This window comes from Felis catus, chromosome A1, assembly GCF_018350175.1.
Source record: "Felis catus isolate Fca126 chromosome A1, F.catus_Fca126_mat1.0, whole genome shotgun sequence".
Classification (NCBI taxonomy): Eukaryota; Metazoa; Chordata; class Mammalia; order Carnivora; family Felidae; genus Felis; species Felis catus.
This window is the reverse complement of record NC_058368.1, coordinates 161,558,410-162,135,125: the sequence shown is the minus strand read 5'-3', so window position 1 is coordinate 162,135,125 and position 576,716 is coordinate 161,558,410. Positions and strand designations below refer to the sequence as shown.

At 35.1% G+C, this 576,716-nt stretch overlaps 1 protein-coding gene, 1 long non-coding RNA gene and 1 pseudogene across 5 annotated transcripts; 1 reads left to right on the top strand and 2 right to left on the bottom strand.

Annotated features, from left to right (window-relative positions):
• Positions 1-129,081: 129,081 nt before the first annotated feature.
• Positions 129,082-379,873, bottom strand: LOC109502934. 4 transcript variants are annotated; one of them, XR_006583427.1, is made up of 8 exons: positions 376,568-379,873; positions 375,975-376,100; positions 365,325-365,437; positions 363,245-363,373; positions 345,823-345,922; positions 344,575-344,657; positions 151,495-151,607; positions 129,082-129,739 (listed from the first exon to the last, which is right to left on the bottom strand). It is a non-coding gene; the product is annotated as an uncharacterized LOC109502934 (long non-coding RNA). The 4 variants fall into 4 exon arrangements; XR_006583426.1 differs by lacking the exon at positions 375,975-376,100 and having other exon boundaries at positions 376,568-379,870; XR_002744512.2 differs by lacking the exons at positions 129,082-129,739; positions 151,495-151,607; positions 375,975-376,100 and adding exons at positions 269,989-271,235; positions 271,328-271,517 and having other exon boundaries at positions 376,568-379,872.
• Positions 374,364-474,547, top strand: ST8SIA4 (ST8 alpha-N-acetyl-neuraminide alpha-2,8-sialyltransferase 4). The gene is given in 7 exon segments (XM_003981165.6): positions 374,364-374,545; positions 374,547-374,633; positions 374,635-374,825; positions 381,685-381,816; positions 391,340-391,597; positions 419,531-419,824; positions 470,205-474,547. Coding segments are annotated over 7 exon segments (1,365 nt in total). The 5' UTR covers positions 374,364-374,425; the 3' UTR covers positions 470,488-474,547.
• Positions 474,548-476,203: 1,656 nt separating this feature from the next.
• On the bottom strand, positions 476,204-480,858 carry LOC101090484 (annotated as a pseudogene).
• Between the last annotated feature and the right edge of the window lie 95,858 nt (positions 480,859-576,716).

Below are 576,716 nucleotides of genomic sequence, written 5' to 3'. Positions count from 1 at the left end.
GATATGTCTGTGCCCAAATTGATGGGTGGAGCATATGACTATAGTGTAACAGAAAAGATGAACAGAAGGTGAAGGAGTTATAATATGTAATTGATTTCCTACATGTGAATTTGGGTTGGATAGCTTTAGGCTATACTGTTTCCTTACCAGGGGTAAATAGATGCAGGAAACATAAAACTAAAATATATTTCTTGCTGTGGATGCATTATCATAGGTAGACACCTGACAATCTGAATTATAATTTAACTTTTAAAACAAATTCTGCATAGTGATATTTCTCCTTTTTATTAAAGCTCTCTTTCAGTCCTCAAAATGGAAGTACAAGAGGAGAAATGGAAAAAAAAACCCTAAAAAATGATTATTATGAAATCAAGTTCCTATACTCATAATAAGGAGGTATTTTCCAGTACCAGTCTCCTGCCCAGAAGCCACAGAATATGAGAATATAGTGAGAGCAAAGTAATTATCGTTTGTACATTCATAACTTTAAAGCAAGTACTTTATACAACAGGTACTTCATTCCTATTTATTATTATTACCCAATAAATTACTTATGAGAAACCTCAAAATAGTAAACTGACATCGCGAAGCTCTGAACTGGTAAAGCCAGCATTGGCATCTGAGGTTTTGTGATGCAAGTATTTGTTCCGTGCATGTCACAGCTCCCCAAAGGATCTTTGTTATATGTAGAATCTGCATTTTTACTGTTCAGAAGAGAACTAATTTAGGGAATGTTCAAATTAAGCATTATATTATACATAAAATAAACCAACAACATACTGCCATAAATCATTAGATTGTATAAAGAAAAGGAGCATGAGAAGAATTTCAGTGTCTCCTATAGTTTAAGATGGGCAAGTATAGGCATAGCCTCTGTGTTGTCCATGCAATATCTTATTTCTCACCTCCCAAGTGACAAAGAGAAGCTAATTTTATCTTGTGAAATATTTCTGTGGAATCCTTATTTTTATGACCCATATTTTAAGCTTCAGGGTAGAAATCAATCTCAAAGATGAAACTGAGAAAGTCACCTGGAATAAAAGTTAGCCAGAATCCCAGAGGTTTAGTGTTTTCGGTTTAGACATTAAAAGCTTAGCTACACACCAGGGGAGGCTTTGCAACATTATAGTCCCTACTCTGACAAAATGTCTAGCCATCCTGCCTGGAGCCTAGCTTCTTCTGAGACACAGCTCCTATCACTAGTGATGAACAAAAGACAAACTTAGAGCTTCATCTAAATAAACCAAAGCCTCTTTTAATTTCTGATTTTTTTAAAAAAGACCTGGAATATATTACATTAGAAAGCAAAGAATCTGTTAACTAAATCAGAGAAAAGTGGAAAGTTTGTCAATGTCTAGGTTGCTCTATACTTCTTACAGCCTTAGAATTTCTGCATTGGCTAGTTGCTGTATCTGCTGAGGGTAGCAGGGGCAGAAACTTAGCTTTCCATGGAAATTTCAAATCACTTTAAAAGCAGTGACTGACAGACAAATCACAGTTACTGATGGCAACAAAATAAACTGAGGCAGGCCATTGACCAGTCACAGTGGTGAGATCTACAGTGAGAGAGCAAGGCCATTTGAATCATATTTCTTTACTTACAGCCTGTTCATACTGGTTTGATTCAAAGTCAGAGTTAGCCACCATCTGTACATAAATTTTTATGTAAAACTACGACTTTACTAAAGTGTTTTTACTAATGGTAATGCAGTATAGAGTTGCTTTTTTTTAAAGTGATTTTTTTTTAAGTAATAAATCAAGGGCTCCTGGGTCGCTTAGTCGTACTCCTTAACTCAGCTCAGGTCTTGATCTCAGGGTCATGAATTCAAGCCCCGTGTTGGGCTCAGTGCAGGGGTGAAGCCTACTTAAGTACTCACACCCCACCCCAACACACACACACACACACACACACACACACACACACACACACACACACAAAGTAATAAATCAAAGCACATTCATTTAACCAAAAAAAAAAAAAAAATCCCCATGACCTTACTGCCTCTACCAAGTATAGTTATCCCAATGATTTAGCTTAGGTTAAGAAAGAATTTGGTATAGATGTTTAAAAAATGTTTAAATAAAAGTATTTGTCAAATGATGTTAAAGCTCTGTTTAAGTGGAGTTTTAAGTACTTATTTTCTTTGTATTTTTAATCATGTTGCATTTTTTTCTTTTAATTTTTCTTTGGTGGGAATATATTTTATGTTTAGTGAAATTCTCAGCTCTTATGGGTAACTTTCAATCAAGTTTTGGCAAATTCATATTAAGACAAAGAATGTTTCCATCATACCAGAACATTCTCTCATGCCCTTTCCCCCAACCAGACCAACAACTGATCTGATCTTTATTAACAGAGATTAGTGGGGCGCCTGGGTGGCTCAGTCGGTTAAGCGGCCGTCCGATTTCAGCTCAGGTCACGATCTCATGGTCTGCGAGTTCGAGCCCCGTGTCGGGCTCTGGGCTGATGGCTCAGAGCCTGGAGCCTGCTTCCAATTCTATGTCTCCCTCTCTCTCTGCCCCTCCCCTGTTCATGCTGTGTCTCTCTCTGTCTCAAAAATAAATAAACGTTAAAAAAAATTAAAAAAAACCCAACAGATTAGTTTTGCATAATCTTGGATTCTATATTAATGAAATCATACAGTTTAGTATATCCATTTGGCTGACTGGCTCCTTTCATTCAAAATATTTTTGACTATTCCTCCTGTCATTGTACATATCAGTAATTTGTCCCTTTTTTTAATCACTGGGAGTAATTATAACACAGTGTGTTAATCCATTCTCCTGTTGGTGAATATTGGGATTATTTTCAGTTTTTTGTTTTGTTACTATGAATAAAGCTACTATGAATATTATTCTCAAGGTTCTTGAGTCCATACATTTTTATTTATTTTAAATAAAAATCCTCAGAGCGGAACTGCTGGATTACAGAGTGTTATGTTTAAATAAAGAAAATACCAGTTTTCCAAAGGCATTAAACCACATTTCTATTTCTCCCAATAACACATGAGAGATTTGGTAGTTCCATATTCTCTCCAACTTTAATAGTTTCACTTTCTTTTTATATTTATTTGTATTTCATGGTGGATATAATTTTCATTTTACAGGTGATTGACATGAAGCACTTTTTCATATACTTATTAGACCCTAATATATTTTCTGTCTCAAGTGTTGGTTCAAATAGTTTGTCCATCCTTCTATTGAGTTGTTTTTCTCTTTTATATGGATTTGTAATACATTTTTATATGGATACAAGTATTTTGTCACATATATATGTGTTACAGATTTTTTCCTCCCAGTCTATTTATGTTTCCAATCACATCTTCTGATGAATTGAAAATGTCATTATATTGATGTACATTGCATCAAATTTTCTTTTGTTTTATGGCTCTTCCTTTCTGATTTCTAAGAAATATTCATCTTCCCTACACTTGCAAAGATATTCTAAGTTTTCTTCTAGAATCATAATAGTTTTAAAGACAATTACCAAATTGATTTTTGTGCATATGTCTTTGTGATTATGTACATGCTTTTGAATATACCCCATGCTTTCCAATGTCAATTTCTTTGTTTATTCCGTATTCTCCTCTTATAGTATCTATTCTATCATTCTTTAAAGTTCATTTCATAGTCCTAGCCCCCTCCATATATATTCCTTATTTTCCCAACTTAGATTTAAAAAAAAATCCTTCCTTGGGGCGCCTGGGTGGCGCAGTCGGTTAAGCGTCCGACTTCAGCCAGGTCACGATCTCGCGGTCCGGGAGTTTGAGCCCCGCGTCAGGCTCTGGGCTGATGGCTCAGAGCCTGGAGCCTGTTTCCGATTCTGTGTCTCCCTCTCTCTCTGCCCCTCCCCCGTTCATGCTCTGTCTCTCTCTGTCCCAAAAATAAATAAACGTTGAAAAAAAATTAAAAAAAAATCCTTCCTTAAAGTTTCTAAATATTTAGTATTTTGGAGACTATCATAAATGGTATTTTTATTTCATTTTTTAATTTTTCATTGCCAATATATAGATAGACAATTAATCTTTGAATACTCTCTTGATATTCTGGCATTCTGTAACATTGCTAAGTTCACTTACCAGCTCTAATAGATATTTTGGTAAGTTCTTCATGATCATCTATTATCAAAAACATATCCTCTGTAAATAAAGTCAGTTTTTCTTCTTCCTTCCCAATCTTAATGCCTGTTATTCCTTTCTAATGTCTTATTGCAATGGCTACCATTCCCAATACAATGATAAGTAGAAGTGATAAGAGGAGACATTGTCTTAATTCCTCATAGTACAGTTGACCCTTGAACAACACAGGCTTGAACTGGGCAGGTCCACTTACATGCAGATGTTTTTTGTTAAATACAGTACAGTATTGTAAATGTATTTTCTCTTCCTTATATTTTTCTTAATAACATTTTCTTTTCTCTAGCTTACATTATTATATGACTACAATATACAATATACATATACAAAATATGTGTTAATTACTTATCCTATCGGAAAGGTCTCCAGTCAACAGAAGGCTATTAGTAATTAAGTTTTGGGGAAGTAAAAGTTATACATGGATTTTTGACTGTGCAGGTCTGTCAGCACACATCACCACCACATTGTTCAAGGTGTAAGTACTCGATCTTTCACTATTAGATACTCAGAATTTGTCTTTTTTTTTTATTATAGTTTTTATTTTGTCAAAAATTTTTTTCTGTATTTAATGAAATGATAATTGTTTTCTCCTTGAACTCCTTCATGTGGTAAATTGCAGTTAATTTTCCTAGGTAAAGCCTATTTTTTATTCCTAAAATAAACTACTTGCTCATGGCATTATGTTTATTATATATTGCTTGACTTTATTTACTAATATTATATGAGGTTATTTATTAAACTATGACATTTTTAATTCAGGAAATTCAGAAAAAAACTGTTTATGAGGCAAGTTGGATATGGGCAATTTTGGTCAAGACATCACGTGTGAATATTGTATTATATTCATAAGATATATCCCTGAATATAAAATATGACTTAATATTCTTTGTATTAGAGATAGAACTTGTAGGCTTGTAACTCTACTAGGACATTGTTTTAGTTCTGTATTTTTGTTGTTAAATATCAGTTATATGAGCCTGCATTCTACATTTTGATAATAGATATATTTATATAAAGATCATTTCTAATTAATGTCCAATTGAGCAAAGAGTTACTGGTTTACATTGTGACACATCCATAAAATAGATACTACATAGTTATTCTAAAAAAGTAGTTAAAATACATTGGCTAATAAAAACAAAAATATATTTCAGAAATATTACTAAATTGCTACATCATCTTATGATGGGATTTGAAATTAATAGTCATTGCCATTTCTATGTGTTTATGTGTATAATGTTTGTGTGGGGTTGGAGGAGGAAAAATAGAAATAAAAGACAATACAAAGGCAATCCCAGCTATGTCAAGAAGATAGTAGTTATTATTTGTTTAAATGGATAATAATTACTATCTTCTTCTACTTTGAACCAATCAGAACAGATGGCATACATTGGTTCTTTGCTAACCAGTCAACATAGAATATTGAATTATTGACACTGCAAACATTTGTGTAAGATGATCTTCATACTATTATAAACCGTGGGGAGAACAAAAGGACACAAAAGGTGGGCCGATAGCTATAGAATACATGCTTCTTCCTAGGAGCTATTACTGAATTATTGCATAACTTTCAATGCATATAACAGCATTGAAAAATATTTCCAATAAAATAGTTTTATGTGGCCCATAAAATAGCATTGATGCTGGCCCTACTAATATTAATACCTCTGATTCCTAACCATATTTGCTAGTTTACACTGCTCCCCATATTAATAGAGCAATATAAATTCTAATTGTCTTTTTTAATTTCTTCATAAATTCCTAGTAAAAACAAACTGAAGTAGAAAAGAGGCTAATTTTTGGTATTTGATCACCCTAAATTGTTTCAGTGCTTTTTCTAGTAAGGGGCTTCTTATTCCCATGAACTCAGAGAATACATTTAGTTTATCCTTTATTCCCTGATCTCAGAATACCAGCATAAATATCAATGCAGTAGAGAAGTTTTCCATTCACAATAAATAGTATTTGTTATGCCTGCTTTTAGACTGTTTTACTTCAAGGAAAGTCATTTGGAAAGTTGTGTGTGATACATGAAATCATTCATTTGTGCCTTCATGATATACACTGCACACTTTTCTATTCCATCGTCAGCCCAGGAAACTGAGATATATAAATCACATCAATAGGGCCTTTGTCTTCAGGCTGAGCTCAAAAAATATTGAGTCCCATAAGAAACTGGAAGAAGAGATAGTGAAGAATGAGGTCAGGCTGTTTGTTCCTTTGACTCCCAGCATGTTTCCCTGGAGCTGCCTATTACCTTCCAACAAAGTTTACTGATTTTTTTCAATATGGAAGACCCTATCTAATTCTCTCTCCTTTCTCTGGTTCTAGTATCTGTCTTTCCCTTTGTCTCTTGATCTTATTTAGTTGCATTTTGGATTACCTCCAAACTCAGTGGGGTAAAATAACCATTTATTATATTCACAGATTCTATGGGTCAGCAATCTAGACAAAGCAGAGCAGGGTCAGGTTGTCTCTGTTTCACAATGTTTGAGACCTCTGATGAAAATTAAAAGATGAAATGACCATGGACTGGAATTTTCTGCAGACTAGAACAAGTCTTATGACTGGTATTTAAAGCTGGCTATCAGTTGGAACTTCAGCTATACACTGGAATACCTTATTGGAATCTTCCAAATAGCTAAACTTCCTCATATTATGGTGACTGGATTCAATATGTATCTTGCTTGTGAAAAAGAAACATACATGCAGAGACAGTGACAGAGAGAGACCAAAACTAGACAGAAGTCCTATTGCCTTTTAGATTTAGCCTAAAAAGCTAGACTGGGGTTGTGCCTCAGAAGTCTTATAGCATCACTTCCACCCCATTCTGCTACTGAGGTATCACAAAGTCTGTCCAGCTTTGAAAAGAGGGAAAATATGCCCTAACTCTTAATTGGGAGGGGGGGTGGCAAGATTCTGAAAGTATAAATAAGACCACAGATACTGCTATGGACATATGAAGAAAACCTAATCTACCACAAGCCTGGGGTAGTAAATGTTTGTCTACTACGAATTCAAGGTTTCTACATGACTCCTGTTGGTCTCTAAATTTTTGTAATAAATTCTCTTGGCTTATTCAGTGTGTTTTATGTTTCTTGTTGGAAACCTAAATGATAAAGTACACTATTGAAGTATAATTTGAAAGAAAAAAAGAACTATTTTCAGCATGTTGTAGGTAGTCATAATGTACATAGTGATCTATAATCTTTTAGTTATTAAGGTGAATCCTTTTTGTTACCTAGAAATTAGGTAGAAGGGAAGTACAACCAAAAAAAAATACATATTTCTCATTTAATCCATTGAATTCCTAAGGAACAAGTTAAGGAAACCTATCATTGCTTTTTTTCACTATGTTTTGCAACTTCTGGGATATATGTAATATGTAAAATAATGGACCAAATTATATGCATTTCTAGATGATATACCCAAATATCTCAAAAGCCTAATATACAATTCTAAAATATCTACAAAAATTAAGTATATGAGATGTGTCTGTTTTTATAATAACCATTTGAAAACACAAGTACCAAATATCACTTTTGTGCTACATTGATTGCTGCAACAGCCCCAATCAATGGTCTCCTTATATGTATGTGTTTTGCAATGTGACTTTGCAGGTTCTCCCAAGAAGAGAATCAGCCATAGTCTCCACTCTTTCCTCATTCCTTGCAAATGCCATGCCTGTGCAACTTACTTTTACCAAGTGAATAAAGTGAGAAACTGACATTAGCCAGTTTAATTCTAGGCATGGAGAAGACTTGTGTTTTCATTTCTTATCTTTGAATCCAACTTCCTTCATGAGAGCAGGCTAACCTTTAAAAGAGTGAGTAATTGCACCCCTGCTCACTGTTAGTAAACACCCAGAAACAGAGAGGACAAACCAAACAGCTGCTGACGGCAGATATATGAGGTAGAGCCACTGATACTAAAAGGACAAGCTGAACCTAACCTTAACTGTTGGCTTTCTGAATCATGAGTTGGTAAAAGTTTGTTCTTTTTGTAATCAGCTGAATTTTGAGGTATTCTGTTGATCAGCATCAATAGTTAACTGATGCACCATTCATAAATATTTCAAAAATATGTAATATCTAACAATATTTAACAGGAAATATCCGTATCTATCTATACATATGTATATGTATAAAACATCAGATATCTGTTATAATTTATATATTAAAATTTTTATTGTATATAGTAAGTTTATAAGGAAATATTATATATGTATAGTATATATAATTTTTATATCTATAGTATATAAAACAGGAAACACATATAATGTGTGTGTGTGTGTGTGTGTGTGTGTGTGTGTACATATAAAGTAAGACTTGAAATAATGAAAATTAGTGCTCTGATTCTTCTATAGGAAGATCATAAATATTTCAGTTGTTCAAAATATATTATTTGCAGTTGCACCCAGAATCATAAAAGGTAATTTTGCTGTTTTATTTTTTTGTTGTTGTTATTCTTTTCCCCTTTTGAAATAGTCATATTCTTTTGAACTCATGTCCAATATCCATGAAATTTTTATTTTTATTTATTTTATATTTTTATACTTTTATTCTTTTATTTTTTTAATTTATTTATTTTTAGAGAGAGAGAGAGAGAGAGAGCGAGCAAGCAGGGAAGGGCAGAGAGAAAGGGAGGGAGAGAATGCCAAGCAAACTCCACATTGTCAGTGCAGAGCCCAGTGTGGGGCTTGATCCCACCAACCTTGAGATGATGACCTGAGCCAAAATCAGGAGTCAGAAGCTCAACTGACTGAGCCACCCAGAACCCCCATACTTCTTATTTTTTTAAGTTTTAGACAGAAAGAGAGAGAGAGAGAGGATGGGGGAGAGGGACAAAGAAAAAGAAAGAATCTTAAGTAGGCTCCACACTCAGTGTGGAGCCCAACACAAGACTAGATCCCATGACCTCAGGATCATGACTTGAACTAAAATTAAGAGCTGAATGGTCAACCCCCTGAGCCACCAAGACACTCCTATCCATGAAATCTTTAAAAATGAATGGCTTCTACAAGATTTCTAACCCTAGTCATTCGTTTAACTACCCTACCCAATCAACTTTAGCAAACCACTGGATTTAGATGTCCTATTCCAGAGAAACTACAGAAAGAGTTGCTTGCTTAAAATTCATATCATATAAGCATTGTCCCATACATGATGTTCCAGACAGAAAACTATTTTTAGCCATTGACTATTGAAGTTCTTTTAGTTAATAAACACATTAAAGGACATTTGCTAAATGTCCACCATGCTGATATTATTATTGATTTATCCAATCTCTTTCTTTCTTTCTAAGCAATTAATATAATAAAAAGTGATCCTTGGAATTATAAGATCAAACATCATGAAAAGTAAAAATAAATCTGTAAAACACATTTAAGTTTCAATAAATAGATATCGCAAGTATATATGATTTAACAGAAATAGATTGTTCTGCAATGTAATGAGAAAAAGATAGTTTAATAACTGGGATACCATATCTATTTCTCTGAGAAACGGCAAAGAAAAAAAAAAAACTTTTATCTTACTAACTCATGTTATATCCCAATGTAAATCCAGGGAGATTAAATAATTGAAAGTTAAAATAAGAGGTGCCTGGGTGGCTCAGTCAGTTAAGCTACTGACTCTTGATATCAGCTCAGGTCATAGTCTTTTGGTGGTGAGATCAAGCCCCAGGTTGGGATGGAGCCTGCTTGGGATTCTCTCTCTCCTTCTCTTTCTGCCCCTCCCCAACTTGTGTTTTTTTCTCTCTCAAAATAAATACATTAACATTTTTTAAGTTAATAATAACAATAAAATAAAATGAACTTTTAAAGAAAAGGATAAAGACACTACAACCAAACATAAAAAGATATACATATGAAAGTACATTTCACCTTTAATTTTGAATAATATTGTGGCTGGATATAGGCTAATTTATTTCTACACCTTAGGTCTCTACTGAATGCCCATATTTTCAACCAGAAATCTTCCACTTTGCCTGGAAATATTCAATGCCTGCATTAGTTATGAGAATTGGTTAACTCATAACTTCCTAAGTAGTACTTTACTCACCGGTCATTGTTTGCCTGGCCTCACAGAATCTGACCCTACTCATGCAAATTTTAGGATTGGGCCAAGTATTTAAAAGTCCTCTATGTAAATTTCTGCATATCTTTCTAAGATTAACTTCCTCCTCTGACTGCCAGCCCTACAAATTCCAGCCACCTCAATCTCAAAGTTTCCTCAATTGATGAGAATACCAAGATCTCTTTAAGCCATCCCCCCTACCCCCAAACCCTGGTAGAAAGCCTGTGTATTCTCAGGGCTCTCCTCATTTTTATTCCCTCTGAGTGATCATGGCATCATGGTGTCCAACTTCTAAAATCATTTATTTGACATACTTTTTTCAGTTTTCTAATTTATTTTAGAAAGAGTGTTTTGGAAAACAGGTTAGTGTGTCCAAATAATATTCTTGTATCTGAATAGATACCATATATCATGAAGTCAATAGATCAATAGTAGACTTCAAAAACTTTGCAACATAAATATCAAAAAAGAGCTCATATCCCTCACATATAAAGAACTCTTAAACCAAAAAAAAAGCAATAAAGGATTTAACAGAAAAATAAAATGCATATTATAAAATTCATAAAAAGGAAAATACACATTGTTATAAGGATATGGAATATACTGTATTTTACTTGTGGTAAGGAAAATAAAAGTAAAGATTGAAAAAAAGCTTTTAAAATCAGATCATAAAAAATGTAAGTATGAAATAAGAGTGAAAATATATCTTATGCTTTTGAGGACCTTGAAAACAATTACATATATGTCTGGTGAGATGTATGTTCCTATAACTTTTTTATTATGAATAATCTGACAGTATATATTAACATTAAATGTATATATCCTTTCAGTTAGTAGTGGTAAGTACATGGGAATCTCTATTTTAGAAGAGGTGCCACCAACATGTAAAGATATGTGTATAGAAATATTTATTCCAGGAGTTACTACCCTGGCAAAGATCTTGAAAAAATCGGACTTTATAATGTCTAGGCTATAGTTGAAGAGATTTCAATACATGCCTGACGTAACAATTATTTGAATCTATTTAAATGAAGAAATATCCATTCATAATGCTAATTGAGAAAATCACGTCCAAAGGAATGTGTAAACTATGACAAAATTATCTTTGCTGTGCATAATTTGTGATCTGTTGAAAGACTTGAAGGTTTCACTAAGTTGTTGATCTTCATTACACCAGATTATTTTTTTAAAATTTTTTAGTTTGTTTGTTTGTTTGTTTATTTATTTATTTATTTATTGAAAGAGAGCACACAAGTGGGTGAGGGGCAGAAAGAAAAGGAGAGACAGAATCCCAAGCAGGCTCCGTGACAGAGCCCAGAGCCTGATGCGAGCTCGGACCCATGAACCGTGACTCATGACTTGAGTCAAGATCAAGAGTCAGCTCTCAACCAACTCTACCACCCAGTCTCCCCTACACCAGGAGATTTTTAATAAAAGTCTGTGTGATGGGGTATTAATTTTTCAAAATATACCTTTGTTTCCCTAGTCACAATAAACTATTACTGTAAAATTAAAATTGATAATATGTAAAATTAATTGTTAGAATGTTAAATTTATACAGAAATAAAAAATAAAATACCCATATATGGTATAACAAGGAAAAACTCAAGTAAACCAAGTAGTAATTTAAAATATCTTGCTATTATGAGGATAAATTCCTCTAAGATATCCCCCTTTCTCGGTCTGGCATATTAATTCCTCTAAAAACTTAACCAGAAGTTTCCTTTAAAGGTGTCAAATAAGAAGGCTGCATGATCAGATGGTACAAAAAATGACTCTACACCCAGTCTCTCTGGTTCTAATATTGAATCTAGCACTGGCCAGTTAGTTCAACTTCAGAATTATTTGAATCTTTGAATATAGCATTCCTGAGTCTTATGAACAAACACAAAAATTACAAAATAACAGAGAAGAAGAAAATGAGAAGAATCTAGTTCTAACCTTCAAAAAAAATTCTGAATATGTCTGAAGCTGAATGAAGAAAATCTTGTAAATTTACAATTATAATGCTTTAGAAATTCAGTTTAAAAGTAAATTTACATGTTACAAAAGTCTAATATTGGCATAATTAGTATTTTTTAAATATTTTCTATTTTTCAAATTTGGGTAATATTTTACTTTAGCAAATAAAACCTGATCAGTATATAGCCTGAAAGTTCATCATAGACATCTTTAGTTGATACTTCTATAGAAAAGCAAAGCTGGAAATTTTGAAAAGTTATTAATTTGAAATTACAAAGTATATGCAATGTGAGCATAAATGCAAATAAGTTTAGGAATATAAAGCTAGAAACTTCTCTTTCAACAGATATACCATAAGCTACTTAACACATAATATCGGAGGGTTAATAATATTTTGCTGCCTTGCTTAACAGGAAAGAGACAAAAAATTGAAATTTGATAAATGTAATTCCTTTGCTCCTTCTACTGAGACTGTGCTGAGTGTTGATGACATCCAAGGACAGTTATGATTGCTTCAGTGGAGCAGAGCTCTCTACCTTAACCCCCATCTGAGAAATCTTTTATTAAAGAATGGCCCACTTATCATAAATAATTATTCCTGTTCACGCACTGTTAGGAAGGAAGAATGACAGTCCATTCAAAGTGATGCAAAGCTCAGTGATTTCCTAAATCACAATGAGAAAAACATAGGATTCTTGCAGTGAATTCCAGCCAATTTTCTTGCAATCATCTCTATCATATAATAAACTGGGACCGGACTGGTCATTATTATACAGAAACATTTTTAAGTTGAGGTAAAACTGCATTAGTTAAAATATTCTTATATTTTCCAAGTTTTCATGAAGATTTCACATAAGCATAAGAGAATGCAAGTTATGCTTTTCCAATGTATTTATTTATGAAGTTGATTTATTTATTTTGAGAGACAGCATGCATGTGCATGTGTGCAAGCAGACAGAGAGAATCCCAAGCAGGCTCTCACTCTCAGCACAGAGTCAGACACAGGGCTCAAAGCCATGAACGATGCACTTTCTTATTACCTTGTGTAGCTGTGTTCTAGTGTAATTGTACATAGTAAACACACAAGTAAGTATTGATGAGCTACCATATCCCCAAAGTAAGAAATAGGCAGAGATTTCTGCCCTCCTTAGATTTACTTTGTAGTGTAAATCTGTAGTTCAAGAGAGAGAAGTGGGCTATAAACATAAACGTGGATATCATCAGCACATAGATGATATTTAAAGCCATGAGACTACATGAGATCATAAGGGACATAGAATTTTTTTCTTTAGAGAGTGTGTGCATGTATGGGGCAGGGTCAGAAGGAGAGAGAATCTCAAGCAGGATGAAGGGCTTGATCCCACAACCATGAGTTCATCACCTGAGCTGAAATCAAGAGCCAGACGCTCAACCAACTGAACCACCAAGGCACCCTGGGTAAATATTTTAGATAGAAGGTTTCAAGGACTATGAGAAGGGAGAAAGGAAGGAACTTTCAAGAAGCTTGATAGGAACAATGAATAGGAGGTACACTGAGAATTTGTGGTTCTGTAATGAAAGAGGTTAAACATCAGAAGTAATGAGTAAATCAAGTTTATAACACTGATATGATGGAGGAATTGCAGATACTGGTAATGACAGGGTCTAGTTTATGACCATGCCACTTAAGAGATCAAATAATTGGAAGTAAGTATCAGTGAAAGAGAAGAGCTCAAAAGATTGAGAGGCCAGGCTGTTAGAAAGATTCTCTAAATTTGTTTTTCTGATTACCAAGGAGTAAAGTGGGAAAAATCCTGAAATATAAGCAATGAGTTAGGAGGTATATTTATTGTGAAATGAGGGAGATGGCTGGGCTTTTACATATGACAACACAATGAGGGAAAGTAGTGATGCTGTGCATTGATAAGTTTTAAAACTTGAATTTTTGGATGGAAGGAAGTGGAAGATTTGAGAAGTGACAAGGCAGAGACAGAACGTCAAATTATCTGCTTCTAAGCCCAGGGCCCTCAGAGTTGGGAGAGGGCTGCAGGGAAAGCATTATCCACAGTGGAGAGCCAATGTCACTTTAGAGTGAAAAGGTCAAGGAATACTCAAAATAAAGGTGAATAACATAGCAGATTTTACCTGTTTATGGGGCATGACCTCCAGAGGGCACAAGGGAAACATTTGTGGTGTTGGATAGAGATGAAAAAGAGGTCTTAGAGAATGTGCTGAGGGTTATGGGCATTAGAGCATATATACAACTGGAAGTGATCTGGTAGTCTGAAGTTCTTGTGATGACTGACATATTGAAACATAATGGCATGGTCTTAGAGAATTTAAGGTACACAGGGATAGCAAGGCTCTGATTGGGATAGGCAGTGCAGTTGAAAATGAGATGCAGTGGTCCACTGGTTCTTCTTAACCCCTAATCATGCAGGACAAAAGCATGGAGAGTGTCTTATATCAATCCTTTCACAAAGATTAATCTTGATCCTTGTCCATGATGGGTGCATTTACTCCAAATGTGCATTTTTTCCCCCACAATGACCCTTTTGATCAAATTCAGGACTTTTGGGGAAGAAAGTCTTACTACATTCTCAGCCCTCACATGCCCCTGTTGATGGAGGGTAGACATCTTGGGGAGTAATGAAAATACACTTTCCTCCTGTCAAATGACAAGATGTTTTCCACCTATTAAGGTCCATTCCAGTTTTCTCAACACCAGAAGGGAGCATACATAATTTATCTTTACTTTTTACTTTGCATTTTGTTACCAAACATCACCCTATATGCCTGCTATCTTTCCCATTAGGTCATGAGCTCTGCATTCAAGGACGAGGGATAATCATACTTCCATTTGTGTTGTAAATGGAGGAGTAATTTCTGCTTCTGGAGTTTTGAAGGATCATTCCAACACGGTCATGGAAATTATACTCAGAAAAGAACATTAAATTAAAGGATCTATTATATTCACAGGCCTTAGAAGAGGAAGGCACAAAATACCACACAAGAATAATATGGGAGAAGCACCAAAGAAGTGGGCTCAAGAAAGTAGGTGAGAGCCAAAAGAGAGAGTGAGAACTCACTCCAGGGTAAGGGCCTTTATTAAGGGTCAAGGTGGAATACTCAAGTAAAAGGCATGAGGGAATTTCGTTGGTGCATTTAGATGTCACTAGGTCACAATCAGGGAAGGACAAAGTGGGGAACTCTCAGAAGGGACCAGTCAGAACACACTTGATAATGCTAGTCACCTGGAGAATTGCCCATAGCCTGTTTTGGGGGGATGTTAAGGCATCAAGAACATATAAACATTTAAAAATTTACAACACACTATTATTTACCACAGGATGTGGAATATAATTAGAGCTCAGGAAACATGAACAGCTGTGGGTGGCAGTAAAATACTCCAGAATCTTGTTTCTTAAATATATTTAGTGGATATGGGTGGAGCCTGAAATTCCACCACTTATAAAAAGCTACCAGGTTATGATAATACCACTTGCTTATGGCCATAGAGTGGCCAGTTCTAACATAGTAGACGTATATAAATTAAGACTATGATCAATTACTATCAGGTTATAAAAAATCTATAGTTTTATTTCTTTGTTAACAGATTTTGTTTTTCCATATAAGAGAGACATTCGTTTTTACTTTAGACATTTTTGTGATATTATTTTTTCAAGTTTATTTATTTATTTTGAGAGAGAGAGCGTGCACAGTGGGGATGAACAGAGAGAGGGAGAGAGAGAGAATCCCAGGCAAACTCCACTCTGTTAGCATAGAGTCCAATGTGAAGCTCGAACTTACGAACCATGAGATCATAACTTGAGGCTAAACCAAGAGTTGGAAGCCCAAATGACTGAGTCACACCTTTGTGATACTATTTTTGATAAAACTTTGGATTTCATTTTGTGCTTCAAGTGAAATTATATACTAGTCCACAGAAACTGAATTAACAAAGCAAGTCACAACAATATATAAAGAGAAATAGAGTGTAAGTAATTAGAAACCATCTAGACTAATGCTTTTAATACAGGTACCAAATGTCCATTGTGATCAAGGGGAAAAGAATGTCAGAAGATCTCATCTGAGATAAATACATTTTTATCCCTAGCTCACAGAACCCAGGATATCAGAAAGGGTAGACATAACAGAAGAGGCTACAGGACGACTTGTGCTTACAACAATTATTTCAACAACCTATTTCTTGCACATTAAGTTCATTAGATTCACAATAGTAATACTCAAAATGTCATTGACAGAAATCCTTTTGTTGATTGCTACAATTGGCATTCTATCATTAGGAGGAAACTCTCTGGTAACACCCAGTGAATAATGTTTTAGGAGCATTCTGAGGGTGTGTCTCCCTGAGAGTAAGGAACTAATTAATTAAGTAAGGATTTAAGAGTCCCATGATATTTATGACACAAATTAGAGAGAAGAGATGTCACAATTTCTTTAAAATGCAATGTTTGTGACTTTTTTTTTAAATTAATGTCCAGGATCCTTTCTGTAGATACATATATACTTGAAAGTTTTGCTGTGAGTTGATTTTAATCCAATCCAATAGACTGTAAAAGAAGAAAAGGCATCAACATTTAACTTATCTTTATAAAGACTAGAAGTGGGGCACCTGGGTGGCTCAGTCGGTTAAGCAGCCGACTTTGGTTCAGGTCATGACCTCGCAGTCTGTGAGTTCAAGCCCTGAGTCAGGCTCTGTGCTGACAGCTCAGAGCCTGGAGCCTGTTTCAGATTCTGTGTCTCCCTCTCTCTGACCCTCCCCCATTCATGCTCTGTCTCTCTCTGTCTCAAAAATAAATAAATGTTAAAAAAAAAAGACTGGAAGTTATTTTAAGACATTTTATATAAATATTTAATTATTGAAACGCATGAAGCAATGAGCATTTCACTCAAATGGAATCATAATATTGAAACTATATCTTTATAACTGTGTAAACCTTATATATCTATTCATACCTTAGGTTTTATAATTTAATCTCTCTCTCTGAGTCTTTTTCTCTGTCATACACACGCACTTACACCCACACACACATATTATTTAATAGATCACAAGGTTTCTAACCCTAGTCATTCCTTTAACTACCCAATCAACTTTAGCAAACCACTAGATTTAGATATCCTTTTCTAGAAAACCTACAGAAAGAGCTGCTCGCTTAAAAATTTATATCATATAAGCATATGATGTTTCAGACATAAAACTATTTTTCACCATTGACTACTGAAGTTATTTTAATTAATAAACAAAGACATTTGCTAAATATCCAGCATGCTGATATTATTATTGATTAATCTCTTTCTTTCTTTCTAAGCAATTAATATTATAAAAAGTAGATCCTTGGAATTATCAGAATGAGAGGAGGAAAAGTAGATTACATTAAAGTATGGCCAAATTTCATTTTGTATGTTTCACTTTGGATAACCACTAAGCATTGATATCAAACCTAGTTTATGGTATCAACGAGGTGGGAAAAGGTAATGTGTGTCCCAAGACACATGAAAAAAATTTCAGCTCCTCAGTATTAGCTGACATTTCTTCTCTAGCCCTTCCTGTTTTCTCCTTTCATACTCTACTAGATTTGGCTACTATAACATCCAGTCTCTATTTTCCTATTTACTTCCCACTGTTGTTTGTGATATGTGCAAGTTGATTAGGAATTTTCTTTTGACAAAGACAAACTACTAACATCTCTTACCTAGAAAACTGCTGTGGCATTTTAGCCAAGAGTAGAAAAACACAATTATTCTCCTACATGTAAAAAAAAAAATACTATTCATATAACCATTCCATTCTAGTTCTTCATTGCTGGACAGCCAGGAGTAATGGAGACTTTCTCAAAAATTAAGAGACTCTCGGAAATGTTTTTTATTTCTCTTAGAATCCTTGTGCCTTTGGAGGAGGTGACTCTTAAGGTTCTCAGTTAAAACAAGTATACATTTTAAAGTAAATCCTCACAACTTAGTCTCAATTACAAAAACAATAGCTCATGTTGCTTATCATGTTACAACACTGTTTTAGGCGTTTTATATTTATCATTTCATTTAATTTCCATCAATTTATTTGGGAGTTCCCATTATGTGTCCACTTTTACCAATGTAGAAACTGAAAATATTATCCTTTACAAAAAATGCCCTATAGGTGTAATTTAAAAATATTCATAGAGTTTCACTTTATATAAATTATGACCTGAAATTATAACCAAAATGATAACCAATATTAATAAAAGATTGTGTTTAGATTGCTTCACAAAAAAATGGAAATTAATCTCCAAAATAATCACTTAGACTTTTAGTGGTAAAATTACTACCTGTTAGTTTAGAATTATCCATGTGTCTGATATTATTAAAATGACTTAAAGCAGGGATTTTATTTGATAAGAAAAAAATTATTATTCTGATTCAATTTGGTCAAAGTAATTTTAATGTTCTCTTGGCACATAAGATGTTTCCTTATTTACTTTTTACTAATTCTGATAAAAATTCTATCATATAACATTCATTTTGAATATGGGTTCACTGGAACTTCCTGATCATTATAAATTATAAAGAGTTTACTATATTTTTTCTTATAATGAGAACTTTTTTTTAACGTTTATTTATTTCTGAGACAGAGAGACACAGAGCATGAATGGGGGAGGGTCAGAGAAAGGGAGACACAGAATCTGAAACAGGTTCCAGGCTCTGAGCTGTCAGCACAGAGCCTGACCCGGGGCTCGAACTCATGGAACGCAAGATCATGACCTGAGCCAGTCGGCCGCTTAACCGACTGAGCCACCCAGGCGCCCTGAGAACAACTTTTTATACATTGGTAGTCTTTAAGTGATCCTATAATGGAACCATTTTTTTTAAATAAGCCTTTATTAAAATCTTGAATTTACCATTGGTATCACAGCATTTTTAACATTCAAAATCTGATTGTTCAGGGCCTTAATAGAAGGTCCTATTAATAACTTTTATTTTGTATATGTTCCTTATTTATAACGTTTATTTATTTTTGAGAGAGAGAGAGAGAGAGAGAGAGAGAGAGAGAGAATGAATTCCAAGCAGGCTCTGTGCTATTAGAGCCTCCTGATGGGAGGCTTGATCTCACAAACTGTGAGATCATGATCATGACCTGAGCCAAAATCAAGAGTCAGATACTTAACCATTTGAGCCACCCAGGAACCCCTTATTTTGTATATATTCTAATACTAGTTTCCTAGACTTTAGAATTCATTGCTATCTTATGGATATAAAGTTAGCCATAATTAAAGACATCATCCCAAAATAACATATCAGTGCAATGAATATTGTACACATAACTTCATAACTTAAAAAATATTATAGATACAGTGTGCAGATTTTAAAATGTCTTAATAAGGAAATACTTATTCTATGACATATTTTATCTTTCACTCACTAGGAATGGAAATTTAATTTGCAGTTTCAGATATTATGTCTTATAGTTTGATATTCTGGCCTATAAATAGTTATGGATTTGGAAAGCCTGAATTTCTCTATTATGGGAGATTAACCCAGATTATTGGCCTGGAAATACACAAGGATGGGGTAATGAGAATTAATAACAATATTTCACTTTTTCTATTTTTTTGATTGTAATTACCTCTCTTAGTTTAAGAATAGATTGCCATTTATATTTGTTGTAATCTGTTTACTATATATTTTTATCATTATATTCATCAATGATTGTCTTCTTCTTTATTTTGGAAGAACTGCAGCTTTGCTATTCACAATTATTTATTCAACTTTCCACAGAGTAAATGCCTTGTTGGACTCTCTTCTTTTCTTTTGTTTTCTTTTCTTTTCTTTATTTTTTTAATATTTATTTATTTTTGAGAGAAACAGAGACAGAATGTGAGTGGGAGCAGAGACAGATGGAGACACAGAATTCAAAGCAGGCTCCAGGCTCTGAGCTGTCAGCACAGAGCCCAACGCAGGGCTTGAACTCCCGGGCCGTGAGATCATGACCTGAGCCAAAGTCGGACACTCAAACAACTGAGTCACCCAGGCGCCCCAGACTCTCATTATTTTAATCTTAGTCTGAATTTTTCTATAACTTTTTGCTTACATTTCTTAGAGAAGATACTGCTTTATATTCTTCTAAGATAACAAATCTTAACCCCCCCCAAAAAATCACTTCTGATTTTTTTCATAAAATATGCGTAATGATCTTCCCTTTCCTTTGTTCTGTCCTATCCCCCCCCCCTTTCTGGTTATTTGTTCTAGAATGAGATAAGTTTAGTCCACGATAGGTATAAAAAGATGGTGTATGCACCATGCACGCTCACAGCCCTGTGGGTGTTGACAAAATCGTCGTGTCAACTAATGGGGCAGCCAGTTGTGCATAGCCACTGTTTTAATCTTCTGTATGTACCACACAGTCAAATAATGTAGATTAATAAGCATGCTAGAGTTATATAGTTGTTTGCTTTTGTACTGAAATTTGAATCTTGGCTTATTCCTGATCACCATACACTAAGCCACAATGCCAGACTTGTATCTTCATTAGAACATATTGCTTATTAAAATTACATTGCTGTGATGAAATGCACCTTGTCATTTATCTTCCTAGGTCCTTATCTTCAGTACAACACACACATATATAGTTTGCTTATAGCTGAAGTTTCATATGAAGATAGAAGATTTAATATTGATATCAAAGTGCAAATCATTCTCTGGTGATTTCATAAATCACTATCAAAATCTCAGAGAGAATTGATAGAGTTTTCTGTTTGGTTTAGATCTTGGGTCTATGCAAGAATGTAGTCAGTAAGAAAGGACAAATACCACCTTAAACTCTTTTAGACTGAGCAGTTTGCTGTTTTACATGGCAGAACTTTCTTCCCCTATTTTCTCTCTCCTTTCAATTTTTATCAAACTCTAAGGTTAAAAAATATATATAGTGATAGTTTGGAAGTCCTGACTATCAGCCAGGCATTGCTTTCAAGAAAATTAGCTTTAGAAAAAATTTCTGATAATAGGAGTGCCTGGGTGGCTCAGTTGATTGAGTGTCCAAGTCTTGATTTTGGCTCAGGTCATGATCTTGCAGTTCTTTGGAGTCTGCTTCAGAGTCTCTCTCTCCCTCTTTCTCTCTCCCTTTCTGGCCCTCCCTCACTCATGTGCACGTGTGTGCTCTCTCTCTCAAAATAAATAAAAGCTTAAAAATAATTTAAAAAGAAAAAATAAAAATATTTCTGATAATAAAGCCACATTACAAAGTAAGGAGTATTAGGATAACATATCTTACAAAAATTCTTTGAAATACAAATAGATATGTGGACCAGATATTCATGGCCATTATTTTCCTCACTGAAACTTTTTACCCTTCAAAATGCATAGTATGGTGGATGACAGAAAAACAGTGGCATTGAATTTATGACATTATTTGGGTTATGGAGACCAAAATTATAATTCAAACCACCAAGTCAGTAAGGATTTCAGCAGAGGAGCAATGAGAAGACTATCACAAGTCTAGTTTTCCCACATGCATTCAAAAAGGTAGAAAAGACAAAGAGGCATTATGAGCAAATTCTGCTTTTCTATTACTGTTTTTCCCTAAAACAAAATAGTAAACAAAATGCTTTTCCAGAAACTTTCCCTTAAATAGTGTTTGTTAGGGAGACTGGAAGGCCTCAGTCGGTTAAATGTGTGACTTTGACTCAGGTGATGATCTCATGGTTTGTAAGTTCAAGCCCCGCCTCAGGCTCTGTGCTGACAGCTCAGAGCCTGAAGACTGCTTCCGATTCTGTGTCTCCCTCTCTCTCTGCCCCTCCCTCACTTGTGCTCTGTCTCTCAAAAATAAATGTAAAAAAATAATAAAATAAAGAGTGTTTGTTAGAATTGTCTCATATGTTCACCCATAAATGAAGAAGACTTTGGATAATTGAACATGACTAGAAGTGGCTGCCATTTGAAAATTGTAGTTCTACCCAGCTTCCTATTTCAACACTGAAGAGTTTGATATAAAAACTATTTCCTGATGAGTCTGTTCTGTCTCTGAAATTTTTACATGAGTAATTAATTTTTTTTATGTTTTTTAAAGTTCATTTATTTGATAGAGAGCATTGGTGAGAGGCAGATAGGAAGGAGGAGGGAGGGTGGGGGGGGGAGAGAGAGAGAGAGAGAGAGAGAGAGAGCGAGAGCGCTCCTCTGGTGCAGAGCTCAACATGGGGCTTGAACTTATCAACTGTGAGATCATGATCCAAACTGAAACCAAGAGTTGGCCACTCAAGTGACTGAACCACTCTGGTGCCCTTACTAAATAATTTTAGCATATTTTTCTTCTTAGCCAAAGGGTATAGAAAAACCCTTTTATAGTACAAAAAAATAACTGATATATGATAGAAAAATTCAGATACTGGATATACACAGGTGGGGGAAATTTCTTGATACAATTAAAAACACATCTCACAAGCAGATGCTTAATTTAACAGATCTATAGTTTAAACTTCAGTAGAGACAGAAAATTTTCCATTTTCATAAATTTGGGAATATTAGCTAGTAAGTACAATAAATAATGCTGAGTTCCAAAATGTTAATCCTGTTCTAAATAGGATATTTGGTTTATTTTTAAGCCACTACCATTCCCTTGACTTTTTGGAATTCCTGATTCATTAGGCATCATGTTTAGACTCTGAATAAATGGCACTTGTTCCTGGAGCTAACCATCTAACCACACACTGGTGTCAATCAGTTTCAAAAGCAAGACTTGAGAATACTTACAAAAAGGTACTTGATTTGTGGAACACATTAGTCAGATGTTTCAAGGGCTCTATCAAATCAACACACTGCAGAACCTAAACTTACACAACATGTCAATAATATCTCAATAAAAAAGAAACCAATAGCCATAGAAATGCCTCTTTGTCTTTGTCCAATAATTTGTAAATATCTCCAAAGAGAAATTGATCTATGTATTATTTATTGCCAATTTCATTGGCATTTGTATGTAGGTATATGTCATTTCAACTTGACTCAAGTAGCACTCACTCTTTGTAAAACATCTAGTGGTAGAAAAGCTATTAGCATTGATCTATTGGAAATTTTATTTCTTTAAAAACTATTTTGTCAATAAGAATCAGATATTGAGATTACTGCTTATTTTATTATATGCCAATCACATAATGGGGTATAGTAAATATTTTTATAGTCTTAGGAGAGGAATACACTACCCAAACTTGTTATGTTCAAATAACTCAGTTTTAATCCCCATGTTGATAATATCAATAAAGAATAAAAAGATGCCATAATAGGTGAAGCATAGCCTAAACGAAAGAAGATTATCAGCATGCCAACTACACAGTTTCATAAAAACCCTGGAATCTCACATTTTGTATCTGTTTAGCTTATAAAATTGTTGTCTTGTAAAGTTGTGTTTTATTGGAGTCTCATGATTCATGTCCTTTTCTGAACTCTCTTTACAGCTTTCACATCTTCAGAATAATAAGGTTGGCTGGTTGTCAGAAAAAAAAAGTTCAATAAAGAGTTTTGTGGTGAGGGCATGTTACTATAACTCACTGATTCTGTTAAAGTTCCAAATGTTCAAAGATTATTATCTATATAATATAAATCTACACACCTATTTGCCTGTGATTACAAAATAGGTCCACATAACCTACAAAATTACCAAAAAGTCTTGTCATATCTTATGGTACTCATTGTCAAATACCTCAGAGGACTTCCAGATTGTCTCACATTTGAATATGAATCGTATGTCTATTATTGCCAGTTGCCACCAGGAAAGTTGGATCACCACCAGAGAGATTTCTAAAACAAAACCCCATTACTAACTTTCAGATGGCTCAACCTCCCAGTCTCTATTGCTTCTAGTTATATATCTTCTTTGCATGTTTTATTGAATACTGTGTGAAAACTATGGGCATTACATAAGGGAGAGAATAGGCCATATCATCAATTTTTCTGGGGTGCCGCCTTCATTTGCCATGGTCCGCAAAAGAGTTTTGGTGTCATCCTCCTAGTCCAGTACTTACCATCTCCTGACAAAGTCACCTACTGACACTCATCAATCTAATTAATGTAAATCTGTCATAATTCCCCTAGGTCATGGTGATTCCTTCCTAAGCCTTTTGCAACGTGAGATTCTGGCAGATCATCTCATGAAAACAATTCCAGACTAGTATAATTAAATTCAGTGAGAATTTTTGTTTATGCACACACAAATTATCTTGAAAGTCAAAGATGGAAGGAAATAGATAAGGATGGTTTCTAAGCATCAACTGCTGGCTATACAGAACCATGAACCCCTTGCAGTTTTGAGCCTCAGGGTTAATCTGTCACCTGACTCATCCCTTCACCTGGGAAGTATATTTAATCTCAGAGGATCCATTTGTTTGTAGTCATCTAACTTCAACTATGGGAATCCCAATTTACCAGAAATATTTAAACAACTTGATGTTTTGTATTTAAGTTGGTCATATTTCTCAATCTTGTTGATGAAGTAGAACTATTATTTCTTTATTTTAGAGTGACTCAGTTTCAATATCAAATATTAGTCTGTTATATGCAAATCACTTATCTTTAATGTTTTTTTTAAAATTTTTGTTATTATTTCTATTGAGAGAGAGAGAGCAAGAGAGAGCGAGAGAGTGAGAGCGAGAGAGCGAGAGAGAGAGTGCATGAGTGGGGCAGGGGCAGATAGAGATAGAGACAGAACCTGAAGTAGGCTCCAGGCTCTGAGCTGTCAGCACAGAGCCCAACATAGGGCTTGAACTCATGAGCCATAATCACTTACCTTTAATATAAATACATAGTCTTGTAGGCTTCTTTGGAATGTATCTTTCTTTCTTTAAACCAGAGATTCTGAGATCTTAAATAGCTTTTATGCCATGAGTTGTGATGTAGCTTCTACCTTCCTTCCTCTATTCATTCAGGCTCCTTCACCAACCTACAGAAACTTTTCTGGTTTAATTATCTCTATCGGTTATTTTGCTTACACGACGTGCTGAAGTCCATGGGCCCTATTATTGAGGTCTTCTTACTGTATGGCCTGTTAAGCTCAACCTTGGTCTCTTTCACTCTACCAATGCTTTTGGGACTTCTGTATTTCACTCCAAAATATGAAGAAAATCTCTGATTCCATTTACACCACACCTAGGATTCACTCTTCAGTCCATCTGTCTAGACACCTTCTGCATCAGTAGCCTCAAAAATGTATTTGAATGTCCCCAGATTATGTCCCCAGACATTTTCAATGTCTCACTGAAAATGAAAAACAAGTACCCCTGCATTAGAATGCCTTCCACATTTATTTGGCTGCTTTTCTTTTCCTTCCAGCCTCATCTAACCAGGCTTAATATCATTCCAATTAGGAAGAGAGAGTGGCACAGAAAAAAAGGGAACTTATCTCTAGCACAACAATTCTTAGTCTTTCCTGTAGCCCTTGGAAAATAAAGTTTATAAAAAGGAATATGGTCAGTGACCCGGTTCTTGATATTTTCCTTTTATTCTAAATTGCTTGGTTGGAAGTTCAATGTATAGTTTGTTGTTATTGACTTATCTGATTTACTGTTAACTTTAAGACAAAGTTTCTTCAATGGAAATAATATCTATTTATAGATAAATATTACTTAAAAATAAAAAAGATTATGTAAGTCTTCAATGTATTTACCATGTCTAAATGAGGTAAAAACTGATCTTCTCTATAGCCCAAAGTATAAAATAAATGTGCAGGATTCCATATTTATAAAAGTAAAAGATTAAATAAATAATAAATTGAGGATGAGACAAATAATTCATGCAGAATAACTCCATTATTCATGTAGATATTCCACCACCCCTCAAGGTGGTGGGATAGGACTCCCTACCTCTTAAGTGTGGGCTGCACATAGTATTCAAAGAAAACAATGTGGAAAAGGGGAGAAAAGAGTATCTTTTCAGTGAGGAAACCTGATAAACACTACCTCAGTCAGTTGATCAAGATAAATATCAGTAGCAATAAGTCAAGTTGATAGTATGTACCCTTGATATATAATGAAAATGACAATTTATTCTGTAGTCTAAATCTCCAAAACACATAAGCCTTAATTATGACAAAAACATCAAACAAACCCTCACTGAAGCATATCATACAAAGTACTTGACAAAAAATCGTCAAAACTGTGGTCATCAAAAACAAACATATTTTGAGGAATGATTGAAGCAAGGGCATACATGAGGGCTGTGAATAATTTGACTCATCAGAGAAATTTCAAGTCATTCAGTATAATAGTAAGTAACATATAACATGAAAAAAAAGTATAGTTTATACCAGTTTGGCAGGGACCAAATGGTGATCTTTTATATACCATGTTAAGAAGTTCCCATATGGTGCTTTCTCTCATAGTGTTTAAGCTGCAACCTATGGTGTTGTAATTTATGGATTAGAAAATACAGCAGGAGGAGCAAAATAAAGCAAATTGATTAACAGATGATAAATAAATGCAATGAAACTGATCATCTGATTTTTTCCCTTAAAATGTTTGTACATTAGTTTGAGTAAATATGTTTATCTCTTCATTATACAATGCTCTGTAACCTTCTCAAATGATATCTTATTTGGAGTCTGGACAAGGACTATCACATTTTCCCCTTGTCTTACCTACTGTAGTGTTTGCCATACAAAACTAAGCATACAATTAACATGTTTTTATCAAGCTTTAAGGCAATACATTTCTATATACATGTAAGCTAATTTTTTTGGTAATTTGTACTGTTTATCTGACATGAACAATTTTTGCTATTTTTAAATTACTCTGAAATTGAAATCAGTCTTCACTTTCAATGTTAAAATTAAAACTAATGGCATAATACTTAACCTTTCAGTATTATTATAATAAAATGACAAATAACAAATAGCAAAGCTTATACAGTAAACAAACTTTCTCAGTCCTTTTTATTCACACGAAATATATCCAAATCTTAGTGTTATAGGGTTGCATATTATTGCTCATTGAAGCAGATTTCAAAATAATTAGCTTGACAAGACTTAACAGTGGATTTGGACTTATGGCATTATGTGTCCATACATTTTTAAATAGATGGTAGACCACTAGTCTATGAGCAAGGGGTCTTTGTTTTCTTTTCAGGTTAGTCCATATTTATGTATCTGTAAGCAAGACATTTAATCTCTATACTAAAAAACATATTTATAAGGGAAAAGGTTTAAACCAGATAACTTCTCAGTTTTTTTATTTTAATATTTAATGATATGTTCATTGTATAAGAAAATGAATCATTTTAGTCACTGTGGTAAGAGATTGGTGATCTATTAATATCTTCTTGGCCAATTTTTCATACATGTAATTTTAAAGTCACATTTAATTGTTAGATTTACATCATTATCGAGCTTTATTATGCTGGATGAAATGTAAATATTGGCATTAAATTTCTTTCTGTACCTGAATTCAATGACAGTCTAATTCCCCAACTTGTCTCAAGTCCATTATCAATATTCCTGACCAAGACAATGAGTTATTCCATGTTGGACAAAAATAAGCATATTAAACAAATCTAAGCTTTCATCTGCCTTTTCTTTTTTTTTTTATACAAAACGTTCTCCAAAGATTACTGGTTACCTCTTATGGAAGATCTAATGTCAATTGATATGTAAATGGAGATTTGGTATGAAAATACCAAAAGAGAATTATAAATAGCTATGAAAATAAAATAGTTTTCTTAATTACAGAGAGAAGAGTTTGCACTCGAGATTTCATTTCAGTAAAAACAAATTACACCTAATTTTCTTTCCAGGGTGGGTGAAATAAAGCAGTCACACTAGTTCTGGAAATGGTGAGAATATCTTGTGAAATAGGATTGGAGAACTGGTATGGGTTAATAGTGATGTCTCAAAAAAATACTAAAAAACTTGCATGTTCAAGAGAAGATCAGAATGGAAGGAGAATGCCAAAACAGTCTCTCTCTCTCTATCTCTCTGTCTCTCTGTCTCTCTCTCACTCTTTCCCCACTTGTTCATCACAACACAGCTTACATTACAATTAAAAAAAAAAAAAAAACAGATGCCCTTGACTGCCTGTTCCAAACATCCAGCAAAAGAATGCAGGGGAAATATGCAGTCATGGACTTTATAAACTGATCAAAAACAAGCAGTATATTAATCCTGTTGCCTCTAATCTTAAATCAAATATGGAGCAATTTTCATTCTGATGAGTGTTTGTGCTTCCTGCGTACCGAGTTTCCATTTTACCACTGATAAAAATGTATCACGTTGTGGGGGAGCCATCGTCCCCAAACTAAGTGTAGTGTTCCTTGCAGAACTGACACTGATTCTAACTTCAGCTCCAAGCGTGGGGCCATGAGTCAGTCTTAACTAAATGGCACATTCTTATTGCCCTAATCATAGATGGGTTCATGACCCAGTTTGGAACACCCACTGTCAGGCTCACCATTTCACCGAAACTTTTGGTAAAGCAAAATCTCTTTTCTGCAGATTTTGCTGGAAAAATAAAAGGTAGGTTGGAGCTGTCGCAGCCAACATCCCTTCAGGAAGTGGTAATCACGTGCCTATGAGTGAAGCAAAGACACAGGAAAATAGCCCAGCTACACTTGAATTTCTGAATTAACAAAAGAAGATAAATGTCCTTGTGTTTAAGTCACTTCAAGTAAAGTGGTTCTATCACTTTACAAATAAAATTTCCTCACTAGCATGCTTCCGATGACTCATATTTATAACTTCATGTTTCTGTCCTTAGAGTATGTTGTCTTCATCTAACTGCTTTTGCTTTGATTTTGTTAATTATGGTTAAATGATAAAAATTTCCAAGGGTGCTTTATGACATACTGTTACTGAGGAATACAAAAAAAAAAAAAAAAACATCCACAAGTACATAGCATCTGGTCACTGAGGTTTTCAAATATTTTTAAACTCATTTGGCCTAGAAAATAATATAAAACATTTATTAACTTACATAATTTTAAGAAAGATTCATAAATATTATTAATGGCCAGCAAATAAATTAGTTTGCCTGTGGATTTATTTTATTGTATTTAATCTAATTCAAAATTTAACATTCTATTTGAAGAAGTATTCTGAATTCAATTATTCACTTCTGAAACTTATGAACTTGTTTAGTAAGATTTCACTCTTAAGTGGAAGAATACTACAGGGAAAACAATGCATATAATCTATCTGGTGAAGTATTAATGTAAGTACACGGTCGCCGGAGAAAAAACTCCAACTGATTTTTCCTGCCTTGCAAAATAACACTTTTATTATAATGTAGCATAAGCTGGGCTACAGCTAATTATATAAAAACTTCCAGCTATAGAAAACCTTTATTTAACATTGAACCTGAAATAGTATCTGAATCCTGCCAAGACAGGATTTTACCCATATTTTAACTGTTATAGCTTTTTCAGCTTCAAAGAAAACACATCCTCTGCAGCCCCCATAATGGTCTCCTCCTTGGGATAGAGAGAAACCGACACACTAATGGAAGGAATAGTTATAAGTCGTTACCAAGTAGCCTGAGGCTAAAAAAGCCAGTGCTAGACAAATTCCTATTATCTGCACTCTCCAAAAATAAGTATGAAGGCAAAAGACTATTCATGCTCTTCATTTCAAGGAGATTAAGGAGGCAAAGCTGAGGAAGTAGAGGTCCTTGATGCAGTTTCAAAAAGTCTTTGAATCATGTCGATAAGCTTGAAATACCAAGAAAAATGGAATGTAAGTAAAGTATTAACACAACCAGAAACCAAAAATGTATGCATTACCATAATATGCTTTCTTCACATATTATGTGTTTCTTAGTCTCAGGTACCTTATACCAGAAACATCCCAGTCCCTTGTTAAAAACCTGGATTTGTGGTGTACTATGGATCAAGGAACTCAGTATATCTGGGGGTGGAGGAATGTGAATTTTTGTTACACACCCCAAGGAAATTCTTAGTCCATTGATTCAGAGTTTAGAGGTGACTGAGTCAGCTGTATTTCCACAATTTTGTACCAACTTCACATTTAACTTCTAGGCAGCCCATACTTTCAAACCTGATCCTCATGATCTGCCTTTTAGAAACCATATTTGGTTTGTACATCAATTGATGCAAGTTAAAAGTAATTATATCATGAAGGGCGCCTGGGTATTTCAGTGGGTTAAGCATCTAACTCTTGAATTTGGCTCATGGTTCGCGGGAATGAGCCCCATGTGGGGCTCTGTGCTGAAATATGTGCTCCTTCTCTCTATATACCTCCCCTGCTCATGCTAGCCCAATCTCTCTCCCTCTCTCTCTCTCTCTCTCAAAATAAATAAACTTTATAAAACGATATTACATCATGATGCTGCCTATTAGCCAAGAAAGAATTCTGCTCCAGCGCTATCAACATCTTTGTCTTTTACTGTATTAAGATATATTCAATACGTATTTGAATATTTTTTTTGTATTTCTCCCTTATTTACTAAGACAGAATACAGAAACAAAAATTACTTGAGTGAAAATACTGTATTTGAAAAAAGATAAAGAACACTATGCATTCAAGAAAGTAACACTTTAACATCACTTTGAAGGTTACGTTATGTTGAAAAATAAAATCAGTGATGAAATGCATGCTAGAAATATATCTTTCATGTCTATGTCTAACAGGCAGATACATTTGGTGATTTCATAAAGCATTGGTTCTTGGTATTGAAAACTGTTCATTTTTTTTGACTTTTGGCTATTTTACATTTTATTCCATATGCCTTTTTCTTCACAAATATATTATGTAAGAAAGTGGGGATGTCACGTGTATATTTAATACTGAGAATATTCAGTTATTTGTCCACTGAATGAACATTTATTAAACAGGTATCTTAGTTTTAGAAGTTATATATACTGTAGTAACAAACCAGAAAAAAGACTCTATACACATAGAGCTTAAATTCTGATTAGGACAATACAGGCCCTAAACAAACAATTGAATATCTATCAGGGCATGATACGTGTTAGGAAGAGGAAAACAGCACAAGCCTACTCTATAGCGGGTAGGCTACTCCATACTGAGTATACTTTGACTAGAGACCAGAAAGAAGTGAGGGAAGGAATCATGTGGCTACAGGAGAAAGCACAATTCTGGGCACAGCAAGGGCAAAGCCTGTGAGATGAGACTTTTGTGGCATAACTGAGGAACAGTAGGAAGGCCAGTGTGGTTAGAGCAGGATGAGTAAGAAGGTGGAGAAGATGAACGAAGTTAGGGAAGTGTAGGAAACCAGGTCATGTAGCAGCTGAGAGTCCAACATACGAATACTGATTTTTATGGAAAAAAAATAAGAAGCCATTAGAAAATTTAGAGCAAAGTGTTAATATTTTAAACTGGGTATATTCTTTTATTAAAGATTTCTGTGGTAACTGAGGGAATAGCCTGGAGAATTGCAATGATGGAAGCAGACAGGCCAGTTATCAGAGTACTGAAAGAATCCAAACTAAAGATAATGATGGCTTAGATGAGAGTAGTTACAGTGGAGATGGTGAGAAATGGTTGGATTTTAGATAATTTCTACAATACTATTTTGAAAAATTGCTGTTGAATTAGATGTGCAATTGGAGAGAGGAAAAATATGTCTTTCACAATTTTTTTCTGTGCATTTCAAGGAAAGGAATTGACAATTATTGAGATGAGAAATGCAGCACAATAGAATTTTGGGGGATGGGTGGCCATGGTACAAAACACAGACATGTTACCTATGAGGTCTATTCAACACATAAGTGGTTACATGAATAATTTTTCAGAAGAAAGACTGAGATGGAAATATAACTTTATGATCACCATCAAACAAATTACATTTAAAAACAAAAGACTAGGGGTGAGATTGGATGGGTGACCATCCAACAAGTTAATGAAGACAAGATATTCAAGAATTGATACTGAAACAATCTGTTGTTCCGAAATTTTACAAGATGAGAATAAACCCCATAGGAAGCAGATAAGAAATAAATACTAAGTTGAAGAGAAAAAAGAGCGACTTTTCTTAGCAGTCAAAAACAAAGATGATGAAGAAACAGTCCAAAGTGATGTTGAGGATTCTCTAACTAGAATACTGTGGATGACATTAGGACACTGGACAAAGGAGAGGAGGATATGTAAAATATCCGTGAAGGACAAAACCAAAGACAATATATCTCTTCCTTAAACGCTCATAACCTATTTCGTTTGCTACACCAATACAACTAGTATAGATAGCTGTTATTAATAAAAACTGTTGGTTAAGAAGTATTAAGAGAATTCTTTTGATAACTTTAAGTCACAATTTATGTAACTAGAAAATGGACAGTAGTGTCTTTGTTAATATGTAAAGTTGCATTTTTGCACACTAGTATCCTTGGTTCTCATTTTATCTTCTCTTTTATTGATCTATTACACAAAGATTGATAGGGTTATTTATGATTATTTGAATTAGAATGCCTTTGGTAGTAGTTGAGATATGAAACAGCAGTAAGGAAATACATATTGGTGTTTTAAAATGAAAGCTTTTGAGAATATACAGCAATTAATTTATTTTAAAAGGTAGTTCCTGAAATTTTAATGATATTTGATTCCAAAGTGTTAGTAACACATGTTGTGGGTTTTGATTAATAAATAGCTATAAGCTAACAAAGCCATATTAGCTTTTAGTGTTCTATAAGTATAGTGAATTGATTCACTTATATACTATAGGGGCAGTACATTTGGGTTTTAAAATCACTAAAATTGGAAAGCATCACTCCCATCCCTGAGTTTATTGATTATATTGCTTACAGTGGGAAGGATTTTCAAATATTATTTTGTAAATTTAAATAGTCCTCAGGATTTATCGAGTTTCCAAGAATTTCATTTAGGATGATCAAAGATCAATGTTGTTCACAAAGGAATAAGGATTCTGAATGAGAATAGCAGGTGGGGTTTATTGACTCCAAGCTTGGGCAAACTCTGTGCACTCATTTGTCTGCAAGGTGGTTATACTCAAGCACTTTCCAGTAAGTTTTGTCCTGAACTGAGCTCTGAAGAAGTATCTCCAGTTTCTTACTGACATTTCCAAATAAAATTTCCACCTTGAACCCAACACAAAAACCCAAATTAATTATTTTCCTCCTTTCCAAATACTCTCTTTTTTGATCACTGCCTCACATAAGAAAATCACCAGCATCTCTGGGTATTAGGCTTAAAATTTCAGTATTATCTTTGATTCTTCCATTTCCTATTGGTACCCTAGATATCTTGCAAAAGATTTTGCATCAGTTATTTTAGTCAGTTTATTAGAAACTTTTTTTCTAGTAAAAATTAAATAATTTAAATAGCTTTTTATCTTATTATAAAAGTACTATGTTTATTGTAGAGATTTTAGAAAATGCAGCCAAAGAGATTAAATTAATGCTTACTCATAATCCACAAACCAGAATTACCCATTATGTTGTTTATCAGTACAATATTTAATATTCATATTAATGTATACAATCTACAAAATCAGAATCATTTTTATATTGTTTTAACCTGGCTTTCAATGTTTGAAAACATTTTCCATTGTATTCTTTACTCTTCCAAGGCAGTCTCCTCTTTTTGTTTAGTTAAGAGGAGCTACAATTTCTTTTTAAATAGCATTACCTTAAAATTTGTCTTTGTACTAGCAATGTAATATTTCCATTAAGTAAATGGATTGCAATTTCCTGAATCCATCCCTACTGGTAAGCTTGTAAATTATTATGGTTTTTATTTATACAAATAGTATGTCTAAGATCACCATTTTAGCTAAATCTTTCCACTAGGATTTCCTAAAAAATGGACTTGCTAGGGCTAAACATTTTTGTGGCATTTGAAATACACTGTGAAGAGACTGCTTTGCTTTCCATCTCCTGCAGAGAGATTATATGTTTTTTAGCAGGATATTTGAGGCTTTTAACCACTTGGTTTCAACCGATCTGTGGCCCACTGGAACTGTATTTATTCACACAACTACAATTCAGTTATAATAAACCCATTTGGTTCTTTTGATTCAACTGCATATTTCTGCCTCTTGTTTAAAACATGTCAGGGTTTCTGTTGTTGTTGTTTTTTTTAAGCTCATTTATTTATTTTGAGAGACAGAGGGAGAGAGGGGGGAAGGGGCAGAGAGAGAGGAAGAGAGAGAGAATCCCAAGAAGGTTCTGTGTTGGCAGTGTAGAGCCGGACATGGATTTGAACTCATGAACCATGAGATCATGACCTGAGCCAAAACCAAGACTTGGTCGCTTAACCGAGACACCCAGGTGCCCCAACATGTCAGTGGTTCTGATGCCATTGAAAGATACTTCTGTGAAAACTACCCAGGTCTCTGTTTTCTTGGATGGCACTTTTTCTCCCCTCTTTGAATTTCTGTGGTATTTCAAGTCTCTAATACACACTTCAGATGAACCTCCATGTAATAAAAGTGTTTGAGACTGTGTCTTCATTCTTGGCATTATGCCTACTAAGTGGCCAACAGCAGAATTTGTTTCAGTCATGTTTGCATGTACCAAATGCCTTGGTCAAAAAAGCAATATTTATCTTATGATTTGTATTATATTTAATATCTCATATGATAAGTATAGCTTCCACCTTATTGAATATGGTTTAGGTGTTTATGATATATGCTAAATATCATATCACCAAGAGTTTTTACATTTCTAAAGAATAACATGAGTTTCGATAGTGAAGATTAAAGTGGGATTATTAAGTCTTTCTGGCACATTTGAGGGTTCTGTGCAACTCTATATCAGAGAGCTAACTAATAACATTTCCCAGCAAGCCTGATTCTCTATTGAATTCAAAACATCTTAACTGAGCTTTGGGCCAATACATACATTAGTAAGATATTTAGGTATCAATCTTTATTTCTTATTCACCCGTATGTCCTTAGGTCTAAAATATTTTTTAAAATATTTGTTTATTTATTTAAGTGAAGCCTTAAGTCAGCTTCATTGTCCAGGGAACAGTTGCCAATGTATGCAAATTATTTGGTTGTCATAAGTGGAGGGTGCTACTGGCATCTAGTGGGTAAAGGACCAGGGATGCTGCTAAATATTCTATGATGCTAAGGTAAATATCCTTAATAATGAATTACCTGACCCCTAATGTCAATAGAGCCAAGTTTGAGCTAGTTTTTATCAGCCCAATGCTCTTCCATGGATTTTTTTTTCTACCTTTAACAAGGCTATTAACCTGTCTTCATGGCTAAGAAACACAAAGATGTCTCTTAGATCCTATGGAATGTGTGATATTTCCTTTTTGGTCAAAAGTTACTCAAATCCCTGATATATGTAAAAAAAATAAAAGTGATCATAGGCCATTTATCACTTGCTTTCTCATATACTCATACACTTACACTATTTTTTTTTGTTTTCTCATTTGTCTTCAGTAGTTCATTTTTAAGAGAGAATAAATTGATCACATACTAAGGAATATTAAAAGGTCTTAATTTCAAAGAATATTCATTCTTATTTCTGAGTGTTCTTTATAGCTCTTGCTATAATAAATGAGAGTGTGAATCTATAAGAATAAGAGTTACAAAAAACTCAAATTTTCATGCAAATTTCCTAGACACCCTAAATTACATCAACTTTAAGATTTAGGCAGTCAACTTAGAGAAGCATAAATTTAAAGAAACATTAAATCATTTCCTTAGATGTAGGGTTGGCAAAGCATAACCCACAGGCCAAGTTCAGCTATGTATGTGATTTTGTAAATAGTATGAAGAACAGTCACTCATTCATTAATGTATTACCCATGACTATTTCAATGCTACCATGTATATTTGAACTACATAGCCTAAAATGTTTAAAATACTTACTCTCTGATCCTTTACAAAAAAATAAATAAATAAAAGCAGGAGCTTGGAAAGAGAGCAAGTAGGAAGACCATGAGCTCTCACTGACCCATGTTTGCAACTAGATATCATCTACATTTAAGTAAATAAACTGAAGAGTAAATCTACAATATGAAGATTTGTAGAACAAACTCTACATATATAGAGAAGAATCTGCATCTGAAAGTTTAGGAAGGCCAGAAGGGCAGAGGGAGCTGCCATCAGGAAGGAGGGCACTGTACATGCAGAGAGGGCAGAAAAACACTGTCTCACACCAAGGCATTCACACATGTCCATAAGTCCAGAATTAGAGACTAAAGCTTTAAAAGTCAGCTGACTCAGGACTGGGTGAGCCAGGTAGGTGAGTGATAGCTGGGTCACTGCCCTTAAAGAGACAGCAGTCGGTGCAGAGACAACATAAAAATGGGAGTTTACACAACAACAGAGGAGACAAATGGGAGACAAATTTATTCATACTGACTTGAGAGAATGATAGGGGACCACTCCAAATATGAGGGATCTAGCAGGCACCTGCCCCCCAGCATAAACACAGAGCCACCTGAAGGAGGTAGCACTGCACAGACACTTGCTACCTAACCAGCAGCAGTTTGCCATGCCCACAAATTCTCCTGAGGACTTGCCCACAAGTGTGATAGCTTGAGCCCTGGGCTCAAAGCCAATTTTGTTAAAGGTGTACATGTTCCCTGCCCAGTAGCTGGGTGTAGAGTTGCAGCCACCATGCCCATCTGTCATGCCACACCCAGCTTCATGCTCCAAGCTGCCAAGGACTTCAGGGAATCTGGCATAGGACTAGTGGCCCAATGCAAATTTTGCTCACATTGCTTCCCTGCTCCAAGTACCCCGACAGGCACACTACCTCAGAGGTGGCATGTCTGGGTCTCACTAACACCACAGAAAGCAAGCACAGCCCACAATAAGTAGTGAGTCAGTTCAGGAAAAATGAATCAGACACAACAACAGAGCATAAGCAACAAACATAGGAAATTCTTCTGAAATGCCAGGTTCTGGTGAACAGGAGACACTGCACTGCAGTTTGGGGCCTCTTATTCATAAAGTCATGATTTTAAAGAGCAGAAGACATAGATGACTTTCTTAACCCACAAAAACACATGGATAGGCAGACCATGTGTAGACCAAAGTAGACAGAAATTTATCCCAAATGAAAGAATAGGATAAGGTCATGGCCAGGGATATAAACAGATAGAAGTTAAATGCCTGATAAAATATTTAAAGCAATGATCATAATGATATTGGGTGGACTTAAGAGTAGAAGATACAAGTGAGATCCTTAACAGAGAGATAAAGAGATAAAGGACTCAGTAAACAAAATGAGAAATACAGCAGGATAGAAGAAGCAGAGGAATGAATTAGTGACCCAAAAGACAGAGTCATGGAAAGAACAGACCTAGGGAGATCAATGACTCTATCAAGCATAATAAGAGGCGTATTATAGGAGTTCCAGAAGGAGAAAATAGAGAAGGGGGGCAGAAAATTTATTTGAGGAAATAATAGCTGAAAATTTTCCCAATCTGGGGAAGGAAAGAGATATCCAGATTTACAAGGTACAGAGAACTGCCATCAAAATCAACAAAAGCAAAGCAAAACAAAACAAAATCAACAAAAGCAGATTCACACCAAAATGTACTGTAATTACATTGACAAAATATAGTTATAAAGAAAGAAAATTTTAAAGCAGCAAGACAAAAGAAGACAGCAGAAACTCTGTAAGCCAAAAGGGAGTGACATGATATATTCAAAGTACTGAATGGGAAAAGTCTGCAGCCAAGAATATTTTATCCAGTAAGTCTATCATTTATAATAGAAGGAGAGGTAAGGAGTATCCCAGACAAACAAAAACTAAAGGAACTCATGACATTAAACCAGCCCTGCAAGAAATATTAAACAAAACACTTTTGAGTAGAAAGGAAAAACCAAAAGTGATAGTATAAAGAAAGGAAACACAAAGGCAGTAAAAATGAATATTTGTGTAAAAAATCAGTCAAGGGATTCACAAAATAAGAGGATATAAAATATAACAACATAGACCTAAAACATGGGAAGGAGAGGAGTAAAGAATGGGTTCAAACCTAAATGTCCATCAAATTAATACATATTGCTAGATGCAGAATAAAAACCACTAATACATATGCAAAAAATAAAGACAAAGATATCCAAATATACTACTACATAAAATCAGCAAAACATGAAAGCAAGACAAGAAACGATCAGACAAAAAATTCAGAAAAAAACAAAATAATAAAGTGACAATAAATTATACATCTATCAATAATTACTCTGAATGTAAATATATTGGACTCAACACTTTAATCAAAAGACACAGGGGGTCAGAATGGATTTTTTAAAAAGCCATCTATATGCTGCCTACAAGAGACTCATTTTAGACCTAAAGACACCTACAGATTGAAAGTCTGGGGATAGAGAAATATCTATCATGCAAATGGATGTCAAAAGAAAGCTGGAGTAGCAATACTTACACTGAACAAAATATACTTTAAAACAAAGCCTACAGGGATGCCTGGGTGGCTCAAAGTACCCAACTTTGGTTCAGGTCATGATTTCATGGTCCGTGGGTTTGAGCCCCACTTTGAGCTCTATGCTGACAGCTCATAACATGGAGCCTGGTTCAAATTCTGTGTCTCCCTCTCTCTTTGCCTCTTCCCTGCTCACTCTCTGTCTCCTGTCCCTCCCTCCCTCCCTCCCTCCCTCTCTCTCTCTCTCTCTCTCTCTCTCTTTCTCTCTCTCAAAAATAAATAAACATTAAAAAAATTAAATTAAAAAATAAACAAAAAAATTAAAACAAAGGCTGTAACAGGGGACAAAGGAGGTCATGATATTTTAATAAAGAGGACAATCCAACAAGAAGATGACATTGTAAATATTTATGTCCCCAACATGGTAGACTGAAATACATAAAACAGTTAATAACATGAGTGAGGGCAACATGGCAGAGAAGTAGGGTTATCCATACATCCCACCTCTCTCAAAAAAAGAACTGAAGCAAAAGGACTTTGAACCCCAAGAGTCTGGGAGGAAAAGAGACTGAGTCTAACAAGGAGGAACCGGGACAACCTGATGGGCCATAGGTAGGTGATTGCAAAACCCCTCAAATGCTGCAGCACAGGACAAAACCAGCCAGGACCACATATCGGCAGGCATTGAGAAGCACTTCCCCAGTACCAGGGTGCACAGATTGGGAGTTTAAATCCCAGCCAAGTGTCTGGCTTGGGAGTTGGTGGAGCCAGACTGTCTTGTCTGCACCTGAGGCACAGTGAGGATGGTGCTAAAGGAGTGATTTGGGACACTGAGCCATGAGAAGAGACTGAGGGGCAGCAATTTTTCTCCCCACCACCACCAAGGTGGGGCCACAGGGATGGGTCAGCGGGGCCCACAGTGGAGGCAGGACCGCCTACACCAAACCATGCCACTCTGCTCCAGGTAACTGTGTATCTACTGGAGAGGGATAGACACTGTGAAACCAGACAGCCCCCTCCTCCAGACCAGTGCTGCTGCATTGCCTGGATTAATTATAGGACAATTCTTGTTTAGATATATTCTCCCTTCTATTTCTCCTTCTTATCTCTTCCCTCCTCTAGACTGGTTACTTTGGTTATTGGTTTGGTTAAACAGACATATTTAATCCATTCTCTTGATACATGTTCTACACCTCCTTTACTTTCCTTTCTCTCTCTCTGGAATAATCAAGCCATATAGTTTCTCTGGCTGGGTAACTTTATCTTCCTTTCTCTTTCCCAGCCTCCCTTCCTTATTTTTCTTTCTCTCCCTCTACATTAAGCCTTTTAGTCTCTCTGCCTGGTCAATGTTTATTTTTTATTTTTCCCTGCTCCTGTCATTTCTCTCTTTATATGTGCTCTTCCATCAGCACCGCCTCTAACCTGTTCTTTACTTGTACCTGGTGTTTATGGTTTTTTTTCCTTTTAGATTGTTTTTAGTTTTTAGTTTTTGTTTTTGTTTTTGTTTTATTTGTTTGTGTGTTTGTGTGTTTTTGTTTCCCGTTTGTTTGTCTGTTCGTTTTCCTTTCCATACTTCAAGGACAAATCAAAGCACATCCGGTGGAGGGTCAAAAACATCACTACGAGTAGAGAAATAAAATAACCAAAGTCACAACAACAGAGAGCAAGTAACACTCTCCAAAAAATAGCTCCTGAAAGGCCAGGTCCTGGACAGTGTATGACCCCCCCTTTAATAAAGCAGTGTTCACAGGTGCAGAGCACATAACAAGCTTTTAAAACTCATAAGGGACATAACATTAACCAAAATGATGAAAGAAAAGAATCCTCTTCAAAATAAATTCCAGGAAGAAGTGACAGCTAAAGAATTGGTCAAGAGAGATATAAGCAACATAACTAAACAAGAATTGAATATAATAGTCATAAAATTAATTGCTGTGCTTGAAAAAAGCACAGAAGACAGCACAGAATCTATTGCTGCAGAGATCAAGGAACTAAAAAATAGTTATGATGAATTAAAAATACTATAAATGAGCTGCAAAATAAAATGGAGGTGGTCACAGCACCAGATGAGAGAAGAGGTAGATGGGAGATTAGGTTAATTAGAAGATAAAATTATGGAAAAAGAGGAAGCTGAGTAAGAGAGAAAACAAAATCCAGGATCATGAGAGGAGAATTAGAGAACTAAGTGATACAATCAAACTGAACAATATCCATATCATAGGAATTCCAGAAGAAGAAGAAGAGAGAGAGAAAGGGGCTGAAGGTATACTTGAACAAATCATAGCTGAGAACTTCCTCAATCTGGGGAAGGAAACAGACATTGAAATCCAAATTGCACAGAGAACTCCCTTCAGACATAATTTGAATCAATCTTCTGCAGGACATATTATAGTGAAACTGACAAAATACAAGGATAAAGAGAAAATTCTGAAAACAGCTAGGGATAAACAGGTTCTAACTTACAAACGTAGACACATAAGGGTAGTAGCAGACCTCGCCACTGAAACTTGGCAGGCCAGGAAGGAATGGCAGGAAATCTTTAATGTGATGAAAAGGAAAAAATATGCACCTCAAAATCCTTTATTCAGCAAGGTTGCCATTCAGAATAGAAGGAGAGATAAAAGTTTTCCCAAACAAATAAAAACTAAAGGGATTCATCACCATTAAACCAGCCCTACAATGGGGCGCCTGGGTGGCTCTGTCGGTTGAGCACCCGACTTCAGCTCAGGTCACGATCTCGCAGTCTGTGAGTTCGAGCCCCGCATCGGGCTCTGGGCTGATGGCACAGAGCTTGGAGCCTGCTTCTGATTCTGTGTCTCCCTCTCTCTCTGCCCCTCCCCCATTCATGCTCTGTCTCTCTCTGTCTCAAAAATAAATAAAACGTTAAAAAAAATTTTAAACCAGCCCTACAAGAGATCCTAAGGGGGATTCTGTGAGGGAAATGTTGCAAGGACCACAAAGTACCAGAGACATCACTACAAGCATGAAACCTACAGACATCACAATGACTCTAAACCCATATCTTTCAATAACATCACTGAACACAAATGGAATAAATGCTCCAATCAAAAGACATAGGGTATCAGAATGGATAAAAAAAACAAGACCCGTCTATTTGGTGTCTACAAGAGACTCATTTTAGACCTGAGTACAGCATCAGATTGAAAGTGAGAGGATGGAGAACTATCCATCATGCTACAGGAAGTCAAAAGAAAGCTGGAGTAGCCATACTTATATCAGACAAACTAGAGATTGTTTGTTCATTCGTTTATTTATTTATTTATTTATTTATTTATTTATTTATTTAATGTTTATTTACTTTTGAGAGAGACAGAGACAGAATGTGTGTGGGTTAGGGGCAGAGAGAGAGGGAGACACAGATCTGAAGCAGGATCCAGGCTCCAAGCTGTCAGCACAGAGCCTGATGTGGGGCTTGAACACAGGAGCTGAGATCATGACCCAAGCTGAAGTGGGCCACTCAAACAACTGAACCACCCACGCACCCTAAGACAAACGAGACTTTAAAGGCTATAACGAGATGAAGTAGGGCATTATATAATAATTACAGGGTCTATCCATGAGGAAGAACCTACAATTATAAACGTCTATGCGCCAAATACAGGAGCCCCCAAATATGTAAAACAATCACAAACATAAGCAACCTTATTGATAAGAATGTGGTAATTGCAGGGGACTTTAATACCCCACTTATAACAATGGATAGATCATCTAGACACAGGATTAATAAATAATCAAGGTCCATGAATGAGACATTGGATCAGATGGGCTTGACAGATATATTTAGAACTCTGCATCCCAAAGCAACAGAATATACTTTCTTCTCGAATGCTCATGCAACATTCTTCAAGATAGATCATATATTGTGTCACAAAACAGCCCTTAATAAGTATAAAATAATTGAGATCATACCATGCACACTTTCAGATCACAATGCTATTAACGTGAAATCAACCACAGGAAGAAGTCTGGCAAACCTCCAAAAGCATGGAGGTTAAAGAACATCCTACTAAAGAATGAATGGGTCAACCAGGCAATTACAGAAGAAATGTAAAAAAATATATGAAAACAAATGAAAATGAAAATACAAGAAGTCAAACCCTTTGGGATATAGCAAAGGCAGTCCTAAGAGGAAAATACATTGCAATCTAGGCCTATCTCAAGAAACAAGAAAAATACAAAATACAAAATCTAATATCACACCTAAAGGAATGGAAGAACAGAAAAGACACCCTAAACCCTGCAGAAGAAAAAAATAATAAAGATCAGAGCAGAAATAAACAATATAGAATCCAAAAAAACCCAGTAGAACAGATCAATGAAACCAAGAGGTTTTTTTTTTTTTTTTGAAAAAATAAACAAAATTGATAAACCTCTAGCCAGGCCTCTCAAAAAGAAGAGAGAGGACCAAATAGAAAAAATCATGAATGCAAATGGATTTATTACAACATATCCCTGAGACATACAAGCAATTATCAGGGAATACTATAAAAAATTATATGCCAACAAACTGAACTACCTGGAAGAAATGAACAAATTCCTAAACACCCACACACTACCAAAACTCAAACGGGAAGATTTAGAACATTGGAACAGACCAAGAACTAGTGAAGAAATTGAATCAGCTATCAAAAGTCTCCCAAGAAATGAGTCCTGGACTGGATGGCTTCCCTGGGGAATTCTACCACACATTTAATTTTTTTTTTCAATGTTTATTTATTTTTGGGACAGAGAGAGACAAAGCATGAACCGGGGAGGGTCAGAGAGAGAGGGAGACACAGAATTGGAAACAGGCTCCAGGCTCTGAGCCATCAGCCCAGAGCCCGACGCCGGGCTCAAACTCACGGACCGCGAGATCGTGACCTGGCTGAAGTCGGACGCTTAACCGACTGCGCCACCCAGGCGTCCCTCTACCACACATTTAAAGCAGTGTTCATACCTATCCTTCTCAAGCTGTTACAAAAAATAGAAAGGGAAGGAAAACTTCCAAACTCATTCTATGAAGCCAGCATTACTTTGATTCCTAAACCAGACAGAGACCCAGCAAAAAAAAAAAAAAAAAAAAAAAAAAAGGGAATTACAGGCGAATATCCCTGATGAATATGGATGCAAAAATTCTCAACAAGATACTAGCAAATCGAATTCAACAGCATATAAAAATAATTATTCACCATGATCAAGTGAGATTCATTCCGGGGATGCAGGGCTGGTTCAATATTCACAAGTCAATCAATGTGATACATCACATTAATAAAAGAAAATATAAGAACTATATGATCCTGTCAATAGATGTAGAAAAAGCATTTGACAAAATACAGCATTCTTTCTTAATAAAAACCCTCAAGAAAGTCAGGATAGAAGGAACATACTTAAACATCCTAAAAGCCATTTATAAAAAGCCCACAGCTAATATCATTCTCAATAGGAAAAAACTGAGAGCTTTCCCCTGAGATCAGGAACATGACAGGGATGTCCACTCTTACCACTCTTGTTTATCATAGTGTTGGAAGACCTAGCATCAGCAATCAGACAACAAAATGAAATAAAAGGCATCAAAATTGAAAAGCATGAAGTCAAAGTATCAATTTTCCCAGACCACATGATACTCTACCTGGAAGACCCAAAAGACTCCACCAAGAGGCTGCTAGAACTGATACACGAATTCAGCAAAGTCGCAGGGTAAAAAATTAATGTACAAAAATTGGTTGCTCTTTTATACACCAATAATGAAGCAACAGAAAGAGAAATAAATAAACTGATCCCATTCACAATTGCAGCAGGAAACATAAAATACCTAGGAATAAACCTAATCAAAGATGTAAAATATCTGTATGCTGAAAACTATAGAAAGCTTATGAAGGAAATTGAAGAAGACACAAAGAAGTGGAAAAACATTCCATTCTCATGGATTGGAAGAATAAGTATTGTTAAAATGTCAATACTACACAAAGCTATCTACACATTCAATGAAATCCCAATCAAAATTGCACCAGCATTCTTTTCGAAGCTAGAACAAGCAATCATAAAATTTGTAGGGAACCACAAAAGACCCCAAATAGCCAAAGTAATATTGAAGAAGAAAATGAAAGTGGGAGGCATCACAATCCCAGACTCTAACGTCTACTACAGATCTGTAGTCATCAAGAAAGTATGGTATTGGCACAAAAACAGACACATGACCAATGGAATAGAATAAAGACTTCAGAATTGGACCCACAAATGTATGGCCAACTAACCTTTGACAAAGCAGGAAAGAGTATCCAATGGAAAAAATACAGTCTCTTTAGCAAATGGTGCTGGGAGAACTGGACAGCAACATGCAGAAGAATGAAACTAGACACTCTTTTACACCACACACAAAAATAAACTCAAAATGGATGAGGGACCTGAATGTGAGACAGGAAATCATCAAAACCTTAGAGGAGAAAGCAGGAAAAAACCTCTCTGACCTCAGCTACAAGAATGTCCTACTGGACACATCTCTAAAGGCAAGGGAATTCAAAGAAAAAATGAACTTTTGGGACCTCATCAAGATAAAAAGCTGCTGCACTGCAAAGGAAACAATAAAACTAAAAGGCAACCTACGGAATGGGAAAACATATTTGCAAATTACATATTGGATAAAGGGCTACTATCCAAAATCTATAAAGAACTCACCAAACTCCACACCTGAAAAACAAATAATCCAGTGAAGAAATGGGCAGAAGACATGAATAGATATTTTTCCAAAGAAGACATTCAGATGGCCAACAGGCACATGAAAAGATGCTCAACGTCACTCATCATCAGGGAAATACAAAACAAAACCACACTGAGACATCACCTTATCCATGTCAAAGTGGCTAAAATGAACAAATCAGGAGACTATCGATGCTGGCAAGGATGTGGAGAAACGGGAACCCTCTTGCATTGTTGGTGGGAATGCAAACTGGTATAGCTGCTCTGGAAAACAGTGTGGAGATTCCTTAAAAAATTAAAAATAGAACTACCCTCTGACCCAGCAATAGCACTGCTAGGAATTTACCCAAAGGATACAGGAGTGCTGATACATAGGGACACATGTACCCCAATGTTTATAGCAGCACTTTCAACAAAAGCCAAATTATGGAAAGAGCCTAAATGTCCATCAACTGACCAATGGATAAAGAAGATTGGTTTATATATACAATGGAATACTACGTGGCAATGAGAAAGAATGAAATCTGGCCACTTGGAGCAACTTGGATGGAACTGGAAGATTTTATGCTAAGTGAAATAAGTCAGAGAAAGACGGATACCATGTGTTTTCACACAAGATATGTGTATCTTGAAAAATTTAACAGAAGATCATGAGGCAGGAAAAGAGGAAAAAAAGTTACAGAGAGGGAGGGAGGCAAATCATAAGAGACTCTTAAATACTGAGAACAAACTGAAGGTTGATGGGGGCGGGGGAGAGCAGAAAGTGAGTGATGGGCATTGAGGAGGGCACTTGTTGGGATGAGCACTGGATGTTGTATGGAAATGAATTTGACAATAAATTATATTAAAAAACAGTTAATAACAAACATAAAGGAACACATTGATAATAATACAATAACAGTAGGGGACTTTAATGTCCCACTTAGATCAAAGGGAAGATCAACTAAACAGAAAATCAACAAGGAAATAATGGCTTTGAGTGAATACTGGGCCAAATGGACTTAACAGATATACTCAGAAAATTCCATCCTAAAAATAAAAATACACATTCTTTTCTGGTGTTCCCAGAACATTCTCCCGATGAGACTACATATTAGCCCACAAAACAAGCCTCAACAAATTTAATAAGATTGAAGCCATACCATGCATCTTTTCTGACCACAATGAAACTAGAAGTCAACCATAAAGAAAAAACTTAGAAAGACCACAAATACAGAGATGTTAAGTAACATGCTACTGAACAATGAATGGATTAAGCATAAAATAAAAAAAATAAATAAAATTAAATAGGAACAAATGAAAATACAACAGTTGAAAACCTTTGGGATGCAGCAAAAGTGGTTCTAAGAGGGAAGTTCATAGCGATATAGACCTAAATTAAGAAGCAATAAAATTCTCAAGTACACAACCTAAACTTACCCCTATAGAAGCTAGAAAAAGAACAATAAAGTTTTCAACCATCAGAAGGAAGAAATTAATAAAGACTAGAGTAGAAATAAATGATATAGAAACTAACAACAACAACAACAATGATGACAACCACTACCATAGAACAGATCAATGAAACCAGGAACTGGTTCTTTGAAAAAAATGAATAAAATTTATAAACCTCTTGCCACACTTATCAAGAAAAAAATAGAAAGAATTCAAATTAATAAAATCACAAATGAGAGAGGAGAAATAATAAGCAACACCGTAGACATACAAACAATTATAAGAAAATATTATGAAAAATTATGCCAACAAGTTGGATAACCTAGAGTAAATGGATAAATTCCTAGACACATAGCAACTATCAAAATATGTAGAAATATGAAGAAATGAAACAGGAAGAAATATAGGGCACCTGAGTGGCTCAGTCGATTAAGCATCCAACTGTTGATCTCAGCTCAGGTCATTGTCTCACGATTTGTGATATTGAGCCAAGCGTTACACTCTGCGCTGACAGTGCACAGATTCTCTCTCCCCCTTTCTCTGCCCTTCCCCTGCTCTCTCTCTCAAAATAAATAAATAACCTTTAAGAAACTGAAACAGGGGGCATCTGGGAGGCTCAGTCAGTTTAGCATCTGACTTTGGCTCAGGTCATGATATCACTGCTGGTGGTTTTGAGCCCAACATCGGGCTCTGTGCTAACAGCTCAGAACCTGGATCTTGCTTCTGATTCTGTCTCCATCTCTCTCTGTTCCTACCACACTTGCACACTGTATCTTTCTGTCTCTCTCTCTCAGATATAAACATGAAAAAAATTAAAAATAGAAACTGAAACAGGAAGATATAAAAAAACTGCACAGACTGATAACCAGCAAATAAATTTAATCAAAAACAAAACAAAACAAAACAAAACAAAACAAAACTCTAGTAATCAATAGGCCAGGACCAGATGGCTTCACAGGTGAATTCTACCAAACATTTAAATAAGAGTTCTCGTTCTTAAACTTTTCCAAAAAAAAATAGAAAAGGAAGAAAAATATCCAAATTTATTAAATGAGGCCAGCATTAATTACCCTGATATCATAGCCAGATAAAAACAGAACTAAAAAAGAGAACTACAGGCCAAAATCTCTGATGAACATGGATGTAAAAATCCTCAAAAAATAATAGCAAACTGAATTCAATAATACATTTTAAAAAATCATCCACCACAATCAAATGGGATTTATTCCTGGGTTGCAAGTTAGTTCAATATTCGCAGATCAATCAACATGATACATTACATCAATAAGAGACGGGATAAGAACCATGTGATCATTTCAATAGATGCAGAAAAAGCATTTCACAAACTACAGCCTGCATTCATGATAAAAACCCTCAACTGAATAGGCTTAGAGGGAACTTACCTCATCATAGTAAAGGCCATATATGAAAAACTCACAGCTGACATCATACTCAGTGGGGAAAAACAGAAATTTATCCCTACAGTCAGGAATAAGACAGGGATGTCCACTCCCACCAATTCTATTTAACATAGTACTGGAAGTCTGAGCTACAGCAATCATAAAGCAAAGAGAAGTAAGAGACAACCAAATCAGTAAGGAACAAGTAAAACTTTCTTATTTGCAGATGACATAATATTATTTATAAAAAACCAAACGGCTCCACCAAAAAAATGCTAGAATAAGTTCAGTCAAGTCGCAGGATACTAAATCAATGTACAGAAATCTGTTGCATTTCTATACATCACTAATGAAGCAGCAGAAAGAGAAATAGGAAAATAATCCCATTTACAATTGCAACAAAAATGGTAAGATACCTAAGAATAAACCTTACCAAAGAGGTGAAAGATTGGTACTCTGAAAACTATAAAACACTGATGAAAGAAATAGAAGACAACACAAAGAAATGGAAAGACATTCCATGCTCATGGACTGGAAGAACAAATATTGTTAAAATGTCTATACTACCAAAAGCAATCTACACATTTAATGCAACCCTTATCAAAATACCATCAGCATTTTTCAGAGCTAGAATAAACAATCCTAAAATTTGTATGGAATCACAAAAGACACTGAATAGCTAAAGTAACCTTGAAAGAGAAAAGCAAAACTGAAGGCATCACAATTCCAGACTTCAAGTTATATTATAAAGCTGTAGCAATCAAAACAGTAAGATCCTGCCACAAAAATAGACACACAGATCAGAGGAACACAACAGAAAACCCAGAAATAAACCTAGAACTATATAGTCAGTTAATATTCTAAAAAGCAGTAAAGAACATCTAATGTGAAAATTTGAGTCTGTTCAACAAATGGTGCTGGGAAAATTGGACAGCAACATGCAAAATAATGAAACTGGACACTCCCTTACAGCATACACAAAAATAAATTCAAAATGAATTAAAGACCTAAATGTGAGACAGGAGGGACGCCTGGGTGGCTCAGTCGGTTAAGCGTCCGACTTCGGCTCAGGTCATGATCTCATGGTCCGTGAGTTCAAGCCCCGCGTCAGGCTCTGTGCTGACAGCTCAGAGCCTGGAGCCTGTTTCCAATCTTGTCTCTCTCTCTCTCTCTCTGACCCTCCCCTGTTCATGCTCTGTCTCTCTCTGTCTCAAAAATAAATAAACGTTAAAAAAATAAATGTGAACAGGAAACCATCAAAATTCTAGAAAATAACACAGGTAGTAGCTTCTTTGACATCAACTGAAGCATCCTTTTTTCTAGTTAGGTCTCCTGAGGCAAGGAAAATAAAAGCAAAAGTAAACTACTGGGACTAAATCAAAACAGAAATCTTCTGCATAGCAAAGGAAACAATCAATAAAACTAAAAACCAACCTACATAATGGGAGAAAATAGTTGCAAATTATAAAAGGTTAGTATCCAAAGTCTGTAACAAACTTATAGAACTCAGCATCCAAAAAGCAAATAATCCAATTAAAAATGGGCAGAAGTTATGAATAGACATTTCTCCAAAAAAAGACATACTGTCGGACAATAGACACACAGAAAGATGTTCATCATCAATTACCATCAGGAAAATGCAAATCAAAGCTACAATAAACTATCACCTCACATCTTTCAGAATGACTAAAATTAACAACACAAGAAACAACAGGTGTTGGAGACTATATGGAGAAAAAGGAAACCTCTTGCACTATTTTTGGGAATGCAAACTGATACAGCTATTGTGGAACAGTATTGTGGTTCCTCACAAACTTAAAAATAGAACTACCCTAGGATCCAGCAATCAGACTAATACCTATTAACCCAAATAATACAAAACTAATGTACAACAATACATGCACTGCTATGTTTATAGTAGCATTATTTACAATAGCCAAGCGATGGAAGTAGGCCAAGTGTCTATCGACTGATGAACGGATGAAGAAGAGGTGGTATATATATACAATGGAATATTATTCAGCCATAAAAAAGAATAAAATCTGGCCACTTGCAACAGCATGGATGGATCTAGATAGTATAATGCTAAGAGAAATAAGTCAAAGAAAGACAAATACCATATGATTTCACTCATATGTGCAATTTAAGAAACAAATGAGTAAAGTGAAAAAAAGAGATAAATCAAGCAACATACTCTTCACTATAGAGAACAAACTGATGGTTACCAGAAAAGAAGTGGGTGGGAGGATGGGGGAAATAGGTGATGGGGATTAAGGAAGGCATTTGTAATGAGCATCGGGTGATGTATGGAATTGTTAAATCACTATACTGTATACCTGAAACTAATATAACACTGTATGTTAACTACCTGGAAATAAAATAAAAACTTTAAAAAAGAAGGCAGTTTATTGATCCCTTTTCTATAGTCATGGTTTACAAACATTCAAAGGCAGCTCTTCTAGCCACACAAAACCTGAAGAAAGAGCTTTGGAGCCTGAGCGGCCTCTTTTTCCCTTACAATGTCTCTGAGTCTGTCTGTAGAAACTGAGGATACTTTACACAGTTTGAAAATCAGTATCTTAGATCTTTAAGTGCCCAATAAATAATGGTTTTGATGATGCTATTGATGATTAAATCTCATGGACACAAGCAATAATTGGATATAGTAAAGTTCAACAAACATTGTCAACCACGTGTTATGTACCAGATATGTAATGGAGGAGTGACAATGTGATTCTTTCTCTAGAGGTAGTTATACTATTTATTTTTTCTAGGACTTCTATATTTTGTTGACTTTAGGGGCACACATTTTCTTTCTTTCATCTGTAAAATTTGAATTTTAGTTAGTGAACATACAGTGCAATTTTGTTTTCAGGAGTAGAATTGAGTGATTCATCACTTACGTATGACACCCAGTGTTCATAACAACAAGTGAGCACACGTTTTAAATATACAGTTTTAACAGAGAATTACCAATGAAGAAATGAATTAATGCTTTTCCACTTCTTACTCCTTTCATTTTTACCATATATTTACCAAATATTCTTTTATTCAGAAATTCCCTTGAAAGTCTTTAAAGCTTGATTCCAGACTTAACCCTTGGGAATTTTGTGCTGCTCTTTTTATACTTTCCTTGTGGTTTGTCTTCTTTATATTTGCTAAAAATGCTACATCAAAAAAATAAGAAAAAAAGAATGCTACATCATAAAATATATACTTTGATTTCTGTCACTAGAAATTTCTGGGTTTAAGTGGATGCAGAATGGAGAAGAAAAGGAAAGAACAGAATAAATTGGGTGGAAAAATGTATCCAAAGTTAAAGTAGAAAAAAAAGTTACTATATATCAAAATACACAAAAATATACCAAAGATGCAGTCCCTCCTTCACTTGTGGCAAAGTGATTCAGCCATTTCTGCCTCACTATGTTCTCCTGTGGGGAGGTACTTTCTCCCAAATTTTGCTGTATGCATTCCTTTGAGAGAGTTTAAATAGAACTGGAGAAATTTTAGCGTGATTCTTGCTATCAGAGCTAGCGAGATGATCTGCATTTGTATTATTTTTTTAGCTTTAATATATTAATTTTTAAAAATATATCGTTTTCTTGGATAGGTCCCCATTGTTGGTCAACATATATACTAGGAAATATATACAGGCATATAAACATCACCTTAGTCAAGATAAAGAACATTTCAAAGACCTAAATGTGAGACTAAAAACCGTTAAAATCCTAGAGGACAACACCTGCAGCAACATCTTTGACCTTGACAGCAGCAACTTCTTACTGGACACATCTCCAGAAGCAAAGGAAACAAAAGCAAAAATGAACTATTGAGACTTTATCAAGATAAAAAGTTTCTGCACAGCAAAGGAAACAATCAACAAAACTAAAAGGCAACCTATGGAATGGGAAAAGATATTTGCTAATGACATATCTGATAAAGGATGAACATCCAAAATCTATAAATAACCCAAAAACAGCACCCAAAAACAATCTAGTTAAGAAATAGGAAGAATATATGAATAGACACTTTTCCAAAAAAGTCATGCAGATGGCTAACAGACACATGAAAAGATGTTCAATATCACTCATCATCAGGGGAATACAAATCAAAATCACAACGAGATACTATCTCACACCAGTCAGAATGGCTAAAATTAACAACACAAGAAACATCAGATACGGGCGAGGATATGGAGAAAGAAGAACCTTCTTACACAGTTGGTGGGAATGCAAACTGGTGCAGCCACCCTAGAAAACAGTATGGAGGTTCCTCACAAAGCTAAAAATAGAACCACCCTATGACCCAGCAATTGTACTACTAGGTATTTACCCAAAGGATATACTAATACAGATTCAAAGGGACACATGCACCCCAATGTTTATAGCAGTATTATCAACAATAGCCAAATTATGGAAAGAGCCCTAATGTCCATCATATACAATGGAATATTACCCAGCCATCAAAAATAATGAAATTTTGCCATTTGCAAATATGTGGATGGAGCTAGAGTATATTATGCTAAACGAAATAAGTCACTCAGAAACAGACAAATACCATATGACTTCACTTATATATGGAATTTAAGAAACAAAATAGATAAACATATGGGAGGGGAGAAAAAGAAAAAGGGAAACAAACCATAGGAGACTCTTAACTGAGGGTTGATGGAGGGAGGTAGATGGGGGATGGGCTAGATGGGTGATGGATATTAAGGAGGATACTTGTAATGATAAGCACTGGGTGTTGTATTTAAGTGCTGAGTCACTGAATTCTACTCCTAAAATCAATATTACACATAGTTTAACTAGAATTTAAATAAAAATTTGAAAAAAAATATAAAGAGCATTTCCGTAACCTGCTAATCAATAATCTGCCTTCAAATAAATGAAATAAAACCATATGTAGTGTTTTGTGTCTGGTTTCTTTCATACATGATTATTTGTTGTAAGTTCAGCCATGTTGTTGAATCAATCTGATGTTCATTTTTTTTTCATTGCTTTTTATCCACTAGATAGATACACCACAAATCTGTTTATGTATTCACCAGGTAATGAACTTTTAAGGTTTTTTAATTTATTAGCAATTACACTTAAAGTTGTTATAAACATTTGAGTCATTGTCATAGGATGTAATTTTCATTTCAAGAGGCATTACTGAGCTGTATGATGAAGTGTGTGTGTAAATTTGAAAAAAAAAATCTTCCAAAGTGTTACATAATTGATTTTATGTTCATTATTGTATATAGTCTGCATGTGTAGTGTTTGTATTATTCCCATAGGAACATAAGAACATTGTACATTGAAAATATTATCCCTTCCATTGAGTTACCCTGGCACTGTTGCCAAAAAAACAATCATCCATATATGCAGAGGTCTACATCCGATTCTCTAATCTATCTACTGATCTCTATGTTTATCATCACTTTTTTTTTAATGCAGCTTAAGAGTGAGTCTTAAAATTACATAGTGTGAATCATCAATTAGTCCCTTTCTAAAATTGTTTTGGCTACTCTAGACCCTTTGCACTGTCATATAAATCTTTGAATATGCTTGTAAATTTCTATGAAACAGTTTAGGGATTTGTGATTGGGATTTTATTAAATCTATAAATCAAGTTAAATGGAACTGATATCTTAGCAACATTGAGTCTTCTGATCCGTGAACATAGTATATATTGTCATTTACTTAGGTCTTATAATTTTGATTAAAAACCAATGCTTTCATAGCTTTAGGTGTACAGATCTTACTCATATTTTATTAAATGCATCTTTAAGAGTTTAATATTTTGATGCTTTTCTACATGGTATTTTAAATTTTAAATTGGCATGTTTTGATTCTTTATATGGATCTTATTGCCATTATTATTGCCATCCAGTTATTTCTCTACTGGAGTTTTTAAAACTTATTTATATGGCTTGCTTTTCCCATTGGAAAGTAAGCTTTGTCACAAGTACCTTTGTATCTTGATCACTACTATCTCCTCTGTCCTATAAAAGTACTGGTGGACAGTAACTTCTCAGTAATTATTTTTCTTAAATAGATGAACTATGTAAGTGAGCTTGGATAAATTCTTTAATCTCTCTAGGTCTGTGTTTTCTTATGTGTGTGTGTGTGTGTGTGTGTGTGTGTGTGTGTGTGTAAACATTTATATATGCATGTAAATATAAATATGTATATAAATATAGACATATATGTAGAAACAATTAATCAATAGTACTTACCTTCCCTGAGATAACTTACTAAGCTACTCTACAAATAACAGCCTGCGATTCATTTCTTAAATACATTTGTTAAATACATGAAAAGAAAAGACTCCTAAATTTAAGTAATTTTTTTCAATTATAAATTTGGGACTGGTTCTCCAGGATTCTTGGTTTTGTTTTATTTTGTTTTGTTTTTTAGAGAATCCCAAGCAGGCTCCACACTGTCAGTGCAGAGTCCAATGTGGGGCTCAAACTAACGAACTATGAGACGACGACCTGAGCCGAGAGTCGGATACTTAACCAACTAAGATGCTCAGCCACCCCTGGACTCTTGATTCTGAGATCAAGTTCTTGCCAGTTTTTCGTTTTATAAAGATGTTTCATTTTTTCTTTTAGAAACCATGTGAGCCGTGATTTCTGAAAGATAGCTCTGCCAGCTCACCCCAGTGGTTAAGATCTTTCTGTTAACAGGGGAGCCTGGGTGGCTCCGTAAGTTAAGTATCCAACTCTTGATCTCAGCTGAGGTCATGATCTCACCGTCTGTGGGTTTGAGCCCTGCATCAGGCTCTGTGCTCTCTCTCGCCCTCTTGCTCCGCCCCTCCCCTGCTCACACTTTCTTTCAAAAAATAATAAACATTAAAAAAAAAGACATATCTATTAATCATACAACTGCAAGTACTCAGCTTTCATACCTCTTCTTTTATGTGTAGGAGATCGGTATGAGAATACACCAAGGTAACACAGATTTAAAAGCAAATCTTTGTATGCTTATTTTTAAAACCTCACGGAGGCTGGGCCTCCATGAGTTATTAAATAAAAGTGGCTTGGGTTTAATTACATTTAGAAAACTCTCAAACAAAAATACATAACTGTTTTTACTCGTTTAGCCATGAGCTTGAATGGTGTCGTTTCTCAGCCATGCCCTGAGTAAATGTCAAATGATTGGGCATCTTGAGTACAAGACACAGGGCCAAATTTCATTTTCTTGTTCTTCATAATAAAGTGTTACGAATGTTCTAAACGTTTTGTTCCCTTGGTTTTGTATCCAAAGTGCTGGGGTAAGGGAAGAGATATTAGCTATTGGGACCAATTTCCTGGTCTAATTTTCTTTCTTCACTGTCACTCTGGTGCCCTGTGATAAATGAAACTCAAGTAGCAAGATGCATGGCCAGGTGCCACACAGTCCTCCACAAACCAGCACTAGGTAGGAAATGTTGCTGACACACCACATGATATCATTTCCTTTTTTTGCTACTTTGTCCTTGATATTTTACCAGTACAACAATTATGCTAGGAACTCCTGCTTCCTCCTTAGCTCTAAGAAACATTCTTGATTCTTACCTCAACACACCTGTACCTTTCTCAGGATACCAGGCCTTCTATGTTTTTTATCACATTTCCCTAATAACCTTTTATCCTAGATATCACCCTATCACTATTCACCAGTCCCTGTCGTTATCTTTAGTCAGCATGACCCCATAAATATCTTTTCAGTGCCAAATATTATGCTATCACTCTGATAAACGCCAGTGATATAAAAGGCCAACTAAGATAGAACTTTCACATACTGAAATGCAGGACAGATTGTTTCAATATAAAGAGGAGGAGCTAATGTAGAGCTCACATTAGATTCACCTATGAAGTCTTTAAAATTCCCATAACCAAGTCTTCATCTAGGATCAATTAAATGTTAGTCTCTGGGAATAAACAGAAGCATCAAAAGATGATTCCAATTTGCAGCCATTAATTGAGAACCACTGAGGGTCAGGCATATCAAGTTGCTAGTTAGTCTAAGATTTGATAAAGTTTTGTGCAGAAGGGTACTTGAGGTAACACATGAGGGATGAATGAGAATGAAACATCTTGACCATGGAACACAGAATAATTACTCCAGGCATAGAAGATACTATGAGACAGGCATGATCCATAAACCCATTGGCTTATCTGAAATGTTGACAATTTTTTTAAAATATATGAGCTGTGCAAATAATTCCTGCATTCTTGACTTTTTACAGTCTGGGTCTCTAGATATTAGTAGATAGAAAGGTAAGAGAGAGTTGTTAGAATGGTATGGTATAGTGTTCAATAGATACTATGAAAATTGACTTACTACACAGAGTTGAACACACACAAAACATTTCTTAAAAATAATTTGATCCTTCAAATAGAGCTACAAAACAGTTTTACTCTATTGTACTTTCTGTAACTGTATAAATAAATGTAACTGTTAATTAGATATTATTTTTACAGGACCTAAAGGAAAATAATCTTGACAGTTTCATATATTACTCCCTGTATGTCTGGGAAACACAAACTTGGGCTTTTAATATAATTTTCTGTTTATAAACATGGTTGTCTGGCTAAAACCCCAATAAGGCTGAATTTTGTTTTTATTTTTGTTTCTCCTGTGAGGAACAGAGAAAATATTTAAGTCAAAACTTTTGTTCCTTTTGTGAATATACTTAAAGGCACTTACTTTCGTGTACCTAGATTTCAACAGGAAAGAAACCAAAAAGGTCTTTTTCTTTTCTTTTCAGGAAGAATAAATCATGGTGAGTGATTTAGTAATAAAATTCCTCAGAATAAATGCCTTCATGTGTATAGAACTCTGCATATGTCATAAAGTCAAGATTTTACGTATTGTACAGAGTATTAATAATGATTTAAATTTTTCACATGCCTCTGCTAAATGAGTTTTTAAGCATTGAGAACAAACAGTAATTCAGTAAATGACAAAACTTCTACCTACTCATTTTGCAAACCAAATTCTGACTGTGTTCCACAACTACAAGTGTGTACTATAAGGAGTGTTTTCTTTTGTTTGTTTGTAAGTTGAGCTTGAAAGGCGTGAAATGTCAGGAACATAAATGAAACCACTAGATGGTGCGCTGTATCCTGAACACATGAGAAATGGCAGCAGCTTTAGGAGAATGACAGTTTTGAACCTGGTGTTACCATGGTGACCTGCTTGGCTTGTTCTAGCTTTTCCCTAGGCCACTTTTCCTCTGTTCTTTCTAAATACATGGATTTACTCTTTTATTAACGTGGTAATACACTGTGCCACTGGAAAAAGAAATAAGAAATGCACCGACTACCTTTAGAATCAATGCTATGTGTAATGCCCTATGCTAGTAGCATCTAAAGGGGGATTGAAATGTTGTTTAAGCCATGGTATTTGTCATAACACAATTTACAATCTAAGTTAAACATAATAGGAGAATATTTTTTTAAAAAAAGCTAAACTAAAAATAGCAGGAAGTATTTGATTGTGTATTAAATAGGGGGCTGTTCTTGATAAGTGTGGTTGGATTTACAGGGCTCTCTCTGTGTCATGAATTACAGGATATGGCTCTTTATTCTATTTGTGTCATCGATTTGCTGTGTTTCCTGAGGTTTTTTTTTTTTTTAATCTCCTATTGTCAGTTTTTTCAAATATGTGGATTGGACAAAGAAATCTCTAAAATCCTACTCAATTCTCACCTGATATAATTATTCTGACATGAATGATAGCAAAGCTGTACTATTCAGAAAAAGTATATACATGTGTCTGTCCATGTACTCGACATTTTAAAACATAAAATACTGAAGAATAAACAGGATTCGGAAAGGGGAAAAAAGAAAAAAGGCTATCAAATCTATTAATCTGATATGGACCTGAGCTCATTTACATTGTTGTATATCTGAAATTCTAAGTGTTTCAATGGTTTGCATGGCAAGTACACTAAGAAACAAGAAGGAATATGATATGTCTCTGACACTGCAAATGAGGTTATAAACCTGAGAGTTATACTAATAAAATAAATTGTTTAAGTTAAAAATGATATTCACAAGCCAAAACAGAAGAGAAAAATCCAGAAATCTAATTATAGCATTACTGCATTTTTAAAAAATACATAGCTGTTGGGGCACCTGGGTGGTTCAGTTGGTTAAGTGTTGGACTCTTGATTTTGGTTCAGGTCATGATCTCACGGTTGGTGAGATGGAGTCCCATGTAGGGCTCCGCGCACTGACAGTGTGGAGACTGATTAAGATTGTCTCTCCCCTCTGTCTCTGCACCCCCACCCACTTGCACCCTCTCTTTCTCTCTCTCTCTCGCTCTCGCTCTCTCTCAAAATAAATGCACATTTAAAAATTATTTTTAAAATGCATAGCTCTTTTCCTCAATGTACTATATCAGGATAAACTGTATGTGTTAGAACTGGAGATTCCTGGCCTCTACGTGAAACCCTGTGATAATCTGTAATTTTTTTGGTTTGAATTTCTTCACACTCTAATCTTTGAACGAAAGAATGAATGGATTGAGTAAATCAGGGAGCAATGAATGAGGATATAGGAACAATTTATATCTGCTACTAAAAAAAGAAGGTGATTTCATGATGAATCAGCAGAATAACTATTTTAGACAAAGTAGAGGCTACACATTCTTCACAAAGAAACATCTGACTACACATGGCTGGGTTTGTTTGCTTCTTTAATCTCAAATCTTAAACCCTCAGAGATCCCTTATTAGCCACCCTATCTTAAGTATTTCACCCTAGTTTCCTGTGTCTCCTATCTCCCTGCTCATTTCTGTCTCATTTATATTGTGTTTCTTTACACATTGCCTTCCTGTCCTCATTACAGGCAGGCTCCTAGAGAACAGCACTCAGTGATTTCCCTTGTGTTTTGCAGTCAGTCACTTGTGAGTCTGAAGCTGGAACATATAGATTCTGTTTCCCAGGTAAAAATTAAGTTCTTCTACAATCTGTCCCTGCAAAATGGCCTTGGACACTGTAATATTATTACTGGAAAACAAATTGCCATTTTGTAACCATAAATATTATAATAAATGTTATTGATTTTAGTTATTTATACATTGAGATTTTTTGGTAATCTGCATTTTAAAAATATAAAGCATAAAAAACTTACAGTAAATAACACACTACAAATCAAACACCTAATATTTTTATCTTCTCAGAAACTTCCCCAGTGACTTTTTCTAGTCAGGATGCACTCAGAGGTAACAATCACTGACTTCTCTAACTATAAATTAATTTGCACCATTTTGAACTTCCTATAAATTAAATCATAAATATGTACTTTTTTGAGTATAGCTTCTTTAGTTGAAGACAATGCTTTTGAGATTCATCAAAATTGTGTATTTGTATTCCATTCTTTTTTATGGTTGAGTACTCTTTCATCTTATATATATGCCACATCCATGTATATATTCTAGACTTATAAACTTGTATAGTTTTCAGTTTGAGACTACGTTTAATAAAGATGCTATGAAGCCTTCTTGCACATGCTTTTCTTTTATGTGAATGATTTTTATATTTTCTCTACACACTTGCTGTGTAGTCATATATATTAGACCTTTTGACAATGTCACATTTTTCACTTCAACTCCATCCTTTTTCATACTTTGTTTATCTCTTCTTTGTGCCTTAGTTTGGGTCTGCTTACCTGTCTTGGAAATGACTTATCATGCTTTTTGTTCATTGCAGGCCACTACTGCATCTATCCATTGAGTTCTTAATTTCATATACTGCATTTTGCAGTTCTAAAATTTCCATTTGGTTCTTTTTGTGTGAGAGATATATTCTCCTTTGAATTTTTCCATCTTTAAAATATCATTCATAGTCATTTTGAGGCCCTCATCTATTAACTCCAAATCTGGACCATTTCTGGGTCTGCCTCTCTTGCCCATTTTGTCTCTTATCAGTTGGTTTACTACTTGCTTTCATGTCTAAAACTTTTACACCATATTTTTCCCATTGTAAACAACCAGATACTGGAGTTATAGATGATCATATTATTCCTTAGAAATGTTAAATTTTATGTTAATTTGTCCTAAAATTACCGGTAGTTCATCTTGATTCTGTCATTGGCTTGGTTTTAGATTTTGTTAAAGTGGTTCCAAATAACCTTTGCTCTTATTTCTAGTGTGTGGCCCTCATGCTCAGGGTGCTAAACTATTCTCAAGCCATGGCCTCTTTGGATTTTCACTTGGAAGTTAATAGTGTCCAAAAAGCTTTCTCTACTTTTGTTGAGTTGGAATTTCAGTAACTCCTCAACACTCTGAGATATTTCTCTGTTTTCAGCCACTTAGTACTGGTCTCTGCTAGGCATTCCAGAACATGCTTTCCATATAAGAAGTCTAGAAGTTGGGCCAGACCCAAGGTAAGCTTTTATCTAGATTTTTGGCAGTCCTTCTCTGTGTCTTTCTCCTCAGAATTCTGACCCCAAATCCCAATAACTTTGGAAACCCATGCAGAAATCTCTGTATCCTGACTGGGTTCTATTTTTTCTGAATTATGGTTTGGAAAATCTCCTTAAAGAGACAACAAAAGAAACTGCATGCCTCCCTGCATTGTGTAATGTTCAATGCTTGAAAAGAACTGTTAACTATATTTTGTCCAGATTTTTTAGTTTTTTTATAAAAGCAAAAGAGTAAATTTAATATTAACAATCCATCAGGACTAGAACTAGAAGTTCTCTAAGAGATTCCAATTTGTAAGTTTCAAGCCACAGAGAATCTATTATGCCTGTTTTTTCATTATTTCTTCATTAATTTTTGAGCAAATATAAATGTAGCACCTATTATTTGCAAGAACTAAGCACTGAGGATATGGAAATATAAAAACAAATATGGATCATGCCTTCATGGAGCTTAGAAAGGAAAATATTCATTAAATAATTAAACATGAAGAATAATTAATCCAAATCTTATAAATGGAACAAAATTAGAAATAGAAGTTGCTAGAAGAATGCATAATACACAGACTCCCAAAATCACTATGCTATAAAATCAATCTAGTATTGTTGTGTCTGAAATGTACTATAGAAGTGCATGTAACTATAATATTTTGGGCTGCAGTCACTTAAATAGAAGTGGGGGCAACGTGTTTCTTGCAACTAAGAATATTTATTTTTAAATTTCAATCTTTGCAATGTTAGCTACCAACATATAAGCAGAAAGAGAACTATCTGCCTAAAATATTATGTGTTCTGCAAACTATGAATTCAACTTCATCCATGTGAAGGAAGCAAGTAAATAAACTTACGTGAAATGTTGACAATGGGGACCAAGTAGGACATCTGAGTTTCCAACTGAACATAGGCTTCTCTTGGGGGATAAAACAGTTCCATGTAAACAATCTTTTGGCAGATGTTTTTAAAATGTCTGTTATTCATTGAAAAGTGAATTTTATTATATGAAAATGATAAACATTTCCCAGAACTGAGCACAAAGCCATTTTCCCATAACCTTGTCTGTCACTATTAACAAAAAATAGAGATTTGATACAAGGTTCACAGGAAGGTCAAGAGATCATTTAATTACTTAAATTGAATGTTTTAAATAGGATTTGAACCTTGATTCATTTAGGTATAACAAAATGCAGCCACTATTCCTCTAATCATTCCTGTATCATTAATGAGCAAGCCTTTATTGAGTTTTTTCTAACACTAGCACCATGCTGGGGACATAAAGGTACGGGACAACCAAAGTCATGGGTCCCGTTCTCAAGGGAAGCAGTGTTTTGAAAACACTGACAGCAATTCAGGAAACTAGTAATACCAATGAGTTGCTAACTTGTGTGACATAAGCAATAAGTATAATATAAAAAGCTGAAATTGAATGAAGAACAGAGAGAAGTTTGAGTGGCTTAGAACAGTCCAAAAAAAGGGTTGGTTAAGAAGGCAGCATGAAAACAGAGTTGTGTTTGTAATGTGATTGAAAGAAGATAACACAGAATCGTTAGGTGTTCAGGTTCTGACCTGGAAGGGCCTAAATGGTCTCTGTTCTGGAGCAGAGAGCACCTCAGGAGTTTATGGTGCATCTTAGCCCACAAACTTCTCAGAAGAGACTCATTTCAGAACTTGTGTCTCCTATATAACATTTCTTCATCTGATGCACAGAATAATAAGGCCAGTTCAAAACATTTCAGGAAATATTTATTGGCTGGTAGAAGGTATCTACTTGAAATAGCTTGAGTTCACTGTGCCAGGTTAACTGAGACTCCAATGACTGAAATTTGTGACCATGGAAACAAGGATCCTAATTTCAAGTTTAATTATTTTTAATAGACATGGGAATCTTTTTTTGTGGTTCTTAAAAAGGGATATTAAGAGTCAAAGTTGAATGTGTTATGCATGTCAGTGTAAAAATAGAAAAAAAGAAGTCTTTTTGAGAAACTATAGGCAAATGATTTGTAAATAATTGTGAAATGTTCAGTCTTTCCTAGACCTTCTAAGTTAATTTATTTGGTTTGATGGAATATGTAAACTCTGAAAAAGTTATGTTTGTATTCTTCCCACAGGTTAATAAAAATTTCTTAACTATAAGTGATTGAACACAGTATAAAATAGCAAACACACCTACAGAAATATAAGTTAGGAAACTGAATAATACAAATATTCAGGTCATACTCTCCAGTTGATTCCTTTTCTGGTTTTTGATACAAAGTGTCTGAGTACAGAATGAAATAGAAAGCCATGCTGGGAGAGGGACCAGAAGATCAAGCTGCCCACAGAAAAAGACGCTTGAGTGCTTGATGAAAGAGAGAAGATTAAAACTCCAGCTTTCTCATGGGCGACAAGGAGGAAAGATTGCTGCATCACCCACTGCTCAGTGTTGTTTGGAGGCTGATAACGAGGCAGAATAAAGCCAACATGGAGCCTTTCGTCCAAGTTGTTCACAGAGCCAACTGTGACTAAACAGCACCATGAGCTGGCAACAGAGAGTGCCACTTGGGGCTTCGTTTCCTTTTGTTGTTTTTCTTTAAATCTCAGTTGTCAACTAAGTAAACCTTTGACTTAGTGAAGCAATCCATTGAACATGCAGGAATCAGGATGGCAGAGTAAACTTTCATCAATATTTTGGTTGTCCTTACCAGAGATAGGAAAATATCATACTCTAGAGAGGCCTCCCATCCATTAGCAGAATCACTGCTAATCACAATTTTCCAGCATTATGACATGTCCCTCTGCAAATATCATAAAACTTTCAATTTATATACCCAGATGGAACCTCACCCTGAATACTTCATTCAAATTGTTATTTTATATGATTTTTTAAAATTCTCTAAAATATTTCCAAAATTACAGACACATACACACACACACACACACACACACACACACACACACACACACACACACACCACTGAATGGAATCTAGGAAAAAATAAGTCTCTTTTCTATCCTGTCTTCTATTTCACCTTTCCCTTATAACTACTTCTATAATAGTAATGTATCCTTCAAGAGATAACCAATGTATATGCAAATATCATCTTGTTACACAATTATAGCCTCCTGTAAATACTGTTCATCTTTATTTGACAATGTAACTGGAAAATAATTTCACATCAGTGTATGTAGAGTAGCCTCACACCTTTTAATGACTGTATAATATTTTATCTTATATTATGTACAGATATATCATGATTTTTTTTCAACCAGTCCCATATGGACAGATGGATAACTCAGGTTGCCACTAGTCTTTTGCTTTTACTCTTAAGTATAAATGAATACCGTTTTACATATATACTTGTGCCCATATGTGAATATATCTGTAAAACATATTTATCAGATTCAACATCCAAAGAAGACATGGTTAATTTATAATCTCACCAGTAAGAGTGTAAGAACAAGATGACCCGTAACTGCTCTCCTTTGCTTTTCTAATTGTATATTCCCTTATCATACCCAAATTTCATCTGTTTTAGGGGTTTCACTTCTATAATTTTCTCTAACTACCAATTGTGCTTCAGAATCAACACTGTAGAACTTGACCAAATACACTATTATCCTAATACTTCTTTCCCCTCCATAGGAACAATCACCAGTATCCCAGAAAGCCTAAGCATAGAACTGTAAAAGCATATCCCTATTTGTTTTCTGTTACTTGGTATACTGCTGAATCACAGAAATAAGGATACATTCAGCTCTTTGGATTTAGTTGAGTTTACCCGTTCATGTCATTTTAAGTTTGTATTATAATAATCCTTCAGGTTTCAGGAAAAAAAAATTAATAACTGAAGTTTTTCACTTCAACAAGCATTGAGCTGAGTATGGAGAAAAGGGAACCCTTGTGCACTGTAAAGTAAACTGGTACAGCCACTATGAGAAATAATTAAAAATTTAAAATTATAACCACCATATAATCCTGCAATGTCACTTCTGGGCCCCAAAATAGAAATCAGGTTCTTGAAGTTATATTTTTCATTTCCATATTAATTATAGCACTGTTCACAGTTTCCAAGACATGGAAGCAATCTATGTGTCTATTCATGGATGAATGGATAAAAATTCCTTCAGTGGTCACAGACTCCGGCCTGAGGTCCATATGTGTGGCCCTGGACTGGCTGGCCTTCAATGACTTGCTGGAGCTGGCTGTCCACAACTGCCAGAGCTTCCACCTGCTGACTTTCTGCCTGCAGCCTTACACGTGCTCTTCACCTCCAGCCACATTCAGACCGATTCTCTTCCCCACCATTGAATGGTAAGATGAGCTAGATGAAGAACTTGATCTAGATGCTGGAGACGCAGACCATGCCAGGCACCTGCCACCAGTTGATGCCTCAACCCTTTGTCCTGGATGCCCTCTATCTGCTCCTAGACGTCCCTGTGCCTAAGCTGTGCCCAGTGAACATGCAGCTGTACAGCGCCCATGAGAAGCAGCAGCTGGCAGCCTCATGGTCACCATGCTTCCCTACTCCTTAGCCTACAGCCAGGAGTACACACCCCACCAACAGTCAGTAAGACTACAGACGGTAGCCCAACATAGAGTTTTGCCACTTTTCCAAGCTGCCCACCTGTCCATAGGACCCTCATCTACCAGCCAAATAACTCATCACCTGAGAGATGGATGTGGAGAAGACAAGGCAGACAGAGACTTTTGGCCGGGCTAGGGACAGCTTCCAGGTAGGTTGGGATCCACCAAGGCCTAGGATCCAAAATGGGGGACATTGGAGAAAAAGGAGCACAGCTACGCACCCCATGCAGCCATGAGCAGTGAGTGGCTGGAGCACATCTTAAAGAGCATAGCCTTGGAAGAGGAGCAGGCTGAGAGGGACTTCAGTTGGTGGTCATTAGGAAAGTGGCAGGCCACAGAGCAGGATCCTCACCCAAGAGGGACATGGGCAAGCTGTCCACAGGAACACAATAGTGGGCAGAATCATGTCTGGCTCCACCTCTGGGAGGGCATCCCCAGCTCTGTAGCAAAGCAAGTACTGGGGGAGCTGCCGTAGCTTTGTAGTCCATGCCTGAAGCCCAGACCCATCCTGGATACAGGTAATTTAGCTTCTTCTTCTTTTTTTAATTTAAAATTTTATTTTATTGTGATAAAAGCACTTGGCATTAGACTGATCTCCTTAATGGATTTTTAAATGTGAATGCAATATTGTTTACTAGAGGCATAATGTTGTACAGAAGACCTCTAGAACTTATACATCTTGCATTATTGAAACTCTATACTCAATGATTAGCAACTCCTCGTTTTCCCCACCCCCCAGCCACTGGTATCTACCATTGTGCTCTCTGCTTTTATGAGTTTAAGTATTTTAGATATGTCATAAAGTGTCACCAGTGGAATCATAAAGTATTTGTCCTGGGCCTGGCTTATTAAATTTAGGTGAAGTCTTCAGTGTTCATTCATCTTTTCACATATGGCAGGATTTCCTTCTTTTTTTAAGACTATATCATATTCTATTATATGCATATACTGCATTTTCTTCATTTATCCATAAATAATTTATTACCAGAAATATATATTTGAGGTTACATCATGATTTTTTATTTCCTCCCCAAGAATATTTTTAAAAATCTAGATTAGTGACTCTTTGATTAAAATACTACTGTAATTCAATCATATCATATGGGCTTACTGATGGTTAGGGACCCAATTTTGTTGTGAAAATTTTAAATTAAAAATATGTTGGGGCGCCTGCGTGGCTCAGTCAGTTGGGCGTCCGACTTCGGCTCAGGTCATGATCTCACAGTTTGTGAGTTCGAGCCCCGCGTCAGGCTCTGTGCTGACAGCTCAGAGCCTGGAGTCTGTTTCGGATTCTGTCTCCCCCTCTCTGTGCCCCTCCCCTGCTCCTGGTCTGTCTCTGTCTCTCTCAAAAAATAAATAAACATTAAAGAATTAAAAAAAGAATATGTCAACATAATTTGCATTGTAGTTTATTTCATTTTTGATCTGGTATCCTTTTCCCATGGATAATATTATAGACTTCTGATTAATGTAAACATGTGCTCCTTTTTAACATAAAGTGAATAATGTATTTTAAGCTAAAAAAAACATATTAGAAATTAAACCAAATCAAACAAATATCATAACATTAAAAAAGAGCAAGAGATTCTAAACACATTATATAGTCCCAAAATATAATGGAAGAAAATGTATTTAATACAAAAGTTAAATATTTCTGAATTAAGTGAAAATAAGGCATGCCTATGTTAATAGCATATTTATATAATCACCAAATCCTTATATGATTTATATAATCATAATGAGATAATTTTAAAGATACTAGCTGATGTAACATACATTAAAAAACTTAGTAGGGTGACCTTGGTGAGAATATTCCAAAATTCAAAACCAGAGCAGTGTTAGTAAGTTCTGAAAATTGACATTTTTATACTTATATTGAAAATATATTTTCATATATATTCAGTATATTTCAAAATATATTTCAAAGAAAATATTTTCTTATGAATTGAAGGAATTTTATTTTTTTTTACTTTCTCACCTCTTTCAGCGCCCTTGTTCTTCCTTCCTCTCCCACTCACATACGCTCCATTTTTCCTTCCTAGGAAAGAAATTAATTTTTTTTAACCAAAGAGTTGTCATTCACTTGATGTAGAGTCCTTATGCATCACCAGAGGGTTAAAACTTATTAGTAAGTTTAATATGAATGAATAAATTGTATTAGCTCCGAGGTACTTTTCTGACCTCATTGAGATGTTCTACTAGCTGCTTAATGTTTGTGCTAAACTGCTTTTATGCATGAATCTTGACTCTCTCCCAAGGGAAAACCAGAGAGGTTGGTAAGTGGAACAACTAATTAATAGTCCATTTAGATACATAAGGAGTATTACACTGATAAGAAAACCCAGTTGGGAATAGCCAAAATGCCCTTTAAAAAATGAAAGAATATGAACAACACAAGCTATTTTAAATCTTCATCCTTTTTTAGCAATAATCCTCAAAACATGGTGTATGTGTTATTTTTATGACATTTCCTCATAAATGGCTAGAAACCCTTGAGAAATACATGTATTAAAAAGCACACTTGTGAGATACTATTCTCAATGGTAGAAAAGAGTACATTTTAGAACTGTACATAGAAAATAGTGTGATTGTTTTGAAGAAGTATATCTGAAAAGCAGTAAATGATCAGAAGTTCTGTGACAGAAAATATACAACCTAGTCTCCAATTCCATAATTCACTGGTTATCTTGCAATACTTTTTTCAAGGCTTATTGAGGCATGAAAGACAGTTCTGTTGCTTTCTTTCTTATAAGAACCCACCCTCAGTGAGCCATCATTTCCATGGTCAGCTGCTATGATATTCTGCAATACTCAACCATCTCTCCACAGTGGAATGTATCTTTCGAGTGTCTCCCTTGAATATACTCTTGAGGCCAGTTTGTAAACTGTGCCCCTTCAGCTTCAGACTCCTTGGTCGGCTAGTGGTCATCTTTTCTGCCCAGCAGAAACTGGGCCTCAGGAAACTTCTTTTCTATGCTGTTAGCTATACTCCATACTTTTTCATTATTTACTTTTCACTAATTATTCTTAATTTTCATATTTAAAAAGGGTCATGGGTGATTCTTTACACCTGGAAAAGCTTTGTCTTCTAACTTTGAATGTCTAATCCCACCTGATGTCTGTGGTGATAAACAGAGGCAGAAAGTCAAATTTATAAAACAAGAAATTCATAGACATGAATCTGTAGAACGAAAAACAAGCTGGACATCAATAATTGGAGATGCTTTCTTGCCTTTGTGATATCTTGGAAACCTTGAACAGCCCCACTTAAAAGGCTCCCCAATATTCATTTAGTAATTAAGCCAATAAATTGGAGGCAGGGAGTGTTTGTTTTACAACAAAAAGTAAGCAATATAATCTGTTGGTTCCATCACCATATATTTCAGTCACCCCTCTTTGGAGAGGGGATACTAAACTCATTTGTTTATGTGCTGGAAGGATTAGCACCCTTCAACACAAAGCTATAATCATGGCTAAGATCTATTATAACAACACTATAATACAGAAAGAGAAAAAGAAAAGATACACATATGCAAAGGAAATCACACACAGGGTCCCAAGTTCTTCCTCTTTCTCTGCTAGCATAAGATGCAATTTTCTCCTGTAAGATATCTCCACACAAAGAAGACCACCTGAGTCTTGGGGTCTAGAATTCTTAAAAGTACAAACTCCAGTCCAGAACCAAGTATACCATTACTCTTAATATCTTCTTTAAATATGGTGACAGTTTGGTTCATCTTGACACATCATATTACACATTCAGGAAGAGAACCCTACAGTGTAATGCTTAGTGTTTGACCCAAGGGTTGTTGACATGGCTACAGAGACAAAGATCTGAGTAAGCCAGCCCTGCTGTAGTAACTATTTCTCCCACCTGCCTAAGACTAGACATCCAACTGAAAAGGTAAAAAAAAAAGTGATGTAGAAGATTTTTGAGTCAAAGAAAGTTTTCAGGAAATGAGACAATGTAGTGTAACAGTGAGGGCACCCGGGTTAGTCTGTAATGTCTCTCTTTGTCTTTTAACCTCAGCAACTAATTGTTGTGTGATAACTTTTTTTTAAGTTTATTTAATTATTTAGAGGCAGGGGCGGGGAGAAGGGAGAGAGAAAAGGAAAAAGAAAGAATCCCAAACAGGCTCTGCACTATCAGCACAGAGCCCAATGTAGGGCTCCAACCCACAAAATCTGAGATCATGATATGAGACAAAATAAAGAGTCAGATGCTTAACCAACTGAGCCACCCAGGTGCCCCGTTTGTGTTATAATTTTGAAGGAAGATTTCTCCCTTCCACAATCTCAGTTTTCTTAATTTTAGCTCACACAAATCTTGGGGAATTAAAATAAATCAACATGTAGATTTCTTTGGCATTTAGTAGTTCCTCCTGAAATGAATGCAAATATTAAGCCTTCAAACAACTTAAAATTATTGTGGATTTCACTGAAAAAAGCAAACAATTTAATTAACTTTTCTTTTTTATTTGACCAAGTGCATTTTCATTCTAATTACAACATTGTGCTGAAGCTCTTGTTAACTTGCAAACTGAATAAGGTGAGATGGTATGGGCCACGTGGGGTAATATTTATCCTGGACTCATCTGCCATTTGCTTGCACACTGTGTATGTTGACCAAAATGACCTCAAGATCTCCTTGGCAGGCTCTTCAGGAAAGAGGACACACTTGACTCATCAGTGTCTGGCCTTGAATATAAAATATGTTTTCAATAAGCACAAAGTGTCTTTTTAGTTATGCTGTGCAGTAGTGCAGGAGACCATGTGTTTTGGCTTCTAGAGGTCACGGCTGACTGTTTAACAAGGCTTACTCTTCCTTTAGTGGTCCTTCACTGAATCATTGGAATGTTGAAATATGACCTTTCAACTTTTTTTGTTTGCTATTGTCCTTATTACTATGCTTCAACAAACACCAAGAACATTTTTTTACAAAGAGCATATCCAGATACCAAAGCAGTTATTTTCCTTAGATAGAGGACAATTAAGTTGAGAATGTGTTTAAATTCCTAGGGATGAACACTGTAGCCATGATGCACATTTCCCTATAGGATAATAATGTTGATGTGTACATTTTATTCTATAATGGTAAGGACATTGATAAAACATATGTCCACCTGTCAAATATTTGTCAGGCACTATTATTTTCTTTATGAGCAAATATGCTTCCCTAAAAATATTACTGTTCAAACCTTAAGGCACCAACGTACAATTATTAAGTAAGAAGAAAGTGAGATAGATGGGGAAAATAACATTGTTAAAAAATTATTGCAAAATATAGAGGCTATACAACAACTAATGTGAATTAATATTCAGCCTTCATATGCAGAAGTTAACTTTGGGTAAATTTTCTCTCCTATTCTGATTGTAAAAATAATTGCTTTGCTATTAACTTAAATGGAATGTACATTCTACATAATTTTTTTAAAATGTAGTGGCTTATTCTATTCATTTTGAATTCAGGATTCAATTTTTCAGGACTTGATTTTACAATTCTTTGTAACACTTGAGATGTACTGGAAAAAACTGGTAGATTCTAGCCATTTTGCAAGAACAGGCTATTTTGAATAATTAAAAAATTTTAAAGGCACATTAAAAAATTTTTATCTGCTTTATCCAAGAAAAATGCAAGAGAAAAATATTAGAAATAAAAGTTAAAAATACAACATTATTAGATATTAATACATTTATTTTCAATGTCTTTCAGAGCTTAAGATAAATTCTTAAAAATAAAGGAAAAAAGTTTATGAAGATTTTTTTTAAATGTTTGGAACACTGTTGCTCTTTAAAATTGCAATAATTTGTAAATTGTGTTATCATTGCCTGTAACTATAAAAAATAAGAAAAGTGATTAGCAATAGAAATAATATAGAAGTGATTTGCCACCTAGAGATATACATAAATATATTTAATGCCTTTAAAACTTATTGTCAAAATTCTTTTGTAAGTATTCCTAGAAATCTGCATCATCACTAACTGAAAACTCAGCTAAATGTTTATTTTCATCACAGATTATCATCAGTTTTGGCTTTTGTCAGTATAGTAAGGGTAACATAGTGTCCACTTTTAAAATTTTTTAAACTTTTAAAAATGTTTGTTCCTGACTACTTTTAACTTTCTGAGTGTTTCACTCCAAACAGTGTTGCTTAACTTTCAGTGCTCAAGAATAAAGCAGTATTGGCCTAACTTGTAAAGTTTTTAGATAAAGAAGTCTTGCTAGTGCTTTTCTTTAGAATGTGTTTAGGTTTAAAGTCTTAGTTATTCTGACGGTATTCTTAATGATCTGTATAGAATTGCCTAGGGAAACATAAAAGTGCCTATTTTTAGAAATAGGCAACAGTAGAAAGTAGTATGAAAATATCAGCAATGCATCACTCTTATTTGAAGATATAAATCACAACTACCTAGTAATGGAGAATCTTCTAATTAGGGGTTATGAGGCTAACTTTCTTAGCTTCATTAGGTTTAGTTAAAATAGAAACAGCTTAAATATTCATAACATTTACATCCATAACTATATTAAAAGGAATTTGCACACTATATAATTCTTGCTTGTTTTAACCCTGGGAAGAGTCCAAAGTAATTAGAGGACAAGCAATAACACTTTTTATTTTGTTTTTTAATTAGCTAGAATTTTTAAGTAGGTAAACCCAGTCACCTTATCTTCAATGATTTTTGATAAAGTACAAGGCATAATGGGAAATGTGACTAAAGATAGTCAGGGATGACTAGCACCTGCTCTCAAGAAGATGATGAAGCAAGTAAGAAACGACGGGGGGGGGGGGGGGGGGGGGCGGGAAGGGCCATTATTTGTTTCAAGTTATCAGGAAGACACATCTGTTCAATTGTCTTTTTAACAAGGTGCTATGAAGGATAAGGAAGATTCTCTGTGTTTCTAGACCAATAGAAATGATTAAGATTCAGAATTTTTTTTTACTTGTTGAAGTATATGACCCACCTTTCATTATACCAAGCTGTGACCCCTGAGCAGCATTCAGCTGCTACCATACTATCATCTTGTTAGTTTCTATTTCTGCTATAAAAAATCACCACAAACTTAGGGTCTTAAAATGACAAATGTTTCTTATCCTCTATCTCTGTATTTTGGAAGTCCAAAACAAATCTTACTGACCTAAAATCAAAGTATTAACAGGGCTGCATTGTTTTCTGGAGGCTGTAAGGAAAAATCTGCCTCCTTGCCTTTTCCAGCTTTTAGAAGCTGTTCATAGTCCTTGACTCTGGGCCACTTTCCATCTTCCAAGTCATCAATGGCCAATCAAGTCCTTTTCACATCATATCATTGTTACTTTGATTCTTATTCTGCCCCTCTTTAACTTTTAGAGAATCTTGTGATTATACTGATCTCACCCAGGTAATCTGGAATAATCTCCCTATTTTTTCACCTGATTAGTAAATGTAATTACATCTGCCACCTATTTCTCATTTGCCAGCTAACCTAACAGATTCATAGATTATGGAGATTCTGTCAAGAACATCTTTGGGTGGGGGCCATTATTCTGTCTGCCACAGATGTGAACTATGAAGATGGAACATAGATGGATATAGTTCAATGTTTTAATGAAATGAATCTTAAACTCTTCTTAAGCATGTTTAACATTTTACTGAACTTGAGGAAATTTCTGTTTGGTCTTCCAGTGTTTCTTTTTTTTTTTAATTTTTTTCAACGTTTTTATTTACTTTTGGGACAGAGAGAGACAGAGCATGAACGGAGGAGGGGCAGAGAGAGAGGGAGACACAGAATCGGAAACAGGCTCTAGGCTCTGAGCCATCAGCCCAGAGCCTGACGCAGGGCTCGAACTCACGGACCGCGAGATCGTGACCTGGCTGAAGTCGGACACTTAACCGACTGCGCCACCCAGGCGCCCCTTCCAGTGTTTTTTAAAATAAACACCTGCACTCCACATTCTCTCGGTCTGCCTAAGAAACTATTTGTGTTTTTTGTTTGTTTGTTTTATGAGCTTCAAATAATGTCACCCCTGAGGTCAGCCTCTGATGCCTAATGAGTTTCTAAAAAACTTCTTGATCAAAACATTCCTGGCCTTGAAATAAAGTTTCCATTGAATCCAAGCTCTGAAAGGCAAGTTGAACTTGAGGACAGGACACAAAGCCCTCTCTGCTGTAAGGAATCATATCCATGTAGTATTATCTGGGTGTGTCAGATCAACACCTGTGCAAACATTTTGATCTCTGGCTTATATGCACCAACACTTGAAATCTTTCAATATTGAAGGAGTTCTGCAACCATTTTAATTAACAATAAGTATCTTCTCATTTTTGGAAAGGTTCAGGAGCCTGACTTGCTTAATTTTCTGAAAACCATAAAAAGAGCTTCTGTAAATTCTCCAAATATCTGACATTTTTCTTTCATTTTGTTTTGTTTGGTCTTTCCCTTGGAACATTAGAAGTCATATTTCTTACCTAGATCATGGGAGACACAATTACCCTGCTTAGCCATTTAAATCAACTAGAATAGAGGACAGTGGGTGCCTCAGTCAGTTAAGCGTGGGACTCTTGATTTTGGCTCAGGTCATGACCTCAAGGTTGATGAGTTCAAGTGCCATATCAGGCTCTGTGAAGTGCCACGCCTGTTTGGGATTCTCTCTCCCTTTCTCTCTGCCCCTTCCCTATGCATATGTGCACTTGCTCTCTGTCACTCTCTCTCTCTCTCTCAAAATAAATGAATAAACTTAAAAAAAATCAACTAGAATAGTCCTTAATTTTTTTATTATTTTCTTCCTAAGTCCTTCAAAATATCTCCCATTGTATTCTGATCTTTGGAAACATCCTCTTTGAAACAACCCTCAAAGGCATTCCCTTTCTCATGTATATCTTAATCTTGTATATCTTCCCTGGGCTTCAGAATTTACTAATCTTCCACTGATCAACTGTAACTAGAAATTATAAAAGTTTAGAAGGATTGTATATGACATGAGGACCAATGAAAGGTTAACTATTTTTGGAATTTACTCTTTCCTTGACTAAAAAACTCCAGAAAATCAGTCAGGAGACCCTGGAGTTAAACTGGGTTAGCAGTGGCTAAAAAAAAAAAAAAAAAAAAAAAAAAAAAAAAAAAAGCACAAAAACAGTGAACCAAACTGAGTGATTCAGACATATTAGATATAAAGAGGCAATAATTAAACCTTTTTTTAAATTGAGGTATAATTGACATTCATTGTATTAATTTCAGGTGTACAACATAATGATCAATATTTGTATATAGTGTGAAACAATCACCACAGTAAATCTAGTTAACATCAATCACCATATATAGCTACAGAATTCTTTTCTTGTGACAAATTCTTAATATAAAGCTTGCCGTATTGTGATTTAATTCTATTTTGGGCATAAATGGCTTCCTTTTAAGGTAAGCAACAATAATGAATATTTTTTGGAAAGCTAAAAATACCCCTTTCCCATACTAGAATCAGCTGAAGACAACCTTAGTGAGTTAGATCATGACTGAGTTATCTGTTCTCCATACTTTTGTCCATTTTCTAAGATTTATTTTTTTAATTTTTTTAAAATGCTCATTTATTTTTGAGAAAGAGAGAGTGAGCAGATGGTGGGGGGTGGGGGCAGATAGAGGAGTTGAAGCAGGCTCTGTGCTGACAGAAGAAAGCCCAATTTAGGGCTCAAACTCATGAACTGTGAGATCATGACCTGAGCCAAAGTCAAATGCTTAACCGACTGAGGCACCCAGGTGCCCCTTGTCCTTTTTCTCTCTCTGGAATGAATTATATTGAGAGATTGATTCATGAAATGATATAGTTTAAGAGAAGTTTTCCTAAGCCTGAAATTTCTCTAAAGTAGTTTTAAAAATCTTCTAATAGGAAATATATTGGGTTCAACAGAGATGCAGGAGTAGATTCTTGGAATTATCAGTCATTCAAATCTCAGTGTGCATTAATTTGTTTTTATTTTTTTCTTTAACATCTGTGCTGATGGCAGTGAAATAGTAGGGATTTAGAAGGGAGGAGGTCGCCATGATAGGTAGAGGGCTAACATGAGTTGTTTGGGCCAATTAGCAGAGGGAAATACAGGGGTTGGTAGAAGTGTCAGTGTTTGCTGTGGGTGAAAGAATGCCAGATGAAGAAGAAATGTGGGCCACACTCATGTCAACAACACAACTTCTGCCTATCTTCACACTGACCCACCAAAGGGGGATGATAACTTGATGCTCAGAAGAAGGGATTATAGATTAGAAAAGCCACCAGAACGGATTAGAGTATTTATAAATGTTTGTATGATTTTATGAAAGAATACAGTGAATACCTTTTCGAAAGATAACTACAACTATTAAAATGTGCACATTTTCTGAAACTGCTACACTCAAACGAGTATGCACTGAACTGAATGAATAACTAAATGAATGTAGGATGTAACTCTAAGAAAGGGATCTCACACCACTGGCTTTTGGAAGGTTTTATGGGTTGAATTATATTTCCCCAAAGATGCTAAAGTCCTAATCCTCAGTACCTCTGACTGTAACTTTATTTTGAAATAAGATCTTCACAGATGATCAAGTTAGGATGAGATTATTAAAGTGGGCCCTAACACAAATGACTATGTCCTTATAAAAAAAGGTAAATGTGGACACTAAAGCAGACATGCACAAAGATTATGTGAAAAGACAGAATGCTATATGCTATATGAGTATTGGAGTCATGTTGCCATAAGCTAAGGAACATGTGAGACTATCAGAAGCTAAAGAGGCAAGAAAGTATCCTTCCCTAGTGCCTTCAGAGGGACACGTCCCTCACGGCCCTTGATTTATTGAGACAATAAATTTCTGTTGTTCAATGCCATCCAATTTATGATACTTTGTTACAGCAGCCCTGGGAAATTAATGTAGGTGTCCTTTTAAGAATAATTAAAAAAATAATTTAAAAAATTATGTTTATTTTTGAGAGAGAGAGAGAGAGAGAGAGAGAGAGAGCGCGAGCATGAGTGGGGGAGGGGCAGAATGTGAGGGAGACACAGAATCTGAAGCAGGCTTCAGGCTCTGAGCTGTCAGTCCAGAGCCTGGACATGGGGCTCAAACTCACGAATGGTGAGATCATGACCTGAGCCGAAGTTAGACACTTAACCAACTGAGCTATCCAGGTGCCCCTAAAAAAACAATTTTTAATGGAAACAACTAAGTTTATTTTGCTCAGCATTAAGTTTTTTTGATTTGTAAGTTTTGTGTTTTAGTTTCTCTGTTATTTTCTTTCTTACAAAGGGAAATCTATGGACGACTCTGATGACGTGTGGCATTCAGGCTACATGTAGGGTATACATTCAAAGTAAAATAGCTAAATAACAATCTAATATGTGAGGTGGAATAAATTAATTTTCACAAGTTTGTCTCTGTACATGGCCGCTATGCTATCTAATGGGAAATAAGCGATTTCACCCTATACCTCTGAGCTGAAAATAAAACACTCCATAATGTTTGTATTCCTTTATATGGCATTTTTCTTACTGTTGTGATAGTGATGCTCAGGTTTCCCTAATGCTTTATGTCAACTGCAAAGATGTGACCTTGCAGGGACATAAATGATCCCATCTAGGCCAGCCATCTGCATTATCTGATCTTTTCTCCCTAACCCACCTATCCACACACACAATTTCACTAAAGTCTCTTTGCTGTGACTGACTCAAATTCTGAAAATACGCAGATTAGATAGATGATAGAGGGGTGAGAGAGAGCAAGAGGGCACAGTGGAGTAAGAACAATGGTATGCAATAAGATATATTTGCAAATCAACCTAATCTCACAATGCACAGTGTTAGGAAATTCTGACTTTTAAACATATATCTATCACTTCTTAGAAATTTCTATTTATTTATTGTTTATATGTTTGTTTTTTGTTCATTTTACCTGTTGGCTTGAGTACATAATGATTATTAGGTGATGAACCAATATAAATATTTAATAACAACACCGGAAAGATTATAAAATTAAAAAAACTAACATTTTTCATAAGAAAACAGGAAAAGATGAGGTAAGATTTTAAAGTGAAAAGAGCCCACAAGATGAAAAATATATATATGATCTGATGAGTAACTTTTTAAAAAGCATCATGAATGTATGCTATTCTTATTTCTTGAAAGTCCTTGAGAAAATCTTATTAGGGTGCAAATGACTTTGTTATGGATCAGAATGATAAAAGGCCTCTCATCCAGAATAAAAATTGCTTTTTGCTTATAAATTCTATTGTTGTAAGCATCCTCTGTCTCTTCCTGCTAATGCAAATAAAATTAACATTTTCCAGGTAAACAGTATTTCCCTTACATGTGTTTAAGTAGCCAAGTAATCTTGTCACAGATGTTTTTTCCATCAAGCATTTCACTTAAAAGTTTCTAATCGTTCTTCAAACCTTCAGAGTTTAATTTTGGTCTTCTCCAGTTCTAGCGTTTTGCATTAGCAGGAAATAGCATTGTGCCAAATATTTCTAATTGACATCTGCAGAGTATCCTGTAATTCTTCCCTCATCTGTCAGGTAATTCAACTTCTGTAGTCCTATTTTTAAATTAATGAAGCAAAGGAATGTTGTTTTCCCCTTTGTGAAACTGAAAAACAAGATAAGCTTCATCATGGTTATATTAGGGGCATAAGAACATGCCTTCATTTGGGGAAATTCTATACATGCTTAGAAGAGACAGGCCATAATCCAGAATATAAAAGTGCGAATGTGTGATTTTGTTCAAAGGCATCGCTAATATACTTGTCTTATTGTCACAACTTCTAAATATAAAGCTTTGTTTTTCTTTTTCAGCATGATTTAGCATCATAAGTCATACCTCACAAAGTCACTGCAGGGAAGATTTAGATGTCAGAGTCATTTTACAGGTGAAGAAATTTAGAGGAAGAAAAAAAAAAGCGCGTGAGACTGAGATACAGACGTTAGTTGGTTGGTTGGTTGGTTGGTTGGTTGGTTGAGGTTTTTTCCCCAAATGGTTTTCAGTCCTCCTCAGAAATCCATGGAGGTTTCTTATTGTGTTGTGCCAAAGCAAAATACTTTTTTCTGGACTCTTCAAACACTGTTCTATTCTTCAGAGCCAAATAAAAAGCCTAAAATAATCTCTACAATGATTACGTTACTACAATAATAATTATTTCTAAATAACTTATGGACACTTATGATAGAAACAGCTTTAGCAGAGTGAATCCAACTGCAAAAGATTGATAAAGGTATCTTAGACAGATGAGGGAGACCCAAGAGTGAGAAAGCAATGTGGACCATGGAACTGGCTTTGATCATGTTCACCGCACAGAAATAAGCAATATGCTTCAAGCATTTTAATGTGATCTAGAGGGATCACAGGCAGTCAAGCCAGCCCAAACGGACAGAAGAGCTGACTCTCTCTGGTGAATTGGAAGAGGCCATTTTAGTTTCAGTTCCCCCTCAGGGTCATATACTACAATTCACTATTATGCAAATGACTAAATTTCCAAGGTGAGCTGTAACTGGCAATGTAGCTATCTGTGTTACAGGTGATATAATGAGGCCTTTACAGGCCTAACATATACACTTAATTATGATATTTCTCTTGAGCCTGGAATGGTGCTGTGAATATTTCTCTCTGCTGTAGTTCTTGCTATGAAAATTCTAAATATAAAATCTATTCAAATTAAAGAAAATTTTTATCTGATAAGAATAAATCTACTTTGAGAGCCTAACTATAGAAATTACTTTTTTTATATTACATTAGGAAAAGGATAAAGTCACCTAAAAACCTAAAGCCAAAAAGAAACATCAAAGGGATATTGATCAAGTTGATCCATTATTACAAAATTGGATTAAAAAACATAATTATGGATTTTAATCAAATGATCTCACTAATCACTGAGTAAATTGCCTCCTAAATTTAAATCTATGAGTCTAGTTTCTCTGACTTAAAAATGTGCCTCTACCAATTTTCAGTTGAGTAAGTTCTCTTAAAATTGAGCTAGTGGGTTCATATTGTAGACATAATATTTATTCCTCTTAGAGTTTTATAGCCCTTTTTGTGACAAATTTTTATTGTATTTTGGAAAATTGTTGATTCCAGTAAAAAAAGAATATACACTTTTGAACTAGTGTTTACAATTGTAAAAGAAACAAAGATCTTTTTTATAATGCTTATTTTGCTTCTAATTAGCTATGTGTGTTCATGAAAAAATTTACTTAGTTCTCACATATTTCCATTTCTTTGTATTGCTATCAAGATAAAGAAGATGGATGGAGAAGATGGATATAAAAACACTTATAAAGCATTCAGAGTACATAAGTTTCCTGTGAGATTATTGTTCCTATTTCGACTATTTATTTTGATTCAGCCATCTGTACATTTCTTAAGTTGTGTTGAGCAATCTCAAAAATGGTAACAGTCTCTATTCGTCTTTCTCAAATGGATGTGAAGAGAATACAGCTGTTAACAAGAAGATGATAATTTTATCTCAAAATTTTTCAAATATTAGGGGTGCCTGGATGGCTCAGTCGTTTAGGCATCTGACTTCCTCCCCGGTCATGATCTCGTGGTTCATGGGTTCGAGCCTTGCATCGGGCTCTGTGCTGACAGCTTGGAGCCTGGAACCCGCTTCAGATTCTGTGTCTCCTTCTCTCTCTGACCCTCCTCTGTTTACACTCTTTCTCTCAAAATGAATAAATGTTAAAATTTTTTTTTTCAAAAATTAGAACACACTGGCAGCTGTAATCAAAATAAAAAGAAGAAGAAGAGTTTAATAAAACAGAAATGGGAAAAGTCAGTAAGAGTTAAATATGATGGTAATGAGGGTGATTAAATATTTGGGAAAATTGCTAATAGCATGGGCCACTTTTAAAAGTTCATTGTACAAGTGGTGTTGGTGAGAAAGAGTGTTTACAGTGTGACTTAAACTAAGGAAATCCATCTTAGAAAAAAGATCATTATCTTGGAAATGTTAGAAAAGGTCAAATTTATTATCATTTAGGTATGATTTCCACAATGATCTTAGTATGATATTCTTTCTTTTATATCCACTCGTGTCTACATTTATTTTTGGAGTGAGCGACCCACATGAAAAGACAAAACTATTACACAACTAGCTGCTTTAAGAGGGTTGTTTCTGCCCGAAGTTAATTAGCCATTACCTAACACATACTTACTGAAACTAAATAATATAAGAAAGTGAAATTCTGAAGTAGGCACATGAAGGAGAGGACTGGGTACAATTATATTGTATTGGATGGTTCTGAATGGTATTGCTCTTCTTGTTTCCTTTAATTATACATACTCCTCTATATCCTCAATTTAGATATTTGGTTAGTCAATTTCCTTCTCCAATCACCAGGGCGAGTCCCCAGATAATTTGAATGTGTTCATTCAAATGAAAAGACAGTGTATTTCTTTCTTTCCTTGTTTATTTCTTTCCTTTTTTTTATTTTTAATGTCTCAGTTGTTAAAGATCAACTTAGTATGCAGTCTTGAAATGTTGGAGAAGCTGTTCAGTTAAGTTTGACAGCAATAGTAGTATGACAACATGCTCACTAGGGACTAGAGTACTCTAATTATAATAACTAAGATTGGTTTCAATCCTAACAGTGATTAAGCTCTCAATTCTCCTGGATCAATAAATTTTGACATTAAAATGAAAGGAAACCTAGTCAATACATGCCTGTGTCAAAATGTACGCAGTTACCCTAGGAGAAAATTCATGGTGTAAGAGTAACTCATTTATACAAAAGTGATAGAATGTCTTACTAAGCATACTGGAAGAAAATTCTGACACTGAAAATATATGAGAAAATTGATTATTTAAGCCAGGCCTTTTACATGTAGACAGTGGGCTGGAGATTAAGAGAGAAGCATTCTGCATGGATTACTAGAATGATGTTAGAAGTTCTACAGGGATACAAGCAGTATACAAGTTACCTCTTCATAAGGTTGTAGATAGGTCTGAAGGTAAGAAGTGGGCCTGAATAATAGCACTAAATTCAAGTAGCTTTATATATGAACTCATACCACTGCTAATGAGTTGAAGGGTTTCAGAGTCATGATACTACTCCGTTTACTATGATATTGAACAGGTATCAGATTACAAAGAGACAGAAATATAAGTAAATACAGGACCATCAGTAAATAGTAATTAAAAGTGGCACTTTAGAAACTAAAAAAAGAAAAAAATGTAGACAAAGGAGCAAGAGGAATGATTACACAGGTCTTGGAACAGCTATTGACTCTGGAATGTCAGTAACCATTGGAAGAATAACTGCATGTAGAAATACTTCACTTGGCAAGATGCTTGAGTGAAAATAAAAAGGATACTTCCTCTTTCTTATTTATCATGAGGCTGGTGGTTCTACCTAGGAATATGTGAATGTGAGTAAAGAAAAACATAATGCTTCAGTATGTATTGTATGGTATAATACTATCCTTGATATAAATGGGCATTCTGTCAAAAGAAATGTATTATTGTCAAAAAAGTTGGAGAGACATTGAGATAAATGTTTATTGAAAGATATACCAGAGTATTTGACAAATGAATGTCCAATGTATCATTTTTGAATAGGCGCACAGTGAACAGGTTTTCCTTAATGTTTTTATTGACAAACTTCATTTTTTAGAACATTTTTATGCTTACAGAAAAACTGAGCAGATACCATGGGGTGTACATATATACTTTTGTTCCTCCCTTGCCATTTCTATTTTAATATCTTACATTACTGTGGTACATTCTTTAACAATGGAACAAATTTCTCTTTATTTGTAGTTTGCTGGGTTTTTGTCAGGAATGTGTGTTGAATTTTGTTAAGTGACTTTTCTGCATCAATTGGCATGATTATATCATTTTTCTCTCCAGCCAGTTGATGTAGTAAATTACATTGATTGATTTTTTGGATTGTTGAATCTTCCTTGCTCCCTGACATAAATCTGACTTGGTTATGGTATCTAATTATTTTCTTAAAATGTTGGCCTTATTTTCAAATATTAATTAGGATTTGGGGGTCTGTGTTCATGAAATTATTGGTCAACAATTTTCTTTGTCATGTCTTCAGCTGATTACTGATTACAGCTATTATCGTAAGGCTGGCATTACAGAACGAGGTGGGAATTGTTTCTTCTACTTTTCTCATTAGTTAAATATACTGTATTAGCTTTCCAGGTCTGCCATAACAAATTACTACAAACTGGATAGCTTCAAACAACAGAAATGTATTTTCTCATAGTTTGGGATGGATGGTAGACGCTTATATTCAAGGTGTTGCCAGGGCTTTGTTTCCACTGAAACCTCAAGGGGAGGATCCTTCCTTGCATCTCCCAGCTTATTCCACCATGATGATGATATCATTCCTCAATCTCCATTTCTTTAGGGTCAGTTACTGGAAATTTATTTTGTTCTGTTGATTATGTCCCATTTTCCTATTCTTTGAGTTCCTTGAAGCTTTGCATAGGTGTCTGCATTTGGAGAAACAGCCACTTCTCTTGGCTTTTATAGACTGGCTTTGACAAAGAAAACCTTCATTAATCAGCATAGCTAGATATTCTAGGAGCCTCTCAACCTTTTCTATGGAAAAGGTGTCTTCTCTGGACTTGTCTGTGTAGATTCCTAATTAGAGAGTATATACTCTTATTTTCAGGAGCTTAGAATCTCCTGCTCTCTCTCTCTGGGGTCTCTCACTGCTGTAACACAGGCCAGGACTTTGGAGACATATTCCACTCTTCTACCCCCTTTCCTATGGAGAAGCCTCAAGCTCTGTTCCTTCCCCTAAATTTATTGAACCATGTTGGGCTCAGCAGATTGCCTGCTCCTTTTCCTTTATTCTTAGTTTCTCCTATGAAACTATGAGAGTTCCATTGCTCCAGTTGGGGAAATAAATTTACTAGACTGTCAGCACACCAAAATGCTGGGGACATTGGAGGAATGCTCTCCTTCACTCTTTCTCCAACCTGGTGGAGAAACCACAGCTTTTGTATGTCTTCTCTCAGTCTTATAGAGCTATATCAGTAGCAGCCTACCCTTTTTCCTTTGTTTTCATCTCTCCCCAAGCATAGATCTGATTTTCCAACAAATCATTTTCCTTCTTCCTGAAGGATTTTTTTAATACTTATTTATTTTGAGAGAGAGACAGAGACATAGATTAGATGAGTAAAGGAAGGGCAGAGAAAGAGAGAGAGAGAGAGAGAGAGCGCGAAACCTAAGCAGGCTCCTCACTGCTGGGGCTAGAACTCACAAACGGCGAGATCATGACTTGAGCCAAAACCAAGAGTCAGACCCTTAACTGAGTGAGCCACCCAGGCTCCCTTGAACAATTTATTTTGATTTTACTTGCAATATCGCTTCACTGGTGACTAATTCTCTCATTTTTTCAATTTGTTTTAGGAAGACTTTTTCCCTCTCCAGTTTGGAAAGATAATTACGCTGGATACAGAATTCTGTTGTGCTAGACTTTTTCTTTCAACACTTCAAATGTTTTCCTCCACCTCTCCTCTTGCTTGCAAGTATTTTAAAGAGAGGTCCAAAGTAATTTATATCTTTGTTCCTCTATAGGTAAGTTCCCCACCCGCTCCCCAACTCCTGGCTTCTTCCTAGATTTTGTGTTTATTTTTGGTTTTCTGCTGCTGCAATATGGTATGCCTGGATCATACATTTTAATATCTGCCCATCCTGGTCTTCTTTTTGATATTTGTTTCATTCAGATATTATTGGATGATTACTCTGAGCCAGACTGTGTAGTAAGTAACTATGTTAAGAAAAATAGACATGAATCAAACAAAGTCACTGTCTTCTAAAAGGTAAAACAGAGTATATATATGCATGCCTGTATTCCAAGACAGGATATAACCAGTGTCATAGCAAACTCATAATGTTCTCTGTTAGCTCATTAAGTAGTGACCAAAATGAATATCTCATTTTTGTCCACATTGGTTCTTCAGTATTTCTGAGAGGAAATCACAACCTTGTATGGTGTGCAGAAAAATTATTTTCACTTCAAAAATGAAGTACTTTACGTGTGTGGAGACCTACATGATCAGGGATGATATTATGGTGTAGCCTGATCATCAGAGGCTCTCTGTCCAGACAGTAGCTCCAGAAGCTCAGTGGGTGTGCAGTTGGAGATAGCACTAACTTGCTACAGAAGTATGTAGATATTTGCAGGGGTCCCTAAACATTTTGAAAATTTATCATCCGTATTGGCTGGAATTACAAATTCAGTTGCTCAAGGATATATGTGTAAATTTATAGCTACAGCTTCAAAGGCAAATAAACAAAAGCTTGCTACGGGCTTTATTATGTTCACTATTTGTTGTTTTTGAAAATTCATTTAGTGGTTGTGAAAGATGCCAGATTGAAAAAGACACTAAAAAAAGAAATTCACAGTTTATTCACAGATGACTCATTAGTGGTTCAGTTTCCTCAGGAGTCTTGTTACCTCTAGGCTTCTTATCAGTGTAATATAAGTTCCTTGCTGCACTTACATATCTATTTGGATTTGTGGTGGGCGGGTGGATGGGAAAAAAGCATGAGTCACCATGAAGAGTCAGTGATCAGATCTTAGAGTTGACTTCCTATGGGCAAATCAACTTAATTTCTCTGTGCCTCAGTTCTTCATCTGTAAAATAAGGATAAATTGCACTACTTTGCAGACTTGTTTTGAGCATTAGTCAATATGTGCAGCACTTGAAAAACTGGAATGATACTTTTCACATATTCAGTACTTTCTGGGTATTAACTACTTTATGAATTTAGTTAAGCATATAGCTTGTTACAAAAAATTCATTAACATAACATATTCCATGTTTAAATCATAAAGCGGTGTTCACTCTTCGATTTTTGATTTTGTAATGGTAGTAATTGTACTACAATTAGCGAGCAGTGAGAGAGAATGGAACAGCTGTATTCACTGAACTCTATGGCATCATCAGTTGGTTGTAATAGGTCATTATTCTCCTTATTACATTTCCATCCATCATGCTATATCCTACTCATTCCTTCTGTGCTTGGTCAACATCTTTTTAAAGGCATGTTTTCTATAGTGGCTTTTGAGACTACATTCAGTCAGTACCCTTTGCCCCCTATTCATGGGAGAATGAATTCTGCCACCCTGTTGTGCTCAAAAGACCCTATGGAGATCCACTGCTTTGCTCCCAGGGATGTGAGAGGAAGTGCTGAACTATATTTATCTTTTTCCTGAAAGAGACAGGTTTCAGTTCAAGAAGATCCTGCAAAGATTTAGGGTCAACAGTTCAATCCCTAATCATTAAAATATTATTATAATCCCTATCATTTTTATTTCAAGGTTGCACTAATTTAGAAAGGAGGGTCTTCTGCAGGTTCTCACAGTCATGAATGACATTCTCACATGATACTGACTTTATCTAAACTTTATAAAAACTACAGGATTCACCCACTTGCTAAGGGACCTAGGCCTAAGTTGAGATAAAGTTGTAGGGTGATAGAAATATGGAAAACATGGAAATATACTCCTAGGAATGAACACATCAGTAAGAATTTGTGGCCCATGCATGAAAATCAACATAATTCAACAAATTTTAGAAGATTCATAGTTTATACCTATGAGATCAGAGGTGAGAATAGGACATGCAAAAGGGATTATCATGCAGTGTGTTCATGTTATATCACATATACCTCCTTTATAGATACTATATGGCTGACTCATTGTTTTACTCTCTTATTTTATCTACCATTTCATCTCCAATGTTGGGCTTATCTCCTGTCACATGACTGTACATAGCTTGTTTACTTTCCTAGCTCTGGTCTCTATCATTATCTGGGCAAATAGTACATATTAACTATAATCTTTATCTCCTTGTCACAACGTGTGGTAGTACAAAAAGTTTAGACAGCAGATTACAATTATCATCATCATCATCACTCAGTTATTTTGGTTAAATACTTACAAGTTCTCACATACTGTTCAAGCACTCTTAACTCATTCAATCCTTGTAACAACTCTATGGGATATTTTTTAAGATACTCCTCTTTACATATGATAATACTAAATAAAACAGAAAAATATATCAAATTGCCCAAGGTCAATGGCCAACTAAGTGGTGAGCCAGGATTTAAATTCAGGGTCTGACTCCAAAGTAAAAATCATCACAATGAGCACTTGAGGGTAACAGCATAAGCCCTTCCTTGCAGACCTGGTGTATATGCCCAGCTGTGAGGCAAGGCAAGAAGTTCTCCATTCTTCCACAACTTACAAGGACATCAAAGTGCCAGGAAATCTATTAGGGATAGAGTTTAAAGAACAATTGGGGAGTTTTGGCACTTCTTAGCCTTTGAAATTATAAAGCACACTTCTATACATTTGCATCCATATTTTTTTTAAAAAGAAGAGCTATATAGTGTACCAAAAAACTATTTAAAAATGTGAGTTTCAGCAATTTAAAGGTACTACATATATCCTGGACAATGTGAACTTTAACATTTAGGTTGATTTACTATCAGGCACAGAAAAATACCCTTCCCAAGGAGAAAGTTCCCCTCAAACTTCTATTCTTAAACTATCTACCTTAAAAAAAAAAGTAGTTTATATTCACAAGCTCTGATTTTCATATAATCTGACACAGTACTAACTTAAAGTAATCCACACAAGGTGGGGTGATGCCCTTATCTTTAACTAGGAAAATAATTTAAAAATTCAAGTTGATTCCAATATTATTATGTAGTACTTAACATTTTATATAGCATGTGTTATATCAGTTAATATTATTTAAGCTTTTATCTAGGTATAGCAGAACTTCATTCTTCATTATTTATTTTCTCTTTTAGGGCACTTAGTGACACAAAATTAAAGTAACATGTTTCAGTTCATACACTGAGTTACCAGGAGTCCTAGAATCAGTACTTCCATCTTACCTTTCCACTACATTTCAGCAGGTTAAATGATTTCATTTTGTTCAAATGTGCCTCTCTCTTTCCCAAAATTCACACATCCAAGTAATATAGTTAAATAAATAAAATCTACATTCTTGGTAGCTTTTCCTACAATATTACTTCCTCATAAAATTTATGTCACATTTTGAATGGCTCTGTCATACAAGTGTTTTGAAAGGATAGTCGCCTACAGTGCATGATTTCAATGGTCTGGTGTGGCTCTCAAGTTGAACTTACTCAGCTATCCATCATCACAGAGTTGTATCTTTGGAGTTTGGTGGACAGTCTTACTATGATTCCATTTATCATAAATACTATCTATATGAATTCTATGAATTTGTATAAATTCATTTGAGTCTATATAATAATTTGAAACTAATGTAGTGAGAAATATGAGGGGTGTGGTTCTCCTTGGGGACCACTGACTAGCAAGAGGTAGAAAGAGCCTTCTGGGAGTCCTGAGAAGGTGCTATAAAGACCATTAAGGCCGAGGCAGAGACTGGAATGATTCAGCTAGACAAGAAAATCAGGGTTGCCAACAACCACCAGAAGTGGTTCTAGTCAAGGAAGGACTCCCCTAGATCTTTCAGCAGGAATGTGGCCCTGAAAGCACTTAGATTTTCAACTCTGACTTCCAGATCTATGAAAAAAAAATTGGTTTTGGCCACTCAGTTTATGGTAGTTCTTCAAATCAGCCATAAAAACTGATACACCCAATGAGACCTTTAGACTCCACTATAGCTTTCCTGACATTGTGGATACTGTATTCACCAAAATGTATTACAGTTAACAGAGGGTAGCTCTACTGTATTTCAAAACTACATGGGTTTCTATAAATACCATCACACACATTTTTATTGTGAGTATAGAGTAATTATGTGATCTAACTTGTAAAATTATGGTCAGAGACACATGAGTGACACAGAAGTACAGCATGTTCAAAAGGCTTTGAAAGGAGTCATAAAGAAAAGAGACATTTTTTTTTTAAATGGTGTTGGAATACAGGGTACGTCCAACAATGTGTCAGAGTGTTAAAAAAGAGAGAAATAAAATGGTTGGAATTCAAAGCAAAGATGGTAAGAACATGAAATTAGAGACAGCTGGGGTGCCTGGATGGCTCAGTCAGTTAAGCAATGGACTCTTGATTTCCACTCAGGTCATGATCTCATGGTTCTTGAGATCAAGTCCTGCATCAGACTCCGGGCTGACAAAGCGGAGCCTTCTTGAGATTCTTTTTTTCTTCCTCTCTCTCTCTGTCCCGTCCCTGGTTGCACACTCTCTCTCTTTCAAAATAGATAAATAAACATTAAAAAAAAAAAAAGAAATCAGAGACAGCTGGGTTCAAATCTCAGTTCTAAATTTTAAGAGTTGTAATAATTTAGACAGTTTGCTTAATCTCTCAATTTTTAAGTTTCCTTATCTGTTAAACAGCAATAATAATGGGCACTTACCCCATTTTTAAAATCATATTAGATAAGATAAAAAATATAAAATGGTTAATAAAGTTCTTGATAGGTAGGTGTTTAATAAATTTTAAATATTACTGTTTTTCTTTTTCTTATTATCATCTCATATTACTTAAATGAAGTAGGTTTCTTCAGGTTCTATTTATAAACCTTCTCACAGATAAATTCTAAAGGAGTAGAGTTCAGTGTAGTAATGGTCTTTTCTACCATGCTCAGAAGAGATTTACTTATAAGCACAAGACTGAAAATAGACCCATCCTTATTAATAAGACTTCCCAAGACAATTGTTTGTTTTAATATATTATGACATGAATGTGAATTAGAGATCTGAGGTTGAACCCAGGCATACCATAGGGAGTTAAAGGCAACTACTCTTTTCTAAATGCTAAATGAAATTCACTATTTGAGAGAAGCTATTGAGAGGTAACAGTACTCACAAAGAACTGTGTAATTCAGCATTCTTGTATTCTAAAATCTTGAATCCATCTGTTTGTTTCCTTTAGTCAATTTCTACACTTCTCACACAATTTTTGACATATGATTCTATTTTCTTAATTTTTGATATATTATACTATGCTATACTAAAGAACCTACTTTGTCATGTTTCAATCCCCTTGTTATCATATATGTTTTATCTGATGAAAATATTGTTAAAATATCATGGGGATATATGAAGAATCACCTTCATTAATTTGTATTTTCTAGAAGAGAAGAGAAATGGTATGGGGTGTGTGTGTGTGTGTGTGTGTGTGTGTGTGTGTGTGTGTGTTGGAGATAATTCTTACCAATTACTTGAAAATGAACTTGGGCAATTTTAATTGTCAGTTTATAGTGTGTGCTTTTTAAATATAACACTATAAATGCTAAAGTGCATAATTTTACTTTAATGAGAAAGAATTTATATGTATAACTTTTCTCATTTTGTGTTAATGGGCATTATATGAACAAAACACTGTGCATTTAGATAAGAATATATTCTTTGTTACTTAGAGTGAGGAAGTTTTTCACCTGCAGTTTTTCCAAAAGCTTGAGAGTTAATTAACTAAATAGTTACAACATCACATAAACGACTGGATTCTAATTACATTTAGTTGGCAAAAAATATTTCTTTCTCTTTAAATGACACTCCTAAATAAGCCTGCATTTTAAAGCTTTGTTATTATTATTATGGTTTTATTTTGTTTTTGAAGTTCCCTATCATTTTCTGTGGCTGCCTGTTGCCTTAATTCTGTCCCTCCATGCCTTGTGGGAAGGGGTGGGCAGTAGATTACCATGTTTGTTATGGTAACAATAGGCACTATTAATAATATACTACCAATAATATACTAAAATCAGTGGCTTAACACGTAAGAAAGAAAATGTCTTAGTTATGCAATGCAGTCTTTGGGGTTCCTGGACTATAAAATCTGTGCCATCTATAAAAGTAACTTCTCCAATTGCTCTGAGTTTTTGACATCAAGTCTGAAATGAAAAGACAAAAGATGAAGAATGCATAGGTCTTTCACAAACTCTGGTTTAAAATGTATGTATTTCACTTCTGCTACCATCCTATGGGCTAGAATGGGTCACACGATCCTATCTAAATGCAAGCTGGGGAAAGGCTAGGAAATATGGTTCCAGCTGAGTGTTCCTTCCCCCAAATCTGTTACCTTAAATGGAAAAAATGGACCTGCCATAGCCTGCCCTCTAAGGACTTAATATTCATGGACATGCTTTTCCCAACACCCAGAACACAGCCTTGATGGATTTTTACTCTCCTTATCCCTTTTCTACATTCTGATATTTTAGTCTCTGATATCTTTAAAGCTATTTCCCCTTCCATTTTTTTTTTATTTTGAGACAAAAACACTGTTATAGTTGGAGATTTCAATACGCTTCTACTAGTAATGGATTTATACAGCAGGCAGAAAATCAGTAAGATACAGATGACCTGAGCAGTATTTTCAATCCACTTGATTTAATTGACATTTAGAGAGTATTTCACCTAACAACTGAAACAGAAGGAACATTTCCTATTTCATTCTGTGAGGTCAGGCCTACTTATATACCAAACCAGATGAAGACACTGCAAGGGTGGAGGTTGGGGTGGAAACTATTTTCCAAATATACTCATGAACAGAGACCCCCCCAAAATTGAATTAAAATACTTGCCAATGAATCCAAAAACATAAGAAAAAAATTATACACCAGGTACAATATATGCTAGGGAAGCAAAGTAGTTTCGTTAAAAAAAAATCAACCAATATAAATTACCACATTAACTGGCTAAAGAATAAAAACCATATAATATATTAATTGATTTAGAAAAAGCATTTGACAAAAGCCAATGCCCATTTATGAGGCAAACTCTCGGTAAATTAAGCATAAGTGGAAACCTCCTCACTTGATTAAAGAAAACACCTATAAAACAATAGCACTAACATCCTAAGTGATAGAAGACCAAATCCTTTCCCCTAATATCAGAAACAAAACAAGAATGTCTTCTCTCACCATTCCTGTATTTTATTAGAAGTTTTAGTTGGTACAATAGGACAAAAATTTTTAAAAAGAAGGATATATAGATATATAGGTATAGATTTGAAAGGAAGAAATAAGACTGTCTTTATTTGGAGTGAGAGTTACTGTCTACGTAGAAAAATCAAAGAATCTACCAAAAATCTCTTAGTACCAATAAATAATTATAGCACATTCACAGGAAACCTATAAAGTCAATATATAAAAGCCTTACTTTCCTATTGCTGGAAATTGGGAATTGGGCAATACCTAATTAAATTATGTAATTAAAAAACCATTTACAATAGTATTAATATAAATGTAAATTATATATAAATCTAATAAAATATGTATAAGTTCTGTATGCGTGCTAGGAAGTAGAAAATATGAAGGAAATCAAAGAGGATCTATATGAATTAAGAGTTATTATGTATTTGTTATTAGAAAACTCAGTATTAAGATATAAATTCTTCCCAACTTGATCTGTATATTCAAAACCATATCAACTAAAATTTTAACTATTTTGGAGATACTGACAAACAGATTCTAAAATTCCTATGTAAAAGGCAGAAGACCTAGAAGCAAAGTTGAAGGACTCACATTATATGACTTAAAGACAATGCAAGCTTTAGTAATCAAGGGACCATGTTATTGGTAACAGAATAGACACATCGGTCAGTGAAATATAAAAGAGAACTCAGACATAGCCTATACAAATATAATTAATTGATTTTTGAGAAGGCACAAAGGCAATTTAACGGAGGAAGGAATGCTTTTCAATAAATATGGCTGGTAAAACTGGACAACTGTGTACAAAAAAAAAAGAAACTATACATATACCTTACACATTACACAAAAGTTAAGACAAATTCTATTGCCAACTTAAATGTAAAATGCAAAAATATAAAACTTCCAGAAGAAAGCATAGGAGAAAATTAGTTTGCTTTGTCAATAATTTTTTAAAATATTTTTTAACGTTTATTCACTTTTTGAGAGACAGAGACAGAGCACGAGTGGAGGAGGGGTAGAGAGAGAAGGAGACACAGAATCCGAAGCAGGCTCCAGGCTCTGAGCTGTCAGCACAGAGCCCGACGTGGGGCTTGAACTCACAAACATGTGAGATCATGACCTGAGCTGAAGTTTGATGTTTAACCAACCAAGCCACCCAGGCACCCCAATAAGTTATTAAAAACCACACTAAAAGCAGGATTTCTAAAAGAAAAAGTTGCTAACTTGGACTTCAGTAAAAAACACTGCTCTAATAAAGACAATGTTGCAATAGGAAAAGACAAACCACATACTGGGAGAAGATATTTTCAAGGCGTGTCACTGAAAAAGGATGTGTGTCCACAGGACACCAAGAACTTTTAAAACTCAACCAAAAATAATTTAAACAACCTAGTTAAAAAATGGGTAAAAGATCTGACCAGAGACCTCACTGATGAAAATATATAGATGGCATGTATGCATTTAAAAAAGATGTTCGATACCATTTTTTATTAGGGAACTGCACATTTACACAAGACTGAGACACCACCACACACATATTTGAATGTTTAGGATTCAAAATTTGATAACACCAGTTGCTGCCAAGATATGTAGTATCAGAAACGTCATTAAGTACTGGTGGGAATGAAATATAATATACTGTGAAACACACTTTGGAAGTTTCTTCTTCCAAATGGCAAAATATAGCTTTGCCATATGATCCAGCAATCATTCCCCTACGTATTTACCAAACTGGTTTGAAAAGTTATATATACAATATATATACCCTGCATGTGCATATGTAGATTTATAGTAGTTTTATTTATAATCACACACACACACACACAAAAAACCCAAATGAAATCAACAAAGATGTCCTTCATTAAGTAGATTAACAAACTGTGGTATATCGATACAATGAAATACTATTTATTCTTAGATAAAAAGCAGTGATTTATCTATCTATGCAGAGTTGGGTGAATCTAAATGAATTTTACTAAGTGAAAGAAACCAGTTTGAAAAGGCTATACATTGTATGATTCCAATTATGTAACATTTTGGAAAGGCAAAACTACAAAGATGGTAAGGAGATCAGTTGTCACCAAGTGTTTAGGGATGGAATTGAATAATGAAGTACATTTGACATTTTAGCGTGATGAAATTATTCAGTAGGATGTGATACTGGTGAAAACATTATGCATTTACCAAAATATAGAACTTTACAGTACAAAGACAACTTTAATGTACACTAAAAAACAATACAATTTATTTAGGAGAATGGTGGATTCCATTTTGTAAAAAGTGACAAAACAAAACAATCTAATTGTAATACAAATATGTATGGAACAAACACACCAAGTAGGGTGGAGGGAAAAAGTGCTGAACTAAGTAACTTTGGAAATGAGTTGCATCTGTAAGACTAAAAAAGGTAAAAGGAGTTATAGTTAAGCACTATACTCTAGCTAATAAACTTGTATCCTATGGGGTTAAGGTTAACAGATCTGAAACCACTGTATTAATGGAACTGAGCAATTAAATAAAGAGCAGATGTTGGAGCCAGGTGTCTTCATTGTGTTTATGAAAAGTTAGTGACCATCAAGGAGAAAAGGCTAAAATGGTCCATATAGTAATTGTAATTAGTATAGTAATTAGAGTTGGGAGACATCAATATGAACCTATGTTTAGCTTCATATAGATACAAGTTGATACATTTAGTTTATGTGTGTGTGTGTGTATGTCTTAAAATACACACATAATATTTTTCTTTGTGTCAGCTGAAAGGGACTAGAAGTACTAAATCCCAGGAGCGCCATGCATACCAAGTATCTAGATTTTGTTTACAATATATGTAAAATCTGAATATGTATATATATATATAATTGTAGCTATAGGTACACAACATGTAGGATATCTAAAACTTTATATGTTTATATGCATACATATTTATATATACTGTGTATATTTTTTAAGATTTTTATATTTCCCAGAGAAAAAAAAAACAAAACAAAGCCAGGTACTCATGCACAAACGGATGACTAATTTGAGAACCACTGCTAGAAATATGAAAGATGAGCCAACAGCTTTTTGCATTGGCAGAAAGGTGAGGAAGTGCTTAAAAACAAACAAAAAATGATGATGGGGGCATTTCAAAAAGACACAGGAGCCAACAGAAAGAGATCCCAATTGCTTAATCTGAAACAATTTGAGCAACAAATAAAATAATGCTGAATTATAAGCTATAAAATAAATATTCCTAAGTCCATAATGATATAAATAATTGAATAAATAAATGGGGAGAATAGACTTATTTCCCAAGTGGGAAAATTCCAAAGAATCTATGTAGATACTCTGTCCTCAAGGAGGTGGTCTTAACTCCTTACTCCTAAAATGTGGATGGCACATAGCTGCCCTGCAAAGAGTACCATATGCAATTGGAGAAGAAAAATTGTTTTTGCAGCAGGGAAATCTGACAAACACTATCTCACCCAAGTAACCAAGATTTACCTCAATAGTGATATCAGATTATAATATGTTGCTTTGATATGATGAGAATGACAATTTATCCCTGCAATTTCCTTCACAAACATAATGTCAACCCTACCAAGATAAAACGTTAGACAAATTCCAATCAAAGGCCATTCTAGCCTAGGTGGCTCAGTCGGTTAAGTGTCCAACTTCAGCTCAGGTCATGATCTCACAGTTAATGAGTTCAAGCCCTGCATTGGGTTCAACACTGATAGCTCAGAGCCTGGAGCCTGCTTTGGATTCTGTGTCTTCCTCTTTCTCTCTCTCTCTCTTTCTCTCTCTCTCTGTCCTTCCCCTGCTTGTGCTCTCTCTTTCTCTCTGTGAAAAATAAATAATCATTTCTTTAAAATGGCCATTTCTAAAAAATATCTGACTAGTACCCACTAAAACTGTCAAGGTCATTCAAAATAAGGAAAGTCTGAGAAATTAATCATGGCCAATAGGAAACTAAAGACATATGACTGCTAAATGTAGTGATCATGGATGGGATTCTGCCACAGAAAAAAAGATGTTAAGTAAAAACTAAGGAAATCTAGATAAAGTATAAATTCTAGTTAACAGTAGCATTAATATTGGTACATTAACTATGACAAATGCACTATACTAATGTAAGATTTTAATAAGGAAAGCTGCATTTGGTTTCTGTTGGACTTCTACAGTTTTCACAAATTTTATGTAAATCTTAAATTATTACACAATTTTTAAAGTAATTTATTTTTTAAAAACCCTAAAAATTGTGTTTCATTATAACTGGTTCTACATAACATCATCTGGGAAATCATTACAAATTGAAGATGTTTTCTGATGAACAAAGAGACTTCCTTTAATTGACTATATACAGACTAGCGATCCATTCTATCCTATCTGGAGGGCTAATTTTAGATGATTACTTAAGACCAGGATTATGAACTCCTTTTTTCTAAAATTTAGTATTTCCTGACTTCCCTTTAGGGATATGATCATGTGAAGTTCTTCCTAGGTGTTAGTTCTTTGCCCAGCAAGTAAATGAGTTTTGGTTTTTTTTTCTTTTTTCTTTACCTCCTCGTCCTTCTCTTTCTTCCCCTCCTGTACCCTCCCCTCCTTTCCTTTTACCCCCTTCCTTCCTCCTTTTTTTACTCCCTCTCCAAGTCCCAGTCTTAGCCTCTGGCATACCTTTGTTTTTGTTGTTTTTGTTTTTTCTTTAACCAACCTATTTATCTCTATCATGCAATGCAACCACTGTAGAAGGTACTCGTATCTCAGAACATTATTAAATATAGCAGTATAGTTATACTTTGCTTTTTCTTAATCTGCCTGAAATGCACAAATAAAATTAAGGTACAAAGTGTTCTTTTAACTGGCTTCTCCAATGGTAAAAACGATCATGGATATGTTTCTTCCAATTACTGCTGGGTACTGTGGATTAAATACATTGCAATAACCTACCTGAAGCGCCCACTTTGTGGAAATGAACCTCATTCAGTAAGGAATTTTTATCATTGTTTTAAAGAATCACGTTTTCTTCATCATTTAGACCTAGTGACAAGTGATAGCTCTCCTTCTTGCAGAATATCCTAGGGTCTCTCTTATTTTTGAGGCATATCAAGATTAGAACATGGTATAGGTATTTTTCAGTAATGATCAATATCTTGGCTTCAACTACATCCCAATGAGAGAGCAATGACGTTAGGTGAAATTGTGTTTTGAGTCGTTTCCTTTGTTTCGATCCTATTTCACTGTGCACAGGTATCAAAGTGGTTCCAAGTCTAAGTTTTAAAAAAAGATAAATTAAGGCTCATAATATCTTGCCTCTGACAAAATAAGTTATTGAATACTGTGGTTTTGTGGAAGTTATTTCTCCATACTTCAAATTTATAACTATAAAATAGGAATAATTTTTACCCAATAGTTTGTGTGTGTGTGTGTGTGTGAGCATTACATTAGGTAATTTGTGTAAAGTATTAAAAGATTACCTCTGTACAATCATAGATACTCAAAAATAGCTGATATCCTAGCTAGAGGTATCTTCAATATACTTCCACACAAATGCTCTTATGAAATATACTACTTTGACTATTGTAGACTATTCATATTTTCATATTTACTCATTTATGCTTATAGCACAGCTAGTGAGAAATACAGTTCCATCTAAAACTTTGCAATAAATTTAGCATATGAAGTAAGACTTTAGTAAAAGATTCCTAAGTAATGAACACCATAAGTAACCTAGGAAATACAGATTTAGACGAAGAAAAATGGCAATACCAGACATAAAACTTAGAGACTGTAATATTGTATATAGACTTATCTCCATGCTAATTTACTGTATAAGAATTCAGATATTTGGGGTATACTTAGAAGTTTTAGGTATGTGTGTGTAAAGACATGAAAGGTAGAAGCAGATAAATCACGTATGTATAACATTAGATTTGCTCTGATTAAAAAAAAAGAAACTGAATAAATTTTTAAAATACAGAAATTATAGATTCAAAATAATGTAAAAAAAAATTTTTGGGGGGGCGCCTTGGGTGATTCAGTTGGTTAAGCCTCTGAGTCTTGATTTTGTCTTAGGTCATGATATCATGGTTCACGGGATGCAGCCCTGTATTGGGCTCTGCACTGACCACATGGAGCCTACTTAGGATTCTTTCTCTCTCTCTCTCTGCCCCTCTCCCACTCCCTCTTTCTCTCTCAACATAAATAAACTTAAAAAAGAAATGGAATATATTTTTAAAATATAGAAATTATAGATTCAAAATAATAATGTAAAATTCTTTTTTTTTTAATTTGAGGGAGAGCATGAGTATGGGAGAGGGACAGAGAGAGAGAGAGAGAGAGAGAGACAGAGAGAGAGAGAGAGAGGGGGAGAGAATCTTAAGCAGGCTTCACATGTGGAGCCTGACACAGGGCTTGATCCCACGACCCTGGGATCATGACCTGAGCCAAAATGAAGAGTTGGATGCTCAACTAAGCCACCCATGCACCCCAAAATTCATTTTGGACAGTAGACAACAATGTTCTTGCTCAAAAACAATTTCTACTTAATCTCAACTAATTTTTATCAGTTATGTTTGAATTTTTTATTCCATTTTATTTTCAATCATTATAAAGTCTTAATATCCTAATTCTTAATAATGTTTCAGCCCTCCACTTATATCTTTGTCTGAATGTGTAAGCAATATTTTTCTTTATTTCCCTATTTATCTGTATCCTTATTGTATTACTTCCGTTTTTGTGTGCTAAATATTTAAAAGAATTATAACTAAGTTCTTTTCTAATGTTCTTATCTAGTCAAACCATGTGTTTTGTTTTTACTTCATGGATTTACCAAAAGTCTGATTTTCTATTAATTGTATATTTTGTTATCCCATGGCATTTCCTTCTCCTAGGTCATCAACAGTGTAATTGCCCCAAAGTAGATACCTATCTGAGCAACATTGTCTCAGACTATTTTAAAGAATTTTGTCTGCCTGAATCCCTTTACCACCTAAAATTTACTGAATTGTTTTCAGTGTTCATGCCATGATGCCACAATCCTGACCTCCTAAGTTAATCTTTTGTGTGTTCTACTGTGCTGAAAGTACTGTAAAAACAGAGTCAGATTTAATCCTTGGATTTTCCTGCTGAATCTCTGTACTCTGCCATTAAAAACTGTCAGATTTACTAGGCACTCCTCCTTCCTTCTGTGATTCTAAGCTATGACTATTTTTAATCAACCTTTTTTCTTATTAAGAACTCTGTGGGTGTGGCTATAATTGACATTTCTAAAATTTCCTTTTTCAGAAATTACTTTAGATTTAAAATGGCGTGTCAGTGATTTGTTACAGCATAATGGCTTCTGATTTCCCTTTCTCCAGTGTAGAAGCATTAGGTTGGTCAAAGAGGAGATCCTGTAGGCAAAAAAACTGAGGTGAGAAATGTGGTCTAATCATTAATGACCAGGGATAGAATCAGGTCAAGAGCAGGGTTAACCTGCATCCACTACTCAGGACCACATGAGCCTGAGACTTGAAACTGTGTCTTCAAGAAGCTCAAGCCAGGAATTAGCACACATGGCAGAGCCAGAGTTTACAGAACTGGCCAAAGATCTGCAAGAGATGCTTTTAAAAACATGTCTATAGGGGCGCCTGGGTGGCTCAGTCAGTTAAGCGGCTGACTTCGGCTCAGGTCATGATCTCGCGGTCCGTGGGTTTGAGCCCCACGTCGGGCTCTGTGCTGACAGCTCAGAGCCTGAAGCCTGTTTCGGATTCTGTGTCTCCCTCTCTCTGACCCTCCCCGGTTCATGCTCTGTCTCTCTCTGTCTCAAAAATAAATAAACGTTAAAAAAAATAAAAAATAAAATGTTTAAAAAAAATAAAAAATAAAAAAAATAAAATAAAAACATGTCTATAGACTCTTCTGCAGATGTCTTCTAGCTGCTTATCAAAGGATCTGGTATTCATTTATTCTTTTTCATCCACAGGCATTTTAGGTATTCCTACATTAGATCCATTTGGCTTTGATTCCAGAAAACTTTGTGATCCCCCATGTTCCTGGTTACAGTAAGGAAGTGATTGCTACCGAATAAAAAAGGTAAAATCTTTGTGTAGAGGAACTGGGTTTCTTCAGAAGACTGAGACCCATAACTGTATCTATTACCTCCGGGGAAAAAAAAGAAATGTATTTTACACAAGAAGAAAAATCTCCTCGTCTTGAACACAGAAACTACAGAGTATTAAAGGTGATGAACTTCTGAATGTTGATGGTGGTAAACTACCAAAGTGTTAACTGTGAAATACTCTGGTCCCTTCTAATCCCAGACTGATGAGGAGATGAGAAGGAAATTAAAAGCAAAACATACAAAAATTTATAATGTACCCCTGTGGTTCTGCCAGCCCGTGGCTTCACTGGCTGACTACTTCAGGACTACAGGTGAGAGAACAGGGTCTATATGCTTGGGGGAAGTTGGATTTGGGGAAGGTCAGAATGATATTTTTAAAGTAAGCCACTGTTTATTTGTTCAATAATTCTATTTTCACTGCTCATTTTCTTTAAGGGAACGTAATTGGGTTCAAATTGCATCAGGGTGAAAAGTGGGAATACTGGAATCTAGGAGTCACAGGTTGTGAGCTTAACAAATAATTCACATAAATTAATATTTTTATAAATAAATACATTAATATAGTTCTATATAAGTAAATACATAATTATATTAATGAAAACATACACACATACACACACTCACACTCCTTTTTTTTAAGTCACACAGAGGAGGAATTAGCTAAGTAATTGAGGCCAAACTGACACAGGGAACATTTTACCATCTGGACTAAAAGGTTCCACTTCTTATTTATTAATACAGATAGTTTTAGCTTATAGCTTATCCTGTGAAGCCTAATAGATAATATAAGAAATAATATTTTATTAGAAAGGAAGTAGATGCTCTCTTATCAGTCTTGCCTGTATTCTTTTGATCAAGACTTGTATGATATATGGGGGTTTTTTTTGTTTGTTTTGCTGCTGTTGTTTTTTTTTTTTTAATTTTTTTTTCAACGTTTTTTATTTTTATTTTTGGGACAGAGAGAGACAGAGCATGAACTGGGGAGGGGCAGAGAGAGAGGGAGACACAGAATCGGAAACAGGCTCCAGGCTCTGAGCCATCAGCCCAGAGCCTGACGCGGGGCTCAAACTCACGGACCGCGAGATCGTGACCCAGCTGAAGTCGGACGCTTAACCGACTGCGCCACCCAGGCGCCCCTGCTGCTGTTGTTTTTAAATAACCCATGGAAAAGTTCCTTCTCTAGGTCTTCAAAATAGTATAATGAAGCTATTAAATTATGAAAGCAATTAAGGTTTAACATAATCAGAAATATTTCTACTCCCACTACATTTTATAAATACTTGAAAATGATTGTAATGTATATATATACACATATATAAAATTAATTTTTTTTTAAATTTTTTTATGTTTACTTATTTTTGAGAGCTAGAGAGACACAGCACTAGTGGGGGAGGAGTAGAGAGGGAGGGAGGCACAGAATCTGAAGCAGGCTCCAGGCTCTGAGCTGTCAGCACAGAGCCTGATGCGGGGTTCGAAAGCACAGACTACGAGATCATGACCTGAACCAAAGTCATACGCTTAACCAACTGAGCCACCCAGACACCCCAAAATTACTTAATTTCTTTGCAAATAAGCATAGGACTATTATAATTGCTCAAGTCAACTAGTATTTTTTGAAGACCTACTGACCACAGTTCTGTGATAACCAGAAGTAATGGCCTAAAAATTGAACCTTTGCCCTGAAATATCACAATGATTTTTAAAATGCCTAGACTATGGGTTAGACAGAGGAAGAAACAAGTGACTATATATTCCAAGTTGGATGTACTCAGCAATGATTCAAATTCTGGAGCAATTTTCTTATCTCATTACAGAAGCACGTTTTGAATAGCACATTCTAGACAATGATTTCTGAAAATCAAATAAAATGATGCTCTTCTGTCCTCTTCTATCCAGGTTCAGCGCTTGGAGGACAAAGCTAACTTTTGAATCATTCCCCTTGGAACCTGTCATTTAAAAAATTTATTTACATTAATTGTTATTGATGTGGAATATTTGTAGAAAACCGGAGGCCTGCTAATAGAACTCTTTTCTATGATTATGCAGCAGAAGTGAAAATGTTTTAATGTCTAAAATAAACTCAACATTTCTTTTTAAGAAAAATTCTTATACCGTAAATGCACGTTATTAACGATTTGTGGACATGTGGGCTTTGCAAAATGAGTTTAGCAGGGTTCTATAGTTCTAGCAATAAAAAACATACAAGGATGATACCAAATAGTATAGAATTTTTCATGATTTCTGTAATTTAGAGGAAAGATAAAAAGCTGTCCTGATTTTGTGTGCTAATTAGTGCCTCTTTAATGGTAGCATAAAATGCTCTAATGTTAACATTGTGGGAAGTAACTTAGTTTTTTTCACAAAAAATGATGCTTGGGTGGTGTCACTAAAAATAGACACACTGTATAGAAGCAGTGGGCCTTCCCATTACAGCAGTTCAATACATGTCTGCCCAAGTGTAACCTTCTGTAGATACTCGGACAGGGATGTGGGTTTATAATCTTGTCTTTCACATCAAGGAAAGTTAGTGAATGTTGTTCATTCAAATGTACTTTAAAGGTGAGAAAGGGAATGTCTAAGGGAAATAAAGTCAAAGGGGAAGAATGAGAGAGAAGTAAGAAATTTCTATTGCAGGGGAAGAAAAATCATTTCTCCTCTATCTTGTAGGTTCTTGCCTGAGATCCTGCTGTCATAAAAGACAGATTAACAGGCGAAAAACAAACACAATTTTAATAACTTGTATACCTCCTGTATACTTCGGAGATACCCAGGAAAACTGAGTAACTCCCTGAAATGTCCCAAGCTACCACCTTAAATTCCATCTCCAGCCACACAAGAGAGGTTGAGGGAGGAAGACGCTGCTTATGGAAGGTTATCAGGCAAAGCATTTCAACAAGGGTAAGATTGCTATATAGATTGAAGTCCAAGACTTCTCCATTGATAAAACTTTCTAGATATTTGGCCATCCTCCTTTTCTTTATACTAGAGGGAGACACCGTTACAAATGGAGATTTTCCTTATGAATGTAAATGTCTGTTACAAAAGGGTAACTTTTACTGTTTTCAGAGTTTCTCCTGTGTTTGCGGTTTCTTAAAAACAGCCTGCTGAAAAAATAATAAATACATTAAAGAAGCTTATTTGGTGATGGTATATTTTGCTCCCCTTTACTATCCTGTCTTATTAGGAAAAGATTTGGTGATGTCCTTTTTTTTTTCTTTCCCTCCTCCTCAGTCCTCAGTTTTGTAAGGTACCGAATTCTGCTGTCATTGGGAATGACCTTGGAAACAAATTCTTCCCCAGAGCATCCAGATAAGAGCTCTGCCCAGCTGACATCTTGGTTTTGGCCTCGGGACAGCCTAAGCAGAGGGCCCAGCCAAGCTTGCCTAGACTTATTCACCTACAGAACTGGATCAGAATTGATGGATGTTGATTTAAGCCAGTAAATTTGCGGTAATTTGTTATACAATAATAGAAAACTAATAAAGATGGATATAAATGACATCTCTTTACTCTTAACTTTGACAGTTAAATGTATACTATTTTCTCAGATGACATTTTCCAGTTATTACCATCCCCCTACCCCCACTCGTGTACTTTGTAAAGAGTTGTGAGAGTCCTTGATATTTTTGAAATACTCTCCCATTGGGAAAGTGAACTAATGTGGTATGCTTTCAGCAATTGTAGTAAACACTGGTTGTTTTTGAAAATGCTCATGATAAGCTTAGAGTCTGGAAAATTGCTCTTTAACTTGATGGGGTATTTTTTTATCCTTTTAGATAAGATACTAATTTGCATCCTTTTGAAACTCTTCAATTCAAATCATAAATGCTCATTATACTTCTTCATTGTGAGCATGATCAAGCCTTATGCATTCATATCTTTAGCACCTCTTGAAATGGCTACAGTCCTTTGAACAAACTAAGTACTGGAGAAAATGAGGACTGTATTTCCCTGCATCTTGTTTTCAAAGATGGATGCACGCTTCAATAGCAAATGCCTAACAAGCTGAACAGTTTCAAGGGCTCTGTTGATTGAAAAACATTATCAGATAGTACTTTGTGAAGCAGGCCTTCCTAAATGTGGATGCAATGTTATTTGAAAGAGAACCATCTCCTAGTTAAGATTAACAAAGGCCTTACATAATAAAAACAAATTTTATTATAAAAGAAAATTGTTTGTGTGTGTTTGTGTGTGTGTGTGTGTTTGAGGACTAAATGCATTCATTACCGTAACAAAAATGACCTAGAAATGTCAAGGACAAAATTTCTTAGGCACTGATAACTTTAGAAAATGATTGCTGGGAACATTTTTTTAATGAATTTTTTTTCATTACGTTAAATTTAGTGGTTCTGTTTGTCTTTTGTGTTACTTCCTCATTATTATAATTTCTAAGATTGTTAAAATGGTATGTCTACCTAATTCATAGGTTGTATAGTTTATAAAGCATAGCATTATAAGTAATACCTATATAATCTATAAATATAATTTAAGGACACTAAAGTATATTAAGTTAAAATATAAGGATAGGATCGAGAAGGCACCTGGTGTCTCAGTTGGTTAAGCATCCTCTTTCAGCTCAGGTTATGATCTCACAATTCCTGAGTTCGAGCCCTGCATCAGACTCTGTGCTGACAGCTCAGAGCCTGGGGCCTGTTTTGGATTCTGTGTTTCCCTCTCTCTCTGCTCCCATGCAGTGTCTCTGTCTCTCTCTCCTCTATTCTCTCTCTCTCTCTCTCAAATAAACATTAAAAAAAATTTTTTTTAATATGAGGATAAGGATCTGGATAATGAGTTGCTACATAGTTGTGGTGCTGCAATTTTAATCAGTTAATCATAAAAAAATCAATGAAATTATTATCCCTTATTATTATTTTTAGATTGATTAGTTCTAGCTTAAGGTGGTTTGTCTTTCTTCAGTATTGCGGAAATAACTGATAAATTTATTTGGAAAGAGGAGAAAAATATATTTGTAAATAATAATCTTAATTTTTCATTTGCTTATTTTGACAAGATTTTATAATATATTTTTATGCCTATTTTACTGATGAGAATAGTAAAGCCTATTTAGACTGTATAAAAATTAGTAATGGGAAATCTCACTAACATGGAATTCGGAGGTTTCAGCAAGGCACTCTCAAGCCTTACCACTTATGATCAATTGCAGACCCAACAGGAAGAAAGAGACTTGACCTTCCAAAAACTTGACCTTGCACGTGGATACTGTTCTACTCCTCCAGTGGAGGAAGAAACACTTTCTCATCCCTTCTAGGCAACAACTCAGCCAATAAAAAGCCACCACAGTTCTGAGTCCCAGTTTACTCCAATGGACTTACTTTTATGTATTTATTTTTGAAAGGGGGGGGGCACAAGCAGGGGAGGGGCAGAGAGAGAAAGAGGGAAACACAGAATCTGAAGCAGGCTACAGGCTCTGACCTGTCAATGACAACGTCAGAGCCTGATGCAGGGACTGAACTCACGATTGTAAGATCATGACCTGAGCTAAAGTCAGACACTTAACCAACTGAGCCACTCAGGCACCCCCAATGAATTTAATTCTTAACAACCTTTCCAGTTTATCCCCTTTCTCCTTAAAAAACATACCTCTTCTTTGTTCCCCAGAGTTGCCTACAGTTTTGCTGCAGCTTATTTGTCTTGGATTGCATATCTCTTTTATTCCTGAATAAAACTTTTTTTTGGGGGGGGGTGGAGGGGCGCTGGTAAAATAACTGACAGTTTTCTATATTTTAAGGTTAACAACTGTAATCTGCCCTTTGATGACTTATGTAGTTAAGTATATAGCCAGTATTCACATCCAGATCTGTTGGCGTGTTTTCTCAGGACCCACTTAACAGTACTTTCAGATAGTTATAAACATACTCAAACAATCTTAATCAACATTCTCGTTGAATTTTTCTGAAGAACACAGTAAACTTACCTTAATATTTAATTGGCAGGAATAACATCTGCAAAGAGTTCAGAAAAAAAGTATCAAGAGGCTTATCCTACCATATAATGAAATACTACTTTTAGATCAATGGAGATACACTAAAATAAATACAAAATATGTGAGTATATATGTATGTGTGTGTATGCATATTTAATGTGTCTATTTTTATATCCTCCATCAACCTAACTATTTATAGAACCAAGAGTTCTCATTGACACCTCTAGTTCCTGTCCATGACTGGAGATTTCCATTTAGTTTTTCTCTTTTTGCATTTGAAATGCTTTTGTTAAGAGAGAGGCCTAGATACAATGATACATCAGTGGAAATGAGCACACCTAGGTTACAGTGTAAATATGTTTTCAACTGTATGAACATGGTGCTTTTCGGAGGAATGGCTAATTTCACACAGAAGTAGGAGAAATACAGATGAGACCAAAACACCTTATTGCCAGAAAATAAGGAAATGCTTTTTAAAAGTAATAGGGACATATTAAAACAAGACAGGAACTATTGAGAGGGACACATCTTGGAGCAATCCTGGCCAAATCTGAGACAATTTGAGTATCAAAATAGATAAAGTTAGCAATATATTATAACCCACTGAATCAAGTAAAAATCCGTGAATCCACACAGATATCAATAAATGAATAAACAAATAATTAGGACAAAAATCTAAGCTCTTTTACCTTTAACACTAATAAAATTCTGTGGTTAGGAAAAATCTTCAATGTCTGCCAAAACTAGTGGGAAGAATATTGATTCTGAACAGGATAGTGTGAAAAAGTCCCTCTTCATAAATTAATTTTCAATTGTGAAGGAAAATTGTGTGGTAACTAGGTGGAGGAGTTGGCCAGGACTTCTTTATCCATGAAGCAGAGTTACCAGCAGCAACAATGCTTCCTGATATGATGTACTAAGAGATGCATCACTTCTGTGTAATTCCTGACAAAAATGAATAACCTAACTCTAACCATGAGGAAATATCAATCTAACCCGAATTGTAGGATAACCTGCACAACTAGCCTATATACTTTTCAAAAATAGCAAAGTTAAGAACAAAGAAAATTTGGAAATATTCCTAGTAAAGAATATCAATACTAAAGAACATGACTATTATGTAAATGTGACTATTAAAGAATAGTCACCACTGATAAAATTAATTAGCATATTGAGATCCACAAAATGGAGGCTGCCTTCCGTGCCTACCTCATACCCCAAATCTAATCCTGCAGGCCTGCATGTATGGAAAACTCTTGTCAAGGAATCCGAACATATACTCATCACAATCTTTCAGCTCAAATTTAGCTAGATTACCTTACCCTAGAAAATAGGACCTCATAGCCAATCATGCCCTGTTTCTGCATTGCCTCTTCTAACACTCTATAAAACTCTTTCTTGACCCAAATTCCTTAGAAATAGTGCTTCAATCCACTAATTGTTTTCCCATGTATAAAGGACATCAAAGGCATTAATAAATTGTATTATTTTTGTCACTTGACTGTTTTTGGCAATAACATGGGACCTAAAGACAGCTTCTGGAGTTTCTGAGGACAGCTCCTAGATACAGGTGAATATACCTACAGAGGCATTCTGGCTCAGTGCCTCTTTAGCCACTTGCTGAGATCTTTGGTAAGCTTCTTTTGGATTGAGCTCCACTTATTTTGTGCTCTGAGCTCTTCAAGTTTTTTTTTTTTCCCTAATCCTTCTATGTGGAAAACACAGGGGTGTGAGAGACTCCAGATTTTCATGGTGAGATTTACAGGTTTCAGAAACTGTGCAAAGGCAGTCAGAAATATGAAGTCTAATGGAATTAGAAAGGATTATTTCAAACAAAAATTATAGGTACCCTTCAGTCTAAGAAACAAGATGACAGTTATGAGTGGACTCCAAATGCCTCAAGGTAAGTCCATAGCAAAAATAGTTAGGGTACTTGGAGAAATAAATTAAGACAAGAAAATCATACTCTTTTTGACGAATGGCATATCAAAATCTAAGTAGGCACTAGTCAGACTGTTAACAGTCATTAGGTTATTCGCCACTATAAAGAAATACTCTCATGAACATATTAACAGATCTGTGGCTAGTGGAAATCTCAAGAGCCAAAGTCACAAAGTTGGTGGGCATGGGTAGAGCTCTTAAACACCATTAGAGTGTTCATTTTATAGCTAAGACTCCCATGTTAGGTAGGATAAGTTGGCCACAGAACAGGTTAAATTGACAGTAGGTTACCTACTCACCTCGAGAACACTTCTGCACAACAGAAACACTGTTGTGTACACTGTAAAACACTACAAAATCCTCAACTCTGCAGCACATGCCCATTAGGTGTTATTTTGGCTTTGAGAGACCCAATGCTTAGCTAAAGAAATGGGATCTTCAAGTTTCAGAGGATTGAGCTCTCCACCATTCAGCATATCTGTTTATTTTATGTCCAAGAACTCTGGTACCAGAAGCTGTAATTATCTACAAAAATAGCAAAATCTTACCAAAACAACCTAGAATTTCAATAGCCATTGTGGGTAATATTCCATTAGATAATATCATTCATTTAATAAGTGCACTTGGAATCAAGAGCTCCTGTAGGTTAAGATTCAACTCTTGATTTCCATTCAGGTCATTATTCTAGGGTCTTGAGATCAGGCCCCATGCTGGGTGCCATGCTGGGCGTGGAACCAGCTTAAGATTTTCTGAGTGTCCCTCTCTCTCTCTCTCCCTCTATCTCTCTCTGTGCCCCTCTGCCCCTCCCCTGCTCATCTATGCTCTTTCTCTAAAAGAAAAAAAAAAAAAAACACATAAGCAAGCGTTCTCAAATCAACAAACAGAATGGGATACCAATTTTAACTAGTATGCAGGAGACTCCAAAAGCCTTCAAGATTCCAAAATAGATTCACTAAAAGATTCATTGCAAAAGGCTAATGAAAAATTAAAGACACATGAAGGAGAAAGAAAGAAAGAAAGAAAGAAAGAAAGAAAGAAAGAAAGAAAGAAAGAAAGAAAGAAAGAAAGAAGGAAAGATTGTTATGGCTCCTACTACTACCATCTATCTTACTTTTCTTGGCTACTCATTCTACTAATCTTCCATCTGAATTGTTTGTACTCTGAAAACACATCAACGCTATAAGTAAAGTCTGCCTTAACAGTGGCCTTAACAGCTACAATTGCTCCAAGGCCAGAAACCTAAAATACATGGGCCTCCACCATTGTACCTTCCCAGGGGTTCATCATCAAAACAATGATCCTGAAATCAGTGTGTTATTGTCAATCAACTAGAACACTGGAAAAAAGATGGTCTTCAAACCAACTTGAATGCCCCATATCTACCCTTGAAGGAAGGGCCCCCTGTATGACACCCTTCTCAGGTTTGATGAGGCTGTAAGTGGGGGTTATACAGTAAAACACTACCAGTTATTTCCTTAAAAACCAAAAGGCAAACTAAAATTAAAATTAATGGAAAACATTGCCAAAGTCTGATAGATAATCAGGGCTGCAATTTCTACTTTATTTTTTTAAATGAGTTTTTAAAGGAATTTTTTAAAAGTTATTTATTTATTTTGAAAGAGAGAGAAAGAGAATGAGGAGGGGAGGGGCAGAGAGAGAGAGAGAGAGAGAGAGAGAGAGAGAGAGAGAGAGAGAATCCCAAGCAGGCTCCACACTGTCAGTGCGGAGCCCAACACAGGGCTTAAACTCACAAACTGTGAGATCAAGACCTGAGACAAAATCAACAGTCAGATGCTTAACCGACTGAGTCACCCAAGTGCCCCTACGATGTCTGCTTTAAATGCCATTCACTCCGGAGGCTACAGATGGGATCCTGAAAAAACTGGCAGAAGCCATCAAAAGGCAAGAACTCTTACCCAAGTCAGCTCTTCTGGTTCTCTGTAGTGCCCAGTCAAGAAAGGAAGGTAAAATTAAATGTTGGCTCTTCATTTCCACATTTAAATTCTTGTGAATTTCATTTTGGGGTGCCCATTGTTGTTTATCCTTTCTCTCCCAGGGTAACTATTTCCTTCATGCTTGTCTCTTTTTGTGTTCTGAGAACTTGGCTTGGTTTTCTGCCTGCCTGGGACACACAGGTGGTCAGGTTTTTGTCTATGCAAGCATGTAAAAATGTGGCTGGACAGAAATATGAGTTGCACTCTATTTGTGCCTAGGGTCCTATGGATTGCTGCCACCTCTCACAGTAGTGTCTAAGTCTTTTTCTGGCTATCTTTGGAGGCAGCTTTGGATCTCGGAAGAATAGTACCTTTTGCAGCCTCTTTGGGATGCTTCTTTTATCCATGGGGTCATTCAATACGGTCTCAAGTAATTATTTGTACTGGCTAAAATGATGAGATATTTGAAAGGATTTTTAAAGTAGCTCTATGGTCAGAAGTTGGCCAAATTGGAAGCTGATATTCAGATCCTAATAGCAACTCTTTGTTTTAGGCTTTCTCCCCTAGCTAAATGAAACTATATACCCAGAGGGAAAGAAAAACATTACAAAGATGAACAATTCTAAATCTAGAATCTAAGAACCTTGAAGATTCTCTCCCTGATCTTAAGAAGCAAACTTCAGATAATGCAGTTAAATGTGTGGGTCATTCAGGCTGTGATGTCATTCAGGCTATAGTCCAATTCTTGGAGGAATTAAAAACAACTGTCCTTTTTCTTTCTTTCTCTCCTTCTCTCTCCTTCTCTCCCTCTCTCAACAAACTGAGTCTTTACAAGAACAGGAAAAGTACGACTAATTTTTATCTATCCCCTAACCTAAACTCTTCATCTCTAAAGACTTGTAGGTATTGTAAAATTCTAGATTTAGGAACTAAAAGTTCTTGGAAGAACTTGAATTATTTCCCTGTGCCTTTGAGATGTAAATGTTCTCTCCAGTCTTCTCTCTAGTCCTCTCTAGGAACTCTTATCAAGGCCATGTCTTTGAAATGCAAACTTCAGGGTGGTATTTATTAAAGAGGAAAAAATGGTTATTTGGAAACTAAGAGAATAAAAAAATCTTTAAAGTCTTCTACACAAATATTACTAAATGTAGAAGCCATCTGAACAGATAAACTTATCCATCTTCCAGAGCACAATTTGGATCCAACTATTCTCTTATAAACTAGTGAATTTTGCTTTACCATACCCATCTCACAGCTAAATTTTGAAAACAAAAGCTTCTAAGATCTCTGTATATGTTTGTATGGTTGTATATGTCTACATATGTCTGTGGTACATGCTGGATAACTATTTTGTGCAAGCATACCCTGAATGCCCCTATTAATTATTATCTTGGAGATGTCGAGATACAGTCCTCCCTCTATATTCCCAACAAGAATTTGCAGGTATTGCCCAGCATTCAAGGTCAGAGGGACAAGGAGCTGTCAACTCCCTTGTTATAGAGATCTCTCTCCATCTCCTTGGAAACACTGGCTGTGCAAGGAGGGGAAGGGCTGCTGATAGTTGCTAGACCAAGTTGCTGTGCTATAAGAACATGCTGCACATAGACCCCAGCAGCAGATGCTTTGTGCAGTCAGCCACTCCTGGACTCCCTATACATGTATGTAAGTTCCTCAATAAACCTATGTCTCAATTGCTGTCTCCAGGTCTTTTTTTTTTTTTTGGCTTCCCTAGACCATCACCCACTCTAGTCTAAGAGTCTGCTGGGGTGTGGCTGCACCCCAGTATATTATAGATGTACAGTATATTATAGATGTATGTATGTATATTATATTGTAGATGTATGTATGTTATAGCTGTACAGTATTTTTCTACCTCAGGATAGCATTGCCAAAATAAGTTTTTAAAGAGGTCTATTGGGGCGCCTGGGTGGCGCAGTCGGTTAAGCGTCCGACTTCAGCCAGGTCACGATCTCGCGGTCCGGGAGTTCGAGCCCCGCGTCAGGCTCTGGGCTGATGGCTCAGAGCCCAGAGCCTGTTTCCTATTCTGTGTCTCCCTCTCTCTCTGCCCCTCCCCCGTTCATGCTCTGCCTCTCTCTGTCCCAAAAATAAATAAAAATGTTAAAAAAAAAAGAGGTCTATTTAATTGGTTTAAAAAAAGTAAACATTTATATAAATCAAATATACTCTCAGAAATATAAACAACAACTTAAAGGTCTTTCAAGTTCACATGACCTGGGATAATTTAATAAATAAAAACTAGTGTAAGTTTATTGGTTCAATTAAAACAGGAGGGTCTTAAGAGTCATCAGCATTAAAAATAATACTTTTATTCTACCTAGATTTTCAAAAAGCCTAATAGGTTCATGTTATCTCTGTTACAGAATTTGTCAGCAAGAAATATAACTTAAGATATTAAACAGCTAAGCATCATGTTAAGAAATTTTCATGAGTAATGTAAATGTAATTATTAAGAATGAGTAGGTTTAATAAATGTAAGACAAAAGTTTGTAAATGAACTTCTCTACAATAATTATACTTTATGGTATGTCCCCATAAAAACATTTTCCAAAATCATTTTGGTAAATTGAAACCTTAAAGTTACACTGAGATAAGGTAAATGATAGGTATTTATTTAATAGCTATGATAAGGAGAACAAAGGCAAAAGAAGTGTAGAAAAAATTAAACTTCCTTACAATTTGTAGCCCATTGACCAGCCCTTAGGACAGGCAGGGGGACCTTCCTCAGAGCTAAACTGTCTCAAAGTTAATACTTTGCTAGATGCAAAAGGCAACATTAGCTTGACATTAGCCTGACCTCCAGGATCCTGTAAATCTTCAACATACAAAATCCCTTTAGAAACTTCCTTTATCTCTACCTGCCTCCCGCAAGATATATGTTAGCAATCATCCTGGCCCAGTGATATACATCTGAAGGGTCTCATGAAATAACATCATCTTAACAGCAGTTAGCCTTTCAAGGTCCTGAAGTCTTGCTTCCAAATTCCTTAGAGACTTAAGAACTATCCCTAACCCCTGCTAAGTAAAAAAGTATATAATCAGTCACTCCTCACAATCTCACAATCCCAGTGAATTTCTGTCAATGGGTCCTGTCATTGTGCTTTAATAAATCACCTTTTCACACCAAATGTGTCTTACAAATTCTTTCTTGATGGTACATTCCTGGATCCCACCTCATATCACATCATTTAGATAGTTCTCCAATAAGATAAAATACTGTAACACTAATTAATGACCATCGGTTCATCCACTTTTGGCTGTCTTTTACAAAGGAACTAAAGATACTGGGTTATCTAATAAACATGTTTGGTGTCACTTTGAGGAAGAATAAACTTTTAGAAATTATGAAATGTATTTATAAATCTGGCAGTCCACAATTGCTTACTTCTGGGTTTGTGAATTAAAGATTCCAAAAGTTAAGAATTGCTTTTGATATGTCTACTTAAAACTACTTAGAAATGATAAGGGTGAAAGGAAAAAAAAAACTGTATATGAAAATTAAGTAAAATTATCATTTTCCAGAATGAGAAAGAGAAACACAGGACAAAATCTCAACAGATAGAAAAACATGTACAATGTTTGTGGGAAATAAGTTTTAGGTGTGGGTCCATGGGGCCAAGATTGGAATGAGTTTAAATTTTTTAATAAATGAGTTTTAATGTCAAAAGTACATTGATACAAAATTAGATTTTGGTTTTCTAAGGACAAAGTTTACTTAGATTATTGATCATTTCTTAGTAAGTAATTATAAATGGGGGTTTTTATCTCTTTAATTTATTTGACAGAGTGAGTGTGCATGTGCACATACACCCACAAGCAGGGGAAGGGCAGAGAGAGAGAGGGAGAGAGAGAATCCCAAGCAGGCTCTGCACTGCCAGTGCAGAGCCCAAAGCAAGGCTCCATCTAACGAACTGTGAGATCATGACCTGAACCAAAATCAAGAGTCACCTAGACACCCTGGTTTTTCTTTACCCCTTAAGTAATCTGCTTGGACAAAGATTTTGCCTTTTACCAAAACAGTTTATTGTTCTTCATGTTGCCTTTATCAGGTCTTTGATTACCTAAGAAAATCCAGTCTTCTCAGTATTAAAAGAGCTAAATTTTGTTTACAGCTGTGTAACTTTCTGTATTTGTCTTTGACATCTTCCATTGTCACTGTGGTTGAGTAGATAATTATGTATTATTTCATAGTGATCTGTGGTCCTATTTAATCAAATGTTTAAATCTTCTGACATTTTCTCAAAAACAAATTCTAAATAGAGTCCTGTTGTCCTCAAAGTAACTTTAAGATTTCCCAGAGAGTCTGTCAAAAATTTCAAAGAATTTGTCTTAAACCTCATAAAGAACAGATGCGAAACTAATTAGGTTTATTTGGTATGTTAAGTTACATGAAAAGCATTGTCAAGCAGGTGATGATAAACCTTCTTAGATTATGTGTATAGGGATCTATGTTACTAATCTGGGTATTCCAGAAATTGTTTGAAGTTCATAGAAACCTGTCAAGTCTTCTTGCCCGATTATTATCTTAAATTGTAGTATGCTGCCAAAATAATTACATTTTATCATTAAATAAATTCTCATCAGATCTTTAACCATTGGCATTTTCTTAAAGTCGCTTATTTATACACAGCTATTGTTTTATTCTGATGCTTTTGCAAAAGTGAGGTTCACGGAAAGGACGCTACCAAGTACTCTTGACCAGTGACAAGACTGCTAAATTACAAAGTATCAAAACCTGAGTGCATATTACACAACCAAAGAAGGTTCCATCTGACATCTGGTCCTGTGCAGATGGAAACCTCAAAATCAAACTGACTATGAAGAGAAGTAGCTGACATCAAGGTAGACTGCTCCTCCCAAGATGTCACAGAATGTTTCTTTCCCTTCCTCCTTCTCTGTCTGACCATCTTTTCCTTAATCATACAGACCACAAAGGTCTATGTGATTCTTTTGTCCACCTACAGTCTTGCCCTGTTGTTCAGTTAACAGTTGTTCACTGTTAACATTTCTCAGTCCGTTACAAAGGAGGGTAAACTGTTAGATTTGCTAAGATGATGATGATCCTATAGGTCTTCCTACCTGCCACAAACTTCTCTCTGATTTCTAATACCTGAGTTCTTCTGGAACAAGCTCAGTGGATAAACACTTCTAGGGAAGTGGGGATAGTTACATGGAATACATAAAGAAGCCACTTGACCTAAGAAAGTGACTCCTTCAAAGGGGGTCTTTCTTTGATCCATTTCATTTATGTTGGCTTGGATCATAGGACCATGGTTTTGGAGTACCCTCCAAATGTTGGGTATTATTCTGCTTATAGTCATTCTAAAGTTGCCTTGATGTTTTCTAAAAGCTTTAATTGCATGCTTGCAGTCACTGGTGAGCAGACAAATAACTTCCCTCTGTCTAGAAGGCCAAAAATGGAATTTAAAAAGCAGCCAACTCAAGCACCAAGATTTCAAAACACTAACCTATGGATTCCAGGCAGACATTCAACCTGACCCCAACGTGAACAAGAAGCAGTAGCAGAGAGTGGCACTAATGCCTTAACTCTACGTGGTGTTTAAAACCTTAACTCTCAATATAACTGAGAATATTGATCAAAAAAGTACAGTTGATAAAGTTAAAATAATGAGCAGTTTCTTTATCTGAATAATTGCTAAAAGATTGCTTTTCCACTAGGCCTATACCAATATGTTCTTTAGCAGTGCATAGAAGTTCTTGCAGTTTTAAGTCCCCACTACAAATGACACATTGTTTCAAATATCTGTCAATCAAACTTTCTATTATTTGGAAGACAAAATGAGTCAAATGGACTGAAAGCATACCATGAAATATCATTCAATGGTTGAAGGAAATGGTTTAGATGTAGAGAAAGCGACATTGGTGTATATCCATAGAATGGTGAATATTGAAAAAAAGTAAGACACATAATGAGGTATATGATACAATACTACTTTTGCAGATACTACTTTTGCAGAAAATAGTTATGCCAATTTTGAAAAAAAAAGTATTCATACAATGCATTAAAATAACTCTCTATGAGAGTGCAAAATAGGAGACTAGTATGGGGAAATAGATTCAAGAGTTTTTCCATATATAATGCTAACTCTTAAGCAGTAAGGACTGGCATTATTGTTTTTTACTGCACTCAGACCAGGTCCTTTCCTGTAAAAAGGCAACTGAAGCTTTTCATAATAATAATCCTATCCCCCAAGTTTCCTCTCTCTGCCTACAGATTAATATATTATTTCATGATATTTTGAATTAAAAACACCTTTACATTATGTTCCAGGTGTTGTTCTAATTACTTTGAGAATGTTGACTCCATTAATCTCATCACAAAACTTGGGATAGGTTTTATCATTATTCCCATTGTATAGATGAAGAAATCTACTCACAGAGAGACTGAGTAACTTGCCTGATGTCCTGGCATTATTCATTGGTAGTGCTTACACATAAGTCTAAGCAGTCTGGCCACAGAATTTGCATGTTGACCATCATGACCATCTACTCTTCATGAGTCATGTTTATTGGCCATATGAAAATCTATTCCATAATGATTCTGTTAATTTTCAGGGAACCAGCATTTAGCATCTCTCTTAAAGAGCCATTGGTTAAACACTATTTTCAGAGTACGGTCAGGAAGTGATCTATGAGTCTTACACAACATAGTTATTACAGGTTTCAAGACTCAACTCAGGAAACTCAGGTCAGTTTGAGCATAAAATCCTTGTTTTCTTTCTTTCTTTCTTTTTTTTATTTTGGTGGATCATTCTGTAAGCAGCTATAACATCTCATCTACAGTTAGCCTCATCCCTCATTAGATGTGATGCATCAGGGTTAAGGGACCAGTATTCACCTAGTTTCATCTCTGAAAATCCTCCTCCTTACATAAGAGTCAAAAGCAATAAAGGACTCATGCAATTCCTTTCCTTCTTTGCCATTTATTCCCATAACACAGACATTGTTGTTCATCAAACCTAGACAATCTTTGCTCTCTGTATGCAGAGTATACATCCAAATGCCCATTTTGTGCAAACAGGCATTTTGTTTTGCTAATGAATGCCAGATCATTCAGGGTATGGGCTCTTCTAACAATGTTGGTTGCTAATTGCTTCTTTCATCTTTTTGTTGTTTTCTCTATGGTCTAAGCCAAACAAATCAGTTTAGATAAGTATTTCTTGTTTTGTTTTTACTTATTGCTTTAATTTCCCATCATTTTGAAGGACTCTTCTTACAGAGACGAATCTAGTACTTTTGTGACCTCCAGCTTACAAAGTTTGATGGAGTCATTTTAAGATATATAATATAAAAACACAACTTCAATAAGATACAATGTGAATATTTATATAAATTAATTTATATACATTTGTATTTATAGAAATAATTGAAAGTTGAGAAATAAACATTTCAATCTTTCCTCTGGCATGGTCTATGGAATTTGTTTTTATTATTGATAACTTAGAAAAGTTTCTTTTAGATTCACAACTTTTTATTGGTAATGCTATTTCCCTTTTAGGATTTTGTTAAATATGCTGAAAACTTTATCAAGTTTCTTTCATTTATAAGCTCTACATTTTAGAGGAATCTACTACAAGCCCCATAGAATCCATTCAAATTAGAAAATGGGTTTCGCAGGCATTTTCCTTTCGGATGCCGAGTGCATTAAAGGCAGTAGGAATATTCTTGCAAACTGTTGTTACAGTGTGAGAGCCAGGAATAAGTTAGCACTCCAAGAAAAATGACTTTGACTATCATAAATATAAATAGCTAAGACAAATATGGTAATATATTACTGCTACCTAAATTCTAGTTGCTATTTGGATTTCACCAGTTTTTCTACTTTTGTTCTTTTTCTGTTGCAGAATCTAATCTAGGATATGACATTGCATATGACCCCACTTGAATTTTATTGAGAAAAATTATAGTTAAGGAGTCAAAATTTAATATTCATGACCATTGTGCCATTTTGAACCTTTTCATTTCTACAGTTTCTTTACATGCTTAACTACAATATATGGTCCAGTTCATATTTCTTTCATCCAGCAGGGTTGCTGCTGTTCAACAAGGGTAGTTAGTCACATTCATATTTGTGTTCTCATGGTAGTGTGTTTGTGCTGTTAGCCTATCACTCACTGTCTTGCCAGAACCATTTTACTCATGTTGTACTCATTTTTACACTGAACTCCTTCAAGGGGAAAAGTACCTCATTTTTTCAACTTTAATTTCTAAGTGTCTAGTGCAGAGGAAGACAAATTGCAGTATTTAATACAATGTTTGCTGAATTGATATAAATTGACTTTTTAGAGACCCAGCTATTGTTTAGTATCTACACATTCAGTTCTAAAACAACAAAAATAAAAATTGGCACTATTATGCATAGAAATATACTTTTTGGTTTATCCCCTTTTCCTCCCTATCTCTCCAGTCATTATGGCTCATTCAGGATCATTGTTCGTTTGTTTGTTTGTTTTGCCTGGGTCGATATGTGGTTGGGATGGTGGAAAGCACATTTAGATAGGGCATTCCATCCTTATGTACAACCAGTAAAAACAGTATGTTTTCTTCAAGCTCTGAAAATTGGAGATTCATTACAGTAATACTTCTGACATCATAGTACATATAAAACTACCTTTATATATGAAAGAAGTATTTGTCATCATCTTAGGTATTTATCTGGGTGCTTCATCAATATATGCTAAATTAAGAAAAAATAAGCCTTGTGCACTATACTTATCAACTAAGCCAACATTTTAAAACTAAGATAAAATGTTAATATTTTGCTCCCAGAATTAGTTCTATGTTAGAAAATGTCATGCTAATGAGACATAACTACAGATGCATATGATCCATATTAACTAAGGGAAACTCTTCCTTGTACTTAAAGCTATGGGCTTAACTAATTATATTCATGTAACTAGATATACTTTCCTTATTAATATTTATTTATTTATTTATTTATTTTTTTAAAGTTTTCCTAAACTGTTCTTTTTTTTTTTTTTTCAACATTTATTTTTGGGACAGAGAGAGACAGAGCGTGAACGGGGGAGGAGCAGAGAGAGAGGGAGACACAGAATCGGAAACAGGCTCCAGGCTCTGAGCCATCAGCCCAGAGCCCGACGCGGGGCTCGAACTCACGGACCACGAGATCGTGACCTGGCTGAAGTCGGACGCTTAACCGACTGCGCCACCCAGGCGCCCCATCCTTATTATTTAAGTAATAACAGCATTTTCTGTTTTGCAATATTTTGAAAATAAACCCATCTGATATTTCTATTTCAAAAATCACATTTGAACAAAAGAAAAATCTTTATGAAATTTATATAATGCAAACGAAAATTAAAAGTTGACAAAAATATCCTTAAATTAATAAACCTAAAATCTAATCTTTCTTCAGACTTAGTCAAATTCAAAGTTATTTTCTATTTCAGAATGATCTACCAAGCTGGAAGCTTCAAGCAAGTTCCAGTATATGTGCTTGTGTGTTTGAGTGATGTACCTATTTGTTTGCTACATGGCAACTCCTTTACATGGTCATTAACGAGTCTCTGTGAACCTGACTTTGATGGAAGGGATCACTATGATTACTCAAAGAAAATATTTCTGTCATTTTTTCCCATTGTCCAAATTTATTCAGAGACTATATGTACACTGTAGACTGTACTTCTACTATTTATGAGTATTTCAAATAAAATATAGAAATATCTTCACTGAAAATTTGAGAAAAATTTGAGATGGTTTGAGAATTTTGTGACACATTAAAATTTGACTTTAAGGGCACCTGGCTGGTTCAGTTGGTAGAGCATGAGACTCTTGATCTTGGAGTTTTAAGTTTGAGCCCCATGTTGGGTGTAGAGAGAACTTCAAAATAAAATTTAAAAAAGAATGAAAGAAAAAAAATTTGAGCTTCAGATTGTGGGTAATTTTGTAGAATTTTTACTGACTTCATAATTATCACTATGAAGACAGAGATTAGTTGTAGATTAAAAATGGAACTTGTAAATAGGTACAGGCTATTAGTTAACTGTCTACCACATATTTATCATTCCCATGTTTTGGGGACATGTTTGTATGTGTATGTGTGCGTGTGCATGCCTAGTGCTTCAAAAACAGGAATCCTTTACCTGTAATCTACCTCTTTGAATTTAGTTTCTCCAATACCTCAATGTTTTCCCAGTCTTTGATCTTCATTTATAAAAAAGAACTAATGAGGTTGTGGGGAGAGGAGGATATCCGGTTTGATATGACAGCCTTAAACTAAGTTAATGTTTTTTATTTCTATATTTAATAACATTCACTTTTATAAATTTTTTAGTGTTTATTTTTTAGAGAGAGAGAAACAGAGAGAGCCTCAGAGGGGGAAGGGCAGAGAGAGAAGACACAGAATCCAAAGCAGGCTCCAGGCTTTAAGATGTCAGCACAGAGCCCAATGTGGGGCTTGAACTCACAAGCTATGAGATCATGACCTGAACTGAAGTTGGACTCTTAACTGACTGACCCATCCAGGCATCCCAAAAACATTCACTTTTAAAATATCTTATCTTGGAACACATTTTTAAATAGTATAAAGATAGTACATTCAGTCAAAATTTTCTTGCCTGACAGTAAGTCATTCACAATTGGGTTTGTACTTCAGCCCAATTTAATTTTGACACTACACAAATTTATGGGGCTTGTGTCAGACCATAAACCACTTTTAACCTGTCTTCAAGGTATAAAAACTGGGTTGTTCCCCTACAGGTATGTTTAATCGCAGAGTGGGTTTCCCAAAGGAATACAGAAACATCTAAATATGGGTACAGTGGACAAGATACATGGAAACTGGGTTTCATAGGGAGAAAGGGATAGAGAGTGAGGACTGTAACAGGTTTTTTTTTTTAATGTTTATTTTTGAGAGAGAGAGAGAGAGAGAGAGAGAGAGAGAGAGAGGAAGAGGAGAAGAGAGAGAGAGGGAGACAGAATCCAAAGCAGGCTTCAGGCTCTGAGCTGTCAGCACAGAGCCTGATGTGGGCCTCCAACTCATGAATCGTAAGATCATGACCTGAGCCCAAATCAGACACTTAACAGACTGAGCCACCCAACTGCCCCAGGACCCTAACGGTTTTATGGGATGCATTATAGTTAAGTACTCCAAACACCCATAATCTAACTGAGGATACACCCTACACATTTTTTGTCAGTCTCACATTTGGAAACCAGAGGACTCATGTCCATATCAGTGGATAGATCAAAGATTATTTATCCACTACTGGTTGCTATAGGTGGTCTTTCATACCCTATAATTTTCTTCTTAAACCAGTCCAATAAAGGTGGGCAAAATTATCAAGAAGTATATTGATAAAAATGTTTTTCCTTCTAGAAAATAGTAGTGATAATGGTAATAGCTGATTTTTATTAAGTAATTTCATTTTCTGGTAGATTGACAAACATGATATAACTCAACAAATAGATGAGCTAGATACTATTATTGCTATTTTATCTTATTTTTAAATAGGCTTCATGCCAAGTGCAGAGCCCAGTGTGAGGTTTGAACATAACGACTATGAGATGGAGACGTGAGCTGAGATCAAGTGTCAGACGCTTAACCAGTTGACCCACCCAGGCACCTCATTATTGCTATTTTAAAGGTGAGAAAAATGAGTGTTAGAGAAGTTAACTAATTTTCCAAATGTCATAAAGCAACTGTGATGGCAGGATTGGAACACAGACTTTCTGATTCAGATGTCTACATTCTTTAATGTTTATTTTTGAGAGAGAGAGAGAGAGAGAGAGAGAGAGAGAGAGAGAGAGAGAGAGAGAGAGAGAGAGAGGGGGAAAGGGAAGAGCAGAGGGAGAGGAAGACACAGAATCTGAAGCAGGCTCGAGTCTCTGAACGGTCAGCACAGAGCTAGACGTAGGGCTCGAACTCAGGAGCTGTGAGATCACAACCTGAGTCGAAGTCAGACACTTAACCAACTGAGCCACCCAGGCACCCAGAAATGTTTACATTTTTAAACTGCATTATTTAACTTCACACATTAACAGATGGCTACCAATATGTTAAATTGAGTCATTTATTAAATTTCTGCTTTATTTCTAATAGAACTAGGAACTATTGGGTATCTCTTAATTTTTTTTGATAAAGCGAGTACAAGAAACCAATACAAATTATATTATGCATACTTGATCCATTTTCCAGGAAATTTAAGTTGTACAGTAACTCATGATTTATTTTTCAGCTGAATACGCTTTTATAGATGAGATGGTGACTAACTGGAAGGTAGAATTTTATCATTTTAAAAGGCTTAGTCAGTGATTTGACTAATAGACTCCACTATTATGATTTATTATACTGTTATTTATTATACAATAGGTTAATAAGATATTTTAAAACTTCCCATTCAGAAACAAAGAAAAATGGTTGAATTAAACTTGTCAGCTTCCAGTATTTTCGTTAAAATTTTAAGAGAATGATCAATGTTTTTTCTATATTAAGTCAAATTTTAAAAGCATTATTTAAAAGCACTCATTTGCAAATTAAAGGTAATTCACTACATTCATTAAAGCTACACTTACCTAAAACGATTTTCACTTGATTACGAATATTATGATTAAATGAGTCTTAGTATGCAAATATCACTTAAATTCATTTACATGTTACCTAAATCACAAGCTCTTATAATCGTAGTATAGTTAATCAAAATACAAAGACTTCTACCAAATAAAAGTTAGAAATTAGCATCCTGCAAAGTGTATGGATAATAGTAATTTTTAAGTAACCTATTTATCCTCCTTACTTTAAAATATGAAAGTGTGGGGTGCCTGGGTGGCTCATTCAGTTAAGTGTCCCAGTCTTGATTTATGCTCAGGTATTGATCTCGCAGTTCACACTGACAGGTGGAGCCTGTTTGAGATTCACTTTCTCCCTCTCCTTCTGCTTCTCTCCCATTCATGAGCTTGTGTGCTATATCTCTCAAAATTAATAAATATTAAAAAATAAAATATGAAAATGTAGTTAAAATTTATGACAGTTCTTTTCTCAAAAAAGCAAGAATGGCATGTAAAATGTACATATGTGCAGAATGAATATATAAGCATATTTATGTAATGATTGTCTATAACATTAAACTTTAATATTTTTAATAACTAAAATGATATTAATACTAATAACAGTCAAGAGAGTCATGAGTTCTTCAAATTCAAAGTGGTTGTAATCATATCTTGATGAGATGATATAAAATGATAGTAAGAATTTCAGTTTATGGGGGCACCTGGGTGGCTCAGTCAGTTGGGTGTCCGACTCCCAGCTCAGGTCATGATCTCACGGTTCCTGAGTTCGAGCCCGGTGTTGGTCTGTGTGCTGACAGCTCAGAGCCTGGAGCTTGCTTCAGATTCTGTCTCCTTCTCTCTGCCCCTCCCCTGCTCTCTCTCTGTCTCTCTCTCTCAAACATAAATATCAAAAAAAATCATTAAAAAATCACAATTTAGGGGCGCCTGGGTGGCGCAGTCGGTTAAGCGTCCGACTTCAGCCAGGTCACGATCTCGCGGTCCGTGAGTTCGAGCCCCGCGTCAGGCTCTGAGCTGATGGCTCAGAGCCTGGAGCCTGTTTCCGATTCTATGTCTCCCTCTCTCTGCCCCTCCCCCGTTCATGCTCTGTCTCTCTCTGTCCCAAAAATAAATAAACGTTGAAAAAAAATTTAAAAAAATAAAATAAAATAAAAAATCACAATTTATGTGTTAAACATATACCAGGTTTGGTGGTAAGCACCCTTCATGACCTATGTCACCATATAATCACTAAAGGTCTTCGGGTCTCATGGTATTATAGTCCCGCGTTAATCAAATTAGCACACTCTGGCTTTGAAAATAAGAAATTTTACAGGATTACATGAGTAGTAAGTGGCTAAGTAGGAGCTACCATCTATGCTCATGTGGTACCTGGCTGGCTGAAATGGTGGGGCAGGCAACTCTTGATCTCAAGGTTGTAAATTCAGACACCAAACTGGGCATACAGCTTGCTTAAAAAATATAATAATTAAGTCTGCACTCATAATTTCTGTGTTTTGCTTCCACAACAGAGAACAGTAAATGAAAAATTCAGAAATAGACTTCTCTGTGCATATTATTAAAGTTCTTTATGTGAAAATTCAAGATTATGCATATTCTGATGTGCATTTTAGAACTGTGGGGATTCTGATAGGTAAGTGTACTTGTAAAAATAAAAAATAAAAATTTTAGTATCATGTCCCTTTTTTACTTGGTGTCTTATGCTCAAAAGAACACTGTTAACAGTGACTATCACCATATGAGACATTAAATATCTGTTTAATTTTATAGTGATATAATCACAAGAAAATTCTAACTAATATCTGGCTTTAAGGCTATCTCGTGCTTACTAGATGTTCTCCAACTATATAAAATAAAATAACCTTGTGAATGTTCACATTTACAGAAAAGCTAAGTTAGAGTGTGATTGTATGAATTCCAAAATATTTCTCACTTCATAGGAATATTCACTAAAGTGTATGTAAATGTTGTTTCCTAAGAGAAGTTTGAATTACACTATGAGTTATAGAAAATAATCACTTTGAAAACCATCTTTGAAAGCAAGCATCTATTGATTAAACCTATGTAAACCTGATTTCTAAAGAAATCATGATGCTACTCTGAGAAAAAGCACCAATGTGTTATGCCCTGTATTAGATGTAACAAAGCCAGTTGCTCTATATGGTTAGTGGAAGAGGAGACAGCACTGTTTTCCAGAGGACCGAACCCTGCCCATCATGGCACTCTACTTTTTAGGTGAGTTTCCTTGTAGAACACAAGCAGCACTAAATGCATTAAAGTGCATTTGATGGATTCACCACTTTTTTCTGAAAACAAGGAAATTCCAAGTTTTGAAATGGTGTTATTTAAACAGTTTTACAATTGCTAACCAAGCATTTCCCACTACCTATACCCTCCTCCTATCTATAACAGACTTCTATTTAAAAATGAGATGTAACATTGAAAGTATCATTTTATAGGCTCGGTGTAAACCTTTATTGATTTCTTTGGTTTGCCTTCTTTTGTGCCTTCCCAAATGAGGAAAGATAAAAAATCTGTTATTTTTGTATCATCAAAAATAGAAAAATATTGTTGAAATCCAATTGGACTTAATAGACATTGAATAATATGTCTTTCAGAAGCAAAGGAAAACTCTCTTGGAATCATTCTAGGGGAAACAGTTAATGACATTTCTCATACCAAAAACTTCAAAATTTTGCAAGTTCTTCACCTTGAATATTTGGAGGCCCTTATTATGATTAAGGATAGTAACGATAATAACTATAATGACAATGAATGCAAAAGAATGAATAATCCTAAGACCGTTAACATTCTCTTAACAAGTAGAATGTGGAAATAAAAGCAAACCTGTATTAAAAAAATACTACCTTGCTAGATAATGTGCAAAGCTTTCACATATACCATTTCTTTTAAACTTCACCAAATCCTTGTAGGTAGATATTGTTGTCCTAATTCAACAAATAATAAAACTTAGACTACCAAGAGTCAAGCAACCTAATTCACTCTTAGATATGTACTGTTCACTATTTATTTGTTCATCTCTATGGCAATGAGTTCAACCACAAAAATTCCCTAACAGAGATTACATTCTAGCTGGGGACATATGCGCACGCACACACACACACACACACACACACACACAGACTGAAAATACAAAAAAGCCAGTGAAATTTTAATTTCAGATAAACAACAAATAAATTTTCATGCAAGAATGTCCCAAATGTTTCATGGTTAAATGATGGTACCATATACTGTATTTTAATTATATGTATGTCTCATATATTGCATATTAAGATGCATCATTAAATGTGTATTTCTAGTAAATAACAAATAATGTTTTTATTATAAATATATCCCAGGCAGTATTTAGAAATACTTTTATTTGAAATTCAGATTTAACTGAAATCCTGCTTTTTATCTAGTGACCTTAACACTCACATACACACAAACTATGTTGCTAAACTGGATCAAGACAAATGTTATAGAGAAATATATATCAGGGAATCAGAATAGAAAATATCAGAGAAGAGGTAGTTTCAGGTTTAAAAAGGTAGTTAGGGATTACTTTACTGAGAAGGTGACATTTGGGCAAAGATCTGAATAAAATGACACAGGAAGCCAAAACAGGTCTAGAAAAAGAACTTTCTAGGTAGAGTAAATGACAAATGCAAAATAATCCACCACTGTATCATTTTGCATGAAGAAGAGTGACATAGAAAGCAGCATGAGGGGCGCCTGGGTGGCGCAGTTGGTTAAACATCCGACTTCAGCCAGGTCACGATCTCGCAGTCCGTGAGTTCAAGCCCCGCGTCAGGCTCTGGGCTGATGGCTCAGAGCCTGGAGCCTGTTTCCGATTCTTTGTCTCCCTCTCTCTCTGCCCATCCCCCGTTCATGCTCTGTCTCTCTCTGTCCCCAAAATAAATAAACGTTGAAAAAAAAATTTAAAAAAAGAAAGCAGCATGATATCAGGCTACAAGAATAACAACTACCACTTGGGACTCAAGTGAGTTTTTACTAGATTTCTCAACCACAACTGTTGACAGATACATATGCAAGGACATATCCACTTGTTTCATCAAACTTTCTAAGAGCTAGATGCAATCCATGTTGATATCAGCAAATATAGATCATGGTTTATGTAGGTAGAGAACCAGTGCACAAATAATTCATGTGGCTAGCCGATATTCAATCAGGTTTTAGTTTGAGATGTACATATACAATATAATATTCTATACCATCTTTACAAAGATCAACAGATAAATCACAACCATAAATTCTCTACTTCCAAAAACAATTAAAATTTTCCACAGCTCACTTACATTGTACTTTAAAGCACAAATGGGTTTATGACACTATATACTTTTATTACTAAGTTTTCCTTTTCCCATTTGAAGAACCTTCTTGTTTCAAGAATAACATCTGCTGTTTTCAGTGATACAGAAAAATAAACCCTTGAATACACCCTAAGCTTGTGTTCCCATTTAGAAAAAAAGACAACAACAACAAAAACTTCTAATTCAACATAGCAAATGTCTTCATGGGAAAATTAGGCCTCCCACTACACTGTACTGTGTACCATCAGAACATAAATAATTTATAAAATGAGAAGTGAAATTATTAATTATCTGCCAAAACGTTATAAAGATCTTCTGAAGTCCAGAATGAAAAACTTAGCACTTAAGATGTTAATGGAAAGTCTTCCATGACTTCCACAATCCATGGTCAAATAAAGCAAGAAGCAAAACAGAGAGGAAGAAGATCCTACCCTAGTAGAAGAGGCACAGACAGCAATGATTTATTCATAATAGAAATATACTAATCCTTATAATAACCTATTGAGCAGAAACCAATCCTGTAATGGCCTGAAAGAACTAGGGTGCTTATTTAGGTGAATTAATCTAAGCTTTAAGTTACTTTTGATAAAATTTAGCTAATTAGGTCATTAAAATTTTGTCTAAGTTTTAGTGATGTTTATGCATTCATGTATCTGGTTTCCCACTATGGTTTTTCATATGGAACTTTCTAAGAAAGAAAATTAGTTTACATATTACAGACATATATAACTTTGATAAACTATGTAAATTATATGCCTTCTAAAAATATCCTATTCCTTTCATGAATATACAGAGAATAAAAGTTATTTACCATACATATTAAACTATTTAATAGAATCCTGAAATATTTTTAATTTCCTGTATACAGTTTAATATGATTGGACTTATTTCAAGCACCAAACTAGTAATTTCTTTTTTTTTTTTTTAATTTTTTTTTCAACGTTTATTTATTTTGGGGACAGAGAGAGACAGAGCATGAACGGGGGAGGGGCAGAGAGAGAGGGAGACACAGAATCAGAAACAGGCTCCAGGCCCTGAGCCATCAGCCCAGAGCCGGACGCGGGGCTCGAACTCACGGACCGCGAGATCGTGACCTGGCTGAAGTCGGACGCTTAACCGACTGCGCCACCCAGGCGCCCCTAAACTAGTAATTGCTATTAATGATTCCCATCTTGAGGATACATAGCATGGGAGTAGTAGCTGAGAGACAGATTTAGATATGGCTATTTCTTATGGGGGTCAGACAGGAATCTTAAGCATGCAGGTTTTATTAAAATGGTGACAATATTGTCATCCTGAAAAATTACAAAGAAGAAAAGGCAGCATTAGGAAATTGTTAAGTTTTTATCACTTAAAATTTTTAGTTAATACAAGTATTTTAAAGAGACATATTGTCTGTGACAATTATGAAGTCAACGTTGTAAGTAATGAAAACATACAATCATTTATTCATTTTTTGATGTTTGTTCATTTTTGAGAGAGAGAGCACAAGCAGAGGAGGGGCAGAGAGAGAAGGAGACAGAGGATCTGAAGTGGGCTCTGTACTGACAGCAGACAGCCTGATGTGGGACTCAAACCCATGAACCGTGAAATCATGACCTGAGTCAAAGTCAGACACCTGACTGACTAAGCCAAGCAGCTGCCCCAAATATTCACTAATTTAAAATTGTTTTGATGCCCTCTTACTCTCAAAAAATTTCAAATAACTCAGTGAATCCAGTAGCCTTTTTATTCTTGGGGCAGAAATAGTAACATATTCCAGATAAGTGCGGCAGATGTATATTTGCTCAATATTTGAAGTGGTTTGATTTAATGTAGTCAATAAGCTCCACCAAGAAATTGGTGCAAGTGATATATGAATTCAGCAAACTTGCAAGATATAAGATCAACCTACAGAAATCTGTTGCATTTCTATCCACCAATAGTGGAGTAGCAGAAAGAGAAATCCAGGAATCGATCCCATTTACAAATCCATCAAAAACCAAGATATACCTAGGAATAAACCTAATCAAAGAAATATAAGATCTGTATTCTGAAAACTATAGAAAACTTAATGAAAGAAATCAAAGATGACACAAAGAAAAGGAAAAATATTCCATGCTCATGGATTGGAAGAAGAAATATTGTTAAAATATCTATACTACCTAAGCAATCTATACATTTAACACTACCCTTACCAAAATACCACCAGAATTTTTCACAGAGATAAAACAAAGAATCATAAAATTTGTATGGAACCACAAAAGACCCTGAACAGTCAAGGCAATCTTGAGAAAACAAAAGCAGACCTGGGGGCATCACAATTCCAGACTTCTTCAAGCTATGTTACAAAGCTGTAGTCATCAAGACTATATGGTACTAGCCAAAAAAAAAAAAAAAAAAAAAAAAAAAAAAAAAGATACTCAGATCAATGAAACAGAATAGAAAACCCAGAAATGGACTCACAACTATATGATCAACTCATCTTTAACAAAGCAGGAAACAATATCCAAAGGAAAAAGGACGGTCTCTTAAACAAATGGTGTTGGGAAAACTGGAAAGCCACATGCAGAATGAATCTGCACCACTTCCTTACAGCATACACAAAAGTAAATTCAAAATTGATGAAAGACTTAAATATGAAATTGGAAACCATCAAAATCCTAGAGAACAACACAGGCATCAACCTCTTTGAGCTTGGCCATGGCAACTTCTTGCTAGATACGTAGTATACCTTAGGAGGTAAAGGAAACAAAAGCAGAAATGAATTATTGGGATTTCACCAAGATAAAAAGCTTCTTCACAGTGAAGGAAACAACAAAACTAAAAGGTAGGCATGGAATGGGAGAAGATATTTGCAAATGACATTTCCAATAAAAGGTTAGTATCCAAAATCCATAAAGAACTTACCAAACTCAACACCCAAAAGACAAATAGTTAAGAAATGGGCAGAAGACATGAAAAGACACTTTTCCAAGGAAGACATCCCAATGGCCAACAGACAAGTGAAAAGATGCTAACATCACACTCATAACTCCACCACACACCTATCAAACTGACTACAAATAACGCAGGAAACAGTAAATGTTGGTGAGGATGTAGAGAAAGGGAATCTTCTTATACTGTTGGTGGGAATAAAAACTGGTGCAGCCACTGTGGAAAACATTATGGAGGGTCCTCAGAAAGGTAAAAATAGAACTACCCTACAACCTAGCAATTACACTACTATGTATTTACCCAAAGAATACAAAAATACTGACTGAAAGGGGAACATGCATTGCAATGTTTATAGCAGCATTATCAACAATAGCCAAACTATGAAAGAGCTCAAATATCTATCAACTGATGAATGGATACACAAGATGTACCATATATATATGTACCCACACATACATACATACACAGCGGAATATTACTCATCCATCAAAAATAACAAAATCTTCCTATTTGCAACAATGTGAATGGAGCAGGAGAATATTATGCTAGGCTAAATAAGTCAGAGACAAATACCAAATGATTTCACTCACATAGAATTCAAAAAACAAAACAGATGAACATAGGGGAAGGGAAACAAAAAAGACAGGGAAGCAAACCATAAAGACTCTTAAGTACAGAAATGTGGGGGGAGGTTGGGCTAGATGTATGAGGGGCATTAAGAAGGGCACTTGTGTTGAACACTGGGTATTGTACATAAGTGATGAATCACTAAATTCTACTCCTGAAGCCAGTATTATACTATATGGTTTAACTAAAATTTAAATAAAAATTAAAAAAAATTAGTCAATAAGCACATAAAATCACAAGAAGTAACTGAACACATACATTTTTCAAACACATTGGAATTCAGCTGCAATTTTCTTCTAGGCACTCTAAGTTTGTGTATGTAGTTTTGGGACTGGGAAAAAAAAGCCTTTCTTTTTCTAACAAAAAAGACATGTACTTTCGAAAAATATACAGGGGCATTTTTACTTTCTTTTGACTTCATTAATATGTTCAATTATTAGGAAAATGAAGTAATTTATAAGAATCTCCAACTTTTTTCCTGCAATTTTGATCATTTTTTCATGGCCATTAGAAGATGAATTCAAGTAGACAACACAGTCCCATGGTCCACTATGTATTCTTCCCACAAATACTTGATGGGTACTTCCTGTGGAGATAGAAAGATGGAAAAGGAAGAATTTATATTTTCTTTTAAGGATACAATTAAATTGATGCCTAACTTTAGATAGATGCCAAGATCAGACAAGATATTTGCTCTAAAGATATGAGAATCCATTAGTATGCCTTTGCATGTAGATAGTAGCCCTGGAGCAAAGGAGACCAAAAATGCTATCAATTTATAAGGGGAAAAAAAAACTGTATTCTTCAATTTAAACAAATGCCAGGGATTACTCTTATTTGGCAAGTTTCACTTAAACGTTGAGCTCTATGGGTGTTGAGCTCTATGAAGTGAGAGCTCTAGCAGTCTTGGTCTAATCAAGAAAAAAAAATCACACAGTAGGCTTACCAGGAAAAGTTTCATATAAAGATTTATAAATTATGATTTAATACATATGTGACTGTTAAAAGAAATTGAGTAATGTGTTTGTTTGCAAATGATGGTTTAGAACAACATTCACTGAGATTATTTTCAAGAACTATTTCAAGTGCCCCTAGCATTACATGTTATGGGAAACAAAGAATATGGAAAGAGTATTCAGAGAGGAGTCAAAATAACTGGTTTCAAGCTCTACTTCTATTTCCTTGAGAGCCAACCAAGTCTCTAAACGTCTTACTCTTACTCTATTTTAAATAAATTCCTCCCCTCATTCTGCAAGGATGTGATAAAAAGCAAATGAAAAATGTGGGTAAAAGTACTTGCAAAGCATAAAACATTAACACAAGTAAGATCTCATTGACAGTGTTGATTGAAGTGTTCACTTAAATACTCCACCAAAATAAGTAAATGCCCCAAATCTTTCTGCTAGTCAATTAACACCAAGAAGAGAGATACCAAAACTAACCATTTCGAAAGATGTCTTGCCTATGGATTGGGTGAGTGTTCTCTCGGCAGCACTGTACAGAAGTTCCATGGAAGAATCACAGATCCAACTGTGCTGCTCATGGGGATAAAGAATAAATGGCAGCAAGGGGGAGCTTGTGGAAAGAGTGTTCACTTGTACTTGTCGATCTTGCTCTGGTCTATTGAAGTATGTATATGAACTTGAACAAACTAGCCTACAAACCTTTTCTTCTGTTTTGTTAAATGGGAAAGAGTAAAAGAAATTGTAGTTCCAGGGTACATTAGGTATTGATACAGCATTGTATGATTAATTTATTATTTAGATGTGACAATGGTCCACTTATGCCAGTAAAAATAAGGACTCATAATCATAATGATTTTTTCCAGTTACTACACAAGCTATTAGAAGCACTCGATGGGTCATCCAAGTCACACATCCAATCAGTCACTTCATTGCAGCCAGTCATGTTCTTCCTGCAGGCTAGTTTCCTAGGTGGTGTTAAAACTTAATTTTATCAGTTGCCCTTGAGTAGAATATCATCCCAAGCAAAGCCTTATCTTTAGTTTTTTTTTCACATTTGTAATTTTTAAGTATTTGACATTTATCTCTATTTGTGTCTTTGTATTTAGAAAAACTTATTTTGTTAATGTTATCATACTTAGCTGGGTTTTTGTTACATTAGAATTCAGTTTAATTTATTTTAATTCATTTTAACCAACGTCCATATTACTATAGAAAAAAAAAACAGACTTGGCTCTTTCAGTAAATTGTCAAAATTGTTTACACATTTAGATTGTTTTAAACTTCAGGGAATTTATCTCCAAAATGGTAATTATTAGTTTACCAATGCCATATACCAATGCCATACTTCAAAACATTATTTTGAGAAAATTTAAAATAGACAATATTTGAGACATCATCAAAGTATTATCCGTTAGCATTTTTTTCCAGGTATTCTCTAGACTTTTAAAGTAAAATATACAGAATACTACAGATAAATGCAAGGTCTTCCTTGAATTTACTTCTCCTTTTTCTTCTTTACTTCTCCTCTGCCATTCTTCTTTTTCCATTTGCCTCCATTTTTTCCTCAGAGTTAATTATTACCACAACAGGCACCATATTGCACCTAAAATGCCAGTGTAGTATCAAATAAGATTATCCACAATTATCTGAAAAATGTATTAAACCACTTTTTCTTTCCAACTACATATCTGAGTCAAGCTGGATTTTTATTGTGTGTTTCAATTGGAACGATATATTGCAACAGATATAAATTTAAAATCTTAGGAGAGTACTGCTGTCCTTTAGGAAGCCAGGCAAAATATATAGGCTACTGTTCTCAAAAAATTTTGTTTTGGAAAAGGTTTTCTATATTTTAGAAGTTTTTTTTTTAATGTTTACATGTGATGAGTGAATTTTATTATTTTAAAAGCCTTAGTGTTTGGACAGTTCTGTTATTAGGATATTCTTTTCACGTATTGAGTGACTACTCAATCACCATCTGCCTTCCTATCATTCCACGGATGCAGACATTACACATATTTTTTTTTCTTATCTCAGCAACTCGAGGTTTCTCTGGACACTTGATTTTCTGGTGATAGAAACATTTGATTAAAATAACATTTAGTCTTTATAAGTAGAAATGCCTATTTTAAAAGTATCTTACTATACTCTACCAAAATAAGTAACTACACTATTGCTCTGATTATCATTGATAGGGATTTATGTTACTTATGACCTATGGACTTTGTTTTTAAAGTTTAATAAAATGAAAAGGCAAACAAAGGAATAGGAAAAACACTGCAAGAGGAGTATTTTGTCAGAGGACTACGGTTCAGAATATAAAAACTCTTACAACTCATTAAGAAGTTAAACAGCCCTCTCTGCTGTCAGCACAGAACCTACTTTGGATCCTCTTTCCCCCTTTCTCTCTGCCCTACAACCCCTCCTCTCTTTCTCAAAAAGAAATAAACGTTTTTTAAAAATTTTTCTTAAAAGAAGATGAAGAGCCTGATTTAAAAACGTACAAAGGATTTGAACAAATATTACCAAATAAGATGTACAATTGACCAATAAGCACAAAGATGCTCATATCAGTTGTCATCAAGGAAATGAAAATTAAAACTACAACGAGGTATCACTACAAGCTCCCTATAATTAATAAAATTTAATAGGCTAACACATTAACAGTTGGTGATGTAATGCACATAGAATCCTCAGATCTTGCTAGTGTTAATGCAAATATTGACCACTTTGAAAACTAGGCAGAATTTTAAAAAGAAATTTCCATCTACCATACCAGCCATTCCTTTCTTAAGTGTTTGTAACCACAACAGGGACACGTTTCAGAAAATGACTCATACACAATTACTGTTAGTGGCTTTGTTCATAATAGCACTGAACTATAAAAAAACAAATGACCAACTATAGAGACAAAAAGACTACGTGATGTATACCCCAGTTGAATACCATTCAGCAAAAAAAGCAACAAACTACTGATAGAATAGATGACTCTAAAACACATTATGCACAGTGAAATAATCCAGACAAGAAGAATATATAAAATAGTTATCTAACTTCTAGAAAATAAAATTCACCTGTTGTGACAAAAATGAGATCATTTCTTCCTTTGGGTCAGGAGGAGAGGAAATGGACTGCAAAGGGGCTTGAGTAACTTTTGTGGTTGTTGGCCTTGTTCTTATCTTGATTCTGCCAAGGGATCTATGGGTATATAGGTCTCTCAAAGCTCACTCAATTTTATACTTTAAAGAGGTATAGTAGTAGTAGTGTAGTTTATTCTACCTAAATTATACAAAAATAAAACTGAAAAAGTAACAAAAATGGAAGTAACAAAAAATCTTTAATGACTATAATACACAAATTTTCTGTTGTTCGTTTTGGTACATTGTAGTTTTCAAGGAATGTCCCCATTTCATCTAAGTTAGCAAATTTACTAGCACATAGTTCGGATTATATTATTCTATTATTGTTTTCAGGCATGTATGATTTGTAGTGAAATCCTTTTTATTCATTATTAATGTTAGAAATTTGTGTTTTCCTTCTTCTTGATCAGTCTTGCTAGGAGTTTACCAATTTTATAAATATTTCCAAAGATTTAACTTTAACCTTTGGTGAGTTTTATCTATTGCACATATGTTTTGCTTTTTATTGATCTGTTATTATTCCCCTTTTTAATTGATTTTTTGTTCATTTATATACTTTCATGCTTTATTTTTAACCTTTCTTTTTTAATTCAAAATTAGTTAACATACAGCATAATCTTGGCTTCAGGAGTAGAACCTAGTGATTCACCTCTTACATATGACACCCAGTGTTTATCCCAACAAGTGCCCCCCTTACTGCCCATCCCCCATTTAACCCATCCCCCCACCCACCTCCTCTCCACCAACTCTGTTCTCTGTATTTAAGAGTTTCTTATGGTTTGCCTCCCTCTGTTTTTATCATATCTTTCCTAACTTTCCCCTATGTTTATCTGTGGTGTTTCTGAAATTCCACGTAAGTGAAATATTTTATCTGTCAAAGACTGATAGCCTTTCTTCCTATCTAATATGTATTTAGAGCTAAATACTTCCTTAATTGTCTTAGTTGTGTCCCATATGCTTTTGTCATGTATTATCTACCAGTAACATATTTTCTAATTTCCTTTGAGATTTCCTCCTTGAATCATTTTTACAGGCTTCTGTTTTACATTCAAGTATTTGCATACATTTTGTTATTTGATTTCTTATTGTCATTGATTCCTATTTCTAATTTTAAAATTCTGTTGTTTACACCAAAATAGTTACTAATTGTTAAATATTTTATGTGAGCTTGAAAAAAACGTATTATCTGCTACTTGCAAGTACTCATTATCTGCTTTTTCCTGTTTATTACTTTTTGAAAAAGGGCTAAAATATCCTATATTGTGTATTTTCCCTTTTTCCTCCCTTCAATTCTGGTAAGTTTTGCTTTAAATATTTTGAATCAACATTAATTTTAATATAGTGATTTTTATTATCTAAAAAATAATCATCCAAGAAACATGATTACTGGGATCCCTTTAAATATATTTCTAATACTTCCTTGTATTGATTCATTAATGTTTCTATCCTATATTGTTGTTAGTTCAGAGAAAACATAGTAGGGAATCAAATAGCATTCAATACAAATCAACTGTAGGTTAAAAATATTTAAAAATCCAATGACCCTAAAGAAAATGTAATATATACATATAATTTCTGAGCCCTCCAAAAGAAAACCAAAACATTGATGTAACCAAATATGAAAGAGAGGACTCCTCTGCAATAAAAAGACCACTTGTTCGACTTGTCGGAAAAATCATACTGTGTGACAAGAAAAATTGTATGTACTATCTAAAAGTCAACACTGTGGCATAACTTATTATGTTTTAGAATTTCAAATGTAAACATTAAAAATAATTAAGACACTAGCTGTGTCTCAGAATTCTCAACATAACCATTCAATTATTGCAGCATATCCACAAATTCATTGCAAGAAAAGACAGGACAAAGCAAGAATTATATTTTATATTCAGCTAAAGTAACTTTCAAGAATTGCCATGGACAACAGTCTTGAAATAAAGAGCATACTTTTCCTAATCTCTACTTAAGAAAACTATGTAGGATGAATGTCAGTTAGTCAAAAGATAATGGCGCAACCACAGCAAATGGAGGAAATTATTCCACTTCTTTTTATGAATTAATTCTAGAATAATAGCGAAGTCTGACAAAAACAAGGCACTGTTGGAGTCACTATAGAGATTTTATAAAACCTAATAAAGTATAGGAGATTAACATGATTACCATTTCCATTCTCCACATGGAGGAACTCAAACAAAATAACAAGTAAAATATCTTGTTCACATTGTTCTCAAAGTGAAGAAGCAGGAATTCCAAGAAGTAGGACTACAGAAAAAATCCTCTTAACTGCTTTTCTCTACATACTCACAATTCAGGTAGATGGAATGGAAATCATGAAAGATACCTCCCTTGCTTTGAGTGGTACAAATAACATAAGCTTATCCTCATTATAAAGCTTCCCTGTTCTTTTTGGGTAACTAAGTCACTCATCATTTCAACAGCATTTCAGATCCATTTTTTACCTTGTGAATTTACTTCCTTCAGCTTTCCTTCCAGGGTTCAGTAACTCTGATTTTAAATCTATGAACAAAAATAATTGAAAAGAACCACAGGGAAAAAAATATCGTCATTTATTCATCCAACACGTGTTTATTGAACATCTGTTCTGTGTGAGATCCTGGATATGTTTCAATGGACTGAAAAGACCAAAATTCTGCTCTCATAAAGCATATATTCTAGAAGTAGAATACAAATAAAAATACTAGCATAACAAATTGAGTAATATGCTAAATTTTTAATTTAAAAATATTTATTTTTGAGAGGGAGAGACAGAGCATGTGCAGGGGAGGGGCAGAGAGAGAGAGAGAGGGAGACACAGAATCTGAAGCAGGCTCCAGGCACAGAGCCTGACGTGGGCCCAAAATCGTCAACCACGAGATTATGACCTAAGCAGAAGTTGGACGCTCAACCGACTGAGCCACCCCGGTGCTCCGTTAAATTATTTTTTTAGCTTTCTTTTTTCAAAGTTTTTTTTTTTAGAGATAGAGAGAGGTAGAGACCACATAAGTGGGGGAGAGGCATGAAGAGAGGGAAAGAGAGAGAATCCCAAGCAGACTCCACACTATCAGTGCAAAGTCTGATGTGGGGCTCAAGCTCATGAACCTTGAGATCATGACCCAAGCGGAAATCACGAGTGGAATGTTTAACCAACTGAGCCACCCGGATACCCAATAGTAAAAGATGTTAAGTGCCATGGAAAAGACAGATCAATATAAAGAGGATTGAGAATACAAGGTGGTGAGTTGGAGTTGCAAAATTAACAAGGTGAGCATAGATTTCATTCTGAAGGTAGTATTTGAGGACTTAAAGGAGGTGAAAAGGGTTATTTAGACATATGGATAAAGTTTGTTCTATGCAGAAAAAAACAACTCCAAAATGACCCTCAGGAGCATACCAAGTAGATTCAAGTATGATGTTCAATATGCAAGAAGCCAAAGGAGAGAGATGGAGGGTAGTATTGTAAGGGAGAGTAGTCCTCACAGAGCAAATTTAGGACACTAGTGCTCAATAGGCCTTCTAGACTTTTGTAGGAATTTTGGCCTCCATTCTGAGAGAAACAAGTAGCCATCACATGGTTTTGAGTACGAACGCAAAACGACCAAATATTTTAATAAGATTGCTCTGGCCCCTGTACTGAAAACAGATTCTAAGAAGGCAAACATGGAAGTAGGGAGGCCATTTGGAAGGCTATTACAATAAATCATTTGAAGGGTGATTTTGGCTTGGCAAGGAAGGAATTATTTCTTATCCAATACTTGTAGTATACAATATATCTAATCCGCCGTGCTCATAAATAATTTTAAAGTTGTTGATCAGTTGCTTTTACAATAATTGAATGGAGTTTTCTTTCAAAACTAATTGAAATTCTCATTGATATTTTTTCCCTCTTTTTTGTATCTGTAAGGCATTTCTAATTTTCAGTTTTAAAGGGTTTATAGGTGTCTGTCCTAGCACCTTTCCCGAGATTTTATTTTGTCTTATGCAGTAATTGTTCTCTACTAGTTAAGTTTATAAAGGAAAATCATTTGATCTTTTATCAATTTTTCTTTTAGAATGGACATTCTAATTCTGTCTTCTATCATTTTAAATACTATTACTGATACATACTAACACCTTAGTACCTCAAGTACTATATTGGATAGTAAACTCAAATAGTCTATCACAGAAGCACACCATCAAACGTAAGGATAAAACATACTTTCCATAGTAGCATGGTTTTGCTATAAGTAGCTGTTGGTTAATGCAATGTTTTTAAAATTGCAAATCAATACTTTTATGTGTACATAAATCAAAATAGTACCTATTTGCATGCATGTGTGTGTGTTTGTGTGTGTAGCTTGAATTGTTTTTGGAAGTTATTCTATTAAAAACAGTGTATATAAAAATATCAAACATTTTCATTCAGTATTAAGATTAACAAAAATATACATTTACTGCTTTTTTTGTGAATTAGTATTTGATGTTGTTTAAATCATTCTGAGAATCCCAAGTGATAAAATTTTTATGCTTATAATTCACTGTACTTTGGCCTCTCAATTTTTAAATCTGTTTCCAAAGAGTTAACATTCTATTGATATGCTTTATTATTATATTAGCAAATAACTGAAACTGTACAAATAATTGTAAAATCAGAAATGGCTGTGCAGCTCCACCTCAATGTCCCCTTTTGACAAGAGCCTAATTTTAAGACTCGTAAATGGTAATTCCATGTGAATAGTTTTTAAAAATGTTTAAGGCCTCTTATGCAATTTTAAATACCATCCTAACAAGGTTTTTTGTTTTTAATTTCCTGTCATCCATTCCTTTTTCAGATTTCCTTAGTTTTTACCTCACATCCTTTTTCTATTCTACCACACCGTCCAGGACAGCACATTACATTTACCTGTCACATGTCCTGAGGCTCCTCCTGGTTGTGACACTTTCTCATACTTTTCTTTCGGAGGTTCTTGACAACCTAAGGAAGAATACTGATCATGGATTTTATAGCATGTCCCTCAGTTGCAATTTGCCTGATGTTTTCCTCATGATTAAACCATAATTATGGTTTCTTGGAAGAACACAAAAGGTAAAATGCCATTCTTATCACATTTTATCAAGGTTATTCACTATCAACATAATTTACCACTGATGATGTTGACCTAGATTCTCTGAATTATTATTTATAAGGTTTTTACACTGTAAAATTACTCTTTTCCCCATTCCACACTGTATTCTTTGGAAGGAAGTCACTAGTCACAGTCTATATTCCAAGGATGGGGAGTTATGCTCTACCTCCTTGAATACAGAATATCTCTGTAAATTATTCAGAATTCTTCTGCCCTAGGCAATCCCTCTGTTCTCCCTCATTTACTTACTCAATAATTTCTGTCAAAATGGATTCACACAACTTAAGGAACTTTTTTAGTAAGTATAAATAAGCTCCTATGGAAATGGTTATTTTCTGGAGGAATTTAGTCCGAAAGTAGAAAAAAATTCTCACTGATCCGTAGATTCTATAGTTGCTTATTTAGAGTAAATACAAATTGCTATCTTGAAGAACCACATAAATTAAAAGTTCATGTTGACTTGGTCACTGGACCATTTGTCCACAGAATCAGAGCTGGCCTCAATTGGATCTGCTAACTACCATTCAGGAGCTTATCTTCAGCCTGGGTCTTGAAATATGTCAAATTTGGAATTTTATTCCTTTTTCTCAAGGTTTTTAATTCTCCATGACTCAGGAAAAAAATCTTTTTTCCTGCTTACCGTCATTGACTACTTTGAATGATTTCTAGGGACTTTACTGATAGTGTATTGATCAATGCTCTTTTTTCTCTTAAGCATCTTTAAATATAAATTCTGGTTGCTATATCTAGATGGATTTTATTGCTATTTCTCAGTAATCTCCTCTGCCACTTTGAAAGTTTTTGATTTGAAGGTGGCCATTTTTATTCCCTTAATTTTCTAACAGTAATTACGAGGTTTAAATTTTATCTCTCTGATCCCCTCCAGCAGCTGTTTCCAGACTGACCTTCTTTGACTTTTTTATGCTTATGAGACCTTTGAATTCCTTTTCTTTCTAATTCTTTCTGAATATCATTGAGCTTATGTGTTAAAATTGAACTGCTTGTGATAGTCACCTTGATTTCTCCTTTGAACTTTCAAAGCTCTATTTTTCCAGTCTTTTCACTAATAAATTTAGATGATTTTTTTTATCCCTATTACCACATAACTTATACAAACACATTAATGTATTTGCTTAGTACAAAAGATGGCTTTTTCTGCTACTCTATTGTCTTCACTAAGATTATAAATCTGCATTGGTCATACTGAATTTATTGCTTTGAGAGTCTATACATCATAGTATAGTGTGTGATATTATATATAGCCATACCTCTAAAAGGTGGAAAGGAAATATTTTAATCAGAATATTACATACGTTATTTGTATATATTTATAATGGGGAAAATAATTTCATATGCATTTTAACATACAAAATATTTTAGAATACAACATTTTACATAGAAATATGTAATTTTAATCCACTTTGTTAACCAGGTATACGCTATTGTGTGCCCAACTGTCTTTGCATTCTGCTATAATACTGGTTATTTTTTATCCTGCAACTTTTGTATTCAAATATACAGAATAGTGCAAACATTAAATAAAATTGACTGCCCTGCAATCATTTCCAACACAAAATAACAAGAGTAGTATAAGTTCTGGATTGTTGAACATTTTATCAATACTGGAGATTAAATTAATACTTTTGTTTACTCCTCATTGTCTCATCTTTTATATATTCATTATGTTCATTTTTAACATTATCCTTATTGTCCTGCTAGGTATATCTAACAACTAAATCAACAAAGAATTCCATCTCATATATAGGTCTCCAAATTATCACTTATGCTATTTTTTTCAAGAAGTAGTATGCCTAATAAGGAATATTGTACCATTTTAATGATACAGAAACTTCAAGCATGTCTTTAAAGGCAACAGATGTTATATTTGCCTCTCCGTCATGTTTAAAGAAAGCAAGTTGCTATTTAAGTGTTTATTTCCAAATTGCTTTAGGAATTCTCATTAATGCAAACAATCCTTTAATAGTCATAAGAGTGCTGAGGATAGCATAAAAAAATTATTCTATGGTATAATCATTTTATCTCTAAATTGTATAAACATTAAACATGAATTTTTACTGAAAAGATTATTTAATGCATTAAATTTTCCCAAGGATGTTATTGAAATAATTAACAAATTTTTAATTATAATATTCCTTAAATGATTACTTATTTAACCAAATAATCAACCTTTTATTATTTCATTACTAAAGCCCTACTATGCACAATCTCCATAGTGCTATAAATGATGAATGTGTAGAGGGGCACCGGGATGGCTCAGCCTGTTAAACCTCTGACTTTGGTCAGGTCATGATTTCATGGTTCATGGGTTCGAGCCCTGCATCAGGCTCTGTGCTGACAGCTCAGAGCCTGGAGCCTTCTTCAGATTCTGTGTCTCCTTCTCTTTCTGCCCCTACCCTGTTCACACTTTGTCTGTCTGTCTCTCAAAAATAAAAATTTAAAACTGTTTTAAAGTTTAAAAAAAACACAAGTGTACAAATAAAATCTTTTAAAATATTGACTATATTCTATGCATTAATTGCTATAGGACTTCACAAAAATTACAGTCTTAACACAAATTAACAGCCTTATTATTATGTATTAGTAAACCAGGATAACTTCCAGAAATCATGAAATTAGTGAGTGACAATAGAAATTTGAATCCATTTATGCTATTATGCAATATATAAATGTAATACTATTATTTCTTAACTCCTATGTCAGGTATGCCAACTGCCTTACCTATGTCTCTTCATTTACTCCCTCAAGAAATCTTAGATTTAAGGTCATTATGTCTTATTATAGATGACACACTTGGACCTCAAAACTCAGATAACTAATTAGATCAGTTTGAGTTGGGATTTAAACTCAGACTTACCTGACACCAAACTATGTGCCATCAACTTCCATGACCAGTAACCCAAATCTATTACCTTTTATAGTGGAGAAAATCCCATATAGGAGTTAGTTTTGTTCAGTTCACAAGAGGGGTTTCTCTACTTGGGCTTAATGTTAAGTGATAGTATAAAGAAGGTATTTTGGAGATGCTAACAGATAATGATTAAGCTAAAGAAAATGCAAAGCAGCCTGAACATAATGAAACTCTTCATAGGAGGGGCTGATCAAAGCAATTTCAAATTATCAAGTTATGAGAGAGGACTTACAAACCTTAGATGCTTACCTAGTGAAATTAGCTGAAATGATACTACTAAATTCCAATAGTGTAGTAGCATAAGGGGAACAGCTATCTTCCAGCAAAAAGAAACAAGTATAATTGTGATTGAAAGATTTTGGAACCTTCACATGATTTATGCAAGATGTTATGATAGATTGCTTTTATCACTTCAAGTTTTACGGGTGTCTAGTTTATTTTTTCAATTAACTTAGTGGATTTGGGAGTCTGACATCATATTAAGGGCAGATATGATAAGAGGGTAGTAAGGAAATCTTTCCATTGGTTTTCATGATTAAATAGCTCATCAATAGAAAAGTGAAATATATTGCTATACTTCTTTGAGCCTCAATTTTCTCCCATTCATATCATACCTATATTTTCATGGCCACTTTCATAAAAATCTCAGTATCAAGGAGTCAGTGCACATCATCTGAGCATATCATTATTTATAACCCATTTTTTTTTTAAGAATATGGCTTGAGGAATTGAGATATGAGGTAATAGTCTGTTAATTAGTAGAGTTGGAGATAAAGGATTGTTATATTTTAGATATTCCCTTCAGGAAGAATGCACATTTTAATTAGGGTAACTATGGCATTCCCAGAGTAATGTGGATGGAAATTTGAAGTCATGGCACAAGACTTTATGAAGTAGATTATTAATAATGGTAAAATTTTGATAATTTTGTTAATAGGGACAAAGTTGTAGGCAGACTAACTTAAAATAGGATGTCTGTTCTTAATGGACAGAAAATAGAACCCAGCAAACAGAGTAAGCCCAAGCACTACCAGGTACTTCCTATGTAAGAACTCCCTCCAAAGCTGACCCACTCACAACCCAGGCCACAGATGGAGGGCAAGGGCAAGGCAGGCTAGATAACTTCTACATGCTCAAGTGTAGCCAAGATGCAAAACACTTAGATCTGAAAACATGCTATACAGGCATTGTAGAAGATCACTGGATAACTATGGTGGACTCCAGTTCCTGCTTTGTTATCCTTCACACCCTACCGTTGTCTCTACTTTTCTCTGCCTGAGAGGAGCTAAACTGGATAGAATGAGACTTTCTCTTCAAATTAAAGCTAATACTAAGGTTCAGACAGTACAACAGAGACACTGAGGCCACACTCACTGGCTGGCTATGCAGATAGAGCAATCAACAAAACTACTAAGCCTGACAAATAGCTCTCAACTTACTGGGCCCTAATTTCCTTATTTGTGATTATAAATTAATAATACCCAAAGTTCATATTTACTCAAATGTGTGGTCAGGATTGAAATGACTTCTGCAGGTAAACCACTAAAATGTAAGTAGTATTAAAAATTATTCTTACTGTCCATTAAAACTATTGTGAACAGGATGTTCATAGGCATCTAAAAATCATTTCACATTTTGGTCATGGGATACCAACTCATTCTTGCCTTGTGTAAACAAAATTATTTTGGAAGGATCTTTACATGTACTAAATTTAAGGTACTCAATATTGTAGCTGCATTTAATGTGGCTTGGGTTATACAGCTGATAAAATGGAAGGTGTATTAGAAGTTATATTGGTGGAGACTAAGTTCGAAACAAAGATGACTTTATCAATGAAAATGAGAAAGGAGGTCAGGGGTGGTTGTGCTTGGAGTGTAAGAATTATTCTACATGGAAGTTGGGGTGGTTGTGCTTGGAGTGTAAGAATTATTCTACATGGAAATTACATAGAACCAAAAACTTTTGTAACCATTTATTATAATGTCCTTTTCCAACATACTGCAATTGAACCTTAGAGTCCAAGGATTATCTCATCAGTATATGAAAAGGAAATAAGCGTTATCTTGACTCTCTCTGGACTTGCTATTTTCTTAGTAAACAGGAAGCACAGAGACAGAAGTTAAATTTCTGTAAGTCACAAATGAGGGAGAGATATAGGTAGGTATAGGACAAAGGTACTTTGCTAGATGTCTTCACATAAAGGATATTTTAACAATCTATGAAAGTTCTAGAATAATGCTGCATGCAACAGAGCAAACTTTTTATTATGCATTTGAGGTAATATTTTCTTAAGAGTACATACAAAGTATTGCTCATGACCAAGTAACTTTTAGTAGAAATTTAGAATCTTCAATAGCAAAGGTAAATATGTTTCACTTGAGAAAATTTTGACCAATTATATACGGCCTGCTTCCACAATATGTTGCTTCTAGTTCACCGCTTTCTTTGTTGAACCACTTTATCATATTTATATAGTTTCAGATTAATCTCTTGTTTAAGCAGTTTATGGACTTTAAATACATTGCCAAAGAAAAGAATATTGAGGGGGATAATAAGTTATAAATATAAAAGCTAAGTAAAGGACAGTACAAGATACAAGGGCACGTATAAACCTTTTTACTGAGAATTATCTGTCAGGCACTATATGTATATATATATATATAAGGCACACATATTTTATATATATATATATATATAAATGTATAATGTATAATATATATATTGTATAATATATAATGTTTACGTATATGTATGTATATGTATAGTGTAATGTATATTATAATGTATATTATAAATGTATAATATATATATATTACTTATCTGTCTCTATGTCAATTATTTGATGCTACTTTGTTTCTAAACAAGATGTCCCCTTACCAGAGCTCATGATGTCTCCACTTTACCATTGTCTATTTAAATAGCAAAGTAACCTTTCAAGTATGTGCCATTGAGACATTTAAGTTTTTGACTTACTCCGGGATTATTTCATGAGTCCCCAAACCACACATCCTAGCTCTAGCTTCATCTTCTCCCAAATACCCCACTTATTACCACCAGAATAACTTGAAATGAAAGTTAATCTTCTAAAAGCACCTAAACACCAACTTACCTCTCAAACATCTTCTGTGCCTCTCTTATTCCATGTCCAGCAGCAAAAAATCTTCTGCTGGATTTTACAGCATGCACATCATCTGGCCACACTCTACTTCACTACCGAACTTCATTTTGCTTTCATGAACCATGTGTTTTATTCAGATCTTTCTCTGTTATCCCTAACTCATGTTTTGTCCTTCTATGCCTCTGTTTAACTTCCTACATTTCCTTGGATCAGTTCTAGTCTTTCGTTCATCTTTTATTTATATCCATATTTTAGACATAGTTCAAGTTCCACCTTCCCCAATTCATACAGATTTCATTCTCAGTTATGCCCTAACTTCATGGTCTACACTGCTCAGCTACCTTAATATTCTCACAAGTATTTTTGCCAATAAAAAGATCATGGAAGTCTGTCATCTTCCTGCAGCTGCACTGGACCTTTTCTACTGCTGATTCCCTGGGCTCTTTCTCAGTATCTTTCTTATATTTTTTCCTATTTCTCTTCACCACAGGCTCTGGAAACTGGTCAGATTTTTTTTTCTTTACTCATTAACTTCTCTCACTTAATGTTTTCTTTTGCCTAAGATGTGCATCAGTCTTTCCCAATCATCCATATACCTCAAATACTTATGAAGCTCCCAAGACATATGCTTGGATTCATTTAATTTTAAAGAGTTTATTTTTCATAGGAAAATGTGTAAGAAAAATAAAATAGCATTTGTTGTAGTTATGTGAAAGACTTATTACGAAACCCAATAAAAATCCTAACATTTGCAACCACAATGTGGCAATATAAATCCCAAATCCTCCCAAGTGCTGTAAAATGATTCACTATTTCATATTTGTAAATCTTCTCTACTGATGCCCCAAGTGCTACAGAGAATAAATAGTGGACCCTGCCAGGCTTTAGACTTAACCATTTAAATTTGACATTTGAAATTGTGTCTAAATAGAGGTCATAATTTTCTTAGATTAGGATGAGTTTTACTTAATAGTAATTTTTTATGAATAATCCCCCTCTCCCCCAAGAAACTGACATTTATATACACAAACGTTTATCATTTCATTAATGGGAAGATTAAAAAATGGTGAATCTACATAAACAATGGCTGGCTTAGGGACCCATACTCAGCCATAGATCATTCAAAAATAAACAATGAACAAAAGTGGTTGATAAAAAAAAAAAATCCATACAATACTAGCAGAACCAACTGTTTTGATTTTCTGTCCACTTCAAACTCAAAATAAAGTTGAATTCATCATCTTTAAAAAAAGACAGGCTGTACCACATCCAGTCATGGAGTCTCAAAATGTTTAAATATTATACTTCTATATCTACTTTTCTCCTATAAAACTGATCGACCATAAAGCCTTTTATGTTCTTCTTAATCTCTGTCTAAAATATCCTTCTTATCCACACGGAAACCACTGTGGTATAGGCCCTAGCACTTATATCCTAACCACCACAATGGTTTCTTCATTCATCCAAATCCATTCTGCATTTTGCAGCCAGGTTAAACCAGAGTAAAACATCACTTCCCTCATGTCATTGTCCTAACACCCCCACCTCCCACCAATACGACCGGCATTTTGACAGGAAAGATGGTGCTACTTCACTGAGTAACCAAGATCACTTTCAACTTGTTCCTCAATTTTCCAAATTTCATTTCTGTTTACTAATCTGAACTCCCCAATCACTGTCATTAATAATATGTATTTTTATATATGCAAAATTCACTTTTACCTCTTAGCACTTTTACCTCTTAGCTCTTATCATATACAATGTGGCTCCCCTGGCAGTGTGATTCCCCTGCTTTCCACTTGCATGTATCTCAACTCCTCAGAATTCAGTTCACTGCCATGGCCACCTTCACACACACACACACACACACACACACACACACACACACACACACATCCTCCACTGCCCTCACATCCTCCTTGGCTCTCTTCCTCTGCACTTTCTGTTGTTTGTAGCTTGAATTTCACATATATATTTATTTGTAATTGTATCCATTTATGTATAATCTCCTTAAACAGAACATATGTTCCTTCCAAGAAGAAACAGTATCCTTATTTTGCACTCTCACTGATTGCTACATCTAAATACATCTTTAATTGATATTCTGACTTTATATTAAATAAAACGAAGTATATTAACTTAAGAAAGTTCGTGACATGAAATTAATGACAAAATGTTTTTGGAGAATTAATTGATACTTGACCTCAAACAAGTGATTTATATATTCCAAATTACATTTCCCATTTTCAAGAGCATTTGGAAAGGATAGTTTTATGAACCTCAACGGATCCTACAAGTCCAAGAGGGAGATTTTACTACTGAGATCTCATACATATTTTCTTCATTGCTGATAGCACAAAAAATTAAGATCTTTCTTTAAACATTTTTGTTTCAATGTTCATTTATTTTTAAAATTTTTAGATGTTTATTTTTGAGAGAGAGAGAGAGAGAGAGAGAGAGAGAGAGAGAGAGAGAGAGAGAGAAGCAGGGGAAGGGCAAAGAACGAAGGAAACACAGAATCAGAGCAGACTCCAGGCTTTGAGTGCTCAGCACAGAGCCTGACGCAGGGTTCGAACTCATAAACCATAAGATCATGACCTAAGCTGATGTTGGATACTTACCTGACTGAGCCACCCAGGTGCCCCTAGGATCTTTCTTTAAATGGAAATTATTGTTTTTACTAATTTAGGTCCCTATTGTCTTTGGTACATTTCAAAATGCAACTTCTTACCTATTAAAAATAACAGTCTAGTTCTCAATGTCTGCTCTCAAATCAGTAGAACAAATCATGTCCCAAACCATTACCAAAATAACTTCCTTTTTCCTGCAAGCATTGCAAAATAAAAATAAAAACTTCAATTTCAAATGGTAAAATTCTTCAAATTTTAGACATTGAAAACATGACTCTATATATCCTAAACCACCATTTAGCCTCTGGTCTATTGCCACTGAACATTTAATTGTGACCCTAATGAATGTTCTAACATTTTGGAACCATTTTCTTTTGAACAATAACAGCAATAAGATTCAGGTGGCTGGAGAAGAGTCACAATAGATGGCTTCCAATTACATGGTGGTGCCCTTGAAGGCTTTGTGTTGAGGCACTAAGGTGGGATTTATTTATTAGGAAAATACTGTCCATTCTAAAAGACAGGTCAGACCACTGCATAGTATACCGATGGCTCTATTTCTGCTTTTTGGAAATAGGTATGTTGAACATCAGTGCAATGATAAAGAAGAGCACTTATAAGCAGGCTTTAGGAACCTAGCACCAGTAGACATAAAATAGATATATTGCACCTATGGAACGTTATCCTTTATTTCCAACACAGATCTCATTGTTGGAATCTCCATGAATATTCTATGATTATTTCTTTTTACATAGTCTGAGGAGACAATCATGTGGCACCACTAAGATATTTGTGTAAAAACTCTTGAAAAGATTTCACAGGGTGAGCATTGATAAAAGGGCTGGGTGTGAATGGGTATTTGAAGCAAACTTGTCTAGAAAAGCTATGTGAAGTCACTTTGGTCATGTGGCTGGAAAAAGAATACAGTGTGAATACCAAGAAGCTTTTCACAGGCTTCATTGACCAATCTTCATTCTTAGTAACTTTTTTAAACATATACATTTCGATCATTAAGACTAAATTGAAAACCTCTGACATGCTCACCTGGATTCTCATTCAGAGTAATGAATAAAAGCCATACTGTTCTTATCATTTGTCCAGTTTGATTCAAATCCTAGAAAATCCCATGGGAGTAGGTACTTATGTAAATTCTTTCCAGTCATAGTTACTTTAAAATACATAATATACGGCAACTTTTTGTAGTACAAGTATTTATATCCATACTTCAAGGTGGTATTTTTTTCACTTGATAACAAAAGATTCCTATCGTGGGTACTTTTAATTCAAGAGTTTTTGGAGTAGTATAATTTTGTGACATATTAATTACTGGCCATATCAGAGTAATGATTGACAACTCCTATTATTTCAATGCTGATATTTGACTCAAACATGTATTTGGTTCCTTTCACAACACTGGTACACAGGAAATATGGGAAATCCTGGTAGAGTTAAGATACTCAGTATTTGGCAACGTCTTTCCCATGGTCAGCAGTTCAAAGTGAACTTTTTTCTAGGATCTCTAAAATGTTGTCATTTCATTCAAAGTGGGCTCCGCTCAACAGTAATGGATTTGTTTAGAGACACATTTTATGACATGTACTTAAGTTCTGATGACTTAATCAGAACAGTCTTAATATATACAGAATTCATGTCATCCAAATATTTATGTGTAAAAATAAGTAGACCAAGTATATTCCATTAATTAAGATATGGCCTCAAGGAGCCTGAGTCGGAATCTAGCATTGTAGCTTTCTAATGTTGAATTTGGGCCAGCCACTTGGTCTCTTAGAGTTCTAGATTTCTTATCTGTTAAATGGTTGCTGTAAATGATTACATAAGACTATGCATAGTCTTAGCAATATATATTAATATATATAAACTATATATACTTTATGTAATTACATTATAATCTATAGAAAGTGATTTATTATATTTTCTGTAGGTAAATTGGCTAAAATATGTGTGGTGCTGCATTCCATCTCAGCATATTCAATGAGTAATGAATTGTTCTCATTTTGGTTATTCCATTATTATTTATTTCATCAGTAAAGGGATCTTCAGTCTTACTTATTATAGTACCCCTAAGGATGTGTTCATTATTTATGGAATAAATAAATGAATAAACCAAAATTATACTCAAAGTACAAAATCACTATAATGAAATGTCTATTACATGGGAGAAAATATTGACTCCTGATAGATCCTTGAGTCCTTAAGCACAGTCACTCACCATTAAGGGAAAAAATGACCTATAAAATGAATAAAAAGGGAGTAACTTTTCAGACAGGTTTGCTTTGTAACCTAACACAGAGGTAGAGTCAGAAAAGTTAAGGACTTCCTGCCTTATGTCCCTTTTGCCTTCATAATGCAACTAATTAAGCTCCATCAGATTTATCTCCTTACTATGGTGGGAGACCACATGTGAACTTAGGCTAACATCATCTGAGCAGCCCTAGATTGCCTTATAAACTTGAAGTCACTCCTGATTCGACCATTGCACCTATTTTTTTTTTATAAATTCCATTTACAGATATGACTATTGGAGGAATAATAGAGATGATAGATATAGGAGGACAAATAGATCAAGAAGATGGTCTCATGATAAGAACTTGGTTGGAGGGAAAATGGGTCAGTAAGGAAAAAACACTCTTTTTTTCAAAACTGTATACAATGCATGTAATCAAGGAAGGAAGTGTATATTTTCTTCAAAGCTGTCTTGTGAGATGCATTCAATTTCCCGTCTTGAGACTTGATTCTTCTATGAGGAATTGCATCTAGATGCTACTGAAAATCATCTGTAACAAAGCTACAAGCTGTCAATGTCTGTCAACCTGTTCTCCGGATGTGCACCACCTGTGTTATCTTTATTCTGGGATCACATTCTACTTCCCCCACTTTTTGTGGAAGTATACTTAACAGTGTTATATTACTTTCAGTTGTAAAACTTAATGATTCAACAATCCTATACATTACTCAGTGCTTACACCAATGAGTACAGCCTTATTTCCTACACTGTACTTCTTCATCCCCTTTATTTCACCCATCCTTCCATATCAACCAAAGCATTCTAGAGATATGATGCAATTCTATCAAAATATACAAAGCTTATTTCACAGAACTAGAACAAGTAACACTAAGTTTTTTATGGAATCAGCAAAGACCCCAAATAGCCAAAGCCATCTTAAGAAAGCTGGAGGTATCACAGCTTAATCAAAGCTAGAGGTATCACAATTCCATATTTGTAGATACATTACAAAGCTGTAGTCATCAAAATATTGTGGTACTGGCACAAAAACAGGCACTTAGATCAATGGAACAGAAAAGAGCACCCAGAAATAAACCCACACTTTTATGGTCAATTAGTCTACACCAAAAGAGGCAAGAATGGGGGAAAAGACTGTCTCTTCAACAAACAGTACTGGGAGAAATGGACAACTACATTCCAAAAAATGAAACTGGACTGCTTTCTTACACCACACACAAACTAAATATGGATTAAAGACTTACATGTGAGACCTGAAATTGTTAAAAGTGCTGTAAGAAAACATATGCAGTAATCTGACATTGGCCATAGCAACATTTTTCTAGATATGTATCTTCAGGCAAGAGAAACAAAAGCAAAAATAAACTATTGGAACTACACCAAAATAAAAAGTTTTTGCATAGTGAAGAAAGCCATCAACAAAATGAAATGGCAACCCCTGAATGGGAGAATATACGTGCGAATGACAAATGCAATAAGGAGTTAATAACCAAAATATAAAAACAGCTTATACAACTCAATAACCCAACAAATAATCTCTTTAAAAGGGGCAGAAGACCTGGACAGACATTTTTCTAAAGAAGATATAAAGATGGCCAACAGATACATGAAAAGATGCTCAGTATCACACATCAGGGAAATGCAAATCCAAACCACAATGAGATAACACTCCTCACTTTTTAACAACTCTGTGGTCTTAACTGTTCCTTTCTCCCGAAGATAGGTTCACATCTAACTTTGGATTTGCAATCTGGAATATCTGCCTTCAGAATAATAAGGTTAGCATCATTCCTGTAGTGAGACTTATACCTTTGATAGATCTTATTAGGATATTTTGATTTTTCATCCAGAATAATCTCATTAGGAGAAAAATATTTTTTAAAGGTTTAAAAATAAAGACAAACATGGAAGATACAGTTCAAGAAAAAGCTTTTAGAATGTGACCACAAATTGGATATGGGAGTTTAAGTAACATAAAGTATCAAATATTATGTTAGAAATCAACATCCAACAATTTGAAGGAAGACACCTTTAGAAGTAGGTAAAGCAGAAAACGGACTTTTGTCTCAAATTATCACATGTGATTTACACACATTTTTCACTTAAATAATCATATCTTACCTACTTTGTCTGAAGTACTATAGAACTGTGGAAAGCCAAATAGAGATCACTCTGCCTTTGAGGGGAGGCTTACCTGTTCCTGCAATTCTTTCTGTGGAAAGAAGGGACCTTCACTTTGTTTCCCAGGACAGTACAGTATGGAAATGATCGTTTTTCTTCCCTCTCCATCCTCTCACTTGTCCCTCTCTGTAAGAGAAGCCATAATTTTCTCAGGAGATAAATGGATGAGAGCCAGACATCTATTAGACCATGTGAATCAATAAAATGTCTTTTTACATACACACAACTTCAACAACCAAATACACACACAACAACAGGAACTTCTCTGCTAATCTCTGTTCTTGTAGTTAGGACTGAATTATCCATTAGGCACTGTAGACACATTGGCTAGAATTTCACAATACTTCTGGAGGCGCACAAAAAATATTTTCATTTCTCTTAAAATCAGAATAAAATTTTAAGTTTAGGAAAAGGATTTAACCTACAATATAGTGTATTGATATTGTTATCAAGGCAGTCATGTGCTGTCACGAAAGCAAAAGCATCTAGGACCCAAGGAAGCTGGAATGCATCTCTGGTGCCAGGTTTGTGAGGCAAGCCAAGATTTTTCACATGGCCACGTGGGTAAATTACGACAACTGGATTCCACAAATTAAACATAACTTCCTAAAGTTTAGATTTGGGAATAATAGACAATTTCATCTTGCCCTCAAATCCTAGCCATTACTCCTAACAGAACATTTCAAAATCATCGTAATTGCAAGTTAATAAGCATGGCATGACTGTTAATAAAATACATACTGTTCTTTGAACCTTGTCTAGCTCGTTGTGGATCTAAGCCTGAAGAGGGAATTGATAAATTATTCAGTCCTCCTGTAGAGGGTGGAGGAGCGTCAGTAATATACCCTCCAGACGGAGAAGGCACTTCAATACTTTAATAACAACAACAAACACACACACACACACACACAAAGTAAGCCACTCCATAGGGTTTACAGAGTTTTAGTCAAGGTAACTTACTGACAGAGGCAAGTAAACGGACAGGCAGTACAAAACGCTACACAACAACTCCACCCACTCCAGACCTCAAGCCACAGCTTTTATAGAGTAAGAGGCCCGGTGGTGTATCACAGGTTAGTTATCTAAAATAAAGCCATCTGTGCAGCAGATGATCTCCACCAATTATGTTAAGTGAAGGCTTCTGTGAACCAGTCATTTCTACCAGTTATCTAAAGTTGTGCCACCTATGCACCAGAGGTGAGAACAAGATGGAGGAAGGGCCAAAGGTGGAGTCAGTGTTTTCAGCACTTCTGCACTCCTATCACGACATCTTTATGAACTGTACAATCTTTGCACAGCATTCTTTCGGGATGACTCTAGAGGCAGAGATTAGGAGATTAGGAGGTGACTTACATCCTTATGCCACAGCAGCAATAGAAACATCAATATGAGATTCCCCAAAGTGACCCAGGAAAGGGGTCTTTTCTTCAGCCCTAACAGTCGAGCAATTGCGAACTTCAATTTAAGTGATGGCCAATGACAGGAAGGCCAATGCATTTCCCAATGCAACTGCAAGGAACATCAGCAATAGGAGGCTAGGGGTGATAAGACTAATGTTTTGCAGGCAATACATATGGCCAATCTTACTTTAACAGCAACACAGTAGCTGTTTGGTCCCCATGAGTCAAAATACCATCCCTGGCTTTTCACCATTCCTTATTCTTGAGGGCAAAAAGCCCTCTAGTTACTTCCTGATGAAAAGGGACACAGACCAAGATTTGGGGAATGAACTTGCCTTGCATCTGATTGCAAATATTCCCTAGCATTAGGTTGAGCCCTCACCCTTCATGGAACTATTATTTTAGAACTCTTGGGTATAGGCTTAGATATCTATTCTACATTTTTAATGAGGTAAATTCATTTGGTTAAACAGTAGTCTCAGGAGGTTGTCTTCCAGGTGGGCTCTCACAGGCCTATAGTATATAAGCACTTGAGTAGAAAATTAACAATATATCCAAGTAAACCACAAAAGTTCAGGATCCAGCCTAGTTTTACAGGTAAACAATAAATATTCAAGGACAATCAGAACTAGACTCTAACATCCACAAAGGCGTGTTACTGAAACATAATTTCTTTTTCCTAAAATCATCCTCATTACTAGCAAAGGTAAACAAATTAAGACTAAGTTATTTGAACAAGTTCAGTTTTAACAAACTTGGCCTGGTTATTTACCTAAGTACAGCAAGAATAGTGAGTGGCCATTTAGGTTCTTTGAAATCTACTTTGCTGGAGTTTCTCTTCCTCTTTTTTTTTTTTTTAAGATTTTTATTTGTAAGTAATCTTTACACCCAACATGGGGCTTAAACTCACAACTGTAAGATCAAGAGTCATATGCTCTACCAACTCAGCCAGCCAGGTGTCCCAGGATTTATGGATTTTTACTGTGTCTAAATAATACCTCAATAAACACTATTTTTAAAAGGAAACAAAGCAAAAAAATGAGTATTAACCATTCATCATCACCATCCTTTCAGGCACTTGTGGAAACAATGCCCCAGAGATCATCAGATAAGCCTGTTCTATTGATAACAAAGCTGAGGCCAAACGTGGTCTCTGATTTCCAAAGCCAATAAAGCAATATGGAGTACAGCTGGAATGAGAGCCTCTTTGGGGCTCCTTCCTCACAGGTCAGAATCCTCTAGGTAATAATGGTCAGCTTTGATGACCTGGGCCTTGTCCATATTGAGGAAACCAAAGACACAGGCCCAGTGTAACCCATAGCACTCTCATAGTGGGGTATCAGACAGACACAAAACAGGAATTCCAGGCCAGCCCAAGGAATAGCCTGGAAGAGTTGTCTGCTGGAGCTTCTCTTAAGGAATTTCATAGTGGGCCTTTAACAGTCTTTCAAGGCTGAGAGCCAAGCTCTTGACATACTGATACTTGACATCAGGCTTACAGGGAATATCTACCTATTTGGGTTAATTCCTCTTTTCTTGAAGTAAGTCCTCAAAATATCTTGAGGTTCCCGAGCCTGCTCAAAGATATCTATTCACATCTGAGCCTATGCGTGTTTCTCTCAAATAGGATATTCCACTCAAAGCCTGGGTAATATAACTGATGTTTCCAATGGTGTCATGTTATAAGGAGGACAGATTTTTATTGAATTTATGCAAATAACTATAATTGATTTCACATTGTGTCACTGCCACATGCCCCAGTCAAACCCTTCTGGATATCAACTTACATGTAATTCACAACTCACATCTAGCATTAATACCTGTACTCTAGAGCCTGTACTATCATTTCTATCTTTAATAAAGCCTCTTATTGATTAGCATTCTGACCCCATTGGCTTCCCTTAACCAAAGCATATATTGGTCCTAATGTCTTTCACTAGATGGGGAATAAAAAGTTTCTAGTAATGCAAAAAACAAGCAAAAGCCTATAATTCCTTTACTCTTTTAGGACTGGGAAGGCTTGTATTTTATCAATGACTATCTCCAGTATTACCTTTGTCTTAACCAACCTGATGATACCCTGGAATTTTACTGACTGATTTGGCCTTGAATCTTGTCCATCTTTCCCTCCCATTTTGGTGACTTTAATAATGCCTGTAATGATTTGGCTTCTTCTGACAGGGAGGATAAACCATCACAAGTTATGCAACCTGAATTTAGCAGAAAATGGGGATGATGTCTGCCGATCTGTAGACAGAAACTACTTTGTATGATAATTTGTCCCCCATAACCATTAATTGCCTTTACCCTTCCCCCCAAATTTTAAGGTTTTCCACAGGTGTGTGCATTCAGCTCCAATGTCTGTTGGAGCTAGTTGTGTCTGTTAGTGAAAAACCAAGGAATTATTAATTCAACATTTAGTGCCTCCAGTTACCCCTTATTATACACACTAGAGGGTAATGTTGACTTAACCCCTACTCTCCAGGGGTTCCTTCCTGCATTAGTAGAGGTGCACTTGTTTTTTTGAGCCTTCCTTCAAGGGAGTAAACTGGTGTACCTTAGGCAATACCTTCCATAGGCTTAGCAAGACTGAATTTGGTTGTTGGCTTCTACTTTCTCTCAGGCTCCCAGATAATATTAAATCTTGCCACAGGTGTTTATGATGGACATTAATAGGTCCCTTTTCACCATCAGAAAGGCTCTTTGTTTTTCCTAGTTTTTCAACCTATTTCCCTTAAGATGGATTTTTTTGGTTTCACTTGAGTCAGCCACCACAGTGGCTACTCTAGCAATGTGTCGATACTAAAGTCCTGTACTATGCCCCCATACTGACTGTATGATGTCTTTCATACCTGAAGAAAGTAAATTTAGAGGCCAGGGCCTCTAAAATTCTGAACATAAATGTCATGTTTCATTCCTAGTTCATGTATAATTTCTTATAGTTCTTCCATAGAGGTCCAGTGTTAGAGAGGGAAGGGAACATGCCCTTCATAAGACCAAGTTATCTCAACACTAGCATTTATCCAATCAGTCAGATTAGCTAAGCACCTGCAATTCTAACCCAAACCTGTGGTATATAATCTTTGTCATAAGGCAAGTTGAGCAGTGATTGAGGCCAACAAATAAAATATTTCTCAAAATAGATAAGAAAGTGGCAGGTGTTTGACAAGGTAATTAAGAGAAGCAAAGCCGTTTTTAAAATAAAGTTGACAAAGGGGTACCTGGGTGGCTCAGTCAGTTAAGCGACTGACTTCGGCTCAGGTCATGATCTTGGGGCTTGAGAGTTAAAGACCCACATTGGGCTCTCTGCTGCCAGCACCAAGCCTTCTTTGGATCCTATTCTCTGTCTCTTCCCCTTCCCCGTTTGTGCGTGTGCGCACTCTCTCAAAAATACAATTGGCAAAAAAAAAAAAAATCTAAGAATATGAAGTCTGAATGCATACAGGATTTTTAAAATAATGCTTTAATTAGTAATAATGATCCTGCAAAAAAGAACATTCTTGCATAGACTTGTATGTAACAAGAACTCAGAACCTAAACCCCTGATGGCACAAGAAGAGAAATCTAGACCAGAGAGATAATACGCTTAACTGTATCTGGTTAAATGCCTAGAAATAAGAAATTAGAAATTAATGTAAAAACCTCTGAGAAATAAAGTGTGCGATATAATTATTACACATTTTATTATTATATCAGAAGATTCATAATTTTAATCATTGTGATACCCTTGTAAAGTCCCAAATTAAAAAAATTTGGAAGCCAAATTTGATTTGTAGAATGTCTTTGATATATGAGTACAACTCCACCTTTCCCATTTCTAGTCATGGAAGATTTGTACATTTTTGTGACAAATTTTAAGCCCATGACAATAGCATGTTTTGAGCAAAGAACCAATTTTTCTAACAAGTCCATTTGTTTGGGGCAGATCTGCATAATTGGCTGTTTGGTGTCTTTTAATTTTATCCCTCTTAGCATTTTCTCTGTACTATTTCATCATTTTATACTCTTTGACATATTCTCATTTGTGAAATTTTAATTTCCAATAATATACTCAAGTTTGAGTGTAGAGTCTATTTTACTTTCCTCTGCATTCTCTGAAACCTTGGTGACACGAATTTGAATATCATAAGAGTAAAAAGGTGTTGGATAAACATAAGTGAGTATATTTGAATTGAAATTTAAATTGATAGAGAAAGCAGTGCATCCTATTAGCTAAGGCCAGACCATTTTCTTAGATCAGGTTCATTTCCAAAGCTCTCTCATTATTTCTTTTTTTCAAAGAGCCCTTTGCAAGAGGAGCTAGCAGACTCTCATCAGTGAAAAAGACAAGCTTCATCGTCAAGAAGGATTATGCTGCTTATTCACAGGGGCAAGCTATGAGAACCAACAGCGGTCAGCCCATCACCAATCTGTAGACTAGAAATACCTTAGTCCATTAACATATAAGGAAATTGAGGACACTGGTGCCATGGGCACAAGCATCCACATAATTATGAATTTCCTTATCCTAGAAGCTTTTTCCGTAAAGCCTGTGTTTTCACATATTTATTTATTTTCAAATTATTTGGTGGCAAAGTCTCAATATATGTCACCACTCCAACAGTGGCCACCAGAGGAATTTTTAGATTGGGAATAAATGAGATATTCTCCATGCATGAAGGAAAAAAGTTTGTTTTCATTTCAACAACTATGTGTGCTGCACTTGATTTTATACTCACAGTCTGTTCAGACCAAAGTGTCTGTAAAGCTGCAGTGGGTTGTGCTCTTTTCAGCCTGACAAACAGCAATTTGGTGCAGTTGGAACTTCTTATTAAACTGTGGCAGGTTGGGGAGTCCAGAACGAACAGAATTCTCCTAAATGATTGGCTGGGGGATTTGTGTTAGCTTAATTGTACATTTGCCCTTTGACTAAAATTAGAGATTAAGTCCCCTCCCTGGGAACTGCAACTGAAGTTAGTAAGAAGTTAGACTGCACATTCTAATTAGATCTTTCCTAGTTCGTACTGCCGTGGGGTTTCTACCTTGACAACAACGCAGAGTTCCATTATGTTCTCTTTTAGAAAAGAGTTTCCTTTCACACTTTAGGCGAGGCTGTCTCTGTTTTATATTAATATTAGCTCACCGATTGTGATTGTACAGTGTGTGGGAGGTCGGTAGAAAGTGAGTTGTGGGCATCCTGCCTAGCACCTTTCACTTTCCCTTTTTCATCATGTCAGGTTTGGCACAGCATGGTTTTGTCCTAACAAAGACGACTTTCCAAGGATCTCGATGCTGGTCAGGTGGCTCATCAGTAAAGTGGTTCAGTGCTTGATACAGCTCTGTGTAATAGTTCACAATTCTCAGCATCACCTGAGAACATCTTTAATTATAGTATTGAGTTTTTCAAATGCCATTTTTGAAACATAAATATCTATTACCACAGAAGAACCTATGTCAAAAATTTCAAAGTAAAAATGGTCATGGCATTCAAATCCACAGAGAATATCAGCTTCCTCTGTAATACATATTTTTCTTAGTGAAAAATAGAGTGATTATTGAGGATTATATGTGGGAACAGAACTCCTTTCCTTTTTTTTTTTTTTTTTCCCCTCTGCGTATTTTTTCGTTGATGTTGTTTCTGTTCTTCTGGATCCTCTGTAACCTGTTCCCAGAAGAAAAAAGAGGAAAGCCATATTGTGCAGTCAGTTATGATCCGCGTGTTTATTAGCCTCTAAAATTCTCTAGCTGATGCTTGCCTGTGCTTCATGACTGAGTGGTGAATCATCTGCACAAGGCCCTGAGAAAATGATGCAATCCTTTGAAGTTTGCCAAGACTTCCTGCATAATGGTTAGGTGGAAAAAGTGAATTACTGCCTTTTGAAAAAAAAAAAGAGATCTTAAAAATTTTCTAGTCCATAAAATGTGGAGATGAGAAGACTTAAGTTTTAAGATTTCTTCTGAAGCAAATATTCTATGAACCTATGATAATTTCTTTCCCTAAAGTGATAACATCTCACTAAGCTTTACTTCTCCTAGGAAACAGACAGCAGGCTGTGATCATAGAAGAAAATAAAAAGAATATCTACAGTCTCTGCTTCTTTATTAATTAAAATGAACACGTTTTAAAAACCTTTAAGTTAGGCATTTTCTTAAATGCATGGATGGAGCATATGTCTCATTTACTTTCCTGAGGCTTTTGATGTCATTTTCTCCTGTGTGAGGAGGCAAGTTGAAATGCATCAATGCCATAGCACCCTCCAAGCCTATTTCCAGATGTAGGGCTTATCTTCTAACCAGGCTATGGCATCATTTCCGTTTTGTATTATAATATTGTATATAGAAACCTTTATCTCTTCGAGTTTTAATAACTTGAGTTTATGACTTATATTCCAGACTCTAAAATAGGATGCATTTTATGGCTTTCAGGCATAGTTATTATATAGCAAGATGAATAGCAAAATCAAATACTTGTCATACTTTAAAGTCAAACAGAGTTGAAAGTACTTTCTATACTCAAAACTCATCAGAACTGACGTTAGCACAAAGTGGAAGTTAAAGTCACATCCCTTTACATTATTTTTTGTGATTTGAGGATAGTGTATCTTTCCTGACTCTCCCATCCCCTTTTTACATGAAGTACATTGGCAGTATGTTGCTAATATATTGACGAAGGTCTCAAAAATTCCAACTGTTATAATGTACATGAAACATGACCAAGAATTGAAATCTTCTTACACAATTTTGTACAATGCCTTTAAGATCTATTCAAGAAACCTCCATTAACAGGGTAACAGTGACTTATAGAATAAAAGAAAAGTAACACAACATGTTAAATATCTCCAGTAATGTACTCAAGTTCTTGGGCATTAGTATTTTTCCTTCAACTGTCAAATGAATACAAAACCTCCTCCCATCTTTGCTAAACAACCTCAGTCCTAAATAAATGCAATTATAAGAAAAAAGGACATTAAAAAAATTTTATTTTACTTCAAATGTATTTATAATTACTCAGATAACATATAAACACAATGTTCTAGTAAAACCAATAAGCCTTTTGATAAACTGAAAGCCCCATGAACCCTCATACAATCATTTCTCCTTCTCAGAAATAATCACTGATAGAGCACGCTTTATCCATGTACCAACCTTAGTCTGTTCATTTACAAACACACACACCACATAAACAGTTTTTGTAGTTTTGTGTTTAATAGAGTTTTTTATTTTTTATTTTAATAGAGTTAGATCATATGTACTTTTTTGTGAATCGCCATCGATGACAATATAATTTGGAAATCTTTTCGTGTCAGTAAATTCCCTTTTTCTTCTCTCCTTTTTTTAAATGTTTATTTATTTATTTTGAGAGAGAGAGAGAGAGATGGGGGAATGTGGGGCAGAGAGAGGGAGAGAGAGAATCCCAAGCAGGCTCTGTGCTGTCAGAGCAGAGCCCAATGTGGGGCTCTATCTAACAAACTGTGAGATCATGGCCTGAACTGAAATCAAGAGTTGGACACCTAACCGAATGAGCCATCCAGGCACCCCTCTTCTTTCTTCTTAAATATTAAACCGTATCTTGTATCTCTCAGTACATGTATATTTTGTTCAACCATTCTCCTTTTGATGACATTTAGTATAGCTTCAAGTTTTTTAATTTAACAAGTCTTTTTTAATCCTAAAATTATAAAAAGTATTGTTTCTTTATTTTTCTAATTCTTTGAAAATGTCATTTTTTCTTGTATTTATGATATCATTTATTATATTCACATTACTTTTTTGTTTTTTCTTGTATAAATGCAAGACCTTATGTTTTTTTAAGGCAGTATAAGAAAGATTTGCAACTTTTTAAAAAAACATTCATTTTCCTCCACACCATTTGTTCACTAGCCCATTTATGATTCACAATTTTGAAACTCTACCTTTGTCCTACACTATATCCCAGTGTACACACGAGCCTGTTGCTGGATTTGCTGCAAATTATTAGTTTACTAACAAAAAAACTTTCTGTAATCCAAATTATCATTAGCTGCTGTCAAAGCTCCATTAGAATGCTATGCATGGGTCTGCATCGCTGCCTAAAGAATCCACTGTCTCATAATATGGGTTTTAAATTGATCTCTTTGTGATTCTGCTAACAAGTCTTGCCCTGCTCAATTCCTTCTGATATTTGAATAAAACAGGAGGATTTGAAGATGGAAACTTTGATGTTCAGGGGTGCTTTTCTTCAGAGCCTGTACCTTCTCCCTTTTGAGTCCTCTTGATAGTTCTTTCTCTTCCAAGGATTTCGTTGCTCTTATACTGCCCCAGCTACCTAGAAAAATGTGTCACAACTCATGGACACTTATCCTACAGGTGCAGTCTTCTTGTTCATGTGTTCTTATTTTAAACATCTGTTATTCTCACTGTATGCCTAAGATATTCCAAAATTATGAATGTTGCACAACACGTTGGTGGTGTGTTGCCCCACTGATGAGGAAGAGATCTAAAGGCAGATGAGGAAGATGAGAAGGGATTGAAGCACTTGTGGGTTTAGCAGCATATCTAATCATCATTGTATTGTTAAGGTCAGCTCTGCAAAGGAGCACAGAAATAAAAATGTCCTTCTAGAAGAAACATAATAATAATAATAATAATAATAATAATAATAATAAATTTTAGAAGGGAGGGAAAACACATTAAGAAAAAAAAACCTCTAAAAAATGTTCCCTTTCAAGTATTAGAGAGAGCTCATGTTAATTACTTATCTTTAGGAATGGTGGTTGCCCCTTTAAATCTCATGGTCACTATAAAGACGAAATCTAAATGCTAATATGTACCAATTTAGAGGGAGAAGATTGCCTTCATTAAAACCTATTAGAAAAACTGGCTAATAGTTATGCTATAAAATAACTCAGAAGAAGTTTAGTGAAATAAAATTGAGAGTCCATATCTGTGGGAGCCCTTAAACTCATTCTATTAAATAAAGGAATATACATTCCATACATATCCTATGATTTTAGTTATTTTTAAATTTTTTTAATGTTTTTATATTTTTGAGAGAGAGACAGAGCGTAAAGAGCAGAGAAAGAGGGAGACACAGAATCCAAAGCAGACTCCCAGCTCCGAGCTGTCAGCACAGAGCCCAATGTGGGGCTCGAACTTGCAAACTGTGAGACATGACCTGAGTCGAAGTCTGATGCTTAACCAGCTGAGCCACCCAGGTGCCCCTATAACTTTTTTTTCCTTTAAATTTCTGGTAAAATTCTTTATGATCACTTTCAATATCTTGCTGACTTTACCAAGGGGAAAGTGAGCTATGAGAAAAAAAATAATAATTGGAAAAATGTGGGAAGGTAGAGAAATGAGATTTCTACAGTCTGATTCCCTCTGACCAGAGGCATTATCTTTTACAGACACAATTTATGTGAGTGTTTCTATATATTGTGTGTGTATACAGACACAAACACAAAATCATTTCATCTTTTTCATTTTTTCTTGAAGATTTTTGTGTTAGGAGTAATTTAAAGTTGTAAGTTTTACTAATATTGGAATGCGTGCTGATTTATGCTTTATTTCCCACTTTTACTTGCCCATCAGTTTTTGGGTTTTTTGTTTTTGTATAGAACTTTGAAAGGTTATTTATATTTTGATATAGGTTCTTCATAATATACGTAATTTGCAAATATCTTCTTCTAGTATATAACTCGTCGTCTCAGTCTGTTCAGGATAGTATAACAAAATACCACAGGATGAGTGGCTTATGAACAACAGAAATTCTAAAAGAATTCAACAGAATTCTAAAAGCTGGAAAGTCTGAGATCAAGGTGCCAGCAGATTCAGTGACCAATGAGAACTCACTTTCTTTTTCATAGATACCTATCTTTTCACTGTCCTCACATGGTGAAAGAAAGCTCTCTGGGGTCTGTTGTAAAGGCACCAGTCCCATTCATGACGGTTCTTCCCTTGTGAGCTCATCACCTCCCAAGGGCTCTACCTCCAATACTATCACACTGGGGTCTAGATTTCCCCAAGTGAATTCTGGGGGGATGTGAACATTTAGTCTTTGACACTTGTCTTTTTTTTTTTCTCAACAGTGCCTTTGACAAAGCAGAATACTTTGCTGAAATCGAGTGAATCAATTTTTCTTCTATTCAATTCATTGGATTTGTACTATAGAAATGTATTCAATTTAAATCAATTTGGAATTGAGCTAATGATGTGTTGTCTAAGGTGTCTATACAAAGCTCAAGGTCACAAATTTTCTCCTACATTTTATTCTAGAAGTTGTGGAGATTTCGTTATTGCATTTAAGTCTGTAATGCTTTTGAATTAATTTTTGTGTATGGTACAATTTGGGGAACCTACTTAATTTTTATGGTACATACCCAATTGTCTGGCAACAATTTTTAACTATCTTTATTCCACTAAATTGCATTTGCAACTTAGTCAAAAATCAACTGATATTGTTGTGTCTATTTATAGACATTCTATTTTGCTCCTTTGACTTATTTGTTCAATTTCACACCAATACTATCCTCTTTTTTTTTAATATATAGCCTTCCAATCTTTATACATATATGTATACATATATATGTCTCTTTTTATTTTCCTTTAAATTTCTCTATGCAATGTTTTGTGGTTTTTAGTGTACAGGACTTTCACATCTTTTGTCAGATTTACCCCTAAATATATTTGGTTTTGATAGCTGCTATTGTCAATAATAGTTATGTATTTTCAATTTCCAATTTCCAATTTTCAATTTCAATTTCCAGTTGTTCATTACTAGTATATAGAAATATACTTGATTTTTGTATGCTGCATGTACTTAAATTCCACAATATATCATGATTATATTATTTTAAATAGATTATTTTAAGAGTTTATATAATATAAAAAAAAAGCTTTATATTCACCTATGTAGTTTCAATTTATGGTGCTTTTTATTCTTTTCTGTGGACACAAAATTCTATCTGGCATCATTTTAATCTGTCTGGATCATTTTCTTTGACAATTCTGGTAGCACAGATCTGGCTAATGAATTCTTTCAGCTTTTGTATATCTGAGAAAGTCTTAATTTTGCCTTAAATTTCAAAATGTATCTTTATTGGGCATAGAATGACCAAATTGACCTACTTTTTCCTTAAGTACTTTAAAGATGTTAGTCCATTTTTCCTGACAAGGAACCTTTGTTGTTGTTGCTGTTATTAGCTGCTAATTCTTTTTATCATTCATTTTAGGAAATGTATTTATGATGTGCCTAGATATAGTTTTTTTTTCATATTTCTTGTGTTTCAGGTACTTTGAGCTTCTTGGAAATGTGAGCTTGTAGTATTTATCAATTTTTTTAAAAATCCTGCCATTATTTATTCAAAACCTATTCAGAACCTAATTTCACATATATTTGGTACATGAAGTTGACCACAGCTCACTGATGCTCTTTATTTTTTTCAGTCTTTTTTTTTCTGTAATTCATATTTTATAGTTTCAGTTCCTATGTATAAAAGTTCACTAATCTTTCTTCTATCAGTATCTATTCTATATGGAGTTTTATGTTGTGTGTTCTAAATTGTATACATTTTTTAGCCATTCCTAGACTATGTTTAATTCTTTTTTTTTCCGATTCAGTCATTTTAATTAAAAAAAATGTGCTCCTCTGTAGTCCTTTAAATGAAGCAATCTGATATTTAGCTAAGAATAAGTATTGCAACTATAGAGAGCACCTTGTCTTCAATACAGGGACTCTGTTTACAGGCAGAGATAAGCCTTGTTCTTGCTTGCTTTTAGATGGAATAGATCCACTGAGATGAGAGTACAAGCTTATTTTTCATGAGATGATTTTAATTTGATCTTCATTTTCTTCCCAGCGGGTCAAGCATAGAACACACCTACTGAGACTCATGGATTGCAAATCTTTTACCACATCTAGCATGTTCACACATACATAGATGTTTTCTTTATACAAAGAGAGAACATGGCTATGGAAATTCAATGTAGTTGTGTAGGTTCTATCACAGCCTTCTGGGCATTGACATGCATCCTTTTATGGGGCAGGAAAATGTGTGGCTTAAGATAATCTTTGCATTCGAATGTTTTTCAGCAAACTCCACATGTTATTTCCTCTTTGGGTTTCTTTTATATGTTTTAAGTGCTACTGGTTTGGGGGCTGATTTTTGTTAATTTAATTTTTTATTTGTTTGATGCTTGCATCCTGCAAACTGATTAAAACATTTCATAGTTTTCATAGATCTTTTTAGGATATTCCTTAAGATATTTTTTATGTAGACCATGATATCATCTACAAGTGAACTTCACTAAAAGCCTATATTTCTTCATTTATTGTGTGTCCTCCTATCTCTCCTTTCCTTCTGAGACCATTAAACACGTACTGGATGACGTGATTGTCCCACTTATCACAAGGCTTTGTTCATTTTTTTAACTCTTATTTTCTCTGTGTGTTTCATTTTGGATATTTTCTATTTTTTTTTCTTCAGTGCCACTAGTGTCTTCTGTGGTATCTAACTGCTGTTAATCCAATTCAGTGTACTTTTCACTTCATAGATTCTAAATCTATGGAAGTTCATTTGAGTTTTTCCCATATATCTTCCATATGTCTAATCATCATATTCACCTTTTTACTACTTTCTTCTTTTAATTTTATTTATTTATTTTGAGAAAAAGAGAGACAGAGAGTGAGGAGAGGCATAGAGAGAGGGAGAGAGAGAATCCCAAACAGGCTCTGCACTGTCAGTGTGGAGCCCAACACAGGGCATGAACTCACGAACTGTGAGATCATGACCTGAGCTGAAATCAAGAGTCGGTTGTTTAAGCAACTGAACTAGCCAGGTGCCCCTCTCTACTCTCTAATGTGTGGAACATATTTATAAATGCATATTTTTTTTCACATCTCTGTTTGATAATTCTTTTATCTTTATGATTTTCAGTTCTATTTCTAGTAATTGATTTTTCTCCCGGTTGAGTCTTAATTTTCTGCTTTTTTGCATGTCTGGTAACTTTTGATCGGATAATATACATTGTGAATTTTACATTGTTGGGTCCAGGGGTTTGTTGTATTCTTTTCATTAGTTTGGACACTGTCCTGGCATGCATTTAAATGCTTTTTAAGGAGGCATCACAATCCCAGACTTTAGCCTCTACTACAAAGCTGTCATCATCAAGACAACATGGTAATGGCACAAAAACAGACACACAGACCAATGGAATAGAATAGAAACCCCAGAACTAGACCCACAAAAGTATGGCCAACTAATCTTTGACAAAGCATGTAAGAATATCCAATGGAAAAAACACAGTCTCTTTAAAAAATGGTGCTGGGAGAACTGGACAGCAACATGCAGAAGGATGAAACTAGACCACTTTCTTACACCATTCACAAAAACAAACGCAAAATGGATAAAGGACCTGAATGTGAGACAGGAAACCATCAAAACCCCATAGGAGAAAGCAGGAAAAAACCTCTCTGACCTCAGCCGCAGAAATTTCTTACTTGACACATCCCCAAAGACAAGGGAATTGAAAGCAAAAATGAACTACTGGGACTTCATGAAGATAAAAAGCTTCTGCACAGCAAAGGAAACAACCAACAAAACTAAAAGGCAAACAACAGAATGGGAAAATATATTTGCAAATGACATATTGGACAAAGGGCTAGTATCCAAAATCTATAAAGAGCTCACCAAACTCCACAGCCGAAAAACAAATAATCCAGTGAGAAATGGGCAGAAAACATGAATAGACACTTCTCTAAAGAAGACATTCGGATGGCCAACAGGCACATGAAAAGATGCTCAATGTCTCTTGTCATCGGGGAAATAAAAATCAAAACCACACTCAGATATCACCTCACACCAGTCAGAGTGGCCAAAATGAACAAATCAGGAGACTATAGATACTGGAGAGTATGTGGAGAAATGGGAACCCTCTTGCACTGTTGGTGGGAATGCAAAATGGTGCAGCCGCTCTGGAAAACAATGTGGAGTTTCCTTAAAAAAATTAAAAATAGACCTACCCTATGACCCAGCAGTAGCACTGCTAGGAATTTACCGAAGGGATACAGGAGTGCTGATGCATAGGGGCACTTGTACCCCAATGTTCATACCAGCACTCTCAACAATAGCCAAATTATGGAAAGAGCCTAAATGTCCATCAACTGATGAATGGATAAAGAAATTGTGGTTTATATACACAATAGGATACTACATGGCAATGAGAAAGAATGAAATATGGCCTTTTGTAGCAACGTGTATGGAACTGGAGAGTGTTATGCTAAGTGAAATAAGTCATACAGAGAAGGACAGATTCCACATGTTTTCACTCCTATGTGGATCCTGAGAGACTTGACAGAAGACCATGGGGGAGGGGAAGGGAAAAAAAATGGTTAGAGAGGGAGGGAGCCAAAGCATAAGGGACTCCTAAAAAACTGAGAACAAACTGAGGGTTTATGGGGGTTGGGAAAGAGGGGTGGCTGGGTGATGGGTATTGGGGAGGGCACCTTTTGGGATGAGCACTGGGAAACCAATTTGACAATTAATTTCATATTAAAATTAATTATTAATTAATTAATTAATTAATTAAAGTAAAATAAATGCTTTTTAATATGTGTAATAGTTTTTAGGTTTCCTTAAGCCTTTCTCTCAGATATCATTCTTTTGTTTCATGCTAATATCTGAAAACTGATCGTTCATATATTTTACACAGCTTTCCAGTTTTATTTCAATATTGGAGGCTAAATCTAGTCTCTTTTATTCCATCATTGTCATAGGGACATGTACAATTTATTATTGTTTAAAATTATTTTCATTTAATATGTGATGAATATTCTTTCACGTGACTGTATACTTATTTATTTAATCACCTTTAAAAAGATGACTATTTGTGTCTGAGTACTAAAAATTAAGTTCAATTCACAATTGGTTGATGTCTAGATGATTTATGATCTTCCAGAATTTTATAGAATTTCACATTTGGCATCATCTACTGAGAATGAATTAGTGGGGCACCTGGGTGCCTCAATTGGTTAAGCCTCTGACTTTTGATTTCAGCTCAGGTCATGATCTCATGGTTTCATGAGTTTGAGCTCCACATTGGGCTCTGCACTGACTCTGAAGAGCCTGCTTGGGATTCTCTCTCTTTCTCTCTCTCTCCCTCTTTCTGCCCTTTCCCAGCTCATACTCTCTGCCTTTCTCAAAATAAATTAATTTAAAAAATAAAAGAGAATGAATTAGTAATGTCATGATTTGTAGGTATTTAGTTATTTTGTGCTTATTTAAAATTTTGGTAGTGCAATTTGACGGATGCAAATAAAACAATTTGCATCCCATTTCCATCACCTTGGGTCTTCAGATGGCCCATTGTTAAAAATTGGCATAATTAATAAATTGGCTAAGGAGTTGGTTGATAAAATAAGTAAATGAGTTGATCAAGGAGTGTTTAAAGTCTTCATGTATCTTATGTTGTTAACATCAATTTAGAGGATGAGAATAATGACACGTATTATGAAATATGTTTCCTATTTTAATTCAGTTTTTGCTTTACTAAGTATATGACACACAGCTGTTAAAGAACAATTTACTACCATTTCCTGACACCATTACTTAAGTATTCTTTCTCCCTTTTTGACTGTAATTTCTGATGTCAGAAGGCAAGAAAGAGCCAGGAAAAACATCTTTTAAAAGGAGATTATTCTGAAGAACAAGTCACTTCAGAACTGAAAGGAGGAAAGCTAAGTTTACCTCCTTCTTTCTTTGTTTTTTTTTTAACGTTTTATTTATTTTTGAGACAGAGAGAGACAGAGAATGAACAGGGAAGGGGCAGAGAGAGAGGGAGACACAGAATCAGAAGCAGGCTCCAGGCTCTGAGCCATCAGCCCAGAGCCTGACGCGGGGCTCGAACTCACAGACCGCGAGATCGTGACCTGAGCCGAAGTCGGATGCTTAACCGACTGAGCCACCCAGGCGCCCCAACCTCCTTCTTTCTTATGGCACCTCTCAATGACTTCTGTATGCAACTGACAGTGCTTTTTTCTGTTTTAGCTTTTGAGATTTGAGGTGATGTCACACTTAGAAGTTGCTACACATTAATTTTTAGGCTCTTCAAAAAACACTTTTCATTGTACACAGACTAAGAATGGAGGGATAAACACATGGTATAAATGAAGGGCCTATATTTCTAATGTATTATTTAATGTCTTGCAAGTTTGAGCAGTTTGTCGGGTGTCTAACAGTGAATCAGTAGTAAGGCTGAAAATAAAATTTGATAATATGGGCTCCAATGTCCTTATGGTTTGTACAGATACTGCACACTTCGTCTAAGGTTTTGAAAGGAAAAGGATGACCAAGAAGTGAAGATAATAGTCTGTAGTTATCTAAGCATTTGATTAGAGCTTTTCTTGCTGTTTAAAATAGAGAGCACAGTATTGATTTGAGCATCACAGCTAAAATGTCTTCTGTTAAAAAACACCCAAGCAAATGAAGGAGATTACCAGGAAACCTGCTTAAATGAAGGCTTCAGAAAGATGATTCACGCAGAACTGTTTTCCATTACTTTAAGCTACTCAATCGAATTCAGGAGGAAAGATAAGAGTTTTGACAAATTTAGTTGTCGGTAAAGCTAAAGGCTCTGAGATACAGGAAGATCATCTCAGAATAAAATAGAGAGAAGACCACAGAAACATCACTTCAAGGAGTTTAAGATTGAAGGTTGTTAACTTAATTGGAACGGAAGGTCATGTTTCCAAATGCAGTAAAAATCTTAGGGATGATTCTAAAAAAATTCACTCTTTCAGTTATCTATGGCTTCAAAGCACTGACTGAAAGCAATAACCATCACATAGTTTGCTTGTGAATCTGGAAGATGTCTAGGTTCATCTAGGCAATTCTCCTTGGTGAACTCACACGGTTACAGTCAGATTTGCTTACATTCCTCTTGAAGGCTTCTCTCACGTGTTTTGCACATCACTGAGAAGAGTCAAATACCTGTACACTGAAATTCTAAACTTTTAAAGGTAATAAGTTGTATTTCTACAGCCAATCTGCCTCTTACCAGTCTAATCACCTACAGTATGATTAATGATCCAGTAAAAGAGAAGTCAAAACATCAGAATTATTGTTTTTTTTTAATTTTTTTAACCTTTATTTATTTTTGAGACAGAGAGAGACAGAGCATGAACGGGGGAGGGTCAGAGAGAGAGGGAGACACAGAATCTGAAACAGGCTCCAGGCTCTGAACCATCAGCACAGAACCCGACGCGGGGCTTGAACTCACGAACCGCGAGATCATGACCTGAGCCGAAGTCGGATGCTTAACAGACTGAGCCACCCAGGCGCCCCCAGAATTATTGTTTTGAAATTTGTATTTTATATTTTAAAAACTCTGTCTTTATAAAATGTTTCTTTAAAATTTCAGATCTTTGAGTCATACATTTCAAAGCACCCCAATTTTCACGAATTGAAGATTAGTCCAGGTCCATTGTATTCTATCTTATTCACAATGACACAACAGTATACTGCTTGAGAGAGCAAAAATGCACTTCACATTTCTAGAAGAAGATGGGGTGTGAATATTTTTAAAAACTAAAATGATCATTCTCATAATCTACTTATTCCTTTTTAAGAAACAATTCTAAAGAAATTCGCAAGTACATATGTATCTGTGTTACAGCATTCTTTTTTTTAAGAATTAAGAATTTATTTATTTATTTATTTATTTATTTATTTATTCATTTATTCATTTATTTATTTATTTATTTATTTTTGAAAGAGAGCAGGAGTGGGTGAAGGGCAGACAGAGAGGGAGAGAGAGAATCCCAAGCAGCATAGACCTGACACTGGGGTCAAACTCACCAACCATGAAATCATAATCTGAGCAGAAATCAAGAGTGGGATGCATAATCGACTGAACTATCCAGGTACCCGTTAGCATTCTTCATAGAAGATAAAAGGACAAGAAAATCTGCTTATTATCACTCTAAAAAGAATTGATTAAGCAAATGATAATTCAATCACATGTATCAGTTAATGTCCAATCAGGAATACAGATAATACTCCAAATTTCCCACAGGTAGAATCTATCCTGAAACCTAATTGCACAGAGTTTAGGAAATGGAACTTGCTGAATTTCAGCCATTCTGTGAAATAGATGAGAGCAAAAAGAATAGGAATATAATTGAGGAAATACAGAAAATTAGTCAGCATAACATAATGGAATATAATTAAGCTTCTTAAATGCATGGACCTATATGTATTCTGATGGTCACAAATTCATAATATTTATATGATACAATCAGTGGCATTTGAGATTATGTATATATATGCATACATATTTTTTCTTACAAGATGTTAAACATGGAATGAATAGAAACACATTCCCTTTCTTGTAGTTCAGATTTTGACTCATTTCAAATGTTTATTTTGAGATAATTTTAGATTTATAGACGAGTTGCAAAAATAATGCAGAGAATCCCTGCACAGATCTTCTAAAACTCATTAGGGAATTGCATCCTGATACATCAAGTCTGTAGGGTGTGGACTGGTTTGCCAGAACAATGTTTGCATGACCCTGAGCCTTTGTCTTTTTGCTCTGTGCTTCAGAAAGTGTTTTTTGCATGCTCTCCTGTTCTTCATTCTTGATTTCCAACTGTTAATTGTTTTTCAAAGTTTGCCAGCTTGGCTTGTGAGGACTTGAGGGGCAAACTGTCAGCTTAATTAAACTTTAGTGTTAGTCATAATGTCTTGCATTTGGGGAATGTTGTATTCATATTTCTCTTTCCCTCCCTTAGTTCAATTCTGAGACCAGTGCTTAGTCTTCCATGGGCCTAGGAGTAATTTTTTTCCCATTATTTCCTTCCCTGTATGTAATAAAATGTCACCAGTGCCCTAATGATGGTGGTATATTTTGCCCACCTCTGTCACAGATTAAGGCTTTTATTTCATAGTGGACATAGAGGAGAGGAGTCCAAGTGGAGTTTCTTGTCCATCCCATATACGTGATGCTCCCCTCCCCCCACTGAATGGAAACTTTCTTACAGCTCATTCTTATCTTTTCTGAGAATACCCATTGAGGTTTGTTGAGAATTGCCTTCAACTGATGTAAAGTCCTCCAGTATTGGTGAACATTCCAAATGCAGCTTTCAACAATTTGTCATTTATACTGAATTCCATTTGTAATAACAAGTGAGCCAGGGCTCACCTCTCCTGTCTCCCTTCAGGTTGCTATCTCTCATTAGATTTCAGAACACTGGTTTCTCAGAGAACTTACATCTATAATAGGTTCAAAACCAGCCATAACTTAAAGTTTATTTGTTGTTTTTTCATTGTAAATATGAGAGTGAAGCACCTTCAGGCTCTCTGCATCCAAGAAATGACAACAGAAGTTTTACTCACGCATTTTTGCATGGTTTAGAATCTTACACTAGTGTATATTGTATTCATGTACTTAAAACAAACTTGATATGTTATGATAAATGATATATATCTTTACATACATATAGCGTAAATACATCTGCTTCATCCTCTGCATAAATTAAGGGATAATAGACTATAATATTTCTTGATTTTGTAATGAGAAAAAGTAGTTTAAAAGGATAAACAAAACACACTTCTAGGAGAAAACTTCGTGATAATAGAAATGTTTCTGATTGAAATATGATTCAAATTAGTAAATGTGTGTGTGTGTATAAATCACAGGATTAGACAAAATATATCTGCTTAGGCTATTTACACATTCTGTGTAGATTTGTTTCTGTAAGAACATTTCCTACATTTTGCGACAAAGAATCCGGAGGAGAGACAGACTAAGGGAGGGAGGTGGATAAAAGAGGTGTGGTTTGTGGTGAGAGACAGTGAATGATTTGTGGAAGGTAGAGGATGAGAATGAAGATGCTTGGTGGTTGCAGAATGTAAGAGACTGCAAGCTGAGAAGAAATATAAAAAGAGAATTTTCACAATTTGGTCAATTATGGAAGAAGCAAAAAGGAAGCATTATTTCTGTGTACATGCCTTAGCTGGATTGATTGTATTCCTTTGACTGTGAGACCACTTTATGATTTAGTCAACAGCAACCTCAGGGTTTAATTTGGGAGTGAAGTGCTCGTATGTAAATTCACGAAATATTCAAGGCTCTTTTGTAAAGTGTTAATTAGGCTTTAAATTTCTTTTTTTGATTTGATAAATTTTCATGATATTAAATGTATTATTTTATGATTACAAAATCAATAAGAGCTATTTTTAAAAAATAAGTCTTTAAATTGAAGCCCAGCACATTGGAGAAAATTATAAAGCAGTGAAAAAGACATCTATATTGGAATAGGTAGTCTGCCACCATCAGTTGGGATGACATTCCAACTCCTCTAAGCCTCATTTCACACATTAATTAAATAAGAACATTAAATTGGATCTGTTCTTTTTCACCACTGTGCTCTAGGAAGCCCTAGGACACAGAGAGTGGCACAAGAAAGGTCAGCAGAAATCTTTATGGCTACTTCCTTGTTTATTTGTTTATTTTAATATTAAGGTTTGTGGAAATTTTAATATAATATTGTGTTTGTTTGTTTGTTTGTTTGTTTGTTTGTTTTGAAAGAGAGAGAGCATGTGAGCAGGGCAGGGGCAAAGAGAGGGAGAGATAGAATCCCAAGCAGGCTCCATACTCTCAGTGCAGAGCCCGAAGCAGGGCCTGATCTCAAGAACAATGAGATCAATACCTGAGCCAAAATCAAGAGACAGACAATCAACTGAGTCACCCAGGCGACCTTTCAGATAATATTGTTAACTAAAAAAAATTAAAATTAAAAATGTTGCGGCCTAAAAGAATTTCAGAGTTCTAAATTAATTAATAAAGATTCTAAAGATAGTTTATTAGTCTCTTAAGGCTGCCATGACAATGTGCCACAAACCAGGTGGCTTAAAACAACAGAAATGTATTCTCTCACAGTTTGGAGGCCAGATGTGTGAAACTGAGATATCTGCAGGCCTTGGGTCACCTGAGTGGCTCAGTCAGTTGAACATCCGACTCTTGATTTAGCTCAGGTCATCATCTCACAGGTCTGCAGGTTCAAGCACTGCCATCGGGCTCTGCACTGACAGTGCAGACCTTGGTTGGGATTCTGTTTCTCTCCCTCTCTCTCTGCTCCTCTCCTGCTCATTCTCTCTCTCTGTCTCTCTGTCTCTCTCTCAAAACAAACAAATACACACACAAGATATCTGCAGGCCTCTAATTCCTTTAAAAAATCTAGAGAAGAATCCTTCCATGCCTCTTCCTAGCTTCTAGTGTTTGCTAGTAATCAAACCACGGAGCTCCGTGGCTTGTAGATGCAACATTCTAGTCTCTGCCATGGTCTTCACATGGCATTCATTCCTCTGTGTTTTTGTGTATCTTTAATTCTTCTTTTAAGGATATCAGTCAGATTATATTAAGGCTCATATTAATCCAGTAAGATCTCATCTCAACTTGACATCTGCTAAGACTCTGTTTCCAAATAAGATCACATTCACAGGTACCAGGAGTTAGGTCTTCAACATATTTTTTAAAGGGACAGAGCATATTTTCTTAACCTGCAGTAGACATCAATGAGTAAGTATGGTATAGTATATTTATTCTTAAATACATACAGTGGCTTGAGAAAAATGTTTAAAAATATAAAGTTATATGGATCCTGACACATCTTAGCTGTATGACTTTGAGCAAAACTCTTAACCTTTCTGAGACTTACTATCATTTTTAAAATTTTTTTAACGTTTATTTATTTTTGAGACAGAGAGAGACAGAGCATGAATGGGGGAGGGGCAGAGAGAGAGGGAGACACAGAATCCGAAGCAGGCTCCAGGCTCTGAGCCGTCAGTCCAGAGCCCGATGTGGGGCTCAAATTCATGGACCACGAGATCGTGACCTGAGTTGAAGTCGGATGCTTAACCAACTAAGCCACCCAGGCGCCCCAGACTTACTATCCTTAACTATAAAGAGCAGCTAATAATTTTATCTACCCCCTTAGGGTTGCTTGGAGATTACATAAATGCACATATGTAAAACACTAAGGACAGAGAATGGGGTGTAGTAGAGACCCTATAATTCTTGTCATTAGGATATGACAAGGTATGATGGATACATATGGATAATTATGTTCTGTAAATTAACAGTCAAGTGTAACACTAGCTCCTTAAAAGAGATGAGAACTCTTTGAAGGATGAGATAATCAAAGGGATCCTCAAACAACGCAAAGGGTGAGTCTTAAAAAAATGTTGGCTAGAAGTTGGATAAATAGAAAGGAAAGCCACAGCATTTCATGAAGTGGTATGAGCAAAAGTAACTCTTTTCTGTTATCCATTTCTATGAAATTCCTATTCAGAAATAAGCATTTCTACTTGGTACCAACATTATTCGATAGGATAACATTTATTCTTTCTTTTTAGGACTTTCTTTAAAAATATATATTACATTGGGTCATGAGTGTTTCATGTGTAATGGTGTATGAATATACCTTGTGAAGGAAAATAATCAAGTGGGTATTTGTTGCCTACTTTTAAACTAATTCTAGAAAATAAAGAGTGGAGCCACAAAGGAATTTGATTTCTTAAATTAGTGTCACAAAAGTTGGGGAAACTAGGAATTATACATGTTCACCACTATTATGTAATATTTTATACGCATATGTAATCATTTTGTTACCTAATATATATATATTTTTCTCATCTCGCAGAGAGAGAGAGCACAAGCAGGGGACAGGGGCAGAGAGAGAGAGAGAGAGAGAGGGAGAGAGAGAGAGAGAGAATCTTAAACAGGCTTCACACTCATTGAGGAGACCAATGCCGGGCTTGATCCCATGCCCCTGGGATCATGATCTGAGCTGAAATCGAGTTGGACACTCCACTGACTGAGCCACCCATGGGCCCCTACTTTTTTATATATAATTATTTTATACATTATAAACTTCTTTATTTTATTGTGTATATATATATAAATATATATGCATATTTGTGTGTGTGTATATACATATGTGTGTATGTGTATATATATATATATATATATATATATATATATATATATTTGCATACATAATTTCTATTACCTGAAGGATTCCCACCTCTTCTAGCCCCTGGTAACCTCTAATACACTTTCTGTCTTTATGAATTTGCCTATTCTAGATATTTCATATAAATGGATTATACAATGTTTGTTTTTTCAAATCTGAGTTATCTCACTTAGCATCCTGTTTCCAGTGATCATTTATGTTGTAGTATGTATCAGAATTTCATTCACTTTTAAGGCTGAATAATATCCCATTGTATCCATTCACCACATTTTGTTAATCCATTCATCTATTGATGAATAAATGGATTATCTCCAACTTCTGGCTATTGTTAATAATGCTAAAATCACACTGGCATACAGGTATCTATTTGAGTCCCTGGTTTTAGTTATTTTGGTATATCCCTAGAAGTGAAATTGCTTGGTCATATGTATATTACATGTTCAGCTTTTTGGGGAACCCTCAACTTTTTCTGGGTGGCTACTCTATATTCCTATCACAATGTACAAGTGCTTCAATTTTTTTACAATTGGAACAAGTTACTAATACTTGTTATTTTGTTTGTTTTTTAGTCGTAGTCATTCTAATGAATATAAAGTGGTATCTTGATTTGCATTTTGTGGTTTTGATTTGCATTTCCCTAGTGATTAGTGATAGCAATCATCTTTTCATGTGTTAACTGGCCATTTGTATATCTTTTTTGGAGAAACTCTATTCAAGCCCTTTGCCCATTTAAGTGGGCTGTTTATCTTTTTATTGTTTAGTTAGCTACAGGCTGGTGTTTGTGTTGCCCCATAAAACCATATGTTGAAACCTAACTCCCAATTTGGTGGCATTTGGAACTGGGTCTGTTGGGAGACAGTGGGATCATCAGGGTAGAGACCCCATGAACGAGATTACTGTCCTTACGAAAGAGACCCCAGAAAGCTTCAACACCCTTTCCACCATTTAAAGACACAGCAAAAAAACCCTTCAGGTAGAGACCAGGAAGTGGGTTCTCATCAGCCATCAAATCTTCCAGAGTCTTGATCTTGGAATTCTGAGCCTCCAGAATTGTAAGAAATACATGTTTGTTCTTTAGGTTACCCAATTTCTGTTTTTTTGTTGTTGTTGTTGTTTTTTTTATAGCAGCCTGAATGGACTAAGACAGAGTTATAGAAATTCTTTATCTACCCTAGATATAAGCCTTTGTCAGACATATGATTTTCAAATATTTTCTCCCAATCTGTAATTCATCTTTTAATTTTCTTGATAGTGTCCTTTGATGAACAAAAGTTTTAAATTTTGGTGAAGCCCAATTTATTTTTTTCCCTTTTTTCCTCAGGCTTTTGATATCATATCTACCAATTGATTGCCAAATCAATGGACATAAAGATTTACCCGTATGTTTTCCTCTAAGAGTTTTATGGTTTCAGCAAATATATTTAGGTCATTCATCCATTTCAACTTAATAGGTCCAACTTCATTCTTCTGCATGTGGAAATTCAGTTGTCCAAGCACCATCTCTTCTGGGAAACTTTTTGCCCCATCGAATCGACTTGGAACCCTTGTCAAAAATCAATAGACTACAAATATATACACTTATTTCTAGGATTTCAATTCTATTTCATTGGCTTATATATCTATCCTTATGTCAGTACCACACTGTCCAAATAGTAGTTTTGTTGTAATTTTTGAAGTTGGTAAATGAGAGTCTCCAAACATTGTCCTTGTTTTTCAAGATTTTTTTAGTTATGTGATACTGCATACAATTCCAAATGAATTTGAGCATTTCTCCATTTCTGCAAAAAAAAAGACTGTTGTAATTTTGACAGGGTAGTGAATCTAAGTGATAGGGAGTGTGTAATAGGAAGTTGTGTTGAGTAGTATTGACATCTTAATTGTTTTCTCATTTGTAAACATGGGACATATTTCCATTTATTTAGGTCTTCTTTAATTTCAGTTATGCTTTATACTTCTTAGAATATGAGTCTTTCATTTTCTTGTTAAATATATTCCTAGGTATTTTGTAATGCATTATTTTAGATGATTGGAAATATAATTACTTTTCTAATTATTTTTCAAGTTGTCATTGCTGTAATATAAAATCACAACTGACTTTTGTTTGTAATATTTACCGTGAAACTTTACTAATTTCTTTAGAAGTTCAAGCACCTTCCTTCTGGATTTTTAAAAAAATTCTGTACATATGACAATGTTATCTTTGAATAGATTTTAGCTCTTATTTTCTGATTTTTTTTCCTTCTCATGTCCAATTGCTCTGGCTAGAACTTCTAGTACAATGTCAAACAGCAGTGGTGAAAGCAGCATTTTTGACTTGTTCCTGATTTTGGGAATAATTTTAGTCTATGTCCACTGAGTATGATGTTAAGTGTGGGTTTTTCATAAATGTGCTTTATCATGTTCAGGAAGTTTATTTCTATACCTAGTTTTCTGAGGGTTTTTTATCATGAAAGCATATTGGATCTCATCAAATGTTCTTTTTCTATATTAGTTGAGATGATAATTTTTTCTTTGTTCTAATCATGTGACTTATTACATAAGTATTACCTTCCTAAATGAAACTACCCTTGATTTCCTGAATTAAATCCCACTTGATCATATTGTATAATTTTTTTATGAACTAATTTAAAATTTTTTTTTTAGTTTACATCCAAGTTAGTTAGCATGCAATGCAATAATGATTTCAGGAATAGAATCCAGTGATTCATCCCCCATATATAACACCAAGGGTTCATCCCAGCAAGTGTCTTCCTTAATTCCCCTTGTCCATTTAGCCCATTCCCCACCCACAAACCTACAGCAACCCTCAGTTTGTTCTCTATATTTGAGTCTCTTATGTTTTGTGCCCTCCCTGTTTTTATATTGTTTGCTTCCCTTCCCTTATATTCATCTGTTTTGTATGTTAAATTCCACATATGAGTGAAGTCATATGATGTTGGTCTTTCTGAGACTAATTTCTCTTAGCATAATACATTCTAGTTCCATTGGCACAACAGGCAAGATTTCATTATTTTTGATTGACAAGTAATACTGTTATATATATATATATATATATATATATATATATATATATATGCGCCACTTCTTCTTTATCCATTCATCTGTCAATGGACATTTGGACTCTTTCCATACTTTGGCTATGGTCAGTAGCACTGCTATAAACACTGGAGTGCATGTAACCCTTCAAAACAGCACACCTGTATCCTCTGGATAAATACCTAGTAGTGCAATTTCTGGGTCATAAGGTAGTTCTACCTTTAATTTTTTGAGGAATCTCCATATTGCTTTCCAGAGTGGCTGCATCAATTTGCATTCCCACCAGCAGTGCAAAAGGGTTCTTCTTTCTCTGCATCCTTGCCAACATCTGCTGTTGCCTGAGTTGTTCATTTTAGCCATTCTGAATGGTGTAACGTGGTATCTCACTGTAGTTTTGATTTGTATATCCATGATAACGAGTGATGTTCAGCATTTTTTCATGTGTCTGCTAGCCATCTGGATGTCTTCTTTGGAAAAGTGTCTTTTCATATCTTTTGCCTATTTCTTCACTGGATTATTTGTTTTTTGGGTGTTGAGTTTGATGAGTTCTTTATAGATTTTGGATACTAACCCTTCATCTGATAATGTCATCTGCAAACTTCATCTCCTTTTCTGTCAGTTGCCTTTTAGTTTTGCTGATTGTTTCCTTTGCTATGCAGAAGCTTTTTATCTTGATGTGGTCCCAAGAGTTCAGTTTTGCTTTTGTTTCCATTGCCTCTGGAGACATATTGAGTAAGAAATTGCTGTACCTTTGGCCAAAGAGGTTTTCTCCTGCTTTCTCCTCTAGGATGTTGATGGCTTCCTATCTTACATTTAGGTCTTTCATCCATTTAGAGTTTATTTTTGTATATGGTGTAAGAAAGTGGTCCATGTTTAATTTTCCTGCATGAGGCTATCCAGTTTTCCCAAAACCATTGGCTGAAGAGACTGTCTTCATTCCATTGTTTATTCTTTCCCGCTTTGTCAAAGATTAGTTGGCCATACATTTGTGGGTCCATTTCTGGGCTCTCTATTCTGTTCCATTGATCTCAGTGTCTGTTTTTATGCCAGTACCATACTGTCTTCATGAATATTGCATTGTAATACAACTTGAAGTGCAGGATTGTGATGTCTCCAGCTTTGGTACTCCTTTCCAGGATTGCTTTGGCTATTTAGAGTATTTTCAGGTTCCCTACAAATGTTAGTATTGTTTGTTCTAGTTCTGTGAAGAATGCTGGTGTTATTTTGATAGGGATTGTAGTGAATATGCAAATTTCTTTGGGTAGTATCAACATTTTAACAATATTTATTCTTCCAATCCATGAGCATGGAATGTTTTTCCATTTTTTTGTGTCTTCTTTAATTTCTTTCATAAGCTTTCTATAGTTTTCCATGTACATATTTTTTAGCTCTTTGGTTAGGATTATTCTGAGGTATTTTAAGATTTTTGGTGCAATTGTAAATGGGATCAATTCCCTGATTTCTCTTTCTGTTGCTTCATTATTGGTGTATAGAAATGCAACCAATATCTATGCATTGATTTTATATCCTGCAATTTTGCTGAATTCCTGGATCAGTTCTAGCAGTTTTTTGGTGGAATCTTTTGGGTTTTTCATATAGAGTATCATGTTATCTGAGAAAAGTGAAAGTTTGACATCCTCCTTGCTGATTTAGATGGCTTTTATTTCCTTGTGTTGTCTGACTGCTGAGGCTAGGACTTCCAATACAATGTTGAATAGCAGTGTCTAGCATGGACATTCCTGTCTTGCTCCTGACCTTAGGGGGAAAGCTCTCAGTTTTTTCCCATTGAGGATGATGTTAGCAGTGTGTCTCTCATATATGGCTTTTACGATCTTGAAGTATGATCCTTCTATCCCTACTTTCGTGAGGTTTTTATCAAGAAAGGATGCTATATTTTGTCAAAAGCTTTCTCTGCATCTGTTGAAAGTATCATGCAGTTCTTATCCTTTCTTTTACTATTGTGATGTATCACATTGATTGATTTGCAGATATTGAACCAGCCCTGCATCCCAGGTATAAATCCCACTTGATCATGGTGAATAATTCTTTAATGCATTGTTGGATCCGGTTAGCTATTGTCTTGTTGAGAATTTTTGCATCCATATTCATCAGGTAAATTGTCTGTAGTTCTTTTTTACTGGGGTCTTTAGTTTTGAAATCAAGGTAATACTGGAATCATAGCATGCATTTGGAAATTTACCTCCTATGTCTATTTTTTTGGGGGGGGGAACAGCTTCAAAAGAATAGATGTTAATTCCTCTTTAAATACTTGGTAGAATTCCCTGGAAACTGTCTCAACTTGGACTCTTGTTTTGGGAAATTTTTGATTATTAATTCAAATTTCTTTACTTGTTATGGGTCTGTTCAAATTTTCTATTTCTTCCTGTTTTACTTTTGGCAGTTTATATGTTTCTAGGAATTTGTCCATTTTTTCCAGATTGCCCAATTTATTGGCATATAATTGCTCATAATATTTTCTTATTATTGTTTGTATTTTTGCTGGGTTGGTTGTGATCTCCTTCTCTTTCATTCGTGATTTTATTTATTTGGGTCTTAACTTTTTTTTTTTTGATAAAACTGGCTAGGGGTTTACCAATTTTGTTAATTCTTTCAAAGAACCAGCTCCTGGTTACATTGATATGTTTTACTGTTTCTTTGGTTTCTATTGCATTGATTTCTATTCTAATCTTTACTATTTCCCATTTTCTGCTGGTTTTTCGGTTTTATTTACTTTTTTTTCCCTAGCTGTTTATGGTATAAGGTTAGGCTGTGTATCTGAGACCTTTCTTCCTTTTTAAGGAAGACTTGGATTGATATATATTTCCCTTTTATGACCACCTTTGCTGCATCCCACAGTTTTGGGCTGTGGCGTTATCATTTTCATTGGCTTCCATGTACTTTTCAAATTCCTCTTTAACTTCTTTGTTAGCCCATTCATTCTTTAGTAGGATGTTCCTTAGTCGCCAAGTATTTTTTATCTTTCCCAATTTTTTATTGTGGTTGATTTTGAGTTTCTTAGTATTGAGGTCTGAAAATATGCACGGTATGATCTCGATATTTTTGTAGCTGTTGAGGGCTGATTTGTGTCTCAGTATGTGATCTCTTCTGGAGAATGCCCCATGTGCACTGGAGAAGAATGTATATTCTGCTGCGTTAGGATGAAATGTTCTGAATGTATCTGTTAAGTCCATCTGGCCCAGTGTGTCATTCAAAGCCATTGTTACCTTGTTAATTTTCTATTTAGATGATCTGTCCATTGTTGTAACTGGCGTATTAAAGCCCCTACTATTATGGTATTATTGTCAATGAGTTTCTTTATGTTTGTGATTAGCTGATTTATATATTTGGGTAATTTCAGGTTGAGGGCATAAATGTTTACAATTGTTAGGTCTTCTTGGTGGATAGACCTCTTAATTATGATATAATGCCCATCTTCATCTCTTGTTACAGTCTTTATTTTAAAATATAGATTGTCTGATATAAGTATGGCTACTCTGGCTTTCTTTTGGTGACCATTAACATGATAGATGGTTCACCATGCCCTTACTTTCAATTTGAAAAGTGTTTTTAGGTCTAAAATGGTCTCTTGTAAACAGCATATAGGTGTATATCATGTTTTCTTATCCATTCTGCATCCCTATGTCTTTTGATTGGAGCACTTAGTCCATTGACATTTAGAGTGAATACTGAAAAATATGAATTTATTGCCATTGCGTTGCCTGGGGAGTTGGAGTAACTGGTGGTTTTATCTGGTCCCTTCTAGTTTTTGCAGCTTTTGGTATTTTTGTTTTGTTTCACCTTTTCTCCCCTCAGAGAGTCCCCCTTAAAATTTCTTGCAGGGCTGGTTTAGTGGTCACAAACTCTTTTGGTTTTTGTTTGTCTGGGAAACTCTTTATCTCTCCTCCTATTTTGAATGACAGTCTTGCTGGATAAAGAATTCTTTGTTGCATTTTTTTTTCTGATTCAGCACATTGAATATATCTTGCCTCTCCTTTCTGGCCTGACAAGTTTCTGTGGATAGGTCTGTTGCACACCTGATCTGTCTTCCACTGTAGGGTAGGGACTTTTTTCCCTTGTTGCTTTCATAACTCTGTCTTTGTCTGTGTATTTTGTGAATTTGACTATGAAATGCCTTGTTGATGGTCGGTTTTTGTTGAATATAATGGGAGTTCTCTTTGCTTCCTGGATTTTAATGTCTATGTCTTTCCCCAGGTTAGGAAAGTTTTCTACCATGATTTGTTCACATAAACATTTTACCCCTTTTTCTCTTTATTCATCATCTGGGACCCCTATGATTCTCATGTTATTCCTTTTAATGTGTCACTGAGTTCTCTATTTCTTATACCATGTTCTTTTCCCTTAGTTTCCTTCTTTTGTCCTGTTTCATTACTCTCCACAATTCTGTCTTCTATGTCATTGATTCGCTGCTCTGCTTCATCCATTCTTGCCGCCATGGCATCCATTCAAGATTGCATATCAGTTATAGCATGTTTAATTTAGTCCTGACTAGATTTTACTTCTTTTATATCCACAGAAAGGGATCCTATACTTTTTTCAACCCCAGCTAGTATTCTTATTACCTTCATTCAATATTATTTTTCAGACATCTTGCTTATATCTGTGTTGATTAAGTCATTTCTTCCTTTTCTTTCTTTTGGGGTGAATTCCTTTGTTTTGTCATTTGGAGGAAAAAAAAATTTATAAAATAAAATTTTAAACCAAAAAAAATTAAAAACAACACACAAAAAGTCAAATAAAGTAAGCTAAATCCGAGGTGTATTTTGGTCTGGGTGTTGAAAGAAGCTTGACAGAAGGGAGAATTAAGGAAAAGAAAAGAAAAGAAAACAGAAAGAAAAAAGTTAGAAAACCTTAAATTTTTTTAAATGTAGACAATAAGATAGAATAAAATGAAAAAAGTAAACTAGAATAAAAATGTATAAAAAATAAAAATATATAGTAAAAACAAAACTATTTTGTTTATAAAAACTGAAAATAAAATATTTTTTTCTCTTTCTGTATCCAAGAATAAGCAAAAAAAAAAAAAGAAAAAGAAAAAAAATGAATAGATGGACCAGAAAACCGAATGAAATACAAATTAAATTACATCCATTTTCACCTATAAGTCAAACTATAAAGCAGTTTATACTCCGTATACTAAGCAGGGGGAGAGACTTCTGTTGGCCTTTTAGGGCTTGGTTGGTGCAGTTGGATGGGGCTTGGTGTAAGGACTCTGTTCTCCACTAGGTGGTGCTGCTTAGCTTATTTGTGTGGATATGTGTGGTGCACATTTGCATGTATGTGCAAGCACTGGAGAGATGAAAATGGTGTTATACAGTTTCCCAGTCTATAGGATCAGAACTCTGTGCTCTCACCAACCAGCAGTCAGCTACCCCTCATTTCTCACTTTTTAATTTCACACTTTTTAAACTTAATAGAAAAATTTTTTGGTGTAGTATATGGTATATTCTGGAGAATATTCCATGTGCATTTGAAAAGAAAGTATATTCCACTATTGTTTTGGTGGGCTGTTTTATACATGTCTGTTAAGTCTGGTGGATTACAGCATTGTTCAATTATCTGTTTCGTGTGTGTGTGTGTGTGTGTGTGTGTGTGTGTGATGTTGCTTTCTTTCTCTCCCCCACCTTTACTGAGATATAATTTACATTAAAAATTATATGTTTAAGATGTACAAGATGGTGATTTGAAACACTTACATATTGTAAAATAATTACCACCATAGTGTTAGCTTACACATCCATCACCTCACATAATTAAAATTTCTTTTTTATGGTGAAAACATTTAATATCTACTCTCATAGAAACTTTCAGGTATATTACACAGTATTATTAACTATAATTACTATGCTATTCATTAGATTCTCAGAACTTATTCATCTTGTAACTGGAAGTTTGTATTATTGGCCAATATCTCCCCATTTCCTCTACCCTCAATCCCTGCTAACCACCACTGTAATTTCTGTTACTATGAGTTTGGATTTTTTAGATTCTGCATATTAATGTTATAATGTAATATTTGTATCTTTTGCCTCATGAATCTGCTGTTTGTTAGTTAACTTTGTAGTATTTTTGAGCAATGCCTACCACTTTTCCAGTCTGATTTCTAAGTTATACAAAACAGACAAACACCTTGTGTCAGTCCTTCAGGTATCTCCCAGAGGAGTCAGAACCGATTTACACAGTAATTTGTGAATAAGGTCTGCTGTGCTCTATCTAGAACTGGAGACCAAGGCTCCACATTGGGAATATCGGCTGCTGCCACTTTAAGACTGCTGCTGAATCATGGAGGTGCTATGGTAAAGGCAAGTAAAACTACCACAAGGCTTTCTTGACATTTTCAACTTGCATGTTTCTTGATTCAGTTTCACTTAATTGATGTAAACCTTTGACTATTTTCCAGAGGTTTGACAATATGATTTTGACAGTTTATGCTTGTGTTTTAAAATTTAATTTAATTTTATTATTTTTTTTATTTGATTTTGAGGTGGGGACGGGCAGAAAGAGAGGGAGAGAGAGAATCTTAATTTTTTTTTAACGTTTATTCATTTTTGAGAGGCAGAGCACAAGTGGGGGTGTGGCAGAGAGAAAGGGAGACACAGAATCCGAAGCAGGTTCCAGGCTCTAAGTTGTCAGCACAGAGCCAGATGTGGGGCTTGAACTCATGAACCACGAGACCATGACCTGAACTAAAGTCAGATGCTTAACAGACTGAGCCACCCAGGCACCCAGGGAGAGAGACAATCTTAAGCAGGCTCCATGCCCAGCCTGACCTGGGGCTTGATCTCATGACTGTGAGATCATGACTTGAGCCAAAATCAAGTCAGACACTTAAGCAACTGAACCACCCAGGTGCCCCTATGTCTTTTTTTATTTTTTTGATGATTCTGTGAATGTATGAGAGTTTACAGCTGCCTATACCACTATTTTCTTACATTACTCTAAGACATCACCAGATATATTTTAAAAATGACATTTTTCATATATCCCAGGCCTAATAAAAATCTCATGGGTGAAGTTCCAGTGTCAAATGAGGCCATCCTGCAGTACTTTATGGCACAAAGACTTTGACAACTCAGTGGTCAGAAGAATTAAAAATCTACATGATCTCACTATGACCTGGGGTGGCTTCTGAAAGAAATGAGGCCTTAGCAAATCCTTGGAGGTTGAGGAGCATGTAGACAGTTGATAGAGAATGGGGGTGGTTTGGAGGGAAGACCCTGTTTTAGATAGCATTCTTGGCAATATGCATTGAATTCTGTAGAGATAGCAAACTGATTAATCTGCCTGTGGAAGAACATTTATTTATGGGAAAATATATAATAAAATAAATAAATCTAATGTATATATAACCTGTGCTTCAGCAGCATGATTTCAAAACCCCAGACTTTTACAGCTGTTTCACTTCACCTACAACTCCTGAGCTAGAGGGTAAAATAATATCAAATGTGGTTCAAATCTGCAAGTTTACAGACTCTGACATTTAGGTGATTCAATGATTCTATGATTCTACGGTTTCCTTTTTTCTGTATAATAACCAGTGTTGCTATCATCTTCAATCTTCTTATAATTTGTATGTCATTTGCCTTTAATTTCTTCACCTTGCCTTGCTGTTAAGAACTAATTTAAAATGCATTATACTTATAAATGCATGAAATTTATAAAGGAAAAAAATATTTTTCCTTTATAAACAAGTCAAATTATGAATTTTAGAAATAATCATATATTATTCCACAGATAGTGTAAAGTCACTTTCAGTAAGATATTCACTACATGAAAGTATAGATAGACCTTGAAAATAATACAAAATAAGATGATAATATAAAGATGGGAAAGAAATGTTCAGTAGTTTGTAACCTGAAAATTGGAACCAAAGGCCAAATCTTCCTTCTGTATGGGTTTGTGTTCTAACTTCCACTTCTTATGAGGACACTAGCCATCTTGGACCAGGGCCATCCTACTGACCTCATTGTAACTTTATCATCTCTATAGATTTTGTCTCCAAATATAGTCAAATTCTCAGATACTGCAGGTTAGAACTTCAAAATATGAAGTTTGGGGGCAGACAATTCAGCCTATAATATAATCTTTCTGTCAAACACACACTGTTCACTTGTTTTAGGAAGAATTGTGAAAAATGGTTCATGGGACATAATTTCTTCCAAATTCATGCAATTATTTTGGTTGAGTTGACGGTTAGCCCTGGGATCTCTACCTCTCATTATAAAGACAAAAGTAACTCAGGATATATAAGATGTTTTGCCTCCAAACTCATACTAATCACAATTTCATTGACCTACACAATAAGAGATTAAAACATTTTCATGATTTACTATATTATTACCATTTTGAATTACAAGTTAAGTATCTTTTGTGACTTCTCTCCTAAGTATGATAATCTTGAGACACTACATTATCTTCTTAAGATTTTGGTTTATAAATATGCTAATGTTAGTATATTTTTCAGCAATATATTATTGTTTTTAGTATAAATTCAAACCATGTTAATGCAAGACGTTTGGATGAATAAGTTGTGAAATTGATCACTATCATGAGCTATGTTCACATATAATGGACTTTGGGAGAAAATGCCACTTTACTTCACTGAATTAATTTCTGTTAATAGGGTTTGAAAAACATGGATAATTCCAAGGTACAGTAGCTTAATGATATTGTACAACCTAAGGGTGAAAAATAGGCTGATGTTTACTCATTCATCAGTAAAAGAAATATTATTTTGACTCTTGAGTAGCCTCCAGTATCTTGGAGTATACTCCAATATCCAGTATATTCCCTACAAACAGATATTTTTTAAATGCTTAGTATGTAAATATAATGATTTAACATCATTGACTAATTGACTATATAAATTAGTATGGGCTTGTATTAACTTTCTTTCTTTATTGAATAAAAGATTTGAGTTAAAGGAAATAAAATATTGCTAATTCATTCATTTCAGAGTCCCCTGAATACAAAAAAAATAAAATGTATTTTTGAAAATATGTTTTTGGTGTTGCCAGGTGTTTTGAAGAGTCAGATAATGAAAATGCTATTAAACATCTCATTGAAAACTATTTGTTAAACTTTGAGAGTTTAAATATGAATTTTTTCTAAAATCTAAATATATTTTTGATATCTCCATGTATTATTTCAGTTTGTTTGTTGTGTTCTTCCCTGCCTCCACCATGCCCCCTTAACTCCAAAATTTTAATTTCAGAACCTGGCAGGAAATGACTGAGATATTCCAGCTGAGACTCAAGTTGTTATCCCACAGATCTTTCTTCTTCTTCACCCTCCATTCTGTTTTTCAGGGGTGCAGACCCCTTCAGGCTGTTTCCCAGGCTCTGGTGCCATGTGCTTCTGAGTGGTTTTGGCTAATGGGGAACATTGCAGAAGGCTGGGAAGGGAAAGGAAAAGAGAGGAAGGTGGGTATTTTATTGGAGATGGCTGTCTAGGGCAGCATCTCTGGTACAGCTCCATCCTGTTCTGTGCTTCCCTTCTCTGGACAGGCCTTCATTGGTTCTGCCTTCCATCTATCAATTTAACTCCTGAGACTCTCTATCCCTCCATTCCAGCTAGCTAATGGCTTCCTTCTGGTACTATTTTATGGGTCAATTCCCTGCTCTCTATACGGCACTCGGGTCTTCCACCACTCACGCAGCCAATTCTCTATGTTCACTTTTCTCCGTTTTAAACACTTGAAGTTGTTTCTGTTTTCTTATTTAGACTCTGTTATTCTGTACCTAAGAAAATGAAGTATTTTTGTAGAAATGGTAAAAGTAATTATTTTCTATTCCTTTTGTATTTATGTATTCTGAAATAATATTTTGTGCTTAACCCCAACATTTCAATATGATAAAATTTATAATTTCTTGTTAGGATTTTTGTTTTTTAAAGCCCACATCTAACTTTTATATTTTCCTCTACTAGACTTCATAGTTTTCTATGAAGTTTATTCAAAGGCACTATAGTATTTTTTTTATTTGGGGAAAACAAGAAAATTTTAGTATAGATATTGCAAAAAGTCAGTTCCCTTGAGGTATTATTTTTAAAAAGGAGGGGCACTTAGGTGGCTCACTTTGTTGTCAGACTTTGGCTCAGGTCATGATCTTGTGCTTTGTGAGCCCCACAGAGGGCTCACTGGCAGAGCCCGCTTAGAATCCTCTGTCCTCCTCGCTCTCTGTCCTTCCCCCACTTGCATTTTTTCTCTCTCTCTCTCTGTCTGTCTCAAAAATAAATAAAACATTAAAAAAAAAGGAAAAGTGGGATTGGAGTTTGGAAATGGAGGTAAAGGGTTTAAAGTAGAGGTTGTTACAGTAAGACATGAAATGAGACAGAAAATAACAAAAATTAAATTAAAACCTTTAAGCTTACACTTCTGGTTGGCCTAGGAGAGAAAAGTTGAGAAATACTTAAAGAGGATTGTGTGGTAGGAAATAGGAGTTGACAATTAAATGACATAAAATCAGGTCTATAGTAAATATTTGGATAGAGGATGCAATCAAAGGGACAAAAATACTTCTGTTAAACTGTTAGTTTGGTGCTCAATATTAACTCCTCCTCTCCCATTTTCCTGTACAAACTCTTGATTATATTTATCCGTGCAAAATGCCCAACTAAATAACTACTTTTCCAGACTTCCTTTGGGTTACAATTGTCTATCTAACCAACTTCAACCCAGTAAGAAGTATGAAAAAGTTGCATGTGGAATTCTTTCTTTTTTTATTAAAGGCCAGGTGACAACTGGTGTCAATACCTGCCTCCGTTCTTGCTGCTTTAAAAATAGACATGATGTTCGAAACTAGAGCACCAGTTTTGCACTGCGAGGTATCCAGTATGAGAAGGTTATCCCTCTAAGGGATATGGCAGGTTGGCTATGTGGAAGAACAGTAAAATACTGGGTCCCTCGTAGCATTTTTGAAAAGCTGGATAAAAAGCCTCAATTCCTTACTCCAAGGAGTTTTTGATCCTGTGAGAATAAATAATACTTGTTTGTTTAAGCCACCATCAATTAAGTTTTTCTGTTTCTTACAGTGGAATTTACTCCTAACAAATAGAACACTTCATTGTTCACATTATTAAGAACACAGTAAAATAAAGAACACAATATATTTTTCTCATACACTCAGCAGGAGGTTGTTAGTATTTTCAGGGCCAATGTGTCTGTGACTAACTTGGCCTTCCCCCCAGATGCAAGATGTCTGCTGCAGCTCCAGTCACTACAGAAGCAGTCAGATCCAGAGGAAGAAATACATGCAGAGAAGGGTGCTAGTGTGTTTTATATTTTTTCTAAGAAAAGTAAAAGATTATGATGACTACCACTGCTTTTATTTGTTCTTATTGGGTAAAATCATGCCTCAAATCCACACTTTAATGGGGAAAGTGAGAAATCAGGGTGTGATTACCATGACTGCTTTGCATTTTGCCGCACTAAACTAAATCAAGATTCTATTTTCAAGAATGAAGTAGAGATGGATAGTGTTAAGATAGATAAAAGTGTCTGCAAAAAATATTTAACAAGCAAAGGAAAGCTCGTCACTTTTACTTTCTTTACAACATTGACAGATAAGAAATAAACAACTGTCAAGTCTACTCTAATATGCTAAAGCAGACGTTGCAAACAATATCAATGAGAGTAAAGGAAGGGGAAACAGAATAATACTTGAACACATCAACAAGATATTTGTTAAAAATAAAGAGAGCAAAGTGTAAATATAGTGTATTGTATATGGTTTCACTTAAATGCTTTTTAAAAAAAATGTTGTATTTATTTATTTTGAGAGAGCATGAGCAGGGGAAGGGCAGAGGGAGGGAGAGAGAGAATCCCAGGCAGGTTCCATAACATTAGCGTGAAGCCCAACGCAAGATTCAAACTCATTAACTATGAGATGATGACCTGAACCAAAATCAAGAGTCAGACACTTAACTGACTGAGCCACCCAGGAGCCCTCATTTAAATGCTTTTTTAAAAAAAATTATATACTAAAATGGTCTTCTTTTCTCTGACAATCATAAGATACAGGACCAGAGTTCAGATATTTAATATATTTTTTATATTTTCATTATTTCATATTTTACAGTAATATGAATTTGCTAACTTGCTAATAAAAATAAGAATCACAGTGTACACAAATTGATTGATATGTTGAATGATAAATAATATTTTCCAAATTGTTAGGACCAACAGCCATAATATCAATTTTATTCAGCAAAAGAATAGCATAGAAAAAAAAATGGCAGTTCTTCAAATTCATTTCAGCTTTTGAACATACTCTCTAATTGATTAGAAAGAGCCCAGGATTTAAATAAGGGTAATTAACTTCAACAAAAATTATTAGGGTAATAATGATCATGAAAATGATGGAGACTATAAATATCTTACATTTTTAATGTTTCTTATCTATTCTTTGTTATACATTTTAATATTCACTTTGGTAAAAAGAATTTACTTTTATTTTACGTGTGAGAAAACGGAATTAAAAAAAAAACGTGAAATAACTCATCCGTAGATCACAAATATCAGGAGGCAGATATAAAAGGATTCATTAGGGGCGCCTGGGTGGCTCAGTCGGTTGAGCGGCCGACTTCGCTCAGGTCATGATCTCGCGGTCCGTGAGTTCGAGCCCCGCATCGGGCTCTGCGCTGACAGCGCAGAGCCTGGAGCGTGTTTCAGATTCCGTGCCTCCCTCTCTCTCTGACCCTCCCCTGTTCATGCTCTGTCTCTCCCTGTCTGAAAAATAAATAAAACGTTAAGAAAAAAAATGTTTTTTAAATAAAATCTGTTTTAAAAACTTTAGCCATCTGCAGTACAAGAAGTAGCTTTCAATAAAAGCTATAATTTGGAAGGTGAAGAATATTCTGACTACATATTATACAGATGGTATAACATACATGTAATTTCTGTACTGTTCAGGAACAAGATAGCTAAACTTGTTATTAGTTTTTAAGTCAAGTTTTTAAACTTGACTTAATTAAAGGAAAGGAATATTTCTTCTCTTGTTAAAATTTAGTATTTTCTAGCCAAGAAAAACTAACAAAAGATAATTTAATGAGGATGTGTTCTGTACCAAATTTATAGAAATTAGATTTTGCTTTTGTTATTTTTTTGAAAATTACTTGAGTCTGTTTTAACAAAAAGTGTGTTTTTTTTTTAATTTTTCTAGTATGTATTAGACATTAGGTAAGCATGAGATTGAATGGATTAAGAAAGTGTTTGGAGTAAAGGAAAAGATTCAAATTTAATACATTTGCTTTGTCTAAAGAATTTGAGAAAACTCAAGTGTCTCAATTACACCAGTTAATAAAATCTTTGATTCATTATGGTAAAATATTTGAGGAAACATTGGTGGTAAATTTCAAAAGCACTTATCTTTGTGATCTAAAAATATAATCAAAATGAGGCATTTAAAAACAACAGTGACTTTCCATTCTTTATGGATTAAATTAAAATAGTTACCATCACACAAAAGATATATCCTAAAATGTAGAATTTTAGAATTGTAAGAAACAGCAGAAATTACTGAACTATCTTCATTTTATTGTGTGAAACTCTGGCCCAATTTAGATTAAATGATTTATCCAAGATGTCAGAGCTACTTAAAGAAGCCCACTTTTCTGACCACAAAAGGCAAAAGGTCATCTATCATTTTGGGGTTTTGATAATTATATCTACAATATTTACCCAGCACGTGAACTTTGGAGAATGTGTACTAGTCAATTTGACACAGAAGTTCTACTGTGATTTCAGGGTACATATTATCATATACTTTATGCAAACACATAAACACAGACACATTCTTGCCAACTGAGAAAAAAGTTAAACTTTTTTTTTTATATATGAAATTTATTGACAAATTGGTTTCCATACAACACCCAGTGCTCATCCCAAAAGGTGCCCTCCTCAATACCCATCACCCACCCTCTCCTCCCTCGCACCCCCCATCAACCCTCAGTTTGTTCTCAGTTTTTAACAGTCTCTTATGCTTTGGCTTTCTCCCACTCTAACCTCTTTTTTTTTTTCCTTCCCCTCCCCCATGGGTTCCTGTTAAGTTTCTCAGGATCCACATAAGAGTGAAACCATATGGTATCTGTCTTTCTCTGTATGGCTTATTTCACTTAGCATCACACTCGCCAGTTCCATCCACATTGCTACAAAAGGCCATATTTCATTTTTTCTCATTGCCACATAATATTCCATTGTGTATATAAACCACAATTTCTTTATCCATTCATCAGTTGATGGACATTTAGGCTCTTTCCATAATTTGGCTATTGTTGAGAGTGCTGCTATGAACATTGGGGTACAAGTGGCCCTATGCATCAGTACTTCTGTATCCCTTGGATAAATTCCTAGCAGTGCTATTGCTGGGTCATAGGGTAGGTCTATTTTTAATTTTCTGAGGAACCTCCACACTGCTTTCCAGAGCGGCCGCACCAATTTGCATTCCCACCAAGAGTGCAAGAGGGTTCCCATTTCTCCACATCCTCTCCAGCATCTAGAGTCTCCTGATTTGTTCATTTTGGCCACTCTGACTGGCGTGAGGTGATACCTGAGTGTGGTTTTGATTTGTATTTCCCTGATAAGGAGCGACGCTGAACATCTTTTCATGTGCCTGTTGGCCATCCAGATGTCTTCTTTAGAGAAGTGTCTATTCACGTTTTCTGCCCATTTCTTCACTGGGTTATTTGTTTTTCGGGTGTGGAGTTTGGTGAGCTCTTTATAGATTTTGGATACTAGCCCTTTGTCCGATATGTCATTTGCGAATATCTTTTCCCATTCCGTTGGTTGCCTTTTAGTTTTGTTGGTTGTTTCCTTTGCTGTGCAGAAGCTTTTTATCTTCATAAGGTCCCAGGAATTCACTTTTGCTTTTAATTCCCTTGCCTTTGGGGATGTGTCGAGTAAGAGATTGCTACGGCTGAGGTCAGAGAGGTCTTTTCCTGCTTTCTCCTCTAGGGTTTTGATGGTTTCCTGTCTCACATTTAGGTCCTTTATCCATTTTGAGTTTATTTTTGTGAATGGTGTGAGAAAGTGGTCTAGTTTCAACCTTCTGCATGTTGCTGTCCAGTTCTCCCAGCACCATTTGTTAAAGAGGCTGTCTTTTTTCCATTGGACGTTCTTTCCTGCTTTGTCAAAGATTTGTTGGCCATACGTTTGTGGGTCTAGTTCTGGGGTTTCTATTCTGTTCCATTGGTCTATGTGTCTGTTTTTGTGCCAATACCATGCTGTCTTGATGATGACAGCTTTGTAGTAGAGGCTAAAGTCTGGGATTGTGATGCCTCCTGCTTTCGTCTTCTCCTTCAAAATTCCTTTGGCTATTCGGGGCCTTTTGTGGTTCCATATGAATTTTAGGATTGCTTGTTCTAGTTTCGAGAAGAATGTTGGTGCAATTTTGATTGGGATTGCATTGAATGTGTAGATAGCTTTGGGTAGTATTGACATTTTGACAATATTTATTTTTCCAATCCATGAGCAGGGAATGTCTTTCCATTTCTTTAAATCTTCTTCAATTTCCTTCATAAGCTTTCTATAGTTTTCAGCATACAGATCCTTTACATCTTTGGTTAGATTTATTCCTAGGTATTTTATGCTTCTTGGTGCAATTGTGAATGGGATCAGTTTCTTTATTTGTCTTTCTGTTGCTTCATTGTTAGTGTATAAGAATGCAACTGATTTCTGTACATTGATTTTGTATCCTGCAACTTGCTGAATTCCTGTATCAGTTCTAGCAGACTTTTGGTGGAGTCTATCGGATTTTCCATGTATAATATCATGTCATCTGCAAAAAGCGAAAGCTTGACTTCATCTTTGCCAATTTTGATGCCTTTGATTTCCTTTTGTTGTCTGATTGCTGATGCTAGAACTTCCAGCACTATGTCAAACAGCAGCGGTGAGAGTGGTCATCTTTGTCGTGTTCCTGATCTCAGGGAAAAAGCTCTCACTTTTTCCCCGTTGAGGATGATATTAGCTGTGGGCTTTTCATAAATGGCTTTTATGATCTTTAAGTATGTTCCTTCTATCCCGACTTTCTCAAGGGTTTTTATTAAGAAAGGGTGCTGGATTTTGTCAAAGGCCTTTTCTGCATCGATTGACAGGATCTAATGGTTCTTCTCTTTTTTTGTGTTAATGTGATGTATCACGTTGATTGATTTGCGAATGTTGAACCAGCCCTGCATCCCAGGAATGAATCCCACTTGATCATGGTGAATAATTCTTTTTATATGCCGTTGAATTCGATTTGCTAGTATCTTATTGAGAATTTTTGCATCCATATTCATCAGGGATATTGGCCTGTAGTTCTCTTTTTTTACTGGGTCTCTGTCTGGTTTAGGAATCAGAGTAATACTGGCTTCATAGAATGAGTCTGGAAGTTTTCCTTCCCTTTCTATTTCTTGGAATAGCTTGAGAAGGATAGGTATTATCTCTGCTTTAAACGTCTGGTAGAACTCCCCTGGGAAGCCATCTGGTCCTGGACTCTTATTTGTTGGGAGATTTTTGATAACCGATTCAATTTCTTCACTGGTTATGGGTCTGTTCAAGCTTTCTATTTCCTCTTGATTGAGTTTTGGAAGAGTGTGGGTGTTCAGGAATTTGTCCATTTCTTCCAGGTTGTCCAATTTGTTGGCATATAATTTTTCATAGTATTCCCTGATAATTGTTTGTATCTCTGAGGGATTGGTTGTAATAATTCCATTTTCATTCATGATTTTATCTATTTGGGTCATCTCCCCTTTCTTTTTGAGAAGCCTGGCTAGAGGTTTGTCAATTTTGTTTATTTTTTCAAAAAACCAACTCTTGGTTTCGTTGATCTGCTCTACAGTTTTTTTAGATTCTATATTGTTTATTTCTGCTCTGATCTTTATTATTTCTCTTCTTCTGCTGGGTTTAGGCTGCCTGTGCTGTTCTGCTTCTAGTTCCTTTAGGTGTGCTGTTAGATTTTGTATTTGGGATTTTTCTTGTTTCTTGAGATAGGCCTGGATTGCAATGTATTTTCCTCTCAGGACTGCCTTCGCTGCGTCCCAAAGCATTTGGATTGTTGTATTTTCATTTTCGTTTGTTTCCATATATTTTTTAATTTCTTCTCTAATTGCCTGGTTGACCCACTCATTCGTTAGGAGGGTGTTCTTTAACCTCCATGCCTTTGGAGGTTTTCCAGACTTTTTCCTGTGGTTGATTTCAAGCTTCATAGCATTGTGGTCTGAAAGTATGCATGGTATAATTTCAATTCTTGTAAACTTATGAAGGGCTGTTTTGTGACCCAGTATATGATCTATCTTGGAGAATGTTCCATGTGCACTCGAGAAGAAAGTATATTCTGTTGCTGTGGGATGCAGCGTTCTAAATATATCTGTCAAGTCCATCTGATCCAATGTCTCATTCAGGGCCCTTGTTTCTTTATTGACCGTGTGTTTAGATGATCTGTCCATTTCTGTAAGTGGGGTGTTAAAGTCCCCTGCAATTACCACATTCTTATCAATAAGGTTGCTTATGTTTATGAGTAATTGTTTTATATATTTGGGGGCTCGCCGCCCTTCCTACCCTCTTCCGTGGGCCTCTCGTCTGCGTTTGGCTCTGGCGACTCCGTTCTGCTAATCCTCTGGCGGTTTTCTGGGTTATTTAGGCAGGTGTAGGTGGAATTTAAGTGATCAGCAGGACGCGCGGTGAGCCCAGCGTCCTCCTAAGCCGCCATCTTGCCGATTCCTCCAAACTTTTGTTTTTTAAATAATATTAAATGTCTAAAAGATATTAATTTTCCACATTTTCTAGTGTCTATTTTTTATTCTGCTATGAAACTGAAAAAAAATCTTGTTTGGAATTGCAAAGGGTGTTTCTTCAGTCTGTTTGAGGCTGACATAACAAAATACCACAGACTGATTGGCTTACAAGTAACAGAAATTTATTTTTCATAATTCTGGATGCTGGGAAGTTCAAGATCATGGCACCAAGATGGTTATGTTCAGGTGAGAACCCTCTTCCTGGTTCATAGTAGATGGCTTCTCACTGTTCTCACTTGGTAGAAAAGGCCAGGGAATCTTTTTATAAGAACACTAATCCCATTTACAAAGGCCCCACCCTATAACAAGCATCTCCTAAAAGTCCCACCTCCTAATACCATTATCTTTTGTGGTTAGGATTTCAACATATGAATTTTTGGGATGACATAAACATTTAGATGATAGCGGTTCATTTACATGCCATACTCTCTCAATAGTCGGGATTGAATGGCTATGTTGCACTGAATAGGATGTTTTAATTTCCATTTCTACACATATTTTTCGTGTAATCTTTAACCATGGTTCTTCTGAGATGTTCCTAAATTTCAAGAATCAGAAGTGGTGACTGATATAATGAAAATGATTGTCTAGACTACTACATATTCTTAGAGGAACTAATCAACCATTGCATTTTTGTTCCAGAAGAATCAAACATTTTGCTAGACCGTAAGGTTGGTTCCTATCACTGTAGGCAAGGAATTTATGTTTTTTAAACATTTTTTCAGTTCTTTTTTCTTAATTATCTCATATGGAGACTCTATATTCCTTTAATTTTCTAAAACTGTCATAATTCATCTAACCCTCCTACCAACTAATATGATATTACACCTTTCCTAAGCCCCTTTATGAAATTAAGATTCTTTATTCATATGATAGATACCAGTTACTGGATAATTCAAACCTCAATCATAGAAGAGAGTGATATCAATTAATTAGTCATCCAAATTACAGCTAAGGATGCTGCCTGCCATTCACTTAACAAACAAGACACAAATTAGCTAGATAGAGAACTCATTTTAATTAAGGTTGACTAACTAACATGAAATTATTCATGCATGGTTATTTCTTGAACACAAGTTTATAATGACATGCCATTCATCTGTAGCTTATATTTATAGAGGCATTATTGATCTTTAATATCTATAAAATGCATTCTTTGTAGCTATGAGTCACAGAAAAACTATGCCCACTATACCAGTGATCACTGTATTTTTAGGGTATTGATGCATTGGGGAAATTAAAGAGAAAAATGAACAGAAATAGGCTAATATTTAGAAGACTGTAGATAGAAAATAACAATAGCTATTTCCAACTATCTTAAGCAAAATGTCATAAATGTGAAATTACTACCTTAACTTCTAATCAGTCATTTTGAAGGCATTTAAACTTATTTGATCAAATATAAATAAGTATAAACATATGAATATAAAGTAAGATAGTATGGAATCTAAATATAATACCATGACAAGCATGGATTTTCTGAGAGAAGTAGAAAATATAAGATCTTTATCTTGGTAGGTTTTAGCCTAATATTTTATCTAACTTTAATGCTTGAAAGCAAATTTTATCTGCAAAGCTAATTTTAAATATTTAATGGATAATAAGATGGAAAATTTGAATCATTCTGTACTATTCCAAAGGTAGATATTAAAATAAGCATTTGATTGAAATCACATTCTGATTCAAGAGAAGGAATGCATTTATTTATTAAAGCTGCTAACATTTTTACAAAAAAAAAGAGTTAAAGCCCTGAGATTGGAGTGAGGGCCATAGAGGACCATACTCTAGTACACATAGACCAAGCAATTGTTTAAATGAGTTTGCCAGATAATCAAAAATTATTTGATTTTTAAAAAGGATAATGTAGAAGTTCTGAATAAGTTATAATCTATAGAGAAAAGACAGTAAATTAGCTACAACAAAAAGGCCACAGTATGAGAAATGTAAATAAACTTTTAGGTAATGTTAATTAATTGAAGTACAATAAAAGTAATTGCTACACTTAATTAGGCCTAGATATATCAACATAAAAAAAAAAAAAAAGCACATTGGAAAACTAGAGTGTCCAAGGTTTGAATAATCAGGATGTGAGGGACTAGAAATAATACCTTATGAGAAGTCACTGAATTAATTGAGAAAGATTACCTTGGAAAAGAGAATGTTATGAGATATTTACCAACTGACCTGAAATTTTTGTTAGTCAATTAAATGATAGTATTATTCTTATAGCATTGTGGGAAAAAAAACAAACACTAGGATAAAAAAATGAGGACTGAAGGGAAATAAAATTTGGTTCATTAAAGGAAGAATTGTGTACTATTTCTAACCGTGGAATATGATCCTTTTGAAATCATATTTCCACATCATTAGAAATGTTCACTGAGGCTTACTTATGGTTTTCAATCAATGTTGGGGTGGGTGGCTTTGTTTGAAAAGATTATATCATACATAAACTCTAATGCCCTACGATTTACTCTAAAGTCAATTTTAATTGTAGGCAAAAAGTGTTCTTCTATCATTCATTTTCATTATAAAAATCAAGGATGTAATGTTATCTATTTTTGCTCTGGAGTGGAAAATTGAGTTTTCATGACAAATGCAATGTATCTGTACCTTCTATATGTCAAATTAACATCCTGGGGTAAATACATAAAATAACTAACACACTTTAGAATACAAATTGATCAAATATTTAAATAGAACGTTATGCAAAATCTAAAAGGCAAGATTGGAAAAATCTATTACAACACTGAACCCAAGTCCATGACAGAAAATATAAATAAGTTTACTACATAATAAAAAGAAAAGCTACATGAAAAAATAATACCTTAAACAAAAACAAAAAAAATGATAAAACACTGGGGAGAATAAAACAATAAGAGGCCTAAATAATAAAGATCTCCTATAATTTGAGATGCAAAAAAAATAGCACAAGAGAAAAAAGGAACAAAAGAGATGAATCAACAATTCAAAGTAAATGCAAATTGCTCTGCAATTATTAAAAGGTGCTTAATATTCCTCATTATTACAGAAATGCAAATTAAAACTAGATAGAAGGGAACATTTTAGGCAGATAAAAATGTTCTATCATTTGGTGTTGTGTATGTAACTATGCAATTTCAAATGTACACTTGAAATTCGTATATTTTACTCTGTAATTAAACCTCAATTAAAGACAAAAAGAACTGGGATGCCTGGGTGGCTCAATGGGTTAAATGTGTTACTCTTGATCTCAGCTCAGGTCTTGATCTCAGGGTTGGGAGTTCAAGACCTGCCTTGGGCTCTACACTGGGTGTGGAGCCTATTTAAAACAAAATAAAACACAAACAAATAAACAAGAAACAGAACAAAACTAGAAGGCAAAGACTTTTGGTGAAGGACTTTTCATAATTTAAGAAACACCAAATATTAAAATGTTGAGCCAGAATTACGTGATTCATATATATTAACCAGTACCAAATTTTATTAATATTGCAAAATATACAGGCTGTCTTGAGGCTAATAAAGACCTCTTTTCTTGGGAAAGAACTCCAAGACTGTCAACAAGCACCCTAAAGAGTCTTTCTGTTTTGCATTAGGATGTATTCTGGATCTGATTTAACGTGTAATATTTAACTGGTACATGAAAATATTGCTTTCACAGAGAGATGCTTTCTTTTTGGAATATTTCCCTATCATTTTTCTACTAAACCCTCAGCTTTCATGGAAGTTTCTAGCCAACATGCCCACGAGTCAATAAATTTCAGCTTTATGTATTCTATGAGACCTAGTCATATCAGATGAATCCTGCCAAAGGTATTTCTTAGGTAAAAGATTCGCTATTATTTTTCTGTTGGTAAGTATCACTTATGTGTTTAAGAGGTTTGTCTGTGGGCATGTTTTCAAGGAAATCTCTGGAAGAGTTATAGGCATGCTTACTAGCTCACCTTTTCTCACTAGTTTACCTTCGGACCTCAATATTTCCTTGCAATAGACTTCTCAGATATCTTTCAGTAATTTACTTTAAAGCATTTATGCAATATTTTATACAAAATAATAAGATGAATAATGCTTAAAAGACTACTGGGATTAATACTGTTTTTAAATAAATATAAAATTTAATCTATTTTGGTGTATAGCTCTGTGAATTTTAATGTAAGTCTAAATTTGTGTAACCAACTGTCCCCTCAGGATACAGAAGAGTTAAGACAATATGGTATTGGCACAAAAACAGACACATAGATCAATGGAATTAAATAGAGAACCCAGAATTGGACCCACAAATGTATGGCCAACTAACCTTTGACAAAGCAGGAAAGACTATCCAATGGAAAAAGGACAGTCTATTTAGCAAATGGTGCTGGGAGACCTGGACAGCAATATGCAGAAGAATGAAACTAAACCATGTTCTTACACCATACACAAAAATAAACTCAAAATGGATGAAAGACCTAAATGTAAGGCAGGAAACCATCAAAACCCTAGAGGAGAAAGCAGGCAACAACCTCTTTGACCTCAAAAGCAAAAATGAACTATTGGGACCTCATGAAGATAAAAAGCTTCTGCACTGCAAAGGAAACAATCAACAAAACTAAAAGGCAACCAATGGAATGGGGAAAGATATTTGCAAATGACATATCAGATAAAGGGTTAGTATGCACAATCTATAAGGAATTTATCAAAGTCAACACCTGAAAAACAAATAATCCAGGGAAGAAATGGGCAGAAGACATGAATAGACATTTTTCCAAAGAAGACATCCAGATGGTCAACGGACACCTGAAAAGATGCTCAACATCACTCATCATCAGGGAAATACAAATCAAAGCCACAATGAGATACTACCTTACACCAGTCAGAGTGGCTAAAATTAACAACTCAGGAAACAACAGATGCTGGTGAGGATATGGAGAAACGGAAACCCTCTTGCACTGTCAGTGTAAATGCAAACTAGTGCAGCCACTCTGGAAAACAGTGTGGAGATTCCTCAAAAAATTAAAAATAGAACTACCCTGCAACCCAGTAATAGCACTACTGGGAATTTATCCAAAAAATACAGGAGTGCTGATTCATAGGGGCACATGTACCCCAATGTTTATCACAGAGCTTTCAACAATAGCCAAATTATGGAAAGAGCCTAAAAGTCCATCAACCGATGAATGGGTAAAGAAGATGTAATTTATATACACAATGGAATACTACTTGGCAATGGGAAAGAATGAAATCATGCCATTTGCTGCAATGTGGATGGAACTGGAAGGTATTATGCTAAGTGAAATAAGTCAGTTGGAGAACGACAGATATCATGTGTTTTAACTAATATGTGGAATTTGAGAAGCTTAACAGAAGACCATGGGGGAAGGGAATGGGAAAAAAAATAGTTACAAACAGAGAGGGAGGGAGGCAAACCATAAAAGACTCTTAAATACAGAGAACAAACTGAGGGTAGACAGGGGTAGGGGGATGGGCACTGAGAAGGACATTTGTTGGGATGAGCACTGGGTGTTGTATGTAAGCGAGGAATCATGGGAATCTACCTCGAAAACCAAGAGCACATTGTACACACTGTATGTTAGCCAATTTGACAATAAATTATATTTTTAAAAAAAGGATACAGAAGAGTTGTCATTACTTCAAAAAACTGCTTTTTTTGCCCCTTTTAGTCATACCTACTCCTATTCCTCCCCCCTGACAATAGGTAATAGTAAGTTTTGTCTTTCCCAGAATATCACATTAATGAAGTCATATAATATGTAACCTTTTGAGACTGGCTTCACTTATTCAGCCTAGAGTTTTTGAAATTCATCAAAGTTGTTGTTTTTATGAATAGCTCCTTTCTAATTATGAGAAGTATTCCATTGTATGGATATTCTATTGTTTGCTCATTGATTTACCCTTGAATTATATCTGGATCACTCCTAATCTGTGGTAATAATGAATAGAGCTGCTATAAATATTTCTGTAGTGGTGTTCATATAAAAAGAAATTTTCATTTCTATTAGATAAATACCCGAAAGTAAGATTGCTGGGTCATGTGGTACATTTCAGTTTAACTTTATGAGAATGTTACTGTTTTTGTGAGTAGTTGTACCATTTTTCATTCTTCTCACCAATTATGACAGTTCTGTTGCTCAGTATCCTTGTCAGCACCTCATATTGTCAGCATTTTTCATTTAAGCTACTCTGGTAGTTGTATGGTGGTATCTCTTTTTGGTTTTAATTTGCATTTACTTAAGGACTAATTATATTGAACATGGTTTCATATGCTTATTTGCTACCCATATATCTCCTTTGATAAAGTCTTGGCACAAGTTAAGTAACTTATTTTCTGTTGGCACTGGGTACACTTTCATCCTACATTTGTGGTTTTATTGTGTGTGGTGAGAGGATAGGCCATCATACAATACATCTATGTATGGCCATGAATCTCAGAGACCCACTCACTTCATAAACTCGGTGGCTACTTCTAAGAATCTGATTAAGGAATTTACCTTAGCATTCAAATCCTCTTATGAGCTAACAACTAGGCCTTTTAGTGGGCATCTGCATAATCCGTTTCAATTATTTCTCTAAATTTTTATGGAAACTTTCTGGGTAGTTTCTAGAAAGGTGTTTTCTAGTCTTCAGTTATGTAGTGCTCTTTGCCTCACTCTATTACAGGCCATTGGCTAAGAACCAAGACTCCCAACTAAGTGTTACTAAGCCCTCCTCCACCACTATATAAAGACTTCTCAGCTCTGCCCATTGCGCAGATTTTCTTTTACCTTCTTCCATCATGGCATATCATACCATTTCCAAACATCATGCTCAATCTAGGCACTCTTAGCAGGGAGTTCAGCAGTGTGCTTTATCTTGGGGGCAGAAGATTTATAGGATTTAGAAATATAAAAACTAAGCAGGGATGTCCTGGATGGCTCAATTGTTGACACCATGGTAACTGAAGCTTACCCCAAGTTTCTCTCTGCTGCATGCTATTGAGTATGCCATTTCATAGGTCATTTGTTGATGACCTCTGTTGAGTTTCTTTTTCTATTCAAAAATCTCTGTTACTCAAGACATGATTGCTATTCCTGGTTTTAAGAATATTTGATGCCACTCCATAATGAAACTCATTCAACCAAAACTCAACAACAAGTAGCAATTGTCCTGAGTGACCTGTAAGGCAGCATTTCCATACCCAACTCCAGAAGTCTCTTCCAAGTAGCAGCATTCTGATTTCGTTAGTAACTTGATCCTATGTGCTACCTAACATAATCTGAAGGACTAGGATGCAGCATAAGCCATAAACCCTAATAGTCTCATAATGCTAATTTTTGTTGAGTGCACCATTAAAAACTAAGTTTTGATGAATTGGTAATAGGATCCAACCTTTCTCTTAAACAGGGAATTGATTTTTATCAAAATGAAGGAGTCCCACAAATCTCTGGGCATCCTCTTTAGTAATAAAATAAATGAGAAATTATTTATTTCCCAGTTTGAAAGATATTCCTGGTTTCTCCAGCCCACTTAATTCCAAAATTTTTACACTAAGCCAGGCCTGGCTAGATTTATTAGCCAATCTCTTTCCATCATGTAGGTGACCATATTCTTTAACTACTTTAATATGTCTTTCCTTGAGAAGACAGTTACAAGATACTGTCAATAGATGCACTAGCTTACCTTTAAGTGTTAACAAATCCAAATTCTGCCCTACTAGATTATGTCAGTATGCCAATGAACTTAAGTATCCCTGTGGCAAAACCACAAAAGTATATTAAATGATTCCATGCAGGTCAACTCATGAAAATGCAAATTGTGCCTGAGTTCCAAACTGAAAATCAAAAAGAAGACATCAACCAAAATTTTTATGGCTTGAGTTAGTGTCCTGAGTTATTCTTGAATAAAAATTGTTTATAAATCTTACGTTGAAAAAAATACTACATTTGAGATAATTTTAATGAAAAATCAAGGTTCTGAACATTTTGATGAAAAATCAAGGATGAACATTCATTTTCAAAAAGCTAAAGTAGATGAGATAATTTAGATGATAAAACAGATTTCTGAGGTTTTTTGATGTAAAATCTGCTTTAAAATTATAGGTTTAAAAATTACTTTGAGATAATTTTAATGAAAAAACTGATTCTAAAAATTTTTGATGAAACATAATGGATAAAGCAGTGGCTAAGTATATGATTTTTAAAACTACTCCTTTGATTTCTAGAAATATTGACTCTGTTTGACCTTTTGCTCCTGTCAAGGTCACAGTCGATTTATACAATAATACATCTAGTAGTCAATACTCTGACTCATCAACAGTATTTGAAACAGCTCATCATAACTGATGCTGGAAGTATGTCCTCCACTTTAAAGTCAGGATATTCTCTTGGTTTTTCTCTTCCTGCAACCCCTCTAGGCCAAGCTTAAAAACCTCATTACTGAATTATTCTAAATAGAGTTCTAAATTGCTTTTATTTACTATCCCTATAGTCTGTGCACAATATAGCAGCCTAAGTGAGTCTACTAAACGATGTCAGATTCTGAGATTTCTTGTCTCAAAAATATTCAATGGTGTCCCATATCTCTAAGAGTACAAGCAATATTCTTAAAATGATCTATAAGCAACAATGTCTTCTAAACTCCTGTTACCTTTTGACCTCATCTTCTATTATTCTCTCTTGTCATTCTGATCAAGCCATAGTGGCCGCTTGCTGTTTATAAACATGCCTAGCAAATTCCTACCTCAGGGCTTTGCACCTGCTATTTTCATTGAGTATAATCTTCTTTGCCTAGACATTAGCATCACTTATTCACACATTTCTTTCAAATTGTCATTAAAATGTCACCTCATCCATAAAACATTCTCTAGGTATCCTGGTTTTTTTCTTACACTTAATTACTCTTATCTTCCTACTACTTTAAAATTTTATTTTGCTTATTTATGTGTAGCTTTCTGTGTTTTAAGATAATTTATGTTACATGAGAATAAACTTTTTCTTTCCATGGACATTGGTAGCTACCATTAGCACTCTCCAGACAAGGAGTGACTGGTATATACGGTACATGCTTTTGTTAAATTTTGATTAAATTATTTTGGGAGGAATAATGTCTGTGCCATAGAAATTTGAGTGGAAGAGTGCTGGAATGAGGAAATTAATGCTAAGAGGGTAAAAGTGCAAATTATTTCTACTCATATTTAATATATACTAGCAAAAATAATAATTTTAATGGAAATTTATGAATATATGGTGCACTGTATACACTATTTTTCAAAGCACTCTTAAATCTGTCATATGGTTAAAGCATCAACAAAATTTTTCAACTTTCACCTTTTAACCAAAGAAAACTGGTATTCTGTACATTTTGCTGCCTTATTATGGTGGGTGGCCTTCACTTTCTGAAAACTTCAAATGATGCTGGTTGTTTAATGGTAAGAATTTATTCTAATTTAAGGAGATTTTGTTTCCTTGCTTAGTTTATTTGCTACATCTATGAATGTTGTTATAAACATAACCAAAAATTAAGGACATAGACTTTATATGATGATAATCATAGAGCTATAGGAGAGGCAACAAATGCAATATTGTCTATAAGTAGACACATTGGTTAGGAGTGTTAGCAATGGAATGAAAAAAATGCTAATTGGCTCCTAGAATTTTTAAGATGTGCCAGGAGCTAAGTCCCTGACTTCCACATGGTTCTACTGAAGTGATTAAAACATAAGTATGCATTCTTTACATTTTACAGAATGTTTAATATAAATTCTTACTTAAAATTGAGTAATTTTTATTATATCAGTTATATTCAACTGATCTCCAAATAATCCAAACACAAAAATGTTTAGCTCATGTTGTTCATTTAATAAATGATAGAAAATACCCATAATTGACAATAACACTATGCACTGCAGTATTTATTATAGTACATGAAACTACATAAATTTGTGCATTGGAATCTCAGAGAATCTGTTTGAATTACATGAGCTAGACATAAAAATTCTTATTTTAAAATAGGGGTGCTGGGACTTCAACACCTTAAACGATGCTCAGTTCTGCAAAGGTACAACAGGATACGGATTCTAATCTGTGTGACTCTATTCCATATGTCCTTGATTGCATTACATTTATACTAACAAACTCATAAGTGTTCCACAACTGTCCATTGCACCAACGTTATTATGATTCTTTGCATTTGTTTTTCTGTCACTACACATTTTTCTTATTAAGGATGAAATATAGGTTTTTTTGGCCCTGTTTTTGATTTTTGAATTTTATTTACAGTACAGCATTATGATAATGATTTAACATTTCTTCTTAAAATTTTTTTTAATATTTATTTATTATTGAGAGGCAGAGACAGACAGAGCATGAGCATGGGAGGGGCAGAGAGAGGGGGAGACACAGAATGTGAAAGAGGCTCCAGGCTCTGAGCTGTCAGCACAGAGCCCAAGGCGGGGCTTGAACTCACAAACTGCAAGATCATGACCTGAGCAGAAGTCGGATGCTTTACCGACTGAACCACCCAGGCGCCCCATGATTTAAGATGTGATAAAGTCCATATTCTTCAGGAATATTTTTCAATATTCAAAGTGCAAGGGATCGTTGGTGGTATAGTGGTGAGCATAGCTGCCTTCCAAAGTGCAAGGGAGATAAACATTTGATGTGGTGCATGTAAATGATCGAACAGAAAATGCTAAGTGTTAATGAGAGCTCAGATTTTCCCTTTTACTCAAAATTAGATAGCATGAGACATTTTTAATAGTAATGTGAGAGATACAATTAGTGAGGTTATATTTGCATTTATCTTTGGACATTAAGGATTATATTGGCTGTAAATTTCTCATTTTAATGCTTTGCTAAAAAATCTTCCATTATCATTTTTCTATCTAATACTAGCACTTCTGAGACAATGCTAACACCAAATTAATTTAACAGTATCTAGACTTGTAGGAAATATATACTGTAAAAAAGAAACAGGGTCTGTCTTGCTCATTGTTGATTTTATATTTTCCAAGCCAGTACATGGCACATTGCATAAACTATATAAATCTTGATTAATGAATAAACACTAACTATATGTTAAGAGAGATATTAAGATGTTAAAAGAAATTAACATATTAAGAAAGATGGGGGAGATGAATAAGTATCAGTCAAAACACAGAAAAAGCTGAAAGCAAAGTATTATTTTCAAATGTATTTAATAATGCATAAATCATAGGGCTGAGTGCGTTAGATGATTAGAAGTGTTTTTATTAAGAAATGCCATTTTTGTGCATTTTATGTACAACATAGAGAAAAACAGTAGGAGACCATCACACAATAGGAAATCTTGGAACTAGCTAAAATGAGGAAAATTACTATATGCAGTTGAAAGAATTTGGAAGTGTTAATACCAATCATAGTTTACATCCCGGGAATTTTTCCCCTCAATTATACCAGAATTGTGACCAAGGTGCAATGTTGAAAGAAAATTGGTCAGTAGATAAAAATCGAAGTTTAGAAAGTCTAACCTTTGAATTCAGCCACTTTCTTTGAGGGCCTCTTCTAAAGGTGCTAGAACCAGCCCCACCAACATCATGGCATCTCTTCAATCAATACAGTGGCATGGTTAGGAGAGAGGAGGCCAGATTTAGAGAGAGATTTCATTTTGGACAGGATTGAGATAGGCATGGAGAAGATGAGTTCAAGCAGTATCTTCCACAACAAGAAACAGGGCAGAGCAAAGTCCCACATAGGGTCTTCCAAAGTACTCACAATTACACCCACCAGAGAGAACACACATTCAGAATCCTGTCTGTAGCTTTTTGAAAGCCAGTCAATGGTAGCCAGAAAGTAGCCAGAGGATTAACAACTTGTCAATCAAGCGAGGGTACTGGCTCCATTTCCCTTCCCCACTCGCCTGACACTGGTGGTTCTAACACCTCAAAGACAACCCACCAGAGATATGTAAAATAACCACTTTTCCCTTACAGTCCACTTTCAATCTCCTGAGTTCTAATGGTGACTCAGGGGCCAAGAGATCACTGAAAATAGATTTAGTTGAGTCTTAAATAATAGAATAAGATACTCGTATTATTATAAGGTGATAAAATGCAAGAAGTTTGGACAGATGAATTAAAGACACTATGGGGGCATTAAAACACACACACACACAAAGTTTCATGTACAACTTTATGATATTTCTCCCTAAACTGGACAGACCTTTTTCTATATTTTTACCTGTGGTTAACACAAAGGATGAAGTTGGGTTCTACATAAAAGAATTTGTATTTAAAATATTTCTTTTTCTCACAAATGGGTAGGCAGAGTACAGAAAGTGAACAAATTGATTATAAGGATCTGAGACATTCTGTAAGATTATTTTTCAATATTTTGCCACTTTTATATGATAAAAAATATAATAATATAAATATTTGATACATGTTTTAGAGGACTATCATACCTTAGTCTCATTTTCAGTACCTGTGTTTTTGTTTTTTTCATATAATTATGTTTGTGCCAAATAAAAAGTCTTTTATTACTGTAAGCAAATAAAATCAGGGGTTGTTTAATATTTAAATGATGCCTTGGCTTCTAGTGAAGGCTCACTGATGTCACTGTGTGCTGAATTTAAAGGATTATCAATAGTGGCTGCATCTGCACTTATATATTTCTGTATGTTCTTACTATAATATATATGCATATACTTATACATATGTAATATAAATGTGTGTGTGTGTATTGTGTAACTAAATCTATAGACCTCTTAAAATTTCCTTAATATCCTACAAAAAGAATATATTTAGTCATTTTTTATTGCTTAGTTATCATTTGGACTCTGGATGATAATGATCTATAGATGTAGGCGCATCACTTGTGACAAATGCACCGCTCAGGTGAGGAATATTGGTAACAGGGGAGGGTTTGCATGTCATCCATGAGACAAATATGTAACATGATCTGAATGTCTGTGACTGCCCAAAATTCATATGCTGAAATCCTAACCTCCAAAGTGATAGTATTTGGAGGTGAGGCCTGTGGCAAGTGATCAGGACAAGAGGCCTTCAATCATTAGGACTCTGCCCAAGGAATTAATTTTCTTACAAAAGAGACCCCAGAGGGCTAGCTAGTCCCTTCCACCAAGTGAGGTTACAGTAAAGAGATGGCCCTATGTTGAGGAAGCTGCTCTTAGTAGACACTGAATCTGCCAGGGCTAACATCTTGGACTTCCAGCCTCCAGAACTATGAGAGATAAATTTCTGTTATTTATAACCCACCCAGCCTATGGTATTCTGTTACAAATGCCTGTTTGTTAACTTGTTTGTTTCTTTCCAACACAGTACTTAGCAGAAGGGTTCATAAAACGTGTTTCCGTATTCTTTTTAACTCCTGAGTTACATATAATTGTATTTTTCTCATATTTGGGAGTACTTGATGATTTCCTAAAAATCTTTTTTATAAACATATATATTAATTCCATTGGTATCAAAGAATATGATCTATACATACATTTTTGACAGAGAAGGCAGTTAGGTAGATATTAGCAGGGAGCAGAGCTCTGTAAATGTTAACAAACACCAAAATAGAGAAACCACCAACTATACCCCAGGGATACAAAGAGGAAGTTTCAAAGAGCCAGAGAGCAGGGGAGCCCTGGAGCACAGCATGCACTCTTCCCTATAGCCACTGCCCTAAATTTACCTATAACTTCATTATAATACATTTACACTGTGGCTTTGACCCCCCTTGAGGGTGATGACTGCCATGACATTTACACTAAAGATAATAGTGGTCTAACCTCCCACTCCCAACCTGTGGGTGGAGACTGCCAGGTGATTTGAGAGCACTCAAATGAAGGCTGCCCCAACTGTGCCCCTTCAACCTAAATAGAGATAAAAGGAGATGATTCCCCCCTAACCCCAGTGCAATTGCCGTCTTGGGGCCTGCATGCTTCACTGTCTTGAGAGTGCACTTTTCTTTAACTATCAAACTCTTGTTTACTTTAGAGTTTGGCTCTGAATTCTTTTTGGTCCAACTCAAGAACCTAGGTGGGCCTGCAGGCAGGGAAGGGACCTACCTTTGATATTTTCATTCTTTTACTTTTTTTTTAAGTTTATTTATTTTGACAGGGGGAGGGGCATCGAGAGAGGAAAAGAAAGAATCCCAAGCTGAACCAACAGGGGAAGGGGGTAGGTCTTGATCCCACAAACTGGGAGATCATGACCTGAGCCAAAATCAAGAGCCAATGCTTAAGCAACTGAGCCACCTAGTTACCCCATCCTTTTGCTTTTTAATAAGACTTGCTTTATGGCTTAAGGCTATAGTAAATTATGGTAAAAGTCACATGTCTTCCTAAATAAGTTTCTTTGTGTTATTGAAAAATTCACTGTTCTCTAGCTATTGTGTCAATTCTACCTTTGTTATTTTGCAAATCTCATATCTTTACTTATCTTTTTTCTGCCTTCAATAAAAGTTTTGAGAACGCAGTCTTGAAAATAGTCTCTTACTTTGAAAATGCAGCTAGATCATCACCAAGCCATTTTGCACACCTAGAAAATTGATCTGACGACTAACACAAAAATCTGCATAACTTGAGCCACAGAATTCAGCAGGTACACGGTGCAGAGAGGTGAACTGGGAGAAAGTGAATCCCTGGAGGCTAGGGAGCTATTTTTCTTTGTGTAGAGAGGATGGAGACAGGTGGAGAGTATAGGAAAAGCATTCCCCCTGAAAGCAGCTGGAGAGAAAGAGTTACTCAGGCACTGAACAAGAAAGGGAGAAAGGAGAAGGTTTATTTTGCCTTTAGAACTCTATAAACAGGGAAGCACACAGTTGGAAACTCCACAGCTTGATACCTGGTGGTGCTCTTATAGGAAGGACAAATCCCCGGGAGCAGACATTAAGGTACTTGGGATCCTTGGAGCCACATGAGGAGAGGTGATTTCCCTCCTGGGAGGACATTTGGTAGAGGCCATGCAGCCTACCAGAGGAAAAGGTCCCGTCAGATTTCAAATTACAGCCATATTTGCTGGTGTTGGAACAAAGACACTAGGATATGGAGAATTCTGCTGCCATTTGTGTGTTGTGATTTACCATAGTTCCTGAACTGCTGCTGTTCACAAAACTTTTTGGTTGGGCTGGCACCTGGCCAGTCTCTGAGTCTCTGCAGCAGTGCATGAACATTCCTGGGGATGGACCAGCACCTGGCAATTGCTTGGTGAGACCTTCCCCTAGAGGGTCGGAGCTGGTCCAAGCTGCAGGGCCCTCAGAAAAGATGGGTTTGGAAATACACCTGCATCTGAAGATAAAATTTGGGAGAGGGGTGCTGCTTGGTAGGCTGATGGCTTGTTGTTGACAGTGTAGAAGCAAGGGAGAGGGCAGAAGCTAAGACAAAGGAAGGGTGCTAGATTGCCAGTTGGCAAGAGCACAGAGCTCTGATGCTAGAGACTGAGAAGCTGGGTAACACCACTTTCACCTCCCCTAAGTAGGTGCATATACACATTTGCACACCACAGTGCACCCTAGTAAGCTAAGCAATGCCACCTAGTGGAGTATGGAGAAGTTCCACCAACCCCCATTCAAATGTGCCAACCAGACCCTACCAGAGGACCACAAGTCTCTCCCCCTGCTTAGCGCTTAGTGTACAGACTATAAATGGCTTCATAGTTTGACCTCTAGGGGAAACTGGATGTAATTTCATTCGGATTTCATTCTGTTTGATGGTCCATCTATTCATTTTTTTTCTTATTCTTAGATACAGAAAGAGAAAAAAATTATTTTTATTTTCTGGTTTTATAAAAAATATTTTTCTTTATATTTTGTACTATATTTTATTACTACTTTTGTACATTTTTCAGTTTATTTTACTTTCTTCATTTCATTTTGTGGTATACATTTTTCAAAATTTTTTAACGATTCCTTACTTTTTTATTCTTTTTTTTCTTACCTTTTCTTGTCTTTCCATTTCTTTCTATTATATCAAGCTTCCTTCAATAACCAGACCAAAACACACCTTGGATCCAGCTTCCTTTATTTTGTTTTTTCTCGATTTTTTTTAATTTTTATCTTTTAAGTTATAAATTCTTTTGTTCCTACAAAATGATAAAATGAAGCAATTCACTTGAAAAGAAGAACAGGAAAAAATGACAGCTAAGGATTTAATCAGCACAGATATAACCAAGATGTCTGAACCAGAATTTAGAGTCATGATAATAAGAACACTAGCTGGTGTTGAAAAAAGCATAGAATCCCTTTCTGTGGAGATAAAAAAAGTAAAATGTAGTCAAGATGAAATTAAAAATACAATAACTGAGATGCAATCTCGAATGGAAGCCATAGTGGCAAAGATGGATGAGGCAGAGCAGTGGATCAGGGATATAGAGGACAAACTTATGGAGAATAATGATGCAGGAAAAAAAGGGAAACTAAGGCAAAAGAGCATGGTATAAGAATTAGAGAACTTGGTGACTCATTAAAAAGGAACAACATTAGAATCATAGGGGTCCCAAATGATGAAGAAAAATAAAAAGGTGTAGAAGGGTTATGTGAACAAATCATAGCAGAAAACTTTTGTAACCTGGGGAAAGACACAGACATCAAAATCCAGGAAGCAAAGAGAACTCCCATTGGATTCAACAAAAACTGGCCATCAATAAGGCATATCATAGTCAAATTCACAAAATACACAGACAAGGAAAGATTTATGCAAGCAGCAAGAGAAATAAAGTCTTTAACATATAAGGAAAGCCAGATCAGGTTTGAAACAGACCTATCCACAGAAACCTGGCAGGCCATCACGAATGGCAAGATATATTCAACGTGTTGAATCAGAAAAATATGCAGCCAAGACTGTCATTCAAAATGGAAGGAGAGATAAAAATTTTCCCAAACGAAAACTAAAAAAGTTCATAACCACTAAATCAGCCCTGCAAGCAATTTTAAGGAGGACTCTTTGAGGGGACAAAAGATGAAACAAAATAAAAAAAGACCAAAAGGAACAAAGACTACAAGGGACCAGAGAACACCACCAGAAACTCCAACTCTACAAGCAACACAACGGCATTAAATTCATATCTTTCAGTACTCAATCAAAATGTCAATGGAATAAATGCTCCAATCAAAAGACATAGGATAACAAAATGGATAAGAAAACAAGATCCATCTATGTACTGTTTACAAGAGATCAAGACTTTTACACCTAAAGACTCCTTCAGATTGAAAGTAAGGGGATGGAGAACCATCTATAATGCTAATGGTTGTGAAAAAAAAAATCAGAGCAGCCATACTTACATCAGAAAATCTGTATTTTAAAATAAAGACTGCAACAAGAGATGAAGATGGGCATTATATCATAATTAAGGGGTGTATCCACCAAGAAGATCTGAGAATTGTAAACATTTATGCACCTGTGTGTAAACATCCAAATATGTAAACCAATTAATCACTAACATAAAGAAGCTCATTGATAATAATATCATAATAATAGGGTTCTTCAACACCCCACTTACAGAAGTGGACAGATCATCTAAGTAGAAAATCAACAACGTAACAATGGCTTTGACTGACACATTGGACTGGATGGATTTAACCAATTTATTCAGAACATTTCATCCTAAAGCAGGGAAATACACATTCTTCTCCAGTGCACATGGAACATTCTTAAGAATAGATCATATGCTGAGACATAAATCAGCCCTCAGCAAGTACAAAAAGATCGAGATTATGTCATGTATATTTTCAGACCACAATGCTATGAAACTCTAAATCAACCACAAGAAAAAAATTTGGTAAGACAACAAATACTTGAAGATTAAAGAACACCCTACTAAGGAATGAATGGGTTAACCGAGAAGTAAAAGAGGAAATTAAAAAGTGCACAAAAGCTGATGAAAATGATAACAACATAGTCCAAAACTTTTGGGATGTAGCAAGGGCGGTATATAGCAATCCAGGCCTTCCTAAAGAAAGGAAGAAACATCTCATACACAATCTAACCTTCCATCTTAAAGAGTTGGAAAAAGAACAACAAATAGAACCCAAAACCAGCAGAATATGGGAAATAATAAAGATTAGAGCATAAATCAATGAAATTGAAATAAATTAAAAACAAAACAAAACAAACATTAGAACACATCATTGAAACAAGGAGCTCGTTCTTTGAAAGAATTAACAAAATTGATAAACCCATCCCAGTTTGACCAAAAAGAAAAGGAAAAGACTCTAATAAATAAAATCAATATAATGAAAGAGGAGATATCGCAACCAACTCTGCAGAAATACAAACAATAATAAGGGAATATTATGAGCAAATTATATGCCAATAAATCAGGCAATCTGGAAGAAATGGACAGATTAATAGAAACATAAAAACTACCAAAACTGAAACAGGAAGAAATAGAAAATTTGAACAGACCCATTATCAGGAAAAAAATTGAATTAGTAATCAAAAATCTCCCAAAAAATAAGACTCCAGGGCCAATGGCTTTCCGGGGGGCAGAGGGTGGATTTCTACCAAACATTTAAAGAAGAGTTAACACCTATTATTTTAAAGCTGTTCCAAAAATAGAAGTGGAAGGAAAACTTCCAAACTCATGCTATGAGGCCAGCATTATCTTGATTCCAAAACCAAAGACCCACTAAAGAAAAGAACTACAGACCAGTTTTACTGATGAACATGGAGGCAAAAATTCTCAACAAGATCCTAGCCAACCAGATCCGACAATACATTAAAAGAATTATTCACCATGATCAGTGGGATTTATACTTGGGATGCAGGGCTGGCTCAGTTTCTGCAAATCAACCAATGTGATACATCACATTAAAAAGAAAGTACAAGGGGTGCCTGGGTGGCTCAGTCAGTTAAGTGTTGGACTTCAGTTTAGGTCATGATCTTTAATCAGTTAGTTCAAGCCCTGTATCGACCTCTGTGCTGACAAAACCTGCTTCAGGTTCTGTCTCTCCCTCTCTCTGCCCTCCCCCTCTCATGCTCTTTCTCTCTCTGTCTCTCAAAAATAAAACATTTAAAAAATTAAAAAGATAAAAATAAAAAAATAAAAAAAGGACAAGAACCACATGATCCTCTCAGTAGATGCAGAGAAAGCATTTGTCAAAATACAACCTCCTTTCTTTTTATTTTTTATTTTTTTAAATTTAAATCCAAATTAGTTAGCATATAGTGCAACAATGATTTCAGGAGTAGATTCCTTAGTGCCCCTTACCCATTTAGCCCATTCCTCCTCTCAAAACCCCTCCAGTAACTCTCAGTTTGTTCTCCATATTTATGAGTCTCTAATGTTTTGTCCTCATCCCTGTTTTTATATTATTTTTATTTCCCTTCCCTTATGTTCATCTGTTTTGTCTCTTAAAGTCCTCATATGAGTGAAGTCATATCATATTTGTCTTTCTCTGACTAATTTCACTTAGCATAATACCCTCCACTCCCATCCACATAGTTGCAAATGGCAAGATTTAATTCTTTTTGATTGCTGAGTAATACTCCATTGTAAATATATATACCACATCTTCTTTATCGATTCATCCATTGATGGACATTTGGGCTCTTTCCATACTTTGGCTATTGTTGATAGTACAGCCTCCTTTCTTGATAAAAACCCTCAAGAAAGTTGGGAAAGAAGGGTCATACCTCAAGATCATAAAAGTCATATATGAGAGATCCACCACTAATATCATCCTCAATGGGGAAAAACTGAGAACTTGCCCCCTAAGGTCAGGAACACAACAGGGATGTACATTCTTGCCACTGCTATTCAACATACTATTAAAGTTCTAGCCTCAGCAGTCAGACAACACAAAGGAATAAAAGGCACCTAAATAAGCCAGAAGGAAGTCCAACTTTCACTCTTTGCACACAACATAATACTCTATATGGAAAATCCAAAAGATTCCACCAAAAAACTGCTATAACTTATCCAAGAATTCAGCAAAGTTGCAGGGCACAAAATCAATGCACAGAAATTGGTTGTATTTTTATACACCAATAATGAAACAACAGAAAGAGAAATCAGGGAATTGATCCCGCTTACAATTGCACCAAAAAACATAAAATACCTAGGAATAAACCTAACCAAAGAAGTGAAAAATCCTTACACTCAAAACTATAGAAAGCTTATGAAAGAAATCAAAGAAGACTGAAAAAATGGAAAAATATTCCATGCTCATGGATTGCAAGAACAAAATTGTTAAAATGTCAATACCCAAAGCAATCTACATATTCATTGTAATCCCTATCAAAATATATAACTTCACAGAGCTAGAACAAACAATGCCAAAATTTGTATGGGACCATAAAATACCCCAAATAGCCAACACAGTCCTGAAAAAGAAAACCAAAGGTGGAGGCATCACAATTCCACACTTCAAGAAGTATCACATGAATACAGTGTATTCATGAAGACAGTATGGTACTGGCATAAAAACAGACAAGATCAATGGAACAGAATAGAGAACCCATAAATGAACCCACAAACATATGGCCAACTAATTTTGACAAAGCAGGAAAGAATAAACAGTAGAATGAAGATGGTCTCTTCAGCAAATGGTGTTGGGAAAACTGGACAGAGACATTCAGAAAAATGAACCTGGATCACTTTCTTACACCATACCTAAAAATGAACTCTAAATGGATGTAAGACCTAAATGTAAGACAGTAAGCCATCAAAATCCTAGAGAAGGAAGCAGACCAAAACCTCTTTGACCTTGGGTACAGCTTCTTACTCAACAAGTCTCCAGAGGCAATGGAAACAAAAGCAAAAATGAATACTTGGGACCTCATCAATATAAAAAGCTTCTGCACAGCGAAGGAAACAAGCAAAACTAAAAGGCAATCAACAGAATGGAAGAAGAAATTTGCCAATGACATATCAGATAAAGGGATAATATCCAAAATTTAAAAAGAACTTACCAAACTAAACACACAAAAAACAAATAACCCAGAGAAGAAATGGGCAAAATATATGAATAGACACTTTTCCAAAGAAGACGTCCAAATGGCTAACAGACACCTAAAAGAAATGCTCGACATCACTCATCATCATGGATATACAAATCAAAACTACAATGAGAAACCATCTCACACCAGTCAGAAAGGCTAAAATGAACAACTCAGGCAAACGTAGATGCTGGCGAGGATGTGGAGAAAGAAGAACCCTTTTTGCACTGCTGGTAGGAATGTAATTTGGTGCAGCCATTCTGGAAGGCAGTATGGAGGTTCCTCAAAAAATTAAAAATAGAACTACCTTAAGACTCAGAAATCACACTGCTAGGTATTTATCCAAAGGATACAGGTGTGCTGTTTTGAAGGGACACATGCACTCCAGTGTTTATAGCAGTGCTATTGACAGTAGCCAAAGTATGGAAAGAGCCCAAACGTCCATCGATAAATGAATGGATATATTTCTAGTGTGTGTGTGTGCGTGTGTGTGTGTTTGTGTGTGTGTGTGTGTGTGTGTGTATATATATATACATATATGTATATATATATATATATACACACATATGTGTGTATATATATATATATATTATATATATATATAAACATATGTGTGTGTATATATATATATTATATATATATAATACTCTATTGTGTGTGTATATATATACACACACAATAGAATATTACTCATTAATCAAAAAGAATGAAATCTTGCCAAATGCAACAATGTGGTTGGAACTACAGCGTCTTATGCTAAATGAAATTAGTCTGAGAAAGACCAATATCATATGACTTCCCTCATAAGTGGAATTTAAGATACAAAACAGATGAACATAAGGGAAGGGAAGCAAAATTAATATAAAAACAGGGAGGGGACAAAATATAAGAGACTTTTAAAAATGGAGAACAAACTAGGGTTGCTGGAGGCTTGTGGTGGGGGGATGGCTAAATGGGTAAGGAACATTGAAGAAGACATTTGTTGGGATGAGCACTGGGTGTTATATGTAGGGGATGAATCACTTGATTCTACTCCTGAAATCATTATTGCACTATATGCTAACTAATTTGGATGTGAACTAAAACAAAACAAAACAAAACAAAACAGAACTATTAAAAAAATCTCTTTTAAGAATTGTCTGGGAATTTTGTTTAAAAATTTTTAATTTATATATATATATATATAATGTTTATATAAACATTAAACATGAATAAACATATTAAACATTAAACATGAATAAACACGTTTATTCATTTTTTTTAGAGATAGAGATTGACAGAGCATTAGCAGGGAAGGGGCAGAGAGAGGGAGACACAGAAACCAAAGCAGGCTCCTGGCTCTGAGATATTAGCACAGAGCCCAATGAGGGACTTGAACTCAGGAACCATGAGTTCAAGACCTGGGGGCCAAAGTCAGATGCTCAACACACTGAGCCACCAGGCACCTTTAAAAATTTTTTTAAACTTAGTTTTGCCAATTTCTAAAAGTATTTTGAGTATGTTATTTGTTGTACATTAATTTTGCATTTGAATTCTGGATGGTGGATTATTTTCACATCATGAAGTTTCCTTCTTTTTCTCAAATAATACTTCTTGCCTTCAACTGTCTTCTGTTTGATACTACTTTGATAAAGTTTTGCTTATTATTATTAAAAAAAAACATATTTCTACTTTCAATATCTTTGTATCTCCATGTGTAAGATGAGTCTCCTAAAAGAAACATATGGTAAGTTCTCCTTTTTTTTTTTTATTAAACTCTGACCATCTTTGTCTTTTAACTGAGATTTTTGTTTTTTCCCATCTTATGGAATTATTAATGTAGTTGTATTTGAATCAATGGCATGCTAGTGAATGTTTAACAATCATCTTTCAAAAATTACATATATACATATTATTTTGTAAGTTGTACTGATATAATAAATATGTAGAATATAATTTTTACATAATACTGTTTTAATACTAAACTATACAGAACAATACATTTCACATATTCAATTTATTCTCACTGAATTCCCCATTGTTTTTTTGCCAAACTATTGTATCTGCAGCCAAATTACAATTGTAAATGATGAACAAGTATAAGTCTAACATAAATGTAGATATTTTTATGTTATGAGTAAGACAAAGAGTACGAAAAACATATTTCAGATCTTCAGTCTTTTGTCAATTATATGAATAATTTCTTTGCTGAATTAAATGATAGGTTTTGAATACTGGAAGAGCTTTTTTTTTTTTTTTAATTTTGTGCTATTCACAATGAAATGAGATGTGACCCACTTAAGTTTACTATGCATTTTTGTAACTTTGGAATTCTGAACAACAACAATGCAACCAAAAACCTTGATTTGTACCATTTGTTAATTTTTGTCACGCAGCTACTTCCCCATGGCAGATTTCAAGCTGTTGACATGATGTTGCTGACCATGGTGCTGCAAAGTGCAGTAGCAAACCATTTAACCTAACATTTTCATCAGATACAATAGATGTTAAAAAGCAAAAGCAAAACAAACAAACGTACAAACAAAAAGAAACCTAGAGGTTACAATGAATAGTAAAATGTAGTAAAATAAATAGGAACTGTGGAGTCTAAGTTGTGGTAAGACACTTTCTTCGTGATGTAGAAGCATTTGCTCTACTTGATATTTTTCTGGTTTTATTCTGTGAGAGAGCCAGATTACTGATTTTTTCATAATGTGACATATTTTCTCCATATGCTAACATGCTGCATGTCATAAAGAAAACATTCTGAAATTCTGATTTTTTTAAAAAATATTTTATTATGCTTCCAGTCAGGTGAGAGAAATTTTCCCTTCAAGTATGATGGACTACTTCATGAGTGCAGTGTAGTCTGTCACAGAATGTAATGACTACCTTGACATACCTGACTTGCTATAACTGTGTTTTTCTCCCACTCTCCCTCTCTTTTTTTAAGACGACAATCTTTTGCTTTAGAATTGTATTTAAGTCATGGATACAACTAAGACATTATTTCTTTTAAGGACCAAGTACATTTGTAAAATTGTTTTAGTCTACAAAATAGTCTAGTAGCAATTTGTCAGTTGAGCCGATGTGATTAGACATTCAATTTTATGACTATTACCTTCCTCTCCCAAATAAACAAAATAATTAGAGGAAACAGTGAAGTCACAATCCATTTAATACTCATAAAACCTTCCTGTTGATGTAGCTTTAGAACTGGGCAACTGAAGTAACTATCCATCTTGCTTTTAGAGTAATTGCAGCTTAAATGTGATCGCAGAGCACAACATCCCCAGTAATTAACCACCTTGCTTTTGGAGCACCTTTTTATCAGTGTGTGTCTTTGAAGCAGAACTAAGAGGAAATAAAATAATTTTCAGCATACTATTTTTTTTCCTGAAGTAGTTTGTTCCAATTAATTTGCTGAATATAGGACATCCAATAAACCACAATGTTCATGCTACTTTAATGCACTAAAAACATGGTTCTTTATATTCTGCACTTTATATTCCTTTCACCAAAAAAAAAAAAGAATTATTGCTATCAACCATTTCCATAAACCTTGCATTTTTTCAAGTGTTTTATGAAAGGCCATATTATATTTTACTCTTACCAGTCTTGAGAATTAGGCTAATAGGATATCCCCATTTTATTGAGGGGTTCAACATCTATTTCCATACATCTCCTCTGAAAAGAACTGAATATTATGTTTTGGTCATCACTTCTAAGACAGAATGAATAGGTCAAACTGGATAAGACAAAGCAAGTGTTACATCTCTGGTATTTTGCACCCTTGACTGCTTGAATTATTCTTAAGACAGTGGCGCTGCCCTCCTGCTGCTCTTTGTCAGATGTGCTATATAAGGCAACAATTCTGAACCAAGGTCCCCTAAATTAATGACTTTGACTTCAAATGAGCCAGCAAAATATATTGCAAAGGACTAAAAGAGTTATCTTAGGGCAATTTTTAAAGGTAGAAAAAACAAAAGATTCCTTTCTCCTTGATATGATATACATTAACTAATAAATATTTTTTTAAAACAAGTTAGTAAATAAGATGTTTAGATCTCCTAAAGAAAATAGTCAATAAAGTCATTTACTTCAATAAAATTAATACATATTATTAATTTATTGTTTAATTAGTTGAGTTTCAAAATGTTATATTATCTTCTCATATTGGGCATCATTTTCTAAGAATATTGTTTGTTGAAATGTTATAGGAAATTTAAAAATTATGTTAACAGTCCATTCAATGAAATATAAAATTTCAAAATGCTCAAAAACTTTTTTGACTTCAAAGTGCTCTGACCAGAGGAATATTTAATTTCTTAATTTTAGCAGATATTAAGTAAGTATAAGATCTTAACAACAAAGGTATTTCAGCTCTCTGCTGATGAGGTCAATCTCATCCTACAGTAACAGAAATTTAAGCATGAGTCAAAAAATTCTATGACTCTCCACCTATACCATTGATTTTTAGGGCAGTCAAACAAATGTACTCAGTTTTTTCCTCTGTGAAGTAACTTGTGTCCATATGCTAAACAATTGGCAGTAATGATAACCAGATACAGCCTCTCATTCTCTTTTGAGGTTTGAGATGTAGGCATCCTCTGCTCTCTGACAGAGATACTACAAAGCAGACTCCTTAAACAGTTCTCTCAGTGATGGTTGACAAGTTCACACGTGAAAAGATGAAGTAAGCATTGCCACTGGGAAAATGAACAATCCCTTGGTGTATCAAACAGTTATGCAAGGGCCCTGTGACCCAGAGAGCCAAATACGTACTTCATGGCTGCATCTATAAAAATCCTTCTTTCTCAACTCACAAATTCTGTTTCTCCTTCCAAATATCTAAGATTTTACTGCCCGATGTCTAATAAATCCAAGTTCCAGACTGTTCTCACAGACATCTCAAAATTTGAATCTCACTCCATTCAACTTCAACTACTTGCACACCTTATCTCTACCAAGAACTTCTAGCTCTTCTTTTGCTCACTCAACTCATACACTAGCACTGTTTCTTATTTCTCTTCTCATTTTTTTCCCAGTCCTGCATTGCAAAAAGCCCAAACCCTGTTTGCAAAGTTCAAAACAGAAGCAAATGAGTAGAACGGTTAGAAGGTAGAAAAGGGAAAACACATTTGTTAATATATTTGTTTCCTTATCAAGACAAATTTGGGGGAAGGTATTGATTTTATGTAGTGTAGTTGGAAATAAAAAAAAAAAAAACCAGGAGACTTTTCATTTGGTGACTTATAGCCAAATGAGTCCTGATACTAGAAATTTTGAGGATCATAGTAGGTATGCATAATTTTCATGCTGCTAAGGAAAAGAGTGCTGGGGTACAATCCTTATGTCATTATGCAAAATCAATTTATTTCTGTGAATATATACTGGACTTGTAAATCTTGTTCTCAGTAAAACAAAGCATGTAAAACTGTTAATCAGTTGCCTTTGACGTTTATTGCCTGATACCAACCTAACTTAAGGGGATATGTGGGATTTGGGATCCAAAGACTTGGGTTTAATTGGGCCTCTTCTCCATGCTCACTGTGTGAGCTCAAACAAGTTTCCATTAATTATTCAAGCAGTTTTCTTAGATGTAATGAGAAATTCCTTATTAACCTTGACGAGTTGCTGAGAATTAAACATAATGTATATTAAGCACCTAACAGATCTAACTCTTGGTATGTACTTGATGAATGGCACTAAAATTTCTTCATGCATTTAGTTTTTTGATTAGTTAAGTATATATTTAGGTATATATGCAAGTTCATTTATGTATTCCCTTATTCATCATGGGTACATTTGTTTGACATAAAACATGGGAACAACAATTAAGAATACATGTATTTCTCACTACTACCTTTACAGTGATGTTTGCTTTTTGTTCTTCAAAGAAATCCCTAATGTCTAATGGAAATCTAAAAGGAAAATGGAAAAGAAAAAAAATGAGCTTGTTAAAGATTACTCATCAAACACTGCATGAATGACCATCTCTCTGCTATAATTCTAAACACCTGGATGAAAGCTGATATAAGACTTCTTAAAATTAAACTATAAATGTGATTAAGCCAATGATCATTATAAGAATATTAATTAAATCTGCCACTTTGGGCCACATGATCAAATTTTTCTTTAATAAGTTTCATAGGTCAAAACCTCTCAAATGAGCTAACCAGAAATTCTTGAGCAAGTGATCACATGAACACTCAAAGTCAATCAAGCAGTGCAATATGAAATTAAACTCCATATTTACACACACATCTTTTATTAGACATGTATTTACTCAAATTACAGAAAATAGTGAAAAGCTTTAATGAATCCATGCATGTTATCTCTGCTTAAAGAATACCTTCATGAATTTTTGTGGCAAGAATGCTGTTTTTCTGAGCTCAAGTGACTTCAAATTTTGGCAAGATGTTGTTGCTTACTACTAATCTTTCAATGTCTTGCTCATTGAATGAAGAAAATCACATTTTTACAGGTGCTTATCTAGTGAGTTGTGTATATATTAAACCTATACTCTGAGATAGTTGAGAAATATTGAAAAACAGAGATGTTAGTTGTATTAAGTGGATTCAGAGAGAAGGGTGCATGAATGTCCTAAAATATACTTTCATTTTTGAGGATTTTTTTTGTGTCACTTCATATTGTCTCCATTTCTATCCCATATGAGTTCATGCTTAACCTTATGACTAAATATAGTTTAAAAAATACAGTTTTAGCAATTCATCTGGAAAGAAATAGCACTATTTGGTAAATGAGTTAAAAGCTTAAGTGAAAGAATAAGCAAGTTTCATCGCATTCATACTACACTCTCCGCTAGCTGAAGCCAAGGGGCTAAAACTATAGGTGAGATTAGCAGGTGCTCAGTTAATATTTTTTATTAACATTTAATTAGTTGCCTTTCAAAGTGTCATATTGATTACTTTTTTCTTTTTTGCATTATCAAAACGACAAATTCTGAGTTAAAGTGTTGAGGTAATGTTTAAAATAAGTTAAAAGTTCATCAAATGAAATATAAACTCTCAATATGTTGAAGGTTTTTTTACTCCAAGGTGCTCTGATTATAAGAATAGTTAATTTCTTTTTTTTTAATTTTTTAAATGTTTATTTTTGAGACAGAGAAAGACGGATCATAGTGGGGGAGGGGCAGACAGAGAGGGAGACACAGAATTTGAAGCAGGCTCCAGGTTCCAGGCTCTGAGCTGTCGGCACACAGCCTGATGCAGGGCTCAGGCTCACAAACCGTGAGATTATGACCTGAGCCAAAGTCAAACGCTTAATCGACTGAGCCACGCAGGCACGTCTATTTAATTTCTTAATTTTAGAAGTTTGCGTGGGTTGCAGTAATCACAATTTATAAAACATTAGTAAAAATAAGAAAAGTATAGAAAGAAGATTTGTAAGTAATTTTAGAGATCTTATGACTTTCAAATAAAAATTAACTTGATAATTTCTACCTTTTTTCTTCAGTTTTTAAATGTCTAGGGCTTAATATTTTGAATCTTATAGACTCAACACCTAATATTTCTCCTTGGTTTTATACTGTCTCTGTTGTGGCCACCAGGAGATATCTGTATCTCCATATCTTTTTTTTTCATGTTTATTTATTTTGAGAGAGAGAGAAGGAGAGTTAGTGGGGGCAGAGGGAGCAGGAGAGAGAGAATCCCAAGCAGACTCCAGGCTGTTAGTGCAGAGCCTGACATGGGGTTCCATCTCATGAACCCTGAGATCATGACCTGAGCCAAAATCAGGAGTAGGATCCTTAACTGACTGAGTCACCCAGACACACCTATATCTCCATAGCTCTATAAGCAGAGTGCCCGAAAAAAGCAGGGTAAGTCACTCTGGATAATAATCAGGGTGCAAATTATATTTAACAACAAATTCCAACAGCGCAATTCATTTTTTGTGTTTTGTTGTTGTTGTTTGTTTGTTTTTTGTTTTTTTGGTTTTGTTTTTGCTACTTAAATTCCAAATTACATTTTAGGATAGAAATCTTGCTCAATCACTATGGAATATTCTACCAAAATTCACTGATGAAATATTCATTCAACCCTAAATCTTTGGGGAGCAGTGGCCTTTCTTAAATGCACTGAGGCTCCTTTAGCAGCAAAATAAAGTCTAGGAACACTCCAATGTACCATTATTAGTACACTTTCCTTCCATAGCTCAGCAATCAAGTTGAAGTTCTTGGACACTGATCTACCAGAGTAATCCTCCGTTTTAGATTTTTCTCTGTATTTTAGTCATAAGCACTTGTGAAGAACTAGGGGGCTCAAAACACCAAGTCTATAATGCTTTAGAAAGCATGTTGGGAACCAAAGCAATTTTAAGAAAGAATTAAAATTGCATAAATTATAAAGCAGTATCAGTTCAATCTTTTAGTAGGAAACTGGATCAGAACAGTAAAGGTTGGTTGATACTGGGATTTACTCCATGTATTTAAATAGTTTTACTTAGCAATTGAGTTCTATAAATATGCTTAGGTTAAGTTTACTAAACTATTTATGACAAGAAAAAGTTTTCAAGTACTTTAGGAAATTATAAAGAGATAAATACAGCATATGAGATTCACTGACAAATACAATTACTTTGAAAATTATATTCAAATATTTTATAAATTATAGCTTTTAGAGTAATGGATTTTTATGGATTGCTTTCAGTTATATTACTATATTTTCTACCTTTACAATGTAATATATTTCATTTTACCAACTGATGGAATCATAATTTATTCATATTTATTTATGTGATGTGTACATTTGAAAATTATTTAAAAAGAAAAAAAATAATTCATCATACAACACAAAACAATATAAAAAAATTGTTACATTTGATTCAGTAGATTCCTAAGGAAATATATTTATAGAATATATTATATCTCTATCTAAGAATATAGCAAAAGATACCAATTATTTAACAGCAAAGCTTCTGTAGCTTAGTCTGCAATTTATTAACCTATTGTTAGGAAGAGACTAGTTCTTTGATATTAATTCATGAAACTTAATTTGAATAATTCTTTTGCTAATTTATTCATAAAAGAGAAAGATAATAATGATGAATTCTGCTTAGTGTTTTCCACGTGTCATTCAATACTTTGATGTACTTAAAAAGTAACTATGAAAATGGATAAATATTCATTCAGGTTTTTGATCTCTTTAATACAGACATTTTCAGATCATTTTGAAAAAAACTTTAGAAAAATAACTGTGACTTTAGTCCACTTGGATTTTTCTAACTTAAAGTAAATTTAAAATAATATGTAACTATAAAAAGGCCTAAGAATTTCCCCTGAGAAATGAAGTAAAACTGTAGTTAAAACAAAAAAACTGTTAGACTTTGAAGAAAAGCCAAAAGTTTGTATTAGGGTGACCCAGTAAAGTACAAAGGTAATCAGAAATGACTTGAATCATCAAATAGGTGTATTTTTCTGCCATATTCCCATAGAACTCTCTAGATTTTTAACTGATTACTTAAAAGTGGGCAGTGGCCTCAGTTAGTGCATGTCACGTTTTGAGCAGCCTTCAAAATCAACCCAGGGTAAACCTCAAAGGAGTGACTTCTTTCTCTTTGATCTTTGTCTGTGGTACATGTTTCACTCCTTTTGAACTACACATCTCATCACTCAGCTACATGGCTGCTATGGCAGTTCATGCACCAGGTCTTCAAGGAGACTGGCCAGTCAGTAAACTAAAACTAACTGGCCCAAACCAACCTCTTCCTTGTTTTTGTAAATAAAGTTTTATTGGATCATAGTCACACCCTTCTGTTTGCATATGGTCTAAGGTTGTTTTTGTGCCACAACAGCAGAGTTGAGTAAATACAACAGAACCTGTATGGCTTACAAATCATAAAACAAAACAAAAAAACAAAAAACTAATAACTGGTCCTTTACAAAAACAGGTTTGCTAACCTCTGCTATATAGCACTGAGGAATAACTAATTATTGCTCTACAACAACATGATTTAATTTCAAAAACAATATTGACTAAACAGAGCTTGACATTGTGAGATTTCCTTTCCTTTCCTTTCCTTTCCTTTCCTTTCCTTTCCTTTCCTTTCCTTTCCTTTCCTTTCCTTTCCTTAAAATTCAAAAAAAGAGGCAAATCTAATGGGTGGTGTTCCAGTCAGTTTGGGATTATTTTGGGGAGAGGGGGAAGGGTTAACTAGAGGCATATGAGCAACACTGCTAGTGTAATGAGAATATTCAACTTCTTGTTTTTGTTGGAAGTTACCTGAATGTGTTTACTTTTTTGAGTTGTGATTTGTCCATTTTCAGGTATGTATGCTGTATATTTCAATAAAAAGTTGAAAAGGAAAGGAAGTAAATCGCCATGGAAAGAGGACTTGAATCTATTCATGCCATTATACTTTTAAAGTGAGAATAAGTCCTAAGGGATAACCTGTATAGAAATTGGTAGCATCATGAACTTCATGAATTTTTCTGTTTCAACTGCATGAGGGTAGTCCCATCTGTACATTAGTTTAAGTGGTCCATAGTAACATCAATGATCTCTGTCTTCTTCTATACAACGAGTACAATGGTTAGTACGGATGCAAAACCATTTTTAGCAAGAAGTACCCTCAGCTATATGTGGAAAATCTTTAGATGGGGATGTGCTCTGATTAAGAAATATCAAAGTTACCTGGCTTGTATTCATGACTTGGGTAACCAGAAAACACTGAACCCAGGCTTCAGGGAAAAAAAGAAAATAAACTAACAAAGGCTTCCACATTGTAACTGTCAGTCAAGCAAGAATGGAAAATCTGTGACACAGGATTTACTCACAGGAGGAGTGACTAGACAAAATGTAGGTCCTGGAACTGGCCTATGACCTTAGAGAAAATGGTAAATACAAACTGTATAAGTAGATTCTGGAACCATTAGGAAAAGGCCAACATGTTAAATACAGAACCCACTGAACATACAGAGAAAAACAACTTCCCAAAGCAAATATTCACCAATTGAGGTCACTAGAAAATATTACAGTTGGGGGCAGAAGGCAAAGTGAAGAAATAGAAGTGCACAAAGGGAAAAGTCTTTTATAGCACACTTGTGAATACTCCTAAGAGCAAAATTGTATCTGCTAAGGGAACTGAACAAGCTTTGACAATAATTTGTTTCAGTCATTATTATTAGTGTATTAGCATCCTGTGTGTTAAGAGCAAGGGAATATTTCAAAATACATATTTCATTTCTGAAGATGTATGCTCATTTTAATATTTTAGTACACAGTAACTGAGGTAGCAACTAAATAAGAGCTGTGGACAACTAGAGGAGAAAAATACATATCCACATGATAAAATCAGAAATAGTTGTAGGAAATAGTTGTAGGAAATTTCAAAAACAATAGCTATGCACAAAAAGAATTAATTTTCTCCTACCAAAAGTAATTATGTATTTAAGTAATAATTTACTTAATAAATATATTACATTCTAATGTGTTCCAATTCCAACAGACAAAGCTGCATGGAAATAGCTAACTGCAGAAAAATGCCTGAATGAAGACACAGACACATAGCACATTATAGCAGTTCTTAAGTTTTCCCTGGCGTGACACCAAACATAAGGGCTAAAATCAAAAAGATGTGCAACACCAACTGTTAGTGAGGTTGTAAAGCAAATGGAATCCTCATATATCACAGCTGGGAATGTGGAAAGGGCACTACACTTTGGAGAAGACTTCGGCAGTTTCTTTTGGATATGTATTTACACCGTACTCTGCAATTAATCCCCGTGAAAAAGCATGCTCATAAAAAGACTTGTACAAGTATATTCATAGAAGTATTATTCATGCTGCTAGGCACTAAACAAGCAAAGACAAAACAGAACAAAACATTACCAGGAGAATGGCCAGATGTGTATGGTTCAGCCATACAAAGAAATACTATCAACTGATATAGAAGAATGAATTTCTGATTAATGAACCTCACGACTGTAAGTCATAATTTTGAATGAAGGAAGCCAAACATGAGAAAACAAGTAAAATTAATTACTGGTGATAGAGGTTAGAAAGTTGCCACCACTGGGTACACCAGGGTGGGGAAAGTAACTCTAAAGATACATTGAGGAAATTCTGGAGTGATGCAAATAGTTTATATGTTGTTTTGCATGATAGATGGATGGGGGTATGAAACTGTCAATGTCACCAAACTGAACACAGGACCTGTGCATTTTATTGCTTGAAAATAGATCTTTATTGGAAAGTTTACTAAAGTTTGGAATACAAAGGCATTTTGTGATTTTTGAAAAATAATTTGGATCAGAAAAGTAATCTCACTGATTCTTGTATCCATGTTTATATATTTTAGGACTCTAAGGAGATACTTAGCTTTGGGCTTTATAGCTAATTTCTTTCCTTATGATAAGCTTCAAAAAGGACAGCTATAGTGGAAACATAATTAAACTATTTCCTTGAAGCGAATTGACAAAGTAGACTTATTTTTCCTTGAGCTGATGGAGGATATATTATTTAACTTTACCTACTGTTGTTAGCTATTTTAAAGAAATATTGCCCTATTTTAGTGTTCAATGGTCTGTAAAGGTTTCAAGGTTGGGGAATAATAATTTTCTCAACCAAATTTAGTTTCTCAATATAATTTGGCCATATGCCAACATTATATCATTCAGGTACACTTTATTGGCAAATTGTTTTGATATATCTTTGTAATCTATTGGAAGAAAAAGCAGTGTTGCTCATGAACAGAGGCAGAAAGCTGTTTGTGTGGGATTGCTCCTTCCCGCCTCACTCACCATAGAATTTTATCAGCTGATAAATATTTTGAATTTCATTTAGCATATAGCAGTCTGATGTAAATAAATGAGCCAAACAGATAATAGATTTTAGAGAGAGATTTTAAAAAGTAAAATCTAGTAAATCTAGATGAATTAGTGTTTTCTACACACACAAAATATATATTAATGATTACAAAAATTATGAAATACTATCAACCTTGACCTAACAGATCACTAATTCTAAATTGATGACAGTTGGGGTATGAAAAGACTTCAGGTGCTTTGACTATGGAACCTTAACTCTAAATTTTATTTTAATGTTTATTTATTTATTTTTGAGAGAGAGCTAGCACGTGTGCATGCACATACCGGGGAGAGGCAGAGAAAGATAGAGACAGACAATCCCAAGCAGGGTCTTTGCTGTCTGTGCAGAGCCTGACCCAGGGATCAAACTCACAAACCATGAGATCATGACCTGAGCTAAAATCAAGAGTCAGATGCTTAACCAACTGAGCCACCCATGTAAATTTTAGAGAAACACAGAGAGCTTTTGAAATACATGGATACATTGGTCTCACTCCACAACAACAATTTCAGGAAGTAGGGCCAATCACACATAGATCCTGAAGTGGTTCTAATATGCAACCAGGTTGTGGAACCCCTGGTGGCTGTGAGGGCCTTTCAAGAATCAATTCTAAATCCAAGCTAGGATAAAGGGAGCTATAATTGGGGTGCCTGGACAGCTCAGTCAGTTACATGTTGGAGTCTCGATTTCAGCTCAGGTCATGATCTGAGGGTTCCTGAAATCAAGCTGACAGCCAGGATCCTGCTTAGGATTCTCTGTCTCCTTTCTCTCTGCCTCTCCCTTTCTCACTCTCATTCTCTCTCTCTCTCTCTCTCTCTCTCTCTCTCTCTCTCTCTCTCAAAATAAATAAATAAACATTAAAAAAATAAAGTGATGGAGTGCTTGGGTGACTCAGTTGGTTGAGCATCCGACTTCAGCTGAGGTCATGACCTCACAGTTCCTGAGTTGGAACCCTGAGTCGGGCTCTGTACTAATGGCTCAAAGCCTGGAGCCTGCTTCAGATTCTATGTCTCCCTTTCTCTCTGCCCCTGCGCTGCTCACATTCTGACTCTCTCAAAAATAAATAAACAGTAAAAAAAATTAAAAAAATAAAGTGAGCTATGATAAAATTTGGATGCTGTAGTTGTTAATTCTAACATTTCTAAGTATTTTTTGATGACTCTTGGTCTTGTTTTCCTCATATGCAAATCAAAGCATTGAACATATTGGTCATTGGATTTCTCCCCAGCTCTAAAATTCTTTCATGAAGTCTCTCTTGATGATCTCCCAAGATGGGTGAGTACGTTTAGCTTCTTTCCAGACTTCCTGTCATTTTGGTATTGACTTAGCTTATTTTTTGCAAAAATGTTACCTGTCCTTGGGAAAACAGTACCAGAAAACCAAAATTATCAGGTGTCAGTCCTTTCACAAAGAATGCCTGGTTTCAATTTTTCTGTTATTATTAACTGCAACAGAAATAAAATAAAATGTCTAAATATAATGAATGTGTTTCCAACAGTTACTATGTCTACACTACATCTTACTTAAGATTCTAACAGCTGAATCTGTGAAGGCTCCCCATTTTTATGTTTGGGGGCAGTAGTCACATTGAAGAATTAAATGCCAAGGTTATGCTTCTATATCCAAAAATATAATTTACTTTTATGTTTCCTGCTGTTTGCATCATTGATGGTAAACAATGGTCTTCAAAGACTAGAAACAAACGATATTACATATAGTCTGCTTGACCACATGATTGAGGGACAACTCTCCTAGTAGCTTTGCTGGGAAACTAGCTTTTATAAGTTTCAAGGGCATAGTCTCTCTCATGGAATAGACAATATCCAGAGAAAGACATTTACGCACACATTTTCTGTATCACTGAAGCTATTGGTAAAAATGTCAAAAGTGGAGTCTTAGGAATGGACCAAGAGAGGGAAAGAATGAAGTAGCAACTGTGACAGGTAGCATCAGCAGCAAAATGGATAGACAGAAAGCAAGCTTGTTATAGTCTGAAAGCTAACAAGAGAAGCAAAAGCTAATCAAAACACTGTATTTGTGAGTATTTAAAAATCATAGTAAAAAGACAGCCAGTAGGAGAAAAAGAAATGAATCCAAAAGGATACAAAGAAAGATAATAATGTCTTAATAGAAATAAATATGGACATACAGCTACCAAAAAAAAAAAAAAAAAAAAAAAAAAAAAGTCCAGAAGAGAACAGAAGGATGAAGGCATGGAAGGAAAAAAGGAAATGAAACACCAACTTTGCCATCTCTCACTAAAGAATATTCAGTTTAGCAATGTTGCCTCTAGTCTTGTCAAAGAAATATCTTTTTCTTTTTTATAATCCCCAATTTTATAACTCTATATATGATATTTTGCATGTGGGTTCTTTCCTTTTATTGCAGGATTCCACAATACCCGGGATTCACTGTCTCACCACTTTGAAGAAATGAAGAGGCCGACACAAAATGAGCAGTATGCAAAAGTCTATTAGAGTATAAGATCAGAAAGGAAGAATAATAGGAAAGTTCTCTTTACAGAGAGGGTCCTTGTTATAAGGTTCTGGTGACCCTCCCCTTTCCCTTCCCCCTTGCTCCTTCTCAGGTTCTACCCTTATTGACTTGATAGCTCTGGGTGCTGGGTTATCCATTCCTGACTGGCTCTTTTTCATTGTATGAGGACTGGTCTATGGCCATACTTAGGTCTTTTGTCAAAGTTCTGAGGGAAACATGAGGGTGGAGTAGGTGGAGTCTGTTACATTCTTAAGAGGAACCTTACATCTGAGAGGGTTTGCTGTGGTCAGACACTCCCAGCATTGTTCTAAAATAGGTGTTTTTCCCCACTCAGGGACCTCAGGTCCCATCTTTCCCTCTCGGCCTACTGAATCCTATCTTCTCCTACCATACTTTGAAGGGTCATTGTTCACATGTAATGAAACAAATGCCAGGTAAAATAGAAGGCTTTATACTCTTGGGGGAAAGTGTAATAATATAAATGTGAACTCCCAACAAATGCTAAATTTAAACATTATAATCTTTAAGTGAACTTTTAGGTTAAAAATGGTATTGATTTAAGGAGAAAGAGTATTGTTTGCATGTTTACTTTTGGTTTTCTTCTATACATTCATGCTTTCTCAGTGCTTTTTCCAGATGCTAGAGGTGGGACTGAAAGTTCTAACCCTCTAAGGACTCTAAAGGTGTGGTTGGTTCTCTGGCCACCAGCCTGTACCCTCAGGTGAGTCCCAAAGTCACTCATTAACATAACAAAACACCTTTTTGGCCCTCATCACTTTTATGGCACTTTTATACAATAGAATTTTATGCAGCTATGAAACATCACATTAAGAAAATAATGGCCTAGGCCAATTGTTTACACTATAGTATTATATAGAAATTGAGAATACAAATAATATGATTCTATTAGTTGATATTAAAATGTTGAAACTTAGAAAAATATCAAAGGGAACACGCTAACCTATTAATAGTTCCTGCCACCAGATAATGGGATTATATTTGATTTTTTATTATTCCCTACTCTTTTCTCTTTTTCAACAATGAACATATATTGCTTTTGTAATAAGAAAAATAATTCACTTTATTTAAAATCTTCTGGTGATTAAAAAGCAATCTAAGCTTTACAAAAGGAACACATAGTTCACTTGTTCTTAGTAAAAATAACAATCAAAAGAGGGCACTGGATTATATTCCCAAACTGTTTTTAGATAAAAATGTTAATGAATGTCTCTTTATTTGTTTTTCTTAAAAAAGTGTCAGTTTCTATTCAATTAAAGAGCAAATGTAAAATACCCAAATTCAAGACAGTTTTGTATCGAGTAAAACTCCTCTTTTGTCTCATATATTATTCCTCTAGTCCCCAAGTGCTTTCTCCAGTTGAAGCTGCAAAATTGTCCTGGTATTTAAGATATCATCCAACTGGCAGGAACTTTTGATTATTACAACTATATTTTGTCATCTTTTGGTCTAGCGGATTCAATTATTTTTAGTTCATACATTTATTATATGCACATGATAAGCCCCTTAAACAGAGTGTAGGTGATGATGGACTGAAAAATCAGCCCATCTTTTCTGTCTGGATAGAAGTGGTAGAATCATTTCACTGTGAGCTAGTGAAATTCGTACAGTTAAGCCACAACATTTACTTAGCTCCTCTGTGTCAACCGATGTTCCAATCAAAATAGGAGGATACTCAAGAAATGAATAATATTCTTCACAGGTTGTTTTAGCTATCATTTGTAGAGTTCCTAACAGAAGATGACAGGAACTACACTAAATGATTTACAGAACTCTGAGTAAGTATTACCATCATTTTAGAGATTGGATTTTGGGGGTTAGAACTGGGTGATTACAAAGCTCGCCCAAGGTAACAAGAATAAACAGAACAAGCTGTTGGTCTGTTGGGATTAAAATCCTATGCCTTTAAGTTCTCATGGGGTGAAGGATGCCATAAGAATAAATTTTATAAAAAGCTAAGAATGTAACAAAATCTTCAGTCTTTTTGAGTTTATTTTCAGAATTGATCTGTGACTCAGAATATGTTGGGCCTGTGGATACTTGCAAGGTTGTGTGAGTAAATAGTACTGAAGTTTGAGAAGGGGAATGGGACAATATAATGTAACTGTTCAGAGAAGAATTATAAAATCCTGGTCCTCACGTAACTATAGCGTGAACTTGAGAAAAATCAGTTTTTCTCCTCTGTTCTTCAATTTACTCAATGGTAACAAAACAGTGAAAACAGCACATTTCTCATAAGGTTGTTCAGGGTTAAGTTAGATATCACAGTACTTAATCGAACATTTGGCAGATTGTGAACACTAAATAAATGTAACTCTTTGAGACATGAAGATTCTCTTCGATATGGAGAAGATAAATCCTATAGCTAAATTCTAAAGTTGCCACTATTTTTTTTGAATTATGGCAAAATATAAACAACATAAAATTTACCATTTTTAACTGTAAATATGTGATACTAAATATATTCACACTCTTGTGCAACCATTACTGCTATATATCTCAAGAAATTTCTAATCATTCCAAACTGAAACTCAGTGCCCATCAAACAATAACTCCCCATTCCTCTCCCCTATCCCCTGATAAGCTCTCTTCTACCTTCTGTTTCTATCTTACTATTCTAGGAATTATACAACACCTGTAAACACATATGTCTCTTCATATATTCGTAGGTAGGTAGATATTTATTTGGTTTACCTGTTTTATATGGACATTTCCACTAGAATGCAAGCCACTGCAGTGGAAATATTTTGTCTATTATTTTACTAATAATTCTTTAGCTCCCCAAACGGTTTATGACATATAGTTGGTGCATAAGAAATATTAGTAAAACAAGAGAGTAAAGAATAGGTGTTGATCTTTCTTTTTATGTATGTTCCAAAGTTCCTTGGTAATAACCACTCTGTCTTTTCCTTTTTCCCCACCTTCACATCATTAAAATTAAATCCCTCTCGAAAGTAGAATTGTTTAGAATAGTCACTATTATGAAAAAGTCAATACCCACTGTGGACAGCTCAAACCCTCATGCATTACTAGTAGGAGTAAAAATCACTCAAACATTTTGGAAAACTGCTTGATGCTGCCTACTAAAAGTAAATATATGCAGTACTAAGAACATCTATTTCATTTATACATACATAAACATTCACTTCTACCAAATAATCTATACAATAATTCTCATAGCAACATTATTCCCAGGGTGTGAAAACTGGAAATAACCTAAATGCCATTACAGTGGAATGGATAAAGGGATGGTGGTATAGCTACATAACTGAATACTCTTCAGCAAGTAGAATGAACAAACTATAAACACATGTGGCAAAAGTATCATCACATAAAATAAGTCAGAGAAAGAAAGAGTGCTTACTAAATTTTTCTATGTAAATGTTAACAGTAAGTAAAACTAATGTACGGTGTTAGAATTCAGGACAAAGTTTGCCCTTGGAAGGGTAGGCTGGGTAGTGACTGATACATGGTAGGGAGGGCTTCTCATATTTTAGTAATGTAGCGTTTCTTTATCTGTATTTTGGTTACGTGGGAGTGTTGACTTTGTGGACATTCAACAAACTATCCATTTCAAAAAAAATACTTAACTTGTCTTTGCGTATATATCAATACAAATGTTTACATTAAAAAATGACACATTTTACAAACTTCTTCATAACAAAAATGCCGTTGATGCTTAGGTGACCTAGTAAGTTCTACCCCTATTTGATTTTGGTTTGATAATTCCATTCTATATTGTCACTTTCCCATCATCTAAGAAGGAGGCATTTTACATTTCTTTCACATTTTTAGTTCTTGTCAACTTAAAGATTAGTCTAGATAACTAGTACTGCAGCCAAATTAAACAGTTATATAAAAACTGAACAAACTGAGGTATCTGTGGAATACAAAAGCATCGTACACTAAGAGAAACTTATAGATTAGATTTTTCTGAGACTGTTATATTTTTATTTTAGGCTATATTTTATTCCGACTATAGCAGACTTTGCAGAATTGCATTGCTAACTTGAGATTTGGATAGCACATTTCCAATAATATAACTACATAAAAGGCACTAATATCAACAATTTCATACCTAATTATTATGCTTTTTGCTGAATACTTACATTTTCAGTAGTCATCATTGGAAAAGTAAATAAACACCATTATGCTGATTCTGTATTAATGACTGTACATAGTTGATAATTTAATAATAGATTGAGAGCAATTATCTTTCATGGTTGGGAGAGTTTTTTTATGCCTATTATATATGTTAAAGTATGAAATGTAAGAGCCACTTTCAAAAATATGTTATTGGAAATATTTTATGTCCAGTAGTAATCTTTTAAATGACACTTTGTATACTTAACAAAGAGAATATGAATCTAGGAATACGTTTTTTGTTTTGTTTTGTTTTGTTTTTTAATTTTTTAAAATTTATTTATTGTTGAGACACAGAGAGAGACAGAATATGACTAGGGGAGGGGCAGAGAGTGAGCAAGACACAGAATCTGAAGCAGGCTCCAGGCTCTGAGCTGTCAGCACAGAGCCCGACACAGGGCTCAAAACCACAAACCGCAAGGTGATGACCTGAGCCAAAGTCGGACTCTTAACCGACTGAGCCACCCAGGTTCCCTAACATGCAGGTCTTTCTAAAAATCCATTTTAACAATTAAAGTTTTCCCCAATATTACAGAGTTCTGTTTTGGCAAAAATCAAATCAAGAGGCAATTCATGCATACTCAAAAATATCCATAAAAAGGACACACAGAATGAAAATCTTTTCTGTATATTAATAAGCATATTCAGAAATGATTATATTTTCAGATAGCATTTAACTTTCAAAGAGTTGAGTTAATTTCTTCAATTCTTTATTGTAAATTGCCTAATTTCCTATTTACCATTTTGTTTCACCAGTGGAGAAATCAGAACTGTTAAGGTATAGAACACAAATTCATTGTTTAGATTTCCAAGCTTAGAGTGTGTTACATTAAAAAAGAAAAAAATTTAACCCAAATACAATCTCGTAACAAAATCATCATTTGAAGAGTAGAGTTTGATGAGCTTTAACAAATGTTCAGAGGCTTGTAAATGGCCTATAAATCAAGATAGGGAATATTTAATTCACCTGAAAAAGTTCTGAGGACACTTTGTAGTGATATTTTTTTTTTCACACACAGCCCTAGAACTTACCAACCATTACTCTGATTTTTATTCCTGTAATTTGAACTTTACTAGAATGCCATATAAGTAGACACATACAGTATGTAGTCTCAGTGTCTGGATTTTCTATTTTGGATAATGATATTAGGTTTATACTTGGTGTTGCATGTACCTGCAGCCATTATTTATTACTGCTAAGTACTAAGCCATTACACTATGCCATTTATTACTGCAGAATACTATGCCACATTTTGTTCATCCATTTACCTGTTGATGGACATTTAGGTTCTTTGCAAGTTGGATATTATTAGTAATGCTGCTATAAATATTTGTGTACAGTCTCTGTGAATTTGTTTTCATTTCTCAGCCAAATGCTTAGGTGTGGAATTGCTGCGGAGGCATGATGATAAATGTAACAACAAGCTTTCTAGATGGCCGTGGGAGGAGAAAACTTTGATTTGTAGTATTTGCTGATTGCCATAGTGCAAATATTTCCATCATGACTGAAGTCACACTACAAACATTACAGCCTGAAGGCAAAGCTGAGAAGAGGTATGCACAGAAAGCTCTTGTGAGGCCAGTGTCAGCAAGGTCTAGAACGCCCACCATACAACTGCTAGTTCAAAGAATTAACTGCATATTTAACTATAGGAAACTGCCAAGGGGTGCCTGGGTGGCTCAGTCAGTTGAGCATCTGACTTCGGCTCAGGTCATGATCTTGCCGTCTGTGAGTTCAAGCCCTGGGTCGGGCTCTGTGCTGACAGTTCAGAGCCTGGAGCCTGCTTCAGATTCTGTCTCCCTTTCTCTCTCTCTGTCCTTCCCCCACTTGTTTTCTGTCTCTTTCTCTCTCAAAAATAAATTAAAACATTTTAAAAAGTGCCAGCAGGCCTTGGGAAAAACAAAAACAAAAACTGTCAAACTGTTAAATGAGTTGTCCATTTTCATATTTTCACCAGAATTATATGAGAATTCCATTAATACCTGGTCATACTTTTTAAATGTTAGTCATACTTTTTAAATGTTAGCCATTGTAGTATTGGTAATATCTCATGGTGATTTCAATTTGTCTTTGCCTGATGACTAATGATAGTGAGCATCTTTTCATGTGCCTAGTAACCACTTGTATATCATCTTTGGTTCAATGCCCATTCAAATTTTTTGCTGATTATTTACTCAAATTGTTTGTATTTTACTCCTGAGCTACAAAAATTCTTGCGGAGTGGTTCTAAACCCTAGTCAAAAACTAAGCCAAGACCAATTAATATAAAGCCAAAGCATAGAATCCCACCTGATTCCAGTCTCGATTGGCTGACTGACTAGTCTTTTGCAGACCCGTGAGTGAAATATAAATACTTGTTTATTCTTGTGATATTTGAAGTTGTTTATTACACAGGTTATTTTTGCAGCAACAAATTCTTAAAACAGGATTTGGTATCCACAAATGATGTATTATAATAACCAAAAAATATTAGCTTTGCCACTGAGTGGGAGATAACAAGGAAACTGTTATAAGAAATTGCAAATTGTTTACTTATATTTGGTGAATGCATGCATTTCATAGTGGTGAAACATTTGGTGAAAATATTACCTGTGATAACTTGGAAGGAATAAAAATGCATTTAATAAAGTTGAACCAGTGGGCAAATAAGTTTTGAGGCAAATTATTGGGTGGGAGTTGACTTTCATTACCTGATTGTGTAGAACATTACAAGAAAAAAAAAGAGCTCTGTTTTTGTAAATGTAATTAATATAAAATAGTTTATTCATTCCTCAAATGTCAGTATTAAAAATGAAAATGCTTCTCACCAATTAAACTTGCTGTCATGAAGACAGCTTTGGGACGAAGATGAAATCCAGTGTAGTGACATAAAAGAAAGCCTCAGGGCAAAAGCCACGTTAAGTGAATGCTTTAACCTTATTGTTAAAACGTTTGAAAGAATTATTTTACCACGTCATCAATTTTTTAAGCTTTTCAAAGAGACTCTAATAAAATTGAGAGTCTATGTACCCAAAGTACCTGCAATTACATACAGAAAATGGGGAGATAAAAAGAGAGAGATTAAAAAAAATTGTATGCATGCCTTCTGACAGAATTAATTGAAATCAAATGAAAAAACTGAATTGACAAAAGTGTTGCAGCTTAGAGTAATACCAGCTATAGTTAGAAAAAAAATGAAAAATGCATGAAAACAAACAAAACAAAACAAAACAAAACAAAACAAAAAACCCTTTAGGCCTCTATGGAAGGTAGCAGGTTAAGAAAGTTTCCAGCCTTACAAATAGGTGATTTCTCTAATATAATCTTCAAGTGTGGTCCACAAGGATAATATAAAAGCAAGTACCTCTTAGAGGGTAAAAGCAAAAGCTAAGAAAAATAGAATTGGAAACTACTATGATAGGAAAAGATAGGATTCAGTAGGCAGAGAGGGAAAGATTAGGACCTGAGGTGTCCAGGTGGGGAAAAACACATATGTTGAAACAATGCTGGGAGCAGCTGACTGCAGCAAACCCCCACAGGAATAAAGTTCATCTTAAGAATGTAACAGACCCCATTTACTTCCCCTCAGGTTCCCCTCAGGAATTTGACAAAAGATCTAACTAAAAATAAGAAATAGACCATCCCTCATACAATGGAAATGAGCCAATCAGGAGTGGACAACCAAGAACCTAGAGCTACAAAGCCAACAAGGGTAGGGCCCAAGAAGGACAAGGGGGAAAGACGGGTGGGGAGGAGTTCACAACCAGAACCTTATAAAACAAGGACCCCTGCCTATAGTTGGTGGGCATTCACTTTCGAATGCCCTCTCTCTGTAAAGAGAGCTTTCATACTATTCTTCTTTTCTGATCTTATACTCTACTTCGCCTGCTGCTCATTTTGTGTCCACCTATTCATTCTTCAAAGAACCTCAGGTATTGAGGTAAAAAAAAATCCTGCAGCACTATTTCCAGGGAATGGAACTCAGGTTTACCTCTGGTATAAAGGATTCTCTCTATACTGTTTAATGAATTTCAGAATTTGTAGGAAGCCATGGTTTCTGTGTACCTCTATTTCTCAGATTTTGACTGAGAGTGTTTATTGTGTTTATCTTATTGGGTTCATCTGTTACCAATGTAAATTGGAAGTGTGGGGCCACATAACTTTTTGGTCCATAGGTCTCTAGACCATGAAGAGCTTACAACACACTTACCACAGTTACCATTTCTGTACGTGGAGCCTGAGAAATGACTGGATGAGATTTTAGTGGTAAGTTGGTGAAAGAGTAGTTTGCACGAAGAGAAATATATTTTTGAACAAAAAATGTAAGGGGAAAATGAATTTTTTTGTGCTAATGGAAATGTTCCATATCTTGATTGAGGTGGTAGTTACAAGGTATATATACCTTTGTCAAAACCTATCAGCTGTACTATTAATACATTTAATATAAATTATACCTTAATAAAGCTATTTTTAAATGCATATTAAATACAAAAAATTAAGGATTTGGTAACTGGAAGAAAAATTAGAAAATATATAGAGAAATATACTCACAGGAAGAATGGAAACTAAAGAAAAAGGCATAAAGATGTGTGTGGGACAGAGTGTGAAGATTTAACATATATGTTAGATACTGAATTGTGTCCCTAGGCTCCAAATTCATATATTGAAGCCCTAACTTTAAGTGTCTTAGAATGTGACTGTATTTGGAGATAGGACCTATGAACAGGTAATTACATAAAAAAAGAAGCCATTAGGATGGGCTCTAATCTAATCTGACTGGTGTCTCTCTAAAAAGAGGAGATTAGAACAAATAGGAAGAGACAGCAGGGATGGGTATACCCAGAGAAAAGGACATGTGAGAATACAGCAAAAAGGCAACCATCTGCAAGTCAAGGACAGAGGCATCAGCAGAAACCAAATTGGCCTTGATCTCAGATTATTAGCATCCAGAAGTGAGAGAAAATAAACTTTTGTTATTTGAGCTATCCAGTCTGTGGCATTTTGTTATGGTAGTCCTAGCAGACTAATACAATGTATGATTTAGAATCCTAGGGGAAAGGAAAAGAAAAATAAGCAGTCACAAAAATAAAAATGACGAACATCTGGCAAAACTCCTATAAACCAAAAGAAGAAAACAAATTATCAGGACCAAAATAAAGTACAAAATAAAGTACTACAGATACTCTAACAAATGTATTTTTTCTAAAGGATATCAAGGACTACTGACTTCAGAAAGTATGACAATTTGGACAAAAAACTAATCCAGGAAAACTATAATATAAGAAATTTGATCTAGGTGAATTATTTTAATATCTAAAAATTAAATCTATTTATTAAAACATTCCCACAGAAAAAACTTTTAGGCCCTGATGGCTTACCTATGAGTTTCAAGCATTCATTTTTTTAAATTTAATATTTGTTTATTTTTGTGCATAAGTGGGGGAGGGACAGAGAGACAGAGGGAGACACAGAGTCCAAAGCAGGCTCCAGCTCTGAGCTATCAGCAGAGCCCAATGCAGGGCTTGAACTTGTGAATTACCATATCATGACCTGAGCCAGGTCAGATGCTTAACCCACTGAGACACTGAGGCACCCCTCTTTCAAATGTTTAAAGAAAACATATCAAGGTCACTGAAAACTCTTGCAGGAATTTAAATAAAGTAAGTATTTCCCAAATAATTTTATGAATCCAACATAATCTTGATATTTAAATAGGATTAAGATTAGAGCACCTGGGTGTTTCAGTTGGTTAGGCCTCCGACTTGGGCTCAGGTCATGATCTCATGGTTCATAGATTTGAGCCCTGCATTGGGCTCTGTGCTGAGAGTGCGGAGCCTGGAGCCTGCTTCAGATTCTGTGTCTTCCCCTCTCTTTCTGCACCTCTCTCACTTGTTCTTTCTCTTTCTCTCTCTCTCTCTCTCAAAAATAAATAAACAAACATTAAAAAAATAGGATGACGATATACAAAGAAAACACTCAGGAACATAAATATAAATATTATATGGAAAATATTATCAAATCAATATTAGTAAAAAGTAAAAAATTATATTACACCAAGACTAAATTGGGCATAACCTCAAAATGCCGTTTGTTAAATATAAAAAAATTCAAACAATATAATTCAACATATTAATGCAAGAGAAGAAAAAAAAACATATATATATAATCAAATTGATAAAATAATAAATAGCATGTAAAAATTCAAATATGTTTACTGTAAAAATTTTACACATCAGTAATCTGAAGAAATTTCCTTGATTTGATAACAGGAAGCCTGAAGCTACCTTTTATTTATTTATTTATTTGTTTATTTTTAAATGTATTTATTTATTTATTTTGAGAGAGACTGAGGGGGTGAGAGCAGGGGAGGGACAGAGAAAGAGGGGGAATCTCAAAGAGGCTCTCTGCTGTCAGTGCTGAGCCCATGTAGGGCTGGAACTCAAGAAATCGAGATCATGACCTGACCTGGAATCAATAATCCAATGCTCAACTGAGTAAGCCACCCAGGTGCCTGTACTGTATATTTAACAGTGAAATAATGAATGCTGAGATTGAAAAGGAGACAAAATCTTTTTTTTTTTTTTTTTTTTTTTTTTTTTTTTTACATTATACTGGAAATCCTAGTGAGGGATCTCCTGCCTGGAGGAAAAATAAAGGAAACAAAAGAATAAGCATTATGATTAGAAAGGAGGAAAAGTTCTTAGTTTCTGAAGAGATTTTAAACATGATAAATACAAAAGTATCTATACAATAATAAAAATTAAGAATTTAGCAGGATGGTGAATGAATCATTAATTTACTTCTATATAAGTACAAGAAAAATAAAATTGAAATAAACTGCAATAATCAGAAAACACTGTATTCTTTGGAATAAATTTGGCAAATATGTATACAATATTTATATTTAAAAACTACAAAATATTATTGAGAAAAATTAGGAAAGAACTAAATAATGGAGGAATGTACCAAATTTTTAAATTGAAAGATTTAGTATTATGGTGATATTAACTCTCTCCAAATTGATATTCAGATCCAATGCAATTCTAATCTAGATCTCAGAATATTTTTTCACGGAAATTGATAAGTTAATTTAAACTGTATATGGAAACATGAAAGGCAAAAAAATGCCAAGACAGTTTTGAGGAAGGACAACATGGAGTACTTGCACTATCAAATAACAAAACCTACAGTAAAGAAAACTATACTATATATACATAACATATTATAGAACCAGCAATTTTATTCTTTGGTATATGTCCAAGAATAATGCATTTATTCAAAAATATCACATATCAAATTACTAAGAGCAGCACTATTAATAAGTGCAAAAGTATAGGGGCAGCTGGTATAGGCTCAGTTAAGCCTCCATCTCTTCATAATTTCAGTTTCATGAATTCAAGCCCCATGTCAGGCTCTGTGCTGACAGTGTGGAACCTGCTTGGGATTCTCTCTCTCTCCCTCTCTCTGTGCCCCTGCCCCACTTGCATTATTTCTGTCTCTTTCAAAATAAATAAATAAAGTTAAAAAAAGTAAGTGCAAAAATATAAGTTATCCAATGTCTATCAACAATAGAAAGAAAAACACATTTTGGTGCATTCACAAAATGGAACACTATGCAGCAATTAAAAGGGTAAATTACAACTACATAAAACAATATGGATGAATCTCACAAACATAATGGTGAGTGAAAAAAACAAAACAGAAAATCATCCTTAATTTATGATTCCACTTTGGTACATTTCATAGTCCACAACAGTGTTAGATATTAGGATAGTCATTTCTCTTGGGGTGTGTAATAATATTTAGAAGGGGACACAAGAGGTGATTCAAGTAGCCCGCATTCTTGTTCTTAATCTCAGTGTTAGCTACATAGCTAACATAGCTCTTTTTTTCTTTTTAAAACCTTGCTAATGTGCATATTTATGCAATGTGTACTTTCCATGTGTAAAGAAAAATACAAAGTAGTACATTTGGAAACAGGCATAGGCAGAGATTTGTGGCATGACATTAATAGAAGTTTCTACATTACCACAGAGAAGATCTAAAAAATATTTGCTCCCAAGATATCTAGAGCTTCAGTTTAAAGGGGACATCATCTATGGATTCATTTAGTGGATACATATGAGTTGATTTTTTTCACTGTATTTTACAAATGTTCACCATATATATGCAATTTAAGTGGATGATTCTATCATTTTATAATCAACTGGGCCTAAAGAATCTAATAATTAATGACCTAAGATAGAAATGTAAGATAGTAATTGAGCAAATAGAGAGAAAAGTTACCATAGAATTAAATTCCTCATTTGAATAAGTCTTGCCATGAAAAAGAATATTGCCAAGTTCACAAATAGTTGCATAATTTTATTATATATGATAAACATATGCCAAAACCCCCATTGATAACTTATAAGATCATTGGAAATTAATATTCAGTAAGCTTTTGCATAGTGGGATTATTGAAAGATTTTAATTGCTTGGGTTGGCAGAGGGTGGGAAGATTATATATAGTTCTTCAAAAAAGCATAGATATGTATGAAGATTCTCAAAGACCTCTGTCAACTCTATGAATCTGTAATGTGATGCTTTGTTTTTGAAAACACCGGTGACAAATTATTCCCAACAAACCACTATACATAAATAGAAGTCTTGACTGTTAAGTAGCAAAACTGATTATGTTTGTCACTTGTATACTCTTTGCAATGTCATTTTTTATATCTTAAAAAGTCACATCCTAGCATTCTAACCATATCATTACGTATTTTCTACTGAATTAACAAATTTTATTTTTTAAATATCAGATATTTGTATGTATTTATATATGTATGTATATATCTTTATATGTATATATCTTTATTCCTTATATGTGTGTATATGTGTATCAGAGTACGATAATCTGTTAGTCGTGAGTGATAGGATATCTGATTTTTTGTGATGTTTTAGTGAGAAATATGTAGTCTGAAATGTTTTCTATCAGCCATCAAACAGATATACAGAAAAACAGACACCTAAACAGAAAAAGAATTAAAAATAGTGTTTTGGTAATCTTGTGCTGGGTAACAAACTATCCCAATGCTCTATACCTTAAAAACAGCCATTTTATTTGTTTGTTCACAATTATATAAATCTGTCAGGGTTCCATGGAAATATCTTTTCTTTGTCTCATTTTGTACTAACAGGGGTGGCTCAAATGGAGTTGGAAGATCCACTTCCAAAATGAGTTCACCATATATTGGCAAGTTGGTTCTGTGTGATGGCTGAGACCTCACTTGGGACTTGGTCTGGGCTTCATTTCTTTTGCATAAGGCCCATAAATGTGTATAAATGAGCTCTTCACAGCATAGTGTTCCTTTATATTAATTACATGTTGACTGGTTTCTGATTGCAAGCAAAAGCAGAAGCCGCCAGACCTTCTTTCTTAAGACTTGGTTCAGAAACTGGTACAATGTTGCCTAAACAAGTCAGAGGGCCAGTCCTTATTCAAAGGGACAGTTGACACATTTATGTGAATATCAAGAAGCATGTCTCTTTAGGTGTCAATAAAGCAACAGTTTGTTGTAGACTGGGAAACAGCCCCTAATGATTCATGTTTCACTCATCTCCTTTCCAGTGTCCCAAAGTACCTACCATCCAATTATGGCATCAGATCAAGCTTGAAGCCTGTGATCTCAATCAGGTCTATGTATACAAATTAAGCTCGTCAGATAGATTACCTTGCACTAAAGGTCAGTAAATTTAAAAGACAAGCACCTTCTAGAAATCCAAAATATAGTGCTGGTCCAATGGCAAGAACAACAAACTATGTATTTCTACTAAAAAGGACAGATAATAGAAGGTATGTAGCAGTTTGGTCCATCACGATTCTGTAAAGCAATCTGTCACCAGTTTTTTGATTCAAATCCTGTTCCATTTCCAGAGAACTGTTCTTCAAGGTTCCCAGCTCTAACCTCTTAAAGAAATGACCCATGCTTCCACGTGAATAGCTTTCTGGGTTTTTTTTTGCCTACATAAATGTTTTTTGCCTATCTAGGTGATCTTAGTTTTGGCAATGCATTTACATGCGCATCATTAAAAGTATGATCTATGAGAGAAAAAATAATGAATTGGCCTTTATTAAAATTTAAAATTTGTGCTCTGATAAACACTGTTAATAGAATGAAAAGACAAGCCCAGGGGTGGGAGAAAATATTTGAAAAACATGTATCTGATAAAGAACTTGTAGTAAAAATAGAAAAAAAATGCACTTAAAGCTTAACAATAATAAATTAACCAACTCATTTTAAAAAATGATGAAATATTTTAATGGACTCCTCACCAAACAAGATGTTCAGACAGTAAATAGTCATATGAGAAGTGCTAAACATTTTTATTAATAGGACATTACAAATTAAAACATTAGTGAGATACCACTATACTCCCAATTGAATGGCTAAAAGTAAAGAAACTGATCATACCAATTTCTGGTGAGGATATAGAACAATCTTTCTGGTCACAATAATAAAGAATATAAATAAATAAATAAATAAATAAATAAATAAATATCAACTCCCAAAGGAAAGCAACTAATTATCTGACAGAAGATAAAATGCAGCATCTAAAACAAAATTTCTATCCTTACCTCCTCATACTATATGCACACATCAACTTCAAACAGACCATGAGTCTAAGTGTACAACCTAAAATAATAAAACTCCTAGAAGGAAACATAGAAAAAAAAATATGTGTAATCTTGAGAAATGCAAACATTTCTTAAGATAACTCATTAAACATAGAACACAAATTCTCTGGGTTCCAGATATGTGGTTGAATAGTTCAAACTAATGTATCAGTGACTACTTCTCTCACTCTTGTTGAAAAATTTTAGGATATCCTACTGTATTCAGGAATGTCAGTGTCATGATTCAATATGGATCTATTTTCACACATTATGATGCATTGAACGGATCCTTTCAGTCTAAAAATATATGTCCTTCAAATCTGGAAAACTTTCTTGATTTTTTTGTTGATTAATTCTTTCCCTTCATTTTTTCTGTTCTTTCTAGAATTCCCACTAGTAGGGTATTTGACTTTGTGAATAATTCTCTTTTGCTACTCTTCCCTCTATTGTTTTCCTTTTCTTCATTTTTTATGTTTTGAGAGCTTTTCTCCAACTTTTCTTTTGAGTTATTTTTTCATACTAATTTACAAAATATATTTCATGTTGTCAGATTGTCTCTCCCCCATACTATCTAGTTGTTTAATGGATGCAATCTTTTCCTATCTTCCTGAGAAAATAGTTAATTATTTTTTGATTTTTTTTTTCCTTTTTTCTGTATAGCCTGATCCTTTCCCAGTTTCACCTTTTTACTGTTTGTTGTGGTTGCTTTTAGGTTGTCAGTGTTGGAGGTTTTTCTCAAATATTTAGTGGCCTTGATTTGTGCTCATATTACAATTACAGTACTCAGTGAGGCGCTTGGGTGGCTCAGTTAGTTAAGTGTCCAACTTCAGCTCAGGTCATGATCTCACATCTTGTGGGTGCGAGTCTGTCTGTGCTGACAGCTCAGAGCCTGGAGACCTACTTTGAACTGTCTCCCTCTCTCTGCCCCTCCCCCACTAACACTCTGTCTCTCTCTCTCTTTCTTTCTTTCTTTTTTTTTTTTTTATAAATTTTTTTTCAACGTTTTTTATTTATTTTTGGGACAGAGAGAGACAGAGCATGAAGGGGGGAGGGGCAGAGAGAAAGGGAGACACAGAATCGGAAACAGGCTCCAGGCTCTGAGCCATCAGTCCAGAGCCCAACGCGGGGCTCGAACTCACGGACCGCGAGATCATGACCTGAGCTGAAGTCTAAAACATAAATAGGGGTGCCTGGGTGGCGCAGTCGGTTAGGGGCGCCTGGGTGGCGCAGTCGGTTAAAGCGTCTGACTTCAGCTCAGGTCATGATCTCGCGGTCCGTGAGTTCGAGTCCCGCGTTGGGCTCTGGGCTGATGGCTCAGAGCCTGGAGCCTGTTTCTGATTCTGTGTCTCCCTCTCTCTCTGCCCCTCCCCCGTTCATGCTCTGTCTCTCTCTGTCCCAAAAATAAATAAAAACGTTGAAACAAAATTTTTTTAATAAAAAAAAATAAAACATAAATAAACATCAAAAAGAATTTTTTAAATAAAATTAAAGTACTCAAGTGTTATCTTAAAATCTCTGTGTATAATGAAGGGGAGCATAAGAGGTTGTGCAGGGAACCATATGCTTATTTGAGCAGGCCATTTCATGGGCAGTCTTCTAACATTAGTGCTCTTTATTTTAGTGGTTGGAGCCCCCATGGAAGAATCCATACATTTCCTACTTGGATAATTTGTCAAACTACCAGGACTCTTTAGCTGCGGTGGAAGTGGGGCTTAAGCATTTGACACATACTTTCCTATAATTTCATTTTTTTGGTATGACAACGTTGCCCTCAAAATTTTATGTTGTCTTCTGGAAAATGACCTTCTGTTTTACCCTTTCTAGTTAGTAACCAGAATTCTTCTGCAAACCATCTTCTGGCATTTTCAATTAACAACTTGTCCTCTATTTTTTTTTTCCTTTCAAATTTATCCCTTTAATGTGTCTATTGTTATTTTTGTTGATACTGAAAGGAGTTGGTGTAAATATGTATATTCATTCCATCAATTTCAAGTAGAGACTTGAATATTCAAACCAGATATGAGAAAAAAACAGAAGAAGAAAACAGATGTGAGAAAAAAAATAGAGGAATGGAAAAGGATAAAATTAAATTACATTTAGCAAAAATAAACTTATTTTTAAATCAAATGATAAATAGAAGCTTACTTCTAAGTAGAGGCACTTATTCCTGCAATTCATCAAGTGCTGAAGATGTTACAGTCATTTAAGTTAGACAAAATTAAAAGGAAATTACTCAAGACAAGACAAATTCTAACAAATGATAAAACAGTTTTCACTGTTTACAAATGTCATGAGAATTTTTTTGATGTGGATCTATTTCTTTCAACAGTGATTTCCAAAAAGAAGTGCTGAAATCTTTTCTAACAACCAGAACAATCTGCAAATGTTAATATGCTTACTTTTGGGTATATTGAAAAGCAAATCAAAATGAAAATCTGCCCATACAAATCTGTTTTTTAAAAATGCCCAAAAGACCTTTAAAATTTTATAATTTGAGGTTTTTTAAAACATATTTACTGACCGGCATATTTTGATGCTGACATGTATAATGTATATATGCTATATTGATATTAATATATTAATTAATAATATATGATAGGTAATGTAACAGCAAGATATGGAGCTCTCAATACTCAATTTTGTGCATTCAGGAGAAAGACCACACAGCATGTCTATAATTACTATATTACTATAGAATAAGTAGACAACCAAAATGCATTGCTATTTGAAAGGCTATGTATTAATTCATAAAAATGAATTTTAACAATTTTAGTTCATTTTATATATTAATGATATATAGCATTTTAATTCTTACATTTTAATTAAAGTCAATAATGAGACTCAAACTTAATTAAATTATCTCTATTTCTAATATAATTAAATTCTACACTTTAGTAATAAAATTGTTTTCATTCTTCAATCCATAAAATATTTTTCCCCCTCAGACCAGTGAATACAATCACTTTATAAAAGCAAAGGGAAATAATTATATATGATTACTATATATAGAGAGAGAAATGGATTATATATACATATATACAAATTCACCTAGCCTAGTAATTGAATTCAGAAATATTTACCTTATCATTTCTACCTGGAGGGATATATTTCCATGACTCAATAAAGAAAAAATCCTCAGTAGAGTACTGTTCTTAAAAATGTCCATGGAATGGAGAAGGATTTTTTTCCACTCCCATAGCCAATAATATTAAAAAACAACAACAACAACAACAACAAAACAACGAAACAGAGGAAAGCAAACAAACCAAAAAACTATGCACAAACTTCTCTTAAGATTTATTTTTTTTACTAATTATTCCAACGTTTCAGTTATTCTAAGGATACTCTTCATAAGGATTATACTCTATGTTTCTTAGGATCTCCACATGCTAATTGCTGCTCATTTCTTACAAACAATTGTTTTAAATAAGGGCCTCTGAATCAAGTCAAAAAAGGGACTAAGTTTGTATAAAAGCTATAGGAAATGGCATCCCTCAGAAGGGCCTAAAATCTCTGGCAACAAATGTGTAAGATTTATTTTATGAGATTTAAACTAAGAAGGAAGTATAATGGGGTCTAAAGCAGAAGTTACAAGGTTATTAGAATATAAGACGAAATAACTTTAAACTTACTATGATATTGTTCACGTATCTAAAGAAAAGATTAAGTTATTGAGAAATTGACTGGAGTTGGTCAGAAAAAGAAGCACAAAGGAGGGTGAGTCAGCGCTTCTAAGCACTGTGCAGAGAGGCTGTGTACAGTCCTGTGCAGCAAACAGGACTTTAACTGAGAACATTTGGTTGTTGTAGCTTGCTGTCACTCTACATTAAAATTACCCTCACTAAATCCTCTTGTTCTGATTTTATGCTCACCACACTGTCAACTGCAAGTAAAAGAAATTTAATTCAAACTATTTTTTTTTTGCTTGTTTGTTTAAAAAAAGGGAAACAGAATATCTCACGTAACAGAAAATCTGAGTCATAGCCATTAGGAACAGCTGGATCCAGCTGACTATTCTCTAACTGTCTCCCTTCAAGCAGCCTCTCATGTAGCAGCAAGAACACAGTTTTTGGTTTTGTTTTGTTTTTCTTTCTGTCTTATAAACACTGAGTAGAATGGCTAAGATCATTTCATTTTCCCATATTTCCATCAGAAATCCCAGGGCTTCATCTCATTTGCTTACTTTCAATCACATGCCCATCCTTGGACTCCATGGCTAGGACTAGCAGAAGAAGAGTAAAATATAAATGTATTATATCACAATGTAATCTTAAAGAAATTGGTGCCCTTGTCAGTCTTATTATATCACTAAATTCCCAGCAACATAAAACACTGTTACATTAGAAGTACTCTATAAATATTTGTATAACAGCTGAAAAAAAAAACATTTTTTTTTTTTTTTAGGTTTGAAAAGAAAGTTTAAATTTATTGTCCAAGCTGAGGTCAAAAACTCACTCCTGGATCTGGAAAATGGAATTGGTTGCTCTTATAATAACTGAATAAAAAATGCCAGGGCATTCTTTTTTTTTTTAATTTTTTTAACGTTTATTTATTTTTGAGACAGAGAGAGACAGAGCACGAACAGGGGAAGAGCAGAAAGAGAGGGAGACACAGAATCTGAAACAGGCTCCAGGCTCTGAGCTGTCAGCACAGAGCCCGACACGGGGCTTGAACTCACAGACCGTGAGATCATGACCTGAGCCGAAGTCGGACACCCAACCGACCAAGCCACCCAGGCGCCCCAGAAATGCCAGGGCATTCTTAAAGATTCAAAAAATTATTATGAAAGGCAAAAAATAGTTCCAGTTTTATAGAAATGAAATAACAAAAAGTCCATTAAAGCAAGCACACCTTATAGAGATTATAGTATGCAGAGAGAATGGACTGGTTACTGTCCATTACTTACATTTTTAAAGTTATTTTCATTAAAGTGCAAAAAAAAATCAAAATTTTTCTTTGTCAGCTGGCGCTTGAATAATCTGGGGTTTGGGACACCAACCCCCAGGCAGTCAAAATTCTAGGTATGACTTTTGGCTCCTCCAAAACTTAACTACTAATAGCCTAATGTTGACTGGAAGCTTTATTGATAACACATTTGATTTAACAGATATTTTGTATAACAATTATATATTGTATTCTTACAGTAAAATGCTAGAGGAAAATATTTTTAAGAAAATGTTAGGGAAGAGAAATACATTTACAATACTGTACTGAAAAAATATCCTTGTATAAGTGGACCTGAGCAATTCATACTCATGTCATTTGAGGGTCAACTTTACATCACATTGTTATTTTTTAGATTGATTAAGCTTAAATCAGTTCCCAAGAACTCCGTTACCTATGAATAGATCAATGATCAAATATTTAGCCTATATTTCTTCTAACACAATTGAGACTCTCACTGGACTACAGTAAGCACACCAAGGATGTGCAATAATGACTAGGTAAAGACCAAAGTCACTAAGTGCTTTATAATTCCACATAAATAAGGAAATAGGAGACATCTGAAAGAAGTTCGATATGAGTTCCAAAGAATTGTAGTAAGATTTAAAAATTATTTACGCATTAATGCTGAAAATAAAATTGCCATTGAGACCAATTTCTCCTTTTGTTTTAAACAATGTTCAAGTAGATTGGCTCAAGAAAGGAAGAAAAAACAAAAAAAGAAAATTAATTTTATAATAATTATGTAAGTAAACATACGTGTCTTTATATACGTATTATACTAAATACAATTATACAGTGGAGTAGAAGCATTATGGATATTTTTAAAGCCCATATTGGAGCTTTATTTGTAAAGCTTAATGATGTTGTCAGTATAACCCCTAATGTGATGGTATTTAGAGGCAGAGATGTGGGGAGGTAATTAGGTTTAGATGAGGCCATGAGAACAGAAGAACTCTTTTTCTCTAGACACACACACACAAAGAAGAGGTCATGTGAACATACAGTTAGATGGTCGCCATCTACAATCTATAAAAGGGTCCTCACAAGAATCAAATCTGCCAGGAGCTTGGTCTGGGACTTCCCAGAATTCAGAACGGTGATAAGTAAATGTCTGTTAAGACAGCCAGTAACAGTATTGTATTATTGCAACACCAGGAGACTAAAATGCTCATCAAGTGTGTTCAAGAAGCACATAGCTCTGATTGCTATAAGCACCCATTGGTAACCATAAGGGAAGACAGTCTCATGATAAGATTAACATATAGAAGAGGGGCGCCTGGGTGGCTCAGTCAGTTTAGTGTCTGACTTTGGCTCATGACATGGCTCATGAGTTCGAGCCCCATGTCAGGCTCTGTGTTAACAGCTCAGGGCCTGGAGTCTGCTTCGGATTCTGTGTCCCTCTCTCTCTCTCTCTCTGCCCTTCCCTTGCTCATGGTCTGTCTCTCTCTCTCAAGAATAAATGAAACATTAAAAAAATTTTTTTAACATATAAAAGAGAAATTTGAAACGATTGGGAAAAAAAGACATAGAAGTTCTGATTGAAACTTCCTGAAATTTGTACCACTATTAGACTTTATGTCACAAACTAATACATTCACATATTTTTAAGACATTTTTTATTAATTCTGTGAAAGTCATTTCAGACTATCCCAGCTGAAGGACTTCTATCTCTCTACCAAAGCTCTCTTATGAATTTGTTTGCAACATTTTGCACTTACTTATTTAGATAATCTCAACATATGGGAACTTCCAAGGATCATTGTTATCATGGTGGTCGATTTTCACAAAATCTTTTCAGTGGGGGTTGCTATAATTTCCTGAAAGAACTTTTTATTCTCCTTCCATACAACTCAACAGAAGACATTAATTGTTGCTAGATATGCATCATTTTCTAGCATGCCTCCTCTAATACCATGATATTCTACTTGACTCTATTTTGTCACCTGGTAATTGGTTCTTTCACATCATTATACAAATTCCAGTTTGGATCAGCTACTTATATTTTTGTTTTGTTTTGTTTATATTAACCAATCAGTTTATAACTCCTTTTAACTATAGCAATCTATACCTTTTGTTTCTGTTTTTAAAGGTTCCTAAAATTTTCTCCAGTCACACATTTCAAAATACATTTTGTGGAAGATTATTTTTAAAGATGTTTGAAAAAGTTACTCGCATGAGCCTCTACAATGTGACTGCCACATTTCTGTCAAGAAGACTAATCTACCTAATTTCCCCTTGAATTTGACATGGTCTTTTGACTTTGTTCAATAACTGAATGTCATGACTGAAGTCCTACTTTCTAGGTCTAGGCCTTAAGATAAACTTGTAGCTTCTCTATTTGACCTCTTGGAAGGCTACACTGAGAATGCTGTGTAAGGAGAGCGGCTGGCCTGCTGGATAGTGACAGACCACATAAAGCAGGACCAATCCTGACCATTTGATAACCAGCATCAACTGCCAGACAGGTGCATGAGGCCATCAGAAACTCTTCAGTTAAGCTGATCCTCTGAAAAATTCAGTTAAGCTGACCCTCTAAAACAGCCCAAAGAATCATCCAACTAATCTTCAGAATCATGAAAAAAAGCCAATTATTGTTATCCCAAGCCACAGCTGCTGATATCTGAAACAAAAATATTAAACACAAATATCACACCAACCCAAAAGACACATTGATATTTGTGAACCTAATGGGTTTAAATATGCATTTTCATATGAACATTTACTTAATTGTTAAAGGATAAAAAATTTTAAGTAAATAAGATATTTTTAAACATTCTATTTTTATTAATATATATTAAATTTAATGTACTTTAAATTAAATTCAGAAAAACAAGTAAAAAAGAATTGATAAATATCAGATAATTGGGTCTATTGTACATTTTTAAAAATACTCTTTTATAAATTAATTTTTTACTAAAGCATACCCTATTTACAAAAAAAGCATACTGCTCAAAGACAATACATTTTAGAGCTATTTTTGATAATGTTAATTAATCTTTTGTTCTCAAGAGACCCTGAGATAGGCATAAGCTCTATTTATCCTTGCTTATTCTTTTTCTAGCAAAATAGTCCACATTGGGTTAATTAATTAAATATACTACAGTCAGTTTTCCCATAACTCTATGTATCGATGCCTAAAAATTACTGGTTATGAAAAATCAAGCAATAAAATAAACCGGAGTTTCAGGGTGGGTGGAGTAGTAACTTAATAAAAGTGGTAGCACAGTTTCATATACATTAAACCATTAAGTACTACAAAAATACTACAATATAAATGTCACTTTGCCTTGAATAAGACCTGAGGTGTTGTCGCAGAAGGGGCATCAGAAAGGATGAAGCTCCTGAGTTATTATGAAGTGGTGGAAGGAGAATCAGCTGAAATTGGACTGCAGGTTGTAGTACCAGCTGTGGATGGGTGGGGTTCATAGCACATGGAGAACTGAGATAGCTGGCAGATGGGTATTTTTGTCTATTGCTACGCTGTTGGGCTCAGTTTGTCGCAGTTTTCTGCATCCATCTCATGTCTCTCACAGAGAAATCACACATAAGCAAACATAAAATTTGTTCTATGCTTAAATTGTTCCAAATACATCAATTGCATTGGAACAAGTTCCATTTTCAAAACAAAGATGAGTACCTTCAATTACTAATCTTTTGAAACTCTATTGGTTTATTTAATGAGTTTGGACAAAACTTCATTTCTTGTTTGTTTTGTTGTTGTTGTTGTATTTTGTGTGTGTGTGTGTGTGTGTGTGTGTGTGTGTGTGTGCCTGTAACATATTTGAACTGTTATTTTCAATATTGAGTAAGATTCAGAATCTGCACTTCAAGAGTAGATTATAAATCCACTATCAATCCCTTCTTCAAATTAATGGAAACTTACTAAAAGAAAACTGTCTTGCTATTCCAGACTGTTTCAGATCATATAATTTTAATTTATCCTCTAGGGAACAAATCTTGGAAATAGAATAAAAGAAGATATACTAAATAAGAGGTAATTGTTGGAACTCATGTTCTAATACCCTCTGGAAATAAGAACCACAGCATCCTAAAAGGATCCTTTGTTAACTTGCTTTAATTATTTATCTCCAAATAGAAACCTTAGTCATTGTCTCAAGCTTCTAATTCTCTGAATGGCAGATTGAAATGTCTGAAACTACTGCATAAAATAAAGAGAGTCCAGGTTAAAAATCAATTGATGTCAACTCTTCACTAGAAAATGGGTGATGAGAAGAGATTAAAGGAAGTCTTGACCATTTACTGTAAGCATCCAGTTTATAATTGCCCACTATTCTTTGAAAGGTGAATAGCAAACCAATTATTTTAATAAATTCATTTTAACAAATAAATAAATTATGTTAAACATAATAAAGGTTTCATGAAACTTAATTCTTCCTATTCACAATTGTTAGTTCTTGCCAGAATCTAAAGGTAAATTATGAATATATACTGTCAGCACCCTCCACTGTTCATAACAATTGATTGCAAAGAGCAATGAAGTTCTTCATGATAGACGCTTTAGAATTCAAATTTGTTCTGATATCTGGATAAAGAAAAGCAAATAAAACATCAAACAGCATCAATATTTTGTGTATATATGTTTTTTTAATTATTGCTTTATTTCAGGGTCATAGGCAAGAATTATAAGGCTCTAGCACTTTAACAGGTTTTTTTCCCCCACTCAATTATCTAGCCTAATCAGCTGAAAGTTTGGTGTTTATCTACTCAAAGATTATGAATTCAATTCTCTAAAATAAAGGAATTTAGAACATATCAAAATATATCCAGTATTTCTTTCCTAAATATGATAGATGAAGTTTCAAATTGATAGCTGGTCTGGTATAGATTGAATGTCTGTGTCCCACCCCCCGCCACTCCCCACCCCCGACACACACCAGTTCAAGGCAGCCATGTTAGGGGATCTCCCAGAGCCCTGAAGACACCAATAAAGGAACACACTCCAGCAGCTCCAGGTTGTTCTGCATGTGAAAGAGCCTTTGCGAATGGCACTTCATTTCTTTTACATTTCTTTATTTTGCAGAGACAGAGAAAGACCTAGCACAAGTGAGAGAGGGGCTGAGAGAGAATGAGACACAGAATCTGAAGCAGGCTCCAGGCTCTGAGCTGTCAGCACAGAGCCTGACACAGGGCTCAAACTCACAAACTGAGAGATCATGACCTGAGCCGAAGTCGGATATCCAATCGACTAAGCCATCTAGGTGCCCTGCATTCTGCTCAGGTTGTGGTCCTATGGATGGAGCAGCAGCAGGAGCATGGCTCAGAAACCCCATGGCCCAGATGCTTGACTGGATGTCCAGCATGGCATCATGAGCATTCTTCAGTTTATCCTAAGTCTCACCTTAAATGTGGTCAGCGAAGCCTTCCTTCATCCCACAATCTTTTTACATCAGAACCTTTCTTTTTTAAGCATGTACCATACCAAATACAAGAGAGCAACAGTTAATTCTCCTTTGTTCATCACCTTATTACTGGCCCCAAAGAGTACCTAGAACAGTCACTATTTGTTGGATTAATAGAATGGGGTTACTAATTATTGAACAACTAGAAAGGAACACCCAGGATGATTTCTTAGTGATATCAGTCATTCTAAGATATATATGACAATGGTTACTCATTATAGACTGAATTGTATCCCCCTAAATTCATATGTTGAAGCTCTAACCACTCCTCACCCTGTGTGATTAGAGCTCCCCATGGAGTTCTGATCTGATACAACTAGTATCCTTATAAGAAGAGACACCAAAGACTTTGCTCTCTCTGTGTCTCAACAGAAACACACATAAAGGAAAGGCCCTGTGAGCACACAGTGAGAGAAGGTGGCTATTTGCAAGTCAGGAAGAGAGACAGCTCTCAACAGAACAGAACCATACTGGTATACTGATCTCAGACTTCTAGCCTTTAGAACTGAGAAGAAATAAATTTTTGTTGTTTAAGCTGCCTATACTATTTTGTTATGGCAGCCAAGCTAAGACATTGCCGTGTGTCAGTGGAAATCCTCAAGGCTCTAGCAGATAGTATTTTTAAGATGATTTGAAGAGATAAGTGATTTGAAGAGATTTTTATCTTTGGGAAAGTAGGTTAAGCTTCCTCACCTTTCAAATGATTTATAGGAGCATCATAAGGAAGAATAACACAAAATACCTGTAATGAATATAAAAGAGCATAAAGCTTAATGAACTGCATTCAGCAGACATAAGAATTAGGTAAAGCCATTAATTTAATGAGAGATGTTAGTTCATAACCACCTAGTTACCCTTTTATTCCCAAGATTAAAAGTGAAGTTGTTATGCATGTTTTCTCATTTTAGATACAGAATAATGTTGAATCTTAAAACTGTATTTGTCAGCTATCTGCTATGATTATTTTCTAAAAAGTAGTCAACATAGGAAATGTCAGATGTAATATTTTGTAGGTTTAAGTAAGATAAGCTAAATATAAATGATACTTGAAATGGGATTTATTTCTGAATAATTTTCTGGACTTAAGATAAATCAGCATGTTTGGTGTTTAAATTCTAATGAATTCAGGCATTTCTGATGAAAGTTATTACCTTGTGTTATTCCTCACTTCCTTGATCATACCCAGGCGACAAAAAGAAATTATAGGTGATGTTATGCATAAGTTTTTTTTTTTTTTTTGAGAGGAGAGCATAAGCGAGAGAGAGAGAAAGAGAGAGGGAGAGAGAGAATCCCAAGCAGTCTCTGCACTGCCAGCACAGAGCCCTATGTGGGGCTCAACTCAAACCTGTGAGATCGTGACCTGAGCAAAATCAAGAGTCTGATGCTTAACCAACTGAGCCACCCCGGCACCTATCAAGTTCTTTCTTTCTTTCTTTCTCTTTCTTTCTTTCTTCCTTCCTTTCTTTCTTTCTTTCTTTCTTTCTTTCTTTCTTTCTTTCTTTCTTTCTTTCTTTCTTTCTTTTTCTTTCTTTCTTTCTTTCTTTCTTTCTTTCTTTCTTTCTTTCTGTTTTTTTTAATGTTTATTTATTTTTTTTTTGAGAGAGAGTGTGCAAGTGAACAGGGGAGGGGCAGAGAGAGAGGGAGAGAGAGAATCCCAAGCAGGCTCTGAACTGTTAGCACAGAGCCCAATGTGAGGCTGGATCTTAAGAACCACGAGATCATGACCTGAGCCAAAATCAAGAGTCACACACTTAACTGACTGAGCCACCCAAGCACACCAATTTTTTTTTGTTTCTTAAGGCACATTTGTAATACAAATTTGAGAAGGCAGGAATATATTACATTGCATGTGTGCAGTGCTTTGTTATAGGAATACATTCATCTTTAAGCACATTAAATGATTTTAGTTTTCATCAGTTTATTAATCTTGCATTACCCAAAGATGATGTTATTAAACATTAACACCTAGAAAAAGGTTTAGAGTGCTATATCCAGTGGTGATATCTGATTTGTTTTGGGTCTCTTGCCCTTGATTAATCATTGGCCAGGTTGAAAAGTTAACTAACCTATAAAAAGGGTTTGTTCCTTTTTCTTTCTTTTTTTTTTGCCAGCATGTTACAGAGTCATTTTCTTGCCATCCTAACATGGCACCAAATAGTTCAACAATGTAATAGGAGTATATTCTAACCAAAAAAAAAAAGGAAAAGAAAGAAAAAAACATACCTTGAAAGGATGTTAAGAGAAGGCAATATTCAATATATGTATGGACTAGAGTGAGGTATGTACAGGGACTAGTGGTGTGACCAGCCATCTGCTGTTGGTGAACTATCGCACTGCTTTTACCTATTTTTCCTATTGCCCAATTGAGTAGAAATTTCAGATCAACCAAGCTTTTTAGTAGAATTTAATACAGTAGAAAATCACTTTATTTATTTTATCTTATTTTTTAATTTATTTTCGAAAAAAACATTATTTTTTAAGTGATATGATACTGAAAGCAATTTTCACAACTTAGCTACTATTTCCAACTGAAGGGCCCCACTGATCAAATAATACATATTATCAATTCCGTAAAGAACATTTAAGTCACTTCTCTCAACTACCTTATTTCAATCCCTCAACTGTTTACTTTCCACCAGATGATATAGATGATACAGACAGACATAAATAGAGATAGAGATAGAGATAGAGATAGAGATAGAGATAGAGATAGAGATATATGCTTTTTCATCCAGTAATGCTTAGATTTCTCTCCCCTGCTATCAGATGACTCCCTTACACACCTCAAATTATCTTTTAGTTTTATTACTTTCACATTTCCTTCATATATCTCTTCTTCCTTCTGACCTCTGGCCAAGGTCCTTAACAGAGTTGTGAACAAAATTATCTAAATATGCCATGTTGGAGTAAAGCTACTTGCTACCAAAAGCAACTGTCATGCCAAGTTGGCTCACACCATAGAAGGTGTTAAAAAGCCACTGAATAAATCACAATTTTGCATTTATAAATAAGTTCCTTTCCTATTTTTTTCTTGTTAGTTATGTAATAATATTGACTCTCCTCTTAACTTCAAGAATTTCCCTCATTTAGTATGTGTTATGGCCTCTATTTGTCAGCATGTTGCCTACTTGACCACCCTTCACATCCATAGCTCTCAATTTTTCAAATTTCTATCCATAAGTTCCCCCTGTGGCATCTGTTAAAATTCTGATTCAAGACACACTCCTAGTAATTCTTATCCTATAATTCTTATATACTCATTCTTTTCTGATTAATGCTTAGCAATTTTTACCTCAAGTACTTCAACTTGGTTCTTTGAATTAGGAATAAAGAGAAATCTTAATTCTATAATCTAATCTCAGGGGAAGATCTGCTTATGCAAAAGACAAAAGGGACAGTCATATACACTATATATTTTAGATCACTGAGTCTAATACATATATAATTTTATAGGCTATGAGCATATTTTCTTAAAAAACAACGTATAGAGAGTATATGGATAGAAACTGAAATTATGCTTCTGAATAGATGAAACAACATAAGTCTAATCTGAAATAGACAATGTAATCAGAATATATTATAGCAAGAAATGGGGAATGTTATTTCTATACAGGTTCTTCTCAATATTCAAGTAGACTTGCAGTATATTCCAGCAATATTTGGTATATTATTCAAATACCAAAAATAAATATATAGAGTAGCCTCACGAAGTCAGTTCTATAAAGCTGCTGAGATATTAGGAAATTAAAATAGCTGTCATACACTGGGTGGGATAAAATATCCGCATCTTCTTTCTTACTTGGTAAATGAGTAGGACAAATTTTATAAAATATTTCTTTACTTATGAGACCTTAGTTAGTGTTTTTTTCTGCATAGCCTCCTATTGCTCCATTATGCCTCTGACAATGTCCATTTAATTTGATGAACATGCTTTTTATTCAATGTAAAAGAGCTGAAATAACCTAAAATTCCTAATCCTCTTGATGTGCTCTGAATTTACAAAAGTTTCTAAAGAAACAATGGATGAAGCCAGGGATATTCTGTGGAATTGAAACTGTCAAAATACAGAGTTGGAGGCTATTTGGCTATTGGAATAAAGGAATGGAGTACCACCATTGAAAAATATAATACATCCATCTATATATATCTGCCCCTTTTTGGATACCTTACTGGGAATGAAAATGGAAGCATTACAATAACTGAGAAAAGAAACAGTGAAATGTAGATATAAAATTCATTCAATAACAGATGGTCAAGAGAATGATTATTGAACCCAATATGAGAAATAATGGTATCTATTATAATACTTAAAATACAACACACAGAGAGAAAATGACGTAGTCTATTTTAAATTCCATAATTCACATAAGAGGAATTTTCTTTGCCGTTTATAAAAGAAATAGGAAAAAGATTACAGTATATAAATAAGAGTTCTAGCAGCTATTCATTTAATTGTTTTTCAACAAATATTTATTAAGTATGCACTATGCATTTTAAGCACAGAGAAGGCACAAAGGCTATAAACATGACTAGGATATAGTTCCACTTCTTGAAGAATTGAACTAAGTTATGAAAAACAGAAAAGTAAAAGGCAAATAGAGATATAGATGTTAGATAAATATAGGTAGACAATTAGATAGATAGATAGATAGATAGATAGATAGATAGATAGATAGAACACACACATTGTCAAAATTAGATGTTGGAGGGACTCTTCCATTCAGATAGAGGGAACAGGGATCAGAAAGCCTTTTGCGGGTGATACTTAAACTAAATATTGAAGAATAAATAGATGCCAATGAGGACCATTCATTTGAGGTTGAGGCAAGTGCAAGGACAGAGAAATATGAAAAGCATGAACCATTCATAAGTGAATAGTTCAATGAAGCCAGAATAGATTGCAAATGTCAGTAAAATAATTCTTGGCTTTTATCCTATCTCTCACCTTGAAACATTTACTTGGCTGTATTTGGCGTACTCATGTCCTTCTCTAGAAAATGATAAGGCTAAATAAACTTTTTAGAGGTTTTTCCATTTCCAACCTCTCACCATCTTATTCAATTTCAAAATGTTTGCAAAAAATTCTACCACAGAGTAAATACTGTCCCTTTAATGCTTATAAAAATATGTAATACATAAATGGCATATAATTATCTGTAAATTCATATAAAATGTATACATTATATATTAATATATTAATCATACACAGATACAGAATATAAAAATATAAATCAAATATATTTGCGTTTGTATATGTGCACTCACCTAGGTTAATACTAGGCAGAATTTTAAGGTCTATATATATTATCCTCAACATTCTTTCCCATGCTTTTCATTAATTTTTCTCCTCCTGACCAGAGCTTGATGTTTTTCAGGTGCCTCTTTCACAAAACTTCACTTTGATAGTACTAGCCCCAAATCCTGACCTAACTTTATTCCTTTCTATCATAACATACATGTCCTATAACCCAGTCTTTCAAATCATTGCTAAATTAGTAACTGATTCCTATCAACTTAGAGGAATCAAATTGATAAAGGTTCTTTGCCAAGTGACTTAACAAGGGATTTATGGAACAATTAATTTATTCAACTGCACATTTGCCAATAATGGAATAAGCTCCAGTCAGGGGTGATAGAAAATATATAAAACGTCAAAGTCTTTCATGGGTTCCCTCTTATATTCCATGGAAACACCCATTTATCTAACTGAAAGGAAAGTCTTTACATACAAAACATTAAGTTGACAGGGGAAATAAAGATCTGCAGAAGTCAGATCATCAGAATATTGAGATAAAATATCTAAATTTTAGGAGCTCTGAGACCTAACGTAGGTTAGTTCACTTTTCAGATCCTCAGTTTATCTGAGGAGGAAATTCCAAATTGAGGTGGAAATTCCAAAACAAACTATAGATTTAATGTGAGAAATACATTAGAAAATGCATTTGAAAGCACCATACAAACTTATGGTACTATACAAATGAGACTTATTTTATTTTATTTTTTAATTCACAGAGAGAGAGAGAGAGAGCACCTCAGCAGAGGAGAACAGAGGGAGATGGAGAGAGATTGAGAGAGAATTTTAAGCAGGCTCCACACTCAGTACAAAGCCTGATAAGAGGCTCAATCCCACTGACCCTTGGATGATGATCTGAGCCAAAATCAAGAGCCATATACTCACCTGATTAAGCCACAGGTGTCTCGTAGCTTATTTTCATATTTAGTAATACAGTACAACTGTATTAAAACTTAAAAATATAAGGGAATGTAGCACAGAGGCAATTGTATCTGACTGAGCAGCCCAGGGGCCCTGATAGTAATGGGGTTTTAAAAAGAGTTGCATTAGTTTATGACCAATGTTATTATCTGTCAGAATATAAACTGAGATTACTACTAATAATTTTATTAAAGTTCAACTTTGATTCCTTATATCACAGAATTAGTATTTTTTAGTGATATATACTATATATATTTTTTAATTGTTATAAGCACACATTTTGGCTATTGATGAAATATAAGTAACTTAGTGGTTTTAGCCAGGAGAAATAAACCAACCTTCACAAATTAAAAACAAAAATCATTGTAGTCATAAGAAAACAAAATAATAATTGTTCACTGGGCAGTAAGAGCAGAAAGGACAAGAGGTTTTTGTTTTTGTTTAGTTTGATTTTTTGTTTTTAGAAGCAGCAGTAAAAATTTTACCTAATAAAATATAAGACCTTTTGGCCTGGCATGCAGAGTTTAGAAGTTGTTATTCCATCTTAAGAAGTAAAAAGTTGAAGAAACTAGAAAATCAACAACTCTTCTTAGATCCATCACTGAAGTGAAGTTACAGGGAAAAACACTGCCCTCAAAATTGGAGGAAAACTGGCACATACTGAGAAAAATAACTTACTAGAGAAGAAACGCAGGAGTAAAAACCTTCATGGGAACTAGTGCTGGGGTGGGAAGCCTGAACTGTGATCGACAGTATACATTCTGAATACAAGTTCACTGTCAGTCATGCACATGGATTATAAATATGGCTTACGTTTTCATTTTATTAATGCAGTCATTCAATAACCAGTTTTAATTTTTTTTTAATTTTTTCAGTTTTTCTCCAGTTTTATTGATATAACTGACATATAACATTTCATATGTTTAATTTATACAATATAAATTATGATATATGTTGTAAAATAATTACCACAATAAATTTAGTTAACCTACATCCCATCACGAAGTTACAATTTTTTTTCTTGTGGTGACTCTTAAGATCTATACTCTTAGCAACTTCCAAATATACAAAACCATACTGTTAGCTACAGTCTTCATGAATAACCAGTTGTTTTTAATGTTAATCAGATCTAATTATTTTTCTTTATGGCTAATGCTTTTACCATTTTATTTAAGAAATTCTGAACACAAATTCACAAATATATTCATATGTTTAAGAGGCCTTATGATTTTAGCTTTTAGAGTTATATTTTATCTGCCATCATTGTGGGTGGGTGTGTGTGTGACTTGAAGGAGATCAAAGTTTATTTTTGCAGTATGGGCTATCTAGTTGTTCCAGTAACATTTGTTGGGAAAAAAAAAAAAACACCTTTCCTTCCCCCACAAAAATTGCATTGACACCTTTACTATATGCATTAGACCAATTTTGAACTTTTACTTGGGTTTCAAAGATCTATATATTCATCCCTTTACCTGCTTCCCATTGTCATTTTTACAGTATCTTAAAAGAGGGTCTTAAAACCAGTTTCTGGGATTCAAAGTAGTATCCCAACTCTCCATGTGTGTGGACACCATGGAGTCCAGGAAAACATCTTTCCACAGATTCTGACATTCATTTGTCTATCCCTGCTTTTATTCTCTCTGTCATATTTTTAAGAGTTATTCTTGAACTGTAACAGGAAAAATAAATTGAAATATATGAACATGGATTTACCCTTTCATTGCTGTTACTTGATCATCTCTCTGAGTATCATCGTTTATCTTCTTCAGGAGGTGTGCTGCCATTATTTTAGTTGTTATGGCAGATATAGAAAAAGAGAGAATGGGTCAAATTTTAAATTTGATTACATAAAAAAGAGATATTTGAATAGTCTCAAAAGTAATATTTAATGGAGAGAAGTATTATCTAAATGTTTTATGCTACTTAGCCCAGCAAGAACCAGGACTGGAAGTATAAAAGAGAAAATTATATTACAGTCACGATTAGGAGTCTGGTTTTAAAACATGCCTGCAAACTCCTTTATATTTGTCTATCAGATAGTGGAATTTATTTTTCTTCCACTTAAATATAGGCTAGCCTGTGTGAACCTCTGCTAATAAGTAGAATTAACCAAAGAGAAACTGTTTGACTGTTGATACTAGATTAGGAAAGGTCTAATTCTTTCTTTTAGGACATTCATGTTGGCAACCCAACCATGTTGCAAGGTGCCCAAGCCACACAGAGAGGTCACGTGTCATATTACAATGTAGTACAAGCTTTGTTAATAATTTAGAGCCAACATCGACCAGGAGATACGTGATGAATCAGGCTTCAGATCATTCCTGCATCCATCTTCTAGCATCCAGTAATTTCAACCTAATGCTGAAGGAAGCAAAATAAGCTGTATCCTCAAAGCCCTGCTCAAATTGGAGATCTGTGATTTTAAAAAAGCAAATGGGGCACCTGGGTGGCTCAGTCAGTTAAGCGCCAGACTTCAGCTCGGGTCATGATCTCACGGTTTGTGGGTTTGAGCCCCACGTTGGGCTCTGTGTTGACAGGTTAGAGCCTGGATCCTGCTTTGGATTCCGTGTCTCCCTCTTTCTCTCCCCCCACTCCTGCTTGTGCTCTGTCTCTCTATCCCTAAAAAAATAAACAGTTTTTAAAGATTTAAAAATAATTCCTCCAAATTCTCAATATTGCATTAGTTTGCCTCACAGAAATACATACCCAGAATGAATTTAGTTACCAGGAGTGGTGCTATAATAGCAAAACACTTTGAATGGGAGAGAGTGGCTTAGGCCCAGGTGGTGGGAGAAACTAAAAGGACACTGAGAGTCACAGACACTGTGAACAGAGGCTTGGTGGCCCTTAAGAAGGATGTTGTTGGGAGACAAAAGGAACATGAGAAAAATGTTATTGGAAGGTGGGAAGTTTAATGATAGTCACCTTTGTTAACATGAAAAACTAAAAAAAAAATGAACTTGATGATCTAATTAAGAATATTCCAGATAGAGTGTTAAAGTTGCCATCTGGTTTCTTCTAGTTGCTCACATTAAAACATAAAAGAAGACAGCATAAAGAAAACTTTTTTTTTTTGCATAAAGGAAACAGAACTCTCAGGTTTTGGTTTGACAATAAAACCATTTGGCATCTACATACTCTGCAGTTAGCAAATGATTCTAAAAAATTAAAAATGTTTTTTGAGCTGATATCAAATTCAAGGCATTATCAGGAAAATACAGTCTACAGAAGATTCTCAGGGCAACACCGTAAGTCTTGTGGTTTCAAATAGTACTTATTGTGGTTTCAAATAGACAACAGTCGCTCTAAACATCTTACTGCCATGTCCCACTCATGTTCTTTATTACGTAATAGGGCCTGTCCTCACAACCGTACAGGAAGCCAAAGATAGTGTTAAAGAATTAAACAAGGAGGCCGTTAGACAAGTGACTCTAACATCTTGGTAGCCTATATAAGCAAACGTAAGTCAGAGTCAATATGCTCAAATCCAAGAAAGTGAAAATTAAGAACAACCAATCGTAGCCAACAAGGCTGTCTCAAATAAGGCGACTGCTTACACTAGAACGAATCAAATAATTGCTTTGTTTTGCTTCTGTGTGTTCTCTATAGCAAACTTGTTTCTAGCTCTTGTCAGTGGAGCACCTCTAACCACTTTCTGTTGGGCACTGCCCAATTCAAATCAATGTTTTATTTGAATGTTTATTTTTTATGTTTTTTTTAATGTTTATTTTTGGGAGAGAGAGAGAGAGGGTGTGTGAGCAGGGGAGGGGCAGAGAGAGAGGGAGACACAGAATCCAAAGCAGATCCCAGGTTCCAAGCTGTCAGCACAGAGCTAGACTCAGGGCTCAAATTCAAGAGCCATGGAAACTCTAAACATTTTAATGCACCTCAGTTTACTTTTTAACAATAGGAATGAACTTATGTTGATGAGATTGGTGAGTGCAGCTTTTGTTTGCGGGAACAAATGCTATTGATACATAAAACCTGCAAAAATTTTGAGAGAACATATTGGTGAAACATTACCAGCTTGAACTAAGACAGAGGCAAAACAAAATAGTCTATTGACCTTTAACTAGTATGGGCGTGGCACATGCTGAGCAAACTGTTCAACTCCAAATCCTAATCATTTCTTTTTTTTTTTCTAAAGATGTATTTATTTGGGGGAGCACACAGGTGGGGGAGGGGCATAGAGAAGGGGACAGAGGATCTGAAGCAGACTCTGCACTGACAGGCTGACAGCAATGAGCCTGATGTGGGGCTCAAGCCCACTAACCATGAGATATGACCGGAAAGGAAGTCAGATGCTCAACCCACTGAGCCACCCAGGTGACCCATGCAAATACTAATCATTTCTAATGGAAAAGAAATGAGAATGCAGACAGTACAATCAAGAACTTGAAGGTGCATCCAAGAGCCATCCAGAATCACTCCCAGGCCATAGAATTGAGCCCTAATCAAAAAGCATGCAGCATGGTCTTGGCTGGATTTTAAATTTGTTGTATGTATATAATCTGTGGGTGTTCCCCTTTTTGAATGGGATGGTCCATAATAGCCAATCCTAGGCCAACCTCACCATCTTAATATTATTTGGCCGGGGTTGGGGGGGAGCAGTGGCAGGAGGTGGTGGTGCTGCAAAGGAGTACATCATTTGTCTTTAAACTTACCAGGTCTTCAGACACAGGGGGATTGTTCTGGAGGGGCTACACTGAAGGTATTGTACCTGAAAAGACTCATCTACATCTGGATAAATTTAGATGATGAAATGTTGAGCTTTAAGCTGAACATTATTCCATAATAAATGAGACTTTCCTGGGGTCACGAGAGATGGGTTAGTAAACTTCACATGTGGGAAGAATAGAAATAGATGGCAGATTATGGCAAACTCATTGGCATTTCTCTCCATCAAAAGATGGATTCTAATTTCCCTTCTTTAAAATATGACCTGACCTGGGGTGCCTGGGTGGCTCAGTCGGTTGAGGGTCTGACTTTGGCTCGGGTCATGATCTCACAGTTCATGGGTTTGAGTCCCGCATTGGGCTCTCTGCTGACAGCTCAGAGCCTGGAGCCTGCTTCACATTCTGTGTCTCCCTCTCTCTCTACCCCTCTGTCACGTGTGCTCTCTCTTGCTCTCAAAAATAAAAAAATAAACATTAAAAAATTAAAAAAATATGACCTGGCCTTAATGACTTATTTCTTTTTTTTTTTTCAACGTTTATTTATTTTTGGGACAGAGAGAGACAGAGCATGAACGGGGGAGGGGCAGAGAGAGAGGGAGACACAGAATCGGAAACAGACTCCAGGCTCTGAGCCATCAGCCCAGAGCCTGACGCGGGGCTCAAACTCACGGACCGCGAGATCGTGACCTGGCTGAAGTCGGACGCTTAACCGACTGCGCCACCCAGGCGCCCCTTAATGACTTATTTCTAATTAATCAATGTCATGTAAACGATGATTGATGAATTGCAAAGATAGTTTCAAAAAAGCAAAGCCACTTTTACCTTCCCATTTCCCTCTTAGAATATTTAAACTTTGTACACAGTCACCTAATTGAAAGGAATCCAGGACAATGTGGAGAGGGCAGGTGTAGATGCTTTGACTGGCATCCCCTCCACTTAATCCCAGGCTATAGTCAGGACCAATCACTAGTCATGTGATTCACTTAATATATCTATCTGTCATTTTGGAAGAAACGGAAACGATGGAACTCTGAAGGATTAACTACATATCTAGTTATCCAAAAGAATCATTTATAATGAAAGAAGAATATTTCAATCAAAAGATTATTTAAAATGGTAAAGACTCATTTCTCTACTGATAGAGCTCTGTGATGGCTTATAAAAGAGATCGGCACAGCTCTTAAGGAAAGAAAATTTTCTTTTTCTGTATATATCTGAGTTCATTTCAGTAAACTGCAATCCCACTACAATTTTTGAATCCATATTTTAAATGTTCAGTGAAGAGTCACAAATACATTTTGCAAAAATAAGCCTGCCTATACCTTATGCTATTCAAGATTTTATAATTCATTAAACCAAAACTGTGTTATAATTGTGCAACATAAAGATTAAAGTTATGGCTTTAGTTAAATATATGTGCTCCATATTACTGAAATAAGGAATGAAAGGTTGAGGACATTTATAGATCTGAGGAATATAAACAGGCTATTAAGAACAGAATATTAACATGGAAATAAAGAATCCCTGTCTCTTCTGATGAAGTGAGGGAAATATCCAGAAGGATATAACAGCCTGTAACACAGAAATAAAAGTACTGAAAATGACTTCTTGTAAACCACTAAATAGTTTTCAAGCTCTTTGAGACTTGCCTTTTACTTCTTGTATATATTAAAATAGTAGATAGCTTTCTGTTCCATTGGAAAAATATGAAGACTGCCATGCAAACTGCTGAAAACTCTTTCTTTTTAAATATCTTTCTCTTTGTCTTCCCTGCCTTTTACCTAATTTGTGGACCCTCATTCTCTTTCTCTGTTGCCGTTTTAAGCTTGTGTGGGAACAGGATAAAATATGTAGGGTAACTGGTATAACACGTACATTTAATCTCATTGTAAACTCACTTAAATTCTAAATGCCTAAAGCCTTCTATTTCTATTTTTGTTGTTATTGATTGTTAATGAAAGGGTGATGGGTTTCAGGGATCGCTAAACAGTTGTACGCTATTGTTTGAAGAAAACTAAGTACATAAGTAAGGAAGATACTTGACTGGCTTTAAAAAGAATATTTAAATTTCAGATTATGAGGGAAATGAAAGCATTATCCTAAAGTGAACAAAATTTCACTGGCCCCCAAATGTCTAAGTGTTCCCTCTTCCCTCTGTGGGTTTCCCTGTACTGCCTCCTCTTGCTTCCCTGTGTACTCAGAACTTGAATTATGGGGAATGTTACCAGGAATGCTATGAATTTCTTTACCATTATATAGTTCTTAGGAAGCATTGCATTTCAGATTCTCTAGATTCAGATTCTGTAAAGAAGAAAAGAACAATCAACAAAACTGCTGAACTTAAAAGAAAAAAAAATGCTAATTAGTAAAGAGTTGTAAATGGGTTTGTTTACTTTAGGACCCTTGATTTCTTCCTGTTGTTCTTGAGTTTTCCCACTCTGATTTCTACATCCATCATATTTCATTTCTCTGAAATCAGCTTATGCGCTTAATGGTCCAGACTGGGCAATCAATGTTGATTGAAATCAACTTTCAAATTGATGCAAGAGGTCCACTGCTGCTCTAAGAACCAGCTGTGTAAATCTAAGAGAAAGAGAACTGTCAGCTTTTTCCTTATGTATTTTTACATTTTCTTAAGCATACAGCTATTATAATGACCAAGTAAGCACTTATATCTAGAAAAGAAATCGTTGTTGTAAACACCAAAGGTTATACCTTCAAATCCCTCCACTCTTACATGATGTTAGACAAAAATAAAAATTACTGCTGGCTTGTTAGCAACCACTTAGAAACTATTTGATTTCTTGGATACAAGGATAGGGTGCATGTTGCTGTGGTGCTTATTGAGAATATGCTATTTCCAAGGTATACTCATGGAAAGAGTGCCTTTTGTGCTGCTATGGAAGAAGGGCCCTATTTTCAAAGTCATCCAACCTAGGGTACTTCTAATTACAACTTGATGTTGGTTTTACAGAGAGAAGGCTCACAGCAGGGCAAGGCGAGATTGTTTCATTTCTCTCCCAATGGGATATCTATGTTTGGCCTTCAGAATTGAAACCAGGGAGGCTGCATTATATGCTTTCACTTGGTTGCCCTGGGGTGAATATAAGACATCATCTTTTTCTGTGAGAGATTTTTATTTGCTCTGTGTGGTTTCTTCTCCTTTACCTTGGCCTCCATGAAATCCCTCACTTTTTGCTACCAAAAACAAGTGACAAATCTCTTATTAAAATATAATCATTATTTGCCTCTGTAGTTTTAGTTCAATTTTTTAAAACATTGTTTTGGCTTTATGTCATACATTTTTTAATAGACTTTATATTTTAGGGCAGTTTTAAGTTCATAGCAAAATTGAGCAGAAGGTGTAGAGATTTCCCATTGTCCCGGTTGTCCACATAGATGCAGGCTCTCTCACTGTCAAAATCCCCCACCAGAACAGTACCCTTGTTACAATTTATCAACCCATACTGGCATATCACCATCACCCAAAATCCATAGTTTACATTAGAGTTCTCTCCTGGTGTTGTATCTCTATGAGTTTTGATAAATGTATAATGACAAGTACCCAACATTATAATATTGTACAGAGTAGTTCCACTGCATAAAAATGTTTTATGCTCCACTAATTTATCCTTCTCTCCTCCCTAACACCTAGCAACCACTGATCCTTTTTCTTGTCTCAATAGTTTTGCCTTTTCCAAGATGTCATATAGTTGGAGTCATACAGAAGGCTTTTCAGATTGTCTTCTTGAACTTGGTAATATGTATTTAATATTTACCCATGACCTTGTGCACATACCTCTTTATGCTGTTGCTGTCACAAATTACATCTTTATATATTACTTTCACATTATCATAGATTTATAACAGTAGTTTATGTATTAATCATTTACATTATGTAGAAAATAAAGAAAACAGTTACAAACCAAAAACACAATAATACCAGACTTTATATTTATTATGTAATTACATTTACCAGAGTTCTTTATTTCTTTATATGGCTTCAAATTACTGTCTATTATCCTTTCGTTTAAGTCTACAGGACAAACTTTAGCATTTCTTGTAGGACAGGTCTACTTGCAAGGAATTCCTTCAGCTTTTTTTTTTCTTTAATCTGGATGTCTTAATTTCATCTTCATTTTTGAAGGATAGTTTGGCCACATACAGAATTCTTGACAGTTCTTTTTTCCTACTTTATTTTCAACACTTTAAGCATTCCATCCCACTCCTTTCTAGCCTCCATGGCTTCTGATGAGAAATCTGCAATTAATCTTATTAAGGATTCCACCCACCCCCCATGCCCCATCCCCCACCCCAGTACATGATGAGTCACTGTTCTCACACTGCTTCTTCTTTTGTCCTTGACCGTCAATAATTTGATTATAATGTACCTTGGCATGGATCTCTTTGTATTTATCCTTTTTGGATTTCATTTAGCTTACTGAAGAATAGATACATGTCTTTGATCATATCTTAGTCATTTCTTGGAATATTCTTTCTACCCTACTCTTTCTCTTCTTTCCTTCTGGGATTGTGATTATGCTACTCTTCATTCACTAACAGTATCTCACAAGTCTTTATTCATCATTTTTATATTTTCTTTCTGTTCCCAAGACCAGATAATTTCAATTCACCATCATCAAGTCACTGATTCTTTATTCTGTCTGCTCACATTGGCTATTGAAATCCTCTAGTAGTGAATTTCATTTGTCAAACTTTTAAGGCCCAGAAATTCTATTTGATTTGCTTTCTCTTTATTGATGTTCTCTATTTGATCATACATTTTCCTTCCTGTTGCCTATACATCTTTATCTAGGATCTCCTTAGCTCTTTGAACATATTTAAGACATTGATTTAACGTTTTTGTATAATAATTCTGATCTATCTTCCTTCAGGAACAGTTTCTTCTGTATATGGGCCATATATTCTTCATTCTTCATTATTCATATTTTTTGTTTAAACTAGAAATTTGAGTATTTTAATATGGAGACTCTAGAAATCATATTCTCCTCTTCTTCAGTGTTTGTTTTGTTGTTTGCTGTAGGCTGTGGCTGTTTCCTTGTTAAGTAATTTTCATAAAGAATTTTTTTAATGTTTATGTATTTATTTTTCAGAGAGAGCACATGCACAAGTGGGTGGGGGGCAGAGAGACACAGAATGTGAAGCAGGTTACAGGCTTTGAACTGTCAATGCAGAGCCTGATGTGGGGCTCGAACCCACAACTGTGAGATCATGACCTGAGCCAAAGTTGGATTCTCAACTGACTGAGCCACCCAAGTGTCCCAATTTCATAAAGTATTTTTGTATTCATTTCAATGCATGGTCTCTGAAGTATCTATTCCTTTAGCTTTGTGTTCAGCCTGTGTTTTCACAGATCTTTTCTTGTACTTGAAGAGCTGAGACAGAGAAGAAAAGAGAGAGAGAACACATACACAAAAAGTTTGACAGAGATTTCTTTGAATACCTATTGCAAAATAAATGAAAGCAAAGGTAAGAGTTTTTGCAGATTGGCTCTATGTTGGGACACTCCTTCAACACTTAGCCATGCTCATTAAACTCTGCCTTAGAGGCATCTGCATGGCTCAGTAGGTTAAGCATCCAACTTCTGCTCAGGTCATGATGTCATGGCCTGTGGGTTTGAGTCCCATGTTGAGTCCTGTGCTGATAGCTCAGAGACTGGAGCCTGCTTCACATTTTGTGTCTCCCTCTCTTTCTGTCCCTTACCCACTCACACTCTGTCTCTCTCTCTCTCAAAAATAAATAGACATTAAACAAATTTTAAGAAAATAAAATTCTGCCTTAGTCTTCATTTTCCACTTGCATTGAGACTAGAGATCAGCTAGAGGTGAATGCTTCGGTTCTTCTAAGGGCTTTCTGCACATGTGTCTTATTTTCTTCACAATAATTAAAGTAGCATTTTAACTATGAAAGAACTTGCACTTTTTTTTGACAGATCTTGAAGTCTGACTTTCTCTATATTAAGATTTATACTGAACAACCCAAGCAGATTTTAAATTAGTAAATGCTAAAACATCAACCAGTTTATAGCTATAATTCATGATTTCTATTGGTGTAATAATTAAACATACACTAATTCAAGAGAGTTTGTGGATCAATAGAAGAATGTGTAACACTTCTGTGTATAGGACTTGAGACTCCAAAAGTTTTTACTACACACTATTTAAAAACTATATGAACTGTGCTAGTTTATACAGATATAAAGACTATATCTTTAATCAAATGTACAGAGTTGTACTCATTTTAGTTACATAGTAGTCAATATAACAAACATCATGTTAACAAAGAATATTTTAATACTATTTCTGGAGAAATTAATGGGTCTTACATTCTCACCAATATAAACTCCATACACACAGAAATGTAGGCATATTAAATACACACATTATTCAAGTACATTGCCCAAGAAACTAGTAACAATTCAAATATTTGTCTCATTTTCTTTACAATTATTTTACTATTTAAAAGTTACATGAATCGGGACATTTGAGTGGCTCAGTCGGTTGAGCATCTGACTTCAGCTCAAGTCATGATCTCACAGTCCATGAGTTTGAACCCTGTGTAGGGATCTGTGCTGACAGCTCAGACCCTGGAGCCTGTTTCAGATTCGGTGTCTCCCTCTCTCTCTGCCTCTCCCCAATTCGCGCTCTATCTCTGTCTCTCTCAAAAATACGCATTAAAAATTTTTTTAAAAGTTACATGAATCAAAATACCAAATCCCTGAATATCATAAATGCAAAAATGCCAAATAAGTTACTTTCAAATAAGTTAAACCTGATGATTTTGAAAAGGCAGATATATTCATAATAGAGAGCACTTGTATTGCAACATTTAAACACAGGTAAGAAATCAGCTAGTTGGTTTCTGTATGTTTGGCACTAAGGCATATTTATATTATACATATATGTGCGTGTGTGTGTGTGTGTGTGTGTATACTGCATATATACTGTATTTATACAGTATATATACAGTAAAACCTTGGTATGCAAGCATAATTCATTCCGGAAACATGCTTGTAATCCATAGTGCTTGTATATCAAAGAGAATTTCAAGAACCATTGACTCAGTTGTGATCATGTGACATTCGTTGTCACATACTACTCAGATTGCAAGACATCATTCATTTATCAAGTTAAATTTTCTTAGAAATGTTTGCTCATCTTGCAGAACAGTCACAGAACAAGTTACTCATAATCCAAGGTTTATGAATATATATATATACACACAGTATATAAACTCAGGAGTGTTGTACTGGCAACATTTTGTTAAGATCACCAAGAAGCATAATAGTGCAATCATAATGTGTAGAAAGAAAAAAGAAAGAAGTCAAAAAGCAGAGAGAAAATACCTCCAATGTTTCTGATTACTTTACATCTATCTGGAGGAAAGATTCATTCCTGCCCTTATATTCCAGAAAGTAGCTCTCTGCTAATCTAATAACTCTTGTGGTTTTGGTTTAAGCCAGTTTCACTACGTTCTCTAATAGGTAACTAAAGGAGTCTTAATAAGACACAATACTTTTCAAAGTAATAAATTATGACTGGCCCGGGAAACTCTTGTTTATCTGTGTGCTCTGTGATTTGACCCTTATGTTTCTAGGACACTCTGTTCTTTCAAAGTAGGGAAAATTCACCTACTTTGAATGATCAACACTGAGATAATCTCAAATTTATTTCAGAAACTAAAAAAGGTTATGATCTAAAATAAAATAATAGCAAGACAACATATATTTTGAGTAGCTATAGAATTGCTGATGTGGGCTCAAAGGCTATTTAGTTTTTGCCATCCAATTCAGTAATAAAATGATGAGCCAAGGGAAAAGGAAAGTGATGGAAATATACTCTGAGTGCATATTTGCTATTACTCTTTCACTGGCTTTACCTCATTAGTAAATCAGGATGAGTACTGTATTAGCTCAGCATCTAAAGGATGCATTCCTGTAAATAATGTTTCAATTGCAAATCTTCTTGAGTTTTCTGTGTTATCCCATAGGGCTACAAGATGACCAAGTAACTGGCAGGAAATTTTATACTCCTGTTATTGATCATAGTATGAAAAGAAAACAATAAAGACATCAATAATACATGATACCTGATGACATCTTTATATCATGGCTAATAAAGATGATTTGGAATAGCCCATTGACATTTTCTATGCCCAGAACCCAGAGTAAATATATAATTTAATCTTGCTGTATGAGTTGAGGGCATTTTCTTTTTTGAAAATTGTGACATTATTCATGTTGCTAAAGATAAGGCCTGCCCTAGCTTTCAGATTTTAAAGCTTAGTTATTAAATTTGGCTTCAAGGTGAAGTGTGGGGAGGTAAATGGGAGTGATTGAGAGACTGCAGATGACAGTTCGGGTCTCTGATTACAGAACTGAAAGAAATCAAAATGTGGAGCCAAAGAAATATGGCAGTTCCACTTTGCAGATAGTGAACTTTAATCGTAACCCCCACTATTTGGTGAAGTGGTTTTACTTAATTATTCAACAAATAAGTAGTCACTGGCAAAAAAAAAACAAAACAGCTTTTTTGACATTTATTTGATGAGTTTTTTATTAAGAGATATTTAGTTTTGTTTATCAGGTATTTATTAGACACTTGGTACTTGTCCAATATAGACTTCTGTGGTGACAAGAAACTATAAATATACAATCTATATTAAAAAAAAATACTGGCCTGCTCTATGACAGTGAATTTTTGTCTAGTGACATTCTATTCTTAAAGTCATCATTAAATAAAAGAATATTTTACACTGTTGCTTAAAATAAAAGGATATTTAAAGAAAGGAAAGCATCACAGGTAGAGAATTCTTCTCAAATTAATGAAATAAAAACTTACATATATCTATAAAAGTTCAGCATATGTTTAATACTATGAAGGTTCATTTTCTTATTGTGTAGCATACCTTGATGCAATCAAAGGTATAATAATAAATAAACTACATGAATACAGTAGTAATAGTATTACTATTACTATTATTGTTAGTAATTAATATTACTAATACTATAACTATTAATAGTAGTAATAGTTAATAAATAAACTACATGAATACTCACAGAAAAATGTGGCAAAACATAAACACTCTAGATTATTTTGGAAAAGCAATTCATTGAGATAAGATGAGAGAGATGATGAACAAATGAGGGCAAAATAGCTTTGTTTTAGTTTGTTTGGCTTTAGGGAGAGCTGAATAATAGGGGAAGATATTCTTAATTTGTATACCACACTAGAGAAAACCAGTTCTTCTTCCATGTTTCTCATTTACTCTCACACTACTGGCATATTCACAACATTTCTGGTGCCAGGTGTGTGTCCCCCACCCCAAGAAGCCTGAAACAGCAGCTGGGTTTCCTACACTTCAACTTAATTCCAACAATACCTTGGAGATACTGTCAGATCACACAGGTTAAGGACTCAGTCCCACAAGCCTGCCCCCCACTTCAGATATCAATCACACATAGTAGGTCTCCAGATTGCCCACAACTTCTCTCCAAGTTGTCTATAAATCAGAGATTCCCATGACATCCTTCTCCCTGGATTCAATTAATTGTTAGAATAGTTCATAAAACTCAGGCAAACACTTACTTACATTTAACTAGTTTAGTAGAAGATATGATAAAGGATAAATGAAGAGCCAGATGAAGAGTTTATGGAGGTCTCATAATGTAGACATAATTGATCATTAACTTCATTTCCAGCCCCTCACTCTCCTCCAGAAAAGTGAGGGTGATGGAAGTTGACTATTCCAACTACTAATTATGCCTTGGTCTTCAAGGAGGGTAGCCCCACCCTGTAGCCCATCTAGTTACCTCACTAGAACAGAAGATACTCCTAGTGCTCTTATCCCTCAGGAATTTGCAAGCCTTGTGGAGCTCTGTGTCAGAAAGGGGTGGGGGCAGAGACCCATATATTATAATTTTAAATATACTATTATGCACATACTAATGTATGATGGTAGTGATGGAGAGGTCAGGTAATTTGGTATTTTATAGCTTACAGAAGAATGTAAGAATATTCTTCATTTACCTAAAATATGTTTTAACTTAGATTATTAACAAAAGCTTAGCAATTCTTAAAATTCTAATTCAATCTCACTTCTGTTTCCCTGACAGCTTGACCCACAGAGAGCTCCTTTTCCTTTTAATTGTTCCTATTACTATTTGATGATTATCATATACTGTCTTACGCTGGAAACACCCTTCATGTGGTGCCTGGGTGGTTCAGTTGGTTAAGCATCCAACTTTGGCTCAGGTCATGATCATGGTTTGTGAGTTCAAGCCCTGTGTTCGTCTCTCTGCTATCAGATCAGAACCTGCTTTGGATCCTCTATCCCCCTCTCTCTCTGCCCCTCCCTTGCTCGTTCTCTCTCAAAAATAAACATTACAAAAAATGCCCTTCATTGTTTTTATTCTATTGTCCCTACTTAATACAATGTGATATATCACCTCTGTGTAATCACGTGGTTTCACATTTATACCACACCTTGTGCCTTATATCTTGCACATCAAATAGTAATTGCTTTATGAATACATAAAATGATTGATTTCCTTGTTTTGACTAGTGAAGTTATGACTAGACAGATGAGTTCTGAAGTCTCTTTCCTCTTTAGGTTTCTAAGTTAATATAACTTCACAGGAAATCATTTATACATTTTGATGAATGCTATTTATTCTAATTTCCTAGAGAAGCATTTAACCTTGAAATTAGCCTGAATTGTACACAAATAAACTATGAATTTTACATTTATTGCCAGATTGAATGAATATCCTGGGGATCAATTTGTGAATTTACATATACTCTTTGCTTTGGATTAATATATTTTAGATAATGTTAATCAAATTCTGGTCCTATAATATGAGCAAAAGCCATCTCCCTAACGTGACTTCTTCCTTTATATCTGCTATATCTTTTACATAAATTTAGAAATGCTTCATCACCAAAACAAAACAAAACAACATGTTTCACACAGCAACGCATAGTAAACCTTTAATAAACATTATTTTATTATTACAAAAAAAGGAAAGAAGGAAGAAAAATAAGAATAAGATAGGAAGGAAGTAAAGATTGAATGAAGGTTAGATGAAAGGAAAGAAGGAAACGAGGAAGTATTAAAGAAAAAAATTATTCATGATACTTGTTAAAGATGATAAGGCAGACTTTATTTAGGGGAGCTATCAGGATAGGTGTAGGGACCAATGTAATGTGCCTTGCAGTGAGGGAGAGAGTTTGGGCTCAATACTGAATACAACAAGGAAAAGTAGGAATTTATAGCCAAAGAATAGGAGTGTGTGTGCAATGGATAGAAAATTAATTAAGAGAAAATATCATGAGTAAGGGAGGGATTCTAGCTAAACAGACCCACAGGATTCTTACTGAAGACAGGCCATGGTGTTTGGCTATCCCCTGGGGGATGTTGGAGGATAGGAAATCTGATCATATATCAAGGACTATTAGCTTTCCAGGGTGGAGAATTCTGGTTAAACTAAGTTAGCAGGAATTTTGCTAAAATTGGACAGTACAGAAGTGTACACAGAAGTCCAAAACTTGATGGATAGTTGTTAAAGAGCTCAGAAGAGCCTGATTAGAATTTGGTCAAGGAAGAAGGAAGGAAGACAGATATGATTATGAAGCTTCTTTACAAATGGGATCCATGAGGTGTATAATCTTCCCAGAAGCAACAAGCTGCTTAAAGAAAAAGAGAAAAGTCTAAATTGGGCAATTTTAAATTTGAGGATATTTGTAGAACCATGATTCTGTGAATTTTGTTCTGCTAGCAGAAATTCCCAATGAACTTGCACCTGCAAAACTGCATACTGCAAAACACATTCAGCATGTCATTCTGTGTGCACAAAAGATCAGGTTACACATTTAAGAGGTTTTAGGGTCTAAAGATATTATCATTAACATTATAAGTGTCTCGAAAAGCGTAAAATCGGACTTGGAATTCTGGGAGTTAGAAAAGTACTGTACATTGTATGTTGCTTTTCTTGATAGACTTTCTATCGGTTATTTCTATCAGCATACATGCACTCCAAAATTGAAAAAAATTTCAGAAATTAAGATTTCCCACCAGAATATATCTTCTTTTTCTTAATATTAGACACTTATCTCTAAAAACTACACTAAGGACATTTCTGTGATCCTGAGATCTGTATTCTATAATAGCTCAAATACTTCGGGAGCAGGGAGCTATTACATTGTTGATTCTTTGCCAAGTTTCTTGGAAATATTAGCATATATAAACCCTAGCCTTAGGATTATAAATGGATTATATCCTCTGTTGTTTGCACTTTTATTTAACTCCCCCCACTAATAGGTCACTTCTCAGGCAAACAGCACTAAACCCACTGTAGGCATTATAATATAGTTTTGCCTTTCTCAAAGCTTGTGAAACCGGCCCAGCTGGCCTGAATATTTATGGAATATTACAACACCCCTCAGGATTTTAAATCTATTTTTTCCTGATTTTCAGTAGCTAATATAATTATTTTTTGCATAGCAGAGGAAGATTAATAACAGATGTGCAGAATATTTTAAATACAGTAGTATCCAATATGTTTTTGCATATATGTATTTCCTTTTTGGCATATTTTCAAAAGTTATTCCTTTCCATTGCACTAAAATTGATATTTCTATCTGTGAGATATATGATGATCATATGGCATTGTGTTATTTTATCCATTGATTCCTAGTGTAAGTACTGTCAAAACTTAGCATAAAAAAACAGTGGAAACTCTGCCTTCCTGGGGCGCAGATGGAAATGAATTTTTATTATAAGGAAACAGGAAGACAAACTTTGCCTTTGGATTTCTATGACCATGTATAATATATGGAATTAGTAGGCAATTTGCCTTTATTATAAATGATAGTATGCTGAGTCACTGCCAGAATGGAAAGTGGTAAATTTTTGTTGCTAAGTTTGTCTTTGGTAAGAGCTAATCAAACAGAATTATGCTCCCATAGAAAGATTTCTGTTGCCTTCCAGTTTAATGCATTTTTTTAAGTTTTTAGAGATTTTTTTTAAACTAAGTTTTTAGGCTGATAATTTCTTAAAAGCAACTATTAAGGAGGAGAATATGTGAGAACCATACATTCTGTCCCAGCTTGACTTTGTACTCACTCACCCTCTCTTAAAATAACCTAAATAACGCACACACACACACACACACACACACACACACACACACACAGGCTGAGGATAAGGGAAAATCTTTGATGGTGTATTGCACCTGAATAGGTGTCATGAGCTGAATCATGTCCCCTCACAATTCATTTGCTGAGGTCCTAACCCCCAGTTACTCACAATGTGACCTGATTTGAAGATCTTTTCAGAGGTCATTAGAATCTAAGGCCTCTTGTGGGTTCCTGGGCATAATTCCAACATGGGGTGTGGGGTGGGTTATACTAATATATATATATATATATATGTATATATATATATATATATATATATATATATGTGCATATATATACATATATATATATACAGATTTATTTTATTTCTGCTCTACTTATATGTATATTATATATTTAAAAAAAAACAAGAGTTCATACAGATAACTCTAACTCTCATCTAGCCCCACATGGTTCATTCTAGGCTTACTCCAGTTCTTTCACCCTCTCTCTCTCTCCCCCCTCTCTTTCTGCCTCTTTCTCTCTCTAGCTTATTTCTCTAAGAGTAAGAAACCTGGCTGCCATTATCTACATTTTACTTATTTGTTCCACCCTGGTATATACACACATTGGTTTCTAAATATCAGTACACATTATATGGAAAGCTAACTTACCAACTAGAGTACAATGTGATGTATAGTTCTTTTATACATCTTTTAGTCATTTTCCTTACAGTATCCAAGCAAAACTGTTACCCAAAAATTACTTAGGTGAAATACTTTTTCTGTACTTTCTTATGTGACGTTATGTCATATACATATATATATATATATATATATATATATAATATATATATATATAAAATATATAGTTGAATTTGTTTCATAGAGTCTGAATTCAATCCTGATAACAATTATTTATTTATTTATTCTTAAGAGAGACAGAGAGAGAGAGAGAGAGAGAGCGTGTGCATGCACATACATGTGAGTGAGGGAGGGACAAAGGGACATGGAGAGAGACAGAATCCCAAGCAGGCTCCATATCTAGCACAGAGCCTGATGCAGGGCTTGATCACATGACCATGAGATCATAACCTGAGGTGAAATCGAGAGTCAAACACTTAACTGACTGAGCCACCCAGGTGCCCCGATTAGAATTTTTAATCAAAAAGTTTGGGTCATTCAGGTCTCACATTTCTTTTTCCTTTTTTTAAGAAATTTTCTTTTCTTTTCCTTTCTGCTTCTTTCTCTTTCTTTCTTTCTTTCTTTCTTTCTTTCTTTCTTTCTTTCTTTACAAGGGGGGAGAGAGAGAGACAGAGAGACAGAGAGACAGAGAGAGAGAGAGAGAGAGAGAGAAGGAGCACAAACACAGGAGGGGCAGAGAGAGAGAGAGAGGGAGAGAGAATCCCAAGCAGACTCCGTGTTGTCAGCACAAAGCTGGATGTGGGGCTCAAACTCACAAACCATGAGATCATAACCTGAGCTGAAATCAAGAGTCAAGCTCTTCACAGACTGAGCTACCCAGATGCCCACTCAGGTCTCACATTTCAATACTGAGGTATCTTATTAGAAACAACTCTGTGGAAGAATGGAATGCTTTATATAATGTAGTTGCATGGACAATAAGGAGATAACACCCTATCATTCAGAATCCCAGGAAATACCATGTTATGTTGTTGTTTCAATATAGCCACCATACTGATCTGCATTGTATTGCAGATGGTTGTATTGTATTGCAATGGTTTGATGACTTAGGAAAAAATAAAGCCTGTGAGTAAGATCTGGGTTTCTCAATTGTAAGGAAAATGCACAAACCATAGCATCTGTAGTGACAATAAATAGCTTTTAGCTTTAAAATAATAAACGGTCTGGTTGTTTACATAATTTGGTATAAAGACATTTTCTCATGAAATAAACACCTAAACAGAAACCAAAGTGTGGTATGAAGTATGTAACACACAAAATATTCATATGCAGATCAAAATGTTCTAGTCTCTCTGGCAATTAGGTTGGTTCTGGCCAATAGATCTGGCCAATAGACTACAAGAGGAAGTGACTTGTGTCAACTAAAAACTAATATGCATCTTCTATTCCTACCTTCCCTGCCAATTACATTCAAGATACAAGAAAAAGAAAGGCTATCTGAATTGCTTTAGACTTGATAAAAGTAAGAAATAAACCTTTATTAATGCGGTTAGAAAAGCTAGTGTAATTCTACTACAAAAGATAATTGTGTGTTTCATTCCAGAATCATTCAAACAATTGCTTCAAATATTTTCATGGTTTGCTTATGGTATACAATGTGTTATCCCAGCCTGTTGTGTTGTCCAAGTGGATGATCAGTTAGTGATGTGTATGAGAACATTCTTTTTTTTTAAATGTTTATCCATTTTGAGAGAGAGGGAGCACGAGTGAGTGAGAGGCAGAGAGGGAGAGAGACAGAAGATTCGAAGAGTGCTCTGTCCTGACAGCAGCAATGCAGGGCTCAAACTCACGAATTGTGAGATCATGACCTGAGCCGAAGTCGGACGCTTAACCCACTGAGCCACCCAGGCGCCCCTATATGAGAACATTCTTAAATGCCTCCTACTAACTGCCACTGGATTATGACATCTTTTTCAGTATTCTCTGTTCAGTTAAGTCTTGTGTCTCCAAAACTAGAGAAGTAGTTGTGTAACTGAAAGTCTTTAGACAGGCATTGGAGAATGACAAATTTGACCTTGTGCTCTACATCAGCATCAGTAGATGTGCTCTACATCTACACTTTTGATGTGTCTTTCGCCAAAGATATAAATCTTACTTGATAGTGCTTTTGAGGATTACAGGTAATAGATTTATAAAATTGCTGTCAGAGGGCAGGCACTCTGACCTCATAATTATTTTTTTATTATTATTTATTCTTGTTCTTATTCTTACTTTCATTCTTATATCTCACTTAGGATAAAACAGGAGGCTAGTATTTTCTCAGCACCAACTCATTCACTTTAGGCTGGGAGTTAACTTAGCACAATAAAAAATGTCATATGCATTTCTTCTATGGTAAAATGCTCAGTGGAGAACAAGTCTGATTCAGTCTGAGGATTGCAGGAATCTGGGGTATGTATAGGAATCAAGTGTTACAAAAAAATCAAGGGACTCATACAGTAAGGTATTAGCTAAATACTAATTACTATCATCTACTATTAGAGATTTATGTTGGCATTTATTTTTTTATATAGTTATTTGATTAATATAGCTTTGTAAATGTCATTAACTTGTCCTCTTTCAAACTTAAAACAATCCAAGATCTATGGCAGGTAAACAAAGAGACTAGCTCTTCTGATTCCAGAACCAGACGCTTTCTTTGCATAATGATATTACTCTGGGGGAAAATATTACATAGATAGATATAGATCAGATATAGATATAGATAATATAGATATAGATAGATATAGATGATATAGATAGATAGATAGATAGATAGATAGATAGATATAGATATAGATATAGATATGTAGATATAGATAGATGGTTGGCCATATACTTCTGTGTTGAAGGCCAGACATGAATTTCCCCACAGAGATATAGCAAGTTGGTATGTATACATCAATCAATTGATAGATCAATAGATAGATAAATAGTCACCTCCTGAAAATATTTGCTGAAGGCCAGCGTACCCACATACCTACTATATGGGATCTCAGTATTACTCAGGAAAAATGAATTTCTCACAGTTTACCTCGTCCTGCTACTTTTTTTCCCACCAGGGATTTGTATCTAACTAATAAAATAAGCATGAATGTGCATGTGAAAGAGCTGCTTAAAGACATTGATCTCTTTGAGGAAAAAGAGGATGTAAGAAATAACGGCATCAAGTTCTAACACAGAATGTTTGGAATCTGTGGGTTAAGCTCACTGTCTCCACTTTTTTTTCCCTGAAATGTTGGGTTTTTTATTTTTGTTTCTCAGAAAGATGTTTTCAAGATGTGCAGTTCAGGGAAGGATTCTGTGTCTGTTTGAGGTAATAAGTAATGAAAGTACTGCTCTGTGTGTGGTGTGCAGCAATGCATGTGAAGGTATTTGTTATTTCATCAACATGAAGATCATGGGTCCAAGGATGTGGTAGGGAATAAGAAGGCATTGATTTTCATTTATGAGGTCAATTAACACAATGGGTTTTCTTATAGCCTATTGTGTTGATGAATTAATTACCTCCTTCTCTGATACAGACATTTCATATTAGGCAGCATGATATGCTTTAATGTTGGAGCCAGTCTACTCAGCTAGATGCCAATTTTCCATTTATGCCTTTTAATTGCTACACCAGTAAAATCATATCTTCATGTTGAGATTTCTTGCTGATGGAAACATAAGAATTTCTATGAACTAAAGCAAAATAAATACAAATAACCTATTAGGGCAATACTCTGTATTCTGTCAGCTCCCCTTTAGTGGAAGTGGTCAATTGTGTATGAACAATGAGAAAAGAGAAGTAAGTAGTCCAACCGTAATATGTTAAAAAGTACTGTGACTATCACTGGTGTGCACTTTAACATCAGAAGTAGCATGCCCCTATTTGTAAGATTATCATTTATAGACTGGTTCAACATGAGACAATAGTTGAGAAGAGAAGGAAGAGAAAATGAGTTTATAATGAGAATGCCACACATGTTGGGCCAAGACGGGGGGCAGACCTGAGGGTGGAGATGCACCTAATGTAATAATGAGAACACAGTTAGTCACTACCCTTAGACACTCACGGAGACAAGCAGGTCACCAAATGACTGACCTGGGTCAGGTATTACAGTAACAGGTGGGTTAAATGGGTGAAAGGACAATAAATGTCACACTAAAGGGGGCAAAGATTACTTATTTCAAACCATAGGAAAACATACCCGTGTGTCCAGATGTTTTTCACAAGATACCAGGAATATAGATTTTTATTCAAAACCTCCAAGTTAATGATTTTAAGTTATTATGAATTCCAAGGAAACTTTCCTGTGACCTTGTTTTGAACCAGTAGCTGCTAGTTTGCCACTTATATCAACTATGCTTGAGAGCTTTCTTCCCAGCCCCCCACAAATTTGTAGTTTCACCAACTTTGTATTTCCAAAATTTGTGTACTTAGTAATGCAGGCATAAGCTTACTGAGAGTTTAGGCAGCTGATCTTTAAATCAAACCTACTGCCCAGAATATGCATTGCAATGAAAACTTTTCTAGTGTGGTGGGTATAATAAGTTCGTAGAAGTGTGAATGCTTGTGAAGTAAGTAAAGGAATTGCTAAGGAGGTTCTGGCACTAAGCCTGCAGGCATGATTTTTGCCAAAGTCCTAGAGTGCCCTCTTTGACCTCATATTCATCAAAACCTTTGGAAACATACCTTATGAATGTCAAAGATCTGGTGTTACCAGATCCTTTAAGTGTCATTAAGATATTTGAGGTTATAATGGTTAGAAATGTGAGATGGGGGAAAACACTAAGTTCATAAAGATGCTCTGAAAATTGAAAAATAATGTCATCTAAATCATGTTTGAATCCCTTGTAAAACCAAAGGTCTTAACAGAACTTTAAGACATTCCTATGCCAGTGTTTGTCTACCATCAGAGAATCTCTGCCATCCAATCATCCATCCTTTGTTCTGATTTCTATAAGGGCAGTCACATAGGCATTTAATGAAACACGCAAATTATGATTTATAAGCCTTTTTTTTGGAAGTCACATTATATAGTCCATCTCTTTACAGCACAGTTAACTCTGGAATATAGATCTATGGGTCTGTTTCTGTAACTTAGAAAAAATATGACTGGCATATAGAAAGGTTAGAATAAATATTAGTTAAGTTTATTATGCGTACCCTCATAATCTATTGTAAGGATGTATTTGATTTGCTAATTTGTCCTTTATACAGCTTTTGAGTGTAATCAAATGGTATGGGAAAACTAGCTAGTTAAATAAATAGAGATTTAGCTGTTTTTGTTTTCCCTTTTTCTTTTTTTTTTTTTTTTTTTTTTTTACTTGCCATTAAAGTCCTTCCTGATTGGTAAGAAAACTTTACATCCATCTTCTTTAGCTTAAGAGTCTTTAGTGTAACCATGATTTATGATCTACAATGGAATAGTAGCCAATATCTGAAAACATCTGTACTTGAGCCATCTGTTTATGTCTAAATACCAGATGCTATATATGTTGAAAATTTATATTTACTGAAATTGCCTTAATACATGTACTTAGCCTGCTAACAACACTGCAGCTAACAAAAAACACAGACTAGAAATGTTTTTGAGTCATGGATAGATTAAATGAATCTCATCATGTCTCTCAAGACATTGAATATAATGCCCTAGTAGGTAATAGAGGAAATGTAACAGAACTTTATCTAAGCACTTAAAAGGTTTGTGGCTGGTGAAAATAATTGGGTTCTGTGATTAGGTAAATGTTTCCTCAAAGAGAAAAACAGGGAAGATTCTGTATTACTAGTGGCCATAGAATTAATGAGAACCCTGATAAATATTTTCAATATATCTATAGGCATTCTGGGGTTGGGGGAAGATGCTGTATTAGACCCATTAAAAATTCAAAAATTATTTATCATGAAAATGACAATTAATATTTATATAAGAAATCAAAATAAATATTTAATTCCCCCTTCAAATTTTCTCACACATATTTGATCACAGAATTCACTTTCTCCCCTAGTTTCCTGGACAGCATCTTAAGCCATTGATCGCTAAAGTGTTGATCTCAGGGCATCTGTATCTTACCATTTAAATTTTGAATAAGTCTGTTTTACTGTCAGATTTGAAAAGCTCCTACATAGATGATGAAACTGGAGGGAAGGGGGCACCTGGGTGACTCAGTCAGCTAAGCATCTGACTCTTGATTTCGGTTCAGGTCATGGTCTCATGGTTCGTGAGATTGAGCCCCACATTGGGCTCCATGTGCTGACAGCATGGAGTCTGCTTGTGATTCTCTCTCTCCCTCTCCCTCTGCCCCTCCCTTACTCATGCGCTCTCTCTCTCTCTCTCTCTCTCTCTCTCTCTCTCCCTCAGTCTGTCTCAAAATAAAACAAACAAAAAGAAACTGGAGGGAGGAAAAGCAGAAACTATGGAACAAAGGCATATTTGATAATGTCTTCTGGCTTTACATTGTACATAAGAAAGTTAACTAACCTCTACACAAAAGACTTTGAGTTTGCAATATTCTCAGGAGAACTATCCGTCAAAATAGATTATTTCATGCATGTGTCATTGTTTAAAACTGGAGATTTACTTCTTTTACTTAGAGAGCTAGGTCCAATTAATCTATAACTCCCTTAGAAATGAATTGATTAGGGGTGCCTGGGTGGCTCAGTCAGTTAAACGTCTGACTTCGGCTCAGGTCATGATCTCACAGTTTGTGGGTTCAAGCCCCGCATCAGGCTCTGTGCTGAGAGCTCAGAGCCTGGAGCCTGCTTCGGATTCTGTGTCTCCCCCTCTCTCTGCCCCTCCCCTGCTCACACACTCTTTCTCTCTCTTTCTCTCAAAAATAAAATAAGAACATAAATTAAAGAAAAATTTAAATAAAAAAAAGAAATGAACTGATTAACAAGTATTACACCTTAGGATGCCTCTGAGAAAAGCCTGGTGTCCTTAATAATATAATAAAGCAAATAAACAGCAATAATTATGCATTATAAACTATATATATATATATATATATATATATCTCATACATACATATATACATACACACAATATATATAACACAGATATTTGTTGTTGTTGTTATATATTGGAAGCAGGCAAAAATCCATTTGTTCCAGTTTCATCTCTTGGATTCATATAAATACAAAATTAATCTGTGTTACCTGAAGTGTAGCTTAACTTCTGCAAGACTCTGGCACAACAAACTATAAACCATGGCTCACCAAGTTGGTTGAACAACACTCTTCCTTCACTCAGCTTACTCTGTGTTTATACAGGAATGTGTGTCATTATGATCATGTACACACTAACATTTTTCTATATACTCCAGGCTCAAGGGTTGTAATTGAATAGAATGAAAAACTGAGACAAAATACCCTGAAGAAATTTAGAAATATTCCATTTTAAAATAGAAAGAGCAAGAAACAAACTTGAAAATAATTTGATTTCAAGCCTGATGGACTAAAAATAAGGAAGGATAACAAATAAACCTGCTAACTCATGGATTGAACACTGTATTCAGAGAAGCCAGAGAAAACCACTACACTGTGCATTTTCCTTAACTCTGACATCTTATCTCCTGCCAAGTCATTTCACTTCCAGTTGGATAGAGAATAAAATAGCATATGACCAGGAAAATGATTTTTTTAGCCTTTCTTCAGTTGTGTAGCTGAGAAATAAAAAGTGCAAATATTTGAATTTTGTATCTCCAGAAATGGAGGACTTTTTCCTAAGTGGAAAACTTATGAATAAAATTAAATACAAATTATTTTTAAATTGTCACAATTTATTTTTCTACTTATTAAAATAAACACAACTGGTGACATGAATGCTCAGTTCTGCTTTATGTAGCTATTTATTTTAGGAAAATAAAAATTCAAAACCCTACATTTCTTGATGTTATCACAGTGAATTTCCTTTCAATCATTAACAAATAAAGTGGAACTCTTAGCAATAATTCTGTCTTTTAGCTGTTTATACTGTCACTATGATGGCAGCTGAATACACCATTTGTTTTCAGGAAAACGATGCCTTCCTTGCAACAAACTGGCTTAAAGCCTGCTTTCCTACTGTATTAATGTGTTTGTGTTTGTACAAAAATCTCCATTAATGTGGTTGCTTTCAATATTTCAAGTGTCAAACTTTAGACACTTATAAATTGACCAAAAATAAAAATATTTCACTATGTAGAGTAGAACACAGATAAATAATATAAAAATCTGATTTTAAAATACTCTATTCAGCATCAGATACAAGGTGCTGTTATTTATATATCAAAGCAGCACAGCTCTGAGATATTTCAGGGGAAATTACAGTGTCAGGGTGAGAAAAATCTTACTCATATCAGAGAAGGAATATGTTACTCCAGATTTCAAAACTTATATGGCATTGTCATCAACAATTAAGTTATCAGCAAAACAATCTCAAATATTTAGTTGAGAAATGACAGATCTTCTTTGATTTAAATATATCTTTTGTAAAGAAATCAATTCCTTCAGAGGGCACAGGATATTGGCTCAACTGGTCAGGTACAAATATAAGAAATACATTGATAATCAGTCCATTACACAGGCATGGGCACTTCCATGAGAACTCATTTTCTGTCCTTGTCTAACTTAGGCAATCTGTCAAAGTAGCTTAAAATTTTAATCATAGAATTTTTTTTAATAACTGAAAAATCCTCAAAGAGGTTCAACTCCAACCGATTAGAAAATTGTGGCAGAACATGAATAATGGTGGAGATTTTGCACTCTAACAGCATCTGGCAGGTTAGTGAAAGAAGTTTGGTACAGCAAGCAGTAGAGAAAGCTGACTCCTCCAGAAAATCCCAGTTTATTGCTGGGCCTTCCTATTAATAGTAAATGGAAGAGTTTTTTTTTTTTTTTTTTTTTTTTTTTATTGTTGGTGTTTGTTTGTTTTGTTTTGTTTTGGTTTGGTTGTTTATTTGTTTTGGTTTTTATTTAGAGCCCAGAGAGAGACAATCTCATTGGTGAAAAGAGAGAGTGAAGTAGTACTCATATTGTAGACCTTGGGTAAGTGTGTCAAGAATAAGTTAAAACACACACACACACACACACACACACACACACACACACACACACTAATCATAGTATCAACATCATTAAAACAACCCTGTCTAGTCAACGCTTCCATTTTTACACTTTGAGAATATTTTAGGGAAGCCAAGATTGTAATATTGCCCTTATAGTCCAAAACAAGAATTCATCTAGAACAACTATTTTTCTCTCTTTTCAAACTGGAGCTGCATCCCTCACGACGTACTATCTCCCTTATCCATTTGAAGGATTAAAAGGGACAAATTAAACCATGTGTGTTTTATACATATAGAGATAGAGCTAGAGACAGGGAGAATATATCAGGCATAGGGAAGAGTTAAAGAAAAATCCCTAAAGTAGGAGTTAACTATAATAATTGAGGAAGAGATAGAAGGCTGATGTGTCCACAGTGAAAAAGAGTAGGAGTAGTCACAATTATGGTGCAGACATTATGAAAAACAACTCATGTCAGTATATGCCTATTTTCATTACATATTCAGAATAGGGGTTTGCCTGATAGTCAAACATGCAATATTTGGCGTCTGTGACAAAGCAACACTTCAAGTGGTGTCATCTGCAACATCGCATAAGAAAAAAATAACACAAAATGGAAAAGTTCCTATAAGAAAAATGTAGGTTTTGCATTTGACAGGGATCACCATTGGATAAAGGACTTTACTATGTTTGTCCTAAAATAAATTGTCATGAAGTTTCAAGCTACTTTCTGTCCTGCACCTAAATTTCTGTTGCATGGTATTGGCAATAAGTGAGCATGGTAGCACAGTTAATAATACATCTGTCAACATCAGTTTTAATGATTTTTTAAAAAAATATTTTACACAGCATGAAAAATTTACAAGAATATGAATGTTCTTGTAGGAGTGAGTTTGGATCTGTTTTATTTTGTAGGAATGATCTGGAATTTCTTCAGGTTGTAGTATTTTGTCCTCAACAATGTACCTGTGAGAATTAATCTGAAATGTTGTCCTTAGACATAAGACATTTAATTTAGTAAAGTAAAGGCCTTATGGCACCTTAAAAAGTGTTCCCTCTGCAGGACTCCTGGGTAGATAAGTAGGTTAAGCACCTGACTCTTGATTTCAGCTCAGGTCATGACCTTAAGGTTCGAGACTTTGAGCCCCACATGGGGCTCTGAGCTGACAGATCAGAGCCTACTTGGGATTCTCTCTCTCTCCCTCTTTCTGCCCCTTCCCCACTATGCTCTCACTCCCTCTCTCTTTATCTCTCTCTCACTCTCAAAATGAATAATTAAACATTTCTAAAATAAAGTGTTGGGGTGTCTTGGTGACTCGGTCAGTTAAGCGTCTGACTCTTGGTTTCAGCTCAGGTCATGATCTCAAGGTTTTGTGATTTCAAGTCCCACATTGCTTGGGATTCTTTCTCTCTCTCTGCCTCTCTCTCTGTCCCTCCTCCACTTGTACTGTCTCTGTCTCTCTCAAAAATAAACTTAAAAAATAATAAAAATAAATAAAAATAAAAATAGAGTGTTCCCTTTGCATCATCAAATTTTTCTTTGGTGTATTTAGGGCCTAACATTTTTATCTTTCATTCTTCTAATGTCATTGCATCCAGACTCACAATAATCTCTGCTAATAAAGTTTCCTGAATTTTCATTTTATATGGTAAGAATTCCATTTCCCATCATAGCTTTCACATACTGTAAAAGCAAAGCTTTTAATATTTTAGATTTTTTAGGACTCAATAACATAATATATGCATGCAAACTCTAAAACATAACCTATCTAATCTGTATATGAACTTCCTGGAAAAAAAATGGCCAATGAAATAAATTATTCTGCACATCTGAATTAATGAACATAGGGAAGTTAAGGTTAATAGTATTGTAGAAATAAAGCTATTGGTGTTTGGTTAAGCTATTAATACTCTGATATATTTAAATTAGTGATTTAAATCTACTGATTTCACTTTGAAACCAGATAAGAAACATTAAGAACAGAAGGTGGCAAGGCTGTCTTTGCAATATTTCCTGCCAATAAGTGCTTGTATTGCCCTTAGATTCTTTTCCACATAATATACATAAAAAAGTTCAGATTTTCATGTTCAAGGCTGTAAGACATTGAAGTGACATTTTAACATCACTAGATCAATTATGTCAGTGTCACCATAACTTTTTTATTCTTTTATTTTTATTTTTTTAATTTAAATTTTAGTTAGTTAATAATTTAATTAGTTAATATACAGTGCAATATTGGTTTCTGAAGTAGAATTCAGTGATTCATCACTTATATTCAATACCCAGTGCTCATCACAAGTACCCTCCTTAATACCAATCACCCATCTAGCCCATCTCTCACCTAACTCCCTCCATCAACCCCTCAATCTGTTCTCTATTGTTAAGAGTCTCTTATGGTACATTTTTGTTCGAGGACCATCACCTCCCACCTCACTAATGTGTAGTGTATGTTGACAGGAGTTTTAGTCTGTTTTTCTTACTTTTATTTATTTTTATTTTTTATTTTACTTTATTTGTTTAAATTCCAGTTAGTTAATACATAGTGCAGTATGGGTTTCAGTGATCCATCACTTACATGTAACACCCAATGCTCATCCCATCAAGTGCCTTCCTTATTGCCCACCAACCATTTAGCCCATCCTCCATCTACCTGCCCTCCTGCAACCCTCAGTTTGTTCTCTGTATTTAAGAGTCTCTTAAACTTTTGCCTCCCTGCTTTTATCTTATTTTTTCCTTCCCTTCCCTTATGTTCATCTGTTTTGTTTCTTAAATTCTATATATGAGTGAAATCATATATTTGCCTTTCTTGGACTTATTTCGTATAGCATAATACACTCTAGTTCCACCCACATTGTTGCAAATGGCAAGATTTCATTCTTTCATTTTGTAATTCTAAGACATATATTTTCCAAGGTTTAAGCTATTAGAAACAAACAAACAAAATCTTATTTTAAGTATTGAAAATATTTGGCAGGGACGACTTCATACTTGTGTTAGAATGACTTACCATGTGAACATTTTTCCTTAAAAACTTCTTAATGTTCATTTTGTAAACTTTGACAAAATGATACTTTTTAAATTAATGACTGTATTTATTTTGGGTAGCAAGATGGTGGATTCCTTCTAACTTAATAGGTATAATATAGGTTTACCATGAAAATATTCTTGTGCCACTGGAACTTATATTTTAGTATAATCAGAGAAAGGTGTCTAGCCTTACAATAGCTAAATAGGTGGTGTAAAATGATTTTAATGAAGGCTACATGGAATTAAGTCCTAGATGGGTTACTAAATATTACAGCTAAAGTAAAGACACAGATGTTAACCCAAACAGTCTTTCTATTCATTCCAAAATAAAAAAAAATAAAGAGGAAAAAGTGACAAAAATTATAATGTAGTTTTCATTAAGCAGATAATTAGCCACTGCTTTCAAAGATAGGCAGTTCATTTTCCCTTGATGTTTGTTTAAAACCAAAATATTTCCTTATAAACTACTCAAAATGGCCATGCTTCCTATAAATTACTGATCGTTTCTTTAATGGCATTACACTTCAAGATAAAAATAAAATAAAATAAAAACTCCTGCTTCTTACATGAGATAGTTCTAAATATCTAAGTCTTAGAGAGAATGCCACCTTAACATTTGGATCTACATATGATTTGTTTATTCTCCAATTTTGTTCACTCACTTCACCAATATCCTTCTCCTATTACCACTGTTGGAAACAATTTCATACACTACCTAAAGCTATAATTTAAATTGAGTTATTACATAAATTTGTTTTGATATTGAAAAGTAAACAAAATTGATAAAGTTTGTCACCTCCCAGAAACTGTACATCTCTCTTACCCAAGAAGGCACCCAAGAAAAATCCAGACACACCACAATCAGATGATTATTAATGCCTAAGAATATCTGAAAGATTGAGGGAAAAACATAAACATTGATTTATGTTTATAAGAGATGATTCTCATATCAATGCATTGAAAGATTTGCAAAAAAAGGCTGTTTATAAGAACAGTTGTGAATTTGAGTTTGAACATCAAATATATTTTTTAATTTTTATGTATTTATAAAAGTAAAATGTCGACATGGGAAATGTGCAAAATTATTATCAGCCTTAAAAAGTAATAAGAATTAATTGCTATCTTGCCAGAGCATAACCTACTTTTAATAATACCTATTTTTTTTTTTACATTTATTTGAGAGACAGAGACAGAGCACTAGTCAGGGAGGGATAGAGACAGAGGGAGACACAGAATCTGAAGCAGGCTTCAGGCTCTGAGCTGTTAGTACAGAGCCCGATGTGGAGCTCGAACTCACGAACCATGAGATCATGACCTGAGCTCATGACCTGAGTCAGTTGCTCAACTGACTGAGCCACCCTGGTGCCCCAAATTTAATATCTTTTTTAATTCCACTTTATTAACATTTTCACTAATCTCTAATTTTAATAAAAATAGAATGATTTGGAGGTGCCATATGCTGTGTAACATATATGTAATTATTACAACAAATTTATAGTATATACGATTATTTCCACTATTATATAGAAAAGGAGAGTGATATAAAGGGAGAGTAAATTACATAACCAAGGTTACTGAGTTGTAAGAAGTTGAAGGCAGCTCTGAACCAAGATAAAAGTCTTTCTTTAAGAATAGTCTGATCACTTGTTCTGAGTCACAGGAACCTAACAAGAGCAAAAATAACTTTCAGAAGTACCCAGTGCTGGTCAGAATTAATAATCAGAAAATATGCCAATAAGATAGAAATTCTTAAAATAATGATAAAAACTTTAAAAAAAAACGATGGCTTGCTTATGGCCATTTAAGAGTTTAGGGGGGCGCCTGGCTGGCTCAGTCGGTTGCACGTCCGACTTCAGCTCGGGTCATGATCTCATGGTCTGTGAGTTCGAGCCCCGCGTTGGGCTCTGTGCTGACAGCTCAGACCCTGGAGCCTGCTTCGGATTCTGTGTATCCCTCTCTCTCTGCCCCTCTCCTACTCATGCTCTGTCTCTCTCTCTCTCTCTCTCTGTCAAGAATAAATAAACATTAAAAAAAGTTTTTTTAAAGAGTTTAGGTATAGCAGAGAAATATGTTTTCAACACAGAAAGAAATGGTAATTATGTGACATGACAGCGGTATTGGTGAGTGGTCTAGTGATAATTATTTTGTACCTTAAACACATACAATGTTATATGTCAATTTTATCTTGATTAAGAAAAAGAAGAAAACAGCATACATTTCACAGTGTTTGGCATAGCTTATTGCTCATCTTAGTTACCCTCTAAGTACTACTTTGTATAAAATATTTTTCAAACAAAATCCTAACTTGTCCTTTTACTGTATTGAAGAAAATATTTGATTCAAATAAATATCATACTTAATTTTACCTACTCTTTTCATCAATAGCCTTCACTCAGCCATGCTTAACCATGCCAAGGCTGCGTTCTCTGTTGTCTGCTCTGGTCAAGTCTCAAAATGTCTGTGCAGGTCTGCAGCAAAACCCCTTGTTACTATAAAAACATCCAGTTTTGAGGCTTATTTTCCATAAAGAAAGGAAATATTACTGTGTAAATGTGTATTGATACATCATGACATTATTTTTTCCAAGGACACTATGTTTCTGAAAAAATTCAAACTTTTCTTTTTATTGTTCAATGTTAACCACAGTATCAGTTCTTTATTTCCAGCAGTTAGAACATTTTGTAACTTCAACCCCCAATTTCATTGTTTTTCAAAATGTATTTTTATCTTTCTTTCATCCTGAAACAGCTATTCCCCAGCCCCCACATAGCTCCAGTAATTGGGTAGAATATCTTATTTAACCTGTTTCTCTTTGTGAATGTCTGCTTAAGTATGTTACTTTCATCATTTCCTTTTAAAAGTGTCCTTTCTTTCTCTGGGTCTTTTCTGAATCTAAAAACACAAGAAAGCTTCTTGCTTTAGCTAACTAAATTTATAGTTGACGTCCTGAAGTTTTAATTTTTAGTTCTGCTGCAAGTGAAGGAAAATAATCATTGCATTTCATATTTGGATAGCACTCTGGGATTTCAAAATATTTTCACTGGCTCCTTCAAAACAGTCTAGATAACTGTGTGTATTTATATCCTTTCTCTTATTGTTTTACCAATGTGATAAGACTCAGAAAGATAAAGTGACATTTGCATGACCTCATATACTAAAAGTGAGATATTATTACTCTTTCTCCAGTGTGCCTTCCCTCCAATCACATCTGACAGCTTTTATAAAAATACATAATACGAACAGACTTTGATGTACTGAGATCAGATGCATGTCAAGGTTGCCTCCAACCACAAGATGATATAATTGCAACTGTGTCTAGAGAAAGTGAGACAAATATGCCAGGAATTATTATTATTTAAAGTATTTGTTTATACTTGGTCTTTCCTATTTCCCCCCTATACCCACTTTCTCTCCTTTTTTCTCACACAAGAGCCAGGGGATGGAACTATGAACATCAAGGGGGTCACATTCTGCACACTGCCTTTCTTTCATATGGAGACTTAGATGCTCAGTTTTAAATAACAGTCATAATGTTTTTGGTATTTTGATGAGAAAATTTGTGGGAATTTGAGTCCCCTTTTCAATGGTGATTGTAACATCTATGGGGCACACTACACTGGACTCCAGAGCACAATTTCTCTGTTGGACTTAGATCTTAGAGCTTAGGTTATGTTCAGTAGTGTCCAACTGCTAGGAGATAGCAACTTAACACATTTGTAGAAGTTTAGAAATATAGAAAATTTGGCAACGTGTAACTCTTCTCCTTTCTACATTTGAGAAAAAGGTCATTTTGTTGGAATTCCACTGGGTACTATTAAAAAATTCAATTTTCCTGGGGTTTAGACTAAGTCATTCTCAGAAGATTAGTAATAATTAATACATTTTTGATGATATCTCCAAATTTATCAATATGTAGTGTAATATCATTGCTTGTGTATAGGGATTTATAGGTTTCATGGTGTTTTTTTTTGAAATTTTTAGTTATTATATTTTCCATCTTTTAGTTTTATTTATATGAAAAGAGTAGATGACTAAACCAATAAGTTTTTGAGTGATCATAAACAGAAAACACAGATGGCAAAATTGACATAAAGCATAGATCTATTGTGAATTGAATGGCATTGGTCAAACTCCTTCAGAGTAAGGAATTTTGTTCCATTCCCTAGATGGCTAATGAAAGTTAAATCGTTACCAAAAAAGCAAATTCTAATGTCTTATATACAGTGCCAGCTCGCTACAAAAATACATTTTAGTGCCACAATTACAGTTTGATGATGCTTAAGAAATATCTACATTAACTTTTTAAAATCTGAGGAGAATTGATTCTGCAATAACTTGGAATTTTTATGTTAATAAAAATTTCCCAGATGTAACTTCACTCTAAGGCCATAAGCAGGTCATAGTTATGACTATATCTATAATTTTCTCTGTAGATTTTCCTAAAAGGACCACTGGGTAAGCCTATAAATAAGTGTATAACAAATTTAAATCTCCCTAATTAATACGTATATGCCAAAGGGATCACCTTGAGCTCAAATTTTAAAGAAATCATGAGAAGTACATAACATAAAAGAAAGATTTAAAAAGTCGTTGTCATAACCGATCAGTAAATTGAAAAATGAGGTGACCATTTGTACCAATTTTATCAACAATGTTATAGTTCTTGATTATCAGTATTGTGTGTTAACTGACCATGAGAGGTAAGCGGCATGGAAACCTCAGGCATATTCTAAATCTAGGTCAAAGAGATCTTGAAAAATCTGAAGCAAACAAAAAAGTGTACCAGGACATTGGTTTATAATTTACCTTTTCTGAGCAAATATCCAGATGATGTTTCAGTGTCTTTCTAAGGAGTAAGATAGGAATCATGAGATCAAAGCAAGCTTCCTCCTACTAGCCTTTTGGCAAAGCAGAATGCAAACATTTAAGAAGAGACTGGATATGGTGACAATTACTAGTGTGTTCTTATTCTATCATACTTGACTAATTGGTGAACACTGTTACTGTGTTCAGATAAATTTATGAAACAAACTTGGAAATTTATTGCAGCAAGTTTTACAAGGCTGAAAAACATTGAAAAAAAATAATAAATGGCCAGTACAAAACCAGACCATCCATAAATCCCTTATTATTCTATCACACAGGGCATTGTTATCTAGGTGTAATTAACAGGTTGGCCATGATTGAAGACCTCCTGCTAAGTCTCTTAACCAGCTGCCAAACTAAACTTTCCTATATGAGAGTTCAGTTACGATTCTATCCCAGTTTGGTTTTTTGCTACTCTGTGATTTCAAAATTATCTCCTTCTACCTATTGACTTATGTTTCAGTCCTAACTACATTCCCATAAGTTTTCATATTCTGATAAAAAAAAACAGTGGTACGCCACTTCCAAGTATACTTAGTACTTATACATATATTAATTTAAATGCACTTTATTAATGTGGGTAGGGAAAGTATTATTGACATATCAGTTCCTTTTTATACTTGAACCAAATCCATGGAGAACAGATCTTGTCCATGAAATCACATAGCTGGTAAGTGGTAGAACTAAAACTCAAATCAATGGTTTCCAGGTCCAATTCTCATTTTCTTTTCATTGATCTATTAATACTCCTAGCAAAAAAAAAAAAACAAAAAAAAAACAAAAAAAAACAACAACATGGGGTCGTTCTCTTGTACCTAGGCATATATAAAGAAATGTATTTCCATGGGGTGCTTCGGTAGCTCAGTTGGTTAAGTGTCTGACTTTGGCTCAGGTCATGATCTCACAATCCATGAGTTTGAACCCCACGTCTGGCTCTGTGCTAAGAGGTTGGAGCTTGGAGCCTGCTTCAGGTTCTGTGTGTGTCTCTCTCTCTCTGTGCCCCTCCCCTGCTCATGTTCTCTCTGTCTCAAAAATAAATAAATATAAAAATTTAAAAAAAGAATTGTATTTCCTAAGATTCTAAAATAAGAATATTTCAATTTAAGAAAATGTTTTACTTTCCAGGATTTAACATTAAATTTTCATGAATGTAGGGAAAGAAAGCTTATACATTTAATATAATTTGTCATTATTAACATAGATATTTTTAACTGCTCATGTAAAGCATAATTTAGTGCTGAACCCTAAAATAACTTTTCACATTATGGTCTATTCATTCTATTCTTTTTTTTTTTTTTGTAAGTAGGCTTTATACCCAGCACAGACTCCAATGTGGGGCTTGAACTCACGACCCTGAGATCAAGACCTGAGCTGAGATCAAGAGTCAGACACTTAACCAACTAAATCACCCAATACATTCATTTTATTAATGCAGCTAAATCATATTCCTTTGACATTTTTACCTAAGTAAATTATATATATATATAGATAGGTAGATAGATAGATAGATAGATAGATAGATAGATAGATAGATATAGGTATATATGGAAATAATAATAGGGCTGAAAAGAAACACCATTAAAGTCTTCAGATTCAGGGTCTTTTAGAGAAAGGAAAAATAAAAACCTCAAAGACAAGATAACTGAAAATGAAGTTGAAGTCGAAAAAATAAAATAAAATAAAAAAGGACAAATTAGCAGGTGGAACTACATGCGGTTTTGTCATCACTTACTGTGATTCGTACAGCTTCCCTGACCTTTGTGTCAGGAAAACAGCTGTTTTGGGTAGTCAGTCGACTATTCAGGATATAACCAAAGTACTGAGAAAAGGCAGAAATTGAAGCTTAGCCATTTTAAATTTCACTAAAGTTAGACACTCCCATTTCCCTATTGTCATTGCTTCCTAAGAGCCCAAATAAATCTGAATGGAAATGGTAATTAAGTTAAACAAAGAAAGCTGTACACACATATTGTACATAAATATTTCTGCTTGTGGCAAGGGTGGAAAGGTGGGAAAGTGGTGAGAGTCCCTTGAGTCTCCTAGGTTTATAAATTTATTTTTGGACATATGTTGGAGAATTCTACGAATACTTTTGACCAATATGAAGGTGGTTGATAGAGGTGGCTTTCCTCCTCTTTATCAAAATCTAAAACAAGGTTAAATGGGTGACGGGTATTAAGGAAGGCACTTGTGATGAGCACTAGGTGTTGTATGTAAATACCGAATCCTTAAATTCTACACCTGAAACTAATATTACATTGTATGCTAACTAACTAGAATTTAAATAAAAACCTGAAAAAGAAAAAAGAAGTAAGATAAAATGAGATGAAGCATGGGAAGGGAATGGAGTGGGCAACGGGCGGTCTGATAAGTTATATGACAAAGATTCAAGAAGATGAAAGGAGAAATTTTCTTTTTAACATTCGAGGACCACACAAATAATCATTCTCATTAAAATATTTTCATATGGTTTGATTTTTCACAAACTTTTCCAGCTGTTCCATAGTCTCCTACAAGAATATGCTTGAGTAGCACAAGATGATAGATATCATTTACTTGAAAAGAATTCTGTTATAAAGTATTTTTATAAAAACTATAAAAAGTGATTCTATTTGAGCTAAGTCAAATATGAGTCTATATTTTCAAAAATACGTACAGTAGTACATTAGGAAAATGTGCTGTTATGTGCTGAAAATTGCACCTGTAAAGATTTAGAACTTTAAGTGATATCTTACCATTCTAAATTTCTACATTTCTTGGAAATATAGCACAAGATATTCATAAAAATAATAGCTTAAAAATAGTATTCCTTGATAGTAACATTGGGTCAAATTTTAGATTTTTGAAAACAATTGAAAACTACAGTTACGGGTCAGACCATATAAACAGAACATTAGAAATATATATTTGAACTGCATTATCGTTCATGCTTCATACCTAAAGCTAATAATTTTAAGCAATACTCAATCACCTAATTCTGGATGTATCTAAAGAAGTTAGAGGGGTTTTGTATTTTTTCTCAGATTTTCTTTTCTCTGTCAAAGACATAATAGCTTATAATTAGTTTTGTGGTTTTAGTCCTTAACAGTAGAGTCTGGAAATGCTTGTATCTCTACCATAAGAATTACTGGTGAAAGAAAAGCATTGAATGATAAACCTCTTCTCCCTGTATTCTTGATAAATCTTATAATCTATTCTATACTTTCCTCTTATTTCCTAGGGATATAGAGCTTTGTGACATTGCTTAAAGTATCTCCCCAAGCCTACATTTTTTTTCCTACTCTTTTGCAATGATTTATCTCTTCGTTATAAAATGGCTCTCATGTGCTTCTTAGTGCAGTGTTTAAATATTGTACACAAAATACACTTTTTGTAAAGAACATTAATGGGTGAAACAAATTGTTGATTCCTTTGTGAAATGAGTTTATAAAATATGAACTAAGAAAGACTGAACAGATTTCCTGACTCCAGGTACCTCAGTGTATATAATATACTAATGAGGAATGTAACTTCCAAGAGAAAGGTACAACATACCAGTATGTAAATCATTCATTGAAATTTGCTGCGTAATTAAAAGCAGAAATAAGAAGCCTAGTCTTGGGATTTCTAGGCCACTATTTTGTTGTTGTTATTCTTTATACTCAGTTAACAGAATCAAGTACACTTTAAGTTCTGATTTGTTTTTCAGTTTTGCTGTGTTTTAATAGTCGGTATTTTAAGGGATTATTTCTTAGATTTTTTAAATCATTTTTTTAACATTTATTATTGAGAGACAGAGAGAGACTGAGCATGAGCATGGGAGGGGCAAAGAGAGGGAGAAACAGAATCCGAAGCAGGCTCCAGGCTCCGAGCTGCCAGCACAGAGCCCGACACCGGGCTTGAACTCACAAACCGCAAGATCATGACCTGAACCAAAGTCGGAGGCCTAACCAACCGAGCCACCCAGGCACCCTGGGATTACTTCTTAGATTTTATCAGTAACATCAAACAAAAGGTACTGAGTATTCCACAAGGTACAGGGTGCTGCCAAGCACCTTAGAAAATTTACATGACTTGGAGAAAATGTGGTTCTAATTATGTTTTGGTCAGATAAACTGTATGCGTAAAAACAAAGTAGGTACTATTATTAAAAAGACTTAATTAGCTATTAATCAAAGATGAGAGGTTGAGATTATTTAATTCTACTGAGAAACGTACAGTGTTCTAGATAAATTCTACAAATGTAAAGAGACTTGAAACAACTTGTGTCTTCAAGGTAATCTAGTAAAAATACGAATTGTACGTAACATGACTTTAGGTTAAACAAATAGCTCCTGGCCCCAAAATTTAAATTTCATGATATATAGTTTTCAGCAGGATTTGTAAAAGGTTAGTAAACTGGACAACTCTAGAACTTATAAATTTATCTTTTTTTTTAAGGTTTATTTATTTTGAGGGGAGGAGAGGCAGAGAGGGAGGGAGAGAGAGAATTCCAAGCAGGCTCCCCACTGTTAGCACAGAGCCCGAAGAGGGGCTCAATCTCACAAAACGTGAGATCATGATCTGAGCTGAGATCAACAGTTGGACATTTAACCAAATAAGACACCCAGGCATCCCTACTGCTGTTAATATTGTGAAATTGAAACCTAACTACCCATTTCTGATGTATTATTTAAATTACTTTGAAAAACAGTTTGCTTCTTGAAAAGTTTACACAGAGAAGTTTTTGTTTTGTTTTGTTTTTAGTTTTCATTTAAATTCCAGTTAATTAACATATGGTCATATTAGCTTCAGGTGATTCAACACTTACATACAATACTGGTGTTCATCACAAGTGCACTACAGAGTATTTCTTTTTTTAAAAACAATGCATTGCAGTAGTGATCATCTATTTTGTTTTCAAAGTACAAGAAAATAAAATAAAATGGTAAAAAATGATTTTTCATATACAAGTTTATATTCCCTCACCAATTTCTATCTGTCAGTTGCATAAAGTAAGTTGTTATGGGCTACAACACTCCCTTTCTAGATCTCAGCCTGGGATTTTACCCCTAGGTGGAGCTCTGGTTTCTTGCTGAGCCAGGAATCACTACTATCTGATTTTCTGGGGACACCACAAAAGTAAAAATATCACCAGAATGATGAATAACTGAAGAGAAGCTGGTCTAAGGAACTTTAAGCTATTAACATTTTCATACAGTTACATCACTGCTACACTCTACTGATTATTATAAATACAATTCTAATATAGTTCCCTTGTAGTTTTATACAAGACCTTTTACAGGGAAACTAATGGAAGAATATCTTGTCTGTAATTTTACACTCCAGCATACTCTATCGGAAAACATGAAAATATAAAAAAATGAGGGGCGCCTGGGTGGCTCAGTTGGCTAGGCATCTGACTTCGGCTCAGGTCACAATCTCGCGGCCAGTGAGTTCGAGGCCAGCGTCCGGCTCTGTGCTGACAGCTCAGAGCCTGGAGCCTGTTTCAGATTCTGTGTCTCCCTCTGTCTCTGACCCACCCCGTTCATGCTCTATCTCTCTCTGTCTCAAAAATAAATAAACGTTAAAAAAATTAAAAAAAAATGAAAATGGCATTCTAAAAATAACTACATATGATATAAGTGAAAACTGAATAAAGAAACATATATCTGAAATTGAATCTAACATTGAATGTTGGTTGTATGTATTATCTTGTGTATGTGTATTATTGCTATTAACATTAAAATGATCTGTGATTATTTCGTAGGAGATATATTAGAATAATTACTTAATATACCTATACTATATTAAATATAGATTTATTATGTCAGATAATGGATATATTAGATATAGGTTATATATATATATATATATTAAATAGTTATATATGGATATATATTCTAGATATGTATATTTTTAAAAGTAAATTAGAGATAGATTAAAATAAAATATTTTTGTGTTGTTATTTGACTACATTAAAAGAAAATCAGTGTATTAGGACCTTGATGCTATAACAGTAGTCAGAAGATGAGCATCAGCATCACCTGGCAGACTTTGAGAAATGCAGAATGCCCACCTCAGACCTACTGAATTGAACAATTGAACTGCAATTGAACAATCCCCACGTGACCTTTGTAGATTAAATATTTTCTCAGCTTTTTTGAAGTGTTACCAGCAAAAAAAATGACCAAAGCCCAGTCTATCAGTTCTTTTTTACATATAAAGTTTGTGTCATTTTGATCAATGTAATAATTACTTATCTGTCTAAAAATTGTATTTGCTACTGAGCTACTTATATTATTTCTAGTTCTTTTGTATTGATACAGTCCAATTTACTACTAGCTGTGTGTAATTAGGGCACATTTTTCTAGTATATTCTACCAGAATATGGCTCACTGATCACAAGCTTAGTCTTGTTTATTGAATATTCCCAGTGAAATAACCAGGAACAAGAACGAAACTAGGCTGGGAGAGTGGCAGATCTGAGAATAGCAAAACAGAATAATAAAATAATCAGAAAAAAATGATTCACAAAAAGATTTAGGGTACTAATCTTGGAGAGTCCTTGAACTGATGAACATATATGCACATCCATCTTATTTAATGCCTACCACCTCATCAGTATGTGAATGAGACTTCCTGAAAGAGTTAAGGTGGTTCACAAAAACATGTAACACAGAGGAGTTAGTAGAGATTTCAGAGGATTAGGTAATTTCTGGCAAATCAAATAAATGACTACTCTCATTTATATGTTCATTCATATTATTCCATCATTGCACAACTATTTTTATCGCTGTAGTATCAATCACCTTGACGGTTACCAAAGATTCAAAAATGACAGGTGTAGGGAGGGCTCTGCTACTAAAGGTATTATTGTCTTAAAAGGGTACATCTTTTTAAGACAAACATGATTTAAAATTTTTTGAAAATGGACATTTTGAGAGTGGAGAAATAGGTGGTTATGACATTTTACAGGAAAAGAAGAGAAAAAAAATTGCATTATACAAGAGTACTTTAGATGGCCTTATGAACTGTGGCCCATGTTCTGAATAGTTTGGTTGAATGGATAAGTCATGGGTCTGTCCTTCAAAGAAGCGTGAAACAAAACATGGCTATTCCTTTGTTCAGTCAAATATACTGAAAAATATAATCAAAATGTGAACCTTATTCCGATCATGAAATAAAGAGAAGTCTATAGTATAAGTCCATTTTCTCACAGCTATGCAACTTCAAGTAAAGTTAATATTTGACTATGTATGGTGTGTTGTTGATCATCTGAAATTCAGCCCAAGCTTCATGTGAAGATACAAAAAAAGTCAAATCCTCTCACAGAGTCTGAAGGTGATAGGGTTACAATTTTGGTTTTAGAGAGAAGAAATACTGATCCACCAAAAATGCAACTCTTGCAAAATTCCACATTAATTTTTTCCATGTTCAAACTATGCATGGTTGTGATGTTCAGACAATTTACAATCCACAATTATAGATGCTGGCTCAGAGCAGGGTAAAAGGAAGTTAGGGATGGTCAATATCTATTTTGGAATTTCAACATTCCTATGAAGCAAGTAAGTAGTCCTTTGAAGTCCTATCTGTAAACTTTCCAAAATTAATACTTTTGAGTTTAACTCTCAGTGTGTTTCATATAGAGTTGGCAGTTTTTAATATTGTAATGGCTTGTACATTTAAAACACAATCAACATCTTATTATACTTTCTAAGTACTAAATTATCCTTTTCATTAGATTTAGCTCATATGTTAAAACAAAGTCATTGCATATATGAATAATAAAATTACAGAGTGATTTCTAACTTAAATTTGTACCACAGATATTTCTCACTCCTTAAGTGCTTATTTTTTAGCCTCTTAATATATTTAAATTATCTTGGTATAAAGCATTATTCATATTAGTAATGTCATATGTCTCAATAAATGAGGACATATCAAATGAAACATATCTCTCTAAAGAAAATTTATAGAAAGGTAATAATTATTTAAAACTGTTCTAACGTGACTGTATCAGATCAGTCAGAGTTCATCTAGAGACTAGTAGGAGATATCACAGGATTTGTTACAGAGAATTGGTTTACACAGTTGAGAAAGTTAGTTAAGAGGACTTTGTAAGGCTGTTGTCTCAGCAACAGATAAGGAAGCTTGAAATACACAGGACAGGCAATAAGGAAAGAAAAATTACTAAGGACTGGAACCCACTGGCAGTAGCTGGCACTCAAGGAGGGACTAAAATCTGTGTCCCTTATTATTGCCTTTACCCAGAGTGACAAGCTTATTTTGAAGAAATCACTGTCCAGAGTCTTTTACCATAAAACTGAACATATACATGGCCGAGTAGTTAGAGAAGTAAAAGAGGATCTAGGTAAGAGAGTGATTGCAGGCCCACTGCTGCTTCATGTCAACAAAGTGAATCAGCAAATACACAAAGTGCATGTGTGCACATAGATGGGTGCTCCATGAAATAAAATTAAATAGCTATTGCTCCCTCTATCCTCCAAATCTAACAATGTGTCCAACCCCCCAAATGGAAACATATAAGAAATGCATTCTGGGAAATATAGTTCAGTCTAGCCGATTTGATGTATTTCAAAGTTATCACAGTGATGCTGACATTTAACAAATTTGTATGGCCTATGGCAAAGTAATAGTTTCTACAAACAATGATCTCTTCTACTGATTAATGTTCCATCTATGCTTCATGTAATTTAGCCAAGCCTAGTTATGACTCTGATAGTATCCTTATCACTGATTCTATGGCGGGGAGGGGGGGGAGGAACCCCCCCCAAAAAAAAGGAAATATAAGAAAAAGAATTATGTTCATGTCTCATGACAATTATTTTTCTGAAAATTATATTTGGAAAGAATTCCTGGTTTTCATAATAAAAGTAACATTAAAATACGTGTGATTAATTTAATTACTTGTTTATAACTCATGATTCGAGAATAATCATTTTCCCTTTATAATTCAAAATATTTTAAAATTAAATTTGTTATTTAGAGATAATTGTCGAGTCACATGCATTTTTAAGAAATACTAACAGATCCCATATACACCTGACCTAGTTTCCCCCAAATTCTCATCTTCCAAAACTACTGTAAAATATCACAGTCGAAATATTTAACATTGATAGTGTCCACATACAGAACATTTACATCACCAAAAGGACCCCTCAGTTTACTTCTTTATAGCTACATTTACTTCCCTTTCACCCTCACGCCCTTTTTAACCCTTGGCAACCACTAATCTGTTCCCCTTTTCTATAATTTTGTTATATTAATAATGCTGTATAAATGGAATATAGGGTATATAGTTTGGAGGGCTTAGATTTTGTCACTCAGAGTAAATCTTTGGAGATTCATCCAGGTTATTCTGTTTATCATTAGTTTGTTCTTTTGAATTGGTGAGTAGTATTCAATGATATAAATGCAAAACAGCTTAACCCCACAAAAGACATCTACATTGTTTCATGTTTGGGCTATTAAAAATAAAGTTGCTATAAAAATTCCTCTATAGCTTTTTTCGGTGTGTGATTTATTTCTCTTCTTTAAATGTCTAGAAAACTGCAATTCCTAGGTTTTGAAAGTTCGACATTTCATTTTTACATGTTTGTTTGTTTAAAGAAAATGCTAAACTGTTTTCCAGAATGGTTGTGCCATTTTACATTCTCATTTCCACCAGCACTGTATCCAGGTTTCTGAATCCTTGCTAATGTTTGGTGTTGTCACGATTTTTTTTATTATTTTAGCTGTTCTCATGGGTGTGTAGTGATATCTCATTGTTTTTAATCTGCATTTCCCCAGTGGTTATACATACATTTAGAACCATGACAAACAGAGTTCTAACTCTTACTTCAACCTTCCAATGTAATTTGGAGAACTCAGACTATAAGAGAAACCTTTTGCTTACCTATATTTTTGCTTACCATGATATTTTTTCCTTCATGATGGTCCCAGTTTCCTTCTTTCAGTGTTACCTTTTATTTAGAGAACTTCCTTTAACTATTACATCAGTACACGTCTTCTCCTCACAAATTATCTTAGTTTTCCTAATTTTTGGAGCATATTGATTTTCCCCTCATTCTTGAAGGACATTTTTGCTAGGTACAGGATTCTGGCTTGGCAATTCTTTTGTTGCAGCACATGAAAAGCATTTGTCACTTTCACCATAGTTTCTGGTGAGAAATCTGCTTTCATTCTTACTGTTTTTCCCTATATATAACCTGTCTTTTTTCTCTACTTTCAATATTTTTTCTTTCTGTCTAGTTTCCAGAGTTTTAATTGTAATCTGTCTTAGCATGGATGCCTTTGATTTTATCCAAAGATTTCCTGGATTTTAACTATAGGTTTATGTCTCTTGCCAAATTGGAGAAGTTTTTATATATTTTTTTTCTTGAAGTACATTCATAGCCCTTCCCTCTTTCTCTTCTACCAAGACTCTCATTATGTAACTGTTAGATCTTCTGTTACAGGCCAGAAGGTTTCTGCAGCTTTTGTTAATTTTCTTTTCAGTTTAATTTTTCTGTTTTCAGATTGTATAATTTCTATCATTTCACCTTATAATTCAGTGATTCTTTCACCTGCCTCCTATATTCTTCTGTCAAGTCCATTCACTGAGAATTTAGTTTTTTTTAAATTTTACTTTACAGTTATAAAATTCCCACTTGGGTACTCTTTATCTCTTCTATTTCTTTGTTGAGGTTTTGTATTTCTTTGATGAGGCTTTCTTTTCTTTTTTTATTTGTTTCAGGTATTTTATTTTTTTTCTTTTTTTAATGTTCATTTTTGAGAGACAGAGAAAGAAAGAGAGAGAGAGAGAGAGAGAGAGAGAGAGTGAGTGGGGAAGGGGTAGAAAGGAGGACACAGAATCAGAAGCAGGCTCCAGGCTCTGAGCTGTCAGCACCGAGCCCAAGGCAGGCCTCAAACTCAACAGTCATGAGATCCTGATCTGAGCCTATGTCAGACACTTAACCAACTGAGCCACCCAGGCACCCCAGTTTCAGGGATTTCTAAAATTGCTCATTGAAAGTTTTAAAAAAATCATAGCTATTTTAAATCTGTCAGATAAAGAGTGAATCTCTGTCATCTCTGTGTTGGCATATGTTGATTGCCTTTTTTTTCCCATATAGTCCAGGTTCTTAGTATGAAGAATTAATTTTTATGGACTTTCCTCTTACAAGAATCTGGATATAATATCTTTCTGGACATTTTCTTTTTATGATGTGAAACTACACATCTTATATAACCCTTTGCTTAAGCTGGCTCTGAGTTTTGGCTCTATTACCTCATAACTTCCAGGTGGATATAGAAGTCCAGATTCCTCATTTGGCCTCTGTTGACACCCAAGGCAGGAGCTCCTTGCTACCTCTGGGAGGCGACTGGGGTTCTGACTCCTAATGTGGTCTCCACTGACACTGTGGTGATTGTGGCCTCATTATTCTTGTGTGATGGTGAAAGCCCAGCTTTCCATCGGGTCCCTGTTGAGAATACTCCAGAGGAAGAGGGGAGGGGTCATTCATTGATGTTTGTGGGGGTGGAAGTTTAGGTTTCCCACAGGGTCCCTACTGACACTATGTTGGAGAAGGGCTTTGTTAACCAGGTAGCTGGGATACGTTTCAGACCTCTATTTGACTTTCTCCACGTTACCCCAAAGGAAATGTTGGGGTACTTCAGTACAGCTTCCCAAGGGTGAAAATTTATTGTCATGGATGGAGATGGTGTCACAGTATATTCTATGGTATTTGGCTAAAATAGAGGCATTCTTGTCTAAAAGTTTTCTGTCTTGCTAGGCTGTCCCCTTTTCAGCCCTACTCAAGAGAGCAGGCTTGTTGAGGGTATTTTTTTGGCAGTACCTTTTGGTTTTCTGGGGTTTCCAGCTTCTTCAGGTTGAAGTATGAGATATATGAGGCCAAAACAAAATCCACAGGACTCACCATCATGTCATTTCTGGGTCTTGACTTCATTCAGTCTGCCTCTTCTCCCCATGTTTTAGATTCTCCTTACATTTAAGTATAATGTCTGGTGTATTTAGTTATGCTTTTTGGAAGAAATAGTAAAAAGTATGTCATCTCTATTTTTCCATATTCCAATATGCTTTTAGACCAAGATAATCAAATTTAAACTGTCCCATTAAAAATGTAATTTGGTAAGAAATGCATTCAAAAGGTATATGTATATAGCTTGGTCTTAATTCCTAACAGCAATTTGCCTTCTTCCCTTAGTTTCACCCTCTTCCTTTATTCTTCAGACTGTCCACTTACCAGATTCTCTTCCCAAGTGGTTTATGGTTTATAACTAGATTCGGCCATTGGGAACCTTGATAAGAGGTCAGAGAAAGGAAAACCAGACTTACATATGCCCCTACCTCTCTCTCTGTTATTTGGATCAGTGGCTTCTTATCATTTGTGGTTTCCAATGACTGCTATAACACACCTCCTTGTGTGATCCAAGCTTCTTTACTAGATAACCTCTTCCACTATATTTCCAACCTCCTTTGAGCCCAGACTTCTGGATACTTGTGACAACATAGTCTCCCTGTGTCCCTTCAGCCTAAAAGTAGTATTTATTTCTTACTATTGCTCATCTCTGGGTTGTTTTAACATGTGTGTGTGTGTGTGTGTATGTGTGTGTGTGTGTGTGTGTGACTTCTTATTTTCTCCATCACCTATGTAATCAATTTGCTGTATTAAATACCCTTAAATTAAAATACCTATATTGGTTTGTGTATTTTTATTGGAAACTGACTTATACATTCCTTTAAGTGTTTTCTACACCCCTACTATTCACTTCTTTAGGACAAATAATGATTAAGAACCTTATTTAATTTATTATCTATTTTCTGTCCTTCCTACAGTAATACTATGCTACTAAGCCAGTGAATGCAACTAATGTTTTTTGTGTCAATTTTATGTTGACATTCTATAAATTTTCTCTGTTTGAAACATTTGAGCAAAATAAAAAAAAGGCTTTTTTCCTTGTTGTCTCATGAATTTGCAAAGCTTTCAAAACAATAGCCATATAACAATCTCTCTTGTCATAAGCAAATTTTTCCTAAAATTGATCATAGTTTTCTCTTTTTCATTATTTGTATATTCTTATACAAATTATACAAATATATTCTTCTTTGTATATTTTTGTTTTTAATAAGCTTGAATTATTTTTCATTAAGTAAAGATCACAATTTAAATAAAAGAGCAATCAAACAATAGATATGTTATTTCTTGAAAATACATGCACCTTTATAAAGGTAGGAGCCACACTTTATGTACTTAAGAGCTGATGTTTCTAACGGCATTGACAGTAATGTGAAACCGTCTTTACATGCCCACTTGCAATTGTGCATAGTTAATATGAGTTCACATTTTAAACTACCAGAAAGAAGCTCAAACAAAGCTGTGACCAAAATAATGATTCTTAGCAAAGAAAGAAAACAAAGTGAATAAAAGCAGATATTAGCTCAATTAACATGCAGTTGTGCCGCATACTGAAACACATGTACTATAAAATACTGAATTAGATTTTTAATGAATAAAATAAAAGCAAGAGTATTCAGAGAAGACTCAATAACCCCTGAGTTCCATAATATTGCTAATTTTAACATTTTATTAGAAAGGATTTTTCATAAAAAAGAGAAAAATTGTATACACTACCAAGTGCAACAAAACCAGCTATAAATATCTTGAAATATTTTCCTTATTTGATACGTTTCTTCTTTAAAAAGAATATGTTAGAGAAAAAGAAACTAATATTTTCATATATCAAAAACTTATGGTATCTATACAGTTTTCTCATAATGTATTTGTTCTAAGAGAGATGTTCTTATGAAGTTTTCTGTTTATTCTCTGTTTACCCCTGCCCCACCACCTTCTCTCTTGACCAAGGACAGGAATAAGATATGTAAAATAAACCTTACTCCTCCTGTTTTGTTCAGGAAAACAAATCTGGAAAATGTGTTAACAGAGTGGCTGAACTTTTATGATTTTTATCAAGTCCTATCTGTTAATAAAATTTTGATCAGCTCAGAGAAAGTTGTTATTTTTGATAATTAGTGGCCTGTGTGTTTCTTCACATCCCTGGTTTCCTGCTTTAAAGCATCTTATTCCTTTTTTTATTCTTGACTTGTTCATCTTCCCACAAACCTCAAGATGGAAACCTGTTAACCAAAACCCATGTGGTGCCAACCTCTCTAGAAATGTATGTAGGTCACAATTCTGAAGCCAATAGTCTGGGGAAGCTACCTTAACTGTCTCATAAAATAAATTTTGAGAAATATTTTTTCTTACTCTAAAGCAATTTCTATTTAACTTCATACAAGGATCATGTAGGAAAAATAGCATGTGCCACTTCTCTCTCTCTCTCTCTCTCTCTCTCTCTCTCTCTCTCTCTCTCTCGGAAATTAGATGAAAATGACAAAGAAAGGCAGTATAAACACAATCACAGAAGGTGATTGATATAATATTTAAGAAACTCATAGTTGACAAAGCAGATATAAATACCCAAACCATCTGACAAGAGAGCCTACAATGTCTAACATCTGCTATGTTAAAAAATTTTGTAAGTTGTTTCCAATCCCCTTTTCATATGAGCTATTTCCAACAATTTATTATTTTTTTTTTATTTTATGTTTTCTACATTGATCACTTTGAACTGAAGATCTTCATAAAGTAAAAGATGAATGGTTATAAGTGATTAAATGTTGTGATGATATAGTGCTGTAGTACCTATTTTTGTAGACTCCTTTGAAGTGAACATGCCAAGCTTTCATCAGTAAACATAGTACCATCATCATTGTGATAAGAAGCACCTGCTAATTTACCAAAATAATATAATTCAAACTTAAATCAGTTGCTGCGTTAACAGAAACCAAATATCTATTTTAAAGTTTTCTGTCAAATTGAAACAGTTTGTTCATACACATACACGCATACACACATGCTTGTGTTGTACATACCCACAAACTGAGCCCTGTGGTTCAGTGTCTTTTTTCTCATTACAGAAAATGTGCACATTCTCTACCATCTGATTTTTCCATAATATAATATTAGTTAAAATTTTAGGTGTTTATTTTGTTTACATCATTCATCTTTCAAATCATAATAATATCAAATGATATTTTGGGGCACCTTGGTGGCTCAGTCAGTTAAGTGTCAACTTCAGCTCAGGTCATGATCTCACGGTTCATGGGTTCAAGCCCTGTGTGAGTCTCTGTGCTGACAGCTCAGAGCCTGGAGCCTGCTTCAGATTCTGTGTCTCCCCTCTCTGCTTCTTCCCCATTCATGCTCTCTCTCTCTCTCTCTCTCTCTCTCTCTCTCTCAGATAAATAAATAAATATTTTAAAATATTAAAAAATAATGTTAAATGATATTTTAATTACAAACACCTATCAATAGATAAAATCTAAAATTTTTATTATTAAATTTTAACTGCTACAAATATTTAAAAAATGGAAAATTGCGATTAACATCAAAGGTTTTGAAAGCCATGACACTTTATTATCTGTGTGCAACCACGAATTAAAAAAAAAGCCTGTTTGGCATTTTAATAGAATTAAAAGACCTAAAAACCCTCAAACTTTATATATAAATATCATATAAATATCAATAAACTGTGAACTGAATTATAAGTCAAATTCTAAGTGTATACAACTCTCATAAATTGGTAATCTCAATAATGAAAAGTTTGTATTGGGGGGATAAGTTCACTTAAAATTAACTATTGATTGAAACTATACATTCTCCCTTATTCCATTATTTTCCCATTATACTTATAGTGGATCATAAAAGAACCTAATTTCTTAAAAATTGCATTGTTCAAAATCACCATAAAATAATCATTTAGTGTAATTTAGAAAAATATGTTCTCTCAATGGCATCAAATGAATGTTTAAGTTACCTTATTTTCACTTATTTGGTCCTTCAAAAAACACAAATGTTTAAAAGAATAAACAAATCTTTTTTGTAAAGTGCAATGTTTATAGTAAAATCACTCCAAAGAACTATAGTTCATGAATTTTCTTTCAAACTCTTCAAAGTGAAGGAAAATATAAATTATACACATAGAAGGAAATATTGGATAAAAATGGATACATTTGTTAAAGTTAAGACAAAATCTTGAAATTTTTCAAACAGGAAATTTACCAAAAAAGTCACTATTTAAACTAATTTACTTTCATTTACTCAGAATAGTACCTCTGTCTTGATTAGCTTTGGTCTTACTAAAATGAAAGCCTTTTCCTAAAACTAGCCTAATTTCCATGAATGTAATGAATATTCATTCCAATTATTACATCTAAGTTGAATGTGGTTTATTTTCTAAAAACACAAGCCATTTGTTCACACACACACACACACACACACACACACACACACACATATATAATTGTATTTACTTATCTAAGAATATTTTCCTGCTTACTCTATTTAGTTTATTTATTACCTGTCATAATGATATCCTGGAACTCATGAAAATCATATATCTGTTCTGCTTTTTTTATTGTTTTTCAATGCATCCATTTACTGAGTGCCAGAGTATTGAATAAGATATCTAACAAAAAAATATGAGGCACCTGGGTGGCTCAGTTGGTTAAGCATCTGACTCTTGATTTCAACTCAGGTCATGATCTCATGGTTCGTGAGTTTGAATCTCACATCGGGTTCTATGCTGACAGTGCAGAGCCTGCTTGGGATTCTCTCAATCCCTCTTTATGCCCCTCCCCTGCTTGTGCTCTCTCTCTCTCTCAAAAATAAATAAATAAACTTAAAAAATATCTAACAAAAAATAATTTTTATGGAAACAAAAAAACTGATCAAAGGATTCTATACTTTCAATTCTCATATCACAGCGATGACTGTGCCCCTTTTGTCTGTCACAATTTACTTACTGCTATTATTTGGTGCAGGTATTTCATATACATTTACATACATACATACATATACTATTTTATCCTTACAATAATATAGTTTCATAAACATGTTATAAACATTAAAGTTTGAGAAGATTGAGGCTCAGCTAATTCAAATGGAAAGTATGTAGTAAATCAAGGATATAAGTCCAGGTTTGGCCAACTCTACACACACACACACACACACACACACACACACACACACACAAGCATTATTTCTGTGATATATACAATATATATCCTACAGGATTAAGCTCAAGAAACAGAAACTATCTTAGGTGTTTCAATACAAACCAGTTAGTAACAATAATTGAGAGTTAATATCACTGGATAAGAGAGAAGTAAGGGGCATTTTGTGTTAATGTCAATGCAGTAGTAAACCAGCAGGGAGAAACTGCTAGTGCTATTAGTACTACAGACACAACTATCACCCACTTGTGGAACTGGTGACTATACTCTGGAATATGGAAATTGGCCATTGTTCAACTTTTATATACAACCTTGTGTGCCAGCTGACACAGGAACAGTCTCACCTTTCTTTCAACTTCCACCTCTAAAACAATAAATCTCATTGGCAAAAACTATACGAAGAATCAGAACCCTAGACTCAAAAGACTTTGGGAAATATAGTTAATTTTATAAACCCAGTGAAATCTAGGAGAATACAGGAATGGATGGCAATGTTGAATTGGAATGGTCCTTATTGAGCACAATATGTTATATATTTTCTCAGATGACTTTCCTAGTCCTAGAGAACAGCAAACACAAGTGTAACATCAATTCTGGTACCCAATTAGATGTTCAATTTACTTTATTGAAATAATTGAAAATAAACATTAGGTCTGTATAACATTAAGAGAATTTGAGACTGGCTTATATACTGTGTGTTTGGTTCAAGGTTCTTTTTGTTGCATGCTGAAACATGGGAGAAAATGATCTTAATATATGCCAAAAAAAAAACAAAAAAACAAAAACAAAAAAAGGAAGAAGACATCTAATTCTTTAGTGCACTTCAGATATTTAAATATAGCACTTATTTCTTTTTGAGGAAAAGCTGAGTTTCAGTTAGTTGAATAGAGTTTTAAAAGGGAATAATCAATTGGAATTGGGAGACATAATAAACTTTATCCAAATTTGTTATAATTAGACAATGTTTTAATACCCTCTCCATTTTGCAGCACTACTATAGTTGTTATCTGGGAATGTAACAATAGTTCTTTTTCTATTCTAGAATGTGTCTCAGTTTTTGACTACTTGATCATGTATAATCTATATAATTTTGGAGTCCATTTAAATGATTGGTACAAAACATGAAAAGTCAAGTGGTATGAAGAAAATTTTACCCAGAAAGATACCCAGAAAGAAAAGGTAATTTATAAAGGAAGAATAAACAGCTTGAAATTAGATTTTTCATCTGCAGCACTGGAGGCTAAAATACAAAGCAACACCAGGTCAAAACTACTAAGAAAATAAGATTGCCACCCAATCCTATACTCTGCCAAACTACTGTTCAACTATCTGAGCTAAAAAATTCAGACTGTGTTACTCATATACCCAATCTTAGGAATATACTTGAAAAAGTACTATCGTTAAAATGTAAATAATTCAAAAAGATCTCATTACAGAGAAAATGAATCAAGTAAAAAGAGAAAAGAATGTAACCATTCTAGAGTTATGAATCTTGGGTTATACATTAAATCTAAATGGCTGATAGCAATTACCATTGGAAATGTAAGGAACAAAATATATTCTTGCAAGAAAAAAGTTTTTAGAACTAGATGAAATCATATTTTAAATATGGGGGTTACTTATTTAATTAGTGATGAGAAGAAGTTATTGGTGATTCTAGTCTAATGGATATCTATTTATTGATTTCTCTACATAATATCCATCATAACAACTTGGATTTCCTTTGGAGAATTATCCTAACCCTGCATATACAGGCTTGTTGGCATTGACAATCAAAATACAACATATCTTTTCATGGCCAACTGATAGGTTCCTGATGCAAAAGTACCAATCACTCTTTTCTTGGAAATTATGTTTTGAACAAAGTTTTAAAATATTTGACAATAATTTAACACTGTGATGGGATGCCTAGGTGGCTCAGTCAGCTAGGCATCCGACTTCAGCTCAGGTCATGATCTCACTGTCCGTGGGTTTGAGCCCCACGTAGGGCTCTGTGCTAACAGCCCAGAGCCTGAAGTCTACTTCGGATTCTGTGTCTCCCTCTCTCTCTGCCCTCCCCTGCTTGTGCTCTGTCTCTCTCTCTCAAAAATAAATAAACATTAAAAAAAACTAAAAAATAATTTAGCATTCTGACAATACCATAAAGGTATCACCCACTTGGGCCAACTTCCAAAATCCCAGAGCCATTGTTTCTGCTGCCTACTTATTTAACTTTCTCATTCTCCATTTGATTGTGTGGACAATCCTATGATCATTCAGGGAATTATTTTTTCTGCTTAAATTAACCAGAATTGGTTGTAGTTATTGCAAGAGAAACAATATGCTAATTAACTTATTATGATAGAAAAATATTTGAACACTCAGTGAACAATTATGCATATTATAAATACAAAACAATTTTGAGGGAAATATTAACATTTCCCTGATATCTAATGTTTGAAAGGTTTCGAACAGATAGATAGTTGTATCCAAGATTGACACGGAAAATTTTCATGATTTTTTTAAACGCTTATTTATTTTTGAGAGACAGAGTGTGAGTGGGCAAGGGGTAGAGAGAGGGAGACACAGAATCTGAAGTAGGCACCAAGCTCTGAGCTGTCAGCACAGAGCCTGAAATGGGAACTCTTAACTACGAGATTATGACCCAAGCCGAAGTTGGATGCCCAAATGACTGAGCCACCCAGGTGCCCCTTCATGATTTTTTAAAGCTGTATCAAATTATTAACCATTATCATGAAAGTTTTTTAAAGTAACTAATGTATGTTTTAAACTATGCATATAAGGAAAATATTAATTTTTATTATTTTTCAAATAATTTGCATAAATGAGACCCAACCAATGCACAGCAATTGCAAGCTAAGCAAAAATACAATTAAATATTTCTAGCTAAAAGAATGGGTTGGGATAATAATGGTAACTATGCGATGTTGTTGGAGATGTTAGTTAACACTATGGTGGTAATCATATTTCAATATATAAAGGTATTAAATTTAAAAAATGGTTAGGAAAATACTCTTAAACATTTAGTTAATTTACTTAATTTCAATTTCAGGATTTAAAATAACTATAAGACAGCCACCAGGCATTTGCTGATACTTAGTTGTGATCATTGTATTATAACCCAGTGGTTAAGACCATAGACTTTGGGGTTAAATACCTCCAAGATTGATTATTAGCTCTCTGTTTCACCTCTGTAAATTTCAGTAAATAACATAAGTTCTATAATATCCATTATTCTCTTCTGAATGCAAAATAATTATAGGCATAAGAATAGACTTGTGCAACTTAGATGAGTTATGTGTATATAAAGGCCTCAGCACAATTCCTGGAATTTAGAAATTAAAAAAAATAATAATAAACATATAACAAAACTATTGCTATGGAGACTGTTTTGTTGCTATTGTTTAGAGAAAGTACAGACATCTAATTTGATCCTTCTTTGAAAATTATGTCAAAATAAGAAAAGTCTACAAAGCCAATATAGGTTTAATGACATGATATAACTATAATGTTTATGCTAAATTTCCCAATTTATTTGCAAATTGATTTAAAAATGTTCTTTTCACTAGTACGTATTTAAATAAGAACTTCTTTATGAAACCTGAAGCAAAGGTAGAGCATAACTGTGAAGGTATAAGAATTATTCCTGTAAAGCAGTTTGAAACAATAATAACAAAACAAACTTGTTTTCAACAAAGAATCAGAGATGGGTTTATAAGAGACCTCACCTCCTGTTGTACAAGGTATAACTTATTGGTAACAAAGCAGCTATTTATAAAATGTACTATACCAAAACAGGTTAGAAAGGAATATAAATATCATCATATCCAGTCCAAACACAGACGAATTTTGTTACTATCAGGAGGAATAATGTGGAATAATGCTAAACATTACAGCCATGGTCCATCATTGCTGGAAAAGAAAAATCACCTCTGTTTTTTAATCCACCAATGGCTATATTAGTAACCACAGGAACTCTTAGCGAAGTATAGTTCCAGAAAAAAGATTCCTATGCATAACCACAAAAGTCATTTATCCGCTAAATTACACTGAAATGTAAAATATAGATAGCAGTTTCTAGATGGCTTAAAGTTTGTGTTTTCATCACCATAAATTTCATTAGTATCAATCATAATGGACAATAGGTTGGAAATGATACCTAAGTATGTTTGATCTAAATCCAGAAAATTCAAAAACAATGACCAGAGATCAGAGTTCCAAGGTCAATATTTTTGTAAAAAAAAATATTATTTTTGAAATGAATCCACTCTTTTCACGACAGGAAAATGTTGGTCAAACTTGAAATAATGATCCACAGCAGTCTAATTCCTCAGGATCCTAATTTCTGGTTCTTTAGATTCAATATTACTATGATAATTTTAAAATGAGAAAGGAGTGAAAATATTAAGGACAGGATGATAACCTTCAGAATTCATTAATTTTCAAAATATTGTTATAAGGCTTATTTAGCAGACTAAAGAAAACTGCAATGATTTTAATAAAAGGGAGCAGAAAGTGATACAACAGAGTAAATTGAGCATGAACTGAGTTTTCTATGACTGAGTTGGTCACATGTAAAAGCATAGTTTCAAAGCAAACCAAGGGCTCTCATAAAAATCTCGGGAACATAACCATGCTAGAATTAAAAAGCGGCACAAAACTTCGGAGAGAAGCATTATTTATGCTACATTATTTATGTTACAAAACTTCTGAGAGAAGCATTATTTATGTTACAGTTTCCTTTATTCAAATAAACTATGAATTGAAAATCCCTCGACACCAATGACAGCCACCAGGGTTCTGTGAAGCATACTGTGGAAACGTGGAAAAATTAGGGGAAAAAAAATCAAAACTCATGCAAACCTGTGTTACATCTGTGGCATTTGGAGGGAAAATGGTGTAGACATTCAAGCTAGAGCCCAAGAGATTTATATCCAAATCTTGGCTTTATCATGAGCAAGGTGTCCAACCTAAGTGACTTGTTACTCATTAAGAAAATAATAATAATAAAAAATAAAAGTGTTCAGTATCATCTAGTTTGAAGGGTTATTGTGACAATTAGTGATAATGTCTATGAAGTGCCTACTACAGTACCTGAGTACAGTAGTTGTTCAAAAAAATGGCAACTTTTGTTATTTAAACCTCCAAAAGTACAGATTTTTTAAATTGTTTATTATCTATTTTTAGTAAGGTTGCATATGCCACGTGTATACATATATAGATTATAAATATCACATATATACCAAATATAGGTATATACACATATATTACAAAGCCATGCTAAAAAACTTGTTCACTCATTTTGCTGATTTCACAATGTCCTAAGATGGAGTACTTTCATAAGTAATTCCTAAAATATATCTCACTGCTCTTCATTTATGGCCATTCGTCTACTGCCTTTTTGTCATTCACACTTTCAACCAGAAGTACATGGGCAAAACACATGTTCTAAGTGTCATTTTTTCCCAACATGTTTTCAGAGGACCCAAAGAAGTTTGATAATATTTATAGCTCTTAAATGTTCAAGAGTTATTTAACTCAGAACCTGTTTGGAAAATGGCCAGTATGAGTATTTCTTCAATTTATAACTCTTTCTTATATCCTATTATCACTGAAGCTCTTAGAGTTCTGAATATTTTGTATATAAATAAAGAGTGATACTTTATGAACAAAAAGATAAAGTTCATTTTTTATAGCATTTTTAACTTGTCCCCCAAAAGGAAGATTCCAAAGGAAGAAAAACTGCTAATGTAAAAGGAAACTGTCCATTCACTTAAAACAGAAAATGTAAACCTCTCAAAATCACCCTCACTCCACCAGGACCATTTAGCTTGCCTACACAACATGGAAGAGTTCTGATGTTTTAAAATCAAACATTTAAAAAATCATCAGCTTCCCCTTCAGGCGGTTTTCAACTATTACTTTAAGATGTAAATCTAGTATAAATCTGCCATCGATTCTGCATGGTTTATTGATGCCCTCAAACAAAGCATGATGTCTATCTATCTATCTATCTATCTATCTAACGAGTCTAGTAATCCCAGCGCAAAATTAAATGGATTACTTTGTCTGGTTTATTCTTACTGAAATAGTCATCTTCTTTTTCTGTACTATTAGGTTAATATGCCATAATAAAATATTTGCATATGGTTTAAAATAAAGCTAAGAAATGTATAGTTTCTGGGATACACCTAAAATTCATATATAAAGTACAGACATTTTCCCTGTCTTTTCTTTTAGCAACATTCAATCTCTGTGATTTCTCAAATATTATTTAGAGTGATCTCCAGCTACAGAGCTTACTAAGGCTAATTTCTTCTTCCTTTGCGAGCAACAACAAACAGATAAAAGATAAGAAACAATATTTTCAGACATTGTACATCAGAGAGAGAAAATAATAGAAGGAAGCTCTTAGTAAAAAGAAAGAAGGAAGCTCTTTGTCACCCAGCTTTCTGCTTGAAGACAGTTCTAGACCACGGTGCAAGGAAGATAATCCCAAGTAAAGCTTGTGACTATTGCTGAGTTGAAGAAGAAGAGACTATAGAGTTTGAAGAGGTGAAGCAGCTGGAAGTTGCAGGGGAGAGAACTAGAAATGGGGTAGATATGAGTAAGAGAAACTTGAAGAATCTACATATAGACACAATTCAGTGATACAACCACCCATCTCAAAGAAGAGCAAGAGGGAAATAATAAGGAACTCAACAGGAAAAAAATGAAATAAACAAAAAAGAAGGGAAAATTGCAAGAGACTAATATAGATTTTAAAAAAAGCTATAGAGTTGATAAATTTCTAACTAGATTAATCAAGATAAATTAACAATATAATGAATGAATGAGGAGACATCACTATAGATTCTACAAACATTAAATTTAAAGAAATACTGTGAACAATTTCATTCTAACAAATTTCACAAAATTTAAAAATTTCTTGAAAAACAAATTACCAAAGTACAAAGTACCAAAACAATTACAAGAATAAATAGAAAACAAGAAGAGTGTCGTGTCTATTAAAAATAATACTAATTCATAGTATAAAAACCTTCCTACAGAGAAATCTTCAGGCTCAGACGGCTTTCCTGGTAAATTACAGGAAACAATACCAATCCCATGCAAATTACTTCAGATACAAGAAGAGAAAGGAATACTTCCTCAGTAATTGGACAATTGAAAAGACTCATGAAGTTGCATAGGGTACACTCATGTAATGTTTTAATAAAGATATGGGGGTGTTTGGGTGGTTCAGTTGGTTAAATCAGAGTCTTGATTTGCAATCATGTCATGATCTCATGGTTTGTGAGATCGAGCCCCACGTCAGGTTCTGTGCTGACAGAGCAGAGCCTGCTTGGGGTTATCTCTCTGCCCCTCCCCTGCTTGCACATGTGTGTATGTGCATGTGTGCATACACACATTCTCTCTCTTTCTTTCTCTCAAAATAAATAAATAAACTTTGAAAAGAGGTAAAAGACATGCTAAGGGGGTGGGCGGGATAGGTAAAATAAGTGAATAGGATTAAGAGGTATAATCTAGTTATAAAATAAATAAGGGGATAAAAACTGAGGGTATCTGGAGCGGAGACTGGTGGGGAGAATTGATTAAATAGGTGATGGGCATTAAGGAGGGCAGTTTTAGGGGATGAGCACCGGGTGCCATATGTAAGAGATGAACAAGTGGGTTCTACTCCTGAAACCAATACTACAGTGTATGTTAACTTACTTGAGTTTAAATAATAAAAAAAGGAAGAAAAGTACAGCATAGAGAACATAGTCAATAATAGCATAATAATGTCATATGGTGACAGATGATAACTAGACTTATCATGGTGAGCACTGTATTATGTAGAGAGCTGTTAAATCACTGTGTTGTGCACCTGAAACTAGTATAACATCATATGTCAAGTATACTTCAATTAAAAGAGAGAGAGAGAGAGAGAGAGAGAGACATGGTAAACAGAAGGAAGAGCTCACAAGCAATATTAGTGAGGTCTAGACTTCCAGGCACAGTGCCCTTCTTTCTCAGTCACACAAGAAAGATAGCTTCATCTTCAGAGTTTGAATCATCAAATATATGTGAAACACCTTAGTTTAAGGGGATCCATAGTCTCCTTCAAAGAGCTTTTATATACCCTCCATTCACATAACTAAAACCAGGTGCATGGTAAGACTCACCAGCAGGTAGTCTCGTGAAATAAACTATGTATGAAATACCAATCTGTTAAATGATGATAAAAAGGTATAAATTGTCCCTGATCTATTTCAGACTCTAACACAGGAGTATATTAATCATTTAACAGTGTATTTCTTTCAAGTTTCATCAAGGGTTAACTCTATGACTTTAGGTTACCCAAGAGATAAGTACAAGTTGTAGCAAGCAAGATGAGATGAAGTATGCATGTGTACAATTGGCTACCTCATTTTATGAGGCTAGCATTACTCCAATATCCTAACCAGTTAAATATATTACAAAGAAAATAACCACATATCAGTACCCTTCAAGAGCACAAATGGAAAAATCATTAACCAAATTTCATCTAGTTGAGTCTAGTAAAATACAATCAGTATAAAAATCAGAACCAAGTGACATCTATCCTAGAAATATAAGGATCAAATACATTTGAAAATAAATTAATGCAATTCATCATATAAACAGCGTAAATGAAAAACAAAAAGAAAAGATTTTAAATTTTGATCAAAACTATACCTAAGTAGATGCAGAAAAATAATTTGAAAAACCTCAGTACCAATTTATAAAAAGAAAATTGAAATCTCACCATATTAGAAATAACAAGGAATTCCCTTATTGTGATTAAGAGCATCAAAGAAAAATCTAGATATAACATCATACTTACTGATAAAATAACAAATATTTTCCACCTTATATCTGAAGAAAAGCAATAATATTGACATTCAGAAATAATAGAAGTGAAATCAATGAATCACTGAATCACTGTTAGTCACTGAATCACTAAATAGTAAAAAGTCTAACAAGAACATCCTGTCATTGTGATCTACCTGTTTGGTTCCTTATAAAACATTAGGCAATCCGCCAGTTCTAGAGGTCATAATGGACCACACCAAATTTTGGATTTGAATTTAAACAAGGCAGGTTTTGCATCACTTGCTGTTATCCTTGTTCATTGTAAACTTGTAAATCTTAAATGCTTTGTGAAATACTTCTAAAGAAAAGGACAAATAGAAGTAAAGATATTTTCAAATGTCCAAATATCAGCAATAGTACCTTTTTCCATTTTCTATTTTCTTCAGTCAATTTTCTCTAACTGTATAACTCTTATTTGTAGATGTGGGTTTTAGGTATAGGATAAAAGAGAGTAATGGTTAAAATATGAATGGTTTATTTTAATATCACTTGTTTTTTTACTTAAGAAATCAAAGCCCATTTTTAACATCTTGGTTACATTTCCAATAATGACCTTTAATTATAAAGGAAACTGAATATTGTTTATCTCTCTCCCAAAATAAAAAAAAATGATGTTTGAAAGCAATGCATTTTTTAGCATTTGAAAAGTATGTTAAATAACATTTCCTGGAAAGTATCTGTGATTGTGTACATTTTCACTTTGTTCTTTCACTGTACACTGAACATTTTAGATGGAGAAGGGAATGACAATGAATTGAATCTTCTAGAATCTCTCTTGTGGCTTTGAAATTTACAATGTTTAATGTGTCCACCAAGGTCAGCCAACCCTAGCTATCATGAATTACATTTGTATTTATGCTTAGTTGTTAAATGGTCTCTTGGAGTTAATATCTGTTAACCCCAAATAAGCTTCCTACATTTAGTTATCCAATAGATTAATCATATTTGTATTATAAACTAAAGTTTTTTTTTACTTTTTTAATGTTTATTTATTTTTGAGACAGAGAGAGACACAGCATAAGCAGGGAAGGGGCAGAGAGAGAGGGAGACACAGAATATGAAGCAGGCTCCAGGCTCTGAGCTGTCAGCACAGAGCCCGACGCGGGGCTCGAACTCACAGAACTGTGAGATCGTGAACTGAGCCGAAGTCAGATGCTTAACTGACTGAGCCACCCAGGCGCCCCAGGTTTTTTTACTTTTTCTGCAGTGAAAGTTCTGTCTCCTTAGACATAGAAGAGTACTATAGGTTTGCCTTTTATATTGACACTAATCTCTGTATGCATTAATATTTTTTTAATTCTTTGGAAAAAAAAATCCTATGAAGACCAACATTTTCTTTGCAAGTTTGGTGGAGTGAATGCCTACCCAAATAAAAAGTACTTGCACAGGACATTGTAATAAACAGCAATGCATATGTGCTATGTGCTACATTGTCTTATAAGTGAGCCAGTCATGAGTAATTAAATACCAATGACTTAAGAATACAAAAACTAAAAATGATTTTCTTTTTTTTTAATTTTCTTTTTTTTATTTTTAACATTTACATCCAAATTAGTTAGCATATAGTGTAACAATGATTTCACGAGGAGATTCCTTAATGCCCCTTACCCATTTAGCCCATCCCCCCTCCCACAACCCTCCAGTAACCCTCAGTTTGTTCTACATATTTATGAGTCTCTTCTGTTTTGTCCCCCTCCCTGTGTTTATTTTTTTTATTTTATTTTTTTAAATTTTTTTTCAACGTTTATTTATTTTTGGGGGGACAGAGAGAGACAGAGCATGAACGGGGGAGGGGCAGAGAGAGAGGGAGACACAGAATCGGAAACAGGCTCCAGGCTCTGAGCCATCAGCCCAGAGCCTGACGCGGGGCTCGAACTCATGGACCGCGAGATCGTGACCTGGCTGAAGTCGGACGCTTAACCGACTGCGCACCCAGGCACCCCCCCCCCCGTGTTTATATTATTTTTGTTTTCCTTCCCTTAAGTTCATCTGTTTTGTCTCTTAAAGTCCTCATATGAGTGAAGTCATGACTTTTGTCTCTCTGACTAATTTCACTTAGCATAATACCCTCCAGTTCCATCCACATAGTTGCAAATGGCAAGATTTCATTCTTTTTGATTGCTGAGTAATACTCCATTGTGTGTGTGTGTGTGTGTGTGTGTGTGTGTGTGTATATATATATATACATATATATATACGTATATATATATATATATTTATATATGTATACATATATATATATATATATATATATATATATATACAATATATACACCACATCTTCTTTATCCATTCATCCATCGATAGACATTTGGGTTCTTTCCATACTTTGGCTATTGTTGATAGTGCTGCTATAAACAAGGGGGTGCATGTGTCCCTTCGAAACAGCACACCTGTATCCCGTGGATAAATACCTATTAGTGCAATTGCTGGGATGTAGGGTAGTTCTATTTTTAGTGTTTTGAGGAACCTCCATACTGTTTTCCAGAGTGGCTGCACCAGCATGCATTCCCACCAACAATGCAAAAAAAGACCCTCTTTCCCCGCATCCTTGCCAACATCTGTTGTTGCCTGAGTTGTTAATGTTAGCCATTCTGACAGGTATGAGGTGATATCTCATTGTGGTTTTGATTTGTATTTCTCTGGTGATGAGTGATGTTGAACATTTTTTCATGTGTAGGTTGGCCAACTGGATGTCTTCCTTGGAGAAGTGTCTATTCCTATCTTTTACCCACTTTTTCACTGGATTATTTGGTTTTTTTGGGTGCTGAGTTTGATAAGTTCTAAAATTTGTACAGAACCAGAAAAGACCCTGAATAGGCAAAACAATCTTGAAAGAGAAAACCATGCAGGAGGCATCACAATCCCAGACTTCAAGCTATACTACAAAGCTGTAATCATCAAGATAATATGATACTGGCACAAGAACACTCAGATCAATGGAACAGAACAGAGAACCCAGAAACAGACCCACAGACATATGGCCAACTAATCTTTGACAAAGCAGGAAAGAATATCCAATGGAATAAAGACAGTATCTTCAGCAAGTGGTGCTGGGAAAACTGGACAGTGACATGCAGAAGAGTGAACTTGGACTACTTTATACACCATACGCAAAAATAAACTCAAAATGGATTAAAGAACTAAATGTAAGACAGGAAGCCATCAAAATCCTTGAAGAGAAAGCAGGCAAAACCTCTTTAACCTTGGCCGCAGCAACATCTTACTCAACACGTCTCCGGAGGCAAGGGAAACAAAAGCAAAAATGAACTACAGGGACCTCATCAAAATAAAAAGCTTCTGCACAGCAAAGGAAACAAGAGGCAAAACTAAAAGGCAACCGACAGAATGGGAGAAGATATTTGCAAATGACATATCAGATAAAGAGTTAGTGTCCAAAATCTATGAAAATGATTATTTTCATATGAAAGATTCTTATCTATGTGTATATTGTGTATATTGAATAAGTTCTTTTGAACTGAGATTATTTTCTTTTATTTTAACAACTTAATATTTACTTTTAATTTTAACAATTTTTTTTTCAACGTTTATTTATTTTTGGGACAGAGAGAGACAGAGCATGAACGGGGGAGGGGCAGAGAGAGAGGGAGACACAGAATCGGAAACAGGCTCCAGGCTCTGAGCCATCAGCCCAGAGCCCGACGCGGGGCTCGAACTCCCGGACCGCGAGATCATGACCTGGCTGAAGTCGGACGCTTAACCGACTGCGCCACCCAGGCGCCCCTTACTTTTAATTTTAGATCAACCAATGATAGGATGGGTATGGTGGATATGGTTTTAAATTTTCATTTTCAATAGCCTTTATTTATTATTTCTACTTTCTATAAACAGATAAGTTACAAATTCATAAAAAGTAGACAATAATCACATAAGAAGCAGAGGCCTCATTCAATGTTGGGCCTAAAGTCTCAGAAGCACATTCCACATTCAATGAGATGATATATTTGAATGGGATGCTTGATTGATAAGCTCTTTTTGTTTTTTTAAATTAAGTAATTAATTAATTAATTAATTAATTTTGAGAGAGAGAGGGAGAGAACAAGCGGGAGAGGGGCACAGAGAGAAGGAGAGAAAAAAAATTGCAAGCAGGCTTCACAGTGTGAGCACAGAGCCTGATGAGGAGCTTGACTTCATGGACTGTGAGATCATGACCTGAGCCAAAATCAGGAGTTGGACACTTAACTGACTAAGCCACCCAGGTGCTCTTAAGTTCACAATATTCTTTAAAATATTATCTCTCTTTCCCCCAAACATGTTTACATGAAAAATACTGACAAGTACATCAAGACTCTTGGTTTAAATACTATTTTTTGTGTGTGTTCTTTACACAATCACTAATATTTTTTTATGCCATTGCCCTGATCTATAAAAGGACTATACTGAATGATAACACCCTACACACAGGGCATTGGTACAGCTGTTTACTACCTTTGTAGAATAGTTTCACTGAAATGATTTCTTGGCAGTGCTCTTGGTGGTGGTATTTGGGAGTGGAGTGTAGGAAATTTGTAAATTAAAGAATATAATACTAATCTACTTTCTTTGAAAAGAGTATTGCAGAAAAATAAATCAATACAAAATGTTTTCTTTTCTTAATAAAGGTATAGGGTGAAACTTCGATGTAGAAGCCATCCTATGACATAAATTTGTGAGTAAAAGTACAATTAAATTGTAAACAAAATTGAAGAATAAATTTGGGTAATAAAATTAAAATATTAATATTTATCTAATTTTTAATTAACATATAAAAATCAATAAAAGCTACATACAATGATCCAACCAGCATTAAGGTTTGTAGTAATTGTATTTAAACTGAGCATATTAAAATATAAAATTGTATTAAACATCAGTGCAATAAGAATAGATCTTTGAACATTCCTTCCGTTTGACATTTTGTGTATATGTGTGTGTGTGTGTGTGTGTGTGTGTGTGTGTGTACACACACACATATATACTCTCACAAGGCTGTTTCTTTATAGCATGAAATGCAGATTTAGAAAATTATAGAATTTGATTACTTATCCTAATAGTTTAAAACACCATTTTGTATAAAACATATTCAAAAGTTTTAATTAGTTGACAATTTAGACTAACTGAACTTAATTGTCAAGTTATCACAGTTTGTTTAGGAACATGGAGAATGACTATAAATATCTTTTAAATGTAAATAGAATGGTAAAATTGATTGCAATTTCATAAAAATATTAAGTATCTTCTTGCTTATGCATTTAGCCATACTGCCTTCTTCCCAAAAGGTTTTAAAATGGCTTATTAATTATATATAAAGATGAAAGTAAGTCAGAAATTGTGTGAATGCAAAAAACATTTAAGCACTTTTATTTTTATCATTTAAGTACTTCTAACCTCACTGTGAAATTGTAGAACTTATTCTCCAGGGCCAACTGAACTAAACTATTAACAAAATTTGAAGCTGTGTTTTTATTGGTAGAATACAGTTTGCTTTTATTAAAATTCTAAGAGTGATTTTTAAATAATGTTTATTCCTATAATATCATACAATTTCTGGGGTGTGTTAAATGCTTTTATGTGATTTGTTCCTCTAGCCAGCTAGGAGATAGAAAGAGAGAGAGACAGAGAGACAGAGAGAGAGACAGATAAAATAAGAAAGGATAAATTTAATAGTGACATTAATGTGAACTATTCTTTAGAGGATTTATGTCAAGTCTTGAAGACCATTTAGTCATGTAATGGTGCTATTTATTAAAAGTAACTCAGTGACCTAAAAGAGTCTGCTGAATTATAAGTCAATAACTGTGCAAGACATATTTGTTTCTTTATAGAATTTGTGTGCTTATTTATTCATTTAATTTTTTGGTAAAAACAAAAAAAAACAGAAAAGTATTACCTGGAATTGATATATTTAGATGTTTTACAAATTATAACTAATTGCCAAATGATAGAAATTGAAAAAAAAACACTATTCTTGGACCATAAATAATGATTATTTGTATATGTTTTCCCTAAGACAGTTTGCTGCTCAGCCAATTGCTTCTATGTACCCAGAATCCCTGAACTATCTTTCGTTAATGAGTTTCTCAGTCTTTTTTTTTTTTTTGTAGCAGCAAGCATTTTGCACTGGTACAAAATAGCAAGTCCAAACTGGGAAGGGCAAAGTAGGTACATTCACAATTCACAACAACTCTGAAGCCTACCTTTCTACCTCCCTATTTATCTCTGTCACTGGAATTCAAAAACTGCTGTGTTGGTTAGGAAAGGCCAAGAAGAATTATCTACTGATTTATATCATCTGTACTGGTAATAACCTGAGAAATAATGCTACAAAAAGCTTAGATAAGTAAGAGAAGGCTGGATATCCCTTCTCAGTAATGAATAATCTATAAGTTCACATCCTTCTGAATCATGAGATGCTTATCAAGCAATACTGCCTCAGACACTGTTGAGCCCAGCATACACCAGCCCTCAGACAGATGAGATCTAATTGGAATGCCTTTAGCTAACCTCTTCCACTGACTCTCCACACTTCATAGACAGTGCTTGGAAACAAACACACAGCACAGAAAAGCAATCACATATGCAGTCAGAATGTTATTCAAGGTAGCATGAGCATATGTTCTGGTTTATCTATTTTTATCTGTTATTCCAAAATCCCATCTTGTTTACCATTGTCCTAGACAAATGTATGATTTAGCAACTACTCAAAACAATATGATTTTTGGAAATATCTTTATTTCCTTTGAATATGATGACATTTATTGAAATGTATGTAGGGAAACTATATGACTTATATTTAAACAAATCAAACAGATATTCTGTATCCGAGAGGATAATCCTTCAAAATTATCATATAGTAAGATTGCGTTGATCATGAGATTCAGGTCAAATGATAACTAAATATGTAATGATATGCCTGTTGCTCAAAGCTTGTTAGGACTTTTTTTTCATATTTCTCATATCTTAAAAATTCCCCTAAAGCATTAACTATAAAAGCAAAAGTATTATTATATAACAAATGAAAAATTTCTCATTAACCAAAGACAATGTAAGTAAAAGTAACAAGTTTATGAAGAAATTATCAAATGACAAGTACGCTTTCCTGAAATTATTGAATAATAAAAAGTGCTAGTGGAATATAGAGAAATGGAAACATTTACTGACAGTAAGAGCATAAATCTGTGCAACTCTTTTAGAGAGATTTCTGGGTTTTCTTTTTATGAAATTAAGTGGGTATATCAAGGCTTAGTTCAAGATATAATCCCCAATGGTTTCCCGAATATGTTACTTGTTTGTGGTGGCAAAAGTTGAAGAAAACTGAGCTATCATAAAGACAATTAATAATAAAATACAGTATGTCTGTATGCAGTGATGCTATTAGTATATGCTTAAAAACAAAACTTTGATTAAAAAATCAGAAAATGTTGTAGCATAATTTGAAGTAAATAACATTGCAAAGCAAACTAACATATTTTTCAAGTATATTCTTAACTAAAGATATATTTTAAATATATTAGCAAGATTCCTCCTGTGTGGTATGGGAGAGAATATTATTTTGTGCTTCTAAAACCCATCAGATATGCTTGTCATAGCAAGATTCGCCAAAGTGACTCAACAAGGCAATATACACCCTACAGAGCCTACCCTAAGTAGTGTGCATGACTCTGTCACTTTTTGTGTGCAGATAATAGAACTCTGAGTTTCATTTTGTAACAAAATAATAATGGCTGCAAAATATCCAAACAACACAGAAATAAAAAAAAAATAAAAACTACCATCAAAACAAAATGACCATTAATTTCTAAGTATATTAGCCTTCAGATACATAATAATTCAAACCAAAAGGTGAACGCTCCACATATTTGTCACACCAGTTGGCTGTTACTTCTTCCTAAAGCAATATACATTTTATTCTGCATGGCCTTTTAAACAGTTATATAATGTTTCCTTTTATAAAAATCGTGACATGAAAATAACAATTGAACATGAAAGTTTTAGTTTTTGTGTTTTGTTTTCATTTGAGTTTAAAGTTTTTCTTTGTTGGCTGTGTTAGAATTATAATTATAAAGAACTTTGTATTTAGCTTAAGGTTGTGGATTTTTAAATTCTCAATGAGCGTTTAAACATTGAAGGATGCTCTGTACTTGGCTTATCCCCTTATAGAGAATGCTTTGATATCACGTTTGGGGAAAAAAAAGGTATACAATGATAATTTTCCTTTTTAAAGACGCCATGGGACACTTAAGAAATACCACAAATTTATCATCTTAGAGCTATGTAGGTCAGACATATGGTGAAGTTCTCACTAGGCTAAAATCAAAGTATCAAAAGGGCTGTATTCCTTTCTGGAAGACCTAGGGGATAATCCATTTCCTTGTTTATTTATCTTGCTGGAAGATTTTAGTCCCTTGCCACTGTAGGACTGAAGTCCTTTCCCCTGCTGGCTGTGAGCTGAGAGTTATTCCCAGGTTTTAGATGCCACAGGTGTTTCTTAGCGGGCAGTCCCCTTCTTCCATCTCCAAAACCAGCTACAGTGCGTTGAGTCTCTCGTGCTTCAAATCTCTCTCACCTTTTCTACCATCCCACCTCTTTGACTCTTCTACTTTCCTCTTATGCTTTCAAGGGCCTTATAACCATGTAAAACCCACCATAATTATCTAGGATAATCTCTATATTTTAAGGTTAGCATATCAACAATCTTAACTCCATCTGCAACTTTCACTCCCTTTTTGCCTAGGAACATAATCACAGGCATCACACTAGGGAATGAATCATGGGGACCAGAATCCTGCCTCCACACCTGCTTAGCATCACCCCAGTGATTTACTTTGTGCTTCCTGTCCCTGAATTTTTGGTCTTTATGGAAATAGAAGCTGTTATTTTCTAAAGAGAGAATGTTTTCTGCAGATTTATAGCAAGATTCCCATAAGCTATGATTCCTACGAGGTCACTTTGGAATCCTGTGCAAAGAAATCAGCAGGCAAGAAGAGGAGTCACTGTCTCAGCAGGGGTAGTTGCCATGATGGGAGCAGATAGGGCTGCTGTTGCACAGTGACAGCAAGGGAAATATCTCCCAGGGTACATTCTTTTACCTCCTTGCCCAAATGGATCATAAACAGGTAAGTACAATGGGCTTAGTATTAGCATGTCATTGGCTCAGACACGTGAGGGATGAGAATCTGACCACAGGTCAGGCAGACCTAGCAGAGTCGCTAGGCGAGGATGTAAAGAGTCACAGTGCAGGGGCGCCTGGGTGGCGCAGTCGGTTAAGCGTCCGACTTCAGCCAGGTCACGATCTCGCGGTCCGTGAGTTCGAGCCCTGCGTCGGGCTCTGGGCTGATGGCTCAGAGCCTGGAGCCTGTTTCCGATTCTGTGTCTCCCTCTCTCTCTGCCCCTCCCCCATTCATGCTCTGTCTCTCTCTGTCCCAAAAATAAATAAACGTTGAAAAAAAAATTTAAAAAAAAAGAGTCACAATGCATTTGATGCAGCAAAATTGTCTTAGATTGGGAACTTTTTTAAAAAGCTAAAAACTGAAAGGATAATTGAAACTATTTTTAAGGTAGACTTAGAGCATCAACATGTACCCAGCAATATTTTTAATAAAAATTAATATTAAACTAAATTATAAGGATAATTAAGGATATATAAAGATACTCTCTCAATACATTCTGGGAAACTGGATGGTGTACAAGTAATAAAAATGAAAATAAATAGGCAAAATGCCTAGTCTGGAAAAATATTTGAAGCAATACTGAGGAATTAAGAATAGTTCTATAAGTGAGGGGCTGATAAATAAGGAAAACACTAGTGGCTATCAATACCAATGGAAGAGAGACACAGACACATACACACACAAACACACTTTTTTGTGCAATGCTCATAAGAAAACCCACTGATAAAAATCAGAGAAAATCTTGCTGCAACAGACACAAGCTGCTGACACCAATAACAGAAGAGCATAACTAAAATGAGCTAAGATAAATTATTTTGTATTTGCTATGCGGAAATGGTTATATCACCTTTCTCTTTCAGTGATTTATTTGCTGGATAAAAGTGGTATGCAAACCTTTCACTAAAATTGAAAACATCAGAGTCATTGGGGAGATGATATACCACCATAAGGCCTCACATATAGGAAAATAATATAAATAATTCAGAACTGTTTTGGAAGAAAAAAAAATCTGAAACAAATGATCAGCTATGGTCATCAATTAATAATCTGTTTACAAAAAGTATGCTATTTTATTTCAAAATTACAGGTTTACTTAGATTGCAATAGTCTTATCCTCACTTTGTAAGAAGGGAAAATGCATTTCATGGGTTGGACTTTCTTCATTAACACTTGTCTGGGTTTCAATATATTATAAATATAGGCTGAAATGTGTACAACATGATGTTATACTAAGCTCACAGACTACAGAAACTGACTGCCTCAGTGTGAGCCCTGAACGTTAGTGCTGGGTTTGCTGGAGTTTTTCTTTTGAGAGGTAAGGAAGAATAAAGAGGAAGGAACAAGAGAAGCTTTGGAATGAGAGCAATGGTGGATATATACACTAAGCATTGATCTTTCTTCTCTTTTTTTGAGAAATATGAATTAAGAATGTAAGTTTTTGAAAGTTACTTTGGACAATAAGACTGCACTGTGTTGACACCAACACCACTCTAGACTCAACCAGAATGACTGTAGCTTCAGGATTCTAACTCATACACTTTCATGCATACGTACTCAGGGAAGAGAGATTGGGAGAGACAGAGAGAGAGAGAGAGATAGTACATGTTATACAGCATATACTTAATATAGTATACATAAAGTCCCTATCACTAATGGTAAATAAATGTATTCAAAGCTGGAAAATAAAGGGATATAAGACAAAGTTAGGATTTTGTATAATAAAACAGAGGGAAATTTTTTAACTTAAGTTTCCAAGATTGGCTTTAATTCCCAAAATGATAGCTTTGTTTGGAAATTACTAGGTTAAGTTTCTTCTTTATGGGGAAAATAAAGATTTGATAGATACATAGGTATTATTTCTGTTATATAGAAATAAATACAATTAAATTTTTGCACCCCTGAGTTTGTGTTACTGTAATTCATTATGAGATGTACACTATGGCATGTAAAGGGAAGTCATCTAAGCTTCAAAAGGGTTATATTGCAAAGCATAACCTGACTATAAAACAAAACAAAACAAAAACCCTATATATAAAGATAAATTATCTGAAAGTCTGAGTAGGTAATAGAACAAAACATCTTAATAGTGAAGGAATACTCATTCTAAAAGAGTTATTTGAGGTTGTAAGTTTGCTGACTTTGGGAAAATTGGAAGAAACAGTACTTTGAGGGGAGAGCCGGACTGGGGGAGAAGTTCCACAGTAGACATTCAGGATGGCTTAGAGTTCTCAGGACCAGACTGCAGAGCCACATGGAGTCTACAAGAGCAGAAACTTAGGCAGCACTCACATCCCTCTCAGATCTGGATAACTCAGCACATAAAGGTTTTTACTATAAATTATAGCCTGAAGGATCAAAGGTCATTTTTCCAACTCCAAAATAGAAAATAGCATGATACATAGTAAAAAATTGAAAATCAAAGTGTATGTTCATACAAGAAGTGAACTTGCATTTTTCCCTATCCTTCAGGGCTCTTGAGGAAGTAGGTGTAGGGAGATATACCCATACACTTTTTACAGATTCCAGGGTAAAGAAAAGCAATATCTTATATGCCATGTGAAACCTGAGGAAACAAAACTAAGACAAAAGCAAATAAAGCAAAAATGAAGAAACAAAAGAAACCCTCATTCTCTGCACATGGCCACCACCATTTTCTTTTGAATCTGAAATGGCCTGAAAGAATACCTCCAAGTATTCTGCATCCCCAAGACTTGAAGCTGAGAGTAGAAATGTAGGTATAAAAAGGCCTCTCTATTGAATAAAGGTAATGGCACTAACCTGGCAAACAGAGAGCAAACATGAGGGCAATTCAACAGTTGGAATGTAAGTTCCTGCCCACCTTTACTTGCCTTCCAAACCCAGAAGAGAGAGGCGGAGAATAATGGAAGACAAGGGAAAACTCTTAATTGACTGATTACCTAACCACTGGAATAGAGAGAGGGGAGAAAGAGGACAACAGAGACAGAGAAAACTGCTTTTACCTGAAGTTGGTACTAATTTTCTAATAAAAGCAGAAATTGGGACCCAGTATCTAAGCATATTTATGAAATCTAAAATGTTACTTTGGCAATTTGTGTCCATAGACCATGAACTTTGTACCTGTTCTACCAGTGAAGACATCTCAATACAATAATGACCGGGGCACCTGGGTGGCTCAGTAGGTTAAGCGGCCGACTTCAGCTCAGGTCACGATCTCGCGGTCCGTGAGTTCGAGCCCCGCGTCGGGCTCTGTGCTGACAGCTCAGAGCCTGGAGCCTGTTTCAGATTCTGTGTCTCCCTCTCTCTGACCCTCCCCCGTTCATGATTTGTCTCTCTCTGTCTCAAAAATAAGTAAACGTTAAAAAAATCTAAAAAAAATACAATAATGACCATCTTATAATAGAAAATTAGTACCATTATATGACAGTGGTACTAAAAAGTTGTTTCTCATGTTCTCAAAATGCTTGAGAAAGAGAAAATACTAAGGAAATACATATTTCCTAAAAGACGGAGAAAAATAAATAGTTCTTCATGAGAATTTAAATATTGGAATAGGGTAACTCGTGAGATGGGTGAAATGTCATCCATGTTGGCTTGAGTGAAAGGAAAGGGGAAAAAAATGAATACAATAGCTACTACCTGGACTGCAATTATCAACCTTTTAGAAAGAGAGGGATTAAACCGGATGATTTCTCAAAGTACGATCTAGGGCTGTCATTCTATCATTCTATGGCTCTTTGATGTCAGAATGCAATTCAGAGCTTTTGAAGTATATTAGAAAACCCAGTGTAACTTGCTGTCTCCTGGGCCACGAGCCAACCCGAGTCTTATGAAAGAAAGTGTCAAGGATGGCATTCACTAAGGATGCAAAAATCACCCTAAGAAACAGATGAAAGAGGGAATACGATAGTGAAGGATGCATTAGGAAGGAAAGCAACTTGTAAAGATGTAAGAAACTCAGGCAGAAACGACCAGAATTAAGATGACATATATAAAGTGTAGTGCTTATCTGGCTTTATCCATTTAGGATACCTGAATTTTGAATGTTAATAGACAAGTATGTTGCAGAAATACCACAGGAAATTATAGAATTTTGACTAGAGGAATTTCTTAAAACAGAGTGCTGTGAACAAAAAAGCTTTACTCAAAAACCTAAAATCCTAGAAATTGTGTGTGTGTGTGTGTGCGTGTGTGTGTGCGTGCGCATGCATGCGCTGAGAACTCTGAAGATCTAACCTTTAGCAAGTTACATGTACACAATAGATAATTAGTTATACCTTCCACAGTGTACACTAGATCTCTAGAATTTACCCATTTTATAAGTAAGTTTGTACCTTATAACCAACATCTCCTCATGTCTCCCACCCCCTATCCTCTGGCAACTAACTTTCTACTCTCTGTTTCTCTAAGTTCAAGTTTTTTTAGAGCCCACATGTAAGTGATATCATGTAATATTTGACTTTTTGTGTCTGGTTTATTTCACTTAGCATAATGTCCCCTAAGTTCATCCACACTATCAGAAATGCCAGGATTTCCTTCTTTTCAAAGCCTGAATAATATTTAAATTTAGCTAGCAGGCTTCAAGAACTGTGCGGATATCAGACAAGACTGGCTGAGGCTGTGAGGGGTTTGAACATTAAGGAGTGAGTAATAGGTAAGGAGCCCTGCATTTCATCTCATTAAGAAGGGAAGAAATGTTAACCCATGTTACTCCCCATAAAATCTCTATTATAATCTTTTCTAAAACTCATCTTTCATTTTCTTGCCCTAGATAACATAATGGCTCATTCCATCCACTCATTCAGGTCTTAGCTCAGATTCCTACTCCTTCTTTCTTCCTCCTATTTATCTCAAACTCCAGCCAGCTTTACCTATTACTTTCCTTGACTTTATCTTTATCCTTAACACTTATCATCAGTAATGAAGTAGATTTTTTTCTTATTTATTTATTTATTTATTTATTTATTTATTTATTTATTTATTTATTTTTAATCCACATGTTTTGCTACTCTGTTTCGAGCATCAGAACAGTGCTAGAAAAATATTGTACAAATTTAGTGTTTCTTTAATTGATTTCAATTAAATTATCCCAACTCTGCTGATCCTTTTCCTTCTGATAATGATTTTATGAGTCATTACCACTAAATACTTAGCCTTTGAAATAAAAAAAAAGTTCACTTTAAGTAGAATCCACATCAGTGTATTTCCACAGAGACTTTGCTTCCCTATGAGATGTTCTGCAATATACTGACTGGCAGCTTTACCTATTTTCCACAGAAATAGTGTCTGTCTGTCTGCTTGCTTAGACCACAGGTCTCTCATTCCTGAAATGCCCTACTTACTTCAGGGTCCTTTGCCATGTTAACTATGAGGGTAAGAGAAAAGACATTTCTCTCAATTGGAATTTGAACAAAAATACGCTGAATAGGCTCCCCTTCATATATAGGTCCTTAATACTTCCTGTGTAATTCCAGGAAATATTCACTGGAAGCAATTTTGTATAATCAATTTGATGTGTTCCCTGAAAAATAAGCCCAAGGACAATGATGTGCATGTAGGAAGTGCATTGGGCCATATTCTCAGGAACTATTCTCTATGAGGGCTACATGAAGCAGGATTAGGAAGACAAAAAGGAAGAATTGGATACAGTAGGAACAGTAGCATCAGACAACTCCACAGTTGATCTGAGATGGGGATGGACTTTCAGAGAACCCCTAAATCAAGGCACAGCAGCTAGCCCTCTGTTGTTTCACATTAGCCATTGTTAGAAGCTGATCACTCCTGGGAAGGGACCATGGAGACTTGGGGGGCTCAAATCCCTTCAAACAAAGCATTTCTGGGAGAAGCACTCATCTGCCAATCATTATCATGCAACATTCCTAGTTTCTAATGGAATGAAGGTCTCATGGGGGCACATCCAGCATCCACCACAAACTTCATGCTCATTTTTGGGATTAACATATGAGATGAGAAATAAAGAAATTACAGGATTCATTTCTTGTAGGTAAATAGAAGAATGGGTATAAAATGGAGCAGATGGGTCTAGGAGTTATAATAATTATAATATATAGTATCATCTTATTATTAGACCTAGGAGATAATGATTGGTTAATATTTTTGCCTGATTTTAGAAAAAAAGCCAAAGCTTTTTTCTGTTGAAATAAGCAACTATTATTATGGCCTGTATTAAATAATTAACAAATACATTTGTCTTCAAAAAAATCATTAATGAAAAAAATTTGCAGGTATTATTGTCTTATTTAAATACTCATATATACTCATAATGAAAATTTAAAATATTTTAGAAGCATAAAAAGAAAAATAAGAATACATAATCCCACTACCCAGATGTTACCATTCAGTTATAATTCTTTCAAGGTGCTAAGTAGTCAGTCTCTCTCTCTCTCTCTCTCTCTCTCTCTCTCTCTTTATCTCATTTTCTACATATTCTCATTTACATATTACATTCATCTACACTATTTTTATCATAAAGTCCTCATTATTCTATAACAACTGAATTTTATTTAATGTATTATGAACATTTTACTAACTTCAAATATTCTTATAAAATACTTAACTATTGGTTACACATTATTTTATTATACACATGCATTTTATTTTGTGTATTTCACTAGGGTACCATAATTCACTTAACCAATGAACTACTGCTTTTGATATAGACAGATAACACTTTAAACTCTTTCATTTTATCTTAAGCCTTGGGCAGGCTTTCCTTAAACCCACTTACTGCAGAATATATGACAACATATTTTACACGACATGTTTATATTTCCTCAATATGTTCCTCAGCATGTAAGGAGGCTTTGAGGCAGAATATATCTTTGAAGGTAATTAACACACGAAAATGTTGAGCCTCTTAAACATATGATTATTTGTGTTTATACTTTGTTGAATCCAATTTTTATTATTAGAGAAACTCAGCAATTACTATAAACTTCCCTAAGAGAGAATATGGTCTTCTTCATTTTTCATTCACATAACTGAAGATTATTAGATATAAAGTTCCTTTTGCTTTATTTAAATACTTCCTTTAATAATAAATGCACAGTATTAATTCAATATTTAACTCTTTATAGCTTGTCAGCACCAGGTATTGCTGTTGAAGGCACATTATGAGGGGGTGATTAAAGAAATTGGTGATGCGCTAGATAGGAATTTTTACCATTCTTTTACAATAAACTCATTTTGTGTAGTAATAAGCTTTGTCATTACAAACGAAATGCACCACCTGGTACAATTAGGCTTATGCCTGTTATTTTTTAGTACATCTCAGAACTGTAGTACAATGTTATAATTTGTGTTGTTAAAGCTCTAACAAAATGCTAGAATTTGATTCAAAAATGTCTTTCATACCAAGGTCTGGGGTCATTCAATATATCAGACTCCAGGTAGGTGCCATGAACTTTATAAAGACAGCATAATGTTGAAAAAAATCATGACAAAAGTTTAAATATAGGTAGCTAAACTTTCACGTAACAGTACCTGACTCATGTAATCCAATGAAAATTAGAATGTCATATCAACTACCCAAAGCAATCTACATATTTAATGCAATTTCTATCAAAATACAAGCAGCATTTTTCACAGAACTAGAACAAACAATCCGAAGATTTGCGTGGAACCACAAAAGACATCAAGTAGCGAAAGCAATCTTGAAAAGAAAAACAAAACTGGAGGTATCATAATTACAGGTTTCAAGTTATATTACAAAGTAGTAATAATTAAAATAGTATGGTACATTATGAAAATAGACACATAGATCAATGGAATAGAACACAAAACCAAGAAATAGACCCACAGCTACATGGACAATTAGTTTTCAACAAAGGAGGAATAAATATACAATGTGAAAAAATAGTATATTTTCAAAAAAATAGTATTGGGAAAACTGGACAGCCACATGCAAAAAAATGAAACTGGGCCACTTTGCTTCACCATACACAGAAATAAACTCAGAATGGATTAAAGAACTAACTGTGAGACTTGAAACCATAAAAATCCTTGAAGAGAGCACACACAGTAATTTCTCCAACATTGGCCTAGCAACATTTTTCTAGATCTGTCTCCTGAGGTAAGGGAAAATGCCAAAATACACTACTGAGACTAATCAAAAGAAAAAGTGTCTGCACAGTGAAGGAAACAATCAACGAGATTAAAAGGCAAAACACAAAATGGGAGAACATATTTGCAAATGATATATCTGAAGAAGAGTTAGTATTCAAAATATATAAAGAACTTATAAAATTCAACAGCTAAAAACTAAATAGCCCAATTAAAAAATGAGCAGACGACATGAATAGACATTTCTCCAAAGATGACATACAGATGGCCAATAGACACATAAAAAGACGTGTCTGATAATGTGCTCAACATCACACGTTGTCAGATAAATGCAAATCAAAACTACAATGAAATATCACCTCACACCTATGAAAGTGGCTAAAACCAAAAACATAACAACAGGAGCTCAGGGATGTGAAGAAAAAGGAAACCTGATGCATTGTTGGTGGGGATGAAAACTGGTCCTGACACTGTGGGAAAGGGTGTGGAGATTTCCCAAAAACTTAAAAATAGAACTACCCCCACTACAGGGTATTTACCCAAAGAGTACAAAAACACTAATTCAAAGGGATACATGTACCCCTGTGTTTATTGCAGCATTATATGCAATAGCCAAACAATGGAAGCAGCCCAAGTGTCCATGGATAGATGAATGGATAAAGAAGATGTGGTATATATACACAATGGAATGGTATTTAGCCATAAAAAAGAATGAAATCTTTCTATTTGCAACAACATGGATAGAGCTAGAGAATATAATGCTAAGCAAAATAAGTCAGTCAGAGAAAGACAAATATATTAGGATCTTGCTCATATGTAGAATTTAAGAAACCAAACAAACAAGGAAAGGCAAAAGAGAGAAAGAGAGAGAGAGAGAGAGAGAGAGAGAGAGAGAGAGAGAGAGAGAGAGAAACTAAGAAAGAGAGGCCCTTAACGACAGAGAACAAACCAATGGTTACCATAGGGGATGCGGATTACGGAATGAGAGGAATAGGGGATGAGGATTAAGGAGTGCACTTATCATTATGAAAAAATAAATAAAATAATAAAAAGAATGTTATATTAAAATGTAAATTGAATACAATTAATCAAGTAAGTGTATTAGGCGATCTAAAGGTAATATTGTATAATAATATCCAGTCAAAGCATACAGATTATCCTTCCAACATACCATGGAAATCTAAAAGGAATAGGCATGGACTTATTGATTCAGTTGAGAAACCTTTCTTACTAGGATGAATATAGCACTGCAGCCACTAAATTTAGGACAATGATGATTCCAATAAAACAAACATCAAAAATACATACAGTAAATCTCTCAATTGTGAGGCAAATTCTAAGGGTATTTCATTCTCCATCTTCCAAATTTCATTAAAATCATTATGGAACACATACAAGATAATAAAAATCACAAAAGCCCTGAAGTCTAAAGATAAAAAGAGGAACAAAATAGTATTTCTTGATATATGCTACATTAGAAACCAACTTAGGCAGTGCTTTCAAAGTAGGTAGATGTAACTCTTTCAGGAAAGACTGGGAGATGGGCTATTTTGCCTGCTCCCTCCACACTGACCTGGCAGGAGGCAAGGCAGGGTATAGTATGTCTGCTGAGAGTGCCTTTGTGCTCACTAGCAACTGCTCCTTTGTGTGCCATAGTCTTGTAGGTCTCATGGACCCTAGCCTAACTCAAGCTGGGATTTGGGAGTTCCTTACCAAAAAATGTGTCTTCAGTCTTTCCTACCTGTTTTTGATGTTTGTGTTTTCTCGTTCAGCTGAGTGTCTACAGAAGAAGGGAGCTCTGAATCTTCCCACGGTGCAATCAATCTTGGTTTCAACAACAACAAAAAAAAATTGATTCAGTGACAGGCATTGTAAACTTTAAATTGTTGATTACTGGGGCTCCTGGGTGGCTCAGTCAGTTAAGCTTTGGAGTCCTGACTTTGGTTCAGATCATGATCTCATGATAAATAGTTCAGAGTCCCACTGTCAGGCTCTACACTGACATCAAGAAGCCTGCTTAGGATTCTCTCTCTCCTTGCCCTTCCCTGCTCACCCTTTTTTTCTCACTCTCTCAAAATAAATAAATACACTTAAAAAAATAAAAATAAATTTTCAATTACTGAATTTTGTTGTCTGACTTTTAACAATGTTGGGCTTTGTTCTGACAGGCTGTTGAGTTGCAGGAAAGTCCTATTGATCAGGTGTGCTTACAGGAGGAATCAACAAACTTTCTGTAAAAGGTGAGACAGTATCTATTTTAAGTTGTGCAGGCTAAATGGTTTCTATCTCAACTAATCAACTTTGTTGTTGTAGCACAAAAACTGCCATAGATAATATGTAAATAAGTGAGAAGAGCTGTGTTCCAAAAAAAACTTTATTTGCAAAATCAGGCAGTGGGTCAGATTTGGTTCTTAGTTTGCTTACCCCTAGTCTAGAGTAACCTATTCTAGGGATGTAGTTCAGCACAATTACTAAACCATGGCCTTGCATCTCTACAATGTTCCTTGTATTTAATAAGGTTTCTTCACTGTGGTTGCTGGGTTTTTGAAGGATCTATGGCCCTTTTTGAGGTACAGAAATTGTTTGGCTTACAGTTACCTGTAAATTATTCTTTCCCCTAGAAATTTTTCTTTGCCTACTCTCATGGTGTTTAAGCTTACACATGTAGATCGGTATTGAGCCTAAGACTCCAAAGGATCCTTATGCAGATTTCCAGAGCTTTCTCTGAGTAACTCCCTCTTCACTGGCAATCTGCTTCCAATATTCCAGCCAGCATGGCTTCTCCAAACTTTAAACTAGGTAATTTGTGTTAGTCCTCCATGCTCTAGGATTTTAAAAATTGCCTGTAAGGAGAAAGCCACACTTAAACTGACAACAGTTAACTCTTGTTTCTCTCCTCTCACAGTCCTGTGTTGTCTGAAACCCATGGTCTGAAAACAAATGTTTTGTTGAATTTTCTAGCTGTTCGTGGAGGGAAGTAAGACCTTACCTGGAAGCATAAGTCCTCTATGTAGTTTTTATGAAGAAGCTTTTTATTGAGAAACTCGTTACCTATGCACATTCTTTCTGAGGAACACTTCTGGACATTTCTGAGGAAAAAAATACAGAATAGATAAATTACTATTTTTCTCTAAAATCTATAAGAAGTTAAGGGACTGTATCAGTTTCCCAGTGTGTTAGGATGGCAGAGTCCTACTTTTGAAGTACACCTTAGCAACACTGTATAGCCAAAAATGCTCTTATACATTGAGTTTGTATGTTGCTTGTTTGGAGAATCAAAACCACAACTATGTAAAAAAAATTAAAGTTTAAGGTTTCATTGCATATTCTTACTGATTCTACTGGCTAGAAAGGTATTCAGTGGGAAAATCTGAAAGAAAAGTCAAGCTTTAATAGTGACTTTAGGAGCTTTTGCCCTATCTAGCTATTCTATATCTAATATTGTCACTTTTTTTCCTAAAACAGGTGATATTAATATTTATAGTCATTTTAAACTCTATCTCTTTTCCTTCCCCATTTGCTATTGCTGGTATTTTGGATTTCAAATATTAAATAACCTGCTTTCATTGTCACTATCTTGAGAAAGATGGCTGGTGTGTAGTCATAAACCCTCTCTGGCAATGCAGTTAGTGATACAGTCTCTCCATTAAGCCAGCTCTGCTCTCCAAGCAGAGAGAATTTAATGATCTAGATATAACCACCGGGAGAAGCAAATAATGCAATCCTGGTTAACTTTCTGAAATATACTTTTATCTAACTTGAACTGCCAAATTTTATATGATAGCTGTGTTAGGGTTCTCTAGAGAAACAGAACTAATAAGGTATACATGTAGAGAGAGAAATGGGGGGGGGGGCAGAGAGATATTTAATATAAAAATTGGTTCACACAATTATAGAGACTATAAAATTATAGAGACTATTTCGGAGGCCAAAATCTGCAGTGTGAACTAGCAGGCGCAAGACACAGAAGAGCCAATGATACAGATGAAGTCTAAAGGCAGTTTGCTAAAGAATTTCTTCTTCGTCAGGAAGGTTGATCTTTTTGTTCTATTCAGGCCTTCAACTGATTTCATGAGGCCCACCCACTTTACGGAGAGCAATCTGATTTCCCCAAAGTTCATCAATTGAAATGTTCATGTATCCACAAACACCCTCCAAGTTGACACAATAGCATGTACATTAATCCCTTACACCTTATTAAAATACTGACAAAAAGACAGGCAACTTAAAATAAATGTTTGATAAACTAACAAAGACATTCTCATTTTATAGGATGTAATGAAGAGAAGGGGGTGGAGGTTATAGAAAATCCATTAGAAGGGAATCACTGAAAAGCTGATGTAAAGGAAAACAGTAGTGCTTTTCTTTTTCTTTTCTTTTCTTTTCTTTTTTTTTTTTTTTTTTTTTGTATTCTGTTATTAAATCTCTATGTGTTTACTGTTGTCCCGGAGGCCTTACATATTAGTGGCACATAAAGATAGCTATGAAAACTCATGAGCGCTAATGTTTTCAGACACTTCAAAGAATCATGTGTAAAAACCCTACAATTAGTGTGACAATTAATAAGCAGTTTTAATCATACCAGGGTAAGAGATTTTTCAACCTTAGCCTTCGGTGTTAACATTCCCAAAGAGAAAGCAGTATTATACACAGCAAAAATTAAATAATTAAACTTTGGTAAAGGTGTTCCTATTCTGACTCCCAATCAAGCAGAATCAGATATATATGTAAATCTGTAGATATATATTTAGGGCTTTCTGGGGGTCATTTTCGGAACCTCTCTTATTGGTCCCAAGGCAAGAGTTAAAGTAATTTGTGAGGAATTCTCCCCAGCTAGATTATTGTCTTTTTTATCCCTGGATACTTAAAATGTGTAAAATTCCTACACTTCTTGATTCTTATCCTCTACCCTCAAAGCTTTATCCAGTGATTGGGAAAATTTTTGTTCAGCTATGCAATCATACTGGGTGAAATGGAAAATAAAGAAGCAGAATCTTGTGCCTTTTGTGTCAAACATAGCACTCTTCCAAGTGCTCAGAGTTAATCGAGCCACCCCCATTTTCACAAGGTTCTAAAACATTCATTCAAAAACTGTCTCTCTTCAATCTATAAAAAAATAATAAAATGGCTCCTAATTCACTTGCATTTTTATATCTTCATTCTTTCAAATAACCTGTCAAATATCTTTAAAGCTCTCATACCACATCTTATTTTTATATTTGGAAACAATACAAAGACCTACGTAAACATTAGAGTGAATATATCATGTTAGAGTAATATCAATTAGATCCATTTTCATTAATCATATATTCAAATGTGTGCATTCAGGCTTTATATATGAATTTTCCCATGGCAATATGAAAACATTTAGGTAAGTGTTGCTAAACATTACATGCAACAGTGTGATCATTCATGAACATTTATATGAATCTTTCATTGCCCATCCAAATAAATGCCACATTGAGCATTCAATATGTTTGAATGTGCAATATCTTACAAAAAAAATAATAATCTTTCTTCAAACCATAATATTATACATTATCTTACTATTGGGCTTTTACTATTGTATTAGAGTGTGATTCTGCACATATTATCTTTGGGATTTTATGCTATGAGCCATGGGATGCTCCTATACAGTGATGCTTGGATCATTGGACCTGAGCTTTATTATCTTACTGCGAAGAGAAAATAGACAAGAGGTGCTTGCCACTTACATCACTGTCTCTTATTTTGATTGTTTCATTTAGATAGTAAATCTCAGTGGCATTAAAGGTGATCTTGAAGTTAAATATTATAAAGGAATTCCAAAATTAACAATAGGCTGCTTTAAACTACAAGATGAACAAAATCCACTTAAAACTGTATTTATTTTTTTCGTCACTTCTATTTTACTTTAAACCTCCAAGAATTAATTAAACAGCCAATTTCTCTAAAGCCTACAAAGACACTAGGCTTGCTGAAGTCAGCCATAGTAAGCATCAGAAAAAAGCTGTATTTCTGCTATAAATTTCTGTATTTCTGTATAGTATTTCTGCTATAAATTCCTGGATAAGACATATATTCTTATTCTTACAGAAATGTTAAATAACAAAAACACGTGTAACTTTAAATAGTGTCACCTACGTGGATATTAATTACAGTACAGAAAAAAACTAATGAAACTTGAACCAACTTACTCAATACTCCCAGAAATTACAGTAAAAATGGGAAGGAAAAAAGGCTCTAAAATTATTTTAAATGCAAAATCAAAGAAGCAGTGACTAACCAACACAATGTCCTTTTCAATCACTTTCTGTAGCATATAATGTGATGGGCAACTCAGAGTTCTCCCTAGGATTGAGAAACGCAGGGAAGAGGCCAAGATGGTGGAACAGCAAGGAAGCTTTTTTTGTATATCTTGTCCCTGAAATACAGCCAGATCAACACTAAACCTGGACATCTAGAAAACTGACTTGAGGATTAACACAACAATCTTCACAACTTGAACCACAGAACTCAGCAGGTACGCGGCACAGAGAGGTTAACTGGGGGAGAGAGAAGCCACGGAGGGCAAGGAGCTGTTTTTTGTTTGGGGAGAGAGGATGGAGACAGGGGAAGAGTATGGGAAAGCATTCTCCCCGCTCAGAAGCAGCTGGAGAGAAAAGAAAGAGTATGCAAGGGACTGAATAAAAAAAGGGAGAAAGGAGAAAGGAAAGGGTTTAAATTCCATTAAGACTCTAGAAACAGGTGGAGTGCAGAGACTGAAACTCCACAGCTCGTTACCTGGTGGTGCTCTAATGGGAAGGGCAAATCCCCAGAAGCAGGGAGCGCGGCCCAAGGGGTCCATGGGCCACATGGGGAGAGGCAGTTTCCCTGCTGGGAGGACATTTGGTAGAGGCTATGTGGCCACCCCACAGGCAAAGGTCCCGGTGGACCCTGGAGAACAACCACATTTGCTGGTGCTGGAACATGGATGTTAAGGGGGAAGGCTGGTGCCAGATACATGTTGTGATTTACCATAATCCCTAAAACACTGCTGCTATAAGATTGTGGGAAATTTTTCCAGGGGTGTGAGGGGGTGTAGCACCTAGCCGTGGTCTCTGAGCATTGACAGCAACACTGTCCTGGGAATGCTCCTAGGGGTAGACGGGCACCTGGCCATTGCTCAGTGAGACCCTACCCCAGAAGGTCTGAGAAGATCAAAGCCACAGTCCCTAAGAAGTGAGGGGTTGGGAAACAGCCCCATTTGAGAGAAAACACAGGAGGGAGGTGCCACCTGGCAGCCTGATGGCTTGGTCACAGTGTAGAAGCAGGGAGTGGATGGAAGCCAGAAAAAAAGGAGGGGTGCTTGATTTCCAGTCATGGAGAGCACAGAGTTCTGTTACCAGAGACTGGGTAGCTTGGAGACACCATGTTCACCCCTCCACGCATGTGCATGCACTCCTAAACTTGCGTCAGCAATCTACCCCAGTAAGCTAAGCAGTGCCATCTAGTGGAAAACCCTGCCCAACAGGGCCAACCGTGCTCTTGACAAACTCATTTATGCATCTGCTTAGTTTACAGACTATCAAGTGCTTCAAGCTTGACTTCTATGGGAAACCAGATGTAATTTCAATCATAATTCCTGTTCACTGGTCTTTTATTAAATTTTTTCTTTTTCTTTTCTTCTAATCTATTGAATACAGAAAAAGAAAAAAATATTTTTCTTTTCATTTTTTATTAAGAATAATTTTCTTTAATTTTCTTCTACTACATTTTTTATGTTTTTGTAAGTTTTTCAAATTCTACTTTACTTCCATCATTCCATTTTGTTCTATTTCATTTTTTCAATTTTTCAAACGTCTTCCTTTTTTCCTTTTTTTTCTTTTCTTATCACTCCCTTTTTTCTCTAATCTATCAAGATCCTTTCAACAACCAGACCAAAACACACCTAGGACCTAGATCATTGGTGTGATATTTGTGTGGTTGCTTTTAAGTTTTTAATTTTAAATTTTTTACCTCATTAATTCTTTTCTTCCTTCAAAATGATGAAAAAAGGAATGCACCCCAAAGAAAAAAGAGGAATAATGACAGTCAGGGATTAATCAACAAAGATACAAGCAAGATGTCTGAACCAGAATTTAGAATCATGATAAAAAGAATACTAGCTGAGGTTGAATATAGATTAGAATTCCTTTCTGTGGAGATAAAAGAAGTAAAAACTAGTCAGGGGGAAATAAAAAAGGCTACACTGAGCTGCAATCTCGAATGGATGCCACGGGTGCAAAGATGGATGAGGCAGAGCAGTGAATCAGTGATATAGAGGACAAAGTTATGGAGAATAATGAAGCAGAAAAAATAGAGGGAGACTTATGCAAAAGAGCACGATTTAAGAATTAGAGAAATCAGTGACTCATTAAAAAGGACCAACATTAGAATCATAGCGGTCCCAGAAGATGAAGAGAGAGAAAAAGGGTAGAAGTGTTATGTGAGCAAATCATATTGGAAAACTTTCCAAACCTGGGGAAAGACACAGACACCACAATCCAGGAAGCACAGAGGACTCCCATTAGATTCAACAACAACCAACCATAAATATGATATATTCAATGCACTGAATCAGAAAAATACGCAGCCAGGAATTCTTTATCCAGAAAGGCTGTCATTCAAACTAGAAGGAGAGATTAAAAGTTTCCCCAGACAAACAAAAATTAAAAAGAGTTCAAGAAATTCTAAGGGGGACTCTCTGAGGGGAGAAAACACAAAGAAAAAAAAAAGAGACCAAGCAGCAAAGACTAGAAAGGACCAGAGAACAACATCAGAAACTCCAACTCTCCAGGTGACATAATGGCAATAAATTCATAACTTTTAGTACTCATTCTGAACATCACTGGAATAAATGCCCAAATTAAAAGACATAGGGTAACAGAATGGATAAGAAAACAAGATCCCTCTATATGCTGTTTACAAGAGACCCACTTTAGACCTAAAAAAAAAAAAATCAGATTGAAAGTAAGGGGTTGGAGAAACATCTATCTTGCTAATGGTCGACAAAAGAAAGCCAGAGTAGCCATACTTATATAAGACAATCTAGACTTTAAAATTAAAAAAAAAACTCTAACAAGAGATGAATAAGGGCATTATATCATAATTAAAGGGTCTATCCACCAAGAAGACCTAACAATTGTAAACATTCATGCTCCAAATATGGAGTGCCCAAATATATAAATCAATTAATCACAAACATAAAGAAACTCATTGATAATAATACCGTAATAGTAGGGGACTACAACACCCCACATACAACAATGGACAGATCATTTAAACAGAAAATCAACAAGGAAACAATGGCTTTTAATGACACACTGGACCAGATGAACTTAATGGATACACTCAGACATTTCATCCTAAACCAGCAGAATACACATTCTTCTCTAGTGCACATGGGATGTTCTTCAGAATAGATCACATACTGGGACACAACATCAGCCCTCAACAAGTACAAAAAGATCAAGATCATACTGTGCATATTTTCAGACCACAATGCTATGAAACTTGAAATCAACCACAAGAAAATTTGGAAAGGTAACAAATACTTGGAGACTAAAGACCATCCTACTAAATAATGAATGTGCGAACCAAGAAGTTAAAGAGGAAATTGAAAAGTACATGAAAGCCAATGAAAATAAAACACCACAGCCCAAAACCTCTGGGACGCAGCAAAGACGGTCCTAAGAGGAAAGTATATAGCAATCCAGGCCTTCCTAAAGAAGGAAGAAATGTCTCAGATACACAACCTAACCTTACGCCTTGAAGAGCTGGTAAAAGAACAGCAAATAAAGCCCAAAACCAGCAGAGGACAGGAAATAATAAAGATTAGAGCAGAAAGAAATGCTATCAAAACCAAAAAAAAAAAAAAAAAAAAAAAAACCAAAAAACCAAAACAGTAGAACAGATCAATGAAACCAGAAGCTGGTTCTTTGAAAGAAATAACAAAATTGATAAACTCATAGCAAGTTTTATCAAAAAGAAAAAGGAAAGGACTAAAATAAATAAAATCAAGAATGAAAGAGGAGAGATCACAACCAATACAGCAGAAATAAAACAGTAAGAGAATATTATGAGTAATTATCTGTCAATAAAATGGGCAATCTGGAAGAAATGGACAAATTCCTACAGACATATAAACTACCAAAACTGAAACAGGAAGAAATAGAAAATTGAACAGACCCATAACCAGTAAAGAAATTGACTTAGAAATAAAAAATGTCCCAAAAAAACAAGAGTGCAGAGCCAGATGGCTTTCCAGGGAATTCTACCAAACATTTATTTTTTTTTTAATTTTTTTTTCAACGTTTATTTATTTTTGGGACAGAGAGAGACAGAGCATGAATGGGGGAAGGGCAGAGAGAGAGGGAGACACAGAATCAGAAACAGGCTCCAGGCTCTGAGCCATCAGCCCAGAGCCCGACGCGGGGCTCGAACTCACAGACCGCAAGATCGTGACCTGGCTGAAGTCGGACACTTAACCAACTGCGCCACCCAGGCGCCCCTCTACCAAACATTTAAAGAAGAGTTAACGTCTATTCTCTTGAAGCTTTTCCAAAAAAAATAGAAATGGAAGGAAAACTTCCAAACTCTTTCTAAGAAGCCCACATTACCTTGATTCCAAAACCAGACAAAGACCCACTAAAAAGGAGAACTATAGACCAATTTCCCTGATGAACATGGATGCAAAAATCCTCAACAAGATATTAGCCAACTGGATCCAACAATACATTACAAAAATTATTCACCACAACCAAGTGGGATTTATACCTGGGATGCAGGGCTGGTTCAATATCCGCAAAACAATTAACATGATTCATCACATCAATAAAAGAAAGGACAAGAACCATATGATCCTCTCAATAAATGCAGAGAAAGCATTTGACAAAATACAGCATCCTTTCTTGATAAAAACCCTCAAGAAAGTAGGGACAGAAGGAGCATACCTCAAGATCATAAAAGCCATATACGAGTGACCCAACGCTAATATCATCCTCAATGGGGAAAAACTGAGAGCTTTCCCCCTAAGGTCAGGAACACGACAGGGATGTCCACTCTCACTACTGTTATTTAACGCAGTAAAGGAAGTCTTAGTCTCCATAATAAGACAACAGAAAGAAATAAAAGGCATCTATATTGGCCAGGAGGAGGTGAAACTTTCACTCTTTGCAGATGACATGATACTCTATATGGAAAACCCAAAAGATGCCACCAAAACACTGCTAAAACTGATCAATGAATTCAGCAACGTCGCAAGATATATGATCAATGCAGAGAAATTGGTTACATTCCTATACATCAATAATGAAGAAACAGAAAGAGAAATAAAGAAATTGACCCCATTTACAATTACATGAAAAACCATAAAATGCCTAGGAATAAACCTAACCAAAGAGGTGAAAAATCTAAACATTGAAAACTATAGAAAGGTTATGAAAGAAATTGAAGAAGACACAAAAATATGGAAAAACATTCCATGCTCCTTGATTGGAAGGAAAAATATCGTTAAAATGTCAATACTACCCAAAGCAATCTACATATTCAATGCAATCCTTATCAAAATAACACAATACTACACAGAGCTAGAACAAACAATCCTAAAATTTGTATGGAACCAGAAAAGACACCAAATAGCCAAAGCAATCTTGAAAAAGAAAACCAAAGCTGGAAGCATGACAATCCTGGACTTCAAGCTGTTTTACAAAGCTGTAATCATCAAGACAGTAAAGTACTGGCACAAAAACGGACACTGAGATCAATGTAACAGAATACAGAACCCAGAAATGGACCCACAAACGTATGGCCAACTAATCTTTGACAAAGCAGGAAAGAATAAACAATGGAATAAAGGCATTCTCCTCAGCAAGTGGTGCTGGGAAAACTGGACAGTGACATGCAGAAAAATGAACCTGGACCACTTTCTTACACCATATACAAAAAACAAACAAAAAAAAAAAAAAAAAAAAAAAAACCTAAAAATGGATGAAAGACCTAAATGTAAGACAGGAAGCCATCAAAATCCTTGAGGAGAAAGCAAGCAAAAACTCTTTCATCTTGGCTGCAGCAACTTCTTACTTAACACGTCTCCATGGGCAAGGGAAACAAAAACAAAAATGAACTATTGGGACCTCATCAAAATAAAAATCTTCCACACCGCAAAGGAAACAATCACAAAACTAAAAGGCAACTGACAGAATGGCAGAAGATATTTGCAAGCAACATATCAGATAAAGGGTTAGTATCCAAAATCTATAAAGAACTTATCAAACTCAACACCCAAGAAATAAATAATCCAGTGAAGAAATAGGCAAAAGACATGAATAGACACTTCTCCAAAGAAGACATCCAGATGGCCAACTGACACATGAAAAAATGCTCAACATCACTCATCATCAGGGAAATACAAATCAAAACCACAACGAGATCCCACTTCACACCTGTCAGAATGGCTAGCATTAACAACTCAGGCAACAACAGAGGTAGGCAAGGATGCAGACAAAGAGGATCTCTTTTGCACTGCTGGTGGGAATGCAAACTGGTGCAGCCACTCTGGAAAACAGTATGGAGTTTCCTTAAAAAATCAAAATAGAACTACCCTATGACTGAGCAATTGCACTACTAGGTATTTATCCAAGGGAAACAGGTATGCTGTTTCAAAGGGGCACAGGCACCCTAATGTTTCTAGCAACACTATCAACAATAGCCAAAGTAAGGAAAGAGCCCAAATGTCCACTGATGGGTGAATGGAATAAGCAGATGTGGTGTACACACACGCACACACACACACACACACACACACACACACACACACCATTGAATATTACTCGGCAATCAAAAAGAATGAAATCTTGCCATTTGCAACTACATGGATGAAACTAGAGGGTATTATGCTAAGCAAAATTAGTCAGAGAAAGACAAATATCATATGACAGCACTCATATGAGGACTTTAAGATACAAAACAGATGAACATAAGGGGAGGGAAGCAAAAATAATATAAAAATGGGGGGAGCAAAACATAGGAGACTCTTAAATAGTGGAACAAAGAGAGGGTTGCTGGAGAGGTTTTGGGAGGGGGGATAGGCTAAATGAGTAAGGGGCATTAAGGAATCTACTCCTGAAATCATTGTTGCACTATATGCACTAACTTGAGTGTAAATTTAAAAATAAATACATAATTTAAAAAATTTAAAAAAAAACTTTAAAATTATAAAAAAGAATAAAAGCATATAGATTAAGAAAAAAAAGGATTGAAACACCAATTCTTCCACATTTTGAGAATGCCAGTAGCTGACTCTCTCTAGAAATTCCCTTTAGCTGAAGAAAGTATCTATACTTAAGTCATATCCCATCCCAAAGTAGAAATCTACCCATTGTCAAAACAGGAGTATATAGTCATGGCTGCTTCATAGAAAGGCAAAGCCACTGCTAAGGGGCATCCTAACTCCCCTGCTTCCCAGGAAACCATATAAATTCATCCATGTAACTGCTGTGAAGTTCTGTTTCTTTCTTTGTCCAATTCTAGTGCCTTTACTCCTACAAAATGCTGATATTGAAGGTACAGACCAAAACCCTTCCCACATGGAAATCTCCATCTGTGTCTGTTTTCCATAAATACTGACTTAAGACAATTAGTGTCAGTCAGAGTCTAAGTATATAGTTTTAATATGGGACCATGAAGCTGAATACTATGCGAACAAATTGGCAAGGAGGACTTCATAACTGGCAGTAGATGGAGTTCTTCAATTATACCAGTGCATTTGTTAAAACACCTGTGGTAAACTGGTTTGGTATGCTGGTGCAAATGAATGTACTCACAAATGCAGTATCTCAGGATTTTGAGTAGCTGAGGGAAGTATTAGAAGGAAATTACATCAGATATCTCCTACTGAGTGACTTTGATGCATCAGAGAAGACCAATAGAAGGCTGTGGGTGATGAATCACCAATTGGAGGTGAAGTGTGAAATTCAGAGGGCCCCTATGGCAGCTTACTAAAGATACTCTTATCTCATGCAACTGGAGGCAGGAAAAAAAACCCTGAGAATGTGGCCCAGGAATTAATTATAATACATCAGAGAGCTTTCCAGAGAAGGTTGAACCGTCAGTTTTTCCAACAAAGGATGTGCCAGTGATAGATTCTTGGTGAAAAGAGTGAGACCCTTTAGGTTTGAGTTGGGAACATCTGGGTTGCTGAATTCATAAACAATAGCTCCAGATCCCTTGAATCCTCTGGCATTTCTAAAAAGGGCTGGTATGCCTTCACTGCTTGAAAATGATGCAGTGATCACTGCCTCATGGGACATCATGAATACCCCTCAGCACCTGGCTGTAGCTCCTCATTTAGCCTCTAAACTGGGAAAGTGTGAGGCATGCTAAGGGAGATAAGGGACTATAGACCCCAAAGGAACCTGAGGTCACTTCCCAATAAACTTCTAGTGGGTTCTGCAGGACCTAGCCAATATACACTTGAAGGAGTTGGGAAAATGTTTGGTACTACATCCTGAGAGTCCTACATCAAAAAAGGTAGAACATGAAATTGGATAAGGAATTGTTAGTTTAATTGATAAGGAAGAACTATCCCATTATAAAGGATTTGAGACTTTGACAAAGACCTCAGAAAACAGTACTAATACACTGTCAAGATGATTCTTGGAAGCTTAGAGAAAATGATAGCCAATAATAAGTAAAGTAGAAAAGCCAAAACTGCCATGGCAGACATGAAAAAAAGGAATTTAAAAAATTCACAAAAGTGACCAAGCTACTGGATATACTATGTAAGGCTAGACAATTTAGAACTGCATTCTAAGGTAAAACCTGGAATACACCCCAATTATAAAAACAATAGTAACACACTAGTAAAAGAAACACCATCATCCTTGAGACAATCAATGGCAACTGTCTTCTGTTGGTAGGGCTCATAGCATTTATAATAATAAGTGCTATTATAAAACTGTGTTCTCAGAAGGTAAGAGGGATGATAGAATCTAGAAAATATAGAGGTCAAAGGCAGCATCTAACCATCAGAAGCAAATTGGGTGCAATTGTTATAATGAGTGACAAAATTGGAGTGGCTGTCATGGGTACTCCTAGAGAGTTATGGAAATGGTTACCTTTCAGGCAATGTGAAATAATACAAATGGTACCAGGATTAATCCAAGATTTGGAACTGGCTCACTTGCTACCCAGTAGGCAAAGAAGATGCAATCTTGAAAGGAAGGTAGGACATTAGTGCAAAGTGTGGTGCAACTCCTAGTAATTTCACTAGTGGTGACCTGGAAAGATGTTCCAGTGGGTGAGAACACCTTTGCAGGTGTGATGGTATACACGTTAGAGGCAGGAGGATTAAATGTGGAATTCATGTGACATACTTGGATACTTCCTGTTACTCCATCCCTCTAATGTAAGTGTGAAGAGACACATGCAGCAACCTTGTCCCAGGAAGATTATGATTACCACGGAGTCAGAGCACTCATGAATGAAGGTTTGGGTCAAACCACTAAGTAAGCTACTAAGACCTTCAAAGATGATAGCTGAGGGTTAGAGAAGGAGAGAGAGACAATAAGTATTAAGATACAGACCTGTGACCATCTGCAGTGACAGGGGCTATATATTTTTTAATTAACTACTGCCTTCTAAGATTCCTCTCAGAAAGAGAGGCCCTTGAGAATCCTACAAGAAGCGCTTCTCCAACATGGGTAGAGAAGCGAATCTAGAGCAGGGAGTAGGTGGGGATAGGTAGTGACAAGAGCCATGAAAATGTACTGTTGACACATCCTGCTTCAGAAAGCATAAATGATAGAAGACCTCAGATACTACACTGTGAATTTACAACCCCATTCCTGCCAAGGCCACACTTCCTATGGGCTACTACCAACTAATTACTAATTAGGGCAGAAATATTCATGCCCTCTAATGGGAAATTTTGTTTCAAGGATTCTCCATACACTTGGCTGAAACCCTCATAGTTGTACTAAAGGCTGAGATTTCATTTCCTATTTGGCCCTTTTCCCTTTCCGCCTTCCTTCAGAGGTGTAACATTGCACGAATTTGATGGTTCTCCCTGCCTCCTCTGGCTGCTTGCTTGTATTCCTTCCTCCAGTATATCTTGCAAGTGTAATCCTGCCTTGTCTTTTGCTTCTTAGATGAAATGAACTAACACTATGTGATCTCTTATAGATGAGAAATGCTTAGGGCTAGTCTCATGTTCTCACTAAGTTCTGAATGTAGTCCATGTTCTGGATTGAAATGCAGGAATTTAAAAGCAAAACAGAACAGAGTTTGCTGAACTGCAGAGAAGATACTTGTGTTCTACACCTGCAAATCAGCTGGAATTTCAGGACAAGTAACAGAAGAGGTAGAAATATGCAAAGCAGTAGCCCCAGAATTCTACATGTGGTTTCCCACACATTACAGCATGAGGACAGAACTGTGCATGTACTCAGGGGGTCTTAAAAAGACCCAACAGAAGGTAATTAACTGCTGCAGGATAAGACCTAATGGAGATACCAGAGGTCATGTGAGGGTGAGAGATTTTGGAGTTATAACACATCCAAGGCTTCCTATAATAGATTATCTATCCCCACTAGCTGCTCTACAATAAAAAGAAAGAAGACATGCAAAACATGTAACCCCACAGTTAAGCAAAAAGGGCACATAGAAACATAACCCAGTATAAGCCAGATACAGAAATTATCAAAAAGAATTTAAAACAGTTAAAGCAAATATGACAAAGGTATTACAGAGAAAATTGGACATGATGAAGGAGCAGATGGGGACTCTGAGAACTGCTATGAAAATCTATAAAAGTGAACCAAATGGAAACACAAATATACAAACAAATATCTGAAATGAAAAATTTAATGAGCAAGCTTAGTGGGAGGTTAGATATAGCATGAGAAAATGTTAGTGAATTTGAACACAGTCCAATAGAAATGATCAAACCTAAAGAATAAAGAGGAAAAAAAAAGTTGGGAGAAAAATATAAAGCAGGCTCAGTGGCCAGTGTTAAAATAGCAATTGATATGATACATGTCATTAGTGTTTCAGAGGAGAGGAAAGAAGAAAATGGGTCAGAAAAAGAGTTCAGTTGAAGAATGATGGCCCAAACTTTGCTAAACTATGTGAAAAACGTCAGCCTATGATCCAGAAAGCTTGTTAAACAACTCCTACATACATAATAATCAGACAGCTGGAAATTAAAGATAAGAAACAAAATGCTGGAGAAAGATTAAAAGACACATACTTATGTAGGAACAAATATAGGAATCACAGCTGCCTTCTCATTAAAAAGAGAGAGAGAGGGAAATAAATACAATGAAATAACATCTGTAAAGTGCTGGAACAAGAACAATAAATATTATCCCATAGGTGTTCTATATCAAGCAAAAGTGTCCTTCCAAAAGTTGAGTGAAAAGAACATGTTCCCAGCAGACCTGAATTACAGAGGATATTAATGGAAGTGTGTAGGTAGAAGAAAAACAATGCCACATGGAAATTCATATTTGCATAAAATACTAAAGAGGATGCTAAACATATGGATAAATATAAACAAATATTTTCAGTTTGTACTATCTTAAAATTTTTAAATGTCTACCAATTGAAGCAAAAACAATAACAGTGTATTGTGTGGTTTATTATATATTCAAAGGGACACTATATGACACAAGCACAGTGGTAATAAATAGAAGTATATACTTGTAATTTTCTTACATTTTAATGAACTGTCATAATATGCTTTATGAATGAACATTTCTAACTCTTAATCCCCTTCATGGAGATAAAAAGTACAATATAGGAAATATACTCTATAATATTATAATAATGTGACTATACTTATCAGGGTGAGCACTGAGTAATGTATAGAATTGTCAAATCATTATGTTGTATACCTGAGACCAGTATAATATTGTATGCAAACTGTACTTCAAAAAAATGAACATTCTAACATGCATAGCAACCATCCTATGAAAGTAATAAATAGAAATATGTTTAAATATATAAATAAAATGAAATGGTAAAATGGGTGGAATAATCTAAAAGAGGGTAGGAAAGACAGGAAAGAAAGAAAAGAAACACAATAATTAATCAAGTAGAAAAGTAATATCAAATTAATATACCTAAACCAAAGTGTATTCAAAATTGGTTAAAATTAAACAGACTTTTAAAAAATTAGACTAAAAACTCTAAATGAAATGAAAAATTATAAAATTTGATTTAAAAATTATCAAGGCTTAATTATAGGCCGTCAATAATTTCTCCTTAAATATAAAGGCAAAGATAAGTTGAAAGCAAAAGAAGAAAAAGGGTAGAATTTACACAAAGGATACAAGAGTGCTGATGCATAGGGGCATTTGTACCCCAATGTTTATAGCAGCACTTTCAACAATAGCCAAATTATGGAAAGAGCCTAAATGTCCATCAATTGATGAATGGATAAAGAAGTTGAAGTTTATATATACAATGGAATACTACTTGGCAATGAAAGAGAATGAAATATGGCCTTTTGTAGCAACGTGGATGGAGTTGGAGAGTGTTATGCTAAGTGAAATAAGTCATACAAAAAAGACAGATACCATATGTTTTCACTCTTATGTGGATCCTGAGAAACTTAACAGAAGACCATGGAGGAGGGGAAGGGGAAGAAGAAAGTTACAGAGAGGGAAGGAGGCGAACCATAAGAGACTCTTAAAAATTGAGAACAAATTCAGGTTTGATGGAGGGTGGGAGGGAGGGGAATGTGGGTGATGGGCATTGAGGAGGACACCTGTTGGGATAAGCACTGGGTGTTGGATGGAAACCAAACCAATTTGACAATAAATTTCATATTAAAAAAAAGGAAGAAAAGGTATATGATAATGCAAATTATCAATAAACAAAATATTGAAAACTCTCAAAACGAAGTCATGAAAGAGAAGCTACTAATGGTTTTATATAACCATTCCCATGGAGCTTAAGAATAGGATAAACTCATCTACAGTGAGATAAATGATAAAGAATCATTGCATATGGTAGGCAGAGAAAGTAAAAAAGTACAGAAGGCGTTTCTGAGCTGATGGGAATGATCTATGCTTGGACCAGAGTGCCAGTCATAACTTATGGATTTTACCATACTTATCAAATTGCCCCTTTAAGAAGAGTACATTTCAATTAATGTAAATTATATCAATAAAATTAAAATGACTCTCCCCACAGTCCACATTAGACAATGAGAAAGAGTAACTAAACTCATTGCTATGCTTTTGTGAACACCTCTATTCAGCTAATTGTTCCTTTGTTTACTTCTTTCTCCCCTGATCAGATATTTTGGGTTGTTGACTTGATATTTCAGAGTTTTTACATCTGCCTTTCAAATGTAAACATTATTAACTTATTGAGGTGATATAATTAAGGGAAAACTGTCTCCAAGATTGAGATTCAGGAATATGTGTGTGTCATGTTTGTTCTCTGGAATTATAGTGGAGTACACCCTCTAAATTTTTAGAGTGGAGTTAGTAATGGTTGCCTCCTGAGAGAATTTTTAAAATTAAAGAGCAGAGACACAGTTGTTATATGAAGAAGACCCAATAGCTACATAGCCATGAAGACATAAATGTAACCTGACTATGGATTAATAATACTAAAGAATAAATATGCCAATCATAAAGGGTAAAGAGTAAGCCAGAAATAGTACAGAAAAGTAACCTGAGCTATAAGTTTGGCAGCTCCTACCCAATCACAGTCCTATGGAAAGAGAGCTTTGGCCATCAGGCTTCAAATACATTTAGTTCATTGGCAAAACCATTCCCAGGCTGAGATGAATAAAATAAGCTATTAGCTATTAATAATGTGAGCCTGCCCTTTGACACATGGAACATCATCATATATTTGAGTCGGTAAATTTGGTGGTCAGACACTGGATCATGAAAGTTTTACCATAGAATTGCTATTATGTGAGGGTTTTAGGAATATGGACTAGTTAACTTTTCTAACAGTACTATTCCCATTGCTTCACCTGTTTTTATTTTCTATGATTTTTACAGAAAGATTCTTGACATTTATTCTTTCTTTAAATCTCCTCTCCCTTTGGACCCTGCAGACTGTCAGCATTTGGATTTCTATCCGTGGCAGATAACATGTCTATCTGCCCAGTACAGATTTATCTCCTAATGATTATTTTCCTAACGGATCTATCTATTATAACGTTTTATCTTGTGTTAAGATCTCAGTGCTACATTCCAGTGGTAGGATTTATTTTAGGTGCTAAATTCTTGCTTTTTTTTTCCTTATAAGGGCCTTACCTCGCCTAATTTATGAACATGGGGCACACAGACACCTCCTGAAGGATATGCCATGGTACTAGCTCATTGATTTGGGGCTTGCCAACAGTACAAGCTTTAGCCAAAGGAATGTGAGGAAACATAACATACAGAAACTTTAGGAGGCATCAAGAGTTCTTCTTTTTTGGATGTCCCAAATAAGGCACACTTTTTGAGGCTGGAATCTGGAATGAGAAGACATGTAGCAGAGCCATAGAAGTTGACCACAGCCACTGACATCTATTATGAAAAAGAAAAAAGTGTGTGTTATAGTAAACCACTGTGATTTGGGGAGGGTCACTTGTTATTAATAAAGCTAACTAGTAAAATTCATATACTGGATTAGGAGATAATCAAAATGAAATACTGTAACAGCAAACTTGAATTGCTAATTTGAAGCCATTTTAGAGGTTGTGTCAAGTAAGAGTGAAAAATATACTGTTTAAACAAAAATAAAAATAAGATTAAGGTTACTTGAAATTCACATTGATATAAAATAAGAAAAAAATCTTAAATAAGAAGGTATCTGAGATCTAGAGTTACTAAAAAAAATATTATTTCTTTGCCTTTTGTTTATAACAATTTAAGATTAAGTAACTAGCTAGTCTTCTCATCACTTCATGATCACTTTTGAGCCTTTGAGGAGAGATCACTCCTTCTCCAGCAAGCACTCACAAGAGAAGTCTATTTTTCTTTGGCATGTCAGGTAAGTCATTGTCAGTAAAGGAAAACTATCCCTTTTGGTTCCCCTTTACATATACAAACAATCTCTCCATTTATGTCATCAGTGTTATCTTCATCGCCTCCTGTTGTCATCTACAGACCACCTATTCACTGTCATTAATTAATGGCCTGCTCAATTTGTGTAATCCACACTTAACTCCTATTATTCTTAGTGACTTCCAATAGTCACACAGACAATTTATCTAAAACCCTAGACTTTCTGCACTTCTTTTTTTTCTCATCTCTAGCAAAATTTGGTTTCACTTCAATTCAATCTCCCATTAGTCTCCCATTCCCGTAATAATTTTGCATCCTGCACCATCATTAACGTATTTTCCCCCAAATCCAAGTTGTAAGTAACTCACTCTCTTAGTACTACCTATCACCTTTCCAGCTTACTTTCTCTGGCAGCCCCTTAAATTTAGTATATTGTATTGAAATTTCATCCCACAGGGTTGTTGACTTTATCTTAATGCATCTGACCTCTTATGTTTTCCCTTCCCTTTTTTCCATATTAGATTATCATCTTAGTTCATCATTATTTTCATTAGTTTTTAAGTACAGTAATTACAAGTCTTATTTTCTCTCCTTCTGCCGTACTTGTTAGCAAAACCTCAGCCCTGGTTGAATTCAAGTATATATTTCTGTTGTCTAAAGCCTGTATAACTCAACTTAGCTGAAAATAGTCATTGTAACCACACTGAGAAGTCTCTGTTTAAATTCATGAGGTCAAGCCTTAAATAGACAAGCAGCACTACCTAAAAGTAATATTACATGTTCTAAATAAGTTTGCTTTCCCAGACTTTGGTATAAATAATTCAGAAATTTGCTTTCAACAAATACCTTATTATACAGTATCTTCCATTTTGCTTAGTTTATTATGCATGATATAATGGCTTCCATTGTATTCTTTATTTTCTGACATTTCTGCCTAGCCATTCACTACTTCTTGCCCTTTGTACTTGCTATTCTCTCAGCCTACAATGCTCTTACCCAGTTCATAGCTCCCTCTTATTCCACAAGTCTCACTTCAAATGTCACCTCCTCAGAGAGCCCTTCTTTGACCATCTTGTTCAAAGAACAGCTCCTTTATTACCCTGTTATATCACCTTGTTGCTCCTTCACAGCACTAATCACAATATGTAATTACCTCATTTTTTTTTCTTTTTCTTTCCTTTTGTCATATCTTTCTGCATGTAGAAATTAAACTTCTAAAAAGGAGGAGGAGTTTGTGCTGTATTCTGCTGTATCTTCAGTGCCAAGTATAATGTCCGGCAAATAGTATGTACTCAAGGAATATTTTTTGTCTAATTAGTAAATGAGTATGAGAGAAGCAAAATATCCCACCCCAAAATATACTATTTTGACACATTATTTTAAATTACAGTTATTTAAAAAACAGCGGGTATAAGAAGGACACTCTAAGCTCCTTTGTTCAGCTGAAAGCAAGAAACAAAAGGTACCCTACCTGTATCAGGAGTTAGAAGGCAACTTTATCATCAGAGTTAGGGACAGCAATGAATATTCCAAGCTCAAAATTCTTTGTGTTGCCAATTCATCACAAATTTATTTTTTCATTGCCTAAAAGGTATAAAAGTTTCCAGCTTTAGTAATTTCTTTTAGCCTCATATATTTATGAATATATATATATATATATACATATAATTAAATTTGTTTTTCTCCCATTAATCTATCATAGGTCTTTAATTATTAGACCAGTCAAAGAACCTAGAAGGGAAGAAAAGGTTTTTTTCCTCTACAAATCAATACCCTATACAAATCACTTCATAACACATTAACTGTTTTTTTAATACGTAAAGTAAGAAGATAATAGTAATAAATGGCTTTCAAAGTCTCCTGTGGGCTTCTGGTTCCCTCTTTAACCCCTTACCTATAGGTTGGGAATAAGTGTACCATGAAATTAAGTGAGTAGTTGAATTTACTCATTTGAAGCGTGTTTTTACATGTGAGCTACCATTTGTCATCAGAGAACCCATGATATAAGGCTAGTTCTGAGGCTTCCTATGGGTAAATTCATCTTCAGAGGGATTTCAACATCCATGGATAAGAATCACAAACCTCCCAAACACCTCTGCTCACCTCAACAGACATATGACAAGTGTCTATAATAACAAGGACACACATTCAAAATCTTCATGGGTTCTAGGTTAGTCCCGAAAGGAATTCTACACACCAGAAATGTTATTTAAAAAAATGTATAATAATCCATTCACCCCTGAGAATTCCCTATAAGTTCACTTCTCTGTCAAAAAAATTATAAGTGAATAAATCCAATCTACTTTCTTCATATCTCCATCTAACACATGCAGTCAAAGGTAGTTTTGCATTCAGGTCATACAAGAGGTGTAAAATGAGGTACAGGTCAGATGTGAATTAGACTCATTATTATTTCTTTATTCCCACAGGCTCCCTCCAATAAATATGTATTGATTCATTCTCCCAGAACAACTTTTTCCTGCTGACAGAGTAGGCAGGCATCCGTAGACTCAGCAATCAAAATTTTAGCTCATAAAGGCTTTGTTTATCAAAATTATCAATATTTCAATCCATTAAACAGGTAAATCATAAAATGTGTATCCTTTAACAGAATTATTTACTTGAAGTATTACAAATTCAAATATATGTAGGGACCAAGTAGATAAATGAATAAAAAATTCTGGAATAAAATAAATTAAAGGGAGAGATGAAACTACCTAACTCTACTTAATTGTTACTACCAGAGTAGGTGAGTTTGGTATTAACAGGTTTTATGGTATTTTTGAAAAAAAAAATCTAAAATATTGGTAACTCGCTGTGTGTGTGTGTATTTTATTTTTTTTAAAAAAAATTTAAGTTTATTTATTTATTTTGAGAAAGAGAGAGAAAGTAAAAGCTGGGAAGGGTCAAAGAAAGAGGGAGAGAGAGAGAATCCCAAGCAGGCTCTACTCTGACAGCACAGAGCCCGACACAGGGCTCAAACCCACAAACCGTGAGATGATGATCTGAGCCAAGACCAAGAGTCAGATGCTTAACCAACTGAGCCACCCAGGAGCCCTTGTGTGTGTTTAATTTTAATCCATTTTGCAAGAAAACAAACATCTTCTGTGGGCTTTACCAGTTAATAATGCTTACCAGTTTACCTGTTAACAATGACCTCAATAGTATTTTTCTTTAGAATCTTCAAATAATAAACATTAATGAATCATTTAAAATGACTGCTTCACAAATTTCAATTTACATAGGACTGTTCCATGTTATAATTATGTACACTGAAACAATATTTTCCAGAGATACTCATTGTATACTATTATAACTATAAAAGCAATTAGAGATGTGTGTGTATGTGTGTGTATGTGTATATATACACATATACTAATAATTTTTCAACCTTGAACAATTTATACTGCTTTTTCTCCTTTGCTTTTATTATGGTGAATTTAAAATTATATAAAAGGAAGGTGAGTTGCATTCAAGAAGAACTAAGTGGGTAATTGCACTGGGAAATATAAGAAAAGAAAGATAAGACAGGAGGAAGAAATTCTATCTAAATCAGATACAAGAGAGGCATTTAGAAAGTTCACAAAAATTAAAGAAATTATAACCTTAAACAACAAACTCTCTAAATAGCAACATAGAAAATTATCTAGTAAGTGATCACTATTCAATGGAAAAGCAGTTTGGGGTAGTATTTAGCCTGATAGTTACTCTCTTCTTACCATTCAGTTCCTCCCCTCACCACTGGGAGAACACACAAAAAAATATTGCCATGTTATCATGTAGATCAACAAAGATTTCCCAAAACATGTGTAGGATAGTGTGTCTGTTTATTTTGACATTTCATGGGTCTGTGCAATACAAAAAAGTAGCAAGAGCTAGTATTATAGAACTAAAGGGGTTAAGAGTCTATAAACAATTAAAATGTTGGTTGTGAGCAAGTGAAATACCCATTCCAAACTGGGGTATATTTGACTAGTAGCAGTTAAAAGATGTTTTACAGAACATTGCAAATGAATATTATAAATTAAAGAATATTTGACTAATAGTACTTAAGAATTGTATCTTCTAAGGACATTCACATTTAAATAGAGATCAAGTACTAAATGCAAAGGATAATAAAGTACCATGGGTTAGATAATGGGGAAGAACTGAGAATGGTTATGATGGGATTTATCCTGTTCCAGAAATTATACTAGATTCAAAATTGTATCTTGCATATAAATCAAGGTCACCCTTCTGTTGTAAGCTTATTATATTTGATTATTAAGTATGAAAACAAAAGTAACAGAAGGCTGATGAATATACATATAGAAAAAAAATCTGTGTAGCTTTTATGGATATTTACATAGGCAAAATAAATTAATTTAGAATAATTCTTTAAACTAGATATCCACCCCCCCCCAAATAAAACAGATTGGGCTGTCTAGTGGCGAAAAGCTGACTTTTCTCATTAATACACTTCTTGCTTTTCCTGATCATTGATTTATAGGTAAAAGGCTTTATATGAACAATTCTTAGTGTATTTTAAGATCATTAACAAGAACTTCAACCAGCCCATCTGTGACGATTTTATGTACCAACTTGATTAGGCCATGGTACCCATGGTACTCGTTTTTTGGTCAAAAACTGGTCTAGATCTTTTATGTTACCATGAATGAAGGTGTTTTTGTTTGTTTATTTGTTTGTTTTTTAGCAACATTTAAATCAGTATAAGTAAAGCAGATTATCCTCCATAATATGGGTGGTCTTCATCCAATAAACTGAAGGCTTTAAGAAAAAACAGACTGAGTTTCGCCAAGCAAAAGGGATGTCTGCCTTCACATGTCTTCAAACTTTAGCTGCAGCATCAACTCTTCCCTCTTCCCAAGTCTCAAGACTACCAGCTTACTCTATAGATTTGGGAATTGCCAGCCTCCACCATCACATGATCAATTCCTTAAAATAATCTCTTTCTCCCAGTATAGACACACGTGTAATTGGTTCTGTTTCTCTGGAGATTATTGACTAATACACCAATATTGCCATTCTTAAAATGTCATGGGTTCTGGGGCGCCTGGGTGGCGCAGTCGCTTAAGCGTCCGACTTCAGCCAGGTCACGATCTCGCGGTCCGTGAGTTCGAGCCCCGCGTCGGGCTCTGGGCTGATGGCTCAGAGCCTGGAGCCTGTTTCCGATTCTGTGCCTCCCTCTCTCTCTGCCCCTCCCCCGTTCATGCTCTGTTTCTCTCTGTCCCAAAAATAAATAAACGTTGAAAAAAAAATTAAAAAAAAATAATAATAAAATGTCATGGGTTCTAATAGCAAGAAATAATTGGAATTTGAGATAAAAAAACATTCAGAAATATGTCAAATTCTGAATCAAAGAGTGAAAAAAGAAATGAACCAAGGAAGAAGTAAATAAATGAAGAGATAATCCATGTTCACAGAAAGGAAGACTCAATATTGTCAAGATGTCATTTCTTCCCAACTTGCTCTCCAGATTTGATCCAATTCCAATCAAAATCCTGGCAAGTTAGTTTGAGGATATTGACAGAGTGATTCTAAAATTTATTTGGAGAGAGAAAAGACTCACAGTATTAGAGGACAACAAAGACAGAGGATTGACATTTTGAGACTTCAAAACTTATTATATAGCTACAATAATCAAGACAATGTGAAACTGGTGAAAGTATAGACTAATAGATCAGTGCAACAGATAGAGTGCTCAGAAATAGACACATGCAAGTATAGTCAACTGATCTTTGAGAAAGGAGCAAAGATACCACAGTGCAGAAAAGATGGTCTTTTCAGCAAAGAGTGCTGAAACAACTAGACATCCACATGCAAAAAAAAAAAAAAATCTAGACATATACCCTACACTCTTCACAAAACTTGACTCAGAAGTTAACAGGCCTAAAATAAAATGGTAAACTATAAAATTCCAGAGGATAAAACATGAAAAAATCTAGATGACCTTGAGTCTGATGAAGACTTTTTAGATCAATGTAGGAAATCATCGATAAAATGGACTTAATCAAAATTTAAAATTTCCTCTCTATGAAAGACACTGTTGAGATAATGAGAAATAAGCCATTAAGTGGAAGAAAATATTTGCAAAAAAATATGTGATAAAGGACAGTTATCCAAAATATACAAAGAACTTTTAAATTAAGAAGAACAACCCAATTTTAAAATGGACAAAAGATCTGAACAGACACCTCACCAAAGAATATATACAGATGGCAAATGGACATATGAAAAGATGTTTCACATCATACCTCATCAAGGAAATACAAATCAAAACAATAATGAGATACCACTATATACCTATTAGGATGCCCCAAATCCAAAAAAAAAAAAACAAAAAAAACCAAAAAAAAAACAAAAAACCTGAAAATACTAAATGCTGGCGAAGATGTTGAGCAACACAAAAACACAAACTCTCATTCCTTGCTGGTGGGATGGAAGATAGTACAGCCACTTGGAAGACAATTCAGCACTAAGAACAAGTTTCTTATAAAGTGAACCATAGTCTTACCATCTATCTTATCAGCAACTGTACTCTTTGGTATTTACCCAAACTGCACATGGATGTTTATAGCAACTTTATTCATGATTTCACAAACTTGGAAACAACCGACATGTCCTCCAGCAGGTATTTAAGTAAATAAACTGTGATATACCCAAACAATGCAATTTTACTGTTAAAAAACAAAAACAAAAACAAAAAAAAACTTTCAAGCCATGAAAAAAATATGGAGGAATCTTTAAAGAATATCATTAAGTGAATGAAACCAATATGAAAGGGCTTTCTGTATAATTCCAACTATATGACTTGTAGAAAAGGCAAAACTATGTACACAGTGAAAATCAGTGGTTGCCTGGGGCTGGGGGAGCAGGCATGAATAGCCAGGGCACAGAGGATCTTTAGGGCAGTGAAAACTGTATGATACTATAATGGTGGATACAGGTCATTATACATAATACATCGGTAAAAGCCCGTGGAACGTACAAGACCAAGAGTGAACTCTAATGTAAACTATGGAGTCTGGATGACAATGATGTCAGTGTAGTTTCATTGATTTTAACAAATGTACTGCTCTGGTGTGGGACGTTAATAGTGGAGGAAGTTGTGCATATTTGGAGGGGAGGGCATATGAGAAGTCTCTGTACTTTCTGGTCAATAGTGTTGTAAACCTAAAACTACTCTAAAAAATATCTGATTGAAGCATGCCATAGGCTATTATACTATGATACTGCATGTATTTACCCATTTCTTTCCAGCTAAAGCAGAGGGCACAGCCAGCAATTAAAACATGATTCACATTAAGTTAAAAGATAAAGTAGCATTTTAAAAACAGCTGCCATTACTTGCATTATTTATTCATCAGGTGCTGTGTAATTGCAGAATTGTGCTGAATAAAGACAAATGTGTTCTCTTCATTGAAGAACTTACAGTCCAAAGATAGAAGGGAAATTTAGAAACATCTTTAATGTCTCAGGATCATCAAATGGGGCATGCTAATGGAAGGAGTTGAGTCCAAAAGACTCTTATGTGGATAAGACTTCTTACTCAATATTTATGTTTATGGTTCTTGTACCTAATAGCATATTGAGAAGAATCAGACTATCCTCACTTTGGCCTAAGTGTTGGCCTATGTGTTTTTTTTTTAACCTGGTAAATTGTTATGGATGTATATTTCATAAATCTAATCATATTAAACAAATGACACTAAATTACACTCTAAAACCAAAATTGTTCAACTATGGGAAAGAGTAATCTCTTGAGTGTCACTAAAACTATTATCAGTCATTCAGAAGTGTTCACCTCAATATAAAAGGTGTTATGCTTAATGAATACAGAAATAGCAGCATTATACAACTGGAGAGTTCTTTTTTTTTTTTTTCCTCCTCTCAATGTTTACATTTTCTTACGTGTTCCAGTAACTAATTCTTTGTGTTCTTTTGTTTCACTCTTGGTGGGTTTACTTTGTTTTGTTTGGGCCAAACGAACAGTTTCCCCTAATTTAACTTGAGGCATAATACATAAATTAAACCCACTTTCCTCTTGAAGATATTCTTGTTGCAACTTCCCTATTAGAGAAGACAGTTTGATAATGTGAAGCTATAGAATATTACGATCACACTAAAACCTTATGTCACTATTCTCCTTTCCCACTCCGTGTTCTAACAGTGCTGAACTACTTCAAAGTTCCCCAAAGTACTGGCATTTTATTCTCTGAAGTGCACAAAATCTTGCTTTGTTTGCAGTGTTGTATCCTCCCTCTGCCTGGCTTGCCCTGGTAGATGTGCAAACCCCACTTTATGTGTGCCCTCTTCCAGGAAGCTCACTTTCCTTGCTCCCAACAACTCCATCCACTCCCAACCACTCCATCTGCTGCTCCCCTGCAGCTTACCCAGATAGGAGATACTTAAAATGCTGGCATTAGTCCATGGTGCCACATGGCAACTTAATTCTTTTACAATCTGACCTCCTCTGAGTGAATGAATTCCCTCCCTCCTTAGATGCTATATTTTATTCAGCTGTGTCCCCATGTCCTCACAGATTTCCTGGACCATATTAATTGATCCAAAATATGTTGGACAAATTTCATTAAGTGATGCATATTACTCCATTCCCATCAGCGAGCGTTTTGAGTCCAAAACATATTTGTTTACTGTTTAGAAACCAAATGTTAACCTAAAGAATTTAATTAATTAACCTATAGAATCCTAACCATGCACTGCCCACTCCCTCTCTGCCCCAATTCCCTTTTAACTTAAATAAGAAGCTGTTTTATTCTTGCAGTTTCTGCTAGTTGAGAAGTCAGTGTGATAGAGATGCTAGCGGGATTTGCCTAGACATCAATAAACTCCAAAGGCTCCCGGCGGGCCACTTGTAGTGTCAATAAAGACTCGTAATTACTTGCTCCTTTGAGCATTTTAGACCCAACCCCTTAGTTCACTCTGCTGCGAATAAGAGGCTTGAGAACCGAGAGGCTCTTAACTTCTTAAACCTTAGGCGAAGAATGGCAAACATTGGCAGGTACCTCAGAATTTTAAGCAAAGGTGCTGGCTGCTATAGTTGTTATTTTAAGCTGCTAGGGGACTAGTAACTCAGAACTCCCCTTCTTGCTCAGCTCCCCCCAAGGACTGGTGGTGGGCCTCACCATTTCCGGGCTTGGGGAGGTATAAGCCCCAGGGGCCAAGAGTGGAAGGCAGCTGGAGCCACTGCACAACCCTAAGGAACAAGTGATTCAATTGAGAGAGGCTGTGGGGTGGGGAGAGGAGAAAGCGGAGAACTTGGAACCTTTTCTTTCAGATGGGGTAAATCCTGGCTTCCGGGCAAGATCTCACACTAGGGGTGCCTCCCGACCCATCCGTCCCACTAGCCATGAGGTAAAACCAAACCAAGGCATGGATATAACTAGAACAGCAAGCTTCTCTCTCTTGGTGAGGGCGAGGCCAAAGAACAGTGAAGGAAGTACTCAGACTCACGGTTAACTAGAACTCCAAAGTGCCCCTTCCACACAATACAACAGAAGTAAGGAAAACAGTAGGAGGGAGGAGAGAGTGTAAATCAGAGGCTAAACACACATCACTGAAATTTTTGAGGAAGAACGTGCCCTTCCTTCTTTCCTTTCTTCCTATCCTCCTACCTTTCCCCCTTCTTTCTCCTATGTCTGGGTGTACTTGCATTTAAAGGATGTCCTTGGTGGCTGCTTTTTCGCAAAATTCTGTTTCTCCGCAGTGAAGTTTAAGGCGGATTGGAGTTTCCTTGACTCCTGCGTGAGGAGTTTCCAAATGGCAGTGAAAAAGCGTCACATAAATATCCACAAAGCGCCTAATGACACCTCTGTCATCTGTTTCCTTCAAGATCCTAAATCGGGGTGGTCATCCACCACCCACCCTGAGTGGGCGATCGGCTAATTGGTTCATGTGTGTATGGGTACTTTCCAGATCGAGCTGTGCACCGAATACTAAACGTCCTCCTCCTCCTTCCCCCTCCCTTCCTCGATTCACTCTTCTCGGGAGGGCGTGTGTATGCGCGTTCGCGTGTGTGTGTCCGCGTGTGTATGTTTAGGAAAGGCACTTGGATGAAGCTACCCCCTGGCAACCCACTCCCCCCCGCCCTGCTCAGGACGAAGCATCTCTCAAGCAAGATGCGTCTCTAATCTGTCCCCGGCTGAGGTGTCCTCTCCCCGCTGATAAGGACAGACTATCTCTGCGCTCGTCCAGGGAGCTGATACGTAGGTTTCCCAGGAGGGCGACCTGACTTCCTTCTGGCACGCTGCGTTCTCCCCGGGTTGTGTGACTTGCTGTTGCTTGCGTGCGCGGGTGTGTGTGTGTGTGTGTGTGTGTGTGTGTGTGTGTGTGTGTGTACACGGCTGTGAGCTTGTGAGCTTCCTCTCCCGGCACTGTGCAGGCAGCGCCGGCGACGTTACTCTCCAAGCAGCCGACAGCAACGCGAGGCAACCGCAGCCTCCGCCCCCTCAGTCTGGTGATTGGCTGGTTTTGCTCATCATTTCCCTGCTAGGAAAAGGGAAGGGCCAGTGACGCCCCCGAACCCAGCTGCAGAAGCGGCCGCCACCTCCGATGCACAAGGTGTCTCATCTGAGAAGAAACCTGAGCCCCAGGGAGGAGGCGCGGAGCGACCGGGGCAGGGCTGGCGCGAACCAGGAGGCAGAGCGCTGGGCAGCGCTCAAGGACCAGCGGGAGCTCGGTCGCGGAGAACCCTTGCGACCCGCTCCTGAGATCCCGGCTCCACACTCTCCTCGAATTTTACAGATTTCCCCCGGCGACTGTATCTCCCCAAAACGGAGCCTTTATCCCAAGAGAAGGTGAGGGAGCTGGGGCAACCAGGACTTTCCCGGGCACCCAAGATGCGCTCCATTAGGAAGAGGTGGACGATCTGCACGATAAGTCTGCTCCTGATCTTTTATAAGACAAAAGAAATAGCAAGAACTGAGGAGCACCAGGAGACGCAACTCATCGGGTAAATGCAAAGCTTCATTTCAGGATATAACAATAATAATAATAATAATAATAATAATAATAATAATAATAAAGTCAAGCCATAAATGAAATGTGAATATAGACGGGAGAGTGAGGGTTGGGAGAGTGTGTGTGTTCATAATGAGCTTTTGTGCGTTTAGTCTCATGAATTAAATAACAAAGGCTGTTGAGGTGTGTGTGCTTCTCCCCGGCGTGCTCTCAGTAGGAGTTCAACTTGCCCTGTGTGGTGATGGTGGCAGTTGTGTTCGCGCCGGGGGCTCGCACGCCCAAGGAGAAGTCACTGCAGAAGTGTCAACAAAGAACGTGTGCCTTTGTCCTTTTAATCCCTGGGCAGAACTCAGGAGAGGTGGCTTTATTTCCCATGTGGCTGTCCTTCTTTTTCTGCCCATCACTCTAAGGAGATACTGGAGACAGCCTGGCTTCCTCAAAGACTGAAGTTAAAGCCCAGAAAGCAGGAGATGTGTCTCCACTGATTCTTTACTCTTCTTTTCGTTGGGTAGATCTGTGTATCGTTTGAATTAGAAACTCCAGTACAACCAAGAATTCTTCCCTATTTGCTCTTCTGTGGCAAAACGCATGGGCGTCATGGTTACAGTTTTAGCAACTGGGTACTGTAGATTCTCACAGACTATATTTCTGCTATTTCTTTAGTTTGTCTAAATGAGTTCAGAAGCTTCCCCCACCCGAGTAAGTTCTCTAAATATCACACTTCCTTCCTCCCTTCCCCTGGCTTCTGTTTCTTTGAAGTTTACCCAGGAGGTGGCTGCAACTTTGTGTTGCTTACATATCTTGGAAGCGTTTTCTGAGGATGTGAACCTGGTTGTCAACTCTGTTCAAAGTCCTGTTTCGGAAATCCTCCCTTATCCGGAGGCGTCCGCTATCGGAAACTCCACGCTGGCAGAGATGCCAGCCTGATTTTTATGTTCCCTGACAGTTATTAAAACGAAGACAGAGTCTTTGCGTGTGTGTGCGTGTGTGTGTGTGTGTGTGTGTGTGTGGACTGCTAAAAGGTGCACGCACGCGCGCGCGCACACACACACACACACAAACTTCATGCACTCCATTTAATATTCCTGCTCCTCCCTAAGTAATGAGTGTTTAAGTGAGCAAGATTCAGGCTTATACTTACAGAAAGAATCTTCTGTTCGATCGTAAACTAAGATAGCAGAAGTACAGTCGAAAGGGACTGGAAGGGAATGAGAAAGCTGACGGGCTGGATGGTCGTTATGCATCACAAATCTGTAAAAGGTCTATTCTGGGGAAGAGAAGAAAAGCCGAACTATATGAGGTCGTTTACATAGGGAGTGGGTGGGTTGAAAACGCCGCCTAGCTCAATTGTCAGGAAAGCAGGACTTTGGGCGGGGACGTGGGCATCTCGGGCAGACTTGTGCTTCCCAGGCAGACAAAGGGGTCTTAGGGAAGGTGATAAACGGCGCGCGGGGGAGAGGTGGAGAGGCGGAGGCTGGGCGTCGGGGGGTCGAGGCTCTTTGTTCCCTTCCGGGCTGGTGGGCTCCAAACAGACGCGTGAGCCCAGACAAAGCCGCCAAGCCTCGCCAGGACTCTGAGGGTTCAGGCCCTCGGCTCGCTGACGAGCAGGAGGGGGGAGGACGCGTGAGGCGAGCAGAGGCGCCCCGTGCTGCCCAGGCGCCCTCTCCGGGCCTCCCTAAACCGCCGCCAGAATGGGGGAGCGCACCCCGAGTCCCTCCGAGGGAAATGACCGACCTGGGACACTCCACGTTTCCCGGGCAGCATTCCTCCTTGGCCCTTTCCTGGGCGCCGCCGGCCAGTGGGCACCGCACAGGACGCCGACGAGGGGCAGGGGGCGCAGGCAGGGGCGCCGCGCTTGGGCTAGCCGGGCTGGGTTTCGCGGGCCCCCTCTTGGGGCGGAGCTGCGGTCGCTCCCCTGCTGCTCCGAGAAAGCGTGAGCGAGCGCGTGAGTTAAACAGGAAGCGAGGTACGCACCGGTATTCTCCCCTCCTCCGCGAGAGCGGCAGCGGGGGTGCAAGAATGAGTGGGGAGGCAGGGGAAAGCCTTTAATGCAGGAAGCCGGTCTCCTCTTGGGAAAAAAAAAAAAAAAAGAATCACTTTTACGGCTCAGGCAACCGGACTCCTCCTCCTTAATTAAAACCCGCAATTACGGCGGTGCGGGGGCAGGGCTGAGAGGCAGGCGCCGGCGCCGCGCCTGCACTCGTGCCCTGCAGCGCCCCGGCCGCTGCGGCCGCTGCCCTGACGCCCTAGAGTTGGCGCTGCCGGGAGAATGCGGGCACAGCCAGTCCCGCTGAGCGCTCTTGCCCTTCTCCGTCAAGATGAAACGTTCGGTGGAAAAGCTTGTGATAACTAGTTCATGATTTCGTTTTAACTTCCCAACAGTGCTTCTAGTGGAGGAGTTGACTCACCCAACGATCTAATGATCTCTGTGACTCTATTTCTAACCTAAGCCACTTACAGGGTCTATTTTTAAGATGAGTGAACTAGAGTGGAGATTTAGCCTAGAGCCCCGACTGATATTCCAAAGTCAGGTTAACGGGCAGTCTGCCTTTTGGGAGGCACTGCGTGACTTTGAGAGTGGGCAGTACATTCAATTAAGGGCCTTTCGTAATCCTTGTACCTTAGGGAACCACCCCTCACCACCAAGAAAACACCCTCGTATTTAGCTTCCCTGCTACCATTTGCAATAGGCAGACCTTTTCTTTATTACACGCCCCCCTCTCTTACCTGGAGGTCCCATCTGGAGTCAGCGCAGCGTTGTTCTTACATACAATATTGAGCGGTCATTCCATGCAGAAGGAAAGAGAACACCAGCACAACTTTCCTGCCTACCATCCACATTCTCATATCCCCAGAGAAATACTAGAAGCATGGATTTTATAAGGAATTCTTTGAGAATAGGTCAAGTAATTATTGGAAATTTAACCTTTCATGCAAACAAAACATATCAATTGCCTGGTATGAAGACTAGTTAGTAAAGTTTAACTCAAAAGGCATGGGACTATAAAGTGGTTTATTCTTGACGGACATTTTTTTTTTTTTTAATGGGAAAAATGGCACTTACTTCACAATTGGCCCATGATTTCACTGGCTTTCTGTGATTTGGAGGTATAATTGGAAATGTGTTAACTTAAGGGTCCTACAGGTAAAAACATGTGGGTGTGCTCATTTAATAAGATAATGTATTTGAAAGAGTGGTATACACTTTAATATCATACAAATACTTGTTTTGATTGTGACTTCTTAAAATTTCCACATACTGTGTTCCTAGTTGACCGCAAATGACACTAACTTAATTTTCTTATCATCTAGAGATTTCCTTTTGGCCCATGTATGTTAGACTGTCTCACTAAATGATCGCCCACCCATATTAATAATGAAACATGATAATATTGACAGTGGAAATAAGCATTCATAGAATATTACCATTGTCAGCAAAGTTGGTTCCAGTTAGTTCTAGGGTAGAACACACTAATAAATCTAGAAACCCAGAATCTGCACTTTACGTGTTTTATTTGGAATTCTACTAAAACCTTAAGCAGTAGGTAAGGTAGTACATCTCATCTTTATTTTTAGTTGTTTGATGCTTAGGGAATGAAAACACAAAATTGCCTGCTGTTTTTATTCAGGCTTACTTTTGTGTAAGTTCTCTTCTTTTGAATGACTTTTATAATTTTGTATTAAGGAGGAAATTTAACCTAATCTGTGGGGAGCACATTTACTCCAAAGCCAAGTTATGAGGACTTTTCAGTAGGGTTGAATGAAGGTCTTTTGGGACCTAATCTCAAAAAACAAAAAAAAATTAATCATATTTGTCATATACTGCAGAGTTAATAGAATAAGTTGTAGTGATGCCTGGCAACTCATATTTTGAAGAGGAAAATATTTGTAAGAACTGGTGACATAACTAATGATCAGTTTCCGTTACTACTTTCATATAGACGATCTTGTAAGTAGGTTTTTCTTAGCTCAATATAAGCAGGGATACTTTATAATATCTGTTGCTTTATGCTGCATTATTTCCTTAATGTGTTTTGTGATTTTTCTCTTTAGAGGTATATGTTGAATCTTCCTGAACATAGCCCTATGCAAAAGATATTATCAGTGTGCTGTTTAGTAATCATGTTTGATCTGGAATGAAACACTAGTAGAGGGTAGCAACATCCTTCATGCCTTGCATTGAAGGAAAAGCCTTTTTAAGACAGAATACTACCAAGGTCACAAATGAAACATCCCTTGGGACCCATCTAACTTTGTACAAAGAGATTTGCTCCAGAGCCTCAGATTGCACTAAGCCTAGGCTTCTTACACAGAAATTCCATCCACCTCAAGAAGAAGTGGGACTGGTTGTAGCTATTTTCATTTAAAGTTCTTTCCAGGAATAAAGCTGAATTTTGGCTTATCACCAGTTCAATGAAAACTATTCAAAGAGCAGAGCAATGTGGTTATATTTCATTAGTATAAAACTGATTTAAACTTTTAAATTACTTTTTTTTAATCCTACAGGTTCTGAAAAAGACTCCATACAACTAAGTACATCACAGCAATTATTTTGCCATGCAAAATGTACCTTTAGCTACATGTCAATGAAACAATCTTCCACAGATATTTAAAAATGCCTACCCATTTATATATTTTTACTTCTCCTATGAAGGTTTATCGGGGGTAAAAACAATTGTTATAATTATAGCAATCTCTGGTTAGAAAAAGATGATATTAACAAGCCAGTTAATGAGAGGAAGAGTGGCAAAAAATCCCTAGCCTTAAAAATGGTGAGAGTTTGTGCCCATATTCTTGAAGGTATAGTTCCTAAAGTGTGAAGGTTAACTTCTGTATATATCCATATTCTCATTCAAATACAGTTATTATCGTTAAACATGTAACATAAAAATTGACTTCTGGGCCTTTGAGTAGTAAATTTCACCCCATGTTTCCTAGCATCTTTTTAAATTTTTTTAAAGTTTATTTATTTATTTTGAGAGAGACAGAGAGCAAGAGGGGGAGGGGCAAAGATAGAGAATCCCAAGCAGCTCCACACCATCAGCACAGAGCCCAATGCGGACTTAATCCCACCAACTGTGAGATCATGACCTGAGCCAAAACCAAGACTCAGATGCTTAACCAGCTAAGCCACCCAGTCACCCCTATTTCCTAGTATCTTTTTTTTTTAATTTTTTTCAACGTTTATTTATTTTTTTGGGGACAGAGAGAGAGCATGAACGGGGGAGGGACAGAGAGAGAGGGAGACACAGAATCGAAACAGGCTCCAGGCTCTGAGCCATCAGCCTAGAGCCTGAGGCGGGGCTCTAACTGACGGACCGAGAGATCGTGACCTGGCTGAAGTCGGACGCTTAACCGACTGCACCACCCAGGCGCCCCTATTTCCTAGTATCTTAAATGACCTCTATAAAATGATTATTGTTAGCCATGAATAGGCATGCAAGTGCATCATTTTCATCAGCAGCATCGTTTAAAATATTGATTTTTATAGAATTCTAAATTTCACAGGGAGTAGTTGCATGTGATACTCTGAGTTACTTCAGACTGGAACTACATGTTTAAAAAAGAATGCAAACCAAAATACCAAACTATAAGCCTCTAATTACAGAATTCATCTAACAGCTGTTACACAGGCAATGTTTCCATTGATAGTAGGAGAGGATTGCCTACTAATAAATACAGATTTAGACTTTTTGACTGAACAAATAATCGCCTTTTTAACTATATTTTTGAGATTTAAAAAAAAGTAAAAGGTAACATGTAAAGAAATGAATGCAGATACTGAAAGGGCTATACAATAAACAGGTAGCATTTTGTTTCTCTGAGTCTCAGTTTATAGCTAGCTATAAAGTGCCATGAAAATAGTCTTTGAACAATAAACTGTTCTGTTTTAACTGTTCTAATGACACAAATACTATCACGGGTATCTGTCACTATCAGCACTACCACCAGCACCTACCGTGCCACATTATGTGCTTGCCTGACAATATTGACCGACAGGGGTGGCACAGTTGTTTTGTGTGTGTGTGTGTGTGTGTGTGTGTGTGTGTGTGTGTGTGTACGTATGTGTGTGTATAATGTAATAGAAAGTATCAGTAAAAATGGCTAGTGAATAAGTTTTCTTTCTCCTTATTATAATCCCTGTCTCCCTACCACCAACAACTATCAGGAAAGTGTCTCATTGTTGAGATGATTTGAGACTCAGTGTAATTTTAGAAATTAGCACGTCAATAATGCTTTATAAATTACTTTCACATACAGACTCCCACTGTCACAAATTCATTGCATATTAGATAATGTTATTGCAGTTTTCAAGATCAAGCAAGGCCACTGTGGCCTAGAAAGAGAATATTGTCCAAGGACATATAGGCTAGCAAGTGAAAGAATCACCAACATGTCCAGATCACCTGGTATTCCAAGGTCTTCTTACTCCAAAAAAAAATTTCTTTCCATTGTGTCTATATGCCTTCTGTGGAAACAAAATTACAATCTTGAGAGTCACAATTATACAGATGCAGGAGAATTGGCCAAACTTCCTGTTTCTATTGTCTAAACACAACAGGGAGGGGTGACAGAGTTTGAAACAAATTTTTTTTTCTTTAAACACCACAAAAGCCTTTATAGGCAAACTGTTTTTATTTCAAAAAGAATAAGTGTAAATGATTACCCTGATAAAGTCATATTCTCTTAATTCTTGTAGTACCTACCATTCAGCAATGTCATATTTCTAACATGTAGAAAAAAGTTGTATCGACAATTTGTTACCAGTAATCTAAGTCAAATTATGTATTATGCTGCTTAGATAAAATGTTTCCTACTTTCACATAACTGGCATTTTTGTTTTGTTTCAGAGATGGTGAACTGTGTTTGAGTCGATCACTTGTCAATAGTTCTGATAAAATCATTCGAAAGGCTGGCTCTTCAATCTTCCAGCACTCTGTAGAAGGTTGGAAAATCAATTCCTCTTTGGTGCTGGAAATAAGGTGGGTTTCTTTAATAAGCCATAATAAATTTCACATCATGTTCTTGAATACATTGGGCTTGGCAAACTTATATTGAATGCTTGATTTATAGTTTAAGTGTGAATACTTTAATAAAAGAGTGAACCAGCTCTACTTAATGTTGATCAATGAAGGATATGAAGCCATAAAACTGAAATCATTATGCAGTCAGAAATTTAAGGATGAATGTGTGAGTTTTGAATATACTGTCTCTATTCTAATGGAATAAAATATTCAACAGAATACTAATATTTAATAGGCTTTTCTTTTTTTTATTCTATTAGTCAGGGTGGACATATATTTTGAAACCTACCTTTAACTTCCTTATAAGTTTTTCCCTATCTTGTGTTTTTGCACACTGGATGAAAGGACAGCCTATTCAATTCTTATTTTGCTAATTATTATAAGTAAATTTGTTTTACCCTATGAATAGATATTTCTATGTGAGCCCCTGTAATAAGAGTCTCAATGATTATATCCTAAACTGGCAAAAGTCAGAAAGTACATTTTCTAGGGTACTGGTTTATTCTTTACTCTTTATTCTTTATAAGATTTTGGCATTTTACCTGAAACAAGCTCATGAAATCAATCTCAGTGCCTGCATATATCTATTATATCTTATTTTCTTCTAGTATAATCCTATAACTAATAAGAAGTTTAGGGCCAGACCTTCCTGAGCATGGAGGAAGCAAGCAGATCATGTTTCTTTACAACTACATAGCTATATTGGTTGGTATGTTTAAATCAGAGCATTTCAGTAAATCAAACTTGTTTTAAAAGTTTCAAAGAAATATCCTTTACATGATAAAATAATTGCATTTTTATATTGGCAAAATGCTGATTATTCAATGATTGGATATTCCTGCACAGATTTTGTAAGACTAGGTTAGTGGTTAAGTGGATAAGCCATTGATCTGTTTGTTGGGTTTCTATCTACTTGCTTCTTGGATCATACCAACATATAATATAGATTATGACCAACTTGAAGGAAGAGTCTACTACACTCATCTGTAGAGTATGCATAACAATTCTTACAATGAGTTCTAGCAAAGACACTACATGTTGAAATATACTTGGAAGATTGTCTGGAAATTTGTTTAAAAGATGGGTGCCAGGGAAATGTAGGATCATTAGACTACTTTGCTTGAAGCTTTGGAAGTATAAGGAGAGGGAAACAGAAATCAAATCACGGCAATATCAAATAGTGTATGCTTGGTTGCTTTTAGTTTAGGGGAAGTTTTGTATATTTGTGGGCAGAGAATAAGAATGAGGAGATGAGTAGAATCTGATGACAGTTTATAAATTGGTGTCTTCTGGGTAGAATATGGTCAGCAAGCAAGATTTATTTCAACTGTATAAATAAAAACCCTCAAAACCAATATTAAAATTAGGAGATTCCTTATAAAAGCACAGATTTTTGTACACTCTTGAGAAAAGGAAAAATTGGATGACTCTGGGCCTGTATTCCTCCTGAGAACTAGTTATCTGAGGCCGACTGTAGCCATGATCTCTGCAGTTCAGCATTTTTACACCTGGGGTTCATTTCTTTATTGATACATATCTAGTATCTTCCTCACTATCTCACACCCCTATACACACATTTAAATTAAAAACCCTGAAAGAGATAATTATATGAGGAAAAAGCAACAGAATATGGGACTACATAGGGTCATAAATACAGGTGTGTTTTAGTTTAGAACAGAATAAGGATTACTACTTCTTGGAAGTAGATTGGGAAAACAGAAATATGGGTGATTTAAAAAGGAAATATTTAATCTATAGGTGTCTCAAAAAGAACTCTCAAACTGAAAGATTGGGCAAGAAGGGGGCCAATTAGGTAAGGATATACAGATCAAGTAAAGAAAAGTAGTGGAAGAAAGTAAAGTAAAATAAGAAATTTTAATAGTTTAATGTATCTAAGTATGCTAAATAACATATCAGATAAGGTAAAGTCTAATAAGTAAATTCAATAAGTAATTAGCAATAGTTTAATTAATATATATGGCCATGCCTTTCTAGTATCTATACAAAAATGAATACTATAGATCCCCATGAGGATACAGAGATACATTTTGCCATTTTTAAGATATTCAAACTAAGGGTATTAACCATAAATTGAGTGAAGAAATTCATTATTATAATTTTACAGTTTAATGAAGATTATGTTCATATCTTTGAAGGTGATTAATCTGTTTTCAATTATAACAGATGATAATATGTATGAAATGTTAGTACTCTTTTCATATGATTCTCCGTAACAGATAAAGAAGTAAACAATAAAACATTGAGCAAATATTGAATAATACATACAAAGTTGTCACTTCCTTACAAGGAAATAATCTATAAAACCATTATTGTACAACATGCAAACAGTTCATAAAAATTATAATTGCCTATAGTAGTAGTAACTAGTGAGTATTAATCAGTTTGACACCTGTAATAAAAAATTCAGACTATGAAAATGCCTGATTGTTAGCTGAGTTTTTGTTTTTCTTAAGTCGTACAAGAAACTAACCATAAACTATTTTGGATTATTAAATTTCTTTATTTCTTCCCTGCATGTATAACATTTATGAAGAACCATATTACTTGGTGTCTGTGAGTGGGTATGGACATATTTTACAAGTGTTTTTAAAATTCTACTTTGAAGTTTTGATTAGGATATTACAACTAATCATTTTTGATCTTACATGATTAAACCATGCTTACAAATCTTTCTAACTTTAAAAATCTCATTACATTTATAATGCTCTTGTGACATTCCCTATAAATTATTTATCTATTTGCATTAACATGTGAAGCAGTCACTAAAGATAAATTGTTTTTGCCTACATTAGTAGACATGATTTTCTTTCTTATTACTAATTTTTCCAGCCATATATATATATATATATATATATATATATATATATATATATATATATTCTGCTACTTTCATAAGCACATCAAGAATTGATTTATATATGTTCATCAAACAACTGTACCTATGGGGAGTTTTCTAAGAGAGATGGCTCCACCTTCATTGTACTTTGAAAATTCATCAATATTTAGAAGAGTTTATACATTCCACAGCTAATTTCACAATTAAAATAATTACTTTGGTTAAGGACTTGATTTCATTGGTAGTTGTTTGTTCTTTGCTAGTGTAAGCCAAGAAATGATACTGAGAGATTATTTGATCGTGTCCAACACTGATGACTTGACCTTTTTTTACATCTTTGGGTTGTTTTTTTTTCCCCCTCATTTTTCATAGGTTAAATAGAAACCTAAAGAATTACAATACCAAATGTGGACATATAGAGAGGTACAAGGTCATCAACTTATCGGGAAAGATTAAAAACATCATGATTAGTTTGAAATAATATTTTCAACTCAGCATTGTCATGCATCAAAGTTTTTAAAAAGGTCAAGCTTGCAGGTTAACTAAACATAATTGCACATTTATATATGCTTACCTATCAAAAATAGTTCACTGTTGCATGCATTCATTTACTTTAGAGCAAAGTCCACATAAAATTCTTCTACATACTTTGTTCAGTAATTAACCAGAGGAGCGCATTTTGGTCACACAGCTTGTTTGTTGCTCAAACTTCAAAGCTAGTTCTGTCCAACTGGTACCAGATCTCTTATTATGAAAACAATTTGGGGGGGGGCTCTATTTTCATACTAAAAATGTAGTCTTTATGGAATACACATAGTGGAGGGTTCTTTTGCTCCAAAATAATAAAATATATTATTCATCCATATTGCTAAATGTTGTGCCAAATAATCAAATGACCATCTGAGGTGTAAATTAAGCTAAAAAAATGCTTTTCTTCAAGCATTTTGAGACAATTTTGCCTGGCTGTGGAGGATTTTTCTTTGATGCTAGAATATCTTTCTGTATCATTTGGGACCCTAAGCTCAGAAGTCCTATAACAAGCTAATTATGTTCTTTCAGTGCTTTGAAAAACATTGCCTTGTGAAAATAATCTTTGAGACAAAAATTGTGTGTTCTCTCTGCATTTTTGTAGGCATAATGAAACACTTGGCATTTCTTAAACCTTTTAATTTTTTTAATAAACCACATTAGTAACAATTGATTCAATTCAGTGATTTTTGGTTAAAGTCAAAAGTTTACAAAAACTGATTATTTTTATAACCTAATTTGCTTCTCAACTTGTGATGCGTTCCAGCTGTAAGATTTGTCTTAACAATACTCTCTGATGGAGTCAACAGTGTCATTTGGATTAAATTTTAGTTGCCACAGCACGTATGCTTGTTGTTGACAAGAAACCTACAGAGAAGAAAGAGTGGCACCTGGTGATAGGTTAGCTATATTTAACATTACACAAGTGAAAACAATGTTTAGTAAATTAACTCTCTGGAACTCTGCAGCTGCTATTTCAAGTGATGTGTGTTGTTGAAAGGGAAGTTCTAGTTGAAAATTCAGTTGAAAAGTTTCTGTATAGAATCTATTCCTGTCAGTTTAACAGTCTCAACCAGCCTTTCAGTTTAACCCAGGATTGCCTAACAAAACATAATCTTTATGACTAAGATTTTTAGTCTCACTGAAAGTGAAACATATTTTCAGACTCCTTCAGTTATCTTTATCATCAAAACAGTTACTGAATTTAGGTTTTTGCTTCAAAAGTTACATTATGGCCACAAAACGACAGTTGAAGACCTGTCAGGAATCTTTTCTGTTGTTGCTCTTTTCAGTCACACACAGAAAACATGACCCCTTGCTTTAAGTATCTGGTAATAACTTGACCACATATTAAGAAAAAGTATTAGGAATAATTTGTCTCTCTCATGCTGAAATCATTTTGTTGAATCTGCTGTTTTCATGCATGTCAAGTATCTGAGCAAAAGCATGTATGTTCTTGGTGATAAAGTGTTGTTTCAGTTCAGCATAAGAATTTTTCATGTTTCCAATGGCATTTAGTTAATTATACTTAGGCATTTTGTTTTCTTTTTCTTCAGAGATTTACAGTCTGAATAACAACTAGATTTAGCAAATCTACAGAACTTTTTATAGTCCATTACATCTATAATCTAAAAAAAAAAAATGCCTATAGCTTGCTAGGGAGAAAAACATAACCTTTCCATACTGTTTGCAAAAAAAAAGTTATTAAGCATTGAAGTCACAATATTATTCACTCATAATAATTATTTTCAATTTTTCTTGGATCCTACATCAGGAGTCTGAGCTAAAATAATGTTCCATGCATAGATGTAAGCCCTAAAATAGAAAAGTTTAGTTCAATATTAGAAAAAGGACATACTGCAGACATTCAAGGTTTCCTTTCCCCCTTTTTCCAGTTTAAAAAAAGCAAATAAGGACACCTGGGTAGCTCAGTCGTTTACCTCCCACTCTTGATTTCGGGTTAGTTCATGATCTCACGGTTAGTGAGTTCGATCCCCACATTGGGCTCTGTGCTGTTAGCATGGAGCCTGCTTGGGATTCTGTCTTCCCTCTCTCTCTCTGTGCCTTGTGTTCATGCTCTGTCTCTCTCTTTCAAAATAAATAAGTAAACATGGGGCGCCTGGGTAACTCAGTCTGTTAAGTGTTGTACTTTGGCTCCGAATGTACTTTGGCTCAGGTCACATCTCGCAATTCATGGTTTTCAGCCTCCCCGTCAGGGTCTGTACTGACAGCACAGAGCCTGCTTCAGATTCTCTCTCTGCCCCTCACTTCCTCCCTCTCCCTCTCTCTCTCTCAAAAATAAATAAACATTAAGAAAAAGAAAATAAATAAATAAACATTAAAAAAATAAAATGAATAAAAAGAAAATACTATACTAACAAAATAAACAATTGTTCAGCCTATACAAGAGCATTGGAAGAACACATAGTATTATCTGCATTTAATAATTATGTCATGTATCTCAAGTGTTAGACAATGTGTTATCTTTTGAAATTTCTCTGAACTCTTATTGTTCGTTTTTAATATCAATTTTCCCTAAGAGTGAACAAATTAAAGATGTTCTATTATACTGAGGAATGTAAAAGACCTGTGTTTAAAATATTTTGCAGTGCTCGGGGTTGGGCTGGCTGGAAACGCGTGTTGAGCTTTTCTGTGTATGTAGCAAACTGTGTCCAAATACAGTAGCTTTGTGCCCTGAAAAAAAAATAAAGAATAAAACATTTTGCTGCAAAGTCTCTATAACACAGCAACGGTGCTGTTAATTGGAAAGTCCCCATCAGTTGACAAGAACGTAAGTGGTAACTTTTTTCTTGAGTAAAAGGGATTTTGCTTTTTGGATTTCCCAGTTCAAGAGTCTTCTTTCAAATCTTATTCTCTGGTCTATTTACCTCACATTTGCAAACACTTCACCACTTGTGAGTTACATCTTCAAATATCTACAACAACCCCTTTAAATTATGTTCAAAGGAAAATGATAATCTAGTTTGGTGATTTGACCACATCCGTGCAGTTTTTATTTTAGAGCCAGCCTTGTCATTTTCACAGGAAATGAGATTTTTTTTTTGAAATACAGGTGTCAGGCATTACTAAAACTTTTCTCCAAACAAACAAATGTCAGTAAGTATGTACAAAAGTTTCTATGGATTGCTGTTCTTGGTGATAGTTAACTTTTGTGAAGAATTATATGTTCTTAACATAATGAAAGACTTCTTAATTTTCTGTAATTCATATACCCTATAGTTGCTGATTTCACTAGCAATTGTCTTCACATATAATCTGTACTTAGTTAAGATGAACTGTTATGGTGCTTGATAGCATTTTTATTAATTTTAAAATTTCATTTATAGGGCATTTATAAAGGTTTTTCCTGTATAAATTCTAATTATGAACCTGATATTCTGATTGGAGCAAAAATTCAAAAAATATTTTCTTTTCCAGAGAATTAATGGTTATATCCCTTGTGTATCAAACCTGGCCAAAGTTTTCAGTCAACTGGTTTTCTAATAAGACATTAAACTGACACCTATTTAAAGCAAACCAAAGTAAAACAAAAAGGAAGATTTGAGTTAGTTACTTTTCATCCCTCCTTGCTATTCATGCTTCTGGCTTGTGTGATACGGAGAATTGCCCTTTTGGTTGAGTAGTGGGAGGAGGTCACATTGTGCTCAGTAATAAAATTTACAAATGTGTTAGAGCTTAAACCATAGCAGCACTAAAGGAAAACATGTCTCTCATATCTTAAATGTCATAATAATGGCATTGTTTTTAGCACTCTGAGAATACAAGCTTATAATAAGAGCACTTCAGTAAATTATATCCAACTTCCAATCTTGGAGAGAGTTTCTCAGATTGCTTCTGGCTGGTATATGTTTGGTAGCTTGAGGATTAAGTGATCTCAGACGTCTGTAGGCAGGCTTATCATTTCTTTAGAAATATAATTCCCTCAAAAACATACTAGACTCCTGGGCCATTTCCTTATAGTTAATTCCTTGTATAAATAACCACACCCAGAGATTTCTTCTGTACAGTTCAGCCTCTGACTCTCCTCTAATTATTCTAGCTTCACCATCCTTTCCCTCAATTTCCCTCCCAAGTCATTTGAATCTATAAATTTGGTGGGAAGGCAATGACTCTTGCTCCTGGGATGGCTCTGATGTATAGTTGTGTCTTTTGATAATTGGGGTATTTGAGACATTTTGGAGGTCCCAATTACCAAACTCACACAGTTTACATACAGGTCATTGCCATTTCCATCTCAGCTTGCCACTTGGCTGACTTTGTCTTAGTGCCTTGCTAAAAGGAGCAACCAACATAAAACAACATGAAACACTTTTTAACCATTTTTCCAAGAGCAACAGGCTTATTAGATATAGGATATAACTCCCAGGTTACCGCAGATAAGAGTTTTGATTATATCAAAAGCCAGCTATACCTTTATTTTTTTTATCGTCTAACTTAGCATATACATATTTGTTTATACAGCGGCTTTGAATCTGTTATAAATTTCTTTATTTGGTATGGAATAGGCTAAGCTTCCATAATACAAAAGAGAAATCTTAAAATACAGTGGATCAAACAAGTTGAGATTTTATTTCTCTCTTGTATAGCCACGCACATGATCCGCCCGTATCCCATGTAAGAAAACTAACTCACATGACCAAACCCATCTGCACTTGGGTTTGTAAACTTGGAAATGTTTTAGCTGTGGATTCTTATGCCTGGGCAAAACTTAGAAAATTCAAATACTAAAAGCAAGATAGCAAGGGAGATCACTAAGGAACTATTAGCTATCTCTGCCATGCCTAGTGAGGTATTTTATCTATCCTTTTTTTTTTTCCTCTAATGTACCCATCTTTCTTCCTGGATTCTTGAAAGAAAACTTTCATACAGTGTAGTTTTAACCCTCTACAAATAATTATAATATATACATGATTTGAGTTAATGTATAGGTTTATTGGGAAGTTTAATCCTTTTAATAGAGTTAAGTAAGGTATAATTCCAAACCATTTTAAGTTATTTCTATTTACCTTAACTACAGAACACAAAACAAAACAATATGACTATAGAAAATTAACTAAAGCTAGCAGAATATCTAGTTAGGCAAAGTCAAGTCACAGCATTTTTGTTTTATTTAATAAAATTTTCTTTTTGGCCTTTTTCAAATTTTTATTTAAATTCTAGTTAACATATAGTGTATTATAGGTTTCAGGAGTAGAATTTAGTGATTCATCACTTACATGTAACACCCAGGACTCATCCCAACAAGTGGCCTCCTTAATACCCATCACCCATTTAGCCAATCCCCCACCTACCTTTATTCCAGAAACCCTCAGTTTGTTTTCTATAGTTAAAAAAGAGCCTCTTATGGTTTACCTCCCTCTCTTTTCTTGTTTCCATCACCCCATGTTCATCTGTTTTGTTTCTTAAATTCCACATATGAGTGAAATCATACGGTATTTGTATTTCTTTGACTGACTTGCTTCGCTTAGCATAATACACTGTAGCTTCAACCACATTGTTGCCAATGGCAAGATTTCATTCTTTTTGATGGCTGAGTAATATTCCATTGCATATAAGTGCCACATCTTCATTATCCATTCATCAGTGGAGGGACATTTGAGCTCTTTACATAATTTGGCTATTGTTGATAATGCTGCTATAGACATTTTGGGGTACATGTGTCCCTTCAAATTAGTATTTTTGTATCCTTTAGGTAAAACCTAGTTGTGCAATTGCTGGATTATAGGGCAGTTGTATTTTTAACTTTCTGAGGAAACTCCCTTTTGTTTCCCAGAGTGCCTGCAGCAGAATAAATTATTTTTTCTATATCTTTTGATAGATGGGGACCTTTTTTCACTCTATAAATAGATGTGTATACTATATTTATTTGACAAATCATTGAGAATGTATGTGCAAATGATTTTTTAAGGACAAATTCAATTTCAATAGAATTCACTTATTTGGTTGCTTTAATTACCACCTGACAATTTAAGATTAGTAATTTACCAATTTATATTTTATTAGCCGTTACTTTGTGCATATCACCAGTTCTCGGCTATGTTGTCATTAATGGAAAACTTTGTATTTCACATATAGGAAGAACATTCTTCGTTTCCTAGATGCAGAACGAGATGTCTCAGTGGTCAAGAGCAGTTTTAAGCCTGGTGATGTCATACACTATGTACTCGACAGGCGTCGGACACTAAATATTTCTCAGGATCTTCACAGCCTCCTACCTGAAGTGTCACCAATGAAAAATCGCAGATTTAAGACCTGTGCAGTTGTTGGAAATTCTGGCATTCTGCTCGATAGTGAATGTGGAAAGGAGATTGACAGTCACAACTTTGTAATAAGGTGAGCTTTCTTTTGTTCCTAAAGATTGTAATTTCTTCAAAGATGTTTTACTAAGGAATAGAAAACTGACAGAAGAGTGTAAGTCTAGTATCGATATTAAGGATTATTGAAAAATCAAACAAATATTTATGTATGCTATGTTTTTCTGCATAGTTTCCAAATTTACATTTACCCTGGAAAATGAAGTTAAAATTATTGTGTCATTGAAAGAAAAGGTGATCTTATTGTAGCAGTAAGTGTCACACCAGCTTTTTTTTTGCCAGTTGACAATTTTATTAGATTTAATACACAGAAACTGACTTTTATTAATCGTTTTCCTTGATATCAATTAATTTAATGTTAATTCACTAATATAAATAATAGTTAATTATTGGTTAATTAGTCATTAATTTTATAATCCTTATATATAAGAAATTATATTTATTTATTATAAAGATTATGAACATCTATGTAATGATGTAATAGATGTAAGTAATTTTACCCTTATAATGACAATTATTTAGCAGATTCTAAGAACATAACAAGTTTATAAAGCAAATTTTCAAAAAGTACATAAGCAAGGTTACATTTGATACCTTTCACCAAATTGCCTTCATTACAGTACTCTATATATTTGTGTATGTTAGTATGCTTTAGTTTTTGAGTTTTCTCACATAATTAAACATCCCTGTTTTTCATTGATGGTGAGCAGATGTTTGATGAGTCATGTGTTTGGTTAACCTTAGGTGAAACAAACAGCCATAGAAATGGGATTGTGATGACGTCATAGGTACTGGTTTTTAATTTCCAGTTCATGCATCTGAACATATTTGTTGGCTTGTTTTAGTTCTTCAGAAAAAAATTTCTGAATGAATGAAGTATGTATGTTTAAATATGAAATAGCTCAATGTCAACATAGGAAAGCATACCAATTTGCTATGTTGAAAACCTAAGTTATGCTGGAATTCAGCCTGTAAAAGTATAGATTTTGAAAGATAAAAGTATACATATTTCTTTGAAATATAGCTTTAAAAATAAATATAATTATATAAGTATTAATCATAAATTGGCAGCAATGTTTTCATAAAGTAATAATGGCCATGAAAAATCATAATAGCACACTATCAGGTGAATACATTTCATAACAATGAATAGAACTACAAACATTTTACTTTATTATCTTTTTCTCAATTGGATGCATGGTCAAAGATTGATTGGATTGAGGGGGAGAAAAAACTCTGTCAACATGTAGATATACAAACAAAAATGTATCCAAAGAAGAGGTAAAAAAAATTAATAAGGGAAAGAAAAATTGGAAATTTAAATTGGGAAAGAAAAAGGGAAATTTAAACTGGAAGTGGAGGTAATGAGCTCCAACCACTGAAGTCTGTGTGAAGTATGGTTGTGAAGAAGAAACTAAGGCTTCTAGAATTTCTAAAGAGACTGAAAATCAGAGGACAGGAATAATAAAGAAGTAAAGATTTATAGCATAAGTGGAAATTGTTGCATTATAAAGAGAAGAATTTTCAAGTTTGGTTAATACTGGAGGAATACAGGATCACCTGTGACTGAAATCCTTGTTCTTACATCCCTCTAAGCTTTAGCACTGGGATCTATATAACTTATTAGGTTCAGCCTCACCTTTGATTAAAATTAAGACTGTTGTCTTAACACCTCTGCCAATTCATATAATTGCCACTTCTTTCTTATAGTGAAAATGATTGAGTATTCTAGCAACTTTGAAGTCTATAGTACAGTAATGTTCACTATAATCATGGTGCTGTGCATTGTATCTACAGAACTTTATTATCTCCTTGTTGCAAGTCACTTATTGGTTTTGAGCATTTGCAAATGGGGGAGTGATTTTAGGAACAGAACTTCATGAGGTTAATTATACTTTTCTGAGCTATGATTATTTTAATATTTATTTATTTATATATTTATTTTTGAGAGGGAGAGAGAGAGAGAGAGGCACAGGGAGAGAGAAAGAGCGAGAGCGAGAGCGAGAGCGAGAGAGAGAATCTTAAGCAGGCTCCACTCTCAGCATGGAGCCCAATGTGGGGCTCAATCTCAGGACCCTGAGATCATGACCTGAGTTGAATTCAAGAGTCAGATGCTTAACCAGCTGAGCTGCCCAGGTGCCCCGCTATTTTATTTTTAAAACTTATTTTACAAGAGCAAAATAATGACCAATTCTACAAGCTTATAACTGTGTTATGGAGTTACCAAGAAGTGTAAAAAAATTAGGATAATGATCTTAATGAAGGCATGAAAATTATCACTATAATTATTTTTATTTTCTTCTCCTACACCAAAGTTTTTACTAGTTTCCAAAAATAGAAGTTGGAATATTCTAGATAATAGTATGTACTAGGGCAATGCAGCCCTGGATTAGGTTTCTGGTTTTATAAGGAAAACTTTAGCCAAAGTCCACTTATGATTGGAAAGAAATAATCTCTGCAGGAAAACAATATTGGTTGTGTAATAGCTGTTTGGAGAATTCATTCCTTTGAGTCTCATGGACGCAATAGTTTCAATGACATATCACTAAACCAAACTTCAATCTTTCCTAAAGCTCTTGCCTTTCTCATGGAGTTCTGCCACATCATCTATGTGCCAAATACCTTTTCCTTCTCTGAGTATATGTGTCTTTTTTTTTTTTTTTACTGTACATATGTTTCTTTTACTCTAGAATACCACAAAGGACTTTTGCTTTAAACTCAATGGGAGACTCATTCCTTGAATTAGTTTTCTATCCATATCAAGCTGGTTGAAGTTGTTACAAATTTTGGTAACAATCTTTAGAATCTTTCAAATATCTCACCATCCTAGATACCTACTGCACATATATCTGCATATCTACAGATGGTGTTGGTCATTTGGTTGCATGCATAGCCTGTGTTCCCAGGTTGTTTATTTGTTTCCCACTTTTCCTGTTAGTAAGTTTGTTAAGAGAGAGATAAATTATGCCTGGTCTGCTTGCAGAGGGCACTGATTAGTTCAGTGACTCCTCAAAGATCACATACATAGAAGTATTACGTTCAACTTAACCTCAAGCTTTATAAACCAAATATTATTTTTAGATAAAATCTTCAGTTGACATTAATTAAATTTTAAGCTTCACTTTTAGTTTTTTTCAGAAAGACTTTAAAGAAATAAAATGCTTTTTTTTGTTTAATGATGTATAAGCGTATTATTATACGGCAACAGGAATCTCTTGTTCTAAGCTGTTGTCCTATTGGGAGGAGGAGGGTATATGGTCATACACGTGGCATCATTGACCTGTGAAGTATATTTTTGGAGAATATTATTTTTTATTATTTTATTTTATTGTTATTATTTTTTAACGTGTATTCATTTTTGAGAGACAGAGGTAGAGCGCAAGTTGGGGAGGGGCAGAGAGAGAGGGAGACACAGCATCCAAAGCAGGCTCCAGGCTCTGAGCGGTCAGCACAGAGCCTGATGTGGAGCTCGAACCCAGCACCCATGAGATCATGACCTGAGCCAAAGTCAGCTGCTCAACCGACCTGAGCCACCCAGGTACCCCAGAAAATGTTATTTTTAATACCTCACATAAGTATTTTAAAATTAGCCTGTGAAAAGTGATCATTTGTATGTTTGCCTGTATAGTGGTAGTTTTACATAAATACAAAGACACACACATTGTCATGCCTTTCTTGTCTTAAAAGAAATATTCCCTTAAACAAAAAAAAAGAAAGAAAGAAAGAAAAAAAAAACAAACCAAAATACTCCCTTAGTGGAAGTTTGTATCATCACTTAACTAATTAAATTAAATGATGGTTTCAGTGGGATATTACACAAAGTAAAAGCCCTGGTCTATGTGATGCCTCGAGAAAAAAAAAAAAAAAAGGAAAATCAATTAAAGCCTAGTTTGGATTCCCTAATGACTGACTAAATATGGAATTTATGTGTAAAATCTATGTCTCATATTTACATGTACTTAAATAACAGGAAAATGCACTTAAATAACAGATTCCACATATAAATGATATCATACAGTATTTGTGTTTCTCTTATTTCACTTGGTATAATACCTTCAATTTCAATCCACGTTGTCACAAATGGCAGGAAAGGAAATATTTTAATATTATTCATTACATCTACTTCTTCAGATCTAAGCACTTTGAATACTCTGGATTTGTTATCTTGAAACCATAAGAAACTATGAATTTCTCTTATGTCCCTCTGCATCCATAGAGTTGGCACAGACCAGGATCTATACAAAAGAATTCTATGGGATGTATGATTTTATCTCCAATATTTTCTTTTCCTGTCTGGGATAACTCTTCTTCTCTTCAAATAAAATCTATATCTATGGCATTTTTAAGTGAAGAGAAGTATAATTTTAGGCTTAATGATAGCTTTGTTTTATTAATTAATAAAAAGACATTCCAAATATTCAGTGGGCTACTGTTACACTGCTAACATCATTTTAAAAGATGTCTGTAGACAAAAGAAGGAAAAATATATGTGATTTTAAAATTGTGAAACACTCCTTTGTACCAGTATTTATAGAACCAGTAAATTTAGAGGTTTCCACAAATAATTCTCTAAAATTCTTCTCCACCCAGGTGCCACATTAACTATAATTCTACTCATCGAAACACATTTGTTTGGTATGATGCTAATTGTCATGTAAAATGAAAATGTGTTAAAAAGTAAACTGTAATTATTTTCTCAAAAGTATCAGTAACTTACTACATTAGTTTATTCATACAACAAACCTGTTGTGGCCAACCATGCCACTCAGGCCAGTCATGAGTGGAGCACAGTTATAGAAATGATTACCTATACATTCCTTCTTGCATTCCTTCTGTGTGGGGTCAGAAATAATTCCTGAAATGAGACATCTCTAAACACTCATGGTAAATTTAAAATATTTGTCTGTGGTCAGCTCCATTAGTTCAAGTTGTGCAGAACAATACAACATATTTGAAAGAGAATAAGGTATGCTTCCTATACTGAATGAGACTGTTCAAACTCAGAATTTTATGTGAAGTCTTTGAAATATTGAAATATTCCATAAGAATTCTAGATAGGTGACTAACCTTTAGATATCACATACAATACATTATAAGAAGATATCACAGAGCATTACAAGGCATTAGTATAGTGCCACAAACTGTCTCACAGCCCAACATACACTAATCAGAACATACCAAACAGCTACACAACTTATAGAAATAACCAAGCCTTCAATAGACTCAATCACTTTCACAAGATATGGAACAATATTCAACTCAGTCTAAAGGGCATGGTGACTTCTACTATAGTTATACTGTAAGGTAGTTGGACCCACTTTTAGATTTGATGTACAATCTATGGAACAATCCTAATAGTACTTTCTCTGAGCCAAATTTAATTTTGATAGCTCTTTAATATCACATGAAGAAGAATAATGATATCACTAGAACCTTCATCATTAAGTTTAAAAAACTGGTAAGCATTAAATAAATTATCCTATTGATATTAATTTTTTATATTTTTTCTTTGGGTGGCCTGACATATGCTAAATATTGGAGAGAGAATCAACACTGCACAGGAAAACCATTGCCCAGTATAGAATTCAGGAGTACAAGCCCAGTTCATTGTAGATGATATTGAAAGAAGGTATATGCTTTCTATGCTTTTGTTTTTTTTTTTAATTTAGAAGCTGAGATCATTGTATAAAGTATTTATCTTTACTTAAAGTATTACAATTTACCTACTCACAGAGCCCACAGAGTGATAGAATTGCCTCTACAAAATCTCTGCCCCGTTCATTCCACACATACATATCTAAAAGTATGCTGTAAAAATTTCAAGAATTTCAAGAATTAGAAGACAGTATGTATCATTTTATATCATCATAGGCAAAGGAAAACAGGTTTATAAAGCTACTTTTACACAATCTGTTTAAAAGTATCTTTTAAGTCTTTTTTTTTAATTTCATGTAGTTGTAAAATTATTATAACATTGTATATTTTAAAGTATACAACTATTTAGTGGTGAAAATTGCTTTGGATTTTGCAATATTTAAAGTGCTTTTAAATTTTCCTTCAGTTATTTTTTTAAGTTTTTCACATAATTTACACCCATGTGAACTTACAAAACAGTACATTCTAATATTTGTCTTTACTCAAGAATTTCATGAGCTTAGTAATAGTAGTTTTCTGATGACAACAGAAATTTCAGATAATTCTTAATATTGATACTGAGAGATGGTGGAGAACAAATCCTCACTCCATCTACCCTATTCTCATCTCACCTAAGTGTGGGAAAGCAATGGTGTATTCTTTCCTTTTCCTTCAATATCTGGGGATTGAAGGAAATGTCAGGCAACCTGTCCCTACTGGGTTTTTATAGAAGGGAGACTGTGTCCATGCTGATAAAATAAATATGGTCTGCTCTGTACCACTTTGACATCAGGTGGAAGACTCTGAGAGAGGAGTAAATTAACAGTTGCAAACAGCAACTGATATTTTTGACCATCATATGCTGCTCTTCACTGTGCTTAAACAGAGATGCTAGGAATAGCAAGTAAGAGTGAAGTGATTAAGAAATGGTTAACTGAAGGCTGTAAAACACTTTTTGTTCTGTTCGGGCTAGTTGGAATTTCAAATTTAATTTTGTTTATTTATTCCTTTCCTTGTACCTCTTTTTTCTCCATTTTATACTGCCCCCATCTTCCCTCCAGTCTAGACAACTATCTTGTATTTGCTCAGTTTCTCCTTTGTTCATCATCATCATTGGTTCCTGACATGCTCAACCAACTCTCTCCTAATTTCCTCTTCGTTCATTTTTTTCCTTAAAATATAAAATCAGCAATGAGAGGTTAGTTAAAATTATCTATCTATCTATCTATCTATCTATCTATCTATCTATCTACCTATCTACCTACCTACCTACATATATTTATACATACATATTTATATAAGTAAATCCTTGCTGTTCAAATTGTACTTCTGAACTACCAATGCTGTCATCACCTGGAAGCTTGTTGGAAATACAGAATTTCAAAATTTGCAGCAGACCTGTTGAGTCAGAATGTGCATTTGGTCACAGTGCTCAGGTGGTTCTTATGTGCTTTAAGGTTTGAGATGTATTGGACATCTCAGTATATGTAGACACTAAGCTCTAGGTAAGCTGGAACTCCCAATATGTCTAATTTATTTAGCCTGTATCTTCAGGATCTAGCACCAAAATTGATATACTGAAGTATATGCTATATATTTATTGGATGAAAAAATTAATGTTGGGCTTAAGAAAAATACAGTTTGTGTTCATGTATTGTTGTCTTAGAGCTCATACAACACTGGATTTCAAAATTAGTATGTTAAGAGGAGTCATATATAAGTAAAGGTCATTGAAACACTTACAATTAAGAAGAAAATACAGAAATATGAAGGGTAGTATAGTGAAATATCCTAGATGTCAAAAAGCTGGGTTCCTGCTAATAGAAGCATAATATTAAACAAATGTCTAATTTTTCCACTGTTCAGTGATAATAATAATAATATATGCCTATCATTTCAAAGTGTTTTTATAGTGTCAGCTGGGAAATATAGTAAAGAAATGCATAAACTATAAAAATAATTAATGATGAATGATACTAAAACACATCATGCTTAAGTGCTGTAGTTGAAAATTAAATTTGTCAGTGCATTTCCCAATAGACATGGACATTGACTAGAAATGAAAATTCTCATTGTCTGATATATACAAGAAGATAAACTTTCTCCGAAGTCATCAAATATGTATATAGTTGACACTGAATAACATAAATATGAAAGGCAAAGACACAGACAGGAACACTTCTTATATAGGAGCATCTGTAAAATCTGAGTACATAATATTAGAAATAATTGTAGTGAAGATACATATTTCTTCAGGAAACTGAGGCAATCAGATAAAAATGTTTTACTTTATGATGATCTAGTTTCCTAAAGGAAGGGATAACATGTCTTTAAAAAAGAAGAAGATGGAGGAATTTATTCCCCTTGACTGATACAATGCATTTTCATAACCTAGTCAGTTCTTGATTCTCCACTAGTGGGTAATTTATGGCAAACTTTAAATCATCCTCTTGCCCTTCTATGCATGTAACTCTTACAGCAAAATAGACTCTTTTCTGGGAGAGAAAAATATTTCTGCTTTTCTCAATGTTCATGAAAATGGCCTTAATTCTTTCCCCTCCACCTTCACAGAGAATATGTTTGTCCTTAACTCAAATGTGTTAACTGCAAACAGCTAAGTTTCTGGTAATGAGTCAGGTCCAAGGCATTGGAAAGACTTAAAAACATTTTTTTTTTTTATCAGGAGTGCCTGGGTGACTTAGTCAGTTGAGAGTCTGACTTTGGCTTGGGTCATGATTTGGTGGTTCGTGTGTTGAAGCCTCACATTGGACTCTGTGCTGACAGCACATAATTTACTCCAGCTCAGAGCCTGGAGCCTACTTCAGATTCTGTCTCCCTCTCTCTCTGCCCCTCCCCACTCATGCTCTGTCTCTGTCTCTCTCTCAAAAATAAACTTTAAAACATTATTTTTGATTAAAATAACCACTTTATATTTTATATTTTAGGGATAGTTCCATTGCACATGCAATATTTACTCCATATATTTCCTACCATATTTTTACTTAATATTTTATTCATATTTTGGATCTTAAATTTTATAGTTTTTATAAAACTAATTATCTTTATGATTTCTATTGATTTAATCATACAATTCATGTTCTGGGTAGAAAGCAGAATTCCCATTTTATATAATTATTTACGAATTTTAAAATTTAACTTAAAACCAAATATGGACTTCATTATGGATTGTGATCTGAGGTGAAAGTCTGAGTTTTTTTTTTCCTAATGACATCATTCCTTGGATAAAAAGACTTTATCTAGAAGAGATCATTTTTTAATGGAAATGACAATGATTAACTATTTTAAGTTTTAGAAATTTGACTTACAATGTATATCCCATTTTCTAAAAACACATTATTATAAACAGATACAATTTCTCATCTATCAGTCTGGCAAGGACTTTTAAAACTCTTCATATTCAGTGCTAAGTTGTGTTGATACTGGAACTCCTGTGAAATGCTTTCAAGTACATAAATTGATACAATTATTTGAAAAAATCAGCTTGATAATGTCTACCAAAACTTACAAATAGTGTATTCCTTTATTTACTATTTGCAGTTGTAGGAATCTATCCAAACATAAACAATTGCTTAAGTATCAAGGAATTGTATAACATGTATGCATGAAAAAAAGCATAAGTCAATCATGGTACATCTAGATGATTTGTCGTTCAACAAGTGGAAAACAGGAATCTAAGGCAAAGAGACCAGTAAGCATAAAGACAAATACTTTCCATGATCTTCGGTTAGGCAGAGGTTTTGGGGACCATTGAACTATTAGGTTCAAAATGAGAAACAATGTGGAAGAAGAAATTGTCCAGGTATGTTGGGCTTATAAGATGAAGGATCTACATAGCATCCTGTAGTTCAAGAAAGTTCCTTAGAGTTTGTTGGTTTGTTTCTTCTTGTGTGGGTTTTATTGTTGTAAGCAGAAGTGGGATATACTTTGAGGTATATAAGCATAGCATATTTACAGATTAAAGGACCATGATAATAAATAAATCAAAGATAAAAACAGGAAGAGAACTGAATAAGGAAGTTACTAGAGGAGGCAAAATGTGATTAAATCCAACTCATAGGACAGAGAAAGTTGATATAATTCATATTAATATAAAATGTTGTGGAGATTATAATTTCCTGATATGAGTTGAGCATTAGCAAATGGACAGTTGATCAGTCCTTCTATAGATTTTCAAAATATGGCTTCAGTTTTGGGTTTAAAGTATTTGTTATTTTTCAACTAGCAAACGCATCTGTAATAGACATAGTCCCAAAATATCTACTCCAAAATCAAATACAAACTTTCAGCACCTATTGTTTCAAGTGATGCATAGCATAGCTTTGATCTTTCTTATAATTTATTCATTAACACCTTCATTTTTTTTATCTGCCTACTTAACAGGAAGTGGAGATACAAAGGGAGTGGGGAGTAAGGAAGTGGGGAGTAAGTCTCTAAGTTTGAGGTGATTACAGTCTAGTGTAGGAAATAAAGTAATGATCAAAAATGTGCATATTGCTTTATGAGAGTTATACAGAGAAGTAAGCACTTGTGGTGAGGCAGAGAGGAGACATAAGCTGATGGTCAAGGATGATTTCCTGAGGGAAGTAGCACTTGAGTTGACTGAGAAGGTTAATATAGAAAGGAGAGAAAGGAGAGTGAGACCAAGTCCCAACTGGATCCATGATGCACAGAAGGACCTGAGTGTGGAAGAAAGTGGCATTTCCTGGCCTGTGGGGGCGTTTCAGCATGCTAGAATAGAAGTTTGTATGGGTCAATGGAAGCAGGTGAGGCTGGAGAAGGAGGCTGAGAGACAGGTAACACAGGGTCCCTGGTGCCTTGCTAAGGAGCTTGGACTTCATTTTGCAGGTAGTCTGTAAAGCCACTCAGTAGAGGAATGACATGGCCAGTTTAAATTACAGGAAGATTTCTAGGTAATAGATAAAATAGAGAGGGATAAAAATGATACGACTAAGTCTAAAAGGTAGAGATAATGAGGGCAAAGTAAGATAGTGACAGTGGAGCTAGAGTGGAAGGCAAATTAAGAAAATAAAGGAATGATATGGACTGTATACTAAATGGAAAGGAAAATGATAATAAATATGAATGTGCTATATTTTAAAATGTGACATTTTTTTGATGACAAAAAATGAATCTTGAAGAAACTAAACTGATTCCTATTGGTTCCTCTGAGTTACTTAGGCTTAGGTTGACAAACTGTTTTTCCATAGGAAAAAAAAGAGTTTGAGTGACTTTCCTGAGTACACACAGTAAGGGAAGGAAGCAACAATAGAGCTTTTTCCTCTCCTACTCAAAGCTTAATATTTTATTTTTAAATTAAGATTGGAAACACATATTTTTAAATTATAAATAACAATTTATGCTGTACTAGATCAAGAGGTCTTCAGTTGTATGTTTACTCTGAGACATGAAAACCAGTGACAGATTGTTTTTATTAGGGTAAATTTCAAATTTTGATAACTTATCATGAAAAAAAAAGAATGAGGAATGCCGTTTTAATGTCTGATATTTCCACAAGGCACCAACCATTCTTCAAAGTAGGCTAACAAAACAAATCCAACAACAAATAAAACCTCACACACACGAAATGGTAACTATGTGAGATGATGGATATTTTAATAATCTTTGTTTGGCAGTTATTTCTCTCTCTATATATATACACACATATATTTGTATTTATATAATCATCATGTTGTATACCTTCAACCTACACAATATTATATGCCAACTATATCTCAATACGGTGGGAAAAACAATTTAAAAAATCACAGAAATACAAAAGAAACGCCAATCTGAATTTATAGTGTTGAGCAGTTTCTCCAGTTATGATCTATGGACAATTTTGTGGGGCATTCCCTTTTCTAAATTTTTTAATGTTTATTTTTGAGAGAGAGAGGGAGAGAGAGACAGAGACACAGAGTGTGAGCAGGGGAGGGGCAGAGAGAGAGGGAGACAGAATCTGAAGCAGACTCCAGTCTCTGAGCTCTCAGCATGGAGACTGATGTGGGGCTTGAACCCACAAACAATGAGATCATGACCTGAGTGTAAGTCAGATGCTTCACCTACTGAGCCACCCAGGTGGCCCTTTAAATTATTTTGAGAGAGAGAGAGAGAGAGAGAGAGAGAGAGAGAGAGAGAGAGAGAGATTGGGGGAGAGGCAGAGAGTGAGGGGGGAGAGAGAATCCCAAGCAGACTCCACACTGTCAGTGCAGAGCCAATGCAGGGCTCATACTGGTCAACTGCAAGATCATGACCTGAGCCAAGATATAGTCAGATGATTAACTGACCGAGCCACCCAGGAACCCTAGAAATTCCTTTATTTTAATATCTATTTAGTGTGTGCAAAAAGTATCCCAAAATATCCTAAGGCCGGATAAATGAGGGGGAAACTGAAGACCTTTTCTCTCAAGAGAGTTAACACCTTCATCAATGAGATAAATCTTTAAATCAGATAGATCTGATTTCAAGTCCTAGCCTTTCCATTTAATATATATATTCAGTCTCAAATGATCTATTTACTTCTGTAAGCCATGGTTTCTTCACATTTATATATCTTCACATATAAGGATAAGAAAATCATCCTTATCTTCTATTTTTTGTGGGTATAGAAGTAGAATGAGATAATGTGTGAACTTGACTGATATAAATTCAAGTACAAATTATTTATTCAGTAAATGTAAATCTTTCTTCTGATGGTTTAGGATTAATGTATTTGTAGTATATTCATGATGTGAAAATTATATCTGTGACCTAGGTACACAGAAGATGTAAATATTTGCAGTTAAATGGTCATTGTTGCTAAGCAGTACATTTTCTCCATTGAAGTATAATTGAAATAATAGTCATTCGAGAGTTCAGAAACCTGGATCCTCCTGCTGGCATCGGCATTAAATATAGCTGTGTGACTTTGAACAAGTAATGTAAATCACTTTGGGTTTTAGGTTTCCAATATACCAAATGAGTCAGTTGAACTAGATGGTCTCATAAATTTCTTTCTGGCTCTGAAACTCTATGACTTTATTTTCTTATGATTCAATAGACACCTTTGGAATAGGTTCTGTCAACTTGCACTGTTGTTTCATTTTTTTTTCCTTCTGGTTGCCATGTTTTATGAATAAATTTGCTTCTCATCAGTCAATTTGTGGAAATAATATTGTCCACTTAATATTGCATCCTGTAATCTGGCTTTTGTTTCCTTTGGTCCAGGAGTGTTGCCTTTCTTCCTGATGTAGTCAAGCAAATGTTAGACTCAAAATTAAGAGAAGAGTATCACTTCTTAGGCAAAGAAAAACAAAACTAATTTTTAATGATTCATACAGGTTTTGGTAAATATGATAAGGTCAAGGCCTTGGGAAGTCACGGTACATAGAAAATAAATAAAGAAGAACTAGTAAATACAAGTATCATCAAAAGGCAGAGAAGTTGTTTTACATCAACATCATTTAGTATATAGTTTTGGGGAAAGGACCCTGACATTTTTCTAAGAGATCAGACCTCCCACTTCCCATATCTACTTTACTGGCATCCACCAAAATTCTGGGAACTACAGAATGTAGTCTTTTCAGTATGTTGTTTGACTTATGCCATTACTGGAAATATTTTTTTCTTAGAATATTGGCAGTCAGTATGGTACCAAATGTTAACAGTGACTATCTTTTAGAGGGAAACTTAAGAGTGTTTTACGTTTGAATTAGCTTAACTTCTGTTTTTGGTAGTGATAGTGTGTGTGTGTGTGTGTGTGTGTGTGTGTGTGTGTGTGTATGCATTTCCCCATGCAGTGAATGCAAATACTGTTTTAAAATTGGGAACAAAACCAATTTTACTTTTAAAAAGAAGGTTAAAGTGGGTGATGGACATTGAGGAGGGCACTTGTTGGGATGAGCACTGGGTGTTGTATGGAAACCAATTTGACAATAAATTATATTAAAAAAAGTGGTTAAAAATTTGGAGATAGATGAGAAAGATGATATCCTGGCAATCTGAAGAGTTGGGCTCAGTTGTAATAGTACCTGAGTGATTTTGAGCATAAAAAAAGGCTAGAGGGGCGCCTGGGTGGCTCAGTGGGTTAAGCGTCCGACTTCAGCTCAGGTCATGATCTCACAGCTCATGAGTTCGAGCCCCGCGTCGGGCTCTGTGCTGACAGCTCGGAGCCTGGAGCCTGCTTCCGATTCTGTGTCTCCCTCTCTCTCTGCCCCTAACCCACTCGCATCTATGCTCTGTCTCTCTCTTTGTCAAAAATAAATAAACATGCGGGGCTCGAACTCATGAGCTGTGAGATCATGACCTGAGCTGAAGTCGGACGCTTAACCCACTGAGCCACCCAGGCGCCCCTAAATATTAATAAACATTAAAAAAATAAAATAAATAAAATAAGGCTAGAGTTAGGGCTAGGGTAACTTATAGAGTTTTGTAGCCTATAGTTTTGTGTATTTTCTCATTAGTGACAAGCATTGTGTATGTGTGTGTGTGTGCGCGCGCGCACGCGTGTGTGAGGGGCGGAGGGAGACAGGGGGGTGGGGGACAATGTGTTTTGGATAATCAAAATCATGTGAAACTGGTATTGTGCACTAAATTTTAGGTTTGTAGTTTTGTTGTTTTGTTCTATTTACTTCAGTTTCTTTTTGGGCCAACTTATTTATTTGAAGTATAGTAGACACATAATGTTAGATTACTTTCAGGTGTTCAACATAGTGATTCAACAAGTTTATACATTATGCCATCCTCACAAGTGTAGCTACCGTTTGTTGAATTTGTAGTGTTTTATATTCAAAGTTGGGTTTAAATCCCAGATCTGAAGCTATGTAAACTGAAGCTTTCTCCCCCCTCATTTTTAAAACATGATTATAGATAACTCAATTATGTGAATGTTCTTTAAGATTTGAACAACTTCTATATAGCATCTGACAAAAGGTTATAACTAGTAGTTGTTATTATATTTAGTGAATTGTGCAGATGATCAGACTGAAGAATTGGTCTTGAGTCAAAAGCATGATGATCTCATAAATAATTGAGAATGATTTTTCTACTGTGATCCATAACTTGTTCAGGAAAGAAGTTCAAAATTAGAGTCCCATAATTTTTTGAGTAATGGTATAATCTTTTGCATAAATATATGGCTCTTAATTGTCATTATTTCAAAAAATAGAAACATGTATTTAAAGTTTAAAAGTAAAAGCAGTCATTCTATGAATTTGTTGTCACATAATTTCAACAAGTATTATTTCATTCAACAAATAATTATCAAGCAGCCACTATATGCCAAATCCTGAGAGACTGCAGTAGATATTAGGGAAATAAAGATAAATTACATGGTCTAATCTGTTTGGAGTTTGCAGTCCAATGGAGAAGATAGACATGGAGAGGAATAAAAAAATAGTAAAGTAGCAATAGTAATAGAGCTAGGAACAAAGTATTGCTGCCAGTGAGACAGAAGGAATTAATTATAAAAATGAATGAAACTAAGTTTTAAGACAGTTCTATTTGGAACAGGAAAAATAATTTCCTTTCCAAGAATATTGTATTTTTATGGTTATTATTGTCCTTAATCTTTGTTTTCATCATCTTATTAAAGTATCGTGTGAATGTGCTTTTCATGCTTTTTATGATCAAGATCACTGATAATCATCCTTAATTTTTTAACATGTATATATGTATGCCTTGCCCTTCACTTTAATTTTTCAAATGCCCCAAGCATGATTTTCTATATGTATCTTAAGAAAACTATTGGGGCGCCTGGGTGACTCAGTCGGTTGGGCGTCCAACTTCAGCCCAGGTCATGATCTCATGGTTCGTTGGTTCAAGCCCTGCGTCAGACTCTGTGCTGACAGCTCAGAGCCTGGAGCCTGCTTTGAATTCTGTGTCTCCCTCTCTCTCTGCCCCTTCCCTCCTCATGGTCTTCCTTTCTCTGTCTCTCAAAAATAAATAAACATTTGGGTGCCTGGGTGGCTCAGTCGGTTGGGCGACCAACTTCGGCTCATGTCATGATCTCGCAGTTTGTGAGTTTGAGCCCTGCATCGGGCTCGGTGCTGACAGCTCAGAGCCTGGAGCCTACTTCGGATTCTGTGTCTCCCCCTTCTCTCTAACCCTCCCCTGCTCATGCTCTGTGTCTTTCTGTCTCTCAATAATAAATAAACATTAAAAACATTTTTAAAATAAATAAATAAATATTGAAAAAATTAAAAAAAGAAAACTACTAATATTTGGAATACTTAATTTGGTGCCTTTTATATTTACAATATTTTTGATCTATTCTTTAGTTACCTGATAAGGATATTTCTAAGTCTTTGTCAATTTTAATGCATAATAGGCTTTTAAGCTTATCTCAATATTTTATGTGGTGTTCAATAAAAAAACAGAACACTATCCGGGTAAGAGAGAAGTGGGAGTTTCATTTTTACAAACCACCAACTGAAACTTGTTATATTTTAATAAAATAAAGGGGGTGGGGTCCTAACAATTGGAAGAATGCTAAACACTGGTAGTTTCTTGTTTCCACTTACCATCCCTATGTACTAATTCTTCTTATGGGTAAATTCAGACTTATGGGTATTTTAAAACATCAGAGTGAAAAAATTTTATCCATCTTTAGAGCTTCTCCTGTCTTCCTAACTTGTTTTGAATGAATTGCTCTGCTTGCTGAAAACACTAGTTACCTAAACTAGATACATCAGTGGAACAGGTCACATTTCTTGTTTCGGTTTAAATAATTCCAACTTAAAAAGATGATTTTTTTCCAATATTGGTCTATTTTAGTTAGCACAGTTTCTGACAGTTAAACATTTTAACACTTTCAGTTAAAACAAAGCTGCCAGCTTAACACATATTTATTGGTACCACACCCTTTGTTTTCCTGAGCTCACCTCTCTAAACACATTTTATCAAATGTCTAATGGGACATATGTAACATGTTTAACAGAACTAACATGTTAAAAATAAAAATTGAAGCAACTGTACAGGTATCAGAAGATTTGGTGCAGAGCTCACAAGACACCCTGAGGGCCCAATCTAGGTAGTAGATTTCTTTTCTTTGGCATGTACCATCAGAAGCCCAGAAGAGCCTGTCCCCTTTAAATGAGGAAATATATTCAAGCAAAACTGCCCATTTTCCAAAGTTACATTAACCTCTGACCCAGTTCTGCATGTTTTCAGGACATGGTTTAGAGCGTCAGCAGTGCTATTAGAAGACTGAGATATCAAATAGCTGTACACAGGTTCTCACTTCACATATACAAGATACACAGAGGAACTCTCATTATTATTATGGTTAGCTCTACTAATTTCATTAAAGATATCAACACTATATAAGCAAGTAAATATGATAACTTTTCAAATGTGGTTGAATAAAGGTACTAGTAAATATTTTAGAACAGTAGAGGGGCAGTGATTTGTTCTGCCAAAGAAATACTGTAAAGCATTGCAATGGATATTAACCTTTGACTTGTAAGAACAAACACAACTTTTTTGGATTAGAGGCTAGAGTGTATTGGAGAGGGAGGTCATTTCAGGAGGAGACCTCATCATAAATAAAGGGACATAGACAGAAAAGATATATATGGAGTAGTCTGAAGCCTTATCTCAGATTTAAGATAAGCAATGGGCTTATAGAAATAAAATTCTGAAAAGTAAGGGTAGGGACAATGTATGAAAGCCCTGGACTGATATCAGCAAAGAATTTTTGGTTAGGATAAAAATGTGATCAAAGGTGCATTTCAGTAAGATGATAACATCCTTGAAACAGAATAATAAAGTTGGAGTCTTTGTGTTAAAAAACTGGAGAGCAATGTTTTTCGATTCTGTTTAATAAAGATGCAAAGTAAGAAATACAACTTACATCATGATATACTCCTACTACTGCTTCCATGGCTGTTACTACATAGGCCACACACACACACACACACAAACACACACACACACACAAACCTTCAACAAATTTTCATAAAATTATGTGCAAGAAACACTGTCATTTTCTAATATTTTCATTCTCTTCTTTCACATTCTTTAAAAATGATGATCAGTGACCCCAAATATAATTCATGATCCACCACTGGGTCTAGCTAGTAGTTTAAAAAATAATTAATTAACAAATTATTGCAACAAAAGTCCAAAGAAACATGGTGGTGACTAAGCTGAGAAAATATCAATAGGAATAGAGAAGAAAGAATATATTAAAGAGAGATTTTCTTTTTTTTATGTTTATTTTTGAGAGAGAGAGAGAGAGAGAGAGAGAGAGAGAGAGGGAGAGAGAGAGAGAGAGAATGCGAGTGGGGGAGGAACAGAGAAAGAAGGAGACACAGAATCCAAAGCAGACACCAGGCTCTGAGCTGTCAGCACAGAGTCTGACGTTGGGCTCAAACTCCCAAACCACAAGATCATGACCTGAGCCAAAGTCAAACACTTAACTGACTGAGCCACCCATGCACCCCTATTCAGGGGAGATTTTCTGAGAGGAACTTTCTGAATCAGATATGGAGGATGAAAGAAATATGGAGATCAAGGCCTTTCTGCCAAGTCAAAATGTGATTTTCTACTAAAACAGACTATAAGGAAGTTCTACTTAGAATAAATATGATTTAATGAATGTGAAGTTGCCTTGGCCTACTTTGTTATATCAGAAAATAAAACATTCATTTTTATTCACTCATAATATGACAATTTTTCTGAATACTTGATTGGTACCAGAATGCCTAAATCCTCTGAGCATACTACCAACTGTCTTTCCAGGGCCTAGTGTGGAATAAATCATATATACTAAGTTAGAAATTATTTTTCAACCCTTGGTTGTACTTTCAAAAAAATGAAAAAATATATTCATAACTTATAATGACAAATCAAATTTTTTTTCTTTTCTTAAACAAGAAAATTAAATGTCAAAGCTATGTTGTTGTGACAAGTTTGATAGTATAATCACTAAAAGTCAGCAAACTCAGATGTGTTTCCCACAGCCTCTGTAATGACCATAGTGTACATTGTTTATTAACACCATGAATTACAATGAGAAGAAGTTACAGTTTTTCTGCCTTGGTTTTCTGGTTTGGGTGATTAAAATATCAACTATAATATTTTGTGAATACCATTTCCTTCTTTTTAATGCACAACGTAACTTTTAAGGACATACATTTCATGCTTAATCAGTTCTTCCGTGTTTAAAACAGTAGTAACTGCTTAGCAACCATTGATCAATAGGGTGGTCCAGTCCCCTGATTATGACAAGAGTACCTGAAAATATATTCTAAGTATTCTTGCTTGGTTTCCCACTCCCATGTCTTAAACATTCCCCAGTCGTGAATTTTTACCCAAGATAATGAACAGGGAATTTCTCAACAATGGCCAGCATTTTCTCTTTACACCGTCTTCAGAAAAATAAAAATGATGTTTTTTAATTACAAAGGAAGCATTTTGAGGGTATGCTTAGGATTCATTCTATATGCAATTCCAAGAAGTAACATTTACAGTAATTCAAATAAATATTAATCTTGCTACCCTATATACATTACATATTTGCATTTGTGAAAAAACAATCACATGCAAATTCTTAATTGTGATAAAGGCTGACATTAATAAATCATTTTTAAATTCCTTTAAAATCTGTGTCATATAATGACAAGTTTTTAACAATGCTCAGGGGGTTTATGAACTTTTATAAATACATTGTCAGGCCCCAGATAGAGGACAGCAGTTAAAATTCTTTCCTTCTAAATTGCTTATTGCACATTACTGTGCATTGACAACCAGCGGCTGTGAGAGTTCATTTTTTAATTGAGAAAAATATATTTGTAAGTCATTGCCCTTCTGATGCCTTACTTTCCCCTTTTAATTCTCCTATAGTTCCTTTTATTGCTCCTCCAGTTTTTTCCTCTTTTCTTGAAAAATAGGTGATGATTTGTAAGTATTCATACTACTCAAAGTTAAGCAGGCTCCAAGAAGAATGATCAATGTCAGAGATTGATTAAAAATGTGGAATCAGAGTGAAAAGCTTTGACTGTCCCCACCCTTCCTGATTTCCCAGACTCTTGTCTATTCATATGCTAGATTTCATGGTGAGAGTCTAGGCAGAGGCCCATTGAGTCAAAATACCTGTGTAAGCTGAAGTCTTCGAGTGAGTCTATACTTTTTAGGCCTTATTTTTATTTTTATTTTTATTTTTATTTTTATTTTTATTTTTTTTCCCACTGGAATAGACCTTATTTTTAAACCAATGCTTTATATAAGAGGAGATATTTGCATTTTATATTACATTTAAATTTGTTAACGTTACTAATAGCCTTCTAGTATTCTCTATATTGTTGTGAGATCTTTTCAGTATCCTTTCATTATTTTAAAATCCAGGAGATTTTTCCTTCCAACAATACCTCTTGTTCATATTAGTTTTTCATAATGAGAACAACTTTTTTATGAGAAAGAAGTCCCCAGAAGAGAAACTGAACATCTAAACAGTTCAGTGTATTTCTTTCAAAATTAAACTCATTGAGTAGACTGTACATCTCATTCTCTCCTGAGACAATTTCCTTATTTTACAGAAGAGAATGTAATCCACTAATGTTAACATAGAGTCTCAACTTGAATTTTAGTCTTGTGCCACTCTCTCTCTCTCTGTTACTCCTTCAAAATAACTAAACTTTAAAAATAAATAAATAAATAAATAAATAAATAAATAAATAAATGTATGTCACCACCAGCCTGATGCCTTCTTTTCTTCCTTCCTTTTATTCCTTCCTTCCTCCCTCCCTCCCTTTCCTTCCTTAGTCTCTGTATATATACTTTTTTAAAGCTTACTTACTTATTTTTTTAAGACAGAGAGAGTGAGAGAGAGCAAGAGCAACCGAAGGGTAGAGAGAGAGAATCCTGAGCAGGCTCTGCACAGTCAATGCAGAGCTCCATGAGGGGCTGGAACCCACGAATCGTGAGATCATGATCTGGGCCAAAGTTGGATACCTAACTCACTGAGCCACCCGGATGCCCTTCTACTTTTAATTGCCTCACTTTTCTTCCATAATCTGCATATTTTTCCCCTTCACATTCCTTTTCATGTTTACTTGCTTTGATTGCTTTTCAGAGGAACACAGCTGTTTATATATCCCTGCCAAGGAGTAATCTCCACATGCCTGGGTAGTTATCTTCTCCCATCCAAGACCCCACCTTTGGTGAGGAGTGTTTACAGAAGAGTGAGGAAGGATGTAACTTTCTCCCTTCCTTTAGCCAACCAGCCCTTCAGATCAGATGTGTGAATCAGTGAAGTCACTGGGATGATCAAAGATACAGCTCTATCACATTCAGGTGCAACTGAACTTGTGACAAAGATATCTAAATTCGTTTGTCTAGTTCTTCCTTTTCATACACAGGACTTAACTGATGCACAATGTTTCAGAGCTTAAAACCTGCCTTACTCTTTACAAGCTTTGTAAATTTATACAACTTACAACGACTCAGTTACTTCATCAATGGAGAAACATAATGATAGTGCCTGTCTTATGAAATTATTATGAGGAAAACAGCAAAAAAAGGCAAATAGAACAATTTCTAGCACACAATCAATGCTAAATAAAACTTAGCTATTAATCTTCTTGCTGTAGTAATAAAAGACCTTCACTACTTTATTTAAGAATTGTGTCAAAGTCCTAATTGTAGAACTTTATTCTAGCTTTTCCTGCATATATGTGTCCTATTCTCTTAAGTACATTTAGCCATGTTTATGAGCTTGAATAGTTTTCATATTGCCTATGAAATTAGATTTGTTTTGTCTAATATTCAAGTCATTTTTAATCAACCACTGAGTCAACCATTTAAATCCTAATTAGTTTCTTTTTGGAGGGGGGAGGGGGAAGAGTGGCTCGACTCCAGCCAAAATGGTTTATCACATGTGCTATCAGTCAATCTTTTTTCCCCACACTGTTGTTCAGTAAGTTTTTTCTATCTACATGCTCTTTAATTTGCCTGCATGCATTCCTTTTATCTCTCATAATAGGTTGCAAAAGGAAAGGGCATATAAAAAATGATTACCATAAGCTAATATTTATTACCAATTCTAAGCAAACAATTCTAAGACAAAATTCAAATATTTTGTTTCAATTTTCTCATAGCATTTTAATCAGTGTTAATAGCATCATTTATAGGAAAAGTTGGATCTCAGAGAGTTTGAGTAACTTGCCCAAGGCCATGCAGGTTGGGATGTGAACACCAATGCCCACATAACTACTCTTAAAAAGATGGCTGAGGGGGTCGCGTGGGTGGCTCATTCAGTTAAGTGTCCAATTTTGGCTCAGGTCATAATCTCACGACTTATGAGTTGAAGCCCCTTGTTGGGCTCTATGCTGACAGCTCAGGGCCTGGAGCCTGCTTTGGATTCTGTGTCTCCCTCTCTCTCTGCCCCTCCCCAGCTTCTCTCTCTCTCTCCCTCTCTCTCTCTGTCTCTGTCTCTCTCTGTGTGTCTCTCTCAGAAATAAATAAACATTAAAAAAAAAGATGATTGAGGGCAGAAACTAAGCCAAATACTTTTTATTCATAAAGTTTAAGCCAAAATTGCATACATACTGGATACATATTTAATATATTATTTGATTTAAGCACAATATATCCATTCATTAACATTCCTTCCATACCCTTCAGTCCCCAAAAAACTAAGTTATTAAATCGTATCTATGCAGTTGAAGCAACTTTGCCTAATGACTCCATTTTGGATTTGGCAGAAGTGTGGGAATAATATAGCCTAATGTAATTCTCGGTATCAATTTTTTTGAAATGTTATTTATTTTTGAAAGAGAGAGAGAGAGAGAGAGAAAGAGACAAAGTGCGAGCTGGGAGGGGCACAGAGAGAGGGAGACACAGAATCTGAAGCAGGCTCCAGGCTCCAAGCTGTCAGCACAGAGTCTGATGCGGGGCTTGAACCCACGAACTGTGAGATCATGACCTGAGCTGAAGTCAGGCAATTGAACAATCGAGCCACCCAGGTGCTCTCATTTTTGTATTTTAGAATGAGTTTGATTTTTTTTTTAATTCTGTGATTTCCCTGGAAATAATATGGCACTGTTTTTCCCACCCTTGCCAGTAATGTAAACAAATCTGGGTTTGTGAAAAAGTTTCCTCTTCTGGTTTGTCACTTAGTTATTTTCACGACATAAGTGTCATTTGTTTTTATTTCTGTCAAACTGAGGATTCCATTAATTGTTATCTGATCAAGCATAAAATGTGATATGTGTATGTGTGATTGTGTATTTCTGTGTGCATCCATCACACTGAAATGCAAATCTTCAACATGATGTTTCATCTCTATTTCTTACACTTTGTTTACTACATAATGGTATGCAACATATAAATTAACTGTTAATCCTATGATTCAAATTTCAAAATGTCATATCAGTTCAATACTTAATTATTTTATCGACATTCTGAAAATCCTCTCCTTCAAGAGATGTGAAATATAAATATTATTCTTATGGTTGAGATACTTAAAACGCTTTGTTTTTAAGCATTTTGTTTTGGCTGAATGGACTTGTATAATATGCTTAAGTCCTGGGAGGCTACACTTTCTCCTATAGGAAGGTTGGGATGAAGGATGAATATATTGACATTTTCTCTGATTCTGAAAGAAATCACATGTATAAATAGTGTCAATTAAAACCGCTATCCTGAATCATTCTAAGACAGTTGTGCTTTTCTTTTATATGCACTATGTCCTTGGACATGTTTCTTAGCCATTTTGTCCTTAGTTTCTCATCTCTGAAGTAGAGCTAATATTATTCCTTACCATAAAATATTGCAAAAATTATTGGCTTTAGGTCTTTTCAGGGCTTACTAGAGTCACTCAACAAAGTCAGCAAGTCTGATTGATAGGTTGCATGTTTTAGCTTCCTCTAGCCATTTGGAGAGGTTAACCACAAAACCAAAAAAAAAAAAAAAAGAAAAAAGAAAGAAAAGAAAGAAAGAAATAGGTATCAGAGATTCTTTGTTCTCTTGGCTCTTCAACTCAAAAGCAGGATGGGAGCGGATATGAACCATAAGCTTCCTTTGAGGGCAGAAAAGAGAAGAGGTTATCTCACATTTCATAGTCTGTTGACAAACATGGTTCCCTTGGTAATGATAGTTTGGGTTGAGTTATTTCAGTGTTGATACCTAGAAACACACACAATGGGACTGGCCAAGAGAGCAAAAAAATATGTTAATCATGTGTTCGGAACTTGTTTGAACATTAAATGGCAAAAAAGAATACAATTTGGTCTATAATCCACTCATTGTTGTTTTCTGCTCATTAATCTATGTTATTCATTTAAAGAAGTGATTAGCAACCTCCTGTATCACAGCACACACTGTTTTACTTTAGTATTGTGGATGACTAGTTCTATAGCTAGCATAAGTGTATAACACAACCCATGGGATGAATAAACGCACAGCTAAATGAATGAACCTTATCTTATGGGTATTACTAACAATAATGGTCAAGATTATTTTTTGGCCAGATTATATAATTTGAAAATAGCACAAATAGTAAAATAGCTGGGAAAAGAGTTCTGAGTATTTGAATATAGTATAGTATTTGAAAAATGAACTCTCAAGACAAATCTGTTGAGCTGTTGAAAGGGGGAACTTCTAGTTGCTTAGACTATTGAGCTATTACTTAAAGGACATGCAGAGAATATTGACAAATTAAAAGACATGTTCCTAGGGAATTCTGTGATCCTGAGGTGTTACACATGAAATAAGAGTTTTTTCCTTAAAAATTAAATGAGTTAAAATTAAAATTAATTTAAAACACTTTCTATAGCATTGAAAGAAATGAAAGTATTGTCAGTTCTATATAAAAGGAATGTTGAGAGGCAATCACATCTGGTGTGAGGTCAAGAAGAAATTTCAGAGGTCTAGAGTACACATTCCTGCAGGTTTTTAATGATGGAAAATAAACACAAATAAATTTAAAATTGGGTAGCTTACAGTATACAGGGAGTTTGGCCAACATACCTAATTCTGAATACCTGTTTTCATGTTTTTGATATGTCAAAAATAGGTAGTACACAAAATTTAATCTGGTTAAAGAAATAGAGTTTGAGTGTATTAATATTCTTATGTACTCAGTAGTTTTGACTCACAGAAATCCTTCATTTAAAAATTGGCCACTGATCAGTTTTATGAGATTAAGAATTAAATGAAAAATAATGTGTTAATTCATAAATGCTTGCTACACATTCTGGATACTTTTGAGTATTATAATCCCTCAGAAGATTTTAGAAAAAAGAAAGATGAAGAATGTTTGATTGCAGATCTATTCATAATCTTGCTCAGTCAGCAGTATTGCTACTAGTAACACTATGCAGTTCACAACAAGTCTACTGAATTGCTGGAGTGCAACACAGCTGGTTGGTTATTTTGGGTTTTATAATGCTTGCCCCGATTATGTGGCATTCAGCTAATTATATGACTAAATATCTGACTCAACCACAGAGTAGTTAATTTACTGACCACATGTGGACACGATGTTAGTCTTTCCTTCCAGTGAAAAATCAGACATAGTCACTCCAAGGAAAATGAATATACTGGACTCCTAGAGCTAATGTAGATTATATTTTATCATGTGTCCTTCTGTTGTGCTATTTTCAGTGCTTCTATTTCCATCCCTCAAGCCTGGTTACACTGTGCTTAGGTAATAAAACCTTTACAATAGAGTTCATGTGAATCAATTACTCTTTCATCTCCTCCTGCTTTTTTAGTGAACAGTACAATCAGTTAGTATTCCTTGCATCATATACATTGGCTGGTCTCCTAGATCAACCCTATTCTCAAAAAAATATTCTTATTCTCTAAGTTTACTTTTGCTTCCTACTGGAAAGTACCTGTTTTTCAACACCCAACATCACTGATGAATCTATTAGTTCTTAAAAGACACATGGCCATACAGTTATGTTTAAGAAACATGCTGAGTCAATTCTAAAAGTCAGTTCTAAAATCCTAAAAAAAAAATGTTGGCCAACGTGGGACTAGGAATATTTAATTTTTTTATATTTATGTATTTATTTTGAGAGAGAGAGAAAGAGCACAAGCAAGGGAGGGGCAGACAGAGAGGGAGAGAGATTCCAGAGCAGGCTCTGCACTGCCAGCACAGCCCAATGTGGGGCTCGATCCCATGAACTCTGAGATCATGACCTGAGCTGAAATCAAGAGTCAGGCGCTTAACCACCTGAGCCACCCAGATGCTCCAGTATGGGTGTTTTTAAATCTGTGATAAAAAAAGTAACGTAAATCATAAAGTAATTAAGTGACATTTTTCCTCTGAAAAGATAATGCAGTAGAATGTTATTTTTGTTTTTTCTAACTGGGTTGGCTCTGTTAATTTTAACAATTATAGAAAAAATGAAGTAGAGATGTTGTTTTTCTACAGTAGAAATCCTCTGAAAAGAATAGCTGAGGAATTTGATGGGGAAGACATATTATGTTAACTGTAACATTAACAAGCATTGTCTATTTTTACCTGAGGAAGGAGAAGTATCTGTAATACTGACGTTCAGAATGCATGTTCCCTGCAGTATTCAAATTCATCTTGCAATCAACTTGGTTAGAATTTTAACTATTTTTAAAGTTGGTATGAAACACAGTTTAGGACTTGAAAAATAATCATGTCCTCAACCTACAGTGAGTTCCACAGTAAGATGTCCATTTTGGCTTCTGTTCACATGTAGCTATTCCTTTCATAATATTCTTCATAATATTATGATGGCATCCATAATATTCTTACTGTGATGGGAATGAATAATATCTAATCTCATATAGTGCATGGATCATGGCTAAAGAAAAATAAATATGACACACTGTAGTGGGTATAATTAAATATATATAACTTGAAAAAAATATTTTCTAAACAATATGATGCGTTATTTTTTATTTGTTTTCTCTGAGGAGCTCATCCTAAATAATACAGACTTTGCTGAATTGTGTGAGTTGTTCCTTATGGTAGCTAATGTTGTCAGAGATCTAGCAAGTAATAAGATATATTAATTAAGAGAGATAAGGAAAGGAAGGATATACAAGCCAGTATTTTTAATAGTGGAGCAAACACTTCACCCTTTAATTAAATGTGACTTGTTTGAGAATTAAATTAAAGTGGCAAAGAGCACAAGGAAGAGAAATGTGAGAAATTTTCATAATGCAGTATAACCCACAAAAATACAGAAAGAGGAAATCAGTTTATTTCCCCTTTTCTTTAAAGGCTGATATTAGGGAAGAAAAATAAAAGAAGAAATTGCGTGTATGTACTGTGTGTGTGTTTTCTTGAAGGGGTAGATTGAATAGATTCAAATGATTTTTTTTATAAATTATCAAACTATTGCTTGTTAAATATCTAACTTTTCACGTACAAATTAACGTTTTTTAGAAAATGAAAAACATTTTAAAACTATTTTTAAGTCAAGTATCCAAACACCTATGTGATAGGATCAAAGAAGCATCAAAATTTGATTGAAGACAAAATTCAAGGTGCTTTTCAAAGCTTTCTTGCGATGTAAGAATAAAATCAGGTGCAGGCACTTTGTGAGACCCTGGAGCTTCAGTGGGGAGAAGAGGACATGGAATCCTGTCCTTCCTCCACAAAGCATATGCGGCCTGATAGCAGGGGAAAAAATGTGCATTTTGATGATGTGCTCAAAAGGAACAGAAAGATATTTGACAATAAGGGATTTTCTGAATTGTTCAATATCTCAAAAAGGCATATTAAATGTGATAATTCCACTTTTCTTACACTTCTTTCCCATTTAGGGCTGTAGAGGGCAATTAAGAATATGGTTGTGGAAAATGCTATAGCAAATTGTACTTTTACTGGACCTCAGGATACAGAAAAGCCACCTTCACTTAATTATGTTTATAAAGTTATTAAAATGACCTAAGTTTGACAAGTTGTGTGAAATTAGAATATCAAGTCTAATGTGTGTTTTACTTACTTAGAGAACAGCATGTGGTTTTAGGTTGCCTACTGCACGGCAGCTGAGCTTTTGTGAATTTACCATCATAAATTCAACTATTAGGAATTCATATCATGTGGTTTTATGAAGATAGCAACAAAGAGTATTCTTAGACAACAGGCCGAATTAATATCAATGACAGTTTGAGCCCTGTACTAGGAGAGCACATCCTTATTGAAGATAATATTCCTGAATATGTGACAACTTACTGAAAATATAATTTTATCAGGCAGATTATCTTATTTTTCTAACATGGTAGGAAAAAAAATGCTTGTTCCCCATTCTCCTTTTTATGTACACTGTTTTAGGAGTTAATGTTTCATATTAATTTTTCATTTGTCCATTAATTTTTTTTTCCTCTTCAGGTGTAATCTAGCCCCTGTGGTGGAGTTTGCTGCAGATGTGGGAACTAAATCAGATTTTATTACCATGAATCCATCAGTTGTACAAAGAGCATTTGGAGGCTTTCGGAATGAGAGTGACAGAGAAAAATTTGTGCATAGACTTTCCATGCTGAATGACAGTGTCCTTTGGATCCCTGCTTTCATGGTCAAAGGAGGAGAGAAGCACGTGGAGTGGGTTAATGCATTAATCCTTAAGAACAAACTGAAAGTGCGAACTGCCTATCCATCATTGAGACTTATTCATGCTGTCAGAGGGTAAGTGTCTGGAAAGGACCAGTCTGTCCTTGGCACAATGGAACACATAACTAAACATTTTCCCTAGACAGGAAGGAGCTTCAGGAAAAGCTTCCAATGGATACATGTTTCTCCTTTTTTATGATGGGTACGCTATTCAGCAACTTGCATTTTGTTTATGTGCTATGTTATCTTAAAGCTCATTCTCTTTCTTAAAAAAAGCAAATATTTGAACTTAGCATCTATTTATGTCTAGTCATGAGCATACTACCGGTTTTTATGTTTTGCCATGTTAAAGAGTAATAAGAATTCATGGTAAAGTTGATGAATTTGGGGTAAGAAAACTACCAACAGAAGTGCTAAATGGCTACTGGCAATATTGTGGAAGCATAAATGTGAGATATATTTAAGGAACAATTAAGTCCCTTCTGTAGTTAAGAGGTCTACTAGAGATAGAGAAGGCTGGATGAGATAACATGCCCTGATGCTTCCCCCCAAAAGCCATAGATTCCAATTTTATGAATTAAGTTAACATTTCCCTTTTATTAATACAAGCTCAGATGTAAAACCAAGAAATAGACTTTATATAAAAGTGGCAAGTGGCCAAAAGGCCAAGTTCAGTCATGCACACATATAAATGTGTAAAATATATAACACAAAGATAAGCAGTAATGTGTATTTATTGAATATCTACTGAATGCCAGATATTGGAGATAGAAAAATGAAGAAGTCTGATTACTTCTTTAAAGGAATGCATAGGCTTTATAGCAGAAACAGATGTATATATACAACTGGCTAGTACATAAACGAATGGTAAGAGGGTATATTGTCAGGAGTGTAGAGTTTGTTTCTCATGTTAGCAAAGAACACTTAAAAGTCTAACATTTCAACCAGACATAAAAAACAGAATAGCTATTTATCAGGGATAAAAATAGAAAGAGAGAAACAGGACAGAGACAGAGAGAGAGAGAGAGAGGGTGACAGAGAAAACCAAACAGAAGGAAATGTTATTGCATTATTAGAGTGAACCGAGACAATGATGTAATTAAGAACAAGGTAAACTTGAGGAATAATGGAGTCCAGTGTAAAGCATTGGAATACAAGGTTGGAAAAATAACTTGTGATTTGATTGGGAAAAGAATCAGTTTTATTTTAAAGCCCAGTTATATGTGTGAATTTAGGAGAGTAAGTCTTGTAACACCAGACTCTGAATTGGCAAGAAGAGGTACTAGGAGTATGAAGACCAATTAGACTTTTTTGATTAACATACTCGCAAGATGATAAAAATGTGGGGCAGAATTAGTGGCCATGGGAGGAAAGGGCAAGTTCAAGAGACCAATTAAATACAATGGATAGAAGTTCTAAAAGAAAAAAAGTTTCCAAACCCAGAATTAAAAATAGTTTGCTTCATATACTGTAATTGGGACTGGGCTAAGGTGTTTTCATTTTGTTTTGTTATTGTGATACTTTCCTTCCAGGATTTACCTACTGTTTCCTTGTTTAAACTCGAGACAGTTTCTTGGATTGTGTTATTCTTCACACAATTAAATTGCATTCTTATAACTAAATCATGGTTATTCAACATTCACTCTTTTGATGTTTGACATGAAGCTTCAACAAAGTAAGATAAAATACATTCATTTGGAGGATAGGTGTTTTTTTTTAATTACAAAGATTCCTGGTAATTACAGTTTGACTCTGAAGGAAAAAAAAAAGTATTTTTAACAGGATAACTTTATAAAGCATTGTGCTAAGAACACATCTTATTTTTTGATATGTTAATGTTGAGTATCATTTGAGTGTGAGAAAATATTAAAGATAACACTGTCTTATTGTCTCATCTTAAACACACACGAAGACACATACACTCTGACACACACATAGAAATATTCATACACACTCCAGTGATAGTTTATTAAAATCCAAAAACAAATGTTTTGAAGTAAGTACTCTTTGATTATAGGAAACTAATAAAATTTAAGATTACTCTGAATTAGTACCATTTTAATAGACTATTTTCGGAGCAGTTTTAGGTTCACAGCAAAATTGAGAGGGTGGTACAGGGACTTCCCATATGCTCCCTGCCCCTACACATGCATAGCCCCACTATCAACATCTTGTACCAGAGCCGTACATTGGTTACAACTGATGAACTTACATGGACACAACATTATCACCCAAAGTCCATAGTTTACACTGCAATTCACTCTTAGTTTGTACATTCTGTGGGTTTTGACAAATGGGTAATAACATGTATCCTCCATTATAGTATCATACGGAGTAGTTTTACTCACCTAAAAGTCCTATTCATCCATTCCTCCCCATTAATTCATGGTAAGAACATTTTTTGTTTGCTTTTGTTTGTTTTTACTGTGTCTATAGTTTTGCTTTTTCTTGACTGTCATATAGTAGGAATCATATAGTAAGCCTTTTCAGATTGGCTTCTTGTGCTTAGCAATAAGCGTGTAAAATTCCTCCATGTCTTTTCATGGCTTGACAGATCATTCTCTTTAGTGCTGAACAATCTTGCATTGTCTGGATGTACCAGTTTATTCATTCACTTGTTGCTTCCAAGTTTTGACATTTATGAATAAAGCTGTTGTACACATCTGTGTGCAGGTTTTGGGGTGGACATAATTTTCAACTCATTTGGGTAAATACCAAGGAGTATTATTGCTGGATCTTATGATAGGGGTATGTTGAGTTTTGTCAGAAATTGCCAAACTGTCTTCCGAACTGGTTGTACCATTTTATATTCTCCACAGTAATGAATGAGAATTCCTGTTCCTCCACATCCTCACAGCTGTGCTTTCAGTGTTCTGGATTTGGGCCATTCTAATCGTTAGCGTAGTGATATTTTATTGTTGTTTTAGTTTGCATTTCTCTGATGACATAATGATGTGGGGCATCTTTTAATATGTGTATTTGTGGTCTTTATCTCTTTTTCAGTGAGAGGTGTATTGAGGTGTTGGGCCCATATTTTAGTCAGGTTGTTGGTTTTCTTATTGCTGAGTTTAAGAGGTTTTTGTATATTTTGGATAACGCTCCTTGACCAAGTAGGTCTTTTGCAAATATTTGCTCCCAATCTGTGGCTTGTCTTTTCATTCTTTTGACAAATGTCAAAAGAGCCTAAGTTTTTATTTTTAATGAAGACCAGCTTATCAATTATTTCTTTCATGGATCATACCTTTGGTGATATATCGAAAAAGTCATTGCCAAACCCAAAGTTGTCTTGATTTTCTTCTATGTTATCTTCTAAGAATTATATAGATTTGCATTTCACATTTAGATCTATCATCCATTTTGAGTTATTTTTTGTGACGGGTATAAGGTCTTTGCCTAGATTCTTTTCTTTATATGTGGTTGTCTAGTTATTCTAGCACCATCTGTTGAAAAGATTATCTTTGGGGAGCCTGTGGGGTATATATTGAAGGGCAGGAGTGAAGTTTGGTTGCATGCACAGCCTGGGTGCTCCCAGCAATTTCCAGTGCAAGATGGTGCCAGGAGAATCTTAAAAAAAAAAAAGACTATCTTTGCTCTGCTATATTATCTTTGCTTCTTTCCGAAACATTAGTTGACTATATGCTGTCCTGATTTTGCTAGCTTTATGGTAAATCTTGAAGTTAGGGAGTGTCAGTCCTCTGACTTTCTTTTTCCCCATTAATATTGTGTTGACTATTCTGGTCTTTTGTCTCTCCATATAAACTTTGCAATTAATATTTTGTTCCCTAAATTCTGTTGTATATTTCTTCATTCACTCTAAGTGGCAAAGCACAAAATAAGAGGTATGGTTGAAATGGAGCATTTTCAATAAATTAGAATCTAAATGGAATTGTACATGATTAATAGCTGTGGATTCACATAAGCTTTTTACAGACTTTTAAAATTTATTTATTTATATTGGGAGAGATTGAGAGGATGAGCAGTGAAGGGGCAGACAGAAAGGGAGAGAGAGAGAGAATCCCAAGCAGGCTCTGTGCGGCAGCGTGGGGCTTAAACTCATGAACCCGTGAGATCATGACTTGAGCCAAAACCAAGAGTCGGAGGCTTAACTGACTGAGCCACCCACATGCCCCTTTTAACAGATTTTTTTTTTAATATAGAAAGTGCAGGGGGGAGCCTGGGTGGCTCAGTGGTTAAGTGTTTAACTGCAGCTCAGGTCATGATCTCACGGTTCATGAGTTCAAGCCCCATGTTGGGTTCTGTGCTGACAGCTCAGAGCCTGGAGCCTGTTTCGGATTCTGTGTCTCCCTCTCTCTCTGCCCCTCCACCAATCATGCTCTGTATCTTTCTCTCTCTCAAAAATAAATAAACATTAAAAATATATAGAAAGTGCAGAACCTTTTAATAACTAGTTCATCAATACTCATGTTTTGTTTTATCCACATTCCTTCCATAACGATTATAAACTATTTCACCTAAGCATTTTATTCCAAAAATTAACAAGGCCAAACTTCTGACCACTGGTGAAGTTAATGGTATACTTTCTTTAGATTACTATGCTTTAGATGTTTTTCACAAGAATTGTTTTGAATTCTCCATGAAGAACTCACCTTGCTACTGTACTACTCATCTATCTATGTGCTCCCCCTTCAGATGTCAAACGATTGAATTCTAAACTGTGACCCAGGATATAAAGAAGTAGTTCTAGAGGTGCCTTTCACTCTTCAAATCCCATTGGAAATTTGTACAGGTGGTATATGTGAAAGGTGACTTCATTTATGGAATTAATGAAATGAACACATTAATGCATGCAATGTAGCATTTCAACATAATGTGTATACTCTGCAAAGCTACTGGAACTCTGGAAGAAAATAAGGAAGTGTGAATACTGATGAAACAGATTCACATGATATGAAAGCATGAGCAAACTCCCCAAAGATCTGTTCTTTAAGTATCTGTTTTACATCTCTCTGAAACACTGTGGTTAATAAAGTTCAGGAAAATAGTTTAGAGAATTTCATAGCCTCTGTTGATTCCTGGAGTTTGTTGTCTCTCATAAAAAGTTTAGAACACCTAGTAAAAGCACGCAGTTTAGTGTGCATGTAATCACTGTGTATGCAAAGGGCCTTCCAAGCACTGCAATTACAAGTAGAGAGTTTAAGTGATTTGGAAAGCAAAAGGTTCCTGAACACAATGAGAATCATTTAGATAGTTTTCATATTGTCAAGCATCATTATTTAAACTTTTTCCTCGCTGAAAATTATGATGGCTTACCAACTTCAAACGTCTATTCAATTGTAGGGATTTTTTATAAAGCCCCCAAAATAAAACCTCAATCATAAAACTCAAAGAGATTCTTAGATTATGTTTTAATGAATGGCCATTCTTCCCAAGCCATATTAAATAAAATGTAAGGACAAAAGGATAGCTAGATTATAATTTTAAAACAATCTTACAAAATAATGAAAGGGTAATCTAATGGGGACAAAGAAAAGATATATTTACAAATTTAAGAGAATACCTGAATGCATTAAACTGGTGTGGAGTTGCAAGCTTTTCTCTGGTATTTCTTCAAAAGCTACACATGACTACATATTTTTATAATTATTTTGCAGTTTTCCTTATGAAAGAGGAATAATTTTCATAAGACTTTAAGAATGAAGAGGGGATTTTGAAACTTTAAAATGACTTGCTGAAACTTTAAAAATGTGACAAGATATAAAAAATTCAAGGTTCTATTACATTTATAATAAAATTGTCAATGTACAACACATAATATACTGAAACAAACATTACCCCTTGGACTAGTTTAAGATACAATTTTAAATTATTATATGACATATCAAAATATATTTTTATAAAATATTTAGTGTTAGTCAAAAAAGTCCTATTTTTATAATTACTATAATTGATGCACAATAGCCAAGTGCTGTTTTATACAGTGGGATGGTTATACTTTATTTTCTCATTTATTAACATGGTAAAAACAAACCAGCATGAAAAAGTAAACCCTCAGTTCCACTACCAAGTGCTATAGATAATTTTAATTTCATTTATTTATTTTTGAGAGAGAGAGAGAGAGAGAGAGAGAGAGAGAAGAGCAGAGACAGAGAGAGAGAGAGAGACAGGTTTCCCAAGCAGGTTTCACACTGTCAGTGCCAAGCCCAATGTGGGGCTCAAACTCATGAACTACGAGATCATGACCCGAGCTAAATAAAATCAAGAGTCGAATGCTTAACCAACTGGGCCACCTGTGCACCCCTGATAGTTTCTTAAGAATTCTCCAAGAAAAGGGGCACCTGGGTGGCTCAGTTGGTCGAGCATCCGACTTTAGCTCAGGTCATGATCTTGCGGTTGGTGAGTTCGAGCCCCGCGTCAGGCTCCGTGCTGACAGCTTGGAGCCTGGAGCCTGCTTCAGATTCTGTGTGTCCCCTCCCCCACCGCCCCGACTCTCTCTGCCCGCTCCACCGGTGCTTGTGCTCTGTTTCTGTCTTTCAAAAATGAATAAACATAAAAATGTTTTTTTTAAATAATTCTCCATGGAAAGAGATTAGATAGATAAATAAGTGTATTTTAAAATTATATTTTATATGCATAAAAATGTTATATACAAATTTCCAGTTCTTGCTTAGAATGATATATAGTCTTCTGCCTCTTTTTTTTTTTTTTTTTTTTTTTAAGTTTTTACTTTAGGGAGTTTGTTCCTTGGGATCTTATCTCTATTCTCTGATATCTTAATTATAATTCTCTTACCTCTATTCAGATAATTATATTTAAGAGCATAATTGATTTAAACTTTAGTTTTTTTTTTCGGGGCGCTGGGGTGGCTCAGTTGGTTAGAATGTCTGACTTCAGCTCAGGTCATGATCTCATGGCTCCTGTGTCAGGCTTTGTACTGACAGCTCAGAGCCTGGGATCTGCTTCGAATTCTGTCTCCATCTCTCTCTGCCCCTCCCCACTCGTGCTCTGTCTCTCTCTCAAATATAAATAAACATAAAAAAAAAAACCTTTAGATTTGTTGCAATCATTCTGGAAAATATATTCAAACGTTTATATTTGAATCCTTTGCCTCTGACAATTATTATGAAGCATTAAAGTATTTAAGTCAAAATTTAAATATTCAAGTCCAAATTATTTTATAAATTTATATCATCCATTAGTTTATTGTTTCAGTTCTACTACAACAAAAAAATGTTTTTCCTATTTTGTCATCATACCCTAATTATTTGTTTTAATATCAATATTCATATAATAGAGACTATACTCTCTTTAAGTTGATAAAGATACTTTGTATTAATCAAGATAAACACTTAGATTAAGGACTGGTGATTATTGAGATTAATAAAAGTTGATAATGTTCTATGTGTTACCTTCATAGTTGGTAATTCTAAAGTTATCCAACAATTTGTAAACATCTTCACCAAAATGATTAAGGGAAAGATAAATTCAGTTCATGTATATTTTTAAAAATTTTTATGAGTTCTATGATATCTGTTTTTTTATCTTTTAGTGGAGAATATATATGCTACCCTTATAGTTAACAAATCTTCCAAATGTTTCTTATTTAAAGGATAATTTAAAAACTACAAAAGAAATGTACAAGTGTGAGTAAAATTGACTAATGACTGCATTAAAATAGCTTGGAATTAAGAACTTTCATTTGAAATGCTTGGTATACCCTATGACCTATAGCAGAGTTTCTCAAATTAGAGTTAACAGATGTATTTTGCAGGTTCTGAAAAAATATTCTTATTCTTTTGAAAACTTGTCTCTACATTGAACCAAACAGAATACTGGCTTAGAGAATTTTCAAGAATTATTTAGGAGTTTAATATACAAGAAAGGTCAAAATAAAACTATTCTGTCCACGGACAAGACTATTTATATCCTTCAGACTCAGATTTGTATCTTTTAAAATGTGGGAAGTGACATAAATAACCATTTAGGTTCTTTTGGGTGCTGAGTTTCACTGGTCCTGTGCTTTAACTGTTGTTGCTTAAGTGAATATTCAAAACAACACAATACACATTTGTACTTAATATTTACAAACATCCTCAGAAATTTCATCTATTAACCTAAATAAAAAGCTTTGTTTAACTTAATCAACATAATAATGAGGTAGCTTACTATAATATTCCTGCTTCAAAGTCATTTCTCTTGGAATTTAAATGTTCTTTATATTTTTCAAGACCATAATTAAGCTAACCCACCCCCATCTAAATGTTTCTTGTTGCTGGTAAAAGACATACACACACACACAAACATGTACACACACATATACACACAAATATGTGTAAGTGTGTGTATATAGATGGGTATAGATATAGATGGTATAGTTATAGATGATATAGATATAGAAGATATAGGGATATATGTTTGTTAGGGAGCCATTTATCCTATTGAATTTGTTCTTTCTTTAAATTTCGAAAATTATTAACCTGTTTAAAAAGCATAGCTCTTGGGGCGCCTGGGTGCCTCGGTCGGTTAAGCGTCCGACTTCAGCTCAGGTCAAGATCTCGCGGTTTGTGAGTTCAAGCCCCGCGTTGGGCTCTGTGCTGACAGCTCGGAGCCTGGAGCCTGTTTCGGATTCTGTGTCTCCCTCTCTCTCTCTCTGACCGTCCCCCGTTCATGCTCTGTCTCTCTCTGTCTCAAAAATAAATAAACGTTTAAAAAAAAAAATAAAAAGCATAGCTCTTTCTATAAATGCAAATTATGTAAAATTACTTCTGGAGTAGTGTTTATATATTGCATACAGGAAAAATAAAAATAATATATACTGCTACATATACACACAACATATAACAATATTTAATATACTATTAATATTTTGTATACACTTAACACACTATGTGATATACAATATAATACACTATTATGAGCAAATATATAACATATGATATACTAATAGTATCCCATGCAAGTTGTTTGTTGGACTTTTTGCATGTCAGACAGTACCAATACACTTTCCTTATAATGATACATTCATATGCAACTTGTCATCACTTAGGATTTTGAAAAATTGATTTTGTCTTGCTTAACATATGGCAAAAGTTTCCCACTTTATATTTATTGTGTTGGCATTTGTTGTGCTATCTTGAATTTATTCTTAGTAATTTCATCTTGTGTTGGGAGGATAAGTATTCTTTTACACTATTACTGGAAGTGACTAACTTTTGAATTATTTCCTCTTATTCAGAATATAATAAATTAATCTGCATACTTCATAAGCATTACACTTATTTCTTCATTTTTGTCATTAAATGAAATGAAGTTTAACAATGGGATATCACTTAATATACCCTCTTAAGTTTCCTGGGATTTTGCTGGATCATTTAGGTTTTCTTTTGGTAGGCAACCCATAAACTAGCAGGTTGTGAGTACTTCATTCACAATTTAATGATCAGGGTCATAATTTCTAGCGTGTGCATTTAAATGTAGGAAGGAATAACAAGACTTGCAGAAATCAAATCAACTGACATGTCTTTTCTGTGTAGCTGATGTTCTAAATTTTTCATTAGTCAAGTATATCTTTCTATTAAAAGAAAAGCAGCACACAGTTAATTTGTTACAATGTATGATATTTTTCCTTAAATTTTTTTTATTTGAATATAGTTGATACACAATGTTAACATTAGTTTCTATGTACAACATAGTGATTCCACTTCCCTATACATTATGCTGTGCTCACCACAAGTGTAGCTACCACCTGTACCATACAACACTATTAGAATATCACTGATTAGGGGCACCTGGGTGTCTCAGTCAGTTAAGCTTCGACTTTGGCTCAGGTCATGATGTTACTTACGGTTGGTGAGTTTGAGCCCTGTATCCAGCCTGTTGCACAGAGCCCACTTGGGATCCTCTGTCCTCCTCCCTCTCTGCCCCTTCCCCGGTCATGCGTGCGCTCTCTCTCTCCCTTTCAAAAATAAATAAACATTAAAAAAAAGAATATCATCAACTGTATTCCCTATGCTATGCTTTTTGTTCCCATGAACATTCCATAATGGGAAGCCTGTATTTTCTACTCCCCTTCACCCATTTTGTCTATCCACCCACCTCCTTCCTCCCTGGTAACCATTAGTTTGTTCTCTCTATTTATAGGTCTAATTCTGCTTTTTGTTTGTTTGTTTATTCAATTGTTTTTCTTAGATTCTGCATATGAGCGAATCATATGATATTTGTCTTTCTTAGTCTGAGTTATTTCACTTAGCCTACTACTCTCTAGGTTTACCCATGTTGCAAATGGCACAATATCATCCTTTCAATGTCTGCATAATATTCCACTGTATATATAACAATGTATGAGTTTTTAAATTTTTATTTATCTTTTTATTTTTTCTTTCAAGATTTTATCTAAATTGAAGTTAGTTAACATATAGAATGTATGATTTTTTAATGTGGTTCCTAACAAATGAAAAGGTTTTATCTTCACACATCTTTTAGCATCACTTTTTTTCCAGTTTTAAGACTGACACAAAAATACCACTGCTCAGATTTTAGTTACTACACTCATTTTTCAGATATGAAAATCTTTCAATTTTAAATGAATCTGAAGATAAAAGGCTAATTAAAATTAGGGTGATCTTCTGCAGGCTAAATTCATGTAAATGACATGAGCTTTCAGAATTTGAATCAGACCAGGCTCCCAATGGAGTTCCCAGTAAAAATAGAGACTGAAATAGACCATTGGTAGGAAATATGAGTTCATCACTGTTATTCAAATGGATTGTTTTGGAATATTGAACCAGCTCAAAGTCACACAAGGAAAAGTAATTTTAAGAAACAACTGAAGATCGTGACATTCACTCCAAATATTTTCTGAAAATGGCTTGTTTTAAATTTAATCTTATGCCAAAAACATTTCCAAATGGTTTCTATTTTGACCAATGAGCAACACAGCTGTAATATTTATTTAAAAAAACATGCATCTTTAATGTTTTTGATTAGCTAAACACTGCATACTGGGTATTTTAAACCTCATGATATTTCCATGATGAAATGTTTCTTTCTTTGCTGGGAATGCGGATGTTTGCCCTTCTGGAACTGCAGTGTTTCCTGAAATCATAATCCAGTTACCCTTGTGTTAAAGTATTGTTTCCTAGCAGCTCATGTCATTTATATTTCATTGTGGAATGTGAAAATATAAATGGCTTGTATCTGAGAAATGATTCACAGGTATATGGCTCACAAAGGAACCTGTAGGAAGCAGAGCTTCTAGGCTGCCCTTGGCCAACATATTTCTCTCTCATTGAGACTAAAAGGTTCTGCAAAGTATCTAGAATGGCTTTTGAGGAGTGGGGAAGCCTTCATGGCAGTCAGTGACAATGACCCATCCTGTTTTTTTCCCCTTGGTATGCATTTTTTTTTCTTTTCTCCTCCTGGATCATTTCCATTCTTTCTTCACTCTTGTCCCTTATTCAGAGATTGACCTGGGAGTCTTTTCTCTGTATTTTCTTTACAAAGGATGTGTGCCTCTAAACAGTAATCAGAATGTATTTTATTGTTCCCTTTGTTCTCTATGTTATAAGTTTCATAAGTGCAAATACTTATTTATCTATCTCTTCATATAACTAAGAGAAAGGATGAAAGCCTATATTCATTATGATGGGGGTTGGGACACAGGTGCAGAGGAGTAGAAAATTGAGTCATGAAAAAGGGCAAAGTTGTTCTGTAGAAAGACTTTGAAGTTTGAATCAGGGTTAGTTCTTTAGAGCAATCAAAGAAGCAGGGCAGCAGGCTGGATGGAGGAAGCAATTTTTTAATCAACCTGGGTATCACTGGAAATCCTATTTACCATGCAGCTTATTTGGAAGCAGAGGGAAACCCTGCCAATAAAGAAGGCTTGAATCTCCACAGAGATAGCTTGTTTTCCCAGCAATGTATTAATTAATCAACTGGTATATGTGAAGAACCATCTTGTGCCCAGTACCCACATAATTGTAAATCAATGCTTACTAAATTGTACCTGCCTAAGGTATTGTTAGGATAAAACTGTTAGACTAAGTTCTGATTAAAAAGTAAATGAACCATAATAATGAAGTGAGACACTTGGGAACATCTAGAATGAACATCTATAAATTCATCCTGAAAAACTAAGAAAGTTGCCCTAATTCTATAATTTCATAACTTAGTGTCTCTTGATTATTACCTTGAGCATTATCTTTCAAATCCGAATATATACATATATATATGATTTTTTGACAGATTGATTTATTATAGTGTTTTCTAGAAGAAAAAAAAGCTATTTTAAATACTTTAGCCAGGGAAATAAATTGATTTTCATCATTTTTAAATTCCAAGACTGAAATTTAATATTCAGAACAAATGTTTATACTGCTATATTTAAGAGCTACAGGAAAAATTCATAAATTTATTTCATAGGTTATAGTCAGTACATGCTTTTGGTTGTTTATTCCCTTTCTACTTTCAAACCCCAATCCTGTAATGAGTGGTAGAAACTATATAAATTACCTTAGAAATTCCCTTGTTTCTCTGACCTTTCAGGAAAGAAAAGAGGAACACTCATCAATATGCAAACTATGTATTGAATTATTGTGCATAAAGCTATTCTAATTTAAGTCCAGGTGACTGGGACTTTATTCCATTCCAAGATTTCTTATATACACTAAAATAATTGTCAATTTAAGATAAAAAGCAAATATATAATAATGTTTAAACAGTGAGCATGACTAGATACTGAGTTTGCCAAGGAAGGTTATTGAATCAACTTCTCCATAAATCTTTAAAAAATTTATAGTTTCTTATTTCCCTAGAATAATTTAGATGTGGTTTATCTTGAACTCCTTCAACCTACTTGATTAGGTGTTTGCATATGATTGATCATTGTCAGTCAGCTAACCCTAGCTCCTAACATTTTTTAATAGATTATCTCAGTCTCAGCTGCAACTTCCAAATTATGGCTTAGATATTTGAAATGCCAGCTGGTACCAAGATACCAGTAATATATGAGAAGAGAATAAGACAAAAGACTTGATGCTTTGGATTCTGTGTCTACCTCTCTCTCTGCCCCTCCCCCATTCACTTTCTGTCTCTCAAAAATGAATAAACGCTTAAAAAATAAAGGAAAAAGACTTGGGGCTTGAGCACTAGACTTTTCATGTAGGAAAATAAGTTATTGACATATCTATTGCATATTTCAAAGGCACTTTTGGCAAGGGATCAAGGGAAGGGTCATCTCTCCTTTTTTTCTCTTCTCATCATTGTTACTCCCAAATTATTTAAAAATCTGGGTGAATGAGTAAACATATTGTGCCAGAATAAGGGATTGATTTTAAAATATTTTTTAAAGTCCTTTTAAAAATTCCTTCTAGTTATGGGTTTATATAAAAACCAAGAATTGGAAAGCATGTTAGCCAGGAGCAGGCTAGAAACTCTATTTTCTATGTCTGGGATTGATGTCTAGTAAATAAAACATTTACATTTTTCACAATCCATGGATGGAATAAGTCAAGGAAAATATTCAGAGAAACAAGAGAAGAAGGAAAAATTATGGAGTCCTAGTAAAAACCAGTATTCAGTGGTAGGAAGGTAAACCACACTGCAGAGGTCAGTCTGATAACTCTACCAGCTTGCGCTCACTGAGGTGCATCCCAAACAGCCAGACCTATTTTCTGTTCCCCAGTAATATGCTGAATGATGTTCCTTTTTATGCATTAGTGAGTGAGTGCACTCTCCCTTCAAGATAGGGCTTGTGGTTCAATATGGTTTTCTGAAGACTGTATTTAAACTCAATATATTTGTTGACAACTGTGGGAAATATTGCTCAACAGCTTATTTTGAGAACCAATCAAATCACATTATATAAGTTGTAAATTCTTACACTTGTTTTCAGTGTTGTCACAATCATTTCCTCCAAATGATATTATGCTGTTACTGCCACTTCAGGGGCCTAAGTGAAAGTAAAATCCTAAAATATTTTCTCAGTTATTTTCCTTTTAATTTATTTTGAGAGAAGGAGAATGAGTAGGGGAGGGGCAGAGAGAGAGGGAGAGAGAGAGAATAAAAAAAGGCTCTGTGCTGTCAGCGCAGAGCCAGACCAGGACTCCATCCCATGAACTGTGAGATCATGAGTGAGCTGAAATAGTCAGATACTTAACCAACTGAGCCACCTAGGCACCTCAGTATTTTCTCAGTTCTTAAGGAAAGATAATTTCTATCATATCTTAAGAACCTTAGCCTTCGGCATATTGTACACCTAAAACTAAGGTAACACTGTATGTTAACTATACTGGAATTAAAATTAAAAACTTGATTTAAAAAAAAAGGCAACACACACACACACACACACACACACAAAACTTTAGCCTTCTTTTTTTTTTTAATTTTTTTTTCAACATTTATTTATTTTTGGGACAGAGAGAGAGCATGAACGGGGGAGGGGCAGAGAGAGAGGGAGACACAGAATTGGAAACAGGCTCCAGGCTCTGAACCATCAGCCCAGAGCCCGACGCGGGGCTCGAACTCACGGACCGCGAGATCGTGACCTGGCTGAAGTCGGACGCTTAACCGACTGCGCCACCCAGGTGCCCAAAACTTTAACCTTCTGATACACCACTGTTACTCCTTGTCAGTAAGTTAGGGTCCTGTGTAAATGGTAGAAGTTTTGTACATGCCATGAAGGCTTTCTCATCCTTTGAAAGACCTTACGTCTATATAGTTTGAACAGATTTTAGTTTCAATAAGAAATAACCACCTACACTTCAAATACTCAGGAGAGAGAGGATAAAGTAGCTTAGATAAACATTAAGGTATATATAACTGATAGCTAATTCTTAACTAATGGTATATAAGTTGTTGGGAATAAAGAAAAGTAATCATAAAGGCCCAAAGAATAGACGTGGGAAATCTGGGGAGTGAGAAGTGGAAAAGCCGTGGGTGCAGCAGTACTGCTGATTTTTCCCTCCTGTTGCTCCTTACTTTGCATCTTTATCCAGCTGGATCATGAAGTTAGGCACTGCAGTCAAGGTCAGCACCAAAAATTGTGACAAGTCACTGCTCTTTTATTGGGTAAATGCCTGCTTGTTTTCACATGAGTTTGCAGCCCAAGAGCTCATTCCCTGATTAAGGTTTTTCTGGACAAAATGTCAGTCAAATGCTAGTGTATGAAGAACTCAGTTATAATCACTCCATTCTATCCTGCCTCCACTTTTATCCTCCAAACCATCATCCAATGACCATGTTGATGGTCAAATGGAATGCCTTGCAGAGAGAATGGGCTGGCAGTTGCTATCATTAATTTCTTACCAAAAACAAATCGCTTTTGTTTCGGGCAGCATAACATTTCCATTCTCAACACTAAATTGTTGTCATGAAAAAAGTATGGTTCATATTGCTTGCCTCATTCTCTCATTACTCATTTGAAGCATGCTCTTGAAGAAAATACTGTCCTTTGATATCACCCTAGGGATAGTAAAAGCAATGGAAGAATCCATTTGTCCTTCTGTAAAAAAATAAAGTCATAAAGTGATAGTGTAATAAAGAAATTAGGAATTCTTAGGTACCTAGCTTGTATAGATTCCATTGAATGAATTATATAGACTCAGCTTCCTTGGTCTTTATAACATTTCAGGGCAATTTGCCAAAATTAATTAAGCTGTAGTACCAAGTAACTGAGTTCAGATATCCAATGATAGTTGTGCCGGTTAAAAACTTGAATGAAATTTAATAGCTAAAACAATCATGTGACATCTAGATAACCTTTACATAATCTAAAATGCAAGGGACTCTATATTACACAGTTAATATTTTTGATAATTTGGTTTAATAGTAACTCGTTTTTTGCTCTTCCTTTCCCCCAGTGGATCTTACTCAAAGTAAAATTATTACCCGCAGCTACTTATGATTTTGCATTTTATTCCATTGATCTTACTCCTCTCAGTAGAACTCCGTAAACTTTCTGCAAAAATTATTTTATAGCCACATATAAAATTTTCACAATGTGACAAGCTGATCTTACATTAAAATATATGTTTTTCGGTAGTGCTTGAGAAAATTGCACAGTCTTATAAATGTTTGACAGTAATCATTTTAAAATAATAAAAATTAAGGAAGCAATGTCGGGGTAGGATGTGGGCATCTTCCCCAAACTCTTTGTTTTTGCTTGTTGATAGTCATCACATAAAAAAATAAAAGAACTTGATTCTTTGTATAATCCGTATGTGTTGTAGTCAATCCATCTGTAGGTTCCCATTAATAAAAGTCACTACTAGGAAGAATCAGTGCTACTAAACATATTTTGTAGTTTATTCAGCTGGCAAATATTTTCTCTGTTTCTTTTTTGCCTAGACCAGATGCCTACAACAAAATTGCTGTCAGTTTCAAAACTAGTAAGCTGATTATTTTACAGAAAATAATAAACGCAGAATATGTTTCATACAAATATTGTAGTAATACACAAAGCATGGTAGTCCTATTCGACAGAATAAAAAATCAGATTCAGAATTTTGCATTAAAAAGTTTGTTTTGAAGCAGCAAAATACTTTAAATCACATAACTCCACATTTGGAAAAAATGAATAGATAGTGTTTCTGCACATTTGCTCATTCAGGAATATTTATATGGCCAGGGCTGGGCTACATCTGGGGCTGCAAAGAAGATATCTAAGCATGGGCTCCCCCAAGGGAGGAAATCCCCACTTTCATAGTCCAGGGTTTTATGTAAGGAAGGGACAAGGTAATTTGGGAATGTAATTTGGCAAGTGCTTGGAATACCTTCAGTGGGATGTGAGTGGGATCACTGAGTAGAAATGCACAGAAGAGTTTCCAAGCAGGATTAAAAGTCAACTGAGAGTATATACCAATAATTCACAGTACTGCCTACTTACAAGTTGTATCAGAGTTACCTACTGCAAAATAGTCCTCTTTTGAAAGATCTAAACATAATGATACCTATACCTACAGCTTGATTAAAAAAAGAATGGTAATAGAGTCCTGATTTACAAAGAGCTTCAGGATCCAAACAATGCTTCTACATGCTAAAATTTATTCTAGAAAGGGATGGAAGATGATAAAAGGAAACAGTTATACAACTACTGAAATGAGTAACCTGTTTAGAAATAATTCAAAGTGATAGAACAAAATTATGTTCAAATAGATTTATGAATCTCTCCTCTTTCTCCACCATGATATATGGTGGGTTTGACATTTCCCTTATTCCATTTTTCTCATTTAACTTGGTGTGCAAAGGAACTAAGTCCTTGGATTTCTCACTGTGTGTGAGACACTGAATATGACAATGAGGAGGCATACTGTGACTGCAAATAGATTAGGTGGGGGGGGTGGGGTTTATAAGAATAAACAGGAAGAAGCAATTATGAAAGAGAAAGGTGACACGCTGGACAAACTATCTTCATTTTTTGTTGTTGGTTTTTTTTGTTTTGTTTTGTTTTGTTTTTTGGGTTTTTTTTTTTTTTTTTTTTTGATCTCTGTAATTGGAAAACTTTGGAGATTGGTTTTCTTATGTCCTTAAGAAACTAAGGACAAGGGGCGCCTGGGTGGCGCAGTCGGTTAAGCGTCCGACTTCAGCCAGGCCACGATCTCGCGGTCCCTGAGTTCGAGCCCCGCGTCGGGCTGTGGGCTGATGGCTGGGAGCCTGGAGCCTGTTTCCGATTCTGTGTCTCCCTCTCTCTCTGCCCCTCCCTCGTTCATGCTCTGTCTCTCTCTGTCCCAAAAAAAAAAAAAAAAAAAAAAAAAAAAAAAAAAAAAGAAACTAAGGACAAGACTGTTACAAGAGCAAATGAGGCCGACCCTCAACAAAGAGATCCAGAGACAATAAAGCTATTCTACAGGACACTTCTCTGACTGGCTGGGAGATGATGGAAGCATGAGGTTTCCTCTCTAGCAGTTAGTGTTAGGAAATAACTTGCATTGCCCAAACATTGTGACTCATGATGACATGAACTGCTTGGGGAATTTGACATTCCTCCTCAATGCTCTGGACCTTTTAACACTTAGGTTTGATTGGGGATTTTCTAACCAAGCTGTTCTGATGGTGATATTACAGAACATTTTCATAACTTGTGCTTTTATTCCATTACAGTAACACATTGAAAGATGTTTTATAGTGTCTTTGAAAATCCCCTGTCTTTACCTCTAAATTTGCCATGTATTTATTTATGTTCATCAAGCTGTTTCTTTAAAGATACCACTCAGGTCCTCCCTAAAATAAAAATATTTGGAAATGTTGAAAAAGGTGTGAAGAAATTCATAACTACTTAGAAAAACCTAAACCCATTAGAAAAACATTGAAAATTCTCATTTCATGCATCAGACAATTTTTTTTGTGTCTCACTGATAAAATCATAATAACATAATATATAAGTAAGGGATCAGGAATATTTAAAACAGATTTTAGTTGCAGGAAAATATTTAAATGATATGATTGTCATAAAAGTATATAAATATATTCCATTGTGTATATATATATATATATATATATATATATATATATATATCTCCACTCATTAGTCAGTGGACAGGGAGGTGAGTGGGGGATGGAGGAAATAGATGATGGGTATTAAGGAAGGCACTTGTGATGAGCACCAGGTGTTGTATGGAAGTGTCGAATCACTATATTGTACACCTGAAACTAATATTGCACTGTGTATTAACTAGCTGGAATTTAAATAAAAACTTGGACAAAAAAGTATATAAATATATTATCCATAGCTAATTAACATGTATTAATTTTAGTGACCGTTTGATGTAAACTAGATAAACCTGTTCTTTTACAGAGCAAGGTATTGAGGCCCAGAGTCCCATCTAGTAAGATACTCAGTAGCAAGCCAGAATCACTGATTCTAGGAGCAGCTCACTTTCCACCATTATCTCCATAGAAGAGCATAGGTTTATATTATTATAATAGTTTTTGTGCTATTTTATAATTCCTTTTTGATGTATTGGTTTCCAATGTTATATATACCTATTAATTTATATAGCCTTGTATTTGCCAAAATGGTATTCAGAAAGTGAATGCATTCCTATTTATATAACTTACCACATATCTTGAGCTGTTTCTGGCTTGTGTTTCCTGGCCAGAGATAAAAAGATTATTTTTCACAAACAGGAAGAGGAAACACTTAAATAAACTGCCTATCTAGCTAAGGATTTTTATCCCAAACTTTAGACATAAGTTTTTAAGTAATTCTAAAATAGAGTTCCATTTATTATTCAACTCAAAAAGAGATAACACAATTCCTATAGCTGAGTTCTGAGCATTTCATTATATTTAAGTTCATTTATCTACTCAGGCTTTCAGCTGACATCTGCAGAGCAAAATCAAGATCTCTTCTAGAAAATTGATTGATGGTGTGCCATATTATTTGTGAATCTCATGCCATCTAAATTTGAATTATTTTATTTTAAATGAAATTTGAAAGCCATTAAAGAACCTTAAAATATGTAGTTGGCTAGAGAACAATTGAAATTTGTATCAAAACTGAGTATCAATTCTTGAGCATTCTAAGTTGGTGAAAGTTTAGAGGAATAAATAATGTTTTTAGAGAAAACTTTGTCAACATGGCTTAGTTTTTCTGGGGAGTTTAGTGTGGACAGCACAGCATCAGAATCAGAATGTTGCTGCTTCACAATTTGCTGAAATTCCCTAGTAATTATTTTTTCTATTGTACATATTTATTATTGTATACAAAGCAAATATGTGTAAGGATATACCTGAGAAAAGTTCCAGAGAATACATTCTAAGTGACTACAATGTTGATGACTTACACTTCAGTCTCTGGACTTAAGTCTTCATATTAAGTCTTTATTTTAAATTTGGATTGAACAAATTGCTTTCTTACAGATACATAACCAAGTGACTTGCAATACTTTGACTTTTAACTCAATATTTAATTTAACAGATTCTTTTACTCTGGTGCTCCCTGTTACTAACTCCTTCAGTTATTAATGTTTGGTGTAGAATGAGAAAAGTACAATTTAGATATTCTTTCCGGCCAAAACACATTTTTAAAATATGTTGTTTATAGTGTTTCTTTGGCACTTATTTATTTGTAGGCATGTGTATGTAGTATGTGTAATATTACATTGGTCTTTATTAAATTCCCTGATTTCTTTCACTTCTCTTCTAGAAACACCCTATTGCTATTTCTGTTCCCTTTCCTGATTAGAGAATAGGGGTAGCAAATTTATGACTAACAATTGATTCCAGTCCACTGACCTGTTTAACACCACAGATACTTAAAAATGAAGTTTGTTGCCAACGTTTTATAACTATGAGCTTTCAAATAAAACTTTCATTTTTTGTTGATTCTTTAAAAAATAGGAAGATCTGGCAATATCGGACCTTTATAGCCTCATGATAACTATGAGCCACAGCTGAGTTGTTCTGTCTTCTATAGTCTAGGCATTGTTGTCTAGTTCTTCACAATCTACATAACCCTTTGTCTCTTCCATTCTGACAATGAGCCTGACTTACTGATCATAGTTTTCTGCTTTATTCATCTCTCAACCATTTGTTTCATTACTCTACCTTTTGGGAGGAGAATGAGATACAAACATACATGGTAATTGATTCAGATAGTATTAGAACTGGAGAAGACTTTGCATGTCATCTACTCAAAGATCTCATTAAAAATAATGACATTAAAGAATATTTGGAGGGTGCCTGGGTGGCTCAGTTGGTTAAGCGTCCGACTTTGGCTCAGGTCATGATCTCCATGATCTCGCGGTTTGTGAGTTCGGGCCCCACGTCGGCCTTTGTGCTGACATCTCGGAGCCTGCAGCCTGCTTCGAATTCTGTGTCTTCCTCTCTCTCTGCCCCTCCCCTGCTCATACTCTGTCTCTCTCTGTCTCTCAAAAATAAATAAATGTTAAAAAAAAAAAAAGAAGAATATTTAGGCAGGTTAAGTGACATCCTAAGACTCTGAGCAACCTGTCTCAAACATACATCTTTTGATACCAAATGTTATGCTCTTTTCACTAGTTCAAGAAATTCATTCTGAAATAGTTGTAGAAAATTACACAGTATTTCACTGATGCAGATTCTTTCTAAGTAGCGTGTGTGCTAATAACTTTTTAAGAATCAGCTCTCTGGGGAAACAAACAAAACTGGAGTATAGTGTAAATACTCCCACCATGTCCAATTTCAAGCTAATGATGAGATGTCAGCCAATTTTTAAAATTCAAGAAGATTTAACAATGGCCTTGGTGAATCAGTAAGAACCAGCTCCAGCCCGCCAGACTAAGTATGTGATTCAAAGAAATTCTTGTGTATATTATAGAAAAATTCAAGCTATTAACATACAGGCTATTAACAAAATCTTTACTATCACACTGTCAGAAATGTCTGTCTCATTTATTAGAATATTCTCTTTTTGTTATATCTACTATTGCAGTTTAGATTGGCTAATGCAAATGCACTAACAAGAGTGATATACGTAAAAGCAAAATCAATAACTTTTATTTACTATACTAATAAAAATAAGCAGGCATAGTGTATATTTTATATAATAATCCCTAATGTGAAGTCTCTAAATGTTATTGACTACAGAAAAATACTCGACTTCTTTGCCCTGGAATTGAGTTTGGCCTGGCTAAATGCTTTTGAATAGCTTTCAGATTTTATGATATTTGTCAGAAATGAATATTTGTGTCCATTATTTTTGACTTACACATTCATCATTTTTTTCTAAAATGTAAGAACTCCTAATCTCATTAATAATAGTTATGATACAGCAAAATTCTTATATTCTAATTTCTGTATTATAAATGCTTAAAACCTTTTTTTCAGGAGTTAAAATTTTCCATTTTATTAGAAACTTAGTGGATTGCTATTGACTCTCACAGATAAGAAACATGTTTACTTATGGGGCACCTGCATAGCTCAGTTGGTTAAACGTCTAACTCTTGATTTTGGTTTAGGTGACGATTTCACCATTCATGATTTCAAGTCCTGCATTGGACAACAAGGAGCCTGCTTGGGATTCCCTCTCTCTTTGCCCTTGCCCTGCTTGTGTGTTCTCTCTCTCTCTCTCTCAAAAATAAATAAACTTAAAAAAATGAAACATGTTTACTTACATAATTGGAAAATTTTGATTTCCTAACTACTTAACCCAAAATCCAAATTATATTAGGAAAAATGATAATAACTTATCTGAGAAAACAAAATTATATTAAGTCATTTGCTTTGGTAATAACTAAACATACACAAAGAAAAATATGTATGTGTCTATTCCAGTTAATGAATATCTAATTTTATATCTAATTTCAGAACTCTAATGCAATATTTTATTGAACTAATTGAATTAATTATTAATACAGAGTAAGATTCATTTCTTTTTTTAATGTTTATTATTTTGAGAGAGATAGAGCTCTTGTATGCATGAAAGAGAGTGGGGGAGGGGCAGAGGGAAGAGAGAGAATCCCAAGCAGGCTCCTTGCTATCAGCACTGAGCCCGATGTGGGGCTGGAGCTCAAGAACTGTGAGATCATTACCTGAGCTGAAATCAAGAGTCGGATGCTCAATGCCACCCAGGTGGCCCAATTAATATTCATTTCTATACAGAAAAACAAAACAAACAAAACAAAAAAACTCATGTGGGTGAAAAGTAGCAGTTCAGAGTTTTAGAAAAAAAATTCACTTCACTTGTGACATGTTATTGTAACTCTCAGGTATCTATTTCAGACATGTTGTAAGAAACTGAAATATTGGGGCCCCTGGGTGGCGCCGTCGGTTAAGCGTCCGACTTCAGCCAGGTCACGATCTCGCGGTCCCTGAGTTCGAGCCCCGCGTCAGGCTCTGGGCTGATGGCTCAGAGCCTGGAGCCTGTTTCCGATTCTGTGTCTCCCTCTCTCTCTGCCCCTCCCCCATTCATGCTCTGTCTCTCTCTGTCCCAAAAATAAATAAAAAACGTTGAAAAAAAGACTTAAAAAAAAAAAAGAAACTGAAATATTGTTTCTTCCTCATTCCAAAATAAAAAGTATCTCATTAGTAGAGAATTAGAAACTTTTACAATACATAAGACATCGTTCATCATTATTCTCTAGCAGTTTTAATCCTATAATTGAAGAGAATGATTTTGTCAAGAAAACGGACTTTGGAGAGCTGTTTTTGGCAAGATAAAATAATGGATGTTTCATCTAAAATCTCTTAAATTCCTTCCCATAGTTGAACACAGTTCTACTACAACCATTACATCTGAAATATGCAAGAAAAAGAGTTGCCCAGAGCCACAGAATTATTAAATGTTATAGATGGTGAATCTGTGTCATTGTTTCCATTATTTTTCTTTTCTGGTTGAAAGAAGCAATAAGGATTCAGGCAAATGTAACATCTGATTTAGGGAAAGGGAGGAAGGATAAGATTTGGAGATAAACGTTCAAATACTAGTGAAAGGTTGCTGATGCTCACAGGACCTGGGAACCCTACTTACTTTATTTATTGTCTAAAAAAGACTCACAAAATGGAAGTGTGTGTGTGTGTGTGTGTGTGTGTGTGTGTGTGTGTGTGTGTTGCACTGGGAGAATCACTTGGAACAGTTGTTGAATTCTATCCTTTATTATTTATTAGTTTTTCACCTAAACATAAAGTAAATTATCTCTTTACTCAATAGTTTGGAGAGGGTTAGGACTTTGAGTTTGGGGTGAGTGTATGGAAAATAACATCAGAGGGGCGTCTGGGTGGTTCAGTAGGTTGAGTGTCCGACTTCAGCTCAGGTCATGATCTCACGGCTTGTGAGTTTGAGCCCCATTTCAGGCTCTGTGCTGACAGCTCAGAGCCCGGACCCTGCTTAGAATTCTGTATCTCCCTCTCTCTCTGCCCCTTCCCTGCTTATGCTCTGTCTCTCTCACTCTCTCAAAAACAAACATTTAAATTTTTTTTTAAATAACAGCAGAGAAAAGTAAAATCACCTGTGTTCTCATATTCTAAAATGATCCTCCAGACAGAATTTAGGAGTAGAAATGGGTGCATAATACTAAGCTATATATTGGCTGATTATTTAATGTGTTTTACTGAAATTTAAAGAGAAAGTGCTGTATGGAAAATAAAGCTACAGGAATCTATCTAGCCAGCTAGCTAGCAATCTAGCTATTTACCTATCTACCTATCTATCATTTGTTATTTGTCTTTTGGTTTCCTTCTTTGTAAAAGAAGCACCTCTGACAGCTATGATAACTCAGATTGTGAAAGTGGAAAGTAGAGCTAATAATAAAAATAGTTTCTTATTTCCTTCAGCTTTATTGTGTGTGTGTGTGTGTGTGTGTGTGTGTATGTGTGTTTTAGCACTAATGAGAAAATTCCCTAGACTTCTTTAGAGTGCCTATGAGTAAAGTCAATAGTGATAATAACTGGCATGGGAGTATTTTTACCTGGAATTGGAAGGTAAATCTCAAAAGTGTTTCATTTAAATGTTAGCACAGAGCAGTTTTCTCTGATGGATTTTATTCTTTCCTAAGCATCAGTGTTATTTCTGCCAAATCTAGGTAAAAATAGAATCTGGAGATGATAGAATACTTTTCTAGCATTTTTTTCTAATTGTGTGTAGTTCAAGTTGATTGACTAAATTAGTTTTTATTTCTAAAAATTATTTGTCCCCCTCAGATATAAGGAATGATAACTGACTTGGCAAGTGGAACTCAACATGGAATTTAACACTTGCCATGGAAAACTGGAAGTTGTTTAATCCCGGGTGACATGTAGTAAGGAGTACCATATATTTAACTGAGAAAAACATGGTAACCTTCTTTGTTAGATTTTAGAAGTGTTTCTATTTCTGTTTTTTTAACTAGTTAATGTAACACAACTAATAACTAATCTCAGAATAATACCCAAAAAAGTTATAAAATGGAATATTGGAACCTCAGTCACATTTTACTTTTTAGTAATTTAAAGACTTGAAATTAATGTAATGCCAACTAAAAATGGCATGACGAAATTAATAGCATTACTGAGATTCAGGGCAACCTAATTTTTCGGGCACATTCTCTGGAGGGAGATAGGTTAATTCCCAGTTCCACAGCTTACAACACGGTGACTTTGGGCCAATTCATTATTCTCATGATGCTTCAGGTTTCTAACCTGTAAAATGGGGTTATTAAGAGTAAGTACCTCATAGGGCTGATGAGAAGATCACTTGGATTATATGTAAAGCATATAGAACAGTGCCCAGCACATTGTAAGTGCGAAATAAGGCTTAGCACTAAATAATGCATCACTGAAAAAACAGGTTCAATAAATTACCCTGTGGGTAATTAGGAAAAGCTCATTTCTTTCTCCAGGTATTCCCATCTCTCTAGGCACCCCTCATTCCCCACCTTTCTGTTGGTTTATTTACATTAATAGTGATTGCTCCTAATAAAATACATTGAATTATTCAAAACTTTGGCTAGAAAAACCTATCGCAGACCCAGTAATTACATCTTATATGTTGCCCTGGTATCAGAAAGTACTCTACTCCAGCTATTCAAGTTTATCTTTCTCTCAATTTGGTTTGAAGTAAACTGATGTTTATCATTCCATTCTGGTGAATAATAATAATGGATGAATATTTCTAATGCATCCACCAAAGGGGAAATACCTCCATTCCAAACTTGGCAGATATATCAACTCTGTATCAGTTGTTGGTAAATCTCTATTGTCTTTTACTATGTTATTTCTGAAAGGCTAATTGGCAAACATAGTGCCGTAACAACTTTTTCTGTTCTAAACCTAATTTTAAACTTTGCACAAGTGACAAGTAGAGCTTCTGATGCAAAATCTAGTATGAATGAATATGAAACTTATTTCAACCACTAGTAATATCAATACACCATAAGTAAATCATCCGGTGTTTACTTTCTATAACACTGTATGTGTTCCAGTTTCAGGTGGCCACATTTGTTGGGACTAGAAAAAAAAAGGATTTGAGAAAATCAATGCTTTTTTCCACATATTTTCCCACATAATTTGGTTATGTTTGAAAAAAAATAGCAATATCTTTCAAAATAGCAAACCATGCTTGTCTGTCAGAAGATCTAACATTTCCACAAACAACTGACTGACTCCGCATATGGTAATCTCTGGGGTGTTTTCTGATACCAACAAGCAATTCTCTGGACACCAACTGGTTGTCCAACAATTCAATTCAATTTTCACACAATCTACATGGATTTAGCTTTAGATCCCACAAGTTCAAGGGCTCAGGCCCATATGCCTACCCTCCATTTCAGACACAATCCCAGGTCCCCAGCCGCCTGCATTTCCAACAGACTGGCTATAAATCAAGGGTTCCCACAACTGCTTCCTCAGGTTTGATAATTTACTAGAACTCACACAAGTTAGGAAAGTGCTTTACTTACTATTACCATTTTATCATAAGAAGTATAACTTAGGAAATGCCAAATGGAAGGGAGGTATATGGCAAGGTATGATGGAGGTGGAAGAATATGGAAAGGACATGGCTAGGAGCTTCCAGCACCTTGGTGTATACATCAACCAGGAAGCTCTCTGACTTCCCTTGTTCAAGAGATTTTATAACCCAATCTCTAGTCCTCCCTTTCTGGAGGTCAGGAGTGGGGCTGACAGTCCTCACCCTCTAATAGTTGTCCTTAATCACCGCCTTAGTCACCCCACATTAAGTCACCTCATTAGCATAAAGTCAGGTGAAAGTGAAAGGGACTCTTTATGAGTAACAAAAGACACTCCCATCACTCAGGAAATCCCAAGGGTTTTAGGAGCTCTGAGCCAGGGACTGGAAACAAAGACTAAATATACTTCTTATTATATCACATAACTGAGAGAAATGTTACTTTGTTGAGTTAATGAAATGACCACTTGTTGAAACATCTAAACCTAGGTGTCTTTAGAATTTGGATTGAGAACTTTGTGTACAAATTGAGAAGACCAAATTAGGGTCATGTCTAGGATGTAAAAATGCTACAGCTATAAATTCAATAGCATAAATTGAAAGACTTCTTCCCATTTCTCTCATGTTTTATGGCTGTGAAAAAAATTAATCCAAAGAGGATGCATCAATTTCATCATCATAACAACTTGAGAATGAGAACAAAATATAAAATTAAATTAAAAAGGCAGAAAAAATATTTTTTAAGCATTCAGAAATTCAAAGCCATCAACTTAAAATAAATCACACAGTAATCTCTGGCAGCAACTATGTCCCCATAGGATACCAAATTGCAGGCATTGTCACAAATAAGGACATTTTTTATATAAGATAGATAAGCATGAAGTTACTGTATTTAATATCCAAGTAAAGTTTTAAGAAGTGCTAAGTCCTAAGACCTTCCGCCCTTCTTCATGCCCCACAAACTAACAATTGTTCCTTTTGTCACTATGGGATTTCATGTCCTATTTCCTTTTATTATTTTTCCATTTTTTGACTTTTCTAATTTTATTAAAAATAGACCACAATAGTATATACACATACACATAATATATATTAAAATATTTAGATCATGTTTTACAGGCAGCTGCATTATTATTATGTTAGTACTTACATGGTTAAGATGATTTCCTAAACTTCAGCTTTCTATAATTCTTTCATGTATTCATTTAATAGGCTATGTGCCAGGTGCTTTGCTAGGTCCGGGGTGCAAATATGGGTTAAATAGACACAATTATCACCTTCACTTGGATGATTATATCACCACCAGAAAGTTGGAGTCTGGTATAACAAGTGCTATATTGTGTGTGTGTTTGGCTGGGGCACGGAGGGGTCACTTCTAGAAGTGAGAATGGGAGACTGATTAAAAGAAAAATACCTTCTGGGGAAATTGATGTTTTACAGTTCATGCCAGGAATAAGGAGGAAGTGTCTCAGGCAGAGAAAATGACACATATAAATACATGCCTTTGTGCAATCATTTTGTTATCTGATATTAGCTGACACTCACGTAGCACTTACTGTGTGGCAATCATTATTACAAGTGATTTTCGCACTAAGTAAACAACTCTGTGAGCTAGTTCCTTTTTTACTTCCATTCTAAAAATGAAGAAACTGAGGAAGTAACTAGTTAGGTAACTTGCTAAAGTCTACACAAATGGTAAAGAGCAAAGCCAGAATCAAAGCCAAGAAACTTGAATCCATAATCTGTACTTTTCATTTTATGATTGACATACATTAAAGAAAATTTTTAATTTTTTATACTAGGTATTCTTTTTGTGTGTCTTTTTTTGATGCATGTATTGAAATTTTAGTTAATATATAGTGAAATATTGGTTTCAGGAGTAAAATTCAATGATTCATCACTTACATACAACACCCAGTGCTCATCACAAGTGGCCTCCTCAGTGCCCGTCTCCCACCCACCTTCCTCCCTCAGCCCTCAGTTTGTTCTCTATCGTTAAGAGTCTCTTGTGATACTATATGATTCCACTCATATGTGGAATTTAAGAAACAAAACAGATGAACATATGGGCAGGGGAGGAGAAAGCAAAGTAAGTATTCATTTGGGAGCCCAATAAAACCAGTAAAATTATTTTAAAGACCAACTTACAATAGCTGAAATAATACAAATCAACAAGTAGACTGTCTCATTTATCATGAATCAGAATTTTATGACAGACTAGGAATTCACTTCACTTTGACAAAGATTTATTGTTTTTCTCTACATGCAAAGTTCTCTGCTAGGACCTGGGGACATAAAGATCAATTAGTTTATTAATCTCTGTCCTCCATGGCTTCTCAATTTTGTCTCAAGTTTATATGTTAACCAATAAGAGTATATAAAACCTAAGACAAATACAACCAAGCATATTTCTGAATGATATGAGAACAGAGAATTTACCTTATTTGCCTCTGGATTCATAGCACAGTAGCAACACCTAATTAAATATAGAATGAATAAATATGGTGATGTGCTATAAAGGGAAAAATTACTTGCATCAGGGTAAATCATTAGATATTTCATTTAAAGAAGGCATCTGGGGCCCTGAATAATGGATTAGATTTCCTTGATATAAGGTGGTATAGTTGAAACTTGCTTGACAAATGGAGGAGAGGATGAACAAAATCATTAGAGTGGAAAACTAGAGAACTGAGTAAAACCATTGAGAGAATTATCTAAACAGTTTGACTTTGTAAGACTCCAAAAAGTCTTGATTGATGTAACAAGGAGCTTTATTCTTTTGAAAGAGGACAATAAGAAGTTTGTGAGCAAGAAATGAAAGACTACAGTGTACTTTCTTAAAATTAGTGTTGTATTGGGTAACTGGAAACTATAAGCATATTGTAGAAGCTAGTTTGTTAAACTGTGTGAAAATTAATGATGATCTAAAGTACACTAATAAAAGCAAGAAGAGAAAGCAGCAGAAAGATTTGGGAGTTAGCTAAAGGTGTACTGAATTTTTAGGATGCTGCAATACATGTTAGTGCACTAACCTATATTAACTGAAAGAGAGTCACACTTTGAAAATAACAATTTCCTTCACTTCATTGATGAGAACAGCAAATCTTTCTTATTATTACAGTTGCTGGGGTCCAAAGCATGTTTGAAAAGGAAACATCTGTGATACTGAAATATCTTCAATATTTTTTAAGAATTGGAAAGGCTTCCCTCAGGCATATGTCCCAGATATACAGTGCTGCATTTTAGGTATACTTGCAAAAACTGTGGTGCCCCGACATAGCCCCAAAAGAAAAAAACTTGTTTCTGTAGAGTTAAGCAAAAAAAAAAAAAACAAAAAAAAAACAAAAAAACAAAAAACAAAACAAAAAAACAAAAAGAAAGAAAGAAAGAAAGCAAGCAAGCAGGGACTGATTCATATCAAAGCTCTTATTTTAAATATAAATGAATGCAACACATTTAATTTATCCAAATATGAAGTCTTTGTTATTTATATTATCTACTTAGAAAAATAGTGTTTACATGAAAATAGATTCTGTTTAGAACTCATAGATAAATTCTAAGACTTTGCCAGAATTAAAATTATTTTTTATTTATTTAAAAAATTGTTTAATGTTTATTGATTTTCGAGAGAGAGGCAGAACATGAATGGGTGAGGGGCAGAGAGAGACAGAGAGAGACGGAGACAGACTACGAAGAAGGCTCCAGGCTCTGAGCTGTCATCACAGAGCCCAACGAGGGGCTCGAACTCACAAATCACAAGATCATGACCTGATCCAGACTGACGCTCAACCAACTGAGCACCCAGGTGCTACCAGAATCATTATTCTACACAAAGTATGGTTCTAGATTGAGAGACTCAAATATTTTTCACTTACATGTATAGGTTCCTATCATGTCTGAATTTCTATGTCACCCATCATTCCCCACTCCAAAAGAAAAACAAATGTAGAAAAGTTAAATCAAGGGTCAGATGTGAAGAACTTTAAAAATAAAATGATTTGTACGGCACCTGGGTGGCTATGTCAGTTAAATGTCTGACTCTTGGTTTCGGCTCAGGTCATGGTCTCACAGTTCCTGAATATGAGCCACACATCAAGCTCTCTGATATCAGTGCAGAGCCTGCTTTGGATCCTTTGTCTCCTCTCTCTGTCCCTTCCCTGCTTGTGCACGCTTTCTCTCTTTCTTAAAAATAAACAGTTAAAATAAAATAATTTGTTTGGGGCCCCCTTAGTGATGACCAGGCCTCACTCATCTAGGAGCACTTTATCCAGCTAAGAACTGGAGTCTGACTATGATGGAAGCTTAGGTAGTAGAGCAGAAATAGTGGAAAATGAAGGAAAGGTAAATGTGATGAAGCTGAAGGGAGATGAGTGGATATGCTGCAGATCTGGGTGTCTGCATGGGGGAGTGGAATAACAATAACAGTAACTCCATTGAGCATTTACCTTCTCATTTAATCTTCATAAAAAATAGATTTTATAAGCCTCTTTTTAAGATGAGAACAATTGAGGCTCAGAAAGTAAGAACTTGTTCAAAAATCCAGGTAGGAAATTGTAGAATTGAGAAGTGCTTTATTTCATAAGATATAATCCTAGTATTTCTATAGTCAGATTTTGGAACTTTTCCTAATCGGACACCACCAAGGTATAATATACATCTCCTTACTTCACTTATAAACAGCTCATGGGGTGTTCAGTTACAGGGTAGACGGTTATCACTTTCTCCAGGATGGTAAACTGTATCTGGTGAGTAGTAGTCCCTCAAAACTAAGTGGTTGCTGGAGGACTGGAGCATTAAATGAAGAAAAGAGGGAAATCTTTCCAAAATTAATTTACACAGATACATATAATTATATAATGTAAATAATGATCCACTGATAAAAACCAGCAACTTCAGTTTCAACTCATATTATTGTCAGCAGAAACTTAGAGCAAGTCCTATATGTATTCACAGTAGGATTTATTTTAAGAAACTATGGGTCTAAATTTTAAGAAGTAATGTGTTGGTTATATTATATTTTAGCAAATTGTTATTGAAACACTGAAGTTAGAGTTAACCTAATTAACATAATAAAATCACAACCTAAGTAAAAACAATGAAAAGTATTTAGATTTGAAGTCTATGTAAGTATGACTGTATAAATAGATATGACTATTTACTTAATCCTCTGTGGAAATAATTTGTACCTTTTTTTGAGATTAATTTGGTTGTATTTGCACACATATACTTTCTATATGTCTATGCTAACACAAGCACACAGACAAATATAATGCAGCCATTCAAAAGGGTAACTGGCTAAATAACACATTGATTTGCCATGTTATTCTGGATGAAGTGTCCTTGACTGCTTGCCTAAACTCACAAGCATTATTACCATATATTATCATCCAGAGATATTGGAAGACATAAAATAGGTCTCCTGAGAGTTTGAAAGGGTATCCTGAATTAAGGAAAATAAAATCTTTGTGTTATATAGATATTTGCTGCATAAGCACAGTTTCCAACTTAGAAATTGATTGAGATACAAAAATGTGGTTTCTTATTGTCTGCTGCTTTTATAGATTTTATTAATTGGGGATTTTTGCAATAAATATATATTGATCAATTTCTATGTGTCAGATCTAGTATTAATTGGTAGAGATACATTGGTAAATACCACCCTAATTGACACAGAGTTTTCACTGTAGCAGGGGAACCTTGATTAGATAAATTATTTGTATTGAAATTGGGTAAGTAGTACAAAGGAAAAATGGGTGAAAAATAGGGAAGATTTCCCTGAGCAAGCGATAGTAAGCTAATACTCTCTCGTTCGCTGTTTTATTCAGTAATAAATAGTATAGTGCTATGTGTGAGGCATTATTTGCAGCACTTTACAAATATTAACTTATTTAATCTCTATAACAATCCTATAAAGTGAATATTATTCCCATTTTACTGACGATGAAGCGAGATACAACACAGTTAAATATCTTCTTCAAGCTCACCCAGTAAGGGTTAAGGTAAAATTTCTAATCTATGAAAGGAAAAAGACAAAGGAGAGGGCATCAGGCCTAAAGATAATTGTTTTGAAGAGAGGGACAGTGCTACGAAAGAGTCCTTGATTCACAAAACTCTCAGGAGCTCACCTGGTTCTTTTGTTCACTGGGATCCTTTTGGTAATTATCCTGAGAAGATGGAGCATGGCAGGGCTTTGGGGTGGGTTCACTGATATTTCTACGTGCAGGGTAGTCACATTTCATGAGGAAAGATCTGTAATTTGGTAATAGTCCTGTACTTACACATCCCTATTCCCACACTATCCACCGGAGGATCACAGCACTGTGTCTGGGCTCAAATATTTCTGCATCAGAATTCATAGACATTTCATAGTAGGCCACCTGACAGGGCCTTGTTCTTTTCCTGACTGTAACAATTAAGCAAATGAAACTTCTTCTCAGTCTCAAACTTGCTAAGAACATTTCCCAGGAATCTGGGTCTTTGAAAAAGCTGAACTTGTTCAATCAGAGAGCATTATTAACTGAAGGCCTTGCCCTCTTTTGACTTGAATCAACACCTGTGGACTAAGGATCTCCCACGCCCCATGCAATCTGCTGATCCTCCTGTATTAGAATTTTAGAGCTTTCCACCTAGGTTTTCCACAGGCAAACTGCAAATTTAATCCTGAAACATGGCCTTAGATGTCTCTAGAGTCTTGCAAGTGAGAAAATCTACAGCACAATCTATGCTTTTGGCCTGAGAGAAATCTTTTTGCAAAGATGTGCTTAGAAATCTTAAACTCAACCTATATTCCCATCTAACACACAAAAAAAATTTTATTCTATTATAAGCCACTTTCAGAGAGGTTTTCAAAGAGGTATTGCTTTTTGAGATCTCAGGAAGAAAACCTGGAGCTTCAAGCCTGCAGAAGGAAGAGCAGAGGATTGCTCTCTCAGGTGCTCTGGGTGAATGCCCTGAAATCTGCTGACCTGGCACAAACAAGAGACTCTGAAAAGCCGAGGGAAATATTCCTCACGTCAGGACATATCAATTTATCACCCATCAGCTCGTTAGGGTTTTGCACAGTGGTTGGTTTATGCAGGTCCCAGTTGGTAATGAACTCACAAAGTGAAAACTCACCTCTGGAGGGAAGCAAGTGCTCATCCGGGACAGGTAATTCACCCTCCGGTGAACAGGAGTGGACTCATGTTTTGTTGTTACAGTCACAGCTTTGCTCTGACTGGCAAGATGTCTCAGAACTGTAAGTTAAGGGGCCTGATTTTTCACTTTGGTTTATATATCTGTATATACATAGATAAATGGATGTAGATAGAGATTCCGTTTGAGACTTGAACCACTTAACTGGTGTTTACAACAGTGCTTATGCTGTCCATGGCATCAGGGAAGAGCGTTGCAATGGGACACAGAAAATCTGTGATCTTCAAAGGCACTTCACACGGTCCTCATAGTGTTACAGAGATTGCTACCACGAATGTCACTGCTATTTAGAGAGCCATGAGAGTGACATTGGTACATCCTGGACTTCTTAGAATGGCGTGTAGCTTCACGTGCAGCTTGTCACTGATTAAATACAGAGCCCACCCACTGTGAGAAAACTCTCTGGCATCCCAGCTGCCATTCAAAATGTGAAATCCAGGATGTGACCTGTCAAAATGAGCCGCTTCAGCATATTGTGGCAATGCAGCTGTCACTGAAATACATAAGTCTTCAGAGAAAAGCATTCCGACTGTTTCCAAGGTGGAATGCATACAAATGTACAGTTCTGGTCACATTTGGATGTGACTTTTTCAACAGGATCCTCTATACTTAATAAGCACATGAGTGAAAGTGACCCCAGTACCTCTTCTCATTTTTGATTGCTAAGCATTTTCTGGAAGCAAACTGGTTCATTATTTCTCTTGGTCTGTTTTTGAGAGAGGTAGGAAATATTTGGAAGTTGTACACATTTAAATTAGGCATTGATGTCCTTCTCTTTCCTCAATAAAGATGAAAATTCATCCAGATTCCCCAAAATATTTCAATGGAATGTCTGAAAAAGAGACAGTTCTATAACCCAGATTTAAAAGAAGTATTTTATATTTATTACTTGATACTGAACTTATCCTATTCTACATTTTTATAAATTTATAGCATTAACACGGAAGTTTATAATAAAATTTGAAAACCTCTAACTTGTTCCATTAATGTCAAGAGAAGCTCAGTAAGATTAGTGATGATATAAAAATTTTCCAAATAAGGAATTAACACATATGGTCCCTCAGGTGTGCCCAAATCGGTGGCAGTAAATCAATTTTAGAGCAAATGTATTTTCTTGTAAGTTTACTATTTAAAGTTTCAGAAAAATAGGAAACAGGGTCAAGTAACAAATTAATGATTGATTGGATGTGGTATGTTCTTGATAAAACTGGCTGAAATAAGTTTCATAACAAAAATGCCTCATCCTAGAGTTTTATTAGGGATTGTACAGATCCACATTGTCAACCAACAGACTTCCTTCTAACAGCAAAAGGAGATGTGAAAAATATTTGATTCAACTAACACTACAGTCATAAAAGTCTTGCCATCTCAAATAATTTTTTATTTTAAGGCAATATTGTGAACTATGCATTCTGATATTTAGGTAGTTGTAACATATCTATGATTTGCTCATGTATATATACATTTGCATAGCAAACTAGCGATATACATTTACATATGCATCGTATGTGCTTATTTACATGTGTATTCTACATATCGGTATATTATATAAAATGGTACATATAATATGCAACATATAACTAGATGTATTATATAGTCATACTTAGTATATAATATCTAGAGAGTCACTTTTTTAAAATTTATTTATTTTAAGTAATCTCCACCCCCAATGTGGGGTTCAAACTCACGACCCCAAAATCAAGAGTCACATGCTCTTCCAACCGAGCCAGCTGGTTGCTCAGAGATTTACGTTTTAAATTAGAACAAAATATCCTATTTCCTAATCATAACCTGTAATAATTTGTTTCACTTATCTTAGAAACTCTTGATTCCAACAATTCATTAATTTATTTTACAAGTATGTTCATGCTTACTGTGTAAAATTGAGTAGATTAATGTTTCTGGTTTGTATATATAGAAATTTAGAACTTGTCTATTGCAAAGTACCTGAAAGCCATCACTGAACCATGAGGTAACCTTGAGACTTTCACACATTTCACTTCTCCATTGCACTGTGACAGATATTTTTTTCCCCAAACACCTATCATATTCCCCAGATGGCTTAGACATCATCCCTGGAAGATTATGAATAATGTTTTAGGTTGAACAGATGTAAGCAATTTGTAATTTTTCCCCTTTCTGAACCAGCTTTGTTTTGATGAATCAACTGGAAATTGAAACTTATGTAGAAGTCCTGTCTGAAAAGGAGCAGTGTTTTCCCACAGTGGAATATGTAGTCAGCTCTTAAGTGTGGGCAAAAGACCAGGAACAAGGAAACTGGCCAAAATATGTAAAAATAAAAACCGGAAGATCATCACTTAGCATTGTAGTGTAGTTTCAATTTCTTTAGTCTAGAGCACCACATATAAAAAATAGTTCTAGGTCATTACAAACCAACTCAATTTCCATAAACTTTTGAAGAGATGGTATTTAACTAGTATATGTATCAGGTTGCCTGTGTTTGTCTCTGGTCAGAAAACTCTACAGAAAACTAATTTGGGAAATGGAGAACACAATTAAATGTTAAGAGAGAAGGGAATAAGCTAAACTTCTGGCAAGGATTTGTTTACTCTGCCAAATTATATTTTATATAAATTATACAGATTAAAATTATATTTTTGACCTTAATATAGTCAACCTAAATTGAGCCTTACTGGAAATTAAGTTTTAGGGAAAACACTCTACAAGGTATAAATTAGTTAAATACTCTTTTATTAAAAAAAAAGATGATAAAAAAATCTACCCATGACAGCTAAATTTTAATTCTACAGCTATAGGTTGCACATTTATTTATATACTGATATTCCACTTGTAAATTATTTTCCTTACCATAACCAGTTGTCAGATGTAAAGGACCACTTAATGCCTGGAGTTCAGTCACTGCTGTGCACCTTCCAGAGCCTCTCTCTAACCTGGTAATTCTTGCTGTGGGAAGAACAATCATAGTGAATATTTTTGGCTTTCTTTAAATTGACGTTTATGAGACAAACTAATTGGCAATTGGTCTGGATTAGATAACTGAATTCTTAAGTACTTCAGAATTTGGAAACTCCATATGCTACAGACAGAATATACTAACCAAAATGTGAACTTTGAAAGACAGCCATCAATGTTCTTATTTGTATGCTTATTACTACATTTCAACATTACCAACTGAGAAAGCTTAATGTTAATATTATAAAAAAATTTTAGGTAGAATTAATAGACCATTCTTAAAGCTATTTTAAACCTTGCCCCTTTTGAAAACTGCCAAATCTCAAGTCCTTCTTTAGTTATATTTGGAATTTCAAAATAAATAGTATGACTTAAACCCAATCAAAACAATTGTAACATTTATTATAGCTCTTCTACATCCACACCACTCCAGAAATCCACCTGTTTCCCCCATTTGCAGTGAAATAATCAGTGGCTTTAATAAGCTAGTTAAGGATCTTATCAGGTATCACATGTAGGCAGCCATTTCCAGGAACTCATTTGGTATATTTTCTTATTTAATTAAGGAACTCTACAGGATGGCCTACATTGGCGCTCTCTCTCTCTCTCTCTCTCTCTCTCTCTCTCTCTTAGATTCTATAATTAAATGTTCCTTGGATATATAGCTTTGTCCCTAAACTCCTGAGTTTGCTTTTATATACAACTGATAAGCCAAAGATGAAAGGCTTGTTTTCATGCCAATACAAAATGAAGGACCCTCAGGACTGCTCTAACAGAGTGTCCATGAATTTTAATGATTTGCAGCTTTTTGGTGTAGCATTTCATTTACCCTCTTTATTTGAAAGTATGAATGTTATGATAGCAACTGAGATATTTTAGAGGTATTTTATTAGTTAAGCAAGACCATTAGAGATTCAGTGTGAACTTTTTTTTTCAGTTTATTTATTTATTTTGAGAGGGAGGGGGAGAATGGGAGTGTGAGTAGGGGAGGGGGAGAGAAAGAGAGAGAGAGAGAGAGAGAGAGAGAGAGAGAATCCCAAGCAGGCTCTACAATACGGGGCTCCATTCCAGGAACCATGAGATCATGCCTGAGCTGAAATCAAGAGTGGAACACATAACCAACTGAGCCACCCAGGTGCACCAGTGTGAACTTTTTTAATATTTGAAACTTAATCCATGGGGTGGCTGGGTGGCTCAGTCGGTTAGACATCCGACTTTGGCTCAGGTCATGATCTCACAGTTCCTGAGTTCAAGTTTAAACTAAACTTCAAGGCTCTGTGAAGACAGCTCAGAACCTGGAGACTGTTTGGTATTCTGTGTCTCTCTCTCTCTGTCCCTCCCATGCTCATACTCTGTCTCTCTCTCTCTGAAAAATAAAAAAAAAAAAAAGAAATTAAAATTAAAAAATTTTTAAAAATATTTAAACTTAATCCCTTTATTCCAAAATTTAAATGTAATTTATTCTCCAGTAGTGCATACTTCTTTTCTGAACCTATATATTCTCCATATTTCATCTCTTGCTTTCTGTATTCTTTCATGTATTGTGCGTGAAGGAGGTTTTAAATGAAATTGGAGTCAGCATTCAAAACAATATTACATGAATGTACTAACACAAAGAGAAACAGATGGTCAAGAATACTGTACACATGCTTTGTAAACCAACTCCCACAGATTGCCTGTCTTCAGATTTTTTTTTTTTCCCAAGTAGAATCAATCATCAGACAAGTGATTTCAGATTCTTTATTATGGAAATATTCCTCTTGAGCACCAACAACAAAAACAAAAAGCCATTTCAATTACATTTCCATGTTAAAGAAAGTTATGTTTCACCCTCTTGATAAGTTTATTGTTATGAAGTCTGAGCTAATTATCTCTATCAACTTATATTCTCATTCAAAGAGTCAGGAAAAAAGTTTCCTGACTCTCATTCCTGAATTTCTATTATATCAGTAAAACGAAAATAAAACAAATCACATAAAATAAATGGTTGTCTTAGGCAGTGCCTCTAAACTTCTGTGAATTTCATGATTGCTATATTCATTTAAACTGCATAGTTCACATTCTAGATGGAAACCTTATGATCATTTCTCCCTGCTTGTTAAAATTTATCAAATTTAAAAGAAGTAACTATTAGGCTTTTTGTTTTGTTTTGTTTTGTTTTGTTTTGTTTTTTTTGTTATGTTAGATGATTTGGCCCTAGTATACAATGCAGGCAATAATCCATCAAGTTCTTTAAAAAAAAAAAAAAAAACAAGAACTAAACTAAACTCAAATTCACTAGTTGAGTGAATATTCTATAGGTATGTGCATAGGTACTGTGTCTGACTTTCTTAATATGCATCAACATGATATACATGCATTTGTACATAAAATTCATAATTTATAGTGAACTGTTATTTGTATGAGATCATCCAATTTCTCCAATATTCCAGAAGGTAAGATGTTTTGCCTCAAATTTACAGATCAGGAAACTGAAACACAGATAATCAGATATTAAGGGTGGAGGGATTCTCACCTGAACTAACTGAATAGGATTCTTGCTAAACACTAGAATCATTAAGGAGGAACACAGAAGGCCAAAGGAGAGGCCTACTTGAAAAGAGAGCTCAGAGAAGCATAACTCAATTTGGTTGAGACAAGAAGCTTCTAGCTAAGAGTACAATTGCTAAATATATGATAACTTCATGTTTAACCTTTTGAGGATCTTGCAGACTGTTTTCCAAAGGGTCTGTACCACTTTACTCTCATGTACAGGCACCAACAATGTATGAGTGTCCAATTCCATAATATCCTTGACAATACTTAGCTATTATTTGTCTTTTTTATTATAACCACCCTAGTTGGTATGAAAAAGTATCTCATTGTGGTTTTGACTCACATTTCCATGATAGCTAATGATGTTGTCCATCCATATTGGTCATTTGTGTATCTTCTTTAGAAAACTACCTATGCCTTTGCTCATTTTAAAATTTAGGGTTTTTTTGTTTTGTTTTGTTTTTGTATTTTTATTATTGACTCATAGGAGTTTATTAATTTTGATGCAAGTCTCTTATCAGATATCTGATTCACAAATATTCTCTTCCATGAGTTTTTCACTATTTTGATGGTATCTTTTGGAGCACAAAAATTTATAATTTTGATGAAATCCAATTTAATTTTTCTTTGGTTGCTATCTGAAAAAAAGCTTTGCCTAAGGTCATCGTACTTTATTCCTGTATTTCCTTCTAAGAGTTTTAGAGTTTTAATTCTTGGATTGAGGTCTATGATCTATTTTGAGTTCTTCTTTTCATATGGTATGATGAAGGCGTCCAACTTCATTCTTTCAACAGTGCACATCTCAGTTAAAGTACAGTTAGTTACACAGTAGCTTGATTTTGTAGTACTGTTTTCACTTTTATACTTTTTCATTGCAAAGAATAGCATATTGCATAATGTAGTTGTCTTTACGGCTGTATTTGATTGTTTTATTTCCTCAGAAGTGCAAGAACATTGTTTTGTTTTGTTTTTATTTTTACTAGTGGACTTTCATTTAACAACTAGTTTATAAATGTGATTTATAAATTAAATTATTCTACTTAAAAATGTATTGGCATTCAGTGAGGCTGAAAGAGAGTAAAAGGAGGAAAATTAGCATTGACTCCATCAGATTGGAGTTTCATCAAAAAGAGATGGCATCTGGAGGGAAAAATACACAAGCCTTTATTAATATTTTGACTTAATGAAAACAGTATGTACCACCTATAGCCCTTCAAAGTTTCAGGGATAGGAATATAAAATTTCCCCTAATTAATCTGGTGGAGGAGAATTACAACGGTAGTATTTCTAGTGAAGGCAGCTCTGGAATATAATGCAGACCCCAAAGCCTGCATCAGTGGTGTTGCCTTGGTGATATTCCTTTATGGGGCTTTTCCCTCAGCTGGAAGCCCCTTTATCAACTTATATGCTCATAGAAAGCTGTTTATTGAGTGATAAATTTATGTCACGGACAAAGCAATTGTCTAAATGGGCAGTCCCTTCACTATTGCACACTTTATGGCAGGAATAAATATAGAGAATAATGATCTACATTTGACTAACCACCCCACATGTGATTATTTTGATACTTGCTGGGAAAGCTTTAAAGAACTTCTTAGAACTTGCTTATGGCTATCTTGATTCTGTTCCTTCACTGGGCTTTGAGAAGTCTGATCTTTGGCTGATGTTTAGTTTGTATACTTAGCTAGCAAGCATTTTACATTATCGAATGGATTATGGATCACATTAGTTAGTCTTGACCGCTCTCGAAATAGATTTTAGCACAATCCCTATTTGGAAGGTTAATGTAACCTGACTTATTGATGAAAACTGGGCATACCCATTTGTAAATTGTCCAAATCAAGCTAAAATAAGGACATCAGACCATTAGAAGAGTTGTTTACATTTTATCATAGTAAAAGGGATTTTTATTAGGAAGTTGTCTTATGTTACCTAGGGAATGTGGAAATACAATCTCTAAGTGCCTTCTTGGAAGTTGTTTACGTAGAGAAAAAAATTTCCATGAATAAAATACTGCTATCATTTTTATCTTTCAATATCTAACCCATTTTTGATATGCTTTAAGATTACCTACCCCCACTTGCTTTTAATTATTTTTTTTTCTTTTCTTGTAGGACCCCATGTCCTATGATAAATGATTTCATTGTTTCCTTTTCATATTAATAGGAAAAATGAAAAGTTTCCATAATTTTTGCTTTTCAAAAAGCAATGTGATCTCATAAGGAGGATCCTACATAAGGCTGTTTAGCATTAACCTTATTTAACTCCTTTATCATGTTTCAAAAGACCATCCCCCTTCTGTTTCCAGTATTTCACCTTTTGGATGCCACTACTTCCTCATTCTGCAAGTTCAGATTATAAATTTCAGTTTGTCTTTCAGACTTCAATTGTGTTAAAAAAAGAAGGTCATTAAAACCTGTGGCTTTACATCTACTTTTTTTTTTTTTTTTTTTGGCACAGCCCCCATGCACCAATTCAACTTTTTAAGCATTATCTTTGAGAAATTCCAAAATATATTATCTTTAATAACTTCTTTTAAAAGATTTTAAGTACTCTTTTTTTAGACTTTTTAAAGACTTTAAGTACATCCATTGTGGGGCCCAAACTCAAAACCCTGAGATCAAGAATCACATGCTCCACCAACTAAGCCAGCCAGGAACCCCCATCTTTTATATATTTAATATAGAATTAATCTGTGTATTATAATTGTTTTTTAAATTCTCCTTCACCAAAATCAGATCGACATGTGATATAGTTTTGGAGTGATCCATTTAAATTCTATTTGCATTTCTTTCGTGGTGAATAAAGTCTAAAGGATTTCCTTTATTTATTTTTAATTTTTCTCACATCTCAGCAAGATTCCATTTTCTTGGACACTATTCTCCCATTAGCTTTATCTCTGAAATTGTGATGGATAATTTTATAATTTTTAAATAATCAAAAAACAATTTATTAATTTTTATGGAGAGAAAAATTTTTGACCTCTAGATACGAGTAATATAGGGAACTAGAAATGATATTAAAGTTTTTAACAGGGTGATTTTATCAAAGGGCTCTATAACATTATTGAAGAGATGAGCTGCATGTGATATCAGATTACACATTATAAAAGTAGGAGTAGTTAATCACCACAAGCAAAACATAAGACTCCAGCTACAAATAGATTAACTCTCATGCTCCTCAATCTGAATTCAGAAATTGTGACCTTTTAAAAATGAGAGTTTTAGATGTAGTAGGAACCATATTAAAAATCTCATTTTATTGTTGACTAAACTGAAGCTGAATAAATTTAAGTTGTTTGCCCAAGATCATGTAGTTAGTTTAAGGTAAAGCAAAGGCAGCACTCCAACTTTTCCAGTGCTTTTCCCACTATTAAATATTGTTACTCTGAGATTGCCAAATCATGAGTATGTTCCATTTTATTAACACTACAAATCTCTAAAACACCAGCAAGAATAAATTAAATATGCACTCATTAAGTATCTGCTGTATATCCAGGACGGTGCTAAATATCATATTTAAGAGATAAAAATAGAAGACTCATTCATCTCTGTTTTCATCATATAATAATGTTAAATTTCTCTCTTATCTTACATTATTGAATGCAAATTAGGGGCACCTGGGTGGCTCAGTCAGTTACGCAGTCTGACTTGATTTTGGCTCAGGTCATGATCTCATGGTTGGTGAGTTTGAGCCCTGCATCAGGCTCTGCGCTGACAGTGCAGATCCTGCTTGAGATTCTCTCTCCCTCTCTCTCTGCCCTGCCCTCCCCCACTCCTGCTCGCTGTCTCCCTCCCTCTCTCTCTCTCAAAATAAGTAAGTAATTTTTTTTAAAAAAGATGCAACCTATACCCTCATCTTCTCTCTTTACAAGTGAGGTATAAATAAACAATTACCTGGAAATTTTTCTAAGGTAAGCTTCCTTAATGTTGAATTTTTTTGCGCAGACCTTATGGGGAGACAGGTCGGGAAGAATATTTTCCATGTGTTCTCCAGCCAGTGGTATACTGGAGCTAGCTGGTACTGGCTGGCAAGAGTGGATTGTGTTCCCAACTCAGTGTTCACTGACGTCAGGTCAGTAGCTTGAAATCAACTGTGATGGGAGTATTTACACCACAGAAATTGGCAAAGGCAACTCTTTCTCAGCAACTCTTTCCCCCTGGTTAGTGACTGCTGGCTGTTAAACAATTACCAACACACCATGTATAGCATATTGGCTGAGCAAAATCAGACAAATCATTTACTTCCTGAGCTTTTCACTGCACCTTCTGCGCAGTAGAAATGATAACATATACTGCAGCATATATAACAGGATTTTATGAGCAGCATGTGAAAGTACTTTAAAACTCTGAGTATAAAATATAATTACTAATATTACAATAACAAGAGTTATATGTTCACTGATAAAATATAAGACACTTGGCAAAACCAATATAATAAGAGGAGATCTTGAGTTTTGTATCACTATCTGTGCTCAACCAGACTACATATGTGGCCAGGTAAAAAGAGGGCTGAAATTCAGAATTAAGGTCAAAGCCTGATTCTTGTGTTGGACACCAAATAACATAAATAGGTACCAAATAGAATATAGAGATCATTGGGCCTAAATTAGTATCCCTATTCCTTTTTCCATGCCATGAAAACTCCATGCCTCTGATGAGTCAGGTTTATGAAGGTCAGTATAATAATGTAGAGCTCTGCATGCAAAGGGCACCTAGAAAAAATACTGACAAACTGACCCATTGAGGTTGTGAATTCCTGCATTTTAATAACACGTCAAAATACTTTAAGAAGCTTATTTATATCTGCATGGAAATCCCTACCCTTTGATACAATGTCATTGCCTTTGACATTTGCAGTGTGGTTAAGTAAGTTATATATTGAAACTACAAAATCGTCTTCTGACGTGGAACACTTTTGAGAGTGTTCATGGGAAAAGTGGGTCCTATATACTGGTCAGCTCTTATTTGCCTTTGAAAGAAACAAAAAATCCAAAAAAGCTACATGTGTAAAATACATCACCATTGACACCAGACTATTAATCACCAAAACACCATACAGAACTTTATTTTTTCCCATATGAACCCTATGTTGAAAATGTTCTGGGGAATTACTGTTCCAAGCTGAATTCTCTTGAGAAGCTAAAGAATCCCATTCATTTTTAGTTTAAATTGAAATCACCATAGCCAGATAGGGGTGGTTTAAAACCCAGTCTGTCACCTACAATCTCCATGACCTTAAACTGGTTATTTAACCTGTGAAGCCTCGATATCCCCATCTGTGAAATAACATCCATTCATGGGTTTGTGATGAGGATTAAAGGAGAAGAACAACATAGGTAGAGTACTTAACATGGTCTCTGGTCCTTTATACACTCTCAATTAATTAGTGTTACCATTGCTACCTTTTATGCCACTGCTTATGTCTATATTCCTGACTTTATTCCTAGCTTGCCTAAGAACTTGAAATATGCTTCATATCAAGGTAGATTTAAGCATCTATTACTTTTTCTTTCAATGGAATAACATAAGGATTAATTATGGTGGACTGAATTATTCTCTGTGAGTATAGTGCTGGAAGTTTTTTGTTGTTGTTATTTGTGGGTTTTTTGTGTGTTGTTTTGTTTTTCTTTTCTTTTAAGAAATGATCATCCACCCTGCTTTTATAGAAAGATGGGCTATTTCATAATCTTAAGAGGTATTATGAACTTAACCAAAACAACTTTAAAACAAAATTAAGTTTTCATACTTTAAAAAGTAAATTCACATGATGGAGCATATTGCAGACTGGGAATATGATGGAAGGATAATTTGAACAGTTGAAAACAAAACAGCAGAGATATGCCATTGCAATATGCCAAGGATGATTGCTTTAAGTGTTATATTAGCCAGCCTATACACATGTACTTTTTCTAAGAATGAACCAACATATTAACAAGTATGAAGGACAGAATATTAAAAAACTCATATACAATATTCAGATATTATTAAAAATTAGTTTGGAGACATGGAGTACAGAATTGGGGCAATGCCAACATCTTCTGCAAAGATGAATTATGGAAAGCTATTTTTTAAATTTTTTTAATGTTTATTTTTGAGAGAGAGAAACAGAGCATGAGCAGGGGAGGGGCAGAGTGAAAGGGAGACACAGAATCAGCAGCTGGCTCCAGGCTCTGAGCTGTCAGCACAGAGCCCAACACAGGGCTCGAACTCACCAACTGTGAGATCATGACCTGAGCCGAAGTCAGACACTCAACCGATTGAGCCACCCAGGCACCCCTGGAAAGATAATTTTTAAACAATATCTCAAATTTCTGTAGACATCAGATCCAGAAGCCATATTATTTACCCTTAACAGAATCTTTCTGGGAAACAAGCACAAAGCTCAGTTGTGGGAAGATAAATATGAGAGGAGAAGTAGTGTGAACAAGCACCTCATGCTATATACTTCAATATTGCATTCCAGATAAAAGAATCACTGGGCTCATGAATGGAAACTTTGCATATAATATAACATTAAAATTGGAATAGTGGGATTCCATACTTTATATTCTAGGATAGTTTAATATATATATTATATCACATATAATATATATTATCTATATTTTATGCATATTTTATTATATATTCTATTTTATATTTATATAGAAATTTCCATTTTTTGATTTTTGAAAGAATAATATCTTAAGAGGAAAAAATACCTATTACTTCTAAACTTCTACACTTTTTTGTTTAAATATAAACGCTAATTAATATTCCTTGTTTGCCAAAATGTTGAGTGTGAACTGTCATGAGTGTATCAAATGTGGAATGCTGTTGAAGATAAGGTTTTTTTCTTTTATTTAGAAAATTTTGGTTGCTTGAAATAATATATTTTGGCTTATCAGGTGATCATTACCCAATTTTAATATGAGATAAAAATCTAACCTATTGCTGGCTTTAATGTCAAAACTACTATAAGTACTTTCTTTGCTTTTCAATATATTCAAACCTGAAAAAAGCGAAGGAGAACAGAATGAGGAGCAGGTAGCACAGCAGGACCAAGAGTGTTTCACACAGTTTCAGGCAGTGTGCAGTTTCATGGAGACAGAAGATGTGAAACACCAATGGAATCTTACAGATGAAGGAAACTCCAAAGCCACACAATCAAATGCTTTTGTTTCTCAACTAAGGAAACATGCCCACTGAGGTTAAATGACATGACCACAGGGAACATATAGTTACAGAAGGCATCAAGAGAGAAGTGTGAGTTGGAATAAAGAGTGGGTTTTTCTGAAAGATGTTAAAATTCAACTAGTATTACTTACTATGTGTCAAGCTTTCTGCTATGATTTCCACACATACTATCTCTCTTACATTATCATGACAACCTTACAGGCTTAATATTATTAATCAAGGCCCAAGGAAGAGAAGTAGTAGCTTGCCCAAGGGCTCAGGCATTGATATATGATATCACAGATTCATATGCACTTCTTGTGACACAGATTTGGTGGATAGAGACATTGCAACTGCTAAGTTTGTTTGAAATAAGAACAATGGATATGTTGGAGGAAGAGAAGGTAAGACACCTGGCTTAGCAAGAACTGACCTTCCATGGTGGGAAGTAGTGAGACCTATGGAGGCTACTGCATGTATAAAAAGTTAGAAATGTTCAGGGCACCTGCATGGCTCAGTTGGTTAAGCGTCTGACTCAGTTTTGGTTCAGGTCATGATTTCATGGTTAATGGGAATGAGACCCATGTGGGACTCTGCTCTGTCAGCTTGAGATTCTCTCTTTCCCCCTCTGGCTCTGCCCCTCCCCCACTTGCTCTCCCTCTCTCTCTCAAAATAAATAAACTTAAAAAAATAAAAACTTAGAAATGTTCAATAAAATCTAGGGTGAGTTTGTTTCATACAACAAGACAGAGTATTACAACATTCAAGCAGAAAGGAAGAGAAGGAGGAAAGGAGAGAGGGAATTAATAGTATCTGAAATAAAACTTAGCCTAGCTGGTGAAAAAATATTCTATGTATGTCTATGAATGATATATTAAGACTAAAACAGTCAGAGAAACAAGAGGATGCAGCACATTATAACAGTAGTTATCTGCATGTAGTTGACTTATAAGTAATATTTTATTCCTCATTTTTTTCTTCATATTTTCTACAGGGAAGCTGCATTGATTTTGTGATGAAAAATATCAATTTCTATAAAAAGAAATAATACAGAGAAACTAGATTATTTGCTGAATTGAAAATATTGCCAAATTTGAAATTACAAGAGAAATGAATTTGAGATAAATATTAGAACAGCTTATCCTGAATTAGAATATAAATAGTTCATTATTTTATAAATGCATTATTTTCAGTTCAGTTTCTTCCTAATTAGGATTTAAAATTTAAGTTAACATTCTATTTTTGATTAACTCTTTAAAAGAAATTTGTGGTCTTCAAATGCCAGCTTGTACATAAGTAGATACTGAGCGATATGGATTTTAAAATTGTTCTCTGGATTTTGGCTTGTAAAGTTGGCAGATATTATCTAACTGATTGTGCTAATAGAGTTTAAAAAGAATATCCATTTTTGTCCTCTTCACATATGGAATGTGCTCCTGGGCAAATACTGAATATCGGTAATTTATGTTGGCCTATACAATGTCAGGCCCAACATTAGATTTATAATAAGCGCATAGGAATTTCTTACTGACTATATTTGGATCGGCTCCTGTGTTTTTTAATTTCACAGAATGTTATTAACTGTGGCCTTAGTTCTCAACTGCTTTAAGGTTTTGTTTCAACTTATCTGTTACATGTTGATACCATTTAGTAAGGTCTGTTTGATAAATGGCATTTATTTTGTTCTTTTTCTCCAAAAATATCCTGAAAATGGGTAGTTAATTTTCTTTGAAATTATTCAAATTGTTTCAAGCCAAACATCAGACAGTTTTAGAATTTCTAAAGCAAAGTGTATTTACACCAGTGTTTGAACTGCATGGATTAAAGTAACAAGTTTCTAGAGCCTCTCTACCCATTACTTTCAAATAGGATGCTTTGTGATCTGAGTTGAGTTTTCAAAACACAATTTTTATTAATATTAATTAATTAATATTCTAGGTATATCTTTCCTATTCCAAAATTCACAAATTTATTTCCTCCATAAAAACCTCACTGAAGTCACATCACGTACCTGAGAATTGTCCCCAAAATTACATGTTTCTATTGTTTTGTTCTGGATGTACTGATGTCTCCACTATGCTCTTTTGCCTGCTAGCTTTTAGATGTCAGGCGTTTGAGGGTAAGGAGATGACTTCACTGATTTTCTGTTGTGGTATCACATGGGGTGCCCTGGATCAAAAAAGGTTGAGTTACTATGTATCTGTGATACTATTTTAAAACATTTAGGCCAAAAATTTTGCCATCAGCGTTTTTTTTTCCCCTAACACTATAATTGCTTATTTGTATTCATAAAAAAGTTGCTTTGGTATTTTGTCTATGAATGATCAGAGTTGAATGAATATTCAGGAAATCTTTCCAGAATTAGAAAATGCAAAGTGTTTATTTATAATGTGTTCTTGAAGTCACATATAACGTGACCTTGGAGTCCCATATAAATAATATGGTATTATACTATTTCCTGATAGCTTTTTTTTTCTCACTTTAGAAATAACATAATTCAGCACAAACTTCATATTGTCAGACTATTCCGAATCATTGACATTCATTGGTGGAAATAATCATTTTTTGACTGAGTTTGATCTTGCTTCACCTGTTTTAAAAATTTATAAATAAATGCATTTTTTAAAACTAACCAGCTTCATCAACTGACATCTGTAATCACACACAGATCACATTACAAAATTTTCCAATAAGAATCATTCTATGCTAGAACATCTGTTTTCTCAAAGCTGAGACAGCTTTGGTCTCTATCAGTCTCTTCAAAACCTTCAAACCATAGTTTAACTAAACTTCTCACACAGAATCAATATCTGGGTTTCTTCATGATGTCAACAATGCATGCGCTATGGTTTTTGTTCATTAGCTACCTTTGTGTTATGAGAAAATTCTTATATAATCTTCCTTGAAGACTCCTTCCAAATGTTCTTTACTGAGAATAGGCTTTCTTAAAAAACTTTTGTTACAAAAGATCTAAAGTGCATTTCATATGGCTCAAAACATTTAGCACGTGGCCTTTACCCAATTAGAAAACTAAAAGATGTGAAAGGTCAATCCTGGTTCAGAGAGGGAGAAATGAAGGGGGAAAAAAGAGGAACAATAATGGATAAGTATCTTTTCCCTGTTTTGGATGTTTGTAGGGAGGTTTCAAAGTCCAATATTTCTTGATCAGCATTCAGTAGTCTAGATGTATTTGATGTCCCCTGGAAAACGTCATAAATTGGTAAAACAAAACAAAACAAAACAAAACAAAACAAAAAAAAAAAAAAAAAAGGAAAGAATACTGTGTAAATCCAAGGCAAGTGTTTAAACAAAGCAATGACCAAAATTTTATATAATCTTGCCCTTACATTTGGATGGCAGGGTATATATTTCCCCAAATAAAAGACAATAGTAAAAACAAAAATTAAAAAAAAAGAATTATTAACTTTATTTTATTTATAATTGGACAACTTTGAAAGTTAAAATCTATACCATTCCTCTTTTAGCTGTTTCCACAAGAGATAATGAATATGCCAAGAAATACTGGAAACCCCCTTCTTTGCCAGGGGTGATGATTAACTTGTGAATTTGCATGCTTTTCAGGTGAACAAAGTTTGACAACAATGATGGATCTGAACATTTTGGAGTATTTTATCACCTTTGAAAATGAACAGTATAAAATACTTATCAGCATTAAATTTATTTTGCTTATTTAACAAAGTGTTAAACTGAATAAGTGGTGAACTGTTTATGTTCATATGTTATTTGTTTTATGTCGTTGTTCTGTGGGTTGAGGCAACATTTTTAATTAGCTTTAGTAAAATGGGATTTGGACAATTGAAATGAAATAAGTCAGTATAATGCAAGTGAAGCATTTGTTTGGATTTTTAATTGAAATATCAGAGATTTTAAAAAACCCAGGGGCAAAGTTTCAAATTTTCTTTTTCTAGGAGAATTACTCAATCTTTGCCCAATTACTGTGTCTTTTATAGTCGTATTTAACACTTTCTGAGAAGATTCTATTCTGTATATTATGTATTTGGTGCTAATTCATTTTGAATATGAGATTCTACAGTAATATTTACATACTTTCTAGGTCCCCTGTTTATTTATATGACCTCAAAAATAAGGAAATAAAGGATAAGAGAAAATAATATAAAAAGATTAAATTTCTAAATGCTTAAGAAATATTTCTTCAGGAATCTTTTGATTGTTATTCATAAGCATACTTTTCAAATTTGATTTACTTTAATTCCACATAGTATACTTTGCTGTAGGGTATGTTGTGTGTTCCTCTAAATTCTTCTCTTCTGTGTGTGTGTGTGTGTGTTTTCTTTTCCAGTTACTGGCTGACAAACAAAGTTCCCATCAAAAGACCCAGCACAGGTCTCCTCATGTATACACTTGCCACAAGATTCTGTGATGAAATTCACCTGTATGGATTCTGGCCATTCCCTAAGGATTTGAATGGAAAAGCCGTCAAATATCATTACTACGATGACTTAAAATATAGGTACTTTTCCAATGCAAGTCCTCACAGAATGCCATTAGAATTCAAAACATTGAATGTGCTACATAATAGAGGAGCCCTGAAACTAACAACAGGAAAGTGTGTAAAGCAATAAAGCACATTTGAAAACATACAAACAAACTGAATATGCACTTCTTTTCTGAAGATGCTTCCTAAGATTTGAAAATAGGATCCAGAACAAGACTGAGTTTCAGTATCCACCAATTATCTGAAAGGTGATAAAGGACATTTATGAAAAATCCGCTACCAGCTGATGAAATACCTGCAAAGTGCTCTAAAAAACATATTTCGACTTCAAGGGTCCTAGTAAGTGCCACTTCCACTAAGAACACAGTTTGAATGTATAATCAGTAGTGTTTACAAGATCCAACAATGCACTTGTCATTAGTTAATGAGGCAAATATGTTCATCACTGTTGGGCTGCCACGGCAATGCCAAGCACATTAGAAGAGTAACCCAGCCCTGGGGATTAAACCATCCTTGTCAGAAGAAATCAAGATGGAAATAGTTGGAGCAGTGAAATCCATAAGATTAAACAACTCAAGTAAATGCCTTCAGTCAAGACTCTGAGTCTGATCATGAATTTTATGTTTTTGTTTTTGTTTTTGTTTTTGTCTTCTGGAATCTCTTTTGGTTTGGGTATTGGGTGCTTAGAAATCCTTTCTGAGATAAAGATGAATGAGATAAATAACCTTTAAGAAATCATTTTTAAAGTTCTTATATTTTTAAAGAGCAATCACACAATGACTTTGTAAAAACGTTTTATTTTGCACAACTCTAAACCTCCAGAGTTTTTCCCAGTGGTGTAGAAGGTACCAGCTAAACTGTGCCACTCAGTAATCTTGAGCCATTCTAAAGGAAAGATGTTCAATGTCATCTGAGATGGTAAAATTAGCAGGAAAAAAAAGTACTTTTGGTACCAAAGATTATACTGATGTTTCTACACAACAAACCATTCTCCTTTCATGAAAATAATATATTAATATATTATGATGCTACTAATACAGAAGTTGTCTTTAAATATGTTGAATTTTTCAAACTCAAACTTTATTTTTATTTGAAGAAGACTTCCGTAACTTTTACATTTCATAATAATTTTCTGGAAGCATTTTGCCCTTTAGGATAAATGTCAGACTGATAGGGCTGAAATCTGACTTCCAGTTTTTTGATATTCCCCTTATTACTCAAATGGAAAGATTGGCATTCTCTTTACATTACTGTTAAGTTTTCTTAGTGCAGAAATAACGTGATTAATAGAATGCTGTTTCCAAAACAGGGATGATTACTTTTAAGAGGTTTAATAATGAAACTGTGTCAGCATTTTGCACTTCAAGTGAATGAAGTTGACCAATATTTCCTCTGTGGTTAAATTTATTCACAGTACTACATTAATGTGTTTTCAAAGAAGCACATGAAATTATTAATAAAGTGATTCAAAAAGTTTTAACATGTGATAGAATTGACCAATGGGCCAGTTTTCTGTTAACTTCTACTTCAGCGGCAGGTAATTCTGACAGTGAATTGTTTAGAAAGCAGAAGTCCTGTGTTCCCACTTCTACGCTTGGATTGAAACCCTTAGATGACCTCTTGTTTCTTAGGGAAGGCAGTGTAAGAAAAGAAGAAATAGTGTGGGGAACATATATGTTTTGTTTCTTAGGGAAGACAGTCTGAAAAAAAGAATAAATAGCATGGAGATTATATATATATATATATATATAATCATAGAATAGGATGTCCACAGTAGTACAGTTCTTAATATATTAATAATACATGGTATTATTTTTAAAAATATAAGAGAACCTTGGGTTTCAAAATCCTATTTTTTAGAATTCATGTGTCTCTAAGAAAACAAAATAGAATGCATAAAGGAGATACATAGCTAAAAATGCTATGAACATGATGTACTTTTATCATTAACCTCTTATTACCTAATGGAAATCTTAAAAGAATTAGGCACATGTTTTGAATGTAAAGTTGAAGAGTCTGATTTATGTAACAAATCCAAAGTAGGTAATTTATAGAACCTTAATTTTTACTGTTTGTGGGTAAGTTGTTGGAGTAGTCTTTAATTTGAATTCGATAGAAAATTTGAAGTCACAAGTAAATTCTGGTAGGTACTATCCATCTCAGAGCTCATTAAAAGTATGTCTTACAAAGCAGCAGCAAAGAACCTTGCCATTTTTACTGCATTATCAACAAATGTATTTCAACAATTTTAAGGCCACAGCAAAAGCATCCAGCCACTCATCGTTTTGTGCATTAATGTTTATCTCATAGATGCATTGAGTAGTGCCTTTTTAGCTTTGCATTGCTTTGTTACCCTATACTTTGTGTTCTCTAAATAAATTGCCCAGTTCTGAAAATGTTCAGCATATAAAAAGGGCTTCAGTATCGACTGAGACTACTTTTGTTCATCTCAGGGAACTTTCAATACTCAAGAATGAATTCAATTAAAGGTATTTAGTGTTCAAAGAAAACAAACTGTACAAGACCATTTCATTCCCTATTGTATACCTTTCCATTCACCCCACCACCTCCACAATCTACTGTGGCCTTCTTACAGGGATAAGGCAAGGAGATCACTAATAGCAAGAAGAAGAAGAATTCCGTTTAACCAATAAGGGCCAAAAGGGATCATGATAAAATAAAATTATACATACGTACTTGAAACATCTGAGTTTTTTTTTTCTTTTGAGACTATCTATCATATGTTCACAGCTTTAATTTTTTGTTTCTTTTTCACAATTTACCCCTGTACCTGGCAATGCTCAGGCAGCTGATTGTGAAAGATTCTTGTCCTTTAGAGAACATGGTTGTTACTGTGCTGTTGACATGAATAGGCCATGGAAACATTTTCACCATTACCCAGCCTGTTCTATACTTAATATTATGTTGCTCAAATAAAAAAAAAAAAAAAAAAAAAAAGAATCAGTAACAGATTTTCCGGGCAAATCTAGTGATTCTGCCCATGGGACTGATGAAATTACTGTGGAAGTTTTTGAGTCTCAAAGAAGGTGCTGGGCATTCAAATGTCTTTCTGTATTGTATATCATATGAAATGTATATCAATCGCTAATGGGAATTTCTACATATATGCTTACATAAGAAATTTATTTAAATAATGCTATGGGTAGTGTACATACCAACTAGTTATTAAACTTCTCCACAGGAAAAGGGTGAACAAAGTAATTTATTTCTAATTGAGCCACTTAGTCATAATGCACACAGTGTGGTATTTGGTTCATAAGAGTTGTTTTCACGTGCTTATTGTTGGGGGTATCTATAATTGTGGAAGAGGTGTAGGAAGAGTTACGTATTGTTAGTTGTTACCTCTACAAGTTTGAAAGTTTCCTCATTAGACCTTATCAAGTTACCAATGTTTTGAAAATTGAGTGAGAGAGGGTTATTGTGCATATCTGACAAAAGAAAATCCAAATAAAGCCCACCTAGAAATAGATATTTTATTATATATGTGCTATAGATATATCTATATAGTACAAATAGACATGTGTGATGCATATATACAATGTTATATATGTGTGTCTGTGTTACATACACAGAGTCTGTAATATACACGCACTAGATTTGTGTTATGCTAACATCTTCAGAGGCTGTGCTGTTAAGCACTCTGGAGATAAGACCACTTTAGAATAAAGAAGTTCTTTTGAGACTTCTGTTACTAACCTGAAGAGGGATTTACTTTATAACTGAATTCTATTGTTCATACTTAGAGTGTCAATAAAGGTCTAGTATGGCCAAATCTTAAAAAAAGAAAAAAAAAGAAAAATTAAAAATTAAAAAAAGTTTTGAAGCTGGCAATGTATTTGACTTAGACTTTTCAGATTGTGGCTCCGGGCCCTGTGTCTCCATTTAAGTAGCACCTTTTAATAAATACTGTTTCTTTGTGTAGGCAAAAAGCACAAGTGTTTCAAATGTATATAGCAGGAGAAAAAAAAAAGAGTTTACAGAGATAGCACTGCTGCACAGGATAATTGCTACTGAGTATTTCTTAAATCATTTGTGGAATTGAAAGATGAGATTTATTCTGTCAAGTTCATTCTGTTCAACACTGTTTCCTATTGTTTATGTATAGCAATTGGGTGTAATTGTTTTATCATTTGTAAAATTGTAAAATAAATTAAATCCCCCCCTTTTTTTTCCAATTTTTCTCTTATCTCTTACATTTAAGCCCTCGGTTCCACTTTATCTGTCATTATAAGGAACAGGCGTTTTTGGGGTTTTTTGTTTTTATTTTTTTATTTTTATATATAATAAAGTGCATGAGTGGGGGAGAGGGGCAAAGGGAGAGAGAGAGAGAGAGACAGAGAGAGAGAGAGAGAGCGCATCCCAAATAGGCTCCACGGCCAGAGGCAAGCCTGACATGTGGGTGCAATCCCACAACCCTGGTATCATGACCTGAACTGAAATCAAGAGTTGGATGCTTAACTGACTGGGCCACCTAGGTGCTCCTCATGAGGTCCCTTTTATACCATTCTGCACTTGTAAAGCATTTGCTAGAGAACCATTAACAATGGATAATGAATATAGACCTTATTTGTACTTACATGATTACTTTTTATTTATAAGGATCCATATGTCGTGGGTAATCCTTATTGATTCTTGGGATAAAATAAGACCTGATGTGAAGCTGTAAGATGTATATGGAAATATTTCAGTTTTACAGATGAGATTGAGAGGTTATGTGATTTGCTGAGGGTCACACAGCTTAGAAGTGAAAGAATCAGGATTTGAATCCAAGTGGTCTGACTTCAGTGTTCACATTCTTACCCATCACATTTTGATGCTGCCTCGTTTTATTTAACAAAATTATTATTTAATGAACACAAATCAAAAGCAAAAGTAAGTATATAGGAGGGGTATATAATTTAGACGTTGGGACTGTCTGATAAACTATCCCTGTCCCAAGATAGAGCAATCATCCTCTGTGTCTCCCAAGTCAGTAGCTCTCTCCTAGATGGTGCTGGATAAACATTGCCAATTTTTGGTCCAAACTCTTCCTATATTTTTTTCATGCAAGTTTGATTACTTTTATGTTAGAACCTGACTTTATGTATCACAAAATCTACTACATTACAACTATATAAAACTCTCATTATGAGATTCCTATGCAAACATTTGATTGAATTTGGGTGTTTCATTCATCTCTATTAGCAACTACTGAAATATCTTAAGGTTGAAGTTCTGCAGATGGCAAAGTTCATGCATTTCCTACATTTTAAAAACTTTTTTACTAGTGTCCTCTTTATAAGAATAGGAGTAATTAAACTCCAAATTAAGGGGGCAGCTTAATGATTTCTCCTATTCACTAGTTTCAATATGCACAAGCCCATGAAAGAAAAACAATCTTGGATGTAAGAATAAAATTGTTTGATTCATTCTTTTATTTTTAACATTTATTTCTTTATTTTGAGAGAGAGAGAAAGAGACAGACAGACAGACAGCATGGGTGAGGGAGGGGCAGAGAGAGAGGAGAAAGAGAATCCCAAACAGGCTCCATGCTGTCATCACATAACCAACTGAGCCACCTAGGTACCACAGAGCCCTGGGCTGGATCTTACGAACTGTGAGATCATGACCTGAGCTGAAATCAAGAGTCAATGCTTAACCACTGAGTCACCCAGGAACCCCAATGTTTGATTCATTCTTAAAACATATATCTCAGTTACTTAGTTGCTTAGTTTCTGAAACTTCAATAAACAAGTTATGTGAAATAATTGAATGCCAATATAGAGCTCATGCGCTCTCTCTCTCTCTCTCTCTTTTTTTTTTTTTTTTACTTTTTTGTTTCCAGATTGCTGATTTCTGACTCAATTACCAAAGCAGAAGTTCTCAAGTAAACACAGAGAATACTAGTCCAGGACATGTTCCACAAAAATATGGTCTTTGGATAAGAATTTTGTGTATCTCTCCCTTGGAGATTCAGAAAATATATCAACATAGTAAAGGATCTGAGAAATCTTACAATAAAGAAAGGAATTTCTATGTGAAAAGACACTGGTAATTTTACATATAACTTCTATTAAGTGTGAAATTATGTTCTACACAACACACTTTGGATAATATTTCAGAACATAACAGTGCAGAAAAGAAAACATGTAACAGCAGGCAGAAAGGTGGATAATTAATTTATTCAGTGTTCTTTTTCTCACAGATCAAAATATTATCTAATAATATTTTCAAATATAAAAATATTTGAAACATTCTACAAAGTTTCTATATTAATTTTTACATTAACAATTATTCTTTTTTTTCCCCTAAAATATTAATCAGATCATGGCTACATTTTTTAAAAGCAGTCTCAGACCTAACTTTATTGCTCATTCTGGGCAATGGGAACAAATTAGTTAGCATGAAGGCATTAACAGCACAAGAAGAAACAAATGCTATGAGGTGCTAATTTGCATTTTCTAGAAACACTCAGTGTATTGTAGTAAGCTCTCTGCTGTCTGTCCGGCCCAACTTCCCTACCTCTACCCTCCCAACACCACACAGATGCACTGTCTATGAGCACATCTGTCAGTGCTGCCAAAATGTAAACACACTCAGTTGGTAGCAGATGTTTTCCCGGAAAGATCGTACGCTGGAGTTGTTTCACTGTGGGTTCCATGTTAGTTTTCTCCGCGATTGGGCATAGGGTCATTGTGTTCAAATAGATCATTTGTCTCTCAGATACAGAACAATAATGGTAGATGCAAGCTCACCTATTTGGCATTTACCATGTGCACATAAATAGAAATGTTTCTTAAGTCTCTGCCAAGAAGTCAAATTAAACAATATATGGGCCTTTAATGTACTCTAAGTCCTTATTTGCTGAGCTCTGCAAAGCTAAAACATAGGTTTAGGTAAAAGAAAACTAAGTATTCTCAGCTTTTCTATGGCCATCACTGTAATGCAATCTTGAGGATTGTTATAATAATTGCCTGTATTCATAGTTCTTAGTGCTACTTTTTATCAATATCCTAGGCACTCATTTATGTGGCAATTTAATTTTGTAGACACTGATGGCATGTTTTTCTTATGTGAGTTTATAAACTCATTTGATATGTATGTATTTGCAAATCTTCATGGTAGGTAAAATCTAAAAATACTTCATCTTATAATGGTTACGCTTATTCAAAATTTATGAAGTAATACTACTTATTAGGCACTCTACTAAACATGAGGTTTCCTTGGAAGAGACATACAAGAAAATAAGTAATCAGATCCTTCGGTAACAAGTATTCTATTTCTAGAGTTCCCAGAGAGGTCAGGAAGCATAAAGGAGGCCAGGCAGAGGACACAGGCTACATGGGGCATGGTTTATAGTCAGGTGGTAAAATCAAGACAAGCAATACTCCACTAACAAAGAACTAAAGAACACAAACTAGCTGCATTTCTCTTTTTTTTTCTTTTCTTTTCTTTTCTTTTTTCTTTCTTTTTTTTTTTTTTTTTTTTTTTTTTTTTAGTAATCTGAAGAGTAGGGTCTGAGAAACTATTATCCCATAAAATGGAATTCAATTCCTGCTTATGGACATTATATAATTTTCACCCCCACTCCTAACCAGAATCATTTAAAAAAATTTTTAATGTATATTTTTAAGAGAGTATGTGAGCAGGGGAGGAGCAGAGAAAGGGAGACACAGAATCCGAAGCAGGCTCCAGGCTCTGAGCTGTCAGCACAGAGACCGACGGGGGGCTCGAACCCACAAACTGTGAGATCATGACCTGAGCCAAAGTCAGATGCTTAACCAACTGAGCCACCTAGGTACCCCCTAACCAGAACCATTTTTGAATTATAAGTTTAAATAAAACTGAAGTCCTCCCTAAACCAAATACCTACTACCAAGGCCAAATAACTGCAGACCTACTGAAATTATCCACTGAATAAGATTCTCCACTTCCAAATATCTCTGTTAATATTAATATCTACTTTGTTTCCAGCTAGATGGAATGCACCATAAAAAAAAAGTCTTGTACTTATCTCCAAGTAATGATTTTTAACAATGATTTATTTTTATCACTTTGATACGTTTCTAAATTATCATGACTTTTAAGTTTGATTTTGGGATGGTCACAGATTTTGAAAATATACCTGGTCAAACTTTCCAAGATACAGAATGTGAGCCTTCTTTTATTACCTCTCATTCAGTGACCACACCCTCACTTTGCTTCATGGGCTTCTGTGTTTATGTCCTTATCTAAAATGTGTTTCTGAGGATTTTTCTTCAGTCTTCTTCTTTTATTTGTTTTTCCGCCTCACTTGTAAATTTTATTGTTCCTGGCGACAGGAAGGCAGGTAGCCCTCACCCTGTACAGAGAGTGTCCCATGTCCAGGCAGCTGGGGGCCAGGACCTGGTGAATCAGCAAGTTCAGCAGGTTGTAGTCTGGGCAGGACATCTGGTTGCCCGAGATGAAGGCCTGGCCCCCCTGGTTCTGGGACAGTGGGATCTCAAAAAGCTTCATATGCTCTGGTCATGCCTTTTTATACTTCTCCTCGCCTGCCTTGTAGTTGTATAGATAAAGACAAGGTATTTGCAACAAAGATCCTCCACATCGTCTTTCACCACATACACCAGAGTCATCTCCCACTGGTCTTTCTCATAGAGCCCAAGGGAGCAGCTTTCAGATGGCATTGGATTGGTTCAGGATAAGATCTCCATCCTGAAACTCAGGAAGCTGCCCATACAAACTGGAGGCCTTGAGTGAGTCCTGCAGCCAGGCTTCCTTGGTCACCACTTCTTTCTTCCAGCTCTGGCCTTGGCCAGCCAGCAGCATGGGCATGGCCTTGTAGCACCCATGAATAGGGAAGGAGACAATGGTGTAGGGCAGTGGTTGTAATACAGGCTGCAGGGGGGGTGGCAGAACTCTTCTGTTCTGTTTTTCTTTTTTTTTTTAACTATCTATCTATCTATTTATCTATTTTTGAGATAGAGAGATAGAGAATTCCAAGCAGGCTCCACACTGTCAGCACAGAGCATAGAGCATAGGGGGTGGAGGTGGGGTTTGAACTCACCAACCATGAGACCATGACCTGAGCCGAAATCAAGACTCATTCATGTAACCAACTGAGCCACCCAGGCACCCCTTTTCCCTCTTCTTTTGTCTCTACACCTCTAGATATCTTACCTATTCTGATGCTTTCTAAACTGGCACATGTATGGATATGTAGGGATAACAAATTTAAGGAATCTATCCAGAGAAAAAATATGCATATTCATGTCATATTCATAATATAGGTTCCCTTTAAAACACAGTTCAAAGTGGTTTTAATGCAAATAGTGTATTGGGCACATGTTCCCAGGGAGTGGAAGTGAGGAAACAGGGTGCCAGAGACAGAATGCTTGTGTCCCTCCAAAATCCATATGTTGAAATCTAATCCTCAATGTAATGGTATTTGGAGGTGGGGACTTTGGGAAGTGATTATGTCATGAGGGTGGAGCCATCATGAATGGGATTAGTCCTTATAGAAGAAGGGCCCCAGAATGCTTCCTGACCTTCTACACCATGTGATTACATAACAAGAAGATGGCTGTCTTTGAACCAGGAGGCAGGCCCTCAGCAGACACCCAATCTGGCGGTGCTTTGTTCTTGGATATCTCACCCTCCAGAACTATGAAAAGTAAAGATGAAAAGTTTATTGTTCATAAGCCACATAGTCTATTATATTTTGTTATAGCAGACTGAATAGAGTAAGACATAGGGAAAGCATAACAGTAAAGATGAGAACTATATAAAGATGTGTTTTCAAATTGTTTCTGTGGAGACTGAGTGCTCAGTCCCACCTGGACTGAGGAAATTTAGAAGCATCTCAAAATTCAAGGAATGTAAAGAAGAAGCAATTAGGCATCAGACTCTATCCTCCATTGAGAGTTTCTCCATGAGTGATAAACTTCCTGAACTTTTGGTTAGCATAAGTGAATTCTCAGGTAGCTCCCACAGATGTCCCAAGGCATGTGCCAGAAAAGCACCCAAGCAGTATGCAAGAAGCAATGCATGCTTAATATTAGGCACAGTCTGTGCAGTATTATTTGCTAAATCAATTACTAGCATGAGACATGAGGCAGGGAAGAAATGAGGCAGTGCACAAGGTATTTAATCTAATGTACCACTTGTATAGGCTGGTAACCTCCATTAATTCCAATCCATAACCAATCCAAATTGTCAGATGGCTGTAAGCTTTACAGAAGAGGATTAATTTGGCAATTTTAGTCCTATCATCTGTAAACCATTCCAAATCATAATTGGTATTCATCATCTCCTTCTTAGAATTCCCTCTCTTCAGCTAATGTGGGTTTCTTGTCTAAGAGGTGACCCAAATCTTCAAGGAGTTTGAGCACTTAGTTGACTTATCCATGGTGGACTCTGATTGCTGCAATTTTCCACTCAGATTTATTTCTGAGGACTGAAACAACAAGAGACACCCCGTGAATCTTCTGGGTCTCAGACATACCTCCTCCTTCCCCATTGTATAGCACCAAATCTATCTCTTTGTCAAGTTTAGGGTCAATTGCCCCTACCAAAATCATAACTCATTGGCATGAGCAGCCCAACTCAATGAGGTAGTAATCTTAGCTTCAGGTTAAGTGGGATCTTTATTGTGTCCGCTGGAAGAAACATTCCCACATTCGAAATCAAGACTTCTCATCTAACAGAGTCTGAATTGTGAATACCAGAAACAAAGATTTCTAAAATAGACTGACAGGAGTAATAGGAAAAGGAATAGGAAAAGTACCAATGGTACTTTTATTACTTGATAGGAAAAGGAACAGGAAAAGTACCAATGGTACTTTTATTACTTGATAACAAGACTGGAAGTCTAGATGTTAGAGACACAACATTATATATTGGCCATTAGTTTAATGGATATTACACATCTTAAAAGATAGCATACCAAAACTGCATGGTGTCTTAGCTCTGAGCTGTCATTTTACTGAGGAGTTAAGAGGTCCTTCTATTATCACATTAACACTTTATGGTGATACAGTGTGGAGTAAAACAAGTAGAGTCAGTGGTGATGGAAATGCATGCATTACCTCACCTTGTTTGCCATAAAATTGGCTTGTTAGTGCAAGGAAATTTTGATGATCCTATTCTAATGAATTAGGAGTCTTTTAAGACCCTGGATGATAAGGTTGGTGAAGTACTGAATGTAGGAAAGCAAATCCATACCCAGAATTATGTTAATTCTGCTAAGTTTAAATTATTGTCTCCTCTTGAAGGATCTAATTTGAAAGGGTCCAATAACTTCACATGTATCATTTCAATATGCCTTCAAATTGCTCAACTTGAGTGTGTACCATATTGAGGGCCCACATTGGTTGCTACCATTGATAGGTTGTACATTCAGCAGTGGCAATAGTTACTCAGCCTTAGTGAGAAGGAACCCACACTGTTGGGCCCATGCATAGTTCCATCTCAGCCACCACAGACAACTTGTTCATGGGTGCATTGTGCAAACACTGTACTGGGTGAGAAATGAGTTGACGCTCATCAGTAGGATGGGTCATCTTGTCCACCTAGTAATGACATATTCTTCTGTGACAGAGGTTTTTTGTCTCTGTCAAACATGAGATACACAATAATCTAAATCTATCTGAAAGTAATACTCCAGACTTCCTTTTTTTCTATGTTCCGATCTTTGTCCTTCTAGGTTCCTATTCAACTAGTTAAATCATGTGTCACTTTGATACAGAATGAATGACCAAGCATACTACTCCCAACTCTGCTCACTGGGAGGGTTCCCTCTTACCACTGTCCTGTAGGACCACGCTCGGATTGTGCTGAAGTACAGCAGATGTACATTTTCAGAATCCACTAAAGCTGACTTATCAGAGAATTAGACCTGATTTTTCCCTCTCTGTCCTAGGGAAACCTCTCTTCCTAGGGAACCCCCTAGGAAGCCACAGATGTGAGCTGAGGGATAAACAACAGTTCAACAGAAATAATTGATATGGAATTCTGTGCCATAAGTATAACTTATGCACCCTAGACTGACTTGGGTTCTATCCTGGATCATTTGGTGAATCAAAATAGTATACTGGTATCATATAACAGGTATAGGGGAAATAGCAGTTTTAAGAAAAAATAGGATTAAATGACTATTGTTAAACATCATAACCGATACTCTAGAAAAATACAACAAATGGCTATTGCTAATTAACAGTCAACTAAAAAGATAAAGAAAGGGACCCCCTGAGAGTTCACACAGATGTATTCTTCCTCTGAGGAGGGAAAAAGAGAAAGCTGAGGACTAATCCAAAACTTATTATGTGAATAGCCCAGCTCCAAAAGAAGGTAAAACTCTCAAACAAGGAAGCTTGTTTTTTTTTTTTAATTTTTAAAATGTTTTTATTTATTTTTGAGGCACAGAGAGACAGAGCATGAGCAGGGGAGGGGCAGAGCGAGGGAGACACAGAATCCGATGCAGGCTCCAGCCTCTGAGCTGTCAGCACAGAGCCGGACGCGGGGCTTGAACTCACCAAATGCGAGATCATGAGCTGAGCCAAAGTTGGACGCCTAATTGACTGAGCCACGCAGGTGCCCCTCAAGGAAGCTTGTTTTATCAAAAAGGGAGCCATGTTTGGGGAAGAAATTTCAGGGACACATAGAGTGACACATCCCCAAATACTGAACTCATAGCTGCCAAAGTGTTCAATAGCAACATAAGGCTAATGACTATTGACTTGGGTAGCAGGGCTCAAGACTGTTCTTCTTTAACAGTTTGGGGCAGAGGGAACTTTCATAGTCAATAATCAGTGGTGTCTACGCAGGAAGAAGCTCAGGGCTACAGACAAAAAGGCCTGGTCTAGTCCTGGCTCTCTCACTTATTTGCTCTGAAATCTCTAATTTTCAAATTATCTGTTAACTAGAGAGTGTAATACCCTCATAGAGTCTGACACATAGATATGCTAAGATGTGATGACTGACAAAAATTAATTAAATAGGAGAAGGATTTGTGATATACTATACACTGAAGGTACTTGATAGGAAGAAATATTGTAAAAAACCTATTTTCTCATAACAAAATATACAAACCTTAACATATATATTAACATATGTTCATAGCAAAATAGAATATAAAACCCTTGATTTTCCATGGTAAACTTATATGTTTATACTATGAAATAATGTATAGTTTATTATGCATGGTTTAAACTTAATAAAAGTAGAATTATACTTTTATGTATCATTTTACCACTGGATTTTTCTCTTAGTATGATATGGCCTAAATTGGTGTTGATACATACCGCACTATTTGATTCATTTTCACTACTATTTAGTATTCTGTTACGTGAACGCAAATTTTAAAATCCCGTCTGTTGGAGTATTCAGATGAAAGAATAATTTTCAGACAACATCCTGCCTCCAGCTTCCCAGATGCAGAGCCGAAGCTTCTCTGCATGTGTCAAGATGCACTTTATGTGCACACCTGTACGTCTCAGGTCACAAAGTTCTCTTAATTACAGGTTGATCCTCCAGGTAAACATTTTCCTTACAACAAACATTTAATTCCACTTCACTCCAAAGGAAACAGGGTATTTCAAGGAGAAGATGCACTCAGGGTGGCTAGGACCCTGACTGTATTAAATGATAGCTATTACAGATTTCAGTGTAGTTTTCTATTACTCTTGGCTTATCAACCCTTCAGGAACTTGTATCTTTTTGTTTCTTTAATCACATTTCTTGACACTTAAATTTTATGACCCAAATAGTATGTTCTAGCCATACTAAAACTTTTTAGCACCATCATTTTCCTATTTCCTCTGGTTTACTCCTCCTAGCTAGAACACCCTTCCTGACACCCACTACATATTAGCTGGCTAGAATCTATTTATCATTTGGGTCCCAGCTCAAACATCAATTCATATTTCCTATATCAAAGCACTGTCCAAACTTTATTATTATTACATATTTAACTTTATATCTACTTTTGCAAACTGATGACAGCTTGGGGACAGAGATTGTACTGTACCAGTTCTGTTATGACTAGGGTGCCTCTCATAGTATCCAACACATAGTACGTCCGTGATGCTTTTAATGCACAAATTATTTACTATATTTAACTGAATCCAAGGCAAACATATTTTAATATTCTAACAAGTCTAAAGTCAGAGTGCTACTTAGCATTTAGTGTTTATAGCGTAATTGGAAGATTTGTTTTAATTTCACCTAAAGTAACAGAGTCTTACAGTTGAGGATATATTTGATTTTACAAAAAGATGGTAATTAATGACGAAAATTCATGGAGTTTGAAATTATCTTCTCAATGTAGCGTTTGACGTTTAATAAATGATAAGTGTACTAGAGATGTGCAAATGAGTTAGTTATTAGCCATCAATTAGTGTTGACCAGATCTTTTCTGTCTCATTTGTATTCTCAAGAGAAGTCGCTTAACTGTTTCCTTCATGCTGCATTAGCTTGTTCTTATTCCACAAATTGCTACAATGCAAAATTTGATCTGCAGGATCTCAAAATACCTTGTTGATAGGCATTATATATTAATATCACCTGGTTGTCCACAATGAAAATCTTTACAGCTTGAGAAAGAAACCTGTTAGCTCTAGCCAGGCAAGAAGTACATTCTTTACAGAGCTTAACCCTTAAAATGTAAAGTGTGCTTCCATATATAATCAAAAATAGAAACACTAGTATGTAGTAAAATAATTGTTACAAAGTAAACAATTTTGGGTTTATCCATTTTTAAAATCAATTATCAAATTCTTTTTTTCAAATTTTTTTAACGTTTATTTATTATTGAGAGACAGAGAAAGACAGAGCATGAGCAGGGGAGGGGCAGAGAGAGGAGGGGACACAGAATCCGAAGCAGACTCCAGGCTCTGAGCTGTCAGCACAAAGCCCATTATGGGGCTTGAACTCACGAACCGTGAGATCATGACCTGAGCCGAAGTCGGATGCCTAACCAACTAAACCACCCAGGTGCCCCTTATCAAATTCTTAAAAAACAAAACAAAACAAAATAAAAACTGTGTTCCTATCATGCTGGTTGTTTTCCTAGTGAGTAATCTAGCATTGGCCAAAAACTTCAGGCCACAAACACCTGTCCTTTCTGTGTGAAAGGACAAAAGATGTTCCACCATGTATTTAAATCTAAACTCCTTCTTTTTCATCACTAAGTAGAACTCCATTATATATATATAATGTGGTGTATATATAAACCATGTGTTCTTTATTCATTCATTGATAGAACTCAAGGGTATTAGGCTAAGCAAAATAAGTCAGAGAAAGAAAGATATCATATGATTTCACTCATATGTGGAATTTAAGAAACACAACAGATGAACATAGGGGAAGGGAAGGAAAAATAAGATATAAACACAGAGGGAGGCAAAGCACAGGAGACTCTTAAATACAGACAACAAACTGAGGGTTGCTGGAGGGAGGTGGGGGATGGGTTAAGTGGGTGATGGGCATTAAGGAGGACACTTTCTAAGATGAACACTGGGTGTCATATGTGAGAGATGAATCACTGGGTTCTACTCCTGAAGCCAAGACTACACTGTATGTAACCAACTTGAATTAAAAAAAAAATAATGTAAACTCCTTTATTTGCAATTATGAGAAAAAAAATAGAAACCACCTGCCAATTACACAGAATGCCTGTCTTTTCATCTCAAGGGGAGGTGTTATGGACAACTTTTTAGGTACAAAACCACTTGCCCATACTGACTTTGTAGATGTTCCAGGACACAGGGCCCTTAGTAATGCCTTGTTCTAAAATCTAGACTTCCAGGGCTCAGTGGGCAGGAAGTCTGGTTCTCTTATTCTGAGCTACTGCTGCCAAGCTAGTGCTCCCTTCCCTTGGCCTCCAGACTTTTCTGAACAGTCAGACACCAGGTATTGAGTCCTAATTCTGGCTTTAAGAAGAAAGTTCGGACTCACAAACATTAGCTCCTGCTCTCTTCTTTACTCTGCCTTTGTGATCAGGTGACCTCACTGAGGAGCCTCTTTTGGGATTTTCAGGATGATCATGAGTATGAGAAATATATCTCGGCCTCCTGAGTCTAATTTAGACCTGATCTTTGTTGCTTTTATTTCAATGCCTGTATCAAATATTCATACGATTAGAGGTTTGACATTATGGGCAGTTACATGACAAAATACAGTTAAGATCCTCCTTCCTGACTCAGGGAGAATGTGGAAGTCATGGGGATTAACCTTGTTTTGAACGCGTGCTCTGGAAGACTAACATTCGAATGAATCTTGATGCCAAAATAAAATGCAGGTATCCAAGTAGTGGAAATTCCCATCCCCTCCCATCTCATTTAGACATAAAGTCAGTCCTACAAGTGTGTTCCCTCCACACCTGGATACTTCTATGGCTCACTTTCTCTTCATCTTCTGTTCTTTTCCTAAATATCACAGTCTCAGTGGGCCTTTTTTATTAAATTATATTAAATTTATACCTATTTCACTTTCCTGCCTTATTTTTTACCCCCAACACTCTTCACTATTTGATACCTATATGTTACTTACTTTTCACTTACTCTCTACTTCTCTTTCTAGAATATTAAGTTTGGGAAGGCAGAAGGTCCTGCTTCTATTATTCACTTTTCTCAGCATTTAAAACTGTATGGCACATAGCAGGTGCTCAAACAGTAGTTTTTGAGGGGGGGGGATTTTTCTTAATGTTTATTTATTTATTTATTTATTTATTATTTTTTTTTTTAATTTTTTTTTTCAACGTTTATTTATTTTTGGGACAGAGAGAGACAGAGCATGAACGGGGGAGGGGCAGAGAGAGAGGGAGACACAGAATCGGAAACAGGCTCCAGGCTCTGAGCCATCAGCCCAGAGCCTGACGCGGGGCTCGAACTCCCAGACCGCGAGATCGTGACCTGGCTGAAGTCGGACGCTTAACCGACTGCGCCACCCAGGCGCCCCAATGTTTATTTATTTTTGAAAGAGAGAGAGTATGCACTCACGTGAGCAGGAGAGGGACAGACAGAGAGGGGGACAGAGGATCTGAAGCAGGTTCTGTGCTGACAGCAAAGAGCCTGATGTGGGGCTCAAACTCACAAGAGCCATGAGATCATAACCTGAGCTATGCTTATATGCTTAACTGACTGAACCACTTAGGTGCCCTGGGGAAGAAACATTTTAAAATATTTGAAGATTTAGAGTTACCATGGACACTCAGGTCCATAATTTTGATTGCCAAAAAAGAGACTGAAGTGGGAAAATATCCTATGTCTAATTCAACAAACTCATTATTTATGACTAAAATTCATAACTTTATATATAGGAATTCAGTATAACATTGGATGCTCATTTTTAAAAAGTATCGAAAGCTGCAAATTTTAAAATATTGAGCTCACCTTTCACACTGTCCTAAGTTTATTATGCCATAATGATAATGATAAATCCAAGTTATCATTCATTCACTTGTTCACTCTTTTAATATAAGGTTGTAAAGTGCCTCCTCTCTGTCAAACATTTTTCAACAATCTCATGGTACCACTGGTAACTTTGATTTATCATAGGTCACCTTATCAAACAAAACAACAACAAACAGTAGATAGGGACTTTCTCATTTTGGTTACACAATTTTGCTATGCAAATAAGACAAAATAAAGTTTGTTTACCATAGCAGTACCTATTTCATCTTCATTCATAATGTCAGATATGCACTTCTAAAGTGTATCTAAAACATAGGAGTCTTCTAACTTTTTTTTAAATAGGACTCCTACTAAAGAAAGAACATAGGTATGCTTCTCAGACTGGGGGACAGTGTGCTGCACTTCCCATCAATTTACACATATGTAAAAACCTGTGCCCACATGAATGCTTTTGGTTATGTTTCTTTTCTAATTTTAATTTTGTTATTCTGGATTATAAGTTTCACTAGGAAAAGATCTTCATATATTTTCAACTAATATGGTTAAAGTAAACTTTTTCAACCAGATCCAGTTATGAACATAATTGTCATGGCACAAATGAATAAAGTTAGTGTATCTTAGGGAAAACTAAAGTAAGAGGAAGAAATGAAACATTTCTTTTTCAGTTTTTACCCCAAGAAACCTCCTTTCTTCACACAATGCGTGGTTTCAGGGAGGCTCCAGTACGTTTTGAGGGAGGGTCTGCCAATTTCAGATGAGTAGAGGAGTTTAAACTTAATCAAGTTTGTTTAGCAAGGCTAAACAGTTTGTTTCCCTAACTGGATGTCAAGTAGTTCTGTGGCTCATTAAAAAAGGAAGACAGGTTTTTTCCTGCTTTCTCCTATAGGGTTTTGATGGTTTCCTGTCTCACATTCAGGTCCTTTATCCATTTTGAGTTTGTTTTTGTGAATGGTATAAGAAAGTGGTCTAGTTTCATTCTTCTGCATGTTGCTGTCCAGTTCTCCCAGCACCATTTGTTAAAGAGACTGTCTTTTTTCCATTGGATGTTCTTTCCTGCTTTGTCAAAGATGAGTTGGCCATACGTTTGTGGGTCTAGTTCTGGGGTTTCTATTCTATTCCATTGGTCTATGTGTCTGTTTTTGTGCCAATACCATGTTGTCTTGATAACTACAGCTTTGTAGTAAGGGCTAAAATCTGGGATTATGATGCCTCCCACTTTGGTCTTCTTCTTCAATATTGCTTTGGCTATTCGGGGTCTTTTGTGGTTCCATACAAATTTTAGGATATCTTGTTCTAGCTTCAAGAAGAATGCTGGTGCAATTTTGATTGGGATTGCTTTGAATGTGCAGATAGCTTGGGATAGTATTGATATTTTAACAATATTTATTCTTCTAATCCATGAGCATGGAATGTTTTTCCATTTCTTTATATCTTCTTCGATTTCCTTCATAAGCTTTCTATAGTTTTCAGCATACAGATCTTTTACATCTTTGGTTAGGTTTATTCAACTTTATGCTTCTTGGTGCAGTTGTGAATGGGATCAGTTTCTTTATTTGTCTTTCTGTTGCTTCTTTACTAGTGTATAAGAATGCAACTGATTTCTGTACATTGATTTTGTATCCTGCGACTTTGCTGAATTCATGTATCAGTTCTAGCAGACTTTTGGTGGAAAAAACCTCTCTGACCTCAGCTGCAGCAATTTCTTACTTGACACATCCCCAAGGGCAAGGGAATTAAAAGCAAAAATGAACTATTGGGACTTCATGAAGATAAAAAGCTTCTGCACAGCAAAGGAAACAATCAACAAAACTAAAAGGCAACCAACGGAATGGGAAAAGATATTTGCAAATGACATATCGGACAAAGGGCTAGTATCCAAAATCTATAAAGAGCTCACCAAACTACACACCAGAAAAACAAATAACCCAGTGAAGAAATGGGCAGAAGACATGAATAGACATTTCTCTAAAGAAGACATCCAGATGGCCAACAGGCACATGAAAAGATGTTCAGCGTCGCTCCTCATCAGGGAAATACAAATCAAAACCACACTCAGATATCACCTCATGCCAGTCAGAGTGGCCAAAATGAACAAATCAGGAGACTATAGATGCTGGAGAGGACGTGGAGAAACGGGAACCCTCTTGCACTGTTGGTGGGAATGCAAAGTGGTGCAGCCACTCTGGAAAACAGTGTGGAGTTTCCTCAAAAAATTAAAAATAGACCTACCATATGACCCAGCAATAGCACTGCTAGGAATTTACCCAAGGGATACAAGAGTGCTGATGCATAGGGGCACGTGTACCCCAATGTTTATAGCAGCACTCTCAACAATAGCCAAATTATGGAAAGAGCCTAAATGTCCATCAAGTGATGAATGGATAAAGAAATTGTGGTTTATATACACAATGGAATACTACGTGGCAATGAGAAAGAATGAAATATGGCCCTTTGTAGCAACGTGGATGGAACTGGAGAGTGTTAAGTGAAATAAGCCATACCGAGAAAGACAGATACCATATGTTTTCACTCTTATGTGGATCTTAAGAAACTTAACAGAAGTCTATGGGGGAGGGGAAGAAAAAAAAAGAGGTTAGAGAGGGAGAGAGCCAAAGCATAAGAGACTCTTAAAAACTGAGAACAAACTGAGGGTTGATGAGGGGTGGGGGGTGGGGTCGGTGGGTGATGGGTATTGAGGAGGGCACCTTTTGGGATGAGCACTGGGTGTTGTATGGAAACCAATTTGTCAATAAATTTCACATTAAAAAAAATAATAATAAAATAAATAAATAAATAAATAAATAAATAAATAAATAAATAAGGAAGATACAGGGTGCTTGGGTGGCTCAGTTGGTTAGGTGTTCGACTTCTGCTCAGGTCATTGTTTGCAGTTTGTGGGTTCGAGCCCCACATTGGGCTCTGTGCTGACAGCTCAGAGCCTGGAGGCTGCTTTGGATTCTGTGTCTCCCTCTCTGCCCCTACCCCTTCTCTCTCTCAAAAACAAATAAACATTAAGTAATAAAACAAAAAAGGAAGACACGAGTAGGGTAGGAGTAGATTTTATTATAAATACACAAGTGTCAGACAAGCATATCTATATAGAAAACATATTTGTTTCATCAAAGTACAAAATTCCTTAAAATGTTAAGCAGTATACAATTTCATTGAGACTTTTATTCAGGAGTAATAGATATAAAAGTACTTAACCAAATCAGTTCTTCAACTTCGTTTTGCCATTTGCACATGGGATTCATTCATAGTAAGGTGATTGTGCAGTAATTACATAAAATGTAAAACCTTCCATTTAGATAGATAGATATATGGAATTTTAATTACTACCAGCTAGACTGAGATGCTTCTCCGGTTCAGGGAGTTAAGAAATCAGTGGGATGCTATTTATGTTCTTCAGAACATACGATGCAATCGTGTTTTTCTATTATCTATTGCTCTTGGAAGCAATTAGTTCCAGGAGCTATGCAGTTTGTGGAAAAAATTAAAATGCTCCCACCTATTCCTAATTAAGATTAAGAGAATTCTTTGTCATGTTGAGTGTATTTAGGCATAAAATTACAATCATTTGACATTAAATTCTCATTACTATATTCCCCCAGAGTGATTTTTCCACAGATATTTGTTGAAATGCTGACTGATAACAATCTCCTTTAAATGCCATTCCCTTGCCTACTTTTTCTTATTGCCTCTGCTTTCATTTCTCCCATTCCCAACACCCAACCTCTTCTCTTCCCTTGCCTACTTTTCCTGATTTCCTCTGCTTTCATTTCTCCCAACACCAACACCCAACCTCTCTCTTCTCTGTTGTGAACTTTGAAATCCATGCAAGAAGACAGCGAAAACACAAAGAAGCACAGAATTATCTCCCCACTGGCTTATGCAAGTTGAAAAACTATGACAAAAAAAAGTGGTGAAATCACTCTCACACTAGACAGATTTCTGAGAGTCCCATTCAGGAGTCAGGAAGCCGCAAGGGCAGCAGGAACCAGCAGGTGCATCGCCGTGTGGTAAAGGGTCTGGGCAGTTAACTAGGCAGCTGCCCTGTGAGGCGACCCCGCAGCGGGAATGTGTGAAAGGACCCAGTGGGATGGACCTGCCCAGCCTCCAACCTGCAGTTCAGGTGGGCATTGAAGCCTATAAGTGCAGCAGAAGGCCTCCAGAGCGGCTGAGGCCAGCTGCCTGACAATGTCCTGAGAACTTGCTTCTTTCTGCCGGAGACAATTGCTCCTGAACTTTTCTGCCCTTTGTTCTCGGAAAAGCTGACATGCACAAGCCTGGACAACGGAGTCTAAAAGGAGGCATGCTAGCTTCATTGTCTCTTTTAAAAGTCCCTTCTGAAGGAAGTCAGTCCACAATATCATTGTAGTTCCCTCTAGGGCTGTACTGCGAGGTCAGCACTGCAAACGAGTCCTGCCTCGGAGACGCGAGAAAAAGATAAGAATATTTGACTTCCAACCTCCTGGTGATTTTCATTAAAAGATAAATCTACCTCAATCTATTTTGAGCCTGGGTTTTTATAACACAATAATAAAAGGGGCAGTGTGAAAAAGACTTTATTTTATCTACCACACTTTTCCAACTGCTCGTTCTCAGTCTATAAATGCATTTAGCAAGTCTAAAGGCAATTGGAAAGCGTGTAGCGTGTGGTAGGTTTGCAGGCAGGCGAAATATTGCTCAATCGAGATAGAAAATTCAAGATCCAACTCTCCCAGAGAGCTTTTTTGTTCATTTCTGAGAAGACAGCAAAAGTCAACTTATTCTCCACCTGGGTCCCTTCATGTGAAGTGACAACATGATCAAGAGCAGCATTGTGTGAAAACACATAAGCAGCAGAATGTCACCTACCATTTCAAAGCTATACTTCATTGTACCTGAGGATCTGAGATCCTGAATAGGTGATTCAGTAAGGAGAACCCACCTTTGATGGGGAAGTGTCTCTGAGCACACTGTTCAGTGATGCTTTGGGGGGTAGACTAGTTCTTGCAGGAGGTCTTTCTGCTGCAAGGAGTCAGGTCAGATAGGATATAATCATATGGGAATGGTGTGATTCTGATGGGATAACCAATGGGCCACCCATCCTCTGGGATAACCTATAAAAACTCACAGGATTTAAAAAATAACTTATTTCTCAGGGCGCCTGGGTGGCTCAGTTGGTTAAATTTCTGACATCTGCTCTGGTCATGATCTCATGGTTCGTGAGTTCATTCCTGCGTTGGGCTCTGTGCTGACAGCTCAGAGCCTGGAGCCTGCTTAGGATTCTGTGTCTCCCTCTCTCTGCCCTACCCCTGCTCACAGTCTGTGTCTCTGTCTCTCTCTCTCAAAAATAAATAAACAGTAAAACAAAAATTTTTTTAATAAAAAAATATTTGTTTCTAATATTTTAAAAGACATGGAGTGCCTGGGTGGCTCAGTTAATTGTCCGACTTCAGTTCAGGTCATGATCTCATGGTTCATGAGTTCAAGCCCTGTGTCGGGCTCTGTGCTGACAGCTCAGAACCTGGAGCATGCTTGAGATTCTGTGTCTCCCTCTCTCTCTGCCCCTCACTCGTTCATGGTCTGTCTCTCTCTGTCCCAAAAATAAAATAAACGTTGAAAAAAAATTTTTTTTTAAATAATGTGCAGTGAGATATTAGATTCCAATTAAATAAATCTTTGTTGTTACGGCCATGGTATCAATATCTCTTCAATATGGATAGCCTCAAAGGCAGTGATTAACATTTTGTTTCAGGCCTAAGGGGCCTACCTGCCTTGTCATTTTGGTTTCACATAATGTTCCTCTATTTTGCACGAATTTTGAACTATTTTTTCCTTTCCACTTTCCTTGTTCCACGACTTCCATACTCAAAAAGCAAAAGACATTTTCTCAGTACTCATTTATACAGTAAGTTCTTAATAAGCTTTAAATAACAAGTCTATTAGATGCTTATTATTTTTAAGAGGATAGATTTTCTCTAAATGGCCACTCTTGGTGGTACTCAGTGCCAAAATCTTGTGGTCCAGGCCACAGGGAAGAGCATCAGAGTGTTTCTATTAAAGCTATGGCAGGAAGTGAGGCCATGACAGGCTAAATCTTACACAACAGGGACATAGCAAGTCAAACTGATAGCTGATATCAAATTTTAAAAAATTTAATTAGAATTTCTGTGGTGTTAGTGATTTCACGGACCAACACCACAGAAATAAAAATGATTATAAGAGAATATTATGAAAAACCACATGCCAACAAACTGGACAACATAGAAGAAATAGATAAGTTCTTACAAACATATAAACTACCAAAACTGAAATAGGAAGAAATAGAAAAACTGAAAAGACCAATAACCAACAAAGAGATTGAATCAATAATTAAAAAAAAAAAAAAAAAACTCCCAAAAAACAAAGTCCAGGGCTAGATGACTTCACAGGTGTATCCTACCAAACATTTAAAGAAGAGTTAACACTCATTCTTCTCAAATTATTACAAAAAAAAAAAAATAGAAAAGGAAGGAAAACTTACAAGTTCATTCTATGAGGCCAGCATTACCTTGATTCCCAAACTAGATAAAGATTGTACTAAAAGAGAACTACAGGCTAGTATCCCTGATGAACATGGATGCAAAAGTTCTCAATAAAATACTGGCAAACCAGATCCAAAAATACATTAAAAGAGTCATTCACCATGATCAAGTGGGATTTATTCCTGGACTGCAGGGGTGGTTGAATATTTGCAAATCAACCAATGTAATACATCACATTAATAAAAGAAAGGATAAGAACCATATGATAATTTTAATAGATGCAGAAAAAACATTTGACAAAGTACAACATCCATTCATGGTAAAAACCCTCAACAAAGTAGGTTTACAGGGAACATACCTCAGTATAAAAAAGGCCATATATAAAAAACCCACAGCTAATATCCTCAATGGGGAAACTGAGAGCTTTTCCTCTATAATCCAGAACAATACAAGGATGTCCACTCTCGCCAGTTATTCAACATAGTACTAGAAGTCCTAGCAACAGCATTCAGACAACAAAAAGAAATAAAACGTATCCAATTTGGCAAGGAAGAAGTCAAATTTTACCATTCAAAAATGACAAGATATTGTATGTAGAAAACCCTACATTTTCCACCAAAAAAATGCCAGAAAAGATACATGAATTCAGCAGAGTTGTATGATATAAAATCAACATAAAGAAATCTGTTGTATTTCTATGCACCAATAATGAAACTTCAGAAAGAGAAATAAAGGAATCAATTCTATCTACAATTGCACCCAAAACAATAAGATACCTATGAATAAACCTAACCAAAGAGGTGAAAGACCTATGTTCTGAACTATATAACACTGATGACAGAAACCAAAGATGACACAAAGAAATGAAAAGACATTCTATGCTCATAGATTAGAAGAACAAATATTGTTAAAATGTTTATACTACCCAAAGCAATATACAGATTTAACTCCATCTCTATCAAAATACCACCAGCATTTTTCACAGAACTATAACAAACAATCCTAAAATTTGTTTGAAACCACAAAAGACCCTGAATAGTGAGAGCAACCATGAAAAAGAAAAACAAAGCTGGAGGAATCACAAGTCTGGACCTCAAGCTATATTACAAAGCTGTAGTGATCAAAACAATATGATACTGGAACAAAAACTGACACATAGATCAAAGGAAAAGAATAGAAAACTCAGAAGTGAACCTATTACTATACACTCAATTAATCTTCAACAAAGCTGGACAAAATATCCGCCCCCCAAAAAGACTCTTTTCAACAAATGGTGCTGGGAAAACTGGACAGCAACATGCAGAAGAATGAAACTGGACCACTTTCTTACACCATACACAAAAATAAATTCAAAATGGATGGAAGACCTAAATATGAGACAGGAAACCATAAAAATACTAGAGGAGAGCAGAGGCAGTAACTTCTTTGATACTGGCCATAGCAACTTCTTTATATATGTCTCTTGAGACAAAAATAAACTATTGGAACTTCATTAAGATAAAAAGTTTCTGTATAGCAAAGGAGAAAAATCAGCAAAACTAAAAGCAGCCTAAAGAATGGGAGAAGATATTTGCAAATGGCATATCTGATAAAGGAGTGAGCACTGGGTGTTGTATGGAAACCAATTTGACAATAAATTATATATAAAAAATAAAGTAAATGAAACTGAGGCCTATAAAAAATCTATAAAGAATTTACCAAACTAACACCCCAAAAATGAATAATCCAATTAAAAAATGAGCAGAAAACATGAATAGACATCTTTTCCAAAGGAGACATACAGATGGCCAAGAGACACATGAGAAGAGGCTTCATATCACTCATCATCAGAGAAATACAAATCAAAACTACTATAAGATATCACCTCACACCTGTCAGAATGGCACACAAGAAATAACAGGTGTTAGTGAGGATGTGGAAAAAGGGAAACCCTCTTGTCCTGTTGGTGGCAATGCAAACTGGTGCAGCCACTCTGGAAAACAGTATGGACAGTCCTAAAAAAGTTAAAAATAGAAATACCCTACAATCTAGCAATTGTACTACTAGGTATTTATTCAAATATAAATATACATTGTACTATTACTCAGCCATCAAAAAGAATGAAATCTTGCCATTTGCAACAGCATGATAGAGCCAGAGAGTATTATGCTAAGCAAAATAAGTCAGTCAGAGAAAGACAAATGCCATATGATTCACTCATATGTGTAATTTAAGATATGAAATAAACAAAGGGGGGGGAAAGAGGGAGGCAAGCCAAGAAACAGACTTTTAACTATAGAGCACACACCGATGGTTACTGGAGGAGTGGGGAACACACTTGTGATGAGCACAGGGTGATGAATCACTATAGTGTTGAATCACTATATCGTACACCTGAAACTAATATTACACTGTGTGTTAACTAACTTGAATTTAAATAAAAACTTAAAAAAATGTAATTTGCAGAAATCTACCTCTCCATGGAGAAGACCATTGAGATGAGAGGATTATATTCATTTTTTGTTTCCAAATCTGAATCAATTTTAGACTTGCTGAATATCAGCCACATGCAGGATGCCCTGACTGTGGGCAGGCCACAGTCCTCAGCTCTTTTCTTGCCATTACCCTCCCCTTGTCAGGCACCTCCTCACTCCCATAGTGGCAGTGGTCCCTTTACACTAGCACCTTTCAGCGAGCTTTCAACCCAGACTGTCTCCTGCTTCCAAATTCAGATAGACAAGCAGCTTATTGGTGAGTTTAACCTACTTAAGCTAAACATTTCCCCCCATTTCTACCCATTTTACTCTTCTGAGTTTCCCACCTTAACAAGTGGTATCATCATCCACTTAGTTACTAAGGCCAAAACGTAGTCATCTATTTCCTACAAATAACCAAATATCGTTACTTATAATGGCTAAATACCTCTTAAATACAGAGATTTCTTTCCAATCCCTTTGCTGATATAATATTCTGAGATACTACAATACTACTAAAAGTAGTTTGTGCTGGTCTCCATGCCTCTATTACTCTATTTGCACACAGAAGCTGATTCAGAGACAAAACCAATGATATCCACCCCTTGTTTGTAAAGCCATCAGCCTTCTGACAAATTCAAGACTCCTTAACCTCTGTTTCAAAGCCCTCCTTTTTTTGCCCCATGTACCTTCCCCATCTCACTCAGAAATCCATGCACCAATCTCTGAGATTTAATCCTAAACAGAGACAAAAGTTCAGTTTCACTTCCACATACTATTTATTCTCTTTCTACATGTCAACCCTCATTCCCTTAATTTGACATAGTCTTGCTCATCACTTAAAACTCAGTTTATTTTTTCTTCAATTTTTATTTAAATTCTGCTTAGTTAAAATATAGTGTAATATTGCTTTCAAGAATAGAATTTACTGATTCATCACTTACACATAACAGTCAGTGCTCAATACCCCAAGTGTCCTTCTTAATTCCCATCACCCATTTAGCTCATCCCTCACCCACTTCTCCTCCATCAACCCTGTTTGTTCTCTATAGTTAAGAGTCCCTTATGGTTTGGTTCCCTCTCTTTTTCCCCTACCCTATGTTCATATGTTTTGTTCCTTAAATTCCACATATGAGTGAAATCATATGGTATCTGTCTTTCTCTGTCTGACTTACTTCACTTAGCATAATACACTACATTTCCATCCAAGTCATTGCAAATGGCAAGACTTCATTCTTCTTATGGCTGAGTAATATTCCATTGTGTGTGTGGGTGTGTGTACACCCCCCCCCCCCCCCACACACACACATACGCATCCCACCTCTTCTTTATCCATTCATCAGTTGATAGACATTGGGGCTCTTTCCAATCTTTAGCTACTGTTGAGGGTGCTGCTATAAACATCAGGATGCATGTGCCCCTTTGAATCAGTATTTTTGTATCCTTTGGGTAAATACCTAGTAGTGAAATTTCTGGATTGTGGGATAGTTCCATTTTTAACTTTTGAGGAAACTCCATCGTGTTTTCCAGAGTGACTGCACCAGTTTGTGTTCCCACCAAGAGTTAAGAGGGTGCCTCTATCTCCACATCTTTGCCAACATCTGTTGTTGCCTATGTTGTTACTCTCAGCCATTCTGAAAGGTGTGAGGTGATATCTCACTATTATTTTGATTTGTATTTCCCTGAGGATGAGTGATGTTGAGTGTCTGTTAACCATCTGAACGTCTCCTTTGGAAAAATGCCTATTCATGTCTTCAGCTCATTACTTAACTGGCTTATTTGTTTTTTTGGGTGTTGAGTTTGATAAGTTCTTTATAGATTTTAGATAGCAACCCTTTATCAGGTATGTCATTCACAAATATCTTCTCCCATTCTGTAGGCTGCCTTTTACTTTTGTTGATTGTTTCTTTTACTGTACAGAACTTTTTATCTTGATGAAATTCCAATCGTCCATTTTTGCTTGACTTTCCCTTGCCTCCAGAGATGTGTCTAATAAGAAGTTGCTAATGCTGAGGTCAAAGAGGTTGCTGACTGTGTTTTCCTCAAGGATTTTGATAGTCTCCTGTCTCACATTTCAGTCTTCCACCCATTTTGAATTTATTTTTGAGTAGGGTGTAAGGAAGTGGTCCAGTTTCATTCTTCTGCATGTTGCTGTTCAGTTTTCCCAAACCCATTTGCTGAAAGACTGTCTTCTCTCCATTGAATATTGTGTCTTGCTTTGTTGAAGATTATTAATTTATCATGTAGTGTGGGTCCATTTCTGGGTTTTCTATTCTGTTCCACTGATCCAAATGTCTATTTTTGCGCCAATACTCTACTGTCTTCATGACTATCACTTTGTAACATAGCTTGAAGTTTGGGATTGTAATGACTCCAGCTGTTTTTCTTTTTCAAGATTGCTTTGGCTGAGCATGGTTTTTTTTTGTGGTTCCATACAAATTTTAGGAGTGTTTGTTATAGTTCCATGAAGAATGCTGGTGGTATTTTAATAAGGATGGTCTTAAATCTGTAGATAGCTTTGGGTAGTATAAACATTTAACAATATTTGTGCTTACAATTCATAAGCATGGAATGTTTTTCCATTTGTGTCATTTTCAATTGATTTCATAAGTGTTCTATAGTTTTCAGCATACAGGTCTTTTACCTCTTTGCTTTGGTTAGGTTTTCCTAGGTATCATATTATTTTTCATATAATTGTAAATGGAATTGATTCCTTGATTTCTCTTTAGGCTGCTTCATTATTGGTGTACAGAAATACAACAGATTTCTGTACATTTATTTTATATCCTATGACTTTACTGAATTTGTGTATCAGTTCTAGAATTTTTTTGGTGAAGTCTTTAGGGTTTCCTATATAGAGTATCATGTAATTTTTGAATAATGAAAATTTGACTTCTTCCTTGACATTTTAGATGCCTTGTTTTTCTCTTTGTTGTCTGATTGCTGAGATTAGAACTTCCAGTACTATGTTAAATAATGATGGTGAGAGAGGACAGCACTTGTCTTGTTCCTGACCACAGAGGGAAAGCTCTCAATTTTTCTCATTGAGGATGATATTAGCTGTGGTATATGGCTTTTGTGACTTTGAGGTACATTCCCTCCTTCCCTACTTGTTGAGAGTTTTTGCCAAGAAAGGATACTGTATTTTGTCCAATGCTTTTTCTGCAAGCATTGAGAGGATGATATGGTTCTTATCCTTTCTTTTATTAATGTGATATATGACCTTGATTGATTTGTGAATATTGAACCACCCATGCAGTCCAGGAATAAATCCCACTTAATCGTGCTGTTTAATGTACTGTTGGACTCCACTTGCTAGTATTTTGTTGATAATTTTTGCATCCATGTTTATAAGGGATATAAGCCTATAGATGATTTTTTTCTAAAAAAAAAATTAGTGTCTATTTATTTCAGAGAGAGAGAGAGACAGACAGACAGAGCATGAGCAGTGTATGGGTAGAGAGAGAGGGAAACACAGAATCCGAATCAGGCTCCAGGTTCTGAGCTGTCAGCACAGAGCCTGACATGGGTCTCGAACACACAAACTGTAAGATCATGACCTGAGTCAAATTGGATGCTTAACCAACTGAGCCACCCATGCACCCCATATTCTCTTTTTTAGTGTGGTTTTTGTCTGTTTGGAATCAAGGTAATGCTGGCCTTTTAAAACTCACTTTAGATATCAGTCTCACTTTCTATCTCCTATAATATAAGCCTTTAGTGTATTTTTTTGAGCTAATAATAGGCAATTAACACAAAACCCACTTTTTTTTCTATGAAAACCATAGCCAAATACAACTTTTAAATCATCCCTGCATTATTTTTTAAGATAAAGGAACATAATTTCTCTTACTCTGTGCTAGGTATACTTCCAAGGATTATACATAAACACTTTATGTAGTCATTATTTGTCTTTAGTGTTAATATTTGTCTTTAATGTTAATGTAGTCTCAGGCTACATTAGTGATGAGTGAAGCCGGAACTCAAAGTTAGGAAATATGGCTTCTGTGGTCACACTAGTTCACGAATTAGTTGTGCTTATGCAGACAAGCCTTCTTACAAAATAGCTTAAAGGAAAGGACAGTAGTTGGGGCTGCAAAAGCCAAGGTCACTCTGAGAGACAAATGACTGTAGGAGGTTGAGAATCAGCAAAAACTCATGGATGAGAGTCCACTCCCCCTAACCTTCACCCTGACACTCACTTTCAATCAAGAAATGGCCTTCTTTGAGCCGCTTCTCCTCCAAAATAACAAACTAAAGTATAAAAGAAACATAAATGCATTAATAACACCTGGCCAAGACAGAATTACTGACAACTCCAGGCAAACATATCTCCCAAATACACTGACCAATTTAGATATATTAGTGATGCATATACATAGCCCAAACACGTAGATCACTTTGGACAGACAGACAATAATGACAGACAGACAGCATAAGCATACCAACTGTTTTGGACACACTGACTACTTTTTTTTTTTTTTTTTTGTAATATAACATAATATCTGGTCTTGAAGCATGGATTGTTTGGCCATCAAGCCTATGCTGAACTTCCTAGACAGATTCAAAGTTCCAGATATATCAACTATTTGGGGCTAGTATATACCCCCTACCTGGGCTTAGCACCTAGATTGACACCATTTGCTCTGTCCCAGCTGCCCATGGGCAATGGGTTCAGGAGGAGGAGCTTAGGTCATACAGAATATCTAGGAGGCAATAGCATACCTTCGTATTTTCTCCAAGTTAAAACAGTTGTGGTTTTTCTTGAACATTTGAGCCATTGAAGCCCACTACTTTCTAATTAATCTCAGAAAAGCTATGTCTATTACCTCACAAATATAAACACCTATTTATGTAATCACTTCCAAACCGAGTCTGTGAATTCCTCTACTGCTAAACACATCATCTATCTGAACTTTGTATTTAAAGGGTGAGAGCCCCTTGGTGGTATAGTCGGTTAAACCTCCGATTCTTTTCTTTTTCTTTTTTTAAATGTTTGTTTATTTTTGAGAGAGAGAGAGAGAGAGATAGACAGAGAGAGACAGAGAGAGAGAGAGAGAGAGAGAAAATAAGTGGGGGAGGGGCAGAGAGATGGGGGGCAGAGAATCTGAAGTGGGCTCTCTGCTGACAGCAGTGAGCCCAATGTGGGGCTCAAACTCACAAACCTGTGAGTTCACGATCTGAGCCTAAGTCAGTCACTCAATTGACTGAGCCACCCAGGTGCCCCTAAGTCTCCGATTCTTGATTTTAGCCTAGGTCATGATCTCAGTTCATGAATTCTGAGCCCCATGTTGGGCTCTGTGCTAACAGCATGGAGCCTGCTTGGGATTCTCTCTTTATCCCACTCTTTGCCCTTCCCCTGCTCATGCTCACTCGTTCTCTCAAAATATATAAATAAACCTTTAAAAATATTTAAAGGGTATATAAAAACTGGCTGCAGCTTTGGGTAATTTTACAAAGATATTCCTTTGAAAGAAAATATTTATATATTCCAAAACCTAAATATCTTGAACAACTATGTTACATTTTCAAGATTCCAATAACTAGACTCATAAAGTCTTATATCTAATGAAAACTATTAACAGTGTTAAAAAAATAGAGTATATTCATAGCTTGTTAATAATTATTAATATCTGTTGAAACAGAATATTTTATGCTGGAGGCAGGTATTTATTTGCTAAATCTGGTATGTCAGCACTGTATTCCTAGGTCTTCATGTTTTACCAGGTATATAATCAACAAAAACATTTGTTAATGAATGAATCAAGCAACCGTTCCAATCTCAAGGAGTTTCTATACCAGATAGGATTATGAAAGAATGGAAATACACAATAATGTCATATTAGTAACACTAATATGTTAGAGAAAAGTCTGAACATTGAAGGAAGTGGTACTGCAGATAAGAATGGATTTTAAGTCACATAACCTGATTTCAAAGCCTTGCTCTATTAGAAATTAATTAGGTGACTTTGGGCACATCGTTTCTCTTTTTGAGCCTTAGATTTCACATTTGTGAGATGGATATAATCAAAGCTTATAACTTGCCATCACACTGCTACTTTAAAAACTAAAATAAAATTTAAGGGCTAGTGGGAATCATGAAAGGGTTTGAAGAAAAATTGGGCTATAAGCTGAGATTTTAAGAATGGGTACAATTTAAGATAAATGAAGAAAAAGGAAAGAACCTGTTTTGTTTTTTTTTTTTTTTTTTTTTTTGGAACTGACTCTTGATTCTAGCTGTAGTGAAGAAGACAGAGTCGAGAAGAAAAGTGCTTATGTGGAAGAAATAGGTGCTCTGTGTAATATGGAGAAAGATGACTGCAGCTTTGAATAAATCAACAGTGAGGATCTGACCATCTTACATATGGGGGTGAATCAAGGATAACTGCCATGTTTCTGGTTTGTGAAACAAGATGAAGAGTCATCAAATTCACTGAGGCAAAGAAAACGAGAAAAGGATCAGATTGGGAGAGTGGTAAATCAAGAGTTCTGTGCACAAAATGTTGCATTGCTACAGCTTTTTGACATTAACATGGAGCTATTAAAGAATCTGTTGAGTGTATTGGATGTATTGATCTGGAGATAAAGGTTTTAATTAGAGAGGTGATTGGTATTCAGGAGAAAAATATGGAAGCAAATGCACCAAAGAAGGGATATTCCCCAAGTGCTCTGTGATCAGAAAGTGCTGGATGCCAGAAATATTACATAGGAAGCATATATGCAGTTTATGGATAGTGAGCTGAGATAACAACTAAAACCTAAGAGAGGTCTGCTGCTAAAAAAATGGGTTAAATTTTTTTCACTTGGTCATAATATTTGAAGCCATAAGAGTATATGAAAAGCTTGAGGGAGAAAGCATAGAAAGAGAATGGAAACTTGGCAGAAGGCCCCACTTATGCGGCAGAAGGGAAAAGAGGAGCTGAAACAGGAAATGAAGAAGGCATGAGTCAGTGGGAGAAAACACTAAGTACAACTTCACAGGAATTGAAGGAAGAAAGTTTTAAGAAAGGGCCTGTGAACAGTTACATGAGAAACCAAAGAGAAGAGACATGCCCCGTGAAATTGGCAATTTTATCACGACTGAAGGTATGATGGAGGCTGCATTCAAATTGCTAGGGATTCTTAAAATCTATAGATACTTCTTAAAAATATTCAGATTGTTTTCTGAAGGATCCAGAATTTTTCTAAAAGTCAATATTTCTTTGTTTCTGGATTCAACATGAGAACATCAGAAAAACAAAATATTTTTTTTTATTTTTGCCATTATGATGTATACAGGAAAATATGTTATAAACCTATATGATATTAGTGATATATATTAACAATTCTCTGAATTACATCAAGACTAATATCTCAATTTTTGGCTGAATATTCTAAAGCTAAAGGAATATCAAGTGACTTGTCATATTCATTCCAGTAAATCAGAGACAAAATGGGCCTATCATTTTACATGAATAGCACTTGGAATGTTTTCTAATTTGTCTAAAAGAACATGTTCATTTTTAGAGCATTTTTCCACAATTTATTTTTAAATAAATTATAGCAAAGAAAAACTGTGATTTGTTAAGTATAATAACATGTAAAAAATTGCTTCCAAACTTATTAAAAGCATCCTTCTCTCCTTTAAATCAATGCTGACACAGGATTCAGAGACAAAGTCCTTTTTTGTATTCAGGTACTATATGACTCAGAACAAACACTTTCTCATTCAGTATCCCCTATATGAGTATTATATTTCACAGCCATGTATATATATCTGTATGTACAGATATATACACAGATATATATTTAAAATATATATGTGTATATATATATATATATATATATGTGTATAAAAAGATGTGTATATATGCAGGTTTTTAAATATATGAAATATGTATACATGTTTATATATGTGTATATATATGTGTGTATATATACATATATATATATTTATTTATAAAATTGTATCCAAGCAGAATTTTTTTTAATTATTTAAGCCATAGGGTAGAGTTGTGGTAGAGAAAAGCCTGTAGTTCATTACACAGGCCACTACATCTACTAAAAAAGTAACAAAGGTATGAACATGAAAAGAAAATATGTCACATGACTTGACCTAATTTCCTTATTCCTAAGCTTGTCTCTGAATGGATAGTTGCCTAAAAAGAAAAAAAAAAGAAAAGAAAAAAAGGAAGATTTCCTTCCACACTGGAAATTTTTTTGCAGTGTTTTAGAAGAACAAAGCTTCTTCTAGCTTAAAAAGAATTTTCTCTTCTTGTTTTTTTTTTTTTTTAATTTATTTATTTTGAGAGAGAGAGAACAAGAGTGAGACGGGTAAAGGCAGAGAGAGAGGGAGAGAGATAGGATCCCAAGCAGGCTCCACAGTGTCAGTGCAGAGCCTGATGTGGGGCTCAATCCCACGCTTAACCAACTGAGCCATCCAGGAACCCCAAAAAAGAATTCTCTGTGAAGTTTGGGGAACCTGGGTGACTCAATCTGTCGAGAATCTGACTTTTGATTCTTGATATCAGCTCAGGTCATGATCTTGTCGTTGTGATCTTGTGGTCTTGAGATTGAGCTCTGTGTTGGGCTCTGCACTGACAGTGTGGAGTGTGTTTGAGATTTTCTCTCCCTCCTCTTTGTTACTCCCCCACTCATGCATGCACTTGCTCTCTCTCTCTCTCTCTCAAAATAAATGAACTTAAAAAAAAAAGAATTCTCTCTGAATGTAGAGAATGATTCAAACATTAAACATGTCCATCCTCATAAGTATTTGTAAGTAAATACAGTAGTCCCCTCTTCTCTGTGGTTTCTTTTCCTCAGTCTCTTTGACCCTGGGTTAACCACAGTGTGTAAGCAGATCACCAAGGGTCAATGGTATCCTAATGCTATGTCATAGTAACTACATTATTCACCCCACCTCATCTCACTTCATCACTTATAGTCTCACATCATCACAAGAAGAAGGGTGAATATAGTACAGTATTTTGTGTGAGAGAAGATGTGCATATAACTTTTATTATAGTATATTGTTATAACTGTTTTATTATTAGTTATTGCTGTTAATATCTTACTGTGCCTAATTTATAAATTAAACTTCATCATAGGTATGTCTAGATAAGAAAAAACAAAGTATATATAAGGTTCAATACTATTAGGCATCTACTGGGAGTCTTAGAAAATAAACTCCATATATAAGGGGGGACTACTGTATCAAATCCTCAGACTTTATCAGCCTGTGGCCTCTACTTTAGCCCACATTGTTACTCTGTATGTTTCAAGAACACATGGAAGTGATCCTACTGAAGGACTTACTTGAAGTGACTTCAACTCAGTACTTGAGTTCATTGCTATAAGTAGCTAAGCATTTGACTCCTGGATCTTGCAGTATTACTTGCTTTGTTAAAACCCACTTTGAAAATTTTAAGATTTTTTTAGTATGAAATTTACTGGCAAATTGGTTTCCATACAACACCCAGTGCTCATCCCAACAGGTGCCCTCCTTAATACCCATCACCCACCCTCCCCTCCCTCCCACCTCCCATCAACCCTCAGTTTATTCTCAGTTTTTAAGAGTCTCTTATGGTTTGGCTCCCTCTCTCTCTAACTTTTTTTTTCCTTCCCCTCCCCCATGGTCTTCTGTTAAGTTTCTCAGGACCCACGTAAGAGTGGAAACAAAAATTTAAGATTAATAATATATATATATATATATATATATATATATATATATATATATATAATATTATATTTGTTGTAAAAAAGCAGTAATTTTTATGCTGATTTTTTGGGTCACCTTTACCTTACAGCTCTATTAAATCTTCTGTTCACCTAATTTCTCTGAAAGTCAGTAATTTTTTTGTTATATTATCTCTCTTGGTTACTTCTCTTTTCCATCTTACTTTCTTTTGCAAACAACTGCCATTCTGACCCCTCACCTCACCACCATGTACATTCCCTAAAATTTTATTAGCTGTGCCCTCTATTTAATTCTCAGAAACTTCTCTTATCATGTCTTTTGTCTAAGAGACAAAGTAGCCAACCATAACATTAGAAAAACTTTTCACGTGTTCCACCTTTTTATAATAAAATGTTCTACTATTGATTTCTAACATATTCTTGCAAACACAAAAGAAATTATTTTATCACCATGGTACAAGTTGCTTCTTTTCTAGGGCAGAATTCACAGCCACTAGACTGGAACTTGAGGAGTCTTTGTCCCTTGTTTGGCTCCATCCCCCAGCCCCACCTTAATCTCAGAAGGCCAAGCCTGATATTATTGTCTATCTAGTGAGCCATGAGAATAGAAGTGCATATTTTGTCAAGGCCACTTAAAAAAAAGTCTCTCTTGGGGCGCCTGGGTGGCTCAGTCAGTTAAGTGTCCAACTCTTGATTTCAGTTCATGTCATGATCTCATGGTTCGTGGGATCGAGTCCCAGGCTCATCTCTGTGCTGACAGTGCAGAGCCTGCTTGGGATTCTCTCTCTCCCTGTCTCTGACCTTCCCCTGCTCTCTCTCACTCACTCTCCCTCTCTCTCTCTCAAAATAAATAAATATATATATTTTTTTAATTCTATCTTGGGGTCAGTGCAGTTCAAATTTGTGGCTGACGTTTTTTCTACTAGCCTCCAATTTTCCCTCAATGTGTTTTGTACTCTTTAAACTGTATGAGTTGTAAAGTGTAAGAGAAATAAGAAGAAATGGTATTCTGTAAAGATGGCAAAACAGGTAAGTGTATCATCACCCCTAAGAGTTGGTCTTAGCATTAATGGATCTTAAAAAGGTCTGGACACTTGTAAATGATGGAGCCATACATGGCAATAAAGAGAAGGCATGACCCTCAGAATCCCTCCTGTCAGCAAGACACTGAGTGAGATGGCAGATGAAAATGGCCCTTCATTGCCTCCCCACTTGCACTGCAGTGCCTTGGTGAGAATAGACTTGCCAAATCACTTCAGGAGAGTCATTTAATTTCATACTGATCAAATTTTACAGGTCTTTGATTCAAATTATTCCACGTTGTCAGCTGCAAGACTTCATCAGGAATGAATTTGTTCTGCTTGGAATCCTTAGTTAATATTCAAGGAAGACCTCTGTGATTAGCCAAATCAAAACCTCATAGCAGTAGCCAAAGCCATGTTCAGACCCAATCTCTGCAGCTGACTTTTCTAACAGAACATTATCTTCCCATTAATCGAGGGCTAAAACCATCATTTCATTTTTTTCACTTTCAGTAAATAATTGAACTGTCAGCACAATGCGGAATCTGGAGAAGAGCAGAGCCACACCCTACTTTCCACAGGTGAGGGGGGTGCCTCTCTTCCAAAGCCACTCCCATCAATCCCCCAGGTTCTCTCAACCTAGCTCTGTGCTCTGCAGGACATAAGTGAGGCCTTTAGAATCCTTTCTGCCAAGGGGAGCTGTTGAACCATGCAACTGAAATTTCTGTGAAATATCCCAACAGAAGCACACCAGGGAAGTCTCTGCCTGATCAGACAAAGGCATTTCTACCATACTTAGCAGCCAGACTCTGCTTTAGGTTAATTGCCCTGCTTTATTGCAGGAAGCTCATTTCTCAGAGTCTCTAAGAGCCATAGCTTCTCTCCGCTATGTAAAATCCTGGGCATATTTCCCTAGGTCTTGATGGAGATTCTAAATGCCATCTTGCAGTTGCTTCAGAACCCCCCCCCCCTGCTTTTTAAGCTCATTGACTGGCACCTCTCCTAGCTTAAGCATGCATGCTAGTAGAAAATTCTGATTTCTTGTTTCATGCATGGGTAGCTGTTTATTGTTATCATTTGCTGGTCCGCTAAGCTCTTCGATGACTTTAGAAGACAAGTTAAGTACTGCCGGTTTACAGCTGAGTACCTTGGCTGGCATGGAGCTGGGCTGGATACGAGCTTATTTGGAAGGCTGGTATTTGTTCACGGTTTTGTGATGCTCTTACTTCTGCTTCAAAAATGGCAATTAATCAAGACATCTGACAAGTCCTTCAGGATTGCTTTATGACATCTAGCTGCTCAGAGTCAATTGTGCCCCTTGCCACCCCAAGGAGTACTATTAACTAGTATCATAGGACTTGCATTAAGATGATGATCCTTGTAGTGACTCTACTCATAACTGATATTTCCTCCTAAACATTCATATTCTCTGCCGGATTCCTTTTGTGACAAATAGCCATCAGTTAACTAGATAGTAAAGGTGAAGTCTTTGACCATTGGAAGAGTAACAATGATAATGGTTAATAAGTGCTGTTTATTCATTTTTCTTATTTAATATTTATAATAACTATGACACTTAGGTACAACTATCCTTGTTTTATTAATGAGATAGTAAAGCACAGGAAGTTAAAATACAGCTAGGAGGAGTGCAATATTATTAGCAGAATTTTTCCTTTGCTGTTGTTTCCACTTTCGTCTTCCAAACAAAGCAGTGATGTTAGTGTTTGAGGAAAAAAATCATATGAGAAATTGTACCTTTAAGGGAGAGATACCAAATTAGGAAAGAGGAGGATACCTTATCCTCCAGACTAGGTAAAAATCCTGCCGGGTTTGGTGTCTATGTGTGTGGGATAGAATGAGAAAGAAAGAACAACAACAACAAAAATGATTAAAATGGTCCTGAATTGAGCATCCCAGGAAATATGAAAACGCCTAGTAAACCCCTAGGAAATGTTAACTGTTACACCCTGTGCTCTGCATGGAACCATGGATGGCCTGTGTGAGATTCCCACATCACAGGTGCCAGGGAAAGATGATTCTGGAAATTAAATCTGAATGAACACAAGCATGGTTTTCATGAACAAGATGAGTATTAGATGCTCATTATGTGTTTAGAGAACTAGTAATGATGATTTGGAGGGAAAGCAAATTTTAGCCTAGAAACATTGAGTTTGTAGTGACAGCTGGGTATCTGGCATGGGACATCTAGAAAGCAAATTGGAAATGCAGCACTAAGAATGAGGAGAGGTCTGGACTAGGGGCATGACTCAAAGAGTTAAACATAAAGAAGTGATGGGAAAAGCTATGAAATATGATCACTGAAAAGGCACTTAATATAACCAGAAGTCATGTTCTAGGCATTTTTGCATTCCCAATTTGTTCAACAATATTTACTACATTACTGACAGGACTCATTGGACAAATGTATAAAAGGAATAGGTAAAGAGGGAAAGATGTTAAATAAGAGGTGAGAAAAACCAGAATAACCTGCCAAAAAAAAAATTGAAAGGATTGAAATCTCCTTGAATATCAGGATAATATTTAAATTGAAAGAGACAGTTTATTTTGGAGGTTTTAAACCTGGCTATATATTAATATCACTTGGGGGACTCAAAAAATAATAAAAGAATGGTTGGTCAGGCTGCTTAAGTCCAAATCTCTTGCAGTGGGGTACAGATACCAGGATTTTTAAAATGCTGCTTCCCATCTGATTCAGTCATAGTTCAGAATCACTGGATTAGATGATCTTTATGATTTCTTAGATCATGAGCATTCCAACTTTCAGAAAAATGTGAAGTGCTTGCTATATTTAAAAAAATTTATTTTTATAAGCCTTTTTTTTTGAGAGAGAGAGAGATAGAGACAGAGACAGAGAGAATCTTAAGCAGTCTCCACAACCAGTGCAGAACTCAATGCAAAGCTCTATCTCACAGCGGTGAGATTATGACTTGAACTGAAATCAGTTCAGATGCTTAACTGACTGAGTCACCCCCCCCCAAAACACATTTTTTACCTTGATTTTCCCAAACCTTCTCAATCTACATCTTGCTTAAATTCATTATTATCCTTCCAGTGGCCAAAGTCATTTCCGACCTTCATTTCTCTCACCTCCTATATCCCACTGATTCTTTCCCACAATTTATTCTTTCCCTTACATTTTCTTTGCCACGACTGTGATTCTCTATACTTTCTGTTCCTATGGTTTCCCTTTATTATATGATGTCTTTAATTTGGATTTCTTGCCTCTGCAATCTATTACTTTCTTTGCTACCAAACTTACCTTCCCAAACACAGGTCAGATTGTGGCACTAGCTGCCTAAGAAAGCTTTGTGGCTTTCTATTGCTTAGAATTTAGAATCCAAACTCCTCAGGCTTGCATCGAAAGTCCTACATGAACTAACTTCAAACTCTGATTCCAGCCTCCACCCCTGTGCATCCCATCCTTGCTCTCTCCCAATATTCTGACTTCCAGAACAGTCTGTGCTCAGGCTTCCCCACACCATTAACTAACTCTTTTATGTCTTCATGTTTCCTTCACTTACCAAAATCTGAATTTTTCAAAAAGCATTAGCATAAAACCCGTTTCAGGAATCTTTTTCCTTCTCTAGCCAGAATTAATTCTTGATTTCACTATACTCTCCTGTCATGTAGTACCTATATCACAACACTTAATACTTTGTCTTACTTTATGGTTAATTGCTTTAAACTTCTTTCTCCCATACTACATTGTGATCCCTCCGAGGCCAGCTGTCAAGCCTTAGTATCTTCGTATCTCACAATTCATCTAGCACCATGTTTTCTAAAGAGTAAGTACTTAAGAAAAGCTTTTGCTCTGGCTTGAACTGAATTGACTGGAACTATGCTAAAAGTATTTCTACATAAAAGTTTTAAAAATTAAATAAATATGTCCTGGGAACCTAGTAAACACTTTCCCACAAGAGGCATGAAGTGAACTTTAACATAACTAAGATGATTCAGTTTCTATTTTAAATATTTATTATTGTTTTAATGGCTTTGAGGTCTGATAAACAAATCCATCAGTTTTTTTTTTTGACCTTATTTATCTGTCAAACCAGAAGTAATTAAAAAAATAATCCTGAGAGAAAGGGTAGTTCATCTAACAAAATTGCCTATGTTCTTTCGGGATTTAAGGTAAATTGTGTTTGTGAAGTAATCAGTTTGGATTTATCCCATCTCTTTGTTAGCTAATGGATTTCTCTTTGTACTTAATAATTAAGGTAGGGACTATTTCTGAATAACCATGAACTTAAAAAAATTTTTTTTAAATGACAGCTCTTAAAGTCTTCCCCTTTTTTTCCCCCTCTTTTTATAAAATGAAAGTCAAAATTGTTCTCATTGTGTCACCTAGGTTGTTTCATGCATTAAGAAAACATTCTACTGAAAAAATAGTAAAAGATTTTCCTAGCCACATGCCTTCTGCTTAACTAATGACCCGTTTAGAAGGGCCCTAATCAGTTCTTGGTTCCCTAGGCATATAGGTGATATAATGCATGGATGGAAGCTATAGTTAACAGAATTCATTTTTTATTTTTCCAATGACTTACAGGAAACGACCTTTCTAACTTGTCTGTAAAAATACTTTATTAATGAGACTCTCTAAAGCCAAATTATAGTCTATATTAAGGAAAAAAATCAAACAATGTCTATTATTTGACTCTGTGTATTAGAGTTTCATATCTGGTTTTCTGGTTTCTCTGTTATTTTGTCCAAGGACACTCATGCTGTTTGAATACAATAACTAAAAAAGTAGCCTAGAGTTACTACCTGTGAATTAATATGTGCCTCTTTTTGTGAATCAAACATTCAAACATACTCTGCCATTTTAGAACAGAGAGCTATGTTTTTTAATGAGAATTATAAGTGATCATAGCAAATCATACAGGGTTTTTGTTAGTGATGGTAGGAGAGAGGATTCTTGAAATGTAATAATGTTTTGCCAGAGAGGGCATCATTTTTTCTGTACCTAAATGTTGCAAAGCAGGGACTGTTGAAAGGCTATATAGATAATTACACTTACTCATAGACCTATTCTTGTAAAAGCCAGCATTTTTATATTAAAGGAAATAATGTAACATCCATTGTATGTGTCTGTGTAGGTTGGTGGGAAGAGGTTATTTGTTGTATGTTTATCCACTAATGTGCTAAGAACCTACAAAATAAAAGTTATAACAAGGGCATTTCTCCTAATCTGTTCAAAGTTGGCTCACATATCTATTTTTCTTATGTATTCACCTATTTCTGAACACCTTCATTATAACTCTCTATCCCATCAAAGAGCCCTTTTCATGATCATCTTAATGTAAAACTGGACTCTTTTTCTATTACATTGCCTTGCTTTGTTTTTCTTCTGACCTTATCATTAGCTAATATTATATATTTTTAATTTATTTGTTTGTTATTTATTCTAATAAGTTGTATGGGAGCAGGACTAATGAGTTGTAAGTTGTATGGGAACAGGACTTCTATCAGTCATGTTCATCACTGGATCCCCTGTACCTAGCACAGTGCTTGCTAAGCACCAATGCTCTTTAGGTATATATAGGAATTAGGATGAATGAACACTATGGATTATTTTTAAAACTAGAAAAAAAAATCCACAAGTTCAACTAATTTGGTAAACCTATTCAACCTTCAAAAAGAAAATGGCCAATGATCCAAGAAAACATTAATACATAAGTGACATTTTAACATTAGAGATGGTAACACCTCTGCATAATTATATAATACAAGAGCATTATTTGGTGTCTATTCTGGTCATTTTCTGTGCTACATTCTGGAGATACAAATAAGAAGAAAATATCTCCTCAAGAAAATCATCCTAATGAAGAAGTAAGATAGGTGAATAATCTCAGCCCTGTGATTCAAGAAAAATAGAACAAAGACAAGAGAACTATAAGGTATGGTAGTATAGCAAGAGGTGTGATTGACTGTTTTGGGGAGGTCATTAGGGAAACATGACAGAGTAGGTGAGGCTGAGCTAGAAGTTAAGGTATAGTTTCCTCTTCTGCGTCTGGATCTCTTTCTGGGGAGAGAATAAAAAATAAACTTGAAAAATAAAAAAGGATAATAGGGGCACCTGAGTGGCTCAGTTGGTTAAGCATCTAACTCTTGGTTTTGTTTCAGGTCATGATCTCATGGTTTGTGAGTTCAAGCCCCACATCAGTCTCTGTGCTGATAGTGCGGAGTCTGCTTGGGATTCTTTCTCTCCCCTCTTTCTCTCTGCCCCGACCCACCTTATGCTCTCACTCTCTCAAAATAAAGAGACTTAAAAAAAAAAAGGATAATAATTTTGCAAGTTAAGGAATGAAACAAAGGATGCTGGAAGTGAGTCTTGCCTATACTAGGAGTTCATCCAGAGATTTAAAACATTTGCTTAAAACTGAGTCTATCCACAGAGAACATTGTAATCCTGATTAATTCCATAATATTAAGCATACTTCTATATGACTACCACTTAGTCATTGAAAGGTTTCAAAAGTGTCACCAACTGAAACTGAATACATTAATCAATAGTTAGTACTAATATTATAATGACCAAGGGTTCAAGCTGCCATCGACTCAATAAATAACTGGCTATGTTTTTAACAAATTAAATCCCATATATATTTCTCTATTTGGTCCAGACTGTGACCATGACTGTCATTACAGGCTAATGGGTAGCCAGACACTTCAGAGATTCTATTTTTGCCATTTGTCTATGATGAATCCTTAGAAAAACAGTAATACCTATAAACTATTCACTTGTGCAAGGGAAAGAGGAGAGCAGTCCTCCCCCTTATAAAATTATTCTCCAAAATAACCAGAACTCATGTATCTCCCACTATCTTACAGGAGAATATTACTATAGTATCATCTTTGGCCCTGGTAGTGCATCTTGGCTAAACAACACCTACTTAACTTTAAAACATGTAACAGAACAAAAGTATGCCCTAGATTTTTTTGTTCTTTATGATGAAAATAACTAGTTTCTTTGAAATTTTCTCTATTCAGAGAATTCTTGGTGTCTAATAGACTGTACACATTTTAAATAATAAGGAATAGAAGATTAATTTACAGGATCCTGTGGCTACTATTTTGCAATAACAATGGGAAGTCATTTAAGGAGTTTAATCAGGATAGTGAAGTTAAGAAGAAATCAAAGAGAGCCAAACCAAGGAGGATGAGTCAAGTTTCGGGCATCGAGAAATTTACCTGATGGTAACAATGGTTTGAACTAGGGGTTTGGTAGTAGGAATTGAAAGGCATAATGGATTTGAAAATAAATTAGAGGTAGATTTGACAGGAATTTGAAATTGATTAAACAGGGTAAAGAGAGAGGAGAGGTGGAGAAATCAATACCCTCAGTGGCTAACTTGAGCCCTAGTATGTTTTTCATAGGAAAACTAGAAGAAAGCTGATTTGGAGCAAGAAGCAATGATTTAAATTTTGAAATTATTGAACACTAGGTGTCTAAGAGTCATTCAAGTGGGAGTGTTTAGTTGGTAGCTATATATATGGATATAGAGCTTAGGAGAAGGATCTGTGTTAAAGATACAAATTAGCAAATCAATACAGTGTTGCATGAAGCCTTGGGAAATGATGAGTGATCCAAATAGAAAGCATCTAATTGGAGGGGAGAAGATCACTTGCAATAAAACCTCAAGGAACATTGTCATACAAGTGTAAAAACAGAAGGAATTGCCAAAGGTTATTGAGGAGTGAAAGTCAGGCAAAAAATTCTAGAGATAGGAATATTTGAAAAAGTTAGGAGTATTCAACAACATCAGAAGGTCCTAACCATTGTATGGCAGTGTCCATGGGGACCTGAGCAGTGGAGATACAGGCAGATTCAGGAAGGTTTGGAAACAGTGAGAGTCCCACCTCTTTTGTGGCATTTGACTGTAAGCTGAAAGAGAGAACATTGCTGAGAGAGAAGAAAAGTTGGCTCATTATTGGTTCCTTTGGATTCGAAAACTAAGACATATTCAACAGGCAATAGAAATGGTGAAAAAAAGAGCAAAGGTGGGGTGGTAATGTTCTTGTGATAATATTCCTTGATTCACATTCTATGTCTGAGTAATGCTACATAATATCCCCTTTGGAGCATTCGTTACATATGATGGCATTTTAATACAGCCTCTATGAATTTTGTAACAAATCTATTTGATTTTATGATTCCAATATTTTCCAAAACCAATTTGATCAAAGAGCATGTTTTCTGACACAATACCTGTTAATTGCCTTAAAAAAATAGAATTCATTAGGAATTTTCTGGTAAGATAGGGTTCCTGAGGGAGAGAAAGTAGTAAGATTTTGTGCTCAGATGGAGGGATTCAACTTAGCAGTAGGATAAACTCTCCTAGTGTGACAAAATGAAAGGAGAAAAACTAATAGATACTGGCAGGTTTATAAGCTTGATGGCAATAAATTGATAGCTTCTATTTCTCTCTAAAGTTTAAGGTAATATCCTAGCAGCACACACACAGAAATAAGCTTACAACTATGCATACTGAACGATACACATAGAAACCCACACACAAATAGGTGCCTAAACATATACAAAACATATATGAACTTATAACCACTGGCACTTAAACACATATACATTCAAATCAATAGAGATACTACTGATGTTCAGACATTGTAGGATTACTGGTTATAAAAAGGAGAAGAGTTTTTAAACAATTGCTGAAGGCAATGTCAGAGAAAGTAAAGAAGGGTTTCTCAGCAATACTGTATCCTAGGTAATGTAGAGATGATAATTTATACTGACACTCATCTACTACTAATCTAGTGCAATTTCTTTAGCAGCTTTAAATAGCTTAGTTGGGACTGTCCCCAGATTAAGGTTTTCAGGTGGTATGATGCTGAATGTAGGGTAAAATAATTGAAAATTTGGGAAAATACAGGTTGAATAAAACTTAGAAACATAATATTACTAATAATTATGATGATAGAGGGCCATCAGAAGACCTGGGACCCTACCTCAGATAATCAGGCCCCAGATTTTGTGCTGTAGAAATTGCTGGTCTGACAGAGGAGAAAGACAAAGGAGCTGGATTCTTTGATGGTATCAGATATCAGGTCTAACAATGAATACTGAGTGAGAAAGATAGGAAGAAAGAAGATTGATTGTATGAAGTCACACAATAGTTGAATTTATAATTTGAGAGATGAAGTCGAGGTGATGAGATCTTTGACTCTAGAAAACGTGACTGGGGTAGAAAGGAGATGAGATTAATGGATTGTAAAGCTAGAATATTGATTGCATCTGTCATATGGCTCCTGAAGTTACCTACCATAATGTTAAAAATGGGAGGAGAAAGGAAGATGGTGATCCAGGTTCTAGAGTTTTCAAGAATCATGATTGCTGGTGGCAAGGCAAGCTAGTAAACCTGTAGAAAATGGTACAATGTGATAGCATAAGCTAGACAGGAACCAGAAGCCCTTTTATTTAAAAGGAGTTTTTTTGAGAGTGATAGCCCCAAAATGGGAGACACAGGAGACTCCAGCCTCCATCTTCCAACAAAGATCAACAATTAGACAGCTATCTGTGAACAAAATCAGCTCTGGGAGAGCTCTGGAGTCCACTCAAGACATTTTAGAGACAGTGCAACAAAAATCTGTGAATAACCGCCTAAGAAGAGAAGGAAGGCAGCTTCATCTTGCAGCAGCCTCTCATCCTCCATGCTGGCATTGCTCAGTGCCAAGAAGGTACTACCCAGATAGAATGAGTTCCCCTTGTGAGGAAAGAAAGAATGGGTGAGCTACCATCTACTCTAGCCTTTTGGGGCACCACACAAAGGTCCCAGTTTGGTTTCACTTCATCTAGACCAGAAAAGCTGAGACTTGTAAGGACAGCTAGAAACAGGAAAGAAAAGCAGGGGCTACCAATAGTAGCCATGCAGTGGGAGGGAGTAAGGTTCACAGTGACCTGTTTGATGGATAAATCCAGAAGCTTTGCCACTGAAGAAGGAACCAAAAGCCAGCATAGCTGCCAAAGACACCCTGAAGATTTCATCAGCTTTTGCTCCATAGATATTTTCATTTGCTGACACCAGTTCCCTGAGTCCTTCCCTGCTTCCTTTTATTTGTTCCCACTGGAGCCCAGAAAACACAGCAGCAGCTAGTTTAGACCTCTGTGGCTGCTAGATTGCAAGAAGCCAATTTAGAACCCTGTGCTTGACCCCTCACCCCATTGCCAAAGCGCACTGGGGCTGAGTACTTACATGCAGCCCCAGGAGAACAGGCAGCTCTCCAGCTGCTTGTGGTCTCAGATCAGGCTTTGTCCTCTGTCACTGGCCTATACCACAACACTAACCTGTAGCTACCCACTCCCAGCCGTGTACCTGCCCCCAGGCATACCCTGTCACTGGTCTCCACAGCAGTGTCCACACCTAAGGTGGACGGAGATTTTCCAGCCATGAGAAAGCCACAGGAGAGCAATCTGGAGAAAAAAACAACTAAGCTGGAGGCATCATACTCCCTGACTTTAAACTATATTACAAAACTGTAGTAATCAAAACTGTATGATAGTGGCATAAAAACAGACACACAGACCACTGGAATAGAATGCAGAGCACAGAAATAAACCTGCTCAACTACGGCCAACTAATATTTGACAAGGAGCCAAAAATACTCAATGGGGAAAGAACAGCCCTTTCAATAAATGGTGGGAAAAGTGGAAAACAACACAAAAGAGAATGAAACTGGAACCCTATCTTATAACACTCACAAAAATTAACTCAAAGTAAGTTAACGACTTAAACATAAAATCTGAAACCATAAATCTCCTGGAAGAAAATATAAGGAAAAAGCTCCCTGACATTGGTCTTGGCAGCAATTTTTTTGGATATGGTACTAAAAACACAAGCACCAAAAGCAAAAATTAACAGGGGAGACTACATCAAACTAAAAGTTTCTGAATAGTAGAAGATCATCAATAAAATTAAAAGGCAACCTTTGGAATGGGAGAATGTATTTGCAAATCATGTATCTGAAAAGGGGTTAATATCTAAAATGTATAAAGAACTCATATGCTTCAGCAGGAAAAGAAAAGAAAAGAAAAGAAAAGAAAAGAAAAGAAAAGAAAAGAAAAGAAAAGAAAAAAGGAAAGGAAAGGAAAGGAAAGGAAAGGAAAGGAAAGGAAAGGAAAGGAAAGAATCTAATTAAATAATGAGCCAAGCAACAGAATGGACATTATTCCAAAGAAGAGATACAAATGGCTGACAGATATATGTAAAGGTGCTCGATATCATAAATCATCAGGGAAGTGCAAATCAAAACCACAATGAGATACAATCTCACACCTGTTAAAATGGCTACTAGAAAAAAGACAAGAAATAAATGCTGGTGAGGACTTAGAGAAAAGGCGACACTTGTGCACTGTTGGTGGGAATGTGAATTGGTGCAACCACTTTGGAAAACATGATGGAGGTCCTCAAGAAATTAAAATAGAACTACCAAATGATCCAGCAATCTCACTTCTGGGTATATACCCAAAATAAATGAATACAGGATCTCAAAGAGAGACCTGCATTCCCATGTTCACTGCAGCATTATTCACAAGAGCCAAGATATAGAAACAACCTAAGTGTCCACCAAGAAACAAATGTATATAAAAGATGTGGTATGTGTATATACAGTGGAATATTATTCAGCCATGAGAAAGAAGGAAGTCCTGTCCTTTGTAACAATGTGTATGAAACCTGAGGGCATTATGCTAAGTGAAATAAGTCAAACAAAAAGAGGTAAATAATGTATGATTTCACTTGCATGTTGAATCTAAAAAAGTTGATCTCATGGAAACATAGAGTGGTCGTTACTAGGGGCTGGTGATTAGGGAAATAAAAAGATAATGGTTGAAGAGTACAAATTTCCAGTTATGAGGTGAATAAGGCCTGAAGATCTAATATACAGTTTAGTGGTTACAGTTAATAATACTATATTATATACTGGAAAGTCAGTAAAAGAGTAAATATCATGTGTTCTTACCACAAAAAAAAGAAATGGTAACTTTATGACATCATGAAGGTGTTAGCTAACACTACAGTGTAATCATTTTGCAATATATGTGTATCGATTCAACATGTACACCTTAAACTTATACAAGGTTATCTTTGTTTTTCCAACTCAATAAGCTGGTAAAAATAAGAGAAAAATACCTTTGAGGGGTAAGATAATACATGCATATTATAAAAAATTCAAACAATGAAGTAAATTACAGAGGAAAGAAAAAAATCCCATCATGTTGAGATTTCCACCATTAATATGCTTACATAACCTTTTACAGTATGTCTACAGCCACAGAAGCAAGGTTTCTCCATGAGAATGGAGGATTTCTTACCTGATAGTAGAAAATGAGGAGAATGGCGATCCTTCTACCAACACTGAGGAAAGCAGGGTGTGAGATGTTGCAGTCCTCCGTCTGAAAAGGAAAATAATGGTTTAAGGGTAAACTCATTGTCAGTTAAAGGAAACAAGTGAAGATAACTTTTTAAAAGTTTGTTTATTTATTTTCCGAGACCGAGAGAGCATATGTGAGCAGGGGACAGATGGAGAGACGGGGAGAGAGAATCCCAAGCAGGCTCTGACCTCACAGCTCATCGCACAGAGCCTGACGTGTGGCTTGAATTTACAAACTGTGAGATTATGACCTGAGCTGAAATCGAGAGGCAGATGCTTAGCCGACTGAGCCACCCAAGGACCCCTAAGCTAACTTTCTTTGATTAGACAGTGATTGTGATTATATGAGTGTTTTTTAATCATAGAATGCATATTTCAGAAATCATAGAAGATTTTTTAGAAGCAGAGGGGCTGAAAAAAGATATGTAATGCTAAAGGGACTACAAAATTGTGTTAACTGAAAAGATGAGAGGAGACTGATGATCAGAAAGATTCCATCGTGGATGGCAGTCAAGGAATTGATGCACGGAAGATATAGCTGCTGCAAGGCCAGCAAGGAATTCAATTTAGTGATGCCTTCACACAGCGGTGGACTTATCAACCTCTCAGGGATCAGCTGATGGGATGATGCTTGTTCTTTTTCTCATTCACTGAATAGGCTCTGAACACCTACTGTGTGCCAGGAACTATGCGAGTCTCTAGGGTATAAAGTGATGAACAGGAGAGTCATAATCTGGTGCCTCCAGAGAGAACAAAATGACAAAATAGCATATGTTTATAAATGTCATTGAAAGCCTGAAAGTGCACAAAGCAGTCTGTTCCCTATTAGACCATTAACAGGACAGTTGTCCAGGGAAGTAGGAACCCAATGCACTGCAATCATAGTTTTCAAATAAAAAAAAAATAAGTTTATTTATTTTTTTGAGAGAGAGAGAGAAAGAGGGGGAGGAGCAGAGAAAGAGGGAGAGAGAGGCTCCCAAGCAGGCTCCACACTGTCAGCACAGAGCTCGATGCAGGGCTCGAACTCATAAACCACGAGGTCATGACCTGAGCCAAAATCAAGAGCTGGAAGCTTAACCGAGTGAGCCACCCAGGTGCCCCATGCAACCATCATTTTCACAGAGAAGAGCTTAAAAAGTTCAAATCTCTAAATGAGTTAAAAGGTAATTGGGCTCACTGTTTACATAGACATTAACATTTTTTATAGCTTTTAACACATTTTATTATTAAGGAATTAACATAAACACCCAGGGGTGCACATATCTTCTGATATTGAGAAAGGGAAGATACCAAGATACACACATTATAAACTTGCATCTTCTAATATCTTCATTAAATATTATTTAATATACATAATTCCTTTAATATAACATGCTTTCACATAATTTAAGCATTTGTAAAAAAAGTCACTGGCTTTTTGAAATATGATTTATTTTATAAAGGCACAAAGCATGACTTTGCAAAACTATAGCAATCCATCACACCTGACACCAACAGAAATATCACTGCATGTATACACAGAGAAGTTGCTCACGTGCTTTAGTATATGTGTTTTAGGACAGAAAACCCAAAAAAAACATCCACAGAGAATTTCTCTTTCTCAGATACTGTCTTACTTCTGAAGGCGTCCTCTCTTTTAAAGATAAAACTATAACACTCTCTCAAAAAGAATATTCAATATGTTTATACATTTATAGTCTCTCTTAGTAATTTATTGTAAATATTTTTAAAATAGCTGTTCGAATTGAAGACAGAGATCTTAACTTTTACTAACATGAGCTATATCCATAGGTAGTTCTTTTTTTTTTTTTTTAGGAGGTGATGGACTATGGTAGAAATATAGTTATTCCTAGACTAAAAAAATGTGATATGCTCTCCAGTGAGGAGGATATAAAGCTTCTCAGTTTATTCCAGGGCAGCTCTATTGTAAGCAGTTACCGCCAAGCTTTAGTAACATTTCTCTGAGAACAGGAACCACAGGGAGACAGGATTTGCAGATGGAGAATGGCAGTTACATTTTAGCATCACAGAGTGAGGGCAATTGTTAACCTTTGTGGGCACCTGCCCCTGTGGCATAAACTTGCATGTGGTCCCCTTGAAAGGATATCACCTCCCTCACCGTAGGCTGTATAAATTAGAAACACACAAACACACTCTCCAGACTGATAGAAAAGAGTGCAAGATGGTAGAGAGCTGGCTTTTTTGTTTTTATTTATTTATTTATTTAATTTCTGATTACCACTGGCTTGGAAGCTTTCTTTAGATAATTTGTTTAGGATCAAACAGGAAATTTCTCTCTGAGAGAAGATGATCTGGAATAACCAAACTGGAGAGGTAGCTGTTTTTCACCCAGTCGGGGTGGGGGTGGGGGGTGGGTAGGTAGGTAATGCATACCAGGAATAAGCCATTGTTTTAGGGGCCTTGGCTGGGCAAAGAGAGTTACTCTAACACACTTGCACATCTTTAAAGAGATATGTTCATTCAGAAAATTAAAGTGTGATTTGGACATAATATTTCCCATAGAACAGAAATTCTGAAAACAATTCTAGCCAAGGGGAAGATGTCTTACTTGAAACATTCTTTCAGTCCTTCTTCATAAGCATTTAATTCTCCAAATATACTATATATTTTAAAAAAACTATATTTCTATCATTTATGTAGTTAGGATATCAGTAGTCCTCCTGAATATTTTCTGAATAATTGTGCAGAAAAGTATGGCATAGAATGCCTTAATTATAGGATTATGTAAAGGAGTGTTTTAGACCCTACTTCAAACTACTAAAATCATGTGAAAATTTCCCATGTGTGAGAATTTCCTGGATGCAGAAAAATTCCCTTTCCCAGAAGTTCTGTTGATGATTAACTTCCTTGCAGCCTTCAACATGGAAGTAGATACCTATGATCCACTTAACATTTCAAATTAATTAAATTTTAAAAGCTGGCTAATTTCTAGAGTGTATACTCATTGTTTATGGAGCAAAAGATGCAAACTCTACTTTGCTGAAACGGTTTTGTTTGTATTATTCATCTATGTGGTTCATTAACCCCATTTTTCATGTCAGCATCTCACTTCCTTTCTTGCTACTCTGTGCCCACGGTCTGAACAGTCAGAATAAAGAGAATGCAGGGCAGTGGGCCAAGCTTTAGAAAATGACTTCATCTTCTACTTACCCAATTCTTCTAAAGCAGGGAAGCATCCACATGGCCATTAATAATCAAGACAGCCATTACATCCCTTAACAGAGCCTAATGCTGTATTAGCTGAATTGGAAGCAATTTCCCTCATAGTCCAACTGTATGTTTTTCTTGGAACCTACCAGCTTTGGCATTTTTCTTTAAGAAAGCTTCTGGTTGGTTGGTCACAGAACACTGAAATCATAAAAATCTGAAGTTATCTAATATTAAAAGAATATTGACTGCTTAAGAAAATCCATGTTTAAAATGTTACTCCCAGAAGACCATATTAGTTATACCCCAGTTGCTTTCTACTCTCAGGAACAGACATTATTTTACCTCTTAGACTTCACTGAAAAAAAAAAGTTAATAAAACATTCAAATATATAAATTGACTAGGAAAATGTAGTGAGAATAAATTCTTCCTTTCATAAATAAGTATGAGCCATTTTTAGGTGAATGTTTTGTCTTTGTATGCATCAGACTTACAATGTAAGTAAGTATAATGCTAATTATGTATGAAACATCCATTATGTATCAAGAATAGGGTTAAGTGCTTAGGTAGATTATATCATTAAATCCTCCTACCTGGCCAGTGAGTCAGGGACCCTTACAAGTAAGGAAAAGAATTTAAATAATTTGTGCAATGTCACACAGCTAATAGTGGCAGAGGCAGGATTGAAGCCCACGAAATCTAATGTCAGACCAAACTCAATCAGTATGCCATAACCCTTCTCAGAGTCTTAATGGAGAACAACTCTTCTATTGGCACAAATATAACTAGAAACTATAAATATAACTAGAAATCAGATATATGTATATTCAGGAATAGATGGTAATTCATCCTCTTTCTTTTTTTAATATAAGAAAGGACTTTGCATTGGAAGAGGACTAATACTTTACTTGAAATATTTAATTGCATTTACCATTTAAACTATAAACAATATACTAAGGAGAATATGTTACTGTAGTTTTTGGAGACAACTACTTTCAAAGAAAATGAGAGTCAGATAAGTATATATTCAGGTACAATTTCCAGCTATACAGTTCTATTTTGTTTTTGAAGTAATGAAAATCAAATACTATCAGCAATAGTCATTCCACTGAGGAAAACTCACCTTTAGAATGGAAGAATTTGTGTATTGCTTATGCTGATTTAAGAGTTACAAACATGAAAAGGAATCCCCATGGTGTCTGATCTAATCTTGACACAGACAGTATCCACAAGATCTATCGTCAGTTACAGCTCAAAGCTGCTGTCTCAGGAAGAAAAAAAATGCTTTGATAACTCATTGTGTCAGAGAAAAAGATTTCACTGTGTGAAATATTGATTAAAACTTTAAAATAAAATTGGTACTTTCTGGAAGAACCTTGTAAAGGTAACAAAGAGAATAACAAAGAAAGTCCAAAGGGTGCTTTTAGGATTGTTTTCAAAAAGGTTGATCTTTAATAAAATCTTGTGGAAAAAAAGTATATTACCTTTTAATACCTACATCAATATAATTTTCCACTAACAATGACAATATGCTTTCTTCACATTGCTGTTATTACTTTATATTTTAAGGTCAAAGTGCATTCATTCTGCTCTTCAGTTAATAATAATAAATGCATTTCAGCCTTAGCCTTCAGACTATTATTCCTCAAGGTATAAACAAATCAAGGAAAAGTCAATAATACAAATATATATTTTGCTACCAAAGAAGACCTAAGAGTCTATCTAGGCTTTTCAATTTTATAACATATTTATAAAATATATAAAGCTATTACAATAATTTTTTAGACAGTTTCTATTCTATTTGGGAGTATGGAAAATTCATAATATTATAAGAATAGAAACACTCATCGCAAACAAATTGGGACAGTTGGAGCCCCATGATGATTATATTATTAAGAGTATTTTGAGACACGTTTAAAGCATGGAAAAGTCACCCTGGATAAACTTTATCATTTGGGAGAAAATGAGGGTATAGTGAGAAAAAGGCAAGAAAATGGATTGAAACAAGGAGGATCAAGTTGAATCTCAGCTAAATTACTGTAAACTCGTCAAAGGAAGGGGATGTGTGTGTCAATCTGCCTCATCTGACTCCTTCCAATGACTTCTCAATCCACCTACATTTACAATGCACCCACTCTGATGACTGCTCTAAAAAAGGTAGGTCTAAAAATGTGGCTCCTATTCTTTGATGAAGGGAGGATTTCCAATGAAGCATCAAAGTGCAGCAAGTTTGAAGAGATGCATGATATTTTGAGAGGAAATGTGATGAAATGAAGCGAATAATATTGCACAGTGCCTGGAAAACAGTCAACAGTCAAGAAATATGAGTTGATGCAGTGTAGAGACCACTGGGAGTACTGAAACATTGAAACACAGGTTAGGTCATGGGTCCTAATTCCTTCTCGGACACTTACCTCAGTGTGAGACTGTGGGTGTGGGCCCTGTTTCTACATTGGTAAAACAAAAAGTGAGGAAATTTCACACCTCACTTCAGAGGTACTTCTAAGACTGATTCTGGCTCTTCCAATATTAATTAATTGTAGAAGGGAAGTGTTTCTCAGGCATTCTAGATGCAGCGAAGGCAAAATGTTAAGTTCCAGACTCAGGGGTCAGAAACCAGTGAGGAAGGCACCTGGCCTGAGATTCAAATCCTGGGTTCAAATCCCATGTCTACAACTAGCTGTGCGGTCTTGGGAAAGCTATTTAGACTCTGGGCCTCAGGTTCTACTCCAATAAAGAGGGCTAAAATTGTACCTCCATCAATGGGGTAGTAAGAGAGCACAGATTAAGAGAGCACATCTAAGATGCTTAAAATTGGGCTTGGAGCATAATACATGCTCAAAACATTTTAGAAGCTGATAAAAATGGTTCAAGTTTGTGATATTCTGAAAAATCAAAAAGTTCTTTTATTTTAACCTCGTAAGTTTGTAGCCATAACTATTTTTCCATAAAGCTACACAGTCCCAGGTTGACTTTATCTTAATGTTACACTACTTGCAAACTAACAATGAAGAAGTCGTGCATTCAGCTCATTTATTTAAAGACAGTCACTCACTTTTCCCTTGTTCTTTCCCACCCCTGTTGGAATAAATTTTTCTAAAATGTCCAGAAAATTAAGATAAAACTATGAATATTATCCTCTGTTTGGCATAAGATCTTTGTCTATGTATTTCACATAACAGTCTACAGAAGTATGGCTTTCTCTGGGAAAAAATAACAAATATTCTCAAAACACTCCTCTCTTTCTGACTTAGCCTTTCAGACTACTAGTCCTCTTTGTCCTTCAAATCATTTTATACTGCAGAGTCAGACAAATTCAATTATTTCCTAATGCTGAACTCTGTGACTAACATTCATTCCTTTGGGGTTTGGTCAGAAACATTAGACCTGCATGATGTAAAATATGAAGTAGGTCATATTTAATGTGACCTTTATCGTGCATGGTATCAGTAAACAATTTAGACACAAACACTCAGGGAGAAGGTCAGATTAAAGATAAAGAAGTTGGTCTCAAAAGAAAGACTCTGAAGTGATTGTTAATTGGATTGACTACTTTACCTTAAAAATTATGGAGATTTTACCCCTTTCCCACAGGTCAATCCATCTTATTCCTACTAGTCTACAATTTCGCTTATTTATGCTCCTAAATCATTTTTTGATCATGTTGTTAGATGACAATGATAACTTCTGATGCATTAGAAAAAAATACCTTTTGGTTAAGATCATTAAGAGTGGGTAATATATGTAAATGGTTAATATCATTAATATTTCAAGCTGTAGATTTCCTTATTTTCAAATTTCCTAGAATGTAGTATCAGTACAATTAAATTACCCATAAATTCAACTCTCCACTGGACCTTATTCATTCAACATGTAGTGATCCATGTACTGGAGTACTAAATATTCACCCTCAACTACTTCACTTATACTTCACACTAGTTTGATTTTTTTACCTAGTTGAACTTTTTGTTGACCTAGTCCTTACAAATTTTAATGCTTATAGGAGGTAGGTAAGTAAAACTAATACCCAGAGAAGGTACGGGTACTTTATATATATATACATAAAATATAATTATAAAATAACAAATTTATAACTAAATATATAGTAACTAATGCCTAAACAGGCATACTATATATATATTATATATATATAATATATATGATATATATAATACATATAATATATATAATATATATATAATATATATATATAATATTGGTAACTAATGCTTAAAACAAGCATAAGATATATATATATGTGTATGTGTGTGTGTATATATATATATATATATATATATATATATTTACATACATTGGTATGTATTGAAATATATTTTCAGGACGTGCCTGGCTAGCTCAGTCAGTAAGCATCTGACTTGTTTCTTTTTGGGTTTTTTTTTTAAGTTACAACCAAATTAGTTAGCATATATTGTAACAATGATTTCAGGAGTAGATTCCTTAATGCCTCTTACCCATTTAGCCCATCCCCCATCCCACACCCCCTCCAGGAACCCTGTTTGTTTTCCATATTTAAGAGTCTTTTGTGTTTTGTCCCCCTCCCTGTTTTCATATTATTTTTGCTTCCCTACTCTTATGTTCATCTGTTTTGTATCTTAAAGTCCTCATGTGTGAAGTCATATATTTGTCTTTCTCTGACTAATTTCACTTAGCATAATACCCTGAGTTCCATCCATGTAGGTGCAAATAGCAAGATTTCATTCTTTTTGATTGCCAAGTAATACTCCATTGTATATATATATACCATGTCTTCTTTATCCACTCACCCATCAATGGACATCTGGTCTCTTTCCATACTTTGGCTATTGTTGATAGTGCTGCTATAAACATTGTGGTGCATGTGTCCCTTCAAAACAGCATACCTGTTTCCCTTGGAAAATACCTAGTAGTGCAATTGCTCACTCGTAGGGTAGATCTATTTTTAATTTTTTGAGGAATCTCCATACTGTTTTCTAGAGTGGCTGAACCAGTTTGCATTCGAACCAGCAGTGCAAAAGAGATCTTCCTCTGCATCCTCACCAACAGCTATTGTTGCCTGAGTTGTTAATGTTAGCCATTCTGACAGGTATGAGGTGAGATTTCATTGTGGTTTTGATTTGTATTTCCCTGATGATGAGTGAACTTGAGCATCTTTTCATGTGTTGGTTGGCCATCTGAATGTCTTCTTTGGAGAAGTATCTACTCATGTCTTTTGACCATTTCTTCACTGGATTATTTGTTTTTCTGATGTTGAGTTTGCTAAGTTCTTTATAGATTTTGGATACTAACCCTTTATCTGATATGTTGTTTGCAAATATCTTCTCCCATTCTGTCGGTTGCCTTTTAGTTTTGCTGATGGTTTCCTTTGCCATGTACAAGCTTTTTATTTTAATGAGGTCCAAATCATTCATTTTTGCTTTTGTTTCCCTTCTTCCAGCATGTTGAGTAAGAAGTTGCTGCAACCAAGATCAAAGAGGTTTTTGCCTGCTTTCTCCTCAAGGATTTTGATGGCTTCCTGTCTCACATTGAGGTTTTTCATCCATTTTGAGTTTATTTTTGTGTATGGTGTAAGAAAGTGGCCCAGGTTCATTCTTGTGCATGTCACTGTCCAGTTTTCCCAGCACCACTTGGTGAAGAGACTGTCTTTATTTCATTGGATATTCCTTCCTGCTTTGTCAAAGATTAGTTGGCCATACATTTGTGGGTCCATTTCCAGGTTCTCTATTCTGTTCCATTGATCTGAGTGTCTGTTCTTGTGCCAGTACCATACTGTCTAATGATTACAGCTTTGTAGCATAACTTGAAGTCCAGGATTGTGATGCCTCCTGCTTTGGTTTTCTTTTTCAAGATTGCTTTGGCTATTTGGGGTCTTTTCTAGTTCCATACAAATTTTAGGATTATTTATTCTAGCTCTGTGAAGAATGCTGGTGTTATTTGGATAGGGATTGCATTGAATATGTAGACTACTTTGGGTAGCATCAACATTTTAACAATATTTGTTCTTCCTATCCAGGAGCATGGAATATTTTTCTATTTTTTTGTGTGTCTTCTTCAATTTCTTTCATAAGATTTCTATCGCTTTCAGTGTATACGTTTTTCACCTCTTTGCTTAGATTTATTCCCAGGTACTTTATGGTTTTGGGTGCAACCTTAAATGGAATCGATTCCTTGATTTCTCTTTCTGTTGTTTCATTGTTGGTGTATAGGAATGCAACTGATTTCTGTGCATTGATTTTATATCCTGCAACTTTGCTGAATTCATGAATCAGTTCTAGCAGTTTTTTGGGTTTTCCCAAATCTTTTGGGTTTTCCATATAGAGTATCTTGTCATCTGTGAAGAGTGAAAGTTTGACCTCCTCCTGGTCGATTTGGATGCCTTTTATTTCTTTGTGTTGTCTGACCGCAGAGGCTAAGACTGCCAATAGTATGTTGAATAACAGTGATGAGCATGTAAATCCCTGTCTTGTTCCTGAATTTAGGGGGAAAGCGTTCAGTTTTTTCCCATTGAGGATGATATTAGCGTTGGGTCATTCATATATGGATTTTAGGATCTCAAGGTATGATCCTTCTATCCCTACTTTTTTGAGGGTTTTTATCAAGAAAGGATGTTGTATTTTGTCAAATGCTTTCTGTGCATCTATTGAGAGGATCATACGATTCTTGTCCTTTCTTTTATTGATGTGATAAATCACATTGATTATTTTGCAGATATTGAAGGAGCCCTGTATCCCAGGTATAAATCCCTCTTGGTTGTGGTGTACAATTTTTTTAATGTATTGTTGGATCCAGTTGGCTAATATCTTGTTGAGGATTTTTGCATCCATGTTCATCAGGGAAATTGGTCTATAGTTCTCCTTTTTAGTGGGGTCTCTGTCTGGTTTTGGAATCAAGGTAATGTTGGCTTCATAGAGTTTGGAAGTTTTCCTTCCATTTCTATTTTTTGGAACAGCTTCAAGAGAATAGGTGTTAACTCTTCCTTAAATGTTTGGAAGAATTCCCCTGGAAAGTCATCTGGCCCTGGACTCTTGTTTTTTGGGAGATTTTTTATTATTAAGTCAATTTCTTTACGGTTATGGGTCTGTTCAAATCTTCTTTTTCTTCCTGTTTCAGTTTTGGTAGTGGATACATTTCTAGGAATTTGTCCATTTCTTCCAGATTGCCCATTTTATTGGCACGTAATTGCTCCTAATATTCTCTTATTATTGTTTTTATTTCTGATGTCTTGGTTGTGATCTCTCCTCTTTCATTCTTGATTTTATTTATTTGGGTCCTTTCCTTTTCCTTTTGATCAAACTGACTAGGGGTTTATCAATTTTGTTAATTCTTTAAAAGAACCAGCTTCTGGTTTCATTGATCTGTTCTACTGATTTTTTGGTTTCAATAGCATTGATTTCTGCTCTAATGTTTATTATTTCCTGTCTTTTGCTGGTTTTAGGTTTTATTTGCTGTTCTTTTTCCAGATCTTTAAGGTGTAAGGTTAGGTTATATCTGAGATCTTTCTTCCTTCTTTAGGAAGGCCTGGATTGCTATATACTTTCCTCTTATGACTATCTTTCCTGTGTCCCAGAGGTTTGGGTTGTGGTGTTATCATTTTCATTGGCTTCCATGAACTTTTTAATTTCCTCTTTAACATCTTGGTTAGCCCATTCATTCTTTAGTAGGATGTTCTTTAGTCTCCAAGTATTTGTTACCTTTCCAAATTTTCCCTTGTGGTCGATTTCCGAGTTTCATAGCATTGTGGTCTGAAAATATGCACGGTATCATCTCGATATTTTTGATGGCTTGTTGATGGCTGATTTGTGTCCCAGTATGTTGTCTATTCTGGAGAACATTACATGTGCACTGGAGCAGAATGTATATTCTGCTGCTTTAAGATGAAATGTTCTGAACATATCTGTTAAGTCCGTCTGGTCCAGTGTGTCATTCAAAGCCATTGTTTCCTTGTTTATTTTTTTTATTAGATGTTCAGTCTATTGCAGTATGTGGGGTGTTGAAGTTCCCTACTATTATGGTATTACTATCAATGAGTTTCTTTATGTTGTGATTAACTGATTTATATATTTTGGTGCTGTCACATTTAGTGCATAAATGTTTACAATTGTTAGGTCTTCTTGGTGGATAGACCCCGTGATTATGATATAATGCCCTTCTGCATCTCTTGATACAGTCTTTATTTTAAAATCTAGATTGTCTGATATAAGTATGGCTACTCTGGCTTTCTTTTGTTGGTGATTAGCATGCTAGATGGTTCTCCATCCCCTTATTTTCAATCTGAAGGCCTCTTTAGGTCTAAAGTGGGTCTCTTGTAAACAGCATATAGATGGATCTTGTTTTCTTACCCATTCTGTTACCCTATGTGTTTTTATTGGAGCATTTAGTCCATTGACATTTAGAGTGAGTACTGGAAGATATTAATTTATTGCCATTATGTTGTTTGTAGTGTTGGAGTTTCTGGTGGTGTTCTCTGGTCCTTTCTAGCCTTTGTTGCTTTTGGTCTTTATTTATTTGTTTTTTATTTTTAGGTTTTTTCATCTTTTCTCCCTTCAGAGAGTCTCCCTTAAAATTTCTTGCAGGTTTAGTGATCACAAATTCCTTTAATTTTTGTTTGTCTGGGAAAGTTTTTATCTCTCCTTCTATTTTGAATGACAGACTTGCTGGATAAAGAATTCTTGGCTTCATATTTTTCTGATTCAACACATTGAATATATCCTGCAACTCCTTTCTGGCCTGCCAAATTTCTGTGGATAGGTCTGCTGCAAACCTGATCTGTCTTCCCTTGTAGTTTAGCAACTTTTTTTTCCCCCTTCCTGCTTTCATGATTCTTTCCTTGCCTGAGTATTTTGTGAATTTGACTATGATATGCCTTGTTGATGGTCGGTTTTTGTTGAACCTAATGGTGGTCCTCTGTACTTCCTGGATTTTGATGTCTGTGTCTTTCCCCAGGTTAGGAAAGTTTTCTGCTATGATTTGCTCACATAACCCTTCTACCCCAATTTCTCTCTCTTCCTCTTCTGGGACCCCTATGATTCTGATGTTCCTTTTTAATGAGTCACTGATTTCTCTAATTCTTAAATAGAGGTCTTTTGCCTTAATCTCCCTCTTTTTTTCTGCTTCATTATTCTCCATAAGTTTGTCCTCTATATTGCCGATTCTCTGTTCTGCTGCATCCATCCTTGTCGTCATGGCATCCATTTGATATTGCAGCTTAGTTATAACATTTTTTATTTCACCCTGACTAGACTTTACTTCTTTTATTTTGGCAGAAAGGGATTTTAATCTATTTTTGACTCCAGCTAGTATTCTTACTATCATGATTCTAAATTCTGGTTGAGACATCTTGCTTGTATCTGTGTTGGTTAAGTCCCTGGCTGTCATTTCTTCTTGGTCTTTCTTTTGGGGTGAATTCCTTCATTTCATCAGTTTGAAGGAAGGAATTAAGGAGGTAGAAAAAATTAAAATTAAAAAAAATATTAAAATTAAAAAATATTAAAATTCCAAAATTAAAAAAAACACACAAACACAAAAAATCAAATAAATCATGCTAGATTCTCAGTATGTTTTGGTCTGGGTGTTGAAAGTGTCTTGATAGATAAGAGAAAAAAGGGGAAAAAAAGGAAATCGTTTGCAAATTTGAAAAAATGAATACACTGAAGTAGACTAAAATGAAATGATGTAAGTAAAATATAATTTGAAAAAATTTACACAAATTTAAAAATATAGTAGAAAAATATTAAAGAAAAATACTTTTAATAAAAATTGAAAATAAAAATGAATTTTTTCTCTTTCTGCTGAATTCTGTGGTTCAGGTTATACAGATTGTTGTGTTAATCCTCAAATCAGTTTTCTAGGTATGCAGGATTGTTTATGTTGGTCTGGCTGTATTTCATGTACGTGAGACACAAAAAATTTCCATACTGCTCCGCCATCTTGGCTTCTCCCGGTAAGCATCCGACTATTGATCTCAGCTCAGGTCTTGATTTCTAAATTGAGAATTTAGGTCCCCCCACTGGGCTCCACACTGGGTGTGAAGACTAATTAATTTATTCAAAATTAATATTTTCTGTGAGCCATATAAACCAACATAGAATTAATATTATTATTTATTATATAAACAATTTCAAGTAAAAATAAAAATAAAAATCAGTCTCCATCTCCTTTCCCTTTGGCAGCCATCAATTTGTTCTCTGTATCTATGAACTTAGTTTTTGTTTTGTTTACTTTAGATTCTACATATAAGAGGAATCATATGGTTTTTTTTCTTTGTCTGACTCATTTCACTTAGCATAATACTCTCAAGTTCCATCATATTGTTGCAAATGGCAAGATTTCATTTTTTTTATGGCTGAGTAATCTTTTATTGCATATATTATATATATTATTACATATTATATGATGTGTAATTATATAGATTATCATAAATGATATATTATTACATATTATGTTATTATAGGCATATATATGTTTTTCTTTATCCATTTTGTTTTCATTTATCCCTGGATACTCAAGTTGTTTCCACATTTTAGATACTGTAAATAATGTTGCAATGAATATGGGGGTGCGTATGTCTTTTCTAATTATTGTTTTGGTTTTCTTTGAATAAGTACACAGAAGTGGAATTGCTGGATTACATGGTAGTTCTATTTTTAATTTTTTGAGGAACCTCCATACTCTTTGGCTGTACCAATTTGCATTCCCAACAACAGTGCATGAATGTTCTTTTTTCTCCACATCCTTGTCAACACTTGTTATTTCATTTTTATAACAATCATTTTAACAGCTATGAAGTAATATCTCATTGTATTTTGATTTGAATTTCCCAGATAATTAATGATATTTGAATATCTTTGCATGCTATCTTTATGTCCTCTTTTGAAAAATGTCTATTCAAATCTTCTGCCCATGTTTTATGTTTTATGTTTTATGTTTTTAAATGTTTACTTATTTATTTTGAGAGAAAGAGAGAGAGAAAGAGGGTCAGGGAGAGGGGGAAAGAGAATCCCAAGCAGGCACCATGTGGTCAGTGCAGAGCCTGAAATGGGGCTCCATCTCATGAACCATGAGATGATGAACTGAGTCAAAATCAAGAGTCAGATGCTTAACCATCTGAGCCATCCAGGTGCCTCTGCCCAATTTTAAACATTTTTATTCTATTTAGTTATATGTGTTCTTTATATATTTTAGGTATTAACTCTTTATCAGATATGATTTTTTAAATATTTTCTTCCATTCAGTATGTTGCCTTTTAATTTTGTTAGTGATTTCCTTTGCTGTACAGAAGTTTTTTGTATGATGTAGTTCCATTACTTTTTTTTGTTTTTGTTGTTTTTTGCTTTCATATTAAAAAACAAAACAAAACAAAACATAGTTAAGACCTATGTCAAGGAACTTATGTTCTATTGGAGAAATTTTATGGTTTCAGGTCTTATATTCAAGTCTTTAACCCATTCTCGTTTAATTTTTATGCGTGGTGTAAGATAGTGGTCCATTTTCATTCCTTTGCACGTGGCTGTCCTGTTTTTCCAACACCATTTATTAACGACACTGTCCTTTCTCCATTGTATATTCTTGGCCTCTCTGTCATAAGTTAATTGACTATATTGTCATGGGTTTATTTCTGGGCTCTTTATTCTGTTGGATTGATCTATGTGGCCGTTTTTATGCCAAAACCATATTGCAATTATTAGAGCTTTGTTTTATAGTTTTAAATCAGGTATCATGATGCTTCTAGTTTTGTTCTTCTTTCTCAAGATTGCTTTGACTATGCAGGATCTTTTGTGATTCCATATGCATTTTAGGATGGTTTGTTCTATTTACATGAAAATGCCATAGCAATTTTGATAGAGATTGCATTGAATCTGTAGGTTGCTTTGAGTATTTTGGATATTTTGACAATATTAATTCTTTCAATATGTGAGCATAAAATATCTACTTATTTGTGTCTTCTTCAATTTCTTTGATTAATGTCTAGCAGTGTTCAAGGTCTTTCACTTCCTTACCTAAATTTATTCTAGATATTTTATTCTTTTTGATTCAATTGTAAATGGGATTATTTTCTTTATTTCTCTTTGTAATAGTTCATTATTAGTATATAGAAATGCAATAGATTTTTCTGTATTGATTTTGTATCCTATAACTTTGCAATTCATTCATTAACTCTAAGAGGTTTTGATGAAATCTTTAGGGTTTTTTATATATAATATTATGTCATCTGCATATAGTAACAGTTTTTCTTCTTCCCTTCCCATTTGGATACCTTTTATTTCTTTTTCTTACCTAATTTCTCTGGCAATTTCTCTGGTTTGCAATACTGTGTTGAATAAAAGTTGTGAGAGTGGGCATCCTTATCTGGTCCTCATTGTAGAGGAAAGACTTTCTGCTTTTCACCTTTGAGTATGATGGCAGCTATATGTCGGGTATATGTGGTCTTTATTATATTGAATTCTGTTCCCTCTACACTCTGTTGAGGGTTTTTATCATAAATGGATGTTGAATTTTGTCAAATCCTTTTTTCTGCATCTATTGAGATGATCATATGATTTTATCCTTCGTTTTATTAATGTGCTATACCACAATTGTAATATCAAATCATCCTTAACTCTCTGGAATAAATCTCACTTGGTCATGGTGTGTAATCCTTTTATGTAGTAAGTAGCCTCCCCCACCATTGTCCACAGGGGATACATTTCAAGACCCCCATTGTGTACCTGAAACTGGATAGTACTGAAGCCTATATATACCATGCATTTTTCCTATACATATATATCTATGATAAGGTTTAACTTATAATTTAGGCACAGTAAGAGATTAACAGAAATAACTAATAATAAAATAGGACAATGTTACTTATCAGAAATGGGCTGTATGCACTTTTCAGGCTGAAAAAAGTCTGTGATTTGGATGAATCTGTATTAACAATTCAAAACTCCAAGTCCTTGGGAAAGTGTTATAAAACACATTGTGACCTTCATATTAGGGCCACACCAATAAACTTAAAGTATAGAGCTCATGGAAAGTTCCCAAGATACACCATCACTTTGGGCTAGAGGCAGCCTTGTTGAAGCACTTTTAAGGTTTCTGATGCTGGTTATTGTGCACTTCATCACCCTTGCCTTCACAGATTTGTTTGTTTGTTTCAGTCTTCTATTCAAGCCTTCCCCACCTCCACCCCCAAGGAGAAAAAAAAAAATCAAAACACTCTAAATCTTGTTAGCACACACTCTAGACACATATTAAATGATATAAATACAATAAAAAGAAATACACAAAAACAAGTAGTCACTGTAACCTCGAAATATATTTCAGGGCAATATCAAAAGTGTTTGTTCAACTCAAATTTCAATTCCAAACCATCTCTTTAAGGGGGGGGGAAACTTTTGATACATCCAAGTAGTGCTTATCTTATTGTACTACTACAAAGTTTCACTCCTGCTCAGGTACAATGTGTTTAAGAACAGTTGCTGGCCCAGAAAAATGGTCCCCAGATTCTACCTTCTGAGTTCTGCAGCTGGACTCACCTCACCACACCAGCATTTCATTTTGGTGCTTGGCAGAGTCTCAGCCAGGTAAAAAAAAATTTTTTTTCAGAATCGGGAATTTACTAGGAATTTGACTTTAAAATGTATTATAAAATGAATAGCCCATGGGAAATGTAATGATTTAATCATGAGGTTGTAGAATAATGGACAGAGAAGTGGTACTTAGATGTCAGTCTTTTGTTCAATCAGTCATGTAAGGTATCTTTATCCTTTGTGTAAAGTAAATGGGACTCACCCTCAATCAGTGTGCTAGTACCATTCTGGTGCTCTGATCTCAAGTAATTTGGTAAAAAAAAAAATGTACTAGAGAAGAAGAGTGATCTGCTTCCCAGGGGCCCTCTTGGAACCCCAGTCTGGTTAAGGAGCAATATGACCTAATATGCACAAATCTTGGAATTATTTGAGGCATGTGTTGAACCCCACTGGTCTGATATGGATGTGGAGGGTTGGAAAGCACCCTAAGGGTAAAAAATCGGTTCAGATCCCACTTATGTTTCAGGCCAGGCTCCAGGAACCTGCCCAAATATCAGAATAGTATTGCTGCATACTTTTACCCCCAAACTCTTCCCTCTCTCCTACCATGTCCCAGCACCAGAAGATTTAGAAATTTCCAGAAATATATTTCAAAGCCATAGGAAGGACCCTGTTTGCTATGGCCTAAGACCTATACTGTTCCCCAGAGAAGAAGATCTATCTCAAATCATCCCTGTAATATGTTTTATTCATTATTCTTAACTGGTCATCCATCACTGCTCAAAAAGCAAAACTGCTTGGCTCATCTAATATGCCTAAGATGGTAAAACAAAACAAAACAAAACAAAACAAAACAAAAAACAAAAACAAAAACAAAAAACGAAAAAAAACACCAAGCTTTAGTGGGTCTCTTACCAACTGACTCATTCTAACTTATTTCTGTACCTACATCTCCCTAACCTCCTCACCAATCTCAGGGACTGCTCTCCTCTGTCTAGGTCCATCTGAAGTCCGTATCTAAAATTGTTGTTGATTCCTACAATAACTTGCCTTTACAAACAGTGCCTTCATCTTCACAACCTTCCTCCCCACACACTAAGAGTGGCAAGAGTCTAAGGTTCTCCTTAACTATCGGGTTTCTTCCACCTGCCTCTAAATAGCGTGAAAATTATACTTTTCCTATATCTGACTCATGATTGTACAGAATCTATTTAATTTATACCACATCTTATACACATATATTAAGGATGTAGCGTGATGTAATAAAATAACCCAAGATTTCAGACTTAGGTAGACTTGGTTTCAAGCACCTGCTTCTTATGTGACATGACCAGCTCAATGAACTTCAGTTTACCTATCCATAAAAGAGGGACAAGACACACACCTTACGAGTTCTGTATTTAGTAAATGTGGTGACTAAAGTGACTAGCATAGCATCTGAAATGTGGCCATTATTTTTGAGATAAATAATCATTAGGGTGATAGGAGAGTCAGTATGAAAGTAACTGTTTTTGGAAACTAATAATAATAAAGACTCTTAGAAGAATGCACAGGTTATGTTGGAAGGTATTTGAAGATGAAGCACAGAGGACAAACTGGTTGTTTTCAGATTAGAGACACATTTACCACTATACTTCTCTGTCCTTTTTCCTTGAACACTAGAAATAAAGTTTTTTTGAATCAGTAAATATCACATCAAGCTTTAAAAAAATTTTTATTTGCATCAAGAAGTCCTCCTGTTCTACCATATTGTCCCCACTGAACTGCTATGATATGTGAAAATAGTGAGACCACTGTTTTGAGTACCTTGTGGTAGATACCTGCTTTAAACCCACATATGCTGTGTGGGTAATAAATGAATGGCAGGAATCTCCCAGATGGATTAGCTGTTATAGAACACAAGACAAAGCTTCTGGGAGAAATAAAAGGCATGCTGTGATGAAGGAAAAAGAAAGTTTCCATGTTTAATTCTTGCTGCCCAAAAAAGCAAAGCCTAAATGGGAAACTTACATGAATTCTATATGGCTGGGGTCCTCCAGAGGACCAATGTTCAAGGAGGACAGGGACAGACTAGTAGAAAAAGGGCCTTACCATAGGTCTTGGGCCTAATAAATAGGTGCCCTCATCTCAGCATTTTCCTTATTTTCCCTTTTTTATAGTTTAGTTGTTTTTTTAAAAAATCTGTTTTAGTTAATTAATTTATTTTTTAAGTTGATTTATTTTGAGAGAGGAAGAGAGAGAGAGGTGGGGAGGGGTAGAGAGAGATGGGGAGAGAGAATCCCAAGGAGGCTCTGCACTGTCAGCACAGAGCCTGATATAGGGCTCGAGCCCACAAACTGTGACTTCATGACCTGAGCTGAAACTAGGAGTCGGACACTTAACCAATAGAGCCACCCTGGAGCCCCTAGCCATTTTATTTTTGATCCATTTGCTTGCCAGGCAGTGGTAATTAGAACTCATATTTTCTAGCCCAAGGAGTACAGCGTTTTGGTGGAGGAAGCCAATATATACCAAACAAACTGGACTGTAAGTGAATTCCTCTCTCTTCAAGACCCAAGTGAAATGTCTTATTTATCTAGTCTGAACTGACTCAGATCCAAGACAATTTGATCACTTCCCTATAAAAACCCCATCTCTTGTGCATACCTTCATCCTTATATTACCACACTGTGTTGCAATCATATTTTTATCTTTTATTTTTTATTTTATTATTATTGTAACTTGTAAACCAAGCTTTTGCTAAATTTCATTGGTATGGTCATACATTTTTCTGCTATGCAATCATGGTTCCATGACTATCTCCACAACTAGATTGTAAGTTTCCTTAAAGCAAGGGGTTAACTTTTGTTCAACTATGCACCCTTAGTACCAAATACAGAGTTTATTTGTAATGGGAACTCGAATGTTTTCTCAATAAATGAAAAATACTATAATCGTGTTGTCAATTGTCTTTGAAGAGAACATAAAAAGGCAAAGCATTAATTCTAGCAGAGGAAGCCATCACCGAAGAAATGACCTTCAACTTGGATTTTGAAGGATGAGATAAATTATGCTAGTATACAATCAGACAAAGCTCAACAGATTTCTAAGCTGATTCTAAATGTATTCAGCCAAATTGCTGAATGAGTGTCCAACACAACCTAAAGATAGTCTGTCAAAATAGGCTAGAAATTGCTTAGGGAAACATGTTGAAGCTCAAAGCAGCAAGAGTATTTATTTTTCAATCAGTGTAAGCAAGAATGTATGGGAAAAAGAACTAAGAGGATTCACTGCAATGAACTTCAATGAAAATCACCCACCATGATGTTGTTGGGCCTTTCCCCTGGATTTCAGGACACACAGCTGGAATTTGCATGGGGATATGATGAAACTAATCCTATAATAGCACACTGAAAGTGAGCTGACAGGCCTACAGTAGTGTGTCATATAGTTGACATGATTTGTCACATTTTGGGTTCTCCCCATATGGAGCTTGTCATTGGTTCTTATGCTTTTCTCCCTTTTTGCCTAGAGGGGGCAAATCATCCTTCTAATATTTTCCTAGATATTTCCATGCTGAGAGTTGAATGATGTGTGAGGAAATACTGCCTAAAAATAGGAAAGAGACATGCCAGGACATTATTATGGCCAATTTAACTTGGAGTGGTCCAAGGAAACTAGATCTCCTGTGAAATAAGTTAAAATACCAGATGTACTGTACTTCATGGCAGTTTTGTGAAGTGTGACCATAGAAATGACCAATCTTGGTATGTGTCTTTGACTACCAAGTCAAAGGTTTCAGAGAATTTGCTCATGGGAGGAATATTTGGACAATGATAATATTAATTGCACTAAAAATACTGCTTTATTTTTTTCTCTGTTTAAAGAGATTAAGATTCATAACAGTGATAATAGTAGACTTGAGTATTTTTTATTTGTTCCTTAAGATGTGCTACATTTTTAAGAGTTAAATTAACTGAGCCATGGAAGGAGCACCCATCAACAGTTTTGGTGTCCACATGAAGAGGACAGTACTTTCACTATACTGTATGCTTCTCAGACCACATCTGAATTATTTTCCAGTTACATATACAGTGTTTTAAAAGGATAAAAGATTAAATGGATTGTGCCCTGAGCAGGATATCTAGAACTGAGATGTGTCTGAATATCAAAACACATGAGGACAGATAAACTAGTTGAGGATATTAAACCTGGAGGGAAAAAACATGATTTTGAAGATCACAATGATAGCTAAAGAATTGTTATGTATCAATTGTGTATCAATTTATCAAATAAATCCTTTGTTTTGCTCCAGAGGAACTAGCTATGGTGAAAGCATAGGGGTTACAGTAGAATAGATTTCATTTCAAAATATAAAGATCATGTGTAAAGACACCTAATCAAAAATAGGATTGATTACTTGGAAAAGTAACAACAGAGTTGCTTAAACACAGGCTGAGGATGATCCATTAGGGATGTTGTCAGAGATTTGGACATCATATGGAAATCTGGACCGAATGGCCTTATGATCCTTTAACATCCATAAAATTGATCATCCAGATAACTGGATGGATTACAAAGCCATAATAATAAATATGGTCTTGTACCAAACTGAGACAGACAATAGTCCAGTGGGACAAGAGAGAGCTCACAACATCAAAAAGAGGATCTCAAAAGAATTAAACACTAAATGTTAAATATAACACTGTAAAAATATTAGTAGGAAATGTTGGAAATTGTCTTCATGAAAAATATGGATTTCTTAAAATTTCAAAGGTACAAATCCTAAGGCAAAACACATATTTATTTATTTATATTATATAAAATTAAGATGGTACGTGCAAAATGAATTCTGAACAAAATTAGTACATATAAATAGAACAGAAAAAGACATTCGAAATTTACAGATGACAGAGAAACAAAAACCAGAATTCCTTAAAAGCCAACAAGTCATCCATCATAGGAAAATTGACAAAGGAATTGAAATTGACAAATAGATAAGAACAAGTAAGAATAAATAAAAGCAGAGCAGGAAATTAAAAAATAGCTAAGAAACATAAGGAAGAGCTTATAATTATTATTAAACAAAGAATTATACGTGAAAGCAATGAGATATCATGTTATACCTATTAAATGCAAAGCTAGATAATATAAAGCACTGTCATCGATATGAGCTATATGAATTTCTGTCTACTGCTGATAATGTAGATTGCTATATTGATTCTGGGGAGATTCCATAATTTCCTAACAAAATAAATTATGTATGCTTTAGAGTCCAGGAATTCCACTCCTTGGCATATAATTCTAAGAGATTCTCACAGAAGTCATCAGAGAGACGTGTACATTGATGTTCACTGCAGCAATATTCATAGGAATAGAGAGTTTACGGCATTCTGCTAGAAGGGTAGAAAACAAAGTTGATGCACACCATGAGGTATTGTGCATGGAATAGTGAGTGATGCAGTAATGGATTAGAAATACACAAAGAAACATAAATGTTCTTGAAACATAGTATTTAATGATAAAAGTGACAAAAGATGATAGAGACTGTCATATAGAATGCAATACCACTTACATACATTAAAAATACTTGCACACAAAGTGATACACATTTGTCAAAACATACACACATCAAATACACATTAAAAATATTACTGATATTACCATAATGACTATTAGATAAATGGGAATAGAAGCAGAGCGTGGAAATAAATAAATGAGTAAAACAAGAGAGAGAAATAGAATGAATCATTGATGATAATGTGCCATAAGCCGAGTTAGCATAGTTCACTTAACACTATGCATCTGAGTATCAGAAATTAAAATAGTAAAACAATAAAATAATATTTTGTATTCAAGGGACCTAAAAACTGACATTGTGTGTTTTAGACATTATAGATATTAACTCATATCCTTTACTCAGAAATCCTAGGAAGTTATACTTCATTTTCCTCTCCCTTTGTGGCAGGTCTCAAGTTTTTGCCTTGTAAAATACAAGTTTTGTTAAAGAGTTGCTTCTAGTTTATTATGTACATACATATATGAAAGAAAAGCAAAAGAGAATTATCTGTGACTTTTTCTACTTTGAAACAGTTTTCAACTATGCATTAAAATATTTCAATCATTTTTAAAGGTTTCATTTTTTAATGGAAGAAATTTTAATTTGAAGATAATATGAAACAGTTATAATAGCTTATTAAACACAAAGGATAAAAGAACTAGTGAAGCTTTAAAATGGTAATTAAAAGAGCTGATGTGTGTCTAATGCATTTATTCAGCGTCTTCTAGCAATAAGTCATGATAATGTTAAAAATTTTGCCTATATATTCAAGTTATTACTATTGCGGAAATTTCTGTCTCCACCAACTGTCAAAGTCCTGTGATCTCCCTGCATTTGAGCCACCAAAAGTAGTAAACGACGCATTCAGAATACAGACACATGCACACACTGCCCACTGCAAACAAACATGACTCCTTATGGAGAAGTGCACACAGGCTATGTCATATCTTAGAACTGCAGAGGGAGGAAAGGTTAGATGTGGCTTCCCTATCAAAGTGAAATTAGAAATGACAAAAATTGTTTAATAGTTCTTCATGTATAGAGGATTTATTCTGTTTCAGGCTGCTTTCAAGTTTACAAAGACATTTACATGTATTAGCTAATCCCTGCTTCCCAAACACCTTCCTGGGAGAGGTAGAGTAGTAGCATTTTAACTTTATAAAGTAAGAAACTGCACCTATTTTCACAAATATGCTAAAGGCCACATAGCTCTTATGATAAAGAATGGTTTGAAAAGGAGTTTCCTAGTTCCAAGTCAGAATCATTTTCTCTAATGTCATTTAAAACTTCCATCAGACTATAAACAGTTTCCTCAAGTTATTCCCCAGGTTGAATCAGCAGTTACATCACCCTAATGCCCATCATTAGGGAAAGATATAACAAACCAGAAAGAGGATGTCTGATGGAATCACAGAACATTTTGGTACAATTAATGGTCTGATGGATTTTCAACCTGGATTTATGTTGATTTGGTTTTGTTTTATGGGCATACTCAGCAATCTATACAGAAGGATTAAAATGTATGTTTTTTTTTTTCAACGTTTATTTATTTTTGGGACAGAGAGAGACAGAGCATGAACGGGGGGAGGGTCAGAGAGAGAGGGAGACACAGAATCGGAAACAGGCTCCAGGCTCTGAGCCTAAAATGTATGTTTTAAATAAAACATAAAATAATAACATAACTTAGTTACAGACAAGGTGGTATATGGATTAATCAGTCTACCAACTGATAATTCTATTCTATTTGATAAGAGTATAGAAAGAGGAAAAAATGCCAAAAACATAAATAATAAATATAAAACATATGCAATATTAAAATATTATATTGGATTCCTCTACAAATCAGAGTAGTGTTTTGCATATCATAGCTGTACTGCTAGAAAAAAAAAGTGTTATCACGATATGAGTACATAGGATCCAAATTTGCTTATAGAGAGGGAGTTCTAGATCACTGACAAGAGAAAAAAGTGACCTAACAATTCCTCGAATAGGAACAAAGTCTTAGGAATCCCTGCTCAGAAAAACCTTAACATACTTTCCACAACTTATGATTCATTTGGCTAATGGTTCCTTTTAGCAACTGCAAATAGCCCTGTGTGTGTGTGTGTGTGTGTGTGTGTAGGTGAATGTAAGGGGAAATTAGTTTATAGAATATTCACAGCTTGGTGCCAATCATCTTAATTAAATCCGGGTTTTACAAAATGTAGATGTTGACCCACTAATGATTCTCCAGGAGCAAGTTTTAAAAACAGAATGGAATGAATGGAATGGAAATGAATAGAGTAGAAAACCAAACAATAATTGCAAATGGTATGATAAAATCTGATTCATGAAATGCTTGTTTCAGTTATTTTATGTGTGTCTTTATGTGTTTATATTCAGGATGTAAAGTGTATTTCTTATAGTTTCTAAAATTTTTAAAACCAGTGTATGCAGTAGACTTCATGCTGACAACCACAGAACTCAGCACAAGATATGCTGGTGGAGATGGAGAGGAAGAAAAAAGCACGTAAGGAAGCAGGTGTCTTTGGAGCTGATGTCTTTTGAAGGCCAAAAGGGACCAAGGACACTGATGACCCGAAGTTCAAAAGATTCAGGTAGGACATAGGACACTAGACACTGGTATGTCTGGACTAGTTACGAATGCCACTCAGCTCAGTCTCCTCCAATGCCAGTTATCTACAGTCTAGACCAGAAATCTGCAGAATGTGGCCTGTTTTCATATTTTATATATCTTACAAGGTAAAATGCATTTTACATTTTTAAATGGTTGAAAAAAATCAAAATAATCAAGTTTTGTGACATTTGAAAAACTTATGAAATTCAAAATTCAATAACCATACACACACTTACACAATCAAATGTATTCTTTTACATTTTGCCTGACTTCCTTTGTACTACAATGGTGGATTTAAGTAGTTGTAACAGACATTTTATGGCCAGCAAAGCTTAAGATATTTATTATTTGTCCCTTTAGAGAAAAAGGTTGCTGATCCTGGTTTAGGTTACTGTAAGTGGATCACAATGTACGGAAGCCAGCTCATCCTGGCTCATAAGAGATGATTAAGAGCCTTTCCTCCCAACTCCATGTTCAATGATATCAGAGTGGTAGTCTGAAATTGGCCATGATAGGAATTCTCACACCACTGAAATCAACAGGGCCACAGTAGGGACTTTTTATTCACCTGAGAACCAGTTATTAAGCATTTACCAAACACTACTGCAGTAAGCACAAACTGGACCCACTTAAGAGCTCTGCGAATTCAGGTGCATAACAACCTATGTAAACCATGGTTTTCCATTAAGAGGTCTACACTACCCACATCACACAAGATTGCTTTTAGAATGAAATGAAATGGGGGTGCCTGGGTGGCTCAGTCGGTTAAGCGTCGACTTTGGCTCAGGTCATGATCTTGCGGTTTGTGGATTCGAGCCCCGCCTGGGGCTCTGGGCTGACAGTTCAGAGCCTGGAGCTTGCTTCAGATTCTGTCTCTCCCCCTCTCTCTGTCCCTTCCTTGCTCATGCTCTGTGTCTCTCTGTCTCTCAATAATAAATATTAAAAAATTTATCATAGAATTAAATTAAATGAGGCAGTTACACACTATATTTTAAAAAGTGGGCAGGAGAAACCTCTGTACCTTCCTCTCAATTTTGAAATGAGCCTTAAACTTCTCTAAAAAAATAAAGTCTTACCTGAAAAATAAAATAAAAACAATACCAAATAACCCACCACCAAAAACAAAACACTGCACATGTAAGCCACTATTACTATTACCTCCGTATTCTACCTCAAATATAAAAAGGAGAAAAAAACAAGAAGGAACACCTAGGACACAGTGTTGGGAGATCCACAGTCTTCTCCAAACAGTATGGCCTGGAAATTTGGAGGACCTGAAGTCTGATCTCTAGATTTCACATAGTAGCTGATGTTAAATTTTACCATTATAGCGAGACCTGGGTGGCTCAGTTAGTTAAGCATCCGACTTTGGCTCAGGTCATTATCTCACAGTTCATAGGTTCAAGCCTTGGGATGAGCCCTATGTTGGACTCTGTGCTGACAGCTCAGAGCCTGGAGCCTGTTTTGGATTCTGTGTCTCCCTCTCTCTCTGCCCGCCCCGCCGCGGCCACCCTCCCACCCCCACCCCCACCCCTGTCCCCGCCCAGCTCATGCTCTGTCTTTCTTTGTCTCTCAAACCTAAATGTCTTAAAAAAAAATTACTGTCATCATCCCCTGTGAAATTTTTCCCAACATTATAATTTTCTTTATACTTTGTCATTTTTTTTTAATATAAAGAACTGATAGGAATCATTTTACTCAGAAGATTTGTGCCAAAACATTTGACCGTGGTCCTTTGATACAATAACAACAAAAAAAGCCATCAGGAGAGGGATGTACACAAGTGTGTGTTAACATTTTGTATATCTTACTGAGTTCTAAAATAATGTTTATATGTCACTGTCCCCCTTAGAATTTCAGGTATCTATAGAAACCATTAGCTTCATTGGATAATTTATGTCCCTCAAATTTCCGAATATGTGTTTTCTTTCCACTGCCAAAATTAAAACATTATTAGCTCTTGGATATTTTCAATAAAAAAAGTAGATGTGCTTTTATCATGTGATATGACATAGTGGGAAACACAGAGTTTGGAGTTATACAGATATGAATTCCTGGCCTCACCTTTTATGTTCCTCAATTTCTTCACCTTTAAAATGGGGTAGCAGAGTTAGTAGGGGAGGAAGCTGTTTCTCCACAGCAGTTCCTGTCTCCAAGGCTGCTGACTTGGGCAAAAATCTGCATAGTCTATGCTGAAAACTCTTCTCTGTTACCTAATGGTTGGGTTTCTTTGGATAAACCTTTCACTTTTTGAACCTCTGTTTCTACATGGGTAAATGAGGACAAACATATCCTGCAGCATCCGATAAAACAAAATAAGCTTGTAAAGACAAAGTTTCTATACAGGCCATTTCTGTATAGTTTCATTATATATAACTTTCTTGGTTCATATATATATATATATATATATATATATATATATATATATATATAAATTTATATCCAAATTAGTTAGCATATATTGTAACAATGATTTCAGGAGTAGATTCCTTAATGCCCCTTACCCATTTAGCCCATCCCCCCTCCCACAACCCCTCCAGGAACCCTCTGTTTGCTCTCCATATTTAAGAGACTTATGTTTTGTCCCCCTCCCTTTTTTCATATTATTTTTGCTTCCCTACCCTTATGTTCATCTGTTCTGTGTCTTAAAGTGCTCATATGAGTGAAGTCATATGATATTTGTCTTTCTTTGTATATAAATATGTATATACATATATATGTATATGTGTATATATATAGATATACACACACATATGTATATGTATACATATATATGTATATGTATATATTAAATTTTATTTATTTATCTTGAGAGAGAAAGAGAGTACACACAAGTGAGGGATAGGCAGAGAGAGAAGGAGAGAGAGAATCCCAAGCAGGCTCTGCTGACACAGGGCTTGATCCTATGAACTGTGAGATCATGACATAAGCCGATATCAAGAGTCAGATACTTGGGGTGCCTGGGTGGCTCAGTCAGTTAAGCGGCTGACTTCGGCTCAGGTCATGATCTCACGGTCAGTGAGTTCAAGCCCCGCGTCGGGCTCTGTGCTGACAGCTCAGAGCCTGGAGCTTGTTTCAGATTCTGTGTCTCCCTCTCTCTGACCCTCCCCCATTCATGTTCTGTCTCTCTCTGTCTCAAAAATAAACGTTAAAAAAAATTTAAAAAAAAAGTCAGATACTTAACTGACCGAGCCACCCAGGTGCCCCCTGGTTCTTATATTTTTGATATTAATTAGCTTTTAAGTAATATTTTTGAGAATTTGACTTTTGCCTTTTTTTAGATTTTTTTCATGTTGGATATTTATTTAGTCTTTAGGGTTTTATTTAAATTCAACTTAGTTAGCATACAGTGTAATATTAGTTTCAGGTGTACTCTTCTTTTAGATTTTCAAATATAATGTTAAACAATAAACTATTCAATATTTTGTGATTATCAGAATCTCCTCTTTAAAAAAAAAATCCCTGTTCCTGCTCTTTGATCTTTCCAATTGATTAGCATGTCACCTGGAGACAAAAAAAGACAAGGGGGGAACTTTTAATTAGTCCATTTTGATAACTGTGATTTTGGAGATCTAGATTTCACCTGTGAATGTCTGTCTAGAAGTCTTTCTGCATTAAAATTGATTAGACAATTACACAGAAGAACTTGAAGTTAAGCTGAAAAACGAGAAAAATAATTATAAAATGGCCAACAGTTACTGAAGAATTCCATTCAGTTCTAGTCAAGTGATTTCTCTCAGAATTTGAAATTTGGTTCAAGAGGTAGGACATTAAAAAATATGCCCTTTCCAGTCCACATTATATTTATAAAGAGTTTTGCATGTACAAGGCACCATATGGAATCGAAAGCTAAGTCAAAACTCCATTTTGCTTAGGAGAATAATAACACAGAACCTCCAACCTCCTCTTTTTTTTAGGTAAGTCTGCAAAGTCAAGTTAACTCCCTGAATACCATTCTGGTAGAATTTTATAGAGGGTCAGAGCAACTTGCAAGACAAGAAGGATTATGCATTCCACAAAGCATGTTGAGTATAGAATCACCGCTGTATTCAAAGGAAGGAGTCCCTAATGTATCCTGGAGTATGCTATAATCTATAGGGACTGGAAAAGGTACTGTGCAAGCTTGCCTTAGAAAATGCATGTCTTAGTGATGCTGTCAAATCAAGACATCTGTAAAAGTAGAAGAAAATCCTCACAGCGTTTTAAGTTCAATGATAATAGAGAAGTAGCTAAAGTGTATAATTTCAAGATGTAAGGTTGTTTCCTAAATAGTAAAACTGGCATTTGAATTCCCTCATGTATTAGTGCATTAGTAGATAAAAGCAGATTTTAACATTGTCTAACAAGTGTAAATTTTTTAGCTTTATCTCTGTAATTAGTAACTTTATCATCCTTTCTGGAGAAAAACTGACTAGACAGCAAGATATTGTTTCTTTTAAAGCATAACTCCATTAAAAATCTCAAGCGACTTGACATAAATTGTTATATAAATGCAGAATGTATATATTGGTTTATTATAAACCTATGCCAAAAAAATTCTACACAATTTAACTAATACAGTTAAATGATAACATTCAATACTACTCAAAATCACCAACTCATATTCCAAATGATGCATTTGTTGGCAATATTGCATTTGTTGGCAATATTCTTTATTGGATATTCAAAATAAAATAAATAGTAGTATCTACAATCTCAATATACAGTCAATAATTAAATTTTTAAGGTTTTTAAATAAAAAACTGGAATGAGCTTCAAAAATTGAGATTTACACTTAACAAATATGACGTTCATAAGTTAAAACCCAGGAATATTTTGGGGCACCTGGGTGGCTCAGTCAGTTGACTGTCTAACTTTGGCTCTGGTCATGATCTCAGAGTTCGTGAGTTTGAGCCCCACGTGGGGCTCACTGCTGTCAGCACGGAGCCCACTTGGGATTCTGTCCCCCTCTCTCTCTGCCCCTCCCCCACTTGCATGTGCTCTCTCTCAAAAATAAAATAAAACATCAAAAACACACACAAAGAAAACTGGGAACATTTCTTCAAGATGCTATTTATTTCATAAATTGAGTTTCATTCAAAAGCCAAAATGAAACTAACCTCACAGTCACATCAAAATTTTGATTATCTCTACTCTACCATAAAATATTTTCACAGAAAACAGGTCTGTCATAATCATGATGCCTCTAATTATGGGCCCAAGATGCCTTGGGCTCATGTCTGATATCCTAGTATAATTATTAAGAGCACCTTTTTTACTTCCAAACTTCTAGGTAGGACGATAGATTGTATGTCACCCTAATCATACTTCAATATAAGACAATGGCTATATTTCACTGATGGATATTCCATGTGTCAGAAAAATGGGGAGAAGTTTGTAACAGCTCACAACTATCAAAAGCTAAATTACAGTAAAATTTAATCTTTAAAAATTTGTGAGAATATTAGTTCATTAGCTATATTCAAAGATACACCTGACTTACTTTTTTTATTTATTAGATAAAATGTTTAATTCGCTTGGGTCAAGTCTACAACTACAAAGTAAAGTAGTGAATTCAGGACCAAATTTGGTTCACCAAAATGAAATTGCTAATTATCTCTTTTTCCAAAACTATAAAGCTAACCAATTGTTCAACAAAAGTATGACCAGTGCAATTGCATACCATGTCCTTTTATGGGGACATCAGTTCCACTCTCTTGCTGAAGCACCTTTAATTCAAGGTTATCTTTGTAATTTGATCTCTCCATTATGAAAAATTACTCTTACCAGGAACATCAGCCCCTTCCCCTGATACCAAAAGGATACATTGATAGATATCAATGACTGGAACCTTGCTACTAAGAATTATAAATTGCTACGGCTGACAAATTAAAGTCTTAAAATCTAATTACTTCAATTTGTTGTAAGTGCATTAAATTATTATGAAAGGAGCTACACTGAAATCTCCAAATAGCAAGTCTTCTCTTTATATCTGAAGAATAAGTTGTTGCTTTTCCTATCATGCCTTAGGGATACATTTTATTGTGTAGAACTTGGAGATTGAAAGGAGATTGGAAAATGAAAGTTCACTTTCTATTTTTCAGTATTTTACCTATAACTAGTGTTTGGCCACAGTTATGCCAACCCAAATGGTGGTAGGTCAAACTTCCTCAATCTTCAAGTTCAAGGTTATAATACATGTAGAGAAAGTAGCTTTTTATTTATTTTTATTTTTATTTTTTTAATATAATTTATTGTCAAATTGGCTAACATACAGTGTGCAAAGCGTGCTCATGGTTTTGGAAGTAGATTCCAGTGGTTAATCGCTTACATATAACACCCAGTGCTCATCCCAATAAGTACCCTCCTCAATGCCTATCACCCATTTTCCCCTCTCCCCCCACCCCGCCACCATCAACCCTCAGTTTCTTCTCTGTATTTAAGAGTCTCTTATGGTTTGCCTCCCTCCCTCTCCGTTTGTAGCTATTCTTTTTCCCCATGGTCCTCTGTTAAGTTTCTCAAGATCCACATATGAGTGAAAACATATGATATCTGTCTTTCTCTGATTTCACTTAGCATAATACCTTCTAGTTCCATCCACGCTGCTGCAAATGGCAGGCTTTCATTCTTTCTCATTGCCAAGTAGTATTTCATTGTACATATAAACCACATCTTCTTTATCCATTCATCAGTTGATGGACATTTGGACTCTTTCCATAATTTAGCTATTGTTGAAAGCACTGCTATAAACATTGGGGTACATGTGCCCCTATGAATCAGCACTCCTGTATCCTTTGGATAAATTCCTAGTAGTGCTATTGCTTGGTTGTAGGGTAGTTCTATTTTTAATTTTTGAGGAACCTCCACACTGTTTTTGAGAGCAGCTACACCAGTTTGCATTCCCACCAACAGTGTAAGAAGGTTCCCATTTCTCCACATCCTCGCTGGCATCTGTTGTTTCCTGAGTTGTTAATTTTAGCCACTCTGACTGGTGTGAGGTGGTATCTCAGAGTCATTTTGATTTGTATTTCCCTGATGATGAGTGACATTGAGCATCTTTTCATGTGTCAGTTAGCCATCTGGATGTCTTCTTTGGAAAAGTGTCTATTCATGTGTTCTGCCCATTTCTTCACTGGATTTTTTGTTTTTCGGGTGTTGAGTTTGGAAAGTTCTTCACAAAATTTGGATACTAACCCTTTATCTGATATGTCATTTGCAAATATCTTTTCCCATTCTGTCATTTGCCTTTTAGTTTTATTGTTTCCTTTGCAGTGCACAAGCTTTTTCTCTTGATGAGGTCCCAATAGTTTATTTTTGCTTTTAATTCCCTTGCCTTTGGAGATGTGTTGAGCAAGAAATTGCTGCAGCTGAGGTCAAAAAGGTTGTTACCTGCTTTCTCCTCTAGGGTTTCGATGGTTTCCTGTCTCACATTTAGGTCTTTCATCCATTTTGAGTTTATTTTTGTGTATGGTGTAAGAAAGTGGTCTAGTTTCATTCTTTACATGTTGCTGTCCAGTTCTCCCAGCACCATTTGCTAAAGAGACTGTCTTTTTTTCACTGGACACTCAAGAAAGTGGCTTTTTAATATTACTAAGTGAAACACGTACACCACCATTTAAATAGCAAATGACCAAAATAACACATGGTAATCTTTTTTATAATTGAACAAAAATTATAAACTAAAATTTCCTTAGTTTTCTATGCCTCCATCCAAGTAAAACAACAAAAGCCCGATTTCCCTTACATTTTCTATGTAGGGATAAATGGACTACATGGCATCAGATCAATTAGAATGTTTTAATCTTTCTTCCTCCTGTCCCTCTCTTCTTCCATCAGTACAGATTCTAAACCATGGGATTACTTAACTATCCCCTGTTCTTTGATGGATGTGCTATGACTCCAAATTACTATATTGGAAATATCCATGCACTAAGAGCATAGAACCTCATTTCTAACTCCGGAGAGAAATTGTGAAAATATATTTGATAGCGAATGATCTGAGGTATTATCCCAATATAACCTCCTGATGACTGTTTTCTTTATCACCTTTTCTGATTTTTCTCCACACTAAACACCCTTTTCCACATGTGGAAAGCATACTTAAAGCTGTGCATATTTTAGGTAAAAAAAGGATTTTTTTTAGATTGTAATATGCATCTATGTATATTTCCATCCCCTTTCCACGTTTACTCAAGTTATCATGTTCTGTGAATTTCACCAAATGATACAAATGAGTTAAGAGTATTAGGAAAACTGATTTATCAGAGTACTTCTACTTTGTATTAAATACACTATTTCTAGGTAAGGTATTAACTCATGTCCTCTAATTTGAGCTATCATAGTTCAGTATCTCATTTCAATTACAATAGCAGTAAAATAAGAATTGGTAAACCTCATAAATTCAAGATAAAACCCTTCCTAAAAAGTCCTATTATGATCAAACAATTTGTTAAAAGAAAGCTATGATTTAAGACATATTTTGATTTTCTAAAATATGATGTCCCATATATTTTTTGTATGTGTGAGTGTTAAATATTTGGTATTTCCAAAAATAAATTTATTTCTCTTGAAAAATCAGGCTTGATTTTTGGGGCAAAGTAAATTACATTTCTTCCTATTCAAATTTTGATATACACTATTGATTTTTGCCTCTGAGGTTCTCAAAGACTTCTTGGTTTTCAAAAGCAGTGTATGATAATGTTTATGAAATTATGACCCACTTCCAACTTGGCATTCCTTTCCCTGCATTTAAATTCTCATATAATTGAGAATAAGTAATAACAAGAAATAAGATACCAAAGACCAATTTGAACAATAAATAAACAAATTTTCAATATTCACCCTAAGCATTGAAAAATCCATGAGATTTGTTGGACTCAGTTCCTAATGAGATCTTAAAGCTTATTTTCTTAACTATATTTCAACTTTGAATGGCATTTTGAGATGCCCCATTGACTTGGTGTTTTATATTAAATTAGCATTGCTGTTTTCTAATGTACTTTTTTATTTATGAATTTATGACTCTAGTGACTTCATGTGTATTATATCCTCAAATTACCAAATGAATTTTGAATAAGTGTTTAAATCATTTTCATTCTTCTTTAATTAAATGGTGTCTACTGAAAGCAGCATAAATTTGTGTATGTTCCATATGCATGCAGAACTTAATATTCAGGTATTTAAAAACAATACTCAAGGTAATTATTTAATACTCCAAACATTTTTGGCAGTTTCTTTGTCTCTTTTTGCTGACTTTTACTTCCCTGAAAGCAAAAGTAAGTGGCATCTATTAACTCAGAAGATATAAATTCATATTGTTTGTAAGATTATAACCAAAAATAAGTCATTAAACTTTGAATGAGTATTGAAGTTTTAATAAGTTATATTGGCAAGAGGTTAAAATCAAATGTATACTGATTTGAGTTGACTAATAGGTAAAAACATTAAAAATGAATAAAAAGAAGAGAAATACAACAAAGTAAAAAAAAAGAAATAGAGAACTAAGATTAGCAGTGAAAATATAGAAGTATTAATATTTATTGACATCCATGTTATTTTTTAATTGTTTAATTTACAAATTGATGTATAAAATTATATTTCACCAATATAATATTAATTTATTGATACATCCTACATTAATTAATCAAACATTTATTAAACACCATCTGTATGCCAGGTACTATGGTGGGTACCAGACATACAAAGAGGATCCAATAATCAACAGAAGTAGATAAATAACTGCCTCCATTCTTGTATAGTAGAAATACTACCTGCCTAATATTTAAGGATTAGGTCTTAGACCAGCTGCCATTTCATCTAGAAACTCTTCCCTAAGCAAAACTCCTTGCCTCCAATGTTTTAGGTGCTGCTGCTGGACATTTCCCTAAGACTATGTCCTTTGTTTACTGTATCACTTATCATAATTTATTTAAATATTTGTTTGAAGTATTTCAACTTCTTGATTCTAAGTTTTGGGAGGACAGATACATAGCTATATTACTCACAATTATATCTCTTATGTCTACCACAGTGTTTGGCACATGGTATATGTCAAATACATACTGGTTGAATGTTTAAAAAAAAGGAAGATGGAAGGAAAGAGAGGAAAGGGAATGGAGGAAGTAAACAGAAGAGAGGAAGGGAGGAAGAGGAATGAATTTTACACTGGAAACCTCTCAAGGTCAATCCAATGAAGTTAACATATAGTGTCATATTAGTTTCAGGTGTACAATATAGCATTTTAACAATTCTATATGTTACTCAGTGTTCATCGTATACTCTTAATCCTTCCTCTTTACCTATTTCACTCATCCCCCTATCCACCTCCTCTCTGGTAACCATGTGTTTGTTTTCTATAGTTAAGAGTCAATTTTTTAGTTTGTCCGTCTCTTTTTTTTTCTTTGCTCATTTATTTTGTTTCTTAAATTCCACATATGATTGAAATCATATGGTATTCGTCTTTCTCTGACTGACTTATTTCACTTAGCATTATGCTCTCTAGCTCCATTCATGTTGTGGCAAATGGCAAGATTTCATTCTTTTTATGGCTGGATAAAATTCCAATGTTTGTGTGTATCACATTTCTTTATCCATTCATCTATTAATGGACACTTGGGCTGCTTCCATAATTTGAATATTATAAATAATGCTGCAATAAACGTGGGAGTGCATGCATCTTTTCAAATTAGTGTTTTCATATTATTTGGGTAAATACCACGAATGCGATTACTGGGTCATAGAGTAGTTATGTTTTTAATTTTCTGAGGAACTTCCATACTGTTTTCCACAGTGGTGGCACCAGTTTGCATTTTCACCAACAGTGCAAGAGGGTTCCTTTTTCTCCACATCCTCACCAACACTTGTTTCTTGTGGTTTTGATTTTAGCCATTCTAACAGGTGTGAGGTGATATCTCCCTGTGGTTTTGATTTGCATTTCCTTGATGATGAGTGATGTTGAACATCTTTTCATGTGTCTGTTGTCCCACTGTATGTCTTCTTTGGAGAAATGTTTGTTTATGTCTTCTGCCCATTTTTAAATTGGGTTATTTGCTTTTTGGGTGTTGAGTTTGATAAGTTCCTTATATATTTTGGATACTAACCCTTGATTGGATATGTCACTTGCAAATATCTTCTCCCATTCAATTGATTGTCTTTTTATTTTGTTGGTTGTTTCCTTTGATGTGCATAAATTTTTATTTTGATGAAGTCCCAATAGTTTATTGTTGCTTTTATTTCCCTTGCCTCAGGAGACATGTGGAGAAAAATGTTGCTACAGCCAATGTCAGAGAAATTACTGCCTGTTCTCTGTTCAAAGATTTGTATGGTTTCAGGTCTCACAATTAGGTCCTTAATCCATTTTGAGTTTACTTTTGTGTATGGTGTAAGAAAGTGGTTCAGTTTCATCCTTTAGCATGTAGCTGTCCAGTTTTCCCAACCCCATTTGTTGAAGAAACTGTCTTTTTCCCATTGCATATTCTTGCCTCTTTTGTTGAAGATTAATCAATCAAGGTTAATTTTGAATGGAATTTTCAAAGTCTCTTCCAATAAGTCTAATATTAACAATAGTTCAGAGATGAGAAAAAACTAAAATTCAGAAAAAATATCACTCTTCTTTTAATCTATCATGAAATACTAGCCAAGTTATAATCCTTTGTAAAGTTTCAAAAAATCATTAAATCATAGCTTAAAATGTCTATATTCATTCATTAGTCAAATATATCTGAACAGGCCAAGAATCAGGATTTCAAAATGTTTTCTACCTAAAGAGACTCTATACAATGCTATTTAAAAATACACAGGAGTCATTTTTGATATAACATACCCAAGGTTAGAATTTAAAAGAAAATATTTCCAAAGCAGTAGAAACAATATTTATGAATTTTACAGTGCAAAAGTCATTAAAAATTAAAACACCAAGGTTTTTTTAAAAAACTTTATTCATTTATTTTGAGAGAGATAGAGGGAAGGGAAGGGAAGGGAAGGAGAGGGAAGGGAAGGGAAGGGAAGGGAAGAGAGATAGGGAGAGAGAGACTCCCAAACAGGTCCTGCACTGTCAGCACAGAGACAGATGCAGGCCTCCAACTCACGAACTGTGAGATTATGACTTGAGCCGAAACCAAGAGCTGGCCTCCTAACCAACTAGGCCACCCAGGTGCCCCTAAAACAGCAAGTTTTATTTTTTATTTTGTATTTTTTTTCTCTTTGTAACTGTATATTCAGTTTTCTACAAGGAATATGTATTATATTTCTACTTAAAAAATGAAGGAAAATTTAAAAAATGGACAATGTAGAACTGAACTAATCATAAAATCATGTAGAGAAGTATCATCATGAGTGTTTACATTTAAACATATATATATTACCAACTAAATATCTTTGTCAAGAATGATATAGTATGTGTCAAATTATGTCCTATTTAAAATACATTATCATGATGAATATGTTTTAAGTTGACTGGATAGAATTGTCACATTCTTTTCTGCTTTTAAGATTTTGTAAACTTGCTGCATTGTCTTCTGGAAATTACAGTTACAGGTGAAAAAATTGGAATAACTGGATCAAAGATACACGTATTTTGCAGGTTTTTGAATTATGCTGATACACACTTTCTAGATAGGTTGCCTATTTCATTTTTTCCATGACAAAACTTATTTTTATAATCCTTGAAAATAATTGATCATTTGTTAATAAATGACTGATTGCTTTTACATTATTTTGTGTATTTATTAGGAAAGTTTTTGTACTATTAGTTTATTTGCATTATTTTTATTTATATTATGTATATATTTGTGTTTCATTACTCTAGGAATTATTTGTTTAAAATATATTTGCAAACCAAAATTAATTTATCATCTTTACTCAGCAATACTTTAGCCCATTATATTAAAAATATATCAAAATATTAATTTCATCCAGAGAAAAGAAAGATTTTTATCCCATCTTGACAAATTAATGTATCTGAGCCATAAAAAAAGACTATTTGGATCACATTAACATGCCGAACTTTTAATCATTACTCTATACTCAAACTATGCCATTCTGTATTCAGCTACCAGAGTATGGAAAATTAAAATATGAAATTAACAAGTTACAACCTTTGCCAATAAATCTGTTATTTTCACTGCAAGATAGGGTAACCATTTATGGTGTTAGAAAGATTTGCTTTCAAGCTATAAGATGCTTCTTTTGAAATAGCATCATTGCAATTGTGGCAGTAAATGGTTCAAAGTGCACCTAATATATTCAGAGTTCACCAAATTCTTTGCATTTCCAATCTGACCCACATCATATTTATTGGGCTATAATGACTGTGGATCACAACAATTTCAGGATGCTTCTGGAAAGGCAAAACCTCTCCTATTAATAATGCAGCAGTTGAACATTAGAGTACCATTACTATATTTTATTATGTGATAAAAATGTTAAAAGTACATTACTATACAACTGTAGGAGTACATTTGGCCATAAGTGTGTTTTGAGTACTAAAGAGAAACAGGAATAAAATAAGGACCAACTATGGCTTTCACACAGACAGAACACATGTTATCAGGCTGCAATGACAGTACATGTGTATGTGTTGTATGTGTGCAGATATAGTGAAATGTGTTGAGTTCATGTATGTCTCTCTGTGTGTGTTCAGATAGGCATGCGTGTTCATGTACGTGCCTGTATGAGTTTGTGTATGTATGTGTGTATGCATATGTGTGTATAAGGGTGGCAATCATATTTCATGGTTCACAGTTGAAGGTGCTAATAACATGTTCAGTTTGTGGAAAATGTATAGTGGGGGCATGAAATCAGGGGATGAATATTTTCTGAGAACAGAATAGAGAGTGGCAAAACCTAACTGTCCAGCACTATCAGTATATCCTGCAAGGTTCAGACTAGTTTGTAGCATTGTGCTGATTTTTTTCCATATTAATAATATATATATATTTTTAATGTTTATTCATTTCTGAGAGACAGCGAGAGACAGAACATGAGCAGGAAAGGGGCAGAAAGAGAGGGAGATACAGAATCTGAAGCAGGCTCCAGGCTCTGAGCTGTCAGCACAGCGCCCAATACAGGGCTCAAACTCACAAACTGTGATATCATGACCTGGGCCAAAGTCAGACCAACTTGAGCCACACAGGTGCCTCCAAATCATATATTTAAACACAAAAAAATTGATTTTTGAGAGCGATCTGTATCAGTTTTCTATTGCTATGTTATAAATAACCACACATTTACTACTTGAAATTATACACATTTATTCTTTCACAGTTGCTATGTGTCAGGAGTCCAGGCACAGCCAAGCTGAGTCCTCTATTCAGGGTCTCACAAGGCTACATTCATATCAGTAAGCTTGATTAGGGAGGAATTTACTTCGATGCCTATTCAGGTTGTTAGCAAAATTTATCCCTTTATCATTGTAGGATTAAGGTACATGGTCCCTTTCTAACTCTCATTTTTATCTATTCCGTTGCTTCATTCCTTGATTTTTTCCACTGTGCCACCACCTGTAAGGTTGACAAACTTATTACACACAACTGCTGGCCTTAGCTTAGTATCTCCCTCAAATCCCCTCACCACTCCTCTTGCATACTGTATTTTGCAAAAGCAGCATGAAAAAAAGAGAATAAACATTTTTTCCCATAGATAGGCCTGAGTTTCAATCTTGATACTCCTCCTTTTTATAAGAACTTGGGCAAGCCATTTCATTTTTCTGAATCTCAGTCTCCTTGTCTGTCAGAAGAAATCATAATATCTACTTTTTGTTACAGCTAGATGGAGAAACCATATAATATATACTTGACACATAGAAAGTGCTCAATAGGAAGAAACTTGCAAGTACACACATCCTTTGACAATGGTTCTAGGTGCAATAAACTTCCCAGGCTTTGCATAATGACTTCCATTTACCAAAAAAAATTTATGTTCTAGGTCATACGCTACGTACATTCTTTGCAATTATCTTATTTAATGTTGCATTAGTTCTCTGTAGCTATTGTAGCAAATTATAATAAACTAGTTGACTAAAAATAGAAATTTATTTTCTCACAGTTCTGGAGGTGAGAAGTCCAACATTGAGTTGTCAGAAGGGTCTTACTCCTTCCAAAGGTTCTAGGGCAGAATCCACTCCTTGCCTCTTCCAGCTTATGGTGTTCCTTGGCTTGTAACCATATCCTTCCAGTCTTTCCATTGTCACATAATCTGCTCCTCTATTGTGTGTGTCTCCTCTGTATGTCTCTTATAAGGATACTTGCCATTAGATTTAGAGTCTACCCAGAAACTCCAGGGTGATCTCATCTCAAGATCCTCAGGTAAATTACATCTGATAAGACCCTTGTCCTAAATAAGGTATCAATCACAGATTCTGGGGATTAGCACAAGAGCATGTGTTTTGGGAGGCCACCATTCTGCCCACTACCAACATCATAAAGCCCTAAATTTTAAGTACTAACATTATTTCAATTTATAGAAGGAGGAACCATATTTCCAAGACATTTAAATACTTACCTCAAGATCAGATGGACAATTCATAGTATGGATAGGGTTTGGTGGGGATGGGCTACCCACATACTTCTGACTCCACACCTAACCCTGAACCTCTCGGTCCCATTATGCTCTGGCACATCCTGGCAAGTCCTAGAACTTTCAGAAAGTCTTATGTTGGGAGGATACATCTATCAGTAAAAGAAGAACATTTTACTCTTTTTTCCTTATATGAGCTTAACCTGACTTGCTGAAACTGTCAAAATCATTTCTTCTAGTGAAAATTAACCTGAGTGTGGGAGTGAGTTGAATTGCTTTAAATTTAAAGATGTCAAAGTAAAGGTCGAGTAGATGCCTATCTTGGTTCTTTAATTAGAAGATTTCAGAGTTCTGTACTAAGATTTTAAAAGCAGGGTGAATCACTTCACCTTGGTGCTGTGATCTCTGATGGTTTTTTGCTGACCCTTGTCACCACAAATTACAGCGATCAGAGACAATGTGGAAAAGAAAGTTAAGTTCAGGAGTTTTGAAGGAGCACATTGTCTTCCACGTTTCCCTACCGTTCCATTTTTGTCTTGCCTTTTCAACTACCCTGGATTTCTCCCACCTACATAATGTGTTTAATTTGAGATTATGGTATGTGGTTAATGTGTTTCAATTTACACATTATACTTTTTTTTCTAATCTGAACAAAATACCTTACCCACAAGACTCTTTTAAGATTACCTAAGAGTCTTTCCCCAACCCCAGCAAGAGAAGTCACTTTTACATATCTGCACTTAATATATATTTTTATAATTACTATATTAATAAATGCACAAGAAGCCACATATGCTAATGGAAAAGCCTTAGTTTAGGGCCTTTAAAATTTTGTATTCTAGTTTCAGTTCTGCACTAATTAATTGTGTGACCTCAATTGAAGGCCAAGATAACTTCCTTATTTGCAAAACTGAGATAATTGCTACTTCCTAATTCAAATCATTGCAGTAAGTATAAGAGAACTTACAAAATAAATGTTGAAATGCTCAGAAAACAAAGTGTGTGCTGTCTAACTTTAAACCAAAAAATATAAGAGAATAAGGAGCAATTGAAACATGCAAATTTAAAATCTACAAAAATATTTGGATGCTTTTTTCAGTTATTCTTCTATAGTTATCATGGTCTATTTTAAGGCTTTAGGATGTCTATACCACTGTCAGTCTCTGTTAATGACATTGGAATAGATGACCAAGATTTCCTGAGGATTTTAATGAAATATAAATTTGATTCCACTGAAAACACTTCATTCTATACTGGCAATTCTGCAAATTCCATGAAGTGCCTTTGGAAACTAATTCTAGCCTCCTTTTCCCCTTAGCCTTTATTTCCAGATGTGTTACAATTCTTACTCCATGTGAAAGCTCATCAGCCAGCTCTAGGGAGCTTTAATTCTCAGGCATTTACTTCAATAGATAAGTGGTTAAATAGTAACCAAGTGTACAGGCTTTTCCAAAAGAGGGTAAAGATGTTTGTAGGGATAATGCAAGCCACTGGAAAAGTATTTAAACACAAATGATTAGTGGAGTTGTCCAGGGACCAAAGAGCCTTCTGTTGAGTGGATAGGAAAAAAGATTGGCCTGCTGTTTTCTACAGATAGTTTGCATGTAAAGCATAAAGTAATTAAGTGTTTTAATTTTGATCCCTATGGTGCCTCTCCTTTTCAGAGCACAGCAGGGAGGGGAAACATAATTGACATCATTTGGAAGGTTGGGTGCCTAAGGTTGCAGGAAGTCTTTGTACTTGAAACCTGACATTTAGGTTTACTATGTTGCTATTCTTATGTATACTCTGCTCCTATTCATGTGTAAGCAAAAAGACTGTGCCTACCACACCTTCAGAAAGCAGCCTCAAATCTTCAAAGGCTAGGGTGAATACTCTGTCATCTGAGAGATTAACTGCCTGCTCACCTGGGCAGATGACAGAGCTGAAAATGCTGTTTTATGTGTTTGTATATATGTTCGTTTCTGATATGATTTTGTACTCAAACAATATTACACATTATTTTTTGGTTTTTACTCTAGGACATATTAATGTGCACATCCAAGACTCTATAGGGTCCCTTTGATTTCCTAGTAAACTAGGCCTTTGAGTTAGTCTTACATACCAGGAATAATTGAATAAGAGAATAGATCCTTTTCTAGTTGATAGGAAACAAGTAGGAAAAATGTAAAAGAAGATTATCTTCAAAACAGTCAGACTTGTTTACTAATGAGACTTCATCCCCAGACAGTGCCTGGCATGCTGCAATATGCTCTATCTGAAGATTCAATAAATGAACGAGTCTTCTGTATTTTTATTTCCTATCGTGTGATACAACAGCTCTGACCCTGTCCTAGGCTGTATACCTTAAATATACTATAATATACACAAAATGCATTAGATTTTAATGTTTAGGGGATATTTCTATTTGATCTACCAACTTTAAACTATTTTCCTATTTGTGTTGTTGGACTAAGCGACTAAAGATCTGTATTCTAGACTTCTTTGAAATACTTGACTCATTTATCTTGAATGCAAAATGGAGGTCTTAGTGTCTGTCTCATTAATCTTACAGAATAGTCATATAAGCCAAAAGAGAGAATATATACAGTCTTTTTGAAACTCATTGCTACTTTCTGAAGCATGCAAAGATGTTATGCTACCAAATGTGAGAGATAATTTTTCAGGACAAATGAGAAGCACATCACCTGCATGAGTACTTCTGATCACCAGGAAATATGTATATATATATATACATATATATACATATATATGTATATATATATATACATATATATATATAACAAGTCTATAAACAATACATTGATATGTTAGCACAGCATATTTGTTAATGCAAAGCTGAGTATACAATAAATTCATCTAATATAGTGTTTTCAAAACAGTAACATCAGGACTGTAGTATTTAAACCAAAGTATTAAATGCTGAATTAATATGGAATTTCACTACATTCATTCATATTTCAGAAGGTACTAACCTTCCATCAGTTTAGTATTCAGCATAATTATTTTTATATCACTTGTTTATTTGTGAAATATTGTATATTATTGTAACCTATGTAGGATTGAATAGTAAATAATTATACATACAATTTTTCTGCTGTTTTCTTATTCCAAGAGTACACTATCTTTAGAGGTATTTTAAAATCAAAAAGTCAGAAGAATCACATAACCATGACATTCTAAAGTCAGAGAAATTAGGGGCATGTGGGTGGCTCAGTCAGATAAGTGTTAAGCATGTGATTTCAGCCCAGGTAATGATCTCAAGGTTCATGAGTTCCAGCCCCACATAGGGCTCTCTGCTGTCAGCATGGAGACTGCTTCGGGTTCTCAGTCCCTCTTTCTCTCTCTCTCTCTCTCTCTCTCTCTGCCCCTTCCCTGCTTGTACTGTCATTCTCTCTCAAAAATAAATAAACATACACAAAAATATTTTAAAACAATAATAAAGTGAGAGAATTTAGAAATCAAGTGAAAATATACAATTTTAGAAAGCAGGAAACTAGGATTGCACAAAAATCTGAAGATTGTTGTAAGTAACCACGTTCCAAATCAAAGTGGCTTAAGGGGAAAAATAAAAGTATGGAGAAAGTATTATTGCATGAGAAAACTAAATGTCCACAGAAGCTTAGCTGGATCCAGGTGCTCAAATACTAATGTCAGAACAGTTTTACTCTTTGTATCTTGGTCCTGCTTTGATCTGTGTTGGCTTAATTCTCAGGAAGGAAATTTCCTCAACATCAAAATGGCCACTGGAAGACATAGGCTTACTTCCAAAATATAGCAAACTCAATCACAGTTTGTTTATTTGTTTGTTTTTTTGCCAGTAGTTCAAGCAAAACCTCAAAGTTGATGCCCATTAACATTGACTGATGAAGCTCCGTTCACACTCGTACATCTGAACCAGTCACTGTGGGGAGGGCTATATGAGAGTTTCACTAGCAAGTTATGTATGATATATGTCCCATTCCAATGGACAACGGTAGAGTAAGTTTAATCCAAATTTCATGACCAGGAGGTCAAGGTAATGAACAGTTATGCAAAGAAGGGAAAACCAATGTTGGGAAGGCAAAATCAATAAATGTCCACTGCAGAAAGTGGTACAGCACGAAGAGAAATTTCAGAGAATGGAGGGAAGTGTTTCAGAGAAGGGAATCATAAAAATAAAAAAATAACAAAAAAGTGTGATTATTTACATGAGGATACTAAATCCTCAAATCCCCCTTAAAATTAATAATATTGGATACTGGATCATTGCAGAGTAGATATTGTCAGTCTGTTACTTGCAGGATGTTCAAGAAGATGCCTAAAGAGTAGAATTGATTTTAAAAAATTAAGAAAACATAGTTGAAAATTGAACTTTGTCATTCCTTGGGAATATTTTAAGACTTCTGTGTAATGAAGCTTCAGGTCAAAATTCATCTCATAGTCACTACCATTTGTTAAGTAAATATATAGTCAGGTCATCTAGAACCATGTAGCACTAGAGAAACTAGAAGTTAATGTGACCAGCCAGTATAGTGACATGTTTGAAAGCATGAATTCTGGAGCCAACCGTCTGGATTTGAATGCTAGCTGTTCTCCTTGCTATAGGTATAAACTTGAGAAGGTTACTTATGCTCACTGTGACTTAGTTCACTCATTTAAAAATATATGTAATATTAGAACCTACTTTATGTTACAGGGTGTGTCAAAAACTGTGAAAGTTCTGAAAGTTTAATGTACTTGCAAGATAAAGTATCCTGCCTATTTTATGGATGCTAGTGTAAGAGAAGAAACTCCTGGGTCAGAGAGAAAGAACTTAATTATCCATGGTTCATGCCATTTTTCTTTTCAATAAACTCTCATCAGGTGACATGGAGAGGCCCAGATAGATGCTCCACATATAGTGGATTTGTATTACAGCTGAAAATCCTCAAACATAAGAAACTCCAACCTTCTTTAACCCACTGCAAGCAAACCCAATCTTTGTCCTGTATGGAAATATGATCCTTACTGTATTGGACAAAACACAAGCTAGCTCATTGCTCAGGAGGGAGACACAATATCTATTTTCCAACGTTTTTCCATACATAAATATTTATTAGAAAGTAATCAAGGACAAAAAGATAATTATAACCTCTGCTTGCAAAAAGCAAAGAAATGCAAGAGACACATAAAGAATTATCTCCTGGGGCACCTGGGTGATTCAGTAGGTTAAGCATCTGATTTCATGCTCAGGTCATGATCTCACTGTTCGGGAGATCGAGCCCCACATCGGGCTAACTGCTATCAGTACAGAGCCCAGTTCATACCCTCTGTTCCCCTCTCTCTTTGCCCCTCCCCAGCTCGCTCTCTCTCTCTCTCTCTCTCGAAATAAATAAATAAACTAATAAAAAATGTTTTAAAAAAAGGAGTATCTCCTAACAGGTTGATGTGGATTGATAAATGCATTATTGTTATTGTTAAACAAGTTTTTAAAATATTACTGTAGTTATATATTTTATTCTGTCTATTTAGCTCTCGTGTATATGGCTCATAATCATATCTGACCAGTACAGTTAGTGTAAATAAGACAAGAACAATTGTAACGGAAGGCCTCAAAACATCCAAATGTGGAACTGGGTCCACAATAAGACTCTAATAAGTCATCACCTAATTTACATGTCCTTTTCTTAAAGACCTCAACTCAGGTTTAGGAACTTCCTAGTTTTCATTTCTTTCCCCCATGCTGCCTTCCTGTACTTTCATTTAAGATCTATACCTTCATATAAGACCTTTTATTAACAAAATAATTTCATTTCCTTAATAGATATGGATGAAATTAATGTGTACAATAACAATAATAATCTGGAACACTCATTCTCCATAAGAGCCCATATTATCTCTGTTTAATACTTTTTCTTAATATTTTTTCTTAAAATTTCATGGATAATTGCTTTATATGGTTACATTACAAATATTATATAAAGAAAAATTAATAAATATAACCAGTAGTGAAAAGTTAAATGGTATTACGAGAAGAAATGGAGGTGAAAACTGCAGAAGAAAAATTGCAGAAGATAAAAAAAAGTCAATGTTAAGATAAAGGAGTATATACAACTGGAAAAAAATAACTTGCATTAACTAGCAATAAAATATGATTCCTCAGTTGTTTTTTCTTTTTTTACTAGTAAAACTAATTTTAAAAAAATCCAGTATGTATAGCCAACATAGAAAATACCTGGGTATAAGAACATATACCAGAGGGTAATGGGGATTAAGGGCACATATAGACTCAGGGGTGCCTGGTTAAGCATCTGACTGTGTCACGGTTTGTGAGTTCAAGCCTTGCACTGGGCTCGTGCTGACAGCTCAGAGTCTGGAGCTTGTTTCAGATTCTATGTTTCCCTCTTTCTCTGCCCCTTCCCCACTTGCACTCTGTCTCTCTCAAAAATAAATATTTTAAGAGAATTAAAAAAAAGTGCACACATAAACTCAAACTTCCCATTAACTGGCTCACCACGGGATAGTCCTGTAGCTGCCAACAAAATGGTTTTGAGTTTTCTGCCAGATGACCAGATACTGCTTTGTTAAAATTAAAAGAAAATAAAGTCTTGTGAATTAGTCTCTGACCTATAGTATTACTTTCACAGGTGGAAGTAGCATTATCTGTATCAACAATTAAGAGACCTATGTGTAAAGAAAAAAAATTTGCGAAATTAAAATTTTTTAAACACAACAGGTTGTATGTGTACGTATATAAACCTATTGCCAAATAATAATTCTTGATAATTTATCAGTTCTTTATCATTTTAATCTTTTTTAAGTTTATGTATTCATTTCAAGACAGACAGACATAGAGAACAGGGGAGGGGCACTGAGAAAGGGAGAGAGGAGAGAATCCCCAGCAGGCTCCGCACTGTCAGTACAGAACCCGATGAGGGGCTCAAACTCATGAAACATAGACTGTGACCTGAGAAACCAAGAGTTGGATCCTCAACCAACTGAGCCACCCAGGTGCCCTAGTTCTTTATCATGTTCAACAGAAATTTCAATGTATTGTCCTAACACAAGTTAATTTTATAATGACTATTATTCTGCCTTCATTTAAGAGATTTTTTGATATATTTAAGTTGAAAAAATATAAGTAACCAGTAACCCCTAACTATAAATATCTCAGAACCAATGAAGTATCAAACTGATAATTACTAGATTTAAAAAAAATGTTTATTTATTTTGAGAGAGATAGAGATCGATAGAATGTGCACATGAGCAGGGTAAGGAAAGAGAGGAAGAGAAAGCATCTCAAGCAGGCCTCACACTGTCAGCACAAGGCCTGATGTAGGGCTCCATTTCACAAGCCATGAGATCATGACCTGAGCCAAAATCAAGAGTCGGTCACTTTTAACAAACTGAGCCACCCAGACACCTCTGAAAATTACTAGATTCTGAATTACTTTGGAGCTTAATAGATATGCTCTCTATTCTAAACTCTCTTTAGAATGTGGTAAGAAGTCAAAATTTAGTCAGAAGATGGCTCTTTCTTGGCTCATTTCCTATATCCAAGCCTGCACAATATTGAAGCAGTTAAAAGACATCATTGCTACAAAACTAAAATGCAACCCTCAGAATGGGAGAAGCTATTTGCAAGTGACATATTTGACAAAGGGTTAGTATTCAAAATCTATAAAGAACTATTTAAATTCACTACCCAAAAACCAAATAATCCAGTTAAGAAATGGGCAGAAGATATGAAAAGACATTTTCCAAACAAGACATCCAGATGGCTAACACACATGAAAAGATGCTCAACATCACTCACCATCAGGGAAATACAAATCAAAACCACAATGAGATACCAGTTCACACCTGTCAGTATGGCTAAAAGTAACAACACAGGAAACAACAGATGTTGGCACGGATGCAGAGAAAGGGGAACCCTCTTACACTGTTTGTAGGAATGCAAACTGGTGCAGCCACTCTGGAAAACAATATGGAGATTCTTCAAAGAGCTAAAAATAGAAACACCTTAGGATCCAGCAAAGGCACTACTAGGTATCTATCCAAAGGATACAGAGGTGCTGATTCATAGGGGCACATGCATCTCGGCATTTATATCAGCATTATCAATAATAGCCAAATTATGGAAAGAGCCCAAATGTCCATTGACTGATGAATACATAAAGAAGATGTGGTGTGTGTGTGTGTGTGTGTGTGTGTGTGTGTGTGTGTGTATAGAAGAGAATAGAATAATACTTCACCATCAAAAAGAATGAAATCTTACTGGATTGCCTGGGTGGCTCAGTTGGTTAAGGGTCCAACTTTTGATTTTTGATTTTGGCTCAGGTCATGATTTCATGGTTTGTTAGTTCAAGCCCACCTTAGACTCTATGCTGACAGCGTGAAGCCTGCTTGGGATCTCTCTCTCCCTCTGTCTCTCAAAATAAATAAATAAACTAAAAAAAAAATAAAAACAAAGAATGAAATCTTGCCATTTGCAATGATGTGGATGGAGCTAGAGTGTATTATGCTAGGTGAAATAAGTTAGGTACAGAAAGACAAATACCGTATGCTTTCACTCATACGTGGAATTTAAGAAACAAAACAGATGAACATAGGAGGGGAAAAAAAGAGAGAGGCAAATCATAAATAAGACTCTTAACTATAGAGAACGAACTGAGGATTGCTGGAGGGGAGGTGGGCTGGAGGGATGGGTTAAATTGGTGATGCACTTAAGGAGAGCACTTGTTGCGATAAGCACTGGGTGTTATATGTAAATGAGATATCACTAAATTCTACTCCTGAAACTAATATTACACTATTTGTTAACTAACTAGAATTTAAATAAAAACTTGACACAAAAACAGACAAAACAAAATAAAAAACAAAAAGACATCATTGCTGATCACTTTCATTTCATGAACATGAGAGAATATAATGTATTCTAGAGTGTTATGTTTAGATTTTGAGAATTGTTCCATGACACCCTTTTACCATGGCTACATAGATTAAAATAATGGTAGTACAATAGTTAATCATAACTAAGTGTATACACACACATACACACATATATATAATGTATTGTATATTTGTTAGTTATATCATAACTGTATATATATATATACTTATAATATATCATGTATATTTATTCTGAGGGACTATGACAGAGAAAAAAAATAAAATATGGATTAGAGAGCATTTTAAATGCCATAGAATGACGGGATTTCAGAGAACACGTAATGAGAATGGGTGAAACATGAGTTTCATTTACTCACTTCCCTATTTGTTAAACATTTTTTAATATCTATTTGTATAAGAGACTAGAGTGTCTGCAGGGGATACAACAGTCAGCAGGTAAACAAAGAAAAACCATAGTATCTACCTTTACAGTACATGTATTTTAAATAGGAGCAGTTAAATAATTAATAAACACAAAATTTCAGTTCCATCCAGTGCTGTGAAGTTCTTAGAAGTGCCTATAACAGGAGGACTTGAGTTCAGATGTTGAGCTTAAATGACAAATATGAGTGAATTAGGCAAAAAGAGGAAGAATACTCCATTTTGCTTTTTAGAAACACTGTGATCACAGCAGATTCACAAATGTTTCCACTGATGCCCCTCTATGCAGATGAGCATTAGCTCATACCCCAGGGATCTGGGGACACAGCCGAAAGCTTTTCTCCAAAAGCAAGACCTCATTGCTTTAGCCTGCTTTGGAATAGGGTGACCTCACATTTCAGTTTTCCCTGGGTCATCCTAGCTTATGCCTATTGTCCCAGTTTAAGTTTTTAATAGCTCACTAGTTTACACTCAGAATTATGCTTGTTAGGATAATATACCGTTAGCACTTCTTTACACTCATATTTTATCCTCGATATTCACTGAAACATATCGCTGTGTGTTAAAACAAGCTCATATCATTTTAAATATAAGTAAGCAATGAGGAAGATAATGTTCAAGGGGAAATTATTAGTCTTAAAGTTGCAATTTGAGTAAAAACAATTTCAGTGCACTATCGACACACATAATTTAAAGCTGATTTAAATAACCACAAATAATATAACCTCATCCTTTATGGTTTCAAGAGAGAAAAGATGAATACAAACAATAGACCATATTTACAAGAGTTCTAGAAACAGAAAACAGAAAGGAAGAGATAACTGCACAGTAATTAATAACAAAGCAATATGAATTTTTGTTGTTATTGATTTTTAAGACAGCATCTTCCCACCTATTTCACAACACTAATTTATTATCTTATGTATTCCTTCAACAAATATATTCTGACATACATACATACACTAAGTACTATTTTGTTTAACATATTGGGGATATAGTGGGGAAAAAAAAACAGAAAAAATCTGTCTTCATAGACCTTGCTAGTATTTGAATACTTTTATATTTAAGAATAAACTATGCAAATTAGCTAAAGTTAAGTGGTAGCATACTATGTATGTGAAGATAGAGTCAATATAAGAAAAAAAAGCATAGGGTCAAAGGTCAGGCAAAAAGTGATCACACAGGCAATATATAAAAACTTGCTGTGATTAAGACTAAGGCTTGTCTTTGGGCTTCCCAAAGTCAAAAGGAAAAAAAAAATCAATTCATAATTGTTTTTTTTCCCTGGTAGGTAAAAAAGTCCTCAGAAGATACAAGGATTTTCTAGCAACAATTTCCATACACACAAGCATGCACACCCATATGTAAGCACACATACCATAAATACGAGAAATTGAGTAACAAACACTAAGAGAAACTGCTTGATGATTCCAAAGCTCATGTTCTCAGAGCGAATATACATGAAAGTAAACCAGAAAACTTGGAAAAACACAAATTCTTGGGTACTTTGCCTAGTATGATGCTTCTCAGATAGTCCTGAAATGTAATCTGATGTGAGAATCCCAGAGATACCGGGCAATATTTTGTTTCTTTTAATAAAAATGGAGCAAGTCTTATATGGTATAATATACATAAATGCAGAAATTATGGTTTTTTTTACAAATTAGAAAACACAAAGATATAATAATAAATATATGTAATTAAATATAATGTCTATAATAAACATTTTTAAAAACAAATTTATTACATAAAAGTATCCTAAATTCTGATAACAAAACATGACCAAAAAACGCCCTAAAAGGGACAAATATAAACTTATTACTATTAGAAGTAAAGATTTTAAAATTCTTAAAGGAAACATTATAATCTAAAAATATGTTATATAAGAATTCATAAAAACCATGCAAAGTTTATTTCTGAAATGTAAAAATAAGACATTTTAAAATAATTGCTAATTTATTGATTATATCAATAGAACAAAGAAATAGCATTTTTCAATATTAAAGAAATTATATAATGCAAATTAATTACAAACTAAAAAACAATACTAAATACTGACCCACTCACATACATTCCACTCACAGCCCACAAAACCAGAACGCCTACATGAACACAGGAGTTTAAAGAGGTTATATAAATTATCATCATCATAAATGACATCAGTAATTTAGTGATTAAATGTGTGAGGCAAAAGAGCTTTGTATACAAAATTTAATTTAAAATTAGATTTAAAAAATCTACATATCCACTGTTTTGCTATTTCTAATTTTCAACAAAACCAAAATGGTAGAAAAAGAATTTAAACCTAGTTCTAATAGTCTTCAAAACAAGAACTGATTATCAATATGCTCTGTTGAATTAAATCTAATCTATACAAAATTGGAGTTAGATAATAAAGGTGAATACTGGTCTGACTAAAATTGAGACTATTTTTTAAAATATAACAGTGAGGAGATGACTGATAAATAATATAAAAAAGAACATAAACAAAATTCTTAAAATGAAGATACAAGAAACTGGAAGAAGTATTTGTGTTTAGTTACTAAAGTCATTACATTTTACATACAAAAGTTCTCACACATTAAAATACAAGAGATACATGTTCCATTAGAAATATTTTTTAAATTAAGGACAGAAAATGGCCAATACTCTTGTAGACATAGTTAGCCTCCCTAGAAGCTATAAAATATGCAGATTAAAGCAAATATTGCTTTTGCCATTGTAAGATCTTACGAAGGAATGCCGTGAAATGAGTGAAATATCTCTTTCAGATGTAACCATTAGGAGTATAAATTGTCTTGTCTTTCTGAAAGTAGTTAGGTAATATACAATCAAATGTTTGAAGTATTTTCATCAGAGTTTACCCAGTGTTTCCACTTTAACTAATTTGTCCTAACGAAGTAATCTGAAATGTGCTGACTGAATACAAATAAAATGACTCTTGCACTGTTCATGATAATATAAATGAGGGAAGAGAGCATACAATGAAAATAATCTAAATGCACCAAAAAAAGCAGGAAGTTAAAATATTTGTTGCTTATCTATAGGCAGTAATTGTCTGTAATCTCTATAAACCTATTGACAAGATTATATAATGTCTTAGAAACACAATTATTTGTTAACAGGTGAAAATAAAAATATTCCAAAAGTTTCACAAAATTATTATTTGGAGAAAGAAATACAAATGGTAGTTACAGTGTAGCATATTTGAGAAGAAAATAAATTTATACACTCAGACTTATTAACTCAATACTGGGAGTAACTGTAACAATTCTAATAATAGCTGTCTCTAAGAGTAGGCATCTGAGTAATATTAATGTTCTCCATACTTTTCCATATTTCTCATGTTATTACAACAAACATGAAGTAACCTTATAATCTGAGAAATACTGAAATAGTCTTAATAAAATGTCTTATCTCTAAAATGATTAATCTTATAAGAACACCATGGCTGTGTTCTTTAACCACACAAATATGCTATTTCAATAATATGTGTAGACATAAATGGCATAGAAGTACTTGGGAGAGCTAATAGTCTTTAAGTCACTAGAAGAATTTTAATCATCTTTATATGTGAGTGTTACCACTGGTATATCATTAGATAAAAAGAGGCGCCAAAAGAAACTTAGCTCTAAATTTCTTTTCTAGAAAGCATGACAAAAAGAACATTGCTCATCAGGATTAGAAATCCCACCAAATTCATAACTTCTTGCCAATGAGATGGTACACAGTAAAATAACTCTCTTTCTCTTGTCCCTACAACTCTACCTACTTTAAAGAAAAACAAAAATTGCCATAGGCATGGGGTTAAACACTATGTCTGAGCATCTTACAAAAACATAATATATAACCTTCTAGAATTCAGCTCTCAATAAAAGTTCCAGTGTTGCTGTCTCAATTGTGGGCAGGATGTGTTTTATTAAACAGCCATATGAGGTATAAGAACATTTGAGAGCAAGACTTCTCAGTGTTTTCCACAGCTAGCTGATTTACAAACCTGCTAAAGTAAAAAGGAAATTGGGTAACAGCTTATGCTGTTAAAAGCCTTCAGGTCTGAAAAGATATTATCCTCAAGAAAGGGAAATAGCAGTAGCATCTGGATAGCTTACACTGAACCCTATTTTGTTTTTCATTGTGCAGTTGGCCTTCCTTAAATGCAGAAGACAGAGAATCTTCTCAGTCTTCTTCTTGGGTTGTCTATAAGTCAAATTTATGTTTAATTCTGTAGGGGAAAAACAGACACAAACCTCATTTTCTAAATGATGAATCTGCATTTTCAATGTAGTTACATTTAGTCAATAGTTTATGTGAAAGCACATCCCAACAGCATATTGGAAATCTGTCAGTACAGAAAAAAATTCATAAGTATGCAGAGAAAGGCCTACTGTTTGCAGGACAGTATGATGAACCTTATGAAGGACACAGAAGAAAGAGAAGGCCTGACTCCTGCCTTCTGTGGGATTACAATTCATCTGAGATGATACTAATTTAACTGAATGCTTCCTTTCTTCCTGGAGCTGAGCTAAACCCTTTGAAATGATAACTTCACTTAATCCTTAATCATGCCTTGAAGTACATCTCATTATCCCTATTTTACAAATGAGGCCACCACTTTCTAAGAGGTGAAGTTGTGACATATTTAGTAAATGGCAGAGCTGGGATTTGGAACTCTGTCAGATTCTAGAATCAGAGGTTTTAACATTGCTAAACTATCTTATCCAGATAATTCAGAAAGGATTCCACGATGAGTTATTGCATAATGCTGGTCTTTACCAGTATTTCTGCTGTGCTAAAAATACAAAACATTTGAGATCATTCTCTTCCCTCTGGTTAGAGACATGGGCTTACTGAATCTCAATAATAAAAATCTTAATTTATATCAAATTAGCAAACTCTATATATTTACACACTGAGTTTTTATTATACTCTCTAACTTGGGTTTTTTTTTTTAAATTGTGAAGGCTATTGTTTGCTATAAATCGAAGGTTGGACCAAAATTGTTTCAACATCCACCTCTACCTTCATACACAATTGGCAACACTAAGTTTATTTAATATACCACTTGTTGAGAGTCTCAAATTTCATCCACAAGAAAATCATGTGTACATTTTAAAAGAGTTAATACATGTGGAATTATTAGTTTGCCACAAATTGACATATTTCCTACTGTCAACTTGATATTCTTGTTTTAAATGACTTTTTTCTGATGAACTGTATATGGAGGATCTAGCAATAATAATGGCATTTCGTTGTTATTCAATATGGTATTATTTGCAATCTTTTGCTAAAGTAACTCTTTAAAAGGAATATTTAAATTGTATGAATATAAGATACACAAAGTTTTGGGTAAATCACAATAAAAAATTTCCTTGTGACTATTCCAATATCCTCAAAATACTGGGTATTTTTTAAAATTTTTTTTTCAACGTTTATTTATTTTTGGGACAGAGAGAGACAGAGCATGAACGGGGGAGGGGCAGAGAGAGAGGGAGACACAGAATCGGAAACAGGTTCCAGGCTCCGAGCCATCAGCCCAGAGCCTGATGCGGGGCTCGAACTCCCGGACCGCGAGATCGTGACCTGGCTGAAGTCGGACGCTTAACCGACTGCGCCACCCAGGCGCCCCAAAATACTGGGTATTTTGACTATGTTTGGCATTTATTCACCAAGGCTAATGCTTAGTACTTGAAACTGTATGCTGTGTAAGGCAAGCCTATTGCTTTGTGATAAAATACCAAACATTTACTAAACCCTTGCAAACTGAATGAATAGATGTACTAATATAAGTTAAAAGAATACTGGTTCCAGATCTTTGAACTTTATACTCTCCATTCCTCTGCAAAATGGGTAATTTGAGTAATTCTCACTTATGCTCAAAAGGATAGACACAAGTTCTGATACCAGTTTACAGAGAACTAAAAGTCAATTTGTATAATGATGGTATGTCATCACTATAGGAAAGGCAGATTTGTCAATTGATAACTTACATAATTTGCCAACTTTGGGAAACAAAAATTAACACACTAATTCCCTCACACATTATACCAGAATAAGTTCTGAACTAATTAAAATTTTCTATGTAAATATAAAAAAAATCAAAACTATGGGTTAACTGAGAGAGAAATGTGCCTTTCCTTCCATGAAGAATTGATCGATTTGACTGAGTCACATGATCGCAAGCTCCGATATTGTATGGGAGTCATTTAGAAGTTTCTCAAGATGCTTGTTTGGATGGAGTTACAGATTTTAATGCTATCAGTCATTTAATGCAAATATCTTGATCAAACAAAATGTATTTAATTTAACAATGCATTCAACAATGATGGAAGGAGTCATGAAGATATAATCACACCTCTTTTTAAAGAAAAAAATATGGGAACAAGATGCCATCCATTTTGGTAATGGAGAGGGCTCTCTTCATTTGCTTAAATAGGCACCGGAAAAAATTTTATTTAAAATTCATATCTGTGGCAAGTATAGTAATTTCCAGCCAGCATACTCAGCTGTTCAATACAGACACTACATAAATCTGCTCAACAACATAAACACACTGCCTCAGAGCGATCTCACGAATTAAATAGTCTGTTTCCTGGAGAGAGAAAAGTATAGAACAAAATTAATAGTATAGCTACTGTATCTCGATGGGGAACTACCCTCAAGCCTGAATCACTGCTGAAGAAGAGACATTAACAGAGCTGACTTTAGTGACTATGAGAGTGAAGAAGCCCATGAACTCAAGAGAGAGAAGTAAGAGAGTTGATTCAGAAGCATGTTGTTAATTAGCTAACTTAACAGAAATGAAAGTCATGTAAAAGGCTAATTAAGTCAAATTGATGTGCATGATCTCAGCCTTTATTTTGAATATAGCTGAAAGAATCTCTGAGCTAGAGAATCCAAGCTCCAGAGAACATGTTTCCATGGTGGGTGCTGATAAGATGGGTTGATTTCAATTGCTCTTCAAGGTACACTGTTCATGCTCCTGTGGTTGCCAAGTCGAGCCATCCATGTCAATTCTGTCTTGAGAGACACTTGCTCTTTGTATGATTGTCAGGCACATAAAAAGTGTAAAAACTTTGATACTACTCTCATTTTATTATCTAATTATAACTCCCATGGCCTTGGCTAACTTGGAAAGTGCTAAAACTACCATTCTACTCAGAGCCAAAAGATCCAGAGTAAGGGGATAATTGTGCTACACTTTTAAAATTTATGTCTTCTTGATATTTCTTCTCATTGATTAAGGCATCAGTTTGTCCACTTCATCTTACATATTTGAAATGCATGTT